The sequence below is a fragment of the Bufo bufo genome, chromosome 4, assembly GCF_905171765.1.
Source record: "Bufo bufo chromosome 4, aBufBuf1.1, whole genome shotgun sequence".
In the NCBI taxonomy this organism is placed as follows: Eukaryota; Metazoa; Chordata; class Amphibia; order Anura; family Bufonidae; genus Bufo; species Bufo bufo.
The window spans coordinates 52,054,467-52,525,526 of NC_053392.1; the positions used below are offsets into that span (position 1 = coordinate 52,054,467).

At 44.7% G+C, this 471,060-nt stretch overlaps 3 protein-coding genes and 1 long non-coding RNA gene across 6 annotated transcripts in view; all 4 read left to right on the forward strand.

Annotated features, from left to right (window-relative positions):
* The first annotated feature begins 16,016 nt into the window (after positions 1 to 16,016).
* On the forward strand, positions 16,017 to 107,340 carry LOC120997231 (cytochrome P450 2K4-like). Its single transcript, XM_040427226.1, has 9 exons — positions 16,017 to 16,252; positions 34,475 to 34,637; positions 51,899 to 52,048; positions 55,696 to 55,856; positions 59,624 to 59,797; positions 80,885 to 81,026; positions 94,946 to 95,130; positions 96,482 to 96,623; positions 106,517 to 107,340. Exons 1-9 carry the CDS (start codon positions 16,061 to 16,063, stop codon positions 106,696 to 106,698), a joined length of 1,491 nt encoding a protein of 496 aa, XP_040283160.1. The 5' UTR covers positions 16,017 to 16,060; the 3' UTR covers positions 106,699 to 107,340.
* A 60,621-nt stretch (positions 107,341 to 167,961) lies between these two features.
* Positions 167,962 to 433,828, forward strand: LOC120997233 (cytochrome P450 2K6-like). Of its 3 annotated transcripts, XM_040427230.1 has the most exons (10): positions 167,962 to 168,267; positions 176,617 to 176,779; positions 181,360 to 181,509; positions 280,872 to 280,880; positions 331,551 to 331,702; positions 348,334 to 348,507; positions 353,095 to 353,236; positions 359,617 to 359,801; positions 409,202 to 409,343; positions 433,219 to 433,811. In XM_040427230.1, exons 1-10 carry the CDS (start codon positions 168,082 to 168,084, stop codon positions 433,398 to 433,400), a joined length of 1,485 nt encoding a protein of 494 aa, XP_040283164.1. In that variant the 5' UTR covers positions 167,962 to 168,081; the 3' UTR covers positions 433,401 to 433,811. The 3 variants fall into 3 exon arrangements, with proteins under 3 accessions (XP_040283164.1, XP_040283162.1, XP_040283165.1); XM_040427228.1 differs by lacking the exon at positions 280,872 to 280,880 and having other exon boundaries at positions 167,963 to 168,267; positions 331,542 to 331,702; positions 433,219 to 433,810; XM_040427231.1 differs by lacking the exons at positions 167,962 to 168,267; positions 176,617 to 176,779; positions 181,360 to 181,509; positions 280,872 to 280,880 and adding exons at positions 322,412 to 322,645; positions 323,501 to 323,663; positions 326,861 to 327,010 and having other exon boundaries at positions 331,542 to 331,702; positions 433,219 to 433,828.
* On the forward strand, positions 203,141 to 215,091 carry LOC120997234. The gene is made up of 3 exons (XR_005778130.1): positions 203,141 to 203,278; positions 212,783 to 212,785; positions 215,078 to 215,091. It is a non-coding gene; the product is annotated as an uncharacterized LOC120997234 (long non-coding RNA).
* Positions 433,829 to 454,712: 20,884 nt separating the features above from the next.
* Positions 454,713 to 471,060, forward strand: part of LOC120997235 (cytochrome P450 2K4-like) — an 81,872-nt gene continuing 65,524 nt past the window's right edge. The window contains exons 1-3 of the mRNA XM_040427232.1: positions 454,713 to 454,919; positions 456,627 to 456,789; positions 464,275 to 464,424. Coding sequence (XP_040283166.1) covers positions 454,746 to 454,919; positions 456,627 to 456,789; positions 464,275 to 464,424 — 487 coding nt within the window. The 5' untranslated portion in view covers positions 454,713 to 454,745. The remainder of the gene's footprint in view (positions 454,920 to 456,626; positions 456,790 to 464,274; positions 464,425 to 471,060) is intronic.

Genomic DNA, 471,060 nt, shown 5'->3' on the forward strand with positions numbered 1-471,060 from the left:
TCATAGCTTGATGACAGAGACGGAAGTTTCTGAACCTACATTAGAGGGGCAGCAGAATGGAGATTTTGTTTAGTGCACTGTTGTGATATCACAATTTTGAGAATGTATATAGGAGTGACTGTACACTATTTTTGGAAACTACCACAGTCTACGTAATCAAAATGTGGTCACATAGAGTTAAAAGAGTTGTTTGAGTGTTTAAAACTGATGACATGCTCAGGATTGGGCACCAGTATCTGATCAGATGGGTCCACTTTCTGGCATCCTTTACGATCAGCAGTTTGAAGAGGTTTTGCTACTTGCGAGAGAGCCACAACCTTTCCGAGGTCAGTGATGTCACAAGACCTAGACCAGTGATGGCTAACCTCCGGCACTCCAGCTGTGGTAAAACTACAACTCCCAAGATGCACACTTGCTTGGCTGTTCTCAGAACTCCATACAAATGAATGGAGTATGCTGGGAGTTGTAGTTTAACGACAGATGGAGTGCCGGAGGTTAGCCATCACTAACCTACAGTAGGTGCAGCTCAGTCCCATTAAAGTGAAAAGGCATGGGCTACAATACCAAGCACGTCCACTATCCAACGGATGGCACTAAGATTAGTAAGCTGTAAAGAGGCCACAACCTCTTCAAGCAGCTGATCAGAAGAGGTTTTGGGAGTCAGACCCCCAACAAAGGGATACTGCTGACCTATTCTGACGATAGGTCACCAGTATTAAACACTTGGAAAACCCCTTTAAGCCTCATGCACATGGCAGAGACTTGTGCATATAGCATTTATGAAAGCACATGGAGAGAAGTGCAGTAGAACTTTATAGAAGTCTGTGGGCACTATATCATGACCCCATCAATTGAGAGGTTGTACAAAGCCATAATATGTGTATGAGGTCTTAAAAACGGTTGTCCAGCCAGGAAAAAAATGGATAAAAAAAAAGCAAAAAACAAGTGATATTCACCTTACTGATCCCCTACTACTCCTGCTCCAACGCTTCGCCGATTTTTGCTATTCTCTACTTCCTGGACTCTCTCAACCAGTGGCATACTGCCAATATAGGAAGACCACGCCTTTGCTATGGGGCCCGCTGCATTTCACAACCGGCCCCGCCCCCTCCCCCCTGCACCTTGGTTTGACGCGCACGTGACCCCTCCCTCCCTGTCTGACCTCCATCTGATCCAGGCTGCGTGCTCCCTCCTGCATCTGCTGCATTTCACACTGGCCAATCAGCTTTTAGCAACACAAAGATTCTGCTGCTGATTGACCAGTGTATCGCTGGCAGGCAGCAGGAGCAGGCGTTGCTCAAGCACACACAGAGGCGCACACCCAGCTTGGCAGTTCTCCTCTGCGCTCACGTTCTTCCTGCCATCTGCCTCAACTTCAAGTCATCAACCAGTGAGTGCAGCCCCCCCAGCAGACTTCATAAAAAGTTAATATATGGTTGGTTAGATATGGGTATTATTCTTGATGGGGGGAGGGGCAGCAGCAAGCAGTGGGGTTTGGGGGGGGGCACCCTATAGGCTCATAGAGGACTCAGGAGGACAGTGTGCTTTTCTCCTACTCCTCCCTCCTCCCCCCCTTCCCCCACCGGGGGCAGGGGGGAAGTACACTGTACTCTTGAGTCCTCTATGAGCCTACAGAGCCCCCCGTTCCCCATCACATCAGTGACCTTGAAGGGGGGGGTATGATTGGTGGCTATGTACACACTCAGCATCAGCAGTAAGGAGTTAAAGGGGTTACCCAACCCCTATAATGCCCCCAAAAATGCTTGGGCACCTTACTTACCTTATTTCCCGGCACCAGCATTGCTTCTGATACCCGCACAGCCGCCACTGCCTGCCTCCAGTCACGCAGATGAAAACATCCACCGACATGGGGGGCAGTCAATAGAAGGCCACTATGGGAACGAGCCTCCCTAGCATCGCGGGTGACGCTAGGGAGGCTCATTTTCAACGCGGCCTGCTATAGGCTGTACCCCCCCATTGGGCATAAGTATTATCTGTATGCGGCGCCTGGGAATTTTGAGGGGCATAATATGTGTTAAATAGCCCCTTTAACATTTAGAATACCGGAGGTTTTTTCATTTTTGTATTTTCTTTTTTCTTCCCTACCTTCCTTGAGCCATAACTTTTTTATTTTTCCGTTCACATAGATGGACTTATAAATACATTTCTTTATTGACAAATGGGGGTGTGGCAGGGGAGGAGCCAGGACAGGAGGTGGGATGGGCCAGGGGTGAGTATTGTTCAGCGTTAGGGGGCCCAATTCAGATTCTTGCTATGGGGCCCAGTGATTTCTATGTACGCCCCTGCTCTCAACTCATAAGAAATGACTCTTCAGCCATTCATTGGACATTGTGTTGACCCACTAAAGACAGTTATTGGCTAAGTGGCAATTTCCAGGAAGCAGAGACTAGCAGGCATCCAGGAAGTGTTGAAATGGGGGCGGTGGGAGCTTGTTTTTCCTTATTATGCTTTAATAAAAAACAATGTGGGCCAAACAACTCCATTTCAATAACAAACTTACTTCTGCTACATCTGTACTGCAGTACACTAACAAGTTAGAACATTTTCTGGATATATGTACAATAATTCTGCCCATTTTCATGTAGAATGAAAAAAAAAGTTGGAACAACTCGAGCATATTGGGAGTCTATAAAGCTGGAGATGTCTCACTTGCTGTAGGTGTCAAAGAGACATCTTATGCATGGTTGACAGAAGACTCTCCACAGGTTGCTTAGTTTATACACCAGCCCTCATTTTGGATACCAAGGCAGAGCTAGCCACACAAAATACACATAAATATTTCTTACCATTTGTAAAGCACTTAACATGGACATTATTTCATCTATTATAGTATAAAGCCATTCATTAGTGTTGATTGTAATCGAACAGTGATTCATGAAATTTATGATGGAAACTGAGGTATTCTATGGATATATATATATGTAATTTCAAGTTGATGTAAATGTGAATTGACTGTATTGGACTTTGATCAGTAAAAAACTGGCAAAAAAAAATAATCTCTTTGTATCTTATTTGATCAAACCTACAGATGTGTCCATCCCTACTTTCAACATATCATGCATGTGGAGTGAGATGCCAAACTTAAAAAAATATGTCCTAAATAAGTGTTCATGAGGTCAGGAGATGAGAGATAAGAGATACACATGAGCCATCAGATGAAGGGATTCAAAGAAAACAGAAAGTGACAGCGTGCAACCAAACCAATAAGAGCTACACATGAGTTGTCAGATGACACGATTTAAAGAAAACAGAAATTGTTTTCTAACCCCTTTATCTCAAAAACGACTGAACATTTTTTGTCACAGGCCGGCTACATGCGCTTTTGTGTACTGGCTGTGGACCATTGCCTGTGCATGTTGGCCGCGGCCTTATCATGTGTGAAACGTGTCCTGTGAATTTGTGTACTCCCTGTGTCTTGTATGTATCGCAGTGCAGTTTTTTGTGTTCTGTGTTTCCTTCGGAAAAAAGGTGTAGCATGTTCCTGGCTTTTCATGTTTGAGGCTTGTGCATGTTGTTCTCCGGAGGGAGGACTTGGGGAGGGTGGTTCCCTGAAAACTTTGTATCCCCGATACAGTTCTGCTCTCTCTCTCTCCACCTCCCTGGTTGCTGAATAGGAATGTCCGCACGTACTGGCCGTGGTTTTGGGTGAGTCTGAACTGGTACCTGATCCTTATGTTTTGGGCTAGTCTGTATTCTGTTTCCTGGTCTGTTCCTTGAAAATTTTGTATCCCCGGTACAGTTCAGTCCGTGTTTTGCCCCCAAGTTCACCACTTGAAAATTGTGGGGAGAGGGGTTTGAGGAGAGGTACAGTCACAGTGCGGTTCACTGTGACATTTGTTCCCACGCATGCCGGCTGTGGGCCGTTACCCGTATATGCTGGTTGCTTGGGTGCAATGTCACCAGGTCTTAGTCTGGCAGGGAGTTTGTACAATGTCTCCATGTCTTAGTTTGTCTGAGAGTTTCTACTATATTACTTTGTCTCAATATTTTGTATGTCTGCCTTTTATCGCCATGGACCCAGTTCTGCATGGGCTCCAGGCTTATTACCATGTCTCATCTGCGACCGCCATGGACCCAGTTCCGCATGGGCTCCAGGCATGTTAATATCTCTTCATGTTTTGTATGTTCTTCTGTGATCGCCATGCACCTAGTTCAGCAATGGGGTCCAGGCTTGTTTCTATGTTGTCTGCATGTACTGGTCTGCCTGTGTACACCATGCAACCTGTATTCATATCCGCATGGGTCTTGACTATGTCTGTCTCTGAGTTTGTCCTGTCAGTTAGCACCATTCTCCTTGCATCCAGTTCCGCATAGGTTCCTGACAATGTGGCTTTTCTTTGTTCCTGATACCCTGTGCTGTATCTGAACAGTCCCCTATGTTTGCATGCCTGCTTGGGTTCTTGTTTTAATTGTTTTGTCTGGACCGCTGGTGTCTTGCACCAGAGTCTGTACCTTGTAGGTCAGCTGCCAAGTAACTAGGACCATCCCAGGAGGTAACGGTCCGGTTTCTCCTCTGCGGCGAAGACCAGATCCCTGTATAGGGGTTAAAGGGTGAAAACCAGCAAGGTACCGGAATAACGCCCTTATTGTTTGGGCCTGAGGCAAATCGGTCAATTAGCCCAGTGGTTCTGCATCTGCCACTGTTTCCTACCTGTTTGTCCAGGATTATTCTGGTTGTTTGGGTCTGGTCATTTGTTTAATAAAGCATTCATTTTGGCCTACTCTGGATCTGTTTGTTTTCTGTATGCTTGTGATGTGTTCAGGGGTTCTTCCGACCCTGGAACATGACATTTTTAGCCCAAAAGAGTAAAATGCAATTATAAAAAAATAAATAATCCAGAAGGTATATCCATACATAGCCTTTAATGATGTCTAAATGCTACCTGGCTCCTGGCCAATCTGGATGGCCTTCCCATCTGTAGGATGAAGGTGCTTGTGACCAAACAAATCATTGTGTCTCCTCCATTGAAACACAGTGAGTGGCATTTATTAAGCTATTTACATCACTATTGTGGCATCAAAAAATCTATAAAGTTAAAATCTATGCCAGCCGGGGGAGTGGTCATGCTGGGTAAATCACCTGACCATGACCATTTTATGGACATAGAGGCTACTGTCACCCAGTGTTTACACACAGCTGCAGGTCTGAAGGCTTGAACTGAAGAGCTGTGATTTAGAATGTTGTATGGTAGAACATCAAATTTTACGAAATTTCACTAGAAGGTGCACCTTTTACATCTTTAAGGGTGGGTTCACATACGTTATGAATTTCGTTATTGCTGTCCGTTATAACATAGTTATAATGGAAAATAACGTAATTCGTAAGACAGAATTCAAAACGGAAACCTTTAGAGCCATTCCGTTTTGGTCCAATATAATAGAGGTCTATGGGCAAGCATAATGGATCTGTCTGATTTCCGTTATGCAGAACGGAAAAGAAAGTCCCGTCGACAGGACTGTCGACATAGACCTCTATTATGACGGATCAAAACGGAATGCCTCTAAAGTTTCCATTTTGAATTATTTTCTGTTATAACCATGTTATAACGGAAAGCAATAACGGAATTCATAACGCTGATGTGAACAAGCCCTAACAAAGTGGTGTAATATCTTTGTTTTTATATTAAAAACATTGCTCTTTTGCCCCAACCTCTTTCCCTTTCTTACCCTTTTTTTTTTATCCGTACTTTACCTGTTTGATGATTTTTTTTTTGAAAAACTCCTATAAAAGCAACGTAAAAATAACTAAAATGATGTCTTAATCGCTGTATCAGTACATCTAATGTTTTGCCTTTGGCTAATAATTAGACCTGAACCATTGTTAAATTTGGGAGATCAGCCTCATAGTACATTAGGAAAGCACTTATGTCGCATAAGGACAAGAACAATTATGTGAGTATCATTCCTATAAACATTCTAACTCATTTATTTTTTAGTTATTTTTTTAGATTTGTTTTATATCCATTGTATCACTTGTCATATAAGCCAATATTGTTGTATCCCTCTAAACATCTAGGTGAGGTCAGCCCTTATGAAATGTCTTCACTTCGGTAAATTCATGTGGTCCATGGACGTAAATTCCGACTTGGCAGAAGGCAGAAACAGACATTCACCGTGCGATTTACAATTTTTGTATTTTTAATTTTTTTATCTCACTGGCGCCATTTAATACTGCGTATGATGTAGTGGGAAGCTGGGAAAAAATACAAAAAAGATAAAATGTAAAAAAAAAAAAAAAACACACCACAACAGTTTAATGAACTTTGTTTTCACAGCATGTGGTAAAACTGAGCTGTTATGTTCATTCTTGCGGTCAATACGATTACAGAGATACCACTTTTATATAGTTTTTCTTGTATTTTAATACTGAAAAAAAAAAGTTTTTTTTTTCCATTGCCATATTCTGTATCCATATTATATATATATTTTTTTTAAGTTATGTCTATGGAGATATGTGGGGCTTATCTTTTGAAGGATGATCTATGGTTTTTATTGATAACATTCTGGAGTGTGTATAACTTTTTGATCACATTTTACTCATTTTCGAGAGGTGAAGCGACAATAAAATGTTGAATCGGCCATTTTTGTTTTCCGTTATGCCTTTCTCTATGTGGGATAGAAATTGTTATATTTTAATAGTATGGGCATTTTGGGATGTGGTGATGTCTACTGTATAATGTAGATTTTTTTATTGTTTGTTTTTATTACGGGAAAGGGGGTGATTTAAAATTCTAGCCTATCATATGCCGGCGCAGGTAGTGTGATGATTTCATCATTATTGCACTGCCTGAACGGGGCAGCAAACAGCTCAGGAGACAGACCGGAAGAGGCCTGTGTCCTACATCACATCCTGACAGCTGCATTGAGGTAAGTGTTACGGCATACAAGGGAATGCTCCAAACTCCCGAACGGAACCTCACGAATAGCTGCTAGCAGACGAATAGGAAACGCACCCAAGCGGCTTACACTCCCAGCAATCAGTCTCTAACAGCATACAGTGAATCCCCCCAAGAACGAGACGAGGCTCCGTGTTGAGGGTCAAGCAGTGGTCACCCATAGCTGTGTGTTTATTGATCTTATATAACATTGGTACACATCAGTAACACCCACAGGGTTTTGTAAAAACAGCCAATAAACACGTACAATACAGTAAAACACTCCCACACAAAATCCTCCCCTCTGCCTGTGATACAATTACCTTACACAATGGGTTGATGTAATTATCACAGGCAGGAGAATACACAATGTCTTCTGTCCTGGAGACAACCGAGGAGTAAGTCAATTATCTCTCAGGACAAAGGGATATCGCCAATACAAACGTGGAGACAATAGGACAGACATCACTACTCAAATATACAATGTCCCACCCTTTACAGTACACATAGACATTTAACATATCCCAAAATGGCACGAATTAGACCAGGGGTTCAATAGTTTGTAAAAGTCCTTTGTGAACAAAGGAAGCATGGCTTTTCTGCCCAGAACCAGTTTTTACAGAGTTAGGCTGTGTGAGATAATTGGCTTAACTGGGTGTGGTAAGCCAACTAGGTACAGAAAATACCTCTATTCACAACAGCAAAACTACACACAAATACATAACTCCTATCAAACTGAACAGAACCCCCACATTCAACTTATCCCCAGGTGGCTTGGATCTGAGCGCTCAATATATCCGAACAGCGCTCAGATGCCACAAACACAGTCAAATCGCCATGGGGTTTAAGTTTAGCATGGGCTGATGAGAGGGCCCATAATCCTGGGGCAAGAGGCTGGCAAACAGGCCCCTCCAAAACCCAGTGGCGAGGTTAGTTTAACCACACATCTCCCCCTCCCAGGGAAGACTAACCAGATACCTGACCTCACGCCGGTCGGTATCTGAGTTAGTCTGGCAGTCCACCCACAACCAAATACTGGACCTGTTGAATTTGGTAGCCTGTCTCTGTCCAGTGAGTCCACCAAGGTTATGTTGGTAACTGGTACTCCCGGTCTCTGTGTTGCTCCCTGGGTTGGAGTGGAGGTTGCTTTGTGGGCAGGGATCAGTGGTACTCTGCCCTGGTGCCAGCGCTACCACGGAAGAAGCCTGGTTGGAGCCTGGTTGTTGGAGGTGGAGACCGACTGTCTCCCCTTTGGATACCCAGCTCTGCTGCTGGAAGGGGAGACCAACTGTCTCCCCTTTGGCTAAACAGCCCTGTTGCTGGGGGACAGGACCGACTGTCCCTACCCCCTGTGCTGTCCCTACCCCCTGGTAAGTTAGGCTGCCACTGGGGAATGGAGACTAGGCTCCCAATTCCCAACAAATCCTTCTGTTGCTGTGGGATGGAGACTGGGCTCCCAATTCCCAACAACTCAATCTACTGCTGGGGGACAGGACCGACTGTCTCTGCCCCCTGTAACTCAGCCTGCCGCTGGGGAATGGAGACTGGGCTCTCAATTCCCAATAAATCACACGGCCGCTGGGGAATGGAGACTGGGCTCCCAATTACCTGTAAATCACACGGCCGCTGGGGAATGGAGACTGGGCTCCCAATTCCCTGCAATTCACACTGCCAATAGAGAGAGGGGGTAGTAAGCTCCTCTCCTATACATATTTCCAGCCTCTGGGGAGGGAAACCGACTGTCTCTGCTCCCAATACCGTGTCCTATTGCTGGGGAAAGGAGACTGGGCTCTCTATTCCCTGTAGGACACTCTGCCGCTGAGGAATGGAGACTGGACTCCCAATTCCCTGTAGATCACACTGACGCTGGGGGACAGGACTGACTGTCTCTGCCCCCTGTAACTCAGCCTGCCGCTGGGGAATGGAGACTGGGCTCCCAATTCCCTGCAGGAGCGGTGGAGAGGCCTCGGTCCCATCTCCACGGCCACCTAAGTTTCTTCCCAGTAAACATCCACAATATCCTCCCAGCTGAAGGGCTCTGGACCTGGGTCTGACTTCTTGCTCTCCTGCTGAGCCTTCCCAATGGAGTGGAAGAGATCTCGATAGTCCTGCTCCAGTTCCCACTCCAGGGTTGCTAGGTGAGCCAGGTCTTTCTCTACCTCATGGGGTCATCCCAATCCTGCCTAGCCTCTCTCTCGTGGAAAATGTCCTGAAGTCTGGACTGTGCAGGGCTCCCAAAGTCAGGCTCTGCAAAGGACTCCCATAACAAGCCAGGACCATCAAACTCCTCTCCCTCTGGTTTGTCATGCTCAGCTGTCCAGGGTATATACTGTGCCATATACCACCAGAGCGCCTGGTAGGCATCCTCTAGCCATAGCTCCTGAAATACCCAGTGCTCTAGTTCCTTCACCCATTCCTCCAGGGGCTGCTCTCCCAGGAAGGGCATCCGTAGGGCCACTTACTTCTGCAATCGCTGCTCTTCACTGGGGAGACTCTCGCCTCGCTGGTATTGTACATTATCCAGGGCCTGGTACCAGATGCCTTTCCTTAATGCATCCCGGCCATCCAGGTCTTCCTCATCGTATGCCACTGCTGGTTCCATCCTGTTGATGTCAGGGTCGCTGTACTGGGACATGCGTTGCCCTCAAATTGTAATTCCAGGGAATGATGTTACTTTGTAGCTGTCCTTCTGGGCTGTGAGAACGATCCCGCCGCTTGCCACCAATTGTTACGGCATACAAGGGAATGCTCCAAACTCCCGAACGGAACCTCGCGAATAGCTTCTAGCAGACAAATAGGAAACGCACCCAAGCGGCTTACACTCCTAGCAATCAGTCTCTAACAGCATACAGTGAATCCCCCCAAGAACGAGACGAGGCTCCGTGTTGAGGGTCAAGCAGTGGTCACCCATAGCTGTGTGTTTTTTGATCTTATATAACATTGGTACACATCAGTAACACCCACAGGGTTTTGTAAAAACAGCCAATAAACACGTACAATACAGTAAAACACTCCAACACAAAATCCTCCCCTCTACCTGTGATACAATTATCTTACACAATGGGTTGATGTAATTATCACAGGCAGGAGAATACACAATGTCTTCTGTCCTGGAGACAACCGAGGAGTAAGTCAATTATCTCTCAGGACAAAGGGAAATCGCCAATACACACGGGGAGACAATAGGACAGACATCACTACTCAAATATACAATGTCCCACCCTTTACAGTACACATAGACATTTAACATATCCCAAAATGGCACGAATTAGACCAGGGGTTCAAAAGTTTGTAAAAGTCCTTTGTGAACAAAGGAAGCATGGCTTTTCTGCCCAGAACCAGTTTTTACAGAGTTATGCTGTGTGAGATAATTGGCTTAACTGGGTGTGGTAAGCCAACTAGGTACAGAATATACCTCTATTCACAACAGCAAAACTACACACAAATACATAACGCCTATCAAACTGAACAGAACCCCCACATTCGACTTATCCCCAGGTGGCTTGGATCTGAGCGCTCAATAAATCCGAACAGCGCTCAGATGCCACAAACACAGTCAAATCGCCATGGGGTTTAAGTTTAGCATGGGCTGATGAGAGGGCCCATAATCCTGGGGCAAGAGGCTGGCAAACAGGCCCCTCCAAAACCCAGTGGCGAGGTTAGTTTTTCCACAGTAAGTATTTGAGTTTGCTCATGAGCATGCTGTTGGGCCACGATGGTGGCATTTTTATACGTAACTGGAGGGAGCATTGTGGGGACTTTGTACTGGGGACACCATAAAGGGACATTTTGTACTGGCACATGTTATAAGAAGAAATGTTTTCTTCTGACACATCATAAGAGGGGGGGTCACTATGGGGACATTGGGTCTACTGTGGGCATTAAAATGAGTTATTTTTTATACTGGCACATATTATAAGGCCTCTTTCACACGGTCAGTATTTGGTCAGTATTTTTGTATCTGTAGTTTCAAGCCAGAATCAGGGCTGGGTCCAAAACACCTTTTTTTTCCATACTTGCAGGCAAAGAGTTACATTGCAAAGGTTGATTTCCTCTATGCTCGATAATGAATGGATACTTGAGAAAATGGTACTTGGGCCCTAACGAGACACAACAAAAAATGTCAGCTAATTACAAGTATTTACATGTATCCATTGACTACACTGTGACTCAGACTTCTCTAACTAAATGGAAGACTGAGATACCACAGGCCACCCCATCAGTAATACTTAGAGACTCCTGCCTTCAACACGCTACGTAGAAATGGTATTACAAATCTGCCACAGATCTTATTTGACTCCGAGAAGGGGATTCGAAATGGGTATCTATGACTCTACATGTTGTGTTAGGCCTCATGCACACGACCGTTGTGTGCATCCGTGGCCGTTGTGCCGTTTCCCGTTTTTTTTTTCGCTGACCCATTGACTTTCAATGGGTCCGTGGAACAATCGTAAAATGCACCGTTTTGCAGCCGCATCCGTGATCCGTGTTTCCTGTCCGTCAAAAAAATATGACCTGTCCTATTTTTTGGACGGACAACGGTTCACGGACCCATTCAAGTCAATGGGTCCGTGAAAGAACACGGATGCACACAAGATTGGCCTCCGCGTCCTTGATCCATGGCCGTAGGTTACTTTCATACAGTATGTATGAAAGCTTTTTCGACAGTATATTCTAACACAGAGGCGTTCCCATAGTGATGGGGACGCTTCTAGTTAGAATATACTGAGAACTGTTTACATGACTGCCCCCTGCTGCCTGGCAGCACCCGATCTCTTAAAGGGGGCTGTGATCCGCACAATTAACCTCTCAGGTGCTGCACCTGAAGGGGTTAATTGTGCATATCATAGCCCCTATAAGAGATCAGGGGCTGCCAGGCAGCAGGGGGCAGACCCCCCTCCCTCCCCAGTTTTAATTTTATTGGTGGCCAGTGCGGCCCCCCCCTGCCCCCCTCTATTGTATTATTTTCATTGGTGGCACAGTGTGCGGCCCCCCCGCCCCCCCTCCCTCTATTGTATTATTTTCATTGGTGGCACAGTGTGCGGCCCCCCCCGCCCCCCTCCCTCTATTGTATTATTTTCATTGGTGGCACAGTGTGCGGCCCTTCCCGGCCCCCCCCCCCTCTATTGTATTAATATCATTGGTGGCCAGTGTGCGGCCTCCCCTCTCCACCGACCCCCCCCCCGATCATTGGTGGCAGCGGAGAGTTAGAAGCATCATACTTACCTGCGAGCTGCGCTGTCTGTGTCTGGTCGGGAGCTCTTCCTACTGGTAAGTGACAGATCATTAAGCAATGCGCCGCACAGACCTGTCACTTACCAGTAGGAGGAGCTCCCGGCCGGTCACAGAAGTATGATGCTTCCAACTCTCCGCTGCCACCAATGATCGGGGGGGGGGGGGGGGCGGGGGAGAGGGGAGGCCGCACACTGGCCACCAATGATATTTATACAATAGAGGGGGGGCCGGGGGGGGCGCACACTGGCCACCAATGATAATACAATAGAGGGAGGGATGGGGGGGTCGGGGGGGGGGGGCGCACACTGTGCCACCAATGAAAATAATACAATAGAGGGAGGGGGGGCGGGGGGGACGCACACTGTGCCACCAATGAAAATAATACAATAGAGGGAGGGAGGGGGCCGCACTGGCCACCAATGAAATTAAAACTGGGGAGGGAGGGGGGTCTGCCCCCTGCTGCCTGGCAGCCCCTGATCTCTTATAGGGGGCTATGATATGCACAATTAACCCCTTCAGGTGCAGCACCTGAGGGGTTAATTGTGCGGATCACAGCCCCCTGTAAGCGATCGGGTGCTGCCAGGCAGCAGGGGGCAGTCATGTACACAGTTCTCAGTATATTCTAACTTGAAGCGTCCCCATCACCATAGGAACGCCTCTGTGTTAGAATATACTGTCGGATCTGAGTTTCACGATCTAACTAGAATCCGATGGTATATTCTAACATAGAGGCGTTCCCATGGTGATGGGGACGCTTCAAGTTAAAATATACCATCGGATTGGAGAAAACTCTGATCCTATGGTATATTAACTCCTGACTTTACATTGAAGTCAATGGGGGTCGGATCCGTTTGAAATTGCACCATATTGTGTCAACGTCAAACGGATCCGTCCCCATTGACTTGCATTGTAATTCAGGACGGATCCGTTTGGCTCCGCATGGCCAGGCGGACACCAAAACGACTGTTTTTTCATGTCCGTGGATTCTCCAAAAATCAAGGAAGACCCACGGACGAAAAAACGGTCACGGATCACGGACCAACGGAACCCCGTTTTGCGGACCGTGAAAAAATACGGTCGTGTGCATGAGGCCTTAAGTGTGGGTCTCTAGATGCGGGTTTATATAATTGTCTATGGGGCTGTCCAAGGATTAGAGAATTTTGGGATAAAATTATTACTTTTACTAAAACACTTCTGACTAATTTTACCCCTATTAATCCTCTTTGGGTTGTGTTTGGTTACCTGGATGCTGATAAATATACCTATACCATAGGATGGCGGAAATTGATACATTTTGTGGCAGTGGCAGGTACCAAGGCAATAGTACAGGTCTGGCTGAATCCTACGATTTCCCCTTTTAAACTATTCCTGGAGAAACTTTAATACATTATGCGCATGGACTGGGTTGAGGCCTCACAACAGAAAGAACAGAAAGTAAAACACTTCTTCCAGGTGTGGGAAAGCTTTATTAATATATTATTGCTACATATGCGTAAAGCCATACACGAGTGTTTCTCTTTGACCACTTGGTTTCAGGAACAAGTGTTGTTGGGTGAAGAACCTGTTTTATTGGCCTAGGGGCCGGGGGGAGGCCAGATAAGTCCGAGCACTCTCTTTTTCTTCTTTATTTTTTATGTATTTATTTTCCTCTTTGTTTGTGGTTTGCACATCGAGCCATGCCAAGTATTTGCAACATGGGAAAGCGCCAAGATAGATTGCACATCTGTCACTGACTTTGCCAGAGAAAGATATTAATGTATACTGTTGTATTAAAAACACTTGATCCAACAATATGAAAAGTACCCGCATGGATCGTCTGTCTGACATTGGCAGACAGTGGGTGATAAGATGTTGATGTATATTGCTGAGGCAAGAACAATTGTTTTGATAATGTAGAACATATCAAAACAGATTACCCGTCTGTTATTGGCGGATCATGAGAATTGAGTGTATCCTGAATTTGAACAATGTCAGATATTGATGCATACTGTGATGATAAGAATACCTGATTTAATAACATTGATATCGTCAGGATAGATAGTTTGCCTGTTACCAGGCGACTGTGAATGGAAAACATGTCCTGGATTTGTCAAGGACGGACATTGATATGTACTGCTATGGCAATAATAATTGGTGTTAGTTTTTTAGAAATTGAAAACTCAATAAAAAAACTGTTTGAAAAAAAAAGAAAAGGCAAAAATATTTCTATTATGCATTTTCTATGTAGGTTCTACTTTTGGTTTTGGCTTACAAATACAAGTACTGATTCAGAATACTGACCGAATACTTACTGTGTGAAAGAGGCCAATGGGACATTTTTCTACTGGCAAACATTATAAGGGGAATTTTTTTGTATTGGTACTGTGGGGTTATGCTCTGGTAGACAGGCTAGCGGACGCAGTATAGAGGCAATCACAAAGTCTTTAACTTAAACAGTTCGGTGTTTGTTCACACCATGCAATGTCCATTGAACAAAATCTTCACCTGGTAAGCAGTTTTCCATCCGCAGTCCACTCCTCTCCCTTTTTTTTTTGTCTTTTAATATTTGTACTTTTGCTTGCTTGTACGTGAAACCCCAGTTGCATTGATTTGTGCACCCAGAACAGTAAAAGAATCAAATCATGACATATATGCCATCATCCACCCTTTTATAAATCTACCCCAACATCTCATTTATCATTCATCTCTCTATCTATCCTGAATTATGCGAAAGCAGACCTGTCATATTTATATGATAACGCTTACTAAACGGAATAAGTAATAGTACAAATATTAACAGACAAAAAAATAATAAAAAAATTGTGAATGTGACAACAAGATTTGAACTCATGACCTCTGGTTTACAATACCAGCACTCTAACCCCTGAACTATAGAGCCATCTGATGTTTGGTAAGGAATCTGCATCTCTCTAGCGGCTGCTGATGTAACGTGTGCTGGAGAGAAGCCCATGTATGTCAGCGGCTGAACACGGCGTGCCTCCATTATACACCAAGGAAACTTGTATCCAGTACTGGTGGCTGGTATTAGTGTAATGTGTGAAGACAATGGTCTGTGGTGCCAGCGCTTGCTGTAAACATATTTTACTTTCTATTACTACGGCTGATGGAGTTTAGGCTGAGGGCTGACACCTGATGTCTGACCCCCTGACGGCTGATGGAGTTTGGGCTGAGGGCTGATGGAGGAGGCATTTTTTGAGTTTTGAGTTAGGGGAGGAATTTTTGGCTGACGTCTGAAGGAGGAGGGAGTTTTGGATGAGGGAGGAGGGAGTTTTGGTCGATGGAGGAGGGAGTTTAGCCTGACGGAAGAGGGAGTTTTGTCTGAGGGAGGAGGACTGATGGAGTTTTGCCTGACGGAGGAGGGAGTTTTGGCTGACGAAGGAGGGAGTTTATTCTGACGGAGGAGGGAGTTTGGTCTGAGGGAGGAGGACTGATGGACTTTGGGCTGACAGAAGAGGGAGTTTTGCCTGACGGAGGAGGGAGTTGTGGATGATGTCTAAGGATGTCCTAATATGTATGCCGTACTACCGGCTCTTACCTCACCGAGGCCAGGAATCTCGGTGACACATACCTTCCATCAATGACAGCCCCTTGCGCCTTCCTACACCCCTTATTCTAATCATAAAAGGCAATAAAGTATTAAGAGCAAAAACGCCATTAAAAAAACCTGAACGGATGGGTGTACCATTATTGACCAGCTACACAAGTACAATAATTTGTTCCTTTTGTTGTCAGTTGCAAAATATAATACGAGTCATGCTAATGTTAATTAAAGAAATGGAAATCTTACTTTGATGCAAGCAGCAGAGTTTACCATGTAGAGAATAATTAGCCTGATCTGTGAATCATTTCCAGTTGAGTCATGAGACCATTAAAGAGCTAAGCTCTGCTTCGATTTAGGGAATACTGTTCAACTAACATTGGGAACAGCTATGGACTGGTCATGGTCTGCATTGATGCTCTACCTGCTACCACTCCTGCTGGTTGTATACATTTTGAAAAGTGTTAAGTTATGGACCTCTGATACTCCTGTTGGAACTTTTCCTCCTGGACCCTGGCCGTTGCCAGTGATTGGAAATCTGCACATGATAAATCTCAAAAGACCTACTGAAACTCTTATGAAGGTAATTAATGATAAAATCAGGGGTGCAGCTATGGCGGACGGTGGGCCAACTGGGTATATGTAAGAGAAGGGGATGCCAACAAGCCTCTGCCTGGGCTAGGGTATTTCCTTACAAGGTGTAGTAGCGCATATGTAGATTTAGAGCAGTGGGATTAGACCTACACCTACATTTCTCTGAGTCAAGTCAGGGAATCCCCAGGGGCAGTAGTAAGAGCTGTCCCTTTTACTATATGCATGGTAAACTTAACCACTTTCAGACCGAGCCATGTCACTTTATGTGGTAATGACTTTGGAATGCTTTTACTTATCCAAGCCATTCAGAGATTATTTTCTCGTGACACATTGTACATAATGTTAATGGTAAATTTGAGTCAATATAGTTCACCTTTATTTATAAAAAAAAAATCAGAAAATTTACGAAAATTTGGAAAAAAATCACTGTTTTATAAATTTAAATCTCTCTGTTTTTAAGACAGTGATACCTCATAAAATACTCATTTTAACATTCACCATATGTCTACTTTATGTTGTCATCATTTTAGTAATGTAATTTTATTTTTTAGGACGTTAAAAGGTTTAGAATTTCAGAAGCAATTTTTGAAATTTTTAAGAAAATTTCCAAAATCTATTTTTTTAAGGACCAGTTCAGATCTAAAGCCATTTTGAGGAGCTCACATAATAGAAACCACAAATAAATACCCCATTTTAGAAACTACAACCCTGAAACTATTCAAAACTGGTTTTAAAAATGTTGTTAACCTTTTAAGTATTCCACAGGAATTAAAGTAAAATAGAGGTGACATTTCAAAATGTAACTTTTTTTTGCAGATTTTCCATTTTAGTAAATTTTTTTCCTGTAAGGCATCAAGGGTTAACAACAAAACAAACCTCAATATTTAGTACCCTGAATTTGCAGTTTACAGAAATACCACATATGTGGTTGTAACCTGCACATGGCAGGAGTCAGAAGGCAAGGAGCGCCATATGGTTTTTGGAAGACAGATTTTGCTGGAATGGTCTTAGGGCGCCATGTTGCATTTGAGACCCTGATGTAAAAAAAAACAAAAAGTGAGCACATTTTGTAAACTACACCACCCAAGGAATTTTTAAGGAGTATACTGAGCAATTTGACCCAACAGGTGTTTCATAGAATTTATAACCCTTGGCTGTGAAAATGAAAAATTACATTTTGTTTTTTTACAAGAAAATGGTGCTTTAGGCCCTCAAACTTTTTTTTCACAAAAGATAACCAGAGAATATCTGTCACGGCTGAGGGTGGGGGAAACCCTCAGCCGTGCGGTGCCAATAATAAAGGGTAGCTGCTGGGCCAGGACAGGAAACAGGGAGAAGGTCACCTTCTAATGCATCCCTAAATCTGACCCTGACTCCTAGCTGTATGAGCCAACCCTGATGGTAGGAGGGCTCATACTCCGGAACCTAGGGTCCCTACTAGCCCTCAGGATAGCCCTGGAACTAGGATCAGGGTAAGACGACCTGTTCCTCCTAGGCACGGATGAACAGGAGTCTCACTGGCCAAGCTGTAAGAAATGGGGAACATATACAGCAGACGGCAATGGCAGGTAGTGAAACTAGTACAACACCTACCTGCCACAGACACACAGACTGGAACCCGTGCAGAAGTGCTAATGTCCATACCAAACACAAAAAGACACAGCACACACACAAAGCACACAGGAACACAGAAACCATAAGCTGCAATAAACAAAGAGACACCACTAGACATAGCATAACATAAGAAGATCAATGTCTAAACATAACTTATGACCACAAGGGTGACCCTCACTGGGCAGATGGTATATGAGACCAGGAGGATGACTCCAGCAAACACCATGGCTGGAGTACCCCTCAGCTACTGGCATCCAGCAGGAGCTAAATAGCCTAAGTAGCCACACCCACACACAGACACACCCAGTGTTTACTCACTAGGAAGGGAATTAACCCTTCCAACACCAGTCATGGGAAGAAAGCCACTTAAAGGGGAAGTGTACACACAAACATCACACCCCACCTGTTACCACCGGCAATGGAATGCGAGGCAACCATGTCCTGGGAAACAGCCACAAGGCCGAGACACTGCCACCACTTGCACACAACACCACACGTTGCCACGGGCAACCACAATTGAAGGAAAGTGTCACAAAACACACCATAGGCCGTGACAATATCCCCCACAATTTGCTACCCATTTTTTCCTGAAAACATTAACACACCAATTGTGGTCGTAGACTGTTATTTGGGGATACGTCAAGGCTCGGAAGGGAAGGAGCGGCATCTGGATTTTCTAACATGGAATTTTCTGTCATGTTGTTTCAAGAGCCATAACGTTTACATTTTTTTGTTGACTGAGCTGTGTGAGGGCTTATTTTTTGCAGGACAAGCTGTAGTTTTTATTAGCACCATTTTGGGGTACATTTGGCTTTCTGGTAGCTTTTTATATCATTTTTTGGGAGGATACACTCCCAAAAAAAGCTGTTTGGTGTAATTTTTATATTTTTTTTTACATCGTTCACTTGAAAGGGTAGATCATGTGATATTTTTGTAGATACGGTCATTATGGACGCAACGATACTAAATGTGTCTATTTTTTATTTTATTTTTAAGTTTTACACTAGGGATGAGGGAATTTCATATTTTGAAATTCGTTTTCAGTTCGGGTTGTGGTATACTGTGAATTGCTTTATGGATTCCGTTACCACGGACCATAACGCAATTCCATGACGGAATGCATAACGAAATGCCTTTAGAGGCATTCCGTTATTCATTCCCTCATAATAGAATTCTATGGCCTGTAGAACGGATCCGTACGGCTTCAGTTATGCTGGAGTCCTCTCCTGCATAACGGAAACCGGACGGATCCGTTATGCAGGCCATACACTTCTATTATGACAGAATGAATAGCGGAATGCCTCTAAAGGCCTTCCGTTACGCATTCCGTCATGGAATTGCGTTATGGTCCGTGGTAACGGAATCCATAAAGCAATTCACATTATACCACAACCCGAACCAAAAATGAATTTTAAAATATGAAATTCGCTCATCCCTATTTTACACAATAAGAACATTTTTAGAAGAAAAAAATTATGTTTCCTTGTTGTCCTTCAGCAGCAGCACCCAAGGGGGATTTCTAATCCTCCTGAAACATAGGACAGGAGATGTCAATTAATTAATTAATAGCAGATCCTATATTGCTCCCTAGCTTAGAACCTTCCTCTGTGTTTTTTTTTTGTCCTTCCTGGATAGCCTCCTTCTATGGCCTCTTGCACATGACCGTATGCTCTCCGAGACATATGGTTCATGAGCGGGCCATATGTCCCGGAGCGGCATTGATCGTGTGCACGGGAGTACACAGCATCATAGAATACAATGATGCTGTGCACTTCATATGATCTTATGAGTGCGGGACAATAGCCCCGCGAGCAGCCAGAAGTGCGCAGCATCATTGTAATCTATAATGCTGTGTACTCCCGTGCACACGATCAATGCCGCTCCGGGACATATGGCCCACTCTCGGAGGGCATACAGTCGTGTGCAAGAGGCCTATAAAGTAGGCAGAGATGTTGGGAAGTATATTTTTATTATTATTAACTTCATATTTATTCCCTAGGTCTGTGCCCTTTATAGCTATTGGCTCAGAGTTAAGGGCTGGGGTTCAGCTACTATATTAGTCAGAAAGATATATTTATTTACTTTACACCCGGTCATTGCTTTATTTGGAGTATATACACTGCCTGTCCAAAAAAAGTTGCCACCTGGATTTAACTAAGCAAATAGTTACGAGCCTCCTATTGGATAATTACTGCATGGGCGATTATCTTTCAGCTGGCAACGAGTTATTTAACCCCAACTGGTGCAATGAGTTGCTTGTCATTTCTTAAACAACCATGTAAAAAGACACATCTCGTGGTCGTGAAAAAGATGATAGTCTGTTTGAGAAGGGTCAAATCATTGGCATGCATCAAGCAGAGAAAACATCTAAGGAGATTGCAGAAACTACTAAAATTGGGTTAAGAACTGTCCAACGCATTATTAAAAACTGGAAGGATAGTGGGGACCCATTGTATTCGAGGAAGAAATGTGGCGGGAAAAAAATCCTGAATGATCATGATCGGCGATCACTTAAACTTTTGGTGAAATCAAATTGAAGAGAAAACAACAGTAGAACTCAGGGCTCTGTTTAATAGTGAAAGTAAGAGCATTTCCACACGCACAATGTGAAGGGAACTCAAGGAATTGGGACTGAACAGCTGTGTAGCTGTAAGAAAACCACTAATCAGTGAGGCAAACCAGAAAAAAGGCTTCAATTTGCTAGGGAGCATAAATATTGGACTCTGGAGCAATGGAAGAAGGTCACATGGTCTGATGAATCATGATTTACCCTGTTCCAGAGTGATGGGCACATCAGGGTAAGAAGAGAGGCAGATGAAGTGATGCACCCATCATGCCTAGTGCCTACTGTACAAGCCTGTGGGGGCAGTGCTATGATATGGGGTTGCTGCAGTTGGTCAGGTCTAGGTTCAGCAACAGTACACTGCGTGCAGAATTATTAGGCAAATGAGTATTTTGACCACATCATCCTCTTTATGCATGTTGTCTTACTCCAAGCTGTATAGGCTCGAAAGCCTACTACCAATTAAGCATATTAGGTGATGTGCATCTCTGTAATGAGAAGGGGTGTGGTCTAATGACATTAACACCCTATATTAGGTGTGCATAATTATCAGGCAACTTCCTTTCCTTTGGCAAAATGGGTCAAAAGAAGGACTTGACAGGCTCAGAAAAGTCAAAAATAGTGAGATATCTTGCAGAGGGATGCAGCACTCTTAAAATTGCAAAGCTTCTGAAGCGTGATCATCGAACAATCAAGCGTTTCATTCAAAATAGTCAACAGGGTCGCAAGAAGCGTGTGGAAAAACCAAGGCGCAAAATAACTGTCTATGAACTGAGAAAAGTCAAGCGTGCAGCTGCCAAGATGCCACTTGCCACCAGTTTGGCCATATTTCAGAGCTGCAACATCACTGGAGTGCCCAAAAGCACAAGGTGTGCAATACTCAGAGACATGGCTAAGGTAAGAAAGGCTGAAAGACGACCACCACTGAACAAGACACACAAGCTGAAACGTCAAGACTGGGCCAAGAAATATCTCAAGACTGATTTTTCTAAGGTTTTATGGACTGATGAAATGAGAGTGAGTCTTGATGGGCCAGATGGATGGGCCCGTGGCTGGATTGGTAAAGGGCAGAGAGCTCCAGTCCGACTCAGACGCCAGCAAGGTGGAGGTGGAGTACTGGTTTGGGCTGATATCATCAAAGATGAGCTTGTGGGGCCTTTTCGGGTTGAGGATGGAGTCAAGCTCAACTCCCAGTCCTACTGCCAGTTTCTGGAAGACACCTTCTTCAAGCAGTGGTACAGGAAGAAGTCTGCATCCTTCAAGAAAAACATGATTTTCATGCAGGACAATGCTCCATCACACGCGTCCAAGTACTCCACACCGTGGCTGGCAAGAAAGGGTATAAAAGAAGAAAATCTAATGACATGGCCTCCTTGTTCACCTGATCTGAACCCCATTGAGAACCTGTGATCCATCATCAAATGTGAGATTTACAAGGAGGGAAAACAGTACACCTCTCTGAACAGTGTCTGGGAGGCTGTGGTTGCTGCTGCACGCAATGTTGATGGTGAACAGTTCAAAACACTGACAGAATCCATGGATGGCAGGCTTTTGAGTGTCCTTGCAAAGAAAGGTGGCTATATTGGTCACTGATTTGTTTTTGTTTTGTTTTTGAATGTCAGAAATGTATATTTGTGAATGTTGAGATGTTATATTGGTTTCACTGGTAAAAATAAATAATTGAAATGGGTATATATTAGTTTTTTGTTAAGTTGCCTAATAATTATGCACAGTAATAGTCACCTGCACACACAGATATCCCCCTAAAATAGCTAAAACTAAAAACAAACTAAAAACTACTTCCAAAAATATTCAGCTTTGATATTAATGAGTTTTTTGGGTTCATTGAGAACATGGTTGTTGTTCAATAATAAAATTAATCCTCAAAAATACAACTTGCCTAATGATTCTGCACTCCCTGTATGTGCTCCAAGAATGAGGTCAGCGACTACCTGAACATACTGAATGACCAGGTTATTCCATAAATGGATTTTTTCTTCCTTGATGGCACGGGCATATTCCAAGATGATAATGCCAGCATTCATCGGTCTCAAATTGTGAAAGAGTGGTTCAGGGAGCATGAGACATAATTTTCACACATGGATTGGCCACCACAGAGTCCAGACCTTAACCTCATTGAGAATCTTTGGGATGTGCTGGAGAAGACTTTGCGCAGCAGTCAGATTCTACCATCATCAATGCAAGATTTTGGTGAAGAAACACTGGATGGAAATAAATCTTGTGACATTGCAGAAGCTTATGCGTGCTGTAATCAAAGCTAAAGGCGGTCCAACTAAATATTAGAGTGGGTGGTGACTATTTTTGGGGACAGGCAGTGTATTAGTCAGAAGGGCTACAGTGCTGTTCACTGTGATTGTCATTCTGTGCTTTAAAATGTAACAAATGCTATGCTATTCTGATACTTATTAAGACTGTTTCGTTGCTGCCTTCCTGCGGTAATGAGGTTAATTTCTTTACCTTCAGTGGTGGCAATGGCCCTTCCCTCTGGAGGTTCCGCCTCCTCCCAGCCACCGCTGCATGCATGTGTCTCCACACATGTGCCGCTACGCAGGGAGGAGGGAGTGGTAAAAACATGGTGGCGCCCATCTTACACGCCACTCTGCCATGCGCTCCTGCACTCCCGGGAAGGTAAGAGACGCTTCTGCGTCCTAGAGCCGTTAGGCTTCCTGCTTATTTGATATCTGTGTCCTCCTTTGGTTTCTAGTGGATATTGCAGGTGCTGGATTATGTGTAATATTCTCAAATTACACATGCCCGTATGTTGTGCTCTCCAGGGTAAGAAGGATAGGGAATAGAGAGAAAGGCAATATTTCTCTGTTCCATTTGCAGTTTTCTTATGTTTATTCCTTAGAAGCTTCTCTGGGCACGGTGAGGTTTACACTCTAGGTGCTCCTTCTATAGGTGGAGGTTGTTCTCTCATTTGTGGCGTTAGCCGTTAAGTCTCTAGTACAATAAAGCAGAAAAAAATGTTATTCTGGGCTGAATGTACCTCTGACTCGTCAGATCGTAGGGATGCACAGCTTAGGGACTGGCAAGTACCAGCTTTGGAGTCTGAATGTGAAACCCCGGTTCTAAAAAATAAAAATTCAAGCTTTACTCTGCTCTATTGTAGATGTCTCAGTGTTATGAGGACAGAAGCTTCTTCGCAGGGAAGTCTGCTGGGAAACGCAAACACATGTCCTGCAGATCATGTAACACCCTCCTGCCGGATGGCAGTGAATTCTATTTTGACTCAGACTGCAGAGCGAACGACTTTCCTGTGGAGGATCAGCCCTTATCCAAAAAGGATGTATTGTTGTGGATGAAGGACTTTGTCCATGATACATTAAAACAGTTCAAACAATCACCGTAACCACCTGTGCACGTTGCTACTATCTCCTATGGTTAACCTAATGTCATCATACATATTTATTGCAGGACCATCACACTGTGTATATCTATTTCCATGTAACTGCTAATGTTCATGTAATGTGCCTGGTTCACCAGCAGATGGCTGCAAGCATGGCAGAGCTACACTTGCAGAGGATAAAGCCTTCTTTCCATTCTCTTCTCTCCTTCTAGGGAGGAGTTAGTTAGTTAGAGGTCAATGTGGAGAGTACCCCCTGCTTGGGGAAGGAAGCAGGAGCCCGTCCCTGCTGGACGAGCCCTGGGCCAGCTTGAGCACCTTTAGCTCAGCTGGATCTGGAGGCCAAAGCCAAGAGCCTCAAAAGCCAGGAAGAAAGTTTCCCCTGGACAAACTTAGAGACAGACTACAAAGCGAAGTTGCAGCATCCATAGAAAGCTAGGTTATATAGCCAGCCTGTTAGCACAGCAGAGCCAGAGAGCAACAGATGTAGCAAAGAGGATTTTGCCTGACAAAGTTAAGGCCAAAACCTGCTGGAACCAAGATAAAGTCTGCAAACTGTTTGGAAAAACGTTTATTCAAGTAAAGCTGTTATCAACTTCATCACAAAGTCAGGACTCAATTTATTTCTTCATCTCCTTCATCAACAAACCCCCTTTTCATTGCTGCGGAGCCAAATCCCAGGGTGCAGCATATCCAGGTTGGAGCACTGTGACATATACAACACCATTAAGGGACATTTAGGCCACCCTACACCACACTGGCATTCCTACACTTGGGTACCACAGTATCACTAAAAGGGGCCCTGTGCCCTTGTTGCTTCTACTTTAAGAAATCCCAAGTAGTGCGCACAATGGAGTTAAGGCCAGGTGCTATTTATGAAAGAATATATTCATCCCCAAGGGAATCTGACATGACATGGCAAGGTCATAGACGAGATTGACGAGATAGACTTCTGAACTGGAAGATAGTGATCAGGAACTGAATCTATCTCCATTTCAGAAAATGTCAAGGTTATTTAAATCCTTGAAGCCCGAGGCCATATTACAGGCTGAGATAATGGGGGACAACGGTATCCCTAAAAAATCCAGAGCCTTTAAGGTAGACCCTATGGTGAAGAGGCTTATGGTCAATGAGTGGAAGACGCCATATAAGGGACCAATATTCAATAAGAGGTTTAAAAACCATGTGTATGACGGAGCAAGAAGAGGAAAAACAGTGGGGAAAACCCCTAAAGTAGATGTTGCCATATGAAAATTTAGACAAACTTTGGTCACTAGTGAGGATGGGTCTAATTTTGAAGATCCGATGGACAGAAGTTTGGATAATGCTTTGCGCAGAAGTTACCTCTCACAGCCTTATGCCAGGCGAATGCAGCTCTTTCCTCTTATACGGTTTCTAAAAACCTTGGTGGATGGCTTCTCCAGATAGAGGAAGACATAGATAGAGGTGTACCAAGAAATGATACAGTATATTATTATCTGTTAAGAAGGTTGCTCTGGATTTGGATTTCCTCTGTGCTATCTCAGTGCAGCAGGCCAGATTTGCAGTCTGGTCCATAGTGTTATCTATGACGGGTAGAAGATTTTTATAGATAAAACCTTGGGGGGCAGATGTCCACTCAAAGAATACACTCTGTGCAATGTAATTTCGTCTGAATAGGCTCTTTGGACCAGAGCTGGACTCGCTCATGGAGAATCTGTCAGATAAAAAAGGGAAGTCCCTTCCTTATGCTGCTAAAAAGAAGTGGTATTCTTCCTTTCGTTTATCCGATAGAAGCCTGGAGCGCAGAAGATCAGAGGGATGAGAGACATCTGCGGCAAGAGGCGGTATCTCAAGAGGATCCTCCACACTGCGGAAAATATGCCGTGGTAGAGGGGTCCTGCCAGAGGTATGCCTGTGGGGGGAGGTTAATCAATTTTCATTCAGAGTGGGAAGAGTTAGTGAAAGACCTATGGGTCCTAGAGACTGTAAAAAATGGCTATCATATAGAGCTGTATTCCCAGCCCCCAGACAGATATGTTATAACTCATAGGCTACAGGGTAACAAACAGGGCCTTATAGAGCAAGCCATAAGTGAGTTTATTCAGATAAATGTACTAGAGCCTGTCCCAGAAGGAGAGATCTTTCAGGGCATATATTCAAGGGTATTCCTAGTCCCAAAACCTCAGGTGAGGTGGAGGACTATTGTGGATCTGAGGTATCTAAACAGGTTCATACAAAAGAAAAGGTTCCATATGGAAAAGGTTCAGTTCTAAATCTGCTGGAACCTGGAGATTATCTCGCTACAATAGATTTAAAAGATGCCTATTTACACATTCCCATTCAAAAAAGGATCGTAAGTTACTGTGCATAGCAGTTTATCTGGGGAAACAGCTATATCATCTGCAGTTCACGGCACTCCCATTTGGGATTTCATCAGCCCCATTCACATTCACAAATGTGGTTGCAGCGATGGTTGCAGTTGCAGGCTTCAGAGAATTAAGGTTAACTGTAATCTCATATTTGGACGACTGGCTGATGAAGGGACCAGTGATGAGCGGCAGGGGAAATATTAGAATTCGAGAGATTTCGCAAATATTTGGGTGAATATTTGTCATATAATCGCGAATTCGAGAATTCGTGATCTCCAGTCATTATTTTCTTGATTTGCGAAAATCGGCAATCGGAAAATTTGCTATATAAATTTGCGATCAACACTACTCCTAAAGTCAAAGATATTGCAGCCTTCTCATTGGCCCACAAGCAAGAAGCAGTGAGGGATCATGGGTACGGATGAAAAAAATCTAGAATATTCACGATTACGAAGATATAGCACTATATTCTAGATATTCGCAAATTATCGAAGTGCCAATATCCATGATAAAAATTTGCAATATGAATATTTGCGCTCAACTCTAAAGGGGACTCAACGCGCATCTCCATTTAATCTCCGACAGAATTCATGCATTAGGCTGGATAGTCAACAGACAGAAATCCAGTATTATCCCATCACAGCAGAAGCAGTTCCTGGGATTAATTTTTGGACACCAAAGAGATGACTGTCTCCCTTCCGGCGAGGAGGAAGAACATTTTGAGCCAGAATGTACAGCTCCTGAGGTAGGCTGGACCTGTATCCCTTCCTCAGATGATGAAGACACTGGGTCTCATGACCAGGGCCGATCCTACACGGGGTGCAGTGGGTGCCCCGCACCCCAGCGCTGTCACCCGAAAGGCGCCGAGCGCAGGGCCGGACTGGCCTGCCGGTATAGCGGGAAATTTCCCGGTGGGCCGGCAAGCCTGAGTGCCGCAAGGCTGCGGCCCTGGTGACAAGTGGGGGCGGCCGCGGCCGGCGGCAGGGCAGAGCAGGAGATGAGCGCCTCCATTGCGGAAGCGCTCATCTCCATAGTCATCTGTATTGCCGTCCTCAGGACGGCAATACAGATGCCTGTGCTGCGGCAGAGGAGGGAGAGGTGTGTTCCCTCCTGTTCCTCTGATAGGCTGCCGGCTTAGTGCTGGCAGCCTATCAGAGGCCGGTGCAGGCGGCGCGATGACGTCATCGCGTCGCCTGAGCCGTATAGCGAGGGACACAGACGGAAGAGGCGGCCTGCATCGCATCGCATTGCTGGAGGTAAGTATAAGTGTATTATTTTTTTTTATTTTTTTATATAGGTACAATACTGGGCTGGCACATGATAAGGGGGGCTACTGGGCTGGCACATAAGGGGGGCTACTGGGCTGGCACATAAGGGGGGACTACTGGGCTGGGCTGGCACATGATAAGGGGGGCTACTGGGCTGGCACATGATAAGGGGGGACTACTGGGCTGGCACATGATAAGGGGGGACTACTGGGCTGGCACATGATAAGGGGGACTACTGGGCTGGCACATGATAAGGGGGGCTACTGGGCTGGCACATGATAAGGGGGGACTACTGGGCTGGCACATGATAAGGGGGGCTACTGGCACATGATATGGGGGGCTACTGGCACATGATATGGGGGCACTCTGGCTACTGGCACATGATATGGGGGCACTCTGGCTACTGGCACATGATAATGGGGGGGATCTGGCTACTGGCACATGATATGGGGGGGGGGCTCTGGCTACTGGCACATGATAAGGGGGGGGCTCTGGCTACTGGCACATGATATGGGGGGCTACTGGCACATGATAAGGGGGGCTACTGGCACATGATATGGGGGGGGGCTCTGGCTACTGGCACATGATAAGGGGGGGGGGCTCTGGCTACTGGCACATGATATGGGGGGCTACTGGCACATAATAAGGGGGGCTACTGGCACATAGGGGGGCTACTGGCACATAAGGGGGGCTACTGGCACATGATATGGGGGGCTCTGGCTACTGGCACATGATATGGGGGGGCTCTGGCTACTGGCACATGACATTTATTTTGACTTGTCAAAGCCGTTGACTAAGTTATTGTCAAAGCAAATTGGTGGGGCTGAAGTTGGGGGCTGAAGTTGTTGCCATAGAAACATTGTAAAGGGGAGGAGTTAGTAAGATAACCACGCCCATGTGGGGGCGCCAGAAATATTTCTGCACCCAGGCGCCTGTGACCCTAGGATCGGCCCTGCTCATGACTGTTGCTAGCCAGGCAATTCCGTAGGCGAATTGGCACACAAGATGCTTACAATGCAAAATTCTGCCGAAGTGGGATTGAGACGAGAGACCCCCTGAGGTGGTGGATGGCTCTAAACAATGGCAGGAATGGCAGGAAGTAGGCCCTTCCCAGATGGACCGAGGTCGCAATTGATACTTCGGCTAGAGGATGGGGTGCCCACATGAGGGGCCAGAGGGCGAAAGGAACCTGGACCCCAATGGAAAGATTATTATCCTCAAATCTCAGAGAGATGAGAGTAGTATACAATGCCCTAACACAGTTCCAACCCTTGGCCCAGGGATGAGCCATAAGAGTAAAATCGGACAACATGACCACAGCGTATTTAAATTGCCAGGGGAGTACCAGATCCTTATCCCTCCTCAAAGAGGTGGAGCGGATGTTTGTATGGGCGGAGGCCAATATTCAACAGCTATATTATATTATGTAATGCTGGCTGGCACTTAATATAGGGAGTTACACGGTTTTACTTTATACATCCAAAGTTTATTGATAGCTGACTATTCCCTCACTAAAACATTGTAATTTACTGCACAACAATATACAGATAAAGCATATAAAAATCTACATAAATTATAAAATGTAAGATGTAAAATAAAATCCTTGTAATATATGTTTCCACCTTTAGGGGTCACTATAATACTACAGGTTTTCTGTGTATGTTCCTTTGCTGCAAATACTTCTTGGATCCTTATATTTTGTATATGACTTCTTGCCGCAGTCCATACTATGCATGCTAATAAAGGTTTTAAGATGTTTGTTACGGTTTAAAACTGTATAAAAGTTCTCACTCATTACACCTCTCTTGCACCAATACTTTAAGCATTCTGGCTCATGGTTATTAACAGGTCTATAGAATTGTAGGGTTAGTACATTAATTTGTTAATCCAACTATGTTGGTTTTGCACATTATCCTCTCCCGTGTGTACCAATGCCTGCTCGGTTGATGGTGCTTGTCTTTAATTCCTCCGCTGTGCAGACCAAGATTGTTCAAGCAGCCGTCCTCCTTGCACAGGACCTGATTCCGAAGTGGGACCTTTGTGTGGTCCTGGATCAACTATGCAATGTTCCTTTTGAACCACTGCAGGAGTCAGATTTAAAGTTTTTGTCAATGAAAGTTTGTTGCTTAGTAGCAATCACTTTGGCCAAACGGGTGAGATACAGGTCCTAGCATGTGCTGAACCTTACTTAATTTTATTTCAAGACAAGGTCTTACTAAGGGCTTTACCAGCTTTTCAGTGTAAGATTCCATCTTTTGTTAATCAAAATCAGCAGATTGAGTTACCCGAATCCTTCTTCAGAGGAAGAAAGTAGACTTCACTCATTGGACGTGGGCAGAGCATTAGAGATATACAGTACAGACCAAAAGTTTGGACACACCTTCTCATTCAAAGAGTTTTCTTTATTTTCATGACTATGAAAATTGTAGATTCACACTGTGAAGGCATCAAAACTATGAATTAACACATGTGGAATTATATACATAACAAACAAGTGTGAAACAACTGAAAATATGTCATATTCTAGGTTCTTCAAAGTAGCCACCTTTTGCTTTGATTACTGCTTTGCACACTCTTGGCATTCTCTTGATGAGCTTCAAGAGGTAGTCCCCTGAAATGGTTTTCACTTCACAGGTGTGCCCTGTCAGGTTTAATAAGTGGGATTTATTGCCTTATAAATGGGGTTGGGACCATCAGTTGCGTTGAGGAGAAGTCAGGTGGATACACAGCTGATAGTCCTACTGAATAGACTGTTAGAATTTGTATTATGGCAAGAAAAAAGCAGCTAAGTAAAGAAAAACGAGTGGCCATCATTAATTTAAGAAATGAAGGTCAGTCAGTCAGCCAAAAAATTGGGAAAACTTTGAAAGTAAGGGCTATTTGACCATAAAGGAGAGTGATGGGGTGCTGCGCCAGATGACCTGGCCTCCACAGTCACCGGACTTGAACCCAGTCGAGATGGTTTGGGGTGAGCTGGACCGCAGAGTGAAGGCAAAAGGGCTAACAAGTGCTAAGCATCTCTGGGAACTCCTTCAAGACTGTTGGAAGACCATTTCAGGGGACTACCTCTTGAAGCTCATCAAGAGAATGCCAAGAGTGTGCAAAGCAGTAATTAAAGAAAAAGGTGGCTACTTTGAAGAACCTAGAATATGACATATTTTCAGTTGTTCCACACTTGTTTGTTATGTATATAATTCCACATGTGTTAATTCATAGTTTTGATGCCTTCATAGTCATGAAAATAAAGAAAATTCTTTGACTGAGAAGGTGTGTCCAAACTTTTGGTCTGTACTGTATGTCCAAAGAACGAATGCGTTCAGGAAGACGGACCACCTGTTTGCTTCTCATTTCCGAAAAAAAAAAAGTGGAAAAGCTGACAAAAGCCTACTTGTCCAAATGGATAAGGGAGGCTATCACTTTTGTTATGAGCAAAGGTACCTAAGCCTATAAAAGCCCATTTGACTCGTGCGATGGCTACATCGTGGGGAGAAAAAATCGGTCCCCATAAACCAGATCTGTAAAACAGCATCATGGAGCTCTTCCAACACGTTTGTGAAGCACTACAGACTGGATATGCGGCAAAAGGGAGAGACGGCTTTTGGCAGAGCGGTAATAGAGTCTGTGGTATAATAAGAGCCCTCCCCTTAGGTTTAATTGCTAAATCCCCATGGGTGCAGCTGCTGAAGGACGACAAAGCAAGTGCAATTTTTCTTACCGTAAATTCTCTTTCCTTTAATCCAAAGCAGCAGCACATAATTACCCACCCAATAAAACCGGAGTGCTTTATTGTCTCTCTTAGGCCTCTTGCACACGACCGTATGGTTTTGTTGTTCATTTTAAACTAGTCCGTTTTTTTGTTTCAGTAGTGTTTCCATTTCCGTTCCGCTTCCGTTTTGCCGTTCTTTTTTTAGTTTGGTTTCCGTTTGTGATCCTTTTTTTTGCGTACAATAATGTTCAAACAGTAAGTACATTAAAGAATTGGGCTGGGCATCAAATTTTCAATAGATGGGTCTACAAAAACGGAACGGATACGGAAATGCATTCCGTATGCATTTAGTTTTTTTTGCGGAACCATTGACTTGAATGGAGCCACGGATCATTATTTGCGGGCAATAATAGGACAAGTTCTATGTTTTAGTGGAACAGAAATATGGAAACGGAATGCATACGGAGTACATTCAGTTTTTTTTTTTTTGCGGAACCATTGAAATGAATGGACCGCAAACGGAATCCGCAAAAACAGAATGGAAACAGAAAAAAAAAACGTTCGTATGCAAGAGGCCTTAGGTTTACTTAGAATTACACAGTGGGAGGTTCTAATCTAGGGAGTAATATAGGATCTGCTATTAATTGATTAATCTACATCTCCTGTCCTATGTTTTAGGAGGATTAGAAATTTACCATTGGCATTTTCTTAGAGCCATACTTTAAAAAAAATTCTGGCTATGTTTTTGTGTGAGGGCTTGTTTTTTTGCAGGATGAGGTAACGTTTTTATTGCTACCATTTTGGGCTACATACAACTTTTTGTTTGATTGATATTATGTTTTTTGTGAGGTGAGGTGACTAAAAAAAGCTGTTTTTGCATAATTTTCATTATTTTTTTTTTATGCCATTCACTTGATGGGGTAGATCAGTGATGGGCAAACTGCGGCTCTCCAGCTGTAGTAAAACTAGAAACCCCATCATACCCTGCTGTAGGCTGTAGACTGGATATACTGGGAGTTGTAGTTTTACAACAGCTGGAGAGCCGCAGTTTGCCCATCCCTGGAGTAGATCATGTGATATTTTTGTAGAGTAAGTTGCTATGGACGCGGCAATACCAAAAATGTCTATTTTTTTTACGTTTTATACAATAGGAGCATTTTTAGAAAAAAAAATCATGTTTTAGTGTTGCAAATTTTTAGGCCTCTTTCACACGGGCGAGTTTTCCGCACGGGTGCAATGCGTGGGGTGAGCGCATTGCACCCGCACTGAATCCGGACCCATTCATTTCTATGGGGCTGTGCACATGAGCGGTGATTTTCATGCATCACTAGTGCGTTGCATGAAAATCGCAGCATGCTCTATATTGTGCGTTTTTCACCCAATGCAGGCCCCATAGAAGTGAATGGGGCTGCGTGAAAATCGCAAGCATTCGCAAGCAAGTGCGGATGCGGTGCGATTTTCACGCATGGTTGCTAGGAGATGATCGGGATGGAGACCCGATCATTATTATATTCTCTTATAGCATGGTTATAAGGGAAAATAATTGCATTCTTAATACGGAATGCTAAGTAAATTAGGGATGGAGGGGTTACATTTTTTTTTTATTAAACTCACCTCATCCACTTGTTCGCCCTGCCCGGCTCAACTTCTTTTTTCTTCTTTGATGACCTGGGAGGAAAAGGACTGCGCTCATCACATGGTCCATCACATGATCCATCACCATGGTGATGGACAATGTGATGAGCACAGTGACGTCGTCAAAGGTCCTTTACCCAGGTCCTGAAGAAAGAAGAGGAGATCCACTATGCGACCAAGTGGATGGGGTGAGTTAAATTTGTTTATTATTTTTTAACCCCTCCATCCCTAATTTACCGATATTGATACTTTGGAGAGACATAGCAATCCTCAACCCAGAGTACAAAATAAATAAGAAGTTACTTTTAACAGTCTATTTTAATAAGAAAGCAAGTACTGTGCATCTATAAGATTATTTTACTTTTCATATTAATTGGCAACGTCATGTTCCATTAGTCCTAAGGGGGCTGCCTGACTAAGGGCCTCTAGTGGCCAGTCACACAAACTGCATGATATCTCACTCAAAGCTTATTCAATGTAGTCACAGATGTATTCAAATGGGGTATCATATGTCTCATCCTGTGGGCCCCAGCCAGTGACCCCCTCACTTCAACAGAGCACTAGTACTAGATCTGTGTGAGCTCAGGAAGTAGTGTTTTTTTTATTATTGTACATGGCTCCTGGCACTTTAGTAAAATAAAAAATAAATGAATTAGAAAACACTCAGACGACCCCTTTAAAAGTCAATGACTTTTCCGTTATTCATTCCATCATAATAGAAGTCTATGGGCTGCAAGACGGATCCATCTTGTTTCCGTTATGCAGGGGATTCCATAGACTTCTATTATGCTGGAATGAATAACGGAATGCCTCTAAAGGCATTCCGTTATGCATTCCGTCATAGAATTGCGTTATGGTCCGTGGTAACGGAATCAATAACGCAATTCTGATTTTACCACCAAACGAAGCGTGAACGAATTTCATAGCATGAAATTCGCTCATCTCTAATTATTACTATTATTACTACCAATAATGCTAGTATTCACTACAGGGTAGTATTTGAATTATTGCTATTATATTATTTTGCTTTTAGACCAGGTTAATTTTTGTTTCTTTTTGTACAGAGACTTCGAAAGCGTAAGTTTTTTTTAAGTTGGGTTATTTAAATGACTTTAGTTTTATGCCATTTTAGTTTTTTTTTGTTTTTATACCACAAATATGGGTGTGTGCTAAGATATGAACATATCCAGTATTTTACAGGATAAGCTTTATCGAGAATGAATGGAGCGCAGAGTGCCTGCTCAACCTGCTGTTCCCTTCTTACGGGAAACCTGGGACCCCTGTTCTCATGATAGGAGGGGGTCCCCACAGAAGGACCACCACCAGATGCTTATCCTCTATCCTGTGGATGGGATGGGGATCAGATGATATCATGAGACAACCCCTTTAATGCAAAAACCATGCCCTTTTGAAGCCCATTTTCTTTGGCAAGTGTGTGGTACTGTATACATATGCAAATGTAATAAATGCACTGTTTAATTAATTTAAAAAAACTACTAAACTAATGAAGACCTAACTGACCCATGATAATAATATGTAGAGAAAACAAAAAATAACATCCTAATGTACAGTGTGTCCAATCATACTGTAAATCGGGACACTATAGTAAAAGGAATTATTATTATCATCCTCATTTTTTCTCTGTTTTCTCTGTATAAAACCAATATAAATATTTGGTCCCTTGCATAAATGTTTATTTAATTTCAGCTTTCGAAAAAATATGGCCCCATATACAGCATTCAAATGGGGAGTGTGAAAATGGTGGTGCTGTCTGGCTACGAGACTGTGAAAAGTGCTCTTGTGGACTATGCCGACGAATTCTCCGAAAGACCTCATGTCCCAATATTTGAAGAAATTAACGATGGATACGGTACTTTCAACCTACTATACTTTCTAGATTATTACATTCTCCAATAAGGATGGCTTATCATGTTGTTCAAAATGCTTCATTATACCAACCCTATCCGTATGGCCTATTTGAATGTCATACAGCTGGTTCACCCACTATGAGTCAGAACTGAGCTACTGCAAACACCCATTCTACCTCTGATGGCTCCAGTTCCTAGACATATTACATGGTACAGTAGAACATTCATTTGAACAAGCTTCATGTCATACAATACTACTGTACATTTCCTCTGATGCAGTTGCTTTAGGGCAAAATATACAATACGACCAGAGGGATCTCCTAAAGTCAAGACATGTCTCATCAGGACAACTACTGGTCAGGAGAGAAGTTAATCACTAGCATATATCAGTATAGAGATTTACTGTATCTTTATTCAATTTTCCTGTATGCTTGAGATGTTAGATAGTGATGAGCGGCAGGGGCTATATTCAAATTCGCGATATTTCACTAATATTTGGGTGAATATTCGTCATATATTCACGAATTCGAGATTATTTTCTTGATTGCGAAAAATCGTCAATGTAATATTTGCGTAAAGCGTGCGCAATACAGGCGTGGGTCACTTTTATACTTTCACTGCTACATTTTCCAAGCTGCTAGAAGTTTCCTGAGAAAGGAGAAAATGGTTGGCGCAGCAGAACATTAAAAATGGCTTTATATGCAGTTAGAGTGCTCCAATATATTTGTGATTGCGCTAATCAGCTACACTATATCACGATCTAACCTACACTGACTATCTCCCACTATCTATCTGTATTTTATACCGTATTTTTCGCTTTATAAGATGCACCCGATGATAAGATGCACCCCAGATTTTAGAGTAGGAAAATAGGAAAAAAATATTTTTCATCAGACCTCATATCAGCCCACTCAGAGCCTTAAAATACCTAAGATTAGCCCATCAGACCCTTATCAGACCTCAGATTATCCCATCAGACCCCCATCAGGCCTCAGATTAGCCCATCAGACCCCCATCAGACCTCAGATTAGCCCATCAGTACCCCCAGACCTCAGATTAGCCCATCAGACCCCCAGACCTCAGATTAGCCCATCAGTACCCCCAGACCTCATATTAGCCCATCAGTACCCACAGACCTCAGATTGGCCCATCAGAACCCCCAGACCTCAGATTGGCCCATCAGTACCCCCAGACCTCAGAATAGCCCATCAGACTTTAGATCAGACTAAAATAAAAAATCATCTTACCTGTCCAGCGCCGTGGCTCCTCTTCAGCTGTCGCGCTCCCATCTTCCCGGCCTGCGCTGCACTGTCACATGACTGCGTGCAGCGTCAGGTCATAGTGCGCGCACTAAAGGCCGAAGAGGAGCCGCGGCGCAGACCAGGGAGGGTAAGTATTACCCTAGTATTCATTTCTAAGACGCAAGGACATTTCCCCCCCACTTTTGGGGCAAAAAAAGTGTGTCTTATAAAGCGAAAAATACAGTATATAAGCTATCTAACTATCTATCTAATGTAATGAGTGGAAAGCACAGAGCACAGCAATGACACTGCTGTCTCTCTCAGAACTTTAAAAAACTGTAGAAAAAAGGTGGTGAGGTTCTTATATAGTATGGGGTAGGCAACTTTCCTATTAGTTACTAGGGATGTTGCTAAGCTCAGACAAAGATATTGCAGCCCACAAGCAAGAAGGGAGGTTACTGATGAAAAAAAATCTAGAATATTCAAAATTACAAATATATATCACTATATTCTAAATATTTGCGAATTCTCGAGGTGACGATATTCGCGATTAATATTCGCAATTTGAATATTCGCGCCCAACACAAATGTTAGATGGTGCAAGATAACCAGCTTTCAAAAACAAATTCTGTTACTGTATTGGGCAGGGGAGTAATGGAAAACATTATCTTTTCAAAGCTGGTCATCTCAATCTTCTCTCATTTCTTGACTGATATAACTCATCTGTTAAGAGAAGATAATGGCACAACACCTTAAAACTGCCACCCTCTGCCACCCTCTATGAGCATACAAAGTGACTTCAGTCTCAAAGCTCCAGCTCTAACATAATGAGTAACTATGGAAAATGAGCATCAGAGAAAAAGATCTACAATGAGTTCAACTAATCCATGCTTGAATTTGGTCAAGTACTCAATGACTGCTATGCAGTATCTGCAGCCTGTGCCCATCGCTTTTCTGTTCCTGGGCAATGCTGTCACACTACTTACCTGCTCTCCCAGGTTCTGGTGGCACTCCCCCTCGACCCAGCAGAGCGGCCACAGGAGTAAGTCTTCTCCTACCTTGCTTCTTGCCAGCATTCCTCTCTTTCATGTAGACTGTAGAGTTGAGCGGACACCTGGATGTTCGGGTTCGGCAGGTTCGGCCGAACTTGAAAAATAAGTTCGGGTTCGGGACCCGAACTTGACCCGAACTTGACCCCGAACCCCATTGAATTCAATGGGGACCCGAACGTTTGGGCACTAAAATGGCTCTAAAATAGTCCTGGAAAGGGCTAGAGGGCTGCAAAAGGCATCAAAATGTGCTTCAGAGCATGACAACTGTGGATAGGGAAATGACTTAAAAAAACATAAAATACAGAAAAATTAAAAATAACAATCTGGATCTAGGAGTAGGAGGTTGAGGAGGCGGTGGATGGGTGGATGTGGCGGTGTAGGTGGAAGCGGCGGTGAAGGAGGAATAGGTAGCCAACACTGATTTGTGTTATTTTTTATTTTTAAATTGGGGCATCCCCCAAAATATTGGGACATATAACAAAATAAAACTAAGAATAAGTGCACTTGAGTACAAGAATGGATGGTTGAGGCTGGTATAAATGTCTATTCTGCAGAAGGAATGGACAAGTCCTGTGGGATCCATGCCTGGTTCATTTTAATAAATGTAAGCTTGTCCACATTGGCTGCGGCCTGTGATAATGCTCTCTGCCGTGCTAAACACACGTTCACACTATACACTGGCTGCAGGGCAGGTCAGCACCTCCAAGGCTGACAAAGCTTTTCCACATTTTGGCCATGCTAACCCTGCCTTCTCAGGTGCTGGCGGTGCCCCAGCTGCATTGGCGACCTCTTCCTCCTCCTCTGCCTTCGCATTGTGCTTCCACTGTTAGGTGGGAATGCTATCATCAGCGTGCGCTTGTAGTCGCACATCTTCCGATCAGTAACAGATGTTTTCACTAAATTTAGTTCCCTGTCAGCAATGCAGAGCAGGGGTTCATTCACGGCAAAAGGGAGTTCATGTCACCCAGCAATAGAACAGAGGATTTTGAGAGATTTAGGCCCCTGTCAGCAATGCAGAGCAGGGGTTCATTCACAGCAAAAGGGGGTTCATGTCACCCAGCAATACAACAGAGGATTTTGAGAGATTTAGGCCCCTGTCAGCAATGCAGAGCAGAGGTTCATTCACGGCAAAAGGGGGTTCATGTCACCCAGCAATAGAACAGAGGATTTTGAGAGATTTAGGCCCTGGTCAGCAATGCAGAACAGGGGTTCATTCACGGCAAAAGGGGGTTCATGTCACCCAGCAATAGAACAAAGGATTTTGAGAGATTTAGGCCCCTGCCAGCAATGCAGAACAGGGGTTCATTCACGGCAAAAGGGGGTTCATGTCACCCAGCAATAGAACAAAGGATTTTGAGAGATTTAGGCCCCTGTCAGCAATGCAGAGCAGGGGTTCATTCACGGCAAAAGAGGAATCATGTCACCCAGCAATAGAACAGAGGATTTTGAGAGATTTAGGCCCCTGTCAGCAATTCAGAGCAGGGGTTCATTCACGGCAAAAGGGGGATCATGTCACCCAGCAATAGAACAGAGGATTTTGAGAGATTTTGGCCCCTGTCAGCAATGCAGAGCAGGGGTTCATTCACGGCAAAAGGGGAGCATCTGGGTATAGAACAACAGACCGACGAGTGGTTGCTGCCAGTGAGCCTCAAGCCCGGCCTGGTGGTGTGCAATAATGGGCGAAATCTCGTTGCAGCTCTGGGACTAGCCGGTTTGACGCACATCCCTTGCCTGGCGCATGTGCTGAATTTGGTGGTGCAGAAATTCATTCACAACTACCCCGACATGTCAGAGCTGCTGCATAAAGTGCAGGCCGTCTGTGCGCGCTTCCGGCGTTCTCATCCTGCCGCCTCTCGGGTGTCTGCTCTACAGCGTAACTTCGGCCTTCTCGCTCACCGCCTCATATGCGACGTGCCCACCATGTGGAACGTGTAATCCCAGATGTGCAGTATATTAGAGGGTTTTTTCACCCTAACCAAAAAGCTGTATTTCTGTCCTAAATGTGACAGTGACTTATGCACGGGTAATCCCAGATGTGCAGTATATTAGAGGCTTTTTTCACCCCAGTATGCCAAAGCCGTATTTATGTCCAAAATGTGACAGTCACTTATGCACGTGTAATCCCAGATGTGCAGTATATTAAAGGGTTTTTTCACCCTAACCAAAAAGCTGTATTTCTGTCCTAATAGTGACAGTGACTTATGCATGTGTAATCACAGATGTGCAGTATATCAGAGGGTTTTTTCACCCTAACCAAAAAGCTGTATTTCTGTCCTAAATGTGACAGTGACTTATGCACGTGTAATCCCAGATGTGCAGTATATTAGAGGGTTTTTTCACCCCAACCAAAAAGCTGTATTTCTGTCCTAAATGTGACAGTCACTTATGCTTGTCTAATCCCAGATGTGCAGTATATTAGAGGGTTTTTTCACCCCAGTATGCCAAAGCTGTATTTCTGGACTTGCAGATCCTATGCTGGTGCACTATCGTTGCATAAAATGGCTGCCGATCATGTATTGATATTGACTAACTGAAGAAAAAAAAGTTAGTTTTCAGCAGTAGTTGGCTCAGGGCAGGCTTTAAAAAATTGTGCACTGCACCCACAAAACACTTTTTCTGTAGATCGCTGAGTACATAAACCAGTTCTTGATAAGATTTCTCCCTGATCTCTCTCACAGCAGCTGCAGCCTCTCCCTACACTAATCCGAGCAGAGTGATGGGCGGCGCTACGTGACTCCAGCTTAAATAGATGCTGGGTCACATGCTGCAGTTGGCCAATCACAGCCATGCCAATAGTAGGCATGGCTGTGATGGCCTTTTGGGGCAAGTAGTATGACGCTTGTTGATTGGCTGCTTTGCAGCCTTTCAAAAAGCGCCATAGAAATCGCTGAACACCGAACCCAAACTTTTCCGTAAATGTTCGGGTCCGGGTGCCGAAAACCCTAAAGTTCGGTACGAACCCAAACTTTACAGTTCGGGTTCGCTCAACTCTAGAAGACTGTTCTGCTCATAGGGTGAGTAAGCCAGCGCACAGACTCTAATTCTCACCAGCTGATGGCTACCCACTTATGGGTAATTAAGACACCTTCTCCTGTAGGATGGTCCCTCAGCAATACAGTAGGTTCTAGTTCAGGGATCAGCAACCGCCGGCACTCCAGCTGTTCAGAAACTACAACTCCCAGAATGCTTCATTCACTTCTATGGGAGTTAAAAGAACAGCAAAACATGTTTGCATGTAGTTTCACAGCAGCTTGAGTGCCAAAGATTGCTGATTCCTGTTTTAGGCTACTTTCACACCTATGCTTTCCCCTTCTGTTATTGAGCAGCGTTTTTGAGTGTGTCATGTGATGCAGAGCAAGACGGATCTGTCATGACTAACAATGTAAGTTAATGGTGATGGATCATTTTTCTATGACACAAAAGAAAACGGATCCATCATCCATTGACTTACAATGGTTTTAGAGATACAGTAGATCCATCATGGCTATTTTAGAGAAAATACAACCGCATCCGTTCATAACAAATGCAGGTGGCTGTATTATCATGACAGAAGTGTTTTTGCTGATCCATGACGGATCCAGCAAAAACGCAGATGTGAAAGTAGCAAGTTTGTTAGTGTCCTGCAAAGGTGTGCTGCTTCTACACTTCTCTGCCTATGTACTGACTCCTTCCTTCCCTTTGCTGCCTGACCTGACCTCTTCCTGATCTCTGATCTTTTCTTGAGCTGCTGGCCCTGACTTCAGATTAATGTCTATTGGATCGCATGAACTCTGCTCGCCCTAACCTTGGACTGTCCCTGATTACAGTTTTGTCAATTCCCTTGGTGCTCCAGAACAATGTCTCTAGAACCCCATGGGTCAGCAGTCACTAGAAATAACAATACTCCAAGAGGCAGCAGCCTGGGGGTTGCCCTGCATTGGAGTCCAGATCTCTGCATAGGCGTTAAAGGGTGAATACCAGGGGGTCCGCTTAGATATGCCCTTAGGAGTAACTTCAAGCCAAATCTGTTCAAGTGACACTGAAGATACACATCTGCTTCATAACAAGAACCTTGTAAAGCTGCAATTCACATCACAACCACTGGATGGACACACAGCATAAACACCTTGAGAAAGAATTTAATAAAATAATTTTTAACCTGATGAATAGAGACGAGTGTTTTGAAGTTGATGAAGTGGAATTCAATCCGAATTTCAGTAAAAATTCTATTCATCTCTAAGTCGAATTTCCTCACGCTTCGTGGTAACAAATCCGATTTTTTTCGAAAATGGCTGCTGCACATGTTACAAAGTGTAAGTAAGAAGCCCAGAAACGAGGGAGCATTTATAATGCCATGCAGACAGCCAACCAGCTCCTGTGATGTCACAGCCCTATAAAAAGCCTCTTCATACCCGGTCTCCGTCATTTTACACCAAACTTAGTGCAGGGAGAGACGGTCCAAGTACTAGTTTTGAGGAGTATTTATTTTAAATACATAAAAGTACTAATATTCATCCTTGCTTCTGGGGTAAATTTGCGGCCTGATACAACCAGTGCATTTATTGTAAATATATGTACGTCCATTCATACTTGGCTCTGGACTGAAGCTGCAGTGTGATACAACCAGTTTTGGGGTGTATTTAGTTTATATAGAACTACTTCCCTTCTTCCTTTCTTCTGGGGTGAATTTGCGGCCTGATACAACCAGTTTGGGGTGTATTTATTTTATTAATATAAGTATTTCCATTCAACCTTGCTTCTGGGGTGAAATTGCTGTTTGAAAAAAAAACAGTTTTGGGGTGTATTTAGTTGATATATAACTACTTCCATTCATCCTTGCTTCTGGGGAGAAATTGCAGTCTGATACAATCAGTTTTAGGGTGTATTTAGTTGATATATAAGTACATCCATTCCTCTTTGATTCTGGGGTGAAAGTGTGGTCTGGCATGCTGCACGGGTGAAGAAAGCACAAGCTTAAAAAAAAAAGGATACTAGAGGTGATCACATCATAAAGGCCGAGAACAGATAACACGAAAAGGGTTAGCCGCCGAGATCACCGTTTGCCAAAGCAGAACACTACTTTACACATTGTTAGGGTGGTTAAATTATTTTACATGTAATTCAATGTGTCAATCAGTAGTTGCGGAGTTGGTGTGAAATAGGGGCCTGAAACTACACACTTTAGGTTGAGTTCACACTTCAGTTATTTGGTCTGTTATTTCCATCATTTTTTGTGAGCCAAAGCCAGTAGTGAAGCCTCCTCAGAGATAAGGTGTAATGGTAAGGGTGACATGCAGACAGTAGTGGATGATGATGATGTAGCCAATCGCATGTGGGAGCTGGGTGAATATGGGTCTTCATCATCATCAGGAGAAGAGGATGGCAGTTTGCACGTGAGGCAGCTGCTGAGCCAGTAGGGTGGTAGAGTGGTCGTGAGTCAGCAGTGTGAGATCTATAGCCAAACATGCCCAAAGTAGACCGCCTGCTTCACAGGAGCCTACCTTTCCGGAAAGAAGTAGCGGTGCACGGGTTCAAGGAGGCAGCGGTAGGAGGCAGTCAGCATGGAGTGGTGAGGGGAAAATGCCATAATGTCACAGCCCCTCCCATGACAGAGGTAAGAAGATCTGAGAGACTGGCAGCACGTGAGGGTATCTGAAAGTCTCTCTGTTTTCTCCTTGAAGTGTTGTTGTTTGGTAATGACCACACCTCTTGTCAGGTGCAGCTTGTAGTCATTACTGAGGCCTTATTTAGTTCTGACTCACACTGCTTACCATGCGGTTGATATTTCCTGCTGGAGTTGGTTGAGCTGGTGTGTTGTTCCTTTGAATCTCCTGCTCCTCCATCCTTCTTTAAGCTAAGTGCATTTGGTTTTGCATTTTGTTGTTCTCAAGTGCTTGTTATTTTCTAGTGTTTGTTATTTTCTAGGCCTCAGGGAGACTCTGGGTCCTTCATCTGGGAAGGAACCAATAGTTTTATTTCCTGTCACCACTCCTAGGGATTTCCAGGGTCCCCAGGGCTTAGGTTATGGTGTATGAGTATTCCCACCTTCAGGGTCAACTCATATTGGTAGGAGTCAGGGAGAGGTCTAGGGATTCCTAGGAGGCCACCATCCCATTCCTTATGTGTGTTATCTGGTTTTTTCCCCTCCCCTTTACCTGTGACACATAATCGTCAGTGTGGGAATTTTTAATCAAGTCACCAGAGGACGTCAGCATGACCTAATCTGTGACTGGGCCATTGTGTTGATGACTCATGCGATTCCCACCCTCACCCCTCTGTTACTGGGCCTCTGTGTTGATGACTCATGCTATTACCACCCTCACCACTCTGTGACTAGGCCACTGTGTTGACTCCTCATGTGATTTCTCATGTGATTCCCACCCTCACCCTTCTGTGACTTGGCCACTGTGTTGACTCCTCATGTGATTCCTCATGCGATTCACAACCTCACTACTCTGTGACTGGGCCACTGTGTTGACTCCTCATGCTGTTGCCACCCTCACGACTCTGTGACTTGGACTCTGTGTTGACTCTTTATGCTGTTGTCACCCTCTTTACTCGGTCATGGGGGCACTACTTGTTTCAGAGTGTAATAGAACAGGTTCTGTAGAAATCTATGTGGAATCAGCTGACGACAGTGTAAAAGGTGTGCACTTCTTCACTCTATAGTAAAATCTTGGGCCACTGGACGGTTCTTTATACCTAACGCTATCATTGACCTGTAAAGCTGAGTTCACACTTGAGTTACTTGTCCTGTAACTGACCAAATAAGTGAAGTGTTAAGTGATTCTAAGAGTGTGTGGCAGGCACATCGCCTCCACAGCAGATAGTCCATGTACATAACACGTGTTGAAAAGATATCACAAAATGGCGATATGATTAAGGTGGTGGTTCAACTGTTCAATCTTGTCATTCAACATAAAATGTTGGATATATTTCTCTCTTGAGTATCTATACCGTCACTTTAAGGCTACTTTCACACTAGCGTTCGGAGCGGATCCGTCTGATGTTTCATCAGACGGATCCGCTCCTATAATGCAAACGCTTGCATCCGTTCAGAACGGATCCGTTTGCATAACAGTTTATTTCAGATCTGATTTTTCACTTCGGAAAACTCAGATCCGACAGTATATTCTAAACACAGAAGCGTTCCCATGGTGATGGGGACGCTTCAAGTTAGAATATACTGAGAACTGTGTACATGACTGCCCCCTGCTGCCTGGCAGGTGCTTCCAGGCAGCAGGGGGCAGACCCCCCCCCCCCCCCTCCTGTATTTAACTTATTGGTGGCCAGTGCGGCCCCCCCTCCCTCCCCAGTATTAATTGTAAGCAGTGCGGCCCCCCTCCCTCTATATTCATCGGTGGCCAGTGCGGATATTAAATATGAGCAGTGCGGTCTCCCCCTCCCTCCCTCCCTCCCTCCCCAGTATTAAATATGAGCAGTGCGGTCTCCCCCTCCCTCCCTCCCCAGTATTAAATATGAGCAGTGCGGTCTCCCCCTCCCTCCCTCCCCACTATTAAATATGAGCAGTGTGGTCTCCCCCTCCCTCCCTCCCCAGTATTAAATATGAGCAGTGCGGCCTCCCCCTCCCTCTATTCATTGGTGGCCAGTGCGGATTCAAAGTATTGTGATCAGTGCGGCCTCTCCTCTCGACCCCCCCCCCCCCCCCCATCATTGGTGGCAGCGGAGAGTACCGATCGGAGTCCCAGTTTAAATCGCTGGGGCTCCGATCGGTTACCATGGCAGCCAAGACGCTATTGCAGTCTTGGCTGCCATGGTTACTTAGCAACAAATAGCAGCATTATACTTACCTGAAGAGCTGCGATCTATGTGACCGGCCGGGAGCTCCTCCTACTGGTAAAGTGACAGGTCTGTGCGGCGCATTGCCTATAGACCTGTCACTTACCAGTAGGAGGAGCTCCCGGCCGGTCACATAGATCGCAGCTCTTCAGGTAAGTATAATGCTGCTATTTGTTGCTAAGTAACCATGGCAGCCAAGACTGCAATAGCGTCTTGGCTGCCATGGTAACCGATCGGAGCCCCAGCGATTTAAACTGGGACTCCGATCGGTACTCTCCGCTGCCACCAATGATGGGGGGGGGGGGGGGGGGGGTCGAGAGGAGAGGCCGCACTGATCACAATACTTTGAATCCGCACTGGCCACCAATGAATAGAGGGAGGGGGAGACCGCACTGCTCATATTTAATACTGGGGAGGGAGGGAGGGGGAGACCACACTGCTCATATTTAATACTGGGGAGGGAGGGAGAGGGAGACCGCACTGCTCATATTTAATACTGGGGAGGGAGGGAGGGGGAGACCGCACTGCTCATATTTAATATCCGCACTGGCCACCGATGAATATAGAGGGAGGGGGGCCGCACTGCTTACAATTAATACTGGGGAGGGAGGGGGGCCCCCACTGGCCACCAATAAGTTAAATACAGGAGGGGGGGGGGGGGGTCTGCCCCCTGCTGCCTGGCAGCACCTGCCAGGCAGCAGGGGGCAGTCATGTACACAGTTCTCATTATATTCTAACTTGAAGCGTCCCCATCACCATGGGAACGCCTCTGTGTTAGAATATACTGTCGGATTTGAGTTTCACGATGTAACTCAAATCCGATGGTATATTCTAACATAGAGGCGTTCCCATGGTGATGGGGACGCTTCAAGTTAAAATATACCATCGGATTGGAGAAAACTCCGATCTGATGGTATAATCCTGACTTTACATTGAAAGTCAATGGGGGACGGATCCGTTTGAAATTGCACCATATTGTGTCAATGTCAAACGGATCCGTCCCCATTGACTTGCATTGTAAGTCTGGACGGATCCGTTTGGCTCCGCACGGCCAGGCGGACACGAAAACGCTGCAAGCTGCGTTCGGGTGTCCGCCTGCTGAGCGGAGCGGAGGCCAAACGGTGCCAAACTGATGCATTCTGAGCGGATCCGCATCCACTCAGAATGCATTGGGGCAGTACGGATCCGTTCGGGGCCGCTTGTGAGAGCCTTCAAACGGAACTCACAAGCGGAGCCCCGAACGCTAGTGTGAAAGTAGCCTAAGTTATTTAACTTAGCACTTTCTGATCTCTTTGAGAGGTATATCTAAGATTTGACCGATAGTTCTACTGATCTGTATGCAATTTGTATGGATTGCTATTTGCGTGCTATTTGTAGTTTGCAATTGGTGGAACTGTAAGTAAACACATATACAGTACAGACCAAAAGTTTGGACACACCTTCTCATTCAAAGAGTTTTCTTTATTTTCATGACTATGAAGGCATCAAAACTATGAATTAACACATGTGGAATTATATACATAACAAACAAGTGTGAAACAACTGAAAATATGTCATATTCTAGGTTCTTCAAAGTAGCCAACTTTTGCTTTGATTACTGCTTTGCACACTCTTGGCATTATTTTGATGAGCTTCAAGAGGTAGTCCCCTGAAATGGTCTTCCAACAGTCTTGAACGAGTTCCCAGAGATGCTTAGCACTTGTTGGCCCTTTTGCCTTCACTCTGCGGTCCAGCTCACCCCAAACCATCTCGATTGGGTTCAGGTCCGGTGACTGTGGAGGCCAGGTCATCTGGCGCAGCACCCCATCACTATGGTCAAATAGCCCTTACTTTCAAAGTTTTCCCAATTTTTCGGCTGACTGACTGACCTTAATTTCTTAAAGTAATGATGGCCACTCGTTTTTCTTTACTTAGCTGCTTTTTTCTTGCCATAATACAAATTCTAACAGTCTATTCAGTAGGACTATCAGCTGTGTATCCACCTGACTTCTCCTCAACGCAACTGATGGTCCCAACCCCATTTATAAGGCAATAAATCCCACTTATTAAACCTGACAGGGCACACCTGTGAAGTGAAAACCATTTCAGGGGACTACCTCTTGAAGCTCATCAAGAGAATGCCAAGAGTGTGCAAAGCAGTAATCAAAGCAAAAGGTGGCTACTTTGAAGAACCTAGAATATGACATATTTTCTGTTGTTTCACAGTTGTTTGTTATGTATATAATTCCACATGTGTTAATTCATAGTTTTGATGTCTTCAGTGTGAATCTACAATTTTAATAGTCATAAAAATAAAGAAAACTCTTTGAATGAGAAGGTGTGTCCAAACTTTTGGTCTGTACTGTATATCTAGTTCAGTATACAGTTCTAAACACAATACTAACAATATGAACATTATATAACTGTTTTAACTACCTATTTTGGCCTCTTGTTCCCATAAGACTCAGCTCTCAGTGGAGTGAATGTCTCTTCAGCTGCTGTCTCTGGTGAATAATGATTTTAGTAGCAGGAGCTGGGGGAATTCCCAGACAGGCTGTGTGTGAGGCTGGCTGTGATTGGTGAAAACTCTTGCTGTGTGAGAAGCTGGCTGTGATTGGTCTAGACTTCTGCCCAGCAACAACAGATTAACACTATACTTTCTGTTGTTTCTGCTGTGTCACTGAGCTTATCTTACATTACAAAATGAATCTTAAAGGAATATTATCTTTTTCTGCTTCTGTGAACACAAAATATAACAGTTATATGACATCCAAAACATGATGTCACAGTAAATAACTCTGCTTTTGTCTCTAACACATAAATATAGGAACTGTATTAAGGCTATTGGCAGGTCTAGCTGTATACACATATAAGCTATACTAGCAAACTAGGACAAGTCTTAGCTGGCCAGCTACAGAGTGATGCCTGTCATCTGCATGTCATACTGACTCACAATACTGTTTCACTTCCACAGCAGACTCCCTATGCATGTTTCTGCAATACACAGTTTTCTACACCAATTTACAGGCTCTCTGCAGCCAGGAAATAGCTGTTTTTAATGCAATTCATCAAGAATAAATTTAGATTGAGACAAATCTTTTTGAGAAATTCAGCAAACCATCTGAATCAAATTTTTGAAACATTTGCTCATCTCTACTGTTGACCTCTCACCATACAGCTTAAGTTGTGATGAGTTAAGAGGAAAGGTAGAGAAGACATACATATATGCCATATTTGATGGTTTGTTTCTTATTTTCTAATTCATTGGCCTGGTGGAGTGTAGCTTCAAAGAATGTCTCTGGAGGGTCCAGCATGTCCATCAATTACAAGGGCAATCCAATTACTTCAAGAATAACCATATTATGTTTCATTTCACCTGTGGTGGCACTGCAAAGAAATTACATACTTTATTTAACATTGTTTCAAAGATTACAGCAGCTGAACAACCTATCTGTGGTCATTTTATGATTACAAGAACAGTCCAAAGGAGACAATACCTTTAGCTTCATCTGACAACCTAATCACAAGAAGTTGATAAATTGTTGCTCATTAATGGTAAAATAAAACAAATAAATAATGTAGTTATCTTCAGGATAATATGACTTTTCAGGCTTTCAGTTGGGTTATTGGATCAATGGCCACAGGGAGAACTGGAATGTTTATTTTCTGATAATGACCATTTAAAAAAAAAATGTTTTGTAGATATTTTTTGATGATAAACGAGTTACATTTTTCTACAGTAAAGCAATGTCAGGAAACTGCATTGGAGCAATGTTTGGATATGCTTCCTTTTAATAGCACACCAGGTCATTAGGCATGTGCAACAACTCGGGGTCACATCCAAAAGATGACAAACCCAGAGACGTACAGAGGTTGCTACACCTCAGAAAGCCAATACAACACTGTAGATTTGGCCACAAATTGGCCAATATCAGCTTAAAGAGGACCTTTCACTTGTAAAAACAATGTGAACTAAGTATGCTGACATATACAGCGGCGCCCGGGGATCTCACTGCACTTACTATTATCCCCGGGCGCCGCTCCGTTCTCCCGTTATGCCCTCCGGTACCTTTGCTCTGTAATTTATAGTAGGCGGTGTCTGCCCTTGTCCTGTGGGCGTCTCCTTCTCCTAGGCTGTAGCGCTGGCCAATTGCAGCGCACAGCTCACATCCTGGGAGAAGAAAACCTCCCAGGCTGTGAGCTGTGGGCTGCGATTGTCCAGCGCTACAGCCTAGGAGAAGGAGACGCCCACAGGACAAGGGCAGACACCGCCTACTATAAATTACAGAGCAAAGGTACCGGAGGGCATAACGGGAGAACGGAGCGGCGCCCGGGGATAATAATAAGTGCAATGAGATCCCCGGGCGCCGCTCTACATGTCAGCATACTTAGTTCACATTGTTTTTACAAGTGAAAGGTCCTCTTTAATTATTTTTCATCCACAGCAAACAGGCAGTCACATGACACTCCACAGTTCAAAATACAAAAAATACACAAATCAAATCCCAGGCCATCTGGCCACTAATGCCATAATAGATTTCCCTCACTAACAGAACCCAATTCTACCATCCCATTTCTACTCACACAAGTTCCTGCTATTCATATGGCCCATTGTAGAATCATTGGTACAGCCTGTCTCCTTCCCACACTAGGAGCTCTTTTAGAAGAGCTTGGTCCATATTTAAATGAGCCCTTTACTTGGCTGCTAATTGAGTCTCATTAACAACCCAGTTGTCTGAGTAGCAGAGGAGATTACCCAACTTTCTCAGACTTTTCCCATGGTGATCATACTTACCAACTTTACATGCACTAAATTCAGGAGAAATAGTCCCCCCTCCTGGGAACATCTAAACAGTTTGTTTCTGCATAGTTATGGGTGTGGAGTAGCCCAATTTAGACCCAAGACAGCCCTGATTGATGTACCGTTCCTGCTTGAGGATCAGCAGATAGTGTATGCGCAGAGCATATGAGCAGAACCAAATTTACAACTAGGTACATAAGGTCATGTGCCTGGAACATCAGGAAGGGGGAGGGGGTGGCACTTCACAGAGAAAACTAATGATTTTTGATGATTCTTTTGATGATTCTTTTGCCTTAGTACTGCTTGCAGTGCTAATTGCTCATTAGCAGGTCACATTATTTTTAACTTTTGTTTATTTTAGCTATAAATCTAGAGATTTAAACTTCACACTGCTTACATACAGCTGATGTAGCAGGAATCTTTTCAAAAGAAAAAAGTCTGGTTCCAATAGAACATTATTTAGATGTTTTAATGTGCAACAAATCCTTGGGACAAATTTAGGCCTCTTTTCAATGTATCAAAGAGTGTCATAAATTGATATTCCCAAGTTCTTCTGGCTCCTTGAGATTTGAAACTGCTTTTTAAGATGACAACTTTTATATGTTCTTCACGTTCTCAATCACAGCATACACCATCCATTGATGGAGAAGCCTTTGGACTTGTGCATTAGGTTTATATTTTAGTGGCAACTGTGTAAGGGTATATCCAGATGGGAAGTTTTTGAGCACACAGTCAAAATTGCATTAAAAAAAGGTTTTTAAAAATGCACTCAGTTTTGTGACATGGTAATTTAACCATGCATTTTTTCAAGGTTAAAAATGTAAAATTAACTGCATGGACAAGAACCACATCACATAACCACAGCAATCACTGTAAAACCAAGTGGGTTTTTTACCACATGGTCAAAATCATTTTATGTAGCTAATGTATACCCTCAATTCAATAGGCAGCTATAGCCGAACAAATAGGGAGTGTGATAACTAAATGTGCCTATGGCAGCATAAAGTTTAAATACAACCCTACATACAAGCATGCGCCAGTAAATGCTGACAGTAATCAACCTGCACATGTGTACATGAAAACTGATGTCAAATGGGCAGTTGATACGAGAGACGACACCTGCACACTTTTGAAAACGAGGTTGCAAAGGGTAACGACACTGGTATAATATACTGTAATTCTACCATACAAAAACTGACATGGCTAACATCGTAGTATACAACTCCATAATCTATATGCTGTACAAGAGGCATGAGTATACGTTTTAAATAAAATTCATAGGCCCTCTTGCCACGGTAAGGTTACCTATGAGAGGGTACCTACTCTAAATTGGCCCAGCACCACATGGTGATCACCTGTGCCACAACACCGTGCTTGCCATTGTTGCTGAGATGCTAAGGGGTTTGTGGACCTAGTGTAAAGGGGGAATAGTGTGACAACAGGGGTGCTGTTGGACTTCTGGGTCATGCTGCCTGCTGGTGCACACCAAGTTAGAGTAGGCACCTACACATAGTGGCAACCTTGACGTGGTGAGTGGGCTTATGCATTTTGATCAAAACCTATACTAATGCCTCATGTACAGTATATTTTTAGTGTTGATCACGAATATTCGAATTTCAAATTTTTATCGCGAATATAGGTACTTCAAAAATTCGCGAAAATTTCGAATATGGTTATATATATTCGTAATTTCAAATATTCCATTTTTTTTTTTTTTTTTTTTTATCAGTACCCATGACCCCTTACTGCTTCTAGCTTGTGGGCCAGTAAGAAGGCTGCAATATACTTGACTTTCGGAGTAGTAGTGTTTGCGAATTTTGCTCTATATTCGTTTTTTTTTTAATATTCCCTATATTGCTATATATTCTTGTTTTAGAATATTACGAACATTCAAAAAAACTAAGTTATAGCAATATAGAGAATATTCGAAAAAAATCGAATAGAGCAATTTAGCTAATATAGTGCTATAATCTTCTTTGTCTAATAGTTGTAAGTTGAAAAATTTGCAATAAAAAATTTGAATCCGAAAATTCGAAAATTCGCATATTACACAATCATTACCTTTCCGATTTTTTGAGTAAAAAAAAAATCGCGAATTTTCGAATTTGCGAATTTTCAACGAATAGTCTACAAAATATACGCAAAATATTGCTAATTCGAATATGAACCCTGCCGCTCATCACTATATATTTTTATAGGGCTGTATACCATTATTTACACTGAGATTAAATAATATATTAATGCATAGCATCTGGATGTGAGATTCATGCTATTCTCTTTTTGCTGGATGTACTGTACAAAGATAATAAAATAGTGTATTAGAAAAATAAATTAAAAATAGAATCTAACCGTATATTCAATTACACACATCGTTGCCGGATGCTATTGTTTCCTTTTCTTTCCTCTCTCAGGCATCCCATTCGCTCACGGAGAAAACTGGAAAGCAATGAGAAGATTCACATTGTCTACATTAAGGGATTTTGGCATGGGCAAGAGGACAATAGAAGACCGCATAATTGAGGAATGTGTATTTCTAGTTAAGCTATTGGAATCTCAGGAAGGTATAAGAAATAGATGTTGGAGCTTCACTTTACTGCTTCTGAAGAATTTTGCTTAAAGTATAAGTTAAGCATCAGTTGGGACATCCAATTATTCTCATCAATGGGAGCTTTATTAGGGTTGAAGCAGTTTGGTTCTTGTGATGTATGTACAGTATGTGCCAAAAGTTTGGAGCTCCAATGACCCTTTACACTGTTTGAAGGAACGCCCATCAGCAATAATCTGCTGGTATGAAGGTGTCGCCAATTACCTAATGAGCAAGCTAAATGCTTGTTCATTGGGCAATTGAATCTTTCACATGGACACCTAAACCATCATTTCCAGCAGAAGATTGTGCCATCTAAACAACCTCTACTGTCGACAAATAATGATTCTGTATGGGAATGAGTGATGGAGTGATGGCATTAGGGATTATTAACTGTGGAGGAGATCGCTGCTTGTGAATACAGTGGTCTTTACATACAGACAGGTGATTGTCAGGAAAGAAAGTTTCCTTTCCGATAATCGTCTACTAAATCAAGCAGTTTAAAAGGCCTTAAGTCAAGATATACAGTACAGACCAAAAGTTTGGACACACTTTCTCATTCAAAGAGTTTTCTTTATTTTCTTGACTATGAAGGCATCAAAACTATGAATTAACACATGTGGAATTATATACATAACAAACAAGTGTGAAACAACTGAAAATGTGTCATATTCTAGGTGTTTCAAAGTAGCCACCTTTTGCTTTGATTACTGCTTTGCACACTCTTGGCATTCTTTTGATGAGCTTCAAAAGGTAGTCTCCTGAAATGGTCTTCTAACAGTCTTGAAGGAGTTCCCAGAGATGCTTAGCACTTGTTGGCCCTTTTGTCTTCACTCTGCGGTCCAGCTTACCCCAAACCATCTCGATTGGGTTCAGGTTCGGTGACTGTGGAGGCCAGGTCATCTGGCACACACCCCATCACTCTCCTTCATGGTCAAATAGCCCTTACTTTCAAAGTTTTCTCAATTTTTCGGCTGACTGACTGACCTTCATTTCTTAAAGTAATGATGGCCACTCGTTTTTCTTTACTTAGCTGCTTTTTTCTTGCCATAATACAAATTCTAACAGTCTATTCAGTAGGACTATCAGCTGTGTATCCACCTGACTTCTCCTCAACGCCACTGATGGTCCCAACCCCATTTATAAGGCAAGAAATCCCACTTATTAAACCTGACAGGGCACACCTGTGAAGTGAAAACCATTTCAGGGGACTACCTCTTGAAGCTCATCAAGAGAATGCCAAGAGTGTGCAAAGCAGTAATCAAAGCAAAAGGTGGCTACTTTGAAGAACCTAGAATATGACATATTTTCAGTTGTTTCACACTTGTTTATGTATATAATTCCACATGTGTTAATTCATAATTTTGATGCCTTCAGTGTGAATCTACAATTTTCAGTCATGAAAATAAAGAAAACTCTTTGAATGAGAAAGTGTGTTTAAACTTTTGGTCTGTACTGTATACTAGTGATATGCTATATCAAAACATGACAAGAATCACCTGTAATGACTACCTAACATCTAATGATGACATATGGTCTTATTCTGAAGGGAAATGTAATGGTTCTACAGACTACTGTCCACGGTCCCAGTTGTCAATGAAAATACAAACTCAAAAAAGGAGGCAAACTCAATGAACTCTGCGTAATTAATATAGAAAGAGGCAGCAATGAGTCTTGTAGTTGTTGAGAAGTTATTGATATCTCCAAAATACACTGCTCAAAAAAATAAAGGGAACATAAAAATAACACATCCTAGATCTGAATTAATTAAATATTCTTCTGAAATACTTTGTTCTTTACATAGTTGAATGTGCTGACAACAAAATCACACAAAAATAAAAAAATGGAAATCAAATTTTTCAACCCATAGAGGTCTGGATTTGGAGTCACCCTCAAAATTAAAGTGGAAAAAACACACCACAGGCTGATCCAACTTTGATGTAATGTCCTTAAAACAAGTCAAAATGAGGCTCAGTAGTGTGTGTGGCCTCCACGTGCCTGTATGACCTCCCTACAACACCTGTGCATGCTCCTGATGAGGTGGCAGATGGTCTCCTGAGGGATCTCCTCCCAGACCTGGACTAAAGCATCTGCCAACTCTGGACAGTCTGTGGTGCAACGTGACGTTGGTGGATAGAGCGAGACATGATGTCCCAGATGTGCTCAGTTGGATTCAGGTCTGTGGAACGGGCGGGCCAGTCCATAGCATCAATGCCTTCGTCTTGCAGGAACTGCTGACACACTCCAGCCACATGAGGTCTAGCATTGTCTTGCATTAGAAGGAACCCAGGCCAACGCACCAGCATATGGTCTCACAAGGGTCTGAGGATCTCATCTATGTACCTAATGGCAGTCAGGCTACTCTGGCGAGCACATGGAGGGCTGTGCGGCCCTCCAAAGAAATGCCACCCCACACCATTACTGACCCCAATGCCAAACCGGTCATGCTGGAGGATGTTGCAGGCAGCAGAACGTTCTCCACTGCGTCTCAAGACTCTGTCACGTCTGTCACATGTGCTCAGTGTGAACCTGCTTTCATCTGTGAAGAGCACAGGGCGCCAGTGGTGAATTTGCCAATCTTGGTGTTCTCTGGCAAATGCCAAACGTCCTGCACGGTGTTGGGCTGTAAGCACAACCCCCACCTGTGGACGTCGGGCCCTCATATCACCCTCATGGAGTCTGTTTCTGACCGTTTGAGCAGACACATGCACATTTATGGCCTGCTGGAGGTCATTTTGCAGGGCTCTGGCAGTGCTCCTCCTTTTCCTCCTTGCACAAAGGCGGAGGTAGCGGTCCTGCTGCTGGGTTTTTGCCCTCCTACGGCCTCCTACACGTCTCCCGATGTACTGGCCTGTCTCCTGGTAGCGCCTCCATGCTCTGGATACTACGCTGACAGACACAGCAAACCTTCTTGCCACAGCTCGCATTGATGTGCCATCCTGGATAAGCTGCACTACCTGAGCCACTTGTGTGGGTTGTAGACTCCGTCTCATGCTACCACTAGAGTGAAAGCACCGCCAGCATTCAAAAGTGACCAAAACATCAGCCAGGAAGCATAGGAACTGAGAAGTGGTCTGTGATCACACCTGCAGAACCACTCCTTTATTGGGGGTGTCTTGCTAATTGCCTATAATTTCCACCTGTTGTCTATCCCATTTTCACAACAGCATGTGAAATTGATTGTCACTCAGTGTTGCTTCCTAAGTGGATAGTTTGATTTCACAGAAGTGTGATTGACTTGGAGTTACATTGTGTTGTTTAAGTGTTCCCTTTATTTTTTTGAGCAGTGTATATAATATGGATCATTTTTCGAAAAAAGGAGAAAGCAAATGTCAAGATAAAAGTAAATGTCACATAAGTAAAAAACAACATTCAGTTTACTTATGTGAACCTCAAAAATGGTTAAAATAAAGTAAAAAAAAAAAGAAAGAAAAAGAGATCATGGCTGCCACTTACAAGAGTTGTTCGGATCTGACCCCTGAAAATCTGAGATGACAATAATCTATAAATGTGTTTTTAAATATGATAGATATTTGTTTAATTCTATTAAATGTATGTTTTACATTGTATTAATATGTTTAATTTTTATATATAATTGTATGTATTTATATATTTTCATTTTAGGAAAACCTACTGATCTCACTGTAAAAACAAACTTTGCTGTTGGGAATATAATCATATCCATTATCCTTGGTCATCGATTAGACTACCAAGATCCCATTCTGCTAAAAATAATGAAAATTATAGATGAAAATATGAGACTTCTTGGGAGCCCTTCAGTTGTGGTAGTTTTGTTCTTTTATTGACTTAACAACAATATAATAGAGCTCTGTTACCTCTTTATTATTAAAGCCTTATTCCCACGGTCAGTGTTTGGTCAGTGATTTACATCAGTGACTGTGAGACAAAATTTAGTGAGGGTCATAAATCATAGAACAAGCGCAACAGATCTTTCCATTATACCTTACCTTTGTGTAGGATCCACTCCTGGTTTTGGCTTACATACTGATGGAAATCACTGACCAAAAGTGTTTTAAAATGGAAATTTACCAGACGTGTCCTTCATTACCTTTCCTCTTGGTTCAAGATACCCCATGATGAATATGCAGTCAAAAAGACAAAAGTGCATTACAGACAGGATCATAAGCTATGTAGTACTGTGCAGTCTATGGAGTAAGTCTTTAAATTACAAGCTAACTTAGACACTCTGGGCATCTACTTGGCAAATGGTAGTAATAATCTACATGTATCATATGTCCAAGACAAAGTAACATTGAGAGAGTCACTTGTAGAGAATGATTTGAGTGTATATCATAGATTAAATAACAGCACAGTGTCAATCATTTGCTTCTAAGGCAAGCAGGATATTATCATGTATTAAGTGAGGCATGGACTCATGGAACAGGGATATAATATTACCACTTTACAAAGCATTGGTGCGGCCTCATCTGGAATATTTTGTTCAGTTCTGTGCACCTGTCCATAGAGCTGGAAAAAAGTGCAAGGGAGAGTGACTAAACCAATAAGGGGCATGGAAGGTGCAAGAATTAGTTTTGGGTGCTTGACAAATTTTACAAAAATTTTTGCTTTGTGACAAATTACTTAGTCATGTAGCCCATTACTTTGTAAGTAGTGGGTGCAATGGCAGGGAACGGCGACTGTGTGGCCACCGTCATTGTTCCCCTCAGATGCCGCGTTCATCGCTGATCGTGGCATCTAACAGAAATATTACAGTGTAAAATAAAAACTAAATAAATAGAATCATACTTAACTCATCCATTTAATCGTGAAGAGTCGACTGTCGCCATCTTGATTGAAGATCTAGTGTGTTGGCCGGTGTGGTGACATTATACATCACTGCGCACGGGATTTCACACGGGATCTTCAATCAAAATGGAGGTGGCTGGCTCTTCGCACTCAAATGGATGAGGTAATTTTTTTATTTTTGTTTTTACTTATTCAGGGAAAATCAATTAGTTATCACGAAGCATGACGAAATTCGGCAAATCAAATTTTCGCTGAAATTCGGATCAGATTAGTTAAACACTAGTTATGAAAGCAGGCTAAAAGTATTACGTTTATTTAGTCTTGGAGAAGAAAAAGTTAAGTCTCCAGAGGCGTCAAGGCTTCTTTACAATAAGGCCTGTGAATCTGTGGAACAGTATACCACAGGAGGTGGTCACAGAAGGAACAGTGAATCGTTTAAAAAAAAGGCTTAGATGATTTCCTAGAACTAAATAGCATTAATGCTTAGGAAAATATTTAGAAGTCTGGTTCTCACCCCTCTTCCATAAATTCCCATGCCCACCAATCCCTTTGTTGAACTTGATGGACTTGTGTCTTTTTTCAACCATACTATGCAACATCAGTAAGTGTAAAGGCAAATGCCACTTACCTAAGCCAGTTGCTCTCAGAGCACAAAACGGGGCCATCAAGTTGCCGAACACTGTCCCTACTGAAGGTGTAGGACACAGGACCAACAGGACCGTGCTGAAACTGTCTTCACACAATATTATAACATATAGACATAATGTTGTCTAAGGAAGGGACTGGTGTGGTCCTAAAATGCGTAAGCTATACAACAATAAAGTAGATATTGCTATTTTCATCTCAGGTTGTCCCTCCAGGTAGCACCATGGTCCAGTCCAAATTTTTCCCTACTGCTAAGATGAGTATGCGTGAGATGACCAGCTTTAAAAAAAAAAGTGTTATTCACAACACACTTTTTTTTTTCAAGAGGAAAGATAAGGAGGGACATATTTACAATGTTTTGTATTGTGTAGAACCGTACAGATAATGTATCCAACTATAAAACGATTCACACAATACATTTTTTAGATAAGAAAATAAAAGTGCATGGATGTGTCCACTCTAACTTTTGTGCAAATTTCATTAAGGATTCGAATAGTATCACAATACAACTATAATACAGTCTCAAAACATGACAACAAAACCCTTGTCAGGCTGAAATACACATCTCAACCACTAGGCCACATAGAAAAACATAAAGCATACACATCTCCAGAAAGAAAAACATAAAAACATGTTTTTTTTTTTCAAAGCTGATCTTGGTATGTCGAGGCAAGAAAAGAAGTAAAGAAGGGCAAATCTGTAGAACATTTCTGCTTATATAGTATCAGCATATTCTGCAGCTTTGTATCATTTATAGCAGTCCTTGTTCACATCACAACCTAGTTTCCCTATTTCAAACCCACCATAAAGAATTTAATGGAAGCCAATTAACCTAACCAATTAACCTATGTTGTTGGATTGTGAGAAGAAACCAGAAAACCCTGAGGAAACTCACAAACAACATAAGGCGCATATTCAAAACCCTTGTGCTGCAAGAAAACCGTGCTAATCTTTTCAAAAACCTGCCCCATAACTACATTAGTTAACCATCTTTACTAACAGTGCCAACAGAATATCCAGAATGATCACTACACTATGAAGATTTAGCATTTTTTGAACCTACAGAACACTGTTTGTTAATATCCCCATTGGGCTTTATGCACACTAATGTTTATCAGTGGTTCACTGGATTAAATGGACATACAACAAATCTATATAAGATATTGTTCACGCTAGTATTTTTACCAATCCATCAATGTTCCTATACTTACTATTTCTGCCATCAAAAATACTGGAATTTCAATGGAAAATAGCTCTTCTCCAGGAAAAAGAAAACTATCCCTATAGTGCAACCTGGAATTATAATTGATATGTCTCATCAAACAAGTTTTGGCACCAGTGGCAGGGCATCCCTGAAGTTGAGGATTAACAGGGTGGGACATCTAGGCCAGCTCTGCAAATCTCGTGCCTGTGCCACTATTCGGAGTAGTAGCACACGCGCAGAGGCTTTGCATCTTCCACTAGAGTAGAGATTGTTCATGTGCTGCCACCAGAAAGTGTAGTGGAAGTAGAGCCTTAGAGCAGCATAGCAGGCGCAAGATTGGCAAAGTCGGCCTAGACTTCAGGCCTTGAATCAAGTGGTGGCGGAGCTTCCTCAGCTTTGGGGATGTCCTGTCACAGGTGGAAAAACCTGCTTAATTAGACAAATCGGTTCTTACATATCGATTTTCTCATCTCATAGTCCTAATAGAAATTTTTCATAACCCATTATAAGTAAAAGGGCTCCATCAGTATTTGTTTACTTACATTTGTATAGAGATACTTTTTATAATTACTAAAAAGTGGCATGAAAAGGGGGTGATGCGAAGAATAATAGTAAAATTAATAAATGCCTGCATCATTTTTGCCCAATAATATTGGTATACATATAGCAGCCATAGTGGAAGAGAAGTGCGCCTAACATAGACATCTATTTCAGAACTACATAACTTGCCTTGTGTTCTAATTTTGGCATAAAGTGTGCCATTTTCACTGACTGATAAATCTGTGATTGATGAATCTCCTCAGTCGTCCCTCCTTCCTGGAAGGCAGTAGACTAATATATTTTTTCAATGTGTTCTGCATTATGGATACCATATGTGTTCTCCAATGTCTGCCCTTGGGTTACTAGTCTCCTAATCAACAGTGTTTCCTTTTGTAGATCTATAATGTATTACCATTCTTTCAATATCTGCCCGGTGCCCACCTGAAAGTAAAAAGGAACATTGAGGAGTTACATGCCTTCTTCAATGAGAAGTTTGCAGAACATCTAAAAACCCTGGACAAAGATGACCTGCGTGGCTATATTGATGCATTTCTCACAAAACAGGAGGAGGTAAAAACATTTAAAGAATCTTTTGTATACTTAGAAGTAAATGTGTTTTTGATCCATGAAGGTTTTTTCTCAATTAAAAAAGCCCTTCTTAGAAGGATTCTGTCATGAGAAGGGGAATAGGGAAGGTGAAAACTGACTCCACCCACTCCTCTGTCCCTGCCTACTTGCACTTACCCATCCTAGGCAACTGGGCGGCGATCTCTAACCTGCGTAAGTGCGGAGAGACAAACAAACAGACAATAAAGAGAGGTAGAACTAGCAAGGTCAAAACCAGGAAGAGCAAGTATAACACAGGGAGCAAGCAAGGACAAGTCAAAGTAAAGCCAAAGTCAAATACCAGGAGAAGCTAAAGTACAAAAGGAGCAAGCAAGAGAAATAACAAGCCGAAATACAAATATAAAGTCAGATGACAACGGAATATACACTAGGTGTAGGACATTAATCACAGGCAACCTGTGGCCAGAAGGCTGCCTCTTACGAGAGGGTGTCATCAGGGCCGGCGCCACCCATAAGCAGAGTAGGCCACCGCGTAGAGCGCACTCTGCCTGGGGGCGCCGGCGCTCTGGAGTCCGAATCCCGATTCCCGACTAGCCGCCGCCCGCGCCACGCCCCCTACTTGTGATCCATCCATCTAAGTTCTAACATCTTCTGATTCCTAGCCGCCGCCCCCGCGCCACGCCCCCGCGCCACGCCCCCTACCTGGCTGTCATCCATCTGACTCCTCCTGTTCGGCTGTTCCTGTACTTGCCGGCCAGCCGGATCATGGTGGATTGTGCTGCCCCTGCGAGCCTGCGTGGGCATGCATTTGTTCAGGGGGGGGGTGCTTTGGCAGCAATTTCAAATGACATAATGGAGCTTGCCTGGCTGGAGTGTGACTGTGCACAGTGTCAGTCTGTGGGGGCAGTTCAGTCTTACTTAGTGGGGGCACTGGGGGGCAAATTACGTAATGGGCAGTGAGTTGTGCACTGTCTGTTGGGGCAGTTAGTAATACTTAGTGGGGGCACTGGAGGGGAAAATTACGTAATGGGCAGTGTGCAGTTGTGCACTGTCTGTGGGGGCAGTATTACTTAGTGGGGGCATTGTGCACTGTCTGTGGGGGCAATATTACTTAGTGGGGGCACTGGGGGCAAATTACGTAATGGGCAGTGTTCAGTTGTGCACTGTCTGTGGGGGCAGTTAGTATTACTTTGTTGGGGCACTGGGGGGCAAATTACGTAATGGGCAGTGCCCATTACGTAATTTGCCCCCACTAAGTAATACTGCCCCCACAGACAGTGCACAATGTTGCATGGAATAGGTGTCCGAAAAAGGGGCGGGTAAAGGGGCGTGGTCAATGGGCGGAGTCAAGGGGCGGCAAAATTTGCTTTCGCCTAGGGTGGCAAAAATCCTTGCACCAGCACCAGCCCTGGGTGTCATGTGATGTGGCCAGTATCACATGACTCATCCCCCTGCAGCCTTCTGAACGTTGAGTGCCCAGTTCGGCACTCAGACTTTTCGCCAAAACTACAGGAGCTGAGGACCGCAACCACGCTAAGGAGGCGTGCGCGGCCGGGTCCTCTCCGCCCCCCCCATCCTGGCCTGGAGACGAGGACGCAGCGCATGTCCTTGCTCCGAAGTTATCGCAGGGTGCCGGCGGCACCGAAGGGAAGGAGCACGAACCCAGCACCCTGTGACAGATTCTACCCTGGTGGCCAGTCTTACAAACTCTTGTTAATGCTGATATCTCCTGCAGTGGTTGAGTTGAGTCCATAAGATTGTCTGTTGAGGTCAAGGCACTGTGCAGCCACATGAGCTCCTCTTTTTATTTTTTATTTTATTATAAATCTTTATTGTATTTTTCCAATCATTTACAAAATTTCAATAGGTAACATTTTTTGCATCCATATCCAAAATATTCATATTCAATTTTTGCAAATATATGTATATATTACCCCACCCCCTTCCCTTGCGCGCCGTTTGTTCCTTCTAAGGAGCAAAACAGAAGAACAAAAAAAAAAAATCGCTCCTCTCTTCCCCCTCCTCAACCTTCCCATCCATCCAATTCCGCCGCATCCCCCGATCCCCCCAAAGACTGCTCATTTTTTACTTAACCATTTCTGCCATAACCTAGTGAATCTATTACCTACCAAATGAAATTCCTCCCGGTCAAGCGAGACTCGGACGGACCCTTCCCATTCTTTGACTGTGGGAGCACCACTCCCCCCCCCCCCAGCGTCCAACAATACATTTCCTGGCCTGGAATAGAAGTTTGGAAGCTATCTCTCAATGTTGGGGGACTTCCATTCCATCCATTACCCCCAAAGTACATTTTTCAAATTGCCTTGGCGCTTTAAACTGTATTCCTCTATTGGCGCTTTAAACTGTATTCCTCTATTTTTTCATAGACCTTTTCCCAATACTCTTGGATTTTTACACATGTCCATAACACATGTATATCGTCCACTCCTACCTCCCTACATTTTGGACACCTAAACTCTTTAGACTTGTAACACTTCAATAACATCTTGGGAGAATAATAAAGGCGGTACAGTTAATTAAATTGAATAATTCTATGAGAAAAAATCCTTGAGACCTTATTTTTTGCCTGTATGGCCAGATCCCAGAAATCTTCCCGTTGAGTATTTAGGTCCGACCGCCATTTATTCATTAGACTATCCACTGCTCTTCTCTTGGTCTTTTGGTGTAACAAGCATTGATATATTCTTGAAACCAATTTCTTCCCTGGTGTTAATTTAGTGATATTAACTAGAGGCTGCGGTAAGGTATTTATTTGTGTACCTATTCCTATCGTCTTATTCAGTACCTGTTTTAGTTGAAAATGAAAAAAACCTCAACTCCGCATTTTTCAGTTGACAGTTATCTTTAAGTTTTTCATAAGGAATTATATCCCCTTCTTCCCATACCTGACCTAATTTATATATTCAGTTTTTCCACCAAATTTTTTGTTCAATCGACTTTAATTCTGTGAGATAGATATTATCCCACAGTATAGTATTGGGATGGAAGCCACTCTGGGACCACAAGTCTCTTGCCACCTTCTAAGTTTTTGCCATCAGCTCAATTAGAGGTATCTTATTACGTTCCTGTTGCACCAACATGCCTGCTTCCAATATTTGAAAAATATTACATTTCTCCAGTCTTTTATTAATCCTTGCTATTAAATTCTTGTATCTTTGCGTGTTACCCCATATTATCATATTTTTTTTATGACCAGAGATGTAATAAAGTTCAAAGTCTGGTACTGATAATCCACCCTCCTTCTCCTGTGCCTTTTTCCTTGTTTCTTCCCCGCGCCATATTAAATCCGTTAATAGACTGGTTATTAATTTGAAAAATCTTTTGGGGATCACCACCGGTGTATTCCACAAAATATAGTTCAGAGCGGGTAGTAAACACATTTTTACCAGAGAGATACGACCAGCCATCGAGACATACAGTCTTTTCCAGACCTCTATTTTCTTCCTAATTTCTATAACTGAACATAGTCCCTGGAATTAGGGGTGATCTGGATAACTAAATATTTAACAGGTTTGTTAATCAACTTAATTTCCAGCAACCCCGGTCCAAAATTGTTTAGAGGATCAATCAGGACACAAGCTGATTTAGACCAATTCATTCTGAGGACAGCATATTTACCAAACTGTTCAAATACTTGAAAAATCCTAGAAAGTGATCCATGTGAACCCACAAATAGCATAATATCATCTGCATATAGAGCAATTTTTTCCTCAAGAGTACCATACATAAACCCCACAATATCTTTATCTTGTCTGATCATATCGGCAAGCGGCTCCATAGCTATAGCAAATAGCAAGGGAGAAAGGGGACATCCCTGTCTAACCCCTCTACCAATATGTATATTATCAGAATATTCTCCGTTTACTATCACCCATGCAGAAATTTCAGTATATAGTAACTTTATCCAGGAGACAAAATTTTCGCCAAAACCCATTTTCCGCAATGTACCAATCAAAAAGGGCCATTCTATCGTGTCAAAGGCCTTTGAGGCGTCTATAGTTGCAATCAATATTATCAGTTGTAGTTTTCCCTGACATGAACCCCGATTGATCCTCGTGAACAAGAGTCGAGAACACTCTCCTAAGTCTAGTTGCCAAAATCCTAGCCAATATTTTATTATCGGTATTGATTAATGAAATTGGACGATATGAATCCGGAAAGGCTGGATCCTTTCCGGGTTTTAAAATAAGTGTGATTAACGCTTCTCGCAGGGTATCTGGCAATTTCCCTATCTGCTTCGAGGTCTCCCACATCATAAGCATTTTCGATATTAAAATTTCTTTATATTGGGCATATACCTCGAATGGAATACCATCTATTCCTAGGGCCTTGTTCTTTGTTATCCTAGATAATATATCATTTACTTTTAAGGAAGTTAAGGGAGCTTCCAAGGACTTGCTTTGATCTATTGTTAGCTTAGAGATAGTAATTTCATCCAAGAACTGTTGTATCTGTTCCGAGCTTATTTATTTTACTGCTATAAATGTCTGCAAAATATTCTTTAACCACTTCCCGCAACTGTAACGCCGAAAGGCGTCATTGCGGCGGCTCCCCCAGGCTACGCTAACGCCAATAGGCGTCATCTCGCGTGAGCCGAGATTTCCTGTGAACGCGCGCACACAGGCGCGCGCGCTCACAGGAACGGAAGGTAAGAGAGTTGATCTCCAGCCTGCCAGCGGCGATCGTTCGCTGGCAGGCTGGAGATGTGTTTTTTTTAACCCCTAACAGGTATATTAGACGCTGTTTTGATAACAGCGTCTAATATACCTGCTACCTGGTCCTCTGGTGGTCCCCTTTGTTTGGATCGACCACCAGAGGACACAGGTAGCTCAGTAAAGTCCCACCAAGCACCACTACACTACACTACACCCCCCCCCGTCACTTATTAACCCCTTATTAGCCCCTGATCACCCCATATAGACTCCCTGATCACCCCCCTGTAATTGATCACCCCCCTGTCATTGATCACCCCCCTGTAAAGCTCCATTCAGACGTCCGCATGATTTTTACGGATCCACTAATAGATGGATCGGATCCGCAAAACGCATCCGGACGTCTGAATGAAGCCTTACAGGGGCGTGATCAATGACTGTGGTGATCACCCCATATAGACTCCCTGATCACCCCCCTGTCATTGATTACCCCCCTGTCATTGATCACCCCCCCTGTAAAGCTCCATTCAGACGTCCGCATGATTTTTACGGATCCACTGATAGATGGATCGGATCCGCAAAACGCATCCGGACGTCTGAATGAAGCCTTACAGGGGCATGATCAATGACTGTGGTGATCACCCCATATAGACTCCCTGATCACCCCCCTGTAAAGCTCCATTCAGATGTCCGCATGATTTTTACGGATGCACTGATAGATGGATCGGATCCGCAAAACGCATCCGGACGTCTGAATGAAGCCTTACAGGGGCATGATCAATGATTGTGGTGATCACCCCATATAGACTCCCTGATCACCCCCCTGTAAAGCTCCATTCAGATGTCCGCATGATTTTTACGGATGCACTGATAGATGGATCGGATCCGCAAAACGCATACGGACGTCTGAATGAAGCCTTACAGGGGCATGATCAATGACTGTGGTGATCACCCCCCTGTCATTGATTACCCCCCTGTAAAGCTCCATTCAGATGTCCGCATGATTTTTACGGATGCACTGATAGATGGATCGGATCCGCAAAACGCATCCGGACGTCTGAATGAAGCCTTACAGGGGCATGATCAATGACTGTGGTGATCACCCCCCCTGTCATTGATTACCCCCCTGTAAAGCTCCATTCAGATGTCCGCATGATTTTTACGGATGCACTGATAGATGGATCGGATCCGCAAAACGCATCCGGACGTCTGAATGAAGCCTTACAGGGGCGTGATCAATGACTGTGGTTATCACCCCATATAGACTCCCTGATCACCCCCCTGTCATTGATTACACCCCTGTCATTGATCACCCCCCTGTAAAGCTCCATTCAGATGTCCGCATGATTTTTACGGATCCACTGATAGATGGATCGGATCCGCAAAACGCATCCGGACGTCTGAATGAAGCCTTACAGGGGCGTGATCAATGACTGTGGTGATCACCCCATATAGACTCCCTGATCACCCCCCTGTCATTGATTACCCCCCTGTCATTGATTACCCCCCTGTAAAGCTCCATTCAGACGTCCGCATGATTTTTACGGATCCACTGATAGATGGATCGGATCCGCAAAACGCATCCGGACGTCTGAATGAAGCCTTACAGGGGCATGATCAATGACTGTGGTGATCACCCCATATAGACTCCCTGATCACCCCCCTGTCATTGATTACCCCCCTGTAAAGCTCCATTCAGATGTCCGCATGATTTTTACGGATGCACTGATAGATGGATCGGATCCGCAAAACGCATCCGGACGTCTGAATGAAGCCTTACACGGGCGTGATCAATGACTGTGGTTATCACCCCATATAGACTCCCTGATCACCCCCCTGTCATTGATCACCCCCCCTGTCATTGATCACCCCTCTGTAAGGCTCCATTCAGACATTTTTTTGGCCCAAGTTAGCGGAAATTTTTATTTATTTTTTCTTACAAAGTCTCATATTCCACTAACTTGTGTCAAAAAATAAAATCTCACATGAACTCACCATACCCCTCACGGAAACCAAATGCGTAAATTTTTTAGACATTTATATTCCAGACTTCTTCTCACGCTTTAGGGCCCCTAGAATGCCAGGGCAGTATAAATACCCCACATGTGACCCCATTTCGGAAAGAAGACACCCCCAGGTATTCCGTGAGGGGCATATTGAGTCCATGAAAGATTGAAATTTTTGTCCCAAGTTAGCGGAACGGGAGACTTTGTGAGAAAAAAATTAAAAATATCAATTTCCGCTAACTTGTGCCAAAAAAAAAAAATTTCTATGAACTCGCCATGCCCCTCATTGAATACCTTGGGGTGTCTTCTTTCCAAAATGGGGTCACATGTGGGGTATTTATACTGCCCTGGCATTCTAGGGGCCCCAAAGCGTGAGAAGAAGTCTGGTATCCAAATGTCTAAAAATGCCCTCCTAAAAGGAATTTGGGCACCTTTGCGCATCTAGGCTGCAATAAAGTGTCACACATCTGGTATCGCCGTACTCAGGAGAAGTTGGGGAATGTGTTTTGGGGTGTCATTTTACATATACCCATGCGGGGTGAGAGAAATATCTTGGTCAAATGCCAACTTTGTATAAAAAAATGGGAAAAGTTGTCTTTTGCCAAGATATTTCTCTCACCCAGCAAGGGTATATGTAAAATGACACCCCAAAACACATTCCCCAACTTCTCCTGAATACGGCGATACCACATGTGTGACACTTTTTTGCAGCCTAGGTGGGCAAAGGGGCCCATATTCCAAAGAGCACCTTTAGGATTTCACAGGTCATTTACCTACTTACCACACATTAGGGCCCCTGGAAAATGCCAGGGCAGTATAACTACCCCACAAGTGACCCCATTTTGGAAAGAAGACACCCCAAGGTATTCCGTGAGGGGCATGGCAAGTTCCTAGAATTTTTTATTTTTTGTCACAAGTTAGTGGAAAATGCTGATTTTTTTTTTATTTTTTTTTTTCATACAAAGTCTCATATTCCACTAACTTGTGACAAAAAAAAAAAAATTCCATGAACTCACTATGCCCATCAGCGAATACCTTAGGGTCTCTTCTTTCCAAAATGGGGTCACTTGTGGGGTAGTTATACTGCCCTGGCATTCTAGGGGCCCAAATGTGTGGTAAGGAGTTTGAAATCAAATTCTGTAAAAAATGACCTGTGAAATCCGAAAGGTGCTCTTTGGAATATGGGCCCCTTTGCCCACCTAGGCTGCAAAAAAGTGTCACACATCTGGTATCCCCGTACTCAGGAGAAGGTGGGGAATGTGTTTTGGGGTGTCATTTTACATATACCCCTGCTGGGTGAGAGAAATATCTTGGCAAAAGACAACTTTTCCCATTTTTTTATACAAAGTTGGCATTTGACCAAGATATTTATCTCACCCAGCATGGGTATATGTAAAAAGACACCCCAAAACACATTCCTCAACTTCTCCTGAATACAGAGATACCAGATGTGTGACACTTTTTTGCAGCCTAGGTGGGCAAAGGGGCCCATATTCCAAAGAGCACCTTTCGGATTTCACAGGTCATTTTTTACAGAATTTGATTTCAAACTCCTTACCACACATTCGGGCCCCTAGAATGCCAGGGCAGTATAACTACCCCACAAGTGACCCCATTTTGGAAAGAAGAGACCCCAAGGTATTCGCTGATGGGCATAGTGAGTTCATGGAAGTTTTTATTTTTTGTCACAAGTTAGTGGAATATGAGACTTTGTATGAAAAAAAAAAAAAAATAATAAAATCATCATTTTCCACTAACTTGTGACAAAAAATAAAAATTCTAGGAACTTGCCATGCCCCTCACGGAATACCTTGAGGTGTCTTCTTTCCAAAATGGGGTCACTTGTGGGGTAGTTATACTGCCCTGGCATTCTAGGGGCCCGAATGTGTGGTAAGGAGTTTGAAATCAAATTCTGTAAAAAATGACCTGTGAAATCCGAAAGGTGCTCTTTGGAATATGGGCCCCTTTGCCCACCTAGGCTGCAAAAAAGTGTCACACATCTGGTATTGCCGTACTCAGGAGAAGGTGGGGAATGTGTTTTGGGGTGTCATTTTACATATACCCATGCTGGGTGAGAGAAATATCTTGGCAAAAGACAACTTTTCCCATTTTTTTATACAAAGTTGGCATTTGACCAAGATATTTATCTCACCCAGCATGGGTATATGTAAAATGACACCCCAAAACACATTCCTCAACTTCTCCTGAGTACGTAGATACCAGATGTGTGACACTTTTTTGCAGCCTAGGTGGACAAAGGGGCCCACATTCCAAAAGCACCTTTCGGATTTCACTCGTCATTTTTTACAGAATTTGATTTCAAACTCCTTACCACACATTTGGGCCCCTAGAATGCCAGGGCAGTATAACTACCCCACAAGTGACCCCATTTTGGAAAGAAGAGACCCCAAGGTATTTCGTGATGGGCATAGTGAGTTCATAGAAGTTTTTATTTTTTGTCACAAGTTAGTGGAATATGAGACTTTGTAGGAAAAAAAATAAAATAAAAAAAAATCATCATTTTCTGCTAACTTGTGACAAAAAATAAAAAGTTCTATGAACTCACTATGCCCATCAGCGAATACCTTAGGGTGTGTACTTTCCGAAATGGGGTCATTTGTGGGGTGTTTGTACTGTCTGGGCATTGTAGAACCTCAGGAAACATGACAGGTGCTCAGAAAGTCAGAGCTGCTTCAAAAAGCGGAAATTCACATTTTTGTACCATAGTTTGTAAACGCTATAACTTTTACCCAAACCATTTTTTTTTTACCCAAACATTTTTTTTTTATCAAAGACATGTAGAACTATAAATTTAGAGCAAAATTTCTATATGGATCTCGTTTTTTTTGCAAAATTTTACAACTGAAAGTGAAAAATGTCATTTTTTTGCAAAAAAATCGTTAAATTTCGATTAATAACAAAAAAAGTAAAATGTCAGCAGCAATGAAATACCACCAAATGAAAGCTCTATTAGTGAGAAGAAAAGGAGGTAAAATTCATTTGGGTGGTAAGTTGCATGACCGAGCAATAAACGGTGAAAGTAGTGTAGTGCCGATTTGTAAAAAAGGGCCTGGTCTTTAGGGGGGTATAAACCTGTGGTCCTTAAGTGGTTAAGCAGATCTACTTTAGCCATTTGTTCAGTCATTTTATATCCCCATGCATCTACTAAGCAATGGATGTATTTTTTTTTATTTGAGCCGCAACCAAGGCCGCTAACTTTTTCCCCGGTATATGTGCATAAATGTAGTTGTCCCTTACATCATTTTCTTTTTGATGTTCTGCCAACAAGAATAGTTAGTCTTTTAATTTGGAAACTTTCTTTATCCACGCAGTATAATTTTGCTCTGTGCGATTCTCAATATACTTTTTTTCATTTATTTCCGTCTCTTTTTCCAGATTATTTATTTTCTCTCTTATTCCTTTCTTGTATAATATTGTATATTTTGTAATAAACCCTCTGATAAAGTCCTTTGCCATGTTAACTGCCGCTGAACCATCATTTATATAAAAAAAACTGTATTATCTCCTTTAGAATCATACTGTGTGTACCCATCATATTTATCCATCCTATATTTATATTCATCCCTCTTTTTTTTTTTTTCTTTTTTTTTATATTTATATTAATTGGATTGTGATCCGAAATTCTACGTTGTCCATATTAAACCCCAGCAATATCTAGTCAACCTTTATTATTTGTAAAAAGCTAAATCTATTCATGATTAGAGTTGAGCGGACACCTGGATGTTCGGGATCAGCAGGTTCGGCCGAACTTGAAAAAAAAGTTCGGGTTCGGGACCCGAACTTGACCTGAACTTGAACCCGAACCTGAACCCCATTGAAAACAATGGGGACCCGAACTTTTGGCCACTAAAATGGCTCTAAAATAGCCCTGTAAAGAGCTAGAGGGCTGCAAAAGGCAGCAAAATGTACTTAAGAGTATGGAAAATGTTCTGCAAACAAATGTGGATAGGGAAATGAATAAAAAAAAGATAAAAGACCTTAAAAAAATAAAAATTAGGAATGATGTAGGAAGAAGAGGTTGAGGAGGTGGTGAATGGGTGGATGTGGCCGTGTAGGCTCACGTGGCGCTCTAGGTGGAAGCGGCGGTGAAGGAGGAATAGGTAGCCAACACAGATGTGTGTTATTTTACATTTTTGCATAGGGGTATACCCCAAAATATTGGGACATATAAAAAAATAAAAAAAAAGGAATAAGTGCACTTGAGTACAAGGATGGATGGTTGAGGCTGTTAGAACTGTCTATTCTGCACAAGGTACAGACAAGTCTTGTGGGATCCAGGCCTGGTTCATTTTAATGAACGTGAGATTGTCCACAATGGCTGTGGACAGGCGGCTGCGGCTGTCTGTAATGACGCCTCCTGCCATGCTAAATACACGTTCAGAGAGTACACTGGCTGCAGGGCAGGCCAGCACCTCCAAGGCATACAGGGCAAGCTCTGGCCATGTGGACAATTTGGAGACCCAGAAGTTGAATGGGGCAGAACCATCAGTTAGTACGTGTAGGCGTGTGCACAGGTACTGTTCCACCATGTTGTTCAAATGCTGCCTCCTGCTAACACGCTCCATTTCAGCAGTTGGGGCCGGTTGTTGCGGCGAGGTGACAAAGCTTTTCCACATGTCGGCCATGCTAACCCTGCCTTCTGAGGTGCTGGCGCTGACACAGCTGCGTTGGTGACCTCTTCCTCCTCCCCTGCCTTCGCCTTGTGCTTCCACTTGTCCCCCGGCATCAATCGGGAATGCTCTCAGGAGTGCGTCTACCAGCGCGCGCCTGTAGTCGCACATCTTCCGATCACGTTACAATGAGGGAATTAAGGACGGCACATTGTCTTTGTAACGGGGATCCAGCAGGGTGGCCACCCAGTAGTCAACACACGTTAAAATGTGGGGAAGTCTGCATTCATTGCGCAGGCACTGCAGTATGTAGTCGCTCATGTGTGCCAGGCTGCCCAGAGGTAAGGACAGGATGTCCTCTGTGGGAGGCATATTGTCTGCGTCCTCCGTATCCCCCCAGCCACGCACCAGTGATGGGCCCGAGCTGCGTTGGATACCACCCCACTGTGAACATGCTTCATCCCCATCCTCCTTCTCCTCCTCGTCCAGTAGTGGGCCCTGGCTGGCCAAGTTTGTACCTGGCCTCTGCTGTTGCAAAAATCCTCTTTCTGAGCCACTTCTGAAAGACTGGCCTGAAAGTGTTAGAGATGACCCCTCTTCCTCCTCCTCGTCCTTGGCCACATCCTCTTCCATCATTGCCCTAATGTTTTCTCAAGGAGACATAGAAGTGGTATTATAACGCTGATAACGGCGTCATCGCCACTGGCCATGTTGGTGGAGTACTCGAAACAGCGCAACAGGGCACACAGGTCTCGCATGGAGGCCCAGTCATTGGTCGTGAAGTGGTGCTGTTCCGCAGTGCGACTCACCCGTGCGTACTGCAGCTGAAACTCCACTATGGCCTGCTGCTGCTCGCACAGTCTCTCCAGCATGTGCAAGGTGGAGTTCCACCTGGTGGGCACGTCGCATATGAGGCAGTGAGCGGGAAGGCCGAAGTTACGCTGTAGAGCAGACAGCCGAGCGGCGGACAGACGGCCCGCACTTTATGCAGCAGCTCAGACATGTCGGGGTAGTTGTGAATGAATTTCTACATCATCAAATTCAGCACATGCGCCAGACAAGGGATGTGCGTCAAACTGGCTAGTCCCAGAGCTGCAACGAGATTTCGCCCATTATCGCACACCACCCGGCCGGGCTTGAGGCTCACTGGCAGCAACCACTCGTCGGTCTGTTGTTCTATAACCCGCCACAACTCCTGCGCGGTGTGGTGTCTGTCCCCCAAACACATCAGTTTCAGAAGGGCCTGCTGACGTTTACCCCTGGCTGTGCTGAAGTTGGTGGTGAAGGTCTGTCGCTGACCGGAAGAGGAGGTGGTAGAAGAGGAGGAGGAAGCCGAGTAGGAAGAGGAGGCAAAGAATGATGCCCTGCGATCCTTCACGGCGGAAGGACGTGTGCCAAACAGCTCTCCGCCTAGGGCCCAACCGCTACTACATTTACCCAGTGTGCAGTTAGGCAGATATAGCGTCCCTGGCCGTGCTTACTGGTCCACGTATCTGTGGTTAGGTGGACCTTGTCACAGATGGCGTTTCACAGTGCACACAGAGGTTTTTTTTAACCCCAGTACGCAAAAAGCCGTATTTGTGGCCTAAATGTAACACTCACTTATGCATGTCTAATCCCAGATGTGCACTATATCAGAGTTTTTTTTAACCCCAGTAAGCAAAAAGCCGCATTTGTGGCCTAAATGTGACACTCACTTATGCATGTCTAATCCCAGATGTGCACTATATCAGAGTTTTTTTTTAACCCCAGTAAGCAAAAAGCTGTATTTGTGGCCTAAATTTGACACTCACTTATGCACGTCTAATCCCAGATGTGCAGTATATCAGAGGGTTTTTTAACCCCAGTAAGCAAAAAGCCGTATTTCTGGCCAAAATGTGACACTCACTTATGCACCTATAATCCTAGATGTGCACTATATGAAACAGATGGGTTTTTTTTCACCTCAGTATGCCCCAGTAACCAAAAGGTCGTATTTGTGGCCTAAATTTCACAGTCACTTATGCACGTCTAATCCCAGATGTGCAGTATATCAGAGAGTTTTTTAACCCCAGTAAGCAAAAAGCCGTATTTGTAGCCTAAATGTGACACTCACTTATGCACCTATAATCCTAGATGTGCACTATATGAAACAGATGGGTTTTTTTTTCGCCCCAGTATGCCCCAGTAAGCAAAAAGCCGTATTTGTGGCCTAAATTTCACAGTCACTTATGCACGTCTAATCCTAGATGTGCACTATATGAAAAAAAGTTTTTTTCTAACCCCAGTGTCTCAAAACAGTATTTCTGGACTTGCAGACATGCAAATATCCTGTGCTGGTGCACTATCGTTGCATAAAATGGCTAAATGGCTGCCAATTATGTATTGATATTGACTAACTGAGGGAAAATAAAGTTCGTTTTCAGTAGTAGTTGGCTCAGGGCAGGCTTAAAACAATTATGCACTGCACCCACGAAACACATTTGCTGGAGATCGCTGAGTAAAGAAGCAGTTCTTCATAAGACTCCTCCCTGATCTCTCCCTCACAGCAGCTGCAGCCTCTCCCTACACTAATCCGACCAGAGTGACGGGCGGCGCTACGTGACTCCAGCTTAAATAGAGGCTGGGTCACATGCTGCAGTTGGCCAATCACAGCCATGCCAATAATAGGCATGGCTGTGATGGCCTTTTGGGGCAAGTAGTATGACGCTTGTTGATTGGCTGCTTTGAAGCCTTTCAAAAAGCGCCATAAAAAGCGCCAAACACCGAACCCAAACTTTTAGTTAAATGTTCGGGTTCGGGTCCGGGTGCCGAAAACCCTAAAGTTCGGTATGAACCCGAACTTTACAGTTCGGGTTCGCTCAACTCTATTCGTGATAAACTCCTGTGGGTCTTCGAAAAACACAAACATTTTCTTAATTTTGGATACATAACCCTCCAAATATCAATCCATCCCATCTCATCTGTAATATTTTTCAATTTTGATCGCATACACAAAACTTGAGTTTTACCTATTCTACACCTGTCTAATCTTGTGTCCATTACATTACTAAAATCCCCCACCACTAATAGTGATTTATCCCCCGCCTTAAGTGCAATATCGTGTATTTTTAATAGGACGTTAATTTTAAAGGGTGGTGGTATGTACACACTAGCTATTATCCATGCTCTACCTTCCAATATACAATCAATCAAAACATAACACACCTCCCTGTCTACAACTACTTTTACTATTTTTATGTCTATATCCCGATGTATTAATATGCTCACCCCTCTTGCATATGAAGAATATACTGAATGGAAGGAGTGTTGAATCCACGGCCTGAAAACCCCAGCCATCGTCTCGCCCGTCAGGTGTGTTTCTTACAAGCAGACTATAGCAGGGAGAAACCTATGTATTGCATCAAAAACCGCAACTCTCTTTATGCCCCTGCTCAAGCCCCTAATGTTCCACAAGATAATTCTAATGTAATTTATCCTTGGCTCTATCCATTATCTAGGTGTTATTTGGGTTTGAGCCCCGAGGGACGGGAGGGAGAGAGGAACACGGAATGGGAGAGAAAAAGAGAGAGGAAAAAAAAAAATGCACAACGGCACACATAACCCCACCTTCCATCCCTTCTAAATGAGCCAGGATAGCCTAAGCCCTGGTTCTCTAACTTAGCATTCCCCCCCTAAGCCCGCCCCCAGCCCAAGTATCACTCAGCTCTTTATCTTTTCTCTAGCCCATTCTCCAACTGCTTCTGCTGTATCAAAAAAACACGTTTTATTTTCCCATTCAATCCTCAGCTTAGCCAGAAACATCATCGAATATTTCACGTTATTTAAGCGCAGCATTTTTTTCACCTCAGTAAACCGACTTCTTTCATTTGCCGTTTCCTTTGCATAGTCAGAGAATAACATTACTGCTGTACCTGAGTATTCTAGCCTCCCTCTCTTCCTTGACCTACGTAATATTTCCTCCTTATCCCTAACTGATAATACGCTAATAATAATTAGAATTGTATGTTAGCCGCCATGGCACACAACAGGTATATAGTGTTAGGAACCCGTCTAACTAGAGATTGCCTTGACGTTCGGCAGACGGGCTCAGATAATTTTGTACAAAATGATTTGCTAAATATCTCTAACTGGCTGGTATAGCATTTGCAATAATGCGGTGCTATGGGATGTGCTGACTGACCCCCTTTTTTTACTTCACAGTATGCTGGAGGCGTGGCTGCCTCTTTAGTCGTGCACTCCTGACCAGCTCGTTTGTCTCACAGGTTGATTTTAATCAGTGTTAGTATATAGCTTGGCCCACTCCCCCTCACTCACTGAAACCATATGGCACCAGGAGAGAGATAGTGTGTGGACTCTTATTGCAGTCCTTGGTGACCATGTGGCGCCGGGGGTGGTGTGGAGTGGGCCCAGCGTGCATGCTGGTCCATGTCTTCCCTGGATTCAATGGAGGCCATTTTGGCACCGAAAATGACAGAAATTCAGGTGAGCCCAGCATGTGAGTGGAACCTATACCTTCTGAATTGTATGTTAGCCGCCATGGCACACAACAGGTATATAGTGTTAGGAACCCGTCTAACTAGAGATTGCCTTGACGTTCGGCAGACGGGCTCAGATAATTTTGTACAAAATGATTTGCTAAATATCTCTAACTGGCTGGTATAGCATTTGCAATAATGCGGTGCTATGGGATGTGCTGACTGACCCCCTTTTTTTACTTCACAGTATGCTGGAGGCGTGGCTGCCTCTTTAGTCGTGCACTCCTGACCAGCTCGTTTGTCTCACAGGTTGATTTTAATCAGTGTTAGTATATAGCTTGGCCCACTCCCCCTCACTCACTGAAACCATATGGCACCAGGAGAGAGATAGTGTGTGGACTCTCATTGCAGTCCTTGGTGACCATGTGGCGCCGGGGGTGGTGTGGAGTGGGCCCAGCGTGCATGCTGGACCATGTCTTCCCTGGATTCAATGGAGGCCATTTTGGCACCGAAAATGACAGAAATTCAGGTGAGCCCAGCATGTGAGTGGAACCTATACCTTCTGAATTGTATGTTAGCCGCCATGGCACACAACAGGTATATAGTGTTAGGAACCCGTCTAACTAGAGATTGCCTTGACGTTCGGCAGACGGGCTCAGATAATTTTGTACAAAATGATTTGCTAAATATCTCTAACTGGCTGGTATAGCATTTGCATTAATGCGGTGCTATGGGATGTGCTGACTGACCCCCTTTTTTTACTTCACAGTATGCTGGAGGCGTGGCTGCCTCTTTAGTCGTGCACTCCTGACCAGCTCGTTTGTCTCACAGGTTGATTTTAATCAGTGTTAGTATATAGCTTGGCCCACTCCCCCTCACTCACTGAAACCATATGGCACCAGGAGAGAGATAGTGTGTGGACTCTCATTGCAGTCCTTGGTGACCATGTGGCGCCGGGGGTGGTGTGGAGTGGGCCCAGCGTGCATGCTGGTCCATGTCTTCCCTGGATTCAATGGAGGCCATTTTGGCACCGAAAATGACAGAAATTCAGGTGAGCCCAGCATGTGAGTGGAACCTATACCTTCTGAATTGTATGTTAGCAGCCATGGCACACAACAGGTATATAGTGTTAGGAACCCGTCTAACTAGAGATTGCCTTGACGTTCGGCAGACGGGCTCAGATAATTTTGTACAAAATGATTTGCTAAATATCTCTAACTGGCTGGTATAGCATTTGCAATAATGCGGTGCTATGGGATGTGCTGACTGACCCCCTTTTTTTACTTCACAGTATGCTGGAGGCGTGGCTGCCTCTTTAGTCGTGCACTCCTGACCAGCTCGTTTGTCTCACAGGTTGATTTTAATCAGTGTTAGTATATAGCTTGGCCCACTCCCCCTCACTCACTGAAACCATATGGCACCAGGAGAGAGATAGTGTGTGGACTCTTATTGCAGTCCTTGGTGACCATGTGGCGCCGGGGGTGGTGTGGAGTGGGCCCAGCGTGCATGCTGGTCCATGTCTTCCCTGGATTCAATGGAGGCCATTTTGGCACCAAAAATGACAGAAATTCAGGTGAGCCCAGCATGTGAGTGGAACCTATACCTTCTGAATTGTATGTTAGCCGCCATGGCACACAACAGGTATATAGTGTTAGGAACCCGTCTAACTAGAGATTGCCTTGACGTTCGGCAGACGGGCTCAGATAATTTTGTACAAAATGATTTGCTAAATATCTCTAACTGGCTGGTATAGCATTTGCAATAATGCGGTGCTATGGGATGTGCTGACTGACCCCCTTTTTTTACTTCACAGTATGCTGGAGGCGTGGCTGCCTCTTTAGTCGTGCACTCCTGACCAGCTCGTTTGTCTCACAGGTTGATTTTAATCAGTGTTAGTATATAGCTTGGCCCACTCCCCCTCACTCACTGAAACCATATGGCACCAGGAGAGAGATAGTGTGTGGACTCTCATTGCAGTCCTTGGTGACCATGTGGCGCCGGGGGTGGTGTGGAGTGGGCCCAGCGTGCATGCTGGTCCATGTCTTCCCTGGATTCAATGGAGGCCATTTTGGCACCGAAAATGACAGAAATTCAGGTGAGCCCAGCATGTGAGTGGAACCTATACCTTCTGAATTGTATGTTAGCCGCCATGGCACACAACAGGTATATAGTGTTAGGAACCCGTCTAACTAGAGATTGCCTTGACGTTCGGCAGACGGGCTCAGATAATTTTGTACAAAATGATTTGCTAAATATCTCTAACTGGCTGGTATAGCATTTGCAATAATGCGGTGCTATGGGATGTGCTGACTGACCCCCTTTTTTTACTTCGCTAATAATAATTACTCTCGGTCTAGTGCCTGGGGGATGTATCTTCACTGACAGTCTATATGCCTGTTCCACAAAGTTTTTATAATCAAAAATATCCTTACCCAATTGCTCCGTCAACCACGTTTGCATAAAGGCGCGGGGGTCTTGCCCCTCCGTGCCCTCTGGAATTCCCAGACCTCTGAGGTTGACCCTCCTAGACCTATTTTCTAGGTGTACTAATTTATTTTTCAGTTCCCTATTTTCTTCCTTTTAACATTCTTTTTCTTTAACCGTTAAATGCAATAGGTCCTCCACTTCCGAAGTTCTTTTCTCAACCTCTATCAACCTATCTTTATACTTTTGTAGATTAACTCTAAGAAGCCCCACCAACTTCCTAATGTTTCCAGTCTGGAGAGAGAGGTCCTTTATCGCCATATACATTTTTTTTATTTCTTGAAATATATCCTGCAGGCTAGGAGCCTGCTCCTCTTTTTTTGAAGCATTTTCCTCTATCTCCTTTAATTGTTTATTACCTCTCTCCCCAGACTGAAAACTCGCCCCATGCGGCGCCTGGCCAGGGTTCTCCTCTAAAAAAGATTTGCCCCCCTGGCCCAGAGTCGCATCCTCTCTTTTCTTTTCTTTGGGGCTAATATGACTTCGCATATTGGTCAGGAGCAATAGCCTAGATCTCTCAAGTATTTTTTGCTTTGGGGAAACTGAAGTATTAAGCTCCAGTTGCCCCTTAGCCCTTTTCCCTGCTCCCTGTCTCGCCATCCTCTCCCCCCGCCACTCTCCTCTCCCCCCTCCCCCCGGCAATCCAAATTTTACTCTTATAGAGCGTACAGAGGGTAAAACTTAACATTTAGCCCCCAAAGACAGCCGAGCATTAATCAACGTTCATATATACATAAAACTTCCAGTTCCATTTCCATGTGACAACTGTCAATCAGCAGTTCATCTTTCGGCCTTTAGCACAGTACATTAGCATTAGTTGATTAAAAGTTTTGCCCCTTATAAGTTCATCAGATCCAAATGATTAGTAACATAGAAATCGCCAGCCGTCCAATAACCAGTCATAACACCAAGCCAGTTGTATTAGTTGGATTAGTCAGGTTAGTTTGTTATTAAATCATATCAAGCCATTGTTATCAGGTCTTCCCCTATAGCATTGTGATTCCATTTACCCCTCTAGTAAACTGTGACAGCTTTAGTTAGAGTTTAGTCATCCAAGTCCATAGAGATTGACCTCTTAATAAGGGTTAACAGCCTTTCCTTTTTGTGCCACCAGCCAAATCAGTTTTACCATGTTTTCCAACTGGAAATAGCGCTTAGACACACTTTGAGCTTTCTTGGCTCAGCAACACTCCTCCACCTCTGCCATACTCTAAATTCTGGGTGACGGTCACAGGGATTGGGGGGTACCACTCAATCCCACATATGCAATTTAGGACCTTTTATCGTGGCCTTCTCTACTCGCCCCAAATCCGCACCCTCAAACAGTGTAATATCAACTATTAATTGGGCAGCTCCATCAAGCAGCATATATCTCACCACAATTCCAGGGAGCGGAATTTTTGCCAACATCATCCATAAAAACATCTCAGATGCTGGTACAGCACAGCTCACAGGCAACAGCCGTTTCGCGCTTACTGCGCTTCCCCAGGCCTCGGGTCACATGAAGACATTGCTTAGAAATTGGTGAGTGCCACTTATTTTTTGTTTTACACTTTCACGTGTGGGGGAACTCTCTGCTCTCTAGAGGCAGCAGGATCTGACACACAGTGTGATGTCACATGATGTGACATCATAATGCTTAGAACGTTAGGACCTGGTGCATTCAGGGAGGTGAGAGTGTCGCCACATGCACAAGTGGATGAAGTGGATGTATTATTATGGCCACTATAAGAACATACAATTATATACAGGGGTCACCAGTAGGCTATTATATATATTGGAGTCACTATGTTCAGGTAGCAAAACAGATAAACGGCCAGCGAATGGATACACACATTGATGCTACATGGTCGAGAAAAAACTGACAGGGTATTCATTTTTAATAGACGTTATGTTTCACTGTCGTGTGAATGTAGTCTAACAGTTTTTTTGCCATAGACATTCAATCCATTTCCTATACACGCAACCGGTTGGGGCAAGTGTTAACTCTCCCGAAGACTCTCAGAAAAACATCCATATAGTAGAGACTCTCTTTTCCAAGTCCATATGTTCCATCGGTACCTGCCGGTCCAAAAGTTCATACAGTAGTAATTAGAAGTCTGTGTTCTGCACTACAATTGAAAACATCTTAGATGTGAAGATCTAAAGTGTCTTAGTGTCACGATCAGTGTGGGGGTAAACTCCACACTGAACACAGGAGGGAATAGGAACAGTAACTGGGCCTGGAAATTAAGGAACAAACAGGTTACCTCCTAAACAACCCTAATCCGGGCCCTAACTACCTATCAATATGAATAGACCTTGAAGGTAGGAATATTCATATGCACGATACCTATGCCCTTATTTCCCTATAAGGCCCTGGAATAAGATTAGGACCAGAGACAACCCATTCCTCCCCAGATGGATGAATGGAAGTCTCTGTCTCAGGCCCACATAAAAACAACAGGGAATATAACAAACACAATACAATAAGAAAAGACAAGACTTAGCTTAAAGTAGAAAACTGGCAATTCCAGAAGCACAGAGTACAACCGACCAGCTAGTAAGAAGACAGGAAGAAAATCTATAAACCGCACCTCCAAGAGTGAGAAGCAGCTACTTATGGGGAAGCTAAATTACCAACAAGCAACACCTGAAGCAAAACACAGACACAATAAGATCCACAAGGAACTTGTCAATTTAGCCCACGTGTTGCCAGTCTCTCTGATCTCCTTGTACCTGCCAAGGGAACGTCCGTGACACTTATATGGAAAAGTCATCTTTTGGTAATGTCTAAGCTAAAGTACGTGTAATCAATTACGTCAATTCTATAATTTATAGATTTTGTATCTCTATTTAGGAAAAATCTGATCCCAACAGTTATTTTCATCATGGTAATCTTCGGGGCGTCTTAGTAACGTTATTCATGGCTGGAACAGATACTACGTCTTCTACTATACGATTTGCCATCTCATTTATGGTACAGAACCCTGAAGTTCAGAGTAAGTTCTTAATATAACCAACAATCTAAAGGGGTTCTCTTATTTGGGCAATCTCTATTTGTTAGAAGGTGAATGATCCCATTGCCATAAGATGAGCAGTGTCATCCTGTTGGGTCCTCCAGTGACCAGCTGTCATCTGTGGAGAAGCCTGGTAGTCAGGGTATACTTTGCCTGCAGCTACCTCACAGGGGAAATCAAGTATTACACAGTGTTCATTCAAATCTGTACAGTACAATGCAGGACAGGGCAGGTCCTCCAGAGCAAGGGGCACTCTTTGTAACTATTCTCTGGACTATTACATCAGAATTCCTTAACAGGAAACATGGAAATGGGATCCTTTAACACCTTCAGGACCCTGACATTTTTTACCTTAAGGACCAGGCCATTTTTTGCACTCTATGTGGTAATAACTTTAAAACGCTTTTACTTATCCAAGCCATTCTGAGACTGTTTTCTCATAACATATTGTACTTCATGACAGTGGTAAATTTGAGTCAAAATATTTAATTTTTATTTAGAAAAAACACAAAATTTACAAAAAAAAATGAAAATTCGCAATTTTCAAAATGTCATTTTCTCTGCTTTTAAAACAGATAGAGATACCTCCTAAAAATTGTTATAACTTTACGTTTCCTGTATGTCTAAATCATGTTTGGATCATTTTGTAAATGACATTTTTTTTTTTGGGACGTTAGAAGGCTTAGAAGTTTAGAAGCAAATCTAAATCTAAGAAAATTTCCAAAACCCAATTTTTAAGGACCAGTTCAGGTCTGAAGTCACTTTGTGGGGCTTACATAATAGAAACCACCAATTTTAGAAACTACCCCCTCAAGGTATTACAAAACTGTTTTTACAAACTTTGTTAACTCTTTAGGTGTTTTTCATTTTAATCCATTTTTTCCAGTAACAAAGCATAACAAACTCAATATTTATTACCCTGATTCTGTAATTTACAGAAACTCTCCACATGTGGTTGTAAACTGCTGTACGGGCACATGGTAGGGTGCAGCAGGAAAGAAACGCAATATGGTTTTCAGAGGGCAGAATTTACAGGGATAATTTTAAGTTGCCATGTCATAGCTTCAAAAAAGTGACCCCATTTTGGAAACTACAGGATAAGGTGGCAGTTTTGTTGGTACTATTTTAGGGTACATATGATTTTTTTTTTGCTCTGCAGTACACTTTTTGTGAGGAAAGGTGATAAAAATAGCTGTTTTGGCACTGTTTTAATTTTTTATTATTTACAGTGTTCATCTGACAGGTTAAATCATGTGCTATTTTTATAGAGCAGGCTGTTACGGAAGTGAAAATACCAAATATGACAACTTTTTCTGGTTGTTTGTTTCAGTTTTACATAATAAAGCATTTTTTAAAAAAAGAAGTTTTTAGTGTCTCCACACGCTGAAAGCCATAGTATTTTTTTTTTTTGGGGGGGCGACTGTCTTATGTAGGGGCTAATTTTTTTCGGTATGAGATTTATTGGTACTATTTTAGGGAGCATATGACTTCTTGGTCATTTGGTATTACACTTTTATGTGAGGGGGCAAAAAATTGAAATGATGTTCACCTGAGGGATTAGGTCATGTGATATTTTTATATAGCAGGTAGTTATGGCCATGGCAATACCTAATATATATACTTTTTTTTACTTATTTAAGTGTTACACAATAACAACATTTTTGAAACTAAGAGCCATAGTTTTTTTTTATTTTTTGGGCGATTGTCCTATGTAGGGTCTCATTTTTTGCATGATGAGATAATGGTTTAATGGGTTTACAGTGTTCATCTGAGGGGTTAGTTCATGTAATATTTTTTAGAGCAGGTAGTTACGGACGCGGCAATACCTAATATGTATACTTTGTTTTACTTATTTAAGTGTTACACAATAACAGCACTTTTGAAACAAAAAAAAATCATGTTTTTGGGTGATTGTCTTATGTAGGGTCTAATTTTTTGTGGGGTGAAATAACGGTTTAATGGGTACTATTATGGTGTGCGTATGACTTTTTTATCATTTGGTATAACACTTTTTGTGGTGTAAGGTAAAAAAAAAAATTGCTTTTTCGACACCGTTTTTTAAAAAAAAAATTTTATGGTGTTCACCTGAGGGGTTAGGTCATGTGATATTTTAATAGACCTGGTTGTTACAGATATGGCGATACTGAATATGTCTACATTTTTTTTTTCACTTTTAACACAATAATAGCATTTTTGAAACATAAAAAAATCATGTTTTAGTGTCTCCATATTCTGAGAGCCATAGTTATTTTTTTATTTTTTGCCTGATTGTTTTATGTAGGAGCTAATTTTTTTGTGGGATGAGGTGACGGTTTGATTGGTACTATTTTGGGGGCATATGCCTTTTTGATTGCTTGGTTTTTCACTTTTTGTGATGTAAGGTTCCAAAAAAGGTTGTTTTAGCACAGTTTTTATTTTATTTTTTCTATAGCATTCAGGTAAGGGGGTGGATCATGTGATATTTTTATATAGCCGTTATATAAAAATTTAATTTTTATTTTCTATTTTTCTATTTTTTTTTTACAATTTTATTTGTTTTATTTTGGGAAAGGGGCTTTTTTTTTTCTTGAAACTTTATTTTTTTTTATTATGAAAAACACCTTTTTTGACTTTTTCTTTACTTTTTATTTTTGTCCCACTGTGGGACTTCAACTTCTGGGGTCTGATCCCCTCTGCAATGCATTACAATACAACCTGTATTGTAATGCATTGGCTATCAGCTTTTATGCTGACAGCCTGCCTGTGAGACCCAGCCTAAGGTCTGGATCTCACAGGCTTCCGTAGAATGCAAGCCCTGATGCCTATGGAAGGCATTGGGCTGCCTTCTCTGCCATCAGGTCCCCGCCACTGCAGTGCGGGGACCCGATGGAGATGCAGAGGGCACTCGTACCCTCCACAAACCCTCCTCATGCCGCGGTCAGCTTTGACCGCGGCATACAAGGGGTTTATACACCGGGATCTGTGTTTTCACCGATGCCGGCGTATGCAGCATTGGCCAGGCTGTCAGTGACTACCAGGTCTGTGCCGCTGATCGGGCGGGCGCAGTTCCTGCACCCGCTCGATGAGCCCACCGTACATGTACGATGCTGGTCCTTAAGGGATTAAATAAAAAATGTATTTAAAGCACGGTCGTTACAAATTAATGTATATTTAAAAGGAGTATTGTACTGTAAATTTACTTTTAAAGCAGGCACAATGGTGGTAATTTACAGAGGTCATACATGCAGTTTTATGATATATAAAAGTTGCACATTTTTCCATAAAAGGCTTTTTTCACAACAATTTTGTGATGTTTTGCCTTTTTTCCATTGGTCTTGACAGTTTGAGGTGCTGAAACAAAAGGGTGGAGCCACCAGAGCCCATCACAAAACCTCTGGAACCTCAACGGGACTGCCAAAAATAGTGTACTCATCTCCGACAGTCCCGTAGACAAAAATGGAGCAGCAGTGCACATGCTTGACTCTAACCACTCCATTCATTTCAAGAGTGGATGGGAGATAATGTGACATAAAGTGAATACTCCTGTAACTACTCATTTGAATTGAAAGTATTTTCCCCCAGAATGAAGCAACAGATCACAAAGTAAAAGGTATTCAGCTCAGCTACCCCTACAAGACATTGTGCCTGGTTCATCATATATGAATTTCCTGGTAATAGACTGCTTTGAAAACATGGAGTCAATATTTTACATTGCACAATGGTAAAGAGTCATTGGGGAGCGTAACGGGGTTATCCCATGAAAAATATTAAACATGGAAATCAGACATTACATAGTACATGATAATCTCTTTCTGTTCTTTTCAAATTCTTTTTATTGATTTTTGAGAAGAAAAAAGAAGGGGAGGGGTACAAATCATAATATCAAATCGCAGTTACAACACATAGTCACATTTGTATGCTAATGTACAATCATATAGTACTTGTTAAAGGTGAACATCAGCAAAAGCATTGAGATGGAACTTTTACGCGCTATCATTAAATACTTTACAGACTCTGAGATTGGAACAGAGGACCAAAAGTATCAAGGCTTAACTAGATATTAAATGAGGGCATGTATAAAGTTGTGAAAAGAATTATATAACATGTTAATTCAAATGGGTAACTTATTCAATGACTCGACATCTCTGATGACCTACTCCTCCTGAGCTATGAAAATTCATTATCGCCTCTAGAGATGACCAAGAACAAAGACTCAGAGAGGAGGGTCGGGAGGGATGGGAGTTAAAAGGCTCCTGCTTGCCTTTGCTAAATCATAGGTTTAGTCTATATATTGTTTAGATACATTAAACAAAGAAAACTTAAAAAAAATAACAGGCAAGGGGATGAGATAAGGGAAGGGGAGTAAGGGATCAGTACCTGTAGATAATATTGGAATAAATCATGAATCTGTGAGTATTAGAGCAGAACATTGATCTATTTCTAGACTGTGAGAAGCGGTTTGTATGTGTACTCAGGTAAGCCATAAATTGCATCTTATGGAATATTTGATGATCTCCAGTTGACCCGTAGGGACCATATTTTGTTATATTTAGAGTGTGTCCTCAGTTCCCAATGGGACAATTCTTCTATTCTGGAAATAGAGGCAACTCTTTCCTGCCATTGTATGCAAGACAGAGGACCTTGTGTCTTCCAGTTAGAGGCTATGAGGATTCTAGCTGCTGCCAGAAGAGCTCTTAAGAGACATTTTTCTGTTGTGATCAGAGAGTGTGGTATAATGTTTAGAAGAGCGATCTTTAGGCAACTGGGGATCCTTATATGTTATTTTTTTAATATGTGGCTGATGTCAAAAATCTGAGTCCAAAACATTTTTATAAATGGACATGTCCACCAAATATGTAGGAAGGTGCCCCTGTCCCTGAGACATCTCCAACATACATCTGATGTGGCACTATACATCTGGCTTTACCTAACAGGTGTAAGATACCATCTGGAGATTACTTTGTATGTGTTTTCTTGGATGTTGGAGCATCTCGAGGACAGTTTTGGTGATATTAATATCATTTTGATGTCTTCTTTTGTGAGTTTGATGTTCAAATCTCTCTCCCATTCTCTTAAGAAGTATAGAGAGCTCGGGGTTTCATTTTGAAGTAGATTCTGACTTATGGTGTGCGTAAGTTTTTTTGGGAACTGGGTCTGTGATGTTAGTTTTTCAAACCATGATGGTTCTCTTAACTGGTAATCTGGGGACATCACTTGTTTTAGGGTTTTTGATATAATGTTGTAGTGTAGGTTATTGAGATGTGAGGTCTCAAATCTTTCTCTCATGGTTTGTAAATCTAGTATGCTCCCATCTGAGTCTAAAAGGTCTGCAGGAACTACATTGGAGCTGCGTATTTGAATTGGTAATGTTTTATAGCCTTCTCCCGCTGTGATGAGGCAGTCGCTAAGGTTTAATAGTGGGGAGGGGTACTTTGAACAGGCATCTCTCAGGGATTTTACCCTCCATAAGGACAGTGTAGCATGAACTAATATGTTGTCTTTATTTGTGGCAGGGGCATTTAATGGATCCGTGAGGACTAGGCCTCTTAGTGGGTATCTAGTTATCTAGTTATTTCTTCTTACATTTTTATCCAAAGTTTGTGTTTCGGGCGTCTTACCCAGTCAATAATCCTACTAAGGTGGGTAGCTGTAATATATCTGGATAATGAAGGAATGCCAATTCCTCCTTTGGTAATAGGTAGTTGAAGGATTTTGTAGGAGATCCTTGGTTTAATTTTGCCCCAAACATAATTGGAACATATTTTCCTGAAGGTCTTTTGGAAATGTTTTGGAAGTTTAATTGGGAGCACTTGTATGAGGTAAGTTTAGGGAGAATTAGGGTGTTGAAAATGTTTTTTCTTCCTAGCCATGATATAAAGGTGGGTGTCCAAGAGCTTAATATGTCTGGTAGGGAGTTTAGGAGTGGTTTAAAATTTAAGTTATATAGCTTGTTGAGATCAGGAGGAATGTTTACTCCACTAAAAGGTCATCAGCATATGCTGCTTGTTTTATCTCCAAGTCACAACATCTTAGGCCGCCAATCTCAGAATTCTGCCGAATGGATTGTAGCAGAGGTTCTAATGATAAGATGAATAATAATGGGGAAAGTGGGCAGCCTTGTCTAGTGCCATTATTTATATGTACTGCTCGGGACAGGGTATCATTAACCTTTTCGTAGGCACAAGGAGATGCGTACATTGAGAAAATTTCTTTAATGAACGGATCTGCGAATCCAAATTTTTGCAGGGTACTAGTGATAAAGGGCCAGGCCACTCTATCAAATGCTTTCTCTGCATCTGTCCCGAGCAGTACAATAGGTGTCTTACGGCATTTGGCTAGAACAATAGCATTGATGATTTTGTACATTCCATCTTTCCCTTCTCTACCTGGGACAAAACCTGATTGATCTGGATGGATTAGGTCTTGAAGTAAGGGTTTTATCCTGGCTGACAGAATTCTGGCATAGATTTTAAGATCCAAGTTTAATAAGGACATGGGCCTATAACTTGAGCAGAGGGTATGATCTTTTTGGGGTTTGGGAATCAGTGTAATATGAGCACTCAGTGTTTGGGGGGTAAAGGGTGTTCCTCCTAATGCAGCGTTAAAGACTTGAACCATGTATGGGACAAGTATATCTTGGAATGTTGTGTAGTATATGGCAGGAAGGCCGTCTGGGCCTGGAGACTTCCCCTTGGCGATTGATTTCAGGGTATCCATGATCTCTTTAGCAGATATTGGTGAGCATAATTTGCTTGCCTGGTTTAAACTGATAGTTGGTCATTTTAACTTCTGCAGGAAATCAGAGGTAAGTTTAGATTTATTTTGTTTAGTCTCATCTGACTCTGCTGCATTGATGTTATATAGTTCTGAGTAGAAATCATGGAAAGCCTGGGCAATGGATGTATCCTCTCTATGGATCTGGTCCCTATTCGTCTTAATTGTCAGGATCCTAGATTTGCGCTTTTGTTGGCGTAGTTAAGCCAGCATGAATTTGGTAGGTCTATTGCCATGAGCAAAAATTTTTTGTTTCAGTGCCAAATATATTTTTTCTGATTGGGCATTAAGATGAGTTTTCAACTCTTCTCTAGTTGCATTGAGTTTTTCTAGGATGTCCCTCTTCTTGAGATGTTTATGGGAGCATTCTAGCTTTGAGATCTTGGAGAGTAATTTGTTTGTCTTTTTTTGCCTTTGTTTGAGTTGGAAGCAAGAGATATAAACTCCCCTATTATAACTGCTTTGTGAGCTTCTCATGCAAATTGTGGGAGGTCTCTCCTTGATTATTATCTTTAAAATATTCCTTAAATTTTTTTTTATGGCAGTTTTTATGTTTGTGGAGCTAAGTAATGTTTTGTTCAGGCGCCAGTTAAAGCTCTTGGGAAATGAGTTTGGAGGTTTAAAAGTGAGGAACACTGGTGCATGATCTGAATGTATAATGGGGCCAATTTTAGCTTCTTGGCAGAGGTGAAGGTTAGTAGTAGGAAAGAAAATATAGTCCAGTCTTTGGTATTATTTATGTGGGGCTGAGTAGTGGGTCAAATCTTTTTCTTTTGGGTTAAGCGCTCTCCATACATCTACTAGGGAACTTTTATGTATGGATCTTTTTATGGAAATCAGCAATTTATTTGGTACTGCTGATTTTCCTGTTGAGGAATCTGTGCGTGGATTGAGGGTCAGGTTGAAGTCACCATCTACTACGACTATCCCTTCTCGGAAGGATTCAAACTCTAGCCAGAATTTGTCAAACCAGTTTTTTTGTGCAATGTTAGGGGCATAAATATTAACCAAGGTATATAGTTGAGTGTTAATTCTACCCTTTACCATTATGTATCTCCCTTCTCTATCTGACATAGTGTTTAATTTTAGGAAGTCCATATTTCTATGTGTGTGATCGTATGTTGCTGTTTTACTCACAGGTGAGGTATTCCAGGGCATACTGGGAAGTATGTTGAGGCGTCTGATATCATGAGGTGGTACTTTAGGTAAAGGATTTGGTAAGGAAGGGGAGTAGGGTAAATCCTATCTAAATAAATGAAAAACAGAACAAAGGTTAACAAATAGCATATTCAGTGACAACCATTTCACAAAGGTCATGACCCTTGTGTGAGAGTGATTGGTAACAGGGGTTTTTATATAGGTCTGAGAGAAAGACCTACATATATAACCGTATAACATATTATATTTCAAAATTTTGTCCTTAATGAGTACGACACAGGTGACATTAAGTATTTCAATACTAAACTTGTAGATAGGAACGTAATGATATTATAAGAATTGTGTTGAGCCAGCTCATGTGGCCCAGGGGGTGAGGGGGTGGTCCGGATGTGCAGCAGGGGCATCCCACCCATATCTTAATGTAATCACAAAAATTATTTAGCCTGGTGAGTTAGGGCTAATGTATGAAGGGGGGGGGGAGGTAGGAAAGGTTGAGGTACGGAGAGGAGGGAGGGATGGGAAATAGAGAAAGGTAGGAAAGCCCATGCCGCAGACCAGGACCAAAAAAAAGAGGACATAATGTCTACTCTTCAGTGTGAGGGAGTGAGGAGAGTTTTAGCTCTTCAAGTGGAGCTCCCCTAGAGGGAGGTAGAGAAAGTCCAGGACCATTTTTCTAAATATCTTCAATCGTCATCTGCGATAAGACGTCTTGGTGTCATCTTCCCTTGCCTCCTTTTGTTCTTCTGAGCTTTGCTTGAGAGGACTGTTTCCCAGGTGGTCGAAGGCGGAATCTCTGGTGGTATGAGAACATCAGTGGCCATGGACCAGTCTGGGATATCTATGTCATCTATTCCTAAGGCCGCAAGGACATCTGGTAGGTCTCTTGGTGTTCTTATGACATATCTCTTCTCCCTCCAGGTTATTAACATACCAAAGAGGAACAGCCAGCGGAAGGCAATTCTTTTGTGTCTTAGATAATCCGTAAATGGCTTTAGCATGCGTCTTTTATTTAAAGTAAGAGATGCTAGGTCTTGGAAGAGTTGGATTTTTGAGTCTTCATATTCAATACTTTCCAGTTCTCTAGCTTTTTTCATTATTGCTTCTTTCTGTGCAAAGTTCTGAAGTTTGCAAATTACATCTCTAGGAGGTTCACCAGCTTTTGGTTTGGGGCGTAAAGCTCTGTGAGCCCTTTCAATGGTTATAGAGCCTGCTGTGTTATCTTCTAACAGAGACTTACATATCTCCTCTACTGCTTTTGGTATTGCTTTATTAGCGACAGATTCAGGTATTCCTCGGAAGCGAATTTTGTTCCTTCTGCCTCTGTTATCTTGATCTTCTATATAGTCATGAAGATGATTGATGTGTTGTTGATATTTTGAGAAGGTGTCAGATGCTTGTTTAGTATAATTAGTAATGGCAGTTTGGGTGGTTTCAAGTGCTTCAACTCTGCTACCAATCTGTCTCATTTCTCTTTTGATCTCAGACAGTTCTTCCAATACTGGATTTAGTGCATCTGATAGAGCTCTAGAAATGAAGGATCTGGATAATGGAAGTTCCGCCATAGGTTCTGTGGCGTCTTCATTGTCGCTGTCTCTCTCTTGTGTGCATGTTGTTTTTGGTACAGCCCCTTTAGGGGTAGAAGCTTGCGCACCTGTGGAAGCATGATATTTCTTCATAATTAATTTGTCTAGACCGTATTGAGACAGATGAGGAAGTTTTGTGACGTTATGGTGTTCTTGGCTTGTGCCTTTGTATTTTCCTATTTTTACCATAAGTGCTTGTGTCCGAAACCACTTAGTAAACTCTGTTACCCGTGCCTATAACATGGAGGTAGGTTACAGTTTAGTGCGTAGTCCCTTTGGAAGGAGAGGGAGAGCCTAGTATGCTACTCTGGATTAATTGGTTATACATGTTGTCTGGGGGGTCCTCTTTCTCATTACGGAGAGCACCTAGTATGCATAGTAACTGTGCAGAGTATTGTAGGCCTTGTCATTCTGTTCACATATTCGATCAATTAGTTTATTGTTCGGTACTGTATATTTAATATGGTTCTCAATCTGATTGGCACTTTTTAATGTACCAGGCGCTTTAAAGGTTAATAAGGTTGAGAGGAATAGGTATAGACCCCTGTCTGTGCGGCTGTTTTGCAGTGCTCCTGGTGCTGGCACAAGTGATCGCTGTCCCGCTCATGTGATTGGCGCTACATGCATAGAAGTCTCAGCTCTGCACACGCACAAATCTGGGCCGTATTAAGTGTTGGTATCAGGATGCACCGCCAATGAGGCCAGGTGAGGCGATTGCCTCAGGCAGCACCAGGACAAGTGGGCGGCAGCGGAAATGCTTTGGGCAATGAGAGCTTTCTTTGTGGAAGTATTCATCTCTGCATATTCAACTGTATCGCTATATTAACCAAATCATTTTTTGTAGCTCGATATGTAATGTTTTCAAAGTATACCTTTAACTGGAAGGCTGGAGGGAAGGGGTTAGGTTGAGAATTTGGCATGGGGGGGTGGGCGTCATATCAGTTTTGCCTCAGGCAGCAGAAAATCTAGATATGGTTGATATGTGGACAACCAGTTTGGGAACAATTTTTCTGGTTTGATTTCATTTTGACATCTCTGAGAACAGTTTGTTGTGGTGAGGCTAGGTCACAAGGCAATACAGGATCCGTCTCTCCGGTTGTCTTCTGGAAAAACGGATCAGGTATTTATCTTTTTCACATTTTTAAAGGTCTGCGCAGACCGCAAAACCAGATCCGTTTTTCCGGAACACTTGGGGCCGGATCCGGCATTAATGCATTTGAATGGAAAATAATGCCGGACCCAGCATTCCGGCAAGTGTTTCAGAATTTTGGACGGAGAAAATACCAAAGCATTCTGCAGTATTTTCTCCGTCCAAAAACCGTACAGTGACTGAACTGAAGACATCCTGATGCATACTGAATGGATTTCTCTCCATTCAGAATGCATTAGGATAAAACTCAGTTTTTTTCCAGTATTGAGCCCCTAGGACGGAACTCAATACCGGAAAAGTTTAACGCAAGTGTGAAAGTAGCCTTATTCTTCGCTAATGAGGAAGTCATGTCAAAAAAAAAACATTCCTATAGGAGAACTTATAAGGAGGAAGAGAAAAGGCTCAGATTTGACTATTTTTCTAAAATAACAGGAGATTTGCATGAAATTAGGACAAAAAGGGTATCCAACATGAATGTTACAGTACACAAAAGATATTGTTGCTCCTATTCATAGAAGTATTTTATTGGAAGGCCAAATGCTGTACTATGTAAGGAAGAAAGATGAAATAAAAAATATAAAAAAACTAGAAAGGGCACAACCTGACACATATTCGTTACTACTTACAGTCAACAATGTAATCAAACAGTCCAGCAATTGTACCCTGTTAGATGATTAGATAACTAAATTTAATGAGAAAAATAAACAAACCTCTACATAGTCGATCGGGTGGGCCACGATACAACAATGTAATCAGCTTGTTAGCATTGTGAAAAATTTTGGATCAAAATCTAGCCAGCGATTTAAGGGTACATGCAGATGGGTGCGGGTGAACATGCAGAGGATCCACACAAATTTCCTTGTGGATTTCTGTGTGTTTCTGTACCCAAAAAGCACAAAAAACCTGCAATGCAAAACAACGGTTTCTGGCACAGATTTCATCCGTAAAGTGTACATGAGATTTGTTTAATGTTGTACACATTGCTGGTACTGCACTACGCAGCAGTTTTTCTGAACGAGAATCCGCACAGAAAAAATGTGCATAAATCCGCAACATTTGTAGGTAGCTTTTTCCCGTTCCTGACTGCCTTACAAATATATACAGGGTGGGCCATTTATATGGATACACCTTAATAAAATGGGAATGGTTGGTGATATTAACTTCCTGTTTGTGGCACATTATTATATGTGAGGGGGGAAACTTTTCAAGATGGGTGGTGACCATGGCGGCCATTTTGAAGTCAGCCATTTTGAATCCAACTTTTGTTTTTCAATAGGAAGAGGGTCATTTGACACATCAAACTTATTGGGAATTTCACAAGAAAAACAATGGTGTGCTTGGTTTTAACGTAACTTTATTCTTTCATGAGTTATTTACAAGTTTCTGACCACTTATAAAATGTGTTCAATGTGCTGCCTATTGTGTTGGATTATCAATGCAACCCTTTTCTCCCACTCTTCACACACTGATAGCAACACCGCAGGAGAAATACTAGCACAGGCTTCCAGTATCCGTAGTTTCAGGTGCTGCACATCTCGTATCATCTGAAGGCAATCGTCTATGCTGTGAAGATGCAAGATGTGCAGCACCTGAAACTACGGATACTGGAAGCCTGTGCTAGCATTTCTCCTGCGGTGTTGCTATTAGTGTGTGATGATTGGGAGAAGAGGGTTGCATTGACAATCCAACACAATGGGCAGCACATTGAACACATTTTATAAGTGGTCAGAAACTTGTAAATAACTCATGAAAGAATAAAGTTACGTTAAAACCAAGCACACCATTGTTTTTCTTGTGAAATTCCTAATACGTTTGATGTGTCACATGACCCTCTTCCTATTGAAAAAACAAAAGTTGGATTCAAAATGGTCGACTTCAAAATGGCCGCCATGGTCACCACCCATCTTGAAAAGTTTCCCCCCTCACATATACTAATGTGCCACAAACAGGAAGTTAATAACACCAACCATTCCCATTTTATTAAGGTGTATCCATATAAATGGCCCACCCTGTACATCGTGGTCGGGATTCAAAGATGGTGCCCGCTCACGAGTTTAAAGCAGCAGACACTCGGGCTTAATGTATTTGATCCACAATAATGTCAATCACACACATTTAACTCCTCAGATGCCGAGGTCAAATGTGACCACGACACCTGTGAGAATAAAAACCAGGAGATGGTGTGTGCGGCAGCCTCTGTACTCCTTAATGATCCGAGGCTGCCACACGTAAGTTCCTATGAAGACCCTACCTGTGGCTAATGCTTTGGCGTCTATGAGATAATGATTCCTTGTTCATGTTCCCGAGGAGTGCTATTAAAAAGAAAAATTAATTTTAAAAATATAAAAAAAAAGAAAAACATAAAAACTCAAATCATCCCCATTTCCCCAAAATTACAATTAAAATATATAAACAATTAAACAAATAAACATCATGGGCATCGTCGTGCGTGAAAATGTCCTTAATATTAAAATATAATTTTTTTTTTATCCCATACGGCAAAAAGTTAAACAGAAAAAAAGTCAAAATGGCCAATTAGCTGTTTTTTGGTCGCTTTGCCTACCACATCAAATTCAATAAAAAGTGACTAAAAAAATGCTTCACACTTCTCACACTTTGGTATGAATGACAAGTACAGATCACACTGAAAAAAATTAGCTCTCACACAGTTCCATACACATAAAAATAAAAAAGTTATGGTGGTAAGAATATATTGATGTAATGAAAAAAACATAAAAATGTGGCTGGATTTTCCACTCCATTTGGAATTTTTTTCCCCACTTCCAACTACATTTTATGCAACCGTAATTGGTGCCATTAGAAAATACAATTTATCCGACAAAAAACAAGCCCTCATAAAGTTATGTGAATGGAGAAAAGTTATGGCTTTGGGAAGGCTGGGAGTAAAAAAAACTAAAATGAAAAAATGGAAAATCGCCTGGATACTAAGGGGTGAAGATGAAAATTAGAAAGCATTTGTCTGATGCTATGAACACAGATGCTATTATTCCATTAATGGTTTCAAGCCATTTTGAAAAGGAATATGGGGCACTGTGAATGTGTTAAAAGTACAGCGGATAGAGAAGGTTAGAGGAGGGGGATCATCGAAGATCCTTCATACACCGTGAAACATACTGGATTAAACAATTAATGGAATAATAGCATTTGTGTTTACAGCATCAGACAAAAGAAAATATCAATCCAGCACTTTATAGATACTAGGATAATTTTTCTTTTTCAAAAACTACATGTATTAGAACGAGTACATGATGAAATTGATACGGTGATTGGAACAGCGGTGCCACGGATTGACCATCGTAAGGCTATGCCCTACACCACTGCCGTGATTCATGAGACTCAGAGATCTGCTAATATTGTACCAATGAATCTTCCTCGAGAAACTACCAGAGATGTTGTATTTCAAGGCTACCATCTACCAAAAGTAAGTGTTCTTGCTGTTTTTTGTTTGGGGACAAACTGGCTATAGCAATGATGCTATGGTTCACTCTTCACTTACTGTCATAATGTTATGCAAGCGGGTGTGGACCCACTGCGCCATTGACTGGCTATACTCTGGAGGTGCGTGGCTAAGTAACTACCTGGTCTTCACTAGAGCCTCTGATGGAGAGGATAGGCTTGGGCCATTAGGGTAGTCACCAGGTACCACTCCAGGACAGTCCCTGGGCCAGTGGCAGCTGACCTCGGGGTCAGAGATACCAGTGCAAAACCCCAAAGGAAGAGACATGACAGGAAGTCCGGAGTTAGAGAAGGCCGTGATCAAGCAAAGTCTGTAATCGAAGTCCAAGGTCATAGGCAGACGGCAATCGAGCAATGTCCGTAATCGAAGTCCAAAGTTAAAGGCAGGCAGTGCACGGCAGCAGGGGGGAGTGAGGGAGCCTGGTGCCCATGCATAAGGACAGCAGTGAAGGCACAGAATGCTGAGCTAATACATAACTAGTTGAGGTTGGCACAATTGAGCAATGTCACTTCTCACCACACCTCCCCCCAGAAGTCTAAACAAGACAATGAGAGAATGCAGGTGGTCAGCTTGCCTGGGCAACCATACATGACACCGGTCCTTGAGTTATTATCACTGCAGGTAGTCTTTAAACATGACATCTTTTACATTTTTCTTTTTTTTTTTTTAGCCTTTTGTAGCCCAGGTCATTCTTCTTGGATCTGGTTAGGGTTAGATAGTTGTAAGACAATTGCTTAGTAACCTGACAGCTATTTCTCCCAACTCCCCCATTCAAATGTACTCAACTAGGTAAAGCATGCATGTATCCTGAACAGGGAGAGTATACTGCAAATCACCTCATACGGTGGCTTATCTCTCCGAGAACCAAAGGATCTGACAGCTGAAATACAATTGTCCAGTCCTTATATCCCCCAATATCTGCCATTGGGTACCCATACACATCAGCTGGGTGGCTGACTGGTCACACCAAAATGGGCAGTGTATAGCTAGCTTTATTCATCATTAAAGATGATCTCAGATACTTTATTATTGATGGTCTATCCTGAGGTAAATGAATATCTAATCAACTAGGGAAGCAAACAGCTGTTCTGCAGTAGCTCTGGTGCCAAAAGTCAAAGTTGGAACTACATAGTTCCATCCATTTATGTAGAGGATGGTACTGATTACTGCTACATCGCTCCCATATATTGATGGCCTATTCTGAGGATAGACCACACATATTAAAGTACCTTAAAACCCCTTTAATTATGATCTAAAGATGAATAATGTTTATGCTTAACATGAGATCTGTTACATTTATTATTTCCTTTTCTAGGGCACATACGTTATTCCGCTTCTGGAATCAGTTTTATATGATAGAACACAGTTTGAGAAACCACAATCCTTCTTCCCTGAACATTTCCTTGATTCAGAAGGCCAGTTTGTCAAGAATCCTGCTTTCATGCCCTTTTCAGCAGGTAACATGACATTAGAACTATCAGTGGCCTAATTCTTGAATCCTATGGTCAATTCATAATCGGTCATCAAAACAATCATTGCAGCATTGTTCTCAGCAGGTATTATTACTCTTTAACCACCTCCGGACCGCTGTACGCAGATTCGCGTTCCGGAGGTGGCAGCGCTGCGCACAATCACGCATATACGCGTCATCTCGCGAGACGCGAGATTTCGCTCAAAGCCGGCCCGCGCATGCGCATCGCGGGCCGGCAAAATTCAAAGAAGAAGTTCGTCACCAGCCTGCTAGCAGCGATCATTGGCTGGCAGGCTGGCGATTTTCGAAAAATCCAATCACAAGTCATATAACAGATCATATTAGTAAATATGATCTGTTATATGGCTTCTCTGCTTCTCTGCTGGTCCTTTTCGTCGGTTGGATCCAGCAGAGAAGCAGACTGAACTGTGAGTACACCAACACTACACCTTAGCCCCTGATCACCCCCCTGCACCCCAATTAACCCTTTGATCACCCCTTTGATCGCCCCTGTCAATCACTAGTGAAAGGAAAAAAAGTGATCAGTGTAAACTGTCACTTTTTTTTTTTCACTGGTATTGGCTGTTAGGTTTTAGGGATAGTTTAGGCCCCTTGGTTAGGTAGTTAGCGTCAGTTAGCGCCCACCCCACCGCACCGCAGTCACTTTTATTCGCTGAATAGCGTATCGCTAATCAGCATTTGTACTTTTATAGTATCTGTAAGTGATCAAAACTGATCACGGTCAGATCTATAATAGTATTAGTGTCACTTTAGTTCGCCCTCCACCCAAAACGCAGTTCACCCACGCCCGCCCCACCGCAGTGACAAAAAATATATATTTTTTGATCACTGCACATTCATTTTACACGCACTGCGGCGATAAAAAAATCTGTTTTGATATTTTTTATCAACCGCAGCGGCCTCCGGTACTTCGCTAGCCTCCCCTTTGTAAGACAGGCTTGCTTTTTTTCTTGGGTAGTCTCAGGGAATACCCCTAAATTTAGTAGTCCAAAATGTCAAACAGGGGGTATTCTTCTGAAGAGTCCTACAGGATTCTGACCCAGTCGGATGAGGAGTGGGAACCCTCATCTGATGAATCTAGCGGGTCAGAATATGAACCTGTGGAAAGCAGTGGCTCTCTGACCCAAAGTTCGAACGAGGAGGTGGAGGTCCCTGGCAGCACCAGGCGTACCCGGCCCCGTGTCGCTAGACCACAGGTTATGCAGGATCCGCTTCAAGAGCAGCAGAGTGGGGCTGTCGCTGCCGGATCACGTGGTGAGGCATACACCAGCAGCGCAGCCCTCCCTGGACCTACAGTAGGTGTTTGTGAGATTGTGCTTTTAGCACGACAGCGTCGCGCTGATACTCGACAACATGGTGCCGAGATCTCGCACTCACTGGAATAGTGACAGCACATCCCAGCAAGCGCGTCATAGAAGCGACGGGAGATCCGACTTGGATTCCCGCCAATTCTACACGTGTGCAGCGTTTGTTATGAATCCTGAGGGGGAAGTCCCCGCCGGATTTTAAATAAAAATCCGGCCTGGGTCCCCCCCTCAGGAGCATACCGGGCCCTTAGGTCTGTTATGGGTTGTAAGGAGAGCCCCCCCTACGCCGAAAAAAACGGCATAGGGGGTCCCCCTACAATCCATACCAGACCCGTATCCAAAGCACGCTACCCGGCCAGCCAGGAAGGGAGTGGGTACGAGCGAGCGCCCCCCCCCCCCCTCCTGAGCCGTACCAGGCTGCATGCCCTCAACATGGGGGGGTTGGGTGCTCTGGGGCAGGGGGCGCACTGCGGCCCCCCACCTCAGAGCACCCTGTCCCCATGTTGATGAGGACAGGGCCCCTTCCCGACAACCCTGGCCGTTGGTTGTCGGGGTATGCGGGCGGGAGGCTTATCGGAATCTGGGAGCCCCCTTTAATAAGGGGGCCCCCAGATACCGGCCCCCCACCCTAAGTGAATGAGTATGGGGTACATCGTACCCCTACCCATTCACTTGCAAGAAAAGTGGTAAAAACACAAATAAACCACACAGTGTATTAAAATATTTTATTTTTCTGCTCCGGAGGCCGCCCCCTGTCTTCTTTATTAGCTCTTTTACCAGGGGGGGGCTCTTCTTCTTCCGCTATCCCGACGGGTCTTCTCCGCTATCCGGGGGGTCTTCTCAACTCTCCGGGGTTCTCCTTCTGTCTTCTCCGCTATCCGGGGGGTCTTCTCAACTCTCCGGGGTTCTCCTTCTGTCTTCTCCGCTATCCGGGGGGGTCTTCTCAACTCTCCGGGGTTCTCCTTCTGTCTTCTCCTTCTGTCTTGTTGACTCGGCGCACCCCGGTTCTTCGTCTCGCGAGACTCGGCGCACCCCGGTTCTTCGTCTCGCGAGACGTCTCGCGAGACGAAGAACCGGGGTGCGCCGAGTCAACAAGACAGAAGGAGAAGACAGAAGGAGAACCCCGGAGAGTTGAGAAGACCCCCCCGGATAGCGGAGAAGACAGAAGGAGAACCCCGGAGAGTTGAGAAGACCCCCCGGATAGCGGAGAAGACAGAAGGAGAACCCCGGAGAGTTGAGAAGACCCCCCGGATAGCGGAGAAGACCCGTCGGGATAGCGGAAGAAGAAGAGCCCCCCCTGGTAAAAGAGCTAATAAAGAAGACAGGGGGCGGCCTCCGGAGCAGAAAAATAAAATATTTTAATACACTGTGTGGTTTATTTGTGTTTTTACCACTTTTCTTGCAGGTGAATGGGTAGGGGTACGATGTACCCCATACTCATTCACTTAGGGTGGGGGGCCGGTATCTGGGGGCCCCCTTATTAAAGGGGGCTCCCAGATTCCGATAAGCCTCCCGCCCGCATACCCCGACAACCAACGGCCAGGGTTGTCGGGAAGGGGCCCTGTCCTCATCAACATGGGGACAGGGTGCTCTGAGGTGGGGGGCCGCAGTGCGCCCCCTGCCCCAGAGCACCCAACCCCCCCATGTTGAGGGCATGCAGCCTGGTACGGCTCAGGAGGGGGGGGGGGCGCTCGCTCGTCCCCACTCCCTTCCTGGCTGGCCGGGTAGCGTGCTTTGGATACGGGTCTGGTATGGATTGTAGGGGGACCCCCTACGCCGTTTTTTTCGGCGTAGGGGGGGCTCTCCTTACAACCCATAACAGACCTAAGGGCCCGGTATGCTCCTGAGGGGGGGACCCAGGCCGGATTTTTATTTAAAATCCGGCGGGGACTTCCCCCTCAGGATTCATAACAAACGCCGCACACGTGTAGAATTGGCGGGAATCCAAGTCGGATCTCCCGTCGCTTCTATGACGGCTCTGTCTCCATCGCGGCAAGCCAGCTCGGCGCTGGCTCCCGCGATGGGGCTCGTAGGTGCTCAATCTCGCCGAGAAAGAGAGCGAGATTGACACAAAATCGGGTTCACCTACTGTAGTACCAGCACTGCCGTACAACATGGTGACGTGGCGAGCACCAGAAGGGCAGTTGAAGCTGGTACGGTGGCACGTGCACTAGTTACCCCGTCGCAGCCACCGCACAGACAGGCCCGTAGAGCCCCTAGAATCCCTGAGGTGCTGGCAAACCCTGATTGGCAGTCACCAACTTCAGCCGCACCTGTAGTTCCCCCTTTCACCGCCCAGTCTGGAGTTCGGGTTGAGACGGCTCAAATTGGTTCGGCCCTGGGATTTTTTGAGCTGTTCTTGACTGCGGAGCTCTTGGACTTAGTCGTGGCAGAGACCAACCAGTATGCCACACAATTTATATCCGCCAACCCGGGAAGCTTTTATGCCCAGCCTTTCCGGTGGAAACCAGTCCAAGTTTCCGAACTTAAATTTTTTTTGGGCCTTCTCCTCAACATGGGCCTGGCAAAAAAGCATGAATTGCGGTCATATTGGTCAACGCACCCGATTCATCACATGCCCATGTTCTCTGCTGCTATGTCCAGGGCACGATTTGAGGCCATCCTCCGTTTCCTGCATTTTAGCGACAACACCACCTCCCGTCCCAGAGGCCACCCAGCTTTTGACCGGCTCCACAAAATTCAGCCCCTCATAGACCATTTCAACCAGAAATTTGCAGATTTGTATACCCCCGAGCAAAACATCTGCGTAGACGAGTCCCTAATACATTTTACCGGGCGCCTTGGCTTCAAACAGTACATCCCAAGCAAGCGTGCCCGGTATGGGGTCAAATTGTATAAGCTCTGTGAAAGGGCCACAGGCTATACCCACAAATTTCGGATCTATGAGGGAAAAGATCAGACCCTGGAGTCGGTCGGTTGCCCTGACTACCTGGGGAGCAGTGGGAAGACAGTCTGGGACTTGGTGTCACCCTTATTCGGCAAGGGGTACCATCTTTATGTGGACAATTTTTACACAAGTGTGGCCCTCTTTAGGCATTTGTTTCTAGAACGGATTTGCGCCTGTGGCACCGCGCGAACTAGTCGCGTGGGCTTCCCCCAACGGCTTGTAACCACCCGTCTTGCAAGGGGGGAGAGGGCTGCCTTGTGTAACGAAGAACTGCTCGCGGTGAAATGGAGAGACAAGCGTGACGTTTACATGCTCTCCTCCATTCACGCAGACACGACAATCCAAATTGAGCGAGCAACCCGTGTCATTGAAAAGCCCCTCTGTGTCCACGACTATAATGCGCTCATGGGAGGGGTGGACTTCAATGACCAGATGTTGTCTCCGTATTTAGTTTCCCGCAGAACCAGACGCTGGTATAAGAAGGTGTCTGTATATTTAATTCAATTGGCGCTGTACAATAGTTTTGTTCTCTACAGTAAGGCTGGGAGAACACGATCTTTCCTCAAATTCCAGGAAGAGATCATCGAGAACCTCCTTTACCCAGGAGGTTCCGTGGCCCCATCCACCAGTGTAGTTAGCCGTCTACACGAGCGACATTTCCCCAGTGTCGTTCCTGGTACCTCAACCCAACCGTCACCCCGAAAAAGATGTCGTGTCTGTAGCAGGAGTGGAATAAGGCGTGACACCCGCTATTTCTGTCCTGACTGTCCTGACCACCCTGCCCTATGCTTTGGTGAGTGTTTCCGGAAGTACCACACACAGGTACACCTAGCATAGGGATTGCATCTCACAGGACAGGCACACAGGGCTATTAGGGCCCTTTTACTCTCAGCTGCTGCAAACCTCTCCTTTCACCTGGGATAAAGTGCATAACGTACTTCGCCACATCTTTGGGCGATTTGCGCTTTGCACATTGTCCCATGGGGAAGGAGAGGTTTGTTCTATAAAGGTAAAAAAAACTAAACAAAAAAAAAATTACCGGTAAGTAAAAAAGTTAAAAAAGTTAAAAAAAGTTAATATGTTCTGTTCTAAAGTTAATAAAGTTATTGCTTTGCGGCCTGGTTTTTTCTTTTTTGTTTTGTTTTTTTTACCTTCCAGGTGGACCAACCGATCGACCAGCTGCAGCACTGATGTGCATTTGGACAGAAGCATTGCGCTGCTGTCAGATTACACGCAAGTCGGTGTATGCGGCGCTGCAAGACGAGATTTCTCCTCTGCAGTAAAAGATACGTTTGCCGAGGCATATGAGCTGAGGAGGTGGCGGTGTTCATATACTTTGGCAAACACTTTGTATATATAAAAAAAAAAATCCCGGCAATGATTTATTCATCCACATCGATTGATGTGAATGGAGAAATCTGGTTTGCCAGGGCATACGAGCTGAAGTGGGTATGGATGTTGAGCGGAGCTCCTATGTCCTGGCAGACGCCTTTCCCCTCCTTTTTCTTTTTTTGGCAGAGATTTTTTCATCCACATTGATCGATGCGAATGAAGAAATCTGTGCCGATCATTTTTTTCTTTCAGCCCAGAGGCTGAACGGAAAAAAAAAATCTCATTACCCGTATGCTCAATATAAGGAGAATAGCAGAAACTCCTAATGCTGGGCATACATGTAATGATTGCGGAGACCCTCAAATGCCAGGGCAGTACAAACACCCCACAAATAACACCATTTTGGAAAGAAGACACCCCAAGGTATTCGCTGAGGGGCATATTGAGTCCATGAAAGATTGAAATTTTTGTCTCAAGTTAGCGGAAAGGGAGACTTTGTGAGAACAAAATCAAAAAAATCAATTTCCGCTAACTTGTGCCAAATATTTTTTTTTTCAATGAACTCGCCATGCCCCTCATTGAATACCTTGGGGTGTCTTCTTTCCAAAATGGGGTCACATGTGGGGTATTTATACTGCCCTGGCATTTTAGGGGCCCCAAAGCGTGAGAAGAAGTCTGGTATCCAAATGTCTAAAAATGCCCTCCTAAAAGGAATTTGGGCCCCTTTGCCCACCTAGGCTGCAAAAAAGTGTCACACATCTGGTATCTCTGTATTCAGGAGAAGTTGAGGAATGTGTTTTGGGGTGTCTTTTTACATATACCCATGCTGGGTGAGATAAATATCTTGGTCAAATGCCAACTTTGTATAAAAAAATGGGAAAAGTTGTCTTTTGCCAAGATATTTCTCTCACCCAGCATGGGTATATGTAAAATGACACCACAAAACACATTCCCCACCTTCTCCTGAGTACGGAGATACCAGATGTGTGACACTTTTTTGCAGCCTAGGTGGGCAAAGGGGCCCACATTCCAAAGAGCACCTTTCGGATTTCACAGGTCATTTACCTACTTACCACACATTAGGGCCCCTGGAAAATGCCAGGGCAGTATAACTACCCCACAAGTGACCCCATTTTGGAAAGTAGACACCCCAAGGTATTCCGTGAGGGGCATGGTGAGTTCCTAGAATTTTTTATTTTTTGTCACAAGTTAGTGGAAAATGATGATTTTTATTTTTTTATTTTTTTTCATACAAAGTCTCATATTCCACTAACTTGTGACAAAAAATAAAAACTTCCATGAACTCACTATGCCCATCAGCGAATACCTTGGGGTCTCTTCTTTCCAAAATGGGGTCACTTGTGGGGTAGTTATACTGCCCTGGCATTCTAGGGGCCCAAATGTGTGGTAAGGAGTTTGAAATTAAATTCTGTAAAAAATGACCTGTGAAATCCGAAAGGTGCTCTTTGGAATATGGGCCCCTTTGCCCACCTAGGCTGCAAAAAAGTGTCACACATCTGGTATCTCCGTACTCAGGAGAAGGTGGGGAATGTGTTTTGGGGTGTCATTTTACATATACCCATGCTGGGTGAGAGAAATATCTTGGCAAAAGACAACTTTTCCCATTTTTTTATACAAAGTTGGCATTTGACCAAGATATTTATCTCACCCAGCATGGGTATATGTACAAAGACACCCCAAAACACATTCCTCAACTTCTCCTGAGTACGGAGATACCAGATGTGTGACACTTTTTTGCAGCCTAGGTGGGCAAAGGGGCCCACATTCCAAAGAGCACCTTTCGGATTTCACAGGTCATTTTTTACTGAATTTGATTTTAAACTCCTTACCACACATTTGGGCCCCTAGAATGCCAGGGCAGTATAACTACCCCACAAGTGACCCCATTTTGGAAAGAAGACACCCAAAGGTATTCGCTGATGGGCATAGTGAGTTCATGGAAGTTTTTATTTTTTGTCACAAGTTAGTGGAATATGAGACTTTGTATGAAAAAAAAAAAAAAAAAATCATCATTTTCCACTAACTTGTGACAAAAAATAAAAAATTCTAGGAACTCGCCATGCCCCTCACGGAATACCTTGGGGTGTCTTCTTTCCAAAATGGGGTCACTTGTGGGGTAGTTATACAGCCCTGGCATTCTAGGGGCCCAAATGTGTGGTAAGGAGTTTGAAATCAAATTCTGTAAAAAATGACCTGTGAAATCCGAAAGGTGCTCTTTGGAATATGGGCCCCTTTGCCCACCTAGGCTGCAAAAAAGTGTCACACATCTGGTATCTCTGTATTCAGGAGAAGTTGAGGAATGTGTTTTGGGGTGTCTTTTTACATATACCCATGCTGGGTGAGAGAAATATCTTGGTCAAATGCCAACTTTGTATAAAAAAATGGGAAAAGTTGTCTTTTGCCAAGATATTTCTCTCACCCAGCATGGGTATATATAAAATGACACCCCAAAACACATTCCCCACCTTCTCCTGAGTACGGAGATACCAGATGTGTGACACTTTTTTGCAGCCTAGGTGGGCAAAGGGGCCCATATTCCAAAAAGCACCTGTCGGTTTTAACAGGTCATTTTTTACAGAATTTGATTTCAAACTCCTTACCACACATTTGGGCCCCTAGAATGCCAGGGCAGTATAACTACCCCACAAGTGACCCCATTTTGGAAAGAAGAGACCCCAAGGTATTCGCTGATGGGCATAGTGAGTTCATAGAACTTTTTATTTTTTGTCACAAGTTAGTGGAATATGAGACTTTGTAAGAAAAAAAAAAAAAAATCATCATTTTCCGCTAACTTGTGACAAAAAATAAAAAGTTCTATGAACTCACTATGCCCATCAGCGAATACCTTAGGGTGTGTACTTTCCGAAATGGGGTCATTTGTGGGGTGTTTGTACTGTCTGGGCATTGTAGAACCTCAGGAAACATGACAGGTGCTCAGAAAGTCAGAGCTGCTTCAAAAAGCGGAAATTCACATTTTTGTACCATAGATTGTAAACGCTATAACTTTTACCCAAACCATTTTTTTTTACCCAAACATTTTTTTTTTATCAAAGACATGTAGAACAATAAATTTAGAGCAAAATTTATATATGGATGTCGTTTTTTTTGCAAAATTTTACAACTGAAAGTGAAAAATGTCCTTTTTTTGCAAAAAAAATCGTTAAATTTCGATTAATAACAAAAAAAGTAAAAATGTCAGCAGCAATGAAATACCACCAAATGAAAGCTCTATTAGTGAGAAGAAAAGGAGGTAAAATTCATTTGGGTGGTAAGTTGCATGACCGAGCAATAAACTGTGAAAGTAGTGTAGGTCAGAAGTGTAAAAAGTGGCCTGGTCTTTCAGGGTGTTTAAGCACTGGGGGCTGAGGTGGTTAAAGAGATTGTCCAGTTTGGACTGCTAATTTTTAGATGGGTCGCTGAACAATACATTGATCAGAGGGTTTATTTCAGCTGAGACACCGAATCATAAACGTGAGGCTTTAGTCACACAATCATTGTTTGGTCAGTGATTTCTATCAGTGATTATGAGCCAAAACCAGGTGTGGGTCGAAAACACTGAATGGGAGCTGATCTTTCCCTTATACCTTACCTCTGTGTAGCCTCCACTCTTGGTTTTGGCTCACAATTACTGATGGAAATAACTGACTGAACACTGACGAGAGAATAAGGCCTGAGGGGGAAGTTTTCAATTTACCTGAAAGAAACCACAAAATAAATTTATATTTACACCATTTCAATTAAAGTCAACTGGACGTCTATACAATCAACAGCCAAGCAAGGTACTCCAAAGCAGGAGATGCTTTGTTTAGCCATTCTATCTGCTGGCTAATTGATGAAAACCTTTCACTGATGCACTTTATTAATTGCCTTAGAATTCCTTAATACAGTATTAATGAATTTTCTAAACCAGACCATCCATTTCAAGTTTCAGTAAACACTGGTTGGGAAACACCACCTTGTTAGACTTACAAGACTATCACATGGTGTATGTGAACACTTGGGCTACAGAAATATAGTGGGCTCTCTGTCTACTTCACCCTCAAGTTAATAAATGTGGAGAATGTTTCCCATATTTATCAGACATTTGCCACCCCAATCCTAGTAAAACCTGGAATCTGCCCATGTATGCATGGCACCAACCCTGCTACAGTTACTAGACTAAAATAAAAAGTAGACAAAACATATTAGAGGAGGACATGTATATTACAAGGTGATTGCACTGTGTTAAGAAGATATCCTTTACACACATCTCTTTCAATTCTAATCTTAATTTCATGTAACCCCATCTAGGAAGAAGGGCTTGTGCAGGAGAAACACTGGCAAAAATGGAGTTGTTCCTGTTCTTCACTAGCCTTATGCAAAAATTTACTTTTCATCCTTCCTCAGAGACGACCGACTTCCAAGTGAAACCTCAAGTAGGATTTACAATTTCTCCTGTAGCTCAGAAAATCTGTTGTGTGCCACGGATTTGAGCAAAAGTAGCCATTTCAAGACATTTGGCTTTACAAAGTGGAGAAATGGTACTCACATAATGGTATCAAACCTATCACATCTGAAATCTAAAATATAGATAATTGCTAAGAATTTCTTATGTTAAATTAAAGTTCATATAGCAGCTTTTTATTACGAAATAGCAGACCAATCTACATAGTGAGAATTGACTCGGTTCATTGGGTAAGATGTAGCCATCTTTAGCCCTCACCCCACTATTCAAGTATTGGTGAAGGGAAATGTACCTCCAAATTTGATGATTATTTTTTTTTACAACTTTATCAGCCATGGAGATCTCAAAACAACCATCCATTTGTATCCTTATAGGCCAAGCTAGTAATTTTGAGAGGTAATTGGTATGTAAAATTGTCAGATTTCCAAATTAGAGAAGTAGCAATATTTTGTTTACAGAGATGAGCAAATTAATTCAAAATTAATCGAATTGGATCCCAGCTTTGTAAAAATTCAAGTTGCTTCTGAATCTAATTTATTTGTTGTTGATTCAATTCAGGAACATTTTGGAGACAGAGATAAAAATAATAAAAAGATTGTTTTTTAAGTGAGAGACAATAAAGAAAAAATATCCTAAGAGTCCTATGAGACCTCAGAATGTCAAACACAAATTTTCTGGCTAACAGAGCATTTTTGATTCAGGTAGAATCAATTCGGATTGGTGAGTCACTCAGAGACTTTGCATTATCTCTACAGAAAGCACTGAAGGTTTTTGTAAATCCCTGTGAAGCACATAATTAAGACAAAACTCACAGAGCAATTTATTTAGCATGCCAGCGCAGAAACTTTAAGGAGCTAGTTAATGATGCTGACTGCCCAACATCCAAATTCCACATTCCTAGACTTGAAAGAGTTAGCTTTCAGCATTCTTGGGAGAGACCACCAACCAAAACCTGTAAAAACTGCCTTTCTAGCCACAAGTCAGCACCCTGTGCCTCCAAACATTATTTTCATGGCCAGCCAGGAAGCTCAAGCTCCAGTTCCAGATCCTGTTGCTGTCCTAACATATCAAGTCAATCTCCTGACCAAAAGTATGAAGAAAATGTAGCAAAAACCTGAGTAGTAGGAATAGCCCTTATGACTAGAGGATGAGACTCCACTGCTCACTCCAGTGAGCATCTTCTGACTCTGACTCTGAGCTCGGGCAGATGGTCTACTTACCTCTTTGATGAACAAAAGAGACCTGTAGGTCATACCGACACAAAATTGGCATTACAGAGAAGGCGTGCTGGCCGTTAAAAGGGCATCCCCCAAGGCTAAGGTGGAAAACTGGTAGCTCCAGAAGATCCCAGCTGGATACCCAGGTATATAAGACCTCATCCTGAAGTAGTTTTCCAAAATGATGGGTTTCCTTCCGTTGGTTTGTTGGACACTGGTTCTCAAGTCACCACCATAAAGCAGTATGCATTTCAGAAATACTGGGACAGCCACCTGCTGATGCAGCCACCGGAATCTTGTCTAAGCATTACGGCCAGTAATGTCAAACAGGTGTCTGTGCACAGGTACTTTGAACCAACCCTTCAGGTACAAGGGACAACCCTACCAAAACAGGGTTAATCAGAGTTTCAGACAGCACACCACAAGAGATTTTCAATGCAATTGGTGTTTTATTCAGCCGGACTTTACATCATTTTGAAAAGCAACGTTTCGGGCTTTACATATTGTGCCCTTCATCAGGTTGTATCTCATAAGAATGTGAATGGAGCCACATGCCGGCTCCATACACACGCTTAGGCTTATGAGAATTAGCCTGATGAAGGGCACAATATGTAAAGCCCGAAACGTTGCTTTTCAAAATTATGTAAAGTCCGGCTGAATAAAACACCAATTGCATTGAAAATCTCTTGTGGTGTGCTGTCTGAAACTCTGATTAACTATTTGAAGAGATCCTGAGGTGGAGTCAGGGATAATAAGTGACGAGCACCCATTCGTTTGCCAGTTATCTGCCGAGTGCTGTGATCCATTGTGAATTAACATCTCTACCAAAACAGGGTGTTATTGTACAGTAGTGCAAGTCCAAGAATGCTTGGAATGCATGTTCTCAGAAACTGCTATAGAGAAATGCTCAAAGCAAGTCTATGCCTACAGCTTCATATATCACTAAGAGGTGATTGAACAAACCATCCATGTACTAAGTACTTAACAAAAACTTGTCAATGCAAAGGGAGAGATCTGCTGTGCTTACATTAGAGATAACCACCGAGTGGTCCTAAAACCCAGTACTGAGACACTTTTGGGGGTACAGGACTGTCCAGTAATGATGAGCGAGCATGCTCGGCCAAATACCTGTTCGGCTCAAGCATCGCTATGCTCGGCACATGGCGGTACTCGCCATGCTCGAGTCTCCTCACTGCACGTTTGGCGCCTGCTAAGCAGCCAATAAACGTGCAGGTAAGTATTGCTATCACTGTAATGCCAGTAGCCATGTTTTCTACTGGCATTAACATAGAAACATAGAATGTGTCGGCAGATAAGAACCATTTGGCCCATCTAGTCTGCCCAATATATCTGAATACTATGGATAGCCCCTGGCCCTATGTTATATGAAGGATAGCCATATGCCTATCCCATGCACTGTATTTGCAGCTACCACTTCTGCAGGAAGGCTATTCCATGCATCCACTACTCTCTCAGTAAAGTAATACTTCCTTATATTACTTTTCAACCTTTGCCCCTCTAATTTAAAACTGTGTCCTCTTGTGGTAGTTTTTCTTCTTTTAAATATGCTCTCCTCCTTTACCGAGTTGATTCCCTTTATGTATTTAAAAGTTTCTATCATATCCCCTCTGTCTCTTCTTTCTTCCAAGCTATACATGTTAAGGTCCTTTAACCTTTCCTGGTAAGTTTTATCCTGCAATCCATGTACTAGTTTAGTAGCTCTTCTCTGAACTCTCTCTAGAGTATCTATATCCTTCTGGAGATATGGCCTCCAGTACTGCGCACAATACTCCAAGTGAGGTCTCACCAGTGTTCTGTACAGCGGCATAAGCACTTCACTCTTTCTACTGCTTATACCTCTCCCTATACATCCAAGCATTCTGCTGGCATTTCGTGCTGCCCTATTACATTGTCTTCCCACCTTTAAGTCTTCTGAAATAATTACTCCTAAATCCCTTTCCTCAGATACTGAGGTCAGGACTGTGTCAAATATTCTATATTCTGCCCTTGGGTTTTTACGCCCCAGGTGCATTATCTTGCACTTATCCACATTAAATTTCAGTTGCCAGAGTTCTGACCATTCTTCTAGTTTTCCTAAATCCTTTTCCATTTGGCGTTTCCCTCCAGGAACATCAACCCTGTTACATATCTTTGTGTCATCAGCAAAAAGACAAACCTTCCCATCGAGGCCTTTTGCAATATCACTTATGAAGATATTAAACAAAATTGGTCCCAGTACAGATCCCTGTGGAACCCCACTGGTAACATGACCTTGTTTTGAATGTTCTCCATTGACTACAACCCTCTGTTGTCTGTCACTCAGCCACTGCCTAATCCACTCAACAATATGGGAGTCCATGCTCAATGACTGCAGGTTATTGATAAGTCTTCTATGTGGGACAGTGTCAAAAGCCTTACTAAAATCTAGATATGCGATGTCTACTGCACCTCCACCGTCTATTATTTTAGTCACCCAGTCAAAAAAATCTATAAGATTTGTTTGACATGATCTCCCTGAAGTAAACCCATGTTGTTTTTCATCTTGCAATCCATGGGATTTTAGTTGTTCCACAATCCTATCCTTTAATAGGGTTTCCATTAATTTGCCTACTATTGATGTCAGACTCACTGGTCTATAGTTGCTCGATTCCTCCCTACTACCTTTCTTGTGAATGGGCACGACATTTGCCAATTTCCAATCTTCCGGGACGACTCCTGTTACTAATGATTGGTTAAATAAATCTGTTAGCGGTTTTGCCAGCTCACCACTAAGCTCTTTTAATAATTTTGGGTGTATCTCATCAGGCCCCTGTGACTTATTAGTCTTCACCTTAGACAGCAAACTTAGAACATCTTCCTCTGTAAAGATACATGCATCAAATGATTTATTAGTCATCCTTTCTAGTGGAGGTCCTTCTCCTTTTTCTTTTGTAAAAACTGAACAGAAGTATTCATTAAGGCAGTCGGCTAGCCTTTTATTCTCTTCTACATACCTTCCGTCCTTTGTTTTTAATTTAGTTATTCCTTGTTTTAATTTCCTTTTTTCATTTATATATCTGAAGAATGTCTTATCCCCTTTTTTCATAGACTGAGCTAGTTTTTCTTCTGCCTGCGCTTTAGAAGTTCTTATAACTTGCTTGGCCTCTCTCTGCCTAATCTTGTAGATTTCCTTATCTTCATTGCTCTGGTTTTTTTTATAATTACAAAATGCTAGCTTTTTATTTTTTAATGATTTGGGCCACTTCTGCTGAGTACCACAGTGGTCTCTTCCTTTTTTTGCTTTTACTGACAAGTCTAATGCAATTTTCTGTTGCCTTCAATAATGCACCTTTTAAATAGTCCCATTTCTCCTGGACTCCATGTAATCCGTTCCAGTCTGATAAGGACTCATTTATGACTAATTTCATTTTTGAAAAGTCTGTTTTTCTAAAATCTAAAACTTTTGTTTTTGTGTGGTGGGACTCTTTTACAGTTCTTATATTAAACCACACTGACTGGTGATCACTAGATCCCAAGGTTTCGCCTACAATGACATCATATACCGAATCTCCATTTGTGAATACCAAATCCAAAATGGCCTCCCTCCGGGTTGGCTCCTCAACCACTTGTTGTAGAGATAACCCCAGTAGGGAATTTAGAATATCTGTTCTCCTGGTAGAACTTGCTATTTTGGTTTTCCAGTTTATATCTGGAAGATTGAAATCTCCCATAATGATAACTTCTCCTTTCATTGTCATTTTAGCTATTTCTTCAAATAGTAGATCATCTAGTTCTTTAACTTGACCAGGTGGTCTATATATCACACCTACACGAGTTACTGCATGGTTAGCAAACTGCAACGTAACCCAAACTGACTCTATGTTGGCCTCACCAACTTGTATTAGGTTAGATTTAATGCTATCTTTCACATACAGGGCCACTCCTCCTCCTTTCTTGCCTTCTCTGTCTCTTCTGTATAAAGAGTACCCTGGTATGGTTATGTCCCAGTCATTTCTTTCATTAAACCATGTCTCCGTAACAGCCACTAAATCTACATTCTCAGATGCCATTATTGACCCAAGTTCATTGATTTTTTTACCTAAACTGCGAGCATTTGTAGACAGGACTCTGAGCTTATCCTTTCTTAACCTCTGTGCTTCTGACCTGTTCTGGCACTGTTTCGGGGGGCAATTGGACTCTTTTATTTTCACTCTTTTGCCCCCCCCTTCCTAGTTTAAATACTCTTCCGCAAATTCTTGGAGTTGTTCACTAAGTACATTTGTTCCTTTGAGAGAAAGATGCAAACCATCTTTTTTCTACAGTTCCTTTCTATTCCAAGTAGAGTTATCATGAGAAACAAAGCCAAATCCTTGCTCTTGACACCATTTACCAAGCCATATGTTGAACTCCTTTATGCGCCTCTGCCTATCATTCCGAACATTATGCACAGGCAGAACTTCAGAAAATGAAATGGTGGATGCAAAATCCTGTACGTCATTACCAAGTGTGATAAAAGATTTCTTCACCTCTGACACTTCATTGCAAGCCAGGTCATTTGTCCCTAGATGGACAAGAACATCCACGTCCCCTTCCTGCTTTGCTTGCTTAACAATATTAATAATACGTCTTCTATCTCTTCTAGCAGTAGCCCCAGGGAGACATCTCACAAAACCATTTTCTTTAAGCTCCACATTTCTTATGATTGAATCACCCAGCAACAGCTGCTTCCTTTGAGACTTCACTTTATCTTTTTTGTTGCATACATTAGACATAGGAGTCGATGGTTTCTCACCCTCTGTGCTTGAGTCCATATCCATGTTGTCCTTACATTCTAAAAGTGCTGCAAATGAATTATATAGAACCGCCGACTGTGGGACATGTCTTCTATTACAGTGATTGGCTGGCCGAAACGCGTCATCGGGTGCTATATCTGCATTTGAACACCGTCTGTGGTTTTCAGGGCCATATATTGGGAAAAAGTGAAAAAAAAATATATATATACATATTTCCCAGAATCTGAACACATTTTTGCTGTGTGCGGTTTAATCCGTTAATCTCAGTGCTCTGCATTTGAACACCGTCTATGGTTTTCAAGGCCATATACTGGTAAAAAGTGAAAACAAATATATATACATATTTCCCAGAATCTGACCACATTTTTACTGTCTGCGGTTTAATCTGTTAATCTCAGTGCTCTGCATTTGAACACCGTCAGTGGTTGTTAGGGCCATATATTGGGAATAATATAGTTATAAATATAAACCACATCATAAAACAGTGTCTGTACTGCAGATTCCAATAATCTGTGGCTAAAATAGTGTCCAAAATCTGGGGAAGTGGGCGTGATGCTGATGGTTCACGCAGAGAACGTGGCACTGCGCGCAATGAAACTGTGCCTGCTGCCAGTGCACCACAAAAAAAAAATTAAGAAAACCGTACCCAGCTTCATGTCCAACATAGCTGGGCAGCACACGACAGCACTGTCCAAGTCGGACCAGTGCGAACAGTTGGTCGGTTGGATTGCTGAAGATAATGCTTCCAGTCGGTTAAGCACCACCCTTTCTTCCACCAAGTCCAGTCTCTGTAACTCAGATCATCCTTCCTCCCACCATGGAGAGGCTTGCCAAACAAATGATCCCACACTCGGATATTCTGAGGAGCTCTTTCCAGCGCCACTATTACATTTGCCCATAGCGCCCAGCATGCTTGAAGAGGGACCTGAGATATTGTGCCCTGATTCCCAACCTCTTGAGCCTTCACAGTCTCAAGAAGATGACAGTGGTGAACGGCAATCATTCGTACATGAGGTGGATGATGATGCGACACAGTTGTCAATCACTGAGGTTGTGGTTAGGTCAAGACAGGAGGATGAGCAGAGTGAGGAAGTTGAAGAAGAGGTGGTGGACGATGAGGTCACTGACCCAACATGGGAAGGTGAAAAGCTGAGCGAGGACAGCAGTACAGAGGGGGAGGGATCCACAGCACCGCAACAGGCTGGAAGAGGCAGTGGGGTTGCAAAAGGGAGAAGTCAGCCCACACAAAACAGGCCCGCAACCTTTATACCGAGCACCCCCATGCGTAAATCAACCTTGCCAAGGGGTAGGTGTTCCGCAGTATGGCGCTTTTTTGAGGAAAGTGCAGAGGACCAAATAGTGGTAGTTTACAACCTGTGCCATACCAAAATGAGCTGGGGCGTGAACACTAGCAACCTCACCACCACCAGCATGATCTGCCACATGGCATCCAAGCACCCTAATAAGTGGGCCGAACGCCTGGGTCCACAATCTGGGTCTGCGGGTCACACAACTGCCTCCTCTTCCCCTGTGTTAGGTGCACATCCCATGCCTAGCCCACGTCTTAAACTTAGTGGTTCAGCGGTTTATCAAAACATACCTCAATTTGCCAGAGCTACTAGTGAAGGCGCGTCGCGTGTGTGCCCATTTCCGCAAGTCATCCACAGCTTCAGCCAGTCTGTCAATGCTACAGCAGCGCTTGCGGCTTCCAGCTCACCAACTGTTGTGCAACGTGAGCACGCGCTGGAACTCTACTTTCTACATGCTACATGTTGGCCAGGCTTTGTGAGCAGCAGAGGGCAGTTGTGGAATACCAGCTGCAACATGGTCGTCGCCTTTTGAGTCAACTGCCACTATTCACAAGCGAGGAGTGGGCATTGATGTCAGACCTGTGTGAGGTTTTAAAAAACTTGAATGATAAATCCACACAGATGGTTAGTGGAGATAATGCTATTATCAGCGTAACCATCCCACTGCTGTGTCTACTCAAACGATCGCTGCTCACAATTAAGGACAATGCTCTGAATGTGGCAGATGAGGAAATGGTGGAGGACATCGCATAGGGTGATACCCAGACCACTCACAGTTCGTCTTCTCAGCGCAAATTGGACCATGAAGAGGAGGAGGAGAAGGAGCTGGAGACAGTTGCCTCTGCTACAGAGGGTAGTACCCATGGAACTTTAATTCCATCTGTTCAGCGTGGATGGGCAGGAGAGTAGGAGGAGGAAGAAAAGATGGAGAGTCATCCTGATGTCGACATCAACGTCTTGCCTGTTGGTACTCTGGCACACATGGCTGAATTCATTTTAGGCTGCTTTCTCATCTCTCATTCCTGTGGTGGAGGACAAGTAAAATGGTACTTGTTGAGAGATTGCTCTGGAATTTTCCATCTGACAACGCTGGTGGCAGAGTCCGTACTTCATTAGGCAACCGGGGAAGGGAGACAATGGAAACACACAGCAGTTCCAACAAAGCCAGGGCAACACTCTCCAAGGCATGGGACACTTTCATGACACCCCGCCAGCAACCTCACCCTGATGTGCGGCCTAGTGGTACAAGGAGGGAAACGTTTTGGAAGATGGTGAAGGAATACATAGCAGACAGTGTCTTACAACTACTGGGTGTCCAAGCTGGACACATGGCACGAACTTGCGCTCTACGCCTTGGAGGTGTTGGTCTGCCCTGCCGGTGGCATCATAACAGATAAGCGTATCTGCTTGTCCACTGGCAATGCTGACAGGTTGACTCAGATAAAAATGAACAAGACCTGGATTGCCCCAGATTTCTCAATTCCACCAGAGGAGAGCTGAGCTGAAGATCAACATAAAGGCAATTTCAATCTATCATTTATAATGTACTCAATCCACTGTAGTGTATTCCCATGCACCTTTTCCACCACAAAAAGAGTGTATTATTGAATCTTGTTTTCTGCTCCTCTTCCTCCTCAACCAGATTGTATATAACTCAACTAAAAAAATTTTTTATAGGGTCTGCTCAACAGCAGGCCCTCAACTCAAATTTTTTTACTGGGTCTGCTCAACTGCAGGCCCTCAACTCAAATTTTTTTAGAGCGTCTGCTCATCTGCATGCACTCGCATATAATGTTTGAGAGCGTCTGCTCATCTGCAGGCACTCGCATATAATATTTGAGAGCCTCTGCTCATCTGCAGGCACTCGCATATAATGTTTTAGAGCGTCAGTTCAGCAGCAGGCCCCTGATATTTTAGGTGGTCAGATCAGCAGGCCCTTGCGCCTAATGTTTTTGAGGGTCACCAGCAGGCCATTAATGATCATTTTTCAAGGGTGTGTATGATGCCCTCCTTTATGTGTAACAAAGGGTGAATTGTAGTGTCGGTTCCTTGTAATTTTTGGCAGCCCTTTCACTTAGTGCATAGGCTTTATGAGTGTAGGAGTCTCACTACCTGAACAATTGTACCACAATGTGAATGAGGCCCTCCTTTTTGTGATATACAGGCTGTTTCGGAGTTCCTCTTCCTTGTAATTTTTTGCAGCACTTGCACTTTATATACAATTTAATATACAGGAAAGAATATTTCCTAACAATTTTTACTGTAAAATACATTTTTTTTGGCGGGGTTTTGTGCGTATTTTGATCAGTCTGTAAAAGTGTGGTACAACGCGGACAAAATGGTTCCCTGCAGCGACCTGGGAGTCCAAGATGCATCCAAACATCATCCCCATGCTGTTCCCGATCCATTTTAGTGGTGTTTCTGTCACTTTCTGACATTTTCCAATGCACCAGGCACCCTCCCCTCTTCAGAGCAGGGCGTGCCTGGTTGTCTCTCATTGACTTCCATTATACTCGGGTGCTCGGCCGAGCGCACGAATATGGCAATGTGTTCGGGCCGAACACCCGAAAACTTTGGTGCTCGCTCATCACTACTGTCCAGTTATCCAAGGCAAAAATTACCAGGCCCTGATAGAACCCATTCACCTAAAATACCATCCTCTGGTCTGAGCAGCAAGAAGCATAATGACTGATTCCCATGGCAAGATACAGGTACTTAAAGTGTAACTGCCATTTCACTACCATAAATGAAATTCCTAACATATGTGATGCTGAAGGGAAGCTATTTATGAAGCTTTATTTTTCAGTTAATTTTACCTTTCTGATGTCTGTATTCAGCCCTTAGCAACCCTATTTCTCTGTGCCTCTATTTCAGCATCTTCCTAAGATGGCATCTGTTGCACTTCCTGTGGTGATGTTTGCCATGTCCTTGAGGCCATCCTGTATTTCCCTCACTTCCCATAACCCCTTGCTCTCCTCACATGAACTAGCAGACAAGCAAGACCAATCAGAATGCAGATAACCTCCCCCACTACCCCAGAGCAGTGTGTGTCCTCTCACATACAGCTAACCAGAGACTACCCCAGAGCAGTGTGTGTCCTCTCACATACAGCTAACCAGAGACAGACAAGAGACAGACAAGCCCTGCATTACACTTTTTAACAGTCACTTTAAAATTGGAAAAACCCTCCCAAAAATGTCACTTTTTTATTGTAGATTTTTGTGTGTCTGCAGTAAATCTGGTTGGCACACAACCCAGGAGACACTATTGCATTTTAATCCCTTAATGACATCATTAATTTTAACTTAAAGGACCAATAATATTTTCCCCCTTTGTGTTCCAGAAGTCATAACTTTTTAATGTTTTCTTCCTAATGTTTTTTTTTTTTTTTTGCGGGATTAGTTACCTTTTATTATTTTATTTTTAGGGGGAAAGATAAAAACAGCAATTTTTACATTATTTTGTGGATTTTTTTATACGGCGTTCACTGTGTGGTAAAAATAATGTAATTTTATTATGTGGGTCCCTACAATGATGATAATGTCAGATTTCTATATATATTTTTACAGTTTTTTCTCTCCTCTTGTCAGCTCTGCAGCTGCTTCCTCATTCTCCTCCACACTGACAGAGAGGGGGGGGGAGGGGGCGGCTGCTTTATTTGTTCATATCTCTGGTTTGGAACCAGCTAGAGTTTGTATTGTTTGAAAGCTGCCATTCCAAGTTTTCAGACAATACCATAATGACTAGAGTTGAGCGGACACCTGGATGTTCGGGTTCGGCAGGTTCGGCCAAACTTGAAAAAAAAGTTTGGGTTCGGGACCCGAACTTGACCCGAACTTGAACCCGAACCCCATTGAAGTCAATGGGGACCCGAACTTTTGGCCACTAAAAAGGCTCTAAAATAGCCCTGGAAAGAGCTAGAGGGCTGCAAAAGGCAGTAAAATGCTCTGCAAACAAATGTGGATAGGGAAATGAAGGCAGCATGGCAAATGCTCTGCAAACAAATGTGGATAGGGAAATGAATTAAAAAACATAAAAGACTTTAAAAAAATAAAAATTAGGAATGATGTAGGAGGAAGAGGTTGAGGAGGCAGTGAATGGGTGGATGTGGCCGTGTAGGCTCACGTGGCGGTCTAGGTGGAAGCGGCGGCGAAGGAGGAATAGATAGCCAACACAGATGTGTGTTAATTTGCATTTTTACATAGGGGTATTCCCCAGAATATTGGGACATATAAAAAATATAAAAAAAGGAATAAGTGCACTTGAGTACAAGAATGGATGGTTGAGGCTGTTAGAACTATCTATTCTGCACAAGGTACAGACAAGTCTTGTGGGATCCAAGCCTGGTTAATTTTAATGAACGTGAGCTTGTCCACGTTGGCTGTGGGCAGGCGGCTGCGTCTGTCTGTAATGACGCCTCCTGCCGTGCTAAATACACGTTCAGAGAGTACACTGGCTGCAGGGCAGGCCAGCACCTCCAAGGCATACAGGGCAAGCTCTGGCCATGTGGACAATTTGGAGACCCAGAAGTTAAATGGGGCAGAACAATCAGTCAGTACGTGTAGGCGTGTGCACAGGTACTGTTCCACCATGTTGTTCAAATGCTGCCTCCTGCTAGCACGCTCCATATCAGCAGTTGGGGCCGGTTGTTGCGGCGAGGTGACCAAGCTTTTCCACATGTCGGCCATGCTAACCCTGCCTTCTGAGGTGCTGGCGCTGACACAGCTGCATTGGCGACCTCTTCCTCCTCCCCTGCCTTCGCCTTGTGCTTCCACTTTTCCCCCGGCGTCAGTCGGGAATGCTCTCAGGAGCGCGTCTACCAGCGTGCGCTTGTAGTCGCGCATCTTCCGATCACGCTTCAGTGAGGGAATTAAAGGGATTCTGTCACCAAGTTTTGGGCTATAGAGCTGCGGACATGCACGGCTAGATTGCCGCTAGCATGTCCGCAATATATAAGTCCTATAGGGCTGTGTGCTTTTATTTTCTTCAAAAAAGGATTTTAGAAATATGTAAATTAGTCTTGTATGTGTCCAAGGGGCTGTACGAACCTTCCTGGTGCCCAGCCACGCCCGCCTGTGAAGGAGCCCAGCACCGCCTATGTCCTCCGAATCTCCTCCTTTCATTAACGATAGATTGCCGTAATCTCGCGATGTGAGAGCTCGCGCATGCGCAGTGCTGGTTAATTGTTCCTTCCCTGTGCTGGCATCAGCCTCAGGGAAAGAACTGTGCATGCGCAAGCTCGCGCATCGCGAGATTACAGCAATCTATTGTTGATGGAAGGAGGAGATTCAGAGGACATAGGCGGTGCTGGGCTCCTTCACAGGCGGGCGTGGCTGGGCTCCAGGAAGGTTCGTACAGCCCCTTGGACACATACAAGACTAATTTACATATCTCTAAAATCCTTTTTTAAAGAAAACAAAAGCACACAGCCCTATAGGACCGGTATATTGCGGACATGCTAGCGGCGATCTAGTCATGCATGTCCGCAGCTCTATAGCCCAAACTTGGTGACAGAATCCCTTTAAGGATGGCACATTGTCTTTGTAACGGGGATCCAGCAGGGTGGCCACCCAGTAGTCAGCACACGTTAAAATGTGGGCAACTCTGCTGTCGTTGCGCAGGCACTGCAGCATGTAGTCGCTCATGTGTGCCAGGCTGCCCAGAGGTAAGGACAAGCTGTCCTCTGTGGGAGGCGTAACATCTGCGTCCTCCGTATCCCCCCAGCCACGCACCAGTGATGGGCCCAAGCTGTGTTGGATGCCACCCCGCTGTGAACATGCTTCATCCCCATTCTCCTCCTCATCCTCCTCCTCCTCGTCCTCCAGTAGTGGGCCCTGGCTGGCAAAATTTGTACCTGGCCTCTGCTGTTGCAAAAATCCTCTTTTTGAGCCATTTCTAAAAGACGAGAAAAGGAACATCTCTCGACGCAAGGAACCAACCAGAGGTAGACAGTGAATCTTCAAGAGTTTTATTGCAATCACAACGCGTTTCGGGGAAAGGGTCCCCTTCATCAGGTGAAGAAAATTGCATAGAGAGTGGACAAACATGCTGGATATATATACACAAAAATGGTCACATGCAAACAAGGTCAAAGGGGAGGTGGGCGTTACCTCAAGCAGAATCAAAAGTCATTGGTACATAAAATAATGCAAATAGGTATACAACTGAACAAACTAACCCTTTGAGTTTACAGACTAATTCATAAATGTATTTATAAAACATTAACATGAAGAAGCATCGCCTCTAGATGTAGCCCATGGCTGGGGAGGAGGAACAGCATCACACAGAGTCACATGACCGCAGTTCCGATCATGTGACTTGTGATGCAATGCTTGTTGCTGGGAGACAGGATGCTAAAAAGGTCCTGCGTCATGCTGCTTTCTTGATATGATCAGCAGCGCTACAGAAAGAAGAGATGTGACGCCCTACTTCACTAAAAGTAAAATAAAAATAAAAATAAAAATGTATTTTCATTTATATTTATTTTTATTTTTATTTTTATTTTACTTTTAGTGAAGTAGGGCGTCACATCTCTTCTTTCTGTAGCGCTGCTGATCATATCAAGAAAGCAGCATGACGCAGGACCTTTCAGTATGCCGAGTTTCCTTCTAAGCTGGCTGTTTAGCATCCTGTCTCCCAGCAACAAGCATTGCCTCACAAGTCACATGATCGGAACGGCGGTCATGTGACTCTGTGTGATGCTGTTCCTCCTCCCCAGCCATGGGCTACATCTAGAGGCGATGCTTCTTCATGTTAATGTTTTATAAATACATTTATGAATTAGTCTGTAAACTCAAAGGGTTAGTTTGTTCAGTTGTATACCTATTTGCATTATTTTATGTACCAATGACTTTTGATTCTGCTTGAGGTAACGCCCACCTCCCCTTTGACCTTGTTTGCATGTGACCATTTTTGTGTATATATATCCAGCATGTTTGTCCACTCTCTATGCAATTTTCTTCACCTGATGAAGGGGACCCTTTCCCCGAAACGCGTTGTGATTGCAATACAACTCTTGAAGATTCACCGTCTACCTCTGGTTGGTTCCTTGCGCCGAGAGATGTTCCTTTTCTTCCTGTCATTTTAATCCTCCGTGTGGGCCTAGGCACGCTTATCCGAGGACATCTACATCCGTGACTGCATACCAACCTTCATATTGGGGATTAAATCATCTCCCACATGCCTACATTAGCGTTGTGCCTATAATTGCGCAACGCTGCAAGGTGAGCCTCCCAAATTGGGATTTAATCTGAATTTCCAAACGTTTTTACCCTATGGTGCGCCCTCTCTCTTTTGTTTACACAGTAAACAACTTGCCTTTATACGTATTTCTAAAAGACTGGCCTGAAAGTGTTAGAGATGACCCCTCTTCCTCCTCCTCGTCCTGGGCCACATCCTCTTCCATCATCGCCCTAAGTGTTTTCTCAAGGAGACAAAGAAGTGGTATTGTAACGCTGATAACAGCGTCATCGCCACTGGCCATGTTGGTGGAGTACTCGAAACAGGGCAACAGGGCACACAAGTCTCGCATGGAGGCCCAGTCATTGGTGGTGAAGTGGTGCTGTTCCGCAGTGCGACTCACCGGTGCATGCTGCAGCTGAAACTCCACTATGGCCTGCTGCTGCTCGCACAGTCTCTCCAGCATGTGCAAGGTGGAGTTCCACCTGGTGGGCACGTCGCATATGAGGCGGTGAGCGGGAAGGCCGAAGTTACGCTGTAGAGCAGACAGCCGAGCGGCGGCAGGATGAGAAGCGCGCACAAACGGCCCGCACTTTATGCAGCAGCTCTGACATGTCGGGGTAGTTGTGAATGAATTTCTGCACCACCAAATCCAGCACATGCGCCAGGCAAGGGATGTGCGTCAAACCAGCTAGTCCCAGAGCTGCAACGAGATTTCGCCCATTATCGCACACCACCAGGCCGGGCTTGAGGCTCACTGGCAGCAACCACTCGTCAGTCTGTTGTTCTATATCCCGCCACAACTCCTGCACAGTGTGGGGCCTGTCCCCCAAACACATCAGTTTCATAACGGCCTAATGACGTTTACCCCTAGCTGTGCTGAAGTTGTTGGTGAAGGTCTGTCGCTGACCGGATGAGGAGGTGGTAGAAGAGGAGGAGGAAGCCAAGTAGGAAGAGAAGGCAACAGGAGGCAAAGAATGATGCCCTACGATCCTTGGCGGCGGAAGGACGTGCGCCAAACAGCTCTCCGCCTGGGGCCCAGCCGCCACTACATTTACCCAGTGTGCAGTTAGGGAGATATAGCGTCCCTGGCCATGCTTACTGGTCCACATATCTGTGGTTAGGTGGACCTTTCCACAGATGGCGTTGCGCAGTGCACACTTGATTTTATCCGATACTTGGCTGTGCAGGGAGGACACGGCTCTCCTGGAGAAGTAGTGGCGGCTGGGAACGACGTACTGTGGGACAGCAAGCGACTTGAGCTGTTTGAAGCTGTCCGTATCCACTTGCCTGAATGACAGCATTTCAAAGGCCAGTAGTTTAGAAATTTTGGCATTCAGGGCCAGGGATCGAGGGTAATTAGGTGGGAATTTACGCTTTCTCTCAAAGGTTTGTGAGATGGAGAGCAGAACGCTTCCGTGTGACATGGTGGAGATGCTTGGTGACGGAGGTGGTGTTGTTGGTGGCACATCCTCTGTTTGCTGGGCGGCAGGTGCCAACGTTCCTCCAGAGGCGGAGGAAGAGGCCGAGGCAGCAGCAGAAGAGGGAGCAGGAGGGGCCTGAGCCCTTTCTTGGTTTTGAAGGTGTTTACTCCACTGCAGCCCGTGTCTCGCATGTAGATGCCTGGTCATGCAGGTTGTGCTAAGGTTCAGAACTGTTTTGGCAACGGCTACTCTGCTTTTGCACACTGCTCCCTCATTTGCTATGCTGTTGGCTCGGTCTTACCACTGCCTCTTCCTCAGAACTCTGAAAGTCAGTGGCACGACCTTCATTCCATGTGCGGTCTAGGACCTCATCATCCCTCCCTGACCTCCTTTTCGGTCTGCACACTGCAGAAAGACGCAGCAGTTGGCACCTGTGTTTCGTCATCATCAGAGACGTGCTGAGGTGGTATTCCCATGTCCTCATCAGGAAACATAAGTGGTTGTGCGTCAATGCATTCTATGTCTTCCACACCTGGGGAAGGGCTAGGTGGATGCCCTTGGGAAACCCTGCCAGCAGAGTCTTCAAACAGCATAAGAGACTGCTGCATGACTTGAGGCTCAGACAGGTTCCCCGATATGCACAGGGGTGATGTGACAGACTGATGGGCATGGGTTTCAGGCGCCACCTGTGCTCTTTCTGCAGAAGACTGGGTGGGAGATAATGTGAACGTGCTGGATCCACTGTCGGCCACCCAATTGACTAGCGCCTGTACTTGCTCAGGCCTTACTATCCTTAGAACGGCATTAGGCCCGACCAAATATCACTGTAGATTCTGGCGGCTACTGTGACCTGAGGTAGTAGGTTCAGAAGGACGTGTAGCTGTGGCAGAATGGCCACGTCCTCTCCCTGCACCAGAGGCTCCAGCAACACCACCACCACGACCATGACCGCGTCCCTTATTAGATGTTTGCCTCAAAGTTAGCGTTCACCAAGCAAAGTAAAAAGTGGTTAAGTCTGTTAAAAATAATTAACCGCCAATAAAAACTCTATATGCTGTATTTGTGGCCTAAATTTCATAGTAATTTATGCACGTCTAATCCCAGATGTGCACTATATCAGAGTGTTTTTTTTTTTTTACCCCAGTAAGCAAAAAGCCGTATTTCTGGCCTAAATGTGACACTCACTTATGCACCTATAATCCTAGATGTGCACTATATGAAACAGATGGGTTTTTTTTCACCCCACTAAGCAAAAAGCCGTATTTGTGGCCTAAATTTCACAGTCACTTATGCACCTATAATCCTAGATGTGCACTATATGAAACAGATGTTTTTTTTTCACCCCAGTATGCTCCAGTAAGCAAAAAGCTGTATTTCTGGCCTAAATGTGACACTCACTTATGCACTTTATAAAAATAAATAAATAAGCCTCAAAAATACGTTGCTTGGTGGTGTCGCAGGTCCCGACGGTGAAGTGGGTACAGTTCACACAGGTAAAAGTGTTTCTTTGGATAGGACCGCGCTACCTCTGGAATCACAGAGAATCCACAATCGAAGCCAGCAAGATATTCACAAGCATGGGGAAGCAAACAGGCCAGTCAAAACCTCTCCTCCTCTCCTTTCCAGGCTTCTATGGAACACCAAAATTGCATCCAATAGTGAAGTACCGTCATGCAAGTCGGAGTAAAAACGGTTTTATTATACTCACAATGCACACGTATAAACAAGCAGTATACAATGGATTTTGATCCATTGTATACTGCTTGTTTATACGTGTGCATTGTGAGTATAATAAAACCGTTTTTACTCCGACTTGCATGATGGTACTTCACTATTGGATGCAATTTTGGTGTTCCATAGAAGCCTGGAAAGGAGAGGAGGAGAGGTTTTGACTGGCCTGTTTGCTTCCCCATGCTTGTGAATATCTTGCTGGCTTCGATTGTGGATTCTCTGTGATTCCAGAGGTAGCGCGGTCCTATCCAAAGAAACACTCACTTATGCACGTCTAATCCCAGATGTGCAGTATATCAGAGGGTTTATTAACCCCAGTAAGCGAAAAGCCGTATTTGTGGCCTAAATTTCACAGTCACTTATGCACCTATAATCCTAGATGTGCACTATATGAAACAGATGTTTTTTTTTCATCCCAGTATGCCCCAGTAAGCAAAAAGCCGTATTTCTGGCCTAAATGTGACACTCACTTATGCACCTATAATCCTAGATGTGCACTATATGAAACAGATAGGTTTTTTTTGCCCCAGTATGCCCCAGTATAAGAAAGCAATATTTCTGGCCTAAATTTCACAGTCACTTATGCAGCGATAATCCTAGATGTGCACTATATGAAGAAAAGGTTTTTTTTAACCCCAGTGTCTTAAAGCAGTATTTCTGGACTTGCAGACATGCAGATAGCCTATGCTGGTGCACTATTGTTGCATAAAATGGCTGCTGATTATGTATTGATATTGACTAACTGAAGGAAAAAAAGTATGTTTTCAGTAGTAGTTGGCTCAGAGTAGGCTTAAAAAATTGTTCACTGCACCCACAAAACACATGCTGTAGATCGCTGAGTAAAGAAGCAGTTCTGAATCTTCATAAGATTTCTCCCTGATCTCTCCCTCACAGCAGCTGCAGCCTATCCCTACACTAATCCGAGAAGAGTGATGGGCGGCGCTACGTGACTCCAGCTTAAATTGAGGCTGGGTCACATGCTGCAGTTGGCCAATCACAGCCATGCCAATAGTAGGCATGGCTGTGATGGCATTTTGGGGCAAGTAGTACGACGCTTGTTGATTGGCTGCTTTGCAACCTTTCAAAAAGCGCTATAAAAATCGCCGAACACCGAACCCGAACTTTTACGTAAATGTTCGGGTCCGGGTGCCAAAAACCCTAAAGTTCGGTACGAACCCGAACTTTACAGTTCGGATTCGCTCGACTCTAATAATGACCACAATTTGTTCAGTACAGAGGAAGTTATCACTGATAGAAATCGGGATGCAGTAAATGCAGCTGAAAGGACTAACAATAATTTTTCCTCTCTTGCTTGGACTTTAGCTGTCATTCTGGCCTGGAATGTCAGCTTTTGCTTAACAGTTTTGTCAGAAGCTGACCACCCAATATATGACTTCCACTACACTGCACATGGGAGATACTTCCATACATGCTGAAGAAATTGAAGGAGTTCTCAAGATTGTAAAGAAACATCATCAAGCCTTCAGTAAACATCCTCAGACATTGGAGAAGTCAGCTTGATTCAACACACTATCCCATCCAGCGCTTGTTCCCATTAAAGAGAAGTACAGGATTGTAACACCAACTTATACCAACCTATCCAATAGATTAAGAATGCCCAAATCATCAAAGACAGCCACAGTCCATGTGCTGTACCTAGTCCTTGTCTGGAAAAAAGATAGTATTGGTAACATCAGATTCTATATGGAGTACAGAAAAATGAACAACATAACTGACATAACTCACAAGGATGCTTATCCTCTACCAAACATAGAAGAATCCTTACCCACATTAGGATCTACAGCCTACTTCTCCACTCTGGACTAAACAAGTGGATACTGGCATGTACCAATGGCTCCAGAAGACCAGGAAGTGACAGTGTTCACAACCTCCATGGGCTTACTTGAATTTAATTATATGCTCTTTGGACTCTGGAACGCTGCTTGGGTCACAGGACTTTGAGACTGTTCTGCTGTACTTGGATGATGTCAACATATATTCCAAGTCTTATGAAGATCATCTACAACATCTGTCTAAAGTCTTACAAGTCCTCATTAAGTATGGTTTCAAGGTAAACTCTTTAAAGTGTCATCTGCTGAAACTAGAAGTCACCTACCTGGGACATGTTGTCAGCCTTGAAGGAGTAAAGCCTGTTCCAGAGAAGATAGCTGCAATTCCGAACTGACCTACAGTACAGACCAAAAGTTTGGACACACCTTCTCATTCAAAGAGTTTTCTTTATTTTCATGACTATGAAGGCATCAAAATTATGAATTAACACATGTGGAATTATATACATAGCAAACAAGTGTGAAACAACTGAAAATATGTCATATTCTAGGTTCTTCAAAGTAGCCACCTTTTGCTTTGATTATTGCTTTGCACACTCTAGGCATTCTCTTGATGAGCTTCAAGAGGTAGTCCCCTGAAAGGGTCTTCCAACAGTCTTGAAGGAGTTCCCTGAGATGCTTAGCACTTGTTGGCCATTTTGCCTTCACTTTGCGGTCCAGCTCACCCCAAACCATCTCGATTGGGTTCAGGTCCGGTGACTGTGGAGGCCAGGTCATCTGGCACAGCACCCCATCAAGCTCCTTCATGGTCAAATAGCCCTTACTTTCAAAGTTTTCCCAATTTTTCGGCTGACTGACTGACCTTCATTTCTTAAAGTAATGATGGCCACTCGTTTTTCTTTACTTAGCTGATTTTTTCTTGCCATAATACAAATTCTAACAGTCTATTCAGTAGGACTATCAGCTGTGTATCCACCTGACTTCTCCTCAACGCAACTGATGGTCCCAACCCCATTTATAAGGCAAGAAATCCCACTTATTAAACCTGACAGGGCACACCTGTGAAGTGAAAACCATTTCAGGGGACTACCTCTTGAAGCTCATCAAGAGAATGCCAAGAGTGTGCAAAGCAGTAATCAAAGCAAAAGGTAGCTACTTTGAAGAACCTAGAATATGACATATTTTCAGTTGTTTCACACTTGTTTGTTATGTATATAATTCCACATGTTCATAGTTCATAGCTTTGATGCCTTCAGTGTGAATCTACAATTTTCATAGTCATGAAAATAAACAAAACTCTTTGAATGAGAAGGTGTGTCCAAACTTTTGGTCTGTACTGTACTCCTACCACAGTAAAGGGGATTAATAGTTTTGTCGGTTTTGCTGACACTGCTGCTGACACTTCATCCCTCACTTCACCCATATTGCAATAACTCCTGAGAGGACATCCCAAGAAATATCTGGTAATAAAGACAGAAAAGGGAGAGATGTGGACCATCTACAAGCAATTTGCTCAGTACCATCACCATCAAAGACAAATGAAGCTATAAACTTTCAACAGCAGAAACATCTATAATCGCAAGTAGAGAAAGAAATGTGGGTCAACTTCAAGCTGAAAGTCAAATACTTCAGCAGCAGAAAAAATGTCTGAGAAAATCAACAGAAGAAATGCAGACCCAGAGCTACTCAAGCTATGAAGACAGAGAAAATAGCTCTTCATTAGTGTTGATCGAGCACCAAAGTGCTCGGGTGTTTGGGTGCTCGGGTCAAACACCTCAGGAGGCTCGGGTGCTCAGTAGAGCACCCGAGCACAATGGAAGTCAATACATAGAGAGAAAACAGAGCATTAAACCAGGCACCCCCTGCTCTGAAGAGGGGAGGGTGTCTGGTCCATAGGAAAAGGTCAGAAATTGTTGGAAACACCATGGGGAGGATTTCTGCATGCATCTTGGACTCCTTTGCTGCTGGGAACAATGTTGTCTGAGTAGTACGCCACTTTTACAGACTGACACTAATACGCACAAAACCGAAAATAAAATCGATTTTAGAGGAAAAATTGTTAAGAAACATTATTTCCTGTATATTTACAGGGAAAATGGCTTCAAAAAGTTAGAAGGAACCGGCACTCCAATATACTCTTTATTACACATACAGGAGGACATCATACACCCTTGAAAAATTATGATTGATGGCCTGCTGATGACCCTCAAAAACATTAGGAGCAAGGTCCTGCTGGTGACCCTCTAAAACATTATGTGAGAGGCCCTGCTGCTGAGCTGACCATCTAAAACATTAGGGGTGAGGGTCTGCTTCAGAGCTGACTCTCTAAAACATTAGGGGCGAGTGCCTGCTGCTGAGCTGACCATTGAAAAAATGATGGGCGAGGGCCTGCTGGTGAGCTGACCCCGTAAAACATTATGGTTGAGTGCCTGCTGGTGAGCTGACCCTCTAAAACATTACATGCGAGGGCCTGCAGGTGAGCTGACCCTCTAAAACATTGCATGCTAGGGCCTGCAGATGAGCTGACCCTCTAAAAGATTGTAGATGAGGGCCTGCTGGTGAGCTGATCCTCTAAACGATTACATGCGAAGGGCTGCGGGTGAGCTGACCCTCTAAAAGATTGTAGTTGAGGGCCTGCTGGTGAGCTGACCCTCTAAAACATATTCGGGGGTCTGTAGGTGAGCTGACCCTCTAAAAGATTGTAAGTGAGGGACTGCTGGTAGGCTGACTGTCACGGTGGACGGGATCTCAGATACACAGATAAACCAACAAACCAGTTTCTAGGCGAGAAGCAGGGGAAGGGTCACCTCTTATCAAATCCCTGACTTCTCTCCCTACCCTGCTAAGCCCACATTCAGACCTTGATGGTAGGAATAATGTGTCCACGTGCCTGGGCTAAAATACCCTAGAATCCCTGAGATGGTGAAAAGGGGAATAGGAGCAGCCTGCTCCCTCAGAACCTGGAGGGGACAGATGACACACAAACAACCTAGACAGCAAACAACAAAAACAGAAACCAAACTTATCTTATCTGAGCTGGAACAGACAATCCTTCCTTCCTTGCTTCCAAGGCCAGATTGATTTCTATAACCCGCACAGAACACTGGGATTGAGTGAGATTTAAACCAATGACCCCACCCAGTGCACCTGAAGGGAGGCGGATCCAGCACGACTCCAAAACAAAACAAAAAACGAAACACGTGCTGCTATTCTGGCCGACCTCCGCACATAGTCAGAGCAGGGCATGACACTGACCCTCTAAAACATTACATGTGAGGGCCTGCAGGTGAGCTGACCCTCTAAAACATTACATGCGAGGGCCTGCAGGTGAGCTGACCCTCTAAAACATTACATGCAAGGGCCTGCAGGTGAGCTGTCCCTCTACAACATTAGGAGCAAGGGCAGACTAATAAGCATGTTGATATGATGGAAGAGGAGGAGGAGGAGGAGGACGAGAAAAGGAAGATTGAACCATATACCCTTTTTTGTGGTGGAAGGGGCACATGAAAATACAATGTATTCAGTTTATTATAAAAAACACATTTAAAGTGCCTTTATGTTCAGCCGCTTTCCTCTGGTGGAGTAGAGAAGTCAGGGGCAATCCAGGCCTTGTTCATTTTTATAAGAGTCAACCTGTCAGCGTTTTCAGTTGACAGGCGGATGCACTCAGTTATTATGCCCCCAGCAGCACTAAATATGCTATGTGTTCCCCTAGTCTCCCTTCCTCGTTGCCCAAGAAACTACGTACTCTGCTGGCTGCGCTGTCAGCTCGAAATTTTTGGAGCAATTGCTCCACAAGGACCTTCTAGTATTGCACCATTTTGCTTGTCCTCTCCACCACAGGAATGAGAGATGAGACGTTCTATTTGTAGCGGGGGTCGAGAAGGGTAAACAACCAGTAATCAGTGTTGTCCGAAGTGCGTAAAATGCATGCGTCACGGAAAAAGGCAGCCTAACATAATGTCAGCCATGTATGCCACAGTCCCAACAGGCAAAACTTTGCTGTCATCATCAGGTGAATGACTCTCAATCTCCTCCTCCTCTTCTGCCCATCCACGCTGAACAGATGGAATTAAACTTCCATGAGTACTACCCTCTGTAGCAGAGGCAACCGTCTCCTGCTCCTCATCCTCCTCTTCATCCAATTTGCGCTGAGAAGACAAACTGTGGGTGATCTGGCTATCACCTTATGTAATTTATTCCCCTATTTACATCTCTTCCACATGCAAAGCGTCAGCCTTAATTATGAGCAGCGAGCGTTTGAGTAGACACAGAAGTTGGATGGTGACACTGATAATAACCATTTGTGTTGATTTCTCTAAGTTTCTTAAAACCTCACAGAGGTCAGACGACCATGCCCACTCCTCGCTTGTGAAGAGCGGAAGCTGACTGGAAAGGTGACGACCATGTTGCAGCTGGTATTCCACTAATGCCCTCTGCTGCCCACAAGGCCTGGCCAACATGTGGAACGTCGAGTTCCAGCGCATGCTCATGTCGCTGAGCTGGCAATTGTAAGCGCTGCTGCAGCATTGACAGACCGGCAGAAGCTGTCGAGGACTTGTGGAAATGGGCACACACGCGGCGCTCCTTCACCAGTAGCTCAGGCAAATTGGGGTAGGTTTTGAGAAACCACTGAATTACTAAGTTGAAGACGTGGGCTAGGCATGGTATGTGTGTGAGCTTCCCGAGCTCCAAAGCCGCCACAAAGTAACGGCCATTATCAAACACAACCATGCCTGCTTCTAGGGTGAGTGGCGAGACCCACAGCTCAGTCTGGTGTCTTATTCCCTGCCACAGCTCTGCGGCGGTGTGCTGTTTGTCACCTAAGCAGATCAGCTTTAGCACGGCCTGTTGATGCTTCCCCTTTGCAGTGCTACACTGCTTCTAGCTACCGACTAATGGCTGACTGGTGCTGCAAGAGGATAATTCTGAGGTGGATGTGGAGGAGGAGGCGGAGGAGGAGAAGTGGGGGTTGGAGCCACTAACGTAGGTGGTGGCAGAAACCCTGATGGAATTAAGGCCCGCAATCCTGGGTGATGGTAGCACTTGTGCCATCCCAGGTTACGACTCGCTTTCGGCCTCCACAAAGTTCACCCAGTGTGCCGTCAGGGAAATGTAGCGTCCCTGGCCACAAGCACTTGCCCATGATGATCTCTTGTCTGCAGTGGTGTCTGAATCAGTGTGTATATATACAGGGTTGTAGCTAAAGGCTCACGGGCCCTGGTGCAAGAGTTCAGCTTGGGCCCCCATTCTTTTAGTGCTTGTTGGCAAGGGACAGGTGAGCACATAGCCTTCCTGCTGCCAGAGGCAAACATTGAAAGGGCACCCCCTCATGCCAAATTCTTGACCTAACCCTTTCCCTCCAGCCAGAGGTGTAAATTGACCAGCATGCACTTTCTATAATGTCAGTGTCTTATGTGGCACAAGGGTTTTTGGGCCCCCTCAGGCTCCTGGGCCCGGTAGCGACTGCTACCTCTGCACCCCCTATAGCTACACCCCTGTATATATACTCATAAGCACTTCCTACTTTGCTCTTGCTATATATATGCTGTGAACTGTGAATAGTAATGTTTTTTAGTGCAATGTTTTGTTTTGTTTTTCTAGTGTAATGCTTTAGTTTAAATGTCAGTTCTTGTTTCTCTTTCCATGGCATCTAGGATTGCTCCAAACAACATTTCATTGTATTGTACATTGTATTACATTGTATTGTACAGTGACAATAAAGGCATCTTATCTTATCTATCTTATGTGTCAGTGGTTAAGTGGACCTTCCCAGTAACTGTGTTGGTCAGGGCACGGTTGATGTTACAGGACACATGCTGTTGTAAGGCGGGCACGGCACACCATGAAAAATAGTGGCAGCTGGGGACTGCGTAATGAGAGACGGCTGCCGACATCAAGCTGCGGAGGGCCTCAGTGTCCACAAGCCTAAATAGCTAAATTACCAGGGCCAGTAATTTAGAAAGTTGCGCATTTAGTTTTATGGCGTGTGGGTGGGTGCGCTTGCGTTCAAATGCCTGGGGTAAGGACATTTGAACGCTACGCTGGGATATGGAAGTGGATGTGGTTGCTGATGATGCTTGCGAAGGTCCAGGTACAGGGCAGGAGGCATCCGGGCTTGTGCCTTCGACAGGGGGTTGGGCAGCACGTAACGCATAAGAAGAGGAGGCAGTGGTATGACCCACAGACACAGATTGTGGACCCAGGCATTCGGCCCACTGATTATAGTGCTTTGATGCCATGTGGCGTATCATGCTGGTAGTGGTGAGGTTGCTAGTGTACACTCCCCTGCTTATTTTTGTTTGCCACAGGTTGCAAATTACAATTCTTTTCTCATTCGCACTTTCTGTAAAAAAGCAGCAGACTGCAAAACACCTACCCTGTGGCAAGGGAGATTTCCACAAGGGTGTGCTCCGGGGAACAGTTGCGGGCCTGTTTGGTGTGGCCCGCCTTCTCCCTTTTGCCACCCCATTGCCTCTTCCAGTCTGTTGCGGTGCTGCGGATCACTCCTCTGTACTGCTGTCCTCGTTCAGCTTGCCACCTTCCTAGGTTGGGTCAGTGACTTCATCGTCCACCACCTCCTCTTACATTTCCTCACTCTGCTCATACTCCTGACTTGTTGACCTAACAACAACCTCAGTTATTGACAACTGCGTCTCATCCTCATCATTTTTGAGAAGATGGAGAACTGCACTCGGCAAGTTCTGGTGCCAATTAAGGGCTGTGGACAGCCAGTATACATATAGTAAAGTTTAGGCACACAGATTTTTAGTGTTGCAATTTCAAAAGGGTTTATTCAGTTTATTCATACAGTTGTTATTATCCATTTGCCCAATGTTTGTATTAATGAGTATGAACAGTATTTTTAGACCGCACGTTTCGGTCACATTAGACCTTCATCTGCGGTCACATTTTATCTATAATAAAGTAATTAACATGAGCTGGATTAGAACCACTGAGACAATCAGGGTAAATACATATATACAGACCTATGACAGTGAATAAGTCCAAAATGGTGCTATATGTCAAATATACATTGAAATGAGAAGTCCACAAAGTCCATAATGGGGAATTCTATAGGTGCTCAGTCCATAATGCATATCAATCATATAATACACGTCTACATAAATCCTAAATAATCATGATAATATGCTCGATACTAGTTCATTCATTCTGAAACATATGTCTATATATTATATATAGTACCCCCCGGATTCCTGCAGAGTAAATGCTAAATCTATATACAATGAAATGTCGGTTATATATTAGACTATCACATAGTTAATGAATAGGGATAGCTGAGTTAATATGTAAAACCTGCGTGTATAGAGTACTGGGACAATGCAGAGCATATAAAGACTGCTAAACACGTACATGTTATGATATATGGTAGGTATTGGTTACATTTAGTGAAATACATATAATTCACAACTGGGTTATTACAGGTTATATCACAACATTATCACCCCATGAAGTATGCTCTTTGATCCCTGGCGATGGCCGAGTTCTGGATACGACTAGACCTGTAGGGAATAAAAGGCCTGTAAGGAATAAGCTGTTTAGGCGATGCCTGTTCTGGCGGTAATGGAGGCTTATAGGGCGCTGGATGCGTGGCGTCTGGATCGCGCCTGCCGATGTTAAAAATGTATGCGTTCATTGTAGTTCCGGTCTTGTGACCGGAAGTCACGTGACGCCTGGGACAAGCGTGTGCGTTCCACGATGACGTCATGTGAGCGCTGCGTTCCACCATTCTGCACTATGGGGACGGCGCAAAGTATAATCTTAGGAAGGGAAATTTATATCAACTATTGAGGGGAATTAATAAGACAGGATTGCATATAAACGTAGATAATGGGGGTATAACTCAGCATAATAAAAGGGGAAATGAATACTATGTGATAGATATAGAATAATGAACTATATAGGGAGATGAGATGCAGGTAAAAGCAGGGGGGAAAGAAAAAGGAAAAAAGGGAAAAAAAGGGGAAAAAGAGGGGGGAAGAAAGGGGGAAGGATAATCTCACCCACGCCAGTTGCAGATAAAAATTATTCTTAGCGAGTCTGTGAAAAAAATGGGATAATGTTTAGACCATATTCATAACATCTATAATGATACAATCATGCATTGATAAAAAAATCACATTCGCGATTCAGGCCATTTGGTGAAAGTGTCCCTAGTTTGTGAATACAAAATGCCTCCCTTTGTTTCAGGAGGAGTGTCCGGTTGCCACCTCTCCTGGGTCGATCTACTTGTTCCAGAATCTGGAAACGGAGTTGCGAGATTTGGTGTTTCTTGTCCGAAAAATGATGTGGTATTGGCAGGAAGATAAGGCCAAGCCTGATGGTCGACTTGTGTTTGCTTATTAGGTCTCGTATATGTTGAATGGTCTCCCCAACATATGCGAGGCTGCATGGGCATTTTATTAAATAAACCACGTAAGTGGAATCACAGGTATAGAATCCTGGGATTGGAAAACTCTGTCCGGTACGTGGATGCGTGGCGTTTTCCCCTTTTATCACGCTTGAACATTGAGCGCAATGTAAGCAGGGATATGTACAGTACCTTGTTGTCTACTCCGTAGATGAGTCTGTATCAGTGGTTTAGTGAGACTCCCTATATCAGCCTTGACCAGTTTGTCCCTAGTGTTAGGTGCTCTTTTATAGCAAGTTAGCACGGGTTGATTAAACTCTTGTATGTCCAATAGTGGCCAATGCTGTTTAAAAGTCTGTTGTATTTTTGGCATTAAAGGGTGGTACGTGGTTACGCATGCTATTCTGCTTTGACTGGTAGGCCGTGGCCTTCGGGTTTCTTTGAGACTATGTAAGGCCCTGTTTAGAATAGTCTCAGGGTAGCCCCTATGTGAGAATTTTTGGGTCATGATATCAAGGCGTGTGGTCTTTGTCGTATCGTCAGTGACAATCCGATCAACTCGCGTAAACTGTGACCGAAGTAAAGAATCTTTTGTGGCTCGGGGGTGACAGCTCCTGTAGTGTAGGAGACTGTTACGGTCAGTCGGTTTATTGTAAAGATTAATCGACAGAGCTCCCATTTGGTCAATTTTGATAAGTGTGTCCAGGAAACTGATCTCATCTTTACTGATGTGAGAAGTAAAGCCTAGCTCATTATATACCTGATTCAGGTCTTCTACAAATCTGTGTATGGTAGATGTTGGTCCCCTCCAAATGCAGAAAATATTGTCTATAAAACGGTACCATACATCAGCATATTGGCAAAACAAGGGGTTCGTATAAACAAAATCCTCCTCAAATGTGATCATAAAGGCATTTGCATAGGGCGGGGCCACATTGAACCCCATAGCGGTACCCCTTTTCTGGCCATAATAGGTGTCACCAAACAAGAAGAAATTCTTCTTGAGTATGATTTCAAGGATTGTAAGGCAAAATTCCTGCTGTATAGCATACAAATTGGAATTATTTTGTAGAAGTCTTGCTGTTGCTCGTATGCCCTTGTCATGCGCTATAGATGTATATAGGCTATTGACATCTAAAGTAAGTAGAGTACTGTCTGGTATTATTTTTAAGAAAGTCAGAGGTATCTAATATGAAATATTTAGATGTCTTGATTAATGGTGTAAGGATTTTTTCCATGTAAATTGCTAGAGGGGAAAGTATTGAGTGGGTTGATGCAACTATTGGGTGCCCTGGGGGGTTAATGAGACTTTTGTGAATCTTGGGTAGCGTATAAAAGACAGCAATGATAGGATTCTGTTTAATAAGGAAAATTGCGGTTTTGGGATCTATAACCCCTGACTGTGAGTATGTGTCAATGATGTTGGAAATTAATCCCTGTATCTGTGTGGTGGGATCCCTCAGTAGTATTTCATATGCTTCAGTATCTGAGAGTTGTCTCTTAATTTCTGCCATATAATCCACCTTATCTATGACAACGAGGGCTCCTCCTTTGTCCGCAGGTTTAATGATAATTTCTTTTATTATCTTGTAGGCGTTTCAAGTGCTAGTCTCTCACCAGGGGACAAATTATTTGTATGCTTAAAATGGCCCTGTGTGTTTTCCATTAGTATTCTGTGGTAAATAAACTCTTTGAATGAGAAGGTGTGTCCAAACTTTTGGTCTGTACTGTACCTCAGGTAATATCACTGTCCGCAGCAGACACCGTCTACAGAAAAAGTACACTGGATGTCACAGATATTTTTGGGATGCGCTTAACTACTGCACACTATTTAGCGCAGGATGCGCTAAAAATATATATTGCTGCTGCCACACACAATAGTCCTTAAAAGGACTTTCGGGTCTCTGACAAGTTTTTCTACTGAAAAATAAATAAATCACTCCCTACACTATCTTTCCCTTCTTCAGCACAGCTCTCCCTGACTAACACTGAGCCGAACACGTGTCATCGGGTGCTATATAGCACCCAATGACGCGTTACGGCCAGCCAATCCCTGTAATTCCAGTAACCAACATGGCTACGGAATTACAGTGAAGGGCAGCACTTACCTGTATGTTTATTGGCTGCGTAGCAGGAGAAGATATGTGATTTGGAAAAACACTGACAAGCTGCCCTCACTTCCAGAACCATGGACCTTGGACATCAACATCACCCAATGTGTGATCTAGTTTTTCACATGACTTCTCTCAAACTGCCTTTTCATGTTATCTACAGAGTATAAGCATCCATACAGGGAAAAAATATCAGCTTGAGTGAACTTTTCACTGATACTATTAGTGCTGTATCAATTGGGGAAGGAAAAAATCTTGGTTGAAAAGCTGTTTTAGTGTAAGCTGAGCTTGCTCATTTCCCCTCATGAAGGAACTTGTAACCTATTCTTCATTGTCTTACCACTGGAAATAAAATATGTATTTGTAACTTCTCTACATTTTTTCTTGCTTCTCTTTAGGCCTCTTGCACACGACCGTATGGCTTTTTCAGTATTTTGCGGTCCGCAAAAAACGGATCAGCAAAAAATACGGACGACGTCCGTGTGCATTCCATTTTTTGTGGAACGGAACAGCTGGCCCCTGATAGAACAGTACTATCCTTGTCCGTTATGCAGACAATAATAGTACATGTTCTATCTTTGAACAGAATGGAAAAACGGAAATACGGAAATGAAAGGCATACGGAATACCTTCCTTGGCGGATCCATTGATCGGAACGGAACGCAGAAAACCGAACGTGAAAGGAAAAAAAAAACGTTTGTGTGCAAGAGGCCTTTAGGCTGATGAAAGTCCGCGATCCTGGTAGTCTTAGAGAAACTGTTTAACATTATCAGTCTCTTTCTTCACTGTATCAATTGCCATATTAGGGTTCTGTAGGATTTTACTTATATAATTAATGTGATAACAGAAAATACAGAAAATAAATCGCCATGACGTCAATTATTTACACAGATACGGTGATGAAGGTAGTGTCTCTCCATGTTTTTTCTTTTAAGCATGTTCAATCAGTGCTTATAGGGCCTCCACCATCTCAGGGAATTGGTGGCATAGGGCTTTTACACTTTTAATATGGCACACCCATTTAGATAGTGATAGATTTTTTACAGAAAGCCTTACAAGGTGTTTTAGGATTGACCAGCACTTTGCTAAAGAACTGAAAAGGTTGGTGAGGTGCTGAAGAATGGCAAAAAGGTCATAGACAACAAATACGACTTCAGACAACAGAACACTCAAGACAACACAGAAGACGTTGCAGCATCAGCTTCAACAAGATTAAGTGAATGACTGTTGCAGGGAACACACAGTGCCTTTCTGTTGATCTTTAGCAGTCTTTTCTGGATCCCCAGTATGTGTCCCATCCTATTGCTGCCGTTATCATAGGACTGACCACGACAGTCTTCAATGTTAAAAGGAACCTGTCATTAACTCTATGCTGACCTCACTGAGGATAGCATAAAATTGTGACAGAAATACTGATCTCAGCGGTGTGTCACTCATGAGCCAAAAGTAAGTGGTTGAGTAGAACCAGCATCATAATCATTGCAGCCCAGGCCTTGAAATGAGTCAAATCTACCTGAGAAGAGTCCTGGTTATTCCATAATCTCGTGCTCTCTCACCCATCTGCTGATGATTGGCAGTTCTCTCCTAGACAGAAAGGGAGAAAACTAGGTAGAAGACTGTCAGTCATCAGCAGGGAGAGCAGGAATTTATGAATAACCAGGACTCTTCTCAGGTGGCCGGGACTCTTTTCCAGGCCCAGTCTGCAATGATTGTGATGTTGGTTCTCGGCAACCACTTACTTTTAACTTATAAATGACAGATCGCTGAAATCAACTCACCTGTCTCTACTTTATGCTGCCGTTAAAATGGGCAGAATAAAGTTGATGACAGGTTCCCTTTAAGTTTCAAGTTTTCGAGCTCCTCAATCAGAGTATTACACAGGCATCTCCCTGAAGTGTCCTGAACTCTTAAAAAAACAACAATAAAGTGTTCTAAGATGGACGCTCCCAAAAATGACTCACATTTTACAAAGCCTTGCACCAGGGAAAGTTGTTCATTGTGGAATGTATCTAGGGTGAATTTCATTATTACAGAAAAATATTTGTCCTTGGATTACCATCTGTACAATTGCATCCTTTGTTGCCCAACTAATGCAATAAGCTCATTCAGGATTCTAGCAGTAAAGTAATTAATGATATTTGATTTCCTTCGTGTCAATCCCATGATCATTTTTTTTCAAAGTTTTTACATTTTCATAGATGGGATTTTTTTTACTGTAAGAGCAGTGACACTGAACTGTACGCCAAATGAAGTTCAAAACATTTGAAAACACTATAAACACTATAAATCATCTAGTTTAGCCTTTTTTTTTCTCCCATTCTTTTGCTGTGGATCAAGGTGTTTTAAAATGTGGTGAAAAGATGTGAGTATTGTTGCACCCCGTAGTTTGTAATAGGGTAAACTAAACTTACGGAATGCAAATGGATTAAAAAAAAAATATATATATATATATATATATATATAGTAAGGTCCATAAATATTGGGACATCGACACAATTCTAAAATTTTTGGCTCTATACACCACCACAATGGATTTGAAATGAAACCATCAAGATGTGCTTTAACTGCAGACTGTCAGCTTTAATTTGAGGGTATTTACATCCAAATCAGGTGAACGGTGTAGGAATTACAACAGTTTGCATATGTGACCCCCACTTGTTAAGGAACCAAAAGTAATGGGACAGAATAATAATCATAAATCAAACTTTCACTTTTTAATACTTGGTTGCAAATCCTTTGCAGTCAATTACAGCCTGAAGTCTGGAACGCATAGACATCAGCAGACGCTGGGTTTCATCCCTGGTGATGCTCTGCCAGGCCTCGACTGCCACTGTCTTCAGTTCCTGCTTGTTCTTGGGGCATTTTCCTTTCAGTTTTGTCATCAGCAAGTGAAATGCATGCTCAATTGGATTTAGGTCAGGTGACTGACTTGGCCATTGCATAACATTCCACTTCTTTGCCTTAAAAACGCTTTGGTTGCTTTTGCAGTATGCTTTGGGTCATTGTCCATCTGCACTGTGAAGTCCCGTCCAATGAGTTCTGATGCATTTGGCTGAATATGAGCAGATAATATTGCCCGAAACACTTCAGAATTTATCCTGCAGCTTTTGTCAGCAGTCACATCATCAATAAATACAAGAGAAGCAGTTCCATTGGCAGCCATACATGCCCACCCCATGACACTACCAACACCATGCTTCACTGATGAGGTGGTATGCTTAGGATCATGAGCAGTTCCTTTCCTTCTCCATACTTTTCTCTTCCCATCACTCTGGTACAAGTTGATCTTGGTCTCATCTGTCCATAGGATGTTGTTACAGAACTGTAAAGGCTTTTTTAGATGTCGTTTGGCAAACTCTAATCCGGCCTTCCTGTTTTTGAGGCTCACCAATGGTTTACATCTTGTGGTGAACCCTCTGTATTCACTCTGGTGAAGTCTTCTCCTGATTGTTGACTTTGACACACATACACCTACCTCCTTGAGAGTGTTCTTGATCTGGCCAACTGTTGTAAAGGGTGTTTTCTTCACCAGGGAAAGAATTCTTCGGTTATCCACCACAGTTGTTTCCGTGGTCTTCCGGTTCTTTTGGTGTTGCTGAGTTCACCGGTGCATTCCTTCTTTTTAACAATTTTCCAAACAGTTGTTTTGGCCACGCCTAATGTTTTTGCCATCTCTCTGTTGGGTTTGTTTTGTTTTTTTCAGCCTAATGATGGCTTGCTTCACTGATTTGGATGCAAATACCCTCAAATTAAAGCTGACAGTCTGCAGTTAAAGCACATCTTGTTTGTTTCATTTCAAATCCATTGTAGTGGTGTATAGAGCCAAACATTTTAGAATTGTGTCGATGTCCCAATATTTATGAACCTGGCTGAATATATATACACTGCGTGCAGAATTATTAGGCAAATTAGTATTTTGACCACATCATCCTCTTTATGCATGTTGTCTTACTCCAAGCTGTATAGGCTCGAAAGCCTACTACCAATTAAGCATATTAGGCGATGTGCATCTCTGTAATGAGAAGGGGTGTGGTCTAATGACATCAACACCCTATATCAGGTGTGCATAATTATTAGGCAACTTCCTATCCTTTGGCAAAATGGGTCAAAAGAAGGACTTGACAGGCTCAGAAAAGTCAAAAATAGTGAGATATCTTGCAGAGGGATGCAGCACTCTTAAAATTGCAAAGCTTCTGAAGCGTGATCATCGAACAATCAAGCGTTTCATTCAAAATAGTCAACAGGGTCGCAAGAAGCGTGTGGAAAAACCAAGGCGCAAAATAGCTGCCCATGAACTGAGAAAAGTCAAGCGTGCAGCTGCCAAGATGCCACTTGCCACCAGTTTGGCCATATTTCAGAGCTGCAACATCACTGGAGTGCCCAAAAGCACAAGGTGTGCAATACTCAGAGACATGGCCAAGGTAAGAAAGGCTGAAAGACGACCACCACTGATAAGACACACAAGCTGAAACGTCAAGACTGGGCCAAGAAATATCTCAAGACTGATTTTTCTAAGGTTTTATGGACTGATGAAATGAGAGTGAGTCTTGATGGGCCAGATGGATGGGCCCGTGGCTGGATTGGTAAAGGGCAGAGAGCTCCAGTCCGACTCAGACGCCAGCAAGGTGGAGGTGGAGTACTGGTTTGGGCTGGTATCATCAAAGATGAGCTTGTGGGGCCTTTTCGGGTTGAGGATGGAGTCAAGCTCAACTCCCAGTCCTACTGCCAGTTTCTGGAAGACACCTTCTTCAAGCAGTGGTACAGGAAGAAGTCTGCATCTTTCAAGAAAAACATGATTTTCATGCAGGACAATGCTCCATCACACGCGTCCAAGTACTCCACAGCGTGGCTGGCAAGAAAGGGTATAAAAGAAGAAAATCTAATGACATGGCCTCCTTGTTCACCTGATCTGAACCCCATTGAGAACCTGTGGTCCATCATCAAATGTGAGATTTACAAGGAGGGAAAACAGTACACCTCTCTGAACAGTGTCTGGGAGGCTGTGGTTGCTGCTGCACGCAATGTTGATGGTGAACAGATCAAAACACTGACAGAATCCATGGATGGCAGGCTTTTGAGTGTCCTTGCAAAGAAAGGTGACTATATTGGTCACTGATTTGTTTTTGTTTTGTTTTTGAATGTCAGAAATGTATATTTGTGAATGTTGAGATGTTATATTGGTTTCACTGGTAAAAATAAATAATTGAAATGGGTATATATTTGAATTTTGTTAAGTTGCCTAATAATTATGTACAGTAATAGTCACCTGCACACACAGATATCCCCCTAAATTAGCTAAAACTAAAAACAAACTAAAAACTACTTCCAAAAATATTCAGCTTTGATATTAATGAGTTTTTTGGGTTCATTGAGAACATGGTTGTTGTTCAATAATAAAATTAATCCTCAAAAATACAACTTGCCTAATAATTCTGCACTCCCTGTATATATATATAGTTAGGGGCTGTCCAGGGAGAAATTCTTTAAAAGGGTTTAAAAAAGAATAATGGATACCCCCGTCCCCCCCACCCCATTCTTGTTCTGATGCTTGCCAACTTGCCCCTGGTCTATACTTCTTGGTTCTTTCTCGACACACAGGGAATTCTTAGAGATGCCTGCTCAGCCAATCTCTTGCCACAGTGGTGACCTGTCATGTTCCCATGGAGAATTTCCCATTTAGATTTGACACATATTCAATGCGGAAAATGGGTTCATCTGTTCATACAACCGCAGATTGTTTTCTGGGCAGATTTTAAAACTAAATCAAGAAAGGTAATTTCCACTTTGTGAACATGGACTTATAAGTTAGGAGTATAATAGACTTATTGGGGAGGAGTACAGAATGCACACACATTAGACTACTGTGTGACGCTATATGGATCCCAATGTCTGCAAACTGAAAAACGGTATTTACTACATCTTAAAATCACTGTTTCTCGTATAATGTTTTCATTAAAGAGAAGGTGCAATACACTTGGAGCCATGTGATTCTCATTATCGGCAACCCCCTTAGTCTAATCATAAAAGGCAATAAAGTATTAAGAGCAAAAACGCCATCAAAAAACCTGAACGGATGTCTGTACCATTACTGACCAGCTACACAAGTACAATAAGTTGTTCCTTTTGTTGTCAGTTGCAAAATATAATACGAGTCATGCTAATGTTAATATTAAAGAAAAGGAAATCTTACTTTGATGCAAGCAGCAGAGTTTACCATGCAGAGAATGATTAGCCTGATCTGTGAATCATTTCCAGTTGAGCCATGAGACCATTAAAGAGCTAAGCTCTGCTTCGATCTAGGGAATACTGTTCAACTAACATTGGGAACAGCTATGGACTGGTCATGGTCTGCATTGATGCTCTACCCAGGGCCGGCTCCAGGTTCATGTGGGCCCTTGGGCGATAAAGTCTCAGTGGGCCCCCTTGTGGCATTTTGCACGGCGACTAAAAACAATGAAACTGCAATTATTATAGATTAAATACCTTACACAGAGCATGCTACAGAGCGGATATATGTGAATCAGTCCTTATGTGCCTACTTTTATTTTCTACCCAGTGTTTCAGTCCCTCAGGTCTACTCACAGATATGTGCCCCCTCACAGTAGCTTTGCCAAGATATGCCCCCTTCATAGTAAATATGCGAAGATATGTGCCCCCTTCACAGTAGATATCCCAAAATAGGTGCCCCCTCACCGTTGATATGCCAAGATATGTGGCCCTCACAGTAGATATGCCAAGATATGTGCCCCCTCACAGTAGATATGACAAAATATGTGCTCCCTCACAGTTGATATGTGTAATGGTCGGCGTCACGCACAGGGAGGGAAAAGGGAAAGCCCTGCCCAAGGGAGAGGGAAAGGTGGTGACCCCTGACTCACCTTGCAGCTGGCACCTGACTGCCCTGACGTCCCTAGACGGGTTCCTCACCCGTGCGGCGATCACGTGCCTAAACCCTGGCTTTCCCTGAAATGAGCCCTAGATAGTGAACGGGCCGGTGGGATCGCTAGTCCGCACCACTGAACTAAGAGGGAAACACCAGGGAGAGGACAGACAACACAGACAAACACATACACCCAGGTGGGCGACCACACAGTCCACAAAGGTCCAACAGGGATCCGGAGGGTAGCGTTCTGGATCAACTGTCATGGTCTTACCTGCTTGCTGCTCTCCTTCGTTTGACATGTGCTGGCGGCCATCTTGGTTTCTGGGTTTCTTGTAGCCTTCCACCCTGCGGCTCCTCCTTCCCCTGGGAGGAGCTGGATGCCTAGCTCATATATATAGGAGGTCTGTGGCTTCAGTTCCTTGCTTGGTCCTCTTGTGTTCACATGCTTCTAAGACTGCTGCTGCTTCTGGTTCCTGATCCTGGCTTCGTCTGACTACCCTGCTGGTTCCTGATCCTGGCTTCGTCTGACTACCCTGCTGGTTCCTGATCCTGGCTTCGTCTGACTACCCTGCTGGTTCCTGATCCTGGCTTCGTCTGACTACCCTTCTGGTTCCTGACCTCTGGCTTCGCAAAGACTCTGCTCGGTTTCACCATCCGTTTGGACTTTTGCTTTACAGCTTTATTTTCAATAAAGCCTTCCTATTTTCACTTATCTCTTGTTGTACGTCTGGTTCATGGTTCCGTGACATTAGGACCAAGCCATGAATTCTGACGGTACAGGGCCATCCTCGCTACCCACGCTGGTTGCCAGACTTGATCAGCAGGATCACCTGTTGGGTCGGTTCGCTGTGGCGTTGCAAACCCTGCTTGAACGCACGGCTCATTTCGCTCCCGTTGCCGATGGGTCGGTTGTCGCTCCTGGGCTCGCTCCTACTGCCGCTCCGGTTGTTGCGCCAGAGTCTACCCCGACACCTGTTGTTGCGCCTGCGGTGTTTCGGGGTATGACCGGTTCTGCCCCTCTTCCACAGCGCTTTGGGGGAGAGCCAACTCAGTGCCGAGGTTTCCTTAACCAGGTGGGCATTTATTTCGAGTTGCTGCCACATGCCTTTCCCACTGAGAGATCAAAGGTGGGCTTCTTGATCTCGCTGCTCTCGGACAAGGCCTTGGCCTGGGCCAGCCCTTTATGGGAGAACAACAATCCGGTGGTTGCCGAGTTTTCCGGTTTTGTTGCTTCTCTTCGGAAGGTATTCGATGTGCCGGCTCGTGCTGCCTCTGCTGCGAAGCTCCTTATGTCCATCAGACAGGGTTCACGATCCGTAGCTGAATACGCCATTGAGTTTCGTACCCTGGCAGCAGAGGTGGGCTGGAATAATGAGGCTCTGGTCACTGCTTTCTCTCATGGTCTCTCGGATGCCTTGAAGGACGAGGTTGCGGCTAAGGACCTACCAGTTGAGCTCGAGTCTCTTATTTCTTTCCTGATTTTGATTGACACCAGACTCAGGGAGAGACCTTCCTTTAAGGAGAACCTGCGGAGGTCTTCTAACAGATTGGTGCCTACGTTTGCTGTCCCACCCGTGCCTCTCTCTCCTCCCACGCCTCCTGGGGATGACTTGTCTGGGGGTGAACCCATGCAGCTGGGGTTTGCTCGCCTGTCCGAGGGGGAGAGGGCACTCCGGAGACGCGAGGGCCGATGCATGTACTGTGGTCTCGGTGGGCATTTTCGGTTGGCATGTCCGAACCGTCCGGGAAACGCTCGTACCCTGAGATCCTGTCGGGGGCAGATCTTGGGTGGAGTCTCCTCGTCCCCGGTTTCCCGTGTTGACAAACCACTGATCACTGTTGTCCTCTCCTGGGTCGGGGGCTCGGTGACGACCCAGGCGTTGGTGGACTCTGGTGCTGGTGGTTTGTTCATTGATAGTGTGTTCGCTGCCGCCAATTCCATTCCTCTGCAGGCTCGAGGTTCCCCACTGGCTCTTGAGGCGATAGACGGCAGACCCCTTCTGCCGCCACACGTGACTCATGAGACCCTTCCAGTGGGGATAGCCTTTGGTGCCGTTCACAGAGAGTCGGTCTGCCTCCAGGTTATTTCGTCTCCACACTACTCGGTGGTCTTGGGGTACCCCTGGCTCCAGAAGCATAATCCGACTTTCGATTGGAGATCGGTCGAGATCCTCTCGTGGTCACCGCAGTGTGGGGCTAGTTGCATCCATGGGTCTGTCAAGTTGCTGTGTACTTCCTCGGACTCTCTGTTGCCTCCTGAATACGAGGAGTACCGGGATGTATTCGATAAGGTGCGCGCGGTTGCCCTACCTCCGCACCGCCCATACGATTGTGCCATAGAGTTACAATCTGGTGCCGTTCCTCCTCGTGGCAAAGTCTATCCACTGTCGGTAGCGGAGAATGAGGCCATGGAGGAGTACGTGAGGGAGGCGCTTTCACGCGGACACATTCGCAAATCTTCGTCCCCGGCAGGGGCTGGATTTTTCTTTGTGAAAAAGAAGGGCGGTGAGTTGAGGCCTTGCATCGATTACAGGGGTCTCAATCGCATCACGATCAAGAACGCTTACCCGATACCCTTGATTTCCGAGCTGTTCGATCGCCTTAAAGGGGCCACAGTCTTTACCAAACTCGACCTGAGGGCGGCATATAACCTGGTAAGGATCAAGGCAGGCGATGAGTGGAAGACCGCGTTTAACACCAGGACCGGTCATTACGAATCCTTGGTTATGCCCTTTGGGTTGTGCAATGCGCCCGCAGTCTTTCAGGAATTCATCAACGATGTTTTCCGTGACCTGTTGCAGCAGTGTGTGGTAGTCTATTTGGATGACATCTTGGTATATTCTGAATCCATGGAGGCCCACATTCTGGATGTCAGACGAGTGTTGCAACGGTTACGAGAGAACAAGCTGTTCGGTAAGCTTGAGAAATGCGAATTTCACCGATCCCAGGTAACCTTCTTAGGTTACATCATTTCCGCTGAGGGGTTCTCCATGGATCCTGAGAAGGTTTCGGCTGTCTTACAGTGGCCCCAGCCCAGTGGTCTTCGTTCCCTGCAGCGCTTTTTGGGCTTCGCCAATTATTATCGGAAGTTCATCAGGGACTTTTCCATGCTGGCCAAGCCTCTCACGGATCTGACCAGGAAGGGCAGTAATTCCCAGGTCTGGCCGCTCGAGGCCATCCGAGCTTTTGAGGCCCTAAAGTCCGCCTTTGTGTCGGCTCCGATTCTGTCGCATCCCAACCCTGGGTTGCCCTTTGTCCTCGAGGTGGACGCGTCTGAGACGGGAGTAGGCGCCCTTCTGTCTCAGCGTAGAACACCAGAGGGTCCTCTGCTTCCTTGTGGGTTTTACTCCCGGAAACTGTCTTCCGCGGAGTGCAACTATCAGATTGGTGACAGGGAGTTATTGGCCATCGTGCAGGCCCTTAAAGAATGGAGGCACTTGCTCGAGGGTTCGGTGGTTCCGGTTCTCATCCTGACGGACCACAAGAATCTGACCTACCTTTCTGAGGCCAAGAGATTGACACCACGTCAGGCCAGATGGGCTCTGTTCTTGTCACGTTTTAATTACGTGGTCTCCTACCTACCCGGTTCCAAGAACATCAGGGCGGATGCCTTATCACGGCAGTACTCCGAGCTGTCCAGGGAGGAGTCGATTCCGACTTCGGTCATACCTCCGAATCAGATCCTGGCCGCCATTCGCACCAGCCTGACCTCTCCCCTGGGTGAGCAGATTTTGGCGGCTCAATCTGGTGCTCCCTCTGGGAGACCCAACAGCAGATGTTTTGTGCCTGAGGAGTTGCGCACTCGGTTGTTGCGAACCTACCATAACTCCAAGACCGCGGGGCATCCTGGAAAGAATCAGCTGTCCTGGGCTGTTTCACGTCTGTTCTGGTGGCCTTCCCTACGTTCCGACATCGCCGCATATGTAGCGGCATGCTCCGTTTGTGCCCAGAGTAAGTCCCCTCGGCACCTTCCGTTGGGCCTTCTGCAACCCATAGCCACCGGGGAGCGCCCATTGTCACACCTGGGGATGGATTTCATTGTGGACCTCCCTGCATCCCGAGGCCATACGGTCATTCTCATGATTGTGGATCGGTTTTCCAAAATGTGCCACTGTGTTCCTCTCAAGAAGTTACCCTCTGCACAAGAGTTGGCCACGATTTTTGCCAGGGAGGTCTTCCGGTTGCACGGTTTGCCTAAGGAGATTGTGTCGGATCGGGGGAGTCAGTTTGTGTCCAGGTTCTGGCGCGCCTTTTGCTCCCAGTTGGGGATTCATCTCTCCTTCTCCTCGGCCTACCACCCTCAGTCCAATGGGGCCGCAGAACGATCCAATCAGGCCTTGGAGCAATTCCTTCGTTGCTATGTCTCCGATCACCAAGACAATTGGGTTGACCTCCTGCCTTGGGCTGAGTTTGCCAGGAACACGGCGGTGAACTCTTCCTCTGGGACGTCTCCCTTCATGGCCAATTATGGGTTCCAACCTGCCGTGTTACCGGAGGTATTCTCTCCCCAGGATATTCCGGCTGTGGAGGATCACCTTTCCGTCCTACGTGCTTCTTGGGTACAGATCCAGAAGTCCCTTGAGGTCTCTGCGCAGCGCCAGAGACTCCAGGCTGATCGCAGACGAGCGCCTGCTCCTTCCTACCAGGTCGGAGACCGTGTATGGTTGTCCATCCGCAACCTCAACCTTCGAGTGCCCACTCCCAAGCTGGCGCCTCGCTTTGTTGGTCCCTTCCGAGTGCTTCGCAGGGTAAACCCGGTAGCCTATGCCCTTGCGCTTCCTCCTGGCATGCGGATCTCCAACGTGTTTCATGTCTCCCTGTTGAAGCCACTGGTGTGTAATCGTTTCACTTCCTCGGTTCCTCGGCCTCGTCCGGTCCAAGTGGGCAATCGTGAGGAATATGAGGTGAGCAATATCCTGGACTCACGCCTGGTCCGCGGTCGGTTGCAGTTTTTGGTCCAATGGCGTGGTTATGGTCCAGAGGAGCGTTCCTGGGTTCTCTCCGCAGATGTCTATGCTCCTGCCTTGCTCCGAGCCTTCCACGCACGCTTCCCTCAGAAACCGTTTTGTGCTCCGCGGAGGAGGGGCCCTTGAGGGGGAGGTACTGTCATGGTCTTACCTGCTTGCTGCTCTCCTTCGTTTGACATGTGCTGGCGGCCATCTTGGTTTCTGGGTTTCTTGTAGCCTTCCACCCTGCGGCTCCTCCTTCCCCTGGGAGGAGCTGGATGCCTAGCTCATATATATAGGAGGTCTGTGGCTTCAGTTCCTTGCTTGGTCCTCTTGTGTTCACATGCTTCTAAGACTGCTGCTGCTTCTGGTTCCTGATCCTGGCTTCGTCTGACTACCCTGCTGGTTCCTGATCCTGGCTTCGTCTGACTACCCTGCTGGTTCCTGATCCTGGCTTCGTCTGACTACCCTGCTGGTTCCTGATCCTGGCTTCGTCTGACTACCCTTCTGGTTCCTGACCTCTGGCTTCGCAAAGACTCTGCTCGGTTTCACCATCCGTTTGGACTTTTGCTTTACAGCTTTATTTTCAATAAAGCCTTCCTATTTTCACTTATCTCTTGTTGTACGTCTGGTTCATGGTTCCGTGACATCAACAACCAGAGAACGCAGTAACACAGCTCCAGAGGGTCAGAATAGATGTCCAGGCAGGAATCTCTATATCTGGCAACCAGAGAAGTGTGAGAGGGGAATATAAGGAGGTTTGGGAGTGCTGGACAGGGAACAGCTGAGGAGAAGGAGCTACGGATCCCTGAGTGAGCCAAAAGGGTTTGCAAAGCAAACCCAGAAAGCTACAATAAGGAAACAGCCCTATCTTACATAGAGCGCGCAGCCAACCGCTGTGACCTCCTGACCCCGGGTACAACGGAGTCAGGCGTGGCTCTTGACACCCTAGTGACAGTACCCCCCTCTCTACGAGGGGCCTCCGGACACTCAGGACCAGGTCTCTCAGGATGAGAGGCATGAAAAACCCGAACTAGCCTGTCGGCGTTTACCTCAGACGCAGGAACCCACATTCTTTCCTCGGGACCGTAACCTCTCCAATGCACAAGATATTGAAGAGAGCGGTGGACCCGACGAGAATTAATAATTTTGGATATCTGAAATTTTAGACTACCATCCACGACAACAGGAGGGGGTGGCAGCGGTGACGGTTCTAGAGGTGGAACATATTTTTTGAGTAACGACTTATGAAAGACATTATGGATTTTAAAAGTCTGAGGTAACTCCAGGCGAAAAGCCACGGGGTTGATGATGGCTACAATTTAGTAAGGACCAATAAACCTAGGACCCAGTTTCCAAGAGGGAACCTTCAATTTGATATTCCTAGTAGACAACCACACATAGTCATTCACTCCTAGGTCCGGACCTGGCGACCGTCTCTTATCAGCCATGCATTTGTATTTACCTCCCATATTTTTCAAGTTAGCTTGCACCTTCTGCCATACCGATGAAAGAGATGACGAAAACCGTTACTCTTCGGGAACCCCAGAAGACCCCCCCCTCTTTGAAAGTACAGAATTGGGGATGAAAACCATATGCGCCAAGAAATGGTGACTTGCCAGTGGATTCCTGACGACGATTATTTATGGCAAACTCAGCTAACGTTAAATATGATGACCACAACTCTTGGTTTTCAGACACAAAACATCTTAGATATGTCTCCAGGTTTTGGTTGGTACGCTCAGTCTGTCCATTCGACTGAGGATGGAAAGCTGAGGAAAAGGACAAGTGTACCCCCAAACGGGAACAAAAAGCTTTCCAAAATTTTGAAATAAACTGGGTTCCCCGATCCGAAACAACATCGGAGGGGACCCCGTGAAGCTTCACGATCTCACTGACGAATACCTGAGCAAGAGTTTTAGCATTAGGTAGTGCGGGTAACGCAATGAAGTGTACCATTTTGCTAAACCTGTCCACTACTACCAAAATAACTGTTTTACCCGCAGACAAAGGTAAGTCAGTGATAAAATCCATTGACAGATGTGTCCATGGTCTATTGGGAATGACGAGTGGTAATAGAGACCCTGCAGGACGTATATGTGAAACTTTTGCGCGCGCACAGGTAGAACAAGAAGACACAAAATCCAATACATCCTGACGCAACCTTGGCCACCAAAAACGACGAGACAATAGCTCCAAGGTTGCTTTACTACCCGGGTGCCCAGCAAGTGCTGAATTATGATGTTCCTTTAATAATTCGAAACGTAGGTTCAACGTTACAAACAATTTCTCTGAGGGGCAAGAGACCGGTGCATCCCCCTGGGCCTCTAACACCTTCCCCTCCAGAGCAGAGTGTACCGCAGAAACAACCACTCCTCTTTGAAGAATGGGCACCGGATCACTCACATTATCCCCTCCAGGGAAACAACGAGATAGTGCATCAGCCTTGGTATTCTTTGCCCCAGGACGATAGGTAATCACAAAGTTAAACCTGGTAAAAAATAGCGACTACCTAGCCTGTCTAGGGGTGAGACGCTTAGCTGATTCGAGGTACAGAAGATTTTTGTGGTCCGTAATCACAGTGACGGGGTGGACTGCCCCCTCTAAAAAGTGACGCCACTCCTCAAACAGTTCCCTATTGCCAATATTGTAGTTCTTTTCTGCTGCAGATAGTTTTTTAGAAAAGAAAGCACAAGGACGCCATTTGCCAGGAGACGGACCATTTAGAAAAATCAGTCCCCCTCCTAGTCATGTCAGTAAGGGGTTTTACAATAAGTGAATAGTTTTTAATGAATTTCCTATAGAAATTTGCGAAGCCCAAGAACCGTTGTAGTGCTTTGAGGTTCTCAGGAAGATCCCAATCCAAAATTGCCTGGACCTTCCTAGGATCCATACGGAAACCTGAAGCAGATAAAAAATAACCTAGGAATTGTATCTCCTGAACGGCGAAGACACATTTTTCAATTTTAGCATATAATTTATTCGTCCGTAGGACCTGCAGTACTTGTCTGACATGCACCTCATGTGTTCTCAGATCAGACGAATAAATTAAAATATAATCTAGGTATATTACCACAAACCTGCCGATTAGATGACTAAAAATGTAATTCACGAAATGTTGAAAGACGGCAGGAGCATTGGTCAGACCGAAAGGCATAACTAGATTTTCATAATGCCCCTCAGGGGTGTTAAAAGCTGTCTTCCACTCATCCCCCTCCTTAATACGAATCAGATTGTAGGCCCCCCTAAGATCAAGTTTGGAGAACCACCTAGCACCCGCAATCTGGTTAAACAGGTCAGGAATGAGAGGAAGAGGGTATGGGTCTCGGATGGTTATGCGATTTAATTAGCGAAAATCTAGGCAAGGACGCAGGCCCCCATCCTTTTTTTTAACGAAGAAAAACCCTGCAGCCACGGGTGAAGAAGAGGGTCTGATGTGTCCCTTAGCCAAACTCTCGGAGATATAATCTTTCATGGCTTGTCTCTATGGACCTGAAAGATTATATAACCTGGTCTTGGGTAATTTTGCGCCGGGAATAAGGTTAACCGGGCAATCATAAGGACGATGAGGTGGTAACTTCTGACAACCCTTTTCAGAAAAAAACGTCCTCAAAATCCGAAATAAATGTAGGTAGGGTAGTTATGGAGGCGACTAAGCAATTGCTATTTAAGCAATTTTCTCTGCACTGCTCACTCCACTCCAATATCTCCCTGGCCTGCCAATCCACCACTGGATTGTGCGTTACCAACCAGGGAAGACCCAGCACTACCGGAGTGGGAAGCCCCTCCAGAACATAACATGAAAGCATCTCGCTATGGTGGTCCCCTACCCGAAGGTGTAAATTATGAACAATGTGGGTGAGGTTTCTCTGAGACAGAGGAGCAGAATCAATAGCAAATATGGGAATAGGTCTCTGTAGCGTACAGAGAGACAAACCCATAGTGCGGGCAAAATGGGCATCTATCAAATTTACCCCTGCTCCACTGTCTAGAAGGAAAGAAATAGTCTCTGTCTTATCACCAAAAACAATAACCGCTGGCAACACAAATTGTGATGTACGTATGGAGGAAACGTATACCCCCCGGCTGACATCCTCCACACAGCCTGGGGTTAGTAGTTTTCCGACGGTCTTTTGTTTCTGAGGAAAGAAGGACAGACATTAATGAAATGACCCCTCTCCCCACAAAAAAAACAGACCCCACGCCTACGGCGAGCCACAGGAGGATGGACCTGACGAGTAGTTCCTCCTAGCTGCATAGGCTCGTCTAAGTCCGTACCGACTAACTGCTGCTTGGGAGGGGTTACCAATGGCTCCGGTTTTTTCAACCTGTCCCTAAGGCGTCTGTCTATTCGGATAGAAAGGAACATAACCGCATCAAGGGAAAAGGGGGTCTCATATAATGCAAGCGCATCCTTAACCCTTTCGGATAACCCAGAGCAGAACTGACTCCTGAGAGCCGGGTCGTTCCATTGGGTATCCATAGCCCACCTACGGAAGTCAGAGCAATATTCCTCTACCGGCCGCTCTCCTTGTAGGAGTCTCCGTAATCTTGATTCAGCCAGTGCGACTCGGTCAGGGTCGTCATATATGAGACCCAAGGCCCCGAAAAACTCATCCACTGACCGAAGCGCCTGGGAATCAGTAGGTAAAGAGAACGCCCAGGACTGCGGGTCCCCCTGCAGCAGGGAAATAACAACCCCCACCCGCTGTTCTTCATTACCAGAGGAGTAAGGGCGCAGTTTAAAGTATAATTTACAGGCCTCACGGAATGTCAAAAACTTGTCCCTTTACCCAGAAAATCTGTCAGGGAGAGGGACCTTGGGTTCCGCAACAACCTGGTTACCAGTAGCAACCGCTGGGCTTGCGGTCTGTTGTAATTCCTGCTGTTGCTGGAGGACCGACGCCTTCAATCCTACCACCTCCAAAGACAGGCCATGAAATTGTTTGGACAGAGCAGCAATTTGATCCATACTGGATTCTAAGTAGGTAAAAAATGTTATTTTATTTTATATATATTTTTTTTTACCTACACAAAAATAAGGGCCAGATATAATGTAATGGTCGGCGTCACGCACAGGGAGGGAAAAGGGAAAGCCCTGCCCAAGGGAGAGGGTAAGGTGGTGACCCCTGACTCACCTTGCAGCTGGCACCTGACTGCCCTGACATCCCTAGACGGGTTCCTCACCCGTGCGGCGATCACGTGCCTAAACCCTGGCTTTCCCTGAAATGAGCCCTAGATAGTTAACGGGCCGGTGGGATCGCTAGTCCGCACCACTGAACTAAGAGGGAAACACCAGGGAGAGGACAGACAACACAGACAAACACATACACCCAGGTGGGCGACCACAGCAGTCCACAAAGGTCCAAAAGGGATCCGGAGGGTAGCGTTCTGGATCAACAACCAGAGAACGCAGTTACACAGCTCCAGAGGGTCAGAATAGATGTCCAGGCAGGAAGCTCTATATCTGGCAACCAGAGAAGTGTGAGAGGGGAATATAAGGAGGTTTGGGAGTGCTGGACAAGGAAAATGTCACAGCCACTATCTCTGGCTGTGACCTTCCGTTCTTGCTCGTTCGGCGCTCCTCGCTGAAGTTCTGTTCCTGTGTGTCATTTGTGGTTCTTTAGGGTTAACTCCCCTGTGTGCCTATTTGGAGTTAATCCTCTGTCTGCTCCATGGGTGTGGTCTCTCTGCTGCACCCATGGAACTTGTATATAAGGCTGAGGTTTCCTCAGTTCTGTGTCAGCTCTCCTTGTGTGTGTTGTCTTGTCCTGCTCCTGGTTTGTACTCTCTCTCCCATGCTGCTGACCCATGGGATCCGTGTCTGTCTGTGCTCTGTGGGTTTCCCTACTTGTTCATTCCCGTCTTCTTTGATGTCCTCTTTCCTGTCTTTCTGTTATCTGTTCTGCCAGTTATGTTTTAGTAACTTTGTATTTATTCTGATGTCTGTGTTCAGCAAGCCTTTGCAGCAGAGTGGCATGCGCAAGACCACGCAGTATATCACTGGTGGAGCAAGTTCTTCTCTGCTCATTGCCACTCCTGCTCCCTTGCATGAACTCCTGCTTGTATTATTAGTTGCCCTGTTTTGTATTTGCCTGTCTGTTATGTTTGCCTATGTGCCGTCGGTACCTTCTGGTACCTGTTGTCCATTCGTTCCTGCTGTCACTGTCTAGTTCACGCTCCAGAGTAGACCCTGGCAACTTCCTGCGGCAAAGTCTAACCCTACCATCTAGGGCTCTAGTGAATACCAGGAGTTGCTTAATCATGCCCCTCTGGAGTATTACTAGACAGTGGCGCAGTGGAGGTTTTCTCCCACTGTGCTGATGGTACATAGAGCTCATTTTTTGTCTGTGCTGCCTTCCATGTTTTTGTTTGTGCAATAAACTCTTATGTGTCTGTACCTGATTTCCGTTTATTGCTTGACGACACAGTGGTTTCTGTTTGGAACCTCCAACTCGTGACAGAACAGCTGAGGAGAAGGAGCTTTGGATCCCTGAGTGAGCCAAAAGGGTTTGCAAAGCAAACCCAGAAAGCTACAATAAGGAAACAGCCCTATCTTACATAGAGCGCGCAGCCAACCGCTGCGACCTCCTGACCCCGGTTACAACGGAGTCAGGCGTGGCTCTTGACACCCTCGTGACAATATGCCAAGATGTGTGCCCCTTCACAGTATATATGCCAAGATATGTGCCCTCTTACAGTAGATATGCCAAGATATGTTCCCAGTGCCCCCTTCACAGTGTTTATGCCCAGATGTGTCTCCTTCACAGGAAGTGAAAAAAACAAACAATAAATACTCCTCGCCTCAGTCACCTGGCCCCTCCCATGATCTGCGCTCCCCATCAGCAGCAGCAGGATACTGTGACACATGGCGCTGCTGTTGTGTAGGAGGAGCAGAGGCTGATTCCCAGCCTGCCCCGCTCCTCCTCCTACACAGATCAGCAGGACGATGTGTGAGGAGATCGTGCTGCTGCTGTAGAGCTCTGGCGGCTCAATGGTGGAGCGGGGAGCAAATAGTTCCCTGCTTCAGTGGTGTGCCTACAGTGTTTGGCACCCGTGCGGTTCCTTTCTCTGGCACTTCCCCCAATACTTTAAAAAACATTGTACCCCCTCACAGTAGTATTGTCCTCATTGTACAACCTTCACAGTAGTTTTGTACAGAAGTGTGCCCCCTCACAGTAGTTATGCCCACATTGTGCCCTCTCACAGTAGTTATACCCTTTCTGTGCCCCTTTCACAGTTGTAATGCCCTATCTGTGCCCCCTTTACAGTAATAATCCCCATTGTGTCCCCTTCACAGTAATAATCTCCATTGTGCCCCCTTCACAGTAACAATCCCCATTGTGCCCTTTCATAGTAGAAATCCCCATTGTGACCCTTCACAGTAATAATCCCCATTGTGCCCCCTTCAAAGTAATAACCTCCATTGTGCCACCGTCACAGTAATAATGATCACTGTGCCCCCTTCACATTAGTAATGCCCTCTGTGCCCCCTCCATAGTAAAAATGCCCTCTGTGCCCCCTCCATAGTAATAAAGACCTCTGTGCCTCCTCCATAGTAATAAAGTCCTCTGTGCTCCCTCCATAGTATTAAAGTCCTCTGTGCCCCCTCCATAGGAATAAAGTCCTCTTTTCCCCCTCCATAGGCATAAAGTCCTCTGTGCCCCCTCCATAGTAATAAAGTCCTCTGTGCCCCCTCCATAGTAATAAGGTGCTCTGTGCCCCCTCCATAGAAATAAAGACCTCTGTGCCCCCTCCATAGTAATAAATTCCTCTGTGCCCCCTCCATAGTAATGAAGACCTCTGTGACCCCTCCATAGTAATAAAGTCCTCTGTGCCCACTACATAGGAATAAAGTCCTCTGTGACCCCTATGTATTAAAAACAAAAAAACACAGTAACTACTCACCTTGTCTCGTTCCTGAAGCTCACATACCTATCTTCCCCGCAGGCACAGATCGCTCTGCAGCATGGTGTGGGCGGAGCCTATGCAGATTACCGAGCTGCAAGCTCTGCCCACACAGGTCAGCATCGCGATCCATGCCTGCAGGCTGAATGGTGGAGCAGGGAGAAGTCTTCCTGCTTCACTTTTCAGAGCGCCGCCAGCCTGAAGGAGGGGAGGAGTGACAGGACCCAGCTGCCTGAGCTCCAGCAATGAGTGCTTCCATCTGTATTGATGGAAGCGCTAATTGCTTCTGGCAGCTGTGCTGTGGGCCCTGGCATTTGCCCGGGTATGCCAGGTGCTGACGCCGGCCTTGGCTCTACCTGCTACCACTCCTGCTGGTTGTATACATTTTTAAAAGTTTTAAAGGGAACCTGTCATCAACTTTACGCTGATCTCACTGAGGGCAGCATAAAATAATGACAGAAATGCAGATTTCAGCGGTGTGTCACTCATGAGCTAAAAGTAAGTGGTTTCTGAGAAACAGCATCATAATCATTGCAGCCCAGGCCTTAAAAAGAGTCAAATCTACCTGAGAAGAGTCATGGTTATTCATAATCTCCTCCTCTCCCAGCCCATCTGCTGATAATTGGCAGTTCTCTCCTGGAGAGAAAGGGAGAAAACTAGGTAGAAGACTGTCACTCATCAGCAGGGAAAGCAAGAATTCATGAATAACCAGGACTCTTCTCTGGTGGCCGTGACTCTTTTCCAGGCCCAATCTGCAATGATTGTGATGTTGGTTCTCGGCAACCACTTACTTTTAACTTTTAAATGACAGATCGCTGAAATCAACTCACCTGTCTCTACTTTATGCTGCTGTTAGTATGGGCAGCATAAAGTTGATGACAGGTTCCCTTTAAGTTATGGACCTCTGATGCTCCTGTTGGAAATTTTCCTCCTGGATGCTGCCAGTGATTGGAAATATGCACATGATAAATCTCAAAAGACCTCCTGAGACTCTTATGAAGGTAATTGAAGATAAAAGCAGGAGTGTAGCTAGGGTTTGGTGGGGGCTCAATCAGGCATGTGCCCCAAGAAATGGATGCAAGAGAGGGGGGCAACAAACGACTTTGTCTGGACTAGGGTAGTCACTATAAGGTAAAAGAAGTGTACCAACCCATTGCCCTGGGTGAATGAAATCCTAGCTTAAGTTTAGATAAACGTCTCCAATGCTTTAGAATGTGCATTAGAGCATATGTACACTCACCTAAAGAATTATAAGGAACACCTGTTCTATTTCTCATTAATGCAATTATCTAGTCAACCAATCACATGGCAGTGCATTTAGGGGTGTGGTCCTGGTCAAGACAATCTCCTGAACTCCAAACTGAATGTCAGAATGGGAAAGAAAGGTGATTTAAGCAATTTTGAGCGTGGCATGGTTGTTGGTGCCAGACGGGCCGGTCTGAGTATTTCGCAATCTGCTCAGTTACTGGGATTTTCACGCACAACCATTTCTAGAGTTTAGAAAGAATGGTGTGAAAAGGGAAAAACATCCAGTATGCGGCAGTCCTGTGGGCAAAAATGCCTTGTGGATGCTAGAGGTCAGAGGAGAATGGGCCGACTGATTCAAGCTGATAGAAGAGCAACGTTGACTGAAATAACCACTCGTTACAACCGAGGTATGCAGCAAAGCATTTGTGAATCCACAACACGCACAACCTTGAGGCGGATGGGCTACAACAGCAGAAGAACCCACTGGGTACCACTCATCTCCACTACAAATAGGAAAAAGAGGCTACAATTTGAACAAGCTCACCAAAATTGGACTGTTGAAGACTGGAAAAATGTTGCCTGGTCTGATGAGTCTCGATTTCTGTTGAGACATTCAAATGGTAGAGTCCGAATTTGGCGTAAACAGAATGAGAACATGTATCCATCCTCTGATGGCTACTTCCAGCAGGATAATGCACCATGTCACAAAGCTCGAATCATTTCAAATTGGTTTCTTGAACATGACAATGAGTTCACTGTACTAAAATGGCCCCCACAGTCACCAGATCTCAACCCAATAGAGCATCTTTGGGATGTGGTGGAACGGGAGCTTCGTGCCCTGGATGTGCATCCCTCAAATCTCCATCAACTGCAAGATGCTATCCTATCAATATGGGCCAACATTTCTAAAGAATGCTATCAGCACCTTGTTGAATCAATGCCACGTAGAATTAAGGCAGTTCTGAAGGCAAAAAGGGGCCCAACACCGTATTAGTATGGTGTTCCTAATAATTCTTTAGGTGAGTGTATGTTATACATGCATGCACATGTTTGCATGCATATATGGACATATATACATACGTCTCAACCCTTCCTCAACACCCAGGTTCAGGCCTACCTACACTCTGGCCAGTCTCCAGCGCACATCCTGTTCCCTAACCCCACACCGGGAGCAGGCAGTTCCGAGAACAGCCGCCGGGGGCCTTCATTGGGCTGTTCTGGGAACTGCCTGCTCCTGGTGACCGAATTTGTTTCAGACCGGCTCGCGGCACAAGCACAGGTAAGGACTCACCTGTGCATCACCGGACTTGTGAGTTAGGATGGCAGCCCACATGTGTTTGCTGGCGAACACTGCGAACTGGCCATCACTGGTGGTGACACCCAAATGCACTAAGTTGTCCTCTTCCAGTGTCCAAAACATCACTTTTGTCAGAATGATCCAAGCCTACATTTGGGACGATTTTTTACACTCCTCTGGCTCAGACTGATGAATCGATCTGGCCTTACTGGCAGGGCCCCATCTTGCCACTTTGCTGTCTTCCTGCCTACCATCATGTTTCATATGACTGCTGCTGCTGCCTCCATCATGTCCCTGGCGCCATTATGCCACTACTGCTGCCTGCCTACCATCATGTTCCATACAGCTGCCTCTGCCTCCATCATGCTGCTTCCTGCGTGCCAACATGTACCATAAAGCTTCTGCTGTCGCCACGACCTCAGCTGCTACTTCTTGATGCTAATCTCTTACTACCACCACTATTAACGCTATGCATCTGTCACTATTACTAATACCACAACTATTACTACCACCAATGGACAACCGACCTACTGCCTTGCATGTTCCATGCTATGCTGTTTCTGCTGCTGTTACTCTGTTACTATTGCAGCCATGTGTATCTTAATACCCTTCCCTTTCCACATCCATACTGTACTACTGCTGCTTCGAATTAAAGGGGTGAATTTTTTAGTCTCCTTTACAAGGGTCCACTTTTTTTCTGCCAATTAACACTAGTGCATGTCGTATGGGCAATCATTTTGACCCTAAGGCTTCGGTCCACGACGCATGGTGCAGTCTTGAGACGTCCGTGACACAGCCATGCTGTGGTCAAGTATCAAGCAGACAAATTAGGCCACAGCTGCCTCTAATTAAACCAATGAAACTGCACTGTTAAGTATGTATTTATTTTTGCTATGGCCGTGTGGCATTGAAGATGCCAAATGGACATTAACAATGCAGACAGACTATACAGTGAGGCCAACATTAGCTAAATAAGAGGCAGCTGCAGTCTAACAGGCCGTACAGTACTAGACCACAACATAGCCACGTGAATGCTCCACGACTGCGCTGGGTTTGCATTTCGAGGTGCATAACTTAAATCTTTCCAACAATCTTTTTTTTTATTTTATATAGGCATGTAAAGCATTTGACAGAAAAACAAGGATAATATATCAAAACTGGAAAATACTATCATGGAGACCAAACAAAATAAATTCAAGAGAGATTGTGTTAATTATAAACTGGGCAGAGTAACTGGGATAACCTAGATGTAACTTGTCCTAAATCCATTGTGCACAAAGGCTGTTTATGCAGAGGCAGTAAAAGACAGGAAAATTATTAGACCTGTCCACCTGTAAATCAGATGAATTATCAGATTCTTCTACAAACAATATGTATGCAGTACCTAAATTTTACCCCCCAAATCCTGACTTAGGCCTCTCAACCAGTTAAGCCAGTACTCTGCTCTGCACTGTCAGGGGCAATCACTCCGAAACAGCTGTCTGCAGAAGAGGTGCTGGCTTATTTAATATCCGAATCATGTCTCAAGGCCTATTTAAAGGGTCAAACATTGACCTATAGTATAGCGACCTTACAGAGGCAGAGCTTGTTAAGAGCTCATTTTCATCCCTTTCTTTGCAGTACCTAAAGAAATATCCTAGACAGTACTTAAACCCCCAGCCCCTAACATAATTTCTGTTGATGTTTACTAATTTTCTTTTTAAAAACAATTTTTTTTCCTTCTGAATCAAGGAAGAACTTATGAGCTGGTTTTCTAACTATCTTTCGCTAAAGTTTGAATTCATGTGTCTGAAAAGAACATTTTTGTGGGGCCCAGACATTCTGCATTTTAGTCTACTTTCACACTCTCGTTTTGGCTTTCCGTTTGTGAGATCCGTTCAGGGCTCTCACAAGAGGTCCAAAACGGATCAGTTTTTGCCCTAATGCTGTCACAACCATGGTCATGGCCGTGACTCCTGGACCCGCAGGCAGTTGCCTGCGGTTTGGTTTTCTTGTCAACCACATGGTGAGGGCTGCTAGTATCTTGCCTCACGTGTGGTTGCCGCTGGCAACATGATTTTATTCGCAGTATAGCAGCCTGATCTGTTGCTAGGCAGCTTGCTGTGAAGTGCATGCGTTTGCACCTGGCAACCTGTCTTTATAGGTGTGCCTTTTGTACTTGTGGTGTGCACTTTCCCTGTTTGTTGTGTACGAGGTTTCTGTATGTGTGCACTTTCCCTTTAAGTGGCTTCACTACCCTGTCTGGTCTTGGAAGGGTTAATTTCCCTTTCCAGGGTGTGGCCACTTGGGCTATTTAGCCTCTGCTGGAAGCCTGTAGCTGAGGGGTACTCCAGGCATGTTGCTGGAGTCATCTTCCTGGTATCCTTATACCATCTCTCCAGTGAGGGCCACCCTTGCGGTCATAAAAACATATGGTGATGTTATGCTTTATGTTGGTGTTTATTCTTACTGCAGCTATGGATCTGGGTTCCTGTGTGTTTATGTGTGTGTGCTGTGTCCATTTATGTTTGGTGTGGACATCAGCTTGTGAGCACAGGATCCAGTCATTGTGTCTGTGGCAGGTAGGGGTGGAAGTGCTTTCACTCACCTGCCATATCCATAGGCTGTTTATGTTTCCCCTTCCTTGCAGCTAGGCCAGTTTAGACTCCTGTGCGTCCGTGTTCAGGAGGAACAGGTTGTCTTACCCAGCTCCTAGTTCAGGGATCCCTTGAGGGTTAGTAGGGACCCGAGGTTCCTGAGTATGAGCCTTCCTACCATAAGGGTTAGCTCATACAGCTAGGAGTCAGGGTCAGATTAAGGGATGTGTTAGGAGGTGACCTGCTTCCTATTCTGTTGTCCTGGCCGAGCAGCTTCCATACGTTTTACATCGCATGGTTGAGGGTTTCCCCCACTCTCAGCCGTAACAAATGCATTCTGAATGGAAAATGATCCGCTCAGAATGCATCAGTTTGCCTCCGTTCAGTCTCCATTCCGCTTTGGAGACGGACACCAAAACGCTGCTTGCAGCGTTTTGCTGTCCGTCTCATGAAACCGAGCCAAACGGATCCGTCCTGGCACACAATGTAAGTCAATGGGGACGGATCCGTTTTTACTGACACAATCTGGCACAATAGAAAACGGATCCGTCCTCCATTGACTTTTAATGGTGTTCAAGACGGATTCGTCTTGGCTATGTTAAAGATAATACAAACGGATCCATTCTGAACGGATGCAGACGGTTGTATCATCTGAACGGATCCGTCCATGATTGATCCGCACAAAACGAGAGTGTGAAAGTAGCCTTACTATTTGGCTGCTATGGAAATGATCTGCTGCAGTTTAATTTGAGTGGTTCGTAATCAGAATGTTTTTTTTTTTTTTTACTATGCAAAATCAATACATTAATTCTACATTCTAACTTCACTGTTAGTAATAAGACGCATCAGGTTTCTTAGTTTTTTTTATTGACATGCTTTGATAGATAATCAGGTAAACACCATGATGTTTAGAAGATTGCAGGTAATAAAAGAGATGGATAAAATCACTGGAAAATGTATTGCATAGGACCTTGCCCTTTTTATAGCATAGAATTGAAAAAGAAAAAATTGAATACAGCAAGTATAAGTAAAAGACTAAATGCTTCATATGTTACTACATTCAGGTGCCAATTTCATCAGGTCAAAAAAGATTGTAACTAGTTACCCATTCTAGTGCAGGATTAGGTATTGATATAGTGAGATAGGGTGAGATTTGTTAGGAAATCTTCCACAGTGGGGTCAGTTAAGTTTGTTAAGGTTGATAAAAAAAAGAAAAACAAACAAAACGTTGCTGTCTCATCCTGGATCTTTAAAATGTGGACATCAGATTTGAAAAGATTGGTTTCAATCCAATTGACCCATTACAGTTGTGAGCTTTGCTACCTATAGTATGTTGAACCATATTATCCTAACCATTGAAGGTTATGATAATATGCCATCTATTCAATATTAATACTAATTCTATGTTATTTTACAATGTTATGAATATCTGTGACCATAACCAGCAAAGTCTTAATCTTCTACACACATCCTTCACCACTCCAGTTAGTAGATCTAAGGCTAACCCTAGATCACTAGACTCTAGTGCTAGGCCTTTTGGAATACAGGCTACATCTTCAGAGTAAGGCAACAGAGCAATCTCACAGGTAGAGGACCTATTGGATGCCAAGAAGAGGCAGGAGAGTAAAACAAGCCAGAGGAGTCAGTACAATCAAATACAGTAGCAATAGACAAGGGGTTAATCCAGAAGCAAGCCAAGGAGTCAGAGCCAGGAGAATCATTAGAAGCCTAATCAGTAGACAAGGGGTTAATCCTGAAACAAGCTGAGGTATCGTCAGTACACTGGAAAGTCTTAGAGAAAAGCACCACTGTGCTGAGCACAAAAAACACATTGTAGCCAGTAGTGATGGACAAACATTGGCCGAGATGGTTCGCGAACGAGAATGCGCGTTCGCAGCGGGCCCCATAGACTTGAATGGCAGGCGAACCTGAAAAACCTTCAGGTCAAATTTGCAGCCGCCAAATAGTCCCACAACATGGAGAGTGGCATACCAGGTGTATTATTCGAATTTGCGATCTCTGTTCATTATTTTTTTCAATGCAAAATATCGGCAATGTAATTTTTGCGTATGCGCAAAATAGGCGTGGCCTACTAGAGCAACTGGTTTCCAACAGACCGAAGTTGGATGCGATCAGAAAAGATGGTCGGCAACAATTTTCGCAACGTTGAGGAAGAATTTGTGAGCAAGTAATTTGACATTAAACCAGTGTATTTGATTACATTTCACATGCATGTTAGAACAATCACTGCACAGTATATGCAGATTGAGTGTTTGAATAAAAGCGCCATTGCGAAAATCTCTAAGAATGCGATTTTTTTTTTGTTGCGGTACACACAACTTAGCATTTTATAAGGTCTCATGAGATATTAGTGATTGGTGCACTAAGTATTGTTGTGAGAACTTGCCACTCCAGTACAGGCCCCAAAAAGTAGCCAATAGGCATTCACCTGACAGCAAACAACTTTGTAGGATTCTGTGACTGGAGGGACATTAGGCGGTCACAGGATAAAAATGTAACTGTCGGCCAGTACAGGCCCCAAAAATTAGCCAATAGGCATTTGCAATGAGCAGGATATGGGTAACACTGACGCCAAATTATGCAATGACTGGGTCAGGTGTATTTGGTAATCAATAGTCTATAGTTTGTTCATGACGCCAATTGAAGCGTGCGCAGGGTACTATCACAGGACCCTCCTAAGGTGTTATAACGCACGTCCCAGGTTAGGAATGCCAGAGTGGTGTAATGTCCTATAATGTCTCTGTATGGTGAGGATAATGGTGTCAACGGTGTCTCCTACCTGGGTACGGCTGGACTCCTGGCTCCTGGCTCACTTGCAATAAATTGAGTGTAGTGATAGTAGGAGTAATAGAGGGATTTTGCAGCAGAAAATGATGTCCAGACCTTTGGATGAAGTTCAAACTTGTCTTTACTGAAGTTAACTTTCATCCAAGCAAGCTTTGGTCTTAGGTCCCAGCAGGTTTTGGCAATGGTTGGCAGGAATGAATCTTCTGTACTATAAATCTGGAGCTTGCAGGATAAGACGTCTTGGTAGCTCTAAAACTGTGGCAGGAATTTAGCTTCTGCACTTCTCTTTACCTTCTGCTGTATGGGGACTAACTATCTGAGGAGGAATATGGCTTCTCCTAGGTCTCTGGACTTTACTGACAGATAGGCTCACAGGGAATGCTTTTGTCCTGGGACTCTGGAGGTTGTCTGCTTGCTTCATCCAGCCGAGGCTGCAGGGCTCAGGCTGGGGATTTGATCAATGTCTCAGCCGAGACAAGATCCTGGCTTTCTTCCCTATATCGGGGAGCTCCTAACACACACACCCTACCCCTAGCAGGGGGTGGGCTACACTGAATCTAACTTCCCTTCTCTCCAAGCTGCAGGATGTGGGAACAGTCTACACCTCCACAGAGGGGAGAGCTAAGCTGGAATGAACCATTCCAGCTTAGAAATACTCAACTGTAACTAACTCCTTACCAATCCATTGCTGCCACCTGCTGGTGAACATGGAAAATGACAAGGAAAATTGTATTTAACATAATTTTACATGCACATTTGTGAAGGACATAATGTAAATTACATCAGATGACAGTTTAAAGCCTCTTAGGAGATAGTAGCGGGGTAGAGGAGTGTAGTAACACAACTCTGGGGTGTTACACATTCACCTAGCAGCACAAAACTTTGTAGGATTCTGTGGCTGGAGGGCCATTAAGCGGTCACAGAATAAAAATGTAACGGTTGGCCAGTACAGGCCCCAAAAATTAGGCAATAGGCATTCACCTGACAGCACACAACTTTGAAGGATTCTGTGGCTAGAGGGACATTAGGCGGTCACAGGATAAGGCCACAAAAATTAGGCATTCAACGGACATAAAATGACTTTTATTCCGCTGTATTTACCTAGGGCAGAGACCATGATTTGTTCTAGGTTGTGGTGGATATTTGTGGGCTGGCATGAGGAAATTCAATCAAACTTGGTCGACTCGTCATATTCGTGCTGAATTCCTCTGAGATCCATGCCTCATTCATTTTTAGAAATGTGAGGTAGTCCACACTGTCGTAAGATAGGTAAGTGAGCTTATCTGTCACAACAAATTGTGCCAGCTCTGGACACAGGTCAAGCCTGCACACCCAGTAGTCCAGGGGTTCATCGCTTCACAGAGCATCCACATGGGCCGTTAACACGATGTAGTCGCACACCTGTCGGTCTAGGAATTCCCTGAGGCTGGATCCGGAGGACGGCTCTCGATTGGTTGGCTGAAAGAATGATCTCATATCCGAAGTGACCAACACATTTTAAACCGCCCTCTTCTTGCATGCGCTGTTGGATTGGTACCCGCAACTGTTTCTCTTTGAGTGAAAATTTCTCTGCCAGCGCCCGCAAAAGCAGAATGCAGCATTTCTCGAAGCAGGGCCTGGAAGTGCTGCATTCTGACAGCCCTCTGTGATGGTGGCAACATGTCTGCCATTTTGTGTTTGTACTGTGGGTCTAAGTACATTGCCACCCAGTTCTGGCCTTGCCCTTTATGCTCTTTATAAGGGGGTCCCTCTTCAAACACTGGAGCATGAAGGCCCCCATTTGCACTAAACTGGAAGCAGTGGAGTGGCCTGGCTCCTGCTCATCATTAGAGATAATGTCGTCCTCTTTCTCTTCCCCCCAGCCACGGACAACACCAGGGATCCCAGAAAAGTTTAAAGCATGTTCTTCTTGCACCTCCTCCGCCTCGGCCCCATCCTCCTCTGACTCCTCTTCAGACTCCTGTTGTTGACTTGTCTCAGATGGAGTAGCCCCCCCTGGGAATTCATCCAGCATTGCAACTTCCTCATCTTCCTGCTCCTGTTCCTCGACGGCTTGATCAATGACACAACGCAATGCACGCTCCAGAAAGAAGGCGTAAGGTACGATGTCACTGATGGCGCCCTGGCTGCAACTGACCAGTTTGGTGATCTCATCAAATGGCTGCAGAAGTCTGCATGCGTCGCGCATGAGCAGCCACTGGCGCGGTGAAAAAAAACAATCTCCCCAGAACCTGTCATGCCGCAGAGTTTGTACAGGTAGTCGTTAACTGCACATTTCTGCTGGAGAAGACTATCAAGCATATACAAGATGGAGTTCCATCGCGTCGGGCAGTCACAAATCAGATGTGTGACGGGCAAGTGGTGTCGCCGCTGAATGTCAGCAAGGTGAGCCAGGGCCGTGTAAGATCTAAAATGGGCAGAGATTTTCCTGGCCTGCCACAAGACGTCCTGGACCCCGGGGTATTTGGCAACGAAGGTCCTTTAACCTTTCTTGGTAAGTTTTATCCTGCAATCCCTGTACTAGTTTAGTAGCTCTTCTCTGAACTTTCACCAAAGTATCAATATATTTTACAAGCTCAACTAAAAAAAAACTAGTCTCATACAGTATAATGTGTAATTAGGCTAGTGTACAGAATACTAGTATATCTTGTATATTTCAATATTTTACTTAATTATTTATTGTCTATACACCTTTGATATATCGATATTTGCTCCGTTGACTTATCTACATATATTTTTGTATGCATTATAGGCCATGACCAAAGTTCAGGATGGACCGAAACAAGAGTGTTGGCCTTCTAATGGTCATATTTGGAACTCTCTGATTAAAGACAAATTTATTTGCATCGCAATCCTTAAGTGCTGTGGTTTCACTAATTTTACTACTTGGACATTGCCTCCTACTACGAAGCGCCACATCCACAAGGTTGCGATGATAGATGCTCAAGAACCTGTTTCATAGGTCAGGGGTGGCACACAGACCGCCAATGTAACAGCTTGCTATTGCTGCTGAAATTTCTTTACTGGTACCAAACGCCCAGTGTTTACACTTCACCGGAGGTTTGCCAGCCTAGTAGTAGCCTTAGACGAAAAATTGATGACCAATTATATTATATAAACATATATAATTATATGTTTTGGGTAACTTACATTCTATGTAAGAGGGTCTGCATAACTGTTCCCCACAGATTTGCAGGAATTCTATGGGGAAAAAGATGTCTGCAATCAAAATCAAGTTTTGCCTTTTGGCTGAGGATTACCTGTGGATCTCAAACAATATATGCAGGAGTGAATGCTCATTAAAAAAAATACTGGCCTCCACTAATAATATATTATGTTGACACATAACCACTGCAGTCTATCAAGATATTCCAGTGAAGATTTAATTGCATTTCTGCAGCAAATCTGACCCATAAGAACTTACCCTGATGCAGATGGGTCATAAACTTGTTTTCACCACCACCACCTTTCCACCTCACCCCATGGTATCTGATAACGCAGACGTTTTTTTTAGTTTTTTTTTAAAGGATAGTCATTCATAAGTTCTCACTGCCTAGTAGTATGTGGCAAGGAACCAGTCATTGCTGAGCCTCCACCCCTAGTAGGATACCAATAGCAGATGCAAGATCTGCCCTTGCCATCATCCTTATCTCCATAGGCAGGTTCACATATCCCTTCCCCTTTAACAATTCTCCAGTTAATATTTATTTCAAATGTTTTTGGACATTATGTACTCTCAGTGTAACTCAGACAAAGGTGGAGACCAAGGGTTAGACACAGCACTCAGTAACGCTCCTCAGCTGCCAGACTTCTGTATTGGCATAAACACTGGTCACTACTATGGATTTAGGGTTCTCTGTAGCTTCTTATTTTGTGCTGTTTTTGACTCTTCTCTTTATCCTGAATGTCTTAAAAAGTTGGAATAAAAACCATGTCAAGAATTTTCCTCCTGGACCCAGATGTTTGCCGCTGATTGGAAATTTGCACCTCATAGATTTAAAGAAACCTCATCTCAGTTATCTAGAGGTAAGGCGATTTTAAGTGATGACTAATCTATAAAATACATTGTAGAAATCCCAAGGTCATCATTCTCTACATAGATATGACTAAAAGCATGGTCACATGTGACAGATAACATTGCCTATTTTCTGCCACAAAATTGCAGGTGAAAAAGGCACAGTGTATGCCTGCACAATTAATGAGATTTTACAAAATCTCCTCCACACATATTGGAAAAAATCAAAATAGTAAATTAACCTGTTGTGTAAATTTTAAAATTTTAAATGCATAGTTTCAAATCTGTGACAAACACTTTTTGGATTTTGCCATGGATTCACTGAGGAATATACTGTGGAATAAAGCAAAATCTGCAGTGAAAATTTTTCTGCTAAAAATTCTTCCCATGTGGCTGTGGTAATATAAGGCTATGTACACAGGACACACAAATAAATAAATGCAATCAGCTGACTGCTTTTGTTAGTCCTCGGTGCATGGATCCTTAGAAGAAGCAAATCCACTGTAGAAACAAAGTAGTGGGTCCAGCACTCATTCTTGTATAAAACCATGAAATAAATATTTTTGGATTGGATTGGATTGGATTAGATTGGATTTGGATTTTTTTTTTAATATTTGAAATAAAAAAATAATGGACTTCTGCTGCTGGACCCACTACTTTGGTGTGTACACTTGGCACCAGGAAAATTCCATCTCAGACTTCAGACTTGAATTTGTACTGTGGAATTGTCTTTGCATATGATGGTTCCTCATATGGATTCAGCCTCATTCCGTCTCAAGAATTGGCGTGTTCATTCTTTTTTTGTGCAATGTGCAGCAAAGAAGTGCGGAAACAGAGGCACGGAACCCCACAGAATCACTACAGAATGCGTCCATGGGGTTTCTCTCCATGTCTTCGCACTACAATAAGAACATGTTCTATTTTATTGCGGACGGATAACAGACCCATTCAAGTTGACCGCACGGATGGTGCAAATTGAGGTCCCAATTTATGCAATGGCTGGCATGCGGCACACATGAACGTGTCATCACTCAGCCTAGGAAATGCATAGAGAAGGTCGTGGTTCTCACAGGAGCACTGCTGCCTTTCAAATGGCTGATCGGCCGGGGTCCTGGGTATTGGACCCGCACCAATCAGGTACTGATGACCTATCCAGAGGATAAGTAATCAGTAACGTTGAGCGGACACCTGGTTGTTCGGGTTCGATGGGTTCGGACGAAATTCACAAAAAAGTTTGAGTTCATGACCCGAACTTGACCCCTAACCCAAACCCCATTGAAGTCAATGGGGACCCAAACTTTTGAGCACTAAAATGGCTCTAAAAATGCCATGGAAAGGGCTAGAGGGCTGCAAATGTCATCAAAATGTGGTTAAGAACATGGCAAGTGCTCTGCAAATAAATGTGGATGGGGAAATTACTTTAAATAGCATAAAATATGTAAAAATAAAAAATAATAATCTTGATCTAGGAGAACGAGGTCCATATGGAGTAGGAGGTTGAGGAGGCGGTGGATGTGGAGGTGTAGGTGGAAGCGGTGGTGGAGGAGAAGGAGGTAGCCTACACTGGTTTTTGGTTTTAATTTTTAATTTTTAAATTAAGGTACACCCCAAAATATTGGTAAATATAACCTGTGATAACCCCCTCCAGTCGTGCTAAACACACGTTGAGACAATACACTGGCTGCAGGGCAGGCCAGCACCTCCAAGGCGTAAAGGGCAAGCTCAGGCCATGTGCCCAATTTGGAGACCCAGAAGTTGCAGGGGGCAGACCCATCAGTCAGTTCGTGTAGACACATACTGCCCCACCATGTTGCACGTCTCCGTGATGTTCACGATCCAATTGGATACCTGCTCTATCAACTTTCAATGTTATTTTCTGCGCCTACAATGTTGATCACGGTTAGCGGCGAATAAGGGTTCCATGCCGGAGAGGGAGGGTGAGAAAGAGAGAGCACATCCAAGGGAGATCAATGGATGAAATTTAATTGTGATCGAGTGGGAAAAGTTATTAAAACTGAAGAATCGAAGGAAAGGAGAGGGTGCGCGTCAATTACCCACTCCCGACTTGGGGAGGTAGTGACGATAAATAAAATACAGGACTCTTAAGATGCCCTGTTAATAAAATGATTAATAAAAAAATTATAGGGAATGTCACTGGGGTATTTTGGATTTGGAAACGTTAGACAGGAGAGGCCCTGCTGCCGCTTTGTTGACTAGATATCTTCTGCCTGATCGCACGTCACCGTGATGTCCACAATCCATTTGGATATCTTCTCTATCAACTTTCGATGTTCTTTTCTGAGCCTACCATGTTGATCACGGTTATCGGCGAATCAGGGTTACACGCCGGAGAGGAAGCGTGAGAAAGAGAGACTACATCCAAGGGAGGTTAATTTTTTTAAATTAAATATGATTGAACGGAAAACTGGGACAAATTATTGAAGCACAAATGTGGGACAAGTTGTCAAAGTTTAAGCATTGAATAAAAGGAGGGGGCGCGCATCAATTAAAGAAGAATATGTTAAATTTAATTCCCTGTCACCTATGCAGAGCAGGGGTTTGCATACGGCAAAATTGGTAAAATGTCACCTTGTAACAGACGATTTTTTTAAATTTATGTGTCACGGCCTATGGTGTGTTTTGTGACACTTTCCTTGACTTGCGGTTGCCCGTGGCAACGTGTGGTGTTGTGTGCATGTGGTGGCAGTGTCTCGGCCTTGTGGCTGTCTCCCAGGACATGGTTGCCTCGCATGCCGTTGCCGGCGGTAACAGGTGGAGTGTGATGTTTGTGTGTACACTTCCCCTTTAAGTGCCTTTTTCCCTTGCCTGGTGTTGGAAGGGTTAATTCCCTTCCTAGTGAGTTAACACTGGGTGAGTCTGTGTGTGGGTGTGGCTACTTGGGCTATTTAGCTCCTGCTAGATGCCAGTAGCTGAGTGGTACTCCAGCCATGGTGTTTGCTGGAGTCATCCTCCTGGTCTCATATACCATCTGTCCAGTAAGGGCCACCCTTGTGGTCATAAGTTATGTTTAGACATAGATGTTCTTATCTTACTATATGTCTAGTGATGTCTCTATTTCTATAGCAGCTTATGGTTTCTGGGTTCCTGTGTGCTTTGTGTGTGTGCTGTGTCCTTTTGTGTTTGTTGTGGACATTAGCACTTCTGCACGGGTTCCAGTCTGTGTGTCTGTGGCAGGTAGGTGTTGTACTAGTTTCACTACCTGCCACTGCCGTATATGTTCCCCATTCCTTTCAGCTTGGCCAGTGAGACTCCTGTTCATCCGTGCCTAGGAGGAACAGGTCGTCTTACCCTGCTCCTAGTTCCAGGGCTATCCTGAGGGCTAGTAGGGACCCTAGGTTCCGGAGTATGAGCCCTCCTACCATCAGGGTTGTCTCATACAGCTAGGAGTCAGGGTCAGATTTAGGGACGTTATAGGAGGTGACCTGCTCCCTGTTTCCTGTCCTGGCCCAGCAGCTACCCTTTATTATTGCCACCGCAGGGCTGAGAGTTTGCCCACTCTCAGCCGTGACATTATGTTCCTATCACCTATGCAGAGCAGGGGTTTAATCACGGCAAAAATGGTCAAATGTCACCCAAGAATGTAACAGACAAATTAGTGAAATGTTTTTACCTGTCTACTAAGTATAGCAGGGGTATATCACAGCCAAAAATTGGAGTAGGAGTTTGAAGAGGCAGTGGATGTAGCGGTGTAGGTGGAAGCGGCGGTGGGGGAGGACGAGGTAGCCAACACTGGTTTTTGGTTTTAATTTTTTATATTTTTTTAAATTAGGGCACACTCCAAAACAGTATGAAATATTAAAAATACAAGAATGAGAAATTGCGCTGTAGTATAGCAATGGCTGGTTAAGGCCGGTATACATGTCTATTCTGCACAAGATACGGGCAAGTCCTGTGGAATCCTTGCCTGGTTAATTTTAATGAAAGTGAGCTTGTCCACATTGGCTATAGACAGGCGGCTGAGCTTGTCTGTGATAACGCCCCCTGCCGTGCTAAACACACGTTCAGACAATACACTGGCTGCAGGGCAGGCCAGCACCTCCAAGGCGTTAAAGGGCAGGCTCAGGCCATATGCCCAATTTGGAGACCCAGAAGTTGAAAGGGGCAGATCCGTCATTCAGTACGTGTAGGTATGTGCACACATACTGCTCCATAATGTTGCTGAAATGCTGCCTCCTGCTAAGACATTCCATATCAGCTGGTGGTGCTGGTTGTTGTGGTGTGCTGGCAAAGCTTTTCCACATTTTGGCCATGCCCTCTGAGGTGCTGGCGGTGCCCCAGCTGCGTTGGTGACCTCTTTCTCCTCCTCTGCCTTTGCCTTGTGCTTGCACTGTGCCCCCGCTGTCAGGTGGGAATGCCACCAGCAGCCCGTCTACCAGCGTGCGCTTGTACTTGCGCATCTTACGATCACGCTTCAGTGAGGGAAATAAGTACTGTAAATTGTCCTTGTAACGAGGATCCAGCAGCGTGGCCACCCAGCAATCAGCACAAGTTGGAATGTGGGCAACTCGGCGGTCGTTGCGGAGACACTGCAGCATGTAATAGTTCATGTGTGCCAGGTTGCCCAGAGGCAACGACAAGCTGTCCTCTGTGGGAGGTGTATCATCTGTGTCCTCTGTATCCCCCCACCAGTGATGGCCATGATCTGGTTTGGGTGCCACCCTGCTGTGAACACGGTTCCTCCTCCTCCATCTCCTCCTCCATCTCCTCCTCCTCCTCATCCTCCACCTCATCATCCTCCAGAACTGTGCCCTGGCTGGACAATTGTGACCCTGGCGTTTGTGGGTTAATGACTGGCCGGAAACCCTTTGAAATGATCCCTCTTCCTCCTCCTCCTCCTGTGCAACATCCTCTTCCATCATCTCCAACAGCATTTTTTCAAGGAGGTATAGAAGTGGGATAGTAACGCTGAGAACATCGTTATCGGCACTGGCCATGTTGGTGGAGTAATCGAAACAGTGCAAAAAGGAACACAGGTCTCTCATGGAGGCCCAGTCATTGGTGGTAAAGTGGTGCTGTTCCGCAAAGCGACTCAAGCATGCATGCTGCAGCTCAAACTCCACTATCGCCTGCTGATGCTCGCACAGTCTGGCCAGCATGTGCAAGGTGGAGTTCCACCTTGTGGGCACGTCGCATATGAGGCGGTGAGCGGGAATGCCGAAGTTACGCTGCAGCGCTGACAGGCGAGCAGCAGCAGGGTGAGAACGTCGAAAGCGCGCACAGACGGCCTGCACTTTCTGCAGAAGCTCTGACATATCAGGGTAATTTTTAAGGAACCTCTGCACCACCAAATTCAGCACATGCGCCAGGCAAGGGATGTGCGTCAAACCGGCTAGTCCCAGAGCTGCTATGAGATTTCACCCACTATCGCACACCACCAGGCCAGGCTTAAGGGTCACTGGCACCAACCACTCATCGGTATGTTGTTCAAGACCCGTCCATAGCTCCTGCATGGTGTGGGGTTTGTCCCCCAAACAGATACGTTTTAAAACTGCCTGCTGTCGTTTACCCCTGGCTGTGCTGAAGTTGATGGTGAAGGTGTTATGCTGACCGGATGAGGAGCCGGTAGAGGATGAGGAAGCGGAGTAGGAGGAGGAAGCAACAGGAGGCAAACGGAAGATGCTTGGTGACCCAGGTGGTGGTGTTGCTAGCAGATCCTCTGTTTGCGGGGTGGCAGGTGTCACTCCTGAGGTGGATGAAGAGGCTGAGACTGCAGCAGAAGAGGAAGCAGGAGGAGCCAGAGACCTTTCTTGGTTTTTGAGGTGTCTACTCCACTGAGAGCTCGTGCTTTGCACTTAGATGCCTGGTCATGCAGGTTGTGCTCAGGTTGAGAACGTTTAACGCTTGAATTTCACACTGACAGATGCAGACAAGGCCGCAAATTAAGTATTTTGCCCAAAATGGGTGTTTTTTTCTTAATAACAGAACAGCACAGCAGTATCTAAATCGTGGATCTCACAATTAAAGATGCTGCAAGGGCTGTAAAATTTATTATTTTGCCCAAAAAGGGTGTTTTTTTAATAACAGAATATGACAGCAGTATATAGCTCTTGAATTTCACACGTACAGATACAGCAAGAGTATTTTGCCCAAAAAGGGTGTTTTTTTAAAATACAGAAAATTATTGCTGTATTTCTAGCTAAAATTGCACACTGACTAATGTTGCAAAGGCTGCAGATGTAGGATCTTGCCAAAAATTGGTGATTTTTTTAAATCCTAGAATATAATTGCAGTAATTCAAGCTTCTATTTGACTGTCACAAATGCACATATGCTGTGCTGTTGCACAGAACTTGCATAAAATTGCCGCTGCTGCCCACCTAACTAACAGACGGATAAAAGTTATTTTTCTGGATCACTGGGCTCAGGACAGAGTAAAAAGATTGTGCACTGCACCCACAAAACAAAATCTAGGTAGATCGCGGAGTTAACAAGCACTTCTGATTAAAGATTCTGTCCTATTCTCTCCCTCACAACAACGGCATCCTATACCTACACTAATCAGAGCATAGTGACATGCAGCGCTGGGTCACATGCTGCACTGGCCAATCACAGCCATGCCATTAGTAGGCATGGCTGTGATGGCTACTAAGGGCACACGAGTTAAACGCTTGTTGATTGGCTGCAGTCTTTCAAAAAGCGCCATTAACTCGCCGAACACTGAACCCGAACTTTTACTAAAATGTTCGGGTCTGGGGTCCAAAAATCCTAAAGTTCGGTACGAACCCGAACTTCACAGTTCGAGTTCGCTCAACCCTAGTCATCAGTAAAAAAAAATCTCTGAAAACCATTTTAAGGTCTGGCCCTTAATCATCCGTTAACATTTGTTTATGTGGTTTAAATTTTATTTTTGGGGACTTGTTTAATTGAATTAAACCAGCATATAGTACTTCATACTACTTTCCTATGAGTGATAGCAAAAATTTTAGTGTCAGGCCACAATTGTCCGTATTCATTTATTCTATATCCACACAGTTGAAATGTAATTTTTTTGGGGGGCTTGTTCAATGAAACCAACATATATACATGATGACTACAACAATACACAGTCTAGGGCAGCAATTTACCTTTGGCTGTCAACGTGAATTTGAGCTTCAGGCCTCAATCATCTGTAATTTTTTGGGGGGGATTTTTCAATTTAATTAAACCAGCATATATACATGATTACTGCACAAATACACAGGATAGGACAGCAATCTACTTGCCAGCGTTAACAGGAAATGGAGCATCAAGCCTCAATTGTCCGTTTTCATGATTTGCATGCATCTAGTTTTAATGGCAGTGCCCCCATCTTGCCACTGTTGTCATCTGCCTGTCTCCATCATGCCACTGCTACCACCTGACATCTTCTGTAAGGCTGCTCCTTTCTCCATCATGTCACTATAGTAACGGGCCTGTCATCACATGCTGAATGACTGCTACTGCATCCATTATGCCACTGCCACCATAATGCCACTATTGTGACCTGCCTTCCATCATGCCGTGTACAGCTTCTGCTGCTATTTCCATCATGCCACTGCTGCAACCTGCCTACCATCATGTTCTGTATGGCTGTTGCTGCCACCTCCATCATACCAGTAATGCGACCTGCCTACCATCACTTTCTGTACAGCTGCTGCTGCCACCTGCATCATGCCACTCCTGCAACCTGCCTACCATCACGTTCTGTACGGCTGCTGTTGCCGCCTCCATCATGCCACTAAAGCGGCTTGCCTACCATCACGTTCTGTAGAGCTGCTGCGGCCATCTCCATCATGCCACTGACGCCATCATGCCACTGCTGTGACCTGCCGACCATCAATTTCTGCAAGGCTGCTGCTACCTCCATCATGCTGCTGTCTTTCTGCTAACATGTACTATATGGCTGCTGCTGCAGCCCCCACTGTCTCAGCTGTTGCTGCTCCTTGCTGCTAATACCCTAATGCCACCACCATTAATGCAAAACATCTACTGCCACTATCACTACTACTACTATTACTACTACTGCCCAAATCCTACGCTGCATCTGCTGCAGCTATTATTGTGGCTGTATGCCACTGAATGCATACTGTAATATAATCAGCCTCTTTCCACTCATAAACTAATTATTAGACAGCAATGTGCCAACACACAATTTTTGCACAGGGGCCCTCTTCTTTCTAGAGTTGTGCATGTTCAACTTCATACCAATTATCCCAGTGCTGAAAGGTAACAATCCCAATGATCCACATTATTATCCTACTAAACTGTAACATATTCATGGTCCAAGAACATAGACAAGCTTGGTGCGCCTGTCAGGATCATGTATTGGGGGATATTCATTGCCAATTATATCATAATGCATTTTTTTAATATTGTATTTAGTTTTCAAAGAAATACGGCACGGTGTTTAGTGTCCAGATGGGTATGAAAAAAATGGTGGTCCTAACGGGATATGAGACGGTGAAAGATGCTCTTGTCAATTATGCTGAAGAGTTTGGAGAGAGAGGAATGTTGAAAATTTTTAAGAAAATGGATAAAGGAATGGGTGAGTGCTTTCACATAGCCTGATATGGCCTTGCTTTTTTTTGTACCATTTAATTTACCATATAATTTATAAAAAAATAAATAAAAAATGATGGGTTAAAATTGAAAATTGTGCTTCATGTTTTGTTTTTACGACATTCCACTGTGCAATAAAAAATGACCGCGGTTCAGATTGCTTATGGCAATGTCAAATTTATACTACTTTTAAAGAAATAAAAACCTTTAAATAACTTTTTTTACATTTCTGTTTACAGATCCATGTGAGGGCTTCTTTTAGCAATGAGAGCTATAGTAGTGATACTATTTAGGGGCACATACTAGTTTTTGTAAATTAAAAAAAATATATATTTTTTTGCAAGTTACCAAATAAAAGGCAATTCGCTCATTTTGATTTACTTTCTAGCACTGCGTTCAGTGTGCAGGATAAATGTATATTTTAATAGTTGGACATATTCAGACATGGCAATTTAACTGGTATTTGTATAAGTAAAATTAATAGTTAGTTTTGTTTAGTTCCTATAGTGGATTTGAACACGTGAATGTTTATTTTACTCATTTATATACTGCTGGCATAGTCCGCAGCTCACAATCTAAGTTCCAGAGGAACCCGGAGGAAACCCACACAAGCATGGGGAGAACTTACAAACTCCATGCAGATGTCTTTGGTCAGATTCAAACCTAGGACCCCAGTGCTAACCGCTGAACCACTGTGCTGCCCCATATACAGTGTATTGGATTTTTACATTCTTCCTATTAGCAGGCAGTTGGTATGGTAGACCTGTGAGTCTTCACAAGGCCCCTGGCTGCCATAGCAAACTGATCAGAACCCTACAACGTGACCTGGGGGTCGACGGCGGGGGGAAGGGGGGTTAGTCTATAGTTAGAGACCTATGAGCCGCAGTTTGCGACTCGCAGGTCAGAATGCGATCGGGGTTTGGGGGGTTGGGGAGGGGGCTTTTTTCCGCGGGGAACTGTTGGGGCATTGAGGGTATACCATTGGGGGTGCCCCTGCTCTTCCGCCCAGTGCTGCCCCAAAGTCAGGGGGGACTATTAAAAAATGTCCAGAATATTGACATGGAATATCCGCGGTTTTGCGGATAAAATTAAGAGATGCGTAGTGTTCGATTTGGTCTCTAGACATTTACCAGCAATAGTGGCCCTGCTAGAAACACACCTTACAGGTGAAAAAGTGGCAGCGCTGGGTGGAAGGAGATGGGCCTCTCACGAATACCATTCTTGCTACTCCACATATTCTCGTGGAATTAGCGTTTATGTTCACAGGTAGACTATGACCCAATAGAAAAGCTAATTGATCAAGAGGGCCGGTATATTTTTCTGCACTGTTATTGGCAGGGGCAAAGGAGAATTATTGCTTTTATATACATTCCACCCCCTTTCACAACAACTGTATTATGTAAATTGATGGATTATATTGCAGCACGAGAGGAGTGCCCGGTGCTGGTGATGGGCGACTTCAACTCGGTCATGGACATTAAAAAAGATAGGATTTCCACTATAACTAATTATGAATCAAATTTTGGTTCAAGTACTTTACTATCTAGAATTTGTAAAGAAATGGCATTGGTTGACATATGGCGATCTCTTTATGGAAAAAGAGGGCTCATTAATAGGGTTAAAAAAATGAATTATGAGTGTCACGGTGTCTCTGACCACAGTCCGGTTATGGTAATACTGGATAGTGGATAGTCCTAATAAACCAAACCAAAATAAAACTTTTAAACTTGACCCCCACTGGTTGACATTAAAAAGGGATTTGGATAAGATTAATGAAGAAATAAAGCTCTTTTGGAGCGATAACGTTAACTCAACACACATCCATACGGTTTGGGACTCGCTTAAGGCATACCTTCAGGGCATATACTCATATGAAATTAGGAAACAGAAAAATGCCTTTGCCCAAACTTAAAAAGAAATAGAAGGGATGCTCAACCAGATAATGAACGAGATCACTCACGTAAACACCCCAGAAAAACAACTTCAACTAAAAAAAGTACAAGATGAATATAAACAATATTTATATAAAAAAGCACAGAACAAAATGTTCTTCTCAGGGTTGAGAAGCTTCAGCGAGTCCGGCAAACCAAGCAGATTATTATCCATGATAGTACAAAATCAAAGGGGGAGCAATGACATCATCGGAATTAGGACAGAGGCAGGAAACATCCTACGAGACCCTGATGATATTCTAAGGGAATTCACCCGATATTTCTCGACGTTATATCAAGCCGGGTCTAAAAATCAGGGAGGAAAAATAGATCAATATCTAGATAATATTAAGATCCCTGAATTTGACCAACAAGATATTGACTGGCTGAATAGACCTATTCAACTGACCGAGCTACAGATTACGCTGCAATCTATCAAGGGCAATACATCCCCAGGGGTGGATGGCTTCCCAGTATTATGTATGCTATGCAGGGTCCCCCTGCTGTTAGATATCTAAGTATTCCCCCCCCCCCCTAGTCTCACCAGAGCTCAGTGACAGGCCAGCATCAGGGCGTTCTGTGTGGGTGGAGAATGCTGGCCTGTCACTGAGCTCTGGTGAGACTAGGGGGGGGGGGAATACTTAGATATCTAACAGCAGGGGGACCCTGCATAGCATGCATGGCATTATGGGTGATCCCGCCTTCCCAGAGTTTTTTCTCCATGTCCTCACACATGCAGCAGCCATTTTAGGAAAAAATGCGATTCGTTACCACGAATCGCGAGGAAATTCGGATTCTGTGCGAATCAAATAATTCCTGAAATTCGATTGAATTCCACTTCGTCAGCTTCGATTCGTTCATCTCTAATTACCTTAACACTGTCCCCAATTGTGCTCACAATCTTAGGTCCCTATCAGTATGTCATTGGTGGGCAGTGTGCCCTCCCCCCGCCCTTCCCAGTATTAAAATCATTGGTGGGCAATGCGCCCTTCCCCCCTACCCCCATCATTGGTGGCAGCAGCAGTAGTCCCAGCAGTGTAATGCTGGGGCTCCGATCGGTTACCATGGCAGCCAGGATGCTACTGAAGTTCTGTCTGGCTGCCATGGTCAGTTAGTCAACAGCATACTTACATGCGCTGTGGCCGCCCGGCGCTCCTTATTCTTGTAACTCACAGGTCTGTGCGGCGCATTGCTTATGCTTATAGCAATGCGCCGCACAGACCTGTGAGTTACAAGAAGAAGGAGCAACCGGGCGGTCACTGTGCATGAAAGTATATTGCTGCAGAGTAACTGGCCTTGGCAGAAAGGACTTCAGTAGCGTCCTGGCTGCCATGGTAACCGATCGGAGCCCCAGCATTACACTGCTGGGACTACTGCCGCTGCCACCAATGATGGGGGTAGGGGGGAAGGGCGCATTGCCCACCAATGATTTGAATACTGGGAAGGGCGGGGGGAGGGCGCACTGCCCACCAATGATTTTAATACTGGGAAGGGTGGGGGGAGGGCGCACTACCCACCAATGATGCAGTGTCCCCATCACCATGGGAACGCCTTGGATTTAGAATATACCATCGGATCGGAGTTTTCTCCAATCAGATGGTATATTTTAACTTCAAGCGTTACCTACAGAGGATCAGGAAGCGGTGAGTACAAAGCCTTCACCGCTTCCTGGTCCTTTTGCCCGGCGTTAAAGACGGGCGGCCCTGAAAGGAAACATCGTTCCTGCTATGAAAACAGTGCAGGAACGCCGTTCCCGCAGGACTCGAGCCCTGGGTTTTAAGTTAACGCAGGCATAGTGGCTTGTCTCTATGAGTGGCTCTGTCTGGCACTGTGGTAAGTAAAGCATGGAACAAAGGGGAGGAGCAGGAGCCAGTGGACGGCACTGAAGATATATGTTAGGATAGCCTGTGAAGCCTGCATTGAGCACTGCGCTGTACATGTGTGGATGGAGGTGGAAGGAAATGTGGTTGATGTGTTAGAAAAGAGATTGGTGAGGACGGGTGGGGGGGGGGGTGACAGAAAATGTTTTCTAATGTTGTTTATCCAACAACTATCATACAGATTTCAGGGAACAAGCCTATTTAGGATCCCATGCCTTTACCAACAAGAGAGCTTGCCCCATTCCTGAGGATATGCTAACATTTGCGAAATCCAAGAAAACCCTTTTACAGCCACAATTCCGAAATAGTTGGGCCACTGTGTAAAATGTAAATAAGTGTAAATATTCCCAGAATGCAATGATTTGTCAATCTCATAGACCCAGATTGGCTACCTCTGCCCATCTTTGCTTCTGAGAGACTCTGCCTCTCTAACATGTTCTATTTATACCTAGTCATGTAATTGCTCCTCCAGCTTTTTTTTATTAGTAGCACTTACTTTTCCAGCCTTATGTTGACCCTGTCCCAACTTTTTTGAGATGTTTTGCTGCCATGTAGTTCTAATTACTTTTATTTTATTCTTTTTTTCTATGATCTATTGTGAATAAAATATGGTTCTATGAGATTTGCAAATTATTTCCTTCTTTTTTAAATTACATTCATTCACATTTTACACAGAGCCCCAACTTTTTGGGAAATGGGGTTGTAGAATAATTGTATTCGGTGCATTTTAAAATACCGATATTTTAATGTTGCAGGACTTACTCTTTCACAAGGAGAAAATTGGAAAACTATGAGAAGATTTACAATAACCACATTAAGGGATTTTGGCATGGGAAGAAGTAGCCTAGAAGAGAAAGTTGCTGAGGAATGCACCACCGTAATAAAATACTTTGCAACTTTTAAAGGTATAGTATTCTGATCATATTTTACAGTTCAGATATTCACTAATTCCTGATAAAAATGATTAAAAATTAAAAAGAAAAAATCTTTTTATTGATAAATCACATAATAAATTGGGTCAACAACCCTGCTTCAATAGCTAAACTAAAGCACAGGGATGTTTGCTCTGAAAAAGTGGAGAGGAGACAGGATCTTTGAAAATACTTCAGTTAGTTGGAGGGAAAATGTCTATTGTCCCACTAATTGTGGATGCAGCGAGCCCCTGAGAAGCCGGTGCAGAAGACGGCAGTAGTAGTGACCCTGATGAGATGTTGTGTTACTCTATACTCGTTCATAGTGTTGCTCCCTGGGGATCAGTGCAGTGGAAATGTAGTTTGAAGAATTAGGCCAGAAGTAAATGAATAACTCTATTTTTACTTGGAACAAGACATAACATGCAGTACATCAAGTAGCAGCAAGTTCAGAGTGCAGTTTCTAGCACTAGTTGAGGGGTTATAGTGGCAGGTTGGATGACTATATATTGGCACTTGTGGATAGAGATGTCTACTGTAAGGTTCAGACTTGAGCTTTATCTGGCCTAGTGGTGGTATAGGTGATAGGTGTCTGAGCCGTAGTACCTCACCATGCAGCAGTGTCTCTAAAGCTATATTTCGCTGGTCACTCAGCTGTCTTGTCTCTCAGGTGGTTTCTTGAAGTTGAATTTTGTTGGGCTCTCTGGAAAATCATATTTTGTTCCTAGGAGTAGGAGCTCCCGCATGTACTGCTACACTGTTCACTGTTCACTTGAATGGAGCTTAGCCCCGCCCTTGCTAGTTGATACTAGTCGTGACGTCAGTGGGCCGGCAGTAAACAGTGAGAAGGCCGCGGCGCTACTGGAGCACCGCTGCCTTCTCAAACAGATGATCGGCGGGGGTCCCGGGTGTCAGACCCCCGCCGATCAGAAGCTGATGATCTATCGAGAGGATAGATCATCAGTTAAAACAAAGTGCAGAACCCCTTTAATCTAAAATAAAATTTAATTTGAACTGTGTGGAGATGAAACAACAACGGACCTTTGCCAAGTATGGCACTTTTCCAACCAAATGTTAACCTCTGCTATCCTGAGTATTGTAAGACATGTATATGCTGGTTTTCAAAACTTCAACCAAAAAAAAATAATAAAAAAATTTGAACTGTGTGGAGATGAAACAACACAGATTTAAACCTAGTATGTCACTTTACCACTCACAGATGATATCCTCTGCTATTCTTTTATTGTAAGACACACGTATGTTATTAAAAATATAACTATGTGATGCCCTGGATCGGAGTTTGGACTAGTATTTAAAGTGTTTTCACTGAGATTTCAAATGCTACATTTATCATCTGGATGGTAAAACATGTGTTGAGCTTATTCAACCAAAAAATAAATAAATGAATTTCTGTTAGAATTGGATTTTTTTTTTAAGAAATGCCCTTGCAGGTAACTGCTTTTGAGGTTTTCAGCAGCTTCATTTGTGCTAGGAGGCACAGTCAGCCTCAGCTCTTCACCTCTCACTCCCTGGCTGACAGCTTTCCCTATCTTTCTCTATTTTACACCATTCTTCTTTTTTCTAATTCTAGTCTCTCTTCAATAGAAACATAGAATGTGTCGGCAGATAAGAACCATTTGGCCCATCTAGTCTGCCCTATATACTGAGTACTATGGATAGCCCCTGGCCCTATCTTATATGAAGGATGGCCTTATGCCTATCCCATGCATGCTTAAACTCCTTCACTGTATTTGCAGCTGCCACTTCTGCGGGAAGGCTATTCCATGCATCAATATCCCTGACAGTAGAATAGAAGCTTGATTGTGACTGTTGAGGAAGGGTTGAGACGTATGCATATATATCCATGCATGCCTGCAAACACGTGCGGGCATGTATGGTATATATATGCATACATTAACCACCGCATCATGGGGTGATGTGCGCAGATGTGCCCAGCATCTGCGCACGTCTGCCCATGGTGATCCCCAGGGGCTCATGGTGGCCCCTGTGGGAAATATGTGGTCCCTGGAAGCTGTGCCCCCTTTATAATCCCCCTTATATTAGTATATATATGTGCCCCCTTATATGTGTCCCATTATAGTTAGTATATATTTCCTGTATGACCGTGTATATATTGGCCCTGTATGGCAAGTGGGGACATATGCATGTCCCCTGTATGTGATGCCCCAGATATATGCGAGGGTGTGTGTATATATAGATATGTGTGTATGTATTTGCACACGTGTCTATGTATATACACTTATGTCAGCATGACAGTATGTATGTGGGCTTATTGCTGCCCATTCATACACCCGGTTTTGTATGTGTTTATAGATGTGCCCCAAGCATCTGTGGATATATATATGCATATATGCAATTCCAACTGTTATCAACAGAGTTGTTTAGAGAAAAACTTGTGCTGATAGCCTGTAGGATAACAGCTGATTAGCATCTAGTCCCCTTTTGTTCAGGCCCCTTACAATCAGACTCTCTGGCACCGTTCGTGAGAGGGCCTTCTAACCAGAGACATCATAACCTGTTTTACACACCTCTGCCCCATGGCCATGCCCATTACTCCCAGCATTTTTGGGACTAGGAGGGGGGACTAAGGCACACTATGATGTCACATGCCTGAGGAAGGAGGAGGGGGTTGCTTTTGGGCTATAAAACCCCAAACCGGACAGAGGTGCGCTCTCTTGCAACCAGACTAGACACATGGGAGAGTGCAGCTCCATTATGACCGCCTGGAAGAGGCCTACTAAAGCTGGAAGGATTAAGTATATCCCCTGACCCCCGACCGCTATATCTCTCCCCTGGTTAACCCACACCCCTGGTCCTATAACCCCTATATTTGTGTCCCTGATGTGCACCTTGGGCCCTGCCTTATAACCCTTGCCCCTGATGTGTACCCTGGGCCCTGATTTACCCTTGCCGTGTTACTGGACACCCTGATCCCCCAAACCCTTGCCTTATTGTATCCTTGTTTGTACCCCTGATCCTGTGCCACTGGTTCCCCTGATTGTATTTGTGGTTCAGTTACACCCCCCTGATGACCCCCACTGTATCTTCACCGTGTAACCCTTTCCCTACCCTGATTAACCCCTGGTGGTAACCCCTGCTCAAACCCTGCCACATCCCCCCCCCCTCCCTCACTGTACACTTGCAGGGTATTTACCCCTGCATTGCTGTACAGTTCTGATATTATCCCCATTGTTAACCCTTTGTGTTTGTGGTCGGTTTACACCCCTGTAAGGCCACCATTAACCCTTCGTCGTACCCCGTAGGGACAGTGAATAGTCAGGTGGGGTGGATTGTTAATATACTTGTATGTGTGAATTGTCTAGTTAGTTTATGGGTGGAATATGGGAATGTGTAGTGTAGTTTAGGATTGTATATTTAGTGCTGTATTGCTAGTGTATTGCGTGCGTTGTGTATTGTAAGTAATAAATACTGTGTTACTTGTAACTATCTGTGTAACGTGTAGTTATTGGCGATAGTTAGTTAGGCGCATGCAGCTAGCGTAGTGATTAGTGTAAAGTATAGCAAAGGTATTGTGTTGATATCATATAAAGGCATAAATGGGCGGAGCTATCACTAGATGGCTCCTCCCATTTATGAATATTAATTATTGATATTTGCATAAATATTGGTGATTAATATTCCCCCTTTACAGTGACTTTTGACTGTATCCAAGATCTTTTTTTTGGTCAGACACTGCAAGACCCATCTACCCTCATTCACAACCCAACACAGAATGACATTCTGCTCGTTCCGCAAGGGCATCTCTCTGCCTGCTGCAGCACTGATTGACTCATCCATGCAGTCTGTAAGCACCCCACTTCCTGTTGGTGATGCGCGCATCCTCCTTCTTCTTCCCTAGTGCTTTTTCCCACCATCATATGCAATAAAATGGTGCTGTGCACTGTTTTACTGGATTCATCTGAAACAAACCTGAAAAGTCTGTCGGACAAAATTTTGCAACATTCGAAATGAACCGGTTCACTCATCTTTAAGTAGTAGTTACACCCAGGTGCCTAAGGGAGCTTCTCTGACATATAAGAATGCAACAATGCAACAAATGGCACATGGTAGGGGAGGATGTTGGAATAATGCATATTATTCTGTGTATTGCAATAACTACATTATGTGATTGCCTGTTTCCAGTCACAGTGTTAGGCCTCATGCACACGACCGTTGTTGTGTTCCGTGTTCGTTGTTCCGTTTTTCGTGATTTTCTGCGGACCCATTGACTTTCAATGGGTCCGTTGAAAACTCGGCTAATGCACCGTTTTTTATCCGCGTCCGTGATCCGTGTTTACAGTCCGTCAAAAAAATAGGACCTGTCCTATTTTTTTCACGGACAACGGTTTTTTCAAGTCAATCGGTCCGTGAAAAAACACGGAGGCACACAAGATTGTCATCCGCGTCCGCGTCCGTTTTTTTCCTATCATTTGCATGGCAAACTTGACTTCGACTTTTTTTTGCTTTCCTTCATGTCTGGTGATCCTCCAAAAATAAAGGAAGACACTCAGAAACAAAAACGGAAATGGATCACGAAACAACGGAACCCCATTTTGCGGAACGGAACACAACAACGGTCATGTGCATGTTGCATTGCCCTTAACCCCCAAATGGACTCATCAGCACGCAAAACTTCCCACTCAAAACGCTCCTTAAAATTTATCAGAAACACGCTGTGGGATCTCCATTTAATAGATGTCTGGCGTACCCACAACCCCAGCACTCTAGACTATACATTTTATTCCCACGTACATAACAATTATCACCGCATAGATTACCTTTTCATTACAAAAGATCACCTTCAATTATGCCAGACGGCCAAGATTGGATTGATACATCTATCTGACCATGCCCCAATCTTTATAAAGGTATCCTCTCCTACTCGCAAACCTAAAAACTTTAATTGGAGACTTAATGAGTTTATCCTCGGGAACTCTGATTCCATAAAGAAAATTGCGTCACTACTGGAAGAATACTTTAACCTAAACTCTCTACCTGAACTTTCACCCCAAACCATCTGGGACGCTCACAAACCCTTCATCAGGGGTGAGTTCATTAGCTTAGGTTCGCACTTAAAAAAAATCAGAGAAAGTAACATTAATAATCTTCTCTCCAAAATAAATAAGCTAGAATCTACCCATAAGAGTACCCACTCGGAATCCCAATTACAAGAGCTCTCCAAAGCAAGAGCTGAATTAAAAGCTCTAATGCACACCAATTCGGCTAAATACTACCTCAACTCCCAATATAAGTTCTTTGCGCACGGGGACAAAGCTACTAAATTCCTCATAAACAGAATAAAATCTAGAAGAGCAGACAACTACATTCACCAACTGTCTTCCCCTAGGGGTGATCCAGTATATGCCTCATTTAAGATAGCCAAACAATTTAGGGACTTCTACGAAGCCCTGTATAACCTCCCCTCCACCATACCCTCAACATCTCACCCCTCACTAGTAGATGCATTCCTCAAATCGACGTCCTGTCCGACTTTATCAGTGAACCAAAACCAATCACTCGAAGTTCCATTCACTATGGATGAAATTACTATAGCTCTGGCTCAAATGCCCCAGGGAAAAAGCCCGGGTCCAGATGGACTCCCTGCATTTTATTACAAAACCTTTAAAAAACAACTCCTGCCACATCTACTAACGGTATGTAACCAGTCATTGCATGGTATCCCCCTATCAAGGGATATGGCGTCTGCTCATATAGCCTTGATCCCAAAGGAGGGGAAGGACCCTAAGTTATGCGCAAATTATAGGCCGATATCCCTTCTGAATATTGACCTTAAAATACTTGCGAAACTACTGGCTAACCGCTTGGCAGTCCTTCTCCCTCTGCTGGTGCATATGGATCAGGTAGGCTTCGTGCGCAACAGGGAAGGTAGAGATAATACCACTAGAGTCATCAATGCTCTTTGTTATGCTAGACAAACCTCCACTCCTCTTGTACTTCTCAGCACTGACGCTGAAAAAGCGTTTGACCGCATAAATTGGAATTATCTACGACACGTCTTAGTGTTCTTCGGCCTACCTGATCCATATATCAAGGCTGTATTTGCTATGTATAATCAGGCTACCGCCAGAGTAATGGTTAATGGGGACCTTTCCTCTCCTTTCCGAATCCAAAACGGAACCCGTCAAGGTTGTCCCCTCTCCCCCTTTTTATTCATTCTGGCTATGGAGCCTCTTCTATCCAGGCTTAGAATGGATACTGAGATCAAAGGTCTATTTCTGGGGGGTAGGACCCACAAGATTGCGGCTTTCGCTGATGATGTCATGATAATGACATCCAACCCCAAAACTTCTCTTCCCATAATTCAGGAACATTTAAAAAGCTACAGTATAGTTTCAGATTTTAAGATTAATGAAAGCAAGTCCACCATCATTAGCACAGGAATATCACCACAGCTTAGGCTCTCGTTAATGAAAAACTCCCCTTTCAATTGGTCCTCTCCAACCATTACCTACCTAGGGGTGAAACTTAGCCCTACTATTTCAGATTTGTTTACGCTCAACTACGTCCCCTTAAAGAACGCTTTATTCTTAGCCCTCGATAAACAAACTAAATCAGCTCCAACCCTTTCATGGTTTGGAAGGAAAAACATCCTATCTGCTCTCATTATTCCACGCCTTACATACCTCCAACAAGTTCTCCCAATTCCCATCCCAAAATCTTATTACTCCTCCCTGAAACAGAGATTTAGAACATTTATATGGAATGGTAGGAGAGCGAGACTTTCCTACTCACTCTTATCTCAATCACGTATGTCAGGTGGGATAGGGCTTCCAGACCCTGAACTATATGGGAAGGCTATCCTTATGTCACGAATCATTGACTGGTTAAGAAATACTGTCAGCAAGTCTTCGGTGGCCATGGAACAAAGTATTATTGGTATGCCGACTCGTGCCCTGTGTCTGGGCCATTTCATACCTCCCCAAATAAACCTACAACCTTTCCCAATTATCAAAGCCACAGTCGAAGCTTGGAAGTGGTGGAATCATTTTCACTGCTCTGTCCCCTTCCCATCTCCCTTAGTTACAATTAGTGATATCCTTGGTTCATCCTCCAGCGGCCCTAGGTGTACCTCTTCTAAGTCAATTAGTACCTCCTCCATACCAATCTCCCTCCTCCTGGAACCACAGGGTTTAGCTCCAACGAACGACACCATTAGAACCTTTCTTAACCCACAACCATGTGACTTCAACCTTATTCCACTCATTAAATCATTTGTTCATAAAAATAATATGCATGGTGAGCTTCTTCGTCCCCTTACTTGGTTCGAGGCCTTAATGGTTAACCCCAGTCCCCCCAAAAAACCTATCTCTCTTATATATAGCAAACTAAGATCCCCTCCGTTAGTCATTAAACCAGCCTTCATCCGCTCTTGGGAACTCGAAACGGGTGTGGATCTTCCTCTTCAAACTTTACCTACACTATTTGAAATTCCACACAAGTCATCTAGATGTGTTAGAGTCCAAGAGAATGGATACAAGATTCTCTCACAGTGATATATTACCCCAATCAAGTCCTCACACTTCACTAGACCCACATCTAAAATATGTTGGAGATGTCAAAGGGAGGAAGGATCTTTTCTACATATCTGGTGGTTATGTCCTACTATCAATAAATGGTGGGCAGAAATCTTTCAGATCAGCAACCAAATCTGCTCCTCAAATATAGCTATTTCCCCTTATGGAGCACTGCTCTCTTTCTTTAATGACAAAACGTCAATGCCCCCCACCTTCCTTTTTAAACAGCTTTTAATAGCAGCCCGTTTATCGGTTCCCAAACATTGGCTAAAAACTAGCTTACCCTCAATGGAGCAATGGAGACTTAAAGTAGACCAAATCCACCGTTTTGAAGAAATGGCTTCCTGGGAATCACGGTCACATTTGAAATACCTGAAAAAATGGGCCCCCTGGAATAAATATAGATTTCAACAGCAATAATTCTCCATGTAACTTCCCTTGACCATACTTCTGGTATTACTTACACGTTTCATAGGTGCTGCCAATAGCTTGGAGTGGGGCCAATGTGGTTTGATCAAGAGGAGGTAACTGGGTGTTATTCATCCTTACCTTCGTTCACGGTCTTCACACGTACCACATATGCCTTATATAAATTGGGAATGGGTATTCTGTCACTAAGACATGCTAGACCATAAATTGCCTCCCTCAAACCAGATTAACATTAGTATTGTTCAGTAATAGCTGGATGCTGTGTAGTATGCTCTAATTAACCGTCTACAACTTATATATATTGAAAATCTCTCGTACCTTTCTGTAATGGTCTCTATTCTCAATCCTTCATGTACAACAATGCATGTATACAATTTTGTGTATGGTACCGATTTACACCACTGTTGGTGTACTGTTTCATTGTATATTTTCTCAAAAATAAAATAAAAACTTTAAAAAAAAATAAAAAAAATAATAAAAAAATAAATGCCATTTACTGAAGCGACACAACCCCTTTTTAAAGGCTATGTACATTTTCGGAGGCAATTTTTGTTTATGACTGCATTTTACTCAATTTTGGTTAAAAATCATATTTTCAATTGGCCTTTATTAAAAATATTGACCCATTCTGTGACAAAGTGTTAACTATTTTTCTAACTGTGTGACTGGTACTTTCACTTTCTGCTGGTCATAAATAAAAATACTAAAAGGTCATAAACACTTTTTTTAAGCCACATTCTTACCAGTAAGATAAGAACTGAGCTATAATGAGTGTTTATAATGTCAAAGAGCAGAAATAAGGAGCCAGTCAGCTCCCCAAATGAAGCAAAAGACAGAAAATACACAGGCTGCTACTACAGCATGTCAGCTATGTACACAAAAAAGGATTCCATATTTTTAATAGAGACCAACTGAAAATATGATTTTCGCTCAAAATAAGTACAATGCAATAATAAAAAAATGCTTCCAAAGGTCTACATAACTAGAGATGAGCGAATTTTGAAAAAAACTTTGATTCGCCCAGTTCGCCAAATTTTAAAAAAAAATTTGGTTCGATCCGAATGAATTCACGGCGAATCGCGTTAAAAACTGCTATTTCCTGGCTGCAGAAAGCATTTATAGTGGTGTAGAACACTGTGCCTTGCAGTAACACACATAGAAAGTCAGTTATGGTAGTGAAATAATACTGTGAGTCTGTATGACACGCAGATGACAGGCGTCGCTCTTAGAATAACTGCACACATCACTTATTTGGGCAGTTATGGGGACAAACTCAAAAGTATGAACTCAGCCACTATAACACTTCAAAAAGGGCTTTAGAAGATCTAATTGCAATGCTTAACGGCAAGTTTATTTTTATTTTTCCACTATTACACGCCAAAAAGGGATTTAAAAGATATATACAGTAAGTGCAAAGCTGAACTGCAAATCTTTTTTTTATTTTGCCACTATTACACACCAAAAAGGGCTTTAGAACATGCAACTGCACCTCTGAATGGCAAATGTATTTTTAATTTGCCCCTATTAGATGCCAAAAAGGGCTTTAAAACATATAATTGCACCGCTGAACGGCAAACATATTTTTATTTTGCCACTATTACACGCCAAAAAGGACCTTAAAAGATATATGCAACGCTGAACGGCAAATGTATTTTTATTTTGCCACTATTACACGACAAAAATGTCTTTAAAACTAATAACTGCACTGCTGAACGGCAATTTTTTTCCCCCCACTATTACACGCCAATAAGGGCTTTAGAACATATAACTGAACCCCTCAACGGCAAATGTATTTTTAATTTGCCACTATTTGATGCCAAAAGGGCTTTAAAACATATAACTGCACCGCTGAATGGCACATGTATTTTACTTTTGCCACTAATTCAGATGTAGCAGGGTTAACACTCAAATTTCTTAACTCATCGGGTTATCTTGAAACAAAAGCCATTGAAAAGCAATTGAAGGTGTTTGCTTAACGCATTTAGTTTAGATAACACATCTCATAAAGCATAAATGTTAACTTTACTACATCTGTACATGGCAAAAAGGGCTTTAGAACATATAACTGCACCGCTGCACGCCAAATATATTTTTATTTTGCCACTATTCCATGCCAAAAAGGGCTTTAGAAGATATAAGTTCAATGCTGAAGAGCAAATGTATTTTTATTTTACCACTATTACATGCCAAAAATGACTTTAGAAGATATAACTGCTCCGATTAACTTAAAATCTATTTTTATTTTGCCACTATTACACGCCAAAAAGGACTTTAAAACGTATAACTGCACTGCTGAACGGCAAATCTTTTTTTTTTGCCATTATTACACAACAAAAAGGACTTTAGAACATATAACTGCATCGCTGAATGACAAATACACTGCTCAAAAAAATAAAGGGAACACAAAAATAACACATCCTAGATCTGAATTATTTAAATATTCTTCTGAAATACTTTGTTCTTTACATAGTTGAATGTGCTGACAACAAAATCACACAAAAATAAAAAAATGGAAATCAAATTTTTCAACCCATGGAGGTCTGGATTTGGAGACACCCTCAAAATTTAAGTGGAAAAACACACTACAGGTTGATCCAACTTTGATGTAATGTCCTTAAAACAAGTCAAAATGAGGCTCAGTAGTGTGTGTGGCCTCCACGTGCCTGTATGACCTCCCTACAACGCCTGTGCATGCTCCTGATGAGGTGGCGGACGGTCTCCTGAGGGATCTCTTCCCAGACCTGGACTAAAGCATCTGCCAACTCCTGAACAGTCTTTGGTGCAACGTGACGTTGGTGGATAGAACGAGACATGATGTCCCAGATGTGCTCAATTGGATTCAGGTCTGGGGAATGGGCTGGCCAGTCCATAGCATCAATGCCTTCGTCTTGCAGGAACTGCTGACACACTCCAGCCACATGAGGTCTAGCATTGTCTTGCATTAGGAGGAACCCAGGGCCAACCGCACCAGCATATGGTCTCACAAGGGGTCTGAGGATCTCATCTCGGTACCTAATGGCAGTCAGGCTACCTCTGATGTACTGGCCTGTCTCCTGGTAGCGCCTCCATGCTCTTGACACTACGCTGACAGACACAGCAAACCTTCTTGCCACAGCTCGCGTTGATGTGCCATCCTGGATAAGCTGCACTACCTGAGCCACTTGTGTGGGTTGTAGAATCCGTCTCATGCTACCACTAGAGTGAAAGCACCGCCAGCATTCAAAAGTGACCAAAACATCAGCCAGGAAGCATAGGAACTGAGAAGTGATCTGTGGTCACCACCTGCAGAACCACTCCTTTAGTGGGGGTGTCTTGCTAATTGCCTATAATTTCCACCTGTTGTCTATCCCATTTGCACAACAGCATGTGAAATTGATTGTCACTCAGTGTTGCTTCCTAAGTGGACAGTTTGATTTCACGAAAGTGTGATTGACTTGGAGTTACATTGTGTTGTTTAAGTGTTCCCTTTATTTTTTGGAGCAGTGTATATATAAGTGCAACGCTGAATGGCAAATCTATTTTAATTTTGCCACTATTACACAACAAAAATGGCTTTAAAAAAAAAAAAAAGGATTTGCCGTTCAGCAGTGCAGTTATAAACTGCACTGCTGAACGGCAAATCTTTTTTTTTTTTGGCCACTATTACATGCAATCTTTGCATTTCACCACATAACAGCTAATAAGCCCTTTTTCCCACTAATACAAGCCAAAAAATATATATATATATATAACTGCACCGCACAAGGGCAATTAAGAAATATTATTTGTAATAAACCTTGTTAATGGCTGTATCAAACACCACTTGCACCCCAATAACAAGAACGGCTGTAACCTCCCCTACTGAACCCTATTCAACATATATGCTGTGGAATGATTCCTTCTTATCCTTTCCCTACACCTTGAATAATCTTTCACTCTACTTGTAAATCGTTTTTTTAGCACAATTAAATTTTTCCTAGCACTGTCCCTAGCGCCTGCTGACGTCTCTCCCTGCACTAAATATACTGGAAAATGGCTGAATCCAAGATGACTGAGGCTATTTGTAGGGCTGTGTCTTCACAGGGCTGGCTGGCTGCTGATTGGCTGCATGCATGGCATTGTGGGTGATCCCTCGTTCCCAGAGTTCCTTCCTCCATGTCCTAACATATGCAGCAGCCAATTTAGGAAAAATTGCGATTCATCACCGCGAAGCGTGAGGAAATTTGGCTTTGATGCAAATCAAATTTTTACTTAAAGTCGGATCAAATTTCACTTCGTCAACTTCGATTCGCTTATCTCTATACATAGCCTTTAAGGACTCCAATTTCTGAAGACACAAATACAATACAATATTATGACAGGCTAACAAAATCTTTAACAGGTTTCATAAACAACTCCTATTTTTTTATTTTTTTATTGAGCGGGTGGAAGAAGATGTGGAGGATGATGAGGTCCTAGACCCCACATGGAATCTAGGTCATGCGAGTAATGTGTGCAGTTCGGAGGAAGAGGTGGTGGTCACACAGCGCCAGCCGCACAGCAAAAGAGGGAGCAGGGTGCAAAAGCAGAGTGGCCGTCCCCTAGCCAGTACACCTGCTACTGCCCACCCAGGGACTGAGCACACCAAAGCCAGCTCCAAGGAGTTCCCTGGCGTGGCAGTTCTTCAGACAATGTGCTGACAACAAGACACGAGTGGCTTGCATGCTGTGCAATCAGGGCCTGAAGCGAGTCATAAATGTTCTAAACCTGAGCACAACCTGCATGACCAGGCATCTAAAATGCAAAGCACAATCTGCAGTAGAGTACACACCTGAAAAACCACAAAAGATGTTAGGCTCCTCCTGCTTCCTCTTCTGCTGCGGTCTCGGCCTCTTCCTCCCCCTCTGGAGTGACAGTGGCACCTTCCACCCCACAAACAGAGGATGTGGCAGCAACACCGCCACCTCCACCACCTTCACCATCACCAAGCATCTCCACACTGTCCCATGGAAGCATTTAGCTGTGCATCCCCCAAACACTGGAGAAAAAGAGGAAGTACCCCCTACCCACCAGCAATTCCTGGCCCTGAATGACAGCATTTCAAAATTCCTGGCCTTTGAAATGCTGTTATTCTGTCTGATGGAGATGGAGACTTTTAAAAACCTTATGGTGGTGGCTTTTCCACAGTATGTGGTTCCCAGCCTCCACTACTTTTTCAGGCGAGCCATCCCTTCCCTGCACAACCAAGTGGCGGACAAAATCAGGAGTGCACTGCGCAACTCCATCTGTGGAAAGGTCCACATAACCACTGATACGTGGACCAGTAAGCATCGGCAGGGACATTATATCTCCCTAACTGCACAGTGGATAAATGCAGTGGTGGCTGGGCCTGAGGCGAATAGCAGTTTGGCGCATGTCCTTCCACCACAAAGGATTGCAGGACGTTTCTCATTGCATCCTCCTCCTACTCAGCTTCCTCGTCTACCGCCTCCTCAACTGGGCAGCGTAATACCTGCACCACCAACTTCAGCACAGCCAGTGGGAAACGACAGCAGGATGTTTTGAAACTCATCTGTTTGGGGGAAAAACCCCACACTGCGCAGTGGCTGTGGAGGGGCATGGAACAACAGACCGATGAGTGGTTGGTGCCAGTGAGACCCAAGCCCGGCCTGGTTGTGTGCGATAACGTGCAAAATCTCGTAGCAGCTCTGGGCCCAGCCAGCTTGATGCACATCCCTTGCATGGCGCATGTGCTGAATTTGGTCGTGCAGAGGTTCCTGAAAAATTACCCCGATATGTCAGAGCTGTTGCAGAAAGTGTGGGCAGTGTGGGCAGTCTGTGCGCGCTTTCGTCAGTCTCATCCTTCTGCTGCTCGCATGTCTGCGCTGCAGCGTAACTTCAGCTTTCTCTCTCACCACCTCATATGCGACGTACTAACAAGGTGGAACTCCACCTTGCACATGCTGTAGAGACTGTGCGAGCAGCAGCTGGCGATAGTGGAGTTTCAGCTGCAGCACGCACGGGTGAATCGCTCTGCGGAACAGCACTACTTAACCACCAATAAGTGGGCCACCATGAGGGATGTGTGTGTCGTGTTGCACTGTTTCGAGTACTCCACCAACATGGCCAGTGCTGATGATGTCGTCTTCAGCGTTACTATCTCACTTCTATATCTCCTTGAAAAAAACCTTCAGGCGAAGATGGAAGAGGATGTGTCACAGGAGGAAGAGGAGGAGGAAGAGGGATCATTTCCACGGTTATCAGGACAGTCATTTACAAGTGGCTCAGAGGGTGGGTTCCTGCACCGACAGAGGCCAGGTACACAACTGTCCAGCCAGGACACAGTTCTGTAGGATGAGGAGGATGATGAGGAGGAGTAGGAACTGTGTTCACAGCAGGGTGGCACGAAAAGCAGCTCATGGGCTTCACTGGAGCATGGCGGAGGAGATACAGATGATACACCTCCTACAGAGGACAGCTTGTCGTTGCCTCTGGGCAGCCTGGCACACATGAGCGACTACATGCTGCAGTGCCTGCGCAACGACAGCAGAGTTGCCCACAATCTAACCAGTGCTGATTACTGGATGGCCACTCTGCTGAATCCCCACTACAAGGACAACGTGCCATCCTTAATTCCGTCACTGGAGCGTGATCGGAAGATGCGCGAGTACAAGCGCACGCTGGTAGATGTGCTGATGATGGCATTCCCACCTGACAGTGGGGGATCAGTGGAAACACAAGGCAAAGACAGAGGAGGAGGAGGAAGAAGTCACGAACGCAGCTGTGGCACCGCCAGCACTTCAGAAGGCAGGGTTATCATGGCCGAAATGTGGAAAAGTTTTGTCAGCACGCCACAACAACCAGCACCACCAGCTGATACAGAATGCCTTAGCAGGAGGCAGCATTTCAGCAACATGGTGGAACAGTACATGTACACACGCCTACACATACTGACTGATGGGTCTGCCCCAGTCAACTTCTGGGTCTCTAAATTGGGCACATGGCCTGACCTTGGAGGTGCTGGCCTACCCTGCAGCCAGTGTATTGTCCGAATATGTGTTTAGCATGGCAGGGGTGATCACAGACAAGTGCAGCCACCTGTCCACAGCCAACATGGACAAGCTCACGTCCATTAAAATGAACCAGGAATGAATCCCACGGGACTTGTCCGTACCTTGTGCTGAATAGACAAGTATACCGGACGCACCCAGCCATTGTTATACTTAAATGTGGCAATAAACACAACCACAAATGCTGGGAACATACTATTAATTTACATACACCCAGCCTGACGGCTGAGACCCTTGTGCTGCACATAAATATTGGGACATCTACACAATTCTAACCTTTTTGGCTCTATTCACCACCACAATGCATTTGAAATAAAACGAACAAGATGTGCTTTAACTGCAAACTGTCAGCTTTAATTTGAGGGTAGTTGCATCCAAATCAGGTGAACAGTGTAGAAATTACAACAGTTTTCATATGTGGCTCCCAATAGTTAAGGGACAATTGGCTTCTCAGCTGTTCCATAGCCAGGTGTGTGTTATTCCTTCATTATCCCAATTACAATGAGCAGATAAAAGGTCCAGAGTTCATTTCAAGTGTGCTATTTGCATTTGGAATCTGTTGCTGTCAACTCCCAAGATGAGATCTAAAGAGCTGTCACTATCAGTGAAGCAAGCCATCATTAGGCTGAAAAAAAAAAAACATCAGACAGATAGCAAAAACATTAGGCATGGCCAAAACAACTGTTTGGAACATTCTTAAAAAGAAGGAATGCACCGGTGAGCTCATCAATACCAAAAGACCCAGAAGACCACGGAAAACAACTGTGGTGGATGACCAAAGAATTCTTTCCCTGGTGAAGAAAACACCCTTCACAACAGTTGGCCAGATCAAGAACACTCTCCAGGAGGTAGGTGTATGTGTGTCAAAGTCAACAATCAAAAGAAGACTTCACCAGAGTGAATACAGAGGGTTCACCACAAGATATAAACCATTGGTGAGCCTCAAAAACAGGAAGGCCAAATTAGAGTTTGCCAAACTACATCTAAAAAAGCCTTCACAGTTCTGGAACAACATCCTTTGGACAGATGAGACCAAGATCAACTTGTACCAGAGTGATGGGAAGAGAAGAGTATGGAGAAGGAAAGGAACTGCTCATGATCCTAAGCATACCACCTCATCAGTAAAGCATGGTGTTAGTATTGTCATGGCATGGGCATGTGTGGCTGCCAATGGAACTGGTTCTCTTGTATTTATTGATGATGTGACTGCTGACAAAAGCAGCAGGATGAATTCTGAAGTGTTTCGGGCAATATTATCTACTCATATTCAGCCAAATGCTTCAGAACTCATTGGACGGTGCTTCACAGTGCAGATGGACAATGACCCAAAGCATACTGCAAAAGCAACCAAAGAGTTTAACCACTTGCCGCACACGTAACGCCGATAAGCGTCCGGGCGGCGGCAGTCTCAGGCTCAGCGACGCCTATTGGCGTCATATCGCGTGAGCCGAGATTTCCTGTAAACACGTGCTCAGAGGAGCCCGCGTTCACAGGATCGCGAGGTAAACAAGTTGATCTACAGCCTGCCAGCGGCGATCATTCGCTGGCAGGCTGTAGATGCGATTTTTTTAACATCAGAAAGGTATATTAGACGCTGTTTTGTTAACAGCATCTGATATACCTGCTACCTGGTCCTCTGGTGGTCCCTTTTGCTTGGATCGACCACCAGAGGACACAGGCAGCTCTGTAAGTAGCACCAAGCACCACACTACACACACACACCCCCTGTCACTTATTAACCCCTTATTAACCTCTGATCACCCCATATAGACTCCCTGATCACCCCCCTGTCATTGATCACCCCCCTGTAAGGCTCCATTCAGACGTCTGTATGAGTTTTGCAGATCCACGGATCCGCAAAACACGGACACCGGCAATGTGCATTCCGCATTTTGCGGATCCACACATTGCCAGAACTATATAGAAAATGCCTTTTCTTCTCCGCAATTGCGGACAAGAATAGGACATGTTCTATATTTTTGCTGAACGGAAGTGCGGACCCGGAAGTGCAGATCCGCAATTCCGCATCCGAGCGGGACAAAGTCTGTCCCCATAGAAATGAATGGGTCCGCAATTCCGTTCTGCAAAATGCGGAACAGAATTGCGGACGTGTGAATGGGGCCTTAAGGGTCCCTTATCACCGCCAGTTAGTTAGCTACTTGTTAGGTAGTTAGCGCCCAGCTCACCGCACCGCAGTCACTGATTAGTCGCTGATTAGCGTCATCGCTGTCGCTAATCATCACTAGTACTATATAGTATCTGTAAGTGATCAAGACTGATCGCAATCATATCTATATCAGTACATTAGGGTCACCTTAGGCTCTAGAAAAAACGCAGTGTTCGCCCGATCAGGCCTGATCTTGTGTGCACACTTGCATTCAGTCCGCCCCACCGCAGTGACAGAATATATATTTTTTCTGATCACTGCAAAAACACAGTAAAATCGCTGCGGCGCTATAAAGATCACTTTTGAGCTTTTTGGATCTTTATTAGCGATCGCAGCTTTTTTGTTTTTTGCACATTTTTTGGCAGAGATTTTTTCATCCACATTGATCTATGCGAATGAATAAATCTGTGCCGTTCATTTTTTCTTTCAGCCCAGAGGCTGAACGGAAGAAAAAAATCTCATTACCCGTATGCTCAATATAAGGCCTCATGCACACGACCGTGCCGTTTTTTGCGGTTGGCAAACCGCGGATCCGCAAAAAACGGAAGGCGCCCGTGTTGCCTTCCGCAATTTGCGGAACGGAACGGGCGTCGGCAATATAAATGCCTATTCTTGTCCACAAAGCGCGGACAAGAATAGGACATGTTATATTTTTTTAGCGGGGCCGCGGAACGGAGCCACGAATGCGGACAGCACACGGAGTGCTGTCCGCATCTTTTGCGGCCACATTGAAATGAATGGGTCCGCATCCGAGCCGCCAAAACAGCGGCTCGGATGCGGACCCAAACAACGGTCGTGTGCATGAGGCCTAAGGAGAATAGCAGAAACCCCTAATGCTGGCCACCATACATGTAATGATTGCGGAGACCCTCAAATGCCAGGGTAGTACAAACACCCCACAAATGACCCCATTTGGAAAGAAGACACCCCAAGGTATTCACTGAGGGGAATGTTAAGTCCATGAAAGATTGAACTTTTTGTCACAAGTTAGCGGAAAGGGAGACTTTGTGAGAAAAAACAAAAAAAAATCAATTTCCGCTAACTTGTGCCCAAAAAAAAATCTATGAACTCGCCATGCCCTTCACGGAATACCTTGGGGTCTTCTTTCCAAAATGGGGTCACATGTGGGGTATTTATACTGCCCTGGAATTTTAGGGGCCCTAAAGCGTGAGAAGAAGTCTGGAATCCAAATGCCTAAAAATGCCCTCCTAAAAGGTACTCTTTGGACTTTTGGCCCCTTTGCCCATCTTGGCTGCAAAAAAGTGTCACTCATGTGGTATCGCCGTACTCAGGAGAAGTAGGGCAATGTGTTTTGGGGTGTATTTTTACATATACCCATGCTGGGTGAGAGAAATATCTCTGTAAATTGACAACTTTGTATAAAAAAATGGAAAAAGTTGTCATTTACAGAGATATTTCTCACACACAGTATGGGTATATGTAAAAATACACCCCAAAACACATTGCCCTACTTCTTCTGAGTACGGTGATACCACATGTGTGACACTTTTTTGCAGCCTAGGTGCGCAAATGGGCCCAAATTCCAATGAGTACTTTTAGGATTTCACAGGGCATTTTTACGCATTTGGATTCCAAACTACTTCTCACGCTTTAGGGCCCCTAAAATGCCAGGGCAGTATAAATACCCCACAAGTGAAACCACTTTAGAAAGAAGACACCCCAAGGTATTCCTTTTTATACAAAGTTGTCAATTTACAGAGATATTTCTCTCACCCAGCATGGGTATATGTAAAAATACACCCCAAAACACATTGCCCTACTTCTGAGTACGGCGATACCACATGTGTGGCACTTTTTTGCAGCCTAGGTGCGTAAAGGGGCCGAAAGTCCAACGAGTACCTTTAGCCCTTTAGCCCCGCCCAAAATGCCAGAACAGTAAACACACCCCACAAATGACCACATTTCGGAAAGTAGACACGCCAAGGTATTCACTGAGGGGCATAGTGAGTCCGTGGGAGATTTTTTATTTTTTTTGCCAGAAGTTAGCAGAAATTATTTCTTTTTTTCCTCAGAAAGTGTAATTTTCCGCTAACTTGTGGAAAAAAATTTAATCATACATAAACTCACCATGCCCCTCCGCGAATACTTTGGGGTGTCTTCTTTCTAAAATGGGGTTATTTGGGGGGTATTTATACTATCCTGGCATTCTAGCGCCTCAAGAAACATGACAGGTGCTCAGAAAGTCAGAGCTGCTTCAAAATGCGGAAATTCACATTTTTGTACCATAGTTTGTAAACGCTATAACATTTGCGTAAACCAATAAATATACACTTATTTGATTTTTTTTATCAAAGACATGTAGCACAATAAATTCTGACACAAACTTGTATAGAAATGTAATTATATTTGAACAATTTAACCAGAGAAAGTTTAAAATACACTTTTTTTGAGAAAATTGCGGTCTATTTTGATTAATATCAGAAAAACGAAAAATCTCAGCAGCAATCAAATACCACCAAAAGAAAGCTGTATTTGTGAGAAGAAAAGGAGGTAAAATTAATTTGGGTGCCAAGTTGCATGACCGAGCAATAAACCGTTAAAGTTGTGAAGTGCCGATTTGTAAAAAAGGGCCTGGTCACTAGGGGGGTATAAACCTGTGGTCCTTAAGTGGTTAAGGGAAAGAAGTGGAATGTTATGCAATGACCAAGTCAATCACTTGACCTGAATCCGATTGAGCATGCATTTCACTTGCTAAAGACAAATCTGAAGGGAAAATGCCCCAAGAACAAGCAGGAACTGAAGCCAGTTGCAGTAGAGGCCTGGCAGAGCATCACCAGGGATGAAACCCAGCATCTGGTGATGTCTATGCGTTCCAGACTTCAGGCTGTAATTGACTGCAAAGGATTGTCAACCAAGTATTAAAAAGTGAAAGTTTGATTTATGATTATTATTATGTCCCATTACTTTTAGTCCCTTAGCAAGTGGGAGGCACATATGCAAACTGTTGTAATCCCTACACCGTTCACCTGATTTGGATGTAAATACCCTCAATTTAAAGCTGACAGTCTGCAGTTAAAGCACATCTTGTTTGTTTCATTTCAAATCCATTGTGGTGGTGTATAGAGCCAAAAATGTTAGAATTGTGTCGATGTCCCAATATTTATGGACCTGACTGTAGATGAAGGAGGAAAGTGAAGTAATTTACCTACTGGCGGGCACAACTAAACTGCCACAGCTTACCTGTTATTACCCTAAAAACAAGAACCACTGTAAGGGTGTGTGTTACAGGCTATCCTGCAGCTATCCTTGTGGCCTGACACAAACAGAAACCCTAACTAACTACAGGCCTAGTCTCAGTCTCTAGGTGCCAACACGGTGATGAGGTACGTGCACGATCTTACTGACCCGGGTCTGCTTTGTATCCGCTTGTGACTCTGAACAGAACAAATGTCTCTCCAACAAGCATGCTGTACCACAGTGTATGTTGCTTTGTTCCTCTGCTCTCATCAGCATTCCTGGCAGCAATCTTCCTTCCTCTAGACAGAATCAGGATCTTGGACACGATCTGCTTCACTTAGCTCAGGGTTTCTCAACTCCGGTCCTTGGGACCCACCTACCAGTCATGTTTTCAGGATTTCCTCAGTATTGAGCAGGTGATATAATTAGTGTTCATACATCCGGACTTACCACAGGTATTCATTCTGTGGGATTTTCTCAAATCCTGATCGGTAGGTGGGTCCCGAGGACCGGAGTTGAGAAACCCTGACTTAGCTGAAGCTCTGGTCACTGAGGGATGCTCTCAAATCTGGATGCCGTCAGATTCTCTGCTCACACAGCCCCTTAGTTTCACCTCCCTTTAAGATGACTGCTCTCTCCATCTCTTCTCCCCAACCTCTCTCATGAATATGGACATATATGCGCAGTCTGTAGCTGTGTTTAGGAAACAGCAGCATCTTGTGGCCAAACAGCAGAATGTCAGTCCAGAACATTTAATTTAATCACACAAACAGTGTTCAGACAAGGAGAGCTGTTTCACCATCTCACATATTCTATATTATTTTATGTCATTTCCCTATAAACATTTGTTTGCAGGCCAATTGTCCTGCTCATACCCCCATTTTGCTTCATTTTGCAGCCCTCTAGCCCTTACTCTGACTATTTTACCACCATATTAGTGCACCAAAGTTCGGGTCCCCATTGACTTAAATGGGGTTCAGGCCCAGAACCTGAACTTTGACCTGAAGCTCAGCCGAACCTTGCGAACCTGATCATCCATTGGTCCGCTCATCCCTACCTATGACATAGTATGTCAAGTCCAGGATATATTGGGTAGTGTCCTAAGTGAAGGTTTTTCATCTAAGATGTCCATAATCCCTAAAAGTGCACATGGATAGGGATTATTTCCATGACACCTTTAAGAATACAGTATATTGTATCAGAGTGCTGATTACTTGCGTTGTATACCGATTGATTTTTTTAGGAAGCAGGAAACCCCCACTCGTATTTCCACACTAAGAATCTAACACAAGTTGTCAGAAGCTTATTTGCAGCAGGAATGGAGACAACGTCCACCACACTGCGCTGGGGCATTCTCCTGATGATGAAATATCCAAAAATTCAAGGTAAAAACTGCATGATTTTTTATTTATTTTTTGCTAAAATATTGGCCATATGATATCTCAATAATAGATAAAAGTGTTTTTTTCTTTGGGTATCCACTAAAGCACTGCTTTATGTGTTCAATGTGTTCACCCAAAACATGCAACTCCCAAGCTTCTATATCCCCATGAAAATACTTTTTCCCTATGCTTTAGTGGTCCTTAGACACATTGCATGAATCCCAAATAATCATCTGCATAAATGATAAATGTTCATATAGGTTTATACACAATAAAAGAAATGGGGGAAAAAAACAAAAAACAATATTTTCTTAAAATCACAGTACCAAAACTCACAGCACCCCGTCTTTGTATCACCATGATTTTTTTTTTTTCTTTGGGTTTTATAAGTCCTCAGAGACAAACAGTAGCATTGAACCGAGTGCTTGAGATCTCCAAACCTGCAAAATTCTTTCTTATGGGTCCTAATGAAATTTTTTTACTTTGTTCTCCAGTGTTCCTATTGTTTCATAGGCATGGATCCAAATTACAAGCAGCATCAACATACATATACATAACTACTATAGTTCTAGTCATATACAAAGAGGTATCTTCCAAGAAAAAGAAGCATCTCGCCAGCACCACCTTTTGGAAGTGGCTCCCTATGAGCCAAAAATCCAACTTTCCAACAATTCATGGTATTTGACAAGGGAATATAGCCAGGCCAGATGTCCATACGTAGACAGCTGTTTCGGGTTGCTTGCTCCTCATTAGTACAGAGTAGGACTCTGGCTGGCTCAGTGTCATGCCTTGAAAGCTGCTTAGGCACAGAGTTGAATCTCTTTCTAGGGACCAGTTCTGTATGGATACTTGCTGGACATACTCTATGGCAGAGGTGCACAACCCATGGCTCGTGAACCAGATGCGGCCCCCAGAACCATGGTTTGCGTCATAAATACAGCTGATCGTGCGATCAGCTGTATTTCTGCCCGGAGCGCCGCACAATTGCCATATTACAGCTCCTACACTTTAAGAGGAGCAGGTCGGTTCCTCGGCTGTCAGTGAAAGTGGGGCAGCCGACGAGAAGAGGTTTATCAGGACTTCTGCCTTCTCCACAGATAGTTGAGCGGCGCGCTGAGCAGTTTAGACTCGGCGATCGCGTGATCACCAGGTGTCAGGGGATGAGAAGTGCATAGCCTGATCAGCTCTGCCCTGTGGAGTAGCCTGGTTTCTCCTGTAACTGGGGCTCTTTTGGATGCTCTAGTTACAGTGGAAACAGTGCAAAAATAAATAAAATCTGTGTCCCTATAGGTCTTTTATGGACCTTTTGGGGACAAATTATGTGGCAAACATATATAAAAAGTTTTTAAAAAATTTAAAACAATAAAAAATACAAATAAAAGGGGAAAAAAAGGCGCAAAAAAAGGCGCAAAAAAAAAGACAGTATCCCCCAGAAAATGTTACAAAAAAAAATACCAAATAAATAAATAAAATACACGCAAAAGAAAACAATAAAAAGGAAAAAGTTCAAAATAAAATTGTTCACTGTCCCTCAACTGTCTTTTTATGACCTCTTGGTGGACATATGATGTGGCAAAAACATATTTTAAAAATAAATAATAAAGTGATTATAAAGAATAAATAAATACAAAATAAATAAAAAAAATAAAAAAGTCAGTGCCCCCCCAAGGTCTTTTTGTATCAGAAATATATATATAAAAAAATTATAAAATAATAGAATACAAAAAAGAAAAAATGCCCACACCAACCAAAACCATTACAATTATCAACCCATTCATGTGAAACTATACATATTGAATAATAAAACGATCCAACACATAAAAAAGTTACAAGTGTTTGAACCACGTGATCAAAATAATAAAAAGTGACTGGTCATTAAGGCCGTTTCAGGCCTGGTCATTAAAGGGTTAACTGATAAGTGCTTTCCCGGCTAGTAAGACCTCATTCACACGTCCGTACCGTGTTTTTTGGTCCGCAAAACACAGATACCAGCCATGTGTGTTATGCATTTTGTGGAACGGAGTAACATGAGTGCTGTCTGCATCTTTTGCGGCACCATTGAAGTGAATGGGTCTGCATCTGAGCAAAGAATGCGGATTGGATGCAGACCAAAACAATGGTCATGTGCATGATCCCTCAGGGAAAGTGCTTACTGGTTATTGCAGGGACTCTATAACTGGGGCAAGAGGTGATAATAACCAATGAGCACCATCCTCTGCAGTGAGGGAAAGGACTCATTTGTGAATAGGAGCCAGGAAGGTAATGTCGCCACTTAAATGGGTTCTCCGGGAATTAAGAAAATGAAAATAGTGTACTTAAATATTAATTTATTATAAATTTATTCCCAAATATATTTCATTAGTTATAATGTCTCATTTTGTCTGGGGAGCAATAATTAGCATAAGTAAAACGGCCGCCGTCCTATTAGTACAGACAAAACCTGTCCTCATCACACAGCATAACAAGTTACTTCACAACACTGAGCTAAAGAGCTGCCTCATCCTCCTCTCAACTCTGTTTGTCAGTATACAGCTGATCTTTAGCTTAAATTCTGTAAGAATGAAGTTCATGAGGAGACAAAAAGTACAGAGGGGAGGGTGTGGATAACGAGCAGCAGCTATTATATGCAGTCTCCATTACCACAGCCCACAGTCTGTCCTGTCTCTCCTGTCTGTACTTCATGTCTCCTCATTAACTCGATTCCTAGAGAGATTCAGCTGAAGATCTTATCATCTGTATTCAGAATTAGAGATGGCCTTGCGGGGGGCGGAGTTAGCGCAAGACCGAGATGGCAGCTTAGTCAGGAGCTCTCCGTTACAGATCCTATAAAGCACCAGCATACTTCAGCCGACAGCCAGAGAGATGGTCAAGATAGGCCAAGCAAAGTATGGAGACTCGTCCAGCTCCAACAGAACTGCAAATTCGAGCAGAGATATGGACAAATTTATAAGAAAAGCAGCCGCCACAGTCGCGGTCCGGGAACCCAAGATGGCACCGACTCCCTCGCTTAAGGTCAGTGAGGCGTAACAGATCTCTCTGAAGGAGAGTCGGATGCCGAAGACCCTCACAACAGAGCGGCACTCCCGATTACACGTAGATTTTTGAAGCAGACGCTTAGCAAAGCGATGGAGCCTGTCCTGACAGAATTAACGGCCATTCGCTAAGACATACTACATGTCGGAGACAGAGTGGTATCCTTAGAATCTCACCAAGCCATGATTCTGGCCCATCAAACAGCCACAGCATCCTCCTTACAAAAATGCCATACTCACCTGAATGACCTCCACAGCGCTATGGAGGACCAGGAAAATCGTGGACGGAGGAACAATCTCCGTTTCAGGGGGATACTCGAATCAGTCCTCGCCGCAGATATACCAGCTTCTGTCATGGAGATATGTAAATCCCTACTAGGCCCGGAGCATCAGATGGATATTATTATCGAACGCGCTCACAGAGCGCTGAGGCCTAAACCGAAACCATCCGAACCACCCAGGGATGTTATATGCCGCTTTCTAAATTTTCAGGTCAAAACTGCGGTGCTGGAGATGGCCAGAAACCAGGATACATTATCGTGTGAGGGATCGCCTATTACGATTTTCCAGGACCTTGCTCCTTTAACTTTAAGAAAACGACGAGCCCTGAAGCCCCTAACTGATTGGCTTCGGTCCAATAAGATTTTGTATTTGGACTTACCTTCACACATGAAGGTCGTCGTCTCACAATCTCAGCGTTCACTGATCTAGCTGGAATTTTTGACCATCTTCAGATTCCACACATGGACATTGAGAACTGGGAATTATATCAAGACATCCTAGAATTACCGGAGCTGCCCGTGCTCCCCCCCTTTGAACATCCTCGCACTCCAAAATCGCAGAAGTCCAAAAGAAGAAACATACAGTTCACCCCATAAAGACCCTACACCGTGACTTCTTAATTCCTTACTATATGTTAATTAACATGCCTGTCTGAATTCTCACATACCTATTCTTCTTATACGAGACTCATTTGTTCTCATATTCTTAACCCTATACTGCTTGCTTCCTTCCTTCTCCCACCATGCAACCTCTCATATTCATTTATAATGTACATGTCTAACAAGAGGCCATTCATGGTCATTTCTCATGTGCTTGTCTGGGAACCTCACTTACGAGGCTGTATACGGTGCATTGGGGATCACAAATGGGTTATTTTACCTTTTCCCCCCTACTCCATTCTGTGATGACCCGTCCTTTAAGGTCTATCTCACAGATAGTTTTTCTTTCCATTTTTTATTCTGTTAATTGTTGTTTTGTTTTCTCTGTTATGAAGCTACATGTACTTTTTTTTTTTTTGCTTAATAATAACCTGAGGCGCACTGAGAGGCGGCCACTCACTCGGCCGCTTCATCCTCAATGCGCCTGCGCCTATGATGTCACATCTACACCCGGCGCAGGCGCATTGAGGATGAAGCGGCCGAGTGAGTCGCCGCCTCTCAGTGCGCCTGCGCCGATTGAAGATAGGTACGGCCGCGGCGCAGGCGCCAGATATTGAATGAAAACAGGCAGGGCCAGCGGTGAAAGATCCCGTCCGCTGGCCCTGTCAATCAACAAGCAGAGGGGGCGTCATTACCATCGGAGGATGCGGCTGCTACCAGCAAGTAGCCGCCCTACTTGCTGGTAGCAAGGTAATTTACATATTATAAAAATAGGGTTTTAGCAAATTCTACTGAACCAAAATTCTTATTTTACTTATGTATGGATAAATCGCAGTGTAGGGGTTATTATTAAGCAAAAAAAAAAAAACGGTTTAGTGGGCTGACAGAAGCCCTTTAAAGTCTCTTCAGAAACAAAAGCTCCCTCTGGACTTCACCCTGCTCACCCAGCTCTCACCTGGTATTCTCTATGGAGTCGCGCTCTCCTGGGGGAGGAGGGACATTCAGCAAGGTAATACACTACACACTAAACACAATGGCTGACCTATCCTTTGCGTCCTACAATGTCAAAGGCTTTAATTCTCCTTCAAAACGGAGTCAGGTTTTCTCATTGTTACGCAAACTGGGAGCCACTGTCCTTCTCCTCCAGGAGACGCACTTCAAATTTAACCAGTACCCCAATCTCTCGTACGGCCACTATTCACAGTGGTATCACTGTGGCGGCAATTCATCTGCATCAGGGGGGGTGAGTATTGGGTTTCAGGGGAGAGTCCCTTTCCAATATAAGTCACATATGCAGGACCCTGAAGGTCGCTACATTTTAGTTAAGGGCAACATTGGCCCTCAGATCTATACTATCATCAACCTTTACGCACCAAATACTGGTCACCACAGTTGGTTTTCTAAGGGTTTTTCCTATCATTAATTCCTTCGCTGAAGGCCTGACCATAGTAGGAGGAGATCTTAATGCAACCTTAAACCCTCAATTGGATTCCTCAACTTTAAAATCGGCCCTATCCCTTAAAACTTTGCGATACATTAGAGAGGGGTTTTGGAACCTTCATCTTATAGACGTCTGGCGTACGCTACATCCTACTACAGCAGATTACACTTTTTACTCAAACGTCCATGGCTCATATCAACGCCTGGACTACTTATTTGTATCCAAAGAGCACCTTCAATGCTGTCGTAACCCTCAAATAGGTTCTATACACCTTTCTGACCATGCCCCTATTTCCCTATCACTTTCTGCCCCGATCCCCAAACAATATAAATTTAAATGGCGCCTAAACAAATCCCTATTGGGAAACCAGTGCACTAGAAATAAGATTGCTGAACTCCTTGAGGAATATTTCACCTTAAACAAAAGCCCTGACATCTCTGCCCTATCCTTATGGGATGCCCACAAACCCTTTGTTAGGGGACACTTCATAAGCATGGGAGCTCACCAAAAAAAGAGAGAACCAAAAAACTAGACCTTATTTGCCAGAAAATACAATCCCTGGAATCTTTACATAAACGCTCATTTTCCGCACTACAACTCCAGGAACTGTCTGGTTACAGAGCCGAATTGAAATCCATGTTGCAGCAATCCACAGCTAAGCTTTTTCTAAATTCGCAACATAAGTTTTTTGCTCACGGAGACAAAACATCTAAATTTATGATGAGTAGGATAAGAAAAAGAAGAGCAGCAAACTACATCCACCAAATATCATCCTCTCAAGGTTCTCCCCTATATTCCTCCAAAGAAATAGGTGCTCAATTTAGAGAGTTTTATGAAGCTATAATCTGCCCCAAACACTATCCCCTGAGGCATCCATCCTCTCCTCCTTCCTAGACTCATTATCAATCCCGACTATCCCTGAAGATCAGAGGCAGATGCTGGCATCCCCATTCACTCTTAGAGAACTCAAAACTGCTTTAAAACAAACGCCTTCTGGCAAAAGCCCAGGCCCTGACGGCCTACCAGTACAATACTATAGAACATACCAACAATGCTTATTCCCTCACCTACTTGAGGTTTGTAACTTATCTTTACAAGGGAAAAAATTATCTAGGGACGTGACACAAGCCCATATCACTTTGATTCCTAAAGAGGGAAAAGACCCAAAGCAATGTGCCAACTACAGACCCATTTCCCTCCTCAATATAGATCTTAAGCTGCTTGCAAAATTATTGGCTAATCGATTGTTGGTTTTCCTTCCTTCAATAGTACATGGGGATCAGGTGGGCTTTATCAGGGGCAGAGAGGGAAGAGACAATACGGCTAGAGTACTGAACATTGTACATTTTTCTGCTAACCGCTCCAGACCTCTCCTACTGCTAAGCACAGACGCAGAAAAAGCATTTGATAGAATAAATTGGCTTTTTCTGAGACATGTCCTTCACCGGTTTGGCCTACCTGATCCCTTTGTACAAGCTACCTTCGCAATGTATGCTCAAGCCTCAGCATCTGTCTTGATCAATGGCGACCTATGTGACCCCTTCACTATCCAAAATGGCACTAGGCAAGGCTGCCCCCTATCCCCTATGCTATTTGTTCTGGCTTTGGAGCCACTCCTCCTGAAACTGAGAGCGGACAAAAATATTCGAGGAGTGTTCCTGGGAGGCAAAGACCATAAAATAGGCGCATTCTCGGACGATATCATGATCATGACATCTAACCCTAAAGACTCATTACATATCATTCAAAAACACCTAGATTGCTACAGCTCTTTCTCCAACTTTAAAATCAACAAGCAAAAATCTTTAGTAGTATGTGTGGGGATCCCCCAATCGACCCAAAACAGCTTAAAAAGAGATTCCCCTTTCAATTGGTCCTCCCCTTATATAACATATCTAGGGATTAAAATTAGCTCAAACACCAAAGATCTGTTTACACTAAACTATACCACATTATTAAAAGAAATCTCCTCTAGCATAGATAAATTAGATATCCCAACCATCTCTTAGTTTGGACGAAAGAATCTACTAATGTCTTTAATACTCCCCCGCCTTACATATTTACAGCAGGTTCTGCCCATCCCAGTTCCCAAAGCCTACTATAACTCCTTAAAGAAATTATTTCGCTCATTTATATGGAGAGGAAAAAAACCAAGATTGTCTTACGAACTCTTGTCTCGTCCTAAAAGTTTCGGAGGTATAGCCCTACAAGACCCAGAGTTATATGGGAAGGCAGTCCTTTTGTCTAGAATAATAGAATGGCTTAGACCTAATAGCACAAAACCCTGGATAGCAATGGAGCAGGAATTAGTAAACAAACCATTTAGATCCCTACTATTAGGCAACAAAAGCACATGTAATTTACCCTCCTCACCGTATCCTATCATTCAAGCCACTATGAATGTGTGGAAATGGTTTCAATCTTCTCACTGCTCAATACCCTTCCCCTCTCCTCTTCTTTCCATTAGGGATATACTGGTAACAGCACTGCCTGAAGTAATAGATTGTACCCCAAGGGACTCGAGGGACTCAACGCATCCAATTCTATCATTTTTTGATTCCAATGGTTCCTTAGTCCAATTCAAGGAGTTTCAAGCGATCTTAGATACTGATCGCAGACATATCTCCTCCACATCTTATATACATGCATTCATCTCTCAACACGTAACAGTGAGTGACATTTATCGTCCTTTACTTTGGTCTGAGGATTTAATCTCCAGCCCTATCCCCCCAAAGAAACTAATCTCACAACTCTTCAAAAGGCTAAACATTCCAGCGACTTCCACTAAACCAGCGTTTGTTCGCCACTGGGAAAGGGATTTGGGACAGGAGATCTCAAGCTCCATAATATTAGATGTATTGTCTTCTCCACACCGCTCATCCAGATGTGTACGCATACAGGAAAATGGATACAAGATCCTAACCAGGTGGTACAAAACCCCTGATATCACCTTGCTATACTCGGCTACAGCTTCCGACACATGCTGGAGGTGCGGTAATAGTAGAGGAACTTTTTTCCACATTTGGTAGGATTGCCCAATTATTAAGATTTGGTGGGAAGAAATATTCCAAATTAGCAACTCAATATGCAAGACTAAAATTCAAATGTCAGCAAGTAAAGCCCTACTTAACCTTGATTTGGATTTGGACAAGGCAGACCTCCCAATGCCTTTCCTCTTCAAACAGCTTCTGATGGCAGCTCGACTATTAATCCCAAAATGTTGGCTGTCATCTATCCCTCCCTCTATAGAGCAATGGAAACTGAAAGTGGATCAAATCTTTCGCTTTGAAGAACTTTCCTCATGGGAAGCTAGGAATCATCCAAAATTTCAATGCCACTGGCACCTATGGCAAAAATTTAGACACCCGAGCTATGCATAAAGTACAGCTCTACATTCTGTTAGATTGGAAATTCCTAATGATATGGGTCCACTTTGGAAAGAAAATAAATTACTTATAAACCACTTGTCAACCTCTCTATATTACCCTCATCTGGTGCACCCCACTATTGATGTTATTGATATTATATCACTTGTGGCTAAACATTGAGGTTATAGTAACTGTAAACTTGTGATAATGAGAATGTCAAACTTGTATTTCTGTGTCTTTAACTTTTATTGCTGTATCTGATGTATACCATATGTAATAATATATATAAAATTTTGCTACACACCTTTGCAAGGTGTAGAAGCACACATTGATGTACCTTGTTAATGTTATAAAAAATTAAAAATTTAAATAGAGATGGCCTTGCGGTTCGCCCGGTGGTCGTTTTGCGGCAAACTCTGCTCGTTTGCGGTTCGCCGAACGGGCGAACATATGGAGATGTCCGCCAGCGCCATACTATTTTACACTGTGAAGAACTTTGACCCATGACACATCCATCAGGTGTTACAGGACAGCCAATTGAGATGTTTCAGCACATGGACATACCCCCTACCTTATAAATAAACCTGATCTGGGCGCCATTTTACATTCAGTCTTTTGCCAGTGTAGAGAGAGGTTGCTGTGTGGAGCAGAGACAGACTGTTAGGTACACAAATCGCTAGCTAATAGGGCCACAAAAGTCCTTTTAAGGACTGGTATAGGTGTGCTATCGATCGATGTGACTTACTAAGGGGTGTAATATACTTATAATATACTTTCTAACATAGAAAGTATATTATAGTGCATTTGTATTGTGCAGCAGTTGTGTGCGGTTCTGCTGCGATACCGCAGCTACACAGAGTGCCAAACGATATTGGAACAAATAATTTCTACTGGTGTGATATACTGTACCAGTTGCCCCCAGAAAACACTGATTGAAGCAGGGGTGTTATATACCAATATTAATACTTTCTATATAGTGCATTTAGGTAGTGCAGCCTTTGTTTGCGGTTTAGCTGCGTTACCTAAGCTACAGATAGTGACAAACGACATTGGAACAAATAATTTCTAATGGTGTGATATACCAGCTGCCCCCCAAAAAAGTTAAATAAAAAGTGGGCTACAGTAAAATTGTTATTCAGTGACAGCATAATGTACCTAGCCAGATAATCACAATTTCTTTTATGGCAGGTAACATAGTAACATAGTACATAAGGCCGAAAAAAGACATTTGTCCATCCAGTTCGGCCTGTTATCCTGCAAGTTGATCCAGAGGAAGGCAAAAAAACCTTGTGAGGTAGAAGCCAATTTTCCCCACTTTAGGGGAATAAAAAATTCCTTCCCGACTCCAATCAGAATATCTCCCTGGATCAACGACCCCTCTCTAGTAGCTATAGCCTGTAATATTATTACACTCCAGAAATACGTCCAGGCCCCTCTTGAATTCCTTTATTGTACTCACCATCACCATCTCCTCAGGCAGAGAGTTCCATAGTCTTACTGCTCTTACCGTAAAGAATCCTTTTCTATGTTTGTGTACAAACCTTCTTTCCTCCAAACGCAGACGATGTCCCCTCGTCACAGTCACAGTCCTGAGGATAAATAGATGATGGGCGAGATCTCTGTACTGACCCCTGATATATTTATACATAGTAATTAGATCTCCCCTCAGTCATTTTTTTCTAAAGTGAATAACTCTAATGTTGATAATCTTTTAGGGTATTGTAGATGCCCCATTCCAGTTATTACTTTAGTTGTCCTCCTCTGAACCCTCTCCAGCTCTGCTATGTCTGCCTTGTTTACAGGAGCCCAGAACTGTACACAGTACTCCATGTGTGGTCTGACTAATGATTTGTAAAGTAGTAGGAATATGTTCTTATCACGGGCATCTATGCCCCTTCTGATGCAACCCATTATCTTATTGGCCTTGGCACCAGCTGCCTGACACTGGTTTTTGCAGCTTAGTTTGCTGTTTATTAAAATTCCTAGATCCTTTTCCATGTCAGTGTTACCGAGTGTTTTACCATTTAGTATGTACGGGTGACTTGCATTATTCCTTCCCATGTGCATAACCTTACATTTGTCAGTGTTAAACCTCATCTGCCACTCATCTGCCCAAGCCTCCAATCTATCCAGATCCCTCTGTAGTAGTATACTGTCGTCTTCAGTGTTAATTACTTTACACAGTTTAGTGTCATCTGTGAAAATTGATACTTTACTGTGCAAGCCTTCTACAAGATCATTAATAAATATATTGAAGAGAATAGGGCCCAGTACTGACCCCTGAGGTACTCCACTAGTGACAGTGACCCAATCTGAGTGTGTACTGTTAATAACCACCCTCTGTTTTCTATCATTGAGCCAGTTACTTACCCACATACAGACGTTTTCTCCCAGTCCGAACATTCTCATTTTATATACTAAACTTTTATATGGTGAATGCCTAATTTTTAAGGCCCATACTCCTGTGGCCTAAAATAAAAAAAATTCTAGGCTCCAACAGGGCACATTTCAGAGAGTTTCCCTTTAAGACGCATAAAAATGTCCCCTGATTAAGATACATATTTTTTGTTGGAATTTTTGTCATTGAACCCCCTCTAATATGTCACTGTCCATGTTGTGGGACTATTTGTACACTTCTACTAAGTATTTAGTGGCTGCAAATATGAGCTAAAGGTTTTTCAGGTTCGCTTGTGTAATGACCGGCGTCACGCAAAGGGAGGGAAATGGGAAGGCCCTGTCCATGGGAGAGGAAAAGGTGGTGACCCCTGACTCACCTTGCGGCTGGCACCTGACTGCCCTGACGTCCCTAGACGGGTTCCTCACCCGTACGCCGATCACGTGCCTAAACCCTGGCTTTCCCTAGGATGAGCCCTACGTAGTGAATAGGGCGGTGGGATCACTAGTCCGCACCACTGACACTAAGAGGAAAACACCAAGGAGAGGACAGACAATACAGACAAACATATAATCCCAGGTGGGCGACAACAGCAGACCACCGAGGCCCAACAGGGATCTGGAGGGTAACGTTCTGGAACAACAACCAGGGAACACAGCTACACAGCTCCAGAGGGTCAGAATAGAAGTCCAGGCAGGAAGCTCTATATCTGGCAACCAGAGAAGTGAGATAGGGGAATATAAAGAGGTTAGAAGTGCTGGACAAGAAACAGCTGAGGAGAAGAAGCTACGGATCCCTGAGTGACAGCCTGCCATTAAAGTGAATGGGACCCGCCACGAACTTGTGATTCGCGAACATTTGATCGCGTTTGCGAACCGTCCCGGCCGATGTTCGTCCATCACTATTCAGAATCATAACCCCTGGTAGGTAGAGCAGATAGGATGTTGAGGCAGCTCTTTAGCTTAGTGATGTGAAGTAACTTGTCCTGCTGTGTGATTAGGACAGATTTTGTGTGGACTAACAAGACGGCAGCCATTTTGTTTTCCATAATGATTGCTCCCTAGACAACATGAGCCATTATAAATAATGAAAGATATTTGGGAATAAATTTATTATAAAGTAATATTTAATTATTTTAATTTTCTTAATTCCCGGAGAACCCCTTTAAAGGATTTTTTGACAAGTTTCTGCAGCATGGTCCCTGAAACCAAAGATTAATAATTTCCTGCTCCATGCTGACCTCGCTGTATCCATCTGCCTATCCTGGAGCACCTCTCCAGTTTCAGCGGTGAAACGCTGCTTGTGGCCACATCACAGCTGAAGCCAGTCATTGGCTGGAGCAGTGCAAGTGACTATACCTATAGCTAGCCAGATGTAAACAGCGCCAAACTGGAAGATGGAGACAGTGGGAGCAGCAGGGAGCAGTAGAGTACGAACCTTCTGTTTCAGTGCCATGCTGCAGGAACATGTTAAAAAATCCTTTTTTTTATTGGGAAATATCTACGTTCCTATTACACTGTATATTCAGGACAATTACTGGGAACAAGTCTTCATAGAACCATTCCTGATATCTGTCCTTTTTCAGTGATGAGCGGCAGAAGCAATATTCGAATTGCGATATTTTGCGAATATTTGTCATATATTCGCAAATCTGAGAATTCGTTATCTCCAGTCATTATTTTCTTGATTGCGAAAATCGGCAATCGGAAAATTCATGATAAACATTCACGATCAACACTACTCCTAAAGTCAAAGATATTGCAGCCTTCTCATTGGCCCACAAGCAAGAAGCAGTGAGGGATCATGTGTACTGATGAAAACAAATCTAGAATATTCGCGATAACGAAGATACAGTGCTGCCCATAATTATTCATACCCCTGGCAAATTTTGACTTAAAGTTACTTTTATTCAACCAGCAAGTAATTTTTTGACGGGAAATGACATAGGAGTCTCCCAAAAGATAATAAGACGATGTACAAGAGGCATTATTGTGGAAAAAAAACATTTCTCGGCATTTATTTACAGTACAGACCAAAAGTTTGGACACACCTTCTCATTCAAAGAGTTTTCTTTATTTTCATGACTATGAAAATTGTAGATTCACACTGAAGGCATCAAAACTATGAATTAACACATGTGGAATTATATACATAACAAACAAGTGTGAAACAACTGAAAATATGTCATATTCTAGGTTCTTCAAAGTAGCCACGTTTTGCTTTGATTACTGCTTTGCACACCCTTGGCATTCTCTTGATGAGCTTCAAGAGGTAGTCCCCTGAAATGGTTTTCACTTCACAGGTGTGCCCTGTCAGGTTTAATAAGTGGGATTTCTTGCCTTATAAATAGAGTTGGGACCATCAGTTGCATTGAGGAGAAGTCAGGTGGATACACAGCTGATAGTCCTACTGAATAGACTGTTAGAATTTGTATTATGGCAAGAAAAAAGCAGCTAAGTAAAGAAAAACGAGTGGCTATCATTACTTTAAGAAATGAAGGTCAGTCAGTCAGCCCAAAAATTGGGAAAACTTTGAAAGTAAGGGCTATTTGACCATGAAGGAGAGTGATGGGGTGCTGCGCCAGATGACCTGGCCTCCACAGTCACCGGACCGGAACCCAATCGAGATGGTTTGGGGTGAGCTGGACCGCAGAGTGAAGGCAAAAGGGCCAACAAGTGCTAAGCATCTCTGGGAAATCCTTCAAGACTGTTGGAAGACCATTTCAGGGGACTACCTCTTGAAGCTCATCAAGAGAATGCCAAAAGTGTGCAAAGCAGTAATCAAAGCAAAAGGTGGCTACTTTGAAGAACCTAGAATATGACATATTTTCAGTTGTTTCACACTTGTTCGTTATGTATATAATTCCACATGTGTTAATTCATAGTTTTGATGCCTTCATAGTCATGAAAATAAAGAAAACTCTTTGAATGAGAAGGTGTGTCCAAACTTTTGGTCTGTACTGTACATTTGAGCAAAAAATACAAGATGTTCCTCACTGTAGAACGTGGTCGGAAGCCAAAAGTGACACCTGTGCTGGCCAGGAGGATAGTTAGAGAGGTGAAAAAGAATCCAAGGATCACCACCAAGGCCATCCTGGTGAATCTGGGCTCTGCTGGTGGCAATGTCTCAAGGCAGGCAATTCAACGGAAACTGCATACTGCTGGGTTCCACGGATGCAGACCAAGGAGGATGCCACTTCTCCAGATAAGGCACACAAAAGCTCGCTTGGCCTTTGCAAAAGCTCATCTGGACAAAGAAGAAGACTTCTGGTCTTCTGTGTTATGGTCAGATGAAACTAAAATTTTATTGTTTGGTCACAATGAGGTTTCCTTCATTTGGCGTAAAAAAGGAGAAGCCTGTCAAACATGGTGGTGGGAACTTAATGCTTTGGGGGTGTTTTTCAGCCAATGGACCAGGGAAGCTAATCACAGTAAACGGCACCATGTAAAAAGAGCAATACATGAGGATTCTTAACGACAACATCAGGCAGTCTGCAGAGAAACTTGGCCTTGGGCACCAGTGGACATTTCAGCATGACAATGACCCAAAACACACAGCAAAAGTGGTGAAGAAATGGTTAGCAGACAACAACATTAACGTTTTGGAGTGGCCCAGCCAGAGTACAGTCTTGAATCCAATTGAGAATCTGTGGAGGGAGCTAAAGATCAGGGTGATGGCAAGAAGACCCTCCAACCTGAAAGATTTGGAGCTTATTGTTAAAGATGAATGGGCAAAAATACCTGTGGAGACATGCAAAAAGCTGGTCTGCAATTATAGGAAGCATTTCATTGCTGTAATAGCCAATAAAGGCTTTTCTATTGATTATTGAGAAGGGTATGAATAATTTTGGACTGGACACTTTTTGTTCAAATGTAAATAAAAGCTGAGAATTTTTTTTTTTCCACAATAATGCCTCTTGTACATCGTCTTATTATCTTTTGGGAGACACCTGTCATTTCCCGTCAAAAAATTACTTGCTGGTTGAATAAAAGTAACTAAGTCAAAATTTGCTAGGGGTATAAATAATTATGGGCAGCACTGTATAGCACTATAATCTAGATATTCGCAAATTCTCGAAGTGGCAATATTCGCGATAAAAATTTGCGATTAAAATATTCGCGATCAACACTATCCTTTATAACTGTGCCGCTGATCAGCTGATAAACAAGGAATCACTCGTTTGTCGGCTGATTTGCATATTTAGTCAGGGTGAAAGATGTACGATAATCATGAGCACATCTCTCTATATAATCAAGAATGTGCTACCGATTATCAATAGAACTGAATGAGGGAGGAATGACGAGCACTGATTTACCTTTTTTTGTTTTTTGTGGCCCCTTGAAATAGAGTGATGTGACAATGCGGCCCCCAGACCAAAAAAATTTGTGCACCCCTGCTGCTCTATGGTATGGGTACTTATTGTCAATGCTCCATGGGAAATGAATATGCAAAGAGAAATCTCCCAAGAAAGAGAAACAAACCGAGTTTGGTGCGAACTTTGCTGTTTTTTGGACAGCAGACAAACCCAAATCTTTCCAGGTTTGTTTCGGACAAATCCACTAAAATGGCACGTAGTGCTATTTTAGTGCACGTGGCGGTAAAAAGGCTCTTAGGGAGGAGGAAGGAGAGATCTCACATGACCCTGAGAGGAAGTTGGAGGGAGGGCTTGCCCTGATTGGCTCCCAGGCTGACAGACAGTCTGGGTGAGCCAGTCCATCCTGCAGCAGGTAGGGCGGTGCACTAGCAGAACGCCATTCTTTGCTGGGCTGTGAAAGAAGGTGGTTGTGCGTGACGGTGTCTGCCAGGAAAACTATTAGAGTCAGGGACAGTGAAAAATCAATTAAGGCCAGTCAGAAATCAATCAATCAAGCTTATTGCCGGGGAGAGTGAAGCAAAAGGTTAGGATTCCCAAGCAGGGCAGCTAACAGACATGGAGAAAGGAGACAGGACCTGTGACTGACTGTGTCTCCTATCAGAAGTGCAGGTGCAACTCAAAAGCAGCCACCTGCAAGCAAATACTTTCATGTTTCCCCATTTTCACAGAAAATGTTAATGCACCCAGAATCAAGGGTATTTATGCTTTTATATATATATATATATATATACACCGTATTTTTCGCTTTATAAGAGGCACCCGATGATAAGATGCACCCCAGGTTTTAGAGGAGGAAAATAATAAAAAAATATATTTTTTCATATTTTAATAGTTCACACTTTTTCAGGCATAGCAATATGTAATATGTTTATTTTTTATTGTTTGTAAATATTATATGTAAAATTGGGAAAGGAAGCCACTTAAACTTAGTATTTTTTTTTTTTTTTTACTTTTTATTTACTATTAGCCCCCTTAGGAGCTAAAAACCTTGCCCTATTCACTATAATAGTGCATAGTACACACAGCAGCAGTAGCGTCCTGGCTGCCATGGTAACAGATCAGAGCCCTGCAATTACACTGCTGGGGCACCAATCGGAACTGCCACCAATGATACTAATACTGGTGGGGGGGGGGGGGGGGTAGCGGCGCATGACATCACTTACTCGGTCATGCTCCTCCCACTTAATTAATGAAGCTGGCAGGAGCATGACTGACTGAGTGAGTTACCTTACGCTGCCGGCCAGACCGCTGCTTTGATAGTGAGTACTGTTACAGAAGAAAGCAGAGCCATTGCTGGAGCATTACATAAAAAGATTTTTCATATAAAGGCTGCTGTGAGCTGGTGCCCGGTGGTGTAATGGGGGTCACTATTCACACAGGGACAATATACTGTGATACATATGATACTGTGACCAGCATAAGATGATCTTATGCTGGTCACAGTATCATATGTGTCACAGTATATTGTCCCTGTGTGAATAGTGACCCCCATTACATAAGATGCTATATGTGTGTCATCCACACATCCCCCATAGCAGTGTATCATCCACAGATCCCCATAACAGTGTCATCCACAAATCCTCCATAACAGTGTCCTCCACAGATCTCATAACTGTGTATCATCTACAGATCCCCCATAACAGTGTCATCCACAGATCCCCCATAACAGTGTCATCCACAGATCCCCCATAACAGTGTCATCCACAGATACCCCATAACAGTGTCATCCACAGATACCCCATAACAGTGTCCTCCACAGATACCCCATAAGGCCTCTTTCACACTACAGTATGTCCATTTCAGTGTTTTGCGTTCCGTTTTTCACAGATCCGTTTTTCCGTTTTTTGTTTCCGTTGTGTTTCCGTTTTGGTTCCGTTTTTCCGTTCCGTTTTTCTGTATGGCATATACAGTATACAGTAATTTCATAGAAAAAATTGGGCTGGGCATAACATTTTCAATAGATGGTTCCGCAAAAAACGGAACGGATACGGAAGACATACGGATGCACTTCCGTATGTGTTCCGTTTTTTTGCGGACCCATTGACTTTAATGGAGCCACGGACCGTGATTTGCGGACAAACATAGGACATGTTCTATCTTTCCACGGAACGGAAAAACGGAAATACGGAAACGGAATGCATACGGAACACATTCCGTTTTTTTGCGGACCCATTGAAATGAATGGTTCCGTATACGGACCGTATACGGACCGCAAAAAACGGACCGCAAAACGGAAGAAAAAAACGGTAGTGTGAAAGAGGCCTAACAGTGTCATCCACAGATACCCCATAACAGTGTGTCATCCACAGATCCCCCCATGACAGTGTCATCCACAGATCCCCCCATAACAGTGCGTCATCCACAGATCCCCCAATAACAGTTTTAACCACAGACCACCATTAGTTCAAAACCCACCAAAGCACACCTTTTGGTTCAAAATATATTTTTTTTTATAAATGGGATATAAAGTGTTAATAAAAGCTTATAATTTAATAAGGACTTATAAAGTGATATGTAAAGCTTATCATTTGATATAAAATTAATATTAAGCCATTTATCTTACCATTAGCATATGCAATAGGTGTTGGCGGTGATACAGTCAATCATAATAATTTTGTTTCCTGAAAAGAGATGCTATAAAAATATGGATAGATACTGCATAATATTTGCCTCAGCTGTTAAAACGATACCAATAGTTTGTGTTAACTCTGCTATAGACAGATCGCGAGAAAATTAACACCTCTAAAGTAGTGTTGAGCGAACAGTTCGAGCATAGTTCGGGTCCGTACCGAATTTTGGGGTGTTCGTGACACGGACCCGAACCCGAACTTTTTCGTAAAAGTTCGGGTTCGGGTTCGTCGTTCGGCATGTATTTTGGCGCATTTTGAAAGGCTGCAAAGCAGCCAATCAACATGCATCATACTACTTGCCCTAAGATGCCATCGCAGCCATGCCTACTATTGGCAAGGCTGTGATTGGCCAAGTGCAGCATGTGACTCAGCCTCTTTAGAAGCTTGTGCGCACGTCGGGACGTGCTCACTCCCGATGTGAATAGAACAGGGATAGACGCAGCTGATGCTAGGGCGAGAATAGGCAGGGATAATTGAATAACTGGAAGCAAATTTCTCTCCTCCACCTGTGATTCATCTGAACAACTGCAGCTGAGCTGCTTTTTTGATAGGGATTGGCTATTTTTAGAGTGGCCAGAGTGATTTTTCCATCCACATGTACCTGGGCTGACCGCCGGCCGCCATTTTGCGACTTGTAGTGCTGCAGCAGAAGCTGCCACAGTGTGCATTCCAAAGCTCCAAACAAGTCAGACATCTACACCTGGGATTCAGACCAATAGCGATTTAGCAGCACAGTCCAAGGCTATTTTTTTTAAAGGTTGTGCAGACCATTTTGTGGCACATGTTACTGGGCTAATAGGCGGCGGCCATCTTGGGACTAGTGCTGCAGCACAATCTCTCCCAACGTCCATTAATCACTTGTAATAGTGGTCTGTGCCATAGAAATCCTACATCAGGGACTTGGGTGTGCTTGTGTCACCCCTACTAATACCAGTCCACCTGTAATCCATACAGTGAAAAGCCATAAAGTATTCCAGTGAGGGAATTTTTTTTTTATTTAAAAAAGGCCAAGTTAGTTTATCTGGCGTTCAATATACTAGATACAGTTAGGCCTGCGTTTCATACATCTGGAATTAGCAAACTAATGTGCTGGGGTTGGGAAAACATATATGTACCCATACTAGAATCTGTCAAAGAAAGCGGTACTCACATATAACAGTCATTCCATCTGTAATCCATACAGTCAAAAGAGTGAAAGTATTCCAGTGAGGGAATTTTTTTTATTTAAAAAAGGCCAAGTTAGTTTATCTGGCGTTCAATATACTAGATACAGTTAGGCCTGCGTTTCATACATCTGGAATTAGCAAACTAATGTGCTGGGGTTGGGAAAACATATATGTACCCATACTAGAATCTGTCAAAGAAAGCGGTACTCACATATAACAGTCATTCCATCTGTAATCCATACAGTCAAAAGACTGAAAGTATTCCAGTGAGGGAATTTTTTTTATTTAAAAAAGGCCAAGTTAGTTTATCTGGCGTTCAATATACTAGATACAGTTAGGCCTGCGTTTCATACATCTGGAATTAGCAAACTAATTTGCTGGGGTTGGGAAAACATATATGTACCCATACTAGAATCTGTCAAAGAAAGCGGTACTCACATATAACAGTCATTCCATCTGTAATCCATACAGTCAAAAGACTGAAAGTATTCCAGTGAGGGAATTTTTTTTTTATTTAAAAAAGGCCAAGTTAGTTTATCTGGCGTTCAATATACTAGATACAGTTAGGCCTGCGTTTCATACATCTGGAATTAGCAAACTAATGTGCTGGGGTTGGGAAAACATATATGTACCCATACTAGAATCTGTCAAAGAAAGCGGTACTCACATATAACAGTCATTCCATCTGTAATCCATACAGTCAAAAGACTGAAAGTATTCCAGTGAGGGAATTTTTTTTATTTAAAAAAGGCCAAGTTAGTTTATCTGGCGTTCAATATACTAGATACAGTTAGGCCTGCGTTTCATACATCTGGAATTAGCAAACTAATTTGCTGGGGTTGGGAAAACATATATGTACCCATACTAGAATCTGTCAAAGAAAGCGGTACTCACATATAACAGTCATTCCATCTGTAATCCATACAGTCAAAAGACTGAAAGTATTCCAGTGAGGGAATTTTTTTTATTTAAAAAAGGCCAAGTTAGTTTATCTGGCGTTCAATATACTAGATACAGTTAGGCCTGCGTTTCATACATCTGGAATTAGCAAACTAATTTGCTGGGGTTGGGAAAACATATATGTACCCATACTAGAATCTGTCAAAGAAAGCGGTACTCACATATAACAGTCATTCCATCTGTAATCCATACAGTCAAAAGACTGAAAGTATTCCAGTGAGGGAATTTTTTTTATTTAAAAAAGGCCAAGTTAGTTTATCTGGCGTTCAATATACTAGATACAGTTAGGCCTGCGTTTCATACATCTGGAATTAGCAAACTAATGTGCTGGGGTTGGGAAAACATATATGTACCCATACTAGAATCTGTCAAAGAAAGCGGTACTCACATATAACAGTCATTCCATCTGTAATCCATACAGTCAAAAGACTGAAAGTATTCCAGTGAGGGGATTTTGCTTATAAGAAAAAATAATATATTTCATTGTGGTGCGAGTTGAATCGCAACAATGAAGAAAAATACTATTAAGGGACGAGGACGCGGTCGTGGTGGTGTCCGTGGAGCCTCTGTTGCTGGTAGAGGACGTGGCCGTTCGGCCCCAGGCGCACACAGTAGGGAACGAACTCCCTCAACTAGCCGGCAGAATGTACCGCAATATCTCGTGGGGCACAATGCCGCTCTTAGGATGGTAAGGCCTGAGCAGGTACAGGCATTAATCGATTGGGTGGCCGACAGTGCTTCCAGCACGTTCACCACATGGTCTTCCACCCAGTCTTCTGCGGAAAGCGCACAGGTGGCACCTGAAAACCAAGCCCATCAGTCTGTCACATCACCCCCAAGCATATCAGGGAAACGGTCTGAGCTACAAGTTATGCAGCAGTCTCTTCTTCTGTTTGAAGACTCTGCTTCCAGGGTTTCCCAGGGGCGTCCACCTAGCCCTTCCCCAGTGGAGGAAGACATACCATGCACTGACGCACAACCACTTATGTCTCCAGATGAAGAGGACATGGGAATACCACCACAGCAGAGTCACCGACTCTCTGATGATGACGAAACACAGGTGCCCACTGCCGCGTCTTTTTGCAGTGTGCAGACTGAACAGGAGGAGGTCAGGGAGGGAGACTGGGTGGAAGACGATGCAGAGGACGATGAGGTCTTAGACCCCACATGGACTGAAGGTCGTGGCGATGACTTTCACAGTTCAGAGGAAGAGGTAGTGGTGAGACCGAGACAACAGCGAAGCCAAAGAGGGAGCAGGGGGCGAAAGCAGACGAGCCGCCGCCCCCAGAGTTCGCCTGCTACTGGACATCGCCAACAGGGACCCAGCCCCACAAAGGCAGCTTCAAAGAGTTCCCTGGCATGGCACTTCTTTAAACAATGTCCTACCGACAAGACCCGAGTGACTTGCACGCTCTGCCATCAGAGCCTGAGGCGAGGCATTAACGTTCTGAACCTCAGCACAACCTGCATGACCAGGCATCTACATGCAAAGCATGAACTGCAGTGGGGTACACACCTTAAAAACCAGGCACTCGCTGAGGCTCCCCCTGCTCCCTCTACCGCTGCTGCCTCGGCTTCCGCCTCGAGAGGAATGTTGCCACCTGCCGAGCAGCAAACAGAGGATGTGCCACCGACACCACCACCACCGCCACCGTCAACTAGCGTCTCCACTATATCACACAGCAGCGTTCAGCTCTCAATATCTCAAACCTTAGAGAGGAAGCGCAAATTCCCCCCGAGTCACCCTCGAGCCCTTGGCCTGAACGCCAGCATTTCTAAACTGCTGGCCTTTGAAATGCTGTCATTCCGGCTGGTGGACACAGACAGCTTCAAAAAGCTGATGGCCATGGCTGTCCCGCAGTATGTGGTTCCCAGCCGCCACTACTTCTCCAAGACAGCCGTGCCTTCCCTGCACATGCAAGTGTCCGATAAAATCAAGTGTGCACTGCGCAACGCCATTTGTGGCAAGGTCCACCTAACCACAGATACGTGGACCAGTAAGCACGGCCAGGGACGCTATATCTCACTAACTGCACACTGGATGAATGTAGTGGCGGCTGGGCCCCGGGCGGACAGTTCCTTGGCGCACGTCCTTCCGCCCCCTAGGATCGCAGGGCATCCTTCTCTGCCTCCTGTAGCCTCCTCCTCCTACTCGGCTTCCTCCTCCACTGCTTCCACCAGCTCATCCGGTCAGCCACACACCTTCACCACCAACTTCAGCACAGCCCGGGGTAAACGTCAGCAGGCCATTCTGAAACTCATATGTTTGGGGGACAGGCCCCACACCGCACAGGAGTTGTGGCGGGGTATTGAACAACAGACCGACGAGTGGTTTCTGCCGGTGGGCCTCAAGCCAGGCCTGGTGGTATGCGATAATGGGCGAAATCTCGTGGCAGCTCTGGGACTAGCCGGTTTGACGCACATCCCTTGCCTGGCGCATGTGCTGAACTTGGTGGTGCAGAGGTTCATTCACCACTACCCCAACATGTCAGAGCTGCTGCATAAAGTGCGGGCCGTCTGTGCGCGCTTCCGCCGTTCACATCCTGCCGCTGCTCGCCTGTCTGCGCTACAGCGGAACTTCGGCCTTCCCGCTCACCGCCTCATATGCGACGTGCCCACCCGGTGGAACTCCACCTTGCACATGCTGGAGAGACTGTGCGAGCAGCAGCAGGCCATAGTGGAGTTTCAGCTGCAGCACGCTCGCGTCAGTCGTACTGCCGAACAGCACCACTTCACCACCAATGATTGGGCCTCCATGCGAGACCTGTGTGCCCTGCTGCGCTGTTTCGAGTACTCCACCAACATGGCCAGTGGCGATGACACTGTTATCAGCATTACAATACCACTTCTATGTCTCCTTGAGAAAACACTTAGGGCAATGATGTTAGAGGAGGTGGCCCAGGTGGAGGAGGATGAGGGCTCGTTTCTAACACTTTCGGGCCAGTCTGTTCGAAGTGGCTCAGAGGGAGGTTTGTTTAAGCAGCAGAGGACAGGTTCACAAGTCGCCAGCCAAGGCACTGTACTGGAGGACGAGGAGGATGAGGAGGAGGAGGTGGAGGGGGACGAGGATGACGCAAGTTCACAGCGGGGTGGCAGCCCAGGCCCATCACTGGTGCGTGGCTGGGGGGATACGGTGGACGATGACGATACGCCTCCCACAGAGGACAGCTTGTCCTTACCCATGGGTAGCCTGGCCCACATGAGCGAATATATGCTCCAATGCCTGCGCAACGACAGCAGAGTTGCCCACGTTTTAACGTGTGCAGACTACTGGGTGGCCACCCTGCTGGATCCCCGGTATAAAGACAATGTGCCCACTTTAATTCCTGAACTGGAGCGCGACCGTAAGATGCGCGAGTACAAGCGCACGCTGATAGAGGCGCTCTTGAGAGCATTCCCACATGTCACAGGGGAACAGGTGGAAGGTGAAGGCAGTGGAGTGGCAAGAGGTCGCCAACGCAGCTGTGTCACGGCCAGCTCATCTGAGGGCAGGGTTAGCATGGCAGAAATGTGGAAAAGTTTTGTCTCCACGCCACAGCTATCTGCACCGACACCTGATACGGAACGTGTTAGCAGGAGGCAGCATTTCACTAACATGGTTGAACAGTATGTCTGCACACCCCTCCACATCCTGACGGATGGTTCGGCCCCATTCAACTACTGGGTTTCGAAATTGTCCACGTGGCCAGAGTTAGCATGTTATGCCTTGGAGGTGCTTTCCTGCCCGGCGGCCAGCGTTTTATCTGAACGCGTATTCAGCACGGCAGGGGGCGTCATTACTGACAAGCGCAGCCGCCTGTCCACAGCCAACGTGGACAAGCTGACCTTCATAAAGATGAACCATGCATGGATCCCACAGGACCTGTCCCTCCCTTGTGCAGAGTAGTCCTTATTAACTGCCTAAAACATGTCTTGTTGTGCTACGGGCCACTTCTTTATTTGATACAAATTTTATGAAACCCACAGTTGAATGAAACTCTTATCTGTCTGGGCGCCGGGGCCTAACCAGATGAAAGTGGCCGGTTAAACTAACGGGTGACATGAAGCCATAACCTCTGCCATGCTACCTCTGTCTTCTGTCTGGGTGCTGAGGCCTAAGTCAAATAAAGCGGTCTTCTGCTGTGCTGGGGGATATGAAGCTAATCTCTGACCTCTCTCCTCTGTCTGGGTCCAAAGGCCTAAATCACTGAAAGAGGCCTTCTCCTGTGGTGTGTGATATGATGCCAGAATATGTGCTGTGGGGCCTCTCTCCTCTTCCTGGGTGCAGGGGTCAAATAAACTAAATTGTGGCCTACTCCTGTGGTGGCTGATATGATGCCAGAATATGTGCTGTGGTGCCTCTCTCCTCTTCCTGGATGCAGGGGTCAAAGTAACTAAATGGTGGCTTCTCCTGTGGTGGCTGATATGATGCCAGAATATGTGCTGTGGGGCCTCTCTCCTCTTCCTGGGTGCAGGGGTCAAAGTAACTCAATGGTGGCTTCTCCTGTGGTGGCTGATATGATGCCAGAATATGTGCTGTGGTGCCTCTCTCCTCTGTCTGGGTCCAAAGGCCTAAATCACTGAAAGAGGCCTTCTCCTGTGGTGTGTGATATGATGCCTGAATATGTGCTGTGGTGCCTCTCTCCTCTTCCTGGGTGCGGGGGTCAAAGTAACTCAATGGTGGCTTCTCCTGTGGTGGCTGATATGATGCCAGAATATGTGCTGTGGTGCCTCTCTCCTCTTCCTGGGTGCAGGGGTCAAAGTAACTTAATGGTGGCTTCTCCTGTGGTGGCTGATATGATGCCAGAATATGTGCTGTGGTGCCTCTCTCCTCTTCCTGGGTGCAGGGGTCAAAGTAACTAAATGGTGGCTTCTCCTGTGGTGGCTGATATGATGCCAGAATATGTGCTGTGGTGCCTCTCTCCTCTTCATGGGTGCAGGGGTCAAAGTAACTCAATGGTGGCTTCTCCTGTGGTGGCTGATATGATGCCAGAATATGTGCTGTGGGGCCTCTCTCCTCTTCCTGGGTGCAGGGGTCAAAGTAACTCAATGGTGGCTTCTCCTGTGCTGATTGATATAAAGCTGATGGTTGTGCCATCTGACATGGTTGCCAGGGTCTGATTCAATGGGGGCCTACTCCTGTGGTGGGTGATCTAAATGCCTGATTCTCTGCTGTGAAACCTCTCTCCTCCGTCTGGGTGTAGGGGTCAAAGTTTTTCAAAGTCGCCTTCTCCTGTGCTGATTGATATGAAGCTGATGGTTGTGCCATCTGACATGGTTGCCGGGGTCCCATTAAATTGTGGCCTACTCCTGTGGTGGTTGATATGATGCCTGATTCTCTGATGTGGAACCTCTCTCCTCTGTTTGGGTGAAGGGGTCAAAGTAACTAAATGGTGGCTTCTCCTGTGGTGGCTGATATGATGCCAGAATATGTGCTGTGGGGCCTCTCTCCTCTTCCTGGGTGCAGGGGTCAAAGTAACTCAATGGTGGCTTCTCCTGTGGTGGCTGATATGATGCCAGAATATGTGCTGTGGTGCCTCTCTCCTCTTCCTGGGTGCGGGGGTCAAAATAACTCAATGGTGGCTTCTCCTGTGGTGGCTGATATGATGCCAGAATATGTGCTGTGGGGCCTCTCTCCTCTTCCTGGGTGCAGGGGTCAAAGTAACTCAATGGTGGCTTCTCCTGTGGTGGTTAGTATGATGCCAGAATATGTGCTGTGGGGCCTCTCTCCTCTTCCTGGGTGCAGGGGTCAAAGTAACTCAATGGTGGCTTCTCCTGTGGTGGCTGATATGATGCCAGAATATGTGCTGTGGTGCCTCTCTCCTCTTCCTGGGTGCGGGGGTCAAAGTAACTCAATGGTGGCTTCTCCTGTGGTGGCTGATATGATGCCAGAATATGTGCTGTGGGGCCTCTCTCCTCTTCCTGGGTGCAGGGGTCAAAGTAACTCAATGGTGGCTTCTCCTGTGGTGGTTAGTATGATGCCAGAATATGTGCTGTGGGGCCTCTCTCCTCTTCCTGGGTGCAGGGGTCAAAGTAACTCAATGGTGGCTTCTCCTGTGGTGGCTGATAGGATGCCAGAATATGTGCTGTGGGGCCTCTCTCCTCTTCCTGGGTGCAGGGGTCAAAGTAACTCAATGGTGGCTTCTCCTGTGGTGGCTGATATGATGCCAGAATATGTGCTGTGGTGCCTCTCTCCTCTTCCTGGGTGCGGGGGTCAAAGTAACTCAATGGTGGCTTCTCCTGTGGTGGCTGATATGATGCCAGAATATGTGCTGTGGGGCCTCTCTCCTCTTCCTGGGTGCAGGGGTCAAAGTAACTCAATGGTGGCTTCTCCTGTGGTGGCTGATATGATGCCAGAATATGTGCTGTGGTGCCTCTCTCCTCTTCCTGGGTGCGGGGGTCAAAGTAACTCAATGGTGGCTTCTCCTGTGGTGGCTGATATGATGCCAGAATATGTGCTGTGGGGCCTCTCTCCTCTTCCTGGGTGCAGGGGTCAAAGTAACTCAATGGTGGCTTCTCCTGTGGTGGTTAGTATGATGCCAGAATATGTGCTGTGGGGCCTCTCTCCTCTTCCTGGGTGCAGGGGTCAAAGTAACTCAATGGTGGCTTCTCCTGTGGTGGCTGATATGATGCCAGAATATGTGCTGTGGTGCCTCTCTCCTCTTCCTGGGTGCGGGGGTCAAAGTAACTCAATGGTGGCTTCTCCTGTGGTGGCTGATATGATGCCAGAATATGTGCTGTGGTGCCTCTCTCCTCTTCCTGGGTGCGGGGGTCAAAGTAACTCAATGGTGGCTTCCCCTGTGGTGGCTGATATGATGCCAGAATATGTGCTGTGGTGCCTCTCTCCTCTTCCTGGGTGCAGGGGTCAAAGTAACTAAATGGTGGCTTCTCCTGTGGTGGTTGATATGATGCCTGATTCTCTGCTGTGAAACCTCTCTCCTCCATCTGGGTGTAGGGGTCAAAGTCTTTCAAAGTCGCCTTCTCCTGTGCTGATTGATATAAAGCTGATGGTTGTGCCATCTGACATGGTTGCCAGGGTCTGATTCAATGGGGGCCTACTCCTGTGGTGGGTGATCTAAATGCCTGATTCTCTGCTGTGAAACCTCTCTCCTCCGTCTGGGTGTAGGGGTCAAAGTCTTTCAAAGTCGCCTTCTCCTGTGCTGATTGATATGAAGCTGATGGTTGTGCCATCTGACATGGTTGCCGGGGTCCCATTAAATTGGGGCCTACTCCTGTGGTGGGTGATCTAAATGCCTGATTCTCTGCTTTGAAACCTCTCTCCTCCGTCCGGGTGTAGGGGTCAAAGTCTGTCAAAGTCGCCTTCTCCTGTGCTTATTGATATAAAGCTTATGCTTGTGCCATCTGACATGGTTGCCGGGGTCTGATTCAATGGTGGCCTACTCCTGTGGTGGGTGATCTAAATGCCTGATTCTCTGCTGTGTAACCTCTCTCCTCCGTCTGGGTGTAGGGGTCAAAGTTACTAAATGGTGGCCTACTCCTGTGGTGGGTGATATGATGCCTGGTTCTCTGCTGTGGGACCTCTCTCCTTTGTCTGGGTGCTGTGGTCAAAATAATAGTAAGTGACCTTCTCCATTGGTGGGTGACTTGAAGCCTGATTCTGTGCTATGGGACCTCACTCCAATTAATATTGTTTAATTTTTATTTATTTTATGTTAACTCATCATTTCCCTATCTACATTTGTTTGCAGGGGATTTAACTACATTTTGCTGCCTTTTGCAGCCCTCTAGCCCTTTCCGGGTGTGTTTTACAGCCTTTTTAGTGCCCAAAAGTTCGGGTCCCCATTGACTTCTATGGGGTTCGGGTTCGGGATGAAGTTCGGGTCGAGTTCGGATCCCGAACCCGAACATTTTTCGAAAGTTCGGCCGAACTCGTCGAACCCGAACATCCAGGTGTTCGCTCAACTCTACTCTAAAGTTGTCACAGCTGCTAAATGATACTCATGTGTGTGGTCTTGTAGGAAATGAAAAGTTTGATGTTAGGATGTAAGGACCGTGAGTTTCAGGTAACAGCTGTCGTCCTGTGCTATGATCATAACCCACTTCAAGTTTCAATCTACTGTACGCTTGTGGACCTGTGGGAAAATGTACATTTATAGCAGGAATGTGACATTTCAGGTTTTTAATTCAAATTCAGTGTGTTGACTCAGCTGTCCTGTGTAGTGGGAGTTAAATTACACTCAGGCACTCACAATGGGGGTAGATTGAACTTACTTTTCATAGACATGCATACACTGTAAGTGTGGGCTGCAGTTATAAGCGCTTTTAATTTACATGGTATAGCATTATAATTAAATTGATAAAACTTTTTAAAATGATTTAAATTTTGTCATCCTTGATTTTTTATTGTTGCTATTATAATTAAAAGATACCCGGCCGTGTAGTATACGTCTTTTGGACATGACCGGGCATGCCAATATATAAAAGGCATATCAAAATGATATCAAAGTTATATCAAATCACGAAATGACATAAAAGTGGTATAAAACTGTATCAAAAGGGCATGCCAATATATAAAATGCATATCAAAATGATATCAAAGTGATATCAAATCACAAAATGACATAAAAGTGGTATAAAACTGTTCAAAATGTTATAAATGGGATATAAAGTGTTAATAAAAGCTTAACATTTGATAAGGACTTATAAAGTGATATAAAAAGCTTATCATTTGATATAAAATTTATATTAAACCATATAAAATAATATGAAAATCATATCAAAGTGGGAGGCATTTAGGCGTGGTTTGGGGCGGCGAGGGGAGAGAAATGGGCGGATCTGGGTGGGGTTAGGGCATTTCTGGGAGGGGTTATGGTGTGAAAAAGGGGCGGTGCACCTGTCACTTTGATACTACTTCAGTAGAAAGAGGGAGGTGCTCATGCCAATCTACAGAGCACTAATGAGACCTCATGTGGAGTATTGTGCTCAGTACTGGAGACCATATCTCCAGAAGGATATTGATACTTTGGAGAGAGTTCAGAGAAGAGCTACTAAACTAGTACATGGATTGCAGGATAAAACTTACCAGGAAAGGTTAAAGGACCTTAACATGTATAGCTTGGAAGAAAGACGAGACAGAGGGGATATGACAGAAACTTTTAAATACATAAAGGGAATCAACAAGGTAAAAGAGGAGAGAATATTTAAAAGAAGAAAAACTGCTACAAGAGGACATAGTTTTAAATTAGAGGGGCAAAGGTTTAAAAGTAATATCAGCAAGTATTACTTTACTGAGAGAGTAGTGGATGCATGGAATAGCCTTCCTGCAGAAGTGGTAGCTGCAAATACAGTGGAGGAGTTTAAGCATGCATGGGATAGGCATAAGGCCATCCTTCATATAAGATAGGGCCAGGGACTTTCCATAGTATTTAGTATATTGGGCAGACTAGATGGGCCAAATGGTTCTTATCTGCCGACACAATCTATGTTTCTATGTTTCTGTGAAAATGGGGAAACAAAATGAAAGTATTTGCTTGCAGATAACTGAGTTTGAGTTGCACCTGCACTTCTGATATCAGGAACAGCCACATGTCTGTTAGCTGCCCTGCTTTTCTTTATTGTACACAACACAAACAATTCTTCTTTGGAATCCTAGACTTTCCCTTCACTTTCCCTGGAAATAAGCTGGATTGATTTCTGTCCCTGATTGATTTTTCACTGTCCCTGACTGCGTGAGATCATTTTCATGGCAGACACCATCACACGCAACCACCAGCTTTAACAGCCCAGCACAGAATGGTGTTCTGCTCAGTCTGCTAGGGCACCTCCCTGCCTGCTGCAGCTCTGATTGGCTCATCCAGGCTTGGAGCCAATCAGAGCAATCCCTCTGCACCACTGGGTCATGTGAGAACCGTTTTCTTCCTTCCTACTGCTTTTTTCCCTCCAGATGCACTAAAATGGCGATATGTGCCATTTTATTGGATTCATCTGAAACAAACCTGAAAATGTTTGGGTTCGTCTGCTTTCAAAATAGCAAAGTTTGGACCAAACTGGTTTGCTCATCCTTAGTGTAACCATTGTTTCAGATTGGGATTTGAATCCACTCAATGGGGGAGATGTATCAAACCGGTGTAAAGTAGTACTGACTTAGTTGCCGACAGCAACCAATCAGGTTCCACCTTCCATTCTGCACAGGTCTTTTGTGAAATGAAAGGTGGAACCTGGTTGCTATGGGCAACTAGGCCAGTTCTACTTTACACCAGATTGAAAAATCTCCCCCTATTGTCTCTATGAAAAACACCAAGAAACACTTTAGAAAAAACTATATTTATGCGTGAATTGATACTATTTACTTATCTTATTTAGAAAAAGTCCAGGAGGAGATTTCGAGAGTCTTGGGATCTGCACAACCCATGTACAGCCACCGAGGACAAATGCCTTTTACAAATGCAGTAATACATGAAATCCAGAGGTTCTCTGATATTCTTCCTACTGGTGTTATCCGTGAAACAACCAAAGATGTGACCTTCAGAGGATACTTTATTCCTAAAGTAAGTACAAAATATCAACTGTGCATCAGTGATCATTACCCAACCAGCAATGCTGCTAATAACATTAATTATATTTATCAGGAAATATTAACCAATATGGTCCCTATTACAATGAATGATATAGTGTTTTTGGGCTACACACAGACTGTGTATGGTAAGAACTTCCAATTTTTCCAGAACACCATACCCTTTGGATTCCTGAAAGAATATACCCTGTCAAAAGCATTAGCGTTGACCAGTTATTTACAACCGGGATCACAATCTTGCAGCTTTGAGACACAATACAGTACTGTATGTTCAAATATTAATACTTCAACAACAGCAAGTGATCATAATAAAGGTGTATGGACTTCTTGCCTATGCGGTTTGAAGTTACAACAACTTCAGCTAATTGCCGGCTGTTGTAACTTGATAGCTCTTTTGGGATGGACAGGATGAGGATAAGCAAAATGTATGTGCAGTGTATGTGAAGTGTGCACAGTGTGCAGAGAGATCCTCATAGCTCCCTCTCCATTGCTATGCTGGGAAACAATAATGTCCTGCAAAAGGGTTAAGTATGTGTACTGTGTGTAACATGCCTGAAAATTTATTTTGAGATGTCCCGAACAGTTCCCGGTGAACATCGCTTGTTCGCGTTCGACGCGGAGGGCGAACATATGCGATGTTGGGTCCGCCCCCTATACGTCATCATTGAGCAAACTTTGACCATTTCAGGGGACTACCTCTTGAAGCTCATCAAGAGAATGCCAAGAGTGTGCAAAGCAGTAATCAAAGCAAAAGGTGGCTACTTTGAAGAACCTAGAATATGACATATTTTCAGTAGTTTCACACTTGTTTGTTAAGTATATAATTCCACATGTGTTAATTCATAGTTTTGATGCCTTCATAGTCATGAAAATAAAGAAAACTCTTTGAATGAGAAGGTGTGTCCAAACTTTTGGTCTGTACTGTATATATTGCAGTTGCCTACCCGTGTGTGAGAGGCCACAGGCCCACAGACTGTACTGTGAACACACCACTCAAATAGGGTGGCACAGTACCTTGCAGATAAAAAAGTCATTAAATGTTTTCTCTGTAATATAATTGCAGTTGCCTGCCAGTGTGTGTCAGGCCCACTGACTGTACTGTGCCCACTGCCAGTGCCCACCACTCATATCGGGTGGACAGTACCTTGCAGATAAAAAAGTCATTTCATTTTTTTTCTGTAATATAATTGCAGTTGCCTGCCAGTGAGTGTCAGGCCCACAGACTGTACTGTGCCCACTGCCCACCACTCATAGCGGGTGGCACAGTACCTTGCAGATAAAAAAGTCATTTAATTTTTTCTCTGTAATATAATTGCAGTTGCCTGCCAGTGTGTGTAAGGCCCACTGACTGTACTGTACACACTGCCCACCACTCATATAGGGTGGCACAGTACCTTGCAGATAAAAAAGTCATTTCATTTTTTTTCTGTAATATAATTGCAGTTGCCTGCCAGTGAGTGTCAGGCCCACAGACTGTACTGTGCCCACTGCCCACCACTCATATCGGGTGGACAGTACCTTGCAGATAAAAAAGTCATTTCATTTTTTTTCTGTAATATAATTGCAGTTGCCTGCCAGTGAGTGTCAGGCCCACAGACTGTACTGTGCCCACTGCCCACCACTCATAGCGGGTGGCACAGCACCTTGCAGATAAAAAACTCATTTAATTTTTTCTCTGTAAAATAATTGCAGTTGCCTGCCAGTGTTTGTCAGGCCCACTGACTGTACTGTGCCCACTGCCAGTGCCCACCACTCATATCAGGTGTAGAGATGTCCCGAATAGTTCGCTAGCGAATAGTTCCCGGCGAACATAGCTTGTTCGCGTTCGCTGCGGCGAACAATTCGTCATCATTGGCCAGCTATAGCCTGGCTATGAGCTGTGCGCTGCGATTTGCCAGCGCTGCAGCAAGGGACACGCCTCATCCAAAAAATCAGTCAGAGGGAGCGCAGACACCGGAGCCTATACCGGGCGAACGGAGCGGTGCCCAGACATACTAGTAAGTGCAGGGGGACCCCTGGGCGCCGCTCTGCCCACTGATATAGTTAGTTTTTAGTTTGTACAGTAGTGAAAGGTCCTCTTTAACTAATCTAAAAAAAATGACAGGCAGAGGCAGGCCACCCCGCAGGGGACGTTGTGGTCGTGGTGCTGTGATTCCCTTTGGCTCCTAGACTAATGCCCAGTGTTCAGAGACCACGTACCCTGAACTCGAAAAGTTCTGAGGACATAGTTGACTGGCTAACACAGGACACCCAATTATCTACAGCTTCCGCTCGGAACCTTGACGCACCATCCTCCTCCAGCTCAGCTTCGGGCACCTCTCAAGTTACCACTCGCCCGCCTGCCGCCACCACCAACACTAGCACCACAGCCGCTTCGCTTGATCTGTCAGAGGAGTTATTTACACATCAGTTGGAAGAAATGAGTGATGCGCAACCATTATTGCCAGAGGATGTAGATAACAGGGATATGTCTCAGTCAGGCAGCATTACACACATGGACGTACGGTGTGATGATGATGATGTTGTACCCGCTGCTGCTTCCTTTGCTGAGTTGTCAGATACAAGTGAAGCGGTTGATGATGACGATGTGTCCGTGGATGTCACGTGGGTGCCCGCTCGAAGAGAAGAAGAACAGGGGGAAAGTTCTGATGGGGAGACAGAGAGGAGGAGGAGACGAGTTGGAAGCAGGGAGAGGTCATTGCAAGGAGCTAGTGGCACAGTCAGACAGCATGCATCGGCACCCGGGGTCAGCCAGACAGCACGCCAATCAACGCATGCTGTTGCCACCACCTGAATGCCATTATTGCAGAGCTCAGCAGTGTGGCATTTTTTTTGTGTGTCTGCCTCTGATAACAGCGATGCCATTTGCAACCTGTGCCAAAAGAAACTGAGTCGTGGGAAGTACAACACCCACCTAGGTACAACTGCTTTGCGAAGGCACATGATATCACAAACGCCTATAAGATCAACACATGAGTACAAGCAGCACACAAACTCAAAGCCGCCATCCTCCTCCTGGACCAGCATCTTCAGCCACGTCAACCACTGCTGTCCTCCTTGCCCCCTCTCAACCATCCGCCACTCTGCCTCTCACCTTCAGCAGTTCCTGCTCATCTGCCCACAGTCAGGTGTCTGTCAAGGAAATGTTTGAGCGTAAGAAGCCAATATAACAAAGTCACCCCCTTGCCCGGCGTCTGACAGCTGGCTTGTCGGAACTCTTAGCCCGCCAACTTTTACCATACAAGCTGGTGGAGTCTGAGGCCTTTAAAAAATTTGTAGCTATTGGGACACCGCAGTGGAAGGTACCCGGCCGAATTTTTCTTATACAAAAGGCAATCCTCAACCTGTACTCTGTTGTGGAAAAGGAAGTCATGGCATGTCTGGCACACAGTGTTGGGGCAAGGGTCCATCTGACCACTGATACCTGGTCTTCAAAGCACGGTCAGGGCAGGTATATCACATACACTGCGCATTGGGTAAACCTGCTGACGGCTGCGAAGCATGGAATGCGTGGCTCTGCAGAGGAGTTGGTGACACCGCCACGACTTGCAGGCAGGCCTGCTGCCCCTCCTCTACTTCTCCTACTCCATCCTCTTCCCTAACCTCCTCGGCTGAGTCCTCTTCTGCTGCTGCGTCTTGCTCCACATCAACTGAATCCCCCCAGCTCCCCAGGGGCTATTCCACATCCCGGATACGACAGTGTCACGCCGTCTTGGGGTTGACTTGCCTGAAAGCAGAGAGTCACACCGGACCAGCACTCCTGTCTGCCCTGGACGCACAGGTGGATCAGTGGCTGACCCCGCACCAACTGGAGATCGGCAAAGTGGTGTGTGACAACGGAAGCAATTTGTTGGCGGCATTGAATTTGGGCAAGTTGACACATGTGCCGTGCATGGCACATGTGTTGAATCTGATCGTACAACGATTTGTGCATAAGTACCCAGGCTAACAGGACGTCCTCAAGCAGGCCAGGAAGGTGTGTGACCATTTCAGGCCTTCCTACACGGCCATGGCACACTTTTCCGATATTCAGTGGCGAAACAACATGCCAGTGAGGCGCTTGATTTGCGACAGCAAGACAGGTTGGAATTCAACACTCCTAATGTTCGACCGCCTGCTCCAACAAGAAAAAGCCATCAACGAGTATTTGTATGACCGGGGTGCTAAGACAGCCTCTGCAGAGCTGGGTATTTTTTTGCCACGTTACTGGACGCTCATGCGCAATTCCTGTAGGCTCATGCGTCCTTTTGAGGAGGTGACAAAACTAGTCAGTCGCACCGAAGGCACCATCAGCGACATCATCCCATTTGTTTTCTTCCTGGAACGTGCCCTGCGAAGAGTGCTGGATCAGGCTGTAGATGAGCGTGAAGAGGAAGAGTTGTGGTCACCATCACCACCAGAAACTGCCTTATCATCATCGCTTGCTGGACCTGCGGCAACGCTGGAAGAGGAGTCTGAGGAAGAGGAGGTTATAAGGGAAAATAATAGCATTCTTAATACAGAATGCTTAGTAAAATAGGGCTGGAGGGGTTAAAAAAAATAAAATAAAAATTTAACTCACCTTAATCCACTTGTTCGCATAGCCCGGCTTCTCTTCTTTCTTCTTTCTTTAGGACCTGGGTAAAGGACCTTTGATAACATCACTGCGCTCATCACATGGTCCATCACATGATCCATCACCACTGTGATGAATCATGTGATGGACCATGTGATGAGCGTAGTGACGTCACCACAGGTCCTTTTTTTCAAAGAAGAAGAAAGAAGAGAAGCCGGGCTGCGCGAACAAGTGGATGAGGTGAGTTAAATTTATTTAAATTTTTTCAACCCCTCCAGCCCTATTTTACTAAGCATTCTGTATTAAGAATGCTATTATTTTCCCTTATAAACATGTTATAAGGGAAATAATAATGATCGGGTCCCCATCCCGATCATCTCCTAGCAACCATGCGTGAAAATCTCACCACATCCGCACTTGCTTGCGTTGCGTGAAAAACGCACAAAATAGAGCAGGCTGCGATTTTCACGCAACGCACAAGTGATGAGAGAAAATCACTGCTCATGTGCACAGCCCCATAGAAATGAATAGGTCCGGATTCAGTGCGGGTGCAATGCGTTCATCTCATGCATTGCACCAGCGCGGAAATCTCGCCCGTGTGAAAGAGGCCTAAGAATCTTTGTTTTAATTTTTTTTATTTTCAAAACTGTTTGCCCACCTGTATGTATGTATGTACATATGCTATTTATTTTATTTTTGTAACTACGTACTGTACATGTTCATACATTAACGCTAAAACTTTAATGGTTTGCTCTGTAGTCTAAAACTGACCCAGTTACCTTTGGTTTAAATGCATAAGTGTAGTTTGTGTTACAGTGTGTCTTCTAAGTGTGGCTATGTGCTACATGTGTGCCTGCTTGTGATTAGGACTTTTGCAGTGGCCGGCTTTGGTGTGGCCTGGACACCTTCAAGGTGTCACCACATGTTCTGCTCTCTGGAAGGGATAGTAAGATGTGGTGCACCCCAATGGCAAATACGTCCAGAGAGCCAGGGTCTGCAGTAAACCAGTGTGCTTTTTTACTGGAGGAATTCAGGTGCAAAACAATACAGATGATGGGCTGACCTCTCCAATCTACTCCCTGGCAGAAGAAGGGTTTGATGTGGAGGAGGGGTCTGAGATAGCTGTCCCTTTCTCGCTGGTACCCTGTATAATGGTTGGAGACCTAGGGTCTATGGTCTATGGCAGGGGTGGCCAACCTTACAGACACAAAGAGGCAGAAAAAAAAATTGTATGACTGCCAGGAGCCACAAGCTATCCGTTTACACAAATATGTGTTCACACGACAGTATTACTGCAATTGAGTTACTGTATCAAACATTTAAAAGTGCATTTAAACCACCTTTCCTACCTGTAATGTAGACAGCTTTAGTGAGACTTTTGGCAATCTTTGTTTTTCACAATGTGTTTAAAAATTTCTCAGATGACACCCCATGCACAGATGACACCCTTATGCTCAGATGACCGCCCATGCTCAGATGACCGCTCATGCTCAGATGACCGCCCCATGCTAAGATGACACCCCATGTACAGATGACACCCCATGCACAGATAACACCCTTATGCTCAGATGACCGCCCATGCTCAGCTGACCGCTCATGCTCAGATGACCGCCCCATGCTCAGATGACTCCCCATGCACAGATGACACCCTTATGCTCAGATGACCGCTCATGCTCAGATGACCGCCAATGCTCAGATGACCGGCCATGCACAGATGACACACTTATGCTCAGATGACCGCCCATACTGATATGACCGCCCCATGCTCAGATGACGCCCCATGCTCAGATGACACCCCATGCACAAATGACCGCCAATGCTCAGATGACCGCCCATGCTCAGATGACACCCTTATGCTCAGATGACCACCCCATGCTCAGATGACCGCCCCATGCTCAGATGACACCCCATGCACAGATGACACCCCATGCACAGATGACACCCTTATGCTGAGATGACCGCCCATGCTCAGATGACTGCCCCATGCTCAGATGACCGCCCTATGCTCAGATAACCACTCCATGCTCAGATGACGCCCCATGCTCAGTTGACCACCCCATGCTCAGATGACGCCCCATGCTCAGATGACGCCCCCACCCCCATTCTGAGATCATGTGTGGGGGGGTGATTTGACATAGGGGAGATGTGAGCATGGGGTATCTGATTTTTGGTGTCTTATGTGAGCACTGGGAAGGCTAATTTTGCGGGTCTGATGAGGATTTGAGGGTCTTATCTGAGCTCATACTACCCCCATGTCAGATAAGACCCCCATGATCAGTACTTTAATAAAATAAAACTGTGTGGGAGGCTTATCCTACCTCTGCTGCCTCTGCTCTGAAGACTGTGGTGCCCTCTCCACAGTGACCTGACGTGCACAGTGTCAGGTCAGAGCGCGGGCCTCCACGTTTTAAGGGGGGGTGCACTACACCACCAATGACAATTAACGTTTAATACAGATACAGGAGACGGGTGCTGGCTGCAGAATCAAATAGCCAACACCTGGCCTCTATGACGGCGCTGCGATCCCTGGTAGTTAAACCCTTAGGTGCGGCACCTAAGGAGTTAACTGCCGCGGATCTCAACTACCTCTCATAGAGGTCGGGTGCGGGCTATATGATTCTGCAGCCAGCACCCGCCTCCTGTATTTGAATAAATGAGTGAGTTAACTCCCCTCCTCTTCCGCTCTGCACTCTCATTGGTGGCAGCGGCAGCAGCACAGGGGGAGGGGGGGACTGCTTTCTTCTTCCTGCTCCCCTGTGCTGCTAATATTTCGATACCTTCGACATCCCTGGCCCGCTCCCCTGCGAGCCATATATGTAGAGGAGAGCGCGCTCCTCTGAGAGCCACAAGTGAAGGTGCGAGGAGCCGCATGCGGCTCGCGAGCCGCGGGTTGGCCACCCCTGGACTATGGCATATTATCCTCATCTCAGCGTCTTCTTCTGGTCACTCAAAAGTCTGGCAGAGTCTCTTCTTTTAAGCAATGATCCCTAACTGCAGAACACTAAGAGCTCTGACTGCTCTCCTTATATACCGTTTCTGGCTAGTGGGAGGGATAGAGTGGAGAAACTCAGCACAAACAAATACAATGTTACAACTCCCATCTCTCATAGACTTGCATTAGAGCTTCAATAATACTCAATGGCAATGACACAGCAGTTTTTTTCAGAAAAAAGACAATTACATAGGTAAAGCAGACATCAAAAAGGTCAGTCTGTCTGGCTTTGGTGGTAAACAAGTCTGGCCTTTTCCCTTCAAAACATGCTCTTCGTTAACTATTATGATAGCTCTGGAAAATTACCAGCTTCACATTATTAGCTAGAAAGTCTCAAAAGTCTCTCAGTATTGATTAACCCTTTCCACAGTGCTATGCGAACACAATGCACAGGAACAGTACATATATCACAACATACATATAAAATGTAGTTACACAGTATTAAACAGTATAAGTCAATGCAAGTTTACCCTTTAAAGTTTTCATGTGAATAAAACTAACAGTTCAATAACAAATGTAGCTATGATGCATCTCTTTATTAATTAAAACTAAACCTTTGTTTCAAAATAACAAAGACTTGTTTTGAAGTAATGCATATATGTAATTTAATAATTCTATTTTTTTACCCCAGGGGACATTTATAATCTCATTATTGACCTCAATTTTGAAAGACAGTACACAGTTTGAGAAACCTAATGAGTTTTATCCAGAGAATTTTCTTGACTCCAAGGGAAATTTTGTGAAGAAAGATGCCTTCTTGCCATTCTCTGCTGGTGAGTACATTCTAAAAACCATAAATATGGCTAGATAGTTTTGTCCATCAAAAGTGGCATTTCAAATTGAAGGGTCTCCTCTTTCCATGCACCAACTGTAGGGTAGGATGTGAAGTCGCCACAGAGTTATTGTAGGTTGTAGGCTTTCCTGAAGTTGGCTTTCATGTTGTTTTTTAAATTGTTGGAGGTGAGAGTCTGAAGTGATGGGATTGCGAGCTACAGAGAATGAGCAATGCACAGGAGAAATCATAGAGGTGATTGTGTGAGAAGCAGATGAGGCGACAAAGAATGAGATCTAGAGATTATGTGTGGGGTCATATCAGGAGATAAGATCAGAGATGTAAGAAGAGGACAGCCTGTGAATTTGAACTTAATTCGCTGGGCAATGGAAAGCTACTGAAGGGATTGGCAGAGGTGCAGCAAGATGAGAGGTGGATCAAATGTTCATCAAAGATGAGGATGGCGTAGAGAGGGACAAGAGAGTAAGGAGGTCAATGAGATGGATGCTGCAGTAGTCTAGATGGGAGATGATGAGACTCATTTTACCATGTCTCATGAGGCTTTGGCCTGTGGTTTTGGTAACCTGTGGGAGATTTTGCTATAACTACAGATGAGCGAATCAAAGTTGATGAAGTGGAATTCGATCCGAATTTCAGGAAAAATTCAATTCACACTGAAGCTGAATATCCTTGAGTTTTGTGGTAACAAATCACATTTTTTCCTAAAATGGCTGCTGCACGTGTGACGACATTGAGAAAGGAAATCTGGGAAGGCGAGATCACCCATAATGCCATGCATGGAGCCAATCAGCAGCCAGCCAGCCCTGTGATATCACAGTCCTATAAATAGCGTCAGTCATCTTAGATTCTGCCATTTACCAGTGCACTTAGTGCAGGGAGAAACGTCTGCTGGCGCTAGGGACAGTGTTAAAAAAAATTATTTGTGCTAAAAAAAAAACGATTTACAAGTGCAGGGCAAGATTATTCAAGGTGTAGGGAAAGGATAGGGAGGAATCATTCCACAGCGTTTATGTTGAACAGGGTTCAGTAGAGGAGGTGACAGACTGGGTAATAGGAACAATCCTATACACCTTGCTGCACTGACTGGGGATCCAAATTGTCATTATAAAGCTCTGTAATTCCAGCAAACCGTTCTTATTACGGTGCAAGTGCTGTTGGATACAGCCATTAACAGGGTTTATTACAAGGAAATATTTATATATCTTATTTCCCCTTGCGCTGCAGTTATATGTTATAAAGCATTTTTTGGCTTGTACCGTCATGATCAAAAGTTTAAGACCACTTGAAAAATGGCAAAAAAATCATATTTAGCATGGCTGGATCTTAACAAGATTCCAAGTAGAGAAATACTGATTGCAAACGGTGAGCAGATGTCTCACTCTGGATAACCACAACTGGTGCTCAGGTTCAAAGAAACAGTTAGAAATAGTAAGAAATAGTTAAGAAGTTGAACCGGCACTCAGAAAAATTGGAGATCACGTGGAATAGTATAAAATGGATTTATTATTGTCATAAAATATATATCTCTACATCAAGCATGTATACATTAAATAAAATTCACCAAAGATTATAAAAATATATAAAAGTATATAAAAAAGGGAGTATGGATATATCCAAGACCTGAATTTTGCAATAATATGAAAACGTCGTGTCCAAGGTTCTCTGTATCAAAAAAGCTGTATCCGTTTCCTCCCGGTGGGGATGGTTCTCGTGGATCACAGCTAATGTGTAGAGTGAGATCCCACCTTGGATGACGTATACACCGGTGTATTTTAGGTTGCGATACTCCTTATACTAGCAGGTGATATACATAGTATAAATTCAACACGTTCAAATCCCGTGCGGCGTACTGCTTCTTCAAAATAGTTAAATTCATACGGTGCATCAGGTAATGGATCACTGTGTATGAGTATAACTCCACATTAAACCATGTTCAAACAATACTTCTATTTCGACTCTCTCAGGAATCGAGGCACACCATACATATGGTTCAAAAAGTATGGTCAGTGTGGTCAACCCACATGTGCAGAACTTTTGTTCTTTTATATCGGAGATATGTTCTCTATGTAGTCCCAATTCAGTCTGTCCGTATATGGTACATAAATTGTTTCGGATTGTGTTTTACTCTGTACTCACGGTATGCCTCGCTGGTCCACCTTAATCAGTGTGCGGAGATTCCTACTGTGGCGTCCCACAGCTACACACTCCAGCCGCTCTCCGCTCCGGTGGTGTTGGTTTCGGTTTGCAGCGTCACCGGGATCTCGTCTCAGTTCTCGTGGGAGTTCGTTCGTGTCTTTCTTTCGTGAGTAGAGTAGAAAGATACTGCGCTTCTTTAACAATATACTTTAGTACATTGCCATGTATATTCGAGACTGGTTATCACACAGGTATTCCGCCCAGACGCTTTCGAGATGACTTATCTCTTCCTCAGTGGGTAACCTGTGGTCTGTATCATCTCGATTTTTATGTTCCCCTCATTAATAGTTAATTGGTTCCATTAGATTGGCAGACGTTGGGAATTATGTTGCAATGCTAAAAACTTGCTGTCTGTTGGTCTTTTCAATAATCATCATGGTTCCGTATGTTTTTTTGTACTTGGAATATTTTACATTTCACGGGAAAACAAGCATATATCCAACATAGAATAGTATATGGGTATCCATATTTATAAAATACCAGCCTTAAGGATACACAATGAACATAAATGTATTCAGCTCAGGATTATTGTAACTGGGTCCACATCTCATTCTTTCTAGTTTGAATGATACCCATCTCTCCAATGCGTTTTTCATGGATTACTCTCTAATCACATCCTTCCTGAGCTTCTTTTACTCTAATGTCACACTACTGTGTAATCTTCTAGGTAGATACATGACCATTCCAACAATTTTAATTCCCTCATAGTATAAACATTCAAATCATTTTCACTATTTTTTTGGAGGACCTTCCCGAAAGGAATAAACTACTCCCGTCCTAACATCCATTAATTAGTTCCCCCATGGTGTCAATGGATTTTCTTACGTGCGTTTTTCATGTGTTTTCTCTTTACAACTGCGTTTTCGTCAGAATGTATGCAGAATGGCCCTATTTACCCTCTTTTAGAGGATTCCTTTCAAGCCCATATTTATTCATAGATTCCATAAAATTCCCAATGACATCATAGATTTAATTACTTTTGTAAAGTCCTATATGGTAAATACACAATTCTTCCAAGTATTTATCGAGCATTTCTCATCTGTCAGTTCTCATACCGCATTAGTGAATTTTCATAGATACATTTTACATATGTTTTTTGGGATTTATGTTTGTAATCTATTTAGATATTATCCCCTTAATTTTCTCTTGATATTCAACACCCTTGTGAAATATTCTAATATGGATTAGAACATTACGTATGAAATGATTACATATAAGGTGGAGTACATTAACATATTGTCAATAATTTTTTTATATATACAAGGTGTACATCATCGAAATTTCATTAGGGTCAATGGTTCAATTAAAGCCAAAAATCTCTAAGTCTGAATTCAGACCTGCTGGAAGAAGACTACCAAAGTCGTAAATTCTTCTAGACTCAGCTCGGGACATTCTCATAATGTGGTTGCCTCCTCTCCAGTGTATGTCCACCTTCTCTAGGGATCCATTACCTGATGCACCGTATGAATTTAACTATTTTGAAGAAACAGTACGCCGCACGGGATTTAACGTGTCGAATGTATACTATGTATATCACCTGCTAGTATAATGAGTATTGCAACCTAAAATACACCGGTGTATACGTCATCCAAGGTGGGATCTCACTCTACCACATTAGCTGTGATCCACGAGAACCATCCCCACCGGGAGGAAACGGATACAGCTTTTTGATACAGAGAACCTTGGACACGACGTGTTCATATTATTACAAAATTCATGTCTTAGATATATCCATACTCCCTTTTTTATATACTTTTATATATTTTTATAATATCTGGTGAATTGTATTTAATGTATACATGTTTGATGTAAAGATATATATTTTATGACAATAATAAATCCATTTTATACTATTCCTCGTGATCTCCAATTGTTCTGAGTGCCGGTTCAACTTCTTAAAGATTCCAAGTAGAGCTTCAAGATGCAACAAGAAGAAATGGGAGTGAGACAAAACATTTTTTGAGCATTCAATTTAATGAAAACAGCGAATAAACTGAAACAGGCTGTTTTTCAGCTGATCAAAAGTTTAGGACCACACCTCCAAAAAAAAACTAAACCCCCCCAAAACAGAAATCCAACTTCCAAACATGAACTCAGTAATGAGCAGCTCCGCCGTTATTGTTGATCACTTCTAAAATTCGTTTCGGCATGCTTCATGCAAGCGTTTCCATGAGGTGAGTGGGAACATTTCTCCAAGTGGTGAAGACGGCCGCACGAAGGCCATCTACTGTCTAGAAACATAGAAACATATGAAACATAGAATGTGTCGGCAGATAAGAACCATTTGGCCCATCTAGTCTGCCCAATATATCTGAATCCTATGAATAGTCCCTGGCCCTATCTTATATGAAGGATAGCCTTATGCCTATCCCATGCATGCTTAAACCCCTTCACTGTATTTGCAGCCACCACTTCTGCAGGAAGGCTATTCCATGCATCCACTACTCTCTCAGTAAAGTAATACTTCTTTATATTACTTTTAAACCTTTGCCCCTCTAATTTAAAACTGTGTCCTCTTGTGGTAGTTTTTCTTCTTTTAAATATGCTCTCCTCCTTTACCGAGTTGATTCCCCTTATGTATTTAAAAGTTTCTATCATATCCCCTCTGTCTCTTCTTTCTTCCAAGCTATACATATTAAGGTCCTTTAACCTTTCCTGGTAAGTTTTATCCTGCAATCCATGTACTAGTTTAGTAGCTCTTCTCTGAACTCTCTCTAGAGTATCTATATCCTTCTGGAGATATGGCCTCCAGTACTGCGCACAATACTCCAAGTGAGGTCTCACCAGTGTTCTGTACAGCGGCATAAGCACTTCACTCTTTCTACTGCTTATACCTCTCCCTATACATCCAAGCATTCTGCTGGCATTTCGTGCTGCTCTATTACATTGTCTTCCCACCTTTAAGTCTTCTGAAATAATTACTCCTAAATCCCTTTCCTCAGATACTGAGGTCAGGACTGTGTCAAATATTCTATATTCTGCCCTTGGGTTTTTACGCCCCAGGTGCATTATCTTGCACTTATCCACATTAAATTTCAGTTGCCAGAGTTCTGACCATTCTTCTAGTTTTCCTAAATCCTTTTCCATTTGTCGTTTCCCTCCAGGAACTGTTGTCCATTTTTGTAAACTTCACTTGCCATCCATCCCCAAAGGTTCTCAATTGGATTTAGATCAGGGGAACACGCAGGATGGGCCAAAAGAGTGATGTTATTCTCCTGGAAGAAGTCCCTTGTACTGCGGGTATTGTGTACTGTAGCGTTGTTTGTTGAAAAACTCAGTCGTTACCAGACAGACGAGGGCCCTCAGTCATGAGGAATGCTCTCTGCATCTTCTGTACATAGGCAGTGGCCGTTTGACACCCTGCACTTCCTGAAGCTCCATTGTTCCACCGAAGGAAAAAGCACCCCAGACCATTATGGCGCCCCCTCCACTGTGGCTCGTAGTAAACATCTCAGGTGGGATCTGCTTGTCATGCCAGTAATGTTGGAATCTATCAGGACCATCAAGGTTAAATTTTTTCTCATCAGAGAATAAAAATTTCTTCCACCTTTGAATGTCCCATGTTTGGTGCTCTCTTGCAAAGTCCAAACGAGCAGTTCTGTGGCGTTCAAGGAGACGAGGTCTTTAGAGATGTTTTTTTGTTTTTGAAGCCCTTTAGTCTCAGATGCCGTCTGATGGTTATGGGGTTGCAGTCAGCACCAGTAAGGGCCTTAAGTTGGGTCGAGGATCGTCCAGTGTCTTGACGGACAGCCAATTGGATCCTCCGCCTCAGTGCTGATGAAATTTTTTTGGGTCTTCCACTTGACTTTTCTGTTCCATAACCCTCAGGATCATTTAAGAAATTCCAAATGACTGTCTTACTGCGTCCCACCTCAGCAGCGATGGCGCGCTGTGAGAGACCCTGCTTATGCAGTTCAACAACCCAACCACGTTTAAAAAGGGAGAGTTTTTTTGCCTTTGCCATCACAACGTGTGACTACCTGACAATGAATACACATCTTTGCACAGATTTGGCCTTTTAAAGGCATGTGGTCCTAAAATTTGGATCAGCTGAAAAAAAGCCTGTTTCAGTTTAATCATTATTTTCAATTAATTGAATGCTCAAAAAAGGTTTTGTCTCACTCTCATTTCTTTTTGTTGCATGTTGAAGCTCTACTTGCAACCTTGTTAAGATCCAACAATGTAAAATATGATTTTTTGCCATTTTTTAAGTTGTCTTAAACTTTTGATCAGGACTGTATTAGTGGTAAAAAAAAAAAGGGCTTAGCCGTGGTGTGGTGAAGTACTAAAATTACAGCCCTTTTTGTCATATATTAGTGGCAAAAGAAAAATATATTTGCCGTCAGCAGTGCAGTTACAGAGCCTTGCAAAAGTATTCATCCCCCTTGACTTTTTTCAGATTTTGGTACATTACAGCCTTAAGTTTAATGTTTTGTTAATCTGAATTTTATGTGATGGATCAGAACACAATAGTCTAAGTTGGTGAAGTGAAATGAGAATAATATATAAATAAAACTATTGTTTAGAAATAGAAAACAGAAAATTGGCATGTACGCATGTATTCATCCCCTTTGTTAAGAAGCCCATAAAAAGCTCTGGTGCAAGCAATTACCTTCAGAAGTCTCATAATTAGTGAAATTATGTCCACCTGTGTGCAATCTAAGTGTCACATGATCTGTCATTACATACACCTTTTTTGAAAGGCCCCAGAGGCTGCAACACCTAAGCAAGAGGCATCACTAACCAAACACTGTCATAAAGACCAAGGAACTCTCCAAACAAGTAAGGGACAAAGTTGTTGAGAAGTACAAGTCAGGGTTAGGTTATAAAAAAATATCCAAATCTTTGATAGAAACTTTTAAATACATAAAGGGAATCAACAAGGTAAAAGAGGAAAGAATATTTAAAAGAAGAAAAACTGCTACAAGAGGACATAGTTTTAAATTAGAGGGGCAAAGGTTTAAAAGTAATATCAGGAAGTATTACTTTACTGAGAGAGTAGTGGATGCATGGAATAGCCTTCCTGCAGAAGTGGCAGCTGCAAATACAGTGGAGGAGTTTAACCACCTCAGCCCCCAGTGCTTAAACACCCTGAAAGACCAGGCCACTTTTTACACTTCTGACCTACACTACTTTCACCGTTTATTGCTCGGTCATGCAACTTACCACCCAAATGAATTTTACCTCCTTTTCTTCTCACTAATAGAGCTTTCATTTGGTGGTATTTCATTGCTGCTGACATTTTTACTTTTTTTGTTATTAATCGAAATTTAACGATTTTTTTGCAAAAAAATGACATTTTTCACTTTCAGTTGTAAAATTTTGCAAAAAAAACGACATCCATATAGAAATTTTGCTCTAAATTTATAGTTCTACATGTCTTTGATAAAAAAAAAATGTTTGGGTAAAAAAAAAATGGTTTGGGTAAAAGTTATAGCGTTTACAAACTATGGTACAAAAATGTGAATTTCCGCTTTTTGAAGCAGCTCTGACTTTCTGAGCACCTGTCATGTTTCCTGAGGTTCTATAATGCCCAGACAGTACAAACACCCCACAAATGACCCCATTTCTGAAAGTACACACACTAAGGTATTCACTGATGGGCATAGTGAGTTCATAGAACTTTTTATTTTTTGTCACAAGTTAGCGGAAAATTATGATTTTTTTTTTTTTTTTTTTTTTTCTTACAAAGTCTCATATTCCACTAACTTGTGACAAAAAATAAAAAGTTCTATGAACTCACTATGCCCATCAGCGAATACCTTGGGGTCTCTTCTTTCCAAAATGGGGTCACTTGTGGGGAAGTTATACTGCCCTGGCATTCTAGGGGCCCAAATGTGTGGTAAGGAGTTTGAAATCAAATTCTGTAAAAAATGACCAGTGAAATCCGAAAGGTGCTCTTTGGAATATGGGCCCCTTTGCCCACCTAGGCTGCAAAAAAGTGTCACACATCTGGTATCTCCGTACTCAGGAGAAGGTGGGGAATGTGTTTTGGGGTGTCATTTTATATATACCCATGCTGGGTGAGAGAAATATCTTGGCAAAAGACAACTTTTCCCATTTTTTTATACAAAGTTGTCATTTGACCAAGATATTTATCTCACCCAGCATGGGTATATGTAAAAAGACACCCCAAAACACATTCCTCAACTTCTCCTGAGTACGGGGATACCAGATGTGTGACACTTTTTTGCAGCCTAGGTGGGCAAAGGGGCCCATATTCCAAAGAGCACCTTTCGGATTTCACTCCTCATTTTTTCCTGAATTTGATTTCAAACTCCTTACCACACATTTGGGCCCCTAGAATACCAGGGCAGTATAACTACCCCACAAGTGACCCCATTTTGGAAAGAAGACACCCCAAGGTATTCCGTGAGGGGCATGGCGAGTTCCTAGAATTTTTTATTTTTTGTCACAAGTTAGTGGAAAATGATGATTTTTTTTTTTATTTTTTTTTTTCATACAAAGTCTCATATTCCACAAACTTGTGACAAAAAATAAAAACTTCCATGAACTCACTATGCCCATCAGCGAATACCTTGGGGTCTCTTCTTTCCAAAATGGGGTCACTTGTGGGGTAGTTATACTGCCCTGGCATTCTAGGGGCCCAAATGTGTGGTAAGTAGGTAAATGACCTGTGAAATCCGAAAGGTGCTCTTTGGAATGTGGGCCCCTTTGCCCACCTAGGCTGCAAAAAAGTGTCACACATCTGGTATCTCTGTATTCAGGAGAAGTTGAGGAATGTGTTTTGGGGTGTCTTTTTACATATACCCATGCTGGGTGAGATAAATATCTTGGTCAAATGCCAACTTTGTATAAAAAAATGGGAAAAGTTGTCTTTTGCCAAGATATTTCTCTCACCCAGCATGGGTATATGTAAAATGACACCCCAAAACACATTCCCCAACTTCTCCCGATTACGGAGATACCAGATGTGTGACACTTTTTTGCAGCCTAGGTGGGCAAAGGGGCCCATATTCAAAAGAGCACCTTTCGGATTTCACAGGTCATTTTTTACAGAATTTGATTTCAAACTCCTTACCACACATTTGGGCCCCTAGAATGCCAGGGCAGTATAACTACCCCACAAGTGACCCCATTTTGGAAAGAAGAGACCCCAAGGTATTCGCTGATGGGCATAGTGAGTTCATGGAACTTTTTATTTTTTGTCACAAGTTAGTGGAATATGAGACTTTGTATGAAAAAAAAAAAAAAAAAAATCATCATTTTCCACTAACTTGTGACAAAAAATAAAAAATTCTAGGAACTCGCCATGCCCCTCACGGAATACCTTGGGGTGTCTTCTTTCCAAAATGGGGTCACTTGTGGGGTAGTTATACTGCCCTGGCATTTTCCAGGGGCCCTAATGTGTGGTAAGTAGGTAAATGACCTGTGAAATCCTAAAGGTGCTCTTTGGAATATGGGCCCCTTTGCCCACCTAGGCTGCAAAAAAGTGTCACACATGTGGTATCGCCGTATTCAGGAGAAGTTGGGGAATGTGTTTTGGGGTGTCATTTTACATATACCCATGCTGGGTGAGAGAAATATCTTGGCAAAAGACAACTTTTCCCATTTTTTTATACAAAGTTGGCATTTGACCAAGATATTTCTCTCACCCAGCATGGGTATATGTAAAATGACACCCCAAAACACATTCCCCAACTTCTCCTGAGTACGGCGATACCAGATGTGTGACACTTTTTTGCAGCCTAGATGCGCAAAGGTGCCCAAATTCCTTTTAGGAGGGCATTTTTAGACATTTGGATACCAGACTTCTTCTCACGCTTTGGGGCCCCTAGAATGCCAGAGCAGTATAAATACCCCACATGTGACCCCATTTTGGAAAGAAGACACCCCAAGGTATTCAATGAGGGGCATGGCGAGTTCATAGAAATTTTTTTTTTTTGGCACAAGTTAGCGGAAATTGATATTTTTAATTTTTTTCTCACAAAGTCTCCCGTTCCGCTAACTTGGGACAAAAATTTCAATCTTTCATGGACTCAATATGCCCCTCACGGAATACCTGGGGGTGTCTTCTTTCCGAAATGGGGTCACATGTGGGGTATTTATACTGCCCTGGCATTCTAGGGGCCCTAAAGCGTGAGAAGAAGTCTGGAATATAAATGTCTAAAAAATTTTACGCATTTGGATTCCGTGAGGGGTATGGTGAGTTCATGTGAGATTTTATTTTTTGACACAAGTTAGTGGAATATGAGACTTTGTAAGAAAAAAAAAATAAATTCTGCTAACTTGGGCCAAAAAAATATCTGAATGGAGCCTTACAGAGGGGTGATCAATGACAGGGGGGTGATCAATGACAGGGGGGTGATCAATGACAGGGGGGGTGATCAATGACAGGGGGGTTGATCAATGACAGGGGGGTGATCAGGGAGTCTATATGGGGTGATCACCACAGTCATTGATCACGCCCCTGTAAGGCTTCATTCAGACGTCCGGATGCGTTTTGCGGATCCGATCCATCTATCAGTGCATCCGTAAAAATCATGCGGACATCTGAATGGAGCTTTACAGGGGGGTAATCAATGACAGGGGGGTGATCAGGGAGTCTATATGGGGTGATCACCACAGTCATTGATCACTCCCCTGTAAGGCTTCATTCAGACGTCCGGATGCGTTTTGCGGATCCGATCCATCTATCAGTGGATCCGTAAAAATCATGCGGACATCTGAATGGAGCTTTACAGGGGGGTGATCAATGACAGGGGGGTGATCAGGGAGTCTATATGGGGTGATCACCACAGTCATTGATCATGCCCCTGTAAGGCTTCATTCAGACGTCCGGATGCGTTTTGCGGATCGGATCCATCTATCAGTGCATCCGTAAAAATCATGCGGACATCTGAATGGAGCTTTACAGGGGGGTGATCAATGACAGGGGGGTGATCAGGGAGTCTATATGGGGTGATCACCACAGTCATTGATCACGCCCCTGTAAGGCTTCATTCAGACGTCCGGATGCGTTTTGCGGATCGGATCCATCTATCAGTGCATCCGTAAAAATCATGCGGACATCTGAATGGAGCTTTACAGGGGGGTGATCAGGGAGTCTATATGGGGTGATCACCACAGTCATTGATCACGCCCCTGTAAGGCTTCATTCAGACGTCCGGATGCGTTTTGCGGATCGGATCCATCTATCAGTGCATCCGTAAAAATCATGCGGACATCTGAATGGAGCTTTACAGGGGGTTGATCAATGACAGGGGTGTAATCAATGACAGGGGGGGTGATCAGGGAGTCTATATGGGGTGATAACCACAGTCATTGATCACGCCCCTGTAAGGCTTCATTCAGACGTCCGGATGCGTTTTGCGGATCCGATCCATCTATCAGTGGATCCGTAAAAATCATGCGGACATCTGAATGGAGCTTTACAGGGGGGTAATCAATGACAGGGGGGTGATCAATGACAGGGGGGTGATCAGGGAGTCTATATGGGGTGATCAGGGGTGATCAGGGGCTAATAAGGGGTTAATAAGTGACGGGGGGGGGGTGTAGTGTAGTGTAGTGGTGCTTGGTGGGACTTTACTGAGCTACCTGTGTCCTCTGGTGGTCGATCCAAACAAAGGGGACCACCAGAGGACCAGGTAGCAGGTATATTAGACGCTGTTATCAAAACAGCGTCTAATATACCTGTTAGGGGTTAAAAAAAACACATCTCCAGCCTGCCAGCGAACGATCGCCGCTGGCAGGCTGGAGATCAACTCTCTTACCTTCCGTTCCTGTGAGCGCGCGCGCCTGTGTGCGCGCGTTCACAGGAAATCTCGCCCATCGCGAGATGACGCATATATGCGTGACTCTGCGCAGGGCTGCCACCTCCGGAACGCGATCCTGCGTTAGGCGGTCCGGAGGTGGTTAAGCATGCATGGGATAGGCATAAGGCCATCCTTCATATAAGATAGGGCCAGGGGCTATCCATAGTATTTAGTATATTGGGCAGACTAGATGGGCCAAATGGCTCTTATCTGCCGACACATTCTATGTTTCTATGTTTCTATGATGATCCCCAGAAGCACCATCAAATCTATCATAACCAAATGGAAATACATGGCACAACAGCAAACCTGCAAAGAGACGGCAGCCCACCAAAACTCACGGACCAGGCAAGGCGGGCATTAATCAGAGAGGCAGCACAGAGACCTAAAGTAACCCTGGAGGAGATGCAGAGTTCCACAGCAGAGACTGGAGAATCTGTACATAAGACGACAATAAGCCGTAAGCTCCATAGAATTGGGCTTTATGGCAGAGTGGCCAGAAGAAAGCCATTACTTTCAGCTAAAAACATTGTGAGTTTGCGCAAACCCAACACAACACATCACCCAAAGAACACTATCCCCACAGTGAAACATGGTGGTGACCGCATCATGCTGGGGGGATGTTTTTCAGCAGTCGGGACTGGGAAACTGGTCAGAGTTGAGGGAAAGATGGATGGTGCTAAATACAGGGATATTCTTGAGCAAAACCTGTATCACTCTGTGCGTGATCTGAGGCTAGGACGGAGGTTCACCTTTCAGCAGGACAATGACCCCAAACACACTGCTAAAGCAACACTTGAGTGGTTTAAGGGGAAACATGTAAATTTGTTGAAATGGCCTAGTCAAAGCCCAGATCTCAATCCAATAGAAAATCTGTGGTCAGAATTAAAGATTGCTGTTTACAAGCGCAAACCATCCAACTTGAAGGAGCTGGAGCAGTTTTGCAAGGAGGAATGGGCAAAAATCCCAGTGGTAAGATGTGGCAAGCTCATAGAGCAGGGATCAGCAACCTTTGGCACTCCAGCTGTTATGAAACTACAATTCCCAGCATGCTCTATTCATTTCTATGTGAATTCGTAGGAGAGCAGAGCAAGTATGCATGCTGGGAGTTGTAGTTTCACAACAGCTGGAGTGCCGGAGGTTGCCTAGCCCTGTCATAGAGACTTATCCAAAGCGACTTGGAGCTGTGATTGCCGCAAAAAGTGGCTCTACAAAGTATTGACTTTAGGGGGGTGAATAGTTATGCACATTGACTTTTTCCGTTATTTTGTCTTTTTTGTTGTTTGCTTCACAATAAAAAAAAAAAAAAACATCTTCAAAGTCAAGGGGGGTATCTGTTTTAAAGCCATTTTTGTCATGTATTAGTGGCAAAAGAAAAATATATTTGCCGGTCTGCGGAGCAGTTATATGTTTTAAAGCCTTTTGTGGCATGTATTAGCGGTAAAAGAAAAAAAATATTTGCCGGTCAGCGGTGCAGTTATATGTTTTAAAGCAATTTTTGCCGTGTGTTAGTGGCAAAACAAAAATATATTTGCCGATCAGCGGTGCAATTATATGTTTTAACCACTTTCAGACCGGGCCATTTACCCGCTTCCTGACCAGGCCTAATTTTGCAAATCTGACATGTGTCACTTTATGTGGTAATAAATTTGGAACACTTTTACTTTTCCAAGCCATTCAGAGAGTGTTTTCTCGTGACACTTTGTACTTCATGTTAATGGTAAATTTGAGTCAATATGTTTTACCTATATTTATAAAAATAAATCCAAAAGTTAATGAAAATTTGAAAAAAACACTGTTTTCTAAATTTGAATATGTCTGCTTTTAACACAGATAGTGATGCCTCATAAAATATTCATTAATTACCATCCCCATATATTTAATTTATGTGGGCATCATTTTGGTAATTTACTTTTTTAGGACGTTAGAAAGTTTAGAATTTGTAAAGCAATTTTTTGAAAATTTTAAGAACATTTCCAAAGTCTACTTTTTTAAGGACCAGTTCAGTTCTGAAGTCACTTTGTGGGGCTTACATAGTGGAAACCCCCCATAAATGACCCCATTGTAGAAACTACACCCCTCAAGTTACTCAAAACTGATTTTACAAACTCTGTTAACCCTTTAGGTATTCCACAAGAATTAAAGGAAAATGGAGATGAAATTTCTAAATTTCACATTTTTGGCAGATTTTCCATTTTAATCCTTTTTTTTTCTTTAACACATCGAGGTTTAACAGCCAAACAAAACTTAATATTTATTAGCCTGATTCTGCGGTTTACACAAACACCTCACATGTGGTCGTAAACTGATGTAAGGGCACACGGCAGAGCGCAGAAGAAAAGGAGTGCCATATGGTTTTTGGAAGGCAGATTTTACTGGACTGGTTTTTAGATGCCATGTCCCATTTGAAGCCCCCCTGATGCACCCTTACAGAAGAAACTCCAAAAAAGTGACCCCCTTTTAGAAACTAAGGGATATGGTGCCAGTTTTATTGGTACTATTTTGGGGCACAGATGATTTTTAAATGCTCTATATTATTTTTTTTGTGAGGCTGTTTTATATTTTACAACATTCTTCTGAGGGTATTATCATGTGCTATTTTTATAGAGCAGGTTGTTAGGGATGCAATGATATCAAATATGTCTACTTTCTTTGTGTGTTTCAGTTTTACATAATAAAGCATTTTTGAAAAAAAAAAATGTTTTGTGTCTCCATATTTATTTATTTTTTTCTGCCGATCATCTTGTGCAGGGGCTCGTTTTTTGCAGGAAGAGTTGAAGTTTTTAATGGTACCATTTTTTGGTACATATGATTTTTTGGATCTTTCATTATACACTTTATGGGACAAGGTGACTAAAAAAATTGTTGTTTTAGCACAGTTTTTATTTATTAATTTTTACAGTGTTCACCTAAGGGGATAGGTCATGGGACATTACTATAGAGCAGATCATTATGGACGTGGCAATACCTAATATGTATACTTTTTCTTATTTATTTAAGTTTTAAACAATAATAGCATTTTTGAAACCAAAAAAATTATATTTTAATGTCTCCATAGTCTGAGAGCCATAGCTTTTTTAGTTTTTGACCAATTGTCTTAATTAGGGTCAAATTTTTTGCGGGGTGAGGTGATGGTTTGATTCGTACTATTTTGGGGGCATACACATTTTTGATCGCTTGGTGTTGCACTTTATGTGATAGGTGACAAAAAAAATTGCTTTTTTTGGCACTGTTTTTATTTTTTATTTTATACGGTGTTCATCTGAGGGGTTAGGTCATGTGATATTTTTATAGAGCAGGTTGTTATGGATGCGGCAATACCTAATATGTCTACTTTTTTTATTTATTTCACTTTAACACTATAATAATAGCAGCTTTGAAGCAAAAAAAATCATATTTTAGTGTTTTTGACCGATTGTCTTATGTAGAGTCTCATTTTTTGCGGAATAAGGTGACGGTTTGATTTGAACTATTTTGGGGGACATACACCTTTTTTATTGCTTGGTGTTGCAATTTTTGTGATGTAAGGTGACAACAAATGGCTTTTTTGGCACTGTATTTATTTAATTTTTTTTACGGTGTTTACCTGAGGGGTTAGGTCATGTGATAGTTTTATAGAGCTGTTTGTTATGGATATGGATACCTAATATATATACTTTTTTTTTATTTCACTTTAACACAATAATAGCATTTTTAAAACAAAAAAACATGTTTTAATGTCTCCATGTTCTGAGAGCTATTGTTTTTTTGACCGATTTTCTAATGTAGGGGTTAGGTCATGTGATATTTTTATAGAGCTGGTTGCAGGTGACAAAAATGGCTTTTTTTTTTACACATTTATTATTTTTTTATTGTGTTTATTGGACCGGGTGGATCATGTGATATATTTATAGAGCCGGCCATCACGGACGCAGCAATAACAAATATGTCTATTTTTTTTATTTTTTATTATTACCTAATTTGGGATTTTTTTTTTTATATATGTGAAACCTTTTTTTTTTTTTTATGGAACACTTTATTTATTTATTTATTTATTTATTATATACTTTGCATCCCCCATAAGATCATACAAGACCTGGGGGGACATTTAACTTCACATTTTTTTTTTTCACTATTGATTTCTCTTTTAACTCGGGGCTGACATAGTAGCCCCACTTACAGGGGAAATACACCTTCCAAAGAGGCTGTACAGCATAATACTGTGCTGTACAGCCTTAGTGCAGGGCTGATCAAGTTCTTTGGAAGACCTGACAGCTCCTGTACTCTCCTGGCCACTCTCCTTGCCACGGCAGTCACATGACCACCGAGTCGGGACAGGAAGCGCATAGCTTTTTTGGGGTGTTTTAATTTCCTTTTTATTAATTTTTTTGATTTAACAGTATGTCAGACAGAGAAGTGCCAGTCCCTGCACAGGGGAGTGGGAGAGGCCTAAATGTTTTTTTGCGCCGGCAGAGGTCGCAGCAGAGTAAGGGGGAGTGGCAGCATGGGTCACTTCCAGAGGCCTGAGCAAACAGTGTCAGCTAGTGGTCGAGTTGTGACCAGCAACCCAGCGGTTCTTGAATGGTTGACTAGGACATCCACTTCGTCTCAAGTGACATCAGACACCCCCAGCCAAGAGTCAGTGGGTTCGTCAGACACAACTCTTAGTTGGCATGGCCCGAGAGCAGGCCCTGTGCCGTCACCTGTCCTCAACCTGCCTCTTTCCTTTTCTGTTCCCTCAGCCAGAGAAGTATTGTATGCTTTGGGCTCAGCCCCACTATTCAGCGAGGACGATCTACTAGAGGACAGTCAGCAGATACTGGCCAGCAAACATGCGGAGGAGACATCCGCCGCTTCCACCGCTAGGCGGGCAAGTAGTGATGAGGAGAGTGTCGTGGGAGCTGGTTTTGCGAGCAGTGAGGCTCCTGACCCAGAGACTGTTGAGGAGGATATCAGTAGCATGATGATGATGTAGTTGATCGCACTTGGGAGCCGGATGATGAAGGGGCTTCATCATCGGGAGAAAAAGGTGGCAGCTTGCCCGTGAGGCAGTGGCAGAGCCAGCAAGTCGCTAGCGTGGCCAAGCCGCTAGGGTGGCAGCAGTGGGAGGTCGGTAGCCAAACGTTCCAGTGGTAGACCACCCGCTTCGCAGGAGCCTACCTGCCCGGAAAGTAGTGGTGCATGGGTTCAAGGAAGCAGTGGTGGTAGCAGTAAATCAGTGCGTAGTGTTGGGGGTAAAATCACCTACTCAGCGGTGTGGCAGTTTTTTGTTAAGCCGCCAGAAGAGGCGAACATGGTAACATGTAGAATCTGTTGGCAGAAGGTGAAGCATGGCCAGGGTGCCAAAGTTAGCACCACGGCCCTGGGTCAATATATGCAGCGTCAGCATAAAGTGGCCTGGGAGAACCGTTGCTCTGATATAGTGGTCCAGCCTGCTGCAGCAACCGCTGCATCACCTACTGGCACGCACCCGGTTTCAGGCAGTCAAGGCTCCACCACCTCAGCCTAAGGGAGCTGTCTGTCCTTCCCATCATCTGCTGGTCCTGATGGTCCTGCTCCTCCTCCTTCTCCTACTCCTCGTCAGTCAATCCATCAGCAAATGATTACAGAAGCGATTGCCAAGAGACAACAGTATGCGTGCACTCGGGCAGAAGCTGAATGTGCTCCTGTCCAAGTTGCTGGTGCTGCAGTCCCTCCATTTCCAAGTGGTGGACTCTGCACCTTTCAGAGAACTGATGGCTTGTGCCGAGCCAAGGTGGAGAGTCCCAAACCGTCATTTTTTTTGCCAAAAAGGCAGTAGCAGCCCTGCACACGTATGTAGAACAGAAGGTGGGCCAGTCCTTGAGCATGTCGGTGTCTGCCAAAGTGCACGGCTGCGCTAACATGTGGAGCTGTAACTACGGTCAGGGACAATATATGTCCTTTACAGCCCACTGGGTGAATGTGGTTCTTGCACAGCCACACCAGCAACTTGGCCAGGTGACGCCGCTTTCACCTCCACATTGTCACACCGTTGGTCCTGCAGCAATGTCCGCCTCTGCCTCCTCATCCTCCACCGTGTCCTCAGCCTCCACTGCAGGGACAATTCACAGTGCCCCTCCGGCATACCACATGTGCAGGGCATGGCGGTGTCACGCTGTTCTGCACCTCGTTTGCCTGGGTGAGTCACACAAGGGAGGAACTGCTCCTTGTCCTTCATCAAAAAATCGAGTCATGGCTTTCTCCGCGACAACTCAAAATCTGAACCATGGTGACCGACAACAGGAAGAACATGGTGTCGGCGCTGCATCAAGGAGGGCTGAGCCATGCAGCCTGCATGGCACATCTATTCAATCTAGTTGTCAAGCGGTTCCTGAAGTCTTCCACCCATCTACAAGACATCCTAAAAATGGCCAGGAAACTTTGCATGCACTTCAGACACTCATACACTGCAAAGCACACCCTCCTTGAGCTGCAGCCGCAGAACGGCATCCCCCAACATAGGCTGATATGCGACATTTCCACCATTGGAATTCCACCCTTCATATGTTGGACCGACTGTACGAACAGAGAAAGGTCTGATGATCCAAGCAGACAGGAGTAGAGATGTCGCGAACATAAAATTTTCCGTTCACGAACGGCGAACCTGAATTTCTGCAAATGTTCACGAACAGTCGAACCGGGCGAACCGCCATAGACTTCAATAGGCAGGCGAATTTTAAAACCCACAGGGACTCTTTCTAGCCACAATAGTGATGGAAAAGTTGTTTCAAGGGGACTAACACCTGGACTGTGGCATGCCGGAGGGGGATCCATGGCAAAACTCCCATGGAAAATTACATAGTTGACGCAGAGTTGGATTTTAATCCATAAAGGGCATAAATCACCTAACAATCCAAATTTTTTTTGAACAACGTGGTTTAAAACATCCAGTCTGTGTATACGATCAGGTATGATGTTGTATCGATCAGGTAGTGTAAGGGTTACGCCCGCTTCACAGACATTGACAGACCAGACTCCCCTTTTAATGCACCGCAAACAACCGCAAACAGTCCATTTACCCAACTGCAAACTTCCCATTTGCACAAGGTTGGATACCAAACTAGCCATGTTCCGTTGATGTCATTGAAGGTTTCTTCCTCCACCCAGCCACGTACAACACCAAGGGTCCCCGAAAGGTGAATTGAATTGATTTTTCGAACGGGGAGATGGTTAAAAAAACGCTGGCTCCCTCCCCTTTGTTTGAATCCACGCCACGGTCACTGCGTCTGCGCCATGCAATTTACAGTCACACCCGTGAGAGGTATTTTCTGTAGTACTATTCTCATCAGTTTAATCCCTGTATGGTCCCCAATCTGGGATCCATTTATTAAATGGATTTTTCGAACGGGGAGATGGTTAAAAAAACGCTGGCTCCCTCCCCTTTGTTTGAATTCACGCCATGGTCACTGCGTCTGCGCCGTGCAATTTACTGTCACACCCATGAGTGGTATTTTCTGTAGTACTATTCTCATCAGTTTAATCCCTGTATGGTCCCCAATCTGGGATCCATTTATTAAATTGATTTTTCGAACGGGGAGATGGTTAAAAAAACGCTGGCTCCCTCCCCTTTGTTTGAATCCACGCCAAGGTCACTGCGTCTGCTCCGTGCAATTTACTGTCACACCCAATATGAGTGGTATTTTCTGCAGTTCTCTCTTCTCATCAGTTTAAATAGAATTTTTTTTTTATCTGCGAGGTATTTGTGAGTGAGTGACACCCTGTAACGGTATGAGTGGAGGCCTAGCCACTAGCCAGTGGCCACAATACAGTCTGTGTGGGCCTGACACACACTGGCTTGCAACTGTGATTATATCACAGAAAAAGATTAAATAGAATTTTTTTTTATCTGCGAGGTATTTTCTGTCACACCCTGTATGAATGGTGTGCACACAGTACTGTCTGTGACTGAGCCTGCAGCCTCTCACACACGGGCAGGCAACTGCAATATATACAGTACAGACCAAAAGTTTGGACACACCTTCTCATTCAAAGAGTTTTCTTTATTTTCATGACTATGAAAATTGTAGATTCACACTGAAGGCATCAAAACTATGAATTAACACATGTGGAATTATTTACATAACAAACAAGTGTGAAACAACTGAAAATATGTCATATTCTAGGTTCTTCAAAGTAGCCACCTTTTGCTTTGATTACTGCTTTGCACACTCTTGGCATTCTCTTGATGAGCTTCAAGAGGTAGTCCCCTGAAATGGTTTTCACTTCACAGGTGTGCCCTGTCAGGTTTAATAAGTGGGATTTCTTGCCTTAAAAATGGGGTTGGGACCATCAGTTGCGTTGAGGAGAAGTCAGGTGGATACACAGCTGATAGTTCTACTGAATATACTGTTAGAATTTGTATTATGACAAGAAAAAAGCAGCTAAGTAAAGAAAAACGAGTGGCCATTATTACTTTAATAAATGAAGGTCAGTCAGTCAGCCGAAAAATTGGGAAAACTTTGAAAGTAAGGGCTATTTAACCATGAAGGAGAGTGATGGGGTGCTGCGCCAGATGACCTGGCCTCCACAGTCACCGGACCTGAACCCAATCGAGATGGTTTGGGGTGAGCTGGACCGCAGAGTGAAGGCAAAAGGGCCATCAAGTGCTAAGCATCTCTGGGAACTCCTTCAAGACTGTTGGAAGACCATTTCAGGGGACTACCTCTTTAAGCTCATCAAGAGAATGCCAAGAGTGTGCAAAGCAGTAATCAAAGCAAAAGGTGGCTACTTTGAAGAACCTAGAATATGACATATTTTCATTTGTTTCACACTTGTTTGTTATCTATATAATTCCACATGTGTTAATTCATAGTTTTGATGCCTTTATAGTCATGAAAATAAAGAAAACTCTTTGAATGAGAAGGTGTGTCCAAACTTTTGGTCTGTACTGTATATGAAAAAAAAAAAAAGCAGACTGATGTACCAGCCCTGAAAAGGGCTTTTTGGGGTGCTGTCAGGACGCTGTCCTTACAGCAGATGAGTCTGTGGACACAGAACACTGCCCTAGCTAACGCTTTCCCTATTGAATCAGCAGCAGCAGCAGCACTGTCCCTTCTCTCACTGAGAATGCAGCTTCCGAATGAATCTAAAATGGATGCTGTCCAGGAGGTGGGAGGGTCTGGGAGGGAGGGTCTGCTGCTGATTGGCTGGAATGTGTCTGCTGACTGTGAGGTACAGGGTCAAACTTTACTCAATGATGATGTATACGGGGCGGACCGAACATCGCATATGTTCGCCCGCCGCGGCGAACGCGAACAAGCTATGTTCGCCGGGAACTATTCGCCTGTGAACTATTCGGGACATCTCTAGATAGGAGTACTCCCCTGTGTAACTTTGATGACAGCCTATGGAAGCTCATGCGTGACACCTGCCGTTTGCTCAGTCCCTTTGAGGAGGCCACATTATTTGCCAATCGCCAGGACTACGGGATGAACAACGTTATTCCACTGCTTCATGTCCTGGAACAGATGCTGGTAAATCTGGCTGGTCAGGAGACTGGAGACCAGTGATGAGCTGCAGGGGCAATATTTGAATTTGCGATATTCCTCAATATTTTGGGTGAATATTCGTCATATATTCGCGAATTCCTGAATTCATTATATCTCTAGTCATTATTTTTTTGATTGCAAAAAATCAGCAATCGGAAATTTTGCGATAAAAAATGTGCGATAAAAATTTGCAATGCAAAAATTTGCGATCAACACTACTCCTAAAGTCAAAGATATTGCAGCCTTCTCATTCGCCCACAAGCAAGAAGCAGTGAGGGATCATGGGTACTGATGAAAGAAAATCTAGAATGTTCACGATTACGAAGATGTAGCACTATATTCTAGATATTCGCAAATTCTCAAAGTGCCAATATTCGTGAGAAAAATTTGCGATTAGAATATTTTCGATGAACACTACTAGAGACGTGGCGCCTAGATCTCACGGCCACATGAGCCCTGTGGGGGCTGAACTGGAGGAGGAGGAGGAAATTAGAGCACAAGCAATGTGTAGCAAAATGGGTGGTATTTCTACACAGATGACAGGAGAGGAGGAGCAGCCAGAGGAGCAACAGCGCGATGAGGAAGACGAGGCAGAGGACCCAGACACACCGTGCAAGTATGCAGTGGAGATGGAGGCAGGGAGTCCCTCCGAGTCACTTGCACAAATGGCCTGATGCATGCTCACTTGCTTGTGTAGTGACAGCTGAATTGTCACCATTCGGCAAATGGATGACTTTTGGCTCTGCACCTTGTTGGACCCTCATTACTGTTCCAATATGGGGCCTTTTTCACACCCGCTGAGAGGGAGGACAAACTGACCTACTACAGAGACATCCTATGTAGTGAGTTGCCATCGTCCATCCTCTCGCAGGTCTGACCTGGGGGGCCCACTGCACTCACTTTCCTCTGCCATGGCTGATGTGGCAGGGTGGGGGGGGTAGGAGCAGTTACAGCTCCACCAGCAGCAACTTCAGTCTAGAGTCGCTGATGAGCAGCTTTCTTCACCCGCCTAGTAAAGAAACCACTCATCAGCAGCAGCAGCTAGACCTGGAGCAGGACCTGAACTAACAGGTGGTGGCATACTTGAAAAGCATCTTGCCACCCCACATTAAAGATCCGCTGGACTACTGGGAAGCCAAACTGGATTTGTGGCCGCAACTAGCAGAGTTTGCCCTGGAAAAGGTGTCCTGCCCGGCCGGTAGTGTGGCATCAGAGCGGGTGTTTAGTGCGGCGGGGGCCATAGTTACCCCAAGAAGAACTCGCCTGTCCACCCAAAATGTGGAGAGACTGGCCTTTGTCAAGATGAATCAGGCACGGATCAACCAGGATTTTCTCCCACCAATGCCTGATGCATCAGACTAGATCATCCATGGTGCAACACCAACACTTTGACAAAAGAGACTGGTTTCTTCTGGCTACCTGCCTCAGCTACTACTCTGATGCTGTCACCCGCCTGATGCCACACATCTGATGCCAAGTGCTCCTTCTTTCACCCACCATCTTCCGCAGGTATTGGTATTGCCGCCCACCTGATGCTGCTGCCACCTCCACACTATGTCACTTTGCCATTCTGTGGTCTTCTGATGCTGCTCCCACCTCCACACTATGTCACCTTGCCACTCTGTGGTCTTCTGACGCTGCTGCCACCTCCATACTGGTATTGTGCCACTCTTTGGCCTCCTGGTGCTTCCGCAACCTCCAGAATCTGTCATTGGGCTACTCTGTGGTCTCCTCATGCTGCTGCCACCTCCACACTATGTCACCTTGCCACGCTGTGGTCTCCTCATGCTGCTGCCACCTCCACACTTTGTCACCTTGCCACTTTTTGAACTCCTGATGCTGCTGCCACCTCCACACTCTCATTGTGCCACTCTGTGGCCTCCTCCTGATGCTGCTGCCACCTCCACACTCTGTTATTGTGCCAATCTGTGGCCTCCTCATGCTGCTCCCACCTCACCACTACTGTATGTCATAGGGCCACTCTGTGGACTTCTCATGCTTTTCCAACCCTCCCCACTTCATGACTGGGCCACTTTTTTGCCTTTCGGCCTGGCTGACATCATCATTTATTTGACCCTTCTTCTGATCTGTCAGAAGGAAGGAAAAATGAGACTCACAATGGATCCTGTCTCTGTAGCGGCTGTAAGGCCTGTATGGTCCCATCAGAATTGGCTCGTGATTTGGTAGCCAAATCAGGAGTGGGTACAAAACATAGAAGACATGCAAATATTCCATTCACGTGTCATCTCTGTTTTGGATCCACTCCTGTTTTATTTGGAATTAGCAATACTGATGGATTACTGACCAAATGGTGACTGAGTAAAGGCGGATACTCCACAGACAGAATCCATTTTTTGGGGGGTTATAGTTCTGAGGGACCAGAGGAAGGGCAAAATAATCAGTGATGTCAACACAAACTTACTGCTGACACCCTCTGCACTCTGTCTAGGTGGGCTCTACTTGTATAAGCGTTTAATAGAACAGGTTCTGTAGACATCTATGTGGAATCAGCTGACGAAAGTGTAAAAGGAGTGCGCTTCTTGTTGACACTAACATCGACCTGTAAGGCTGAGTTCATACTTGAGTTATTTGGTCAGTTTTGGCCCCGTGACTGCCCAAATAAGTGAAGTGTGCAGTGATTCTAAGAGTGACGCCTGTCATCTGCATGTCATACGAACTCACAGTATTATTTCACTACCAAAGCAGACTCCCTATGTGTGTTACTGCAAGGCACAGTGTTCTACACCACTATAAAGGCTCTCTGCAGCCAGGAAATAGATGTTTTTTAACGCAATTCGGGGACATCATAAAACATTTAATGTGAAAATGGCTTAATGTAGCTTAATGTACCATAATGTGCCTAAACCTCAATCAATTGCCTTGAGACTTTGCACACCCAGCTTCCCAAACCTATCCTGAGAGTTTCCCTTTAAGACGCATAAAAATGGCCCCTGATTAAAATACATATTTTTTGTGGGAATTCTTGCCAATGATCCCCCTCTGGTATATCACTGTCCATGTTGTGGAACTATTTGTGTACTTCTAGTAAGTGTTTGCTGGCTGCAAATACGAGCTGAAGGTTTTTCAGGTTCGCCTGCCATTAAAGTGAATGGGGCCAGCTGCCAACTTGCCGTTCTCGTACATTTGAACGCGTTCGCGCAATCACGTTCGCAAACCGTCCCGGACGATGTTCGTTGATCACTAAACCTAAGTTTCCAACTTCCCAAACCTATCCTGGAAGTTTCATGGATTTTGGCTACTCACAAGGCAAATGAGTGACATTAAGCTTGTTTTTTGGGGAGCTTAATGTGATTTAACGTACAAAAAAACAACTCAGCTGTTAACCAATTTCCCCAAAACTTCCCATCCTACTAGACTCTCTGTATGCCAACATATTCTGAAGATTTGGGGTCATTTGATAAAACATACCAAAAGTTATTCACATTAAACTATTTTATTCCTTTTTGAAAACATTTAGCTTAATGTTAAAATAACTTAATGTACCATAATGTGCCTAAACCAAGAGATGTCGCGAACATAAAATTTTCCGTTCGCAAACGGTGAACGCGAATTGCGAACGGGCGAACCGGGCAAACCGCCATAGACTTCAATAGGCAGGCGAATTTTAAAACCCACAGGGACTCTTTTTGGCCACAATAGAGATGGAAAAGTTGTTTCAAGGGGACTAACACCTGGACTGTGGCATGCCGGAGGGGGATCCATGGCAAAACTCCCATGGAAAATTACGTAGTTGACGCAGAGTCTGGTTTTAATCCATAAAGGGCATGAATCACTGTTAGCGGTTTTTCTCAGGCAGGTTTATGCTGGTATAAGATGAGGCATCAGACCTCCAACCCATGAATATTTCCCTGTGCAATGAATATCCGGTTTGCTTCTTATCAGGAGATAAATTTCAACCGTGAGTCAACATAGGTTGTTAAATATCTGACATCTTTATTTTTCAGCACATACTTATAGGGCCTTTTGGGGGTGGGCGCATATTGTCTCTCAAGATCCAATTGGAACAATCCTGGTAGTTCTTAGGAGGCCTTGGGAACATGTGTTGTCAAAATACAGTTGAAACTTTGTTAAACAATGCTGGTATCTGCTATATACAATACTTGCAAAAGGGCTATTTTACATTGAACAGGTTTTCCTCTACATGCTAATAAGTTGAATAGGTTATCACAGTTCGTTGTCATTGTATGTGAGGTGAGATGTTAAATAGCCTTTTGTTCAGGGATGCTGCTATTGTGTCCAGCACTGGCAGGGTGTGAGATATGTTAATTCGAGGTACTGCATTCCACAAGAGATGAGGCTTGTATAATATATGTCTAATCTGTGATGTATCAAAAGTAAGATTATGAAAAATCCCTTTCAATCCAACCATTGATCCCAACTTTTATATATATATATAAAAACGTGATCACTATACGTTTTCTTCCATCTAAGGCCGTGTGTGTGTGTGTGTGTGTATGTATATATACACTCACCTAAAGAATTATTAGGAACACCTGTTCTATTTCTCATTAATGCAATTATCTAGTCAACCAATCACATGGCAGTTGCTTCAATGCATTTAGGGGTGTGGTCCTGGTCAAGACAATCTCCTGAACTCCAAACTGAATGTCAGAATGGGAAAGAAAGGAATTTTGAGCGTGGCATGGTTGTTGGTGCCAGACGGGTCGGTCTGAGTATTTCACAATCTGCTCAGTTACTGGGATTTTCACGCACAACCATTTCTAGGGTTTACAAAGAATGGTGTGAAAAGGGAAAAACATCCAGTATGCGGCAGTCCTGTGGGCAAAAATGCCTTGTGGATGCTAGAGGTCAGAGGAGAATGGGCCGACTGATTCAAGCTGATAGAAGAGCAACATTGACTGAAATAACTACTCGTTACAACCGAGGTATGCAGCAAAGCATTTGTGAAGCCACAACACGCACAACCTTGAGGCGGATAGGCTACAACAGTAGAAGACCCCACCGGGTACCACTCATCTCCACTACAAATAGGAAAAAGAGGCTACAATTTGCACGAGCTCACGAGCTCACCAAAATTGGACTGTTGAAGACTGGAAAAATGTTGCCTGGTCTGATGAGTCTCGATTTCTGTTGAGACATTCAAATGGTAGAGTCGTGCCCTGGATGTGCATCCCTCAAATCTCCATCAACTGCAAGATGCTATCCTATCAATATGGGCCAACATTTCTAAAGAATGCTATCAGCACCTTGTTGAATCAATGCCACGTAGAATTAAGGCAGTTCTGAAGGCAAAAGGGGGTCTAACACCGTATTAGTATGGTGTTCCTAATAATTATTTAGGTGTATATACATATATATATGGGTGATATATGCTTGTGCCATATGGGTGAATAAATCCTTTTTTCACTGAAGATTCAACTGGAGTGCAGTCTGATTTCTTTATTCCGTATTAGTGGGTAAGCACCAGTTACCATACTCGGACAGTGCACCCTCTCTACTTTTGGCTTGGTGGTGCTGCTGGTGTTTTTTTTGGCTTGGTGGTGCTGCTGGTAATTTTTTTTCCATATATATATATATATATATATATATACACTCACCTAAAGAATTATTAGGAACACCATGCTAATACGTTGTTGGACCCACTTTTGCCTTCAGAACTGCCTTAATTATACGTGGCATTGATTCAACAAGGTGCTAATAGCATTCTTAAGAAATGTTGGCCCATATTGATAGGATAGCATCTTGCAGTTGATGGAGATTTGAGGGATGCACATCCAGGGCACGAAGCTCCCGTTCCACCACATCCCAAAAATGCTCTATTGGGTTGAGATCTGGTGACTGTGGGGGCCATTTTAGTACAGTGAACTCATTGTCATGTTCAAGAAACCAATTTGAAATGATTCGAGCTTTGTGACATGGTGCATTATCCTGCTGGAAGTAGCCATCAGAGGATGGATACATGTTCTCAGTCTGTTTACGCCAAATTCGGACTCTACCATTTGAATGTCTCAACAGAAATCGAGACTCATCGGACCAGGCAACATTTTTCCAGTCTTCAACAGTCCAATTTTTGTGAGCTCGTGCAAATTGTAGCCTCTTTTTCCTATTTGTAGTGGAGATGAGTGGTACCCGGTGGGGTCTTCTGCTGCTGTAGCCCATCCGTCTCAAGGTTGTGCGTGTTGTGGCTTCACAAATGCTTTGCTGCATACCTCGGTTGTAACGAGTGGTTATTTCAGTCAACGTTGCTCTTCTATCAGCTTGAATCAGTCGGCCCATTCTCCTCTGACCTCTAGCATCCACAAGACATTTTAGCCCACAGGACTGCCGCATACTGGATGTTTTTCCCTTTTCACACCATTCTTTGTAAACCCTAAAAAATGGTTGTGCGTGAAAATCACAGTAACTGAGCAGATTGTGAAATGCTCAGACTGGCCCGTCTGGCACCAACAACCATGCCACGCTCAAAATTGCTTAAATCACCTTTCTTTCCCATTCTGACATTCAGTTTGGAGTTCAGGAGATTGTCTTGACCAGGACCACCCCCCTAAATGCATTGAAGCAACTGCCATGTGATTGGTTGACTAGATAATTGCATTAATGAGAAATAGAACAGGTGTTCCTAATAATTCTTTAGGTGAGTGTATATATATATATATATAACATGTGTGTGTGTGTGTGTGTAACACATGAAGACAGTAAAGACTATGAAGGAGATAAAAAAATAAAACTTCTGTGTAATTTGGCGCACAGTAGGAAAAAATCTCCTGCATAGTGAAGAGAGAGAAGAAAGAAAAGTAAAAAAGAACATAAGGCATGCAAGCTCTACACATAAATAGGATATTCGGGTTAGACCTTTTACTGGGCTAACCCCGCCCTCCATGGCACATAGCTGCCCAGTAATGTTACAGATATGCAGGTACATTCCACCTCATGCCTTGACCAATAGAAATACTTTTTAGACCTGGAAGGTACACATTTGCACATTTCCCGAGAGTGCCGGTGGGTGGTGCTCAAACATTCACCATCCACTACCACACCCAGAACATGCGCAAATGCTCCCAAATGAATCAGCCTTCTTTTAAACAAATGTGGCCCTAATCGGACAACATCTATTTAATCTGGTACAAATATGCTACTGACCCACAGTGAATCTCTGTTAGACATGGTTCCAAAAGGGGGGATCAGTCCCTGAGGAAGGTCTTTTAAAACAGGGTCGACCAAGAAAGGTGATATAGCATTCACATGGACACCAGTCCCACCAACCAATGTTCCATGTTGGGGCGCCCATGGTTCAGTGAGACCGGCATCAGTGTGCCATACCCCACCGTTGCTGATGAGGACCCGCTGGTAGCTTTCACTAAGAACATTGCTCTCAGAGCCAGCAGTCATTAGATCCCTCTCAAACCAACGGTGGCGGCTTTCACATGGGAAGTAGGGACCAGAGTGCTGATCTATAGAATTTCCCTTGCAACGACCTGACCCGATCACGCTCTCATAACCGTAATCAGGTCAGACCTTACACAGGGAGGCATATAGAAAATACACCTACATACCATTCCTAAGCCAAAAAGAAAGTCTACTATAGTCATACTATGCTTAATGAAACTTTCCATGACAGTTCCCTCCTCTCTGTAATATGTCCCCTGTGTTCTTTGAGTCTCTTGCTGAATTTTCGGTTTCCTCAGCTTGCCCTCGTCAATTGTGATACTCTTTGGGTGTCATTGCCTCCAAGATGATGCTCCATCCTTCGGTTCGATTTTTCGGGGAGTTGACTCTGAGCGATGTCCTGATGTGGTAAGGTGTGGCGTGGCGATGAACGTTTAGTTGGACATCCTTTCCATCAAAGACATAGGTTGATCCGTGGTGTATCTGGGAGCTGCGATGAGGATGTGATTATCTGCACGTGACTGGGCGATCCGATCAAACAGCAGGAGCATCTCACCAGGATATATATGATAAAGAGAAAAACAACAACATGAGGATATATATACTCCTATTTCAGTTGCCTATGGAAAACCAGTTACCTATGGAAAACAGGAAATCTCCAAAACCACCCAAAGCTGTGAAAGGATTCTATCCCTCATTTGTAATAGCCCTATCTCAATTACAGTGACCTTATCCATATGGGCCTGGACTTTATCCCTAGTATCTGCAGTCCTCTCCTATAAACTCACAGAAACCCCCCTAAGAAGCTAAAAGAAAATCCAGCGCCATCTTTTCCTGTAAGACGAGGGTTGGGTTGGTGCACCTGTAGGCAAGGGAAACAAGAGCGAAATATCATCATAGTCAATGTTTAATTTCTTAATCAGTTTTGCCACATATTCCTCTTGTATCTGCTGCAAGTCTCTAGGCATCAGAATTAATGGACTCATTGTCCATGGGGTTGGGAAGGGTCTTCCCATCCACATACTACTCCTCCCTTTAACCATAGACCGTTAGAGTCTTTGGTCAGCCCTTGAATCTTTAATGCCCTTGCATATATTGTTCTGCTGGGCTGTGCAGACTGTACAATAGACTGATTAGCATGCTCAGACACCACCTGTTCCACAGGTTCTGTAAAGCCAGAAGCTTGTGGTACAGTTAACTGTGTGCAGATCTCATCATCTGATTCTGTTGTTAATTTTGTTACTAAAGGGTACAATGGCACATATGGGGGTGGGACAGGAGTTGGAGTCACAATGGGGGTTTTACTTTGCTGTCTTGTATTTAAACTGCACAAGTCAGTCCAAAATTTTTGCACAGATAGCCATGCTTGGCCACAAGTTTTCATATACATTTTATTCCAGTGAGGGTCTCCTTTGTACCATGGAAAAGTGTCTATGTCATTTAGACATAGGCCCTTGATCATGACCATATGAAAGTCTGAAAAAGACCTTTCTTTTTGAAACGGGTCAGTACATTTCATTCCTTCTGTCCATTTACACATATTATCAACCCAAACATCAGTATACAAAGGACCCAAACACCTCTGGCCAAACATTTTTGGACTTTGCCCCAATTCATTTTTAGGAGACAGTTTTACCAAAGAGATTTGCAGCAGACTTAGGGTACATGATTTTCAGTTCCAAATTTTAAAATTCTGTTTCTTTATGGGATCCTTCTTACCATAAGAATTGCCCATTTTTACTTAGCTAAAATATACAGTGAGATCAGCTGAATTTGGAGGTTTATCAAAGGATGATTATGTTTGTGTTTAGTGCAAAAATACTTACTGATAAACCTTATGCTTATCAGTTTATGTGGTTTTCCTATTTCTTCTAATTCAGGCTCATATAACTACTCCTGAATTTATGGCAGATTTTAAACTATTCTAGATGGTATTACTTCTAATTCAGGCTCATATTACTCCTGAATTTATGGCAGATTTTAAACTATTCTAGATGGTATTACTTCTAATTCAGGCTCATAGTACTCCTGAATTTATGGCAGATTTTAAACTATTCTAGATGGTATTACTTCTAATTCAGGCTCATATTACTCCTGAATTTATGGCAGATTTTAAAATATCGATGGCCAACTTTATACCTTCAATTTCAGCATGAACTCACATATAATCTATACATAATCTATACACAGTCTATACAGTAAAATTCAACCTTATATATATATAACAACTAAATATGCTTAAGCAACTATACAGCAATATACAGGTTTTAGCAAAGGATATTCGTTGCACACAATACTGTTTTTCAGATTAGGGGACTACAGACCCCATTTTTTTCAGGAATATCAGATTCCTCTGCGACTTCAGATCCCTCTATTTCTTTAGGAATATCAGATTCCTCTGGGACTTCAGATCCCTCTATTTCTTTAGGAATATCAGATTCCTCTGGGACTTCAGATCCCTCTATTTCTTTAGGAATATCAGATTCCTCTGGAACTTCAGATCCCTCTATTTGTTTAGGAATATCAGATTCCTGGGAGAAGCTTATCAGAAGCGCTTACCGGGTTCAAATAATACACTCTTACAGTATAGGGCAGAAATAATATATATCTTAAATGAAGAATTACTTACCCAATACTGTATTTTGGTGGATCCCACCTTCTGACACCAAACTGTCAGCGGTTTTTCTCAGGCAGGTTTATGCTGGTATAAGATGAGGCATCAGACCTCCAACCCATGAATATTTCCCTGTGCAATTAATATCCGGTTTGCTTCTGATCAGGAGATAAATTTCAACCGTGAGTCAACATAGGTTGTTAAATATCTGACATCTTTATTTTTCAGCTCATACTTATAGGGCCTTTTGGGGGTGGGCGCATATTGTCTCTCAAGATCCAATTGGAACAATCCTGGTAGTTCTTAGGAGGCCTTGGGAACATGTGTTGTCAAAATACAGTTGAAACTTTGTTAAACAATGCTGGTATCTGCAATTTACAATACTTGCAAAAGGGCTATTTTACATTGAACAGGTTTTCCTCTACATGCTAATAAATTGAATAGGTTATCACAGTTCGTTGTCATTGTATATGAGGTGAGATGTTAAATAGCCTTTTGTTCAGGGATGCTGCTATTGTGTCCAGCACTGGCAGGGTGTGAGATATGTTAATTCGAGGTACTGCATTCCACAAGAGATGAGGCTTGTATAATATATGTCTAATCTGTGATGTATCAAAAGTAAGATTATGAAAAATCCCTTTCAATCCAACCATTGATCCCAACTTTTATATATATATATAAAAACGGGATCACTGTACGTTTTCTTCCATCTAAGGCTGTGTGTGTGTGTGTGTGTATGTATATACACTCACCTAAAGAATTATTAGGAACACCTGTTCTATTTCTCATTAATGCGATTATCTAGTCAACCAATCACATGGCAGTTGCTTCAATGCATTTAGGGGGGTGGTCCTGGTCAAGACAATCTCCTGAACTCCAAACTGAATGTCAGAATGGGAAAGAAAGGTGATTTAAGCAAATTTGAGCGTGGCATGGTTGTTGGTGCCAGACGGGCCGGTCTGAGTATTTCACAATCTGCTCAGTTACTGGGATTTTCGCGCACAACTATTTCTAGGGTTTACAAAGAATGGTGTGAAAAGGGAAAAACATCCAGTATGCGGCAGTCCTGTGGGCAAAAATGCCTTGTGGGTGCTAGAGGTCAGAGAAGAATGGGCCGACTGATTCAAGCTGATAGAAGAGCAACGTTGACTGAAATAACCATTCGTTACAACCGAGGTATGCAGCAAAGCATTTATGAAGCCACAACACGCACAACCTTTAGGCGGATAGGCTACAACAGCAGAAGACCCCACCGGGTACCACTCATCTCCACTACAAATAGGAAAAAGAGGCTACAATTTGCACGAGCTCACCAAAATAGGACTGTTGAAGACTGGAAAAATGTTGCCTGGTCTGATGAGTCTCGATTTCTGTTGAGACATTCAAATGGTAGAGTCTGAATTTGGCGTAAACAGAATGAGAACATGTATCCATCCTCTGATGGCTACTTCCAGCAGGATAATGCATCATGTCACAAAGCTCGAATCATTTCCAATTGGTTTCTTGAACATGACAATGAGTTCACTGTACTAAAATGGCCCCCACAGTCACCAGATCTCAACCCAATAGAGCATCTTTGGGATGTGGTGGAACAGGAGCTTTGTGTCCTTGATGTGCATCCCTCAAATCTCCATCAACTGCAAGATGCTATCCTATCAATATGGGCCAGCATTTCTAAAGAATGCTATCAGCACCTTCTGGAATAAATGCCACGTAGAATTAAGGCAGTTCTGAAGGCAAAAGGGGGTCCAACACCGTATTAGTATGGTGTTCCTAATAATTCTTTAGGTGAGTGTGTATATATATATATATATATATATATATATAACATGTGTGTGACACATGAAGACACTAAAGACTATGAAGGAGATAAAAAAAAAACTTCTGTGTAATTTGTAAAAAATCTCCTGCATAGTGAAGAGAGAGAAGAAAGAAAGAATAGTAAAAAAGAACATAAGGCATGCAAGCTCTACACATAGATAGGATATTCGGGTTAGACCTTTTACTGGGCTAACCCCGCCCTCCATGGCACATGGCTGCCCAGTAATGTTACAGATATGCAGGTACATTCCACCTCATGCCTTGACCAATAGAAATACTTTTTAGACCTGGAAGGTACACATTTGCACATTTCCCGAGAGTGCCGGTGGGTGGTGCTCAAACATTCACCATCCACTACCACACCCAGAACATGCGCAAATGCTCCCAAATGAATCAGCCTTCTTTTAAACAAATGTGGCCCTAATCGGACAACATCTATTTAATCTGGTACAAATATGCTACTGACCCACAGTGAATCTCTGTTAGACATGGTTCCAAAAGGGGGGATCAGTCCCTGAGGAAGGTCTTTTAAAACAGGGTCGACCAAGAAAGGTGATATAGCATTCACATGGACACCAGTCCCACCAACCAATGTTCCATGTTGGGGCGCCCATGGTTCAGTGAGACCGGCATCAGTGTGCCATACCCCACCGTTGCTGATGAGGACCCGCTGGTAGCTTTCACTAAGAACATTGCTCTCAGAGCCAGCAGTCATTAGATCCCTCTCAAACCAACGGTGGCGGCTTTCACATGGGAAGTAGGGACCAGAGTGCTGATCTATAGAATTTCCCTTGCAACGACCTGACCCGATCACGCTCTCATAACCGTAATCAGGTCAGACCTTACACAGGGAGGCATATAGAAAATACACCTACATACCATTCCTAAGCCAAAAAGAAAGTCTACTATAGTCATCCTATGCTTAATGAAACTTTCCATGACAGTTCCCTCCTCTCTGTAATATGTCCCCTGTGTTCTTTGAGTCTCTTGCTGAATTTTCGGTTTCCTCAGCTTGCTCTCGTCAATTGTGATACTCCTTGGGTGTCATTGCCTCCATGATGATGCTCCATCCTTCGGTTAGATTTTTCGGGGAGTTGACTCTGAGCGATGTCCTGATGTGGTAAGGTGTGGCGTGGCGATGAACGTTTAGTTGGACATCCTTTCCATCAAAGACATAGGTTGATCCGTGGTGTATCTAGGAGCTGCGATGAGGATGTGATTATCTGCACGTGACTGGGCGATCCGATCAATCAAACAGCAGGAGCATCTCACCAGGATATATATGATAAAGAGAAAAACAACAACATGAAGATATATATACTCCTATTTCAGTTACCTATGGAAAACCAGTTACCTATGGAAAACAGGAAATCTCCAAAACCACCCAAAGCTGTGAAAGGATTATATCCCTCATTTGTAATAGACCTATCTCAATTACAGTGACTTTATCCATATGGGCCTGGACTTTATCCCTGGTATCTGCAGTCCTCTCCTATAAACTCACAGAAACCCCCCTAAGAAGCTAAAAGAAAATCCAGCGCCATCTTTTCCTGTAAGACGAGGGTTGGGTTGGTGCACCTGCAGGCAAGGGAAACAAGAGCGAAATATCATCATAGTCAATGTTTAATTTCTTAATCAGTTTTGCCACATATTCCTCTTGTATCTGCTGCAAGTCTCTAGGCATCAGAATTAATGGACTCATTGTCCATGGGGTTGGGAAGGGTCTTCCCATCCACATACTACTCCTCCCTTTGACCATAGACAGTTAGAGTCTATGGTCAGCCCTTGAATCTTTAATGCCCTTGCATATATTGTTCTGCTGGGCTGTGCAGACTGTACAATAGACTGATTAGCATGCTCAGACACCACCTGTTCCACAGGTTCTGTAAAGCCAGAAGCTTGTGGTACAGTTAACTGTGTGCAGATCTCATCATCTGATTCTGTTGTTACGTTTGTTACTAAAGGGTACAATGGCACATATGGGGGTGGACAGGAGTTGGAGTCACAATGGGGGTTTTACTTTGCTGTCTTGTATTTAAACTGCACAAGTCAGTCCAAAACTTATGCACAGATAGCCATGCCTGGCCACAAGTTTTCATATACATTTTATTCCAGTGAGGGTCTCCTTTGTACAATGGAAAAGTGTCTGTGTCATTTAGACATAGGCCCTTGATCATTACCATATGAAAGTCTGAAAAAGACCCTTCTTTTGGGAACGGGTCAGTACATTTCATTCCTTCTGTCCATTTACACATATTATCAACCCAAGCATCAGTATAAAATGGACCCAAACACCTCTGGACAAACAGTTTTGGACTTTGCCCCAATTCATTTTTAGGAGACAGTTTTACCAAAGAGATTTGCAGCAGACTTAGGGTACATGATTTTCAGTTCCAAATTTTAAAATTCTGTTTCTTTATGGGATCCTTCTTACCATAAGAATTGCCCATTTTTACTTAGCTAAAATATACAGTGAGTTCAGCTGAATTTGGAGGTTTATCAAAGGATGATTATGTTTGTGTTTAGTGCAAAAATACTTACTGATAAACCTTATGCTTATCAGTTTATGTGGTTTTCCTATTTCCTCTAATTCAGGCTCATAACTACTCCTGAATTTATGGCAGATTTTAAACTATTCTAGATGGTATTAATTCTAATTCAGGCTCATATTACTCCTGAATTTATGGCAGATTTTACACTATTGATGGCCAATTTTATACCTTCAATTTCAGCATGAACTCACATACAATCTATACATAATCTATACACAGTCTATACAGTAAAATTCAACCTTATATATATTTTTAACGACTAAATATTCTTAAGCAACTATACAGCAATATACAGGTTTTAGCAAAGGATATTCGTTGCACACAATACTGTTTTTCAGATTAGGGGACTACAGACCCCATTTTCAGGAATATCAGATTCCTCTGGTACTTCAGATCCCTCTATTTCTTTAGGAATATCAGATTCCTCTGGGACTTCAGATCCCTCTATTTCTTTAGGAATATCAGATTCCTGGGAGACGCTTATCAGAAGCGCTTACCGGGTTCAAATAATCCACTCTTACAGTATAGGGCAGTAATAATATATATCTTAAATATAGAATCACTTACCCGATACTGTATTTTGAGAAGTCACGCAAGTCATCCGGCATGCAGAGATTAAATACAGCAGCGTGTGGACCATTTTTAGCCCAAGGCATCTCATCAGGCCTTTTTTAGTCAAATGCATCCCCCACTGTCAGTCCCTTCGGGATCCATGCCTCATTCATCTTAATAAAGGTGAGGTAATCTAGACTTTTTTGACCTAGGCAACTTCTCTTCTCAGTGACAATACCACCTGCTGCGCTGAAGGTTCTTTCTGACAGGACACTTAAAGCGGGGCAGGCCAGATGTTCTATCGCAAATTGGCATAGCTTAGGCCACAGGTCAAGCCTGCACACCCAGTAGTCAAGGGGTTCATCGCTCCTCAGAGTCTTGATAACTGCAGTTAAGGCGAGGTAGTCTGCTACCTGTCGGTCGAGTCATTTTCTGAGGGTGGAGCCCGAAGGGCTGTGGCGATGCGTAGGACTTAAAAAGCTCTGCATGTCCTCCATCAACAACACATCTGTAAAGCGTCCTGTCCTTGCCGGCGTGGTCGTGGTAGGAGGAGGATTACGTTCACCTCTTCCCCTGTTAGATTCCCATTGTGCTGTGACATCACCCTTATACGCTGTGTAAAGCATACTTTTTAACTTGTTTTGGAACTGCTGCATCTTTTCCAACTTCCGGTAATTCGGTAACATTTCAGGCACTTTCTGCTTATACCGGGGGTCTAGTAGTGTGGCCACCCACTACAGGACGTTCTCCTTCAGCCTTTTTATACGAGGGTCCCTCAACAGGCATGACAGCATGAAAGGCCCCATTTGCACAAGGTTGGATGCCGAGCTACTCATGTCCCGTTGCACGTCCTCACTGATCTCATTGAAGGTCATTAAATTACTTTTTTATCTGCAAGGTACTGTGCCACCCAATATGAGTGGTGGCCAGTGGGCACAGTACAGTCAGTGGGCCTGACACTCACTGTCAGGCAACTGCAATTATATTACAGAGAAAAAATGAAATGACTTTTTTATCTGCAAGGTACTGTGCCACCCAATATGAGTGGTGGCCTGTGGGCACAGTACAGTCAGTGGGCCTGACACTCACTGGCAGGCAACTGCAATTATATTACAGAGAAAAAATGAAATGACTTTTTTTTATCTGCAAGGTACTGTGCCACCCTATATGAGTGGTGGGCAGTGGGCACAGTACAGTCTGTGGGCCTGACACTCACTGGCAGGCAACTGCAATTATATTAATGAGAACAAATTAAATGACTTTTTTATCTGCAAGGTACTGTGCCACCCTATATGAGTGGTGGGCAGTGGGCACAGTACAGTCAGTGGGCCTGACACTCACTGGCAGGCAACTGCAATTATATTACATGGAAGTTACATCGGGGAGTAGACCTGTCCATCTGCAGCAATTAAGAAATTGTTGACCACCATCCTCTGCTCATACAGGAGGTCTAACATACGGAGTATGGAATTCCAATGGGTGAAAAGTTGCATATTAGACAATATTGGAGAAGAGCATTTTGCCTTTGCAGCTCAAGGAGGGCATGCTTTGCAGGGTAAGAGTGGCTAAAGTGCATGCACAGTCTCCTGTACATTTTTGAGAGCTCTTGCAGTTTAGTAGAACACTTGAGGAACCAGGTAACAATGAGATTGAAGAAGTGCGCCATGCAAGGCGCATTGATCAGCCCTCCCTCTCGCAGTGCAGACAAAATGTTCTTCCAGTTATCAGTAACCATGGTTCCTATCTTCAGTTGGCAAGGAGACAGCCAGTTGTTTGATTTCTTTATTGATGACGTGGAGCAGTTCCTCCCAGGTGTGACCCCGTTTCACAAGGCTGACCATGTGCTGAACCATGTGACAATGCCTAGCTTTGCATAGATAATATGCTGGAGGACCACTGTGAACTGTGCCTAGAGGGGAGGGTGGGGAAAAAGTGGAGGCAGAGGTGGACATTAGTGTAGAAATTCCAACATTACAATGCGAAGGCGGCATTGCCATTGCCTGGCCAAGTTTATGGTGTGCCTGAGCCAGAACCACATTTATCCAGTAGGCTGTGAATGGCATATATTGTCCTTGACCATAGTTGCAACTCCATATGTCAGCCCTGGCATGAACTCTACCAGACACAGAGAGGCCTTGTCTTTTTTAAATCGCCTCGGTGATCAATTGCTGTTGAAATAAGTGACGAGGAGAAGGAGCATCAAGACCCATAAACGACATTGTAGTTGATGGGAAGGATTGACATCTTCCTTCTGCTGATGTTGTCGAGCCCTGACTGCTGGAGAGTGGGTGCAGGCTGATGGGAGATGCAGCGGTTGCTGCTTCAGGCTGGGCTCAAAACATCTGCACCCCTGGGCCTTAATGAAAGGCTGGACTATGGGTGCTTTATATAGTTCGTGGTGATGCTCTCTCTTCAACAGGAGTAATGCTCATACTAACGGTGGCATCCTATTCTTCTGGAAGGGACGCATATATATGAGACATATTACTATTTAAAAATATTCTCAATTTTACTTGGTATTATGTCCAGTTCTCCCTGATTAGTTCCTGTCGCTGCGAACCTGCAAGAAATGTCAGTTCTATTCTGCTACGATTTTGTTTTGTAGCGTTGTCACGGACGCCTCTACTATGGGACGCACTGTGAGGTTACCTTCTGTTGACATATTCCCCTAGGTAACCGCTATCTCCCTCCGCCTCCTGATCCGATTGGTCGCCGCAATCATGTGGCATCGGCGGCGGCGTCTGGTGCGTCGCGGCGCATGCGCGTGACGTCACACGCCGACGCTGATGCTGACAGGGCGGTCTCCCTGGAAGAGGCGCGCTGGGGCTCTATTTAAACTCCATGAAGGTATGTGTCAGTGTGGCTGGTGTAGGTTGAGGAACCCCCTTAACAATAGGGATATTACCTTTAGCGAGGACCACCAGATCCTCACACACCAAGGAGCAGAGAAGCATCTATTCCTCTGTAGCATGGCAATCCTGCACCATGGATGCCTGCCCCTAGACTTTGACTTTGATTTTTGGGTCTAGTCTTTAATGCAACCGTCCAACTGCAGTATATGTTTAACTGCTACCTGCGGTCATAGACGGTATTTTTTGTGTTTTGTTTCTACATGTACTGAATCCCCCTGAGGAGTCGACACGACAGAAACGTGCCACGTCAGGAGGCCTGTAGTCACTTTATTTTTGTTTATTATACTAGGGTTCAGGTCCATAACTAGGGACAGGTATCCGGACGGGGTCGCTCTTTTCAGGGCGAGTGCTCTGTGTAGACAGGCAGCATGGGAGTAGGCCCCAATCCTACCAAGTATATAGGGTGAAATAGGGCACAGCATCCATACTCTCATGACTGCATTCCTTGTCTACACTCCCTTCCATCAGGCCTGATTCCCCTGCCACGCTGATCCTAGTCACCTGGTCGGTCAGGTAAGACTGCTCGCGTCCACACAGGCGCAGCAGTTACATTAATTATCCTTGTTCCACCAGAAGTGGGGTATCCGTCATAGAACCCCAATACATGTTGTATATTTGTGTTGGCTGGGTAACACTGTTAGCGTTCACACATGCGCATCAGTGCTAAGTTTTGTCTTTTTTCTCTACCAGCAGTGGGGTATCTACCCTAGAACCCCTTGACTATACTGTATGTTTTGTATTGTGATGCATCTTCAGGTGTATATTTTAATGTATATTATATAAAGGTTATATTTTATAAGGATATTTCCCCACACTCTCTCACTGTGGGCCACTCACAGCTTTGAAATCTTGAAATATCAGTGGGACTGTTGTCACCAATAGTCTCAATCAGATATTATTTAGGCTGTAAGACTAAATAAATGACATGGTTTTCCCACACCACTTCATGGTGATTCTCCATGTGTTGATGCAGGGCTGTCATGCCAACATTATCACCCAGGCTGCGCCTCACCTTCTGCCTACACATCTTAAATACCACCACGCTAATGTCCCCCAGTAACTTTCTGAAAAATTCCCACACTGGCGAGTATGGCATTTTCTCTCCACCACTATGTGATGCCTGCCGCTGATTTTATGAACCTGTGCGTGCACTGCTAGTGTGTAGGAATGGAGGCAAATGAGCTCTTAACAAGCTCAGCCTCTACTAGAGGCATTAGAGGCAGAGTTTGTTAAGAGCTCATTTGCATCCCTTTCTTCCCAGAATTTCAGAGGAGCATGTATGGCCTATAAGTCTCCTCACATCGATTAAGGCGTTCTTCTCAAGGAGAGATAGTACCCCCAAAATCCTGCTAGTGTGTGACTCACAGGTAGTCTCCTGAGTAGCAGGAGGCGTACTCCTCCTGCATTTGGCTGCAGATCTTTCTCCCTGTTGTATCACCCACGCTGCCACCCTTGCCCCCTGATGATGATGTTGCTTCCTTTTCAGTTGGCTCCCACATGTGATTGGCTATATCATCTTCTACAAAAGCTTGGTCTCCCTCAACTGTCTCTTGCGCACATCCCTGGCCCACCCGACTGTCATCATCGGCAGTTGCACACCTTGATGAGTCCACAGCAGAACTCTCCTCTGCTGGCCTGTAACTGCTACCTGTCCTCACAAAGCTCATCCTTGCGGAAAAGTGGAGCAAAGCCGGCAGCATACCTTACTTGGCTAGCAGAATGAGCTTCAAAAGTAAGAGCCAGGTTCAAGTCATGTGAGGGCACAGAGGCAGTTCCTGGGCCATGCCAATTAAGTGTGGTGTCCACTGAGCTCCGTCATCTTCTAACCCCCCCCCCCCCTCCTTCTGCTGCTACATGTGCTGGCTGCAGCAAAATTTTTGCCACTGCCTGTTCCTTTGGAGGGCCCAGGCAACTGTTTGTTGGCCATAGTATACTGTAACTGTATCAGTAATGTTACAGATTAACTAAGAATGTGCCAGCAGTTGAACAATATATTAGACCGCCCTTTAATATTGAGTCTGGGGCACAGTAAGTCTATAACTAACTAAGCATGTGGCAGCAGTTCAACAAGATGCACAGTGATTACACTCAATTGTCACTGTCCCTGCTGTCTTACTATGCTCTCCCTACAGTCTCAAAAAACTCTCCCTATCCAATATTCCTATTTAAACAGTTTTCTGCAACAACGTCCATGGCAGTGGCACATGTCACATCTCTTCCTTAGCTTAGCTCACAGTTAAATGGCAGAGACAGCACGGGATGAGGCATTTAATATGTCACAGGGGATTGCTATCTCTGGGTAGGCTAGCTGCACTGCATTACGGGTCATATTGTGTGCCCGGGCTTCTTACAGTCATTTTAGAAAAAAAAAATTTCCTAAACTTTAGATCGAATTCCACTTCAGATGCTTCGATTTGCCCATCTAATTATTATCATTTTTTCCATTTCAGGTCGAAGAGCCTGTGCTGGAGAGACGCTTGCAAGAATGGAGCTTTTCATGTTTTTTACAAGCCTTCTGCAGAAATTCACCTTCTGCTTCCCCCCAGGGGTCAATGATGTGGACCTGTCATCAGTCGGTGGAATAACAAATGCACCACAGCCTCACATGATTTGCGCTGTGTCTCGTTGAAAAAAAATAAAAATCTACAGTGTATTGTGATCCCCTGTGACTACCCTATTAATGTCTACAGAAAATAATCAATATCAGTACACAATGTTTAGTTAATCATTCACTTTATCTCGCATACTTTATTGTAAATGATCTATTTAACATAACATTTTCCCAAGTGTTCAGGGACTACCGCATGGACATACAGTCTGGGATTAGTTTGTCATTTGCTGTAATTCATTGTTAAATCCTTTAGATATATCTTTTTTCCCATTGAGCTGCAATTGAAATGATTAAATTGGTCAATTCCAATCATTTATTGTATTTACATGAAAAACTCAACTCTGGTGCATGTAGAACCGTAAAGCCACTTAAACGAACAAACCATAAGGGTCTTTCTGCAGCCATGATCAAAAACTTAAAAATTGTAGGAAGTCAGAATAGTCTGAAGCTTTTTTCTGTAGCTTACATGTCAGCTTTGCTGCATAGACTGAGACAAATGAGCCGAGTCATCTCATGATCCTTATAAGGTCTGTACTGCCTAAATAAGGCAGAATAGTAACAGGAAAGGATCTGCACACAGCTTCCCTGTCAATCCTTGATCTTAAAGGAAGGTGATGTTCTGGAGACCGTAATAATATATTATATTTCTCATTTAATTGACTCCCAAATATTGCAGCTGCTGTAATATGGGCCTGCTTATACAGTAGATCTAATTTTCTGATTATTATTTCTCAATACTTCCCATTTAATAAAAGATGTGCAGTCTTAGGAAATATGGGCCTGCTCCTGCAGGAGAAGTCAAAACTTTAGTGTGAAAGCTCACTTCATGCCAAAGGGAAAAATCATGGGAGGGGTGGATTAAGCAAACAAAGGTCAAGAAGGGTTACCCTTACCAATTCCCATTATTCCTAGAGAAAAAAATGGAAATGTACAGCTAAGTTGACTAATTTAAATGGAAATGCTCAACTACAGTTAGTTGACTAACTATTATCTTGTTTATTTTTAAGTAGAGATAAGCAAACTTCTTGAAATTTTCTTTGTGTCTCATTCAACCAATTTTTCAAAAAGTACAGTTTGGAACCAAATCGAGTTGTTCTAATTTCCCTGAAAATTGGTGTATAATAGTGTTGAGTGAACTTGTGATTTGCAAGTTCGGCGTTCGGGTTATCTAAAAATTTCCGCAATGGATTCCGTTACCACGGACCATAATGGAATTCTATGATGGCATGCATAACGGAAGCCTATAAGAGGCATTTAGTATTGCATTCCACCATAATAGAAGTCTATGGCCAGCATCTATTATGACAGAATGCAATACAGAATGTTTATCTTTTACTACAGTCCTGATCAAAAGTTTAAGATCACTTGTAAAATGGCCAAAAAAATCACATTTTACATTGTTGGATCTTAACAAGGTTCCAAGTAGAGCTTCAACTTGCAACAAGAAGAAATGAGAGTGAGACAAAACCTTTTTTGAGCATTCAATTAATTGAAAATAATGATTAAACTGAAACAGGCTGTTTTTCAGCTGATCCAAATTTTAGGACCACATGCCTTTAAAAGGCCAAATCTGTGCAAAGATGTGGATTCATTGTCATTTTCTGTCAGGTAGTCACACGTTGTGATGGCAAAGGCAAAAAAAACTCTCCCTTTTTGAATGTGGTCGGGTTGTTGAACTGCATAAGCAGGGTCTCTCACAGCGCGCCATCGCTGCTGAGATGGGACGCAGTAAGACAGTCATTTGGAATTTCTTAAATGATCCTGAGGGTTATGGAACAAAAAAGTCAAGTGGAAGACCCAAAAAAATTTCATCAGCACTGAGCCGGAGAATCCAATTGGCTGTCCGTCAAGACACTGGACGATCCTCGACCCAAATTAAGGCCCTTACTGGTGCTGACTGCAGCCCCATAACCATCATACGGCATCTGAGACTGAAGGGCTTCAAAAACAAAAAACGTCTTCAAAGACCTCGTCTCCTTGAACGCCACCGAACTGCTCGTTTGGACTTTGCAAGAGAGCACCAAACATGGGACATTCAAAGGTGGAAGAAAGTTTTATTCTCTGATGAGAAAAAATTTAACCTTGATGGTCCTGATGGTTTCCAACGTTACTGGCATGACAAGCAGATCCCACCTGAGATGTTTTCTATGCGCCACAGTGGAGGGGGCGCCATAATGGTCTGGGGTGTTTTTTCCTTCAGTGGAACAATGGAGCTTCAGGAAGTGCAGGGGCGTCAAACGTCCGCTGGCTATGTCCAGATGTTGCAGAGAGCATTCCTCATGACTGAGGGCCCTCGTCTGTCTGGTAACGACTGGGTTTTTCAACAGGACAACGCTACAGTACACAATGCCCGCAGGACAAGGGACTTCTTCCAGGAGAATAACATCACTCTTTTGGCCCATCCTGCGTGTTCCCCTGATCTAAATCCAAATGAGAACCTTTGGGGATGGATGGCAAGGGAAGTTTACAAAAATGGACAACAGTTCCAGACAGTAGATGGCCTTTGTGCGGCCGTCTTCACCACTTGGAGAAATGTTCCCACTCACCTCATGGAAACGCTTGCATCAAGCATGCCAAAACAAATTTTGGAAGTGATGAACAATAATGGCGGAGCTACTCATTACTGAGTTCATGTTTGGAAGTTGGATTTCTGTTTTGGGGGGGTTTAGTTTTTTTTTGGAGGTGTGGTCCTAAACTTTTGATCAGCTGAAAAACAGCCTGTTTCAGTTTATTCGTTGTTTTCATTAAATTAAATGCTCAAACATTTTTTTGTCTCACTCCCATTTCTTCTTGTTGCATGTTGAAGCTCTACTTGGAACCTTGTTAAGATCCAGCCATGCTAAATATGATTTTTTGCCATTTTTCAAGTGGTCTTAAACTTTTGATCAGGACTGTATTTGTGATAAAATAGGTAGAGATGAGTGAAGTTCTCAAAATCTAATTTGGCTGCTTCGCTGAATTTCACAAAGAAATTCGCTTTGTGATTAATTACTTTGCGATTACGCCGCTCCCCGTCATTGAATCCCGCAGATGCCCCGTTTATCACTGATCGCTGTATCTGAGATGACCATTAAGGGCTGTCAGGGATTAATCTGTTAAATAAAAATTAAAAATACTCACTTTATCCATTTGAGCGCAAAGAGCCTGCTGTGGTCATCTTGCTCCAAGATCCAGTGCAAATCTTGAGCGGTGCGTGATGACGTCATACGTTACCGCGCACAAGATTTCACTCAGCACTAGTAACAGTTGCTGAAAGGAGTTAATTTTGTAACCCTTGAGAAAGCTGTGAAGGTGAAACCTGTCAGGTATGCAAGAGGGAAAGAAACTTTTTAATGCTTTTTAAGAAGTTTTATTCTGTAAGTATGATAAAATTGGGGCCATTCCCTCTGTTTTGTGGATCTCACCCAGGGTGCCTTTTCAATTGTCTTGTCCTCCTAAGTGCACACTAAGGATCATAACAGTCACCATCCAGAGAAACAGCATGGTTTGGATGGGAGCATAGAAACCGAGTTGCGACCGTACATGTGTACAGATTCCAAGAATGTGATTCAGCTTGCACGCTGTGCAGCGCTTCAAGCCTATTAGGGGGCAGCGCCTGGCACCTGCATGTGGTGAGATTGTTTATGTAAAAAGGCCTTATTTGTAATCTATAAGAAAGACATTTGTGCTCCGAGTCCCATTGTAGTGGATATTTAAATGTGGGAAGGGCAAGGTAATAGTAGAAGCAGCAGTAACAGCACAGCATAGAACAAACAAGGCAGTAGATGTGTGTGTGGTTGTTTAGGGGTAGTAATAGTAGTTGCAGCTGTGAAGGGGTTATGGTAGTGGCATTAGGGGATTAGAAGCAGGGAGTAGAAGCTGCTGTGTTGGCGGCAGTACCAGCCATATGGTACACATCATGATGGTGGCTGCAGCGGCAACAGCAGCCATGTAGTGCAGAACATGATGGTAGGCATACAGACAGCAGCAGTGATAAGATGGAATCAGCAGCACTAACCATAAAGTAAAGAATATGATGGTAGGCAAGCCAACAGCAGCAGTCACATGGTGGAGCAACATAAGCAAGGGCAGATCTATTCATCAGTCCCAGGTAGAAAAATGTGAAAATCCTCAAGGATTCAAGCTTCATTCATAGATACTGAACTGACTGCTGTTGCTGCGTTTTGCTGTTTGTGGTAGCAGAGACTATGGGAAGTGGTGGACTTTGCAGGGGATGGAGAGGGGCCTCAGACATGTGGGGGCGGCAGGGCTATGCTCACTGAAAGTTGCAGAAAGCTGCATACACAGTGTTTCCTAATAATAAAAAAAAACGTTTGCCTCTTTTTGGCAGGAAGAAAACATTCCCAAATTTTGCTTTGATAGCGAGGGTCTAAAAGCATGGCTATCCAGTAATCATCAGACTGCTTCATGTAAATGATATGTCTGTCAGTCTGTAATATGAGGGGAATGATAAATATGAGGGGAATGATATTGTTCATGCAGCAGTTGTACTTACTCACAAACTTGAGTTGAGGAACTGATACAGATTTCAGACTAGTATTTAACATGTTTTCACTCAGAGATTTTAAATACTACCCTCTGTATTGTAAAACACACATTGCACACTTGTATTGTTTTTTTTGTTTTGTTTTTTTTTTAAACTGTCTGGAGATGCCCTGACACAGATTTCAGACTAGTATTTTGTGACATAAAACACTGCCTATCCTCTGGATGGTAAAGCATATGTTAGTCAGATATAGTTGTATTGAGCTTGTGTCTAGGGTTGAGCGAACCCAAACTGTAAAGTTTGGGTTCATGCCGAACTCTAGGATTTTTGTACCCCGAACCCGAACATTTCCGTAAAAGTTCGGGTTCGGTATTTGGCAGTTTCTTGACGCTTTTTGAAAGGCTGCAAAGCAGCCAATCAACAAGCGTTATACTACTTGCCCCAAGAGGCCATCACAGCCATGCCTACTAATGGCATGGCTGTGATTGGACAGAGCAGCATGTGACCCAGACTCTATATAAGCTTGGGTCACGTAGCGCTGCATGTCACTCTGCTGTTACAAGTGTAGGGAGAGGATGCAGCTGGACTTGTGATTTCAGGGAGAGAATAGGAGAGAATCTAACTCAGCGATCTACAGAGAAATAGTTGTGTGGGTGCAGGGCACTATCGTTTTACCCTGCCCTGAGCTCATTGAACAAAAAATGCTAACTTTTAGAATTCTGTTAGGTAGGTGGCGGCGGTGGCCATTTTATGCATGCTCAGTGCACCAGCATGGCATCTGAGCTTTTTGGACATTGCAAATCACAATTTTTTTGGGGCAAACTACAACATCTGGATTAGTCAGTGTGCAATTTACGGTAGAAATACACCCATCATTTTATGGGGTTTTAAAAACACACTATTTTTTTCAAAAAACAGTATTTTCCAGATCTGCAAGTGTTAAATTCAAGTTTAATATATACAGCTTTCATATTCTGTTAGCAAAAAAATACTTTTTTGGCAATCTACAACATCTTGATTAGTCAGTGTGCAATTTAAAGGGAGTCTGTCACCACAATTTGCCCTTATAGACCACTTACATAGCACTGTAGCATAACTATAAATCAGTCAAATGGTACCTTTGTCTTTTTGTTTGGATGTTCACTAGGGGCAAAAACTGAGCTTTATTCATATGTAAATGAGGGCTCGCAAGTGCCCAGGGGCGGCGTTCAGGCTGTAAGTGCCCAGGTCGCTATTCTTTCTTCTCACATAACCCCTCCCCAGCCTGTTGCTTGGCCCGCCCTGTAAGCCTCTTATGTCATCCAGTGTACTGGCCGATATCCCGCCGGCGCATGCGCACTGTGATGACCATTGTGGGCAGCAGCATCATTCCATGCAGTGCGCATGCGCGGGCGGGATATAGGCCAGTACACTGGATGACGTAAGAGGCTTACAGGGCGGGCCAAGTAACAGGCTGGGGAGGGGTTATGTGAGAAGAAGGCAGAGCAGCCTGGGCACGTACAGCCCGAACGCCGCTCGTGGGCACTTGCGAGCCCTCATTTACATATGAATAAAACTCAGTTTTTCCCCCTGGTGAACATCCAAACAAAAAGACAAAGGTACCATTTGACTGATCTATAGTTATGCTATAGTGCTATGTAAGTGGTCTATAAGGGCAACTTGTGGTGACAGACTCCCTTTAAGCTAGAAATACACCTATCATTTTCTGGGTTTTGAAAAACACACTTTTTTTTCAAAAACTGTATTTTCCAGATCTGCAAGTGTTAAATTCAAGTTTAATATATACAGTTTTCATATTCTGTAAGCAAAAAAAAGACATTTTTGGCAATCTACAACATCTGTATTAGTCAGTGTGCAATTTAAGCTAGAAATACACCCATCATTTTCTGGAGTTTGAAAAACACACAATTTTGTTTCAAAAAACAGTATTTTCCAGATCTGCAAGTGTTAAATTCAAGTTTAATATATACAGTTTTCAGATTCTGTTAGCAAAAAAAATACTTTTTTGTCAATCTACAAAATCTGTATTAGTCAGTGTGCAATTTAAGGTAGAAATACACCCATCATTTTCTGGGGTTTGAAAAACACAGTCTTTTGACAAAAACACAATTTTCAGGCCTTGCAGCATCAGCACGTGTGAAATTACAGGCTTATATACTGCTGTCAAATTCAGTTTTTAAACAAACACTCATTTGGGCACAAAAAATTTAGTTGGCAGCCTTTGATGCAGATGTCATTGTGAGATACACCTTTAATACATTTGGGTTACATTCAGAGATTTTAAATACCGCCAATTGGTGCATCAATATTGAATTCAGGCCTACACTGGTTCAGGCCCTGTGAGATACTACATCTACATACAGGGGTTTGAATTAGGCATTTGAAATACAGCCATTTGAAATACAGCCATTTTGTGCAAAGATATATTTACTGCATGCCTACAGAGGTTCAGGCCCTGTGAGATACCACCTCTACATACAGGGGTTTGAATTTGGCATTTGAAATACAGCCATTTTTCTTTTTCTTTTTCTTTGTCAATTATCTTTTTTTATTGAGTCAGGTCAAGAAAGGACATGACAAGAGTATCACAGAAGTACAAAATGATGCATAATACCAGGCACTTCTCCATCATTTGGTTACACTTTGGTTACACTTGAATACCAGGCACTTCTCCATCATTTGAAGTAAAATTATACAATTGTAGAACATAAAATAACAGTTTGAGCATTATATTATAAGGCACCGTGTCAGATCAATATAGAGGCCTTTATGTAACTTTAGAGGTACTCATAAGCTACATCTCTGATTGGCGCAGGGGACCAACTGTTGATATGTTTTTTTTTTTTTATTGACCAACAGGCCTCCAATAACAAAAACTACATTGATATCTAAGCATCACCTATGAAGACAAGGCATTGTATGATGTTTGGGCATAATGTGGGCTTCCACTTGTTAGGCTGGGGTCACACTGACCATTATTGGACCTTCGTAAGGGTTGTCATCCGAAATTGCAACCATGAGCCCCACATTTTAGCATGTTTCTCATGTGTCCTGGTTTCCCAGCTAGCTAATTCCTCTAATCGGTGTATGTGGTCTACCTTGTTCACCCAATGAAGGAGTGTAGGGGGTTCCGTACTTAGCCATTTCTGAGGGATAAGCAGTCTTGCTGCTTGGATTAATTGCGTAGCAAGGCTGCCTTTAGATGGGGATAGTGCCTTTGTGGGCAGCCAGAGGAGGACCAGCTCAGGTGTTAATGGGATATCAGTGTGTAGTATCGAGGTTAATGCGTTAGAAATTCCATCCCAGAAGGGTTTTATCCTAGGACAAAACCAAAAGATGTGTGAGAGGGTACCTACCCTTGTTTTGCACCGCCAACATTTATCCGTAGAGCTCTTAAAAATAGTTGCTTGGGCGTCATATACCACTGTGTGAGGACTTTGTAGGAGTGTTCCTGCACCTTGACACACCTGGAGAAGCCATGTGAATTTGAGTACAAACGGAGGATATCCATTTCAGAAAAGGTTCTGTTAAGCTCTGTTTCCCAAGTTCTCAGATATTGCGGATAATCGTTGGGGCGGGGTGTATTCAAAGCCAGGTATAACAGTGAGATTAGCTTGCTGTGTGGTGACCTAGAGGATAGTATTTTTTCAAACCATGTCTGTTCGACTTCATGAGCCTTCCTATCAATGAGAATCTTACTGACTGACCTAAATTCTGCAGAGTCTAGGAAATTGCGCGATTTCATGACTTGGTCAAGAGGGTGGTGAGTTGGAAGCCTGCCCGCTGCCTCTTCAAGAAACTCTGCCGTTGAGAAATCGCGTAGACTGTACCACGCCGCAGGTGTATGCATTGCTGTAGGTCTAACTGAAAAAGGGACCAAGTCTGCCGGCATGACAGGGGATGGATTATGTAGCAGACTTTGTTCCTTGTTGAGCTGCCCAACAACGAGGCCTGTGCCCTTAAGCAGAGTGTGAGTGTGCAGAGAAACAGAATTTAGACCCCATAGTGCGGCCCTTTGCAGTTGGGATAGCTGGAGAATCTCCAGATCGTTGCCGTTTGTATGGCAGCTGGGTATATGGAGTTGCATCCACCTTCTAAGATGGATTGCTTTATAGTACAGTTGCACCTCTGGCAATGAAAATCCCCCTTGGTTTTTACGCAAAATCAGTCTGCTATGAGCAATCCTAGCACCCTTCCCTCCCCACAAATAAGTAGAGAGCAGTCTCCGTATCTGTGTAAAAAATGAGGAAGGGAGGAAAATAGGCAACATCTGCATAATATATAATATTTTGGGTAGCACGAATGCCTTTAGTAGATTTTTCCTCCCCATCCAAGAGGCATAAGGAATGCGGAGAGAGCAGAGTTGATGTTGTACCTCAGATACTAGAGGACCATAGTTGAACTTGAAAATATTTCCTAAGTTGGCAGGTATTTTGATTCCCAAATATGAGATGTGGGAAGTTTGCCAGATAAAGGGTGTTGTGGTCTTGAGGGATGATATGCTCCTTAGTGGGGCTGTTATATTCATGGCCTCTGACTTTGAGTAATTTACCTTGTAATTGGAAACCTTGCCAAATAGTTCAAAGAGGGAGAGAAGATGCAACATTGACCAAAAGGTCGTCTGCATATGCAACATTGATATATTCAATCGAGTCGTTTTTGGCCCTAACTCCTCGTATGCCCGGATGGTCCCTGATGGCTTGGAGAAGAGTCTCCATCACTAAGATGTAGAGAGCTGGAGACAGGGGGCATCCCTGGCGTGTGCCATTATGTATGGGAAATGAAGGCGACAAAGTCCCATTGACTCTGATTTTAGCACTCGGGTTTGTGTAAAGGGACATGATCGCCCTCTGAAATTGCTCTGGGATACCAAATCTATGTAGTGTCTTTCCCATGAAGTTCCAGTTCACCCGGTCAAAGGCTTTCTCCGCATCCACACTCAGGAATGTCAGGGGGAGACCACGTTTCTTAGCCCACTGCATGGCTGTTATAACTCTGCAGGGATTGTGATTTCCTTCTCTTCCTGGCTCAAAACCAGCTTGGTCAGGATGTATTAATTTAGGGAGGAAGGAGCTGAGACGGGTGGCTAAGAGCTTGGCCCAGATCTTAATATCAACATTTAGGAGTGATATCGGCCTATAACTCCAGCACAGTTTGAGGTCTTTCCCCGGTTTGGGGAGGATGGTGACTGTGGCTTCCAGGGATTGTTTATGTAGCCTTGCACCAGTGAGGAGTGCGTTGCACCAATCTGTGAGATGTGGGCTCAGGATGTTGGTGATTTTTTTATAATATCCCACTGGGAATCCGTCTGGACCGGGACATTACCCCATGGGCATGGATTTCTAAATCTTCCCTATTTCCGCCGCTGTAACCGGCGCAAACAAGGAACCTCCTTTTTCCGAGTTAAGTTGGGGCAAATTCAAATGCTCCAGGAAGCCTTCTATTACAGAATCTGCAGCTAGGTCTGAATGTTTATCGCTGCTATCTAACCCATATAAGTCTTGATAAAATCTCTGGAACTCCCGAGCTATATCTGCAGTCTTATGTAATGATTTACCTTCTCTGGATGTTATAATGGGGATATACATAGATTCCTTCTGTTGTTTAATAAGAGAGGACATCAATTTTGTGCCTTTATCTCCATGAGAGAAAAAACGAAATTGGGCATACTGGTATGCTCTGGCATGACAGATATTAAGATGGTCTTTTAATTTGGCCCTCAGGAGAAGTAGCTCCTGTTGTGCCTTCAGGGCTTTCGATCTTTTATTAATAGCTTCTATCTCAGCGATCTGTTTAAGGAGGGAATGCAGGACTTGTTGTCTCTCCCTTTTGACTTTACATCCTATGGCTATAAATTCCCCCCTCATTACTGATTTGTGTGTTTCCCACACTGTCGGCTGTGATATACCTGGGGTCAAGTTTTCCTCAAAAAACCATAACAGTTTTTGTGTTAATGAATCTATGACCTCTTTCCTGTCCAGCAGTGTTTCATTGAGCCTCCACTGTTTACTCTGTGAAGGTAAGCTAGAGAACTGCACCACCATCGAGACCGGGGCATGATTTGAAACTGTGATAGGGTCAATCACTGCCTGTTCAATCATATTTATACAATTATTTGAGATAAGAAGGTAGTCTAGCCTCTTATATGAATTGTGGGGGGCAGAGAAAAAGGTATAGTCGCGTTCATTTGGGTGTACCAAACGCCATGCATCCACTAGATTTGCATCTGAAATGTGGGAGTTTATGCAACCCAATGCTGACTGGGTCAGTTGTGTGGAACCATCTGAGGTGTCTAAGAAGGGGTTCAAGGCAACATTAATGTCCCCACCAATCAGGCAAATCCCTTCTGCAAAAGAAGTAAATTTCTGCATAGTCTGGGAGATCCAAAGCTTTTGTCCCCTGTTGGGGCTATACAGGCTGGCTAAGGTGACGGTTTGTGTGCCAATGACACCCTTCACAAAAACAAATCGGCCCTCCAAGTCTGTCTGTGTGGCCAACATTTTGAATGGTACTCGTTTGGCAATTGCTATACCCACCCCCCTCTTAGCTTTGTCAAATGTACTAAGGAACCAGTTATTGAAGTAACCTTTCTGAAGTGTGGGTACACGTGTAGTTCTAAAGTGTAACTCCTGGAAAAAGCAGATGTCAGTATGGGATTTCCGTAGCAGGCGTATGACCTGCGATCGCTTTTGTGGGGTATTGAAACCCCTTACATTAAAGGTGTTTCATTTGATCAGTGACATCCTATAAAATAATAGCCCTAAACATGCGCATAGCATACCTGTGCATTAGAGATCTTATACAACTTAGAACACAAACATGAACAGCATTCATTCCAGAACCTGGGAATGCGACCAGGTAACAGATGGGGGGAGGTTCACACCTGACACATCTCGGCAGTAATGACGTGACCAGCGCGTGGGCCCCTCCACCGGTGCGCTTACACCAGGCCTGCGCAAGTGGAATCCTAATGTAGTTCAGGGAAGGGTGGATCTCGTGGTATTAAAATGATCCGAGGTAACCAAGGCTACCTGCCAAACCTGGTGCAGTATTGTAATATACAGTGAATACAATAACTTAACCCATTACAAACAGTGGGACTTGAGGATCAAACATGCTATGGGGGCATATATCTCCGCTGGCATTCCGGTGTCATAAAAATATACCGGAGTAGTAGCATTCAGAGCATTGATTTCCAACATATATACTTGCGTGAACAATGAGAGCAAGTGAATAGGTGACAGCAGTCCTAGGCTGCCACTGCCTATGAGACAGCAGGTATAATATGTAGGAGTTAACTCCTTAGGTGGGCCGCCATTCAAGTGTCCCGGTTTCTGGGGCCGGTCCTCTTCTTCGGAAGGGCCTTGGCCCATTTCTGAACTCTTGGAAGTTCTGGCAGTGGCACCCCGGTCTCGGCCGAGGGTAGCCATGATGGGATATCCAATGGGGTGGTCTGTAGCAGCTCCAATGCTGCGGCCAAGTCCCTTGGGATCCGTATAGAGCATCTTCTGCCCCCTAATGCAAAAGTGAGGCCGAAAGGAAACAGCCATTTGTAGGGAGTTTTGATGTGTCGCAGATGATCAATGAGAGGTCGGAGGGCCCTCCGCTTGTTCAGCGTAGATGGCGCCAAATCCTAGAACATGAGGATCTTGGCCCCATTGTAAGTGAGCTCTTTTTGCTCTCTCGTTGCCGGCAGCAGTGCCGCCGTATCGGTGTATTTCAGCAGGCCACATACAGCAGGCCGGTGAAGGCGTTCGATTTCAATATCTGCAGCACTCTCAGCTCCCAGGAGGCTGGCAAAGATGGCGGCGGCCGCCTCTGGTAAGGCCTCGTGTGTTATCTGCTCTGGCAGGCCGCGCAGACGAATATTTTTCCGCCTGCTGCGGTTCTCCTGATCCTCAATGAGAGAATATGCAGTGTCCAGGGAGTCCATACATGCCAATGTGTTGTCCCCCAGAGTGCGAACAAAGGTGAGAATTGCAGCTTGGTTGCTTTCCAGCGTCTCCACCCGGTGTCCTATCTGCTTGATGTCTGACTTTATCTCTTGGAGATCATGGAGCACCGGTGCAATAGCCGATGAGAGGGCTTGCTGTAGAAATTGTCTAGAAATAGGGGCTATGCCAGATTGTGGCGGTCCATCATCTAGGTCTGTGTTGGCGCCTGTAGCTCCCTCTGAGTCTTGCGTCCAATCATCCGCCATTTTAGCCGCACCACTCATACTGCTGGAAGGCTTCCTATTTAGGAACTTCTCCATTTCTGAAACCCCTCGATCATGCTTTGGAGGATCAGTCTCATCTCTTTGAATGCTTCTGCAGATTTTCCCCATACTTTGTTGGGTTAAGTTGCGATTTTAACCAGGATGCAGGATTGCAGGGAGAGGAGCTCTCTCACATGCGTCTGACCAGGTCGGCAGTCAGGCTCCGCCCTCTGAAATACAGCCATTTTGTGCAAATATATATTTACTGCAGGCCTACAGAGGTACAGGCCCTCTGAGATACTACCTCTACATACAGGGGTTTGAATTAGGCATTTGAAATACAGCTATTTGAAATACAGCCATTTTGTGCAAATATATATTTACTGCAGGCCTACAGAGGTTCAGGCCCTGTGAGATACCCCCTCTACATACAGGGGTTTGAATTAGGCATTTGAAATACAGTCATTTGAAATACAGCCATTTTGTGCAAAGATATATTTACTGCAGGCCTACAGAGGTACAGGCCTTTTGAGATACTACCTCTACATACAGGGGTTTGAATTAGGCATTTGAAATACAGTCATTTGAAATACAGCCATTTTGTGCAAAGATATATTTACTTCAGGACTACAGAGGTTCAGGCCCTGTGAGATACCACCTCTACATACAGGGGTTTGAATTAGGCATTTGAAATACAGCCATTTGAAATACAGCCATTTTGTGCAAAGATATATTTACTGCAGGCCTACACTATTTCAGGCCCTGTGAAATACTACCTCTACATACAGGGGTTTGAATTAGGCATTTGAAATACAGCCATCTGAAATACAGCCATTTTGTGCAAAGATATATTTACTGCAGGCCTACAGAGGTTCAGGACCTCTGAGATACCACCTCTACATACAGGGGTTTGAATTAGGAATATGAAATACAGCCATTTGAAATACAGCCATTTTGTGCAAAGATATATTTACTGCAGGCCTACAGAGGTCCAGGCCCTCTGAGATACTACCTCTACATACAGGGGTATGAATCAGGCATTTGAAATACAGCCATTTGAAATACAGCCTTTTTGTGCAAAGATATATTTACTTCAGGCCTACAGAGGTTCAGACCCTGTGAGATACCACCTCTACATACAGGGGTTTGAATTAGGCATTTAAAATACAGCCATTTGAAATACAGCCATTTTGTGCAAAGATATATTTACTGCAGGCCTACAGAGGTTCAGGCCCTGTGAGATACTACCTCTACATACAGGGGTTTGAATTAGGCATTTAAAATATAGCCATTTGAAATACTGCCATTTTGTGCAAAGATATATTTACTGCAGGCCTACAGAGGTCCAGGCCCTGTGAGATACTACCTCTACATACAGGGGTTTGAATTAGGCATTTGAAATACAGCCATTTGAAATACAGCCATTTTGTGCAAAGATATATTTACTTCAGGACTACAGAGGTTCAGGCCCTGTGAGATACCACCTCTACATACAGGGGTTTGAATTAGGCATTTGAAATACAGCCATTTGAAATACAGCCATTTTGTGCAAAGATATATTTACTGCAGGCCTACACTATTTCAGGCCCTGTGAAATACTACCTCTACATACAGTGGTTTGAATTAGGCATTTGAAATACAGCCATCTGAAATACAGCCATTTTGTGCAAAGATATATTTACTGCAGGCCTACAGAGGTCCAGGCCCTCTGAGATACTACCTCTACATACAGGGGTATGAATCAGGCATTTGAAATACAGCCATTTGAAATACAGCCTTTTTGTGCAAAGATATATTTACTTCAGACCTACAGAGGTTCAGAGGTTCAGATACCACCTCTACATACAGGGGTTTGAATTAGGCATTTAAAATACAGCCATTTGAAATACAGCCATTTTGTGCAAAGATATATTTACTGCAGGCCTACAGAGGTTCAGGCCCTGTGAGATACTACCTCTACATACAGGGGTTTGAATTAGGCATTTAAAATACAGTCATTTGAAATACTGCCATTTTGTGCAAAGATATATTTACTGCAGGCCTACAGAGGTTCAGGCCCTGTGAGATACTACCTCTACATACAGGGGTTTGAATTAGGCATTTGAAATACAGCCATTTGAAATACAGCCATTTTGTGCAAAGATATATTTACTTCAGGACTACAGAGGTTCAGGCCCTGTGAGATACCACCTCTACATACAGGGGTTTGAATTAGGCATTTGAAATACAGCCATTTGAAATACAGCCATTTTGTGCAAAGATATATTTACTGCAGGCCTACACTATTTCAGGCCCTGTGAAATACTACCTCTACATACAGGGGTTTGGATTAGGCATTTGAAATACAGCCATCTGAAATACAGCCATTTTGTGCAAAGATATATTTACTTCAGACCTACAGAGGTTCAGACCCTGTGAGATACCACCTCTACATACAGGGGTTTGAATTAGGCATTTAAAATACAGCCATTTGAAATACAGCCATTTTGTGCAAAGATATATTTACTGCAGGCCTACAGAGGTTCAGGCCCTGTGAGATACTACCTCTACATACAGGGGTTTGAATTAGGCATTTGAAATACAGCCATTTGAAATACTGCCATTTTGTGCAAAGATATATTTACTGCAGGCCTACAGAGGTTCAGGCCCTGTGAGATACTACCTCTACACACAGGGGTTTGAATTAGGCATTTGAAATACAGCCATTTGAAATACAGCCATTTTGTGCAAAAATATATTTACTTCAGGCCTATAGAGGTTCATGCCCTCTGAGATACTACCTCTACATACAGGGGTATGAATCAGGCATTTGAAATACAGCCATTTGAAATACAGCTATTTTGTGCAAAGATATATCTACTTCAGGAAAACAGAGGTTCATGCCCTCTGAAATACTTCCTCTACATACAGGGGTTTGAATTAGGCATTTGAAATATAGCCATTTGAAATACAGCCATTTTGTGCAAAGATATATTTACTGCAGGCCTACAGAGGTCCAGGCCCTCTGAGATACTACCTCTACATACAGGGGTATGAATCAGGCATTTGAAATACAGCCATTTGAAATACAGCCTTTTTGTGCAAAGATATATTTACTTCAGGCCTCCAGAGGTTCAGGCCCTGTGAGATACCACCTCTACATACAGGGGTTTGAATTAGGCATTTAAAATACAGCCATTTGAAATTCAGCCATTTTATTCAAAGATATATTTACTGCAGGCCTACAGAGGTTCAGGCCCTGTGAGATACTACCTCTACATACAGGGGTTTGAATTAGGCATTTAAAATACAGCCATTTGAAATACTGCTATTTTGTGCAAAGATATATCTACTTCAGGCCAACAGAGGTTCATGCCCTCTGAGATTCTTCCTCTACATACAGGGGTTTGAATTAGGCATTTGAAATACAGCCATTTGAAATACAGCCATTTTGTGCAAAGATATATTTACTGCAGGCCTACAGAGGTTCAGGCCCTCTGAGATACTACCTCTACATACAAGGGTTTTAATTAGGCATTTGAAATACAGCCATTTTAAACACAGCCATTTTGTGCAAATATATATTTACTGCAGGCCTACAGAGGTTCAGGCCCTCTGAGATACTACCTCTACATACAGGGGTTTGAATTAGGCATTTGAAATACAGCCATTTGAAATACAGCCATTTTATGCAAAGATATATTTACTTCAGGCCTACAGAGGTTCAGGCCCTCTGAGATACTACCTCTATATATAGGGGTTGGAATTAGGCATTTGAAATACAGCCATTTTGGGCAAAAAATTTTTTTATTGAGGCCTAGTCTCGTTCAGGCCGTGTGATATACACCCTTTACATACTGTTGTTCTATTCTACTATTTATTAAACACCCATTTAGGGCAAGATCCAAAATTAAAAAAATATGAGGAGAGTGTCAAATAAGGGACGTGGCCCGGTTGTGGTGCTGCTGGTGGAGCTCCTGTTGCAGGGAGAAGACGTGATCGATCTGTGTCAGCTACACGCACAAGTGAAACCCCTTCCTCAGGTGGGAGTAGGCGACAAAACCTACAGCGGTATTTGGTCGGGCCTAATGCTGCTCTACGAATAGTGAGGCCTGAACAAGTACAGGCGATAGTAGATTGGGTTGCTGACAGTGGATCCAGTTCCTTCACATTGTCTCCCACCCAGTCTCCTGCTGAAAGACAACAGTTGGCACCTGCAGCCGATGTCCATCAGTCTTTCACCTCACCCCCTTGCAAATCAGCCAAGCAGTCGGAGCCCCAAGTCATGCAGCAGTCTCTTCTGCTTTTTGATGACTCTGTTAGCAGAGTTTCCTAGGGCCATCCACCTAGCCCTGCCCCAGAAGTGGAAGAGATTGAGTGCACCGATGCCTAACCACTTATCTTTCAAGATGAGTACATGGGAGGACCATCGCAGCACGTCTCGGATGATGAAGAAACACAGGTGCCAACTGAGAGGGCTTTCAAAAGTGTGCAGACCGACAAGGACGGCAGGGGTGAAGACTGGGTGGAAGATAATGTGGAGGATGATGAGGTCCTCGACCTCACATGGAATCAAGGTCATGCGAGTGACCTATGTAGTTCGGAGGAAGAGGCGGTGGTCGCACAGAGCCGCCAGCACAGCAGAAGAGGGAGCAGGGTACAAAAACGGAGCGGCCGTCCTCTAGACAGTACGCCTCCTACTGCCCACCGCAGCAAGGGACAGAGCACACTAAAGCCAGCTCCAAGGAGTTCCCTGGCGTGGCAGTTCTTCAGACAATGTGCTGATGACAAGACATGAGTGGTTTGCACGCTGTGCAATCAGAGCCTGAAGCGAGGCATAAATGTTCTCAATCTGAGCACAACCTGCATGACAAGGCATTTAAGTGAAAAGCACGAGCTGCAGTGGAGTAGACACCTCGAAAACCAAGAAAGGTCTCTGGCTCCTCCTGCTTCAACTTCTGCTGCAGTCGCGGCCTCTTCATCCACCTCTGGAGTGACAGTGCCATCTGCCAGCAACACAAACACCTGGGTCCCCAAGCATCTCCACAATGTCCCACGCAAGCGTTCAGCTCTCCATATCCCAAACCCTGGAGAGGAAGAGGAAGAGGAAGTACCCCCCTACCCACCCGTGATCCCTAGCCCTGAATGCCAGCATTTCTAAATTACTGGCATTTGAAATGCTGTCATTCCGTCTGGTGGAGACTGATAGTTTTAAAGGCCTTATTGCGGTGGCTGTCCCACAGTACGTCATGCCTAGCCGCCACTACTTTTCAAGGCGAGCCATCCCTTCCCTGCACAGCCAAGTAGGGGACAAAATCAGGTGTGCACTGCGCAACGCCATCTGTGGCAAGGTGCACCTGACTACGAATACGTGGACCAGTAAGCACGGCCAGGGCCGTTATATCTCCATAACAGCACAATGGGTAAATGCAGTGGCGGCTGGGCCTGAGGCGGATAGCTGTTTGGCGCACGTCCTTCCGCCGCCAAGGATCGCAGGGCATCATTCTTTGCCTCCTGTTGCCTCCTCTTCCTACTCGGCTTCCTCCTCCTCTTCTACCACCTCCTCATCCGGTCAGCGACAGACCTTCACCACCAACTTCAGCACAGCCAGGGGTAAACGTCAGCAGGCCATTCTGAAACTGATGTGTTTGGGGGACAGGCCCCACACCGCGCAGGAGTTGTGGCAGGATATAGATCAACAGACTGACGAGTGGTTGCTGCCAGTGAGCCTCAAGCCCGGCCTGGTGGTGTGCGATAATGGGCAAAATCTCGTTGCAGCTCTGGGACTAGCCGGTTTGACGCACATCCCTTGTCTGGCACATGTGCTGAATTTGGTGGTGCAGAAATTCATTCACAACTACCCCGACATGTCGGGCTGCTGTATAAAGTGTGGGCCGTCTATGCGCGCTTTCGGCATTCTCACCCTGCTGCTGCTCGCCTGTCAGCGCTGCAGCGTAACTTCGGCCTTCCCGCCCACCGCCTCATATGTGACGTGCCCACCAGGTGGAACTCCACCTTGCACATGCTGGAGAGACTGTGCGAGCAGCAGCAGGTCATAGTGGAGGTTCAGCTGCAGCACGCACGGGTGAGTCGCACAGCGGAACAGCACCACTTCACCACCAATGACTGGGCCTCCATGCGAGACCTGTGTGCCCTGTTGCGCTGTTTCGAGTACTCCACCAACATGGCCAGTGGCGATGACGCCGTTATCAGTGTTACAATACCACTTCTATGTCTCCTTGAGAAAACACTTAGGGCGATGATGGAATAGGAGGTGGCCCAGGATGAGGAGGAGGAAGAGGTGTCATCTCTAACACTTTCAGGCCAGTCTTTTAGAAGTGGCTCAGAAAGAGGATTTTTGAAACAGCAAAGGCCAGGTACAAATTTGGCCAGCCAGGGCCCACTACTGGAGGACGAGGAGGATGAGGAAGAGGAGGAGGAGGATGGGGATGAAGCATGTTCACAGCGGGATTGTATCCAACGCAGCTCGGGCCCATCACTGGTGCGTGGCTGGGGGGATACGGAGAACGCAGACGATATGCCTCCCACAGAGGACAGCTTGTTCTTACCTCTAGGCAGCCTGGCACACATGAGCGACTACATGCTGCAGTGCCTGCGCAATGACTGCAGAGTTGCCCACCTTTTAACTTGTGCTGACTACTGGGTGGCCACCCTGCTGGATCTCCGTTACAAAGACAATGTGCCGTCCTTAATTCCCTCACTGGGGCGTGAACGGAAGATGCGCGACTACAGGCGCACACTGGTAGACGCGCTCCTGAGAGCATTCCCGACTGACGCCAGGGGACAAGTGGAAGCACAAGGCGAAGGCAGGGGAGGAGGAAGAGGTTGCCAACGCAGCTGTGTCAGCGCCAGCACCTCAGAAGGCAGGGTTAGCATGGCCGACATGAGGAAAAGCTTTGTCAACTCGCCGCAACAACCAGCCCCAACTGCTGATATGGAGCGTGTTAGCAGGAGGCAGCATTTGAACAACTTGGTGGAACAGTACCTGTGCACACGACTACACATACTGACTGATGGTTCTGCCCCATTCAACTTCTGGGTCTCCAAATTGTCTACATGGCCACAGCTTGCCCTGTATGCCTTAGAGGTGCTGGCCTGCCCTGCAGCCAGTATACTCTCTGAACGTGTATTTAGCATGGCAGGAGGCGTCATTACAGACAGACGCAGCCGCCTGTCCACAGCCAACGTGGACAAGCTCACGTTTATTAAAATGAACCAGGCTTGGATCCCACAAGACTTGTCTGTACCTTGTGCAGAATAGACATTTATACCACCATCAAACATACATTCTTGTACTCAAGTCAAGTGCAATGATTCTTTGTTTTATTTATTTTTTATTTGTCCCAATATTTTGGGGGCTACCTACCCAATAAAAAATAAAAAAAAAACATTGTTGGCTACCTGTTCCTCCTCCATGGCTGCCTCCACCTACAACATCACATTCACCACCTCCTCAACCTCCGACTCCATATCCATCTCCTTCTCTGAGTTGCAGGTTAATAATTTGTAATTTTTAGTTATTTTATTTCATTTTAAGTTATTTCCCTATCCACATTTGGTTGCAGAGCAGTTGCCATGCTCTTAAGCACATTTTACTGCCTTTTACATCCCTCTAGCCTTTTCAAGGACTATTTTAGAGCCATTTTAATTTTAAAAAGTGACAATTTTAGTGCCCTAAATTGAAAAAATTCTTATTTTCAATTGTCGGGTGACATTTTACCATTTTTGGCGTATACAAACCCCTGCTGTGCCTGGGTGACAGGGGCCTAAATCTCTCAAAATCCTCTGTTCTATTGCTGGGTGACATGAACCCCCTTTTGCCGCGAATGAACCTCTGCTGTGCCTGGGTGACAGGGGCCTAAATCTCTCAAAATCCTCTGTTCTATTGCTGGGTGACATGAACCCCCTTTTGTCGTGAATGAACCCCTGCTGTGCCTGGGTGACAGGGGCCTAAATCTCTCAAAATCCTCTGTTGTATTGCTGGGTGACATGAACCCCCTTTTGACGTAAATGAACCCCTGCTGTGCCTGGGTGACAGGGGCCTAAATCTCTCATAATCCTCTGCTGTATTGCTGGGTGACATGAACCCCTTTTGCCGTGAATGAACCCCTGCTGTGCCTGGGTGACAGGGCCCCAAATCTCTCAAAATCCTCTGTTCTATTACTGGGTGACATGAACCCCCTTTTGCCGTGAATGAACCCCTGCTGTGCCTGGGTGACATGGGCCTAAATCTCTCAAAATCCTCTGTTCTATTGCTGGGTGACATGAACCCCCTTTTGCCGTGAATGAACCCCTGCTCTGCATTGCTGACAGGGAACTAAATTTAGTGAAAACATCGGTTACTGATCGGAAGATGCGCGACTACAAGCGCATGCTGATGATAGCATTCCCACCTGACAGAGGGGGCACAGTGGAAGCACAAGGCGAAGGCAGAGGAGGAGGAAGAGGTCGCCAACGCAGCTGGGGCACCACCAGCACCTGAGAAGGCAGGGTTAGCATGGCCAAAATGTGGAAAAGCTTTGTCAGCCTTGGAGGTGCTGACCTGCCCTGCAGCCAGTGTATAGTGTGAATGTGTGTTTAGCACGGCAGAGAGTATTATCACAGGCCGCAGCCAATGTGGACAAGCTTATGTTTATTAAAATTAACCAGGCATGGAGCCCACAGGACTTGTCCGTACCTTGTGCAGTATAGACATTTATACCAGCCTCAACCATCCATTCTTGTACTCAAGTGCACTTATTCTTAGTTTTATTTTGTTATATGTCCCAATATTTTGGGGGATACCCCAATTTAAAAATTAAAAATAACACAAATCAGTGTTGGCTACCTATTCCTCCTTCACCGCCGCTTCCACCTACAACGCCACGTCAACCTACACCGCCACATTCACCCATCCACCGCCTCCTCAACCTCCTACTCCTAGATCCAGATTGTTATTTAAAATTTTTCTGTATTTTATATTATTTTAAGTCATTTCCCTATCCACATCTTAAAGGAAACCTATCACCAGGATTTTGTGCATAGAGCTGGGGACATGGGCTGCTAGATGGCCGCTAGCACATCTGCAATACCCTGATATGAGTCCTGTGTCCGGAGATGAGTCAAGCGGAAAGGAGCCCAGCACCGCCCCGCGTCCTCCGAATCTCCTCCTTGCATGCGCAGTGTCGGCATCATGTTCATTCCCTGTGCTGGCATCAGCACAGAGAACGAACTACGCATGCGCTAGCTCGCGCATCGCGATATTTCGGCGCTCCAGCTCTGTGACGTCAGCTAGCAAGGAGGAGATTCGGAGGACGCGGGGCGGTGCTGGGCTCCTTTCCACTTGACTCATCTCCGGACACAGGACTCATATCAGGTCATTTGCATATTGATCAAAAAGTTTTTTTAACACAATAAAAGAGCAGAGAGCTGTGGGGACTGGGTATTGCGGATGTGCTAGCGGCCATCTAGCAGCCCATGTCCCCAGCTCTATGCACAAAATCCTGGTGACAGGTTCCCTTTAAGCACATTTTGATGCCTTTTGCAGCCCTCTAGCCCATTCCAGGACTATTTTAGAGCCATTTTAGTACCCGAAAGTTCGGGTCCCCATTGACTTTAATGGGGTTCGGGTTCGGGGTCAAGTTCGGGTCCTGAACCCGAACTTTTTTTTCAAGTTCGGCCGAACCCGAACTTCCAGGTGTTCGCTCAACTCTACTCAGCACCCCATAATTCTTACCACAGAATTGATTATGTCCTCTCTCCAGCCGCCCTCTTGCATCTATGTAAAGAGGTACGCATAGGCTCGTTGATTCACTCGGACCATTTCCCGGTTTTCATGTCTTTCAAAGTCCCTGATAGCCGACCCAAAGCTTTTCATTGGAGGCTAAATGAGACAGTTTTGGACAAACCAACAACCATAAAACGTATAGAGGACGGCTTGAGGGAGTACTTCTTACTAAATAATGTTGAAGACATCTCGCCACATACTCTGTGGGAATCCCATAAATCGGTTATAAGAGGGGTTTTCATATCTATAGCTTCCCACTTAAACAAAGTGAGAAAAGAAAAACTGGCCTCATTATACATTGAAATTCAGAAAATAGAATCTGCACAAAAACAATCCCTGTCCGCGACACACCTGGATAAGCTGATCAAACTGAGAGAAGAACTCAGAGACCTACTTAATACTCAATCGGCCAAATTCTATCTCTCCTTCAGGCAGAAATTTTTTGCCCATGGCAATAAACCAACAAAATTTATGTTAGCCATGTTGAAGCAGAGAAAACGGAGATTTACATGTAGAATCATGGCCATTAAGCAACATGATAACTCGGTTATCTCAGATGATGTCGGTATTGCTAAGGCGTTCCACGCCTATTACTGTGACCTTTATAATATCGATACTTCTGACACAGAAGCTATAAAAAAGAAAGAGAGAATTCACAGCTTCCTTTTTGGAGAAGCTCAATCTACCTTCTCTCTCAGCTGACAAGGCGTTATCTCTGTGCAGCCCTAGCACAAAAACTGAATTAATGACAACCTTGAATTACATGGCCAAAGGGAAAGCACCTGGCCCAGACGGCCTCCCTTTACTTTATTATAATACTTTTTCAGAACTCCTGGTCCCACATTTGCTAAATTCCTATAATTGCGCAATTAGAGGTACACCTTTCCTACCCCAGACAACATTAGCACATATTTCACTGATACACAAACCTAACAAGGATCCCACTCTTTGCTCAAACTATCGCCCCATATCACTGTTGAACCTGGATGTGAAGGTCTTTGCAAAAATATTAGCCTCTAGGATAAAACCACTTTTACAGACACTTATACATTCAGACCAATGTGGTTTTATCCCCAACAAGGAAGGAAGAGACAATACATATAAAGTAGTTAATGCCATTTCTCTTACCAAGAAAATAAAATTCTCACTTGTCTTGTTAAGTACAGACGCAGAGAAAGCCTTTGACAGGGTGTCCTGGTCCTTCCTACGGAGCACCCTGTCTTGGTTCGGATTCCACATGATCTTCATTGATGCCATATTCGCTATGTATGCGAATACATGTTGTCATCAAGAGTTCACATCAACAATGGCACCAGACAAGGTTGTCCCCTGTCGCCGATCCTTTTCATATTGTCCCTGGAACCACTCCTCCAACATATACGCCAATCACCAGATATACTTGGTTTAAAATGTAAGGAAATCGAGATAAAACAAGCTGCTTATGCAGATGATCTTCTAATGATGATCTCGAACCCAATACGAGCTTTCCCAGTTCTGATACAAGCCTTTGACTCCTTTAGTTTAATCTCCAACTATAAAATAAATGCAACGAAATCTCAAGCTATGGGTATCAATGTACACACTACAGTTATTAGTAAACTACAAGCCACATTCCCTTTCATTTGGACAAAAGATTGCATCAAATTTCTGGGGATCAATGTCACCCTTAATTTAGATCGATTATATAACGCAAACTGCCAGCCTCTATTGAAAAGTATCCCCGATCTATTAAAATCCTGGTTACCCACCTTTATTTCTTGGTGGGGCAGGAGATATATTAACTTATTAGTGATACCGAAGTTCACCTCCCTCCTACAAACATTGCCAATTAAACTGCCCCGGGAGTTTTTGGACCAATTCCGGAAGATAAGCGCTAGATATATTTGGGGAAATATTAAACCTAGGCTGGCATTTAAGATTCTGCAACTGCCCTCGGATAAAGGCGGAATCGGATTACCTTCCATACAGAGGACATATAATGCCATTCATTTAGGCAGAGTACTAGATTGGGTAAGGAGACCTCCACATAAGCAATGGATTCTGCTGGAAGAGGAGTTAGTAAACACACCTCTGAGATATCTGGTCTTTTCAGATCCAAAAGACTTACATATTTCCAGAGATCATTCCTTACTCACAGGTACGTTACAAACTTTACGAAATGACAGGATCAGACAGTATTGTCTAGAATTCCCTTCCCCCTTGACGTTAGTAACTGATTGCTTACACAAAGACAGGGAAATATCACAAACACTACCCCGTCAACTAGCTGAATGCAACATGAGATTGGAAGATCTAATGGATGATAATGGGGTGTTTTTCTCGTTTCAATAGTTTTTTTTATTGATTTTAGCAATATATAAAACATAAAGCATCGGGCATTCCCGATGTGCAAACAATAGTTAATAACAAAGAAATATTCTTCTACACGAAGAAACCAGTATGCAGTCCAAGTACTAGAAATGCCTGCTGTCAGCAAATATTATTGAGTTGAGATATGTGGCCACCTATGTCTTATACTCAAACCAATGGCAAATTGTCCACAAAATTAGACCCGTCTGCTCATACGGGCAAATTATTTTAAAACCAAACCATTGGCAGGACTAAGGAGTCTCTAAAATTGGATACTATATGGGGAGCACGACCATGGCTTCCAATTTTGGAGCAATCTTTCATATCCCTCTCCCCCCAGAGCAATAATTCTCTCATATGAGTATATGGTATTAAGTGAAGCTATCAATTCAGAGATGTCTGGCAGTCTGGAGTCTTCCACTTTCTCAACAATAATAATTTTGCTGTCACACAGAAGATACAGAGTAAGGCCCTTAGGCGGGCAGGAAGGGTATCTACTCCTATCAATAACAGGACCATTTGTGGTGACCATATCATCCCATAAGGCACAATTCTGGCTAGTAATTCCCTACATTCAGACCAGTACAATTGAATCTTAGGACACTGCCATAATATATGGAAGAGGGTTCCTCTACATCCGCAACCTCTCCAACATCGATTAGATACTGAGTCATACATAAGTGCCAGTTTATCCGGCGTGTGATACCATCTTAATATAGTTTTAATCGCTGATTCTACATGGGAAACACACTTCAAATATTTGTGTACCATTCTGAGGGCCCGCAACCATTTCGTTTCAGAAATAGACAGATTCATGTCCTTCTCCCACGCCACCATCAGATGTGAGCGTTTAAAGGACCCCGGGTGGAGAACTGAGTTATAAAGGGGTTTCAAACCTTTCAGATTGCTCGTGAGATACAATTTTGCTAATCTGTCCATTTTTACTCCGGATGGCTGCAGGTCCTGTAATAAATGGCGGATCTGAAGATATTTGAAAAACTCCCGGCTAGGGATGGAAAAATTCTCTCCAATCCATTGGAACGACTGCAGTACACCATGAGTTAACAAGTTCCCCACTCTATGTATATCAGCTGATGCCCATTTTGACAAATCTGCTTGAGGAAGTAGAGTCCGGATCAGGGAAAAGGGGAGGGATGCAATTGTGGGAGAAGTATCCGCTTCTGCTAATGTGTGATAAGTGGTCCACGCTTTCAGTGATGCCAACACCGTCGGGCCTAAATTTTTGGGAGTAGGGATCTTCCAAAAAGGCAAGTTTAACAACCCCTTCAAAGAGTATGGGGCAGCTTGAGATGCCTCAAGCTGGACCCAGGGCAGATCCTGGGAAGGCTGTGTCCATCCCCTCAACATGGAAACCAAAGAGGTTACATAGTACAGTTTTAAATCTGGCAACGCTAGGCCACCCATGCGGTGTTCCCTAGTCATGATGTCCAGGGCTATCCTGGGGTGTTTTTTTGTCTCATACGTATTTAGAGAGGAGTGAATGTGCTCGGGAAAAAAACTTTTCTGGGATGGTTATTGGCAGGATGCGATACAAATATAGAAACTTGGGAAGAATGAACATTTTAAATGTAGCAATCTTCCCCATCCACGAGGTGTCAAGTTTGGCAAATTCTGAGAGTTCCTTTTCTGTGGAAAGTAGTAAGGCGTCATAATTGTGAGTGTATAGCAGGCTTTGAGAAGAGGACATATTTATGCCTAGGTATTTAATGCTATCAAGCCGCCAGTCAAAATTCCATGTGCTGCGGAGGTTCACCACTTGGTGCTCTGACATATGAATAGGTAAGGCTTGTGTCTTTAAAGAGTTCAGATGGTAATATGAGAGGTCACCATAAATGGAAATCTGGGCCATAACCTCCTCTACGGATTCCATGGGATTGGTTAGGGTCAGACATACGTCGTCTGCATACAGGGATATGACATGAGAGCTTCCACCTATATTAACCCCTACTATACGGGGGTCTTGTCTTATGGCCTGGGCCAGTGGTTCCATGGCTATTATAAAGATAAGGGGGGAGAGAGGGCATCCCTGTCGGGTTCCATTTGTAAGTTCGAATACCTCTGACAAGGCTCCGTTCACAAATATTCTAGCTGTGGGGTTACTGTAAAGTGCCCTAATGGCGGTGAGCATATGCCCTGTAAATCCCATTTTTCCAAGTACTGAAAAGGCAAAGGCCCAACAGAGCCTATCAAAGGCCTTTTCTGCATCTAATGCCAGGGCTAATGTGGGGATTCTATTCTTATAACCATGGTGTAGGATACCCAGAAGGCGTCTTGTATTATAGTAAGTCTGCCGGGTTGGGACGAATCCAGCTTGGTCCACATGTATAATAGAGGGGAGAATTTTTGCTAGACGGGTGGCCAATAGTTTTGCATAAATTTTTACCTCCTGGTTTAGCAGGGATATGGGCCTAAAATTTTGGGGTCTGTCTGGTTCCTTACCCGTTTTGGGGAGTGTGATTATCAGGGCCTGTAAGTTTTCGACTGGCAGGGATCCTTGGGACATAGCTGTTTGGCAGAAGTCTTTTAGATAAGGGCTGATGATCTGTTTAAACTGCTTATAGTAGTGGGAGAGATGCAATCACTGCTTCCACCTCCTTTGTTTCAATCGGGGAGTTGAGACCCAGAAGCTGGGAACTATTCAGTGTGGATAGTTGCAGGGATTGGAGATAAAGATTGATTCGTTCATTAAGCTCACCTGGTGTAGGATGGGTATTGCGTCAATTATACAGGTCTGCGTAATACGCCTTAAAGCCATTAGCTACGGGGGAGTGGACCTTCTCCTGAGAGTGAGGATGGAGTATGTGTGGGATTCTGCTTTTTGTATGACGAGCCTTAAATCTCGATGCCAGCAGCTCTACCGCCTTATTATCTTGTGAGTAATAGGTCGCTTTTGACTTGCGATGCATTTTCTCAGCCCCTGTCTGAGGCGTCTAATCTCCTCAGCTAAAAGCAGAGTGGGATTCGTTTTGTTGTTTGCTTCTACTTGTTGTATTTGGGATAAAATGTCTGACATTTTAGCTTCCATACGTTTTTCCCTTATCGCACCCTGCTGTATAAAGGACCCTCTGACACAAGCTTTGTGGGCATTCCACAGGTTCACTGGGTCTGTATGTGAAGAGTTATTAAAGGGGTTTTCCCACTTTGCTAAATCAGCTTCACCTGCAGTCACTTTGCTGGTAACTTCCTGCTTTTCTGCAGCTAAGGCTGGGCGGGCTTAGGCAGCTAGAGTGAAGGCCGGCCACGCCTCCTTATGACATCACACTGAGAGCTGAGTCCTGCGTGCTCGTTCATGTGAATAGTATGACTCATCAGGCTCACTGGCTCCCGGCAGTGTCTGTGAAGCTTATCTCTCCTGGTGTGGATTGCTATCACTCAGCAAGCAATGCTAAATGATCTTAGAGAGTTGCATTTTGATGTCCTGAATACTATCCACACATAAAACTTTCCAAATATATTCAACACTATATCTGTGCATCAAAAACTGTAATTTACTACAGCACAAATGCATGACACCTTGTATAAATATGATTTTTGTTTTTTACTCCCCTAAAACAACCACTGAACAGCACAGATGCTGTATTCTTACCATTATAGCTGTACTAAATTGAGTAATTAGGCCTCATGCACACGACCGTTTTTTTTACGGTCCGCAAAAACGGGGTCCGTAGGTCCGTGATCCGTGACCGTTTTTTCGTCTGTGGGTCTTCTTTGATTTTTGGAGGATCCACGGACATGAAAAAACAGTCGTTTTAGTGTCCGCCAGGCCGTGCGGAGCCAAACGGACCCGTCCTGAATTACAATGCAAGTCAATGGGGACGGATCCGTTTGACGTTGACACAATATGGTGCAATTTCAAACGGATCCGTCCCCCATTGACTTTCAATGTAAAGTCAGGAGTTAATATACCATAGGATCGGAGTTTTCTCCAATCCGATGGTATATTTTAACTTGAAGCGTCCCCATCACCATGGGAACGCCTCTATGTTAGAATATACTGTCGGATATGAGTTACATCGTGAACCTCATATCCGACAGTATATTCTAACACAGAGGCGTTCCCATGGTGATGGGGACGCTTCAAGTTAGAATATACTACGAACTGTGTACATGACTGCCCCCTGCTGCCTGGCAGCACCCGATCTCTTACAGTGGGCTGTGATCCGCACAATTAACCCTTCAGGTGCCGCACCTGAAGGGGTTAATTGTGCGTATCATAGCCCCCTGTAAGAGATCAGGGGCTGCCAGGCAGCAGGGGGCAGACCCCCCTCCCTCCCCAGTTTGAATATCATTGGTGGCCAGTGTGCGACCTCCCCTCCCCCCCTATATTGTAATTTCATTGGTGGCCAGTGGGCGGCCTCCCCTCTTCCCCCCCCCCCCCGCCCGATCATTGGTGGGAGCTGGGGCTCCGATCGGTAACCATGGCAACCAGGACGCTACTGCAGGCCTGGTTGCCATGGTTACTTAGCAATATTACAATATTAGAAGCATCACTTCATAATTACCTGCTGGCTTCTGCGATGTGTGTCCGGCCGGGAGCTCCTCCTACTGGTAAGTGACAGATCCATGCGCCGCACAGACCTGTCACTTACCAGTAGGAGGAGCTCCCGGCCAGACACACATCGCAGCAGCCAGCAGGTAAGTATGAAGTGATGCTTCTAATATTGTAATATTGCTAAGTAACCATGGCAACCAGGCCTGCAGTAGCGTCCTGGTTGCCATGGTTACCGATCGGAGCCCCAGAGCGATTAAACTGGGACTCCGATCGGAATCTCCGCTGCCACCAATGATCGGGCGGGGGGAGGGGAGAGGGGAGGCCGCACACTGGCCACCAATGAAATTACAATAGAGGGGGAGGGGGGCCGACGGAGGGGGGGGGGCGGGGGAGGGGAGGCCGCACAATGGCCACCAATGAAATTACAATAGAGGGGGGTAGGGGGGGCCGACGGAGGGGGGGGCGGGGAAGGGGAGGCCGCACACTGGCCACCAATGATATTCAAACTGGGGAGGGAGGGGGGTCTGCCCCCTGCTGCCTGGCAGCCCCTGATCTCTTATAGGGGGCTATGATATGCACAATTAACCCCTTCAGGTGCAGCACCTGAGGGGTTAATTGTGCGGGTCACAGCCCCCTGTAAGAGATCGGGTGCTGCCAGGCAGCAGGGGGCAGTCATGTACACAGTTCGTAGTATATTCTAACTAGAAGCGTCCCCATCACTATGGGAACGCCTCTGTGTTAGAATATACTGTCGGATTTGAAGTGAAAACTCATCTCTGAAAAAGCTTTTATGCAGACGGATCTTCGGATCTGTCTGTATAAAAAGTAACCTACGGCCACGGATCACGGACGCGGATGCCAATCTTGTGTGCATCCGTGTTATTTCACGGACCCATTGACTTAAATGGGTCCGTGAACCGTTGTCCGTCAAAAAAATAGGACAGGTCCTATTTTTTTGACGGACAGGATACACGGATCACGGATGCGGCTGCAAAACGGTGCATTTTCCGATTTTTCCACGGACCCATTGAAAGTCAATGGGTCCGCGAAAAAAAACGGAAAACGGCACAACGGCCACGGATGCACACAACGGTCGTGTGCATGAGGCCTAACATTCATATACAACTTTTCTATATATCAGTGTATTCCCCTCCCCCCATGTCATCTAGATTTCCACTTTTCTCTGTCATACCTTGCTAATCCACTCCCCTGCTATCCCTGTGGATGCTTGCAACACGATTAGCTCTGCTACATTTTATGGTTTTCCATACAATTCATAAACGTGCCCCCAGTTTCAATAAAATTCATATAGTTGCCCCCAGTGTCCATTCATTTCATATAGTTGCCCCCAGTGTCCATAAAATTCATATAGTTGCCCGCAGTGTCCATCAAATGCATGCAGTTGCCCCCAGTGTCCATCAAATGCATGCAGTTGCCCCCAGTTTCCATAAAATGCATGCAGTTGCCCCCAGTGTGCATAAAATTCATATAGTTGCCCCCAGTGTGCATAAAATTCATATAGTTGCCCCCAGTGTGCATACATATAATATAGTTGCCCCCAGTGTGCATACATATAATATAGTTGCCCCCCAGTGTCCATACATATAATATAGTTGCCCCCAGTGTCCATAGATATAATATAGTTGCCCCCAGTGTCCATAGATATAATATAGTTGCCCCCAGTGTGCATACATATAATATAGTTGCCCCCAGTGTCCATAGAAATAATATAGTTGCCCCAAGTGTACATAAAAATGCCCCCATTGAATTCACTATGAACCCCCTTTATTGCCGAATATTCAATAATCGTTGGTCGATTAGTGGGCCAGTAGATATTATACTTAGGCCTCATGCACACGACCGTTTTTTCTTACGGTCCGCAAAAACGGGGTCCGTAGGTCCGTGATCCGTGACCGTTTTTTCGTCCGTGGGTCTTCCTTGATTTTTGGAGGATTCACGGACATGAAAAAAAAGTCGTTTTGGTGTCCGCCTGGCCGTGCGGAGCCAAACGGATCCGTCCTGAATTACAATGCAAGTCAATGGGGACGGATCCGTTTGACGTTGACACAATATGGTGCAATTGCAAACGGATCCGTCCCCCATTGACTTTCAATGTAAAGTCAGGAGTTAATATACCATAGGATCGGAGTTTTCTCCAATCCGATGGTATATTTTTACTTGAAACGTCCCCATCACCATGGGAACGCCTCTATGTTAGACTATACTGTCGGATATGAGGTTACATCGTGAAACTCATATCCGACAGTATATTCTAACACAGAGGCGTTCCCATGGTGATGGGGACGCTTCTAGTTAGAATATACTACAAACTGTGTACATGACTGCCCCCTGCTGCCTGGCAGCACCCGATCTTTTACAGGGGGCTGTGATCAGCACAATTAACCCTTCAGGTGCCGCACCTGAAGGGGTTAATTGTGCATATCATAGCCCCCTGTAAGAGATCAGGGGCTGCCAGGCAGCAGGGGGCAGACTCCCCTCCCCAGTTTGAATATCTCCCCCTTACAATAGAGGGGGGGGGGGGGGGGCGGGGGAGGGGAGGCCGCACACTGGCCACCAATGATATTAATACAATAGAGGGGGGCCGGGGGGGGGAGGCCGCACACTGGCCACCAATGATATTCAAACTGGGGAGGCAGGGGGCTGCCCCCTGCTGCCTGGCAGCCCCTGATCTCTTATAGGGGGCTATGATTTGCACAATTAACCCCTTCAGGTGCAGCACCTGAGGGGTTAATTGTGCGGATCACAGCCTCCTGTAAGAGATCGGGTGCTACCAGGCAGCAGGGGGCAGTCATGTACACAGTTCGTAGTATATTCTAACTAGAAGCGTCCCCATCACTATGGGAACGCCTCTGTGTTAGAATATACTGTCGGATTTGAGTTTTCACGAAGTGAAAACTCATCTCTGAAAAAGCTTTTATGCAGACGGATCTTCGGATCCGTCTGTATGAAAATAACCTACGGCCACGGATCACGGATGCGGATGCCAATCTTGTGTGCATCCGTGTTCTTTCACGGACCCATTGACTTGAATGGGTCCGTGAACCGCTGTCCGTCAAAAAAATAGGAATCACGGATCACGGATGCGGCTGCAAAACGGTGCATTTTCCGATTTTTCCACGGACCCATTGAAAGTCAATGGGTCCGCGAAAAAAAACGGAAAACGGCACAACGGCCACGGATGCACACAACGGTCGTGTGCATGAGGCCTTACAGTATCCCGTTCCTCCGACGTCCATCCGCTCACTCCGCTGACTCGCCCGAACTGTTCGGATGCCCGCGCATGAGCAGCTCTATCTAAGATGCGGTGGATATACTGTGCATGCGCGGACGTGCGCGTTCATGTAATAGTGGAGAGGCCGGCCGATGAATTTCTTAGCCTGTGGTGCGCAGGCGCGGCAAAAGGATGCGGCCGGCGAAAAGAGGCCATATCCATGGGATACCTGAGTAAACAAACCATTCTAATAGAAGCTGTTTTAGGAAGATTGAAACGTTTTTTTAACAGACATATATAGGAAGAAATGTTCAATGGGGGAAAATAAATTAGGATAAACCTATTTAATGAAGTGGGACAACCCCTTTAAGCTGGAAGAAATCCTTTATAGCGGTCTCTATTTTTGACCTAAATTGGGGATCAGACATTAAGAATGGACTGCTTCTCCACATGTACGTTTGGGGAGAGCTAACTTTCTCTGAAATTGACAAGGTGATAGCAGCATGGTCAGACCACTTGATCGTTTCTAGGGAGGAGGCTTGAGCGTGAGGGAGAAGTGCTCCATCCACAAGGAACATGTCAATTCTGGAATACACATTATGAACTCCAGAGTGAAATGTATAGTCCCTAACAGAAGCGTGATGGATACGCCAAACGTCATACAGCTCCTCCTTCCAGAAAGTATCAGCAAGGGAAGGGATGGTCCTTGTTGAGGATGAAGAGGTGTCAACTGATGGGTCAGAGGTCAAGTTAAAATCCCCACAAACCACTAATTTTCCTTGCTGTTTTTTTGGACCAGCTTCAATACTTTGTGGAGGAAAGGCAGTTGGCCTTGGTTAGGCGCATACAAAGACACTATCGTGAATAAGACGTTGTTCAGGGTACAAATCAATATGACATATCACCCCAAGGGATCCGCTTGATCAGCTATATGGGTAAATGCCACCGTATTTTTTATGGCAATCATGACCCCCCTGGATTTAGAGTGAAAGTGTGATTGAAAAATGTGGGGAAACTGCGGATGCCTCAACCTAAAAGCGTCCTGTTGAAGCATATGCGTTTCCTGTATTCCCAAGATATCACATTTCAACGCCTTTGATTCTTTCCACAAATGTGCTCTACGCATAGGACTATTTAAACCATTGGCATTCAGACTAGCAAAGGTTATTACCATTGTATATCAGAATAAACAGCGTTTTCTCACTAATAGGTAATAAGAGAGATACCAGACACAGGACGTCTCCCAGCAAGGACGTCTGTGTCACCAGGACATAGGCAGCACAAGTTAGTACAGGCATTACATTAACTACTGAGGATTGTAGCCCCCAAAAACATAGGAGGCAAGGCAGCAAGATCAAACCAACATAAAACATGGTGAACCTGAAGGAGGCTCAATACAAAATGTGGGGTAAATGTCCCGTCTGTAACCTAGGAAAACAAAAGGTTAGGTTAGGGCGACAGAACTCGTGCCAACGTACAGCACCGGAAAGGCGAGGTACACTAGCCCTGGTTAAGACTGAATTCAGCGAACTCTTGACCAGTCTTTACGGACTTTAGCAGGGGCCTGGTGATGTGCTTCCTCTATGGTGGATACCGGTATGTTCCAACTCTGCAGAAGCGCCAGTCCTTCTTCCAGGGATTTGGCACCATGGAAAGTCCCGCCATGATGGATCAACAGGCGTACAGGGAAGCCCCAGCGATACGGGATTTCCACGCTTCTAAGGGGCGACGTAACCGGTAAAAAGGCTCTTCTTAATCGCAGTGTAGCTGCAGATAAGTCGGCAAACAGGAGAACTTTGTGGAATGGTGCAGGAAGGCCTCCATTTTTCCTCGGAGATGCCAGCAGTTGTTCTTTGATCTTGAAAAAATGCACCCTGCTTAACACATCTCGAGGCACTGATTCTTCCAGATGGCGCGGTCGCGGTACACGGTGCTCCCTGTCAATCTCCAGATCCCTGTCAGGACAGTCTGATAGCACCGCTTTCAGAAGGGACCACACATATTCAGGAATGTCTCTAGGAGTCACCGATTCTGGAATTCCTCTCAGCTTTATATTATTGCGCCTGCTCCTGTCTTCAAGGTCGGCCATTTTGGCCTTGATGCTCTCAACCTCTGCCTCTAGCTCTGTGTGAGCGTCAATGAGGGTGTTATGTGAAGCTGCAAAGTCCCCAAATTTGTTTTCAAGGTGGTCCGTCCGGGCCCCTAGATCATCAATGTCAGAGCACAGGGGAGCTATAATGGACTTTATGTCCAGCAGCATAGATCGCCGCTGTAAAATTAGCATGTCCCTCATGGCTGTGTCAGTGAGAGCGGTGTTGGACACCGTTAATGCTTGCAGCGCTGTTTCCCCATCTATATCTGGGATTGCAGGGGTGAGCTTCGCGGTCCCCCTTTGAGGGTGTATTAGCAGCCACCAAGTGGGCCTGCGACAGTGATATGTCCCGGTGAAAGGTGGGAGAGGCGGAGGGAAGCTCCCTCAATATATGCAGGATAAGGGGTTACGGCTCACCTGGCCATGTGTGTCAGCCAGGCCCGGGGAGTTCTCCGGTCCGCTGTTGGTGTTCGTGCCGCCTTCCCCCAGATCCAGCTGAGAGTGGAGCGCTGAATCGGACAGTGATCTCCGTATGCCTGCGGTTGGGGAAATCAGCGGCAGGTCTGCTGTCGCCGCGCACTTACCAGGAGAGACCGCTTCTCTGCCAGCGCCATCTTGGATTTCTCCGGCGTCTCTGGAAAAGTAGAATTTGGTAAGTTTGGTCTGTTTGGCCATTTTCTTTCTTCGCCCCGTCATGTCTGGCAAGGATCCCCTCACTGTTTAAGTGTAGCAGGGTATCGCTGAGCTTAAAATCGTCGCTTTATTCGGTGCTGGCACGGGAGCTCAGGCTCTATGCACCCATCCACCTAGGCAGCCAGACCACGCCCCCGATAATGGGGTGTTTTTAAGTAAAACCGATATATCTTCCAAGCTACTGGTACCTGAACTACACATAATGCAATACGAATACTTGAAAGCACAAGTTAAAAGATTTCTCGCTCATCAAAGGTCCACAACTGACCTCTCCTGGTACGAAAACTGCCCTAAACTAACAGGTTTTTGGGACGACATCTTCCGTCAGATTAGGAAGATTCTAAAACTCTCAGATGGCAAACTCCCCCGCCTTCCAGAAATAGCCTTACTCTCCCTCTTGCCTCCAACCCTCTCTAAATTAGAAAAAAAGTTTAATAAGAATACTACTAGCATCAGGTAGACTACTTATTGCTTCAAAATGGAGGTCCGAGGAGATACCATCTAGATCCCATAGGTTTGCCAAAGTAAATGACATAGCCAGGTTGGAGGAACTCTCCCATTGGGAACTTAGGAATCATAATAAGTATGAAATGATTTGGAAGCCATGGAAAACAAAAGCATAACGAGGATATCTCCAATTTTGTAATCACTCCATAGTATATTGTGTAACTCATTCTCCCTCATTATGGCATTAGCAGGAATATCCCTGGTTTTTCCCTACCCCTTTACCCCCACTCCCCCTTTTGTCCCTTCTCTTTCCTCCCATCATTCTCTTACCTTTCATTGCAAGCTATATTAGTACTTGGTCTAGTTAAATGCGGTTTTCCTCATTCTTCAGAATTAGCTTGTCTATATTACTCAACATACCGTTTATGCTGTAAACAATGATATGGTGTACGATGAGATGGCGAGGAACATTGTAGGTCTTGCTAACTACCTATTTAGTCATGCTCAATCAGTGGCGACTCTAGGAACAATATATAGGGGGGGCACAAAGATACCACAGTCAAAAATGGGGGGGCAAAAACAAAATAAGTATATATAAATAAGATTACAAAATACGAGAGAATTGCGGTAGGCAGGGATACATTTATAATAAAACAATTTACTTACAAAAGAAGCTATTCAGTCGTCTGCTGTGCCGTCCTCTGCTTGCTTCCGCGGATTCTTTCCCCTTCTTTCTGTCTCTCATCAGTGCGCAGGCGTACTGTTATGGTGGATCTGTGGAAGACACACTGTTATGGGGGCATCTGTGGTGGACACTTATTATGCTTCTCATTAGCCCTCATTATGCCTCTCATCACTCCCATATCAGCCCCCATGCCTCTTATTAGCCCCTTATGCCTCATTAGCCCCCATTATTCCTCTTATTAGCCCCCATTATGCCTCTTATCACCCCCATATCAGCCCCCATGCCTCTCATTAGCCCCCATATCAGCCCTTATGCCTCATTAGCCCCCATTATAAGCCATTATGCCTCATTAGCCCACATTATGCCTCTTATTAGCCCCCATATGCCTAATTAGCTCCCATATGCCCCATTAGCCCCCATTATAAGCCATTATACCTCATTAGCCCACATTATGCCTCTCATTAGCCCCCATATGCCTAATTAGCTCCCATATGCCTAATTAGCACCCATTATGTCTCTAATTAGCTCCTATTATGCCTCTTATTAGCGCCCATATGCCTCATTAGCCCCCATATGCTTCATTAGCCCCCATATGCCTCATTAGCCCCCATATGCCTCAAATAGTCTAATTAGCCCCCATTGTGTCTCTAATTAGCCCCCATGATGCCTCTTATTTGCCCCCATTATGCATCATTAGCCCCCATATGCATCATTAGCCCCCATTATGCATCATTAGCCCCCATATGCCTCATTAGCCCCCATATGCCTCTAATAGTCTAATTAGCCCCCATTGTGTCTTTAATTAGCCCCCATGATGCCTCTCATTAGCCCCCATTATGCATCATTAGCCCCCATATGCCTCATTAGCCCCCATTATGCATCATTAGCCCCATATGCCTCATTACCCCCCATATGCCTCATTAGCCCCCATATGCCTCTAATTAGCCCCCATATACCTCCAATTAGCCACCAAATGCCTCCAATTAGCCCCCATATGCCTCCAATTAGCCCCCATATGCCTCTTATGATTAGCCCCTATTATGCCCCCAGCAGCCACATTTTTTATAAAATAAAAAAACACTTACCTCTCCTGCTCCTGGACGCCGCCTGCAATTTTCTCTCTCCTCAGTCGACTGTGCTCTGAACTGGCACGCACAGCGTGAGGTCACAGAGCGCCCTCACGCTGTGCGCAGCCCTGCACAGCCGACAGCCGAGGACCAGGAAGTGGTAAGTACAGAGCGTTTACCGCTTCCTGGTCCTTCGATACTAATGAGCGCTTCCATAAGGGGAAACAGCGGGGGGGGGCAACTGGGGGGGAAAAGAATAACATAGGGGGGGAATTGCCCCCCCTCGCCCCCCTGTAGCGACACCACTATGCTCAATTTTTACCCAAATTTTTATATAATATTGTATGTATCTCATGTCATTGCATTTATTCCACATTTGACCACTTTCGATACATTTAAATCAATAAAAAGAATTTTGAAAGAAAGAAGTGAATGGGTCCGCATCCAAGCCGCAAAAACTGCGGCTCGGATGCGGAGCAAAACAACGGTCGTGTGCATGTAGCCTAATACACATGTAAATCATAAAAAACAAGAAAACTGTGCATATTGCACGTCTCTATCCTCTCTCTTTTATAATGTTGCATACACTGAGACGTAGGTGGTGCTCGAGTAGAGTAAGCACTGCCTTTTTTGCAGGTTTAGACACTTGTATGTTCTCTGCACAACACCATGGATTTACAGCTCTCCGCAGCTTCATTCTTTGTGCTGCTTTTGACTCTTTTATATATTCTGAATATTCTAAAGAAATGGAATGAAAGCAACACAAATTTTCCTCCTGGACCCAGAAGTTTGCCACTGATTGGGAATTTACATATGTTGAATTTTAAGAAACCTCAACTGACATTTCTAGAGGTAAGGTGATATCATGTTTTAAAGAATCCATTAACGAGTTGTACACGATTATAAAAAGAGATGTCTGGAACTGCATCCATTAAAGGAAATAGGATTGAGCTGAAAGGTCTGACACAACCTGTGTAGCTGTTTTTGGAAAGCAGCCATGTTTGTCTGTACAACACATTATATATACAGATAACTAGAACAAAGTGCAAACCTCTACTGATAGATTGGTATCATTAATCTATATTCACTTAAGCGCTACTTGGGGATGTGTTGAAGAAGTAGATACAGGGTAAGAACTGGACCATTAGACTTCCATAGAGTCCAACAAAGGGTCAAGGCTCTGATATTATAATGGGAAGAGCTGTATGATACAACTATGGGCTTTGGATCTGGCCACCTTGTTTCTAGAAAAAACACAGCACATTTAAAATTTGTTTTTAGACTTTTTTGACCATTTTGCCCATCTGAAATGTTGGAAAGTATACTTGATGTACACTTGTGTTACTTCACAAATACCCAACAGACCTTGTTGATTCAAGCATCTCAAGGAGCATGACAGACTACCAATAACAGGTGGGCTATGATAGTATGGTGTCTGTATCAATGTTCCCAGCCTTCACTGGGACCTCCATCTATAACTATAGTCATGCATGAAGGGCTCAGTGCTCCGTGTTCTTGGTGAAGCTATGCCTCATGGGATAATCCGCTATATTAATGGCTTTTGTTTTTTGAGGTTCACTTTTTGCAGGACAGGCACATTTTATGACATAACTTACATACACACACACACATATATATATATATATATATATATAAAACAGTTTCAAGGTTGTCAATTATAATCCTATTTATAAATTTGCATTTAAGCTTGCAAAAGAATATGGCTCAGTGTTTACCTTTCACATGGGCATGAAAAAAATGGTGGTCCTCACCGGATATGAGACTGTAAGAGATGCACTTGTCAACAACGCTGAGGAGTTTGGGGAGAGGGCACAGGTCAAAATATTTCACAATATGGACAAGGGAATGGGTAAGTTATCAGTAAAAAATTTCTCTAAGTGTATTTGCTGCATTTTTGATGAAATGAACACTTTTCCCCCCTCAAAAACTCATGAAAAGAGAGGCACAGTCAGAGAGTAACCATAAAGCAACATATGCACAGTACCATGCCTTTGAAGGACATCCATAGTCAGGATCAACCATTTTAAACCAAGTATAATGACTTTTAAGGCTGACCTTGCTGATTAAAAACATAGGGTGAGATTTATCAAACTGGTGCAAAGGAAAACTGGCTTAATTGCCCATAGCACCCAATCATTCCACCTATAATTTTCCAAAACAGCGCTGAATAATGAAAGGTGGAATATGGTTGCTATGGGCGACTAAACCAGTTTTCCTATATACCAGTTTGATAACTCTAAATACTGTGTAAGTGCACCAAAGGCAGGTCCAGGCATTTGGTGCACCTTAGCTCATCCGCTTTGCTTCCCTGTACACTTCACCCTCCACCTGGGTGTCTGGTCCTATCAAATTGAGAAGGACGTGTTTAGGGCAGAAAAGCTAAGGTGCACCGAGTGGCTAGGGCCCACCCTCAGTGCACTTAAACCCTAATTTAGCTTAATAGGGTTGGTCCTACTGATAGATGCCCTATAACCAAGTTTTTTTTTTTTTCATTCCATGTCTAATTATTATGCATTAGTTATATGGGTGCTATTATCATTTAAAACATTTCTGAAATAACCACCCAATGTAACTAATGTATTGCACAATCTACACTATGAAGACATCCCCTACTGTTAAGTGATCGCCATCATTCCACATGAGTAAACCTTGACTTCCATTTTTTAAGCTACTGTAAGTAACTCTTGAGGCCTTCGTTGCTGTCCACAGTCTTTCAAGTGTACAATAAAGGAGCCCAACATGATGCTACGGGCCAAAATCTCCTCCCTCCAGTTATGTGACACTTGTAGAACTGGTTTTCTCTGGAGATGGAGATTTCTGGATTCCCACAGACAACAGGGCAAGGTGTGTCTGCCACACATATGCCCCCTTAATGGAGTAAATTGAAGCTGCTAGGCCACAGTGTAAAAGCTTTAATAGGGTCCGAGCCTAACATGCACTATTTATAATGCTGGCGTCTTGTATTTCAGAAGGGACTTTAAGCCCTCTTAGGGATGAGGGCTTCTGATGTAGCAAATACTTTAGCACCTGTATATTGTATTTGCAGTCTATAAATGTTTAACTGAAGCGTTAGTTTCAGTTATGTACTAAATAAAACCAACAGTGTCTCATGGCCAACTTTATTTTCATGGGCAGCACAATAAATAATAATAGCCTTTGGTGACAGTAAGTGTATTTTCAGATTGGTAAAGCCAGATCAAAAATTTCTGAAGTGTAATTTGCCACAGAATCTAATGGCCCAACTGAGCAGGCAACAATCGGTAAGAGACTCTGCGTTCCCAATACCTGCCTGCTCATCAGTGGAGGTGAAGAGCTGCATTTACATTAGGCAATCAACCTCCACTGTATGGAGATGAGTGATAGCAGTAGCTATTGCTTATCCTCATACAGTTTCAAAATTTCTGGGCTACAGAGTACTATGTACACAGCACAATCTGCTACCCAGAGATGATGATCGGGGTGTCCACACAAAAGATCATTTCATCCCATGAGCAAGTATTTTGTTCCTTCATCAAGTGATTTGTGGCATCTTAACACGGGTTAAACGTTCTTTCCCGATACTCAACCTGAAAATCTGGGATTGTAAATCCAGCAAATTGTGAACAGATTCCATGCAGATTTAAGTGGGGAAAAAGGCTTTGTAAACCTACCCCATGATACAGTTTGTCAGTGACCTTTTAGGAACATTATATTTAAAACTGAGCTCTTCGTAGTACAGGGCCTGAGGGGTCAGAGCATGACACCGGGAATTATCTGATAGAGATTTTTGAATCCCTGTTTCATGCTCCATTCTCTCAAGTGCTGCATTAAGCATAACACATTGCATCACTTTTGATGGAGTGTCCTTTTAAAGGGGTCCACTAGTCCTTTTATATTGATAGTCATCAGTAAGTGGTTGGCGGAGGTCAAACGCCCTGCACCCCAACTGATCAACTGTTCGGAGTACCTCCAGTTCATAAGTGCACAGTGCCATCCATGGTGTAGTGGACAGAGCTGGATACTGCAGCATTCACTTTAATGGGAACAGTGCTACAGTAACCAGCACTCTACACAATGGACGGACAGAGCTGTGTAATTCCAGTGCTAGAGATACTCCTAAACATATTATCATCAGGGATGTGGGGAGTTGGAGCCATTCCATTCAGATATTGAAGGCCCATCCTGAGTATAGGATCTCAGTAGAGATGAGAAAATCGATTCTACATGAATGAAGTTTGGACCGAATTTTGTAAGAGTTGCATTCAAATCCAAAATGTGAGTGATTCAATTTGGAAGAATATTTGGAGAAATAAAGAGAGAGAAATAAATAAAGAAATGTTTAGAAAGTGGGAGACTAGAGAGAAAAAAAAACATCAGTCCTTGGAGGACTCAAAGTGCCATACACAAAATTTTAGGCCAATTGGAGCACTTTCAGTACAGTTAGAATTGATTCGGACCATAACTAACTAGTGCGCTGATATGGCAGAATCAAACTCAAATCACATTTTGAGTGATTTGCTCATCTCTATTGATCAGTATAAATAGACTAGACAAGCCCTTGTAAGTAGAAAATTTCTCAATCACTTCATTTAACAATATGCCTGCATCCACTTGAAAAAAAAGCAGTAAATTCAGCAAAGATCAGAGAGGCTCCTTTGTGTAAGTGTGATCTCTTCCTCCTTATCACCTTTCTGGGTTCCCTAGAAGAAAATAAACATAGTGTAAAGTATGGGAAGTGTGGTCACTGCATATAGTACTGGTAGATCCCACAGAAGGGAGACAGCCTCTGATTGTGAGAGAAATGCATCTAGCTGTACGAGTGAAGCAAGGAATAATATGGCTGAGGAAAACATAAGAAAAGCCCTAAAAGACCTATGCCCTGCAGTTATGATTCTATAATGAAGCACAGCCATTACGCAAACTTTTTTTTAAACTCAGGTTCTCTTTAAGGTATGTTTATTCTTATAAAAAATTCTATATAACTAAATCTCCTTTCCTATGTTCCAAAAAATTTAGTATATTTACATTGCATACATTGCATAACTTCGGGTGTGTTACATATTTCAGGGCTTCTCTTTTCTCATGGTGAAAACTGGAAGACAATGAGACGATTTACAATAAGCACCTTACGTGATTTCGGCATGGGAAAAAGTACAATTGAAGAAAAAATTACTGATGAATGTGTTTACATGACAAATGAGTTAGCTGATTTTAAAGGTATGGTATACCACTGATCATACTGATGTGTTTGGGGAAAAGAATTCAGAGAAAACTACGTAGTGTCTTGGTAAGTCACAATCCAAGCAACATATAAATGTACATTCCCTAGTCGCATTGTGCCAGCCCATGTAAGTATTTGTAAATGTGTGGTCATCCCTCCAACAAAATAGAGCATGACCTCACTAATAATATTAATGATGGTTCCTAGTAAATTACAGTTACTAGGCTCTGGTTTAAGAATTAATGCAGAACATAATAGTTAAAAATATGATTTTCTCTTCTTTGACAACAGTGGCACATAAGTTTAATAGTTATAAACACAAACTGTAGCATAAACTTGGTGATTGCTAATCACACCTAATGGTACCAAACACTGGAACGCAGCAGAACTTACCGTAACTCTTTACTCACTTTAGAGTGGTCTTCTACTGGGCAAGTGGAACCATGAGATTACATAGTTACAAAGTTGATACGGTTGAAAAAAAGACATAAGTCCATCAAGTTCAACCAAGGGATAGGTAGAGACGCGAATCCCAGAAGGAAGCGAGACTCAGATATCTACACGTTTTCATAAGCATTAATGTTGTTTAGAATTCATCTAAACCCTTTTTAAAACTGTCCACTGTTCCTGCTGTGACCACGTCCTGAGAAAGTCTATTCCACAGATTCACAGTTCTTACAGTAAAGAAGCTTTGACACTTCTGGAGACTGAACTTTTTCTTCTCCAGTCGGCATTTTACATGGAACAGTTTTTTACCGCATTTTTTGTATGGCCCATTTATATATTTGTATAGGCTAATCATGTCCCCCTCTTAGACGTCTCTTCTCAAGAGTAAATAAATTCAATACTTTCTTCATAACTAAGACCCTCCATGCCCCTTATCAGTTTAGTCGCTCTCCTCTGTACTTTTTCCAGCTGCAGTGCGTCCTTTCTTTGGACCGGTGCCCAGAACTGAACTGCATATTCCAGATGAGGCCGTGCTTCTTTGTAAAGTGATAATATTACATCCCTGCCCCGTGAGTCCATGCCTCGTTTAATGTGTGACAGTTTCCTGGTGGCCTTAGAAGCAGCTGATTGACATTGTATGCTGTTATTTAATCTACGGTCTACAAGGACACCCAAATCCTTCTCTATAAGTGACTCTGCCAGTATTACATTCCCTAGGACATATGAAGCATGGAGATTATTACTACCAAAATGCATAACTTTACATTTATCCACATTGTCTTCCCCAGCCCCACCCAGCAATCTGTCAATCCGATCCGCAATATGCCGAACCCGAGCACCTGGAAGACAACACACTGTTCAGTATTCACAGTCTAGGCGACAGATGAACCTGTGTGTCCTCCTAATAATAGAGTCCCCTACCACCAGCATCTGTCTAACCTTTGCAGCACTCCTTTTCCCATCTTTAATGCAGGGGGCATCCTCCTGGTTGCTAGGATAAATGCCCTGCTGCAGTATTGCTGGCCCTGGGCTTTTATTCCTAATATCAGCCAAACAGGCATATTTACTAGTTCGTTCCAGCTCAGGACTAGCCTCCCTGGCACTTTTCCCTCTCCCCCTTCTACCTACATTAACCCAACTGCTGACTTGATAGTCCTGATCTTGCCCTCCTCCTCCCACCTCCATTTCACTGACCCCAGTCAGTGCCTGCACAGTGAGGTCTAAGCCTCTCTCCAGGTTTGCAATGCCCCTAAGTATTTTAAGCTGCTTATTTATATCTAAGATCTGGGCTTCCAAATATGCAACATGATTGCATCTAGTGCAAATGTATTCACCCTCGATGGCTCTTCAATTCACTCATACATTGCATAGGACACACACTTAGTAGCATTTTCCATGGAGCACATGTTTAAATATGGATGAACAGTAAAGAAGGAAAACAGTAAATAGTCTGCTGTAGTTGGTGGACTAGCTAGAATCAAGCCAACAACACACAAGGAAAATCTATCAAACCTTAGTTTCTTGCTCCTTGTGTTAAACTCCGGTTCTTTAAACTCCACTTATTCACAAGCCCACTTAGTACAGCAAGTCCACGTAGAGCGAGATACTCCACAATATTCCCAATATTGTATCTAAAGTGACTGCTTGCTTTGGCCCATCCTACAATGTTGTTCTGGTGAGGTTCCCCTTCTATAGTTTGCCCTGCATACACTGCGTGCAGAATTATTAGGCAAATGAGTATTTTGACCACATCATCCTCTTTATGCATGTTGTCTTACTCCAAGCTGTATAGGCTCGAAAGCCTACTACCAATTAAGCATATTTGGTGATGTGCATCTCTGTAATGAGAAGGGGTGTGGTCTAATGACATCAACACCCTATATTAGGTGGCAAAATGGGTCAAAAGAAGGACTTGACAGGCTCAGAAAAGTCAAAAATAGTGAGATATCTTGCAGAGGGATGCAGCACTCTTAAAATTGCAAAGCTTCTGAAGCGTGATCATCGAACAATCAAGCGTTTCATTCAAAATAGTCAACAGGGTCGCAAGAAGCGTGTGGAAAAACCAAGGCGCAAAATAACTGCCCATGAACTGAGAAAAGTCAAGCGTGCAGCTGCCAAGATGCCACTTGCCACCAGTTTGGCCATATTTCAGAGCTACAACATCACTGGAGTGCCCAAAAGCACAAGGTGTGCAATACTCAGAGACATGGCCAAGGTAAGAAAGGCTGAAAGACGACCACCACTGAACAAGACACACAAGCTGAAACGTCAAGACTGGGCCAAGAAATATCTCAAGACTGATTTTTCTAAGGTTTTATGGACTGATGAAATGAGAGTGAGTCTTGATGGGCCAGATGGATGGGCCCGTGGCTGGATTGGTAAAGGGCAGAGAGCTCCAGTCCGACTCAGACGCCAGCAAGGTGGAGGTGGAGTACTGGTTTAGGCTGGTATCATCAAAGATGAGCTTGTGGGGCCTTTTCGGGTTGAGGATGGAGTCAAGCTCAACTCCCAGTCCTACTGCCAGTTTCTGTAAGACACCTTCTTCAAGCAGTGGTACAGGAAGAAGTCTGCATCCTTCAAGAAAAACATGATTTTCATGCAGGACAATGCTCCATCACACACGTCCAAGTACTCCACAGCGTGGCTGGCAAGAAAGGGTATAAAAGAAGAAAATCTAATGACATGGCCTCCTTGTTCACCTGATCTGAACCCCATTGCGAACCTGTGGTCCATCATCAAATGTGAGATTTACAAGGAGGGAAAACAGTACACCTCTCTGAACAGTGTCTGGGAGGCTGTGGTTGCTGCTGCACGCAATGTTGATGGTGAACAGATCAAAACACTGACAGAATCCATGGATGGCAGGCTTTTGAGTGTCCTTGCAAAGAAAGGTGGCTATATTGGTCACTAATTTGTTTTTGTTTTGTTTTTGGATGTCAGAAATGTATATTTGTGAATGTTGAGATGTTATATTGGTTTCACTGGTAAAAATAAATAATTGAAATGGGTATATATTTGTTTTTTGTTAAGTTGCCTAATAATTATGCACAGTAATAGTCACCTGCACACACAGATATCCCCCTAAAATAGCTAAAACTAAAAACAAACTAAAAACTACTTCCAAAAATATTCAGCTTTGATATTAATGAGTTTTTTGGGTTCATTGAGATCATGGTTGTTGTTCAATAATAAAATTAATCCTCAAAAATACAACTTGCCTAATAATTCTGCACTCCCTGTATGTAGTGTTCTAATTCATCTTCAACTTGCAAAACCAGTTCTCTCCTTAATATAGGAAGAAGCATTAACAATTCCCACAAACATTGCACAAGTTTGTCCTGTAGTTATCATTTCCCCTTGACTTCCATGCAACATCTGGAGCTTGCATTTTTTGTCAAAAACTCTGCAAAAAATGCCACCAAAATCACAAAACATAACATAAACACACAAACACCTATGTGTGACATGAACCTTAGGCTACTTTCACACTGGCGGCAGTAGGGTCCAGCAGGCTGTTCCGGCGAGGGAACAGCCTGCCAGATCCGTGCTAATGCTAGACCACCGTGCCGCCGGAAGTCCGCTCCGGCTCCATTCACTATAATGGGGATGGACCGAAGGTTCGGGCCGCAGCACGTCAAACATGCCGAGAGGCGGCCGGACAAAAAATACAACATGCTGTGGTTTCTCTCCGGCCGCCTCTCGGCTTGTTTGCTGTGCTGCGGTGCGAACTTCTGGCAGCAGGGTGGGCTAGCATTAGCATGAATCTGGCAGGCTGTTCCCCCACCGGACCCTGCTGTCGCCAGTGTGAAAGTAGCCTTATTCAGTATTGTTAACAATCTCTGCCATCTTGTGTATATCGCAACCACCAATGTTTTAACCAATATTGTGCCTCTGTGACAATGACCATAAGTCTCTGTGTGCCTCTGTATTTGCAATTATTTATATATGGGTGTGTATGCCGTTTACCCAATGACATGCTAATAGGTGTAGGTGACTTGATGACTCTTTTAACATATCTGAGCGATATCATTTGCGTCAAATCTCATGTGACTAAATTTGGCACATTACTATTTCATTTAGGAAAACCAGTTGACAACACCATGATCTTGAATGCTGCGGTGGCAAATATTATTGTATCAATTTTACTTGGACATCGAATGGATTATAATGATCCCCAATTTCTAAGATTATTGAGTCTAGTTAATGAGAATGTTAGACTTGCTGGAGCACCTATGGTTTCGGTAATATCATTGACCTTTTCTTGGCACATACGTATGTTTATTCATGGTTTGAAGTGAGTCATCCCTGAATGTCATTATGCATGCTCTAGTTAATATGCATAATAAATCAACTGAACTGCTTCAGTTAGGAAAATGTATTTCAGTTTGGTAGTATTCTATCTCTACAGCCCATCAACCTTCGATAACATTGATTTTCACCATTATAACATTTTATCACATGGACTCCAAGCAACTGGTCAGTTGATCTGGCTCTGCCCACCATGAAAATTAGAGAAAATATTTTGCAAATTTGCAAAAATAAAAATCTTAAATAAAATTGGTCTTTACTAGTGTTGAGCGAACAGTTCGAGCATAGTTCAGGTCCGTACCGAATTTTGGGGTGTTCGTGACACGGACCCGAACCCGAACTTTTTCGTAAAAGTTCGGGTTCGGGTTCGTCGTTCGGCATGTATTTTGGCGCATTTTGAAAGGCTGCAAAGCAGCCAATCAACATGCATCATACTACTTGCCCTAAGATGCCATCGCAGCCATGCCTACTATTGGCAAGGCTGTGATTGGCCAAGTGCAGCATGTGACTCAGCCTCTTTATAAGCTTGTGCGCACGTCGGGACGTGCTCACTCCCGATGTGAATAGAACAGGGATAGACGCAGCTGATGCTAGGGCGAGAATAGGCAGGGATAATTGAATAACTGGAAGCAAATTTCTCTCCTCCACCTGTGATTCATCTGAACAACTGCAGCTGAGCTGCTTTTTTGATAGGGATTGGCTATTTTTAGAGTGGCCAGAGTGATTTTTCCATCCACATGTACCTGGGCTGACCGCCGGCCGCCATTTTGCGACTTGTAGTGCTGCAGCAGAAGCTGCAACAGTGTGCATTCCAAAGCTCCAAACAAGTCAGACATCTACACCTGGGATTCAGACCAATAGCGATTTAGCAGCACAGTCCAAGGCTATTTTTTTTAAAGGTTGTGCAGACCATTTTGTGGCACATGTTACTGGGCTGATAGGCGGCGGCCATCTTGGGACTAGTGCTGCAGCACAATCTCTCCCAACGTCCATTAATCACTTGTAATAGTGGTCTGTGCCATAGAAATCCTACATCAGGGACTTGGGTGTGCTTGTGTCACCCCTACTAATACCAGTCCACCTGTAATCCATACAGTGAAAAGCCATAAAGTATTCCAGTGAGGGAATTTTTTTTTTATTTAAAAAAGGCCAAGTTAGTTTATCTGGCGTTCAATATACTAGATACAGTTAGGCCTGCGTTTCATACATCTGGAATTAGCAAACTAATGTGCTGGGGTTGGGAAAACATATATGTACCCATACTAGAATCTGTCAAAGAAAGCGGTACTCACATATAACAGTCATTCCATCTGTAATCCATACAGTCAAAAGACTGAAAGTATTCCAGTGAGGGAATTTTTTTTTTATTTAAAAAAGGCCAAGTTAGTTTATCTGGCGTTCAATATACTAGATACAGTTAGGCCTGCGTTTCATACATCTGGAATTAGCAAACTAATGTGCTGGGGTTGGGAAAACATATATGTACCCATACTAGAATCTGTCAAAGAAAGCGGTACTCACATATAACAGTCATTCCATCTGTAATCCATACAGTCAAAAGACTGAAAGTATCCCAGTGAGGGGATTTTGCTTATAAAAAATAATATATTTCATTGTGGTGCGAGTTGAATCGCAACAATGAAGAAAAATACTATTAAGGGACGAGGACGCGGTCGTGGTGGTGTCCGTGGAGCCTCTGTTGCTGGTAGAGGACGTGGCCGTTCGGCCCCAGGCGCACACAGTAGGGAACGAACTCCCTCAACTAGCCGGCAGAATGTACCGCAATATCTCGTGGGGCCCAATGCCGCTCTTAGGATGGTAAGGCCTGAGCAGGTACAGGCATTAATCGATTGGGTGGCCGACAGTGCTTCCAGCACGTTCACCACATGGTCTTCCACCCAGTCTTCTGCGGAAAGCGCACAGGTGGCACCTGAAAACCAAGCCCATCAGTCTGTCACATCACCCCCAAGCATATCAGGTAAACGGTCTGAGCCACAAGTTATGCAGCAGTCTCTTCTTCTGTTTGAAGACTCTGCTTCCAGGGTTTCCCAGGGGCGTCCACCTAGCCCTTCCCCAGTGGAGGAAGACATACCATGCACTGACGCACAACCACTTATGTCTCCAGATGAAGAGGACATGGGAATACCACCACAGCAGAGTCACCGACTCTCTGATGATGACGAAACACAGGTGCCCACTGCCGCGTCTTTTTGCAGTGTGCAGACTGAACAGGAGGAGGTCAGGGAGGGAGACTGGGTGGAAGACGATGCAGAGGACGATGAGGTCTTAGACCCCACATGGACTGAAGGTCGTGGCGATGACTTTCACAGTTCAGAGGAAGAGGTAGTGGTGAGACCGAGACAACAGCGAAGCCAAAGAGGGAGCAGGGGGCCAAAGCAGACGAGCCGCCGCCCCCAGAGTTCGCCTGCTACTGGACATCGCCAACAGGGACCCAGCCCCACAAAGGCAGCTTCAAAGAGTTCCCTGGCATGGCACTTCTTTAAACAATGTCCTACCGACAAGACCCGAGTGACTTGCACGCTCTGCCATCAGAGCCTGAGGCGAGGCATTAACGTTCTGAACCTCAGCACAACCTGCATGACCAGGCATCTACATGCAAAGCATGAACTGCAGTGGGGTACACACCTTAAAAACCAGGCACTCGCTGAGGCTCCCCCTGCTCCCTCTACCGCTGCTGCCTCGGCTTCCGCCTCGAGAGGAATGTTGCCACCTGCCGAGCAGCAAACAGAGGATGTGCCACCGACACCACCACCACCGCCACCGTCAACTAGCGTCTCCACTATATCACACAGCAGCGTTCAGCTCTCAATATCTCAAACCTTAGAGAGGAAGCGCAAATTCCCCCCGAGTCACCTTCGAGCCCTTGGCCTGAACGCCAGCATTTCTAAACTGCTGGCCTTTGAAATGCTGTCATTCCGGCTGGTGGACACAGACAGCTTCAAACAGCTGATGGCCATGGCTGTCCCGCAGTATGTGGTTCCCAGCCGCCACTACTTCTCCAAGACAGCCGTGCCTTCCCTGCACATGCAAGTGTCCGATAAAATCAAGTGTGCACTGCGCAACGCCATTTGTGGCAAGGTCCACCTAACCACAGATACGTGGACCAGTAAGCACGGCCAGGGACGCTATATCTCACTAACTGCACACTGGATGAATGTAGTGGCGGCTGGGCCCCCGGCGGACAGTTCCTTGGCGCACGTCCTTCCGCCCCCTAGGATCGCAGGGCATCATTCTCTGCCTCCTGTAGCCTCCTCCTCCTACTCGGCTTCCTCCTCCACTGCTTCCACCAGCTCATCCGGTCAGCCACACACCTTCACCACCAACTTCAGCACAGCCCGGGGTAAACGTCAGCAGGCCATTCTGAAACTCATATGTTTGGGGGACAGGCCCCACAGCGCAAAGGAGTTGTGGCGGGGTATTGAACAACAGACCGACGAGTGGTTTCTGCCGGTGGGCCTCAAGCCAGGCCTGGTGGTATGCGATAATGGGCGAAATCTCGTGGCAGCTCTGGGACTAGCCGGTTTGACGCACATCCCTTGCCTGGCGCATGTGCTGAACTTGGTGGTGCAGAGGTTCATTCACCACTACCCCAACATGTCAGAGCTGCTGCATAAAGTGCGGGCCGTCTGTGCGCGCTTCCGCCGTTCACATCCTGCCGCTGCTCGCCTGTCTGCGCTACAGCGGAACTTCGGCCTTCCCGCTCACCGCCTCATATGCGACGTGCCCACCCGGTGGAACTCCACCTTGCACATGCTGGAGAGACTGTGCGAGCAGCAGCAGGCCATAGTGGAGTTTCAGCTGCAGCACGCTCGCGTCAGTCGTACTGCCGAACAGCACCACTTCACCACCAATGATTGGGCCTCCATGCGAGACCTGTGTGCCCTGCTGCGCTGTTTCCAGTACTCCACCAACATGGCCAGTGGCGATGACACTGTTATCAGCGTTACAATACCACTTCTATGTCTCCTTGAGAAAACACTTAGGGCAATGATGTTAGAGGAGGTGGCCCAGGTGGAGGAGGATGAGGGCTCGTTTCTAACACTTTCGGGCCAGTCTGTTCGAAGTGGCTCAGAGGGAGGTTTGTTTAAGCAGCAGAGGACAGGTTCACAAGTCGCCAGCCAAGGCACTGTACTGGAGGACGAGGAGGATGAGGAGGAGGAGGTGGAGGGGGACGAGGATGACGCAAGTTCACAGCGGGGTGGCAGCCCAGGCCCATCACTGGTGCGTGGCTGGGGGGATACGGTGGACGATGACGATACGCCTTCCACAGAGGACAGCTTGTCCTTACCCATGGGTAGCCTGGCCCACATGAGCGAATATATGCTCCAATGCCTGCGCAACGACAGCAGAGTTGCCCACGTTTTAACGTGTGCAGACTACTGGGTGGCCACCCTGCTGGATCCCCGGTATAAAGACAATGTGCCCACTTTAATTCCTGAACTGGAGCGCGACCGTAAGATGCGCGAGTACAAGCGCACGCTGATAGAGGCGCTCTTGAGAGCATTCCCACATGTCACAGGGGAACAGGTGGAAGGTGAAGGTAGAGGAGTGGCAAGAGGTCGCCAACGCAGCTGTGTCACGGCCAGCTCATCTGAGAGCAGGGTTAGCATGGCAGAAATGTGGAAAAGTTTTGTCTCCACGCCACAGCTATCTGCACCGACACCTGATACGGAACGTGTTAGCAGGAGGCAGCATTTCACTAACATGGTTGAACAGTATGTCTGCACACCCCTCCACATCCTGACGGATGGTTCGGCCCTATTCAACTACTGGGTTTCGAAATTGTCCACGTGGCCAGAGTTAGCATGTTATGCCTTGGAGGTGCTTTCCTGCCCGGCGGCCAGCGTTTTATCTGAACGCGTATTCAGCACGGCAGGGGGCGTCATTACTGACAAGCGCAGCCGCCTGTCCACAGCCAACGTGGACAAGCTGACCTTCATAAAGATGAACCAGGCATGGATCCCACAGGACCTGTCCCTCCCTTGTGCAGAGTAGTCCTTATTAACTGCCTAAAACATGTCTTGTTGTGCTACGGGCCACTTCTTTATTTGATACAAATTTTATGAAACCCACAGTTGAATGAAACTCTTCTCTGTCTGGGCGCCGGGGCCTAACCAGATGAAAGTGGCCGGTTAAACTAACGGGTGACATGAAGCCATAACCTCTGCCATGCTACCTCTGTCTTCTGTCTGGGTGCTGAGGCCTAAGTCAAATAAAGCGGTCTTCTGCTGTGCTGGGGGATATGAAGCTAATCTCTGACCTCTCTCCTCTGTCTGGGTCCAAAGGCCTAAATCACTGAAAGAGGCCTTCTCCTGTGGTGTGTGATATGATGCCAGAATATGTGCTGTGGGGCCTCTCTCCTCTTCCTGGGTGCAGGGGTCAAATAAACTAAATTGTGGCCTACTCCTGTGGTGGTTGATATGATGCCTGATTCTCTGATGTGGAACCTCTCTCCTCTGTTTGGGTGAAGGGGTCAAAGTAACTAAATGGTGGCTTCTCCTGTGGTGGCTGATATGATGCCAGAATATGTGCTGTGGTGCCTCTCTCCTCTTCCTGGGTGCAGAGGTCAAAGTAACTAAATGGTGGCTTCTCCTGTGGTGGCTGATATGATGCCAGAATATGTGCTGTGGGGCCTCTCTCCTCTTCCTGGGTGCAGGGGTCAAAGTAACTCAATGGTGGCTTCTCCTGTGGTGGCTGATATGATGCCAGAATATGTGCTGTGGTGCCTCTCTCCTCTTCCTGGGTGCAGGGGTCAAAGTAACTAAATGGTGGCTTCTCCTGTGGTGGCTGATATGATGCCAGAATATGTGCTGTGGTGCCTCTCTCCTCTTCCTGGGTGCAGGGGTCAAAGTAACTAAATGGTGGCTTCTCCTGTGGTGGCTGATATGATGCCAGAATATGTGCTGTGGGGCCTCTCTCCTCTTCCTGGGTGCAGGGGTCAAAGTAACTCAATGGTGGCTTCTCCTGTGGTGGCTGATATGATGCCAGAATATGTGCTGTGGTGCCTCTCTCCTCTGTCTGGGTCCAAAGGCCTAAATCACTGAAAGAGGCCTTCTCCTGTGGTGTGTGATATGATGCCTGAATATGTGCTGTGGTGCCTCTCTCCTCTTCCTGGGTGCGGGGGTCAAAGTAACTCAATGGTGGCTTCTCCTGTGGTGGCTGATATGATGCCAGAATATGTGCTGTGGTGCCTCTCTCCTCTTCCTGGGTGCAGGGGTCAAAGTAACTAAATGGTGGCTTCTCCTGTGGTGGCTGATATGATGCCAGAATATGTGCTGTGGGGCCTCTCTCCTCTTCCTGGGTGCAGGGGTCAAAGTAACTCAATGGTGGCTTCTCCTGTGGTGGCTGATATGATGCCAGAATATGTGCTGTGGTGCCTCTCTCCTCTGTCTGGGTCCAAAGGCCTAAATCACTGAAAGAGGCCTTCTCCTGTGGTGTGTGATATGATGCCTGAATATGTGCTGTGGTGCCTCTCTCCTCTTCCTGGGTGCGGGGGTCAAAGTAACTCATTGGTGGCTTCTCCTGTGGTGGCTGATATGATGCCAGAATATGTGCTGTGGTGCCTCTCTCCTCTTCCTGGGTGCGGGGGTCAAAGTAACTCAATGGTGGCTTCTCCTGTGGTGGCTGATATGATGCCAGAATATGTGCTGTGGGGCCTCTCTCCTCTTCCTGGGTGCAGGGGTCAAAGTAACTCAATGGTGGCTTCTCCTGTGGTGGTTAGTATGATGCCAGAATATGTGCTGTGGGGCCTCTCTCCTCTTCCTGGGTGCAGGGGTCAAAGTAACTCAATGGTGGCTTCTCCTGTGGTGGCTGATATGATGCCAGAATATGTGCTGTGGTGCCTCTCTCCTCTTCCTGGGTGCGGGGGTCAAAGTAACTCAATGGTGGCTTCTCCTGTGGTGGCTGATATGATGCCAGAATATGTGCTGTGGGGCCTCTCTCCTCTTCCTGGGTGCAGGGGTCAAAGTAACTCAATGGTGGCTTCTCCTGTGCTGATTGATATAAAGCTGATGGTTGTGCCATCTGACATGGTTGCCAGGGTCTGATTCAATGGGGGCCTACTCCTGTGGTGGGTGATCTAAATGCCTGATTCTCTGCTGTGAAACCTCTCTCCTCCGTCTGGGTGTAGGGGTCAAAGTCTTTCAAAGTCGCCTTCTCCTGTGCTGATTGATATAAAGCTGATGGTTGTGCCATCTGACATGGTTGCCGGGGTCCCATTAAATTGTGGCCTACTCCTGTGGTGGTTGATATGATGCCTGATTCTCTGATGTGGAACCTCTCTCCTCTGTTTGGGTGAAGGGGTCAAAGTAACTAAATGGTGGCTTCTCCTGTGGTGGCTGATATGATGCCAGAATATGTGCTGTGGGGCCTCTCTCCTCTTCCTGGGTGCAGGGGTCAAAGTAACTCAATGGTGGCTTCTCCTGTGGTGGCTGATATGATGCCAGAATATGTGCTGTGGTGCCTCTCTCCTCTTCCTGGGTGCGGGGGTCAAAGTAACTAAATGGTGGCTTCTCCTGTGGTGGCTGATATGATGCCAGAATATGTGCTGTGGTGCCTCTCTCCTCTTCCTGGGTGCGGGGGTCAAAGTAACTCAATGGTGGCTTCTCCTGTGGTGGCTTATATGATGCCAGAATATGTGCTGTGGTGCCTCTCTCCTCTTCCTGGGTGCAGGGGTCAAAGTAACTAAATGGTGGCTTCTCCTGTGGTGGTTGATATGATGCCTGATTCTCTGCTGTGAAACCTCTCTCCTCCATCTGGGTGTAGGGGTCAAAGTCTTTCAAAGTCGCCTTCTCCTGTGCTGATTGATATAAAGCTGATGGTTGTGCCATCTGACATGGTTGCCAGGGTCTGATTCAATGGGGGCCTACTCCTGTGGTGGGTGATCTAAATGCCTGATTCTCTGCTGTGAAACCTCTCTCCTCCGTCTGGGTGTAGGGGTCAAAGTCTTTCAAAGTCGCCTTCTCCTGTGCTGATTGATATGAAGCTGATGGTTGTGCCATCTGACATGGTTGCCGGGGTCCCATTAAATTGGGGCCTACTCCTGTGGTGGGTGATCTAAATGCCTGATTCTCTGCTTTGAAACCTCTCTCCTCCGTCCGGGTGTAGGGGTCAAAGTCTGTCAAAGTCGCCTTCTCCTGTGCTGATTGATATAAAGCTTATGCTTGTGCCATCTGACATGGTTGCCAGGGTCTGATTCAATGGTGGCCTACTCCTGTGGTGGGTGATCTAAATGCCTGATTCTCTGCTGTGTAACCTCTCTCCTCCGTCTGGGTGTAGGGGTCAAAGTAACTAAATGGTGGCCTACTCCTGTGGTGGGTGATATGATGCCTGGTTCTCTGCTGTGGGACCTCTCTCCTTTGTCTGGGTGCTGTGGTCAAAATAATAGTAAGTGACCTTCTCCATTGGTGGGTGACTTGAAGCCTGATTCTGTGCTATGGGACCTCACTCCAATTAATATTGTTTAATTTTTATTTATTTTATGTTAACTCATCATTTCCCTATCTACATTTGTTTGCAGGGGATTTAACTACATTTTGCTGCCTTTTGCAGCCCTCTAGCCCTTTCCGGGTGTGTTTTACAGCCTTTTTAGTGCCCAAAAGTTCGGGTCCCCATTGACTTCTATGGGGTTCGGGTTCGGGATGAAGTTCGGGTCGAGTTCGGATCCCGAACCCGAACATTTTTCGAAAGTTCGGCCGAACTCGTCGAACCCGAACATCCAGGTGTTCGCTCAACTCTAGTCTTTACCAAAAAAGCTAATTATCTACATGAGGTAATGGAAGCTGGCTATTTTGGAACAAGTCACAAGCTTGAGAAGAGCTGCATAACTATAAGGTCCTGATTCCTGAAGACAACCAAAGGCCCCTCTATAATATTAGGACATGAGAAATATAAATAGCACCTGGTAGGTATTGACTCTGTTAGAGCCAAATTTGCATGTGTGAGGGCTATATTTCCTGGACTGAACATTGCTCCTCTGAAGTGAACTCACAACATCATAATGATTCAAGATGCTGTCCATTTCAGCCTGACCATAAATTTGTAGTCACACGATGCTTGAGTCCAGTTCAGAAGACCCATTGTCAGACAGGAATTCAAAAAATCATAAATCATTATGATATTGTGAGTTTGGGCAGAGGAGTAGTGCTCAGTCTGGGAAATACAGTCCTCACATGGAGCATCTTTCCCTTACTGAATACTGAATTGGCCTTACGGATTTTGAATTCTGGCCTAGAAACTTCAATTTACAATGCCTCAATGTTTTGGAGTTTACCAATTCAAAACCTCAAGAAAAAATAAATGAAATGAAGTGGTTTGGGGGTTAGCACTGTTGCCTTGCAGCACTGGAGTTGTGAGTTCAAATCCAGCCATTCATAACATTTGCAGGGAGTTTGTATTTTTGTGGGCTTCTTCACTTTTCTACTATATTCAAAAACATATTGATTAATTGACTTCCTATAATTGTCACTAGTGTGAATCTCAGATATCCAAGACATTAATTAGTCCCATTGGTGATGAGGATTGATGTGCCATTGTGCCAACCTCTATACTATACAACACATTGGTGCAATATAAGGGTACTTTCACACTAGTGTTTTTGCTGTATCTGCCAGGGTCCAGCAAAAACTCTTCTGTTACTGATAACACCACGCAACAAAAAAAAACTTTTTGTCTGCTACTGGGCAAAAACCATTTGTCCAATACTAAATCGAGTGTGCGGATTACAAATCCGAAGTCAGAATTGTTGTAACGTCACAAAATAATTTTGCTATGCATAAGTATGCCTAAATTAATTAAGCACTTGGAAAGCATTAAATAATTTTTAACAGAACGAGTTTTACTCCAACAATTACTTGATCTACATCAAAGTTTGCGTAGTAAACAGTGTATGAAAATGTAACGGAATAATTTTTTTTTAAAAAGTCTTGTTTTTCAGTTTAAAAGTCTTACTGTCACGGAACCATGAACCAGACGTACAACAAGAGATAAGTGAAAATAAGAAGGCTTTATTGAAAATAAAGCTGTAAAGCAAAAGTCCAAATGGATGGTGAAACCGAGCAGAGTCTTTGCGAAGCCAGAGGTCAGGAACCAGAAGGGTAGTCAGACGAAGCCAGGATCAGGAACCAGCAGGGTAGTCAGACGAAGCCAGGATCAGGAACCAGCAGGGTAGTCAGACGAAGCAAGGATCAGGAACCAGAAGCAGCAGCAGTCTTAGAAGCATGTGAACACAAGAGGACCAAGCAAGGAACTGAAGCCACAGACCTCCTATATATATGAGCAAGGCATCCAGCTCCTCCCAGGGGAAGGAGGAGCCGCAGGGTGGAAGGCTACAAGAAACCCAGAAACCAAGATGGCCGCCAGCACATGTCAAACGAAGGAGAGCAGCAAGCAGGTAAGACCATGACAGTACCTCCCCCTCAAGGGCCCCTCCTCCGCGGAGCACAAAACGGTTTCTGAGGGAAGCGTGCGTGGAAGGCTCGGAGCAAGGCAGGAGCATGGACATCTGCGGAGGGAACCCAGGAACGCTCCTCTGGACCATAACCACGCCAATGGACCAAAAACTGCAACCGACCGCGGACCAGGCGTGAGTCCAGGATATTGCTCACCTCATATTCCTCACGATTGCCCACTTGGACCGGACGAGGCCGAGGAACCGAGGAAGTGAAACGATTACACACCAGAGGCTTCAACAGAGAGACATGAAACACATTGGAGATCCGCATGCCAGGAGGAAGCGCAAGGGCATAGGCTACCGGGTTTACCCTGCGAAGCACTCGGAAGGGACCAACAAAGCGAGGCGCCAGCTTGGGAGTGGGCACTCGAAGGTTGAGGTTGCGGGTGGACAACCATACACGGTCTCCGACCTGGTAGGAAGGAGCAGGCGCTCGTCTGCGATCAGCCTGGAGTCTCTGGCGCTGCGCAGAGACCTCAAGGGACTTCTGGATCTGTACCCAAGAAGCACGTAGGACGGAAAGGTGATCCTCCACAGCCGGAATATCCTGGGGAGAGAATACCTCCGGTAACACGGCAGGTTGGAACCCATAATTGGCCATGAAGGGAGACGTCCCAGAGGAAGAGTTCACCGCCGTGTTCCTGGCAAACTCAGCCCAAGGCAGGAGGTCAACCCAATTGTCTTGGTGATCGGAGACATAGCAACGAAGGAATTGCTCCAAGGCCTGATTGGATCGTTCTGCGGCCCCATTGGACTGAGGGTGGTAGGCCGAGGAGAAGGAGAGATGAATCCCCAACTGGGAGCAAAAGGCGCGCCAGAACCTGGACACAAACTGACTCCCCCGATCCGACACAATCTCCTTAGGCAAACCATGCAACCGGAAGACCTCCCTGGCAAAAATCGTGGCCAACTCTTGTGCAGAGGGTAACTTCTTGAGAGGAACACAGTGGCACATTTTGGAAAACCGATCCACAATCATGAGAATGACCGTATGGCCTCGGGATGCAGGGAGGTCCACAATGAAATCCATCCCCAGGTGTGACCATGGGCGCTCCCCGGTGGCTATGGGTTGCAGAAGGCCCAACGGAAGGTGCCGAGGGGACTTACTCTGGGCACAAACGGAGCATGCCGCTACATATGCGGCGATGTCGGAACGTAGGGAAGGCCACCAGAACAGACGTGAAACAGCCCAGGACAGCTGATTCTTTCCAGGATGCCCCGCGGTCTTGGAGTTATGGTAGGTTCGCAACAACCGAGTGCGCAACTCCTCAGGCACAAAACATCTGCCGTTGGGTCTCCCAGAGGGAGCACCAGATTGAGCCGCCAAAATCTGCTCACCCAGGGGAGAGGTCAGGCTGGTGCGAATGGCGGCCAGGATCTGATTCGGAGGTATGACCGAAGTCGGAATCGACTCCTCCCTGGACAGCTCGGAGTACTGCCGTGATAAGGCATCCGCCCTGATGTTCTTGGAACCGGGTAGGTAGGAGACCACGTAATTAAAACGTGACAAGAACAGAGCCCATCTGGCCTGACGTGGTGTCAATCTCTTGGCCTCAGAAAGGTAGGTCAGATTCTTGTGGTCCGTCAGGATGAGAACCGGAACCACCGAACCCTCGAGCAAGTGCCTCCATTCTTTAAGGGCCTGCACGATGGCCAATAACTCCCTGTCACCAATCTGATAGTTGCACTCCGCGGAAGACAGTTTCCGGGAGTAAAACCCACAAGGAAGCAGAGGACCCTCTGGTGTTCTACGCTGAGACAGAAGGGCGCCTACTCCCGTCTCAGACGCGTCCACCTCGAGGACAAAGGGCAACCCAGGGTTGGGATGCGACAGAATCGGAGCCGACACAAAGGCGGACTTTAGGGCCTCAAAAGCTCGGATGGCTTCGAGCGGCCAGACCTGGGAATTACTGCCCTTCCTGGTCAGATCCGTGAGAGGCTTGGCCAGCATGGAAAAGTCCCTGATGAACTTCCGATAATAATTGGCGAAGCCCAAAAAGCGCTGCAGGGAACGAAGACCACTGGGCTGGGGCCACTGTAAGACAGCCGAAACCTTCTCAGGATCCATGGAGAACCCCTCAGCGGAAATGATGTAACCTAAGAAGGTTACCTGGGATCGGTGAAATTCGCATTTCTCAAGCTTACCGAACAGCTTGTTCTCTCGTAACCGTTGCAACACTCGTCTGACATCCAGAATGTGGGCCTCCATGGATTCAGAATATACCAAGATGTCATCCAAATAGACTACCACACACTGCTGCAACAGGTCACGGAAAACATCGTTGATGAATTCCTGAAAGACTGCGGGCGCATTGCACAACCCAAAGGGCATAACCAAGGATTCGTAATGACCGGTCCTGGTGTTAAACGCGGTCTTCCACTCATCGCCCGCCTTGATCCTTACCAGGTTATATGCCGCCCTCAGGTCGAGTTTGGTAAAGACCGTGGCCCCTTTAAGGCGATCGAACAGCTCGGAAATCAAGGGTATCGGGTAAGCGTTCTTGATCGTGATGCGATTGAGACCCCTGTAATCGATGCAAGGCCTCAACTCACCGCCCTTCTTTTTCACAAAGAAAAATCCAGCCCCTGCCGGGGACGAAGATTTGCGAATGCGTCCGCGTGAAAGCGCCTCCCTCACGTACTCCTCCATGGCCTCATTCTCCGCTACCGACAGTGGATAGACTTTGCCACGAGGAGGAACGGCACCAGATTGTAACTCTATGGCACAATCGTATGGGCGGTGCGGAGGTAGGGCAACCGCGCGCACCTTATCGAATACATCCCGGTACTCCTCGTATTCAGGAGGCAACAGAGAGTCCGAGGAAGTACACAGCAACTTGACAGACCCATGGATGCAACTAGCCCCACACTGCGGTGACCACGAGAGGATCTCGACCGATCTCCAATCGAAAGTCGGATTATGCTTCTGGAGCCAGGGGTACCCCAAGACCACCGAGTAGTGTGGAGACGAAATAACCTGGAGGCAGACCGACTCTCTGTGAACGGCACCAATGGCTATCCCCACTGGAAGGGTCTCATGAGTCACGTGTGGCGGCAGAAGGGGTCTGCCGTCTATCGCCTCAAGAGCCAGTGGGGAACCTCGAGCCTGCAGAGGAATGGAATTGGCGGCAGCGAACACACTATCAATGAACAAACCACCAGCACCAGAGTCCACCAACGCCTGGGTCGTCACCGAGCCCCCGACCCAGGAGAGGACAACAGTGATCAGTGGTTTGTCAACACGGGAAACCGGGGACGAGGAGACTCCACCCAAGATCTGCCCCCGACAGGATCTCAGGGTACGAGCGTTTCCCGGACGGTTCGGACATGCCAACCGAAAATGCCCACCGAGACCACAGTACATGCATCGGCCCTCGCGTCTCCGGAGTGCCCTCTCCCCCTCGGACAGGCGAGCAAACCCCAGCTGCATGGGTTCACCCCCAGACAAGTCATCCCCAGGAGGCGTGGGAGGAGAGGGAGGCACGGGTGGGACAGCAAACGTAGGCACCAATCTGTTAGAAGACCTCCGCAGGTTCTCCTTAAAGGAAGGTCTCTCCCTGAGTCTGGTGTCAATCAAAATCAGGAAAGAAATAAGAGACTCGAGCTCAACTGGTCGGTCCTTAGCTGCAACCTCATCCTTCAAGGCATCCGAGAGACCATGAGAGAAAGCAGCGACCAGAGCCTCATTATTCCAGCCCACCTCTGCTGCCAGGGTACGAAACTCAATGGCGTATTCAGCTACGGATCGTGAACCCTGTCTGATGGACATAAGGAGCTTCGCAGCAGAGGCAGCACGAGCCGGCACATCGAATACCTTCCGAAGAGAAGCAACAAAACCGGAAAACTCGGCAACCACCAGATTGTTGTTCTCCCATAAAGGGCTGGCCCAGGCCAAGGCCTTGTCCGAGAGCAGCGAGATCAAGAAGCCCACCTTTGATCTCTCAGTAGGAAAGGCATGTGGCAGCAACTCGAAATAAATGCCCACCTGGTTAAGGAAACCTCGGCACTGAGTTGGCTCTCCCCCAAAGCGCTGTGGAAGAGGGGCAGAACCGGTCATACCCCGAAACACCGCAGGCGCAACAACAGGTGTCGGGGTAGACTCTGGCGCAACAACCGGAGCGGCAGTAGGAGCGAGCCCAGGAGCGACAACCGACCCATCGGCAACGGGAGCGAAATGAGCCGTGCGTTCAAGCAGGGTTTGCAACGCCACAGCGAACCGACCCAACAGGTGATCCTGCTGATCAAGTCTGGCAACCAGCGTGGGTAGCGAGGATGGCCCTGTACCGTCAGAATTCATGGCTTGGTCCTAATGTCACGGAACCATGAACCAGACGTACAACAAGAGATAAGTGAAAATAAGAAGGCTTTATTGAAAATAAAGCTGTAAAGCAAAAGTCCAAACGGATGGTGAAACCGAGCAGAGTCTTTGCGAAGCCAGAGGTCAGGAACCAGAAGGGTAGTCAGACGAAGCCAGGATCAGGAACCAGCAGGGTAGTCAGACGAAGCCAGGATCAGGAACCAGCAGGGTAGTCAGACGAAGCCAGGATCAGGAACCAGAAGCAGCAGCAGTCTTAGAAGCATGTGAACACAAGAGGACCAAGCAAGGAACTGAAGCCACAGACCTCCTATATATATGAGCTAGGCATCCAGCTCCTCCCAGGGGAAGGAGGAGCCGCAGGGTGGAAGGCTACAAGAAACCCAGAAACCAAGATGGCCGCCAGCACATGTCAAACGAAGGAGAGCAGCAAGCAGGTAAGACCATGACACTTACTTGAGCAAGGCCCAGTACTGTTAGAAGTGCTTCAGACATCTGCTTTTGCGTTTGTGAACGGTCATATTTTCCCGTTGCAAAAACCAGCAGTAGTCCCCCATCATGTTGGGATTCCAGCGGCCTTGATACCTGTTCTCCATTGTAGAAATATCTTTATGGAACCGCTCTCCATGTTCGTCACTTGGGTATCCCAAATTGGGGGGGAAAAAGTCAAGATGGGAATGTAAGAAATGCACTTTCAATGACATTCGGCATCCAAGTTCTTCATATGCTGTAAGCATGTTGTCTACTAATTCAGCATAGTTTTCAGCTCGTCTGTTCCCAAAGAAGTTTGTGCACAAATGCATCCCAAGCTGCAAGACTTTGTCAGATTCTTGCGCTGAAGTAGTGTATTTGCCACATGTGTAGCAGAAATTGTCTGGATCGTTAACACATTTGTGTTTATCCATCTTAAGTTTCAAAACTGATAGCGCTATAACAGATCACTTTATCAAAATCTGTCCAGCTTGCCTTATATACTTACTGCTGCCATCAACCTGAGTGCATCCGAACAGGTCTGGACATGTCCATTGGAATATTTCCAATATAATGCATGAATATTATAACTGAATAGGCATGTACTTAAAATCGAGATGTGTCAGGCAAATTCCGAGTTCATATTTGGAATCAGCGCGCTCATTTTAGTATAAATCACATGTTTTTCTCTCAGTAGCAAAGTCATTGTTGCGCGGTGTAATACAACCATCTGCATCCGTTATGAACGTATCCAGTTGTATTATCTTTAACATATCTTTAACATTGCCAAGACAGATCCGTCATTAACTCCATTGAAAGTTAATGGGGGACTGATCCGTTTTCTATTGTGTCAGAGAAAACGGATCCGTCCCTATTGACTTGCATTGGGGTAATGCCGGATCCGTTTTGCATCCGCATCTCAGGACGGAAAGCAAAATGCAACATGCTGCATTTTGCTCTCCGGTCTGGGAATGCAATTAAACGGAACAGAATGCATTTTGAAGCATTCTGTTCTGTTCAGTTCAGTTTTGTCCCCATTGACCATGAATGGGGACAAAACTAAAGCGTTTTTTTTCCAGTATTGAGCCCCTATGATGGAACTCAATACCGGAAAACTTAAACGCTTGTGTGAAAGTACCCTAAGTCATGAGAAGTTCAAAACGTTTTATGACTCATATGTTTAATTAGAATTTTTGCTACCTTTTTCTTTTTGGGTATAGATTTTTTTTTTTTTTAAGTAAAGGTTAAATTAACAGGAAGCGTCTTCTGTTGTAGTACATTAAGTTGTCTCATTTTATTTTTTTCAGCTGTACAACATCTTCCCATTTCTTGGACTTTTCCCTGGAAGTCACAGAACCATTGTGAATAATGTGATGGAACAATGTGAGTTTATAACAAAGACGTTTGTAGAACATTTAAAGAACTTGGATGAGAACGACCAGAGAAGTTTCATTGATGCGTTCCTTGTAAGACAAAAAGAGGTACAGGAACCAAATAATGCACAATCCATATCTCTTTTATATATATATAAATATATATATATATATATATATATATATATATATATATATATATATATATATAAATGAATTTCTGTCTGTCTTTTTTGTCTTTATGCACAACCAAATGACTGGAGCAACCTGCACCAAATTTGGCAAGGTCTGGGAAGGTTTTCATAAAGGTTTCAGTTCTCTAGGACGTACCGTTCTTGAGATATTCCCAAAAAAGATATTAGCCAATAGGAGTTTGCAGATTCAATCATATCCTAACTGCCATACACACAGTCACACAACCCTTATTAGCCAATAGAGGCTCACAGGTCCTTCAGTCTTGACATATACACAGTTTTACAACCAGTTTTCCATAACAACAACTTCACTGTTATAGTTACTGTTACTGTTAAGGGGACGTGGTGCTATGGAGGTCACTTTTAAGAGGGCAGGCCACTCTATAGGTCAAGAATAAGAGGAAGGGGGCTGTGGAGGTTACTGTTTAGGAGACAAGGGGCTGTGGAGGTCTTATTTTTAAGGAGATGGGGCGCTGTGGGGGGTCACTATTAAGGGGGTTGGCTGCTGTGGAGGTCAATGTTAAGGGGACGAAACCCTGTGGAGGTCACTGTTAAGGGGTGGGGAACTGTAGAGGTCACTGTTAAGGGGTCATCATTGTAGAGGGAACTGTGGATATGTTTTAATCAAACACATAAACATTAACGGGGTTTCTGTCACCTGAAAAATGGGTATTAGGCTGGCTGACATTCGCAATGTGCTAATGTCAGCTGAACATAATTATATTAGCGCCATCTCACTGCCTGAAGCCTTTATTGAGAAAAACAAACTTTTATAATATGCTAATTAGGTAGGTATAATATGCTAATTAGGTAGGTATATATAGAAAAAGATAAAGAACTAGAAAAAGATAAAGAACTAGCTGACTGCCTCAATGAATATTTCTGTTCAGTTTTTACAAAGGAAAATGAAGGAGAAGGACCTCAGTTAGGAAAGAAGACTAATGAATCTTTTGATGCATGTGTCTTTACAGAGGAAGAGGTTCTAAGTCAGCTGTCTAAAATTAATACAAATAAGTCACAGGGGCCTGATGGGATACACCCAAAGCTATTAAAAGAGCTCAGCGTTGAACTAGCAAAACCATTAACAGATTTATTTAACCAATCGCTGGCAACAGGAGTCGTCCCAGAAGATTGGAAATTAGCAAATGTTGTGCCCATTCACAAGAAAGGTAGTAGGGAGGAATCGGGCAACTATAGGGCAGTAAGCCTGACATCAATAGTGGGGAAATTAATGGAAACCATACTTAAGGAGAGGATTGTGGAACATCTAAAATCCCATGGATTGAAAGATGAAAAACAGCATGGGTTTACTTCAGGGAGATCATGTCAAGCTAATCTTATTGATTTTTTCGATTGGGTGACTAAAATAATAGATGGAGGAGGTGCAGTAGACATCGCTTATCTAGACTTTAGTAAGGCTTTTGATACTGTCCCACATAGAAAGCTTATCAATAAAGTGCAGTCTTTGGGCTTGGACTCCCATATTGTTGAATGGATTAGGCAGTGGCTGAGGGACAGGCAACAGAGGGTTGTAGTCAATGGAGTATATTCAGACCAAGGTCTTGTTACCAGTGGGGTACCTAAGGGATCTGTTCTGGGACCCATATTGTTTAATATCTTTATCAGCGAAATTGCAGAAGGCCTCGATGGTAAGGTGTGTCTTTTTGCTGATGACACAAAGATTTGTAACAGGGTTGATGTTCCTGGAGGGATACACCAAATGGAAAAGGACTTAGGAAAACTAGAGGAATGGTCAAAAATATGGCAACTAAAATTTAATGTTGATAAGTGCAAGATAATGCACCTGGGACGTAAAAACCCAAGAGCAGAATATAAAATCAGTGATACAGTCCTAACCTCAGTATCTGAGGAAAGGGATTTAGGGGTCATTATTTCAGAAGACTTAAAGGTAGGCAGACAATGTCATAGAGCAGCAGGAAATGCTAGCAGAATGCTTGGGTGTATAGGGAGAGGAATTACCAGTAGAAAGAGGGAGGTGCTCATGTCGCTCTACAGAGCACTAGTGAGACCTCATTTGGAGTATTGTGCTCAGTACTGGAGACCATATCTCCAGAAGGATATTGATACTTTGGAGAGAGTTCAGAGAAGAGCTACTAAACTGGTACATGGATTACAGGATAAAACTTACCAGGAAAGATTAAAGGACCTTAACATGTATAGCTTGGAAGAAAGACGAGACAGAGGGGATATGATAGAAACTTTTAAATACATAAAGGGAATCAACAAGGTAAAAGAGGAGAGAATATTTAAAAGAAGAAAAACTGCTACAAGAGGACATAGTTTTAAATTAGAGGGGCAAAGGTTTAAAAGTAATATCAGGAAGTATTACTTTACTGAGAGAGTAGTGGATGCATGGAATAGCCTTCCTGCAGAAGTGGTAGCTGCAAATACAGTGGAGGAGTTTAAGCATGCATGGGATAGGCATAAGGCCATCCTTCATATAAGATAGGGCCAGGGGCTATCCATAGTATTTAGTATATTGGGCAGACTGGATGGGCCAAATGGTTCTTATCTGCCGACACATTCTATGTTTCTATGTTTCTATGAGGGGGGGTTCCTAGAGACTCCGTTTGCCCACCTCTTTTCACGCCCTTCTTCTCTTGATTGACAGGGCCAGGCAGCGCTGCTCTCCTCCCGGCCAACCGTGTCTGCAGTGTAAATCACGTGCCGTTCAGTATTCGGCGCCTGCGCCAAATACTGAACAATCTTATTTTAAAGAAACAATTGTTGATTTGACACATTGAGATGGAAATTTTAAACACTTTCAACTTTGTTTTAAAAGATGGCGGTCTGTCATTGATTGGGTAAAATGATTTGTTGTCTTTAAGTTTCATGAACAATAGTTTTGGTTGAAATCCTCCATTTTAATCAACTTTAAAGGGGTTGTCTCACTTCAGTAAGTGGCATTTATCACGTAGAGAAAGTCAATACAAGCCACTTACTAATGTATTGTTATTATATTCCTTCTTTTGATGGGTGGATTAATTTTTCCATCACATTATACACTGCTCATTTCCATGGTTACAGGCCACCCTTCAATCCATCAGTGGTGGTCGTGCTTGCGCACTATAAGAAAAAGAGCCAGCCTTTTTCCTATAGTGTAGCCGGGACCATGGGAGCAGATATAGGCTTGTGTTTTTTCCTACATTGTGCAAGCACGACCACCACTGATGGATTGCAGGGTGGTCTGTAAATGAGCAGTGTATAGTGTGATGGGAAAATAAATCCAGCCAGCAAAGGAAGCAATATGGATAATAACAATATATTAGTAAGTGGCTTGTACTAACTTTCTCTACATGCTAAATGCCACTTACTGAAGTGAGACAACCCCTTTAAGAAGAATGTGTTAGGGTGCTATTAGTTTGTTGCAATGTTTGTCCTATGACGATATAGGTTTGGTAAAATAAAACAATTGAGCTCTGTTACACATACACATTCCTGGATGTGGGGGTTAATAGTGAGCTATTAGAATAAAGGTGTGTGTATTCCTTTTCCTCTCAGCTTGATATGTGACCGGCTGTTCAAAACAACATGATTTTGCGATGTTGTGTCACAAGATGTCTATTCAACTTTTTACACAAAGTTGCGTTGTCAATCTGCAAACGGTTTTCCTAGCATGTTGGGGTGTATTGAATTGGTTTCATGACAATTTGGAATCCTTACCATGTTAGATCAAAGATAAGAGTAGACGCATCTGCACATTGCATCCAACCCATGTTCACCCAAACCGTTATAACTAGTGTTGAGTGAATTGAAGCATCTGAAGTGGAATTCGATCCAAAGTTTAGGAAACATTTGACTTGCCACAAAGCCAAATTTCCTCACGCTTTGTGGTAACAAATAAATTTTTCCTAAACCGGTGGGTGAAAATAAAGAAATATATACTTACCTCATCCATTTGTTCACAGAGAAGCCGTCCGCTCCTGTCTTGGTTGATGAAAACCCACCAAAATAACTACAGCGAGCTTGAAGACATCATGGCGCACGGCCACCATGATCACGTGGTGACATCTTCATGCTCCAGGTTCTTTGGCCGTTTTTTTTCAATTAAGATGGGAGTGGACAGCCTCGCCGCGATCAAGAGGTGAGTAATTTTTTTTTAACCTCCGATTAACCCATGAGCACCTGAATGTAAGTCTCAGGTGCCGCAATCAGTGTTGAACGCAGCATCTGAGGGGTTAAATGACGGGGCGGTGTGATCAAAACTGCGCTCATCTCTAGTTATATCCTAACATCTGTCAATGATAACTCAGTAGTATTGATTGCTTCAATACTCGGTGACCAGTTACCTATAAACATTAACTTGGCCTGCTTTAGTACCCTTCTAAGATGAGATAACAGCTGCTGACAAAAAAAAATAATTGTAACCCAGTGAAAGCAATTGTCCAAATAGTACATTTTTGTGTTTATATTTATATCTGCTGAATGTATGGACGATAATGTAGTGAGAACTCAATTTGTATACCAACCTTCTTTGCAGGAGGCAGGAAACCCCCAATCGTATTTCCACAATGGAAATTTGACAAGAGTCGTCAGGAACTTATTTTCTGCAGGAATGGAGACAACATCCACCACATTGCGCTGGGGACTTCTACTGATGATAAAATACCCAAAAATCCAAGGTATACAAGGTGCTTCATATTAAGCCCTTCGTTTCCAAGCTATGGCTCTCTGTCAAAAGAAAACCTACAACTCCACGTAAGCTGAAGTTTGGAGCCCACTGACTGTGTCTAGTATTTCTATTTTAACAAAGCCTGTTGAATCTGAAATAAAGACACGTGACAATAAAAATGGTTTATTAAGATAGGATTAAAGAAAAAAAAAAGAGTATTTATCAAGGTAGAAAGATTGGAGCATAGCTGAGTTGCCTGGTAGCCATTACTTTAGCACTCAAAAATACCCCACCGCCTTTTTTCTAGTATAGTACGTGACATTGTGATTATTTGTTTTGAGTCAGACCCCCAGAAGATCTTCCAGTGGGAGTAAACTCTGGTACAATAATGGGCTCCAAGGATGCCAACAACCCTATTCAGGGGTGACTGTGGAGCAATTATATGTTCGTACATCTTATGTGAACATTGATAACAAACAAGAACATAATGCAAGCAACATTAATGTGCATATGTTTCCCAACCCTTGTAAGGGAGTAGGAATGTCTCCAAGGTTAATCAGGGAAAACATCTAAATTGCTTGGGTCTCTTCCAGGTATTTCCAGTTTGTTTGCTTTCTGTGCATATCAATAGGATTAGGAGTTGCCATAATATTTAAGCGGGCATAAAAGATGCGATCAGGGAACAAATAAAGCAAACTCATTTGTCAGCTGACCGGCAGACCTTTTACACTCTGCAATGATAGGGTGTCACTACCAGAGCTTTGGGACGTTCTCACAGCTCTGTTTCTCCACCCCTGTGATGATGTCACTACTAGAGCTGGGAGGAGGTTTCTGTTTCCTTCCTCCCAGCTGTTCCTCCTCCGTTTGATTTCCCTGACTTTATATTCCCCCTTTTCCTATTGTAGGTGTGGATTATATTTCTCATTTGGGTTGTAGCTCTTGCTTGAGTATCTTCCCTTGTATGCTATCCTTTCACTGGACCTGTGTTCTGCTGCAGCAAGTACTCCGGATATTGCCAGCCTGTCTTTGGATCCGTCTTCACTGCGGCTGCAGCCCTTCAGCTAAGTGTGCAGACATTGCTGTGTATCTGTGTGTTTTCTGACTGGATCCGAGGCGACCACGGTTCCCTCCATATACTGAGCAGGGCACCGGTGGCCGTGCCCCTTCCACTATTGTAGGGGTTACAGTGGTCATCAGTCTTAGGTACGCGGGCATGCCTCCTTCCACCATTTGGATCCGGGCATGGGCTTAGCAGCATAGGGAGAGCTTTTGAGGGTCTGACAGGGGTCACCCTTTATCCTCCCTAGTTTGGGTCCGGTCAGTAGCTCTATTTTCTGTGCATGCTCTTGTTGCTCACATACAGCCGTGACATTATAATCCACCAAAACCGTCTTTTTTTACATGGATCCGCTTTCTGGCCTGGTTGACCGCATGCAGGGTCTTTCTTTGGAGGTAGCGGATCTCCGTCAATCTATGACTCAGCTTCAAGCATTGGGCTCTGCTCCGGCCCATGGAGTCTGTTGCGAGCCAAAGGTCTCACTTCCGGAAACGTTCTCCGGGGGCAGTGAGAGTTTTGTTCGCTTCAGAGAGGCATGCAAACTCCATTTTTGCTTGTGTCCACATTCCTCTGGTAATCAGGAGCAGAGGGTGAGGATTGTCATCTCCCTGCTCAGGGGTAATGCTCAGACTTGGGCTTTTTCGCTGCCATCAGGGGATCCCTCCCTTCGATCCGTGGAAGGATTTTTTGTGGCCCGGGGGCAGATATATGATGATCCGGATCGTGTTGCTCTGGCCGAATCTAACTTACGTTTTTTATGCCAGAGCAAACTGTCTGCGGAGCTTTATTGTTCTGAATTTCGGAGATGGGCAGCTGATTCAGGTTGGAATGATGCTGCACTTCGGAGTCAGTTCTGTCATGGTCTCTCAGAGAGATTGAAAGATGCGTTTGCTTTCCATGAGAGACCAACGTCCTTAGAGTCTGCCATGTCATTGGCGGTACGCCTTGACAGGCGTCTAAGAGAAAGAAACGAGACCTCTCTGTCCAGCCATTGTCAGTCTAGGGGCAGTGGTGCGGACTCATTCAGTGTGCAGGGGCCTCATCCTGTCTCGCTCCCCTCTGAGGAAGAGCCCATGCAGCTAGGTCGACTTGCCCCTGATAAAATAGGATTTAGTCCTCAGAGTATGGTGTGTTTTTGTTGTGGGGGCATAGGTCATTTGGCAAATGTTTGTCCGTCTAGGAGATTCTTGAACTGTACTAAGAGCGATAATAAGAGAAAAACCTCAAAAGGTAAATCATCAAACTCTGCTTCATCTGCTACTTTGGGCAAAGTTGATGTAGGAATTGATGCTTTTCCTCTGACCTGCAGTTCCCGTTTTCTCCTGTCTGCCAGGGTGGCACTAGAGAGCAAAGTCATTTCTTGTGAGATTTTTGTTGATAGTGGAGCGGCCGTCAATCTTATTGACACTCAATTTGTAGCCATGCATGGTTTTCAGGTTTGCACATTAGAAAAGGATATACCTGTTTTTGCTATTGACTCTGCTCCACTCTCACAGAGATCTCTGAAGGGCATTGTTCACAATATCCGGTTAGCTGTAGGTGACACTCATATGGAGGATATATCTTGTTTTGTCCTTAACGGATTGCCTTCTCCTCTAGTTTTGGGTTTACCCTGGCTCACTAGACATAACCCCACTATTGATTGGCAAGGAAGGCAAATAAATGAGTGGAGTGACTTTTGTAGAGAGAATTGTCTTACAGCGACTTTTGCAGAGGTGTCTACTAAAACTGTGCCATCATTTCTCTCTGATTTCTCGGACGTGTTTTCCGAGAGCGGTGTTCAGGAGCTACCTCCTCACCGGGAGTTTGACTGTCCCATTAACCTCATTCCCGGCGCCAAGCTGCCAAAAGCTCGCCTCTACAATCTCTCACAACCGGAAAGAATCGCAATGCAAACCTATATCTCCGAGAGTCTCGATAAGGGGCATATTCGTCCCTCAAAATCACCTGTTGCCGCTGTTTTTTTTTTTGTTAAAAAAAAAGATGGCTCTCTGAGACCTTGCCTAGATTTTAGGGAGCTGAACCGTATCATGATTCGCGATCCCTATCCCCTTCCTCTGATCCCGGACCTCTTCAACCAAATTGTTGGGGCCAAGGTTTTTTCCAAATTGGATTTGAGAGGCGCGTACAACCTGGTCAGGGTCAGAGAGGGGGATGAATGGAAAACGGCCTTTAATACCCCTAACGGGCATTTCGAGAATCTCGTTATGCCTTTCGGCCTGATGAATGCTCCGGCCGTCTTTCAGCATTTTGTTAACAGTATTTTCTACCATTTAATGGGGAAATTTGTATTGGTGTATCTTGATGATATTTTGATTTTTTCCCCTGATGTTCAGACCCATCAGGATCATCTTTTTCAGGTTCTGCAGATTCTGCGGGAAAATAAATTGTACGCCAAGCTGGAGAAATGTGTTTTTATGGTATCGGAGATTCAATTTCTGGGTTTTCTCCTCTCTGCTTCTGGTTTTCGCATGGATCCGGAGAAGGTCCGTGCTGTACTTGAGTGGGAGCTTCCTGAGAATCAGAAGGCATTGATGCGCTTTTTGGGTTTTGCGAACTATTACAGAAAGTTCATTTTGAATTATTCCTCTGTGGTCAAACCCCTCACTGACATGACAAAAAAGGGGGCGGATTTTTCCTCTTGGTCGGAGGAGGCGCTTGCAGCTTTTTCTAAGATTAAAGAGAGTTTTGCATCTGCTCCCGTCTTGGTGCATCCCGATGTTTCCTTACCTTTTATTGTTGAGGTGGATGCTTCCGAGGTGGGTGTGGGTGCGGTTTTGTCCCAGGGCCCTTCTCCTGCCAAATGGCGACCCTGTGCCTTTTTCTCTAAAAAACTCTCCCCGGCAGAGAAAAACTATGATGTGGGAGATAGGGAGTTGTTGGCCATCAAGTTGGCTTTCGAGGAATGGCGCCATTGGTTGGAGGGGGCCAGGCACCCTATCACCGTTTTTACCGACCATAAGAATCTGGCATACTTGGAGTCGGCCAGGCGTATGAATCCGAGACAGGCCAGATGGTCTCTGTTCTTCTCCAGATTCAATTTTGTCGTCACATTCCGCCCTGGGATCAAAAATGTGAAGGCTGATGCTCTCTCTCGCTGTTTTCCGGGAGGAGGAAACTCCGAGGACCCGGGTCCCATTTTGGCGGAGGGGGTAGTTGTTTGTGCTCTATATTCGGATTTGGAGGCCGAGGTCCAGGCTGCCCAGACTGAGGCACCTGCCTGTTGTCCTTCTGGGAAGTTGTTTGTGCCTCCTGAGCTACGTCACAAACTCTTCAAGGAGCATCATGATACTGTTCTTGCTGGTCACCCCGGGAGTAGAGCCACGGTAGATCTCATTGCTCTGAGATTTTGGTGGCCGGCTCTTCGTAAGTCGGTGGAGGGTTTTGTGGCTGCTTGTGAGACGTGCGCTCGCGCTAAGGTCCCTCGTTCACGGCCTTCAGGTTCCCTTCTCCCGTTACCCATACCTTCCCGTCCTTGGACACACCTGTCCATGGACTTCATCACGGATCTTCCTCGTTCCTCAGGGAAGTCGGTGATCCTGGTGGTGGTGGACTGTTTTAGCAAGATGGCTCATTTCGTACCTTTCCCTGGTTTACCCAATGCTAAAACGTTGGCGCAAGCTATTGTTGACCATATTGTTAAATTGCATGTCATTCCCTCTGATATTGTTTCCGATAGAGGCACGCAGTTTGTGTCCAGGTTTTGGAAGGCTTTCTGTTCTCGCCTGGGGGTTCGGCTGTCCTTCTCTTCTGCTTTTCACCCGCAGTCGAATGGTCAGACTGAGCGCCTCAATCAGAATCTGGAGACATATTTGCGCTGTTTCGTGGCAGAGAACCAGGAGGATTGGTGTTCATTTCTCCCTCTTGCTGAGTTTGCTCTGAACAACCGCCGTCAGGAATCTTCTGATAAGTCGCCATTCTTTGGTGCATATGGGTTCCATCCGCAGTTTGGGACATTCTCGGGAGGGGCTCTTTCTGGTTTGCCTGAGGAGGAGAGATTTTCTTCGTCTTTGTCTACCATTTGGCAAAAGATTCAGAGTAATCTTAGAAAGATGAGTGAGAAGTATAAGCGTGTGGCTGATAAGAGACGTGTGCCTGGTCCGGACCTGAGTGTGGGTGATCTGGTGTGGTTGTCTACAAGAAATATTAAACTGAAGGTTCCCTCCTGGAAATTGGGTCCCAAGTTTATTGGGCCTTATAAAATCTTGTCAGTCATCAATCCTGTTGCCTTCCGTCTTGATCTTCCACGGGTTTGGAAGATACATAATGTATTTCACAGATCTCTCTTAAAACCATATGTCCAGCCCACGGTACCCTCCTCTTTGCCTCCTCCTCCGATTTTGGTTGATGGCAATCTGGAGTTTGAGGTTTCCAGAATTGTGGACTCTCGCATTGTCCGCAGTTCTCTCCAGTACCTCGTTCATTGGAAGGGTTATGGTCCTGAGGAGAGGATGTGGGTTCCGGTGTCGGACATTAAAGCCACTCGCCTCATCAGGGCATTTCATAGGGCTCATCCTGAGAAGGTGGGTCCTGGGTGTCCGGAGTCCACCCGTAGAGGGGGGGGTACTGTCACTACCAGAGCTTTGGGACGTTCTCACAGCACTGTTTCTCCACCCCTGTGATGATGTCACTACTAGAGCTGGGAGGAGTTTTCTGTTTCCTTTCTCCCAGCTGTTCCTCCTCCGTTTGATTTCCATGCCTTTATATTCCCCCTCCTCCTATTGTAGGTGTGGATTATATTTCTCATTTGGGTTGTAGCTCTTGCTTGAGTATCTTCCCTTGTATGCTATCCTTTCACTGGACCTGTGTTCTGCTGCAGCAAGTACTCCGGATATTGCCAGCCTGTCTTTGGATCCGTCTTCACTGCGGCTGCAGCCCTTCAGCTAAGTGTGCAGACATTGCTGTGTATCTGTGTGTTTTCTGACTGGATCCGAGGCGACCACGGTTCCCTCCATATACTGAGCAGGGCACCGGTGGCCGTGCCCCTTCCACTATTGTGGGGGTTACAGTGGTCATCAGTCTTAGGTACGCGGGCATGCCTCCTTCCACCATTTGGATCCGGGCATGGGCTTAGCAGCATAGGGAGAGCTTTTGAGGGTCTGACAGGGGTCACCCTTTATCCTCCCTAGTTTGGGTCCGGTCAGTAGCTCTATTTTCTGTGCATGCTCTTGTTGCTCACATACAGCCGTGACATAGGGAATGAGTTTTCCATTTGGCCAATAACCCATAAACATAAAGTGTCTTTAAAATAAATAAATAACCACCTCATATAGACAAGAGCTAACAAGAAAATAAAATATGTTAATTTTAGTATTTTCTCTTATTTTGCTTAGAAAAGGTCCAGTTGGAGATTTCTCGAGTCTTAGGATCTGCACAACCCATGTACAGCCACCGAGGACAAATGCCCTTCACAAATGCAGTAATACATGAAATCCAGAGGTTCTCTGACATTGTTCCTCTGAATTTGGCTCACGAAACAACCAAAAATGTGGCCTTTAAAGGATATTTTCTTCCAAAAGTAAGTAAAATATTTTCCTTTTTGTATCTGTGATATCTGACAAGATAATTTCTATTAGAGCATTCAAAAGAAACTAAGCTCATCTACACATGGCCATGTTATCAACCTATATTTGCAAATTAGCTCACTTTCCAAAAATAGAAATCTGTGTCTCTAGTGCCTACAGATGGAAGGTAGTTATCCTACATTATGTCAATTTGTAAGCTTTTAAACAGGCCTTGAGATATAGAAATGTTGTATTAAAGCTAAGCCAGTAGCTGATCTGCAGACAGCTTATCATATAGTTATCATATATGTAGGAATTCCATGACCTATAAGACTCATTGCCCCTAATAGGCCCTATCTACAGTGCCTTGCAAAAGTATTCACACCTGACTTTTTCATGTTTTGTTACATTACAGCCTTAAGTTCAGTGTTTTGTTAATCTGAATTTTAGGTAATGGATCAGAACACAATAGTCTAAGTTGGTGAAGTGAAATAAGAAAAATATATGTGACACTTTTTTTGTATACAAAGTTGGCATTTGACCGAGATATTTATCTCACCCAGCATGGATATATGTAAAATGACACCCCAAAACACATTGCCCAACTTCTCCTGAGTACGGCGATACCACATGTGTGATACTTTTTTGCAGCCTAGGTGGGCAAAGGGGTCCACATTCCAAAGAGCACCTTTAGGATTTCACAGGGCATTTTTTACACATTTTGATTTCAAACTACTTCTCACGCATTAGGACCCCTAAAATGCCAGGGCAGTATAACTACCCCACAAGTGACCCCATTTTGGAAAGAAGACACCCCAAGGTATTTTGTGATGGGCATAGTGAGTTTATGGAAGTTTTTATTTTTTGTCACAAGTTAGTGGAATATGAGACTTTGTAAGAAAAAAATAAAATAATAAAATCATCATTTTCCGCTAACTTGTGACAAAAAATAAAAAATTCTAGGAACTCGCCAGGCTCCTCATGGAATACCTTGGAGTGTCTTCTTTCCAAAATAGGGTCACTTGTGGGGTAGTTATACTGCCCTGGCATTTTAGGGGCCCTAATGCGTGAGAAGTAGTTTGAAATCAAAATGTGTAAAAAATGCCCTGTGAAATCCGAAAGGTGCTCTTTGGAATGTGGGCCCCTTTGCCCACCTAGGCTGCAAAAAAGTGTCACACATCTGGTATCGACGTACTCAGGAGAAGTCGGGCAATGTGTTTTTGGGTGTCATTTTACATATACCCATGCTGGGTGAGAGACATATCTCGGCAAAAGACAACTTTTCCCATTTTTTATACAAAGTTGGCATTTCACCGATATATTTATCTCACCCAGCATGGGTATATATAAAATGACACCCCAAAACACATTGCCCAACTTTTGAGTACGGCGATACCACATGTGTGACACTTTTTTGCAGCCTAGGTGCGCAAAGGGGCCCAAATTCCTTTTAGGAGGGCATTTTTAGACATATGGATTCCAGACTTCTTCTCACGCTTTAGGGCCCCTAAAATGCCAGGGCAGTATAAATACCCCACATGTGACCCCATTTTGGAAAGAAGACACCCCAAGGTATTCCGTGAGGGGCATGGCGAGTTCATAGAAGTAGTTTTTTTTGGCACAAGTTAGCGGAAATTGATTTTTTTTTGTTTTTTCTCACAAAGTCTCCCTTTCTGCTAACTTGTGACAAAAAGTTTAATCTTTCATGGACTCAATATGCCCCTCAGCGAATACCTTGGGGTGTCTTCTTTCCGAAATGGGGTCATTTGTGGGGTGTGTTTACTGTTCTGGCATTTTGGGCGGGGCTAAATTGTGAGCACACCTGTAAAGCCTAAAGGTACTCGTTGGACTTTCGGCCCCTTTACGCACCTAGGCTGCAAAAAAGTGTCACACATGTGGTATCGCCGTACTCAGGAGAAGTAGGGCAATTTGTTTTGGGGTGTATTTTTACATATACCCATGCTGGGTGAGAGAAATATCTCTGTAAATGACAACTTTAAAAAAAAATTTATACAAAGTTGTCAATTTACAGAGATATTCCTCTCACCCAGCATGGGTATATGTAAAAATACACCCTAAAACACATTGCCCTACTTCTTCTGAGTACGGCGATACCACATGTGTGACACTTTTTTGCTGCCTAGGTGTGCAAAGGGGCCCAAATTCCAATAAGAATTTTTACGATTTCACAGGGCATTTTTTACGCATTTGGATTCCAAACTACTTCTCACGCTTTAGGTCCCCTAAAATGCCAGGGCAGTATAAATACTCCACAAGTGTGTCACGGAACCATGAACCAGACGTACAACAAGAGATAGATGAAAATAAGAAGGCTTTATTGAAAATAAAGCTGTAAAGCAAAAGTCCAAACGGATGGTGAAACCGAGCAGAGTCTTTGCGAAGCCAGAGGTCAGGAACCAGAAGGGTAGTCAGACGAAGCCAGGATCAGGAACCAGCAGGGTAGTCAGACGAAGCCAGGATCAGGAACCAGCAGGGTAGTCAGACGAAGCCAGGATCAGGAACCAGCAGGGTAGTCAGACGAAGCCAGGATCAGGAACCAGAAGCAGCAGCAGTCTTAGAAGCATGTGAACACAAGAGGACCAAGCAAGGAACTGAAGCCACAGACCTCCTATATATATGAGCTAGGCATCCAGCTCCTCCCAGGGGAAGGAGGAGCCGCAGGGTGGAAGGCTACAAGAAACCCAGGACCCAAGATGGCCGCCAGCACATGTCAAACGAAGGAGAGCAGCAAGCAGGTAAGACCATGACAGTACCTCCCCCTCAAGGGCCCCTCCTCCGCGGAGCACAAAACGGTTTCTGAGGGAAGCGTGCGTGGAAGGCTCGGAGCAAGGCAGGAGCATGGACATCTGCGGAGGGAACCCAGGAACGCTCCTCTGGACCATAACCACGCCAATGGACCAAAAACTGCAACCGACCGCGGACCAGGCGTGAGTCCAGGATATTGCTCACCTCATATTCCTCACGATTGCCCACTTGGACCGGACGAGGCCGAGGAACCGAGGAAGTGAAACGATTACACACCAGTGGCTTCAACAGGGAGACATGAAACACGTTGGAGATCCGCATGCCAGGAGGAAGCGCAAGGGCATAGGCTACCGGGTTTACCCTGCGAAGCACTCGGAAGGGACCAACAAAGCGAGGCGCCAGCTTGGGAGTGGGCACTCGAAGGTTGAGGTTGCGGGTGGACAACCATACACGGTCTCCGACCTGGTAGGAAGGAGCAGGCGCTCGTCTGCGATCAGCCTGGAATCTCTGGCGCTGCGCAGAGACCTCAAGGGACTTCTGGATCTGTACCCAAGAAGCACGTAGGACGGAAAGGTGATCCTCCACAGCCGGAATATCCTGGGGAGAGAATACCTCCGGTAACACGGCAGGTTGGAACCCATAATTGGCCATGAAGGGAGACGTCCCAGAGGAAGAGTTCACCGCCGTGTTCCTGGCAAACTCAGCCCAAGGCAGGAGGTCAACCCAATTGTCTTGGTGATCGGAGACATAGCAACGAAGGAATTGCTCCAAGGCCTGATTGGATCGTTCTGCGGCCCCATTGGACTGAGGGTGGTAGGCCGAGGAGAAGGAGAGATGAATCCCCAACTGGGAGCAAAAGGCGCGCCAGAACCTGGACACAAACTGACTCCCCCGATCCGACACAATCTCCTTGGGCAAACCGTGCAACCGGAAGACCTCCCTGGCAAAAATCGTGGCCAACTCTTGTGCAGAGGGTAACTTCTTGAGAGGAACACAGTGGCACATTTTGGAAAACCGATCCACAATCATGAGAATGACCGTATGGCCTCGGGATGCAGGGAGGTCCACAATGAAATCCATCCCCAGGTGTGACCATGGGCGCTCCCCGGTGGCTATGGGTTGCAGAAGGCCCAACGGAAGGTGCCGAGGGGACTTACTCTGGGCACAAACGGAGCATGCCGCTACATATGCGGCGATGTCGGAACGTAGGGAAGGCCACCAGAACAGACGTGAAACAGCCCAGGACAGCTGATTCTTTCCAGGATGCCCCGCGGTCTTGGAGTTATGGTAGGTTCGCAACAACCGAGTGCGCAACTCCTCAGGCACAAAACATCTGCCGTTGGGTCTCCCAGAGGGAGCACCAGATTGAGCCGCCAAAATCTGCTCACCCAGGGGAGAGGTCAGGCTGGTGCGAATGGCGGCCAGGATATGATTCGGAGGTATGACCGAAGTCGGAATCGACTCCTCCCTGGACAGCTCGGAGTACTGCCGTGATAAGGCATCCGCCCTGATGTTCTTGGAACCGGGTAGGTAGGAGACCACGTAATTAAAACGTGACAAGAACAGAGCCCATCTGGCCTGACGTGGTGTCAATCTCTTGGCCTCAGAAAGGTAGGTCAGATTCTTGTGGTCCGTCAGGATGAGAACCGGAACCACCGAACCCTCGAGCAAGTGCCTCCATTCTTTAAGGGCCTGCACGATGGCCAATAACTCCCTGTCACCAATCTGATAGTTGCACTCCGCGGAAGACAGTTTCCGGGAGTAAAACCCACAAGGAAGCAGAGGACCCTCTGGTGTTCTACGCTGAGACAGAAGGGCGCCTACTCCCGTCTCAGACGCGTCCACCTCGAGGACAAAGGGCAACCCAGGGTTGGGATGCGACAGAATCGGAGCCGACACAAAGGCGGACTTTAGGGCCTCAAAAGCTCGGATGGCCTCGAGCGGCCAGACCTGGGAATTACTGCCCTTCCTGGTCAGATCCGTGAGAGGCTTGGCCAGCATGGAAAAGTCCCTGATGAACTTCCGATAATAATTGGCGAAGCCCAAAAAGCGCTGCAGGGAACGAAGTCCACTGGGCTGGGGCCACTGTAAGACAGCCGAAACCTTCTCAGGATCCATGGAGAACCCCTCAGCGGAAATGATGTAACCTAAGAAGGTTACCTGGGATCGGTGAAATTCGCATTTCTCAAGCTTACCGAACAGCTTGTTCTCTCGTAACCGTTGCAACACTCGTCTGACATCCAGAATGTGGGCCTCCATGGATTCAGAATATACCAAGATGTCATCCAAATAGACTACCACACACTGCTGCAACAGGTCACGGAAAACATCGTTGATGAATTCCTGAAAGACTGCGGGCGCATTGCACAACCCAAAGGGCATAACCAAGGATTCGTAATGACCGGTCCTGGTGTTAAACGCGGTCTTCCACTCATCGCCCGCCTTGATCCTTACCAGGTTATATGCCGCCCTCAGGTCGAGTTTGGTAAAGACCGTGGCCCCTTTAAGGCGATCGAACAGCTCGGAAATCAAGGGTATCGGGTAAGCGTTCTTGATCGTGATGCGATTGAGACCCCTGTAATCGATGCAAGGCCTCAACTCACCGCCCTTCTTTTTCACAAAGAAAAATCCAGCCCCTGCCGGGGACGAAGATTTGCGAATGTGTCCGCGTGAAAGCGCCTCCCTCACGTACTCCTCCATGGCCTCATTCTCCGCTACCGACAGTGGATAGACTTTGCCACGAGGAGGAACGGCACCAGATTGTAACTCTATGGCACAATCGTATGGGCGGTGCGGAGGTAGGGCAACCGCGCGCACCTTATCGAATACATCCCGGTACTCCTCGTATTCAGGAGGCAACAGAGAGTCCGAGGAAGTACACAGCAACTTGACAGACCCATGGATGCAACTAGCCCCACACTGCGGTGACCACGAGAGGATCTCGACCGATCTCCAATCGAAAGTCGGATTATGCTTCTGGAGCCAGGGGTACCCCAAGACCACCGAGTAGTGTGGAGACGAAATAACCTGGAGGCAGACCGACTCTCTGTGAACGGCACCAATGGCTATCCCCACTGGAAGGGTCTCATGAGTCACGTGTGGCGGCAGAAGGGGTCTGCCGTCTATCGCCTCAAGAGCCAGTGGGGAACCTCGAGCCTGCAGAGGAATGGAATTGGCGGCAGCGAACACACTATCAATGAACAAACCACCAGCACCAGAGTCCACCAACGCCTGGGTCGTCACCGAGCCCCCGACCCAGGAGAGGACAACAGTGATCAGTGGTTTGTCAACACAGGAAACCGGGGACGAGGAGACTCCACCCAAGATCTGCCCCCGACAGGATCTCAGGGTACGAGCGTTTCCCGGACGGTTCGGACATGCCAACCGAAAATGCCCACCGAGACCACAGTACATGCATCGGCCCTCGCGTCTCCGGAGTGCCCTCTCCCCCTCGGACAGGCGAGCAAACCCCAGCTGCATGGGTTCACCCCCAGACAAGTCATCCCCAGGAGGCGTGGGAGGAGAGGGAGGCACGGGTGGGACAGCAAACGTAGGCACCAATCTGTTAGAAGACCTCCGCAGGTTCTCCTTAAAGGAAGGTCTCTCCCTGAGTCTGGTGTCAATCAAAATCAGGAAAGAAATAAGACACTCGAGCTCAACTGGTAGGTCCTTAGCTGCAACCTCATCCTTCAAGGCATCCGAGAGACCATGAGAGAAAGCAGCGACCAGAGCCTCATTATTCCAGCCCACCTCTGCTGCCAGGGTACGAAACTCAATGGCGTATTCAGCTACGGATCGTGAACCCTGTCTGATGGACATAAGGAGCTTCGCAGCAGAGGCAGCACGAGCCGGCACATCGAATACCTTCCGAAGAGAAGCAACAAAACCGGAAAACTCGGCAACCACCGGATTGTTGTTCTCCCATAAAGGGCTGGCCCAGGCCAAGGCCTTGTCCGAGAGCAGCGAGATCAAGAAGCCCACCTTTGATCTCTCAGTAGGAAAGGCATGTGGCAGCAACTCGAAATAAATGCCCACCTGGTTAAGGAAACCTCGGCACTGAGTTGGCTCTCCCCCAAAGCGCTGTGGAAGAGGGGCAGAACCGGTCATACCCCGAAACACCGCAGGCGCAACAACAGGTGTCGGGGTAGACTCTGGCGCAACAACCGGAGCGGCAGTAGGAGCGAGCCCAGGAGCGACAACCGACCCATCGGCAACGGGAGCGAAATGAGCCGTGCGTTCAAGCAGGGTTTGCAACGCCACAGCGAACCGACCCAACAGGTGATCCTGCTGATCAAGTCTGGCAACCAGCGTGGGTAGCGAGGATGGCCCTGTACCGTCAGAATTCATGGCTTGGTCCTAATGTCACGGAACCATGAACCAGACGTACAACAAGAGATAGATGAAAATAAGAAGGCTTTATTGAAAATAAAGCTGTAAAGCAAAAGTCCAAACGGATGGTGAAACCGAGCAGAGTCTTTGCGAAGCCAGAGGTCAGGAACCAGAAGGGTAGTCAGACGAAGCCAGGATCAGGAACCAGCAGGGTAGTCAGACGAAGCCAGGATCAGGAACCAGCAGGGTAGTCAGACGAAGCCAGGATCAGGAACCAGCAGGGTAGTCAGACGAAGCCAGGATCAGGAACCAGAAGCAGCAGCAGTCTTAGAAGCATGTGAACACAAGAGGACCAAGCAAGGAACTGAAGCCACAGACCTCCTATATATATGAGCTAGGCATCCAGCTCCTCCCAGGGGAAGGAGGAGCCGCAGGGTGGAAGGCTACAAGAAACCCAGGACCCAAGATGGCCGCCAGCACATGTCAAACGAAGGAGAGCAGCAAGCAGGTAAGACCATGACAAAGTGACCCCATTTTGGAAAGAAGACACCACGAGGTATTCCGTGAGGGGCATGGCGAGTTCCTAGAATATTTTTTTTTTGGCACAAGTTAGCGGAAAATGATTATTTTTTTTTCTCTTACAAAGTCTCATATTCTACTAATTTGTGACAAAAAATAAAAATTTACATGAACTCACCATGCCCCTCACGAAATACCTTTTCTTTCCAAAATGGGGTCACATGTGGGGTATTTATACTGCCCTGGCATTTTAGGGGCCCCAAAGCGTGAGAAGAAGTCTGGAATATAAATGTCGCTGGCAGGCTACAGATCCACTCGATTACCTGCAGTTCCTGTGAACGTGCGCGCCTGTGTGTGCGCGTTCACAGGAAATCTTGCGTCTCGCGAGAGTACGCACCGGCGCGTCCAGGAGAAATAACAGGACCGCCGCAAAGACGCAATCCTGCGTACGGCGGTCCTGTAGTGGTTAAGTAAGTTGCTACATTTTTGTTAAGTGCAATGGTTAAGTGCAATCATGATAAACAGTGCATAAATTCACATTGCGGCACCTAGAAGTATAATACACACAATGGGCATGTTATCTTAAACGTTGCATAACCTGTAAACTTGAAAAATTTGTGCAAAAACATTATGCAAATATCAGTGTAATAATACGCTCAAATATCACTTGAGTCCTTTTACTTGAAAAGCTTGACTGTGGACAGGAACAATAAGTCTATAAGTCACTTGTAATCCACAGGAACAATAAAAGTTAATTGTAATCCACACAAGGTAGTGGGTAATTTGCACAATGGGTAGTTTTCCTCACAGGAAAGTCTGGAAATATTCCCCCTGGATCCCATATTTGAGGAGGCAAAAGTTCTTCTTTAAGCTGTCTGGTGCTCTTGGCAGCTGTAATTCCAGCAGAAACTTCATCTGCGTTCTCTTGGTGGCGTTCTGTGGCAGAACCTGGAATTGCAGGATCACCTTTCTCTGCAGAATCCTCTGTAAGCCTTGGCTTTTTCCTGGCAGGTGACAGGTTCTCAGGACAGCAATAAAGGATATGGCATTGGTCTTTCATAGCAAGAAGCTCTGGATTCTGTGGTGGTTCCGGAGTACATAGAGCAGTATCAGTGGATTCCTCCTTATCCTCACACACCTCAGGGCAGTGCTCCTGTATGATGGGTTCAGGCTGTACAGTAACAGTAGTAATAGGCCCAGAGATTTCTGCAGTGGCAGTGATAATAGTCACAGACTGACTCTTTTCTGGCTCTGCTATAGTAGTCAGGGGAAACTGTGGTAAAATCCGCCTGGCAGATGATCTGCTGCTGCCTACAGGAGGGACTGGGAGTCTTCTTCGCTGTGTTTGCAGCGGTTGAAAGTTTCTAGGGGCAATGACAATGTCCACAGGGCAGTCCTCTGCTTCTATTATGGCAGTAGTTATAGGAATGATGTAGGTGGCTGCAGCTGCTGTGATGGAACTCTGCTGACCTCTTGTGGCAGTTCCTGGTACTGCCTTGGTAGTGAGGGTGGCGAATTCTAGCGGGACCTCTGGGTTAAGGTGGCTTGGCCTGGGGCTTTCTCCTCTGGGCGGCGGAGTGGGAGCTCCGGCTGCCTCCGCCGCACCAGTAAGTGTCCTTAGCGGAGCAGGCCTAGGCCTGTTGGAGGTATCGGGACCCTCAGGGAGCGGTGCAGGGGCAGGTACGGACAGGGCCTGGGCCTCAGGGAGCGCGGCTGCTCCTACCTGATGTCGCGGCCGGGCAGCCGGTTCCGGTGCCTCCTGGTGGTCATCGCGGGGTCCAATCGCCGTCTGTGGTGCAGGCTTAGCGTCGGTGGCCATATTTCTTTCCGCCTTGGTGCATGCAGGAGGTAAGGGTTGAGCCCAGAGGGAGGAGTCTGCACTCCCTTGGCTCGCATTGTAAAGTTCGTGGTGGGCAGCCTTTAGTTTTCCCGCTTCTAGGGGTTCGTAGTCATCATTTTTGCGCTCTTGAGAGGGCGTTCTTGACTTTTACCGCCTCTGGGCATGAAGAATAAGCGCCATTTTACGAATATGGCGAATTAACACTTGGACTGCTGGAGCGCACATTTAGCGCTTTCTGGCTCAGCAATGAAAGTAATAAAGTCACTTTTCAGGGTCTTTGCACAAGCGGCAGCGCTTGCAGTACTGTGAAACATGCGATCCGGTCCGTTTTACCACACTTTTGGATCCGGTTCTGTTGTCAGGAATAGGCACACAATTCAATCCGATCCTGTTCCTGTGACGCCGCTTAATGCAAAGAGCAGGACACTGGGTCAGTGGGGATGCTATGCAGTGGGTCAGTATAGGTATGTGTATAAGTTTGTGACGCCAATTGCAGCTTGCGCAGGTACTGTAGCAGGGCCCTTTAAGATGTTATAACTCAAGTACCAGGTGAGGAATGCCAGAGGGGTATATTGTCTCTGTATAGAAGATGTGGTAGTGTCAACGGTGTCTCCTACCTTGGTACGGCTGGACTCCTGTATCCTGGCTCACCTGCAATAAAATTGGGTGTGGTCAGTAGGAGTAATTGAGGAATGAATGCAATTCAGACAGGAAATATAATCCAACTCGTCTTTACTTAAAGGGCTTCTGTCAGCCCACTAAACCGTTTTTTTTTTTTTTTTTGTTTAATAATAATCCCTACACTGCTATCTCTGCATACATAAGTAAAATAATAATTTTCGTTCAGTAGAATTTGATAAAACGCTATTTTTATAATATGTTAATTACCTTGCTACCAGCAAGTAGGGCGGCTACTTGCTGGTAGCAGCCGCATCCTCCGACCCTAATGACGCCCCCTCCGCATTGTGATTGACAGGGCCATGGAACGGAATCGTTCTCTGATGGCCCTGCCTGTTTTCATTCAATATCTGGCGCCTGCGCCACGGCCGTACCTATCTTCAATCTGCGCAGGCGCACTGAGAGGCGGCCACTCACTCGGCCGCTCGCTCCTCAATGCGCCTGCGCCGGGTGTAGATGTGACGTCATCGGCGCAGGCGCATTGAGGATGGAGCGGCCGAGTGAGTGGCCGCCTCTCAGTGCGCCTGCGCAGATTGAAGATAGGTACGGCCGTGGCGCAGGCGCCAGATATTGAATGAAAACAGGCAGGGCCATCAGAGAACGATTCCGTTCCCTGGCCCTGTCAATCACAATGCGGAGGGGGCGTCATTAGGATCGGAGGATGCGGCTGCTACCAGCAAGTAGCCGCCCTACTTGCTGGTAGCAAGGTAATTTACATATTATAAAAATAGCGTTTTATCAAATTCTACTGAACGAAAATTATTATTTTACTTATGTATGCAGAGATCGCAGTGTAGGGATTATTAGTAAACAAAAAAAAAAAAATAACGGTTTAGTGGGCTGACAGAAGCCCTTTAATGCAGCTTGAATCCATACAAGTTACAGCAATAGTCTTGGATCCCAGCAGGTATTGGCAATATGTGGCAGGAATCTATATATATTCTGCTTCTTGTCATATGCCTAAGAATCTGTCAGGAATCTATCTTCTGCTCTGTCTGTAGTCTGCTTGATATGGGCCTGACTAGCTGAGGCGGAATTTGGCTTCTCCTGGTCTCTGGATTAAACACTCACAGTTCTGCTCGCAGGGAATGGCTTCCTGGAGATCTGAAGATGGCTGCTTGCTTTGTCCACCAGCTGAGGTAGATGACTCAGGCTGGGAACAGTGATCCTGGGCCTCAGCCGAGGCTTGGATTCTAGGTTGGGATCCCTGTGTCTGGGAGCTCCTACCAACACAGCCTTCCCCAAGGAGGGGGCTGGTTCACACTAACTAGAACTTTCCTTCCTCCCCATGAGGCAGGATGTGGGAACATTCCACTCCTCCTCAAAGAGGGAGGAGATAGATTGGAATGAACTATTCCAATCTAGCAATACTAAACTGGCTAAGATCCTGTTACATACTGCTGCCACCTGCTGGTGTACATTGAAATTACAGCAAATATATAATACAGACCTGGAAATACATATCATGGCAATGCACAGTTAGATTACACTAGATGGAAATACACATATACACCTGACATTATTGTAGCAGGGATACAGAAGTTTAGTGACATACTTCAGGATGTTACATATATAAATAAAACTATTGTTTAGAAATAGAAAACAGAAAATTGGCATGTGCGTATGTATTCACCCCCTTTGTTAGGAAGCCCATAAAAAGTTCTAGTGCAACCAATTACCTTCAGAAGTCACATAATTAGTAAAATAATGTCCATCTCTGTGCAATCTAAGTGTCACATGATCTGTCATTACATATACACACCTTTTTTGAAAGGCCCCAGAGGCTGCAACACCTAAGCAAGAGGCATCACTAACCAAACACTGCCATGAAGACCAAGGAACTCTCCAAATAAGTAAGGGACAATGTTGTTGAGAAGTACAAGTCAGGGTTAGGTTATAAAAACATATCCAAATCTTTGATGATCCCCAGGAGCACCATCAAATCTATCATAACCAAATGGAAAGAACATGGCACAACAGCAAACCTGCCAAGATGGATGGTGCTAAATGCAGAGATATTCTTTAGCAAAACCTGTACCACTCTGTGCGTGATTTGAGGCTTGGACGGAGGTTCACCTTCCTGCAGGACTATGACCCCAAACACACTGCTAAAGCAACACTTGAGTGGTTTAACCACTTCAGCCCCCAGTGCTTAAACACCCTGAAAGACCAGGCCACTTTTTACACTTCTGACCTACACTACTTTCACCATTTATTGCTCGGTCATGCAACTTACCACCCAAATGAATTTTACCTCCTTTTCTTCTCACTAATAGAGCTTTCATTTGGTGGTATTTCATTGCTGCTGACATTTTTACTTTTTTTGTTATTATTCGAAATTTTACGATTTTTTTTGCAAAAAAATGACATTTTTCACTTTCAGTTGTAAAATTTTGCAAAAAAAACTACATACATATATAAATTTTGCTCTAAATTTATTGTTCTACATGTCTTTGATAAAAAAAAAATGTTTGGGTAAAAAAAAAATGGTTTGGGTAAAGGTTATAGCGTTTACAAACTATGGTACAAAAATGTGAATTTCCGCTTTTTGAAGCAGCTCTGACTTTCTGAGCACCTGTCATGTTTCCTGAGGTTCTACAATGGCCAGACAGTACAAACACCCCACAAATGACCCCATTTAGGAAAGTACACACCCTAAGGTATTCGCTGATGGGCATAGTGAGTTCATAGAACTTTTTATTTTTTGTCACAAGTTAGCGGAAAATGATGATTTTTTTTTTTTTCTTACAAAGTCTCATATTCCACTAACTTGTGACAAAAAATAAAAAGTTCTATGAACTCACTATGCCCATCAGCGAATACCTTGGGGTCTCTTCTTTCCAAAATGGGGTCACTTGTGGGGTAGTTATACTGCCATGGCATTCTAGGGGCCCAAATGTGTGGTAAGGAGTTTGAAATCAAATTCTGTAAAAAATGACGAGTAAAATCCGAAAGGTGCTCTTTGGAATATGGGCCCCTTTGCCCACCTAGGCTGCAAAAAAGTGTCACACATCTGGTATCTCTGTATTCAGGAGAAGTTGAGGAATGTGTTTTGGGGTGTCTTTTTACATATACCCATGCTGGGTGAGATAAATATCTTGGTCAAATGCCAACTTTGTATAAAAAAATGGGAAAAGTTGTCTTTTGCCAAGATATTTCTCTCACCCAGCATGGGTATATGTAAAATGACACCCCAAAACACATTCCCCAACTTCTCCTGAGTACGGAGATACCAGATGTGTGACACTTTTTTGCAGCCTAGGTGGGCAAAGGGGCCCATATTCCAAAGAGCACCTTTCGGATTTCACAGGTCATTTGTTACAGAATTTGATTTCAAACTCCTTACCACACATTTGGGCCCCTAGAATGCCAGGGCAGTATAACTACCCCACAAGTGACCCCATTTTGGAAAGAAGACACTCCAAGGTATTCCGTGAGGGGCATGGCAAGTTCCTAGAACTTTTTATTTTTTGTCACAAGTTAGCGGAAAATGATGATTTTTTTTTTTTTTTTCTTACAAAGTCTCATATTCCACTAACTTGTGACAAAAAATAAAAAGTTCTATGAACTCACTATGCCCATCAGCGAATACCTTGGGGTCTCTTCTTTCCAAAATGGGGTCACTTGTGGGGTAGTTATACTGCCCTGGCATTCTAGGGGTCCAAATGTGTGGTAAGGAGTTTGAAATCAAATTCTGTAAAAAATGACGAGTGAAATCCGAAAGGTGCTCTTTGGAATATGGGCCCCTTTGCCCACCTAGGCTGCAAAAAAGTGTCACACATCTGGTATCTCTGTATTCAGGAGAAGTTGAGGAATGTGTTTTGGGGTGTCTTTTTACATATACCCATGCTGGGTGAGATAAATATCTTGGTCAAATGCCAACTTTGTATAAAAAAATGGGAAAAGTTGTCTTTTGCCAAGATATTTCTCTCACCCAGCATGGGTATATGTAAAATGACACCCCAAAACACATTCCCCAACTTCTCCTGAGTACGGAGATACCAGATGTGTGACACTTTTTTGCAGCCTAGGTGGGCAAAGGGGCCCATATTCCAAAGAGCACCTTTCGGATTTCATAGGTCATTTGTTACAGAATTTGATTTCAAACTCCTTACCACACATTTGGGCCCCTAGAATGCCAGGGCAGTATAACTACCCCACAAGTGACCCCATTTTGGAAAGAAGACACCCCAAGGTATTCCGTGAGGGGCATGGCAAGTTCCTAGAACTTTTTATTTTTTGTCACAAGTTAGCGGAAAATGATGATTATTTTTTTTTTTTCTTACAAAGTCTCATATTCCACTAACTTGTGACAAAAAATAAAAAGTTCTATGAACTCACTATGCCCATCAGCGAATACCTTGGGGTCTCTTCTTTCCAAAATGGGGTCACTTGTGGGGTAGTTATACTGCCCTCGCATTCTAGGGGCCCAAATGTGTGGTAAGGAGTTTGAAATCAAATTCTGTAAAAAATGACGAGTGAAATCCGAAAGGTGCTCTTTGGAATATGGGCCCCTTTGCCCACCTAGGCTGCAAAAAAGTGTCACACATCTGGTATCTCTGTATTCAGGAGAAGTTGAGGAATGTGTTTTGGGGTGTCTTTTTACATATACCCATGCTGGGTGAGATAAATATCTTGGTCAAATGCCAACTTTGTATAAAAAAATGGGAAAAGTTGTCTTGTGCCAAGATATTTCTCTCACCCAGCATGGGTATATGTAAAATGACACCCCAAAACACATTCCCCAACTTCTCCTGAGTACGGAGATACCAGATGTGTGACACTTTTTTGCAGCCTATGTGGGCAAAGGGGCCCATATTCCAAAGAGCACCTTTCGGATTTCACAGGTCATTTGTTACAGAATTTGATTTCAAACTCCTTACCACACATTTGGGCCCCTAGAATGCCAGGGCAGTATAACTACCCCACAAGTGACCCCATTTTGGAAAGAAGACACCCCAAGGTATTCCGTGAGGGGCATGGCAAGTTCCTAGAACTTTTTATTTTTTGTCACAAGTTAGCGGAAAATGATGATTATTTTTATTTTTTTTCTTACAAAGTCTCATATTCCACTAACTTGTGACAAAAAATAAAAAGTTCTATGAACTCACTATGCCCATCAGCGAATACCTTGGGGTCTCTTCTTTCCAAAATGGGGTCACTTGTGGGGTAGTTATACTGCCCTGGCATTCTAGGGGCCCAAATGTGTGGTAAGGAGTTTGAAATCAAATTCTGTAAAAAATGACGAGTGAAATCCGAAAGGTGCTCTTTGGAATATGGGCCCCTTTGCCCACCTAGGCTGCAAAAAAGTGTCACACATCTGGTATCTCTGTATTCAGGAGAAGTTGAGGAATGTGTTTTGGGGTGTCTTTTTACATATACCCATGCTGGGTGAGATAAATATCTTGGTCAAATGCCAACTTTGTATAAAAAAATGGGAAAAGTTGTCTTTTGCCAAGATATTTCTCTCACCCAGCATGGGTATATGTAAAATGACACCCCAAAACACATTCCCCAACTTCTCCTGAGTACGGAGATACCAGATGTGTGACACTTTTTTGCAGCCTAGGTGGGCAAAGGGGCCCATATTCCAAAGAGCACCTTTCGGATTTCACAGGTCATTTGTTACAGAATTTGATTTCAAACTCCTTACCACACATTTGGGCCCCTAGAATGCCAGGGCAGTATAACTACCCCACAAGTGACCCCATTTTGGAAAGAAGACACCCCAAGGTATTCCGTGAGGGGCATGGCAAGTTCCTAGAATCTTTTTATTTTTTGTCACAAGTTAGTGGAAAATGATGATATATATTTTTTTTTTCATACAAAGTCTCATATTCCACTAACTTGTGACAAAAAATAAAAACTTCCATGAACTCACTATGCCCATCAGCGAATACCTTGGGGTCTCTTCTTTCCAAAATGGGGTCACTTGTGGGGTAGTTATACTGCCCTGGCATTCTAGGGGCCCAAATGTGTGGTAAGGAGTTTGAAATCAAATTCTGTAAAAAATGACCTGTGAAATCCGAAAGGTGCTCTTTGGAATATGGGCCCCTTTGCCCACCTAGGCTGCAAAAAAGTGTCACACATCTGGTATCTCTGTATTCAGGAGAAGTTGAGGAATGTGTTTTGGGGTGTCTTTTTACATATACCCATGCTGGGTGAGATAAATATCTTGGTCAAATGCCAATTTTGTATAAAAAAATGGGAAAAGTTGTCTTTTGCCAAGATATTTCTCTCACCCAGCATGGGTATATGTAAAATGACACCCCAAAACACATTCCCCAACTTCTCCTGAGTACGGAGATACCAGATGTGTGACACTTTTTTGCACCTTTCGGATTTCACAGGTCATTTTTTACAGAATTTGATTTCAAACTCCTTACCACACATTTGGGCCCCTAGAATGCCAGGGCAGTATAACTACCCCACAAGTGACCCCATTTTGGAAAGAAGAGACCCCAAGGTATTCACTGATGGGCATAGTGAGTTCATGGAAGTTTTTATTTTTTGTCACAAGTTAGTGGAATATGAGACTTTGTATGAAAAAAAAAAAAAAAAAATCAGCATTTTCCACTAACTTGTGACAAAAAATAAAAAATTCTAGGAACTCGCCATGCCCCTCACGGAATACCTTGGGGTGTCTTCTTTCCAAAATGGGGTCACTTGTGGGGTAGTTATACTGCCCTGGCATTTTCCAGGGGCCCAAATGTGTGGTAAGTAGGTAAATGACCTGTGAAATCCTAAAGGTGCTCTTTGGAATATGGGCCCCTTTGCCCACCTAGGCTGCAATAAAGTGTCACACATGTGGCATCACCGTATTCAGGAGAAGTTGGGGAATGTGGTTTGTGGTGTCATTTTACATATACCCTTGCTGGGTGAGAGAAATATCTTGGCAAAAGACAACTTTTCCCATTTTTTTATACAAAGTTGGCATTTGACCAAGATATTTATCTCACCCAGCATGGGTATATGTAAAATGACACCCCAAAACACATTCCCCAACTTCTCCTGAGTACGGCGATACCAGATGTGTGACACTTTTTTGCAGCCTAGATGCGCAAAGGTGCCCAAATTCCTTTTAGGAGGGCATTTTTAGACATTTGGATACCAGACTTCTTCTCACGCTTTGGGGCCCCTAGAATGCCAGGGCAGTATAAATACCCCACATGTGACCCCATTTTGGAAAGAAGACACCCCAAGGTATTCAATGAGGGGCATGGCGAGTTCATAGAAATTTTTTTTTTTTGGCACAAGTTAGCGGAAATTGATATTTTTAATTTTTTTCTCACAAAGTCTCCCGTTCCGCTAACTTGGGACAAAAATTTCAATCTTTCATGGACTCAATATGCCCCTCACGGAATACCTGGGGGTGTCTTCTTTCCGAAATGGGGTCACATGTGGGGTATTTATACTGCCCTGGCATTCTAGGGGCCCTAAAGCGTGAGAAGAAGTCTGGAATATAAATGTCTAAAAAATTTTACGCATTTGGATTCCGTGAGGGGTATGGTGAGTTCATGTGAGATTTAATTTTTTGACACAAGTTAGTGGAATATGAGACTTTGTAAGAAAAAAAAATAATAATTCCGCTAACTTGGGCCAAAAAAATGTCTGAATGGAGCCTTACAGAGGGGTGATCAATGACAGGGGGGGGGGATCAATGACAGGGGGGGTGATCAATGACAGGGGGAGTGATCAATGACAGGGGGGTGATCAATGACAGGGGGGTGATCAATGACAGGGGGGTGATCAATGACAGGGGGATGATCAGGGAGTCTAGATGGGGTGATAACCACAGTCATTGATCACGCCCGTGTAAGGCTTCATTCAGATGTCCGTATGCGTTTTGCGGATCCGATCCATCTATCAGTGCATCCGTAAAAATCATGCGGACATCTGAATGGAGCTTTACAGGGGTGTAATCAATGACAGGGGGGTGATCAGGGAGTCTATATGGGGTGATCACCACAGTCATTGATCATGCCCCTGTAAGGCTTCATTCAGACGTCCGGATGCGTTTTGCGGATCCGATCCATCTATCAGTGCATCCGTAAAAATCATGCGGACATCTGAATGGAGCTTTACAGGGGGGTAATCAATGACAGGGGGGTGATCAGGGAGTCTATATGGGGTGATAACCACAGTCATTGATCATGCCCCTGTAAGGCTTCATTCAGACGTCCGGATGCGTTTTGCGGATCCGATCCATCTATCAGTGGATCCGTAAAAATCATGCGGACGTCTGAATGGAGCTTTACAGGGGGGTAATCAATGACAGGGGGGTAATCAATGACAGGGGGGTGATCAGGGAGTCTATATGGGGTGATAACCACAGTCATTGATCATGCCCCTGTAAGGCTTCATTCAGACGTCCGGATGCGTTTTGCGGATCCGATCCATCTATCAGTGCATCCGTAAAAATCATGCGGACATCTGAATGGAGCTTTACAGGGGGGTAATCAATGACAGGGGGGTGATCAGGGAGTCTATATGGGGTGATAACCACAGTCATTGATCACGCCCCTGTAAGGCTTCATTCAGACGTCCGGATGCGTTTTGCGGATCCGATCCATCTATCAGTGGATCCGTAAAAATCATGCGGACGTCTGAATGGAGCTTTACAGGGGGGTAATCAATGACAGGGGGGTAATCAATGACAGGGGGGTGATCAGGGAGTCTATATGGGGTGATAACCACAGTCATTGATCATGCCCCTGTAAGGCTTCATTCAGACGTCCGGATGCGTTTTGCGGATCCGATCCATCTATCAGTGGATCCGTAAAAATCATGCGGACGTCTGAATAGAGCTTTACAGGGGGTTGATGACAGGGGGGTAATCAATGACAGGGGGGTAATCAATGACAGGGGGGTGATCAGGGAGTCTATATGGGGTGATCAGGGGTGATCAGGGGCTAATAAGGGGTTAATAAGTGACGGGGGGGGGTGTAGTGTAGTGGTGCTTGGTGCTACTTTACTGAGCTACCTGTGTCCTCTGGTGGTCGATCCAAACAAAGGGGACCACCAGAGGACCAGGTAGCAGGTATATTAGACGCTGTTATCAAAACAGCGTCTAATATACCTGTTAGGGGTTAAAAAAAACACATCTCCAGCCTGCCAGCGAACGATCGCCGCTGGCAGGCTGGAGATCAACTCTCTTACCTTCCGTTCCTGTGAGTGCGCGCGCCTGTGTGCGTGCGTTCACAGGAAATCTCGGCCATCGCGAGATGACGCATATATGCGTGACTCTGCGCAGGGCTGCCACCTCCGGAACGCGATCCTGCGTTAGGCGGTCCGGAGGTGGTTAAGGGGAAACATGTAAATGTGTTGGAATGGCCTAGTCAAAGCCCAGATCTCAATCCAATTGAAAATCCGTGGTCAGACTTAAGGATTACTGTTTACAAGCGCAAACCATCCAACTTGAAGGAGCTGGAGCAGTTTTGCAAGGAGGAATGGGCAAAAATCCCAGAGGTAAGACGTGGCAAGCTTATTAGAGACTTATCCAAAGCGACTTGAAGCTGTGATTGCCGCAAAAGGTGGCTCTACAAAGTATTGACTTGGGGGGGGGGGGGTGATAGAGTTATGCACAGTGACTTTTTATGTTATTTTATCCTTGTTTGCTTCACAGTAAAAAAATAAAAACTCTTCAAAGTTGTGGGCATGTTCTGTAAATTAAATGATGCAAATCCTCAAACAATTAATTCCAGGTTTTGAGTCACAAAAACACAAAAAAGTCAAGGGGGGTGAATACTTTTGCAGGGCACTGTACAAGAATAAAAAGTACCTCCAGATCCTGACAAAAGATTCCTACCTAGTTAACCCTGTCCTTCCTTATCTGCACTGATGACAGCAATCACCCCAAAAGAGCTGTACATGAGGTACTGATTTAGCTATAATCCTAAATTAGGCTATTTTCACACTAGCTTTTTTTGCTGATCCATCATTGATCTGCAAAAAAATGCTTCCATTACAATAAAACAACCGCATGCATCCGTCATGAACAGATCCGGTTGTATTATGACTTCTATAGCCATGACAGATCCGTCTTGAACACCATTGAAAGTCAACGGGGGACGGATTTGTTTTCTATTGTGACAGATTGTGTCAGAGAAAAGGAACCGTCCCCATTGACTTACATTGTGTGCCAGGACGGATCCATTTGTCTCCGCTTCGTCAGGCGGACAGCAAAACGCTGCAAGCAGCAAAGTGACATAGTGTGGATATGGCAGCAGCAGCAGGATACCAAAGAGTGGCAAGGTGACATAGAGTGGATATGGCAGCAACATAATTAGGTTACCACAGAGGGGCAAGGTGACATAGTCTGGAGGTGGCAGCAGCAGTAGCATCAGGATATCACAGAGTGGCAAGGTGACATAGTGTGGAGATGGCAGCAGCATCAGGGGGCTACCACAGAGTGGCAAGGTGACATAGTGTGGATATGGCAGCAGCATCAGGATACCACAGAGCGGCAAGGTGACATAGTGTAGATATGACAGCAGCAGAATCAGGATACCACAGAGTGGCAAGATGACATAGAGTAGAGATGGCAGCAGCAGTAGCATCAGGAAACCACAGAGTGGCAAAGTGACATAGTGTGGAGATGGCAGCAGCATCAAGAGAATACCACAGAGTGGCAAGGTGACATACGGTAGTGTGGCGATGGCAGCATCAGGAGACCACAAAGTGACCCTGTGACAGAGTAGGGTGATGGGTGGCAATACCAGTATCTGCTGACGAAGGTGGGTGAAAGAAGGAGCATTTGGCATCAGATATGTGGCAGCATCAGAGTAGTAGCTGTGGCAGGTAGCCAGAAGAAACCATTCCCTTTTGCAAAGGTTTGGGTGAGGCGGCATGGATGATCTAATCAGATTCATCAAGCATTGGTGGGTGGAAATCCTGTCTGACAGTGTAGATCGAGCACCAAAGTGATCGGGTGTTCGGGTGCTCGGGTTGAACACCTCGGGAGGCTTGGGTGCTCCACCAAGCACCCGAACACAATGGAAGTCAATGGGAGAGCCCGAGCATTAAACCAGGCAACCCCTGCTCTGAAGAGGGGAGGGTGTCTGGTTCATAGGAAAAGGTTAGAAATTGATGGAAACACCACCAAAATGGTTCGGGAACAGGATTCCCAGGTCGCTTCTGGAATAATGTAGTACGTCACTTTTTCAGACTGACAATAATACGCACAAAACCGAAGATAAAATCGATTTTAGAGGAAAAATTGTTAGGAAACATTCTATCCTATATATTTACTTGTATATAAAGTGCAAGAGCTGCCAAAAATTACAAGGAAGAGGCACTCCGATACAACATGTATATCAAATAATTGAGGGCCTCATTCATATTGTGGTACAATTGTTCAGATAGTGGGACTCCTACACTCATTAAGCCTATGCACTAAGTGAAAGGGCTTCCAAAAATTACAAGGAACCGGCAATCCAATACACCCTTTAATACACATAAAGGAAGGCATCCTACACCATTGAAAAATTCTGATGACCTGCTGGTGACCCTCAAAAACATTAGGAGCAAGGGCCTGCTAGTGACCCTCTAAAACATTACAGGCGAGTGCCTGCTACTGAGCTGACCACCTAAAACATTAGGGGTGATGGTCTGCTGCAGAACTTACTCTCTAAAACATTCGGGGTGTGTGCCTGCTGCTGATCTGAGCATCAAAAAAATTATGGGCGAATGCCTGCTGCTGAGCTGACCATTAAAAAAATTATGGGAGAGGGCCTGTTGGTAAGCTGAACCTGTAAAACATTATGGTTGAGGGCCTGCTGGTGAGCTGGCCCTCAAAAACATTATATGCAAGGGCTTGCTGGCGAGCTGACCCTCCAAAAGATTGTAGGTGAGAACCTGCTGGTAAGCTGACCCTATAAAACATTATGGTTGAGGGCCTGCTGGTGAGCTGACCCTCAAAAACATTATATGCAAGGGCCTGCAGGTGAGCTGACCCTCTAAAACATTATATGCGAGGGCCTGCAGCTGAGCTGACCCTCTAAAAGATTGTAGGTGATTGCATGTTGGTGAGCTGACCCTCTAAAACATTATATGCAAAGGCCTGCAGGTGAGCTGACCCTATCAAAGATTGTAGGTAAGGGCCTGCTGGTGAGCTGACCCTCTAAAACATTACATGTGAGGGCCTGTAGGTGAGTTGACCCTCTAAAAGATTGTAGGTGAGGGCCTGCTGGTGAGCTGACCCTCTAAAAGATTGTAGGTGAGGGCCTGCTGGTGAGCTGACCCTCTAAAATATTACATGCGAGGGCCTGCAGGTGAGCAGGCCCTCTAAAAGATTGTAGGTGAGGGCTTGCTGGTGAGCTGATCCTCTAAAACATTATATGCGAGGGCCTGCAGGTGAGCTGACCCTCTACAACATTAGGATTGAAGGCAGACTAATAAGCATTTTGATATGATGAAAGAGGAGGTGGAGGATGACGAGAAAAGGAAGATTAAACCATATACCCTTGTTTGTGGTGGAAGGGGTGCATGGGAATACAGTGTATTCAGTACATTATAAAAAACACATTTAAAGTGCCTTTATGTTCAGCCGCTTTCCTCTGGTGGAGTAGAAAGTCAGGGCAATCCAGGCCTTGTTCATTTTTATAAGAGTCAACATGTCAGCATTTTCAGTTGACAGGCAGATGCGCTCATCAGTTATTATGCCACCAGCAGCACTAAATACCCGCTCTGACAAAACGCTGGTGGCAGGGCAAGCCAGCACCTCCAAGGCGTAGAGCGCCAGTTCGTGCCACATGTCCAGCTTGGACACCCAGTAGTTTTAAGGCACAGAGGGATCATTGAAGATGCTGACACAGTCTGCTACATACTACTTCAATATAACAAAATAATAGCAAGGACAGGTGCACTCTGCGGTCTTACTAAACCCTCAAACTGATTTTAAAATTGAGAGATTAGCCAACATATCCTACGGTGTAGCACATGTCTGAGCCCGAGCACCGCGCCAAGGTTTCTCAAGTAGCTCGGGAACCTAACACTCACCTACCTGTGCCGTATGGACATTACCAGGAGCCAGTGGGCAAATTACAGGAGCATGAGGCCGACTCACAGACAACTCAGCAGTTACCTCCAGCATGTGACCATGCTAGCAATGGGAGGAGGGAGGAGTCTGCGAGTCCCACTCAAGACTGGCTGATATGGTCCAGGCCTCACAGGTTCACCTAAATGTAGCCTGTAGATGGAAAACAGGCACATTTAAATTCTTAACGTTCATCTCCATTTGCCAATAACTCTTGTGGAGCACCTAAAGGGTTAACAACATTTGTAAAATTAGTTTTGAATACCTTGAGGGGTGTTGTTTCTAGAAAGGGGTCATTTTTGGGTGGTTTCTATTATGTAAGCCTCACAAAGTGACTTCAAACCTGAACTGGTCGCTTAAAAAATGGGTTTTTGAAATTTCTGAAAATTTTCAAAATTTGCTTCTAATTTTCTAAGCCTTGTAATGTCCCCAAAAATAAAATGGCATACCCATAAAGATCCAAACATTAAGTAGACATATGGGGAATGTAGAGTAATAACTATTTTTGGAGGTATTACTATGTGTTATTGAAGTAGAGAAATTTAAAGTTGAATATTTGCAAATTTTTCCAAAATTTTGGTAAATTTGGTATTTTTTTTTATAAATAAAAATTATTTTTTAAACTTTATTTTACCAGTGTCATGAAGCACAATATGTGAAGAAAAAACAGTCTCAGAATGGCCTGGATAAGTCAAAGCGTTTTAAAGTTATCACCGCTTAAAGTGACACTGGTCAGATTTGCAAAAAATGGCCTTGTCCTAAAGGTGAAATATAGCCGTGTCCTTAAGGGGTTAATTATGGTTTCCATTAATTTCCCCAGTATTGATGTCAGGCTTACTGGCCTATAGTTGCCCGATTCCTCCCTACTACCTTTCTTGTGAATGAGCACAACAATTGCTAATTTCCAATCTTCTGGGACGACTCTGATTCTGGGACGACAGTGATTGGTTAAATAAATCTGTTAATGGTTTTCCTAGTTCACCGCTAAACTCTTTTAATAGCTTTTGGTGTATCCCATCAGGTCCCTGTGACTTATTTGTATTAATTTTAGCTGACTTAGAACCTTTTCCTCTGTAAAGACACATGCATCAAAAGATTCATTAGTCTTCCTTCCTAACTGAGCTCATTTTCCTTCATTTTCCTTTGTAAAAACTGAACAGAAGTATTCATTGAGGCAGTCAGCTAGTTCTTTATCTTCTTCCATATACCTTCCTTCTTTTGTTTTTAATTTGGTAATTCCTTGTTTTAGTTTCCTTTTTTCCTTGTATCCTGGGTGTCAGTTCATACCCAGATGTATGCTCAGCCTCAGAAAGTCCACTTGCAGGCTTTAAGGCGGCCTGCTCGCCTGACACACGGTCTTCAGACCTCAGCACAGAGATCTCCAGAGCTCCACTGTCAGATGGAGGTAATCCACACCACCTGACAGTGCTGGCTGTTTTTTAAAAGCCTGCCAATACCCGGCCTGGAACGTGGGAATTGGTCATCCACCCAGCACTTTGACTACTCCCAGTAAGAGCTATCCCAGATCAGCTATTTACAGCCATACTAAATAGCAATGTGTTAATCAGCATTAGCTGCTGCTAACATATAAAAATACCGGCTCTTACTTCACCGAGACCAGGAACCTCGGTGACACATACCTACTATCAATGACGACCCCTTTTAACTTCCTACAATATATTTATATATACAGTGGATATAAAAAGTTTACACACCCCTGTTAAAATGTCAGGTTTTTTTTTCAGACCAAGATAAATCATTTCAGAACTTTTTCCACCTTTAATCTTACCTATAAACTGTACAACTCAATTGAAAAACAAACTGAAATCTTTTAGGTGGAGGGAAGAAAACAACAAAAAAAAGGAAAATAATGTGGTTGCATAGGTGTGCATACCCTCTTATAACTGGGGATGTAGCTGTGTTCAGAATTAAGCAATCACATTCAAAATCATGTTAAATTGGGGTCAGCATACACCGGCCATCTTTTAAAGTGCCTCTGATTAACCCCATATAAAGTTCAGCTGCTCTAGTTGGTCTTTCCTGAAATTTTCTTAGTCGCATCCCACAGCAAAAGCCATAAGCCATAGTCCACAGAGAGCTTCCAAAGCATCAGAGGGATCTCATTGTTAAAAGGTATCAGTCAGGAGAAGGGTACAAAAGAATTTCCAAGGCATTAGATATACCATGAAACACAGTGAAGACAGTAATCATCAAGTGGAGAAAATATGGTACAACAGTGACATTACCAAGAACTGGACGTCCCTCCAAAATTGATGAAAAGACAAGAAGAAAACTGGTCTGGGAGGCTACCAAGAGGCCTACAGCAAACTTAAAGGAGCTGCAGGAATATCTGGCAAGTACTGGCTGTGTTGTACTTGTGACAACAATCTCCCATATTCTTCATATGTCTGGGTTATGGGGTAGAGTGCCAAGACGAAAGCCTTTTCTTATAAAGAAAAACGTCCAAGCCAGGCTACATTTTGCAAAAACATATCTGAAGTCTCCCAAGAGCATTTGGGAAAAGATGCTATGGTCTGATGAAACTAAGGTTGAACTTTTTGGTCATAATTCCAAAAGATATGTTTGGCGCAAAAACAACACTGCACGTCACCAAAAGAACACCATACCCACAGTGAAGCATGGTGGTGGCAGCATCATGCTTTTGGAGCTGTTTTTCTTCAGCTGGAACTGGGGCCTTAGTTAAGCTAGAGGGAATTATGAACAGTATTGTTACACAACCAATTGTAGTTGGTCAAACTATAATTAAACCATATGGCTAAACCCTTAAATAAGTAATAGACTTCACAATAAATGGGTAGCTTATTTAAATTTAAAACATAACATTTATTAATGTTTGTAGATAAAATAATGGGCCCTACTATACTTGACAATACTAAATAGTTGCCACTAGTTACACTGTTCTCCTATAAAAAATGGGCGGAGATGGGAAGGGACCAAAAAGGCATAGTAATAATGTAATCAGATAGGGTGAAGGGTAGCCAGGTACCAAGGTAGAAAGACACAGCGCTGGGTCAATATCCCTAAGCAGCCCTGTCTCTCACTATAACCTCCCTCCTATCTGCCACTATATCCCTATTTGCACCCTCCCTAGTTGTGGACTGCCCAGCTTTGCCCGATAGCCAGAATATGGTCCTATAGATGGTATCCTTAACCACAAGGGGAAAGGAAGGGAAAGCTGGCAAAGGTGAGTGTGCTGAAACAAGAACAGGTGAAATCACTATGTAACGTCACCTGTAATGCCTAAGCAGATTCATACACGATGAAATATATAATCAAAAAATCATGATATACCAAGAATGTGCATATTCAACTGGTAATAACGTCCCGACGCGTTTCCTCAGTGCAACCTGATTCGTCAGGGGACAAATAGATTATATCAACAGAGCCCCTCAGTTGGGCTCAGTCATTCAGACAAAATAGAGGAGTCATAGAGGGCACACTAATATACCATACTCGATAAGCCTATACAGTCTCCCTGGTAATGGACAACTGTGCAGCAAATGGAGTGTATAGGTAGGTTATTATGTGGCCTCAAATCAGCCAAACGTTATAGTAATAAAGGCAAAAATCACCCTCTATTTTGCATGGCCTGTGGTAGTTCCTGATATTTAAATTCAATAGTGTGTAATGTGTTCAGTGTTCAATACACACCAGTATTCAGGTTAGAGTGTCTAAACCTGGAAACTAAATCAGGAATAACCAGAGGTCACCAGTCTCTACTTAGACAAGATGGTACTTGTCAGTAGGACTACAATCCAAGCCTAGCAAACCAATGATAGTATATTCATCAATGCATCACAATAACTAGAAGTATCTATTCAGTATACCTCCAATAATAAACGCATTGCGTCAGTTGATAGTATCTACTTAGTATACATTGTAGCCGATCTCCCCCAGTGATGTTACTAGCGGACATTAAAAATCGGCGCAACGTTGCTCATCTAGTGCTCATGTCAATCTGATATACAAGCATCAAGAAATAAGCGGCTTATCTGTCCAGTCGTGATGATGACTGTCTCCAGATGGGAATGGATGGAGGGTGCTCCCTGGCGTCCCGCGTGTAGCAGTGGCAATGAAGCCATATTCGCGGGTCATTTAAAAAGCCGAGAAGCCCCGCCTCCAATCAACGCCCCCTCGTTGTCAAATCGCGTCATAGTCACGTGATGCATCGGCTGTTCCGCCCATAGTCAGGTGCTTCTATTCCTTTCTATGACGCTTAGCGTGGATGCAAATTCCTGCTGCCAGGCAACCAAGACGACGCGTTACTTACGATGATAAAATCGAGGTCCGTTCATTTTTCAGTGGCCTTCCTTATTTGGAGTATGGCTGGTTTTCTCTCCACTGGCGTTGACAAAACTACATTGCTCTCTGAAGCTAATGAGGTATTCTCAGAGAAGACCTTGATACAGAGTAAATACGCACCTTCATTTAAGGCCGCTTTTAAAGATCTCACAAAGATATACAAGGAGCAGATTTCTTCATGGTGGGAGATCCAATCAATAGAAAACTATCTCAAAAATAAAATTGTACCCAGGGGTCTAAGAATTAGCCTAACTCCAGCCAATAGATGCAGATCTACCTCCCTTATGAGTAAGTGGGAGGAGGAAGCGACCAAAAGTTCCTTGAGATTTATGCACCTTTTGCTGGAGGAGGAAAAGGCGAATCTGGTGAAACTGGAGAATAGTTTGAAAGAGCAGATTGAACTCACACAAAAGTTTGGGGGGGAAACTGACTTTGCCAATAAGGAACTACAACTTAAGAACACTATTTACAAATTTCAGTTTCACCTCAAAGAGCGAAAACATCGCCAGTTTAATAGAGATCTGCAAGACTTCCGAGATAATAAGGTATATTCCACATTAGATCGCAATATATCACAGACCAGACGTCCAGAAGTGGATGCCTCGTCTAGTGATACTAAGGCCTCTGAAAACGAGAGGGAAACTAATCAGACACAAAGAGGAAGGGGTAGAGGCTATAAGAAAACTCAAAACTATAGGGGCAGAGGAACAAGGAATAATCAGAGAGGGAGACAGGACCAGGGTGGCTCAGATTTTTTAGATACACCTTACCCCCTGCGCAACCGAGGGCCACAAAGATCACCATCTCAGACCAACAAGCTACAGGGCAACACAACCAAGTAATCAACCTCTTTAACCAACAACTGCAGGGTCCAGAGATGTGCCTACCCCCTGCGCAACCGAGGGCCACAAAGATCACCATCTCAGACCAACAAGCTACAGGGCAACACAACCAAGTAGTCAACCTCTCTAACCAACAACTGCAGGGTCCAGAGTTGTGCCTACTTGGCAGGGGCCTGTCCTTTGTTCCCACCTCTAGCTTCAGCCTCTTCAATTGGGTTAGAGATATCCACCTCTTTGCCAAAAAGCTTAGATGGCGCAAACATTTCGCGCTTGTTGCTAGGCGAGAGAGCAAGGAGATGGGTATCTCTCCCGACATCCTTCAAGATGTTCGTCTTCTATACAGCTTGAGTGACAGCATGCCCCAGGAGGGTAAAGGCCCATTTACCTCACTTAAAAACAAAAGTCTTAAAATGCCTCCGTTGGGGGACCCAACCTGTATAGATGTTTTTGTGAACCAGGTTTGTCGGGACTTATCCAGCTTGATATCGTGTCATGGTGGCTTCAATTGCAGCAAAAGCGAGTACAAAGCTTTGCTGGACTTAGAGAAAAAGAAAAACCTCATCATCAAACCCTCGGACAAGGGGGGGAACATCGTGTTGATGAACACCAATGACTATACCAATATGTGTCATACCTTGCTCGATGATAGGGACACATATAAAAAACTGAAGTGTGACCCAACCGTTGAATACCAGAGGGAGTTAATTGACATATTGCGAATAGCAAAAACTGATGACCTTATCTATGGTGACGAATTTGAGTATTTATACAAGAAACATCGTACAGTAGCCACCTTTTATAGCCTACCCAAGGTGCATAAGGGTGGCCTCCCTGTTAAGGGACGCCCGATTGTTTCGGGGGTGAATAGTTTGACCCAAAATTTGGGGATCTATCTGGACCACATATTGGCACCATTTGTTAAAACACTGCCCTCATACCTGAGAGATACGAGTGACCTTCTTGGTCGTTTGGAGGGTATCAGCTTGGAGGAGGGGACATCCCTAGCCTCTATAGACGTTGAGGCCCTCTACTCGTCCATACCTCACCATCTCGGTATGAGGGCAGTGGAGTTATTCTTGTATACTAGGGGCCAACAGTTCTATCCACATAATGTCTTTGTCCTACGACTACTCAATTTCGTCCTTACAAGGAACTATTTTCTTTTTGACGGTGTCCTCTACCACCAGCTCAGGGGCACTGCGATGGGGAGTTCGTGTGCCCCGTCGTATGCTAATTTGTTCCTGGGCTGGTGGGAGAGGACACTGGTCTTTGGCGACACACCCAACAGATATACCCCCTGCATCGTCACTTGGGCAAGATTCATTGACGACGTCTTTGTTGTCTGGAAAGGGGGAGAAGAAGAATTCTCAGACTTCGTCAAGTATCTCAATGCCAACGACATAAATATGAAGTTTACCTCGGTCTTTGAGGCAAATACCTTGCCTTTCCTTGATGTTTCCATTTCAAGGGGCAAGGATGATGCGATTCAAACAGACATCTTTAGGAAACCCACTTCCACGAATTCACTCCTACATTGGAGCAGCCACCATCCCTTCCCCTTGAAAAGGGGAATACCAGTGGGACAGTACCTGCGTCTTAGGAGGAACTGTTCCACTTGGGAAACATTTAAAACACAGGCTGACGATCTTAGAAGTCGTTTTCGGGAAAGGGGGTACCCAGATGCGGTCCTAAAAAGTGCTTTTAAAAGAGCCTGTGGGAGTAAAAGAGATAACCTTCTCTATCCCAAACCCAAAAAACCGGAGACTGGTTTGATACGCCTCATAGGTACCTTTGATGACTCTTCGGCGGAGGTTAAACAGATACTAAGGAAACACTGGGAGGTCCTCCTCATTGACCCAGACATTAAAAAGGTTATCCCGGAAACAGCACAGGTCACCTACCGCAGGGGCCTTAGTCTTAGGGATCGCCTGGTACACAGCCACTACAGCGATACACGTGATTCTAATGAGACATGGTTACAACGTCCAATCGGTTGTTTTCGCTGTAGTGGTTGTGTGGCATGTGAACACATCCTAAAGGGACGTTCGTTTTATGCCAATGTCACCGGCAAGTGTCACCAAATTAGACATTTCATCAATTGTCGCACCAGGGGAGTAATTTATAGAGCCAACTGTATATGCGGTCTCGAGTATGTTGGGAAAACTACCCGTGAATTGCGACGCCGGATAGGTGAACACTTGGGTGATATTAGGAACAACAGAGATACACCCATTGCCAAACATATTAACATGACACATGGTGGTGATGCATCGGAGTTGAGATTTATGGGCATTGAAGTGGTCGCGAGACCAAAAAGGGGAGGGGATTGGGACCGGAAAATATTGCAGAGAGAGACTTGGTGGATATTCCACCTTCAAACTGTAGCTCCAAAGGGTCTAAATGAACAATTGTCATTTGGTTGCTACATTGAACCGTGATATACTACTCCGCATCTCAGTGATAGAGTCCGGTCGCCCTCGTAGTTACCCCTTGAGTATGTGGGCAGGATTGTAATAATAATATAATATATATTTGACATCAAAAATATATATTTGTTCTTAAAAATTATAAATGACTCTGTTTGAGTGACATATTGAATGAGATCACTATACCCCCTATTGGGAACTTATGGAAAGAGGCACCTTTAAATAGGGTTGCGTTGAAGCAATCAATTAACAACGACAGCTATCTGAGGAATCACCTCAAAAACTCTAATATTCCATTAGGCAAACCGCAGACCAAGCGGACCAATGGAAAACATTCTTCATCTCTATGGGAGCAGAGGCGGAGCTTATTTGCCCTTTGATTCCATCTCTGTATCTCATTAAAACACGCACCTCAAATATGTGTAGTGGAGACTATATGCCGCCTGAAACATAACAGGGGAAGGCGGCGCTCCGACAGGCCACTGAAAAATGAACGGACCTCGATTTTATCATCGTAAGTAACGCGTCGTCTTGGTTGCCTGGCAGCAGGAATTTGCATCCACGCTAAGCGTCATAGAAAGGAATAGAAGCACCTGACTATGGGCGGAACAGCCGATGCATCACGTGACTATGACGCGATTTGACAACGAGGGGGCGTTGATTGGAGGCGGGGCTTCTCGGCTTTTTAAATGACCCGCGAATATGGCTTCATTGCCACTGCTACACGCGGGACGCCAGGGAGCACCCTCCATCCATTCCCATCTGGAGACAGTCATCATCACGACTGGACAGATAAGCCGCTTATTTCTTGATGCTTGTATATCAGATTGACATGAGCACTAGATGAGCAACGTTGCGCCGATTTTTAATGTCCGCTAGTAACATCACTGGGGGAGATCGGCTACAATGTATACTAAGTAGATACTATCAACTGACGCAATGCGTTTATTATTGGAGGTATACTGAATAGATACTTCTAGTTATTGTGATGCATTGATGAATATACTATCATTGGTTTGCTAGGCTTGGATTGTAGTCCTACTGACAAGTACCATCTTGTCTAAGTAGAGACTGGTGACCTCTGGTTATTCCTGATTTAGTTTCCAGGTTTAGACACTCTAACCTGAATACTGGTGTGTATTGAACACTGAACACATTACACACTATTGAATTTAAATATCAGGAACTACCACAGGCCATGCAAAATAGAGGGTGATTTTTGCCTTTATTACTATAACGTTTGGCTGATTTGAGGCCACATAATAACCTACCTATACACTCCATTTGCTGCACAGTTGTCCATTACCAGGGAGACTGTATAGGCTTATCGAGTATGGTATATTAGTGTGCCCTCTATGACTCCTCTATTTTGTCTGAATGACTGAGCCCAATTGAGGGGCTCTGTTGATATAATCTATTTGTCCCCTGACGAATCAGGTTGCACTGAGGAAACGCGTCGGGACATTATTACCAGTTGAATATGCACATTCTTGGTATATCATGATTTTTTGATTATATATTTCATCGTGTATGAATCTGCTTAGGCATTACAGGTGACGTTACATAGTGATTTCACCTGTTCTTGTTTCAGCACACTCACCTTTGCCAGCTTTCCCTTCCTTTTCCCTTGTGGTTAAGGATACCATCTATAGGACCATATTCTGGCTATCGGGCAAAGCTGGGCAGTCCACAACTAGGGAGGGTGCAAATAGGGATATAGTGGCAGATAGGAGGGAGGTTATAGTGAGAGACAGGGCTGCTTAGGGATATTGACCCAGCGCTGTGTCTTTCTACCTTGGTACCTGGCTACCCTTCACCCTATCTGATTACATTATTACTGTCCCTTTTTGGTCCCTTCCCATCTCCGCCCATTTTTTATAGGAGAACAGTGTAACTAGTGGCAACTATTTAGTATTGTCAAGTATAGTAGGGCCCATTATTTTATCTACAAACATTAATAAATGTTATGTTTTAAATTTAAATAAGCTACCCATTTATTGTGAAGTCTAGGAATTATGAACAGTTCCAAATACCAGTCAATATTGGCACAAAACCTTCAGGCTTCTGCTAGAAAGCTGAACATTAAGAGGAACTTCATCTTTCAGCATGACAACGACCCAAAGCATACATCCAAATCAACAAAGGAATGGCTTCAAAGATTATGTTTAAGATTAAGTTTTGGAATGGACCAGCCAGAGCCCAGACCTAAATCCGATTGAAAATCTGTGGGGTGATCTGAAGAGGGCTGTGCACAGGAGATGCCCTCGCAATCTGCCATATTTGGAGTGTTTTTGCAAAGAAGATTGGGCAAATCTTGCCAAGTCAAAATGTGCCATGCTGATAAACTCATATCCAAAATGACTGAGTGCTGTAATAAAATCAAAAGGTGCTTCAACAAAGTATTAGTTTAATGGTGTGCACACTTATGCAACCATATTATTTTATTTTTATATTTTTTCTTCCCTCTAACTAAGATTTCAGTTTGTTTTTCAATTGAGTTGTACAGTTTATAGATCACATTAAAGGTGGAAAAAGTTCTGAAATGATTTATCTTGGTCTCATTTTTTGACATCACAGAAACCTGACATTTATATACTCACCTAAAGAATTATTAGGAACACCATACTAATATGGTGTTGGACCCCCTTTTTCCTTCAGAACTGCCTTAATTCTATGTGGCATTGATTCAACAAGGTGCTGATAGCATTCTTTAGAAATGTTGGCCCATATTGAAAGGATAGCATCTTGCAGTTGATGGAGATTTGAGGGATGCACATCCAGGGCACAAAGCTCCTGTTCCACCACATCCCAAAGATGCTCTATTGGGTTGAGATCTGGTGACTGTGGGGGCCATTTTAGTACAGTGAATTCATTGTCATGTTCAAGAAACCAATTTGAAATGATTCGAGCTTTGTGACATGGTGCATTATCCTGCTGGAAGTAGCCATCAGAGGATGGATACATGTTCTCATTCTGTTTACGCCAAATTCGGACTCTACCATTTGAATGTCTCAACAGAAATCGAGACTCATCAGACCAGGCAACATTTTTCCAGTCTTCAACAGTCCAATTTTGGTGAGCTCGTGCAAATTGTAGCCTCTTTTTCCTATTTGTAGTGGAGATGAATGGTACCCGGTGGGGTCTTCTGCTGTTGTAGCCCATCCGCCTCAAGGTTGTGCGTGTTGTGGCTTCACAAATGCTTTGCTGCATACCTCGGTTGTAACGAGTGGTTATTTCAGTCAACGTTGCTCTTCTATCAGCTTGAATCAGTCGGCCCATTCTCCTCTGACCTCTAGCATCCACAAAGCATTTTTGCCCACAGGACTGCCGCATACTGGATGTTTTTCCCTTTTCACACCATTCTTTGTAAACCCTAGAAATGGTTGTGCGTGAAAATCCCAGTAACTGAGCACATTGTGAAATACTCAGACCGGCCCGTCTGGCACCAACAACCATGCCACGCTCAAAATTGCTTAAATCACCTTTCTTTCCCATTCTGACATTCAGTTTGGCGTTCAGGAGATTGTCTTGAGAAGGACCACACCCCTAAATGCATTGAAGCAACTGCCATGTGATTGGTTGACTAGATAATTACATTAATGAGAAATAGAACAGTAATAATTCTTTAGGTGACTGTATATATATATATAAATATATATCTATTAGGGCAAAGACCCCAATGCAGGATGAGTAGTGGATTCCGAATTAGAAAATGTGTGTGTACTCACAGAGAATAACTGATACACACGCGCAATGCTATGTACCAAGTTTTTCTAGTTTATTGAAAAAAGGAAGCAGAGTTATAAAGCTAAATTCTGGATAATTTTCAACTGAAGACGTAGTTAAACATTTACATCATTAACTCATTAAAATCATAATCTAAACAGTAACCTTAATTACATAAAATGGCAGTAGTAAGTAGAGTTGAGCGAACACCTGGATGTTCGGGTTCGAGAAATTCGGCCGAACTTCCCGGAAATGTTCGCGTTCGGGATCCGAACCCGACCCGAACTTCGTCCGGAACCCGAACCCCATTAAAGTCAATGGGGACCCAAACTTTTCGGCACTAAAAAGGCTGTAAAACAGCCCAGGAATGAGCTAGAGGGCTGCAAAAGGCAGCAAAATGTAGTTAATTCTCCTGCAAACAAATGTGAATAGGGAAATTAATTTAAAAAAAAATTAACCAATGCCAATTGGAGAGAGGTCCCATAGCCGAGAATCTGGCTTCATGTCAGCAGAGAATCAGTCTTCATGTCATAGCAGAGAATCAGGCTTCACGTCACCCACCACTGTAACAGTCCATTGTCAGATATTTAGGCCCCGGCACCCAGGCAGAGGAGAGAGGTCCCATAAAATAGAATCTGGCTTCATGTCAGCAGAGAATCAGTCTTCATGTCATAGCAGAGAATCAGGCTTCACGTCACCCAACATTGGAACAGTCCATTGTCATATAATTTAGGCCCCGGCACCCAGAGAGAGGAGAGAGGTCCCATAACATAGAATCTGGCTTCCTGTCACCAGATAATCAGTCTTCATGTCATAGCAGAGAATCATGCTTCACGTCACCCAACACTGGAACAGTCCATTGTCAGATATTTAGGCCCAGGCACCCAGGCAGAGGAGAGAGGTCCCATAGCAGAGAATCTGGCTTCATGTCAGCAGAGAATCAGTCTTCATGTCATAGCAGAGAATCATGCTTCACGTCACCCAACATTGGAACAGTCCATTGTCATATAATTTAGGCCCCGGCACCCAGACAGAGGAGAGAGGTCCCATAACAGAGATTCAGGCTTCATGTCAGCGACTCAGCAGAGAATCAGTCTTCATGTCATAGCAGAGAATCAGGCTTCATGTCACCCACCACTGGAACAGGCCACTGTCAGATATTTTTAAGCCCCGGCACCCAGACAGAGGAGAGGTTCATTCAACTTTGGGTTGCCCCGCAATATAATGGTAAAATGAAAATAAAAATAGGATTGAATGAGGAAGTGCCCTGGAGTACAATAATATATGGTTAAGGGGAGGTAGTTAATGTCTAATCTGCACAAGGGATGGACAGGTCCTGTAGGATCCATGCCTGGTTCATTTTTATGAACGTCAGCTTGTCCACATTGGCTGTAGACAGGCGGCTGCGTTTGTCTGTAATGACGCCCCCTGCCGTGCTGAATACACGTTCAGACAAAACGCTGGCCGCCGGGCAGGCCAGCACCTCCAAGGCATAAAAGGCTAGCTCTGGCCACGTGGACAATTTGGAGACCCAGAAGTTGAATGGGGCCGAACCATCAGTCAGTACGTGGAGGGGTGTGCACACATACTGTTCCACCATGTTAGTGAAATGTTGCCTCCTGCTAACACGTTCCGTATCAGGTGGAGGTGCAGTTAGCTGTGGCGTGGTGACAAAACTTTTGCACATCTCTGCCATGCTAACCCTGCTCTCAGAGGAGCTGGCCATGACACAGCTGCGTTGGCGACCTCTTGCTCCTCCTCTGCCTTCGCATTGGGCTTCCACTTGTTCCCCTGTGACATTTGGGAATGCTCTCAGTAGCGCGTCTACCAACGTGCGCTTGTACTCGCGCATCTTCCTATCACGCTCCAGTGCAGGAAGTAAGGTAGGCACATTGTCTTTGTACCGGGGATCCAGCAGGGTGGCAACCCAGTAGTCCGTACACGTTAAAATGTGGGCAACTCTGCTGTCGTTGCGCAGGCACTGCAGCATGTAGTCATTCATGTGTGCCAGGCTGCCCAGAGGTAAGGACAAGCTGTCCTCTGTGGGAGGCGTATCGTCATCATCCTGCGTTTTCCCCCAGCCACGCACCAGTGATGGGCCCGAGCTGCGTTGGGTGCCACCCCGCTGTGAACATGCTTCATCCTCATCCTCCTCATCCTCGTCCTCCTCGTCCTCCAGTAGTGGGCCCTGTCTGGCCACATTTGTACCTGGCCTCTACTGTTGCAAAAAACCTCCCTCTGAGTCACTTCTAAGCGACTGCCCTGAAAGTGCTAAAAATGACCCCTCCTCCTCCTCCTGGGCCACCTCCTCTTCCATCATCGCCCTAAGTGTTTTCTCAAGGAGACATAGAAGTGGCATTGTAACGCTGATAACGGCGTCATCGCCACTGGCCATGTTGGTGGAGTACTCGGAGTACAGCGCAACAGGGCACACAGGTCTCGCATGGAGGCCCAGTCATTGGTGGTGAAGTGGTGCTGTTCCGCAGTGCGACTGACCCGTGCGTGCTGCAGCTGAAACTCCAATATGGCCTGCTGCTGCTCGCACAGTCTGTCCAGCATGTGCAAGGTGGAATTCCACCTGGTGGGCACGTCGCATATGAGGCGGTGAGCGGGAAGGCCGAAGTTACGCTGTTGCGCAGACAGGCGCGCAGCGGCAGGATGTGAACGCCGGAAGAGCGCACAGACGGCCCGCACTTTATGCAGCAGCTCTGACATGTCGGGGTAGTTGTGAATGAACTTCTGCACCACCAAATTCAGCACATGCGCCAGGCAAGGGATGTGCGTCAAACCGGCTAGTCCCAGAGCTGCAATGAGATTTCGCCCATTATCGCACACCACCAGGCCGGGCTTGAGGCTCACCGGCAGCAGCCACTCGTCGGTCTGTTGTTCTATACCCCCCACAACTCCTGTGCGGTGTGGGGCCTGTCCCCCAAACATATGAGTTTCAGAATGGCCTGCTGACGTTTACCCCGGGCTGTGCTGAAGTTGGTGGTGAAGGTGTGTGGCTGACTGGATGAGCAGGTGGAAGAAGAGGAGGAGGAAGCTGAGTAGGAGGAGGAGGAGACAGGAGGCAAAGAATGTTGCCCTGCGATCCTTGGCGGCGGAAGGACGTGCGCCAAACAGCTCTCCGCCTGGGGCCCAGCCGCCACTACATTTACCCAGTGTGCAGTTAGGGAGATATAGCGTCCCTGGCCGTGCTTACTGGTCCACGTATCTGTGGTTAGGTGGACCTTGCCACAGATGGCGTTGCGCAGTGCACACTTGATTTTATCGGATACTTGGTTGTGCAGGGAAGGCACGGCTCTCTTGGAGAAGTAGTGCCGGCTGGGAACAACATACTGTGGGACAGCAAGCGACATGAGCTGTTTGAAGCTGTCTGTGTCCACCAGCCTAAATGACAGCATTTCATAGGCCAGTAGTTTAGAAATGCTGGCATTCAGGGCCAGGGATCGAGGGTGGCTAGGTGGGAATTTACGCTTTCTCTCAAATGTTTGTGAGATGGAGAGCTGAACGCTGCCGTGTGACATGGTTGAGATGCTTGGTGACGCAGGTGGTGGTGTTGGTGGTATATCCCATGTTTGCTGGGCGGCAGGTGCCAACGTTCCTCCAGAGGCGGAGGAAGAGGCCGAGGCGGCAGCAGCAGAAGAGGCCGAGGTGGCAGCAGCAGAAGAGGTAGCAGAGGGAGCCTGAGTGACTTCCTTGTTTTTAAGGTGTTTACTCCACTGCAGTTCATGCTTGCATGCAGGTGCCTGGTCATGCAGGTTGTGCTAAGGTTCAGAACGTTAATGCCTCGCTTCAGGCTCTGATGGCACAGCGTGCAAACCACTCAGGTCTTGTCGTCAGCACATTGTTTGAAGAAGTGCCATGCCAGGGAACTCCTTGAAGCTGCCTTTGGGGTGCTCGGTCCCAGATGGCGGCGGTCAGTAGCAGGCGGAGTCTCTTGGCGGCGGGTGTTCTGCTTTTGCCCCCTGCTCCCTCTTTGTCTTTTGCTACGCTGTTGGCTCGGTCTCACCACTGCCTCTTCCTCCGAACTGTGAAAGTCAGTGGCACGACCTTCATTCCATGTGGGGTCTAGGACCTCATCGTCCCCTGCATCGTCTTCATCCCTGAACTCTTGTTCAGTCTGCACACTGCAGAAAGACGCAGCAGTTGGCACCTGTGTTTCGTCATCATCAGAGACGTGCTGAGGTGGTACTCCCATGTCCTCATCATCAGGAAACATAAGTGGTTGTGCGTTAGTGCATTCTATGTCTTCCACCGCTGGGGAAGGGCTAGGTGGATGCCCTTGGGAAACCCTGCCAGCAGAGTCTTCAAACAGCATAAGAGACTGCTGCATAACTTGAGGCTCAGACAGTTTCCCTGGTATGCATGGGGGTGATGTGACAGACTGATGGGCTTGGTTTTCATGCGCCATCTGTGCGCTTTCTGCAGAAGACTTTGTGGGAGATAATGTGAACGTGCTGGATCCACTGTCGGCCACCCAACTGACTAATGCCTGTACCTGCTCAGGCCTTACCATCCTTAGAATGGCATTGGGCCCCACCAAATATCCCTGTAAATTCTGGCGGCTACTGGGACCTGAGGTAGTTGGTACACTAGGACGTGTGGCTGTGGCAGAATGGCCACGTCCTCTCCCAGCACCAGAGGGTCCACTAACACCACCACGACCATGTCCGCGTCCCTTACTAGATGTTTTCCTCATTGTTACCGTTCACCACAATAAGAAAAATATTATTTGGCCCAATGTATTGAATTCAAATTCAGGCCTTTTTTTACAGACACCTAACACTATCTGGCTATCTATTTAGGTCTCATATTACACTAATACAGGCACAGCAGTAATGACAGATTTAGCTGAATATAAATTTGAGGCCTATTATTTAGGCGCTGGGTGACAGGTATACGTTTACGGACAGAATTAGACTTGGATATGCACAGTAGCGTGTGTGTGAAGTTATTGAGAATGACCCTATCAGCACCTTGAGTCTAATATACCCTTTTAGGGATAGATTTAAAGTAGGCCTGATACAGCAGAAACCACAAATTTAGGAAATTGCTAAGTTGGGAATTTTATTTCAACCCAGAACAAAAACTGTGCTTTGACGGACACAAAATAACTTGACCAGCTACAGCAATAGCCACAGATTTAGCTGAATATAAATTTGAGGCCTATTATTTAGGCGCTGGGTGACAGGTATACGTTTACGGACAGAATTAGACTTGGATATGCACAGTAGCGTGTGTGTGAAGTTATTGAGAATGACCCTATCAGCACCTTGAATCTAATATACCCTTTTATGGATAGATTTAAATAACCACACTATTGATGGTTAAATGGACTTGGTGGCAGCTTGCCCCTGATGTAGGATATAGCCAAAAAATAACCACACTATTGATGGTTAAATGGACTTGGTGGCAGCTTGCCCCTGATGTAGGATATAGCAAAAAATAACCACACTATTGATGGTTAAATGTACTTGGTGGCAGCTTGTGCTGGCGCACCACAAGCCACAAATTGGCCGCCGATCACCCCAGAAAAAAGTGACTGAAAAACGTTCTGGGCAGCCTAAAAACAGTGAGCAATTGAATAGCAGCAGTTCAATGATCCACAGCTGGAGATCGATCACTGTCTTAAGTGTTTTGGAGGAGTTAATCACTGCCTAATCTCGCCCTAACGTCGCAGCTGCAACCTCTCCCTACACTTGTAACAGCAGAGTGACGTGCAGCGCTACGTGACCCAAGCTTATATAGTGGCTGGGTCACATGCTGCACTGGCCAATCACAGCCATGCCAATAGTAGGCATGGCTGTGATGGCCTCTTGGGGCAAGTAGTATGACGCTTGTTGATTGGCTGCTTTGCAGCCTTTTAAAAATCGCCAAGAAATCGGCGAACACCGAACCCGGACTTTTACGAAAATGTTCGGGTTCGGGTCCGTGTCACGGACACCCCAAAATTCGGTACGAAACCGAACTGTACAGTTCGGGTTCGCTCATCCCTAGTAGTAAGCACAAGATGGAATCTGAAGGCACAATATGGAGTCTGAACCCTCACAATATATATATATATATATATACTAGCTGAAGGACCCGGCTTCGCTTGAGTATATTTAATCTATTTCATTTAATGTTTGTGTGTGTCGTTAAAAGATATCAACACTATCCACTATAACAGTGACATCTACAGCACCCCGTCCCCAAAACAGTGACCTTCAAAGCCCCCTACCGCTTAACATTGCCCCCCCACAGTGCCATGTTCCTTAAAATTGGACCTCCACAGCAGCCCACCCCCTTAACTTTGACCTTTACAGCAACCTTCCCCTTTAACAGTGACTTTCACAGCATCCCACCCCCTTGACAGTGACCTCCACAGGGGCCCGCCCCCTTAAAGGGTTTCTATCACTTCGTTTGACATATTTAGCTGTCAGACACTAGCGATCCGCTAGTGTCTGCTCTAACAAACCATCCTAATATGATAGGTTTTGGTGCAGCCGTTTCGCTAAAAAAAGAACTTATATCTATATGCTAACGAGCCTCTAGGTGCTATGGGGGCGTCATTAGCACCTAGAGGCTCCGTCTACCTTCATAAACTGCCGCCGCCCAGCGCGTCCCTCCAGCCCGCCCATCTCCTGCTGAATGCGATCCTCCCCGTGCGCTTCTCTGTTCGGCGCATGCGCAGTGAATGTCTGACCGCTTCCCTGCACAGACATCTCCACTGCGCCTGTTCCTCGGAGCACTATGATGTCATTGGCGCAGGCGCAGTGGAGATGTCTGAGCAGGGAAGCGGTCAGACATTCACTGCGCATGCGCCGAACAGAGACGCGCACGGGGAGGATTGCATTCAGCAGGAGATGGGCGGGCTGGAGGGACGCGCTGGGCGGCGGCAGTTTATGAAGGTAGACGGAGCCTCTAGGTGCTAATGACGCCCCCATAGCACCTAGAGGCTCATTAGCATATATATATAAGTTCTTATTTTAGCGAAACGGCTGCCCCAAAACCTATTATATTAGGATGGTTTGTTAGAGCAGACACTAGCGGATCGCTAGTGTCTGACAGCTAAATATGTCAAACGAATATGTCAAACGAAGTGATAGAAACCCTTTAACAGTGGCCTTTACTGGATCAGGGGCGTGTCCTTTTGAACAGCTCACTCTAAGACAGCAGTCTGAGTGTGGGCTGCAGGGAGAAAGTCACCCTCCCTCCCACCTCTGCAGCTGACAGAAGTTGATTTTTACCTTTATTTTTTTAATTCCTGTCGCCTGAGGAGTGGAGGGGGCGTGGCCTAACCAGATCGAGAGCGTGGTTTAGCGGGGTCTGGGGGCAGGATTTTAAGTCTTTTGAGGATGGACACATTTTGGCAGGGTGGCGTGTTTGTGCTCCTTCCTGCAAGAGTGACGCCCCTCTGGGCACCTTACTGGCTCATTTTCATACCAAATAAACTTTCAGAGGATAAAAACATCTATTGCTGGAACAAAGGAACATCTTGAAATAAGGTACTAAATGTTATTAGGCCATGGCTTTACTGCAATAGCGATTATCCAGGTGACAGATTTCCTTTAAAGCTCTCCTACAGCAGTGAAGATAAATGGCTGGGTTCTTATGGAAACTTGGAGTAAAAATGTGTATGTGGAGACTGGAGGATCTGCGAGCTTCTATTGGCTGATAAGGGTCATGTGACCAATCTTCGATTGGCTAATGCATTTTTTGGGAATATCTTAGGAACGGTATGTCCTAGAGAGCTGAGACCTTGTCTAAAACCTTCCTGGACACCTGATGTACCTTTACAGCAGCCTTCCCCTTTAGCAGTGACTTTCACAGCATACCACCCCCTTGACAGTGACCTCCACAGGGGCCCACCCCCTTAACTTTACTGGATCGGGGGCATGTCCTTTTGAACAGCTCACTCTAAGACAGCAGCACAGTTCACCCTCCCTCCCTGCACCTGACACAAGTTGATTTTTACCTTCATTTTTTCAATCCCCATCGGCTCAGGAGTGGGGGGGTGGCCTAACCAAATATGGGCGTGGCTTCTCGGGACCTAGAAGTTGATTTTTAACTTCATTTTTTCAATCTCAGTCGGCTGAGGAGTAGGAGGGGTGTGGCCTAACCGGATAGGGGGCATGTCCATTTGAACAGCTCACTCTAAGACAGCAGCACTGTGCTGTCTGAGTGTGAGCTGCAGGGAGAAAGTCACCCTCCCTCCCACCCCTGCTGCTGACAGAAGTTGATTTTTATCTTCATTTTTTTCAATCCCCGTTGGCTCAGGAGTGGGAGGGGGCGTGGCCTAACCAGATCGGGAGCGTGGCTTAGCGGGGTCTGGGGCAGGATTTTAAGTCTTTTGAGGGTGGACACATTGTGGCAGGGGGCATGTCTGGGCTCCTTTCTGCAAGAGTGACGCCCCTCTGGGCACCTTACTGGCTCATTTGCATACCAAATAAACTGGATTTTCAGAGGATAAAAGCATCTATTGCTGGAACAAAGGCACATCTGAAAATAAGGTACTAAGTGCTATTAGGCCATGGCTTTACTGCAATAGCGATTATCCTGGTGACAAATTTCCTTTAAAGCTCTCCTACAGCAGTGAAGATAAATGGCTGGGTTGTTATGGAAACTTGGAGTAAAACTGTGTATGTGGAGACTGGAGGACCTGCGAGCTTCTATTGGCTGATAAGGGTCTTGTGACCAAGCTTCTATTGGCTAATGCATTTTTGGGGAATATCTCAGGAACGGTATGTCCTAGAGAGCTGAGACCTTCCCGGACACCTGATGTACCTGTGTGCCAAATTTTGTGATTGTAAATGTGGCGGTGCAGATTCCTTTAGCAGACATACACACACACACACACATACACTCAGATTTATAATATATATATATATACAGGGCTATACTAGGTATAATAGATGCAGTGTGTACAGATATATGTGGTCAGTTATACATTATGGTCACTGTGTGTCAGGTACATGAGGTAGTGGTCATTGTAGCTGAAGTATTACCGGTATATGAGTGAGCAATAAATAAAAACAGGGCATGGGTAGGGGGCAAATGAAAAGAAAAGTGGAGGACCTCCTCTTACTACTCCCTTCCAGTCTGTATGGATCAATGCAGTGCTGATTGTGAACTTCTAATACTTGCTATTTGAAGGACCTACTTAAAGGACCTGTGATGATGTCATCATAGGTTCTGGCAGATGTACCTTTCAATCCTGGGAACTACACCGTTTTTGGTGCAGTTCCTTTGCAAGATCCTGCAGGACCTGTGATGTTGAAGAAGATGTCATCACAGGTCCTGACAGATGCACAGTTCTAACCTGGGAACTACACTTTACACTGTGCAGTTCCCTTACAGGACCTATGATGACATCATCAAAGGTCCTTTAGCTTTAGGAAGATAGACATGCGGGGCCTCTCCCCCACTGCGAGCCCCCCTTCCTCCCCGGCACCATAGCAGCTGCATGGTCTGTATATATTGTAGGTATGTCACTGGCAACACAGCAGTATAAAGGAACTTTTTTTGTGTACACATAACGGCTGAAGCCTTGCTGGTCTACAGAACAAATTTAGAACACCGTTAAGTTCTATGTTGATCTAACCTCAGTCCAGTAGAAACAGAGGAGGCCCAGATTTCTTCAGCTGTGTGAAATTGATCTAAGGTAGTGATACCTCATGGTTTTAGGCAACACTGGATTTATACAAACTGGAGAACAATGCTCTATAAACCAGCAGGATTAATAAGTACTTAGTGGAAGACATGCAGCATTTCTCCAATGTCTAATACTGCATGGTATTGTTATTGGGACATCCTTAAAGGGTTTCTGTCACCAGATTTAACCCTATTAAGCTATCTGACATTAGCGATGTGATAATGTCAGCTAAACCTAACTAGCCTATTCCTACTTTTATCTATGCCCCCATTACGCCAGAAATCTAACTTTTATAATATGCTAATTAGCCTCTAGGAGCAGGGGGGGCGTTGTTCCTGGTCCGTTCTCCCACCTTTGTCCAGTGGCGTAGCTTGGGTTGCCAGCACCCGGGGCAAGCCATTTATTGCGCCCCCCCTCCCAACCTGTGGACACGCCCCTTTTACAGATAATATAGCAGTCCTATATAACACCACAGATAACATGGTGGTAACTCTCTAAGTACAGATGATGTAGTAGATGGGTATAAGGCATCACACAGTGTGACCTGAAGTCTGAGGCCAGGATGCGGCAGGATGGGCCAAATTCTCAATCCACTTCCCAACCCTACCGTGAAACAAATATGTGTTTGGACATTACAGACATCACTACAAAATATACAGTATAATACAGCACCACATACCTCATCCATTCAGTGACATCTCCTGTGATGTAGACTTTCCTCAGCGTCTTCATTCGGAGATAAGACCGTCATGACACCTTCTTTCAGCCGCGTCTCATCTCTGCAGAGTTTTATTATTATTAGTTATTATTATATATAATGGCCCCCTCTGTATAATATATAATGGCCCCCTCTGTATTAATATTATATATAATGGCCCCCTCTGTATAATATATAATGGCCCCCTCTGTATTATTATTATATATAATGGCCCCCTCTGTATAATATATAATGGCCCCCTCTGTATTATTATTATATATAATGTCCCCTCTGTATTATTATTATATATAATGTCCCCTCTGTATTATTAGGATATATAATGTCCCCTCTGTATTATTAGTATATATAATGTCCCCTCTGTATTATTAGTATATATAATGTCCCCTCTGTATTATTAGTATATATAATGCCCCCTCTGTATTATTATTATATATAATGACCCCTCTGTAATATTAGGATATATAATGGACCCTCTGTATAATTACTATATATAATGTCCCCTCTGTATTATTAGTATATATAATGTCCCCTCTGTATTATTAGTATATATAATGTCCCCCTCTGTATTATTAGTATATATAATGCCCCCTCTGTATTATTATATATAATGACCCCTCTGTAATATTAGTATATATAATGGCCCCTCTGTATTATTAGTATATATAATGTCCCCCTCTGTAATATTAGGATATATAATGGACCCTCTGTATAATTACTATATATAATGTCCCCCTCTGTATTATTAGTATATATAATGTCCCCCTCTGTAATATTAGGATATATAATGGACCCTCTGTATAATTACTATATATAATGGCCCCTCTGTATTATTAGTATATATAATGTCCCCCTCTGTAATATTAGGATATATAATGGACCCTCTGTATAATTACTATATATAATGTCCTCCTCTGTATTATTAGTATATATAATGTCCCCCTCTGTATTATTAGTATATATAATGCCCCCTCTGTATTATTAGTATATATAATGGCCCCTCTGTATTATTATTATATATAATGACCCCTCTGTATTATTAGTATATATAATGCCCCCTCTGTATTATTAGTATATATAATGTCCTCCTCTGTATTATTAGTATATATAATGTCCCCCTCTGTATTATTAGTATATATAATGTCCCCTCTGTATTATTAGTATATACAATGCCCCCTCTGTATTATTATTATATATAATGGCCCCTCTGTATTATTATATATATAATGTCCTCTCTGTATTATTAGTATATATAATGGGCCATTATATATCCTAATAATACAGGGGGGGTCATTATATATAATAATTATACAAGGGGGCCATAATATATTCTACAGGGGGCCATTATATATTATAGTTATACAGAGGGGCCATAATAAATGATAATTATACAAAGGTGCCATTATATATTATACAAAGGGGCCATTATATATAATAATTATACAAGGGGCCATTATATATTATACATAGGGGCCATTATATATTATAATTATACAGAGAGGCTATTGATAATGGGCCCTCTGTATAATTCTAATATACTGTATAATGGCCCCCCTGTATAATTATTATATATAATGGCCCCTCTGTATAATTATTATATATAATGGCCCCTCTGTATAATATATAACGGCCCCTTGTATAATCATTATATATTATGGCCCCACAGTAGAACTATAAATTATAGTTATACAGTGGGGCCATAATATTTACGGTAATAATTATACAGAGAGGCCATTATTAATAGCCTCTCTGTATAATTATAATATATAATGGCCCCTCTGTAATATTAGGATATATAATGGCCCCTCTGTAATATTAGGATATATAATGGGCCATTATATATCCTAATAATACGGAGGGGGCCATTATATATCCTAATAATACGGAGGGGGCCATTATATATCCTAATAATACGGAGGGGGCCATTATATATTATAATAATACAGGGGGGTCATTATATATAATAATTATACAAGGGGGCCATAATATATTCTACAGGGGGCCATTATATATTATAGTTATACAGAGGGGCCATAATAAATGATAATTATACAAAGGTGCCATTATATATTATACAAAGGGGCCATTATATATAATAATTATACAAGGGGCCATTATATATTATACATAGGGGCCATTATATATTATAATTATACAGAGAGGCTATTGATAATGGGCCCTCTGTATAATTCTAATATACTGTATAATGGCCCCCCTGTATAATTATTATATATAATGGCCCCACAGTATAACTATAAATTATAGTTATACAGTGGGGCCATAATATTTACGGTAATAATTATACAGGGGGGCCATTATTAATAGCCTCTCTGTATAATTATAATATATAATGGCCCCTATGTATAATTAATGATGGCCCCCTTATATAATTATTATATATTATGGCCCCAATGTATACCTATAAGCTGCCACATCAGAACCATAAATGCCAGACTGCCACGCCACCTATTTGGCCTGGCAGAGATCTGGCACTTCACTCATTGATTTATTACCATTATTATTGCATGCTGCTCAGCCTGGCTCAGACAGTGGTGGCACCATCCCCCCACACACAGACTCAGGGACAGGGAGGGAGGTCATCATTGTGACATCTGACATGGCCACCCACTAACTCCCTTTCTACCTCTGCTCTGTAGTAGTCTCAGGACAGTCTGGACGGCTCACTGACTCAGGGCTCACTCAGACTCAGGGCCTGGTCAGTCTCTGACTCAACAGTTCTCTGTCTGGACTGGAGTCTGAAGTGACACAGTGCACACTGACCAGTGGACTCAGCCTGTCTTCTGCCGCGGCGCCGCCTCCTGCTCCTGGCAATCTTCTGCTGGCTCTGACTCCCGCACTCCGCACTGTGTTTCCCGCCTGGAAAGTGGGCGGAGCCAGAGGCGGAGCCAGGCCAGTCAGACTGTCTAGTTGTTAACAGTTAACTAACCAACACAGTAGTGCGCCCGCCGCGACGACCGCACAAATGAATCATCAGGGCCGGGCGGGCGCACGCACTAAACAGCTTTCTGCCTCAGACTCTGGCCGGCCGTTGCGCGTCCTGAAAAAAACGCACAATATAAAAACTTTTCAGCCGGCGCCGGAGCGCCCCCTGCAGTTTGGCGCCTGGGGCAACAGCCCCCCTGGCCACCCCCCACGCTACGCCCCTGCCTTTGTCGCCTCCCTCCAAGTACTGATTGACAGGGCTAGGCAACGCTTGCATCTGTCTGCCAGCCCTGTGCTCTGGTGAAATCTTGTGCCGTTCAGTATTCGGTGCAGGCGCATGCCGAAGGGAGGCGACAAAGGTGGGAGAACGGAGCCTCTAGGAGCAGGAACAATGCCCCCCACTGCTCCTGGAGGCTAATTAGCATATTATAAAAGTTAGATTTCTTGCATAACGGGGCATAGATAAAAGTAGGAATAGGCTAGTTAGGTTTATCTGACATTAGCACATTGCTAATGTCAGCTAGCTTAATAGGGCTAAATCTGTTGACACAAACCCTTTAAGTCCAAATAGGGTATCTGGCAGTGACAGTGTAGTGCCCTGGAGCAGGGGGTACTTTTACGTTTGGACATTTGTGGACATTTGTTTATTTCCCCTATGCATAGTTATAAACTTCTTACTTTACTTCACTTTAAAAAAAAAGGTTAACTTGCACTGTTTAATACTGTGTAACTGCATTTTATATGTTGTGATATATATTCTGTTCATTATCACTCTATTTGCAAGGCTCTGTGGAAAGAGTTAATGAATACTGAGAGACTGTTAGGACCTTAAATAAGAAAGCTGCCATCAAGCTGCCATCGAGCTAGACATTGTTTACCTCCAAAACCAGACAGACTGACCTTTTGAATGTCTGGAAACTTTTTTTATCTGTTACAACTGCTATGTCATTGCCATTGAGTATCATTAAAGCTCTAATGTAAGTCTATGAGAGACGGAAATTGTTGCAATGTATCTGTTTGTGCTGAGCTTTTCCACTCCACCCCTCCCACTAGAAGGTTCTAGTCTAGCTAAAACTGTATATAAAGAGAGCAGTCAGAGACCCTAGTGTGCTGCAGTTAGGGAACAGTGCTTGGAAGAGGAGACTCTGTCAGACTACTGAGTGACCGGAAGAAGACGCTGAGACAGGGATACTCTGCCACAGACCCTCGATCGCCAGCCTTGCACCAGGGTACCAGCCTTCTGAAGAGAGAGAGGGAGAGATAGCTCAGGCCTTTCTTCAGCATCCAACTCTTCGTCTGCCAGGGAGGAGACTGGAGAAGCCAGCCCTACGCCTCGCCTATAATGTTTTGCACCTGAATCCCTCCAGTAAGGAAGCACTCTGGTTTACTGCAGACCCTGACTCTCTAGATTTATTTCCCATTGGGGTGCACCACCCCTTACCATCCCTTCCGGAGAGCAGCAACACTTGGTGACACCTCGGCGGTGGGGCAACCCCAAACCCGGCCACTGCAACTATCCAGTAGAGAATTTCTTTAGTACAATATATTATAAATTACTATACTTTAATGTTTACTGGTTAATTTGATGCACTCATGTATAGTTTCTGACAAGTTTTGTTAAATCATTGACATAGGGAACCTATATCATCCCATTACTGTCATCTGTACTGAGAGACCAGACACAATTTGAAAAACCTGAAGACTTTTACCCAAACCATTTTCTTGATGCTGATGGAAATTTCCTAAAGAAAGAAGCCTTTATGCCATTTTCTGCAGGTAAGGATTATGACTTATGTGAAATGTAGTGTGGGGATTCACTCTGGTAGTTAGGACTAGCGATTGCAGTATAGAGGCAAAGTGCACAGTTCTTGAATCAAACAGCGGTGTTCATTCACACATTGGTGTATAACAAAATGCAGATAAGGTGTATCACAAAACGCATGTGGCTTGGTGTTTGTTCACACACAAGGAAAGTCCATAAACAATAAGTCACCGTTTCTCCTGGGTGTTAATTCACACCCTGTTAGCAGTTCCGTCTCTTCAAGTCCATTAGCGGCCTGTTCGCCTTTAGAGGGGCCTGAGTCCTCCAGCCCGGCTCAAACCTCAAATCCCAGAACTCAGTTCACAGCACACAGACTCCTGAGCTCCACTATCAGAGGGAGGTAAATCCACACACCTGGCAGTGCTGGCTCTTTTTTTATGCCTGGCAATACCCGGCGGCCTGGAACATGGGGAGTAGTCACCCACCCAGCACTTTGACTACTCCCACTAAAAGCCGTCCCGTATGAGCCAGATTTTGTCCTAATAAAAGTGATTGATTTGAAGCCTTGAAGTGTGCTGCTGTCCATCATTGCGATTCTACACGCGATCTTGGCCGGGGGGGGGGGGGGGGAGGGTCTACGTCACAGGTGTTATGTGCTTATCCTGATGACTACCCCCCAGTGAAGTGAGTGCACCTGTATTTTATTGCTGTTTTTATGTCACTTCATCTACAATATATTTAATCAATAACAGATCTATCTTTTTTCCTTGATCCAAAGAGTACTTACCCACCTAGGATTTATAGTACCTTTACTTTTACTTTCACTAATATTGAGGGAATAGTACTCCTCACCTCAATACCACTATTGTTGTACGTGTCTACCTGTTAATTATTGCTTACACAATCCACCAATTACTCTACCACCCCACGATGCTAACACGTGAAGCACCGTTCTGAATTTTCTGGGAGTGGCGCTCTCCTTCTGTCTCTTTTTGTGTGGGCTGAGACATCACCTCTCTCCCCCCACTTTTCTGTAATGATCCGTATCAGCTATAAAAGCCATGCTAAATCAAGGTGTTAATTAGCAATAGCTGCTGCTTACACATAAAATACCGGCTCTTACTTCACCAAGGCCAGGAACCTCAGTGACACATACCTTCCATCCATGATGATTCCAGGTACCTTCTTACAGTAGAATTAAAAAACATCATAAAACTTAAGTATCTGGAGAAGTTAACAACTTGATGCCACCTTTAAACTACACTTTCCAGGCTATAATATAGGGTGAAGAGTATGGTCAGTTTGACACATGGTATGGTCAGTCTTATGGGCATTTGGTCACTGATTCGAGGTGGTGGTTTAGACTCTTGAAATAGAAATTCAGCTATTTGCATTTTGCAATTGTCCTTGAATGTCAAGGTGATGGACCGCTTGTAATAAAGAGTTCCCATTAGAGCTAATATGTATGATATTAGCTGTCAGACAGCTATGTCCTGGTCCAGAAACTCAAGATAGGAGAAGTCCTTTATGACATGTTGTGTAATGTTATCTTATCCCAATGTGGGCAAAATAGTGCTATATTTATTAGAGACTGCCCTTTCACGTGACCTAGGTTCGACTGCCAAGGGTTGATCTATTTCACACACTCAATCTATTATGCCCTTATACACAGGTCACAGACTAAATATAGATCACACCCTGACACAGACTTTCATGCACCCCAACACGCTGCCACCAGCTATGAAATTTAAATTAATATGTTAATTAATTAGGGGCACATAGAAAACTCCACAGCACCCCACTCACAAGAAGGCTCCCAGTAGCACTAGTCCCACTAATATCAGATACACAGTAACACAAACCACACTCATACACTTAAAAATGGAGTTTACCAAGGCAAAACCATTAAATATGTAACATAGTAACATAGTTTATAAGGCCGAAAAAAGACATCTATCCATCCAGTTTCACCTGTTATCCTGCAAGTTGATCCAGAGGGGGAAAAAAAAAAAACTGAGAGGCAATCAGAATAACTCCCTGGATCAACGACCCCTCTCTAGTAGCCATAGCCTGTAATATTATTACACTCCAGAAATACATCCAGGCCCCTCTTGAACTCTTTTATTGTACTCGCCATCACCACCTCCCCAGGCAGAGAGTTCCATAGTCTCACTGCTCTTACCGTAAAGAATCTTCTTCTATGTTTGTGTACAAACCTTTTTTCCTCCAGACGCAGAGGATGTCCCCTCGTCACAGTCACAGTCCTGGGGATAAATAGATGATGGGAGAGATCTCTGTACTGACCCCTGATATAGTTATACATATTAATTAGATCTCCCCTCAGTGGTCTTTTTTCAAAAGTGAATAACCCTAATTTTGATAATCTTTCTGGGTACTGTAGTCCCCCCATTCCAGTTATTTATTTAGTTGCCCTCTTCTGAACCCTCTCCAGCTCTGCTATGTCTGCCTTGTTCACAGGAGTCAAGAACTGTACACAGTACTCTATGTGTGGTCTGACTAGTGATTTGTAAAGTGGTAGGACTATGCTCCTTTTGATGCAACCCATTATCTTATTGGCCTTGGCAGCAGCTGCCTGACACTGGTTTCTACATCTTAGTTTGCTGTTCACTAAAATTCCTAGGTCTTTTTCCATGTCAGCGTTACCCAGTGTTTTACTATTTAGTATGTACGGGTGACTTGCATTATTCCTACCCGTGTGCATAACCTTACATTTGTCAGTGTTAAACCTCATCTGCCATTTATCTGCCCAAGCCTCCAATCTATCAAGATCCTTCTATAGCCGTATAGTGTCCTCTTCCGTGTTAATTACTTTACACAGTTTAGTGTCATCTGCAAAAATTTATCATTATTTGTGCAATTCCATTTTAGACGTCTGAATTGACTGATGGGTATATTTGTTAACCACCTGGGTAGGTGGCAACTAGAAAAGAGTATATAACTGTTCTCAGTGGTTGATTTCTGATATGAATTACAAATTAAACTACAGTAGGTGAACCCGATTTTGTGTCAATCTCGCTCTCTTTCTCGGCGAGATTGAGCACCTACGAGCCCCATCGCGGGAGCCAGCGCCGAGCTGGCTTGCCGCGATGGAGACAGAGCCGTCATAGAAGCGACGGGAGATCCGACTTGGATTCCCGCCAATTCTACACGTGTGCGGCGTTTGTTATGAATTCTGAGGGGGAAGTCCCCGCCGGATTTTAAATAAAAATCCGGTATGGGTCCCCCCCTCAGGAGCATACCGGGCCCTTAGGTCTGTTATGGGTTGTAAGGAGAGCCCCCCCTACGCCGAAAAAAACGGCGTAGGGGGTCCCCCTACAATCCATACCAGACCCGTATCCAAAGCACGCTACCCGGCCAGCCAGGAAGGGAGTGGGGACGAGCGAACCCCCCCCCCCCCCTCCTGAGCCGTACCAGGCTGCATGCCCTCAACATGGGGGGGTTGGGTGCTCTGGGGCAGGGGGCGCACTGCGGCCCCCCCACCTCAGAGCACCCTGTCCCCATGTTGATGAGGACAGGGCCCCTTCCCGACAACCCTGGCCGTTGGTTGTCGGGGTATGCGGGCGGGAGGCTTATCGGAATCTGGGAGCCCCCTTTAATAAGGGGGCCCCCAGATACCGGCCCCCCACCCTAAGTGAATGAGTATGGGGTACATCGTACCCCTACCCATTCACCTGCAAGAAAAGTGGTAAAAACACAAATAAACCACACAGTGTATTAAAATATTTTATTTTTCTGCTCCGGAGGCCGCCCCCTGTCTTCTTTATTAGCTCTTTTACCAGGGGGGGGGCTCTTCTTCTTCCGCTATCCCGACGGGTCTTCTCCGCTATCCGGGGGGTCTTCTCAACTCTCCGGGGTTCTCCTTCTGTCTTCGCCGCTCTCCGTTGTTGACTCGGCGCACCCCGGTTCTTCGTCTCGCGAGATCTCGGATTTTAAATAAAAATTTAGCGAGACGAAGAACCGGGGTTCTCCTTCTGTCTTCGCCGCTCTCCGTTGTTGACTCGGCGCACCCCGGTTCTTCGTCTCGCGAGATCTCGGATTTTAAATAAAAATTTAGCGAGACGAAGAACCGGGGTTCTCCTTCTGTCTTCGCCGCTCTCCGTTGTTGACTCGGCGCACCCCGGTTCTTCGTCTCGCTAAATTTTTATTTAAAATCCGAGATCTCGCGAGACGAAGAACCGGGGTGCGCCGAGTCAACAACGGAGAGCGGCGAAGACAGAAGGAGAACCCCGGAGAGTTGAGAAGACCCCCCGGATAGCGGAGAAGACCCGTCGGGATAGCGGAAGAAGAAGAGCCCCCCCTGGTAAAAGAGCTAATAAAGAAGACAGGGGGCGGCCTCCGGAGCAGAAAAATAAAATATTTTAATACACTGTGTGGTTTATTTGTGTTTTTACCACTTTTCTTGCAGGTGAATGGGTAGGGGTACGATGTACCCCATACTCATTTACTTAGGGTGGGGGGCCGGTATCTGGGGGCCCCCTTATTAAAGGGGGCTCCCAGATTCCAATAAGCCTCCCGCCCGCATACCCCGACAACCAACGGCCAGGGTTGTCGGGAAGGGGCCCTGTCCTCATCAACATGGGGACAGGGTGCTCTGAGGTGGGGGGGCCGCAGTGCGCCCCCTGCCCCAGAGCACCCAACCCCCCCCATGTTGAGGGCATGCAGCCTGGTACGGCTCAGGAGGGGGGGGGGGGCGCTCGCTCGTCCCCACTCCCTTCCTGGCTGGCCGGGTAGCGTGCTTTGGATACGGGTCTGGTATGGATTGTAGGGGGACCCCCTACGCCGTTTTTTTCGGCGTAGGGGGGGCTCTCCTTACAACCCATAACAGACCTAAGGGCCCGGTATGCTCCTGAGGTGGGGACCCATGCCGGATTTTTATTTAAAATCTGGCGGGGACTTCCCCCTCAGGATTCATAACAAACGCTGCACACGTGTAGAATTGGCGGGAATCCAAGTCGGATCTCCCGTCGCTTCTATGACGCGCTTGCTGGGATGTGCTGTCACTATTCCAGTGAGTGCGAGATCTCGGCACCATGTCGCCGAGTATCAGCGCGACGCTGTCGTGCTAAAAGCACAATATCACAAACACCTACTGTATGGTCTTGTTTCTTTATTGTGATGTCTAGGAAATTAGCTGTATCTCTACTGATTTTGGTAGTAAAATGTAAATTCCTAGCATTGGTGTTGATTTCTTGTATGAATTTGTTTAACTCTTCTTCTGGTCTGTTCCAAATAAATATGATGTCATCAATGTATCTCCGTCAGAACACCAGGCCCGCCAAAGATTAGGGCGGATAGCCTCTTCCTCCCAATGTACCATAAACAAATTGGCATAGCTCGGGGCGAACCTGGTGCCCATGGCGGTACCTCTGGTCTGTAAATAGAAATCCAAACCGTAGTAAAAAAGTTGTGATAATATGTATTCTACAGTCGTGGCCAAAAGTTTTGAGAATGACAAAAAATATTAGTTTTCACAAAGTTTGCTGCTAAACTGCTTTTATATCTTTGTTTCAGTTGTTTCTGTGATGTAATAAAATATAATTACACGAACTTCATACGTTTCAAAGGCTTTTATCGACAATTACATGACATTTATGCAAAGAGTCAGTATTTGCAGTGTTGGCCCTTCTTTTTCAGGACCTCTGCAATTCGACTGGGCATGCTCTCAATCAACTCCTGGGCCAATTCCTGACTGATAGCAACCCATTCTTTCATAATCACTTCTTGGAGTTTGTCAGAATTAGTGGGTTTTTGTTTGTCCACCCGCCTCTTGAGGATTGACCACAAGTTCTCAATGGGATTAAGATCTGGGGAGTTTCCAGGCCATGGACCCAAAATGTCAACGTTTTGGTCCCCGAGCCACTTAGTTATCACTTTTGCCCTATGGCACGGTGCTCCATCGTGCTGGAAAATGCAGTGTTCTTCCCCAAACTGTTGTTGGATTGTTGGAAGAAGTTGCTGTTGGAGGGTGTTTTGGTACCATTCTTTATTCACGGCTGTGTTTTTGGGCAAAATTGTGAGTGAGCCCACTCCCTTGGATGAGAAGCAACCCCACACATGAATGGTCTCAGGATGCTTTACTGTTGGCATGACACAGGACTGATGGTAGCGCTCACCTTTTCTTCTCCGGACAAGCCTTTTTCCAGATGCCCCAAACAATCGGAAAGAGGCTTCATCGGAGAATATGACTTTGCCCCAGTCCTCAGCAGTCCATTCACCATACTTTCTGCAGAAGATCAATCTGTCCCTGATGGGTTTTTTTTGGAGAGTAGTGGCTTCTTTGCTGGCCTCTTGACACCAGGCCATCTTCCAAAAGTCTTCGCCTCACTGTGCGTGCAGATGCGCTCACACCTGCCTGCTGCCATTCCTGAGCAAGCTCTGCACTGGTGGCACTCCGATCCCGCAGCTGAATCCTCTTTAGGAGACGATCCTGGCGCTTGCTGGACTTTCTTGGACGCCCTGAAGCCTTCTTAACAAGAATTAAACCTCTTTCCTTGAAGTTCTTGATGATCCTATAAATTGTTGATTGAGGTGCAATCTTAGTAGCCACAATATCCTTGCCTGTGAAGCCATTTTTATGCAACGCAATGATGGCTGCACTCGTTTCTTTGCAGGTCACCATGGTTAACAATGGAAGAACAATGATTTAAAGCATCACCCTCCTTTTAACATGTGAAGTATGACATTTTAACCCAATCAGCCTGACATAATGATCTCCAGCCCTACTGATCTCCAGCCCTGCTCGTCAACATTCTTACCTGAGTTAACAAGACGATTACTGAAATGATTTTCATGTCAGGAGGACTATGCAATTCATCTGATCACTCTTCATAACATTCTGGAGTATATGCAAATTGCTATTATAAAAACTTAAGCAACAACTTTTCCGATTTCCAATATTTATGTAATTCTCAAAACTTTTGGCCAGGACTGTACCCCCTCTATTGCAAACTCTATTTGTTCTTAATGTAAATTACCGCTCAGTGATAGTCTATTTCTCAGGGCATTAACTCCTTGTTTATGATCAATTATCGTATAAAAGGAACTGATATCCATTGTTCCCATCAGCCAATCATCTTCCCAATACATCTTTTCCAATGTAGTTATATTATTTGTCAATGGTTTTTATTGTCATTTTCAAGAAAAGGTAATACAGAAGCATATATTCCGCCATACATCTCTGTTTTACATCATAAATCAAATGATACATAAACAAGGGATAAAGGAGGGTGGGGAATACATAGAGGGGGGGGGGAGGAAGAAAGGGATTAGGGTATCCGAGTAGGATGAGAATATCCAATGTAGTTATTATGTCAGTGGTGTCTATGATGTAAGATGGTATATGAGTTACAAACGGCTGTATGATTCTATCCATGTATTGGGATAGATTTGAAGAAATAGATCTGATTCCTGAAATTATGGGCCTACCTGGAGGGTTAGTTAGATCTTTGTGAATTTGGGGGAGACAGTAAAAGATGGGTGTTCTTTGTTGAGTTTTCATAATGGATGTATGTTCTTGTTAATTGAGGATCCCTTTGTCTAGGCCTCTCTTGCAATATTTAGCAAGTTCTCCCAAAAAGTCTTGCGTGGGGACCTTTTTAAGAATTTTATAAGTAGTAGTGTCAGACAGTTGCCTCACACACTCACCGTTAGAGTTATTATAATCTTGAACAACAATGCCCCCCCTTTGTCAGCTCACCTAATTACAATGTTTAATGATTTCTGTAACTGTGTGATGGCGTCTATCTCACGTTTGGAAAGATTGTTTCTCATTATTCTATTACCTATTTTCCTCAAGTCTGATTATATGCCTTTATGGAATGTAGCCATTTATTGGCTTACTTCCTGTTTCAGGTACTTCTTAGATTTCAATCTCAAACTTTTTCAGGCAGATTTTTCAAATACTTTTTTTTATGCCAATATATGTACTGAATTTATCTAGGCCTATCGTAGGGAAAAAATTCAACCCTTTATTCAGTAATTGTTTTTGTGCATCTGTTAATATAGTCTTGCTCAAACTGATCACTGTATCGTCTGTTAATGACGTGTCCAATATCTCTTGGGTGTGTTTCCTTCGTCTACCTCTGTGTGTCTTTTTTCGTTGGTGTGTGGGTATAGTGGTCTGTAATATTGTTCCGTGTCTCGTGACTGAGTTTGTTTCCAATAATGGTGAGTGTTCTGCAATTGGTTTGCCCTGTGTATATGTGTCAGTAGGGCAGTTTTCATGTGATTCTCTCCGTTTTGCCTGTGTCCTAAATTGTATCCGTGTGTAGGGGACTGGTGTATTTTGGTCCTCATTTCTCTTGGTTGGTGTCGTATTGGTCGACTTCGTGCCTGGTTATATGGTGGGGTCCTGTCTAAAAATAGTGGATCATTAAGTGCTTCAAATCTGTTCATCACAGGTATGTCATGGTGGAATTTGGTTCAATGTTTGTTTTTGCTCATAATCGTATCGTTTGTATGATTATCAATGTGATCTCTCTGTGAATTGTCTGTACTTTTTATATCTTGTTTCTGATCTGAATTCCTATATCTGAATTTTTTTGTTATATTACCAAGTTTAGAACTTACCTCCTCATAGAAACTAATTAAATTAGTTTGACATGACCGATCCCTCATGAAGCCATGCTGATTAGTGTTGGGTGCGAATTTTCGAATCGCAAATTTCAATCGCGAATATCACCACTTGGATAATTTGCGAAGATTTAGAATATAGTGCTATATATTCGTATTCGCAAATATTCTAGATTTTTTTTCAACTGAACCCATGCGCCGATTAGCGCAATCGTGAATATATTGGAGCACTCTAACTGCATATAAAGCTATTGTAATGTTCTGCCGTGTCAACCATTTTCTCCAGTCTCAGAAAAATTCTAGCAGCTTGAAAAATGTAGCAAAAGTGACCTACGCCTGTATTGCGTGCGCAATACACGCATATTACATTGCCAATTTTCGCAATCATGAAAATAATTGCGAATTGTTGAATTCGCAAATTTATGACAAATATTCGCCCAAATATTTTCAAAATATCGCAAATTCTAATATTTCACCTGTCGCTCATCACTAATGCTGATATGGCGTTATTTGCTTATTTTCATTGAGCAACTCCAAGGTAGCATCTTTTAGAAAACCTTCAAACTGTTTACCCACAACAGATGTTAAATTTACCGGCCTATAGTTTCTGGGCTCTCTTTTTGGACCTTTTTTGAACATTTGCTATGTGCCAATCCTGTGGAACACTTCCTGTCAGTATAGAGTCCATAAATATCAGAAATAAGGGTCTGGCTATGACATTACTTAATTCTCTTAGGATATGGGGGGTATATACCATCTGGTCCTGGCAATTTGTCTATTTTAATCTTTTTAAGACGTCGCTGTACTTCTTCCTGGGTCAGACAGGGCATTTTTAATGGAGAATTTACTTTTACATTCTGCATTTCATCTGACAGTTTATTTTCCTCAGTGAATACAGTGGAGAAAAAAATAGCTTTGCTTTCTCCTCATCGCTCTATGCAACTCCCCCGTCATTACTCTGTAGAGGGCAGACACCTTCAGATTTATACTTTTTACCATTTATATAATTGAAGAAAATTTTAGGGTTAGTTTTGCTCTCTTTGGCAATTAATCTCTCGGTCTCTAGTTTGGCCGCTTTTATTTGTTTTTTACATATTCTATTTTTTCCTTATAGTTTTTCAGTGCTTCCTCGCTACCGTCCTGTTTTAGTGATTTAAATGCTTTCTTTTTGTCATTTATTGCTTTCTTTACAGTTCTATTTATCCACATTGTTTTTATTCTTGTTCCTAAACCTTTTATTCCCAAAAGGTATTTACCTCTCACAATTAGATTTTAGGATGCTTTTAAAAAATATCCCATTTTGTGGCTGTGTTTTTATTTTTGAGGACATTGTTGGCTAAATTTAGCTTTTTTGCAGTTTGGTGTTTTTGTTCATCCCTGAAGAAACACTCTTTTGAATGACAATTGAAAGGCTATTACTTACTGGTCACTATTTCTCAGGTGTCCCCAACCTGCACATCTGTTGTTCTGTCAGGTCTATTGGTTAAGGCTACATGCACACGACCGTATTGCAAAATAAAACGGATGACATCCGTATGCCATCGTTTTTTTTTTTTGCGGATCCATTGTAACAATGCCTAAAACGGACAAGAATAGGACATGTTCTATTTTTTTTTGCGGGGCTACAGAACAGACATACTGATGCGGACAGCACACGGTGTGCTGTCCGCATTTTTCGCAGACTCAGAATGGGTCTGCATCCTATCTGCAAAAAAGTCCAGTATGGCTGTCCCTCTAGTCGGGTCCTGAACCAGTTGGGAAAGGTAATTGTCTTTGGTTATTGCCAACAACCTTTATGAGATATACAGGTTTCAGGTGTTTCAGGTGTTTCAGGTATATCAGGTGGTTTATATCAGGTGGTTTATAATAAACTCCCATTAGTATTTTATTATTGTTTTTGCCTCCATGTATTTCTACCCACTGTGACTCTACATGTTTATGTCCCTCACTTATATCTTCTCGGACTGTGGGCATTAGACAAGACTTTACATAAAGGAAAACCCCTCCCCCTCCTCGGTTTTCACGATCCTTTTTAAACAGACTGTTACCCTGTACATTAACTGCCCAGTTATAGCTATCATCCAGCCATGTCTCAGATATTCCCACTATGTCATAGTCCTCCTCACACATCACTATTTCCAGTTCACCAGTTTTATTAGTCAGGCTTCTGGCATTAGTATACATACAAGTAAGATGTTTATGTATATTTTTCTACCCTACACTTTCCTTCTGAACTGTTCTAGTCCCACCTTCCATTCCTCCCCCAGTCCCATTACCTTGCCCCTGTCTCTATCTGCACTATCTTCCCATCCTATAACGTAATTACCCTATTCAGTCCCTAGTTTAAACACTCCTCTAACCTTTTAGCCATCTTCTCCCCAACATAGCTGTCCCTTCTCCATTGAGGTGCAGACCATCCCGACAATAGTGCCTGTAGCCAACATAGAAGTGGGTCCAGTTCTCCAGGAACCCAAACCCCTCCTTCCTACACCAGTTCTTGAACCACTTGTTAACCTCCCTAATCTCCCGCTGCCTTTCTTGTGTGGCTCATGGTACAGGCAGTATTTCAGAAAACACTACCTTGAGGCCCTAAGCTTGTGACCTAAATCCCTAAAATCATTTTTAAGGATGCTCCACCTACCTCTAACTTTGTCATTGGTTCTGATATGAACCATGACTGCTGGATCTTCTCAAGTCCTCCCAGTAATATGTCAACCTGATCCTCGATGTGTCGAACTCGAGCGCCAGGAAGACAACACACCGTTCGACGATCCCGGTCTTTGTGACAGATCGCCCTATCTGTACCACTAATAATTGAGTCTCCCACTACCAGCACCTGTCTTGCCTGTCCTGCTCTCATGGTCCCCTGCTTACTGGAGATGACATTCCCCTGACTGGCAGAGGAAGGGTCTGGCTGCAGCAGTGCTCTCCCTGAACTGACATCCCCCTCATCTGTCAACTTTGCAAACTTGTCGGGGTGTGTCAGATCAGGGCTAGCCTCCCTGGCACTTATCCCTCTACCCCGCTCTCTAACTGTTATCCAGCTAGCTACCTCACTTTCCTGAGCATCCTCGCTACCACCCTCCCTCACATCTACAGTACCTCATAGAGTGCTTGCTTAGTGAGTAACAAACTCTTTTCCAAATTGTCAACGCTTCTCAGTGTTGAAACTCGCCCGGTTAGATACACGATGTGCAATTCCAAACTGGCAATTTGCTCACATTTTGAACAAAATATGCACTCTCAAATGGCTGTTCCAGGAATGCATACATTAGACTTGTGCAATGAGCTGGGCCGTGGGGGCAGTTACACGGACACTAATTATGCAGTGAGTCAGGATATGGGTATATGAGTCTATGGTTTTTGTTCGTGACGCCAATTGCAGCGTGCGCAGGGTACTAACACAGGGCCCTTTAAGGTGTTGAAACCCACGTACCAGGTTAGGAATGCCGGAGTGGTGTAATGTCTCTGTTTGGTAATAGTAATAGTGTCAACGGTGTCTCCTACCTTGGTACGGCTGGACTCCTGGATCACTTGCAATAAAATGAGTGTTGCTAGTAGGAGTAATTGAGGGATTTGGTAGCAGTAAATGAGATCCAGACTTGTCATAAAGTTCCAAACTAGTCTTTACTTGATGCAGCAGTAATCCATGTGAGATACAGCAATAGTCTTGGGTCCCAGCAGGTATTGGCATAATGTGGCAGGAATTACTATCTTCTGCTCTGTCTATCTTCTGCTGTGTTGGGGACTGACTAGCTGAGGAGGAATTTGGCTTCTCCTGGTCACTGGATGGTACTCACAGTTATGCTCACAGGGTATGGTTCTTCCTGGAGTTCTGGAGGTGGCTGCTTGCTTGTCACCAGCTGAGGCTGAAGGGCTCAGGCTGGGAATGATGATCTTTGGTCTCAGCTGAGACAAGATTCTGGCTTGGATCCCTAGAACTGGGACCTCCTACTTGCACAGCCTTCCCCTAGCCGGGGTGGCTGGCACACTAACTCTAACTTCCTTCCCCACCCATGAGGCAGGATGTGGGCAAGCCCACTCTGCTAAAAGAGGGGGGAGCTAAACTGGAATGTACTATTCCAGTCTAGAAATGCTAAACTGTTACTAAGGCCCTGCTGACACATTGTTGCCACCTGCTGGTAAACATGAAAATTACAGCAAAGTATATTTAACAAGGGTTTCAATGCACATTTGTGAGGATGTGATGTTAAATTACACAGGACAATGCGGATACACTTAACAGGTTGTAGCGGGGTATAAGAGTTTCGTAACATAACTCTGGGATGTTGCACATGATGTGCACTGGACTGTGCTGTCAATAATGGAACACTTACTAAATGGGGATTACGCAAGAAAAGAGAAAAATACAATATAGTGCAGTGATAAGAATCTAACTTACTGTAGTCCCCTACTAAAGTCTCTGAATCTCAAGTCTTGTAATCTAAAGTCACACGCTTAATACAAACACACACTTGAAATCAAACACGAAAACGCTCACAAACTTGCATTGTTTGTCTGCTTGTATAAGTGCAGCTCTCAAACCAGACTGCTTTTTTTCCCCTCTGGATTCAAAGGGATGTGCCTTAATGTACTAAGTTATAAAAAATTTAAGAAATAACAGACATATATAGAAGGGCAAAAACAGTTATAAAAATAAGAGATTAAAAACAGGAAGGTTCATAATACCTAGCATATTGCTTGATAAGAGTCAGTTCTGGTTCCAGGGATAGGAGAACAGGGAACACAGCCAATGTCGATAAGATCCTCAAACTGTGTCGACGAAAGGTTCAAAATCCTTCATTTTTATCCAAATTTGGCAGAGGCTATCTGCTGAGAGTGGTCGACCTCCCATTCTTAGCCCAGCCTTCTGGAAAGACTTTCATTACGTTTGCATGCTCCACCTCTCTCACTCAGCTGGCAAATATGGAATATCCATAAAACATGTCTTCCTGTCCACTATAATGTATATCGGAGGCCCAACATGTTAAAAATGCATATTTCATCATGCTGATCATTTTAAGTAGAGATGAGCGAATTTCTCAAAAATTCGATTCGGTTGGTTCGTCGAATTTTCCGAAAAGATTTGATTTGATATGATTTAATTCATGGCGAATCGCGTTAAAAAAATAACTATTTGCTGGCTGCAGAGAGCCTGTATAGTGGTGTAGAACACTGTGCCTTGCAGCAACACGAATAGGGAGTCTGCTGTGGTAGTGAAACAATACTGTGAGTCAGTATGACACGCAGATGACAGGCGTCGCTCTTAGAATCACTGCACACTTCACTTCTTTGGGCAGTTACGGGGCCAAAACTGACTCAAGAGTGAACTCAACCTTACAGGTCGATGTTAGCATCAGCTATAAAGAACCGTGCAGAGGCCCAAGATCCTACTATAGCGTGAAAGAGCGCACTTCTTTTACACCTTCGTCAGCTAATTCCACACAGATGTCTACAGAACCTGTTCTATTAAACGGTTATGCAAGTAGAGCCCCCCTGACAAAGTGGAGAGGGTGTCAGCAGTAAGTTTTTGTTAATGTCACTGATTATTTTGCCCTTCCTCTGATCCGTCAGAACAATAACCCCCAAATAAACGGATCCGGTCTGTTGAGCATCCGCCTTCACTCTGTCATCAATTGGTCAGTAATCCATCGGTATTGCTAATGCCAATAAAACAAACAGGAGTGTATTTAAAACAGAGATGACACGTGAATGGAATATTTTCATGTCTTCTGTGTTTTTTATACCCACTCTTGCTTTTGGCTACCAAATCATAAGCCAATTCTGATGCATAGTGACCATGTCATGCAGGCCTTACAACTGATACATAGACAGGATCCGTTGTACGTCTCATTTTTCCTTCCTTCTGACAGATAAGAATAAGGGTCAAATAAATGATGATGTCAGCCAGGCCGAAAGGCAAAAATGTCACGGAAGGTGTACAGGAAACAAGACAATGCAAAAAAGAATCTATGACTCACTGGATCCAAAACTAAGGAACAAAAGGGAGACCCCTGCATGAGACCTGGCACTCTCCCTGACTGCTCAGCCTATGCAAACACCCCAAAGGTGGATGGTTGCATATCCTCGTACCTCGACTATATAACACCTAAACACCCTACAATAGTGAGGGAACACGACCACCGGCTCCCTACACTAGATACGGAGGGAGTCAGGGTAATCTGGGATCCAGCAAACAGAAAATCACAAATAAATGTACAGCCCTTATCTTGTAGAAGACTGGGAAATAGGAACAGCATGCACACACACTCCAGGAAGTTGTATAAGCCGCACACTAATGCATTATGGGGAGGAATTTAAAGGGATGCAATCAGTCCAACTACATGACAGCTGAGAGAGACTAACGAGATGAGATGAGGAACTAAAAACCAAAACAAAGAAAACTCAAGGAGGAGGTTCTGAAAGGCTTCTGTCAGAACTTCTCAGCTGTCTGGTTGTGACAAAAATAGTGGCCCAGTCATGAAGTGGGGAGGGTGGGAACAGCATGAGAAGTCCACAGACTATGACATAGTGGTGAGGTGAAAGCAGCATGAGTAGCCCTCAGAGTGGCCAAATGGCAGAGTCTGGAGGTGGCAGCAGCATCAGGAGGAGGCCACTGACATGATGTCAGCCAGGCCAAAAGGCAAAATAGTGGCCCAGTCATGAAGTGGGGAGGGTGGGAACAGCATGAGAAGTTCACAGAGTGGCCCTAGGACATAGTGTGGAGGTGAAAGCAGCATGAGGAGATCACAGAGTGGCTCAATGACAGAGTCCGGAGGTGGCAGCAGCATCAGGAGGAAGCCACAGAGTGGCACAATGACAGTGTGGAGGTGGCAGCATCAGGAGACCACAGAGTGGCACAATGACAAAGTGTGGAGGTGGCAGCAGAGTGGCAAGGTGACATAGTGTTGAGGTAGCAGCAGCATCAGGAGACCACAGGGTGGCAGGTGACATAGTGTGGAGGTGACAGCAGCATCAAGAGACCACAGAGTGGCAAGGTGACATAGTGTGGAGGTGCCAGCAGCATCAGGAGAGCACAGAGTGACCCGGTGACAGCGTGGGGAGGTTGATGGCACTAACAGTACCCGCTGACAATGGTGGGTGTAAGAAGGAGCACTTGGTATCAGATGTGTGGCATCAGGCGGGTGGCAGCATCAGAATAGTAGCAAGAAGAAACCGGTCTCTTTTGTCAAGGTTTGGGTGAGGCAGCATGAATGATCTAGTCTGATGCATCAGGCATTGGTGGGTGGAAATTCTGGCTCTCCACATTTTGGGTGGACAAGCATGTTCTCCTTGGGGTAACTATGGCCCTTGCCGCACTAAACACCCGCTCTGATGCCACACTACTGGCCAGGCATGACAGCTTTTCCAGGGAAAACTCGGCCAGTTTGGCTGCCCAGCAGTCCAGCGGATCTTCAATGACGGCTGACAGAGTGCAGTCCACGTATGCCACCACCTGCTGGTTCAGGTTCTGTTCTATGTCTAGCTGCTGATGAGTAGTTTCTTCACTATGCGGGTGAAGATAGCTGCTCATCTGCGACTCTAGACTTAGGCTGCTGCTGATGGAGCTGGTACTGCTCCTGCCACCCCCCCAAGCAGCCATGACAGTGGAACGTGAGCGCATAGGGCCCCCCTGGTCAGACCGACGAGAGGATGGATGATGGCGCTGATAGGCAGCGGCCAACTGATAACATAGGATGTCTCTATAGTAGTTCAGTTTGTCCTCCCTCTAAGCGGGTGTAAAAAAAAGGCCCCCATTTTGGACTGGTAGCGAGGGTCTAACATGTTGGAGAGCAAGTAGTCATAACTCTGCCAAATGGTGACAATTCGGCTGTCACTATGCAAGCAAGTGAGCATGCATCGGGCCATTCGTGCAAGTGACTCGGAGGGACTTCCTGCCTCCATCTCCACTGCATACGTTGTGTCTGGTCATATGCCTCGTCTTTGTCATCTCCCTCTTGTTCCTCCGGCTGCTCCTGCTCCTCCTCCTGCTCCTCCTCTTTCACCTGTGTAGAAAAACTACCCATTTTGTTACACATTGCTTGTGCTCCAATATCCTCCTCCAGTTCTGCCCCCACAGTGCTCATTTGGCCGCGAGATGTAGGCGTCACGTCTCTAGTCCCCTGACCAGCCAGATTTACCAGCATCGTTTCCAGGATATGAATCAGTGGAATGATGTTGTTTATCCCGTAGTCCTGGCAACTGAGAAATAAAGTGGCCTTCTCAAAGGGCACGAGCAAACGGCAGATGTCACGCATGAGCTGCCACTGGCTAACATCGAAGTTACACAGGGGAGTACCTCTGTCCGCCTGTATCATCAAGAAATCGTTTATGGCCTTTCTCTATTCGTACAGTCGGTCCAACATGTGGAGGGTGGAATTCTAATGGGTGAAAACGTCGCATATCAGCCTATGTTGGGGGACGCCATTCTGTCGCTGTAGCTCAAGGAGGGTGTGATTGGCGGTGTAAAAGTGGCTGAAGTGCATGCAAAGTTTCTTGGCCTTTTTTAGGATGTCTTGCAGATGGGTGGAAGACTTCAGGAAACGCTTGACTACCAGATTGAACATGTGCACCATGCAGGGCATATGGCTCATCCCTCCTTGACGCAGCCCCGACACCATGTTCTTCCCATTGTCGATCACCATGGTTCCGATTTTGGATTGTAGTTGAAAAAGCCAGGATTTGATTTGTTGATGAACGATGCGGAGCAGTTCCTTTCCTGTGTGACTCCGTTCGCCCAGGCAAACTAAATGCAGAACAGCGTGACACCGCCATGCCCTGTACATGTGGTATGCTGATGGGGCACAGTGAATTGTCCCTGCAGTGGAGGCTGAGGACAAGTTGGAGGATAAAGAGGCAGAGGCGGACATTGTCGCAGGATCAATGGCATGAGAACGTGGAGACGGAAGCGGCGTCACCTGGCCAAGTTGCTGGTTTGGCTGGGCAGGAACCACATTTACCCAGTGGGCTGTAAAGTTCATATATTGTCTTTAACCGTAGTTACAGCTCCACTCGTCAGCGCTGCCGTTCACTTTGGCAGACACCGAAAGGCTCAGGGACTGGCCCACCGTCTGTTCTACATACAGTACAGACCAAAAGTTTGGACACACCTTCTCATTCAAAGAGTTTTCTTTATTTTCATGACTATGAAAATTGTAGATTCACACTGAAGGAATCAAAACTATGAATTAACACATGTGGAATTATATACATAACAAACAAGTGTGAAACAACAGAAAATATGTCATATTCTAGGTTCTTCAAAGTAGCCACCTTTTGCTTTGATTACTGCTTTGCACACTCTTGGCATTCTCTTGATGAGCTTCAAGAGGTGTCCCCTGAAATGGTTTTCACTTCACAGGTGTGCCCTGTCAGGTTTAATAAGTGGGATTTCTTGCCTTATAAATGGGGTTGGGATCATCAGTTGCGTTGAGGAGAAGTCAGGTGGATACACAGCTGATAGTCCTACTGAATAGACTGTTAGAATTTGTATTATGGCAATAAAAAAGCAGCTAAGTAAAGAAAAACGAGTGGCCATCATTACTTTAAGAAATGAAGGTCAGTCAGTCAGCCGAAAAATTGGGAAAACTTTGAAAGTAAGGGCTATTTGACCATGAAGGAGAGTGATAGGGTGCTGCGCCAGATGACCTGGCCTCCACAGTCACCGGACCTGAACCCAATCGAGATGGTTTGGGGTGAGCTGGACCGCAGAGTGAAGGCAAAAGGGCCAACAAGTGCTAAGCATCTCTGGGAACTCCTTCAAGACTGTTGGAAGACCATTTCAGGGGACTACCTCTTGAAGCTCATCAAGAGAATGCCAAGAGTGTGCAAAGCAGTAATCAAAGCAAAAGGTGGCTACTTTGAAGAACCTAGAATATGACATATTTTCTGTTGTTTCACACTTGTTTGTTATGTATATAATTCCACATGTGTTAATTCATAGTTTTGATGCCTTCATAGTCATGAAAATAAAGAAAACTCTTTGAATGAGAAGGTGTGTCCAAACTTTTGGTCTGTACTGTATGTGTGCAGGGTCGGTACTGCCCATTTAGCAAAGAAATGACGGCTTGGGACTCTCCACCTCGGCTCGGCACAAGCCATCAGTTCTCTGAAATGTGCAGAGTCCACCACTTGGAAATGGAGGGACTGCAGTACCAGCAACTTGGCCAGGAGCACGTTCAGCTTCTGCGCCGTTGGATAAGTGCACGCATACTGTTGTCTCTTGGCAATCGCTTCGGTGATCGATTGCTGATGGAATGACTGACAAGGAGGAGCAGCAAATGATGGGAAGGACAGGCAACTTCCTTCGGCTGAGGTGGTGGAGCCTTAATTTTTTTAAATCGGCTGTGTGCCATTGGGTGACGCAGCGGTTTCTGTGGCAGGTTGGACCACCACATTGGAGCCACGGTTCTCCTAGACCACTTTATGGTGATGCTGCATATGTTGACGCAGGGACGTGGTGCCAACATTGGCACCCTGGCCACGCTTCACCTTCTGCCCACAGATTTGAAAAATTGCCATGTTCACCTCCCCCGGCAGCTTAAAAAAAACCTGCCACACTGCAGAGTAGGTGATTTTACCCCCAACACTCCACACTGACTGACTGCTACCGCCACTGCCTCCGTGAACCACTGCACCACTTCTTTGCAAGCCTGTAGGCTCCGGCGAAGCGGGTGGTCTACCCCAGGCACGTTTGGCTCCTGACCTCTCACTGCTGCCACTCTGCTGACTCTTGACCACGCTACCGACTTCCTGGCTTCGCCGCTGCCTCATGCAACAGCTGCCACCCTATTCTCCTGATGATGATGAAGGCCCTTCGTCACCCGGCTCCCAATTTCGATCGGTTAAATCATCTTCGAGTACTGTCTGCACATCACTGATATCCTCCTCAACAGACTATAAGCCAGGAGCCTGACTGCTCGCAACACCAGCTTCCATGCCACTCTCCTTATTACTACTTGCCCGCCTGCTAGAGGAAGCAGCGGATGTCTCCTCCACATCTTGGCTGGCCAGGAGCTGCTGACTGTCCTCTAGACCGCTAGCTGACACTGGGAGCTCAGGCCTCTCATAGTGACCCCTGCTGCCACGCCCCCTTTTTCTGCTGCGAACTGTGCCAGAAACATTTAGGCCTGTGCCCCTCCCCTTTGCAGGGCCTGGCACTTCTCTGTCTGATATACTGTTAGAATAAAATAGTAAATAAAAAGGAAATTAATACATGCCAAAAAGGGCTGTCATTTTCCCACTTCACCACACAACGGCTAATAAGCCCCTTTTTTTACCCCACTAATACAAGCCAAAAAAAGCCTTTAGAACATATAACTGCGGTCGTGAACGGCAAATAACATTTTTTTTTGCCACTAATACACACCAAAAAGGGCTGTAATTTTATCACTTCACCACACAACAGCTAATAAGTCCTTTTTCTTTTCCCCACTAATATACGCCAAAAAATAGCTTTAGAACATATATATATAACTGCACCGCACAAGGGCTAATAAGACCCCCAATAAGAATGGTTTGCTGGAATTACAGAGTTATTGCAAACCTGAAATGAGCAGCAGTATAATGGCAATTTGGATCCGCTGTCAGTGCAGCAAGGTGTAATAGAATTGTTCCTATTACCCAGGCTGTAACCTCCCCTACTGAACCCTGTTCTGATTCAATACTGTGGAATAATCCCTCCCTATCATTTCCCTACACTTCTAATGCACTTTTCCTGAACTTCTATTGAGCAAAATATAAGTTTTAAAGTTTTTCCTAGCACTTTCCCTAGTGCCTGCTATCATCTCTCCCTGCACTAAGCACACTGGAAAATGGCTGAATCCAAGATGGCTGAGGCTATTTATAGGGCTGTGACATCACAGGTACTGGCTGCTGATTGGCTGCATGCATGGCATTGTGGGTGATCCCTCGTTCCCAGAGTTCCTTGCTCCATGTCCTAACATATGCAGCAGCCATTTTAGGTAAAAATGTGATTAGTTACCATGAAGCGTGAGAAAATTTAGCATTTCTATGGGGCTTGAGTGTAGAATCCAGGAAACATCTCATGACCACTTGCAAAGGGCCAGCTTCTAGCCATCAAGTGATAATATGATTTCCTCCAAAGGGAATGCATACTCCACACCCAGGCCCAGACTGAGCAGCAACGTGCAGACAATATTTGAGAATGGTGGCATACAGTATACAGAATCATACAACATCAGATGTAGGCCTCTATTTATCACAGAGACTTTGAGCCTATTGTCAATCTTGCTCAAATTTGTAGCCCTTTCTATTAGTAACACTACATTTCAGGCTAGTGGCAATAAACCAACATAATATAACGGCACAGTAATCATTATGACCCACAGAATAAATTTAACATGTAAAGAAAAAAGAAAAATTTGTTGTATTCCTCTTTTAGACCCATTACCCCCCCCCCCAAAAAAAAAAAAAAAGCATAATGAAATGAAATTAAATGGTGAATGATATGAAGCCAAAATACTGTGAATTGAAAAATATACGTTTTCCAGTGAAAAAAAAGAAGCCCTTCAACAAAAAATTAGGGCTATTGCTTGCTTGCTTGGACCCCACCTTACCTCCGTTTTGTGATGCATCTGTTTGATAATCTTTTTTATTTTAAAACTGGAGCTAAGGGCTTGTTCACATCATCACTATTATTGACTATAATGGGACCCGTTCAGTTTAGTCCTGCTTCCCACCAAGGGAAGGGCTGCAGGAACCCAGGGAGAGAGTTGAGTTTTAGAGTCCAAAGGGACCAGACTTGGCACAGTTAGGGGAGCGTTCCCCCCCTCCTGCTGCAGGAGCCCTGGGAAGAAGTTTGCAAAGCCCCCTAGCTCCAGGCAGTTCACAGACAGAGTATTATGAGGAGGTGAGCTGCCAAAGGCACCCCATTCAATGGTGCAAGAACCTCTAGAAGGTCCAGTAGCCAGACTGAAGCCAGAGAGATAAAGCAAAGTATTAAAGTTTACCTGCCAGTTCACCCTTAGCCTGCTGGAGCCAAGAGACATATCAAATATTGTTTGGATGGCACAAGTTTATTGCAAGTTTATTCAAGTAAAAAACCTTATACTTTACCAAGTCTGACTCTACTTATTCCAGCAACTGCAACTCTTTTGTTGCTACTGAGCCTAACTCCGGGGAGCGACAGTATCCAAGTAAGAGCACCGTGACACAAAACTATTAGGGCCACGACATACCACTCGGCATTCCTAAACACTGGGCTCAATCGCCCCTGGGGGGCAGCCTGCTGTACTAAGGGCTCTCCATAATGATAACAAGTGGACAAGTCATATATTGTTAAGACACTATAGTATACATTTGTGTAGTTTAGATCCTCAGATCAGACCCCCATATCAGAGCTAAAATAAATAAACTAACTTACCTCTCCTGCTCTGCCTCTTCTCTGCAGGTCCAGCGGTATCTCCTGCATTGACACTCCCTGGTCTTCTCCGGGTCCGCACTACACTGTGACCTGACTGCATACAGCGTCAGGTCATAGTGAACACACTATGTCCTGATGCTGTACTACACAGTCAGGACAGTGCAGTGCGGTGCCTGGAGGAAAACCAGGTAGCGGTGAGTACAGCAAGCACTAGCAGTGCTACAGTTCCGCGAGCCTCCTGCATACTAGTGAATGCTTCCATAATGGAAGCTCTCACTAGAATTCGCTGTATAAGTTGCACTGACATCCCCCCCCCCCCCATGTTTGGGGGAAAAAGACCATCTTATAAAGCAAAAAATAAGTTCAGTAAGTGTTTTGCTGAGGCAGCATTGGACTTTTCCTGTGTTCTAGATTTGTGTTAGAAGTGTACAGTGGTGGCTGCTTGAAGGTTTTTGAACCCCTCAGAATTTTCAGTAATTCTGCATAAATTTGATTACATCACTACATCAGATTTTGATGCCCAGAAACAATGCAGATGTATGAGGACGAGGAATCACAATAGCATGTAAATGCAGTGCTTCACCTCCACTTAACTAGCAGCTGACTGTCAGGAAGGAATGCTTCACCTTTACCCCTTTGATACCAGCGCCGTACCTGTACAGCTCGCGCTTCTGGGCTCAAATACGAGCTTCAAAATCATAACAAAAAAGTTAAAAATATATAAAAAAAATTAAAAATAAAAGTTTAAATCACACACACCTTTTTTGTAGAATAAAAAAAAAAATACCAAAAAATATAAACATCATGGGTATCACCGTGACCCAAAACACCCGTACTATTAAAATATCAATGGTCAAAATGGACAATTTGCCATTTTTTCATCGCTTCTCTTATCCAAAAAAATTTAATAAAATGTGATCAAAAAGTCACACACACTCCAAAATAGTATTAATAAAAACTAAAGATTGTCCCACAAAAAATGATCAGCTCAGTAGACATAACTATAACATTTCTCTCAAAGTTTAAATCAATTTTTACACTATTTAGACATAAAAACCTAAACATTGTATTGTATTTGTATTTGTATTTGTACTGACCCAGGGAGTGAAGGGCACAGGCCAGTTTTGCCACAAACAGAACGCCATGGGAACAAAACCTGTAAAACAGTGGCATCGTGTTAATTTTTAATATTTTTTTTCAATTTCACCCCATTTGGATTTTTTTCTGGCTTCCCACTACATTGCATGCCATAATAAATGGTGGCATTTGAAAGTACAACTTGTTCCACAAAAAATAAGCCCTGAAACAGCTATGTGAACGAAAAAAAATAAAGTTATGGATCAAGGAAGAAAAATGAAAACGCTAAAACGAAAAAACTAATATAGAAACGTCAGGACCAGTGAAAGGTTCTCTTTAAAACTCCTCAATAGGGATGAACGAAATTGTGTTTCAAGTTCAGCATACAAGGTTCGGGTAATCTAAGAATTCTGTTATGGATTCCACTACCACGGACCATAACTTATGGTTCGTAGTAGCGGAATCCATAATGGAATTCTTAGATAACCTAAACCCGAACTTTTTACGCCATATTTGAAACACAAGTTGGCTCAACACTACTCATCACACAACTATATACAATTTGTGGCAACTCCAGGTCTGGGGTACTACAGATGTCTCAGTATGTTTAACTAGGAAATGTTTAACCAGTATGTTTAACAAATTTGCATTCTTCCTCTATTCAGTCAATTTGTTTGGAAAAAGCAAAGTACCCAGTTGAAACCCATGAAAACTCACAGGGAACATACAGTTTGCACATATACAATCTTTAGACCCAGTGCATTGAGCATCTGTGCTGCCCCATATTTTCAGGTCTCATTATTGAGCTTTTATGTTACTTCTTTATTTTGTTTTAGGTCGGAGAGCCTGTGCTGGAGAAACACTTGCAAAGATGGAGCTCTTCATCTTTTTTACAACCCTACTACAGAAATTCACCTTCTGCTCACCGCCAGGGGTGACTGATGTGGACCTGTCATCTGTTGTCGGAATAACACATGCTCCAAAAAAGCAAATGATGTGTGCATTGCCTCGCTTTTGAAAGAAAGTAAATAGTGTGTGGTAATACAGATGTTAATAAATACACTAAAAACATCATAATATAATGGAGGACTATGCACGCCCGTTCAATAGTTAAAATGTCATAATTTTTTTTTATTTTTATCATAGATAATTCTAGTTCTATTATTTACATTATTATCAAATAATTATACATGTCAACTAGACAATATACTTCAGGTTTTCAGTGACACTTAACCTAGAAATGTATGATAAAAGAAAACAGAATTTAACCATAGTCTACCAGATTTTGGCTAGATTTCTGAAACAAAAGGTCAGATTTACTTATTCTGTTGATAGTGTTAACCTAAAACATCCATGTACATTAATGGAACAGAATATAAAAGCACTCTCAAAGCAAATGCAAAATGTATACATAAATTAATTTAATACTGCATTTCATATGCTAAATAAAAATGGGTTCTCAGCAAATATATTTTGATCTCAATATACACTGACGAGCAAAAGGGTAACAATGTTTTGAAAAAAACAGGAGTGGATCCAAAACAGAGATGACACGTGAATGAAATGTTTTCATATCTTCTATGTTTTGTACCCACTCCTGCTTTTGGCTACCAAATCACAAGCCAATTCTGATGGGACCATAAAGGACTTACAACTGCTACACAGAGAAGATCCGTTGTGCGTCTCATTTTTCCTTCCTTCTGACAGATCAGAAGAAGGGTCAAATAAATGATGATGTCAGTCAGGCCGAAAGGCAAAATAGTGGCCTAGTCATGAAGTGGGGAGGGTGGGAAAAGCATGAGAAGTCCAAAGAGTGGCCCTATAACATAGTTGTGAGGTAGAAGCAGCATGAAGAGACCACAGAGTGTTATAACCAGAAAAGAGGAGTGAATACAGCAACTAGGGATGGAAACATCACTTCGTAGGACAGACCAGAGCCCGGGGGAAGGAAGCACCCAGTAATACAGAAACAGTATGGGCCAGAGATTGCAGCATAGGCCCAGTACCTGAGATACTGCAAATATCCGCCTATAATATGGGTAAAGTGGCTGCACATTGCACTCTAATGAGAATGGAAACAGAGCTACAGCATCCGGGAATGCTACAGTATCTGGCGATGGTACAGGCACTTTACCTGTAAGGCAGAAATACGGCTGTGTAGTGCAGAGGTAAAACCAGACAGGTGAAATGGGTACAGCACCTGGAGGTGGAAGAGGTACTCCACTTAAGAGGGGAGCAACGTGGCTGGATGGGGCACCCTTGAATCTGAGAGGTGCAACAGTAACCGCATTAGAAAGGGACATATACTGCGACCAGGAAGGGGGAAACAGGGCCGCATGGTGCACCATCGACCAAGACAGGTGCACACTATAATCAGGTAGGTGCAATGGTCACGGCAAGTGAAGGGCCTCCATATCTCGCCTGGAAAGAGGGAAATAGGGCCACATGGAACACCATAGAGCCAGACAGGAGTAATGGATACATCACCTGGAGATGGTGCAGGTACTCTACCTATGAGGGAGCAAGATGGCTGCTTGGTTCACTCTAGAACCAGGAAGGTGCCATTGCTACGGCAATTGAAGTGGCTTCTATATCTCGCCAGGAAAGGGAGAGATAGGACCGCATGGAAGGAAAGTGGCTACTTGGTGCACATCATAATCAGATAGGTGCAATGGTCACGTCAAACGAAGTTGGCCTCTATATCTCGCCAGGTAAAGGAGAAATAAGGCCGCATGGTACACTATAGAGCCAGACAGGAGTAATGTCTACAGCATCTGGAAATGATGCAGGTACTCCACCTATGAAGGGAGTAAGGTGGCTGCTCGATGCACTCCAGACCCAGGCAGGGGCTATTGCTACGGCAATTGAAACTGGCCTCTATATCTCGCCTGGGAAGGGAGAAAAAAGGGCCGCATGTAGTACCATAAAGCCCGACAGGAGTAATGGCTCCAGCATTTGGAGATGGAGCAGGTAATCTACCTATAAAGGGAGTAAGGTGTCTGCTTGGTGCACTCCAGAACCAGGCGGGGGCAATTGCAATGGCAATTGAAAATGGTCTCTATATCTCACCTGGGAAGGGAGAAATAGGGCCACATGGTACACCATAAAACCAGACAGGAGTCATGGCTACAGCTTTTGGAAATGGAGCAGGTAGTCTACCTATGAAGGGAGTAAGGTGGCTTCTTGGTGCACTCCAGAACCAGGCAGGGGCATTAGCAACGGCAATTGAAAATGGCCTCTATATCTCGCCTGGGAAGGGAGAAATTGGGCCGCATGGTAAGCCATAGAGCCAGACAGGAGTCATGACAACAGCATCTGGAGATGGTGCAGGTACTCTACCTATGAAGGGAGTAAGGTGGCTGCTGGGTGCACTCCAGAACCAGGCAGGGGCAATAACAACGGCAATTAAAAATGGCCTCTATATCTCGCCTGGGAAGGGAGAAATTGGGCCGCATGGTACTGTCATGCTGGGTAGGATACAAGATCCAATAAACACACAGAAAACCACAAAACAAGCGTCTGGAAGCTGGGGATAAAGGTCACCTCCTGACAAATCCCTACCAGCTCTCCCTGGACTTCTGTGCCCACATTCAGACCCTAAAGGTGGGAATCAATGTGCCCCCGTGCCTAAGGCTGAAGATTCCCTAAAGTCCCTAAGATGGTGGAAAGGGGAAAAGAGGCAGCCTGCTTCCTCAAGACCTGGAGGAGGCATGTGTCTAGACAGAACACAAAAAGGAAATCAAAACCAACTTATCTTGTAGCTGAGCAGAAACAGCATATCCTCCTTTCCTCAGAGCAAGATAGAAGCTATAACCTGCACAGGCCACTGGAAAGGGGCGTAATTTAAACTCATACAAACGACCCCACCCAGTGCACCTGAAGGGAGGCGGATACAGCTCAACTCCAAACCCAAAACAAACAAAAAACTACACACGTGCTGCTAACCTGGCAGACCTCTGCACATAACCTGAGTAGGGCATGACAGTACCCCCCCTTCTACGGGTGACCTCCGGACACCCCGGCCCAACTTTATCCGGGTGGGGCTTGTGAAATGCCCTCACCAGTCGGCTGGCACTAACATCCACAGCCGGAACCCACATCCTCTCCTCGGGGCCGTATACCCTCCAGTGTACCAGGTACTGAAGGGAAAGCCGAAGCACACGTGAGTCGAGAACCCTAGAGATCTCAAACTCTAAATTGCCATCAACCAGAACAGGGGGAGGAGGCAATAGCGATGGTTCCACCAGTTTCACATATTTCTTCAGTAAAGACCTGTGAAACACATCATGGATCCTTCAGATCTGCGGAAGATCCAGACGAAGCGCCACTGGATTGACAACCGCAGATATTTTGTAAGGTCCAATAAATCTTGGACCCAGTTTCCAAGATGGTACTCTCAGTTTAATATTTTTAGTAGATAACCACACCAGATCACCCACACACAGGTCCGGATCAGTCATATGTTTCCTGTCAGCCATTCGCTTATACCTCTCACCCATCTTCTCCAAATTCACTTGGATCCTCCGCCAGATAGAAGACAAGGCAGAAGAAAATCTCTCCTCCTCTGGCATCCCAGAGGAACCAGTCCCAGAAAAGGTACCAAACTGAGGATGAAAACCGTATGCGCCAAAAAATGGCGACTTACCCGTGGACTCCTGCCTACGGTTATTTAAAGCAAACTCTGATAGAGATAAGAATGAGGACCAGTCCTCCTGGTTCTCAGCCACAAAGCACCTCAAGTAGTTCTCCAGATTTTGGTTAGTACGCTCTGTCTGCCCATTCGACTGCGGATGAAAAGCTGAAGAGAACGAAAGTTGAATACCAAGACGAGTGCAGAACGCCCTCCAAAACCTGGAAACAAACTGCGTCCCCCTATCAGAAACCACATCCGAAGGAATGCCATGTAATTTCACAATGTTATTCACAAAAACCTGAGCAAGAGTCTTAGCATTGGGCAGACTAGCTAACGATACGAAGTGAGCGATTTTACTAAAACGGTCCACAACCACCAAAATCACAGTTTTCCCGGAGGAACTCGGCAGATCAGTAATAAAGTCCATAGACAAGTGCGTCCAAGGACGAGATGGAATAGACAAAGGAAGAAGTGAACCAGAAGGTTTGAGTGTGAGCAACCTTTCACCGTGCACAGGTCTCACAAGCTGCTACGAAATCCTCAATCCTCTTACGTAACCCGGGCCACCAGAACCTCCGGGAAATAAGCCAAAATCAGAGCAGGATCCACAGGCTAGATGGTCACTGTTCTTTACTAGGTTCAATTTTGTGGTTACTTTTCGCCCGGGGTTAAAAACGTTAAGGCAGATGCATTGTCTCATAGTTTTCCTGGGGGAAGTGATTCGGAGGATCCTGCTCCGATTTTGGCTGATGGGGTGGTGGTCTCCGCTCTGTACCCCGAGTTGGAGATGGAGCTGTTGGGAGCCCAGAAGGGGGCTCCTGATTCTTGTCCCCCAGGGAGGTTGTTTGTTCCTGCTGGACTGCGATACAAGGTATTCAAGGAACATCACGATACTGTCCTGGCTGGACATCCTGGTGGCAAGTCCACCTTTGATCTTATTTCTCGGAGGTTCTGGTGGCCCGGGTTACGTAAGAGTGTTGAGGATTATGTAGCAGCTTGTGAGACCTGTGCACGGTCAAGGGTTGCTCACACTTGACCTTCTGGTTCACTTCTTCCTTTGTCTATTCCATCTCCCTTTCATCCACAGTTTGGTACCTTTTCTGGGACTGGTTCCTCTGGGATGCCAGAGGAGGAGAGATTTTCTTCTGCCTTGTCTTCTATCTGGCAGAGGATCCAAGTTAATTTGGAGAAGATGGGTGAGAGGTATAAGCGAATGGCTGACAGGAGACATGTGACTGGTCCGGACCTGTGATCTGGTGTGGTTATCTACTAAAAATATTAAACTGAGAGTACCATCTTGGAAACTGGGTCCAAGATTTATTGGACCTTACAAAATATCTGCGGTTGTCAATCCAGTGGCGTTTCGTCTTGATCTTCCGCAGATCTGGAGGATACATGATGTGTTCCATCGGTCTTTACTGAAGAAATATGTGAAACAGGTGGAACCATCGCCATTGCCGCCTCCCCCTGTTCTGGTTGATGGCAATTTAAAGTTCGAGATATCTAGGGTTCTCGACTCACGTGTTTTTCGGGGTTCCCTTCAGTACCTGGTACACTGGAGGGGATACGGCCCCGAGGAGAGGATGTGGGTTCTGGCTGTGGATGTTAGTGCCAGCCGACTGGTGAGGGCCTTTCACAGGGCCCACCCGGATAAAGTTAGGCCGGGGTGTCCGGAGGTCACCTGTAGAAGGGCGGGGGGTACTGTCATGCCCTGCTCAGGTTATGTGCGGAGGTCTGCCAGGTTAGCAGCATGTGTGTAGTTTTTTGTTTATTTTGGGTTTGGCGTTGAGCTGTATCCGCCTCTCTTCAGGTGCACTGGGTGGGGTTGTTTGTGTGAGTTTAAATTACACCCCTTCCCAGTGTCCTGTGCGGGTTATAGCTTCTATATTGCTCTGTGGAAAGGTGGATTTGCTGTTTCTGCTCTGCTACAAGATAAGTTGGTTTTGATTTCCTTTTTGTGTTCTTTCTAGGCTGTTAGCGAGACACCTGCCTCCTCCAGGACCTGAGGAAGCAGGCTGCTTCTTTCCCCCTTTCACCATCTCAGGGACTCTAGGGAATCTTCAGCCTTAGGCACGGGGGCACGTTGATTCCCACCTTTAGTGTCTTAACGTGGGCACAGAAGTCCAGGGAGAGCTGGTAGGGAATTGTCAGGAGGTGACCTTTATCCCCAGCTTCTGGCCTAGAAGCTTGTTTTGATGTTTTCTGTGTGTTTATTGTATCTTGTATCCTACCCACCGTGACACAAGGCCAAAACTGACCAAATAACTCAAGTGTGAATTCAGCCTTACAGGTCATTGTTAGCGCCAATTATTAAGAACCATGCAGAGGCCCAAGATCCTACTATAGCATAAAAGAGTGCACTCCTTTTACACCATCGTCAGCTGATTCTACATAGATGTCTACAGAACCTGTTCTATTAAACACTTATACAAGTAGAGCCACCCTCACAGAGTGGAGAGGATGTCAGCAGTAAGTTTGTGTTGACGTCACAGATTATTTTGCCCTTCCTCAGATCCATCAGAGCAATAACCCCCCAAAAAAACGGATCTGGTCTGTGGAGCATCTGCCTTCACTCGGTCAGCATTTGGGCAGTAATCCATTAGTATTGCTAAAGCCCCCCAAAAAAACTGAGATGACATGTAAATGGAATATTTTCATGTCGTCTGTGTTTTGTACCCACTCCTGCTTTTGTCTACCAAATCATAAGCCAATTATGATGCTAAATAGGGACAATGTCATACAGGCTTTACAGATGCTACATAGACAGAATCATTTGTGCGTCTCATTTTTCCTTTCTTCTGACAGATCAGAAGAAGGGTCAAATAAATGATGATGTCAACCAGGCCAAAAAGGAAAAATAGTGGCACAGTCATGGAGTGGGGAGGGGAGGGTGGGAACAGCATGAGAAGACCACAGAGTGGCCCAGTGACAAAGTGTGGAGGTGGCAGCAGCAGCATGAGGAGATCACAGAGTGGCTCAGTGACATAGTGTTGAGGTAGTAGCAGCATGAGGAGACCACAGAGTGGTGAGGTGGCAGCAGCATGAGGAGACTACAATGTGGCACAGTGACATAGTGTTGAGGTGGGGGGCAATACCAGTACGAGCTGAAGATGGTGGTTGGCAGTAGGAGCACCTGGCAGCAGGTCGGCATCAGCCGGGTGGCAGCATCAGAATAGTAGCTGAAGCAGGTAGCCAGAAGAAACAGGTCTCTTTTGTCAAAGTGTTGGTGTGGCACCATGGATGATCTAGTCTGATGCATCAGGCACTGGTATTCAAAAATCCTGTCTGATCAACACCTGATTCATCTTCACAAAGGTCAGTTTCTCCACATTTTTGGGTAACAATGGCCCCTGCCGCACTAAACACCCACTCTGATGCCACACTGCTGACCGGGCAGAAAAGCTTGTCCAGGGCAAACTCGGCCGTTTGCGGCCACAAATCGGGTTTGGCTGCCCAGTAGTCCAGTGGATATTCGATGTGGGGTGACAGGGTGCACTCCAAGTATGCCACAACCTGCTGGTTCAGGTTCTGCTCTATGTCTAGCTGCTGCTGCCGGTGAGTAGTTTATTCCTCATCAGCAACTCTAGACTTAAATTGCTGCTGATGGAGCAGGTACTGCTCCTACACCCCCAAGGCCCAGCAGCCGTGGCAGTGGAACGTGAGCGCAGAGGGCACCCCCGGTCAGACCTGCGTGAGGATGGGCGATGGCGCACATAGGCAGCGGCCAACTGACTACATAGGATGTCTCGATAGTAGTTCAGTTTGTCCTCCCTCTCAGTGGGTATAAAAAAGGCCCCCATTATTAAACCGGTAGCGAGGGTCTAACATAGTGGAAAGCCAGTAGTTATCCCTCTGGCAAATGGTGACAATTCGGCTGTCACTACGCAAGCAAGTGAGCATGCATCAGGCCATTTGCGCAAGTGACACGGAGAGACTCCCTGCCTCCATCTCCACTGAATACTGCCACTGTGTGTCTGGGTCCTCTGCCTTATCGCCCTGTAACTCCTCTGGCTGGTCCTGCTCCTCCTGCTTCTCCTCTCCTGTCACCTGTGTAGAAAAACCAACCATTTCTCTACGCATTACTTGTGCTCGAATGTCCTCATCCTCCTCTAGTTCAGCCCCCACAGGGCTCATGTGGCCATGAGAAGTAGTCACTAGAGTTGAGCGGACACCAGGATATTCGGGTTCGACGGGTTCGGCCGAACTTCGGAAAAAAGTTTGAGTTCGGGACCCGAACCCCATTGAAGACAATGGGGACCCGAACTTTGAGCACTAAAATGGCTGTAAAAATGTCATGGAAAGGGCTAGAGGGCTGCAAATGTCGTCAAAATGTGGTTAAGAGCATGGCAAGTGCTCTGCAAACAAATGTGGATAGGGAAATGACTTAAAATAACATAAAATACGTAAAAAAAATAAAATAAAATATTGATCTAGGAGGACCAGGTCCATATGGAGTAGGAGGTTGAGGAGGCAGTGGAAGTAGCGGTGGAGGAGGAGGAGGTAGCCTACACTACTTTTTGTTTTAAAATTAATTTATATTTTTTTAAATTAGGGTAAACCCCAAAACATTGGGAAATATAGCCCTCCAGTCGTGCTGAACACACGTTCAGACAATACACCGGCTGCAGGGCAGGCCAGCACCTCCAAGGCGTAAAGGGAAAGCTCAGGCCATGTGCCCAATTTGGAGACCCAGAAGTTGCAGGGGCTGACCCCTGTCAGTTAGTTCGTGTTGGCGTGTGCATACTTACTGCCCCATCATGTCGCACGTCCCCGTGATGTTCACGATCCAATTTGATATCTGCTCTATCAACTTTCAATGTTCTTTTATGCGCCTACCATGGTGATTACGGGTGGAGGGGAATCAGGGTTCCAGGCCGGAGAGGAAGCGTGATAAAAAGAGACCAAATTTAAGGGAGATAAATTTATTTTAAAAAATTGAGGATCGAGAAGAAATGTGGGAAAAGCTATTGAGGCGCAAATGTGGGACAAATTACAGAAGCCCAAATGTGGGCAAAAAGAGTCAAGCGGAATTGTGGGAAAAGCTATTGAGGCGCAAATGTTGGCCAAAAGAGTATAGCGTAAATGTGGGACAAAGTATTGTAGCTTAAATGTGGTACAACTTGTTTAACCCTTTCATGACCAAAGGTCATTGATGCCCCAGTGTCTAGGTCAAAATTTACAAATCTGACATGAGTCACTTTATGTTGTAATTGCTTTGGAACACTTTTATTTATCCAAGCCATTCTGAGATTGTTTTCTCGTGACATATTGTACTTCATGAGAGTCATAAATTTGAGTCAATATATTTCACCTTTATTAATGAAAAAATCCCAAATTTACCCAAAATTTTGAAAAATTCTCAATTTTCAAAATTTAAATTTCTCTGCTTATAAAACAGAAAGTCATACCTAATAAAATATTTATTACTTAACATTTCCCATATGTCTACTTTATGTTGGCATCATTTTGGAAATGTCATTTTATTTTTTTAGGACGTTAGAAGGCTTAGAAGTTTAGAAGAAATTCTTAAAATTTTTAAGAAAATTTCCAAAACCCACTTTTTAAGGACCAGTTCAGGTCTAAAGTCACTTTGTGGGGCTTACAAAGTGGAAACCCCCCATAAATGACCCCATTGTAGAAACTACACCCCTCAAGTTACTCAAAACTAATTTTACAAACTTTGTTAACCCTTTTGATGTTCCACAAGAATTAAAGGAAAATGGAGATGAAATTTCTAAATTTTACTTTTTTGGCAGATTTTCCATTTTATTAAATTTTTTTATTTAACACATTGAGGGTTAACAGCCAAACAAAACTCAATATTTATTACCCTGATTCTGCGGTTTACAGAAACACCCCACATGTGGTCGTAAACTAATGTAAGGGCGAAAAATTTGGTGAATTTCACCCGAAAATGTAAATGACAAAATAGTGAAAAGATATAAAATAAAACACGTACAAAAAAAAATATTGATTTATGAGGTCGAGTTCCATATGGAGTAGGAGTTTGAGGAGGCGTTGGACGTAGCGGAGTAGGTGGAAGCGGCGGTGGAAGAGGACGAGATAGCCAACACAGGTTTTTGGTTTGAATTTTATTTTTTTAAATTAGGGTACACTCCAAAAGAGTGTGAAATATTCAAATTACAAACATGAGCAATTGTGCTGCAGTATAAAAATGGCTGGTTAGTGACGGAATACATGTCTATTCTGGAAAAGGTACGGACAAGTCCTGAGGGATCCCTGCCTGGTTCATTTTAATGAACGTGAGCTTGTCCACATTGGCTGTGGACAGGCGGCTGCGCTTGTCTGTGATGACGCCCCCTGCCGTGCTAAACACACGTTCAGATAATACACTGGCTGCAGGTCAGGCCAGCACCTTCAAGGCGTAAAGGGCAAGCTCAGGCCATGTGCCCAATTTGGAGACCCAGAAGTTGAAGGGGGCAGACCCGTCATTCAGTACGTGTAGGTGTGTGCACATATACTGCTCCACCATGTTGGTGAAATGCTGCCTCCTGCTAAGACGTTCCATATCAGATGGTGGTGCTGGTTGTTGTGGCGTGCTGACAAAGCTTTTCCACATTTCGGCAATTCTAACCCTGCCTTCTGAGGTTTTGGCGGTGCCCCAGCTGCGTTGGGGAACTCTTCCTCTGCCCTCGCCTTGTGCTTCCACTGTGCCCCCGCTGTCAGGTGGGAATGCCCCCAGCAGCGCATCTACCAGCATGCGCTTGTACTCGCGCATCTTACGATCACGCTCCAGTGACGGAATTGAGTACGGTACGATGACCTTGTAACGGGGATCCAGCAGTGTGGCCACCCAGTAATCAGCACAAGGTAGAATGTGGGCAACTCGGCGGTCGTTGCGGAGACACTGCAGCATGTAATCGCTTATGTGTGTGCCAGGCTGCCCAGAGGCAACGAAAAGCTGTCCTCTGTGGGAGGTGTATCGTTGTGTCCTCTGTATCCCCCCATCCACGCACCAGTGATGGCCATGAGCTGGTCTGGGAGCCACCCTGCTGTGAACATGGTTCCTCCTCCTCCATCTCCTCATCCTCATCCTCCACCTCCTCCAGAACTGTGCCCTGGCTGGACAATTGTGTACCTTGGGTTTGTGGGTGCAGGAACCCACCCTCGGATCCACTTGGGAATGACTTGCCGGAAACCCTACAAAATGATCCCTCTTCCTCCTCCTCCTCCTGTGCCACATCCTTTTCCATTATCGCCAGGAGCGTTTTTTCAAGGAGACATAGAAGTGGGATAGTAACGCTGAGAACGGCGTTATCGGTACTGGCCATGTTGGTGGAGTACTCAAAACAGCGCAACAAGGAACACAGGTCTCGCATGGAGGCCCAGTCATTGGTGGTGATGTGGTGCTGTTCCGCCGAGTGACTCACCCGTGCGTGCTGCAGCTGAAACTCGACTATCGCCTGCTGCTGCTCGCACAGTCTGGCCAGCATGTGCAAGGTGGAGTTCCACCTTGTGGGCACGTCACATATGAGGCGATGAGCGGGAAGGACGAAGTTACGCTGCAGCGCTGACAGGCGAGCAGCAGCAGGGTGAGAATGCCGAAAGCGTGCACAGACGGCCCGCACTTTATGCAGCAGCTCTGACATATCGGGGTAATTTTTAAGGAATCTCTGCACCAGCAAATTCAGCACATGCACCAGGCAAGGGATGTGCGTCAAACCGGCTAGTCTCAGAGCTGCTACGAGATTTCGCCCATTATCGCACACCACCAGGCCGGGCTTGAGGCTGACTGGCGCAAACCACTCATCGGTCTGTTGTTCAAGGCCCGTCCACAGCTCCTGCGCGGTGTGGGGTTTGTCCCCCAAACAGATACGTTTTAAAACTGCCTGATGTCGTTTACCCCTGGCTGTGCTGAAGTTGGTGGTGAAGTTGTTACGCTGACCAGATGAGGAGCTGGTAGAGGATGAGGAAGCAGAGTAGGAGGAGGAAGCAACAGGAGGCAAACTGAAGCGCCCTGCAATCCTCGGTGGTGGAAGGACATGCGCCAAACTGCTATCCGCCTCAGGCCCAGCCGCCACTGCATTTACCCAGTGTGCTGTTATGGAGATATATAACGGCCCTGACCGTGCTTACTGGTTCACGTATCCGTAGTCAGGTGCACCTTGCCACAGATGGCGTTGCGCAGTGCACACCTGATTTTGTCCCCTACTTGGTTGTGAAGGGAAGGGATGGCTCGCCTTGAAAAGTAGTGGCAGCTGGGCACGATGTACTGTGGGACAGCCACTCGCCATAAGGCCTTTAAAACTATCCGTCTCCACCAGACGGAATGACAGCATTTCAAAGGCAAGTAATTTAGAAATGCTGGCATTCAGGGCTAGGGATCGCGGGTGGGTAGGGGGGTACTTCCTCTTCCTCTCCAGCGTTTGGGATATGGAGAGCAGAACGCTTCCGTGTGACATTGTGGAGATGCTTGGTGACCAAGGTGTTGGTGTTGCTGGCAGATCCTCTGTTTGTGGGGTGCCAGGTGGCACTGTCACTCCAGAGGTGGATGAAGAGGCCGCGACTGCAGCAGAAGAGGAAGCAGGAGGAGCCAGAGACCTTTCTTGGTTTTTGAGGTGTCTACTCCACTGCAGCTCGTGCTTTGCACTTAAATGCCTGGTCATGCAGGTTGTGCTCAGGTTGAGAACGTTTATGCTTCGCTTCAGGCTCACCACTCGTGTCTTGTCGTCAGCACATTGTCCGAAGTACTGCCATGCCAGGGAACTCCTTGGAGCTGGCTTTGGTCTGCTCGGTCCCTTGGTGCGGTGGGCAGTAGGAGGCGTACTGTCTAGAGGACGGCCGCTCCGCTTTTGCACCCTGCTCCCTCTTCTGCTGTGCTGGTGGCTCTGTGCGACCACTGCCTCTTCCTCCGAACTACATCGGTCACTCGCATGACATTGATTCCATGTGGGTTCGAGGACCTCATCGTCCTCCACATCATCTTCCACCTAGTCTTCATCCCTGACTTCCTTTTCGGTCTGCACGCTTTTGAAAGCCCTAGCAGTTGGCACCTGTTTTTCGTCATCATCCGAGACGTGCTGCGATGGTCCTCCCATGTACTCATCTTGAAAGATAAGTGGTTGGGCATCGGTGCACTCAATCTCTTCCACTTCTGGGACAGGGCTATGCGTCAAACCGGCTAGTCTCAGAGCTGCTACGAGATTTCGCCCATTGGATGGCCAAGGGAAACCCTGCTAACAGAGTCATCAAAAAGGAGAAGAGACTGCTGCATGACTTGGGACTGCTTGGCTGATTTGCAATGGGTTGAGGTGAAAGACTGATGGACATGGGCTGCAGGTGCCAACTGTGGTCTTTCAGCAGGAGAGCCCATGGACTACCGTATTTTTCGCCCTATAAGACGCACCGGTCCCAAAATGAGGTCCCCCGATTTGCTGGAGACTGAGGGCAGGAGCTTCATCGTTGTCACTGGGCATGCGCCAAGCCCAGTGACGTCCGATGCTCGCGCGAGACTTCGATCGGCCGTCAGGGAGGGGGAGGAGAGGGATGAGATGCTGTGGGCGGTTAGGGATTCTGGAGGAAGGCGTTTTGGGCACTGTAAGAGGGGCGTTACTGGGCACACAAAGGGGAACATAACGCCCCTCTGGGCACCTTCAGGGTTTTATAAAAGTCGTTTTTCTGCAAAACTACTGGACGGATTACAATATAGAACAGCACAGCCGATTCAAGGTAAGCTGTGGAGCATGACTGGTTTAAAATCTGAATTTGTGTTATGAGAGGTGACAGAATCCCTTTAAAAGCAAATGGTAAATGGGCGGTGGTGCAAAATCACCACCAGGGGGGGCCAGTCCCCCAGTGGCAGTGACCATAGGGAAGAAAAACAAACGAACCAGCACCTCCATAATAAGTAAATTTGAGAACGCAGGTGCACGCTACCTTGGCTGAAACACAATGGAATTAGTAGAACTACAGGTAACAGCACACTATATCCTACACATGCCTCTCCCAGGCTGTCAGCCTGCAATATGGGCAAAGTAGAATACAGCTGTACAATCTATCTAATTAAAAGCACATGGCTACTTTGCCCAGATTGTAGGCTGTAAGCCCAGGAGAGGCATGTTAGAGTAGGCCCCATCTGATTAGAAGACACCTTGTCATCTGGTAGATGGGCCCGACATATTTTTGATCAATTATATGCGCATAGAGCTTCTAAATGCCCTTGCAGTAAGTATGGCCACCAAGCAGTTATTTTTTATTCAGTATTTGCTTTTATCTTTGTGCAATTGACTAGCAGTTTGCTGTTACCTGTAGTTCTACTAATTCCATTGTGTTTCAGCCAAGGTAGCGTGCACCTGCGTTCTCAAATTTACTTATTATGGAGATGCTGGTTCTTTTGTTTTTCTTCCCTGGTGTCCGTCATTAGGCGTCCGTCAGTGACAGTCAATTATATTCGTTAGGGACCCTGGGTTCGTCTGTTACTGGCGGTCAGTGGTTGTCCGTCATTAGGCGTCTATTAGTGACGGTAAATTATTTTCATTACGGACCCTGTGTCCGTCTGTTACTGGCGGTCAGTGGGTGTCCATCATTAGTCTATTAGGGACAGTCAGTTATTTTCTTTCTGAGCTTTTTATACCCACCAATTAAATACACCGGGTAGTAAAAAATGTTTCAGAGATTATTCAGTGGAGAGCAGGAATATGAATTTCTCTGCTCTGACCACTCTGAATCTGACACCGCTTCAGAGGCAGAAATATCTTCAGATAGCGAGGACTCTAGTTCCGCTTCCATCCCCAGACCCCATAGCCCTACCTAATCTCATTCTCCACCCAGCGGTCACGTCCCTTCTACTACGTGGGTTCTTGCTACTTTATTTTCCCCCTTAAGTACCCTAATTTTTATCCACTCCCCAAATTAATGTGGACGTCACAAATTTTCCCCTTATGATTTTTTTCATTTATTTGTGGACGATAAGGTCCTGAAGTTAATTGTGCAGCAAACTAATCTATACGCCACACAGTTTGCTGTACAAAAGCCCACGTCTATCTATATAAGACGGTGGACCCCCACAAGTGTCTCACACTATTCAAATACCCTATTGAACGTTCCTAAATACTTATATTATCACAGCGTGATAAACGTCTAAAAGAAAAAACAAAAACTTTATTAAAGTCTGTTTAAAAAGAGGGCAAAAAACCTATATGTCACAGTCTGTGACCATCAGGCAACCAGACTTGAAGAGTGCAGAAAGGGACTTAGGCTGGGTTCACACGGGCGTTCCAGGAAAATGTGCCGGTGCGTTGCGGGAACACCCACGATTTTTTCGCGCGAGTGCAAAACATTGTAATGCGTTTTGCACTCACGTGAGAAAAATCGTGCATGTTTGGTACCCAAACCCGAACTTCTTCACAGAAGTTCGGGCTTGGGATCGGTGTTCTGTAGATTGTATTATTTCCCCTTATAACATAGTTATAAGGGAAAATAATAGCATTCTGAATACAGAATGCATAGTAAACTAGCGCTGGAGGGGTTAAAAAAAAAATAAAAAAATAATTTAACTCACCTTAGTCCACTTGATTGCGTAGCTCGTCATCTCCTTCTGTCTCCTTTGCTGAACAGGACCTGTGGTGAGCATTAATTACAGGTAAAAGACCTTTGGTGACGTCACTTCGGTCATCACACCAAAGGTCCTTTACCTGTAATTAATGCTCACCACAGGTCCTGTTCAGCAAAGGAGACAGAAGGAGATGCCGGGCTTTGCGATCAAGTGGACTAAGATGAGTTAAATTATTTTTTATTTTTTAACCCCTCCAGCGCTAGTTTACTACGCATTCTGTATTCAGAATGCTATTATTTTCCCTTATAACCATGTTATAGGGAAAATAATAATGATCGGGTCTCCATCCCGATCGTCTCCTAGCAACCGTGCGTGAAAATCGCACCGCATCCGCACTTGCTTGCGGATGCTTGCGATTTTCACGCAACCCCATTCACTTCTATGGGGCCTGCGTTACGTGAAAAACGCAGAATATAGAACATGCTGCGATTTTCACGCAACGCACAAGTGATGCGTGAAAATCACCGCTCATGTGAACAGCCCCATAGAAATGAATGGGTCGGTATTCAGTGCGGGTGCAATGCGTTCAACTCACGCATCGCATCCGCGCGGAATACTCGCCCGTGTGAAAGGGGCCTTAAGGTGAAAAAGGGCTGAGTGCCTAAGGGGTTAAGGTCCAAACAGGCTTGGTCACTAAGGGGTTAACTTTGTTTTCATCTCACTGGTTTCTTTGGCATGAGTTTTTGTACTTTGTATCTCAAAACTGATTTCAAAATGTTCTGTCATTGCTGAAATAAAAAATAAAAACAGTGCCAAAACATAAATTTTTGGTCACCTTGCCTCATAAAAGGTGCAATACCAAGCAATCAAAAAGTTGTATGTACCCCAAAATGGTACCAAAAATATAGCTCCTACCTAAGACAATCGTCCAAAAAATAAATAAAAATATGCTTTCAGAAAATGGCAAAAAAAATATAATTTTTTTTAAATCAAAAATGCTTTTACTATTGTGGCAGTGGAGCTGCCAGAGAGCCATATAAGGGCCATTAAAATGGTGTATCTCACCCAGAGGAAGCTGGGTGAGAACAAGAAAGGCTGGGAAAATAGTTTTTTTCCCACTGTCTGCAGCAGCTAAGCTGGTAATTAAGATAATTAGCCAGCTGAGGAGCTAAGATAAATATGGGCTGATCTCCTCAATCAGGGCTCTCAGTCTGGGGAAGGAGCAGGCTGCGCCAAGGCCTGTGGGAGCCTGGACCCTCTAACCCTGTGTACTTTAGTGAAAGCACCTTTTTCGTTGTGCCAACCGTCTAAGCAGAGAAGATGGAGATACTGGAGAGCTAAGTGACCCCAAGTTGTCACACTGTGTAAAACTTAAAAATAAAAAAATTGACCTATTAGGTATCGCTGAGTCCGTAACAACCGGCTCTATAAAGATGTCGCATGAGCTGCCCTGTGAGGTGAACGCTGTAAGAATAAATAAATAAAAACAGTGCCAGAACTGTCATTTTTTTCTGTCACCTAACCTAACAAAATGCAAAATATCGAGTGATCAAAAATATGTTCCCCAAAATGGTACCAATGAAAACATCGCCTCATCCTGAAAAAAATCAGCCCTCCACATAAGACAATTGCCCCAAAAATAAAAAACAATGTAAACCAATCCATTAAAATCTTCGTTACAATAGCCATATGGTGTTGTTTCCCTTCTGAGTCTTGCCATGTGCCCCTACAGAAGTTTACCACCACATATGGCATCCGTTTTGACTTTTGTCTTATGGATAACATAAACGGAACCCATAACGGTGATGTGAACCCGCCCTAATCCTGTTAGACTGACCTCCAGGATCACAGCTATCTTGCTGGTTGAAGAGCTATGTACCTGATCTTGGTTATTCCATCTGCCCTGTCTATGTGGCCACCTAGTAGGACATCAAGGTCAACTTGTCTGGTTCTGTGTCTTGTCTGTGACCAGGGCCAGCGCCACCTGTAAGGCGACCTAGGCAGCCGCCTAGGGCGCAATTTAGCAGGGGGCGCCGGTTTTAAAAAAAAAAACGTTGGTTAAGTGGCGGCCAGCGGGCGGCGCTCCTCAGGCTGCGCCGCCTGAGCGGCTGAGCGCTCTAGTAAAAATCCCTCAGGCGGCACAGCACTGAGCCGGTGGCCGGAGTCCAGAGATGATGTACAGACAGTCCAGAGCCTCAGTGAAGCCATGGCTCTGGGGCGCAGCAGACCAGAGAGACTGACACCGCTGTCTCTCTGGTCTGACTGAGCTTACCTTCAGGCTGAGGGTGGAGGCGGAGCTCTGCCGACTTGGATGGAAGGCTGGGTAGCTCAAGGGCGCACAGCCGCGCACTGTGTGCGCCCTGATCTCTACATTTACCCCCCTGACCCCTCCCACCCTTGAGCACGGAGAGCAGATAGGGGGTGGAGCGAAGAAGGAAGGGAAGGCCACTGAGCAGCCGAGCAGCCAGCTACCAGCAATTTCCTGCCTCCCAGTGCCTTCTGGGACAGAAGTGGGCTCCTGGATTGGAGTGCAGCTGCTTTCTTCTTCCCCAGGGCGACATTCAGGGGTCGAGTCGAGGGGGAACGCGTGAGAACGGCGTTCCTGCACTTTTTTCATGGCAGGAACGCCGTTCCCTTTCAGGGCAAAAGGACCAGGAGGAAGCGGTGAAGGCTTTGTACTCACCGCCGCCTTCCTGGTCTTCGGCTGTCGGCTGTGAGGGCTGCGCACAGGAGCCGAGTGAGTCGCTCTGTGACGTACAGCCTACAGCAGTAGAAGAGGAGCGTCTGCATCCAGGAGCAGGAGAGGTAAGTGTAAGTGTTTTTATTTTTTCCATATTTTATTTATACTAAAGGCGCTGATGAGAGGCACTGACGGGGGGGGGGGGGGCTGATGAGAGGCACTGACTGGGGGGGGCTGATGAGAGGCACTGACGGGGGGGGCTGATGAGAGGCACTGACGGGGGGGGCTGATGAGAGGCACTGACGGGGGGGGGGGCTGATGAGAGGCACTGACGGGGGGGGCTGATGAGAGGCACTGACGGGGGGGGCTGATGAGAGGCACTGACAGGGGGGGGCTGATGAGAGGCACTGACCGGGGGGGGGGGGGGCTGATCTGATGAGAGGCACTGACGGGGGGGCTGATGAGAGGCACTGACGGGGGGGGCTGATGAGAGGCACTGACGGGGGGGGCTGATGAGAGGCACTGACGGGGGGGCTGATGAGCGGCACTGACGGGGGGGCTGATGAGAGGCACTGACGGGGGGGCTGATGAGAGGCACTGACGGGGGGGGCTGATAAGAGGCACTGATGGGGGGGGCTGATGAGAGGCACTGACGGGGGGGCTGATGAGAGGCACTGACGGGGGGGCTGATGAGAGGCACTGACGGGGGGCTGATGAGAGGCACTGACGGGGGGGCTGATGAGAGGCACTGACGGGGGGGCTGATGAGAGGCACTGACGGGGGGGCTGATGAGAGGCACTGACGGGGGGGCTGATGAGAGGCATGGGGGTCTTATCTGAGGTCTGATTGGGGGTCATTCATATTGGGTTCTGATCTGAGGTCTTATTGGGGTATTATTGGGGTCTTATTAACATTAGGGGTCTGATTGGTGGTCTGACCTGAGGTGTAATGAAAAATATTTTTTTCTTATTGTGCGGTGCCCACTTCCAGCCCTGAGCCCAGCTGCCTAGAGCACTGATCCGGAGCAGCTTGGAGAAAAAAGGCCTCACAGTCCCACACTCCTTCTGCTCGGCCAAGCCTGTCAGCACCCCTGAGGCAAAACCAGCCAGCACCCCTGAGTCTTCAGAACTGTAAGTAAATTATATATAAGGGGAGTTTTTGTTTTGTTTTGATCACAATGTGTACATTTGGCTCAGTCCGCAGCGACACAAATTACAGCATGCTAGATTTTCTGTGCTTTTTTTTCCCCCGCTACACGTAGCTTTCAAAAGCCCATTCACATGTATTGTATTTTAAAGGGGTTTTCCATCTCAGACAATGAGGGCATATCGCTAGGATATGACCCCATTGTCTGATAGGTGAGGGTCCCTATATATATTTGTTTATTTCATCTTAATTTTGCAGTTGTTTGTGTAAACTGGCACTTTACAATAAATGTTGCACTGAATTTTCAGCGAAATATATATAGTTTTTTCGGGGTGTGGGGGGGTTTGCAGTGGATCTTAGGTGAGTTCCCACACTTTTTTTCCCAGGACTTGACCCCTGGCGACATTGGTGTTTGTCTCCAGTCCCCAGAGCCAGACCAAGAGCCAGACTGCAGCCAGAGACCAGATCATCTTATTGTCCTGGTGGTAAGTAGACAATGCAATATGTTTATTATTTAATTGTTTAGTTATTAATACTACATTGGAAACTAATTTACCTCACATTAAAAGGACACTATAGTCCCAGAACCACTACAGTTTAATGTAGTGGTACTGGTGTCTATAGCCTGTTCCTGCAGAGAAAAGACACTGTGCAGTACTGGTGTTAAAGGAGCACTATAGTGCCAGGAAAACAAACTCATTTTCCTGGCACTATATAGGTGTTAGGAGTGGGGCACCCTCGTGTCCCCCTCCCACTGGGTTAAAACCCCTTCAGCCACTTACATTTCTCCAGCGCCAGCACTGGGAACTCTTCTCCCCGATCCTCCTCTCAGCTGTGAATGTGCATGCGCACGCATTCAAAACTAAGTTCCGCGTCTTCCCACTGTAATTTTCTCCGTGAGAATCGCGGAAGCACCTCTAGCGGCTGTCAGGGAGACAGCTACAAGAAGCTTGATTAACCCTAAGGAAAACATAGCAGTTCTTTTAATTTAAATGCTGAGAAAGGGGTGGAACATATGTGATGTCATGATATGGACAGATCATCTGATAATGGGGGGGGCGGCAATTTTTATTTTGCCTAGGGCAGCAAAAATCCTTGCACCGGCCCTGTCTGTGACCGCCATGTGTCGTCCTGTATGGGGTCCAGACTTCTGCCTGTCTGTGCCTTGTGTGCAGCTCTGTCTGTTTGCCCATGGACTACCGTATTTTTCGCCCTATAAGACGCACCGGCATATAAGACGCACCTAGGTTTTTGGGGAGGAAAATAAGAAAAAAAATATTTTAACCAAAAGGTGTGCTTTTGGTGGGTTTGGAACTAATGGTGGTCTGTGGATGGCACTATTACTGGGTATCTGTGGATGGCACTGTTATGGGGGGATCTGTGAAGGACACTGTTATGGGGGATCTGTGAAGGACACTGTTATGGGGGATCTGTGGATGACGGACACTGTTATGGGGGGATCTGTGGATGACGGACACTGTTATGGGGGGATATGTGGATGACGGACACTGTTATGGGGGGATCTGTGGATGACAGACACTGTTATGGGGGGATCTGTGGATGACGGACACTGTTATGGGGGGATCTGTGGATGACAGACACTGTTATGGGGGGATCTTTGGATGATGGACACTGTTATGGGGATCTGTGGATGACGGACACTGTTATGGGGGGATCTGTGGATGACGGACACTGTTATGGGGGGATCTGTGGATGACGGACACTGTTATGGGGGGATCTGTGGATGACGGACACTGTTATGGGGGGATCTGTGGAGCCTCAGCAAAGTTCACCCCAACCATCTGGTACTCTGTGAAAAACGGGACTCACTGAGGCCCCCTGGGTTTGGCCCCAAGTAAAACCGGTGCACTTGGTCCAGTGGAATTTCCCGCCACGGGTCCCTTACCTGCTGATCCAGTTTTATGCCAAGTCATTATCTTGCTAATAAAGTGTTTGTTTTGGTTACTGTCATGTCTTTGTCTCTCTTTGCTTTGGTGTGTTTTTCTGAGATGTTCTAGTGATCGGTAGGACCCTCGCTAGAATCTGACGGTGACGCGTCAAATTTGCAAAATATGACCTGGGCAGGAAGGTGAAAGCAGGCCTGGGGTAGAAGGGGTCAAACAAGTAAACAGAACTGGGTTACAATGCCTCACCCAATCTGTGCACTGGTGAGGTGCAGACACCTTTTTTATCCTGTACAATTCCTTTAACTTTGTTTCCATCTCACTGGTTTCTTTGGCATGAGATTTTGTACTTTGTATCTCAAAACTGATTTCAAAATGTCATTGCTCAAATATTTATCTTCTACAATTAATTATTTAACCTTCTGTAGTTTATAAATGGCTTTTAACTTAAAAGTGATTAAAGTTGTCCTGAACTAGTGACACAAATGGAGGTCCTATCTGTAATATTAGTAACTGTGGTTACTTTCTATATTATACATTATTTAAACACCTGGATGAATAAGAATCCTAAAAATTTCCCCCCAGGACCACTTAAACTGCCACTGATTGGAAATCTCCATACCGTGCTTGCAAAGGGACTTCATCAAACTTTGATGGAGGTGAGTGATCTATAGCCTGTCACAGAATTGTATGTCATAGATTTATATGTGTATACACTCCAGACTCCACACAAACTGCCCTTACCAAAATACCTCCTGATGGCTATATGCAATAGTAACTACTCGGTCTCTACTCATTCTTCTATATCTCTCCGCAGCATTGGATAACGTAGACCACCAAATCCTCCCCACCATGCTTCAATATATCGGCCTTAAAGGGGTTGTCTTGCTTCAGCAAATGGCTTTTGTCATGAAGAAAATGTTAATACAAGGCACTTGCTAATGTATTGTTATTGTCCATATTGCCTCCTTTGCTGGCTGGATTCATTTTTCCATCACATTATACCTTGCTTGTTTTCATGGTTACGACCACCATGCAATCCAGCAGCGATGGTCGTGCTTGAACACTAAAGGAAAGGGTGCATGACTATGCACACACCTTCGGTCTCAACCACCAGAGAGGACGACGCCTTCCACTGCTGGATTGCAGGGTGGTAATAACCATGGAAATGTGCATTGTATAATGTGATGGAAAATGAATCCAGTCAGCAAAGGAAGCAATATAGACAATCACAATACATTAGTAAGTAGCTTATATTATCTTTATGTACATGATAAATTCCATTTGCTGATATGAGACAACCCCTTTAAGGATACAGCCCTTTTTTGTTTTTTTCCAATCCTTCTGGTTGTTCTTTCAGTGTATCATTTGCAGGTTTTACTACTTTTCAACTTTCCTTTGCTGTTGGAATTCATTAGAGTTCAGTCCTAGGTCCTCTCGTCTTGTCTCTCTACCGAGCCCCTGTTGCATAGACTATCAGTAGATTTTGTATTCAGTACCATCTATATGATGATGACACTCAACTTTATATCTCATCTTGTGACATAACCACAGTACAATTATAAAACACTAGAGTTCGTATATCTGCTGTCTTTAACATCATGTTCTCTATCTGGAACTTAACCTTTGAAAAATTGAAGTTCCTGAGTATTGTGTCACAGTGAGAGGTTTCGTCTGGGAAAACAGGTATTTTCCTCCCAGCATGTGCTGCTTGGCTGATTTACAGCCAGGTGAGGTCAAATACCGGACCGGATTTTAAATGCCAGTCCGGGTATTGGCAGCACCTGGCTGTCCTTAAATAGGCAGCTGGGCTCAGAAGCCAGGTCTCTGTGTTGGGATCTGGGAGCCTTGTGTCTGGATGATGGCTTGCTACCTGTTTGGCGTGAAAACAGGTTGGTGCTGCTATCAGCAAGGGCTCTTTGAGGCAGAATTGCCGCATGGTGTGAATTACCACCAACACCGCAAGGTGACTTTTTGTTTGAATATGACTGCTTGTTTTGTCACTTGCCTAACGTGTGAATAAAACACTGAACTGTTTGATCCAAAGAACTTGTTGTTGCCTCTATACTGCGTCCGCTAATCCTGTCTACCAGAGCGAGTCCTGACAGTTTTTAAATAAAATTTCTCACTCTCATCGGCAAAGCTCTTCGCAGTGCTGCATCTCCCAACATCTGCTCCCTCATCTGTCTACCACCCTACCCGTGTTCTCTGTTCTGCCAATGATTTACATCTACTATAGTCCAAACCTCCCACTCCCATCTCCAATTATAAAGATTATTAATATTGCTACTGTTTGGATTGCTGTGCAGGACACAATTATAGCACATAATTTAGTTCTCTATAGTAACTGTTCAGTCTTTTTTCAGTTGTCAGAGACCTATGGTCCAGTGTTTAGCATTCAGATGGGCCTGAAGAAGATAGTGGTGTTAGCTGGATATGATGCTGTCAAAGATGCCTTGGTAAACCATGCAGAAGAGTTTGAAGAACGAGCTAGAGTCCCGATATTTGAGAAGATGGATAAAGGATTGGGTAATATATTAATAAGCAAAAATAAATAAAAATTTCTACACTCATTGTAATTTAAACTACCATTAGAGATGAGTGAATCGAAGTTGATGAAGTGGAATTAGATCCAAATTTCAGGAAAAATTTAATTCGCACCGAAGTCGAATTTCCTCACGCTTCGTGGTAACGAATCGCATTTTTTCCTAAAATAGCTGCTGCACATGTTAGGACATGGAGCAAAGAACTCTGGGAACGAGAGATCACCCACAATTCCATGCATGCAGCCAATCAACAGCCAGCCAGCCCTGTGATGTCACAGCCCTATATATAGCCTCAGTCATCTTGGATTCAGCCATTTTCCGGTGTACTTAGTGCAGGGAGAAATGTGACAGGCGCCAGGGACAGTGCTAGAAAAGACTTTATTGTGCTGAAAAAAAAGATTTACAAGTTCAGGGAAAGATTATTCAAAGTGTAGGGAAAGGATAGGGAGGAATCATCCACATTATAAAAGGAGAACAGGGTGTAATTGGAGAGTGTACAGGCTGGGTAATAGGAGCTCTTCTACCACACCTTGCTGCACTGACTGGGGATCCCAATTGCAGTTATACTGCTGCTTTTAGGTGGTTTGCACTATATGATACATCCCTAATTTCAGCAAACCTTGCTTGTTATTGGAGTGCAAGTTCTGTGTGATACAGCCATTTATAGGGTGTATTAATAGGAAATATACGTACGTCCTATTAGCTGTTCTGCTGTGATTTTACATTGTTATATATTTTTTTTGGGGGGGGGGTGTATTAATAGGGAAAAAAAATACGTCTTATTTGCCGTTCTGCGGTGAAGTTACATTGTACTACAGCCATTTACGGGGTGTATTAATCTAATATATAAAGCTGAGTGTATGTGTGTATGTCCGCTAAAGGAATCCGCACCATCGCATCCACAATCACAAAATTTTGCACACAGGTACATCAGATGTCCGGGAAGGTTTTAGACCAGCTCTCTAGCATGTACCATTCCTGAGATATTCCCAAAAATGCATTAGCCAATAGAAGCCTGTTCACATGACCCTTATCAGACAATAGAAGTTCGCAGGCCCTTAGTCTTCACATACACACAGTTTTACACCAGGTTTCTATAACAACCCAGCCATTTTTTTTCACTGCTGTAGGTCAGCTTTAAAGGGGCAGGGTGCTGTGGATGACACTGTTAAGGGAGCGGAGTGCTGTGGAGGTCACAGTTAAGCGGGCAGGTAGGTTGGCCATTCAGGCCACCCTCAAAAGACAGACTTAAAAACCCAGCCCCCAGGTCCCACTAAGCCACGCCACCTTCCACTCCGCCGGCAATGGGGATTGAAAAAATGAACGTAAAAAATCTACTTCTGTCAGCTGCAGGGGTGGGAGGGAGGGTGACTTTCTCACTGAAGCTCACGCTAACACAGCACAGTGCTGCTGTCTGAGAGTGAGCTGTTCAAAAGGGCATCCCTGTGTCCGTCCAGACCCTGCACAGGACGGAGGACAGGGAGTCTGAAAGCCGGACTGTCCGGCCTAAAACCGGACTTCTGGCCACCCTAGGGGCAGGCTGCTGTGGAGGTCATAGTTAAGGGGACGGTCCACTATGGAGTTAAGTGTTAAGGGGCAAATTGCTGTAGAGGCCACTGTTAAGGGGATGGGTGTTGTGGAAATCACTGTTAAGGAGATGGGGTACTGTGGAGGTCACTAAGAAAGGGGCTGCCGCTGTGGAGGTCACTGTTAAAGGGTCGGCTGCCGTGGAGGTCACTGTTAAGGGGTAGGGCACTGTGGAGGTCTCTGTTAAGGGGCAGGGAATGGTGGAGATCACAGTTAAGGGGACGGTCCGCTATGGAGGTCAGTGTTAAGAGACAGGGTGCTGTAGAGGTCACTATTAAGGGGGTGGGGTGTTGTGGAGGTCACATTTTAAGGGAACAGAGCTCTGTGGAGGTCACTGTTAACCCCTTAAGGACCCTGAGATTTTCCTTTTTTCGTTTTTCACTCCCTGAGTTCCTATAGTCCTAACTTTTTTATTTTTCCATTCACATAGCCTTATGAGGGCTTATTTTTTGTGGGACAAGTTGTACTTTCTAATAGCACCATTTACGGTTGCATACCATGTAGTAGGAAGCAAAAAAATAATCCAAATGGAGTAGAATTGGGAAAAAATGCAATTCTGATAAAGGTTTTTATTTTTATTTTATTTAGTTTTAATACTGAAAAAAAAAATTAAAACCTTTGAGAAAAAAGTATAATCATATTTTGACCCCTATAACTTTTTTGTAGTTATGTGTACGGGGCTATGTGAGGGCTCAATCTTTGCATGACGATCTGTAATTTTCAGTGATACCAATTTGAAGTGTGTGCGACTTTTTGATCACTTTTTATAAAAACCTTATTGGGCAGTTGAAGTGACAAAAATTGGAAAATTGGCTGTTTTTATTTTTTTTTCCCTTTACGCCATTTGCTGTATGCCATTAATATTGTTATATTTTAGTTGTGTGGGCATTTTCGCACACAGCGATGCCCAAGATTTTTTTTTATTGAAGTATTTTTATTTCAAGGAAAGGGGGGTGATTTAAACTTTTATGTTTTTTATATATATATATATATATATATATATATATTTGTAAAAACATTTCTTTTTCTTTTTTTTTTTTTTTCTTTTTTTAAGTCCCCTTGGGTGACAATAACTGCCAATCATTAGATTGCCCATTGTGTTCATTGATAACTATATGTCATGCTTCGGTGTGGGAAGGAGACACCATACCGAGCATAAAAGGGAAGGGGGGGAAAGGGAATCAGGCCTGAGAACTAGGGAAGGAATATGGACACCTTCTAGTAACTAGTGATGGACGAACATCGGCCGGGATGTTTCGCGAATGCACATTCAAATGTTCGCGAACCACGCTTTCACGGCGGGTTCCATTCACTTTAATGGCAGGCGAATCTGAAAAATCTTCAGGTCATATTTGCAGCCACCAAATACTTCCTAGAAGTGCACAAATAGTCCCACACCATGGACAGTGACATACCAGAGGGGGATCAATGGCAAAAATGCCCACAAAAAATATGTATTTTAATCAGGGACTATTTTTATGCATCTTAAAAGGAAAATATAAAAAATGGGCCCTGCTGGAGCCTAGAAAATTTTTATTTTAGGCTACGGGAGTACAGGCCCCAAAAATTAGGCATTCACCTGATAGAAAAGTACAAGTGATTATATGGCTGGAGGTACATTAGGCGGTCACTGAATAACAATTTGACTGTAGGCCAGTGGAGTACAGGCCCCAAAAATTAGGCATTCACCTGACAGAAAAGAACAAGTAATTATGTGGCTGGAGGTATATTAGACGGTCAGTGGATAACAATTTTACTGTAGGCCAGTACAGGCCCCAAAAATTAGGCATTCGCCTGACAGAAAAGAACTTGTGATAATGTGGCTGGAGGTACATTAGGCGGTCACTGGCTAAAAATTTTACTGTAGGCCAGAACAGGCCCCAAAAATTAGGCATTCACCTTACAGAAAAAACTTGTGATGATGTGGCTGGAGGTACATTAGGCGGTCACTGGATAAAAATTTTGCTGTCGGCCACTGGAGTAGAGGCCCCAAAAATTAGGCATTCAACTGACAGGAAAGGCCTTTTATGCCGCTGTATATACATAAGACAAGGACCATTCTTTGTTCTGGGTAGTGGCTGATATGTGTGGGCTGGCATGAGGAAATTCAATTACACGTGGTCGTCACAGGTGTTGAATTCCTCCGAGATCCATGCCTCATTCATTTTTAGAAATGTGAGGTAGTCCACACTGTCATGAGCTAGGCGAGTGCGCTTATCAGTCACGATCTCCCCTGCTGCTGTGCTGAACGTCATTTCTGACAGGACACTCGACGAGGGGCAAGCCAAGAGTTCCATGGCACATTGTGCCAGCTCTGGCCACAGGTCAAGCCTGCACACCGAGTAGTCCAGGGGTTCCTCGCTTCTCAGAGCGTCCTCATCAGCCGTTAACCCGATGTAGTCAGACACCTGTCGGTCTAGGCGTTCCCTTAGGCTGGATCTGGAGGGCGGCTCTCGATGGGTTGGTTGCAAGAATGATCTCATATCTGAAGTGACCAACACATCTTCAAACCGCCCTCTTCTTGCATGTGCTGTAGGATTGGTACTTGCAACTGTTTCTCTGTGCTGTGGGTTGAAATTCCTCTGCCAGCGCCCACAACAGTAGAATGCAGCATCTCTCGCAGCAAGGCCTGGAAATGCTGTATTCTGCCAGCCCTCTGTGAAGCTGGTAACATGTCCGCCATTTTGTGTTTGTACCGGGGGTCTAATTACATTTCCACCCAGTACTGGTCCTTGCCCTTTATGCTTTTTATACGGGGGTCCCTCTTCAAACACTGGAGCATGACAGGCCCTATTTGCACTAAATTGGAAGCGGTGGAGCTTCCTGGCTCCTGCTCATCGCCCAGAAGAATGTCGTCCTCGGTCTCCTTCCCCCCAGCCATGGACAACACCAGGGAAACCCCCGAAAAGCTTAAAATCCCCCTCAAAGCCTGCTCTTCTTGCTCCTCCTCCTCCTCCCTCCAGCCACCATCCTCCTCTGACTCCTCTTCACACTCCTGCTGACTTGTCTCAGATGGGAGTAGCCCCGACTGGGAATTCATTTAGCATTGCGACTTCCTCATCTTTCAGCTCCTGCTCCTCGACGGGCGGCTTGATTAATGACACGACACAATGCACGCACCAGAAAGAAGGCGTAAGGTACGATGTCACTGATGGCACCCTGGCTGCGACTGACCAGTTTGGTGATCTCATCAAATGGCTGCAGAAGTCTGCATGCATCGCGCATGAGCAGCCACTGGTGCGGTGAAAAGAAACCAAGCTCCCCAGAAGCTGTCCTGCTGCCGAGTTCGTACAGGTAGTCATTAACGGCACGTTGCTGCTGTAGAAGCCTATCAAGCATATACAAGGTGGAATACCAGCGCGTCGGGCATTCACAAATCAGACGTCTGACAGGCAGGTGGTGTCACCACTGAAAGTCAGCAAGGAGAGCCATGGCCGTGTAAGATCTTCTAAAATGGCCAGAGATTTTCTTGGCCTATCGCCTACTACTCTGGGGAAGGCATCCGCCGAAACGCGCGTCAGGGTTACGTGGCTCTCCTGAGGTGTATATCCCCATACTATGGGTATGTAGATATGTAATGCTCTTGTGGATCTTTGGGGATGTGTTTACTGGCTCTGGTGCTTAGCTATACCCACTTGGGTTATCCATAGTTGGATGTTGCCGTGCACCTGAGCCATATCTTTATGTATATGGAGTTCTAAGTTGTCACCACAGTTTCTATTGTGATATTGGACCATTGATGTGGTGACTCTCTATGCACTTCTTGGCTGCTGTATGTTCCCATACATCTATTGGAACTATTATACATCCATATGTTGCGGTGTAGTCTGTAACCATTTATTGATGTGGTGTTTTATCATTTGCACTTGCACCTTAGTATTTTTTTTTTTGCCCCCACATACTAAGTAATTGTGGTTACAGAAGTACATGCGGAATTCAGTGAGGCCTTGTACTCCATTCTTCCCCTTCATGTTTCACCTGTGCTGATATGCCTCCTCAGATGTAGCCATTTTTTATCTGTTGTCTCATGTTCTCGTCTATATATGTTATTTTTTCAATAAAGGATTTATTTTTGATGATATACCCGTTTAATCTCAGTTTATTCTCGTTGTTTGGTGTATCTATGTACACTGAGTGGGTTTTTACTTACTCTTTCCGGGTCTATTTAACATACTACACCGTTTATGTGTATGTCTATGTTTTGTGTAACCTACTTGTAATAATCATTTTGTGGAAGTAGGTATATCGCACCCATCAATAAGTATTTGGTGAAAGCAGGTGTATCGCAGGCCTCAATCAGTATTTGGTGGAAGCAGGTATATCGCAACCTTCAATCAGTATTTTGTGGAAACAGGTATATAGAACCCCTTAATCAATATTTTGTGGAAGTAGGTATATCGCAGGCCTCAAAAAGTATTTTGTAGAAGCAGGTATATCACACCCCTGAATCAGTATTTTGTGGAAGCAGGTATATCAAACCCCTTAATCAATATTTGGTGGAAGCAGGTATATCAAACCCCTCAATCTGTATGTTGTGGAAGCAGGTATATGAAACCCCTTAATCAGTATTTTGTGGAAGTAGGTGTATCGCAGGCCTCAAAAAGTATTTTCTAGAAGCAGGTATATCACACCCCTGAATCAGTATTTTGTGGAAGCAGGTATATCAAACCCCTTTATCAATATTTGGTGGAAGCAGGTATATCAAACCCCTCAATCTGTATGTTGTGGAAGCAGGTATATGAAACCCCTTAATCAGTATTTTGTGGAAGTAGGTGTATCGCAGGCCTCAAAAAATATTTTATAGAAGCAGGTATATCACACCCCTGAATCAGTATTTTGTGGAAGCAGGTATATCAAACCCCTTAATCAATATTTGGTGGAAGCAGGTATATCAAACCCCTCAATCTGTATGTTGTGGAAGCAGGTATATGAAACCCCTTAATCAGTATTTTGCGGAAGCAGGTATATCGCACCCCTCAATCAGTATTTTATGGAAGCAGGTATATCAAACACCTAAATCAGTATTTTGTGGAAGCAGGTATATCACACCCATTGCAAATAGTTGTTCCAATAGCACTTATCCCTCTATATACCTGCGGTATTGCAGCAGAACCGCACACAACTGCTGCACAATACAAATGCACTATAATATACTTTATATGTTAGAAAGTATATTATAAGTATATCACACCTATCGATAGCACACCTATACCAGTCCTTAAAAGGACTTTTGTGGCCTTATTAGCTAGCTTTTGGTGTCCCTAACAGTCTGTCCCTGCTCCACAAAGCAACCTCTCCCTACACTGGCAAAATACAGAATGTAAAATAGCTGCCAGATCGGGTTCTGTTATAGGGTGGGGGGGGGTGTCCATGTGCTGAAAAGTCTCAATTGGCTGTCCTGTCCCACCTTATTGATGTGTAATGGGTCAAAGTTCGGCTCAATGCAAAAGAATATGGCGCAAGCGAACATTGCCATATGTTTGCATGTTCGGCGAATCGCGAACGAGCAAAGTACGCTGCGAAACGACCGCCGGACGAACCACAAGGCCATCTCTATACACAAATATACGGCTTTATGCAGCTGGGAAATAGATCATTTTTAACGTGATTTGTCACAAATTAATTCGGATCGAATAGTATATTTTTGGAAAATTCGGTGAACCGTCTGAATCGAGTTTTTGAAAAATGTGCTCATCTCTAACTAAATATAATACTCAGCGGCAAGCACAGTTTATGCAGCAAAGGGAGAGGCCAGAAATGGGTATTGGGATGTGCTATAAATGGGGCATGGGGGCCAAATTTAGATTATTGCTATGGGGTCCAGTGATTTATATGTTCACCCATGATCATTAACATTTGATGTCTCCTTTTTCTGCTCCAGGTCTACCTTTTGCTCATGGTGACAACTGGAAGATCATGAGAAGATTTACCATCTCCACCCTACGAGACTTTGGAATGGGCAAGTCTAGCCTAGAGGAGAGGATAGCCGAGGAGTGTTCACATATGATACAGAAAATTAAATCCTTTAAAGGTTTGTAGTAGGACAACATGCTGGATGCTAGATGAGAATGAATTGTAGAATCTTCTCTTATAGTTATCATTTAATGTGTTACTAATAATTTAAGATGAGCTAAAAAATATTTGGTTTGATCCGAATTTATTAGCCGAAAAAATCGCCTTAAAAACTGCTATTTCCTGGCTGCAGAGAGCCTTTATAGTGGTGAAGAACACTGTGCCTTGCAGTAACACGCGTAGGGAGTCTGCTGTGGTAGTGAAATTATACTGTGAGTCAGTATGACATGCAGATGACAGGCGTCGCTCTTAGAATCACTGCACACTTCACTTATTTGGGCAGTAATGGGGCCAAAACTGACCAAATAACTGAAGTATCAACTCAGCCTTACAGGTCGATGTTAGCACCAATAAGAAGCGCACTCTTTTTACACCATCGTCAACTGATTTCACATAGATGTCTACAGAACCTGTTCTATTAAAAGTTTATACAGATGTAGCATGGTTAACACAAATGTTTTACGAGACATGTTATCTAAACTAAATGCAACTAAATGCGTTAAGCAATTGCTTTTCAATGGCATTTGCTTCAAGATAACGTAATGAGTTAAGAAATTTGAGTTAAGAGTGTGTGTGTTACTCCTGCTACATCTGTACAAGTAGAGCCCCCGAACAAAGTGGGGAGAGTGTCAGCAGTAAGTTTGTGTTGACGTCACTGATTATTTTGCCCTTCCTCTGATCCGTCAGAATAATAACCCCCAAAAAACAGATCATCAGAACAGTAACCCCATAAAAACGCACCCAACACTACGCACTGACTCACTGCTACCGCTGCTGCCTCCATGAACCAGTGCACCGCTACTTCCTGGGCAGGTAGGCTCCTGCGATGCGGGTGGTCTACACCGGGCATGTTTGGCTACCGACCTCCCACTGCTGCCACCTGGCTGACTCCCGGTCTCCTCCACATCTTGGCTGGCCAGTAGCTGCTGACTCCTGAAGTAGATGAACGAGTCAACCATTCAAGAACTGCTCGGTTGCTGGTCAAGACACAACCGCTAGATGACACTGGGAGTTCAAGCCTCTCGCTGTGACTCCTGGTGCCACGCCCCCTTATTCTGCTGCAACCTGTGCCTGCTCCAGAAACATTTAGTCCTCTGCTACTCCTCTGTGCAGGGCCTGGCACTTCTTTGTCTGACATACTGTTAGATTAAATAAATAAATAAATAAATAAATAAATAAAAAAGAAATTAAAACACCCCAAAAAAGTCTGCAATTTTCTCACTTCACCATACAACAGCTAATAAGTAGGGATTCAGGTTCGGTGTTCGGCGCTTTCTTGGCGCTTTTTGAAAGGCTGCAAAGCAGCCAATCAACCAGCGTCATACTACTTGCCCCAAGAGGCCATCACAGCCTTGCCTACTATTGGCATGGCTGTGATTGGCCAGTGCAGCATGTGACCCAGCCTCTATATAAGCTTGGGTCACGTAGCGCTGCTCGTCACTCTGCTGATACAAGCGTAGGGAGAGGTTGCTGCTGCGACGTTAGGGCGAGATTAGGCAGATTAACTCCTCCAAAAGACTTAATTCAGTGATCGATCTCCAGCTGTGGATCATTGAAGTGCTGATATTGAATTGCTCACTTTTTTTAGGCTGCCCAGAGCTTTTTTATATCACTTTTTTCTGGGGTGATCGGCAGCCATTTTGTGGCTTGTGGTGCGCCAGCACAAGCTACCACCAAGTGCATTTAACCATCAATAGTGTGGTTATTTTTTGCTATATCCTACATCAGGTGCAGGCTGAGCCTGTGTCACCCAAGTGCATTTAACCATCAATAGTGTGGTTATTTTTTGGCCATATACTGCATCAGGTGCAGGCTGAGCCTGTGTCACCCAAGTGCATTTAAACCATCAATAGTGTGGTTATTTTTTGCTATATCCTACATCAGGGTCAAGCTTTCATCAAGTGCATTTAACCATCAATAGTGTGGTTATTTTTTGGCCATATACTACATCAGGTGCAGGCTGAGCCTGTGTCACCCAAGTGCATTTAACCATCAATAGTGTGGTTATTTTTTGGCCATATACTACATCAGGGGCAAGTTGAGCCTGTCACCCAGCGCCTAAAAAATAGGCCTGACATTTCTATTCCTCCAAATCAGTACTGTTTTAGCTGGTCAAGTTATTTTTAGTGATCGTAAAAGCACAGTTTTTGTTCTGGGTTGAAAAACAATTCCCAAATTTGCCATTCTCAAAATTAGTAGTTTCTGCTATATCAGGCCTACTTTAAATCTATCCCAAAAAGGGTATATTAGATTCAAGGTGCTGATAGTGTCATTCTGAAAAACTTAACACACACGCTACAGTGCAGATACAAGTCTAATTCTGTGATTAAAGGTATACCTGTCACACAGCGCCTAAAAAATAGGCCTGACATTTATATTCAGCTAAATCTGTCATTACTGGTGTGCCTGTATTAGTGTAATACGGTACCTAAATAGATAGCCAGACAGTGTTAGGTGTCTGTAAAAAAAGGCCTGAATTTTAATTCAATACATTGGCCCGAATAATATTTTTCTTATTGTGGTGAACGGTAACAATGAGGAAAACATCTAGTAAGGGACGCGGACGCGGACGTGGACATGGTCGTGGTGGTGCTAGTGGACCCTCTGGTGCTGGGAGAGGACGTGGCCGTTCTGCCACAGCCACACGTCCTAGTGTACCAACTACCTCAGGTCCCAGTAGCCGCCAGAATTTACAGGGATATTTGGTGGGGCCCAATGCCGTTCTAAGGATGGTAAGGCCTGAGCAGGTACAGGCATTAGTCAATTGGGTGGCCGACAGTGCATCCAGCACGTTCACACTATCTCCCACCCAGTCTTCTGCAGAAAGCGCACAGATGGCGCATGAAAACCAAGCCCATCAGTCTGTCACATCACCCCCATGCATATCAGGGAAACTGTCTGAGCCTCAAGTTATGCAGCAGTCTCTTATGCTGTTTGAAGACTCTGCTGGCAGGGTTTCCCAAGGGCATCCACCTAGCCCTTCCCCAGGGGTGGAAGAGATAGAATGCACTAACGCACAACCACTTATGTTTCCTGATGATGAGGACATGGGAATACGACCTCAGCACGTCTCTGATGATGACGAAACACAGGTGCCAACTGCTGCGTCTTTCTGCAGTGTGCAGACTGAACAGGAGGTCAGGGATCAAGACTGGGTGGAAGACGATGCAGGGGACGATGAGGTCCTAGACCCCACATGGAATGAAGGTCGTGCCACTGACTTTCACAGTTCGGAGGAAGAGGCAGTGGTGAGACCGAGCCAACAGCGTAGCAAAAGACAAAGAGGGAGCAGTGGGCAAAATCAGAACAACCGCCGCCAAGAGACTCCGCCTGCTACTGACCGCCGCCATCTAGGACCGAGCACCCCAAAGGCAGCTTCAAGGAGTTCCCTTGCATGGCACTTCTTCAAACAATGTGCTGACGACAAGACCCGAGTAGTTTGCACGCTGTGCCATCAGAGCCTGAAGCGAGGCATTAACGTTCTGAACCTTAGCACAACCTGCATGACCAGGCACCTGCATGCAAAGCATGAACTGCAGTGGAGTAAACACCTTAAAAACAAGGAAGTCACTCAGGCTACCCCTGCTACCTCTTCTGCTGCTGCCGCCTCTGCCTCTTCTGCTGCTGCCGCCGCGGCCTCTTCCTCCGCCTCTGGAGGAACGTTGGCACCTGCCGCCCAGCAAACATGGGATGTACCACCAACACCACCACCTGCGTCACCAAGCATCTCAACCATGTCACACGGCAGCGTTCAGCTCTCCATCTCACAAACATTTGAGAGAAAGCGTAAATTCCCACCTAGCCACTCTCGATCCCTGGCCCTGAATGCCAGCATTTCTACACTACTGGCCTATGAAATGCTGTCATTTAGGCTGGTGGACACAGACAGCTTTAAACAGCTCATGTCACTTGCTGTCCCACAGTATGTTGTTCCCAGCCGCCACTACTTCTCCAAGAGAGCCGTGCCTTCCCTGCACAACCAAGTGTCCATAAAAATCAAGTGTTCACTGCTCAACACCATCTGTGGCAAGGTCCACCTAACCACAGATACGTGGACCAGTAAGCACGGCCAGGGACGCTATATCTCCCTAACTGCACACTGGGTAAATGTAGTGGCGGCTGGGCCCCAGGCGGAGAGCTGTTTGGCGCACGTCCTTCTGCCGCCAAGGATCGCAGGGCAACATTCTTTGCCTCCTGTCTCCTCATCCTCCTACTCAGATTCCTCCTCCTCTTCTTCCACCTGCTCATCCAGTCAGCCACACACCTTCACCACCAACTTCAGCACAGCCCGGGGTAAACGTCAGCAGGCCGTTCTGAAACTCATATGTTTGGGGGACAGGCCCCACACCGCACAGGAGTTGTGGCGGGGTATAGAACAACAGACCGACGAGTGGTTGCTGCCGGTGAGCCTCAAGCCCGGCCTGGTGGTGTGCGATAATGGGCGAAATCTCGTTGCAGCTCTGGGACTAGCCGGTTTGACGCACATCCCTTGCCTGGCGCGTGTGCTGAATTTGGTGGTGCAGAAGTTCATTCGCAACTACCCCGACATGTCAGAGCTGCTGCATAAAGTGCGGGCCGTCTGTTTGCGTTTCCGGCGTTCACACCCTGCCGCTGCTCGCCTGTCTGCACTACAGCGTAACTTCGGCCTTCCCGGTCACCGCCTCATATGCGACTTGCCCACCAGGTTGAACTCAACCTTGCACATGCTGGACAGACTGTGCGAGCAGCAGCAGGCCATAGTGGAGTTTCAGCTGCAGCACGCACGGGTCAGTCGCACTGCGGAACAGCACCACTTCACCACCAATGACTGGGCCTCCATGCGAGACCTGTGTGCCCTGTTGCGCTATTTCGAGTACTCCACCAACATGGCCAGTGGCGATGACGCCGTTACAGACAAACGCAGCCGCCTGTCTACAGCCAATGTGGACAAGCGGACGTTCATAAAAATGAACCAGGCATGGATCCCACAGGACCTGTCCATCCCTTGTGCAGATTAGACATTAACTACCTCCCAGTAACAATATATTATTGTACTCCAGGGCACTTCCTCATTCAATCCTATTTTTATTTTCATTTTACCATTAGGCCAATATGTGACAGTGGCCTGTTCCAGTGGTGGGTGACGTGAAGCCTGATTCTCTGCTATGACATGAAGACTGATTCTGTGCTGACATGAAGCCAGATTCTCTGTTACGGGACCTCTCTCCTCTGTCTGGGTGCCAGGGCCTAAATGTGTGACAGTGGCCTCTTCCAGTGGTGGGTGACGTGAAGCCTGATTCTCTGCTATGACATGAAGACTGATTCTGTGCTGACATGAAGCCAGATTCTCTGTTACGGGACCTCTCTCCTCTGTCTGGGTGCCAGGGCCTAAATGTGTGACAGTGGCCTGTTCCAGTGGTGGGTGACGTGAAGCCTGATTCTCTGCTTTGACATGAAGACTGATTCTGTGCTGACATGAAGCCAAATTCTCTGTTACGGGACCTCTCTCCTCTGTCTGGGTGCCAGGGCCTAAATGTGTGACAGTGGCCTGTTCCAGTGGTGGGGGCGTGAAGCCAGATTCTCTGCTATGACATGAAGACTGATTCTGTGCTGACATGAAGCCATATTCTCTGTTACGGGACCTCTCTCCTCTGTCTGGGTGCCAGGGCCTAAATGTGTGACAGTGGCCTGTTCCAGTGGTGGGTGACGTGAAGCCTGATTCTCTGCTATGACATGAAGACTGATTCTGTGCTGACATGAAGCCAGATTCTCTGTTACGGGACCTCTCTCCTCTGTCTGGGTGCCAGGGCCTAAATGTGTGACAGTGGCCTCTTCCAGTGGTGGGTGATGTGAAGCCTGATTCTCTGCTATGACATGAAGACTGATTCTGTGCTGACATGAAGCCAGATTCTCTGTTACGGGACCTCTCTCCTCTGTCTGGGTGCCAGGGCCTAAATGTGTGACAGTGGCCTCTTCCAGTGGTGGGTGACGTGAAGCCTGATTCTCTGCTATGACATGAAGACTGATTCTGTGCTGACATGAAGCCAGATTCTCTGTTACGGGACCTCTCTCCTCTGTCTGGGTGCCAGGGCCTAAATGTGTGACAGTTGCCTGTTCCAGTGGTGGGTGACGTGAAGCCTGATTCTCTGCTATGACATGAAGACTGATTCTGTGCTGACATGAAGCCAGATTCTCTGTTACGGGACCTCTCTCCTCTGTCTGGGTGCCAGGGCCTAAATGTGTGACAGTGGCCTCTTCCAGTGGTGGGTGACGTGAAGCCTGATTCTCTGCTATGACATGAAGACTGAATCTGTGCTGACATGAAGCCAGATTCTCTGTTACGGGACCTCTCTCCTCTGTCTGGGTGCCAGGGCCTAAATGTGTGACAGTGGCCTCTTTCAGTGGTGGGTGACGTGAAGCCTGATTCTCTGCTATGACATGAAGACTGATTCTGTGCTGACATGAAGCCAGATTCTCTGTTACGGGACCTCTCTCCCCTGTCTGGGTGCCAGGGCCTAAATGTGTGACAGTGGCCTCTTCCAGTGGTGGGTGACGTGAAGCCTGATTCTCTGCTATGACAAGAAGACGGATTCTGTGCTGATATGAAGCCAGATTC

Bases quoted from the DNA above. Each gene is read 5' to 3' on its own strand.
- LOC120997231 (XM_040427226.1), top strand. From the start codon at position 16,061: ATGGACTGGTCATGGTCTGCATTGATGCTCTACCTGCTACCACTCCTG. The intron at 52,049-55,695 runs GTATAAGAAATA...TTTTCATTTTAG, and splicing joins GCTATTGGAATCTCAGGAAG to GAAAACCTACTGATCTCACT. The intron at 95,131-96,481 runs GTAAGTGTTCTT...TTCCTTTTCTAG, and splicing joins AAGGCTACCATCTACCAAAA to GGCACATACGTTATTCCGCT.
- LOC120997233 (XM_040427230.1), top strand. From the start codon at position 168,082: ATGGATTTAGGGTTCTCTGTAGCTTCTTATTTTGTGCTGTTTTTGACT. The intron at 331,703-348,333 runs GTAATATCATTG...TATTTTTTTCAG, and splicing joins CTGGAGCACCTATGGTTTCG to CTGTACAACATCTTCCCATT. The intron at 359,802-409,201 runs GTAAGTAAAATA...TCATTGACATAG, and splicing joins AAGGATATTTTCTTCCAAAA to GGAACCTATATCATCCCATT.